Source organism: Argiope bruennichi, chromosome 6 (genome assembly GCF_947563725.1).
Source record: "Argiope bruennichi chromosome 6, qqArgBrue1.1, whole genome shotgun sequence".
In the NCBI taxonomy this organism is placed as follows: Eukaryota; Metazoa; Arthropoda; class Arachnida; order Araneae; family Araneidae; genus Argiope; species Argiope bruennichi.
This window is the reverse complement of record NC_079156.1, coordinates 90854796-91431511: the sequence shown is the minus strand read 5'-3', so window position 1 is coordinate 91431511 and position 576716 is coordinate 90854796. Positions and strand designations below refer to the sequence as shown.

General features: G+C 28.2%; 8 protein-coding genes across 11 annotated transcripts; 2 read left to right on the top strand and 6 right to left on the bottom strand.

Moving 5' to 3' along the window:
- Positions 1–142384: 142384 nt before the first annotated feature.
- On the bottom strand, positions 142385–152796 carry LOC129972308 (G protein-coupled receptor kinase 1-like). 2 transcript variants are annotated; one of them, XM_056086397.1, is made up of 6 exons: positions 151983–152796; positions 150587–150656; positions 149389–149522; positions 148392–148517; positions 146165–146311; positions 142385–143665 (listed from the first exon to the last, which is right to left on the bottom strand). In XM_056086397.1, exons 1-5 carry the CDS (start codon positions 152070–152072, stop codon positions 146186–146188), a joined length of 546 nt encoding a protein of 181 aa, XP_055942372.1. In that variant the 5' UTR covers positions 152073–152796; the 3' UTR covers positions 142385–143665; positions 146165–146185. The 2 variants fall into 2 exon arrangements, with proteins under 2 accessions (XP_055942372.1, XP_055942373.1); XM_056086398.1 differs by having other exon boundaries at positions 142385–142716.
- Positions 152797–158687: 5891 nt separating this feature from the next.
- LOC129972307 (G protein-coupled receptor kinase 1-like) lies at positions 158688–341675 on the bottom strand. Its single transcript, XM_056086396.1, has 21 exons — positions 341271–341675; positions 258727–258803; positions 228297–228370; positions 203643–203744; positions 182928–183002; positions 182767–182828; positions 182485–182536; positions 182276–182367; positions 181532–181631; positions 180735–180816; positions 178592–178722; positions 177106–177200; positions 176867–176974; positions 175698–175764; positions 174080–174180; positions 171736–171898; positions 169451–169616; positions 168307–168440; positions 167305–167430; positions 165518–165687; positions 158688–162209 (listed from the first exon to the last, which is right to left on the bottom strand). Exons 1-20 carry the CDS (start codon positions 341381–341383, stop codon positions 165529–165531), a joined length of 2079 nt encoding a protein of 692 aa, XP_055942371.1. The 5' UTR covers positions 341384–341675; the 3' UTR covers positions 158688–162209; positions 165518–165528.
- A 10823-nt stretch (positions 341676–352498) lies between these two features.
- Positions 352499–379194, bottom strand: LOC129971172 (golgin subfamily A member 3-like). The gene is made up of 11 exons (XM_056084706.1): positions 379031–379194; positions 374547–374753; positions 373268–373431; positions 368541–368733; positions 364819–367629; positions 363034–363248; positions 361591–361869; positions 360693–360809; positions 359075–359200; positions 357606–357748; positions 352499–356256 (listed from the first exon to the last, which is right to left on the bottom strand). The coding sequence occupies exons 2-11, from the start codon at positions 374698–374700 to the stop codon at positions 356163–356165; spliced, it is 4296 nt and encodes a 1431-aa protein (XP_055940681.1). The 5' UTR covers positions 374701–374753; positions 379031–379194; the 3' UTR covers positions 352499–356162.
- A 319-nt stretch (positions 379195–379513) lies between these two features.
- LOC129971174 (complement component 1 Q subcomponent-binding protein, mitochondrial-like) lies at positions 379514–385960 on the top strand. Its single transcript, XM_056084708.1, has 6 exons — positions 379514–379847; positions 381182–381329; positions 382440–382530; positions 383170–383284; positions 383866–383954; positions 385691–385960. Exons 1-6 carry the CDS (start codon positions 379619–379621, stop codon positions 385835–385837), a joined length of 819 nt encoding a protein of 272 aa, XP_055940683.1. The 5' UTR covers positions 379514–379618; the 3' UTR covers positions 385838–385960.
- Positions 385961–386547: 587 nt separating this feature from the next.
- On the bottom strand, positions 386548–411430 carry LOC129971173 (adhesion G protein-coupled receptor E2-like). The gene is made up of 10 exons (XM_056084707.1): positions 411250–411430; positions 401975–402073; positions 400189–400299; positions 397126–397227; positions 394890–394991; positions 389977–390117; positions 389625–389771; positions 387826–387919; positions 386770–386838; positions 386548–386674 (listed from the first exon to the last, which is right to left on the bottom strand). Exons 1-9 carry the CDS (start codon positions 411404–411406, stop codon positions 386790–386792), a joined length of 1002 nt encoding a protein of 333 aa, XP_055940682.1. The 5' UTR covers positions 411407–411430; the 3' UTR covers positions 386548–386674; positions 386770–386789.
- A 20991-nt stretch (positions 411431–432421) lies between these two features.
- On the bottom strand, positions 432422–438708 carry LOC129972542 (calcium release-activated calcium channel protein 1-like). Its single transcript, XM_056086716.1, has 2 exons — positions 438232–438708; positions 432422–433056 (listed from the first exon to the last, which is right to left on the bottom strand). The coding sequence occupies exons 1-2, from the start codon at positions 438436–438438 to the stop codon at positions 432550–432552; spliced, it is 714 nt and encodes a 237-aa protein (XP_055942691.1). The 5' UTR covers positions 438439–438708; the 3' UTR covers positions 432422–432549.
- A 597-nt stretch (positions 438709–439305) lies between these two features.
- On the top strand, positions 439306–487281 carry LOC129971449 (lysine-specific demethylase 2A-like). 2 transcript variants are annotated; one of them, XM_056085220.1, is made up of 17 exons: positions 439306–439454; positions 455134–455272; positions 457096–457174; positions 462104–462150; positions 462234–462406; positions 463940–464046; positions 467246–467339; positions 468044–468197; positions 470354–470469; positions 470630–471067; positions 471154–471246; positions 471329–471409; positions 476109–476348; positions 477171–477416; positions 480504–480734; positions 481410–481559; positions 484917–487280. In XM_056085220.1, exons 1-17 carry the CDS (start codon positions 439416–439418, stop codon positions 486357–486359), a joined length of 3870 nt encoding a protein of 1289 aa, XP_055941195.1. In that variant the 5' UTR covers positions 439306–439415; the 3' UTR covers positions 486360–487280. The 2 variants fall into 2 exon arrangements, with proteins under 2 accessions (XP_055941195.1, XP_055941194.1); XM_056085219.1 differs by lacking the exon at positions 439306–439454 and adding an exon at positions 451399–451536 and having other exon boundaries at positions 484917–487281.
- Positions 487282–520588: 33307 nt separating this feature from the next.
- Positions 520589–532431, bottom strand: LOC129972360 (cytochrome P450 315a1, mitochondrial-like). Of its 2 annotated transcripts, XM_056086477.1 has the most exons (9): positions 532357–532431; positions 529725–530246; positions 528177–528367; positions 525888–526094; positions 525622–525779; positions 525343–525509; positions 525033–525111; positions 524030–524221; positions 520589–522854 (listed from the first exon to the last, which is right to left on the bottom strand). In XM_056086477.1, exons 2-9 carry the CDS (start codon positions 530156–530158, stop codon positions 522744–522746), a joined length of 1539 nt encoding a protein of 512 aa, XP_055942452.1. In that variant the 5' UTR covers positions 530159–530246; positions 532357–532431; the 3' UTR covers positions 520589–522743. The 2 variants fall into 2 exon arrangements, with proteins under 2 accessions (XP_055942452.1, XP_055942451.1); XM_056086476.1 differs by lacking the exon at positions 532357–532431 and having other exon boundaries at positions 529725–530557.
- Between the last annotated feature and the right edge of the window lie 44285 nt (positions 532432–576716).

Here is a 576716-nt window from a genome sequence, read left to right as displayed (position 1 = left end):
TTAATAAAAAAATCAAAACCACATAAATTCTTTGAAGATTTGATTCCTTAATATTTTAATATTTCTATATGCATGAAAGAAAAATAAAATGGATTCTTCGAAATGCAAGATCACCTCGTTTTTAATACAATGTCAATATGCAACATAAAATGACAGACGTATCCCAATCTCCCCCACCCTTTGATAAAATCTATGCATCACTCTCGATATTTCTGGAATTCAGATATGTTGCCAAAGAATTTCTCGATCCGGCGAAGTTTTCCTGTCCTGTCCAGGAAAAGTGCGTTCTGGGACTCCAGCTATCCCACCGCCATCTATCGGAAATCAATTTCCCTCGACCACAAGAGAACAGACATTGATTACGTAATCTAAGGCAATATCTGTCACGGATGAACTTTTTCCACCGGTTTTACCACAAATGTGATCAAATGGAACAAGAAATGCCCGCTCGATATATCGGGCGAGAGAGTTTTTGGAGTTACAATTAACCAGATTCCAATCAGGATAAGTTGTCCCGTACAAATATTCTCTTTTCTTCTGTCCAAGTTTTCTCTTGACTTGCATTGATTCATTCAAATGGAATTTCTATTATGTTCTATTGAATTGCTTTTCTGGAAGAGAATGGAAAATAAGATGTCCGATTTCTTTTTCTTTTTCAAGCTTCGATGAATCTTAAAAGAAAGACAAAAATATAGAACAAAATCAATTTGTTACTAAAAATATAAGCAATCGTGGTTAATTTTAAACATAGGCGCCATGAATATTTGTAAATTTATCACATCATTGAATCAGTTTCTCGATTCCTTTTTCTAGAAACGTTGCCATTAGTGATGTGATATAGAGTTTTAGAAGAGGAGGGAGAATAGAGTTTTAGAGGACGTTCCTTTTGAGGCTGCTCATTTGTCTGGAATTTTTTAGCATTTTAGCCTTTTCTTCAAATTAAGATAGAGATAAAAATCATTTGACTTTAAGCCGTTTTTCCAGGAAGGGTTACAAGGATATAAAACTGTAGCAACTAAAGATATTGTATAACTAATAGACTGAGTCTTCCGAAAGAAACTTAGGATGCTGGAATACCAGATGAACTTGGTCATCCAAAATACCAAACTTACGACCAAGTTATTCAAAAGAGACTTAGGATACTGGAATCTTTAATAACGAGTTGTCAGTCCGGCATACCAAATTGTTACGTTGGAAATTGATTATTTAGACATACCTCCTCCATATTCTTTCTTTAAAAAATCAAAAGAACTTCTAAACTAATGAGGGGCTTTAAAGGAATGATAAATCCCATCTCACATCTTGACAGCAACATTTTTTCAAAGAAATGGTCAAGAACTTGATTCATCGATAAAAAGTAAGCATGTTTGTACGTAACTTTAGGTAATAAATTCATTTTGTTTTTTTATGACTGAATCTTTTATGATCCGTTGGAGCTTGGAAAGAAAAAGGCTTTTGTACTTTTGGATTTAAAAATTTTTGTGATAAAATTGTCCAACAAAATGAAGTCATCTCATACGATGTCAAAATCATGTAGGAGATGTAACTGCGTATGTCATCTCACATATATTTGCACATCTACTGACATTACAATCCGGTTTAAGAAATATGCCATCAAAGTGCATTTTTTGATGGAGTCAAATGATGTCAGAAACATATACAAAATATAATTACACATACTATCTGCCCTAAGCTACTCTGTGGTCACATAATCTCATAGTCACATAATCTTATAATTCCAAGAAAAATTATTCGAACAATACTTCAACTAATATTTAGTACATAAGGAAAATTTTTTATAATTCTGAATAAAATATTTTGAAAAGGAAATACACCATGAAATGTACCATATAATGTCATGAAATACACCAATAAAATATACCAGGACGACAAATTTAATCTCTATTTACCGAATTATCAATTATCCGATGCGATTAAGGCCGTATTCATCTCGAATATTCGGGGTTCTAATGATCCCTGTAGTCTAATCTTTACCTAAATTAGAAGTGAAAAAGAAATGCCTCATCGATTCTGATTGATTAATTCAATAATTTCCGGGTTGAAATAAAATAACTGGTCGGGAATTTTAAGTAATTTACCTAATGAAATTTTGTTTAATATTGTGGTTACCAGGGAGCATTTTTCAAAAGACAAACTTCTCCTTACATATTGTATATCAAAGGGAAAAGCTGTTTTACAGATATTCTTACAATTGTTCATATTTGCAGCACTATAGCAAAGAAATATTTATAATATTAGTAAAGGAAATTTTTCTCATACATTTTGCTCGTAATATCATAACATATTCTTACGTTTATATAACTGAGTTGTATTTTTAAAACTGGGTTAATTCTATGTGTATTTGAAAAAAGGTTGAGAGACAATTTTATAAGATTTTGGAAAATTCATGTTTTTTATAAAATACTGAGAAATATGGAAATTGGGGAAAATATATATATATATAAACACTTATCTAATAATAATAAAAGTTGTGGAGGATCTTTTATGATTAAATTTTTCTGAATCTAGGTTGTTTAAGGAGTAATATCGGATAATAAGTCTCTATTTTATTTACAAATATTGCTGAAACAAATACATTCCTTTTCAATATTTATCGTTGTAATTTATCACTTGCTTTTATTTAATTTGACTTGTTTCACGTTTGTAAAAGTTCAATAATCGATTCATCATTTTTTAATCGATTTGCATTTAAATTTTGACGCATAAGAGTTTTTTGAGGTTTTTAACAATTGATAATTTCGATAAAATTAAGATATTTAATATTTTCAGTACATAATTGTCAGTCAGTCACGTAATTTGAATTAAATTTTATGTGTAAATGAGACCATAAGAATATGCATTTGACAAAAACAATATCGCTATTCAATAATATTTGTAATAATTAATTATGAATTTTATTAATAAATCTTTAATATAATTCACCATATTTAATAAAAACGAAAAATAATTTAAAAATTAAAAGAAGTATTTTTATAAAAAAAATTAAAATATTTTCTGTATCAAAACTATGGACGTTGACACAAATTCGTAAAATCAGAGATATTAATAATAATAATGTAAAAATTTATAAATACATTGTTTATATACAGTGCCATATTTTTAATAAAATAATTATTTTTTTTAATTGTAGAGATACAAATAAACAACGTGATTGCAAATTCTTCTTTATTATTTTTAAATTAGCTTTGCTTTTTAAAAACTTTCTTAATCCTTTATTTCGTATCCCAAATGCAGCTCTTTTCCTATTTTCCAACATTGTAATATCCTTTCTCTTATCCTTCTCAAAACCTATTTTAACGGATTCTTACACATTCCAACGAACCATTTCTGTCAATCGTAACACAAAAAAGGAGAAGAAATATACGAAATAAATCCATCTTTGTCTACTATTTCTTTTCCTAACTATTTATTTCACCTTCCCAGAATTCCACAGCCTCGACACCTGTGAGATACGGGCAGTCGCAATAACATTTCATCACTGACAACCACACCTGAGGAACAACCAGCAACAACACACGAATCATTATTCCAACACTAAGGCATAAAAAAAATTCCAACAGGCGTATGTTATATCCCTAATTACACTTCATGCATATTTTAGCATGCCAAAAATGATTCCCAGCGCCTTAAATCTAACGAATAATTTGCAAAAATAATTAAATGGAATGCTGAAATGAGGGAAGGAAATTAAGAGACTTATGTCAACTAATATGAGTATAATGATTTAGGCGTTGGTTCAGATATTTGATAATGATAACGTTTTTTAGGGTAGTTTCCGTAAGTGGATTACTTGAAGCTTTTAATTTTCATTAGATTATGCTTGTGTAAAGTAAAAGAATAAAAAGGTGAAGATGTCAGCTGGAAATGGATGACTTAGTGATAGGGATTCTTAAACATTTTGCATTCGCGTCCCCTTTTCGATTAAAAAAGGCAAGAGACTCCTCTTTTAGCTGAAAGAGTTCTTCGTGATAAATGAGGAGGAGGTATGAATCTGGAAATGAGGATTTAATTGGAAGTTATTACACTTTTGGGAACAAATTTTAAAAAGCAATTTTTGAAACGTTTTACAGAAAAATTCAAATATCTGCAGTTTTACTTTCTCGTGTACGAAGTATAATGACAGAAAATTTTATAAGTGTCAAAAAATTCGATCTCGTGATTTTGACAAACCTACACATTTCAGAACTCAACGAATCTGGAAAAAAAAATTAGAATTTTGTTTGTCTGTCAATATGATAATATTAAAAAAAATGCTTTGAGCTAAACAATTGAAATTTGGAATTACGTTCTTGCACTAAATTTAAGGATTTTTACAGCAGAATCAAAGATTTTTATATGAATTCATTTTACAAAAAAAAAAAAAAAAAACTAATTTGCACATGTACCTCAGAGCAAAGCACAATAACTATAAAACGTAAAAAATTAGCTCAATGTTATTTGGTTTACAGCTTTAGCATATAAAATGTAGATTTGTATCGAATTTCGAACCAAAGTTGTAGATCTCCGTCTTTCGCCAGTTCATTTACATGCCTGTACATATAATAAATTAAAAACGCAATATCCTAGGTAAATGAGATTTCATATGATACCGTGTTACTAAAATTGTAATTATGTGCAAATTTCGGTTTTAATCGCTGGTAAAAAAAAAAGTATCAAAAAATGCATACTCGGTTTCCTTGCCATTATGAAGTTAAAACGCTCATTTGCTAGAGTTTGAAAGTAAAACTCTGAATATCTTGTGAATATCTGAATCTTGAGACAATTACATTCTTGCTCGATTTTCGCAATTTTTATGCAGAGAGAATAGAAATAGAGATATTTCCACTGGTTAAATACTGAATTAAAATTTTATATTAAAAAGAGTGATTGAATGGAAAATTTCAAAACATTTTATGCTGTTTTACGTTAAGTAACATAATGAATTTCTGATATAAACTTCAGCTGTATGGCGCCTTTAATAATGATATTGCGAAGAAAATATTCGTTTCGTATCGATTAAACTCAAAATTTGGTAATGATTTGCAATTTATTGTCTAGACATCTAGTGAAAGATTGTAAATATAAATAGTGCATCTGCTAGTAACGTCAGCGAGTTCAATCTATTTGGAACTGTTTTTGATGTAAAATGAGTTTACTTTTTTAATTAAAATGCAGGTTTTTTTTTAAATTTATTCTACCTTCAGTATTCAATGAAACTGCAGTGGCAACAAGACAACATACTAAATTATATTATATAGCTTTTCATATTTTCTGTTATTCTTATGTTTAAAACCATAGAACAAAGAACACAGAGATAGGTAATATACTCTCTAATATTTTTAATCCAAAACTAGGCAAAAATTGTCGAAAGAATTATAAAGTGCATGTGCTAAAATTAAACTTCTAACATGTTGTGTTTTAAATGCTGTGTTTACTTACATTTGATGCCGATACTCATTTTTCAATATAAATTTTTATGCAAGATTTTATTTATCTATTTTTTTAAATTTATTTATTTGCGTATTGACGTTTTCTGCTTACATGTCAAATGAACGAGTAAAGAAACTGTTCATCCATTAAAACTTTTCTCCAGATTTTGACAATTTGGGTCAAAGACTGCCAGTTTATTCTTCTAATTCATTCCATTTTTCAATTGTCTGTTCTCAAACAGATATATTTCCCTAAAAGATCCTGCTATCATATTCAGATAGATTTGAAGCGTAGAGATTTAATCTTTTGTTACAATATCCTTTGTTTACACAGGGTTTACCAAAAAAGAAGAAGAAGTGCTTATTCCCTTAAATCTTGCATCTAGACATATGCACCCAATTACAAAGTTTCCTTAAACAAGATGGGAAAATCGTATGAAAATACTATAACTTCAATAGAAGTTGTTAAAAAAAATTTAAAAATAATTTTTATACGGCCCCCAGAGTCTAAAAGTGTTATTCAATAAAGATATACTTTTACATGCGTACAATTTTAAGTTTTTATCTGCAAAATTAGCAGAGATACGTTTATTTTCTTTATTTAAACGAGCTTATCAAAAATTTAGGGGGAAACATTTATTTTAGAAATGCAAATTTATTCAGTACATAAAAATTATCAATAAGAGTATATTTGTCTGGTAGTACATCATTTAATTATCATGAATCAAACTTAATTTGCTAATAATGCATTGTGTTATTCACTATGAATTGCCGTCTGTTATAAAGTCGACTGAATAAAGAAGAGAAGAGAAACTAAATATGTAAGTTATCCCAGACAAGTAATACAATATCAAAAGAAAAAAATTCTTTGCTTGGAATTATATCTGATACTAAGTTCTTCTAAAAAAATAATGTATTTCATACTGAGGAACATTTTGAAATTCTCATTATTTTTACTTCCTGTTGGATTGTAAATATTACTATTGTAATTTAAATTTTATTATATTACGTATATGCAAGTATTGTTAAAAGATTACAATTTTGTGTAAGAAGTGAATTTATTTATTTTGAACCAACTTTCTGAACAATTCAATTAATGTATTATTTGGATATTATAAAAAATATAATAAGAATTAATAAATGCATTATTGTTTTCTGCTTCCCTTCTTTTTAGTAAAGTTTAAAGTTTTGTGAACGCTATTAATGTATTATTTGATCATATTTTAAATTCAATAAGAATTAATAAATACATCGTATTTTTTGTTTCGCCCCTTTAATAACATACTGCAATATGTATATTATCCCTTAAATATGCATCGGAAAACTCATTCACTCATCTGCCAGAAGTATAAAAAAAATCGTCTGCATTTTAATATCTCTGCAAATTGTATAGAGAGAAGCGAAACTGTATGTCCATAGATGAATGTAAGAAAAATGTTAATTTTATTTAATTTACATTTTTACAGTGTGGAAACTGTATAAAATTATTTTTAACTTTTTATTATTAACCTCTCAAAATTCAAAATGTATTCATGCAATTGATTACCTTATTTAATAAAACTTGCAGACTAGAAGTATGCGTTTAGTGTAATATTTAAGGAAATAAGTGCTTATTTCACTTTTTTGACACACGTTGTAAATTTTATATGAGAAACTGAGAAAAAAACCTTGTTTAGTTTATAATATAGAGAAAATAATGAAAAATATTTATTGATATGTTACGGTAACGCAAATATTCCTGACGAACAAAATTCATGAATTTTAAATTTCAATTGCACCGAGACGGGATTCATAGATATGAAAATCTCAAATTCCAATTTTATCTTCAGACAAAATTCTTTTTATTGGGGCAAATATGATTTTATATTATAAATAGAAATGCAAAAATTCTATTTTCATGAAAATGATAGTTATGGTTGATATAAAACATTTTTTTAAAAAAAATTGGAGAATATAGAATTATAAAACTTCATCCAAATTTTATTGTATAGATGAAAAAAAATTTTCGTATTTCCAGGAATTAGGACTTTGAAACAGAATATACTACATTGATACTTCGAGGTACTAAAAAGAAAACGCATTTAAGAACATTGAAATAGCTCCACGTTATTATCGTGGCTGTTTGCTATTCGGAAAACCATGGTCTGATAAAGAAGACAGTTCACAAAACTTTAATCCTGCTCTTATCATAATCCCCACAAAAATATTAGAATTTTCATCCAAGGACTTCATACTTAGTCATTACTAAATATTCACTTGTCTATATAGACAAAATATGAAAAACTGTTATCTTTTGATCTCTTTGCGAGATAACTATGGATTTCGCTTATCAATATAGGCACATCATTATTTTTTTCCAACTAATAACATTATAATCATTAATTTTTTTAAAAAATCTGTTAATGTTTGGAGGCTACACACAATCAGTAAATTATGCTATGCAGGATACAAAATGTTACACTTAAAAAATATTGTGCTTTACTTCTTCCTGTCTATGGAAGACCTTTATAAAATTTTTAGATTTTTATTTTAAAATTACTTAAAATATTTAAGTTTTTTTTTCGACAACTTGAGAGCATTTCATTGCACAAAAAACATCAGTACATTACTTTAATCATTACATCAAACAATGTACTGAACATCAGTACATTAATACATTACTTTAATCAGTACATCAAACAATGTACTGAACATCAGTACATTAGTACATTACTTTAATCAGTACATCAAACAATGTACTGAACATCAGTACATTAGTACATTACTTTAATCAGTACATCAAACAATGTACTGAACATCAGTACATTAGTACATTACTTTTCAGTACATTACTTTCAAAACATCAGTACATTACTTTCAAAACATCAGTACATTACTTTCAAAACATCAGTACATTACTTTTCAGTACATTACTTTCAAAACATCAGTACATTACTTTTCAGTACATTACTTTCAAAACATCAGTACATTACTTTTCAGTACATTACTTTCAAAACATCAGTACATTACTTTTCAGTACATTACTTTCAAAACATCAGTACATTACTTTTCAATTATAACCATTTTATTTTCATACGATATTTTTTTCTTTAATTTTATTAAATTTTTAAACCTGCTTCTAAGTATATTTTACTAATCCTCGTTTTAGTAACATACTTTATACCTAAGTGCATTATAAATGAATTGAATAGCTCTTTTGCATACAATTTATCGTCCCTTTGAAATTAAAAGTAAATTTAAAATTAAAATAAGGACAAGCAAATCTAACTAAAAATATTATCATGCTGGACATTTCAAACTAAAAATTCAAATATCCTTTAATTTTTTTTTCCAACAGCAATATATCAATCAGTTTGGATAGAACATATTTACCTCTAGGCAGAGGAGAGGACAGTTACATTTTATGTATTTTTTAATATTTAATTATTTTATTTATTGTGCCTTTCATTTCATCTAGAACTGAAATGATAAATTCTGCTACTTTTATAGCCAGTAGGTTTTATATCTACCATATGCTTAAATGATAGTTTAACCCTTCATTAACCATGGGCGATCTTTCTGAATATTTGTGTATATTTTGCGTCTTTCTTAAAATCAATAGATAAAGGTATTGAATTCTTTTTGTATTATTTTACTTCATAGACCTTCCACGAATGACGATTATCATCAATCACTTATCACCATAGTCTAGAAATCACAATTCAAATCTCTTAGATCGCCACACTTAAAATCTTAATTTCTGCATTTTTTTTTCTTTGTTTGTTGTTCAAACATTTTAAGTCTCGACTTTATAATTGTTTATTATTAGTCGCTTTGGATTAAAAGACAAGAATTCTTGGACACAAAACAATCAATTTTCATATTCAATATGGGGACGGCAAATAAATAAAAATACAGAAAAATATCCCTGTAGCATGGTACAGCCATGGTTATCGAATTCCTTTTCCAAACGCGTGGTCATTCACAAACAGATTAATTTGATGGCGTTAGAAATAAAACTGGTTGCCAGATGCAATAGTATAATATAAAATAATAACAAAATACACAGGGACAATACACAAAATATAATAAAAGAAAATATTATTAAAATACAAACACATCGAAACTATTATTATAAGGATTTGAATTAGTGATGAATTTCCTTTACGAACTAGGAATTCTTTTCCGAAACCGTTGCAACTACAGCTAGTACTTTTTATGTTTTCACAATATTCATTAAAAAGTTCGCCCTCTATGATAAGAAAAGTGTTCCAGAAATCTGGTGAATGATTCAATATATAATAGAACTTTACGAAATATATTTTATATTTAACAATAAAAATTAATTTTGAACTTTTTAGATAAAAAAAATAGCATGTGATCTTACAACAAATAAAATGTCACTTCTGTCAATCCTATATATTTAATATAGTTCGAACAATTTTATTTTTTTATTTTTTGGAAAAAAGCAGTTTGAAAAGTTATGAAAAATGTTGTAATAATAATTTCTGTAATATATTTTACTGAATGTCCTATATAGTCAAACATTTCGTGTCAAAACTTATTAAAAAGACTAAATGCGTAATTTTTAGAGACTGATTTTAATTCTCGCAAGTTAATTATTTAACTAATAAATATTTTAAACCAATAGTAGACTAGTTCCTCCCAAATTCCTGCAAATTGTTAAAGATTTATGTTTATAGCACAAAGCTCTTAGCAAATGTAATATATTCTTATTAATACTTCCTATATTACACCAATTCTTCATAGCTTTGATCTATATGTTATTCTTATCTAATACTGACACATTGCCATCATTGTTACCAATTCGCGTCTTAAAATATTTCGGTCCTAAAGTATCGATAGCGGAAATTTATCGATGCAAATTCGGTACTTTCGGGCCATCTACGTCACACTACAAATCACTTGAAAGCGACCAATCATCTTCGAGCGATGGCGTGAACCATGGTTTATAACCGATACCAGATTTCGTGGTAATTTGGAGTAATGGGATGATAAAATCTATGGATCTTGATTTAGAGTAATTGCTGAGATAATTCAAAGACATAAAAATGCCATAGATGACACTTAGAGCTCAATAGAGAGAATTCATCGAGCGATTTGTGTTATCAGTGGAACAAAATTTACTGCCAATATGTAGTTAAAATCTTGCTACATCAGCATATTCGTAATTGAGTAAATATTTATGGCAATACAAATAGAGTGTATCATATTTACTACATCACCCGTTTACACGATATTCTCATTAGACAAAAAATTGTTGTAGAAAATATACATTGTATTCGCAGTGATTCAATTAAAATCCAAATCAAATGCAATATCAATCGATTCTGATCATTTTATAGAACCTAGATTATTTATAAATTATTATATAATATCAAAGATAGCTTCACATATACTGAATATATATAATTATTTCAAATTTTATATAAATTCAAATATATAATAAATAATAAAAATGCTATCTAATAATGTAAATCATAGTTTTTTTTTGTGTGTGTGTGTCCAGCAATAAGCATTTAAGGAAATTTAAAAGCATTTATTTACGTTTCTCAAGAGAGAGAATATCCTTTCAATCCAAGTATTATAATCATTATTACATGTGTTTTAATTATTTAAAAAATCGGAATTTTCAAAATTTTTAAATATTATAAACTTTGTTAAATTAATGAAAATTTATATGCATTCCATAATGCACTAATGTCTTTCAAATGTTGCTGAAAGGTATACATATATCTTTGTATTAAACGACATAAATCAGTAGTTCATTGCGTTTTGAACAATAACACGTTATATTTAATACGTTATTCAATAACACGTTATATTTAATACGTTATTCAATAACACGTTATATTTAATACGTTATTCAATAACACGCTATTTAAATTAATACAGTTCATTGGTATAGTCTTATTTTCTTTTTTAGGATAGGTAGATAACGGTTCTTCTTCTACTGCGGTTAGCAGCATCAACTTTCATCCACGGTAAGACTACTAACCTTCTCCCTAAAAAAGATTTTCGATATTATTTTCAGATTTTAATTTGGATTCATGAAGCCTATGAATGTAACTTTTGAAAAAAAAAGGTTTTTAAAAATCTTAAATTATTTTTCAACGAAGCATTTCAATAAATTTCTGAATAAAAATTAAACAGAATTGCTGACTAAAAGATCATATTGGAAAATGGACAAAAAATAATTTTCTTACATAAATAAATTCCAGATACATTATTAAGGGATATTTGATATTTATCTGAATCATACACTACCTGGGCAAAGAAAAAGAAACTATTCGATAAATATTATTATCCTTTAATATACGCAAAATGCAATTGTTCTTTTTCAAATTTCAATTTGACTTCAACAACTTGCTTTTAAGATTTAAATATCAGTTATAAATCTTATAAGCAGAATTTTCATTTTTTTTCTCTATAATTGATATTGTTTCTGAATTTTTTCATCTTATTTTGAATATCTATTCATCTTTGCTTTATTCTTGTCTGTACTGTAGTATTAGTATTGAAATTTAATTCACTTACATATTCCCAAATACATTATTTGAATATTTGCAGAACTTAATTATCAGCTAATCAACTAGTTTCGTTGGATTTTTCATCTCATACATGTGGCACAAGTTAAAGCATAATTGAGAAAAAAATATTTCAAAATTTCATAATAATCTTTAAAGAAGCGTTAAAGATCAAAAATTAAAAATGTGAAAAACAATTCAAATTAAAATTTCAGATTTTTAATACCCTAATAAATAATTTTTAAAAAAACATTTTCATTATTTTTTTTCTTATTTCTGTGTATGTTTTTCCCTTTTTACAAATGAATACGCATTCCCCATGTTGAAACACATTTATACGTGTAGTGAAGTTATGCTTTTACATTATTAACATTTTAAAACATGTAACAAGTAACTTATATAAGCTGTCATAAACATTTGCATTAATTATAAATTTCGTTTCCTGGTTTTGGTCAGAATTCTTTCAAATAGTAATGCAACTCGGCCAAAAAAGCATAGCTAAACCTTTTTATTACAAAATACAGCAAATCGTTAACTCAAATAAAACAAATGGATAAAAATAAGAAAAATAAAACTAAAAAAAATGCAATTTTGATAATTTTTATACTTTAAGAAATCTTTCCAAAAATTATCCCTAGATGTCAGTTTGTATAATTCAAAAATACCTAATTACAATCCAAATAATATTTAAATAATGCCTTCCCGTCAAAACGTAACAAATGTTTTGAAAAAAAGCAGAACAATTTGCTTAATAAGTCATTTTCTACAGAAGTTTAATACAAAACAACAACTAACTTCTAAATGCAGAGCACAAGAAATTCTATGGAAGCATTCATGGAAACATTTTTAACTTCATTTCGTGTCACATTTAAACTTGAAGGATCTCACACATTCGTGACAGTAAGTGAAAAAGACCCTGCAGAGGAAATGAAATGAAAATGCAGGAGGAAAAAGAAAGAATCCTTTTTGACTTTTCTATACGCGTCGAGCGCAGTTGTGAGTCAAAATTAAATTACGTCAACTGTCTAAAAGCATTACCGCTTTCCTGACGAATAAGAAATGAAAAATAGTAGCGCTGGAGATGAAATAGTTGTTGATTACTTTCAACAAAACGCTACTTTGAAGCGAGATGTTGGTTAATGAAAAAGCCTTTGTCCCTTTCTAAAGGACTAATCGATTGAAAAATAGGTTAAAAATCTTGGTTTCAGGATGAAAAGTTAGCAAATTAATGCGCAGGATTTGTTGAAAAGAAAAATCGCATTGCCAATTTGAACTCATTCGAAAAAGCGTTTTGAAAAAAAAATGGCGACTGTCAACGCGGCTGCAAATCCGAGATCGTTTGGCGAAACAAATGTTGCCACCTCAATGCCATAAATACCAATTATCGCTATCCGTCATAATTACTTCGACTCACGCAGCGTAGCGGTGAAAAGACTTCGCCTTATCGGTTCTCCGCTTCCAAGTTTTAGAAAAATAAAAGAAGAGTTCGCTTTAATCAAAACTTCTCACCTCTTCTCGTAACCTTCTTATTTGTTTTACTCTTTCGCTAACTCCTTTTATTTCGAGGCGAGATTTTCCCTGGCCTTACACTCTATCTGCCACAATCAATTCTTTCTCACTTTCGCTCCAATTCGTGGCTGCTGGCGAAAATTCTTTTCAGCCTTAATCAGAATGAAATTGTGGCAAGCAGCTCTGGCAGCGTCGCTCGGTATTATTATTCCAAAACGATGTTCTCTTTTTGCCTTTATTTTTATCTTTGATTTTTGTTTATAATGTTACATCAAAAATTATGAAATAAAATATGTGCTAAATATTTTATCTGCAAGAATATTTTTTTTACGTCTATGTAAACTAATTCATAATCCGAAAAAGATCCTGGAATGTTGATTTTGGGAAAAATTGTTGATATTAAACTATTATATTGTATCCAATTTTCGAAACTAAGTAAATCGTTTGGCAGTTTTATCGTTTGATAAAACTGTCAATTCTTTTGATTTACAAAAATTATTTTCTATTAGAATATATTATATCCAATTTTTGAAACTAAGTAAATCATTTGAAAGATTTATCATTTGATAAAACTATCGACTGTGTTGTTTTACAAAATTTATTGTATATTAAAAACTTGTTGGCAATAATTCAGTAATTATAGAATAATAAATCATCAAAATAATTCAAAAAGTAGAGAAAACAAAGGAGGATAAATATTTTTTCTATTAATTTACTATTTTTCACTCAGGCAAATTTATCGACATTTATTCACGGATCAAAATTTCTATGCGTTAAGAAGTTTAGACAGAAAAAAATTCTTCAGTACTAACTTTTGCAAAAAATAAATTAATTTTATTTCTTTAATACAACTTATTTATTATTAATTAAAACGCGCAACATTTTCAGAAGCTGAACTGAGATCCTGATTATTTTCTCAATGAATATGAAGAGTAGAAAATTCGAAACAATTCAGATAGTAAATGTGCCACATCATTTTAGGGAAAAGCTTAATTTTTTACATCCAGATAAGGACAGTAATATTCTAATTATAATAAAATTTAGAAATGCGAAATCATCTTTATCTTACTTTAAAAAAATTCTAATACTTATTTATTAATAATATTGTATAAAGAATTAAAATTGCATTAAAAGAACGGCCTCTAAAATTTGCTGAATTTTCATGTTACAAACCCTTTCGAGCTTAGTAAGATAGCTTCGAATCAGTAAGTCAGCTTCGAATAAGTAAGATATATTTAATAATATAAGTACTCTTAGACTTATTTCAATCGTTCGTTCTTAGAAATTTAATTATTATTCAAAAATTTGTATACGAAGGTATGCTTACCCATGTAAAGCATTTGGGTTTGTAAATTTCTCTTAAAAGACAATGAAACACATTGCTTCTGAACTACCGTGCCAGATATAGGGTTAATATTAAATAATTACACATCATTGGATTCAGGATCATCAGGGGGTGGGGATTTATTTAATTGAAATTCGAGACGATGGAAAAGAAAAACATAATAAACTCAAAATTGAAAAGATAGAATAATATTTATTATTGCCATCGAAAGTATAAAGAATAAACGAATAGTTAATTAAAAAAGTCCAGTATTTCTGTTTAAGTATTATTTTTTTTTTACTATTCACTCGCTTGAAATTTATTAAATGAATTCTTTCTTTTTTTTCTTGCGCGGAACAATTGGTTGATCAAAAAGTAAGTATCAATGAAAAAGCTTCTCGCAAAAACAGCATGCACAGAATCCATCCAAATGCTCCATGTTTTTCATAGAATATCAATACTACTTTGAAACCCAAATGAAGCGGTTTTATCGATAGTTTCTCACATTCTCTGTCATAAATGAAACTGTTTACTATAAAACGCACGCCAGATGTGAAAAATTGTTATGAACAGACCTATCGGTGGGATTTTTGGAAATTAATCTCTGGGATGCGATCAATACATATACTCTTGAAAACTGAATATGTATTTTGAACTTCTTTTTCCCGACTTTTGGATCCAAAATTTGACACAAAACTACACGTGTTATCAGAAGATCATATACCAAATTTCCTTTATTTAAATTATTGAGTCTCCAAGTTATTACATTTACATAATATAAAATTCGCACGTTGACAGACGATTAACTTCCTGATGGATTCAGTTCAGATTTTAGAAGCTGAATTTATGTACCAAATTTTATCAATATAATTCTTTCCGCATTGTAGTTATCATGCAGTTTCGTATTTGGTCAGCTGGACAGACAGAATTCCTCAAAATTCATTTCGCATAAAATTTGAGTGTTTTTGAGCTATATCGCATTCACAAACAGACGGACAAAGGGCAAACAGATATAATTCCATAAATATGTTTTTCGAACTCTGAGAATTCTGAAACATAGCGATTCATCAAAATTCTAAATTATATCTTTTGAAGATTGCAATACTTTCGTTTTGTACATTTCGCCCTCGACGAAATAAAAATGATATGTCCACATATTCTTTTAGATAAAGCTTTTATTTTTACTCGGATCTTATAATGTTTGCAATAGTCAGTTGATGAAATCGTTACCCAAGTATTACTTAAATGGGGAAATGACTTGACTCTCAACAAATTTGGCGTGCGCCAACTTATGGCAGACTTTTGTATAAATGGCAGATAAACTGTATCGAAAAACAACTCGATTTAAAGAAAAATATATGAAATAATATATCTTATTCAAATACTTTATTAAAACTATTTTGATTTGCAGTTTGAAAGCTTCTGAAAATTAAAGCTTAATTGCTTTAGCAGTTAGCAGGTTTTGTTCGCAGAACGTATGAATAATTAATTTTGAATTTCGAAAAATTATGCATAAAATTTTAATTCATTCTCTTTTAAACACAAATAGGGTAAAGCAAAACTGATACGAAATTAGTTTGAAGTTAAATGATCTCAATTGAATTAAATATTAATTAAAATGTATGGATTTATGCTGTAATACATATTTTAAATATGTGAAAGCATTAAAAAATTCAAATGTCTAAATAAAATTAAATATTAATTAAAATTTATGGATGTATGCTGTAATCCATATTTTGAATATGTGAAAGCATATGTCTTAAATTCAAATGTCTAAATAAAATTAAATATTAATTAAAATTTGTGGACGTATGCTGTAATCCATATTTTGAATATGTGAAAGCATATGTATTAAATTCAAATGTCTAAATAAAATTAAACATTAATTAAAATTTATGGATGTATGCTGTAATCCATATTTTGAATATTGGAAAGCATATGTATTAAATTCAAATGTCTAAATAAAATTAAATATTAATTAAAATTTGTGGACGTATGCTGTAATCCATATTTTAAATATGTGGAAGCATATGTATTAAATTAAAATGTCTAAATAAAATTAAACATTAATTAAAATTTATGGATGTATGCTGTAATCCATATTTTGAATATTGGAAAGCATATGTATTAAATTCAAATGTCTAAATAAAATTAAATATTAATTAAAATTTGTGGACGTATGCTGTAATCCATATTTTAAATATGTGGAAGCATATGTATTAAATTCAAATGTCTAAATAAAATTAAATATTAATTAAAATTTGTGGACGTATGCTGTAATCCATATTTTGAATATTGGAAAGCATATGTATTAAATTCAAATGTCTAAATAAAATTAAACATTAATTAAAATTTATGGATGTATGCTGTAATCCATATTTTGAATATTGGAAAGCATATGTATTAAATTCAAATGTCTAAATAAAATTAAATATTAATTAAAATTTGTGGACGTATGCTGTAATCCATATTTTAAATATGTGGAAGCATTAAAAAAAATTCAAATATCTTAAACGAAATTAATTTTTTAAAAATAATTTTAAATGTCCAACTTCATTTTATTATTTATTTATTTTGTACCAACACTCAATTTTCTTCGACAGCATAAAATAACAATACGAACTGGCGCAGTCATTCTGTTCAAATTTTTTCCATTTCTGTGAGAATTAATTAACTCGAAAGAATTTTTTGTCATCATTGAATTAAACTTTGTTGGAGAAAATGTAATTAGTTCCGGAGGGATGTTTGACTCTACAAAAAAGCTTTTAAAAAATAAAGAATTATTCATAACAGATGCGCGAGAAAAAATTCTTTAAATGTACAACGAAGTCAATTATTCAGAATTCTTTATCATTATACAGTTTTGCCGATTTCGTGCTTATAATTGAATACTGAACATTGCTATGAAATAATTAATTCCGCGAGCTTATATTTTTTTAATTAATTATTATTAGGGTTTCATTTTAACATACATTTTCTAATTTCCATCAAATCGTTTTTGTTCAGTTGTCTATTATTTATATTTGTAAACGTTTTTCACATTTTAATTAATTTTTTCTTTTCAAAAATCGATTCAATCTTTCCCATTTAAAATATACTGCAGTTCCCCAGAAAATGGACATCCTTAATTTCCCTTTTATTTAATTCGACTTTTTTCATAATTCGCTATATAAATTAAATTATAACTATTAAAGTGATTAATTTTATAATCATTTTTTCAACTAATTCCAAATCTACTACAGATTTGAAATTTTGTATGCTTATGAATTAACGATGATATTACGGTATTTTAATATTTTCGGAGTTGATAGACTCTTTTTATTGAATTTTGATTCTATACGAACAGCGCCATTTGGTAGTGACTTTAATAAAGAATTAATCGATATTTATTAATATTAAATTTAAAATAATTAAATTAAAAATAAAATATCAAAACATTGATAAGAATTTTTTAACAGCATCTTTTATTAAATTTTTTCATCTCTTTATTTAGCTTGACATTTTTCTTGCTTATGAAAGACAGAATGATGTAAGAATTTATTTTTTACCTATTTCAAGATGCGCTCTGCTATTTTGTTCAATTATATGTTCCTCATAACAATTTAAGATTTTAAGGTTTTCAGTATTTAATTATCAAATTATTAATTATTTACAATTAAAGAAACTATAAAAAATTATCTTACAAACGAGAATCTCTATTTCGTAGGTAAACTGAGGAAAAGCTGAATATAAAATTTTATAGTATTTATTATATTAGCTAAGGAAGCATATGTATTACAGACTGAAAAGTAAAAGAATAATAACAAAATTTATAATCGTTTTTTGCTATAATGAAAATTAAGAAAATGAGCATTTTTAACCAAAATATGGATGCCAAAGCAAAAATCATAAAAGCGCGAGGTGCTATAAAGGGAGCTAAACCAAAGGATTGTCATAAAAGTGAATTTAACAAACATTAGACAAAAATAAAAAAATATATTTCCCGATTTAAATAAATATAAATGATCCAAATAATAATAATAATCGAGATTTAAATAAAATATTTTTTTACAGTCTGAGAAGCTCCGATGATTTTTGTTTTCCTCCTTGAGATTTAGCACACAAAAGCGTTTTCATTTCAATAAAACGGTTTAATTAAACTAACTTTATATATATATATATATATTACTTTTTTGTTAAAATCTGAGTAATTAAAAGAAATCTAGAACATTCACTTCATCACTGAATGGAAGAAAAGAAAAACAATAATTAAAATATTTAACCATTTCTACAATCATAACCAAAATAAGTTTTTTAAAAAATTTTCATTTGTATTGAACAATAATTTTTTGAGTTTATCAAGATTTTTGTCAAAACTTTTTTAACCAGTTTTAATGTTTACGAAAATATCTAAATTAAGCAATAGAAACTTTGTAAACAAATGCATGCAAAAAATTAAATTTAAAAAAAAGTGTTTTGAGACAGAAATTTTTAAATATAAAAATAAAGACATGAGCTGCAAAGCAGATAATTACTTCTACAAAAAAAATCCAAGAAAATTTTTTTATATAAACAAAGTTATTCGATACAAAGTAATAATTGTTTAAAATTATAAAAATTATTTAAAATTATTGATATAGAAGTAATGCAAATGACAAAAGTACTTCATTCCAAAATTTTCAGGAAGACTGAAGTTTTAGATATTTTTGAATTTGAAAAGGAAGAAAAAAAAACGTTTCTAGAACTATGTCTACATTTATTGGTTCATTTTTTGTACGAAATTACAGTTTTACTGCTTCTAAAACAGCCAGTAATATGATGTAATTTAGCATGTGGTCTTACCAAAATTTAAAACCTGTATCAAATTTCAAATCCAATTCATCATTGACAAAATATTTCTTATCTAAACATTTAGTTTTTTTATTCCTTATTGTACAGAAAAGAGAAATAAAGAAAAGAAACGCACGCATGTTTTCATTAATTGTATATTTTTAATAAAATAATTTTTTTCTGTTGTTGTTTTTTTTCAAGCAAATCAAATCAGTATTTCGCTGTTTGCATTTTCTTAGTTTTGGCGTAGTGCTTTAATCTCTATTTCAATTAATGAGATTTATTCCTTCACGTTCTATTTTGAAGCAAAATTCACACGCATTGCAACTGTATAGCACTGAACAACAGTTTAGCAACAAACAAGTAAAATTGATGCCAGTCGTTATCAAATGATGTTACAAACTGATGGCCAAGTCTTCTAATCACCGAACAACACATGAATTTTGCTTCAAAAATATCATTTTCATCTGTCACGTAAGATCCATTACCTTTTCAATCACCACCATCTAAGACCTGAATTACTCCATTCCAAGCTGTATTTCAATCTTCCCATTTGTGTGGGACCCTCTCATCCGCCCACTCCTGTCCTTTTAGCTAAAAACTTCCCTTCCCCCCCCCCTGAAGCATCTTCGATCCAAGGGCCCAACCCTGTCATCATCTCCAGGGTCTCCATCAGCAACATCATAATCACCCCTTCTTCCGCCCCTCCCCCCTAAAAATCCTTTTATTCCTTTTATTTCCCTTTCAGGACACCGAAAAGTCGGGTAGAGAGGGGAAAACGACAAAGTCAGCAAGCTTTCCGTCTTTCGCGGGTAGACGGCGCCACTGAGCACACCGGAGAATAAATCACGAGACAAAATGGCCGTCCGTAACCGTCGCTGGTGAAGCCATTTATCTTGTAGGCCGGCGTGATCTGCAACAAAGGTAATGGACTCCCATTTTGAAAGTTGTCAAAAAGAAAACCTTGCCAGGGAAGGCTTATGCGTTGTTTTGCGGATATTCCACCTTCTGCAGCTTGCTTCATTTCTTTCGTTTTTATTTTATATCTTTTGCTATTATTATTTTTTCTTGTTCTGTTCGAAGAGCGGATATCTTTGGTGGAAGTGTATAACCTTATACCATCTCGGGAGGTTTTCGTTTTTAAATGTGAAGGTATCAGAGGAGTTTGTTTTTAGAAAAAGATGGAATAGGGGCTTTTGTAGTTCACAGAATGCGTTTCCTTATGACGTGTTTGGTCAAGTTGGTGTTGTACATCACCCTCGATTACGGACTTTACGCCTGACACTTGAAATTACTTGAAAGTTATTGAATCACAAAGGGAACTAGAATTTATAACTTTTTTGTCCTACAATTTTAAGAAAGCGTGGCGAATTTTTTATATTGTCGCATTCTTGGTGAATTCAAAGAGAAGTAGATTTCATCATATATTTGGTAAATTCGTGGAGAGATAGAATTTATTTTTCAAGAGATAAGTAACTGAAATTAATCAATGCTCAAAAATAAAATCAAAATTATTGTAAAAAATTGCAGCAAACAAAGGGTCAGTGCATTAGAGAATGATATGCAGACCAATTTCCTCTCTTTCATACAAACAGTAAAACAAGAAAGCACACTAGATATCATAGCTATTTACTTTAATTAAACCTCTCAGTTATGTGCCTCTAAAAAGGCTTTCTACATGACATTATTAATTTCTAATAGACTAGTTTCTTTTTGATTACTCAAACAATTAACCCAATTACACACATTGTACCTGGCATCATCAGTTTCCAATAGACTAATTTCTTCTCTTTTACTCAAACAATAAACCCAAGCACACACATTGTGCATGGCATTATCAATTTCCAATAGACTAATTTCTTCTTTTTTACTCAAACAATACACCCAAGCACACACATTGTACATGGCATTATCAATTTCCAATAGACTAATTTTTTCTTTTTTACTCAAACAATACACCCAAGCACACACATTGTACATGGCATTATCAATTTCCAATAGACTAATTTCTTCTTTTTTACTCAAACAATACACCCAAGCACACACATTGTACATGGCATTATCAATTTCCAATAGACTAATTTTTTCTTTTTTACTCAAACAATACACCCAAGCACACACATTGTACATGGCATTATCAATTTCCAATAAACTAATTTCTTCTTTTTTACTCAAACAATACACCTAAGCACACACATTGTACATGGCATTATCAATTTACAATAGACTAATTTCTTCTTTTTTACTCAAACAATACACCCAAGCACACACATTGTGCATGGCATTATCAATTTCCAATAGACTAATTTCTTCTTTTTTACTCAAACAATACACCCAAGCACACACATTGTACATGGCATTATCAATTTCCAATAGACTAATTTTTTCTTTTTTACTCAAACAATACACCCAAGCACACACATTGTACATGGCATTATCAATTTCCAATAAACTAATTTCTTCTTTTTTACTCAAACAATACACCTAAGCACACACATTGTACATGGCATTATCAATTTACAATAGACTAATTTCTTCTCTTTTACTCAAACAATACACCCAAGCACACACATTGTACATGGCATTATCAATTTCCAATAAACTAATTTCTTCTTTTTTACTCAAACAATACACCCAAGCACACACATTGTACATGGCATTATCAATTTCCAATAGACTAATTTTTTCTTTTTTACTCAAACAATACACCCAAGCACACACATTGTACATGGCATTATCAATTTACAATAGACTAATTTCTTCTTTTTTACTCAAACAATACACCTAAGCACACACATTGTGCATGGCATTATCAATTTACAATAGACTAATTTCTTCTTTTTTACTCAAACAATACACCCAAGCACACACATTGTGCATGGCATTATCAATTTCCAATAGACTAATTTCTTCTTTTTTACTCAAACAATACACCCAAGCACACACATTGTACATGGCATTATCAATTTCCAATAGACTAATTTTTTCTTTTTTACTCAAACAATACACCCAAGCACACACATTGTACATGGCATTATCAATTTCCAATAAACTAATTTCTTCTTTTTTACTCAAACAATACACCTAAGCACACACATTGTACATGGCATTATCAATTTACAATAGACTAATTTCTTCTCTTTTACTCAAACAATACACCCAAGCACACACATTGTACATGGCATTATCAATTTCCAATAAACTAATTTCTTCTTTTTTACTCAAACAATACACCCAAGCACACACATTGTACATGGCATTATCAATTTCCAATAAACTAATTTCTTCTTTTTTACTCAAACAATACACCTAAGCACACACATTGTACATGGCATTATCAATTTACAATAGACTAATTTCTTCTTTTTTACTCAAACAATACACCCAAGCACACACATTGTGCATGGCATTATCAATTTCCAATAGACTAATTTCTTCTTTTTTACTCAAACAATACACCCAAGCACACACATTGTACATGGCATTATCAATTTCCAATAGACTAATTTTTTCTTTTTTACTCAAACAATACACCCAAGCACACACATTGTACATGGCATTATCAATTTCCAATAAACTAATTTCTTCTTTTTTACTCAAACAATACACCTAAGCACACACATTGTACATGGCATTATCAATTTACAATAGACTAATTTCTTCTCTTTTACTCAAACAATACACCCAAGCACACACATTGTACATGGCATTAACAATTTCCAATAAACTAATTTCTTCTTTTTTACTCAAACAATACACCCAAGCACACACATTGTACATGGCATTATCAATTTCCAATAGACTAATTTTTTCTTTTTTACTCAAACAATACACCCAAGCACACACATTGTACATGGCATTATCAATTTCCAATAAACTAATTTCTTCTTTTTTACTCAAACAATACACCTAAGCACACACATTGTACATGGCATTATCAATTTACAATAGACTAATTTCTTCTCTTTTACTCAAACAATACACCCAAGCACACACATTGTACATGGCATTATCAATTTCCAATAAACTAATTTCTTCTTTTTTACTCAAACAATACACCCAAGCACACACATTGTACATGGCATTATCAATTTCCAATAGACTAATTTTTTCTTTTTTACTCAAACAATACACCCAAGCACACACATTGTACATGGCATTATCAATTTCCAATAAACTAATTTCTTCTTTTTTACTCAAACAATACACCTAAGCACACACATTGTACATGGCATTATCAATTTACAATAGACTAATTTCTTCTCTTTTACTCAAACAATAAACCCAAGCACACACATTGTGCATGGCATTATCAATTTCCAATAGACTAATTTCTTCTTTTTTACTCAAACAATACACCCAAGCACACACATTGTACATGGCATTATCAATTTCCAATAGACTAATTTTTTCTTTTTTACTCAAACAATACACCCAAGCACACACATTGTACATGGCATTATCAATTTCCAATAGACTAATTTCTTCTTTTTTACTCAAACAATACACCCAAGCACACACATTGTACATGGCATTATCAATTTCCAATAGACTAATTTTTTCTTTTTTACTCAAACAATACACCCAAGCACACACATTGTACATGGCATTATCAATTTCCAATAAACTAATTTCTTCTTTTTTACTCAAACAATACACCTAAGCACACACATTGTACATGGCATTATCAATTTACAATAGACTAATTTCTTCTTTATTCCTCAAACAATAAAACCAAGATTTACACATTAGATAGCATAATTATTTTCATTAGTTGAATCTCGAAAAAATATTGCTCTTTAAGAGACAATGCACGTACCAATATCGTACAGATAATTTTCTTCCCTTTTATTTTATTAGCAAATTGCAGCATGCATTAGATGCCACAGATAATTACATTAGTTTAACATCTCAATAACGTCGCTTTTTAAGAGATATTGTACTTGACATTATCATAACAATTTTTGACTTTTATTTAAATACCAAACTCAAGTACAAACACAAAATGCCATAACCATTTCCATTAATTAAACCTCACAATAACATCTTTCTTAAAGAGGAGTGTGCATGATATTACCACCTACTTGATAATTGCATTCTATCTTCTTTTTTTACATAAATCTAATAGAATTTATGATTTATTATAATTTTTAACTAATGATATCATACCAAGAACTATATTTCAGCAGAAAGGTGACGCATTCGGATTTCTATATATTAAATTAACCACTTGCTACTAATAATAACATAGCAAAGAGATGTAGAAAATATAATTGGAATTCCAAGTCAAGAAAATACGGTTGAAATCTATTTTCCGATATGGTCACCAAAATTCCAGCCATCTGAAAAGAATGTCGAATCTCTAGTACCAGGATACTAGATGATTTCTAATGTAAATAATATATTTGGCTTGGTAGTTTTGATTGTCATATTTGTAATGAATTTCAGAATATTGCAATTGGTATATTGATACTGGAAAGAATATTTCAACCGGCAAAAATTTCTTTTACTTCTAGTTTTCCTCAACAAGAAGCCGTAACCCTGAGAAAACAAGCGAGGGAAAGCAAATAATGAATATAACGTCTTGACGCTAGTTTGGGAGCTAATATACTGAAATTTGCTATTCTAAGCGAACTATGATAGCATCTGATATTTTATTTTGATATTAAAATGAAGATTATCATAGTTCGGCCACAATTAACATATCATAAGAAATCTATTAATAAAAAAAATTAAATTTTTGTAAGATTCCCAAATAAGATATGAAGAATACACTAATCTATAAATTTAAATCATGTTATTTTTTTTAAAAATCTTAAAACCTGAATAGTTATAAATTTATAATATAGCATTTAAAATTATATATAATTCCGAAAGTGACGATTTATCTAAAGTATTTCCAGCTTCTATGTATTTCTTTAAAACAATTCATTAATGTTTTACAAAAATAAAAGTGATTGTCATTTTTTTAACAATTTCTACTGAAAGAAAAGCCGTTTATGTATTTATTATTATTCTTGACGATTGACAGTAATGTCTCTTTTTCCTGCTTGTCAGATTTTGGGAATAAATCGGTCATAAATTCAGCATTATGTTTTGTATTACTGAATATTTTATGATAATTTATTATACGCTGCAAACCCTCAGCTACTAAATAAATCACCAAGAATATTAGTAAATATCAAATTATGATATACATTAAAGTTGTGTTATTTTAATTGTCTTACACCAGTTCTACTTATTGCGCACATGAGTGTTCCTAATGGGCATCAAAGTTCTATTGAATAGGCCTGAATATAACTGCCCGGGTCATTTAATTGCCAGTTGTCTTTCGCGATTATGTTGTTTCACTTTATAATTTTTCGTATAGTTGCGAAGATGATAAAAAAGAATCCTTTTTTTCTAACTTGAAACAATAAAAGAAAATCACGTGCTTAATAGTTGATAAAGCAAAGTAAATGGTTTGAATTAATTTAAATAATGAAACATACTGTTGTAAGTTATAATGAAAGTATATTTTTAAGAAATTGCCAAAATTCAATAAAAGAAATTGCAAGCAAATAAACCATATATATATATTCCTTTGATTCTTAAATAATAATTAAATAATAAATAAATAATTAATAATAATTAAATAATATAATAATAAATAAATAATATAATAATAAATAATTAATAATTAAATAATATAAATAATAAATAAATAAAATAATAATAAATAATTAATAATTAAATAATATAAATAATAAATAATAATTAAATAAATAAATAAATAAATAATAACTAAAACCCAATTTTGTGTCCAATGATATTTTGGGAAAAATAAATAATCGTGATAAAATGTCAAATTTTTATTTTTATTTTTAATTAATTAAAAAATGTTAAAAGAATCATTTCAAAGTGAACGTTTGACTATCTTAAGTGTGATTTGATTTGGTTGTTCTCAGTCATATGTTGTAGGATACGAGTTCGCAAATCTTTATTATAAGTAGAGATTAATCGTGTTTTGTAATTAACAATCAGCAAGAACACTCTTACATTTAACTTATCAGTTTCATTTTAATTATTTATGGTCAAAATCATGTATATATTAACGACTTAATAAAATCAAAATTGCATGCAATATGATTTCCTAACTTTTAAGGATACTTTGAGTTATTAAAGGAATTATTAGAGGAGAAATAAGAATCGCCGAATTTTCCTAGACCAAAATAACAAGGTTACCTAAAGCAAGGTGCTTCCCGCGCAACAAATAGAATTCTGATAGACAGAATTCAATGCCCTTAACTCTTTTTCTTGTGAATAAACCTTTTTCCCTTTCTTCCGCTCGTGGTATGGTATATGTTGGGAGACGAAAAGAAATAAACATGTTTGATACTCATTAATTTGGTCGGTTTTAAAATTTATTTTCTCTCGATCTTTCTCTATATTACAAATTTGTTAAAAATATTTTTCAATCTAGAAAGCTGCATAACTGTTGTCAAAAAAATAAGAAGTATTTAAGAACCGTGTAAATGAATTTAATTTTTTGCAATTTTTTTGAGACACATAAATTACTATAATTGATGCCTCCAAACAAGGATATCGATTGATACTTAATAACCGCAACTCGGCACGTCATCTAACACTACATTGTTTTATTCTGTGTTGTGAAGTCAAATTTGTTTCCTCGTAGAAAATGCGCAATTATTCTTGTGTAACTCTCAGCTCTTCGCTTCACTTTACAACAAAAGAAAGAAAGAGAACAAACTAGAGGAATATATTCCAATGGAGACGACTGATGTGTCTTCACAATAATGCGTAAAACCACCAACTAGAATCCCAGCATTCGATTGCTCAATATTTTACACAGTAACACCACGTGTTTAGTCTTTCAGATACGAAGTTTACAAAAAGAATTACAGATTTTTAAGAGATTCCACAATGAAAATTTGATAAATTCCTTACTGAGAGAGAAATCACATTTTTTTTTTCATTTTTTTTAGTCTTTCTGTTTATTATAACAACTCAAAAACGAAACAAGATAAAAGCAGGGAAATAAGCACGTGACTTTCATTCTAAAGTTGAAGAGTTATAGTAAATTAATCGGCGGTAAGTATGGTCTGTATTTTAATATGCATCTGAACAAATTTCATCAACAAGACAAAATTATAGGTAGATTAACAGTGCTAAATAGTTTTAATCATTACCATTGCAGATCTGCATCATTTACCCTAAATCTGTCAAAGAATTGATAGCATACAGATATATATCAACATATGTTTTCATTATTATTCATCCGTAACAATATGAACTGATTGATGCCTCATATAAATCAGTTACTAGTTGAACTAAAGCAATTCTGCTTGACATAAGCCAAATGGACAACATTTTTAGTGGTTTTTTATATATATATATGTTAAAGTTTATAAAAAGACTGATGGGAATGTACATATTGCTTCTTTCAAAACTAGAAAAACTCAAATTCTGATTAAAAAATATATAATTCAAAGCAAACATTTTGAAAATGCGGCATGTTATTTAAAGAATTTTTACTTGTTTACACTTAAATTAGTTTTAGAAACGAAAAACTAAAAAAAAAATTAAATAAAAAGATGAACTTATAATTCCATATAATTAAAGCATTCGTTAATTTATAATTAAAGTTCCCTTCAGATTTGTGATCTATCTTTAAATTTCAATGCTATTATTTATCATGTTTTTAATAATTAAAGTCAATGTCTTTCTAGTCAAAACATGAGTAGAAGCGATAGCACCATAAATAATCGATTGGTTATGTATGAATTAATGATAAATTTATGCTAGCTGAAGCTAAAGCAACAGCTGTTACTACCGTGGCTGTAATAAAACTTCTTGAAGGTATAAATTTCGGAATAAATTAGAAAGTAGATTATCATAGTTTTCTTACGCTTCTCTTAACTATAGCTATTATATCGATGAAAAATTTTATGACAAATAATTTTTTTCTAAAAGTATTTGCCTAAAATTTATTAGATGAAATATATTGCCTTGTTGAAAGCGTATCTTATTCAATGATACTAATAAAATTTGAAATAATATTATTAATGCAATGAAATAACATTCATCAACAATATATGACCAAAATAAAACTTTTTGAAAAATGAAATACGTATTTTTTCCATTATTACTGTACTAAAAAGCAGGGATTTTGAAAAAATATGAATATTATAGCAAAGCTAAAATTTTTTATGGAATCAACAACGCATTTTAATTTTCATTGAATTTTTAGTAAGCTTTTTTCGTACAACGTTCTATGTGATTTAATATTTTCTCATTATGTTTTCATCTCTTTCTTAATATTGTTCTAATGTCATTCCTATTATAAAAATAAAATTATTTTCAAATTTCCAACACGTTAATGAAAATGCTTTTTTTTTTTTTTTAATTTTTCTAGTCCGTATTGTTATTATTTTTCTTTTTAGCAATTAATATATTTCACATCTAATTTGAAAAGGCCAGAAAGTTTTTTTTGCCACTTTTTAACAACTTTCCCATCATATGAGTCAAAAAGTATATATTTGATATAATAAGTGAACTTTAAATCTTGAACTAAGTTTCTATAAGTCAACAAAAAGAAAGAGCGTAGAAGCGCAGAAGCGTAGCAAAGTGGAGTAAATAAGAGAAATTATTCCTTATTGCTACAAAGAAATCGAAAATAACTCAGTGAAAGGCAGAATCGTCCAATGTTTGGCGCAATTTTGAAAACTGCCGACATGGCGTATTCTTGGCGTCTTCACTCCAGGAGTGGAGTTGCAACCTGTCCCGAAGAATACTAAGTATTAAAGTTAATACTTAGTATAAAAGTATCCAAAAATCGAATTTGTGTTTTAGACACGTTTTTCTCAACAGATTAAAACAAAAATTTGACACAAAACACCACTTGTAGTCTGAAACTTTCATGCCAAATTTAATATATTTAAGTCAATCAGTTTTTGAATTATCACGTGTACAATCTTCTGAAAGTACAGACCGACAAACAGTCAACTCGTCGTTGGATTTGGTTCAGAATTTTGCAGGTGACTACAATATAAATATTAAATCTATGAACAGACTTTTATCTATCTGGCTCTTTTCATTTCATAATTATAATGTTAACTTGTGTTCGACCAGACAGACAGACATCCTCTGAGCGGAGTTTTCTTAAAGTTTGATAGAAATTTTCAAATTCAGTGATAAAACCGTAAAACCAAATTTCAACCCTATAGCTCAAAGTGTTTTTAAGTTATCTTTTTCTCAGTTATACAGACGGATGGATAGTTTCAAAGAATGTTTTTTCGAACACAGCATCAAACACTTTTGTCAAAATCTCGAGATCGAATATTTTGGCGATTACTATGCTTTCTATATAATGCGTATACGAGAAATTAAAAACGATTTAATTTTTAGAGATAAGTCACTGATCATGTTGTATAACTTTATTCTAATTATTGTAAAATGTGCTGTTAAAATGATATTTGGAAATTGCACATATCTAAGTCAATTGAAAGCAGCTAATAAAAATGTGCCATAAAATTTTTTGTATATATTACAACACTTTTTATGTGATTGAAGCATTCACCAAATCAAATCTGCTGCCAGTTTTCACTTCAACAGCTATATGGAAAAACAAATAATATCAACCATAGATTAATTAATTTTGTCTGTGCAGCTAATAAAAGATGAATGTTTCAAACTACTGTCCAAAAGGCATCTGATTTTAAATCAATGAATGGAGAGAGGCCTTAAGAAAGGCATATTGCTTTAATCAGGGAAATTAATGGAATGCTGCTTTTACCCTTATCAATTAGCTTTAATTCTGTTTCCTAATGGGAAAGTGGGATGGCTTATGGTGATGATCAAATTAATTAGGTCCAGGAGAATAGAGCAGAATTGGAATTGTATCAAATCACTCGGCAATCCATGAAGGTTTTAGTATACTTTATGCAGATGGTAAATTCTTCGATCTATATGCTATTGATATTTTCTTAAAAGTTTAAATATAGTGTTCAAATTAACTATGTTTCCTCTTTTTTACTTTCTCGTATAGGAAATTTATGAAAGGAAAGTATTCTAATTGTCAAAATATTTGAACTCGAGATTTTGACGAATCACACGTTTCAAACTACCTTGAGTCTTAAAAAAGTATCTTAGAATTAATTCTGTCTATCTGTATAAGAATACGATAAATCAAAACTGTTTTGAACCAGACGGATGGAATTTCGTACTTGATCTCTACTTCAAATTTGTGAATGTATCAAATGTGTGAATAACTCAAAACTGTTTTGCGCCAGACGGATGGAATTTCGTACATGATCTCTACTTCAAATTTGTGAATGTATCAAATGTGTGAATAACTCAAAACTGTTTTGCGCCAGACGGATGGAATTTCGTACATGATCTCTACTTCAAATTTGTGAATGTATCAAATGTGTGAATAACTCAAAACTGTTTTGCGCCAGACGGATGGAATTTCGTACATGATCTACTTCAAATTTGTGAATGTATCAAATGTGTGAATAACTCAAAACTGTTTTGTGCCAGACGGATGGAATTTCGTACATGATCTCTACTTCAAATTTGTGAATGTCTTTTAAATTTTAAACAAAGAAAAGATCGCTCTGACCGGATGCAATTTAACATAAAAATTATAAAAGAATAAAGCTTGTTGTATAAAATGTATTGCCTATTTTTAGTGTTGCATCTAAAATGTAGATCTATATCAAATTTTGAATTAAATGCTTCCAAGAATTAATCATTTATCTGTCTGTACATTGAAAAACCTGTAAACACGATAAGAAAAAAAGTAATGATTTAAATAAATTAAATTCGATATGTGATATAGTGATTGTAATTGTAGTTCTGAGTAAAAATTTGATTTTATGCCCAAAATATATATCAGGTTTCCTGCATTGTGGGTTAATCACACTTTAATGCTTACTCGCGATCAAATGACGAGGATAACACCTCAGCTGTCACCCCCTCTTCAAATTTCCACACCACAACAGCAAAAGACCGTTTGGTCCCGATGGAATTTTATGTGCTCCAGACCCACTTATACGACAGTTGCTCAGCAGAATCGGGTTTCGTATCTGGAACCTTCTGACCTCGGGGCTGAGAACATACCCCCAGGCCATCGTGGCCCTTAATATTCAGTTAAAATCAATTCGATTGTTTCACTGATCGATTAATTTTTTCTGAAAATATAAAAATATATTATCTCCATCGGATGCTTAGTTCTGTAAAAAATTTGGGAACTTAAGATGTTTTTGGAAAGTAGATAGTAAAATTAATATTTATAAACATTAAAGAAGTAAAATTCAGTAAGAGATCTTTTACATATTGTTATCAATGTTTGTAGTGTTTTCTATCGATTTCTTAAATATCATTTCAGTTTTAACATCTACAGCCTTTGACAATGTTGATGGATATTAAAATTTTATCATGAAGATTTTCAAAACAATTTCTTTCGGATCTGCAGTTAAAATATTAAATCTTGCAGAATAACTACCAACTATAGTAAAACTAGAATGCTATAACTAAAATCGCTTTAACTTTTCCTTTTTATTTACTATTAATACAAACCGTATAACTAAAAAAATGCAATTGCATTTAACATTTTATTTCAAAAATGCATACTAAACTGAATTGTTGAATTTTATTTTCTTAAAATGCTAGTAACCTAATGCAAGTATGAAATAAATTATATTTTGAAAGGAACTCATAAATTTATTTTTCAACAAGCATTTATATTTTCCTTGCTTGCTTAATTGAGAATTAAAAAAAATGTAATATCACTAAATATGAAAAATATAATTAATAAAAGATAATTAAAGATTGATAACAAAATAAGTATTAGTTTATTTTTATTATTCAATGAAATTTTTTAATGAATGATGCAAATAACGAATAAGGTGAAAATATACAACTGAAACAAACTTTCTCGTCGAACAAATCAATGGGTAGAGTACGAAACGATGAACATTTAAAAGTATTTATTCCATCTACTGTGTTATCCCATATAGAGATTTACTTCTTTATTACAGAACTGGTTTTGATTTGAAATGTATATGACCCTTTACTATGTTCACGTGACAAAAACAAAGCTATAACTAGATATCTACTCATTCAAATGTCTTTTTGCTATTCCTGTATTTTTTTTAATCATTGATTTTTAAAGCTACATCAGACTTCTGAATCTCCCTGTATTTACACGTATGCCAAAATCGAGCTATTTCATTTTTACTTTATCGTATACGTAGTATAGAAAAAGTATAGTAATTGTCAGAAAATTCGAACTCGAGATTTTGACCAATCTCCTCGTTTCAAACCTCCCTGATTTCGAAAAACAGATTTTTGAAAAATATCCATCTGTCTGTCTGTCTGTGACAAAGATAACTCAAAAATGCTTTGAACTAGACGGATGAAATTTGGTATACGATCTTTATGCCAAATTTGTAGATTTCTTTCAAATTTTGAGCAAAATCGGTGCAGAGAAAAACTGCCTGTCCGCCTTTTCGAATATAAATTAACACAACTACAAAACGAAGATAGCTGGACAGATAAAACTCTGTACACAGATTTGACATCTATAATGTAGATAGCTAGACAGATAAAATCGTATACACAGATTTGACATCTATAATGTAGATAGCTAGACAGATAAGATTCTGTACACAGATTTGACATCTATAATGTAGATAGCCAGACAGATAAGATTCTGTACACAGATTTGACATCTATAATGTAGATAGCTAGACAGATAAAGTTCTGTACACAGATTTGACATCTATAATGTAGATACCTATTAAATTTCCAGCCAAATCAAACTAGGCGTTGATTGTCTGTCGATTTTTACTTTTATAAACATGTAAATAAGATAGTTGAAAAACGAAATTATTTAAATAAATAAAATTTGGTATGGGAATTTGTGATTGTAAATGTAGTTTTGGGTCAAATTTTTGTTTCATTCGGGTGGAAAAAAAGCATCTAAAATACAAAATCGATTTTTATATACTATTAACTTCTTCTTAGGGATTAATCACGAAATAAATCACCAATAATGACACGATAGATTCAGTAAAAATGCTAAATTCGCTTCAAAGATTAATATTTCGTAATTATTGCACTCCAATGCCATACAAGGCGTTCCCTGAAAGATAGCATGGTTTTCCCTGGAGAGAGTTCCCTGGATCTCAGAGAGTATGCGAGAAAGTTTTGGGGTGACCGCTTTCGCCGGCTTAAAATTCTAATTACATCTAGCTCGAAATTCATACTAAAAAAGTAATAATATTTTTTAAAATTACCATTAGCAATTTATTTGAGTTTTTTTAAGTGACCTCATGTATATTAAATGTAAGAAATTTTAGAGTAATAATTGTAAAGAGGAAACATTAATGCAAATCTCAGAATTTTCTTACAATAATTATCTTTACAAAATCTGATTTGTATATAAATTAATTAATTAATTTGTGAATTATGTTCTTAAGATTCTCTATAATAATCTTTCCATTATCGGAAAGCTTTAATTAATTGCTTTTATTAATATTAAATTGAATCACATTAAACTCTGAAAATTAGTACTTGAAATAAAGTGTTTTTAATCAAAATTATTATGGCATTATTTTATTCAGAATTGTTGCAATTATTTATAAATATTATTAAGGAGAAATAACGTGTTTCAATCCTAGAGCGCAATAATTCATCCATCCGGAATTTAAATAAATAAATACGATTCTCTATTAGCGATAAAATTAATTGTCTGTGTTAAGCTTCGAAAAGTCAGTTATTGGATTTATTTTATTTTATATATTTTTTTAATTTCTTATCATTTACTTTTATCAGTTGCTGTGATATTTTCCTACATATTGAAATAATTATTTCCTAATTATGTTTTTATTAATTTTCCAAATGTTTCCTTTTTAACATGTTTTAATTTAATTATTATCTGCTCTGTCTGTTCTATACAAATTCTGCAATCGATTAAAAAAAATTTTACCAATAGATGACTCTATTCTGAGTTGTTAGTCCAGTTGGAAGTGATTTTAAAATCGCTTTTAAAATTTTACATACACGAAACTAAAAAAAAAGTAGAAAATAATTATTTAAATAAAAAAATTAAATATACCAAGTTTTAAAAATGGACTAAAAATGTATGTAATAATTTGTGATTGTGTATTTTTAAAATTATCAGTCACATATTTTGAAATCAATCTGTATGAAATAAATTTATACAGTTTAGGGACATTTTTTTATTCCTTTTAAACCACTTTAAAAATATGTTGTATTAAAAAAATTACTTAAATTATTATTTATTTATTTAACGATGTTGTTTATCTTACGGAATTACAGAACAGAGCGCCGTCTCATACCCTCGTATCCGTAACCATTCTGGTCACTGAACGAGATTTTTTTTAAGTACTTGCCTATTAACTGAATGAAAAGGATTAATCGCCAAATAAATCAGATGATTTGTTCAGTAAAAATGCTAGATTCTAGACAAAGGTTAATATTTCGTTACTGTTTTTCACCAATAAGATGCAAGGTATTCGCGGCCAAACCGAATATTCACTGCCGAGATAGGAAGATAGGACCATTATAGAGAGAAACTTTTGAGAGAGAGTTTCGGGAAGACCATTCCCACTGGTTTGTCAGATACTTCGACATCTCTAAATAAAATGTGATGCGAAAAAATTACTTGGATTTAAACGATTTCAATCAAATTTAACAAAGGTAGATTTAACGAGACATTACAGAATTTCTATTTATTACTAAATATTCTTCATTTTCATTTTGTCTAAAAAACTGGATTTCTAAAAAAAAAATTCTTCTTGGGAAAACTTGTAAAATAATTTTTAAATTCTGTGAAACTGTGTTTTCAGATAATTGCTTTCAATTGACCAAACCGTAACTGGAAAAAAATAACGAATTAAATTGTATTCCTGCACGTGGAAAACTAAAGGAAAGTAAGAGCTAAAAAATATTTTTCGACACAGTAAGTCATTTGGGGGGGGGAGATGAGGTGAAGTATCTATTTTTGATCTCTATTAGTTTTGAGCCTACCTACTACTTTAACGAGACTTATTTCATGATACATGTAATATACAATTTCATCATGACCTATCACCATGTAATATGTAGCATGTTATATGTAGCATGTAAGATTTCATGATGTATGTAATATCATGAAATTGGCTTTTTTTTCTTATTTTATTTGAAAAGAAAATATTGCAATTTGAACTAAATAAGACTAATTTCCAATGGGTATTGTATTTTCTTTAAAATGTTGTGTGTGTGCGTGTGTGTGTGTGCGTGTGTGTGTGTGTGTGTGTGTGTGTGTGTGTGTGTGCGCGCGCGTGTGTGTGTGTGTGTGTGTGTGTGTGTGTGTGTGTGTGTGTGTGTGTGTGTGTGTGTGTGTGTGTGTGTGTGTGTGTGTGAAATGCACTATATTTTAAGAAGGCTTTTTAATTATATTTCTTCAAAATTACAAACACATGAAAAGAAGGAGTGGAACGTGTTAGCAAACCTGTTGTTGAGCAAATACTCAAGATAATATAATGGATAATGAAGATATTAACGATATATAAATAACAAAGATCAGTTCTTTTTTATATAAGACCTCCAAGGTTTAATTAAAATTTCTTCTATGGTTCAACAGCCCTGAATGGGATTTAGTCTTTCATATAATTCTCTTCTATATTATTCTATTTTCAGCAACTTTTTCGTTTCAAAGACTTCACGATTTCTTTAAGGATTTACCCAACAGCCAATTCGACTTTCAATAATTAACCGAGAAAAAGGAAGGAAACTTCAACAACTCGAATCTGATAGAACCACGGTAAAAATTGGATTTATCTAAGATATTACATTAAGAAAAACCATGTCTAAAAATGAGAAATTTATAAAAACGCTTTTAAAAATATGTATTTTCTTAAGAAAAAAAATTTAATTTATTTTTAGTGTTTAATACAGTACACTCCCGATTATCCGCGGAATTGGGTGGCGCGGCCGCCGCGGATAACTAAAATCGCGGATAATCGGAAAAAAGCTAAAAACGGGTAAAGCAAAAGAGAAAACAGTCATTCCAACTTTGAAAAATCGTTTTATGTACAATAAAAAGTAAAATAAACAGCAGGAAATGTTTAACTAACGCTTAATATTTTAGTATATCACTCAAAACTAACCTAAAATGCATTTTGTTTAGTAAAACGGAAAAGTGCTTTGTACTTACGAGAGGCGTCAAGGATACATAGAAAAATTAATACATATGTACTGTTTTAATACTGTAATGTATTATGTAATTACAAAAGCATAACTGTAAAACTACACCTTTTTGAAGAAATAAGTCATTTGTGTTTGCTTCTTGCTTTGGAAGCATTTTCTCTTGATCCGAGATTGCATTTCTCGTAGCATAAGTTTATCGGCCAACTCCGTACTGCAAGGGTGAGTAAGAAATCATTTACTCATCAGAGGGGAAGGTTCCGAGAAGGCTTGGGATATTTTTCCCATAAATAAGCACGATGTTAACAAATTTAACGTTTCGCTCATTTTTGTGAACATTTTTATTTTCTTTGCTTTACGATTGTACAAAAAAAAAAAAAAAAAAAAAAACTTTGTGCTGCAGGCGCGGATAATCGGGAGTCTACTGTAGTTTTTATGTTTTATATGTAATAAATAAATACACGCAAGTAATTTTAAAAAATGTCGTGGCAATAATTATAATATTCAAATTGTGTGTATGAAAGGGAAGGAGTGTTTGCGTTGGCGCTTTACAACCAGATCGTTAGCCCTGGACGTATAGCTATCAAATGTTACACATATATATTTTGGAGTCCAGCCGGGAAAGTACTCCACGGAAAGATTTTTTCTTTTTTTCTTCTTTTTTTTGAAATTTTAATGAAACTTTTCAAGAATAAAAAAAACGAGAATGTGGAGCGTTTTCACAAAAGTTATCAAAAATATCACAGAAAAAAAAAAATTTTAACATTTTAAAGTGCAGAAAATTATTTTCTCAATGATAACAAGTTTTTGGAGATATAATTTTTCTTTCTATTTTTAATTTTTTAAAAAATATCTTAAGCATATTTTACAACAATATATTTCATTGTTGCTACTAATATGTGATTCTGACTTTTTTTCCATTATTGTGATCAATATATAAAGATTAGGTTTATTTTTCCATCTTGAGTAGATTTCAATATTAGACATGCTTTTAATAAATTTTTTATATTTTATTGTACTTAAATAAAAGGATTCAATTGAGAATCAGGCAGTGGTCAAAAAATCTTAAAGTACCTGCAGTTTAAAATACCCCTGCTTTTCCCAGTGATATTATTTGATAGTTTGCAGATGTAAATTGAAAAAAATGAGAAAAATGCAAAGCACAATGAATTGAACTGAATAAGACTGTTGAAATGAAAATAATAAATGTTGTATGCCTATGAAAATTCGAAATTTAAAAATATTTCATTGGGAAAACAACTGAAATTGTTAGTAACCATTTATCCCGGTCAACTAATTGGTCGCCAAAGGTAACTAATAGATATTAACATATAAATTACAATACATAAATTATGCAGCTAATTTTAAAACAAGAAATTGTGCAATAAAATCTCAAAATAAGAATGAATTAACGGCCACATCGTGGATATCACACGTTTTGTATTGGGAATCTTTCACAAGGTGGTCATTAGAAAAGTTTAAAATTTATATATTCAAAACTACAAAATTCAGTCAATTTTGGTCTCATAATAAGGAAAAGCTTTAAAAATGCTATCGTGCCAAGAAAATTTTTCTAAATATTACTAATTGGACCTAAATTTGTATAAAAACTTAACTTCGTAATCTTTTTCAACAATATGGATATTGATATAAATATGATAATATAGAATATAATTACGTTATTTACAGCACACCTTATTTGGAAATGTATGTCTATCTTTAATAGTTGAAATATTAACTATTGGGCTAGGAATAGAGTGGAACCCTAGTATATTGCAGCTAATATTGAGGAAATTATTTGATTTGATGGAAGTTAATTTACTTTACTTGGCAGTTTGATAATTGTTCTAAATCGAAACAACATGACAAATTTTCTTTGCTTTCTAGTTTGAAAAATAAACACTAAATCTCACGTAATTATCTTAATTAAACAAGGCGCAACTAAGAGTTGAGTTGACACTTCCTTCAACGACAAAAAAGACAAAGCAAAAAACAACGCCATCTTCTCTATACATCATTAATTTTCTCTAAATCTAACCAAGGCTTGGAAAACATCTAACGCAGCACTTGAGACTTTTTTCCCATTGTCTTCATTTTTATTATCCCTCTTTTTATTTACTCATGAAATCCAAAGAAAAAAAAGAAAGAGAAAATCGAAAAAGGAAAATAAAAAGAATTCCAGCTCGACACAATAGCAGTATTCGGACGAATTTATCTGTTCTGTGTTAGTTGTCATTGATTGGATGGCAACGGAAGACAAACGGCGTCCACTAGCGCCATCTGTTGGACAAAGAACCCATCGTCGCCTCCAATTCGGAAACACCCTCGAAGTAAAGAAAAACCCAGAAGTCGTTTCACTATTGGTGGACTCTAAGTTCTATATCTTTGTCCAAATGGCCAATTGGGAGGCTGCCATGGAATTCCAAGCTTTTGTCGAGGGATTTTTTAAGCGACTTTTTGTTTTTATCTGTTTCCCCTGCTACTACTTACTGAAATAAATAGAATGGGCATTTAACAGAGAGGAATTCTTGGTATTTGGACGGTAATTTCCTTCTTTTTCTTTTCCCTTAACGCATGAAAGTAGGGAAAAAAATGGAATTGCTTAGCATAGTATTTCAATCCTTTATCAGATTTCTTTTCTCTTACACCGTCTTTTCTTCTCTTTCTTTTGACTAAAAGCTAAGTGTATCTTCTACCTAAAATGTTTTCAAACTAATGTGCGTCCATCGAGATTTTGTATATTATTTACTATACAATGTCAGTTCAAAAATACGTGTTGATGAATGTAGTGGTCTAGTGGGAGAGTTCTGGTGCTAAAACGAAAGAATTTGGAAATGTGAGATTCGATTTGGCCAAAAATATGATGCATGACCTTGAGCCTGATGCACATAAATACCGGCAATAGACAAAAATTTAATCGGTGATGTGGAAATTCGGGAAGAGATTGCCGTCTCAAACAGCATCCTCGTAATCGGATTAAAGCTCAAAATGATACATTTAAATCTGTTCATTAAAGGTGATTAAATTTTTATAGCAGTATACTGACATATGGCTCTACACGACTTGCATAAGCATGTTAGAGATGGAGTAGTGGTAAGGGATTCAGATTCATATGCATTTTTAAATTTTGCTTATCCTATAACTTAAAACACACACAATTCCCCTATATATATATATATATATATATATATATATATAATATATATATATATATATATATATATATATATATATATATATATATATATATATATATATATATATATATATATATATATAATATATATATATATATATATATATATATATATATATATATATATATATATATATATATATATATATATATATATATATATATATATATATATATATATATATATATATATATATATATATATATATATATATTTCGGTAAAGGCTGTATTGGCTTGGATCAAATTTTATATTTAGAGAACGTTTTGCATTTTAACTTTATCAATATAACTTTCTTTAAAAAAGCGATATTACACAAGGCTAACAGTGTCATATAGTGCCATCTCGTCAATTTTTGTGGTATTTGCATTGTAACCTTAGGATGATAGCCTGTTGGTGCCTCAAAATTTTGTGAAATGGGTCTGATGCATGTGAGATCTGGTAATGTGGTAAGACAGAAAAATACTCATATGTAATCTGTATTAGATTAGAGTCTAAATATTTTCTCCGAGGAAACTAGATTTTATTTTTAAAAATTAAAAAAAAACTTCCGATTGATTCTATATATATATATATATATATACTTATAATAAAGCTCAATGTGTGTGTGTGTGTTGGCGGTCTGCAGACCAGATCATTTGACATACAGCTATCAAATTTGGTACATGTATACCTTAGAAGTTGGGAATGTGCACCTGGAGTTCTTTTTTTTTGAAATTTCAATTAGAATTTTAATTATTAATTAAAAACTAACTTTCCCGCCAAAAAAATTTTCCATTTTCCCCACCGCCAACTTTTTCGCCAAAAAAATATTCCATTTTCTCCACCGCCAAATGAGTAACGCTACATTTTTTTTTTTTTCCCAACAGTAATGAGGCTAGGGTTAACATTTTTCGGCGGATTATTTCAAACGATTCTGTTTATTTTCTTAATGTTTTATGCATTTAAAATGAAACATTGTTAATCAATCCATGTTTCAGATTCATTCTGAAGTACTTTTGAATTAAAATAACACAGAATAAAGGAAATTAAAAATGTATAATCTGCATAGCATTACCCCAACTGGCGTAGAAAAATTCACGCTTTTGCGTTACCGTAACTGGCGAAGAAAATTTTCGCATGCGCATTGTGTTCTGATTGTTGGCATGACAACCATTATCAACGGATGATTTTAATTATTTTTAGGTTAGTTGCATGCTTTTGTAAGTAAATTGTATTTATGTTAGTTATATATTTTTTGTATATGCTTATAGTTTTAAGTACATCGTTTTTAAGCAGTTTTTTTTAACCTGTTTTCAATGATTTAAATTATTTTAGGTTAGTTAATGCTTTTGTAAGTAAATTGTATTTATGTTAGTTATATATATTTTTTGTATATGCTTATAGTTTTAAGTACATCGTTTTTTAAGTAGTTTTTAAAAACCTGTTTTCGACCGATTATTTTAAACGATTCATTTTATTTTCTTAGAGTTTGATGCATTTAAAACTAAACATTGTTAATGAATCGATCTGTTCATGATGAATCTGAGAAAATTTTGTTGACAAATTCTTGAGATATTACATAAATTAAGAAAGATATTCTTTAGTGCTCATAAAGTTTAAACGCTCAGTGACTCTATTATCAGTAATCATATTATTAAAAAATATTATTATATTAATTGCTGATTAATCATTTACACTTTAATTTAAAGCATAAATTCTACGAGGGGTAACAGAATATTAGAGAGATACATATCACATTATGACTGAAGGCCTTTATAATATTATGAGTGAATTATATGACTATCAAAATTTGAAGTTTTAAAATATTTTGCTGAAGAATCTATTAAAGTTGGAATTGCGTAAAATATTTAATGGTACGACCGGAGTTTAACCCCCTGCTTGGCGCAATTTTTAAAAATCTCCAACAACGGCCTTTCGAAATGTTCAAAAGCAAAGGAGCAGATGTTTAATTATAGTGCATAATAAAGATTGCCAGCTTTGGCGCGTTATCGCAACTTGGCGAAGAAGGGGGTTAAACTCCGGTTCAACCTATTTAATTATTAAAATTTAAACGAACATTAAGATTGGCGAACCGGCTGGTCGCCAATATATATATATATATATATATTTATCCAGGAAATCCAGTTAATCATATTTTTAAGACGATCTTATTTAAAATCAAGTTATTTTACGAACTTTCTCCTGCACTATGAATTTTAAAAATATTTTTAACATTTTTTTTGTATTTTATTTTTGGACGTTTAGTTTTGGTATTGATACTTGGGGTTTCATAGACAATGTACCACCATCAGATCAATTGCCAGATCAGCGCAAAATACCCTTCCTCCAGTCCAGTCAGTCCATCAGAAGACAAAAGCTGAAAGAATTTCCTGCACGACAGTGCCGGACAACCGTAGGTACATTAATTTGTACAACTCGCAATACCGGACAGCTCGCTCCCTGACCCGTATTCATTTATCAGGTGTTAGCCTGACAGCGACAACTCCGGTCCGTTGACCGGGCCCTTCTACATGAATGACCGCAGGCCAAGCGTTTCTTAACTAATGTACTGGAGGCAACCTTTCGGACTGTCGGTCACAGGCGCAGACGATATTTCCGAGTTTTCCCGACGAGGGAGGAGGACTAATCTGGGATAGAACGACACTGCCTGCCTTTTCCTGGAATGCAGCAAGACGATTCATTTCCTGGGATTAGGGTGGTCGCGATTCAGTTGATCTGACGACTACTCGCTGTCGATTTATGAGCTTCCTCCGTGTTTGGATTTCGAGGGAGGCACTGACGGATGAGAACTGCAAGTGTTACTTTTAAATATTCAGATGCCGTAGTAGTTCGATGCTGTTAGTGTTTTCATGTATTAGAAAGTTTGAAGGGTGAGATAATTTTCTCAATGTTCAATAGATGGCGCCAGTGTAAATTCCGGTGGACAAAAGAAATGGATATGATCTGTATATGTAAATATGAATTAACCTTGAGATTATGGGAGAATTAAATCTCGGAATATCCTTTAAAAAGAAAGATTTGAATTTTGAAAAACTTGATAATGCTTTTATCTTTTTATTTTCTCGTATACGGAATACAAGAAGGGAAAGTATGGTAATCGATTTTGCCGAATCTCCAAGTTTCATATTTTCCTGACCCCCACCCCACCCCAAAAAAAAACCTGTTTTTGGAATTATATCTGTTTGTAGCTTTATCTATCTATGAATACAATACTCAATCAGTTTAGCTAAAAATCTTTTAGTTAAACTGATGACATTTGATATACAGCTTTCATACCACATTTGATGTTTCTATAAAGTTTTAAATGAATCCACTCACAAGTAGTCCATCTGTCTGACTGTTCAAATAAACAGAATAGTTACAAAAAGTATAGAGCTATATTAATAAGATTAGAAACATAGAATTAACCTCTAAAATGTAAATCTTTGTCTAATTTTGAATCAAATCTGGCAAACAACTGTCTGTCTGTCGACCTGTACTTTGAATGCATGCAAATGTGAGAATTCAAAAACACGATTAAATAAATAAAATTTTATATATGTTGTGATAAAAATTGTAGTTATGTGCCTAATTCTGCTATTAATCGATGGGAAAAAAGGTGTCCAAAATACATACTCGGTATTTTTCATTGTATTACGAAGCCCAAAGTGCTCACATATGGATCTTTGAAAATAAATTATCGATGTTTCATAATTATTATTCCTGAATGCCATGCATTGGGTGTATGTATGCGGGTGTGCATGTCAAATTAATGCAGAGCAATCAAATTTCGCATAAAAATACTTTAGAAAGTGAGAATGTGGTTTTGGGGGCAATTTATTGAAATCCTTATTATAATTTTAATTTATTAAAAATCAAACGGTATTTTGACGTTTTTTGCGCTATAACTCCCAAAAATACATATTATTCACTATTTTAAAATTAATAAAATTGCTTTTATAAATATCAGTTTTATAGTGGTTTTTTTTTTTTTTTTTTTTTTTTGAATTTTGAATTTTGGCAATTTTAATTTTGGCACATATATACTTCAGAGAAGGTTAGGCTTGCTTGGAGAGGGTATTTTTTTAAAAGATTTTTAACTAATTAAAAATCGGGTGAAATTTTGTTGTATTCAAAAAACTATTACTGTGCTAAACTGATTTTTAGGACATTTTAAAAGTTGCATTTTTAGTGATCTTTAGTTTGATTGTCTTGCAATTGTCAACAACTGTTTCCTGAATTTTGGAATTTCTAAAAAATATTTTTTTGTATAATTTTCAACAATAGATTTCATTGTTGCAATGAAATTCGAGCCGTTTTTATTGAATAACTTTTTTTTATTGTTAAAAGTTAAGGATGAAAGATTCTGGCTATTATCTGTGCAGTTTACTTGGGAAATTAGCAAGCAAAATTATATTGCCACAAAAGACAGCGAGCTGTTTGAAGCAGATTAAACTACTGATTATTGAAATAATTAAAATATTGAGCATTGTATAATTATTGTACATTTTCATGATATTTTAATATCGCAGGATTCGACCCCATGAAATAGGCGCATGTACATAATAAAAGAAGAAGTGTAAGATTAATAAAGTAATATGCCTTTAATATCTGGTACAATTTAATGCTTAAAAATACTTTTTGAGAGAATCATGAACGTAAAGTTGATGATGTATAAGATATTAATTGAAACTAAACACGATCAACTAGCCGTCAAAGGCTGTTACTTTATTAATTATAATTCCTATTGCATTATAATATATTATTTTTAAGTAAGAGCTGGCATTCGAGAAATAAAGTAAATATGTTTTCATGATAAAAATATAAGAAACAGAGATGAAATTATATCGTTTATTAGAATTATATACTATTATTTATAATATTTATTTGCAGTGCTTGCATTTTTCTTATTCTCTATAAAATTCATTGGGATTATCTTTTGATTTTGATGCCAAATATTAAAAAAAAAATCTCTAAATCTAAGATTTTTTAACCTGATCAAATCTTCTAAAAATAATATTTTGTAAACAGCAATCATTTTAAAACTACGATAACCTTCGTCTTTTTAAAATAAATCTCACCAAAAAAATTTATATATATCTGTATATATATTTGGACGTACCATCATAAAAAAGAATCTTTTTCAAGCAAGGGATTCTAAAGCAATCGGAAGTTTTCAAGCATTCCTAGGTTTTCAAATAGTCTTTTGTCGAGATAAATTCTCTTTTCGTACACATGAATGCACATTTATGGAATTTACTTTTAGTATTCCATTCAAATGTCAGTCACCAAACGATAACAATTAATTCATTCAGAAGAAAAAGAGGAAATCTTCTTAGAAAATAATAAAACGGTTCTTTGCTTCGAGATAAATATTATTTCACCAGAAAGGAGAAAACAAAATCGTTTGCTCGGAAAATATGAATAAAATTACTTGTCAGAAATAGATATACATGGTTATAATAAAAGGATGAAATTGATATACTGTTTGCATTGTGTGGGATATTATTGCCTGAGTTCTTCAAGTGGAATGAAAGAATAAAACTAATTTATTTCTAGATCGAGATGTTGTAGATGGCGCAGTAAATTAATCTAAAAGTGTATGTCTAGATATAAATTAGACTATAGAGTTTCTGCAAAATTCTAGCAATAAAGTTCATATGGTAGATTTTACTTTTTCTTTGTAATCATTAACAACATATTTTATTGAGCTTCACATACTTTATTTCATTTATACTGATATTTATTTATTACAAACAAAAGTTATATCTATGGCCAGTGATAATAATTATCAATCTTCATGATGTTTTTATATTCTCTGTAAACAGAGAATATATTATTAAATAAGAATACATTATATACATCTTGAATGTAAGTATCTGAATTTTCTTTTCTTTTTTTTTTTTTTTTTTTTTTTTTTCATTTCTTTACTAACCTTTAAAAAATTTAACCTTGATATTTTGATAAATTCCTTGGCTTTAAATCAAAGTGGTTTCGTAAATTATTGTGTGAGCAACAAAAAAATATAGTCAGTTAAATAGACTAAAAATGGTACATGGTACTTTTTCAAAATAAAATGCATTTTCCAAAATTGTGTCTTGGAAAATATACCAAATTTTCTTTATTGCACTATCAATTCTACAAATAAGGCAGTCCTTTGAAAAGATTTTTGGTTCTTGTCGTTTAAAAGAATTGATTTATTCGGGGGTGGGTTTTCATAACATTTGTTAAAGCTATTTGTTTAGTTTCCTTTTAAAAAACCCTGTGCGCAAGTTACATTCATGTTCTAAAACATATGAAGTGGTGGATTATTTTATACATACATTTTTAATGCTTAAGCTGATTTTAAAATTCAGAAGTGAATTCAGAGTGAAAAAAACAAATCTCATATAATTAGGAAAAAAATTATCAAATTCTCTTAGTGTTTGTTACGTCATAAATATGAAAATGTAATATCACATCCAAATTCCTCATATAAGTTGCGCAAATAATTGTTGGAATTCTTCCTCTATGGCTATTAACAATGAAAGAAATTCAAGCGATTAAATATTTAAAGGGAAAAAAAGGAAACAGGTTAAATTTCATTATTACAAGGAATTTATTGGAAAAAAAAATATGAAAAAATTTTTTCTAAAAAAAGTATCAAAATCTAGAGATAGTAACATTTAAAAAAATATCAGCTTTTAATATTTAAAATGGTGGAAAAAATGAGTGTGATGTAGAAATTAGAAGAATATTAGTAAATGGTAGAATAGCAAGAAAAAATGCCAATATCTCGATTAATTTTTAATTAATTAAAATTTGAAAAAATCCAAAACACACATTTCTTTTCCCAAAAATAATCTTTTTCCATATTTAGTAACTTAAGCTCAAACGATCTGCCTGTAGACCGCTATCATACACACAAAAATTTGCGCTTTCTTATTTAATATTAGTAGAGATATTGCGAAAGGTTTAGATAAGAATTAGTAATTACTTCAAAAATATTTCTTAAATATTTTTTTTCTCTTCGATTCAACACTTTTCTAAACAGAGTTAGATGGGAAATGACTTGATATAAAAATTGATCTTATAATTAATGATTCTATTATACGGAGAAAAAAATATGAAGCTATTTTTATATGAGTGCTAATTGAAAAAATCAATTTGCTAAAAGCTAAAAAGGTGATTCATTATCAAATACTTGTGAAATTTTTGTTATTTATTAGCTATAAATTGAGTAGGAAGCCTTCAAGATCAGCGCAAATGCAGCTAACAAACAACGTACAGGGTGTCTGAGAAATGTTGGATAAATTTCAAAATTATGTTAAAACAAAAAAAACATTAGAAATGTTGTGGTAATAAAACTATAGAATTTAGATAAAAATTTGCTTTTTTTTGAAATTTCAAAAAATATGTATATTTTTGTATCCTGTGATATCTTTATTTTGTCTCTATGTCAATTAGAAGCTAAATTATAGCAAACTATTGACTGAAGATGATTATTATTTATATTCTTTTAAAATCTTTAAATGTATCCTGAAAAACGAATTTTTCATAATTCTGCTATACGCGTATCGTCATATCTCAAAAAATAATGAAGATACCGTAATGAAATTTATAATACTTGCTCGTGTTGTATTATACAGAATGTAATGAATTATGGATTTGATATTGAATGCCCTATAATTAAAGTTATGATTGTTTGATTCAAATATTATTGAAAAATATTCAAAAACTTCATGAATAATTTCATATATCATACACAAAATTTTTATTTTTGAACAGAATTCTTAGATAATGTTATTTACTCTCTAAGATATCTTACACAAGTAATTTTACAAAGGAAAATGAAAAACTGTAACAACTTTTTTCTCTAGAACAATCCTAGTTTTTGTAAATAAATATACATCAAAATACGCTTTTTCTTGAAACGCTACATATATATTTAAATAATTTCACTTTTATTGATCATTTTATCCTTATATTAAACATTAATAAACATATTTCAAAAAATGCCCTCCGAACCTAGTCGGATATCTTAAGTTAATAAATCTCAAAATAAAATCCTTTGATTACCCAGAGTATATGTAAAAGATATTCAATTTCTTGCTATGCATTTGCAAGAATTTGAGGAGTTCTAAATGCAATAGCAGTTGCAATATGCTGATTTAAACCTCAAATTACTGGAAAGAATTGCAAATAATCCACAATTGTTTCAATGTCGTGCATAAAAAAATATATATAAATAACTTGATATTTGTATGATTTGACTACTGAGTGAAGTTTTCTCATTAATTCATCGTCACGCCATACATAGCGCCATCTATCGAATTTTAACAATTAATACTGTTGCACTACAAACTTTATGAGCTATGTTAATACTAAATAGAATCGAATAAAAACCATTGTTCTACACACTTTTTTTGCATAATTTTTAATATATTCAAGAATTTTGTAATATGTTCAAGAACCCTGTGTTAAAGAGCTGTGATTTATTAGCTTTGCCACAATTCTATCATGCATTAATTTTTTTGAATCTGTGACCCATTGTTTTACTAAATATGACATTTGTTCTAATGAAGTATAACATCCTTATACTATATATATTTTTTAAAATTGAAACAAGCTGAACAAAAACTTTTCTAAACAAATGAATCCATATAATCACCTTTAGATAGAATAGATTGTCCTTAGATCTCCGTTATGCTATACATAGCGCCATCTATCGGATTCTAAGAATTAGCAATGTTCCGAAACAAACTTTAGCCATGTTAATACTAGGTGGAATCAAAGAAAACTCATTGTTCCTAATTGATTTTCGATATGATTTTGTAATATGTTCAAGAACCCTGTAATAAAGGGCTGTGATTTATTTACTTTGCCACAATTCTACCATACATTTAATTTTTTGAATCTATGACATATTGTTTTACTATGATACTTATTCTAATGAAGTATAATATTCTTATAAAATATTTTTTTAAAAATTGAAACAGGCTGAACAAAAACTTTTCTAAACGAATGAGCCCATTTTACTACGAATGAACTGAATTACGTTTAGACTGAATAGATTTTCATTTAGTGTTCTTCATTCGTGGCAGGTATCAATGTTTACCACTGAAAACTATTGAACTACGTTTAACCGAAACTGAATTTCTATCGTCACTTTCATTTATAAAATGATAAGCCACCACGTAAACTAGACACACATTTTCTAAAGCAATTTATCCTTTTACTGCTTTATGGCACAAAACAGAGCTGGAAAAGACCATCTTCCCCCACCTTGTCAAACCAATTTACCATTTCACACGAGTCGCTGTCTCCTCCAATATCACCAATGGTCCATACAAAGGACCTACCCACACCAGAAAATCCCTAGCAGGGGGGAAAAGTGAGCGGTGTCAGAGTCGAAATAATCCCTAATCTCTAATATGACGAAAATAAACCCTTAAGAGGACACGTCTGCCTCTTTTTTCACTCAGGTGGAATCCACAGAAAAGATCCCAGATCTTTGTCCTTTTTTGATGTCCTTCTTGCATTTTTTTCTGACAGACCGAACAGACTTTTGCTTTTAAGAGAGTACCTTTTAGTGGTGAGGAGGAGTTAGTGACCTCGTGTCTGTCCATCTGGTGTTGCGCCATCCCCTTGATGGACGAAAGTGTGGTATCTGTCAGGGGTTGTCGTCTGCAGATGGGGGTTATGATGGCCACTTAAAAGCAATATTGATTGATTGATGGATAAGAGTGTGGAGCATTTTCTGAGATACTTGTAAGTGTCATTGTTTCAAATAAGCTGATATTTGAAGAAAATTGGCTACTCTTTTTTTGATAAATGTTTAGTTAATATTGGAATAATTACAGTGGAGCTTGGCTAATTCAGTATTGAAGAAATCAAAGAAAAATCCTGAACTGTTCAAATATTCGAAATGATTAAATTATTCGAATGAGTTTAGAAATGAATATAGGGATATAAAATTTTTAAAAAATAGAAATTTAAGCTTTAAAATTGGAAAAAAATCTAGTTTTAATATTTAACAGTTAAAATAAACTATGCATAAGAAATACATATATAGAAAGAAATATCAGTGAATGAAATGGTTACAGCAATAATTTTTTAGAAAATAAATTTTTTTATACACAAGCAATTAAATGCAGAATTTCATTCTAAAATTCAACTGGCAAATTTATCCAGATTTTTAGTATCGTACTTATAGACAGGTAGAAATGATTTTAAAAAGAAACATTTCGGACTCATAGAATTCTAAAACATTAAGACTCAATTAAATCTAGTATGTTTATATCAAGCATGTTTATTATCAATTATAAATATTGAATAATATATTCTTTAAAGTCTTCACTTGTTGTTGTTTTTTTCATGATTATGATATTTTTTTTTCATTTTATACTTCGAATACTGAAAATAAAAATGAAAAAAATCACAATAATTCAAAAATGGGAAGGAAATTAGATTGTACAAAAATTATATACTTTATATCTCATGATGATATTTCGCTTTGTGGGTTGTAATCTAGTTTATTCCAACTTTCTAACCTCCCATTATTTTTATTATATGTAAATTTTATTTGGCAACTGTAACTATTTGTTCATTCTTTCTAATAGAGTCCTATTTTTCTATGATATGTAAATGTTATCTGGCAACTGTAACTACTCGTTCATTTTTTCTAACAGCGTCCCAATTTTTCTGACATATGTAAATGTTATCTGGTAACTGTAATTATTTGTTCATTCTTTCTAACCTAATCTTATTTTTTCTCTTATGTAAATGTTATTTGGCAATCGTAACTATTTGTTCATTCTTTCTAAGAGAGTCACATTATTTCTGAGATATTTAAATGTTATTTGGCAACTGTAACTATTTGTTCATTCTTTCTAACATAGTCCTATTTTTTCTGTCATATATAAATGTTATTTGACAACTGTAACTATTTGTTCATCCTTTCTAACAGAGTCCTATTTTTCTGTCATATGTAAATGCTATTTGGCAACTATAACTGTTTATGTGTGCCTTTATATTCATTTTAATTATCAGCTGCACATATCTCGAATAATGGTCTTTAATTTTCTTCAGTATTTATTCTCAAAATAAAATTGTTTATATGCTACTTGAAATGTGTCTGCCACACGTTTCAAAAGCATCTTTGACTTAGTGACTGGGTATAGTAAAACTCTCACTAGGGTAATTAAATTCTACAGTAATCTGAAAGCTTGAAAAAACTTGCATAATTAACAGCAGCGCTTACAGTCTTTAGAAATCTTTGAAAGGTGAAAGCAACACTATTTGGTATTTCATAAGAAAAGATACAGCCGACAAAAGACAGAGAAAAACAATTTCGTCTCAGATTACTTTAATTAAATCTTTAATGAATTACGAAATTAATACGCCTAAATGGTGTTTCGTTAATTAGATACCAGAGATACTTTCAGTTTCTTCTCCTATTTTTCAATAAGAGATCAAGACGCTGCATTAAATCTCCCATTCTTAGTAAATAAAGTAGGAAAGATTTAAATGATACAACTGTGTGAATACTAATGTTTCATATGAATTATTTGTTAAATTTATTCATTTATTAGTTATAGATTTTTAATGGAATAAAGGACTTTGAAATGAACAAAAATATACGTAAATATGATATTTTATTATTATCATTTCATTACCAAAAGATATACGTTTATGTTCAATTAAAATAGTTTCATAATATGTATTGTTTAATAAAATGAATATTTGGAGGACCTAGAAAAAAAAGTAAATTTTAAGAACTTTTCATAAAATGATATTGTAATTAGATTTAAACAACTCTGAAATGTTCCAGGTGTCTTAATTTTTGAGGAAATTAAATAGAATTGATAATAAAAATTTCGGTTAAACGTTAAAGGGAAATAAGGTATGCATTTTATATTTCGAGATTTTTTTAGGTATTTAAAATTCCATTTTAGTTCAGAAAAAAATAAAATTCTTATGAAAATCCAGTAAATGTTCTTAGAAATATTTCTAAAAAATAAGCATGTAATTATAATGACAAATTTATACAGTCTTGTTTCAAACAAATTTATATTGGTTAATAAGGAAAAATAAAAGAAGAAATTTAAAATTAAATCGCCTGGAATATTTTGAAATTTTTAAAAAAATACATACCTGTCAATTTCCTTAAAAATCATAGATTTTGTTTTAAAAAGTTTTTCAAGAAATTTGGTGTATTTATATTTTAATACATATGCATAAGAAATCGCATGACCCTAAGTGAATAATTCGAAAAATGCCCGTTTTCTTAATATTGCAAAAAAAAATTCGACAGTTTAAATTTAACTAAAGCATTCTTAATTTTTATTAAATATCAAGTCGAGATTTTTAAAACTAGATTGTAATTGTAGGTAAATACTATATTTTCAAGCAATAATTTATATATTTTAATTTGATTATAAACTATTCCTTAAAGGCTGGGCTTATATTATTTATATCCAAATTATATCAAAGCATTTTCATGGGACATCTGCATTAGTATGAAATGGAAATCTTATGCTGAAAGCTAATCTTCATTCTTATGGTCTGACTGCACTCTTCCAAATTCCTTTTATTTTTCCAAATATAAATTTCTTCTCAAATTTAAGATAAGCATAATTTTCCTAAATAGCTGAATAAATAACATTGGATATTGTAATAATTTGTATTATTATCTCGATATGAGCTACTATGTTGTAACAAATACTTAAACTATCTCAAGCAATGCCTTCTGTGATTTAATAGAAATCTGTTGTTACTTATTAATCAAATTTTATCACCATTCAGTTTTTTAAAGGATATTATTTGGCGTTATAAATCCCGAAAAGATTAATATTTCAATATTTTTAGTTCTTTTAATGTTGAAAATGCAATTTAAAATTGGATTTTTTTTTCTTTTGCTTTTTAAAAATTCTGTACCAAAATAGAACGTTATACATATTTTTTATATATTGGTATAACTGTTAAATCTTGATTCAATTTTTCTACTATGTGACTAAAAACCAATAATTTATATGTTCAGTAACAATTCTATTCCTGAATTCTAGGCCATGGAGAGGCTTGAACCTGAAGCTATAATAGGATTAAGAAGTATATTATATTCTTGCTAAGAAACTGAACATCTAGAGAGTTCAGAGGTTGCCAAATATGAAGACAAAATTTATAATCACCAATTGGTTCTGATCCTATTTTTATGCAATGAGACTGCCAGGATAAGCACTCTTTGAAGAGAAAAGCATTGTTACGAATCTCTGATATTGCTTTCCCGTGCAACTAATCACATAGTAAGGAAGAGAGTTTTATAGAATAGCAAGTAAGAAAAAAACTACGGAAGTGAGCAAACGCGAGAGTCTTATACAAAAAGAGTTCAACAATTCATCAGTACACATGCGAGCAACAACTCGTTTGTAAACAACCACAGCAATACAAAACGCTCAGATCAACAGCTCAAAAATAAAATTCACACGACTGCTACTCCCATATGTGCTCCTCCACTTTTACAGCTCCCATGACAAAGCTTCAAAACGTTGAGAAAGAACTTACCTTAAAACTTAAATATTACCAAAAAATATTTAAGGACCTTTATTTTTGTTATCATTTTGGTCTATAAATTTGTCGCATTCAACATCCGTTAGAGCTGTCTGTAAAATTATCTTTCTTACTATGTGACTAAGTTTACAAATAAGCAATATTACAGATTAAAAACTGGCAGGCTCCCTTCTTCAAAAATTTCGCCAATATTTTTCATCAATTAATTACGCACTTTCCAAGCATAACTAACCAGACATAATGCTATATTTTATCTTGGAAGTATAATATTAAATACTACTTTCTTGAATTGTATTAAGATATAGTACATCAAATTTGAATGGCATGGCTAAATCAATACTATTTCTTGAATGGGCGAACAGCTGTTCTGCGAAGGTGGCTGATAAAATATTAATATTTTCCAAAAAATATTTCCATACTCATAGTTATCTTTTCTGAAAGAAGCAATTAAGATAACATAACATTCTTATCTGTATAAAACATTGTTATCACTTCAGAAAAAATTAATAAAGGAAAATAGTATCGAAATGTCTCTTAACAAACTGTAAAGGCAAAAGTCCTATAATTAAAATACGTCTCTTTAGATTTAAAGAAAGTAAGAACGATATTTGAAAAGTCTTTTCTTTCAAATATCGTCTGAATTCGAACAACAAGAAAATTCTGCTAGAAATACGTTGAAACAATCAAGTGACCTTTAACCTTTTCTTTCACTTCTTGTTCATTTATAATGCTTAAAATTTATTCGATAAAACTTTCGAAAGATTTAAGAGTTCCTCGAGGCAATGAAATAAATTACACTTCTTTCAGAAATGAAGGAATAGCTCAGGCGAGAGAAATGGCGGGAAAAAAATTCTAAAAACGAAAAAAAGGAAGAATTTTAAATAATGGAGCTTGGCTCATCTATCAATTATAACACATTATTATAAGAAGGGAAAAATAAATTCTTTAAGCTCGCAAAAATACAATGGATTCATCGTCTTTAACTGAATAGAATATAATTGAGTATTTATTTTGAGATACAAAGAACTCCACTTTTGTTAAGAATTTTATCAAAGGAAGTTTTCTTAAATTCCGATATTAAAAATCGAAGAAGGTCGCTGTATTCAAGCACTTAAAAAAATGTAACAAAAAGAAATTAAAATAAAATAAAGAATAATTTTTCTGTTAATTCTAATAATAAATGCAGTAAGAAATTAAATGAATAGAATAATTTACATTTAAACGTAAGGAAATAGATAAGCAAAAGAAGTGGATAGATAATTTTCGATGAAAATTTAAATATATATTTAATTAGCTGCTATATATAGAAATATTTTGGAAGTCCGGAAAGGATTTAACATTTCTGAACTGACGCTTTGAATATTAAATCTGACTATTTGATCAATATAACTCGCCATTGCATTTCATGTAATGAAATACAAATGCAAAGAAATAGGATAATTAATACGATATATATACTATATATATATATATATATATATATATATATATACAGTGGCTCATTTCTCATTTCTCTGTATATATATATATATATATATATATATATATATATATATATATATATATATATATATATATATATATATATATATATATACAGAGAAATGAGAAAATGCTTAAAGAGAGGGAAAATATTTTCCTCAGTGCTTATATACTGTGAGATTTTGGTAGGGATTTCCTACACGTGTCGAATTTAGGTAAGGGAATTATAGGGATCTTTTAAAAGAATTGGTTTAGGTCAGCAATTTGTTATCCCTTCACTTGGAGCGTCGGAACCGCTGACGAAAGCCTTTTTACACAGCTTTCTGTTGCATGAATTAAATAGAAAAAGTGGAATGGGATCAGGAAATAAGAGAATATTTTAGAATGAAGTTAATATGTGCTGATTGAGCTAAAAATTAGGAAATTAATTAAGTTTAAATTAGATTTATATATATATATATATATATATATATATATATATATATATATATATATATATATATATATATATATATATATATATATATATATATAAATTCACTACTAAATTTCAATAAGACCACTTACATTCACTACTAAATTTCAATGAGACCACTTACATTCACTACTAAATTTCAATGAGACCACTTACATTCACTACTAAATTTCAATAAGACTACTTACATTCACTACTGAATTTCAATGAGAACTCCAAGAATGTCAAGATGTTCCGATTCTCGCAAAGTATTGTCTAACATTTCAGCTGTCATACTAGATACAGAATTTATGATCCTAACTTTGAGTGTACAAATGTCTTCATTTGGCATTACAAAACACTTTGTCCTATATATAATTCCCAAAATAAAATTAAACTGTAATGTCCAATTTGAATTCATGGTACTAAAAAATGCATTCAACTTTTTTCTTCGTTGATGCCATTTTGATAACAATTTAATCTAAAATTATTTCTACATTAATAGAATTACCCTTTGGAGTATAGAAAAAGTAAGAATATGACAATTCTATAGTAAACGCTTTACCATATTAGGAATATTGAATAATACTTTAATAAATTTTTTTGTAATCACAAAAAACTTTCTTAAGCTCATTTATTTTCACACTTGCTTAAATTTATTTTTAATGAATTTTTAAATGAGAGAAAACTTTCTTAAGCACATTGTATTTTCATACTTGCTTAAATTTATTTTTAATGAATTTTTAAATCAGAGAAAACTTTCTTAAGCACATTGTATTTTCATACTTGCTTAAATTTACTTCTAATAAATTTTGCAATCAGAGAAAACTTTCTTAAGCACATTGTATTTTTATACTTGCTTAAATTTACATTTAATACATTTTGTAATCAGAGAAAACTTTCTTAAGCACATTGTATTTTCATATTTGCTTAAATTTACTTCTGAAAGACTTATATGTGTTTCAATTGCCATTTAAAGACAATTACCAAAATGTAAGCTGCAAATCAAAGAAACTGTGAAGATTAGACTTTTTTTGTGATAAACTGAAGAAGTGAAGAGACTATTTCACACTACCATCATGCCGATTTATTTCCTATAGGTGTCTCTAGGGTTAAAAGCCAACCTAATTTTTTTTCTTTAGCGGGCAGACGTGAATAGGACTTTTGACACTAATCATGAGACTGTTTGTTTGTTTGTTTCTTATGGCACTTGCCACTGACAAGCCCGCTGTTACGAAGACAGCGATTTAAGCCTGAGGGGGAACGTCTCTTATTTTTTTTATAGCAGCGCCAACTAGGGCCAAGAGTACGACTTTGCCACTCACGCATCATTCATTCGCTTGCACAACCCCTTTTTACAGGAGGGCACATTCACACATCTCACAGATAGAACAACAGAAGAACAACCATGCCCAAACCGGGACTCGAACCCGGGACGCCCAGATCACGGGGAAGACGCGCTACCCCTATGCCAGGACGCCGGCAATCATGAGACTAATGTTCAGTAGCTTCTGTCAAGGGTTCGTGTTGAGACACTACAAGACACTTGTTGTCATCTGTTAGCGTAATTAGGCATTCAAAATATGTATTTCTACTTGCAAATTACCATAAGACCACTACCATCCTAATATATAGTTTGTAAGAGGTGGTTCAGGAAGGTATCAAAATACCAGTAAAATTTAAAAGGGAGATATAAGAAAGCTAAATGAAATTGGCTAAAATTTAATGGAAATTGGAGGGAAATAAACAACCTATAAAACCACCGTTTTGGCAATAGCTGTCAAGGAAAATACACAGAATATAATGATAAACAAAGGTAAGAAATGGATGAAGAAAACTGACGAATGTCATGTGTTTGTTTAGGTCAGGAATTAGGTGATCCAAGGAAGCAAAATCTGTGGAATAGTACATACAAGTAATCGGATGCGTTGTTTAAAAAATTGGTGAAAATATTTATGAACCAATTTGTTCCCGTATTGAAAGCAGCACCAGCAGGCGACGAATTGACTATTGAATGTGAAGAAAAGTTTTCATACCTGGTAGTATCGTTCATAATAGTTTTACAACAGCTTTGAAAAAACATGTATCAGACACTCGCTATTTCTTCTATCCATTTAGAGCAAATTTTACACTTCTAAACAGCGTTGTTGTTGTTTTTCTGATGACACTTCCCACGGACAAGCCCGTGGCTTCGAAGTCAGCGACTTAAGCCGATAGAGAGCGTCTCTTGTTTCAATAGCACCAACTAGAGCCAAGAGTACGATTTTGCTACTCATGCATCACTCATTCGCTTGCACAACCCCTTTTTACAGTGGGGGGGTGGGGGGCACATTCACGCATTTCACAGATAGAACAAACGAAGAAGAACCATGCCCGAACCCGGATAGGAACCCATGAATCCCAGATTACGAAGAAGACTCGCTACCTCTATGCCAGCATGCTGGTTAAAACAGCGTAACATCCCATTATAAACTATATTATCAGTATATAGCGAAAAATGATTAAGGGAAAATAAAAACCAGTGGGGAGGGGGGGAGGGTTGTCCCCCAAAACTTTCTCGCATAAAAGTTTTATCTAAAAGAACGCCTTGCATTGCATTGGTGCACAATATTCACGAAATATTAAACATTGTTGTAAATTTAGCATTTTTACCGAAACCATCATGTCATCCATTTGGTGAATTTTTTTGGCGATTAATCTCTGGCATGCGGTTAATATCACCTGAAAATTGAATTTGTGTTTTAGAAGCGTTTTACCCAACCAAATGAAATAAAAATTTGATACAAAGCTGAACTTGTAATTTACAAAATCCAACACCAAATTTAATATATTTAATATATTTCATCGCGGTTTTAAGTTATTGCGTTTATATGATTCTTAAACTACGCACCCTTCATTGGATTTGGCTCAGAATTTTATAGGTGTCTATTCTATGGATATTAAATATGTGTGCCGATTTTTTTCTATCTAGCTTTCTTCGTTTTGTAATCATCATGTTAACTTTTATTAGAACAGACAGACTTCCTCTTAATGGAGTTTGCTCAAAATTCGACAGAATTCTACAGATTTGATGTAAAGATCTTATACCAAATTTTATCCGTATAGTTCAAAGCGTTTTTGAGCTATTTTTGTCACAGACAGACATGAAGACAGACAGACATTTTCCAAAAAATGTGTTTTTCGAACTCAGAAAGGTTTGAAATACAGAAATTCGTCAATCTCGAGTTTGAATTTTTTGACGATTATAGTACTTTCTTAATACTACATATACAAGAAAGTAAAAATGAGTTGATAATCTTGTAATTGATAAAATTTTATTTTTATTACAAATAAAGAATTTTGCACATGAATTTTGGGCAGCTTATATTGCGTATAGATCATATATTGATATGCTTATTTTTTTCTGTAACAGAGAGGGAATTTTGAAACAACAAAAACATTTTAATTGATTTCTTTCTTTTGGTTTGATCGCTTTTAGCACATATTTAGGATATGTTCCCATCGGGGTGCAGAAAGTTATGTAATGATAATGCTACCATGATGTATATTAATTCTAATGGCATTGAAAAGTCAACACAGAATTGAAAGCATAGACATTTATTGTAATTAATCTCAAAGACAACAATGTTAATGATTTAAATATACGCCAAATCTTGTATTATAGTTCTAAATTTGATTATATTACAAACATGCAACAAAAAGTATTTTTCAGCTAATAAAATAAATACTAGTCTCTGAAGCTGAGCAATGTCATTGCAACGAAGAAGGAAAATAAACTATAATGCCAAAAGCGAAATCCAAATTCACTTTGTATAACTTTGGCAGATTTCTACCTCCAAGCTCTATCATCATCTCTTTTTTTGCTCAATATTTTCTCTACTTTTCCTAATCAATCTTGGAATGATACCAGGAGAGACATTTATAAGCTAACGGTATAATACTGACTTATCGTTGCTAATTAGCTTATGTAAGCCTGTTTATAAATGTTTAGCTATCATAATACCCTATTTTAAGTAATATTAACATTAACATATGCTAAGCCAATCGATTATCAAGTATGCAACTGAATAATGTTTCGTATTGTATTGCGCTATTGCATCCTAAGTCAAACTATCGTGTAGGATCCAACTGAATATTGTTTCATATTGTACTGCCCTGTTGTTGTTTCTAATGGCACTTGTCATGGACAAGCCCATTTATTTTAGAAGTCAGTGATTTTTTTAAGCCAAGGATGCGTCTCTTGTTTTTTTCAATAGCGCCACCTAGTCCCAAGAGTACGACTTAGCTACACACGTCACAACTCTTTTTATGAGGCGGACTTCATTCATGCATTTCATTCACTCATCCACAGATCGTAATTTAGACCTGAATCAGAGAACGATCACCCCTTATCCAGCACCCCCAGTGGTATTATTTTCGACCCAGTGGTATTATTCTCGACTTGGAGGACTTTGTGACCACGACAGATTTATACGTGCGCCAGCCACCACACACACGGAGATTCTTCGGCCAGCGGAGTTCGAACTCGCAATCCAAGGTATACGAATCCACCTACAATCAGGCTATCTCGGCCCGCTATTACTCCTAATCCAATCTATCGTCTAGTATCCAACTGAATATTGTTTCATATTGTATTGAACTATTGCAATCTTTTGCATCCTAAGCCAATCTATTATCTAGTATCGAACTGAATGTTATTTCGTGTTGTATTGTGCTATTGCAACCTTTTTTTTCTGTAAGGTGCACAATAAATAAAATCATGATGGAAAATCTGATGTGAAGCACGAGGTCATAAGTGGGTTTCATTTCATAATGTAAACAGAATACTAATAAAATAGTTAATCTTTAACTTATTTTTTTAAAGTTGTTAACATATATATATATTATTGTGCCTATATGAAACAGAAAAGTCTATTCAATAATTTTTAGTCTATTTAATTCATCTTTCTTCTATTTAAAGTCATTCAAACAAAAATTTATTTTTGTTTTTATTCTTTATCAGTTTTAACTTGGAGTAATTTGTGCATTAAAAAGACCCCACTTTGTAAAAATAAAAAAAAGGGATAATAAAGAAATTCTTTCTACAAACTCTATTCCATGTTATGAAAACTTCTCCTAAAAAAAGCAATTCTTTTTTCCCCGGTACCTCATCTAAGCCCTGAAAATAATAAAAGTTAAATTAATCACCTTTAATCGTAGAACATTTTTAGTGCCATCACGGAAAAGCTTAAAGTGTTCCTCTTTTTAACAACGGCATTAAAATAGAGCAGGGTAAAATATTTCTTGAGCCTTAGTTGATTACTCCCGTTGCTGATAAGGTCATTTTCTCATTACCAAAGTATCATTAAAGCGAAGTCTTAAAAGTCCCACAATACGCCATATTTAGGTGACGACACATCATTTGTTACACGCTGCGATTCAAAATGGCGGAAGATTCTAATCTTAAAGAGCGCCCTCTGTCGTCGCTGGAGAAAGCCAGCTTCATTATCGTTTGGGTTGAGACAGTTTTCCGCTCTTTTTTTGTTTATATAAGTTTTTCTCTTTTTCCGCGCCATAGAAAGATATTTTTTCCCTCTTCTTGTTATTATCCTTATCGAAAAGAACTGTATTTTGCAGCTGCTTTAGATGACAAAGTGTAAGGATTCGTATATGATTGGCTCAGAGGAAAATGCAACTTGGCAATATTTTTCGACCAAATGTTCTTGTGATAGTATTAGGTTCAAACGTGGTGATTCATAAATTAATTTCTTATTTTTTTTAAATCGAATTCCAAATAGAGCTCACAAGAATATTCTTGGTAAAAAGTTCTTATCTTAAATCATGTTTATTTCACAAAACTGTGGGGAATAGAAGAAGAATTCACAGAAAGGATTTATATTTAATTTCGACAAATGATTTTTTTTGTATGTAAATTGGAAGCAAATTTGTTAGAATAAAATATAGATAAAGGGAATTGGGAATATTTGCATCTTTAAAAAAACTTTTTGCTTTATTTTTTAAATGTTTTAATTTTAGTCTCTTAAGGTAGAGGACATTTCACTTATCACCAAAATGAATAATGTATGTAGGTTTAAAAAACCGAAATTTCATAAAGTTTTGGAAACTTTAAAGTATATAGTATAAGTTTAAAAGATTAAGTTTTTAAAAAATATATATAATTTTAAAAATATATAAAATTTTTATAGTTGTGTAAGTTTTAAAGTGCAAACTTTTATAAGTGTTAAAGTATAAGGCTTATGTATGTTTATAAAGCAAGTAGAAAAACAATTCTTTTCATTTCATATGCTGTCTTACACAAAAATATTTATAAACAGTATTCATCTTTCAAACCTATTTTGATTTATTTCTACACACTAATATAATCATGATGGAAATTCACATCTCTTTTTAGATTTTCAAATACACGATATTTATTTATTTATTTCATTTTTAATTTAAGCACATTAAAATGAAAACTACTTCATTGAAATTATTGAGCTTATGCTTATTTTGGTGTGATTTTACTTAGAATTCTTTTTTTCTGAGTGTAAAGATTTGTAATTATAAACTTATAGATCATCACCTCATAACTAACATTTGATTTGCAATTAGAAAATAAATACATTATGAGCAAAGATTAATTAACTAGTATTAATAAGTCCAATTTGGTTAGTTCTAAAAATTTTAAGTCAGATTTTTCTGCCGCCTATTGATTTTCTAAGTAACATAATATTATAATATCATCAATTATTAGATTTTATTTTGTTAAATTCAAAATCAAAAATTTAAAAAAAAAAAAAAAACATTTTTTATCTAAACTGATTTTGTTTAGGCAAATTAATCCGCAATTTTTGTCTTTTATGAAATTAATTAACTAGCATTTAAATCTCTTAATTCAGACGAGGATTTAATAATGCTTAGGGTATTCAATAAAAAAACATTAAAAAAAATAAAAACATTACATTATTTACATTTTACATTATTTTAATTACAAGCATTATTACTTTATTTATTACTAGCCGCCTTTGGCGACCAGTCGGTTCGCCAATCTTAATGTTCGTTAAAATTTTAATAATTAAATGTTTTATGCAATTCCAACATTAATAGATTCTTCAGCAAAATATTTTAAAACTTCAAATTTTGATAGTCATATAATTCACTCATAATATTATAAAGGCCTTCAGTCATAACGTGATATGTATCTCTCTAATTTTCTGTTACCCCTCGTAGAATTTATGCTTTAAATTAAAGTGTAAATGATTAATCTGCAATTAATATAATAATATTTTTTACTGAAACAAAGCATTTTTTTAATAATATGATTACTGATAACAGAGTCACTGAACGTTTAAACTTTATGGGCACTAAAGAATATCTTTCTTAATTTATGTAATATCTCAAGAATTTGTCAACAAAAATTTCTCAGATTCATCATGAACAGATCGATTCCTTAACAATGTTTAATTTTAAATGCATCAAACACTAAGAAAATAAAATGAATCTTTTAAAATAATCGGTTGAAAACAGGTTTAAAAAAAAATACTTAAAAAACGATTTACTTAAAACTATAAGCATATACAAAAAATATATAACTAACATAAATACAATTTACTTACAAAAGCATGCAACTAACCTAAAAATAATTTAAATCATCCGTTGAAAGTGGTTGTCATGACAACAATCAGAACAATGCGCATGCGTGAATTTTCTTCGCCAGTTAGGTAACGCAAATGCGTGAATTTTTCTACGCCATTTGGGGCAACGCTATGCAGATTATACATTTTTAATTTCCTTTATTCTGTGTTATTTGAATTCAAAAGTACTTCAGAATGAATCTGAAACATGGATTAATTAACAATGTTTAATTTTAAATGCATAAAACATTAAGAAAATAAACAGAATCGTTTAAAACAATCCGCCGAAAAATATTAACCCTAGCCTCTTTACTGTTGGGAGAAAAATGAAACGGAAGCCTTACTCATTTGGCGGTGGGGGAAATGGAAGATTTTTTTTGGCGAAAGGTTGGCGGTGGGGAAAATGAAAGATTTTTTTGGCGGGAAATATAGTTTTTAATTAATAATTAAAATTCTAATTAAAATTTCAAAAAAAGGGACCCCAGGTGCACATTTCCGACCTCTAAGGTATACATGTACCAAATTTGATAGCTGTATGTCAAATGACCTGGCCTGTAGAGCGCCAACACACACACACACACACATTGAGCTTTATTATAAGTACTAGCCGCCTTTGGCGACCAGCCGGTTCGCCAATCTAAATGTTCGTTTAAATTTTAATAATTAAATAGGTTGAACCGGAGTTTAAACCCCTTCTTCGCCAAGTTGCGATAACGCTCCAAAGCTGGCAATCTTTATTATGCACTATAATTGAACATCTGCTCCTTTGCTTTTGAACATTTCGCAAGGTCGTTGTTGGCGATTTTTAAAAATTGCTCCAAGCAGGAGGTTAAACTCCGGTCGTACCATTAAATATTTTACGCAATTCCAACTTTAATAGATTCTTCGGTAAAATATTTTAAAACTTCAAATTTTGATAGTCATATAATTCACTCATAATATTATAAGAGCCTTCAGTCATAGCCTGATATGTATCTCTCTCATTTTCTGTTACCCCTCGTAGAAATTATGCTTTAAATTAAAGTGTAAATGATTAATCTGCAATTAATATAATAATATTTTTTACTGAAACAAAGCATTTTTTTAATACTATGATTACTGATAATAGAGTCACTGAGCGTTTACACTTTATGGGCACTAAAGAATATCTTTCTTAATTTATGTAATATCTCAAGAATTTGTCAACAAAAATTTCTCAGATTCATCATGAACAGATCGATTCATTAACAATGTTTAATTTTAAATGCATCAAACACTAAAAAAATACAATGAATCGTTTAAAATAATCGGCCGAAAACAGGTTTAAAAAAATACTTAAAAAACGATGTACTTAAAACTATAAGCATATACAAAAAAGTATATAACTAAAATAAATACAATTACAAAAGCATCCAATTAACCTAAAAATAATTTAAACCATTGAAAATAGGTTAAAAAAAATTACTTAAAAAACGATGTTCTTAAAACTATAAGCATATACAAAAAATATATAACTAACATAAATACAATTTACTTAAAAAAGCATGCAACTAATCTAAAAATAATTTAAATCATCCGTTGGTTGCCATGTCAAAAGTCAGAAAACAATGCGCATGCGTGAATTTTCTTCGCCAGTTACGTTAACGCAAGCGCGTGAATTTTTCTACGCCAGTTGGGGTAACGCTATGCAGATTATACATTTTTAGTTTCCTTTATTCTGTGTTATTTGAATTCAAAAGTACTTCAGAATGAATGTGAAACATGGATTAATTATCAATGTTTAATTTTAAATGCATAAAACATTAAGAAAATAAACAGAATCGTTTGAAATAATCCGCCGAAAAATGTTAACCCTAGCCTCAATTCTGTTGGGAGAAAAAAATAACTGAAAGTCGGCGGTGGGGAAACTGGAAGATTTTTTTGGCGGAAAAGTTGGCGGTGGGGAAAATGGAAGATTTTTTTGGCGGGAAAGTTAGTTTTTAACTAATAATTAAAATTCTAATTAAAATTTCAAAAAAAGGGACCCCAGGTGCACATTTCCGACCTCTAAGGTATACATGTACCAAATTTGATAGCTGTATGTCAAATGACCTGACCTGTAGAGCGCCAACACACACACACACACACACATTGAGCTTTATTATAAGTATATAGATAGATAATCGTCTGTTATGTATTTATTATTTCTGCGTTTTTAAGTAAATCTATCATTAATACAATTATTTAATATCATGTTTAGAATTAAAAAAATATTATTTTCTGTTGCTGTAATTTAGACTAACTTTTCTCAGTTTATATTTTGGGATAATTCTGGGGTTTTTTCCCGCGGTTCCATGGGCAAAAAAAAAATCAATGTTTCAATCAAAAAGGCAATGGTACAAAATTAATTTTTAAAAGCAACTTGCCATATTTTTATGTTATTAAATCCCTTATTATTTGTCTAATACTAAAAAATAATTCAATACTGGTGAGTCTGGAATATACGTTTATCTCCTGAAATACAGATATAAATCAAATTTTATACCAAATTCCTCATCAAGTTGTTTGCCTATAGGCATATAAATCATTATTTATGCGAACATACTCATTTGAAAATTCTATAAACTAGATGAATAACTTTATTATGAGACTTACCACCAAATGTGCTAATATAGTGTCATATTTTGGAAATGCTCTCTCTTGGTCCATGTACAAAACATTGTTAGCTCATAAACTCAGCAAGCTAAATAATTTTAAATATGATGCGTGTATTTATAACAACATTTTAGTTAGGAATACTTACCTTTACAAAATGTACATTTTGTTTCTTTTTAATGTATCATATTTGAAATTATATTAAATTATTCATATGAAACGATTCCAAATATAAAGCGCACCAAACTACAGAAGTGAGTCACTTGCCACTTTCAAATGTCCATTACGTCGAGTCCTTACGCTAGAGTTCGGTGTGATTTGTTGGCTTGTTAGTTGTTTATGTACGTCATAATAACCAAAGAATTTCGTGGCTAGAACTAAAATATTTCAGTATCAAAGTTAGAAAAATTTAGAATTAAGAAAAGGGAAAAATTAGGAGACAATAAATTTATTGATTAGGTGTTAATCTATTGAGATATTCATAAATTATGCACAGGTTTTTACATGTAATAAGAAATGTTTATGTCAAGAACTTTTAGATTTAGTAATTGAAATTTTTCTAATGTTTATATTTAAATGCCGTCTCTTACACAAGTGAAGAAAGTTTGGTATAGCACCCTAATTTTCTAACATCTATTGTACATCTATTTTTCTAATATTTTTAAAATCATGTTAGTTCAAAATAAAGAATCTAGAATTTCCGGTTCAAGATAGAGTTTGGAAGAAATAATGTGAATTCAAATTGACATAATCTATTCTCCGACTGGCTCGGCTCAAGTTGCAATTATTAAAAGCGCTAAACATTCCCCTTTAAAATCATTGGCTTAGTTTAAAATTCAAAACAAATGTCATTTTCCGTGCCATTTCTATCAACCCAAAATGAATCTAACCTTTCCGTCTCTCTTTTACTTTCACAGCAAAACACACGCAGGCATCAAGTCATTATCACCCTCTTCTCACAATTCACCCCTTTTCTGTCCCCCTCCAAACCTTTACAATCAAAACTCTTTTCAAAATTGCATCCCTTCTTCTTTCTAAATCCAACCCCACCCCCATTTTCTCCGGATAATTACTCGACAATTTCAGAAGTCACCTCCAGAAGATTTTCCTTTCGTTTCAAAAGTTCTCTTTTAAAAGTGAGAACCTGTCAGCGACAGGAGGACTCAAAAATCGAGCCAAACGAGAAGGAGAGAACATAACACAGAAGTACTGAGAAAAGCAGATATCGAAAACTCTAAATAACCAAACTCCAACCGTGTGTAGTAGAAGTTCTTCGTTTCGCAATTAAAATCGAACCTTATTACCAGAGTCAGCGACTCGTTTACAAGTGCATACCATCCCCCTTCCATCCCCCGAAAACTATCGTCTGCGAACTCTCCGGGCGGTGATTATGAAGGGTGGATTAAATTATTTAATGTTCGGGAGATCAGATCCAGATTCGAACGATTATGTTCAAAGAACGGTAAAGATATTTTTCATTGTCAGACCGACGCACTAGAGCTCATATTCGCAGTAGGAAAAGTTTTAATTAACCATTTGCACTTTGGATTTGTCTTGTGTCTGAGTGCTGAAAGGCGATGTCGGGTCTTATTTTTGGGTGAAAATGGAATAAAGAAATTTTTGATGATTTGACATCTCTATTTTTATTAAAAAGCAGTATCTCTGTACTGTTTAATTGCTACGATATGAATAATGCAAAGTTAGCTAAGGCAAGAATTTCTTTTGTATTTTTTTTATGTTTCATTAGATAATTGGGATTATTTGTAAAAATAAATATAATGAGTTTTCTATGAAAGTGTTAAGTTGTGAAACAGTTTATTTTTTCTTCTAAATGCTTCAAAAAAAGACACAGCACAATTAAATTATCAATTATTGTTTTTCTTGCACTTATTTGATTTACATGGAAAACTGCTTACTCTTGATTCCATAAAAAGTAGAAGGTCCAACTTCCCCTAATCTCATCATCATTTGGTGAATTAGCGATAATTTTTTAGATTTTAGCAACAAAAATAAAGGTTCCTGAATATCCGCGAATCTCGGCTATGTGTCTATTAGGACTCTAATTCTGGTATTTGCTCTGACACATTCGGTGTCTTGCCAAGGCAGCTATAAAAGTAAAGGCGCACAAACGAGAATATTTGGTAAAGTTTAGAGAAGGAATGAGTCAGGGAAGTCTCCCTTTGGATTGTTGATCGCCAACGAGTTCTCTCAATGTGCTTTGTGCTGTTGCAGTTGTTTAATAGAGATTTTCTACTTATCAACTGTTATTTACTGTAAGTGCAATTTTTTGGGGGGTGTATAGGCTTCGATTGTGTTTTGCTATTGCGTTTTCGTGTAAAATAAGACGTTATCATATCGGTTGAATTTTTCACCATACACACACCGTACAGTATTTATGTCATACAGTATTATGCCATATTTTCCGCAACAGTATTTATGTCATAAACTTAAGTTAAAACGAATTTACAATTTTGTTGATAGAATCGCATTTAAATGAATATAAATTTATTCGGAAAGTATAAGCTATAAATAATGCTATTCTCATAGATGTTATTCAAATGAATGAACTTCAAAAATCAATAATGCATTCAAAAATTATATACCACTAAACATTTGATATACATTCAAAATTTAACTAAATATTGCAAAAAAAACACAGTAATATACTTGTGAGTTACACCATAGCATAAACACTATAAATAAAATGTTGTTTTTAAACGAGCACAGATAGACAGATTTCAGACAAAATTTGAACAAATTTAATAAATGGAAATAAAAATTTGACAGATATCCACTCTTATGACATAAAGACATCATAATAAATTTCATCTACCCAACTTATGATATGTCTGAGTTTCCGAATTTACATAAACAAAGTAGAAGATAAATACATGCATTTAGATATAAATTTGAAAGCTGTGTATTTTGATCTGAAATAATCTACAACGTATAGAAAGATGTAAAAAAAAATTCTATAGGTCAAAATTTTGAAGCTTTTTTCTTCACTTCTTTCATAAATAAGAAAATGAATAACAACAATGGAAATGTTCTATTTTTCAAGTTACAGTTAGGATTTATCTTTTTCAGTTTTAGCATTAGTTTTATTTTGTGAATTTCTCTCAACTTATTAATTACAGTATTTCTTCAGAATGCCATTTTATTTCAGCTTGCGTTGAATATCTGAACATAAGCTGAACGTAACATGAATATAACCTCAATTATTAAATGTTCAAATTGAAAGGATAAATTGTAATCTATTACAAAGATGATAATATTTACTTTATCAGGATTTCTTAAAATTCCATTATATTATTTTCGTCAAAGTAAGAAATAAATGTTCAAATCCTCTTATATGAATTTATTATGAAGATTCACTCAATACTTTTTAAAAATTGTAATTGGGAATATAAATTTCCCAAAGTTGTTCACCTGCATTAAAAATGCGAATTAATTAAAAAAACAATAATATTTATAATGTGTCTGAATAAATATCAAAGTAGTGCTGTTGGTTTTAAAGAAGTACTGATTAATGAGTATTATTTGATATGCGTTGGAAAATAGCAATTTTTTTAACAGCTTAATTAAATGTAAATAGAATATATAACTTTTGAAGTACACTAATGCAACTCATTTTATTTTGATTTCCATAAATATTTTGATTGCTAGCTACAATTTAACTTTATTTTTTAAAATAAGTGAAATAATTAGAATTCTTTCCAAAAGAATTTAAATGAAAGATTAAATCGTTTGCAGACGATTTTTACAAAAACTAATTTTGACATTAAGAATAACGTAATTTCGTTTGGCAGTAATAAATCATTCTTAGCGACTAGAAAAAAAATCGTAGTGAAATTCCATTTCCTAGCGCTTGATAACAAAATGGATAAGAATATATCGAGTCTTGAAATAATACCTTAGACATTGAAAATAAAATCGTTACAGCAGAAATTTACTTGTTTTATATCCTTGTTAACAAAAGCATTTAATTCAATCGCATTGCAATAAAGAAAATCCTGAGTTGATTTCCAAAACAGTGAACGAGTAATTATCCGGGACGAAATGTAGATTTCAAAAGAGTTTTGATTGTGAACTGGATAATGATTCTATGCTCGAGATGTACTTTGTTTTGAAAAAGAGAAGTTTAGTTCGTTTCCTCCAGGTTTGTTTTAAAACAGAAGACTGAAACTGGGAAATGCAGCTGCTACTGTTACGAAACAATTCTTTTTCTCTCGAACGCTGATCGTTAGGTAAGAACAATTAATTTCCCTTGCTGAATAACATTCTATGAATTTTAATTGCTCCTGCACCTAATTCTCATTAGTAAATAAATGGCCTTCTGTGAAAATTAAATTCGTTTATTTCTGTGTTAAAAGAATATTTTATTTTATAAAATGAAATCATTAACATGGCAAAATAATAAATATAAAACAATAAATAAAATAAATTATAATATAATAAATATAAATTATGAACGTTCATTTCCGTTTTAAAAATATGATTATGGTTTTAAAAAATTATTTTTTATTCTTTTTTATAAAAGAAAAATATTTTAGCATTTATTATTTTCTAGTTTTTAAACATTAATAAATTTTATAATTATGATTCTTAAAAAAAGAATCTTATAAATAATATTTAATAGAATGATTCCACTAATTATTCCTTATTTTTTAATTCATTAGAAAAAAAAATCTTAATTTCTTATTCTGTCTCTCTTGTATTTTATACCTTTTTAAAATATTCTTAATTTCTTGCCTTAACAATGCTCTGCAGTAGATGGAATTTTCAGCATCCGTCAAATGTTTTTTAGAATAGCTTAAAACATGTTTTGGATGTAGTTCTAACAAAACAGACTTGTTGTTTCTGATTATTATCGAAATTGTAAATTAATTAAAAAAGTAATTTATATTTAATTGCCGTTTACAACACGTAATAGTACAAAATTTGAGTAATCATGTAGGAAATTAAGAAAAATGCGATTACAAATACTATTTTTAACTATAAAATTCACCTACATGAAGAAAAATCAATTTAAATTTAAATAAAAAAAGCTTTTAAAAACACACTTTTAATAGAATACGAAATAGTGGAAATTATCTGATATGATATATAATCTACATGTAATCTCTTAACTGATATGTAATCTACATTTTAATCTTGAGATTTATTCTTTTTCGAAGACTTCTATTCTAAATTATATCAATGAAATTAAAATTGATTGTCATCGATAATCAATTGGTAATGAAATTATAAAAATAATTTTTTAAATATATCCTCATAGAATACAAAATTTTGTAAAACTCTAAGCCCCGCAGCATATAAAAAAGTGCTGTAAAATAAAAAATTCCATCTTTACAGAAATAAAACAAGTAAGCCAAATCAAATTAAGCTATTTAATAAAAACTTGTACTAAATGCTAACTTATTGTTTATTTGTATTTTCGCTTATTATGAGAAAGAACATTAAAAGAATAATATGGTATATAAATATGATTTCAAAATTATCGTATTGTTTATATGAAAAAATAGTTTAAAACCTTCTGATTTTTTTTTTCTATTTTCAAAATGCATACATTCAAAATATAGGTTTTTTTTCCTTGTATATATTACAAATATTTTTTAACATATATTTTTAATTCGGAGAAATTTATATGGAAAAATATAAAAGAATAACTATACTTTTTAAAATACAGCTCATGGCAGAAAATTAATTACATATGCATTAATGAATATTTTCTATTTAGATAAATAGTTTAAGTATTTAAAACAACATTAAATGATAATGAAATTAATAAAAATAATGCAGTAATGTAAGTTAAATATTCAAAATGCTATTATGTTAACACTTAAAATTTTCTTTATTGAAGTAAAATTCACATTGTTATAAAATGTAAGGGTTTTGCTCAAATTTTTATGAAAATATTGTCCAAAAGCTGCTTTTCCGTAATAAATTTGTTTCAAAACTTTTTAACACTTTTACATTAGATTCAAAAACCTTGTATTTCAAATTAACATCTTTATTTCTTTAAAATAAATTGGTGGTTTTATTCACCGTTTTTATCGTTTACTTTTTTATTAAACACCTTATAACATTTAAAAAAACGATTAAAATGTTATCATTTTATACAATCGAACGAGCTCAATCGGTATCAATAAAGATACTTCAAAAGCCAAAATTACTTTTGCTTCGACAATGCAGAATGTTACTTTTAAGAAATAACAATTTTGAAATTTAACTGTACTAACCTTCAGAATGTATACGAAGAGACAGATTTCGGTGTCATGTAATAATTTTTAAAAATACATTTTCATTCTTATTAATCTAAATTACAGTATTCTTTTCCTCTGATTCTTTAGTTTTTTAGGAATTTTTTCAATCAAAGTCACAACAATATATTCCTAAATAAATGTATTTTATATTTGCATTGAGCATAGTGGCTGTACGATTGTTTTAATAATCGCAAAAGCAAAACTTTCAACATTATTTCCTTTGAATGCAATTAAAATCACACGGTTAATGGATAGCGGTAATTATAATATTACCCAAAATGCTTTGCAATCTATTGTAAATAAGTAAATAATTTCACAAAAATCTGGAATTTCGAAACTCTTGCCCAAAACACAATAATAGACTAAACGTTCATTAATAATGTTCTATATTTTATTTTTCTCTCTTACATTTGTCTGTTTTGATTATACCACCCATTGTACTTTGGGTATTATACTTTTTACACATTTTTTTTTCTTTTACGAATAATGGCCTAAAACTTTACCATTGTTCTTATAAACAAAATAAAATAATTTTGCCATCTATTGAATAAAAAAAAATGCAATAAACATTTTCCCTTTCGGTTTAAAGTAATTTGTTAATTACAATACATCTAACAATTGCATTCTTTTTAACTACAATGCCGCATTAAGTGCTAATTAATAGCATAAATTATCACTTTGTTTACACTGTTAATTACTACTTATTCATTAAAACAGTACTAACTATCGTCACTTTTATTGTGCATGTTTAATTCTATATATTTTTTAATATAATTATTTAAATGAAACGAATTACTGTCGTTGTAAGTTTTATTGATGACTCAGTTCTTAATTTCACAAAATAAACAATTCTTAATGCATTTTTAATTTCAATAAATATCAAAGAATCTGATATTTTATAATATCGCTTAAATTTAAAAATACTCTAATTTTCACAACGGAATGAAGTTTTTATGTCTATGATAACTTGAGATATACTAATTAAGCCATGTAAGTTTATAAAAATGATTTTTATGTGCCAGTTTTGAAGTAACGCGAACAGATCTCGTAATTTTGAATTGTAACCAGACGACGAGAACGACACTTGAGTCCCGACATCCCCTTCCACTCTTTCTCATGTAATCATCCAAAGGATATTTAATTGGATGAATTTAGCGTGAATCAACTTCAAAATTTGCATTTTGGTTGATGTGGCTTCGAACCTGTAATTTTTCTGTACAAGAACACCCCAACTCATACCATTTAATAGAAATGTTATTTAACGTATTAACCTATCAGAAGAGAGCAAGTAAAACTCTGGCTTTTCTTTGATTTTGTCAATAAACATACTTTCTATCTGAGCTTAGTGCCTAACTTACATTCATGAAATGTTCGATTGGTTTATTTTGATTACGAGCACTTCATATACGTTTCAAAAAAATATATGCATTTGATGTTGGAACGTAAGAGATTGTTGGTGCCTGAAAAGATAAAATTTTATTTCACATATCGTAATGAAGTCCAGCTGAAATTATCAATAAATAAATTGCACTGAGCGTTTGAATTATATCCAGAATGACTTTACATGCGGCTTTTACAAGTGGCTGCTTGGCGATTTTCAGTTTTCGCCAGGATCTCCACACTTCATCGTACATAAAATGCCAAAATGGTTGCATTTCCGAATTTACTTGGCAATTTTCAGATTACGCAAAGACCGCGAAGCTCCATAATGCATAAGATGACAAGATTATGCCAAGACGTTTGGCGATTTCGTTTAGCAATGGTTTGAATTTTTTAGCAATTTATCTTGAGAACGGTAAAAATAAAAATATATCTTGAATGTTAACAAATATATAGACCTGATTGCTCGTGCCTTTTAACCTCTAGTATTGAATAGCATCTTTCAGGTATTTTAAAATACATTTTAAGCAAAGTATTTGAATGTGAGTAATCTGATGATACTTTATGTGTATCATGTTTATATACAAGCCATCTTATTACAATATTCAATAAAGAAAAATAAAGCATTTAATTTAAATATACTTTTTATCTCAATTGTCCTGCGAAAATTTTAATATAATTCAGAGAGCATAAAGATCTCACTTTTCTACTTACTGAAAATTCAGAAATCTTTAATTATTTCTCCAATATTGATTGCTTTCAACTGAAAATGAACAGGCGAAATTTAATATTTAATAATTCTCCATCATTTTTATGTTCACTTCATAACTTTTCTTCTTTCACATTTTGTTTCATCGATTTAATTTTCAATTCTGTGATTTGGGAAAAAAAATTGTAAAAATTAGCTGAAGCTATTCATTATTTTTTTTCCCATTAAACTTTTTTCCACAGTCTCCTTTTCAACTCCAGCCATGAGTTCTTTTTTCATTAGTTGTCTCAATCAATCTTTAGTTTATTTTTTTCTTCCCGTTATGACTGTTCTTTATTAATTTTTCTGGGATTTTTTTTATCCCCTTCATTTTCATCACATTTTTTTTAATTTCAAATATTAATGTTTTCAAAGTCCTTTATCTTCACTTTATTTCTTTTCAAACTTATTGTTCGCTTTTTCATATTTAAATCCAGTTTCTTTCCTTTATATTTCATCTTTTCAAAGTCACTGTATTTAATTAACTTTTGGTTTGAATATGTGTGCGTTACATTCATTCCTTTCAAAAAAATTTTGTTCTAGAATTTCTTATTGCTTATATTAATCCCAGATGACAAACTTTCTTTTAAAAAAAATAGATATGTTTTAAAAGAACTATTCATATGCATACATGGAATGCATTATCTTCGTCTTTTTTTATGCATATGAAAATGCATCAACCAATCAATGTAATGTAACTTTAGTCGAATATTTTAAAACGACCTTATAAGATCGAATAATACTTTCAACTTTTACAATGGTTAAGCAATTATTATTTGAAAAGAATGTTTTATATAAATAAATTAATTTTATACTATTCTTTTGTTCATAAAGATAACAAGCAACAAAAAATTTTGTAAAATCGATCGATAAGCTGCAGGAATTTTTAATATTATAATCCATCAAAGTAATCAAAAGTGCATAACCAACTCATGTAAACGAAATTTGTTTTTCTCAAATCATTTTGATCTCTTTTTATTTCATTACCTTCTATTTATAATTTAGGTTAAAATTCAATATTCAAACGTAACTCCTAATCATCCTTGGTAAACACACAAAAAAGAACCACAGGGAATTGTGTGACCGGGGAAACAACGCTTCTCGGATTTGCTACAAGATGATGCAGAAAGGACAAATCAATAATGAGTAGTATATTAATTACACATGTTTACTTTGCTACAACTGTTCAAAACCTTTGTTATTCACAATTAAGTACGCTTCATAGAGACAGTAACTTCGGAATCGAAGGATATCAGTTTCATGGCTCCACGAACTGCTGCATCTGATCTCATGTAGGTTAAATCCCCCAAAATCAAATATCCCCCCGTTTCATTGAAGTGCAAGGATATAAAAAGGCTGATTCATATATCGCCCTCGCCATCTGATAACTATGATAAAAAAAAGTACAAGGTCCATCTCAAAATAGTCCTTGCATTACATCGAAACAGATATAAATATAACTAAACTAAACTGTCTATGGTGCGTGGATTAGCAATCACTTTTGACAGTATTCAACATTTCTCGCACATTTGCAACGGCAATACAGATTGTTGCGGAAAGATTAGTATGATCACCATCTTATCACTTTCAAATCTTTTACATGCTATTCATGCGCATCTAGAATTAAAATTATTACTGTTGAAATCCAGCTGCAGAACTGACTACGGTTGGTGATTTCGGTATTCTTTTGTGCATCTTTCTTTCTCTAATAGTTTTTTTCTTTTGAATCTGTTATTCTTGAGGGCCAAGTTGGCTTGGTGGTAGAATCTTTGCTACGAAATTGTCACAAGTAGGAGTCTTGACTTTTCAAAAATCAGCTAAAAGGTGCATTAGCATGGAGTGATATTATGTTATGTATACACAGGTTTTATGCATAGTCAATCCATTTGGTTCAAATATAGTTTCTTTTTGTGCAGTAGCTACCTTAAGAGTACTATTACTCCTCATGTAATAGCGGTTCAAAATTAAAGTCTTTTTCGCGACCATATCTGCAAATCAAGTTAATGTTTAAATTTTTAATTTATTGTATCTCAATAAAAGTTGTTGTCTATTAACCAGTATGTCTTTAACCTTTTATTTACTGAATTATGTTGTCATCAATTTTTCAACTTCATTTTTGCACTAGTAATTAAATTTTCTTGCAGAATAATCCCAGGGAACACAAGAAAAATATTTTAATTCATAGAAATATCTTAATTTAATTATTAATTAAATATTTTTAATTCCCACTTATAGCTTAGCTTGCTATTTGGGTTACATTCTCCGTGTTCTTTAGAATACCATCAGCAAAAATTGTCATATTACGAACATATAAACCAGATTTAAATGGTACTTTTAAGTACCGTCAGTAAATAAAGGGTTTAACTAGTCTAGATTTTTTAATATCTTAACAAAATAAGGCACATTTTTTTTAAAGTTCGCAATATAGGAAATAAATGCATCCAATATGTCTTTTCGTAGGTAAATTTGCTCAAAATTTAGTAATGTCTTATTATTTTGGTAATCAGGACAGTATAACAAATTAAATTCATCATGGTTTAGCAATTTAAAGGTAATTTTTAATTTTGTAAGGAGAAAAAGTGTACTGTAAAAAAGGTCCAAAATTGAAACAAGATACAATTTTTATGTAGAGTTCAAATACTGCAATCAATCCATTTGACTTATAAAAAGATATACTTGTTTCATATAAACACGAACAGAAATCCGCAGACAATCAATCTGACAAATTTGATCCAAAATTTCATGCAAACCTATAATTCTGAAGAAGGAACTTCATATAAAAGTTCATCCATTTAGTTTGTTTCATTTTCAAGAAATCGTATTCACATGCATACTAAAGTACAAACAAAACTTTCAGGCAGAAAAATTTCATTTCAACTTTGATTGAAAGCTATAAATTAGGTGTAAAAATGTACAATTAATTTCATTCGCCTACCTTGATACATGTTAACTCTCTGGTATGCGTATATAACGAAATTACAGTAATCGACAAAAAATTCGAACTCGAAATTTTGACAAATCTCGACGTTCGAAAAGATATTTTTGGAAAATGTCTGTGACAAAAATAGTTCGAAAACGCTTTGATCTAGACGGGTTAAGTTTGGTATACGGTCTTTACACCAAATTTGCAGATTTCTATCAAATTTTGAGCAAAATCCGTTCAGAGGAAGTCTGTCTGTCCGCTGTTCGAATATAAGTTAACGTAATAACTACAAAACGAAAAAAGTAAGACAGATAAAATTCAACATACAAGAGTTAACACCCATAGTCTAAACACTATCAAATATTAAATCAAATCCAACAAAGGATTGACCTTTCGTGCTTTGTGCTTTTAAAAACATGTAAATGTGTTAACTCAAAGTTGCAATGTTTGAATTTGATTTGTGGTTTTGTGATTGCAAGCGTAGTTCTGTGTCAAACTTTAAAAGGTTGAGAAAAACGTGTAAAAAATTTAAATTCGATTTTCGGATACTATTCATCACATGCCAAGGATTAATCGCCAAATAACTCGCCAAAGATGTCAAGATGAATTCAGTAAAAATGTTAAATTCACAACATAGGTTAATATTTCTTAACTATTGTACGCCAGTGCTATGTAAGGTGTTCTCCGGGGTAACATTTTTATTAGAGAGTTGCGAGAACGTTTTAAGGAGACCACTCATTTTTGTTGAGTTTAATTTTGAAAAAGGCTAAGCAACAGTGAAAAATATTACAATAAATACAATAACGGTTTTCAAGAATATTCATATTGGTGCACTATAAAACTTTTTAATTTTGATTATTTTCTCTTTAGTTCTTAATTTATAATTTTATATTGTAAACATCATGGAACTTTTAAATCAATCTTCTTAAATTTAATGTCATGGTAAAATTATTTTTAAGAGATTCAAAATTAAGTTAAATTAATCGATTAGCCAATAATCATGTTCTGAAAATGTCAAAATATTGCTTGTTGCCAAGATTTAAAAAGTATACAAAATTTCAAAATTCTAACAATTTAAAAATTGAGTAAAATTTAATACTAAATTTTATTTCCACAACTTTCAATCAAATCAAGTAAAAGTGTTTAAAAATGCTTTTCAGGGACAGATAAAAAAAACTGATAAATAAAATTACAGATTAAAAAAAACTTATTTCTTTTAGGTAAATACAATAATTTCTATATTTCCTATAGAAATTAAAAATATAGAGAGTATGGAAGATTCCAAAGGCTTGAATATCACCTAAACTATGAATGTGAGTTAAACTTTAGTTTACTTTGTTTCTATATTGTTAGTTATTATATCTACTTTGTTATTTTAATTGCTGAAGTAGGCGGAATTATGAACTATAAAATATGATACAGTTTTGAAATTTTATACAGTGATATTAATTCCTTGTCATTGCAAATACATATTTTTAAAATTTAATTATTCAATTAATTAAATTTCAATTCTTTGTCAGCGAGTTTAATTTTGAGATCGGTGTTTATAAAGAATGAAAAATAATTAGGGCAATTCATTCTGCTGCATCTTATACTATTCAGAGCCTGTTTTTACAAAAAAATTCATTGTCCTTAAGAACAATTACTTTTGTAATCCCGATGAGAAAAATATATGAATTTATGACTTAATATATTTAATATTCAAATTATTATTAGCATTTCAAGTAAAAAATTGACAAGTTTTCAAAAGCATGCTTCTATAAAATGTGCTAAAAAGCAGAAAATAGTACCAATTCTAGAAATGCAATTAAAAGTATTTCTATGCATTCTTACCATCGCTCATTTACCCAAATTTTAACCCTTTACACCGATAGCTCCTCTCGGCTACAAATCTAAATGTTGCATCATTCTTGATAGTCAAAGCAATCTTATTCCATAATTACAATAATTTTAAAGAATTAAGTCCCATTTTAATTTTTCAAAAGGGGAAAAATTGATAATTTACTCTTCGGAGCAATAAAATGAGCTTTCGTATTTAGTTAATAGTTATTTATCTATCATCTATGTATCTACTATTTCCGGAACAAAGATTATATATAGGCTATAAAAAGCATATATTGTTCTTTTTAAAGGATTTTTGGGTATTTTCTTATAAAATCTATCGTTTTTTTTATTGATTTTATACTTCTTTCAACTCCATATTTTATTAAAAAATATTTTAGATGCAATAATAGTTAAAGGTAGAAAATAACAATTTTTTTTAAGAGAATATAATGTATCCTTATAATCTTTATTTTTCTTTACAAACTTATCAATTAGCATTATTCATTTGAAATTTTATCTATTAATGAAAATTTGAATTTTTTAAATACTTTTAATATAATCGGGAACACTCCTGTACAAACTTTTGTAACTTTAGCTCATGAAGTAAGTGAAAAATCGATTGTAAAATTCCGTTTTCTCGTAAAAAAAGTTACGTAAAGGAACTTAAAATTTTGATTACATTACGAATGTAATCCTTTAAGTATTCATCATCATCTCCATATTACGAACATAATCACTTGGCAGTACGAGACAAAATAATGCGGTGTCATTTTTATACAGAATATACAACCATTGGCAAATCAAAGCCTCTGTCCAATGAATTTCTCGTTCTAAAACAATTTATTGTTCCATTAAAGTCATTTACAGATTTTAAAAAATTCTCAACTTTACAAAGTAGAAGTTGCTACACTCAACTAAATTTATCTGATAAATTTCACGTCTACAAAGCATGTGCAATTTCGAACATATATAGACAGAAATGACAGCTGATATATGACAAAGTCGCATGATTTAATAAATGTACGTTGTCATATTTGCTGCAGCACCTTAATATCTTGTATTGAATAAAAAAATATGCCATGCTTTTAAAATCAACTCTGAAACAAACACCTCAGGTATTTCTTTCGACTCTACACTATACGTAATCAAAGCGGAGCTAAAAGTATTGCTAAACTTTGATTCGGCTTATAATTGAGAAGTTGAGCTAAAAACGATCTAGATGGCATCGAAATTTAAAACAAAAGTATTACCGATTAAGTACTAATTAAAAATATAGAAAACTTAAACAATTTTGATCCATTGTGTATAGTATTGTCGGTTCTCAATCACTGAGTGGGGAATTTTTCTAGGTCAATTCCTCTGAAATTTTCTTTATCAAAAATCAATTTCTTTTGTGTACGGTGATTAGTGAAATGAATATTCAATATCAAACATATATTTCCCACCTTTGCGTACTGCCCCAAATTCTTTATCATTAACGAAAGTAAATATTGCTTATGATATAAACTGATCTGTCGGAACAAAAATTCACATCAACTTAAGATATTAAAACTATCACAAAGGATTTGAAGTATTATGGTGCGTTTTCACCGATTCAAATTCAATTACAGAGCACATTGAATAATTGTACTCATTTCTAAATTCGCAAATTTTAGAATAGCATGTAGGTTATTAAAATATTGTGTTTGTCAAATTAGAGCAGTTAAGACTTATAACTTACTCAATCCCCAAAAATTTGGTTTTCGCCATTTTAATAAAACATTTTAAAATAGAATAAGCTACAAATAAAGTCAAAGCAACTCGAATTTGCATTAAAGGAATATAGTTTAATAGAAATTAGAATAAATAGAATACATAACAAATACATAACAGACAATACAAAAACAATACAATAAAATGCACAAAAAATAAATACAAAATGCAAAAAATTCAATGTGTAGATAAATTTAAAAATTTGATATGCAGACATTCAAAAATAATCCAAAAGATCGTAACATTAAAAACAATTTGGCTTATATTTTGAAATAAAAATTAATCCCAAGTGTAAAAGCATTAACAAAGAAATGTAACAATATAACTGTTATTTTACTTTAAATAAGTAAATACGAGACAATATGCTAAATATGAGACATAAGGCTAAATATTTAAACAATTCTTTCAAAACAATTTTGCACAGTAAACAAATATAATTTGCTTACATTTAACGTAATAATGCAGTTTGACATTTACTTCCCAGTTTTTATTTTATTTAACTTAAAAGAAGAATTAAATTTTATTTAAAAAAGAAATTTTATTTAAAATGTTAAAAATTTAAATGATTAAAAAATTTTGAAAACAAAAAACACTACGAAAACTTTAAAGACATTTAAAATTTTGTTTTCTAATCATTAAATAAGAAATTAAAAATTATCCGAGCCTATTATGCATTCATCGCATCCATTCAATAGTTTTTACACTACAAATATTTAATTTTAAAAACGTATGCACGGATTTAAATTCATTTATCTTCGAATTTTTCTTCTGAATTACGAATTTGTGAATTAGATCTCGAAAATTTTTAATCACCATGGTGATCAGGCATGGTGACCAAGTAATTCCCAAAATCAAAGATTCATGATTGGTTGACCGGCCGCATCAACCAATCATTCAACCTCTGTCTAGAAATAAGATTAATAAAACTTGTTACAAATTAATTTTCCGAAACAACCGGAAATATTTATATAAAATTATAAGTAATAATTAGGATTCCAGATTTAAATAGAATATAAATCTAATTTTATACTCGCGAAAAGAAGCTAAATATTAAAATGAATTAACAAATGAATGCAATTAATAGGCAATTTTCTTAGGTTAATTTTACATTTAAAATACACGGTTAAGTTAAATTTGTTCTTTAAAAACAGATTTCCAAATAAAAACAAATTTAATTACATTTATAAAAGTTAAATAAAAAATTAAACATAATCTAGCTACCATATTTTGCCATCTAGAGATTTCTTTAAGATTAAAACTTTTAAAGTGCTGCAAGATTTTAAAATTAGGCATTCAAATTGCAATTAATTGAAATAAGAGATAGTAAATTCTTTACTGTCAACAGTAATTCTATGTCACTGTCACAATACATCTATAAATGTGAATTTCATTTAATTGAAATATAAAACATTTTTCACAAATATATATATTTTTACATTTCAGAAGATTAAACATTTTCTGAACTGAAAACATTTGAAACATTTACAAATATTTTGATCAGTATATACAATGTGCAATTTAACGTTTAGGAAAAAAATTTTAATATAAAAAGTTTACAATAATAGAAACTGTTAACATATATGAAACTTAAATTCGTAACACAAGCTTGACAACATTTATTATACCTAAAGATATTTTAATTAAAATGTCAACTTTTATACTATTCATTCATTATCTTATTTTATCAACGAGTTGAATGTCATCTATTTCAAACACCAAATATTTTTTTTTTTTTACATTCCATTGTCCTTAACTTTTTTTAAAAGATTTAGTTATTTCTGAAAATAGTTTTCATTTCAAATTTGAGAATTAAAAATTTATATTACATATTTAAAATACCCAAGTCTTCGTGCTTATCCGTTGACTTCTTAAATGAGAATGATTAAACAAAATGCCTCATTTGATAATGGACATATTACAAAGAATTGCTTCGAGTAGATAAAATACTTTATTTTTGTAAAATAAACGACATAGCAGACAGTAATACTGAAATAGAAGTAGTTATGACTGCATCAAGTCTCAAGACTGCAGGTTTCTGTTACCGACAACAGTTAGAAATATGCATTAGATAGCAGATAAACGTTTTTGAATGCTTTTTGGCAACATTATCTATCGACCTACCCTATTGTAAGGGGGGGGGGGGGGAAAGCGTCGATTTTTCTTCCTTTCCATACGCATTTTGATGGGCAGGTTTTCACTAATATAGGCTTATTGTGCGACAGTAATATAATTGATTAGATGTTAAAAAATTCTGCTATCATGACACGAATCCTTTTTAGTACATGGAATTTTTAACAAGAATTCCATAAAATTGAAGAAATGAATCTGGAGATGAAAATTAATATTTGTCTGCTATTGCAATTTGATTTTGCATCGAATGATTGATTAAACAATTCTTTAAAAATAAAATGCCAAACTGGAATGTTATTCAGCGAAAAAAGTTCATAAAAATACAATTAAAGCAATTTAATCATACGAGCAAAAAAATTAAAAGTTCTTAATATGTATGTTAATAATAGAGAAATTATAAACAGAATAATTTCATTACAAAAAGTTACACTTGACCAAAGAATGCCTCTCTCCCAAAAAAAAGTGATTATTTAACCACCTTAAGCAATAGATACATTTCTGCAATTCTTGATTCTACAACAAGTGTCCTAAAGATTAATCTAATTTCTTAATTTTAGATCGTCTTTGACTAGAAAAACAATTTTCTTAAAAAGTTTCAGAATTATAAGTATTGACATTAGTAAAAAACAAATAACCGAGCTTCAAAGCTGAAATAATCCTTGAATATTTAGACAAATTATTAGTATGCAACTTAATTCAGTTCTTGCAACAAAGAATGCGTTTACCAACATTAGCCTACTTGTTAAGAAACTAATTGCAGTTCACTTAAAATGCTAGGCAAACAGTCGATATATTTCAAAGACGATTTCCTCGCTTATTTAACACTAGCAGTTTTGTTATCGGCATCAAATGTTTCGAAGGATTTTTTTCAATTTCCACAAAGACTCAATGAGTGGCATTTCAAATATTGTTATTCTGATATTGCATACCATTTTAATAATTTAATAAAATTAGAGCGCTTTAGTAGAATATTAACCTTTGATGCAATAGGTTTAACTTTCAGCAGCTTGGCATTATCCATGTCTTTCGCCTCCTGCACTCTTGGAATGGTGGCAAATTCTAAAAGGTTCACCATAGTTCATGGTCAAAACACTTCAGGCTAAAGATCCACTATGGTCTGAATAGAGGCATCGAGTAAAATCTGCAAAGGATTGAGAAAAGTTTTAAGCAATGGACAACAGATAGGAATATTTTAGAAGCAAACTATAATACTGAATAGCAATTACAATAGTAAGTACATATTAAGTAACTTACGAATCCGTCGCAATTCTTTGAGATTAGAGGTATTAAAAGTTTTTTTTTTTTTTTACGCATAAATTTGCACGGAGGGATGTTTCATTGAACTATCATTTTTAACAGCCATTCCTTCACGCATGTGGTACGGTAGAATTATGAATTTCATCTATAAGAAAAAGTTTGAGTTACTTAAGTGTTATGTTATTCCTTTACTAATGAAAAGAAACCTCGCTAAATTGAAAAAATTTGCGCAACATAAATCGAAAATTCCGTGCTTCAAAGGGTTAAAGAGAGTTTGCAAATACAACTGTTGGAAATAGTAGATTATATTTAAAATTAAAATTGTCTTAAGGATAGCCATCATTAGATTCAGGTAAGGAAATGTTGAAAAATTTCAGCTTGAAGAAAATTGCTGTGATTTCTATCGCGTTGTTTCAAGTGATTTAAAAGTTTTTTCGACTGTTGGAAATGTTTCCTCCAAGAGAAAGCCCGAAATTTCCCCAGGAATAGAATCTATCCCCTTACAGCATCCAAGTCAAGATTCAAATCTTATTTACATGACATTATTTCATTTAATCCTAAGCTGTTTTTATTCCCCTCGTTTTAACCCCCAAAAACGCTATCGCACTTCTTGTTTATCATGTACTTTGGCTAATTGACTAGCTCTTATTTTTTACTCAAGTAATAAATTACTTTCCACTTGGTCAAGTCAATAATAATGTATTATCCGCATTTCGAAATTCATTTGTATTACATTCAACATATGATTTGCTTTCTAAGTAATTAGTCATGGGAACTTGCCAAGAATCTAAGGTTCATCAAATTCAATTAATACTATCGCAATATAACTTTAGTAATGCATTTATTCTAGCTCAGATAATGGAAATAAGTGCAATAATTATTTAAAATAGATAATGCGAATGAGTTTTCTAAACATACCAATTTGAATTGTTATTATAGAAATGCTCGATGTTTCTGTTCATTTACAATACCACATTAATGCATAAGGCATTTTAAATTTCAGCGTAAAAATTGGAGGAAATAGAAAGTACAAAAGTAGACCAAATTCAAAAGAATGTGCAACCAGAAATATCATTCGGATGAAGATAAACAAAGATTCAGTACTCAGAATCCAACAAATGGTGCACACACATTAGGTTTATATTTCAATAATAGACTCATACCATTTAAAGCTACATACACATCATAGTATTGCCGCACAGATTGTTTGAGCCTTAAGAAAGTATCAAAATTTCGCCATATTAACAATGGTGTCTGTGACAGTGATGTGTCCATCACATTCGAGTTTAAAAGGATTTCAATCGCATGTGACGATACAACTCTAAAAGGGAATCGGATACTGAAATGAAGCTGGAGAATTAGTGAACAACTTCTCTACTACAGTCGTCAGTTCTTGTCATTCCTTCCTGAATAATTATTTGATGTTTGAACTGTTGTAAAGCAATTTTAAAATTTATTTCTAATAAATTGTGCCATTCAAAAAAGAATGATTTTTTTACATCAGATACTGTTAAGATAATGAGTACATTTGATTACTTTAACAATAAGTACTATTAAAATAATTCAGCAACTTACCAGTTGTTACTCGATGCCACACCGAAGCAATCATCGTCACATTCATTCATTCAGAATAGAAGATTCCTGAAGATACATCTTGAATTCCAGAAGCAGTTTCCATTTAACAATAAGGAGTATCTCCATGCAACTACTGGAGAAACATCAGCAAGGAATTCCAATTTCCTCTTTGTGCCATTCTTTTTAGTAATCGGCTATCCGGAAACTTTTTTGAAGACATCACATTTGATATTGCATTTAAAAAAAGCAAAACAGGGCTATAAAATCCATGCTATTCAAAAATTACACTTTAAGTAAAAATTCCCCTTTCAGGATGGAGGATTAGGCTTAACTTCGAATACAAGAATGAGAAGCTGCCGTATAATTAAGTAATTCTTCAGGAGGATTCTTAGTTATCTTGGAAATATAATGTTGAGACAACTTAATCCAATTGATTATTATAGAAACTTTCTTGCGAGATTACGGTACGTGAGAATTTCCATATGAACTATTCAGTTAATGTCTTCATTCAATCCTTTTACATGTCTCGAAGGAAGATTTCTATTTATACTAGTGAAATAATTATCTGCATTTTAGATTAAAAATTAGAATCCATTGAAAATTGCAGATTGTGTTCTGAACTTATGAGAGGGATTTGTAAGTCCCCGTTTTCAAGAAACACTTAAGCAATCGTAAATATTGCAAAAACTAACAATATTTCAAAATAGATTCCGTTTGGTTGTAGTTTACTGGCACCGTTTAATTAAAGTAAAATCAAATAGTCCCCAACAGATGCGAGTTAATGCTTCAGGTGCTATTGGTAGTTGAAAACTTATCGGACAAATTAAAAGTCCTCCAGTCTGCTCTACTTGGATCATTCAATGTCCCGTCCTTTTATCCGATATGGAGATAAAAACTCTGCATAAACCATCCTCAATCGTATTTAATAACACCAGTCCAAGACCATAAATTTGTAATACTCATCACTTTGAAACTATTCTATGGTATGTTTAGAGAAAATTTTCATTACACATTCAGAATATCTGCATGATAAAATCTTAATATATTAAAGATTTTTTCGAATTTTTAAAAATAGTTAAATACCTGGAAACCGAGTGGTTCTGAAAAATAATAAAGAATGAATAAATTCTATGATAAGAGAAATCCATGATATATCAATTGCTTTCTTGCACAGGAATTTGAATGTTGTATTCTTAAAGCAATTCTTCTACAAACTAGTTAATGCTGTTTCATTATTTGATATCTCGCAAATTAAAAATTACACTAGAAACAGTGTTTTTTTTCTCAATTTTCTCATACTTTCACAAGGCAGCACATTTCGTCTTTAATAGAATTTAATGAAGGGAATATAATGAACATTGTAAATTTTCCTGTAAACCCGTTGTCGCCAAAGTCAAGACAGATTTAATTTATCGAATATTCGAATTGCCGCATTTTCATAGAGCGAAAATGAGATGTCAACCGGCATTGAATTTAAAACTAGACAACTACCATTTTAGTGCAAGGGTCGTATATTAAAATTCTTTCTAAACTACTGGTTTGAGTTTACATGTACTAGAATAGGAAAACACCCAGTAATAGAATTTAAAAGAAATCCGATAGGTACCCATAATCTTGGTATAAAGAACTACTAAATTTCAAGTGTTAAACATTTTTCGTTTCTTGGTTGTATGTTCAGAGAGACTAAACCCACGAATAACCAAATCAAACCAAGATTTTTTTAAAAGTGAAAAATCAAAATACTACATTGCATTACTTTAGAGAATTTCTAATGTAAAGATTAATTATATATGATGTTTATATAGCTTAAAAGCATTTTAATTGTACTGAACTGTATCTTCGTATCACAAAACGCATATAACAATAAACCAGTGTACCAGTTTATCACAGCTACAGTAGAAAAAGTGCCAAAATAATCAAGCAATTAAGAAAATAGTTTCATTAATTGTGAGAGTTTATTCTATAATACGATTTCAATTTTTAAACCTTATTTTGGAACGAAATTATCTATGCAAGTTCATAGCTTAAAGCCGATTAATATTAGGATGAACAAATCTCAAATATCAAAGTATACAGTACCTTATCGAAGAGTATAGATGTTTAGAAGATAATCCTGAAGACTGAACGAGAACCAGCCCAGCTAGATACACAATTTAGAGTGTGGAATCAGGAATATAGAAAGTAAATTGGTAAATTTCTAAAGCCTTTCAGATAAAATTACATTAATTTTTTTTTACGATCATTACTTAAATTTCAGATACTTCTAGCGAAAAACGCAGATAAGCTTATAATTCCTAGAGCTGCAATTTAATATCGTCTTTAGTTAAGATGGGTGAGGTAACAATAGCTAGGAGATCTCTTAAAAGAACTAAGTTATACTTGTAATTTAAAGTCGTTTGAGCAGAGCATTTAATAACGGTATCCAAAAAAGAAAAGATTGATTTTTTTTTTAAATTCTGTGGATAGAAATGAAAAATTTCTGCCTTTATATGAAGATCGGTTTCATTAAAACAGATTGCATCGTATACGAATACGTTACATGTTTAATAACTTACGCAATTATGTTATGAGTAGGAACCAACTTCATCGGAAGAAATAGATATGCAGTGGTAGCTTTCGAATTGGTGAATTTGTTCCGAATTTCATTACAGTTTCTTTTATATAGAAATTAATTATTTTTCAATATTTCTGAAATAGAAGATTTTAAAATAATACGTTGAAATACTTTTTAATGTTCTACCACATATCTTACTATACTATTCTTGGGTGAAGCAAAGTATGAAGCGTCGAATCATTCAACAGTGACAAATTAAATTAGTAAAGATCCCAATGAAATATCCAGTTCGCTATTCCATAAGATTTCCATTTTTGTATAGCCTAGCTTGTATTTCTAACTAGTGATTTCTCCTTTTACTTTCCTTTTTTTTTTTAATACTACAAAATTTAACTTTTAGGAATTGTTAAAATTTAGTAAAAACTGCATTTATGTCTTATCTATACGAGTTAAAGACCGGCCAAATCCAGAACAATTAAAGTTTTAAATAATAGTGACATATCAGACTGTAGACAAGTTCTTTCTTAAAAATGGATGAGTATATGCTGCACGTCATTAATTTGCTATCTGGTGGAATCTGGATTGTCGAAAAAAGTTACAGCAGTTAAACAGCTTTTTAAATTTTAATCCAGTTATGGAATATCTTTCGCTCAATTTTTAAATGCTAATATACATCTTTAATTTCATATAAAATCCCATTTTTAATGCGGCTTGCACAAATTATAATTCTAAAGGGTAAATATCAGCGTGATTATAAGATTTCAACAGAACTAAAATAAAAACGCAACATTCTTAAGACTCGCCAAATGCGATATTCATTAAGTGATTATTAGGTTCAACTGATTTCTACTTTTATTTCACATTAAAATTCCTTGGCTATTAATTGAATCTAGTTAGTATGCAAAGATTTTGAATTTAGAAATTTATCTTACCAAATAGATAATTGCCCTTTATAACCGATATGGTTAGAAAGAAGTGCTCCGACTTACTTGAATCACATTTTTAACTAACTTGGACGTAAGACGTTAAATTAGTTTATCTGAAGGATTCACAAAACTTCTCAATTTAGTGAAAAGAGCCACCTTATAAATCTAATAAACTGATGACATTTCGTAATATTTTTTATGCATTGAGGCATTTGATATGCAAAAGAAATTATATTTAAAAATTAATTTAATTTTTATGCAAAAATAACTTAAGAAGCAGCATTTCATTTATAAAATCTGAAATAAGTACCGAAAATCGTACTTCTACATCTTCCTTCACAAGACAATATATTGGGAAATAACCCCAAATTTAATCAAGCATGATTACATTTCTAAAAAGTAAAAATATAATGTCTGAATAATGCGATTAACCTTGTTTGCGAAAAACAAGAATCATGCAGTCTAAAATCGTATCGAGTCCCCATTAATATCAAAGTTAAGTATCAATAGGCAGAATTCAACTTTTAGAATGCAAGACAAAGGTGTTAGATTTTTAAACCAGTTAAATTGTCGAGCAAAATCCTTTAAAATTATCTCATTTAATTAGGCGGTCTTCACAATAATTTCGACAAACATGAATTTGAATGCAAAAAATGCTAATTTTCACTCGCCTTCGTTGCTCATCACTACATAAATTTTCCCCTTAATTGTTCATTACCTCTTTTCATTATATGCATTGACTTCAGCCTTCATTTTATACCAGCCTCGAAATACCATTTTTTCCTCTTCATTCGCTCATTATCCACGCCAACTTCGGCAAACAACGCTTTCCACTTCATTCATTCATTACTCACACCAACCTCGGCAAACAACGCTTTCCACTTCATTCACTCATTACCCACACCAACCTCGGCAAAAACAACGCTTTCCACTTCATTCACTCATTACCCACACCAACCTCGGCAAAAACAACGCTTTCCACTTCATTCACTCATTACCCACACCAACCTCCGCAAAAACAACGCTTTCCACTTCATTCACTCATTACCCACACCAACCTCCGCAAACAACGCTTTCCACTTCATTCATTCATTACTCACACCAACCTCGGCAAAAACAACGCTTTCCACTTCATTCACTCATTACCCACACCAACCTCGGCAAAAACAACGCTTTCCACTTCATTCACTCATTACCCACACCAACCTCGGCAAAAACAACGCTTTCCACTTCATTCACTCATTACCCACACCAACCTCGGCAAACAACGCTTTCCACTTCATTCACTCATTACCCACACCAACCTCCATCCATAATTTTTGCCCACCTCACTCATTGCCCATACTAACCTCGATTCACATTTTTTCTCTGCCTCGCAAATTACACTTCCACACTTTTTCCTCGCCTTACACATTGTCTACAACAACCACGATCCACAGTTTCCCCTCACCTCACTCATTGCCCACGCCAGCCACCCTAGTTTTCCTCCACCTCACTCATTGCCCAAGCCAGCCACCCTAGTTTTCCTCCACCTCACTCATTGCCCAAGCCAGCCATCCTAGTTTGCCTCCACCTCACTCATTGCCCAAGCCAGCCATCCTAGTTTGCCTCCACCTCACTCATTGCCCAAGCCAGCCATCCTAGTTTGCCTCCACCTCACTCATTGCCCAAGCCAGCCATCCTAGTTTGCCTCCACCTCACTCATTGCCCAAGCCAGCCATCCTAGTTTGCCTCCACCTCACTCATTGCCCAAGCCAGCCATCCTAGTTTGCCTCCACCTCACTCATTGCCCAAGCCAGCCATCCTAGTTTGCCTCCACCTCACTCATTGCCCAAGCCAGCCATCCTAGTTTGCCTCCACCTCACTCATTGCCCAAGCCAGCCATCCTAGTTTGCCTCCACCTCACTCATTGCCCAAGCCAGCCATCCTAGTTTGCCTCCACCTCACTCATTGCCCAAGCCAGCCATCCTAGTTTGCCTCCACCTCACTCATTGCCCAAGCCAGCCATCCTAGTTTGCCTCCACCTCACTCATTGCCCAAGCCAGCCATCCTAGTTTGCCTCCACCTCACTCATTGCCCAAGCCAGCCATCCTAGTTTGCCTCCACCTCACTCATTGCCCAAGCCAGCCATCCTAGTTTGCCTCCACCTCACTCATTGCCCAAGCCAGCCATCCTAGTTTGCCTCCACCTCACTCATTGCCCAAGCCAGCCATCCTAGTTTGCCTCCACCTCACTCATTGCCCAAGCCAGCCATCCTAGTTTGCCTCCACCTCACTCATTGCCCAAGCCAGCCATCCTAGTTTGCCTCCACCTCACTCATTGCCCAAGCCAGCCATCCTAGTTTGCCTCCACCTCACTCATTGCCCAAGCCAGCCATCCTAGTTTGCCTCCACCTCACTCATTGCCCAAGCCAGCCATCCTAGTTTGCCTCCACCTCACTCATTGCCCAAGCCAGCCATCCTAGTTTGCCTCCACCTCACTCATTGCCCAAGCCAGCCATCCTAGTTTGCCTCCACCTCACTCATTGCCCAAGCCAGCCATCCTAGTTTGCCTCCACCTCACTCATTGCCCAAGCCAGCCACCATAGTTTGCCTCCACCTCACTCATTGCCCAAGCCAGCCACCATAGTTTGCCTCCACCTCACTCATTGCCCAAGCCAGCCACCATAGTTTGCCTCCACCTCTCTCATTGCCCACGCGAGCCACCATAGTTTGCCTCCACCTCTCTCATTGCCCACGCGAGCCACCATAGTTTTCCCACTTCACTCATTACACGTGCCAACCTGAACCACAGTTTTTCCCTACCTCTCAAATTACACCAACCTCTACAGTTTTGCCCCATCTCATTCAATTTCTACACTCAAATTCATTCACAGTTTAACCACACCACATTCCTTTTACAGCATCTTGATCCATTATTCATAAGTATTCTCTGTCCTATCTAATTTCAAGCTTTTAAAATATTAACTTATTATCCCAAATTTTAAATTAAAGTCTGAAAATTGCATATTTTTAGACGTATTAACACCTTAGTAGGCAATGAAGATTGCTGATTGGCAAACACCATTTTTCCGTACGATATTTTTATTTCTTTATTCATAACAAATTTCTCGGTAGCATGACTCAATATGCCTTACAGTCGTTTATTTCGGGGAAAAAATTCCAACCTCCTCCCAAATTTACCTGCCTGCTTCCTGTATTGAACTATACTATTTTTTAGCGTGACAATTCACCGGTCAGTGATAAGCATAATCCGAAAAACCTTTTTCGCTATTTTAAATTATCTGTCATTAAAAAAGAATATAAATACAAGAACACAATAGAAATACTTGCTGCGTACTGCGTACATGGAATTCTATTTCCGAAACTTGCAAAAAAGTTTGAAAACTATTCTACGCTATCTCTAACCACCAAGGAATTTCAAGAATAGGCAAACTTATTTTGATTTACTATAGGACAACCAATATACAAAAAAATTGACACTATCTGGCCAAGAAGTTTCTAGAAAAAACCCAAAGATACAATTTACTAAGTTTGCAGTTATGAAATTAGTAACTTAATGGCAAGTTTTACATAGAGACTGAATTCGTTTCATAAACAAAGCGTTTAGGATTCTGAAGGAAAAAAAAGGGGGTAGACAAAGCATGTGCTAAATTTAATCTACATCAAATTAATCAAGTCAATTTATCATTCAGTCTATAGCAAGGTAAGAAAATCTCTTTCAGTTAAGGAATGAATTTGCTATTCACTCGGATCCCTAACTCTAAGTCGAATTTCTTTAAGCAATATTAAACTATTGCAAATAATTGTATGTAAAAAAAAGCACTGCATTATTGTAAAATTAGGTTTAAAAAATATAGAGCAGAAAACTAAGCATTTTTAAAGTCCTAGTTTGATATTTCACGATTCAAATTAATGACCAGAGACTTTTCAGATTTAGAATTTTCTTTTCATTATGTATCTATCCATTAAATAAAGATTTATTGCTGTTAATAGAAATTATGCTTGGAGTCAAATTACTTCCCATCAATAACTTAATTTTTTTTTAGCTTACACGTTTGACCTAAAAACAATTTTCCATATTTCAATTAAACAAAATTTAAATTTATAGTATTTTAGTTAATTTACCTGAAAGCGTACATAGATATTTAGAAATAAATTCTGTCTGGCACAGCACTAAGACTATCTTTTACAATCGGAACTATCTTCAAACTATTTGTATATATAGTACTGCCACTGTTGAACGAACGACTTGTTACTTATTGGATGCTTTAATAAAGTTGTCGCATAATATTTGGAAGAAATCAGTTTTATGCCCTAAATTACAAATGCTCTTTCAAAATAAGAGTTTTAGTTTCCTTTGACACGTTAGAATATTCACCAAATTTAAAGGATTATACTTCTCGTTGCATGAATACAATTCTTGGATACCAATTTCATTTAAAGAAATTGCACATAATAAAGGAGATCGTATAGATTGAGATTTTGTCCGATATAACGCGAAAAAGAAGCTCGAAAGAATTTTAATATTTAATAACCTATTCACAATTAAAAGTGGATTGAAATGGACAGCAAATTTGAACACTTTTAGGCTACTTTGTACTAATTGTTAGTTAAGGAATTTATTACTATTAGCATACAAACAAAATATGAAATAATCCAAGAAATTAAACGAAATTAAATCCATTATAAGATGTTTAAATAATTGAATTTAACAGCACTAATAACTAATGAACTTGGACGAAGAGTAATTACATTACCAAAATGCCAATTATATTACAGTGATAATTTTAAAAATTAGGAAAATGTGTAATCTGGTTTTGGTTCTCGTCCAGATCTCTCTACTATATATGGATGTATGTTGTGACAATATATCGAAGGTCATCCAAAGTTGGAATTGATTCATTTGAAATGAATAGTGTCATGCTTTTAGGAGCCAGCTATTCGGTTAATGCGGAGAATATTTAAAAATATTTCCAAATTTACTTAGTCTTATGAAAAATAATTTCACGATCTTTACCTAAATAAAGCTTATAATGCAATATTTTCATACAATATAGCATTTTTATTTAATTTTATGAAATCTCTAGCATGAACTAAGTATTCTTTGCTAACTACGTACAAATATGACCATAAATTATCTTTCAAAATTTGACAAATATATATCATTTCTTAAGGCATTTATTAGATTGATTCTATTCGCGATATTGACTGCACATCACGAAAAAAATTGATTTCATGCAGGGAGTTTTAGATGTCTGTTCTAAATTCATGAATAAAATTTCGATTTTGTTTAAAATAAACTATTTTTAAAAATCTCAAATTTGAATGAAATTTTCGCAACGGTTAATGTATCGAATAGGGATTCAAGCAGCATTATAATATCCCAAGACTAAATTGTAACCGAGTTAAAAAGACTTGCATGAAAAGAATGTGATGAACGAAAGAAATTAATTATTAATTTTCTGGCAAACTGAAAACTTAACAAATGCAGCAGGAAACTAATTTCACTATGCAGTTTCAAAACAACTTTTAAAATAATGATTCAGAAAAAGAAATACCTTAACTAAGTTGACAAATCGGAAATTTGTTTCGACTCCGTACGTTTCGTATTCTTGTTTTTCCCCCTTATTATCATACACGCAGTGATAATACAATAAACTATCAACAGTTTCTATCTATCACTAACCTATCAAGAATTTATTTGTATCCATAATAAAATTTATGCAAATCTACTTACAGTCTTACTACAACGATAGTAAGCCTATTGATTCATGAATTCTAATTAAATGACTAATTCAGAGTGAATTGACCATATAAGTATATTAAAGATAAGATGTTTAAGAACGGCCGAATATTTGTCTTAAAGCCCTACTTTGGTTTACAAATTTAACCATCTTAAATACATTATATCGATACCCAAGTCAGACATACATGCGAAGGGATAATATTTGAAGCCACATTTAATTTGGAATAATTCAATTCTGAATACCAATTATAATAACACGCATAACAGAGAGCATTTAAATTTTCAAATTGCAGAATAACATGATAAAAATTCAAGTTATTTCCCGTCATCGTTTAATAATTCTTGCTAATTCTTATTTCACATAGCTAACTAAATATCCAAATTTTAAATTATTTGGATCAGTAAAAAGATATGGAAATCATTAATTCATCATACGACGCTCTGAATGAACAATAAAAAGGTTTTCTCCAAATATACCATAGAATCGATCCCAGATAACGAGATTACAAAAATATGACCTTACCCTATGTAGAAAAATTGAACTAGACTCAATTGCGAATGTTATTACTTGCTACATCAACTATTATCAGACCGAGTCCTGCGTGAAGGAAACATGGCTTCTCTTTACATGAAAAATTCTGAGATTTGGATTTTCAGCAGGCAACTTCAAGTCAGCAGGCTTTTCCCAGGACGGCATAATCATAGTTTGAAATGATTCCTGTGACTTGAAAAGCGTTGAACAAAAGACGAAGGCATCAATTTATCTGAAAAGAGACAAATACATTCTGAAAATTTCACATAAAAATTGATAAAGCAAATCTTGAAAACGTGAATGATTGATACAAATAAGTAAACTGAAATTTTAACTCAATTTTATATTATATTTTAATTCTCTATTTTCTGATCATTATTTTGGTATAATTTAAATTATTCTCAGCATTTCACAATTTGCTCTTTTACTGGATTGATGAAAATTTTGCCATTTTAGAATACTAGTATAAGCATGCTTTTTAAAAGGTTCTATTTTTTATTTTAATAAATTTCATAATTCATTATTATAATTGAATCGTCTAACAAATGTTTCGCAAATTCAGTCCATATGGTTCTTTTTGATATAAAATTAAATTGATCAAACAAAAGCGATAAAATTTCGTTTATTTAAGTTTAATCAAGGTTCAAAATTTCAGAAATTTTAAATTAGAGTTCAGAATCTTATCACATTAGAAAGCGAGTGAAAATTGATTATAAAATTTTATCTTTATAAACATGAAGTAAGAAATCCGGGTGTATAATTTACCAATTTTCAAAAAATAATTCTTCAGAACACTTTGAATAGCACCACTTTATAAATTATGAGAAAAATAATTGTTTTCGGGGAATAAAACTACTTTCTACACAAGAAACAAAGGAGTATCTATGTTTTAACATAAATTTGATGTTTGTATGAGTTTATTGGTGAGCGAAGAAAGATGACTGCGCCGTGCCGAGCACACGGTTGGAAAATAAATTCGTTTTGAAAAATATTAAAGTATGAATAGTTTTATTCTTTGCAAACTTGCAAGAACTAGAATGTAGTTATGAATTAAACCTTTAATACAAATTAACAGGATAGCGAAGAATTCAACATCAAAATTTTCTGCAAAGCTTTCAGTGAATTTTTTTAAAAATAAATTTTTTAACCTGCTTAGTCAAAAGCATCAAAAAGGAGCATTTTGAGATTATACTCGAGTTATTTTTAATTATCAAAAATTGCCACTTTATCATGAAAATTAAGAATTTTTGAAGCATTAGATATTTTCTTAGTCATTAGTGCGGAACAGCAGACGCCGATTGTATTGTTCTAGTATCTTCCATCTATGAAAGTAAGTCTTTGGCCTACAAGACTCCCAAGACTTTAGCACTTCAAACCGTTTTGCAAAAAGCTTTATACCAAAAGTATTTTAATACTTTGTTGGAAACCTTGTATAAAAAAATCGTGCATTTTACGATTCTTAAACCAAATTCATCAATGAATGCTGTCATGTTCAATGAAAGTTTGTAAAATTTGCATTCTTAATATAATTACAAAGAATATGACATTGTAATTGATCTTAATACTTATACATACATTAAATAAATCTCAATACAGCATTTCTTATTTCATATAAGTAAAACAAAAATTCATTTTCAATATAAAAATACGACATCCATGCTGGTGTTCCTTTTAATTAAACAAGTTCCAAAAGCATATACTTAGAAATTTTAATGTATTTTATTTAACTAAAAAAAACCTTGTTAAAATTTTATAGCTAATTTAAATTTTATTTTACATTTCGGGTGCCTTACTGTCCCAAGAAATAATACCAAAATTAAAATTATCAAAAAAGTTGCAAACTCTAACCTAGAAGTACTTTTCAAGAATCATCTTATCAAACTTTTGCTGGCTTCTAATGAGTGTTTCATAGCATTCCTTCCCTATCTCTTCAAACCAATGCAGCATTCGCTCAGCTATAATTTGATTACCGAAAGAAAAATTATAAAAATAAAGAAATACTATTCAGAAATACATAAGAATGTTTTCAATTAAAGTGCATAAAAGTAATAAAATGTTTACAGATAAAAATTACTTATAAAAATTTATCTTTAGGCTTAAACAAGTATTTATAACTGATATATAACTTACATTGCTGATATTTGAAGAAAGAATATTGAGGAGTTCCATGTCAGAGTTATAGAATAGCATAAGTACGACATATTAAACAAAATTTTCGTTCATTCTACTACAGACTTTTCAGCATGTCTAAAGATTTAAAAAAGGTCCTTCATAGAAAGGAAAAGATCCTAATCCTTCTTATCTTTCTTAAAATAGTTAATAAGCATTAAAAGATGCTTAATTCCATTATTTTGACGAAATATTTCACAAAAACTCCGATAATTACAAGATAAATCTCGTATTTCACGACGATAACTATAAGATAAAATAAAAGCATTTTTGTTCAACCAACATATAGAATTAAGTTTGATATGTACCAGTTATTGAAGGCCACGAAATCTTATCTATATCACGTGACCATTAATACTTCCAGTACACTGGAGTTTAATTGTATTTTATACATAATATTTATAACATTACGATCTTGATCAGGTAATATAGCTTCTCAATACATTAGTGTTCATTCCAAAGTAAACATTACTTTCTAAGAGAACTTTCACTAAAGTATCATCCCCTTACTCCATGTGTTTGTATAAAGTATTCGCTCCGGAACCAAGGAGTATCATCAGACTATTAAATATGTGGATTCGAACTCATAATAAAATAATAATATATTGAATTCCACCATTTTTCCCATTAAAAAAATACTGCTCTATCTGTATAGCAATTAACTAGTTTATTTTAGTTTCATTTACATTAATTTCTTCTTCTGTAGTAACACCAAGATCGTAATTTTTAGCAGTAATCAGATGACGAAGAAGGCATTTGAGCCAGTACCCTTTCCACCAAACTGGCGGAGAAAGTGGACACTAGTTTACAGCGTTTGAGTTTGAGTATTAGATTTAATATATACCAGACTCATGTGCATAATGGTATGGCACAATCAGGATTTATACTCATCCCATTCAAAAATCGAAACCTTACTACCTGTAAGGATTAACAAAAGCATTCTCTAAAATGACAACGAATTCGGTTTTTGGCGCATCCTTTTAGAAACACTAAACTGTACCATTCTTTGTTTCAGAAACATCAGATCAGTAAAGATGTTACAGAAAAATTACCTAGATTAGTCCTTAAATATAGAGTCGATGTTTTCTTTTTGAAAGGTCAAAGAAAACACTGGTTCAACAGCAGAACGATGAAATATTTTTAAAGATCTAGGTATCCAGATTCGTTTATCTTCTTCCCTCAACTACTGGACACATAATTGTAATTTTCCAGCAGCTCAGGAATTAATGAGGATATACAATAAAGGGATTTGACGTTTTGTCTCTGAAGTATTTGAAGGCAGTGGACTGGAACCACAGAAATTAGTGAAGACAGGCTATAAAAGGATCAGGAATTTGGATTCTTCTATTTTCTTACAGACACAAATGGGTTTTGATTCAACAACATAGAACTGAATAAAAAATATAATAATAAAAAAGGTGCAATTGCGAATTTTTAACAGACAAGTCCTCCGGCCCTTAAAATAGTTTTGCGAAACATCGCAAAACATTACGTTTTGCTCTTTCTATTCAACTTATTCTTATAATTTTAGCTTCTCTTACGTTTTTATTTCTTTAACTGTTAACTGATTTATTTTCATTGTCATCTAATTAGATGATACTTTCTGTTATGAGAACGTTTTTTGCTTTTGATATAATTGAGAATCCATAAAATACTATGGATATTTATTAATTGAATTGGCTTATGGATTAATTTGTATACGGAATTATAACATTTATGAATGTCTTGAATATTATTAAAAAGAGTAAAAATGTGATGAATTGATATACTCGCTCAAACTTATTAACAGGTTAACGTATAGCTGAATAACTGGCTCGAATTCAGGATTGGTGCATTATTATGCGAAAATGTTTCTTTCTGCTAAAACGCTTCTACTTTAGTAATACGTGATAAAGACATGGTATGAATTACACATCTTACAAGAAGAAAATGTAAGTATGATTCAATATAATTTAAAACGTATTACATGGTCAGATGATATGCACTGTGGTCTTACACTGTAAATTTGTATGAACTCGCATAATTGTGAAATTAACTCGAATTTGGTAAAACCTTTGATTCTAATCTTAAACTATTGATGAAAGGAAAATAATTGAAGTAGGAAAAGCAAATTTTAATCTAATTATCTATATATATTGTTTTCTGCAAAATTATTCCCTTTCGACAATTTTGTCAAAACACACATAAAGGAAATTGTTAAATTAAAATAGACTTGCAGATGTATAGCATTTCTTTCCATTAGTTTTATAAAAAATATTGACTTTTTTATTTCATTTTGATAATAATTACATATTTTCGAAGTGTATAAACAAGATTTATGAATATTGTGATAAGGTTAGAAAGAAAACAAATTTTTAATTTACCAAAATTCCTTTAAAATTTATAATGGTTTTTAAAAGTTTATGCAAAGTTCTTTCTAGACCAATTTATCAAAATACTTGTTTAGAAGGAAATAGTTATAAAAAATCTTATATGAGTGAAATTTTCATATCATCCACAGTAAATGAAAAATAGTTTTTCGATTACAAAAACTATTTAATTTTATATTATGCTTTATTTTATGCTTCTGAGTAAATTACTCAAAGGAGTTCAATATTAATATAACGGACAGAGACAATTATGATCTAAAGCCAATAAAACATTATTAGGTTATAAAGAATAACATAGAATTTGATGATTATATATAATTAGTTTATTACCATTTATGCAGCTTATTTTTGTTTGAGTTCTAATAAAAAGATATGTTGGATTTTTGAAATAAGAAAACGTATTCAAAAAGCATTTTTAGGTTGACTTTATTTATCATAATACATTTATTTATGCTACTCGTATCTTCATGTTTGTTTGTCGTTGCATTATTATTCTACATATGCTTAAAGTGCTATATGAAGAGTTTAATTTTGTTTGTTTTGTATACATATCTGGGGGCACGGCAGTGCCCCCGCCAAGTCGAGCAAAAACAAGCGGCACGGCCGTACCATCCTTTTCTCGAAGCAGTTCAGGCCATTTTCGAACCCCTATAACTTCGTTGTGGATAAAACTAGAAGTCTGAATTTTCAGTAACCAATCAGGCATTATATAAACACGGTCTATTTCAAATTTCATTAAATTTGAACCAGTAGTTTAAGAATTATAACTAGTCAAAATTTGTGAATTTTGTCACTGACTGACTCACTGACTGACTGACCGATCATCAAAACTCTAAGGCACTTCTAGCAGACATAGAAGTTTCAAATTTAGAATACAATTAGTGTTTAGTGTATAAATCAAGGAAAAACTAAAATATGATTATAATAATGGACGGATAGATAAACTTCTCGAAGTTTCGAGCATTATCCATTTTGTCGGCAAATTCGTCTCCAAGTCGCCAAGTTTGTCACCAAGCTCTGGGATCACTGGCTTGGCATCCGACAACATCCAGAAATAAAACTTACAGTTGTATATAGGATAGATTGCCCCAGATACCTAACAAAAAGAACTCGTGAATGCATAAAAAAACATGAAGACGATGCTTCTATGACTGAAGGTCTGGAAGAGAACATAATCATAAAAATAGAAGTAAAAGTCATGTTAAGTCGAAATATTGACGTACTCCATCCATACAAAAAGGACTATCTACAAAAAGAAATGAGATGCCATAAAAAACATAACTTGTGAAAAAAACCAAGTCTCGCAACTCAGTTCTTCTATCGTAAAAAGTTGTGAGATCCATGTCATACCAAGTCGGTCAATTTATTCAGTGCCTACTTAAGGGTCCTTCTGTCTTAAGTTATTACGTAATTAGCTAACCTAACAACATCTTATAGTGACCATATCAATATTAAAAATCTTTTATGGTTTAAATAAATAGATTGACTTGGCCATCGCATGAAAGCACTATCTTTACATTACATTGTCAAGTCAATCTATTTATTTAAACCATAAAAGATTTTTAATATTGATATGGTCACTATAAGATGTTGTTAGGTTAGCTAATTACGTAATAACATAAGACAGAAGGACCCTTAAGTAGGCACTGAATAAATGGACCGACTTGGTATGACATGGATCTCACAACTTTTTACGATAGAAGAACTGAGTTGCGAGACTTGGTTTTTTTCACAAGTTATGTTTTTTATGGCATTTTATAGACATATGATCATATTTCCCATAGGCATATAGTTGCATTATTATTCTACATATGCTTAAAGTGCTATATGAAGATTTTAATTAATTTTGTTTCGTATACATATTTTGCAAACATATGAGGATATTTCCTGTAGCTGTTTTATTGGTTCCTTTCCTCATCTAGTTCAAATAGCTATAGAATAAGTTATTTATTTGAATATATATAATGAGAACACTCAATAATTAGAGAAATAAAAATGTATAATTCCACTAAATGCATTTTCTGCACCTTATTTAATTCTTTTTTAAAAGACCAAAATTAAATTCTATTGCTTCTTATCGCGAGTCACAAAAAATTATCAAGCAGACGATAATTCGATGTTTAGAAAAGCGACTATTAAAATTCATTTCTCATTTAAATGTAAGCCCAATATCTTTCGAATAACTACGATAAAATTCTTTTGTCAAAAATTCCCATCTTAATGTTTGTGACATTTTAAGCAGTAAAACTTGGAAGTGAAAAACCTATTAAATATTTGATAAGTGTCTATTAAAGAATGTTTGCTCTTCACAGTAAATAAATGCTAATTAGGTGTAGGTGTAGAGTATAAAAATCATTTGGAAAGCGCATTAAAAGAGCATGAAACTTTTATTTCGGTAAATGCTTTTGTAATGACTTTGAAACTTAAAAATCTCATTAATATTAACGTAGGAGTCGGTATTTTTACTACTTCCACAGAATAGAGCCGTTTGGGTGCTTCGAAGTTGATATGTACATTTTTGGAGTTAATCGCTTTAAGTAGCTTCACAATTAAATGGAAAACTCTTGAAAAGATGAAATTTTAAAGCAAAATTCTTGAGCTTTTATTTTTAATCGTGGATATATAAGTATCCGTTTTGAGCGGAAAATTTTCTTGTTGTTGTCTTTAGTACATTTTATAAACAAAAGACTGTTTTTAAAAGAATTCTCATGTCCAAACATATTATCGTTTATTTTGATCGTGCGAATTATAGAATGAAACAGAAAATAAACAACCATACACGTTAATTGGTGAAAAATAATGCCTGGAATGTATGTATTATTTCTTTACATAACGAATGCATGTACTGAAATATGTGTATGCTATGGATAAATCTGTAATACCGCTAAAGAAAAAACGTTTCTATATACGTTTTCGTATCTAACTAACTTTTACTGGTATTATTGTAATCATAATCATTATTCTTGAACACGAAATATAACAAATTAAAACTAACTATTTAAAGTGGCGTTTTCAAAGGTTTCATATCGACATCACGGCGAGTGCATCAGATATAAATGATAGTCAGCTCACAACAGTCACTAAATAGTAATCAGTCTTTAGTAACAATCTATATATCTATACTTATAATAAAGCTCAATGTGTGTGTGTGTGTGTGTTGGCGCTCTACAGGCCAGACCGTTCGACCAACAGCTACCAAATTTGGTACATGTATACCTTGGATGCCGGGAATGTGCACCTCGGGGTTATTTTTTCGAATTTTTAATTAGAATTTTATTTATTTAAAAAATAAGCGAAATTTTAGCGTGTTTCTGCTATAACTTCTGAAAATATTACCGCACAAAAAAGATTTTTACATCAAGTTAAAGATCAAAAATTTATCTTTTAAATGATACCAATGTTTTAACCTTAAAATTAAATTTCTATTTTTAATTCATTTTTAAATAAATAATTTAACTATATTTTTCAACAATTTTTTTCGTACAAAATAAAAATAAAATTTAAGCTGCACGAGCACGTTTCGCATTCATGGGGAAAATATTAGCTTTTTTCAAAGTGTTGCCATCACATCGATTAAAGCTCCATTTAAAAATAAATTAAATCTTTTTGGAAATGAAATCTGCGAAAATATGATTTTCGTCACGTGTCTGTAGGAAATGAAACAAATATGAAATATTATTTTTTCTAAAAAATAAATTCAAGAAAAAGTATTTTATGATCTTTTACACTCTCTGTATTATTAATCCAATAAATCAGTTTTATTTTAAGGCAAGTTTTGTTTAATATGAACAGGATATCCATTCAAATCAGGGCCACATTGCTAATTTGTAAACCTTTAGTAATAGACACAGATCTGCTAAAATGGTCTAAATGGAAAATGATTATATTTTATGTAACTTGATCCCATAAATACTCTAATATATAGCGAATTTTTGATTTTACATAAAGCTTCTGCTGTGGAAATCACGTTTAACAAAATGTTCTTGAAACACTAATATTTTAAATAAAGAATTAATTTCCAATCAACAAAATCAATCACTTAAACTGACTGATTTATAAAAATTTGAATATCACTATTCAAAAAAAAAAAAAAGGATAATTTTAGATTTTCCATCGATCGTTTTAAAGAAAATACGCCAATCAGCGCGCAGGTTTCTCAAGATTAATTGGCCTAAGATTATGAAAATGTTGAGTTTTTCTAAATTTTTAACATTCAAAACTTCATGAATCAGTCTTAGTTAATCGTGGAAAATAGAAATATTCATTCATTTATTTAAAATTTGGTGTGTCCAGAATATTTCTCAGAATATGATACCTTACTTCATAAAATTTAGACTTCATAATTTTTGAAATATATTTATAGGCCGGAACAAAATACTATTATTGACTTCATTTCAATCCTTTTGAAAGCAAAACTAAAAACTGAATTTCATGCTGAATCTGAGAAATTTTTGTTGAATTATTCTTTGAAATATTACACAAATTACTAAAAATATTTTGTAGTTCACATAAGACTTAAATACCAACGATTCTGTTTGCAGTATTCATATTCAATAATAATAATAATAATAAATAAATAACAACAAAAATGATAAATAAAATAAAACGCTTGGTTTCATTAAAAAATATCTTTACATTAATTGCAATTTCAGCATTTCCACTTTAAATTAAAGTTGAAGTTTTACCGGAAATGACAACAAATTAGCAAAATATATATAGTAAATTGAACGAAACGATCTAAACAAGAGTATAAGTTTGGTATGACTATCAAAACTTGAAGATTAAAAATGTTTTGTTTGAGAAGCTATTAAGAGACAAGTTACTTAAAATATTTAATTGAAAATTGTAGCGAGCGGTAATACTGTTGAACCGGCTGGTCGCCAAAAGCGGCTAGTTTTAAATAAAGCAAAAAGATCAATGAATCATTCTCAGTTCAATCTTTTGACTAGTTTTGCCAAAGTTGCTTCCATATAAAAGCTTATGAAAAACTGATATGTTATCAATATGTCATATGACTATACCATATCAATAATTTAAGAACTATTGATATGTTCGTGACTTTCATGCACTTTTCATTTTTGAGTGAAAAAAAAAAACACCAATATACAATGTCAATGAAGGAAGAATTCGACAACGTCGCCAGCCACAACCACTTGACAGATTTCGAAACTTTTATGTCATATTACGGCTCAAGACCTCCTAGATACATCATTAGTGGTCATCTTCAACCTTCCTTTCCATTTCGGAATATACAGAAAGATGAAATTTCGCGAAACACCTCAGTTCAAGACTCGACTGATTTCGCCAATTTTCGTCGCCAGCTTAATAATTTTGTCATTTAAAGTATAACGAACTAATCAAAATGTTATGTCATTGTTGTGCAGGCTGTAATTTGTTGTTGTTGTTGTTGTTACTTACGGCAGTTTACAAGCCCACTGACAGATCTGCCAACGATTTAAGCCGATTGAGGCTCTCTTGTTTTTTCAGTAGTGCCAACTAGGACACTACTGGATCACTTTCAGTAGTGCCAGATTTCGATTTAGCTACTTTATGCGTCACATTTGCTTGCACAACCCCTCTTTAAAGGGTGGTACATTCACACACCTCACAGATAGAACACAAATGAAGAATAAAAATACCCGAATCGGAACTCGAACCCGGGACGCCCAGATCACGGGGGAGACGCTAGGACCCCTATGCTAGGACACCAGCAAAGTGCAATTTAAAATAATACTTTAATTTACTATTATTTAGAATAGTGAAGTTATATTTGTGTTATGGTCAATTATAGTTTATCAAAGTTAACTAAAATGATAAAATTTAATTATAAATACTGACAGACTACAGTGACCATATTAATAATATCAATATATTCCTGTAGACCAATTTTATTTGAACAAATCTATAAAAACAAACGAAAGAACCATTTAAAATTATAATTTCATAATGAAGATCGATATTCTGATTGAACAGCTATACTTTCATAATACTGTAGTTGGCGAAATGATTCCTGTGGTTGAGTTTGGAAGTTATCTTATTTTCATTTTACGACATTTTTCTAAAATGGAGACAGTAGGCTATCCTTGATAATGCATGTAGAGATCATGTTTTTTAATGTGAAATGGAAAGTGGTGAAGTCTGTGCATCAGGAAGTTTATTTAGGAGTTGTGACTGTGGACTCAAACTAGAGTACTGTGGCTCTATTAATATTTTTCCTCACTGAGGATATATAGTGTTTTCGAAATATTTCTCGAAAATTGACCTTGGCGAAGAGCAGAGGATCATTAACGGTATGTATAGGTGTCATTGACTTCTCATAAGAAATAAAAATTGAAGAAATCGGATAAAAATTCTGACTGAAGATCTGGCTCATTGTTCAGTCAATAATTTTAAAAATAAAAATTTTCGGAGAATAGTTGTCTTTAAAAGCAACGAGTATCGCAAGATTTTCCAAATGTTTTATGAACAACAGCACTTGACTGCCATGATGGTGTTGCAACATAAGGATTCTTGTTGTCCATGAAGTTTAATTTCTATCCTCTTATAACACGGGTGCAACATTTTCAATGACCTCTGCAGAATTACTTTTTTCTTCATCTGATCCAAGGATCCGGTTGACAGAAATTGGCGATCATTTTTCTCACTCTTCTAGTTTCAGTCCCTGCAACTCTACGGACATCTTTTAATTTTATAACATAAAATATCGCCAGGATTCTGGTTCATAATCCCCATTCTAATGTAAAAAAAAAAATATTTCAATAGTAACGAACGATACAGATTAACCGTGTGTGTGTGTGTGTGTGTGTGTGTGTGTGTGTGTGTGTGTGTGTGTGTCACCTAGATCTACCAAATTAAACATCGGTATATTTTGGAAAATTGGAAAATGCATCTTGGAGATGTTTTATTGTAATTATAATTAATCAAATATTAAGCAAAGTGTTGTCGCTGCCTGCGATAACTCTCGAAAATATTGTTACAAAAAGAATTGATTTTTGCTTTATATTAAAATTTCATATTTAAAGATATTTTCTTGAAGGAATCATAATTATCAAATGATGTATAAAAGATTTAATTGAATTTAAACGTCGCTAATATTTCTGACGAGCCAGGTGATCACCTAATGCAGCTGGTGTGCATATTATATATAGACAGACAGACAAATAGATGTCTATGGCTAAGTATCTTTATCTCTTCAATAAAATAATTGTGAAATTTTATTTTAATTTAGGAAATTTAGGTACGAATACATTCAGTTCTGAATAGGTTAACTTTAATTATATGCACTCTGTATTCCTAGGGCTGAATTGCCATTTGTATTTCGCCCAAATAGCTAACTATTTCCACAAAAGAAATAACACCGACTTTTTTTAATACATCTTCCTCGTTAAGATCAAAGCCTTCCGCCATCTCCAATCCTATCTCTTCTTCCCCCCCCCTCCACCTTTCATTTCCCAGGGCTCTCTTGGTCTACGCTCTCGTGGCAATTAATCGAAGGGTCCCCTAATTAAGTCGCGACAAATCGTCCTTTGAATAACATTATGAAGGATAACCCTTCGCCTAATCGCAACTGTGACGGGCTTTTAATTTAATAATGAAGCCGCTCGTTGTCGAGGATCGATAATTAAAATTACCCTTTTCGGATGGAAACAAATGAATTGTGGCGTGTCGCCCAGCGAGAAACGAACGAGATTTGTCAAGTATCATTACGCTTTCCTCTGAAGAGCTGGAAGTTGGCATTTGATCACTGAATTGAAAGGCATTTTCTATTTATCTGATAAGAAATCGTGATGAATGGCCCTTTTCTTATTTTAAATTATAACTATACAAAATTATCATTCACTTTCGGGAATTATAATTTTGTATTAAAAAAAGGTTGTAAGATTTTTCCCCATGCTTATTATTTCGACATAGAAATTGCACTTATATGCGATCGAAAACTATTGTGATCCTCTTGCCATAACAGATGTCAATGTCGAATTTGATTCGGGTCTAAAATTTATCACAAACACAAAATTTCATTTATTTAGCTATTGATGACTATCATTTAGGGCCGTGGTAGCCTGGTGGTAAAGTCTCGGCTTCGGAACCGGATGGTTTCAGATTCTAGACCCAATTCCACTGAAGAACCGTTGTATAAGTGGGTGTGGTGCACGTTAAATCCAAACATACTGGTGCGGTGTGGAAGTTTGGAGAGGAATACAAGCTCAGGTGCCGTCCTCGACATCTGGTCGAGGTTCAAAATTACGAGGTCCTCCCAAAATAGCCCTAATGCTGCTTTGAAATGGGACGTTAATATAACTAAACTAAAGACTACCAGTTATCAAGTCTCCTTTTACATCATTGTACAGGTCAACACACGATCAACCGATTGACAGATTAGAATCAAAACTTGATTTAGATCTAGATTTTTTATTGTTTAAATCCTGCGGTGAATTTTATTAATTAAATTTATTCCGTTATTGTTACTCGTTAACAAGTATTCCAGCTATCTCATAGTCTTTCTGTCGACAAGTTTTATACTGCTCTTCAATTTTGATATAAGGATCATGTATCAAATTATATTTGACTGAATTCTATTGTTTCTGAGCTATCAGCTTACTACTTATTACAGACAGTAGTATATTTCCGGTAGATTGAGCATTTGCCTAGACAAAAAAAAAATTAAATTAAATTGCCAAATAAAAAATAATATATGAAAATACATATTCTATAAATGATAAAATGTTAGGACTACAATATGTATTTCCATATGAAAATACATATTCTATAAATGATAAAATGTTAGGACTACAATATGTATTTCCATTGCATTATTGAAATCATTATTAAATAACAAATTAGGATTAATTATTTATTTATAATTCATTCGTTTTTATACCTTGGGATTAAAGCACCTCCATATCTGAAAATTTTAAGACTAAAAAAGTTTTTTTTAGTGTAAAATATTATAGTAAATAAAATTGTTTTATCTTCTGAAACATTTGCTATTTAATATGGGAATATCAATTCAATAAGGTTTAAAAAAACTACCAATAGCTAATTTTTTTGCATAAGTTTTTGATATTTGATACAAACGTCCTTCAAATTTTGTTCACAAATATTGAATTAATAAAGAAACTTTAGTGAGCATTTTGTGACAATTAATATTTTTAATAGAAAACATGAAAAATTGATCAATTCAAAGTTGTTAAAATAGAAATTGTTAATCGACTGCATTTATACATTTATTTTAATTTTGTTGCAGCATTTTCTGGTGTTTTTTTTGGCAACAATATTCTAGTTTCATAATATATATATATATATATATATATATATATATATATATATATATATATACAGGGTGTTTATAAAGTCCCGGACCCATTTTGATGTTTAATAACTCATAAAATAATAAAGATAGATTAAAATTAATAACATAAATGGTTAAATAGACTCAAAAAGTTTAATGACCCTTGTCAATGAACTTCCACGTGTGCCCCCTTCATCGCACGGAGAATATCAAGTCGATAGTCAATTTCACGCCAGGTAGCGACAAGCATGTCGGCATCCACAGAGCCATTTGCGCACATTATGGCGATTAACAATGCCAGAAACATGAAAGGATGCTTCATCGGAGAACATTATGCTCTTCAGAAAATCAGCAGCATATTCTATCTTCCTTAGCATATCTGTTGCAAAGGCCATCCTCCTAGGCCTATCGTTCGGTTCCAAAACTTGAACAATTTGAACTTTGTATGCATGCAGTCTTAATTTTTTCTTAATAACCTTGTACACCGTCGAAATCGGCATATCCAATTCTGTTGCCACTGATCTCACAGATATTCTAGGATTGTGTAAAAATGTCTCTCTGACACGCTCATCATCAAAATCACTTGTGCAAGGACGTCTGGAACGTTTCTTATCTTCGATACTTCCAATTTCTAGAAAATTCTTTTTCCACCGCCAGATGCTGTTTTTGGATGGAGGATCTTTTTGGTAAATTCTTCTGAAATTTCTCTGTGCTTGCACTATCGATTTCATTTCTATGAACCACCATAAAATCTGTGCTTTCTCTTGTGGTGTACGCATTCTCCTTAATATCCACTCGAATAAAACATCACATACAAAAGTACTACATAGAACAAACACATCAAAAGTAAACATAACATTGCAATAGTTGCCAAAAACAAAAGAGAGAAAAATGCAATTAATAAGCAGACAATATTTAGAAAAGTTCAGATATTTAGACTGGAAAATGAAATTATCTGAAAATAACCACACGTGCAGATGATATTTACAAAAGTAAAAATATTCAAACCTGAAAAGGAAAATATATGAGTTATTTCATCAATAAATGCCATAAGTTTGTTTATATCTTTATTATTTTACGAGTTATTAAACATCAAAATGGGTCCGGGACTTTATAAACACCCTCTCTCTCTATATATATATATATAATATATATAATAACGCTTACGTGGAAGCAAAATCGGGTAGAATTTGTTAATCGCCATTTGGCAACACTTCGACCTCGTCCGGGAACATGAACACGCAGGTTATTAAGATTTCAATCGGAAGCTATTCTTGCATTGGTTTGAAATTTTTTTAACAAAAAAAACTAAACGGACAAAATTTTTTACGTTGAGTTTAAGTCGTACCGTATCGTTTTTAAAACGAAATCGTGAAAAAAGAGAAGACAGATCGAATGAAAATGGTCAGGAATCGTTCATAAAAAGATATGTCGTAATGAACGAGATAGTATTAAGCGTTTATGTGTACAGAGCGTATGGGCTGAATTTGAATATAGCTGTTTTCAGACAATTGTTAACATCAAATTCTTATTCTGTTTCGGTAGTGCAACTTCCAAATTTGAACAGTTGTTAGCAAAGAACTTTGATGCAGGTGATTTTTTCGAGTGTACTTTTTGCTTTACATTTTTTATTTCTTTCATTGTTCTATCATATTTTGGAATAAATGGAACTGAATATATCTGTTGCTAGACTAAAGTGGTTTAGTAGATGGCGAGCGAGCGAAGCGATCCGAGAGGAACTGCATTAGTAGTTCCTGGGGGTTGGCGAGTATTAGCGAGCAGGGGGCAGAGCCCTCTAGTAAACAATATTTTCAAAAATAATGCGTAAAATTAATTTTGAAAATTTTATTAATAGAAACCGAATAATTGTAGAGAAATGTGTCATTGGAAAGCTATTTTTTTTAATTTAATACGGATAAAAAATTGTTGTTTGAAATTATAGTTTCAGAAATCGTGAGAAAATATCAAAATCTTGTTTAATTTTTAATTAACTCAAATGTTAATTTATTATCGAATTTTGAAAGGCTAACAATATATATTTTTTTTTATTTTGGAGATTACATGTACAAACTTTATGAAGTTCTATACCCTTTACAATTTATGTAACATAAAAATACAATATTTATTATTTAAAAGAAAAACTTGAGTAAAAATGGCAGAAAATTTTAGCTATGGTATCTTTTTCAAATTAATTAATTAAACTTTAGAATTCTTTCAAAAGCAATAAAAAAAATTGAAAAAGTTTTAATGACAAAAGACAAGTATCCAAAAATATTTCAATTTCAGCGTTGTTTAGTAACAGACTATAAATTTCTTTATTTTGAAATCGTCTGCATCTATTCGATTATTCATTAGCTTCTTAAAAATTAAGAAAATTGAAAGTTAAAGTACACAGGAACTTGAATATTTTCATTAAAAAGGTAAAATTTTGAATTTTGAGACACTTGTGAATGAATGAATTTCTTTGAATATGCTTATTTTGAATGGTTATGTACGATTGCTAATAAAAAACAATCATTTATTTAAAGAAAATTGTCTGAATAAATATTAAGGTTTCGACAGATTCTTGAAATGAATCGATTTTTATAAAGACTGCACAAACAATTTAATTGTAGTTGTTATTCACAAATATTGACAATCGATAAAAGCAAAAACTGTCCGATCTTCTCTAAATTGCTAGAGTTCAAATTAACTCACTCACAGAGCATGGAAAAAAAACTGAAAACGTTATTCAGTAAATGTATACAAATAATTGACCTTGTTCAACAATTTCATCTCGGTCAAAACACCGAGAGATCGCGTGTCAATCTAATTTAATTAAAACGCACAACAGCCACTCGCTGATCGATGATCGCAGCAAAGCTTTTATACAGTTCTTCAAAGACTATCGAATTTTCTGGAATGAAAATAGAAATTTCGTGAAGTCAAGCAACCAGATATACTCTCAAGTCGCTAAATTTGTCATCAAACACCAATATACCAAAACCATCGCCAAGGAGCAAAAATTATGCTCTGTTTACAGAATTCGCAATAACACATTCTGCGAAGATGCTCATATAATCAAGCTTAAGATTGTTCTTGCATCAAAAGTTTGGTCTTGATTATGGCATTTTATGCAATTGTCTTGCATATTACTAGGGATTGCAATACCGGACCAAAAGTTCAATACCGGTATTCGGTATTTTATAAATCTTAATACCGGGATACCGGTTTTAATACCGGTATTAGAAATTTTAGAAAAAGAAAGAAAACACCGGTGTTTCTTTGTTTTATTGGCCAGTTTTATAAGAGAGCGTAAATATCAAAAATAATATGTAACTTATAAATTATAACAGTATATAAGGAATCACAAAAAAGTAAAGAAACATCTTATTTATTTAAATCATAAAAAAAGTGTAAATATCACTATTCAGTCTGGGGCACTATTACAACTTTTTGAAATGTGATCTTAAAAAATATAATGCATCAGTTGTACTGTCATTAAGCCAGAAAAGTAATTTTGTGTAAAAATTACTAGCTGTCGAAAACGCTCTTTCGGCATCTACGCTAGTTGGTGGTACTGTTAGCAATGCGCAATATACTTTTTCCAAGTATTTACCTCTAAATCCCTCATCTTAAAATAAATAGATTTCTCGTCGGATGGTTTTGGATATAGTTGATTTCTGTATTGTATTTTGGTTCGTTGAATTTTTTTTATTTATCGCTAATTCTAATTTTTGTTCAAGAGACAATTCTTTTTCACTGTCGACAGTAGTGACATCATAATCTTCGATAACTGAACCGAATTCTTCTGAATGTGGATAGGGTTGTGGGTAAAAAATTTTAAGAAAATTTACTCTAAACTTAATCAGATTTGAATTGGTTATTTTCTTTTCTTCTTTTTCATTTTCATTTTTAAAATCATTATAATTATGTAAATACCGTAAGACATTTTCTATTCCGGTATGCCTTTCTTCTGTGCGATTTCTCAATGTAATATATAATTCTTCAGATAGTGATGTGTGCTGTTGTTTCAGTGACTGTAACATGAAATTTATTGTTGCATTAGCTGTTAATAAATTAGAATCTCTCAGACACAATGCCTCAATAGTCAGTTTTATTGGAAGTAGAGCTGATATAGTTCTGGATATTAAGTCGAATTCACTATCTGAAAAATTAATTTACAGGTTTAAGTCGATTATTGTTTTTTGGATTGGACTTCTCAGTTTCAAAAATCGTTCCATCATTAGGAGTAAACTGTTCCAACGTGTTTTAGAATCTAATATTAACATATATTCTGTTTTATTTTCAGTTAGTAGATATTTTAATAATATGTCATTTTTTATAGGGGAACGTTTAAATATCCTAACAATTTTTCGAACTTTATAAATTATAGGAAGCAATTCTTGATATGTTAATATTTTATCCTCATTAGCAATATCTTCTTCAACAATGACATTGTCATTTTCTTCATTGTCAATATCACTCTCACTCTTACTCTTTTCAAAGTTGGAATCCGAAATTTCTATATCCACAGTATTTGGATTCTTCTGTTCTTTATTTTTTTGGTATAATACATCTATTAGTCCTAATTGAATTCCATGTGCATAGCACAACTGCTGATTTGCACCAATCAACTTTCCAACTTTTTTCATAATTGTTGCTCCATCAGTCGTTAAGTATACAATATTTTCTTTCAGGGATAATCCATGTTTCGCTAATTTAGATTTAAGCAATTAAGCCGTTAATTAGCTAATTAATTTCACCCGTTAGGGAGACATAAGAACGAAAACGTATTCTATTTTGCTATGTTGGCGATCCCTGAACATATAATGGAGACAATTTTAAAAATTTCTAGTAAATACCGAAAAACCGGTATTTAAACCGGTATTACAAAATTGTGCAAATGGCTCAAAATACCGGTATTGGGTATACAGGTATTGCAATCCCTACTTATAACATATAAAAACTAAACGATCCAACAGCTACGGATCACAAAGTTGGGTTATAATAAATGAGACACCCTATTAAAGTATCACCATGCAGCATATTTATATAATTCATACTATAGATTTATGTCCTATTACCAGAACAAGAACAGTTTTCAAATTTCACCTTGGCAAACGTTACCAAAACATATAACTTTCATGTGTTATAGTTCCCATCCGGTTGTTCAATCTTAATGGAGAACAATTCTTTTGCCATTAACTTTTTAATTACATTAAGATGTCAAAAACCAGCAATAGAAATTAAGGAACTATGTAATGTCTGCAACACCTACATTCACAAAAAAAATTTATCTGTTATGAATATATATTTAATTTATAAGGCATTAAATGTTATCGAATTCGTCTATCAAATACGTGAAAAAGCTGTTTGTTGAAACCAAGCATTAGTAAATAATATAATTAGCTTCATAATACAAAGCATAGTTTACAATCGATGGCATGCAATACAATTTAATAATAATAAGTTGGAAATAATGTTATATAAAAAAAAATAATTCGTTACTTTTTGTAAGCATTTATAAATTTCGTATCAAAAACTTGGATCAATATTAACTAGAACAATTCATTTCCAAACAAATTCTTTTCATTGAAAAATAATGCTTTTTAACTAAAACTTTCTTAGATTTTTTTTTAATTTTTAAAAAGAGTAAATGTAATGAAAAAATTGTATTAATTCATAAATTATTCAATTCTGGAAGGAAAAAGAATCTCATGTCATAAATTTTTAAACTAGTTAACAGACTTATTAATCATCCACTTATCAAAAAGAATTCTTTAACTTATTTTTCATTCAAAAAAGCGACTTTCATTCATTTAAAGAAAAGATTTCTTTTCATTCCCTAGTCTCAAAATAGTTCCTGTGTTAAGTTTTCGCGAAAGGACAACCAATGCCATCTATCGGTAACACTTGAAAAGTCCATTCGTTCATCTTAAATAATTCAAATAATGGCTGTAATTTTCTTAAAACTGAAACTAAAAAATAGTGCATATTCAATATGTTTCAACATTATAACAATCTATAAAATTAAATTCTTCTCATTTATTATCCCTTTCTTTCTTTGATAGTTCTTTTTTTTTTATTTTTAGTTGTAAATAAACATATTTTGAGAAGAGCAATTTTATTTATTTATTTATTTTGCAAAAGATTTTGCGAAATGGAAATAAAACTCACTTGATAAAAAAGATGCTTATTGTGTTCCAAAATGATAGATTGGTTTCAGAAAAAAAATTTCTTTCCGGGCAATTAATTTCATTCGTTCGTTTATCTTTTCAACAGGCTTCTAGTTGCTTGCCAAGACATGCTCCAATCCAGAAGTGAAAAAACTGATTATTCTCAATGTATTGTTTGAAAGATTGGCTCGACTTTTTATCAAGTGACCATGGTATGAGGGAAGAATGAAATGATGAACGTACAACATGTTATTTCTTAGACAGGTAAATTTGTTCATTTTCCCCCTTTCTCTTTCTCTAGTTTCTATTTTCTTCCCCTTTAAGTTCAATATCTGCTTATTTGTTGATGAATTATTTGATATCCATGTTTAATTGTTTTTTTTTTAGTTCGAATCATGTTTGGTTTGGGCACTAGCATAATTTTAGTACAGAATGTTACGGGTCGAGCGCCTACATATTCTTTCAAGAATTTCGTATATATATTCGCATTTCAAGAATATTGCACAATTTATTGCACATAAATTGATGTCTTTAAAATAAGTAATTGCAAAACGCACTATTTCCAAAAAAATATCCTTTGTCAATAAATATATTTTTATAACTTCATTAGATTTTAACATTTTATACTCTTTGTTAACAGTTCTTAACCTGTACAGCAATGTTTCAACAATGAATCAAATTTCTCAAACATTTTGAAATGTTTTAAATTTTGATTTTGTCAACTATTTAAAAGAAAATCTTGAAGTAATATTTTTTCCTTCCTTAATAAATTATTCTACAACTATCATTAGACAATCATATTAAGCTTAATCAACTATATTAAATGAAATATTTATCGTCTGAAATATATATCGAATTCATTTAAATTGTTTTGAAAATTTACATCTTTTTATCAATCATAACGAAAAATGTGAAATACTTTTCCTTCTAATACAGTAACCTAAAAATTGATCAAAAAATTTGAGCAGATATTTACAAAGATTCAAAACGTGATACATCAAAATTTATATGTATTTATTAACAACTTGAATTAAAATGGCTAGGCCCAGATTGTCATATTTTTTTGAGCAAACTGACTATGGCGAACTATACTCTTCAGAACTTACTGAATGTTGGTTCTTTTTTTATAAGAAAAGTACCGTAAGTTTCTGTACCAATCCTTCTTCTAAAATTGAAAAAATTAAGTTGTCAGTCTGAGTAGTATTGACTGAAAATAAGTAGTAACTCAAGCGATTAATTAATTTAAAATTTTTACGACTTTGCTTGTAATTGACATTATAATACTAAACTTAAGAAATAAATTTGAAATCGACAGAAATATAATATTAATCGTAATAAATTCAAATATAAAGATTGTCTTAAGCAAGAGAAAAAATTAGATTTGATTCCAAAACAAATAAACAAATAAAATATGAAAATATCGACTGCTGATCCATAAAAAGAATTTTAACTTAACCTAATTATAAATATTAAATTGCATTAAATGGTGCAATGTAATGAAATATTTCATATAAAAACTTCATTTTTCGTTTCTTTTTTTTTATATAAATAATGGAAACACATTGACAACAAAAACCTTATCACAGAATTCTCAACACCAAAAATGATCGGTGCGGATCTAATTTGCATTGTGGTGTAAATTAATGCGAAATTAATTCAAAAAATTTTATTTTTCGGAAAATCGCAGTAAAAACTTATTGTTGCAAAAATACATTGAAGTACTTACGTAATCGATAAATCGAAACTTATTTAATGATATTCAGTAATTCACAAGATCAAATTACCTATTCATTGAAATTCATGAGTAAAATGCAAAATTTCACTATTAATCACTTAAAATTAATAGAAAACTTATATTACAGAATGATATTCTATATATAAAAAAACTTATAGAATATCACTTAAAATTGATAGAAATGGCAATCGCTTACAATGAAAAGCAAGTTAATTTGAACGATTTTGAAAGATATATCTAGAATATGTATAAAGCAAACTATAAATATGAACGCTTTAGAAAACCAGCTTGCTTTTATCCTTGTACTAACCAAGGAGAATAGCCTCTCTGAATTTTGTCCCATACTCTTTAATAAAGTTGCTATTATCTTCTCCTTTATATAAAGCTTCTGGTCTTCAACAAAGTCGTAAATGCCACGACTGATAAGATTATTATTTTCAATGTCTCGCCCTTTTGTGCTTCGTAGTGTAATGTAAAAAGCCGAGTTGATCTTTGAATGCTTTTTTTTTTCCGACCGATTGAAAAAACAAATTCGATACATAACTATAATTAAAGTAACAAGATCATATGCTAATATCGTTAAAGTCGTTCCATTTTTGTGCTATCGCGTTTACATACATACGAATGTGTGGACCAATGGATGCTAAATTGTAATACGGATCTAGACGTCAAATAACGAGTGTGGGTTGTCTCCCCAAAAGCTTCTCGCATACCATGTGATAAAGGTATTATTTCAGAGAAAGCCTTGTATGGAATTGGCATACGAAATGTTAACTTTTGGCTTCAATATAGTATTACTGAATCTATCGTATCATCCTTGGCGAGCTATTTGGCGATTTATCTCTGGTGTGCAGTTACTGATATCGGAAAATCGAATTTTTGTATTAGACTCGAACTACAATTATAGTCACAAAATCCCACACCAAATTCGATATATTTAAGTTATTGCATCTTTGAGTTATTGCATTTACATACTCCTGAAGCCGGCGTCATGGCATAGTGGTAGTGCGTTTTCCTCGTGATCTGAGTGTCCTGGGTTCGAGTCCCGGTTCGGGCATGGTTGTTCTTCATCTGTTCTATCTGTGAGATGTGTGAATGTGCCCCCCCCCCTGTAAAAAGGGGTTGTGCAAGCCAATGAATGATGCGTGAATAGCAAAATCGTACTCTTGGCCCTAGTTGACGCTACTAAAACAAGAGACGCTCCTTATCGGATTAAATCGCTGACTTCAAAACAGCGGGCTTGTCCATGGCAAGTGCCATCAGGAACAACAAGAACAACTCCTGAAAGACGGTCAAGCATTTGTTGGATTTGGCTCAAGATTTGAACGGTATCTAGATAATAGAATTTAGTTTTGTGCCGAATTTTATCTACCTAGCTTACTTCATTTGTAGTGATCGTGTTAAATCATGTTCGAACAGCTGGGCAGACAGACATCCTCAGAGGGTATTTTTCTCAAAACTTGATAGAAATCTACAAATTTAGTATAAAGACCGTATACGAAATTTCATCCTCTAGATCAAGGGATTTTTGAGTTATCTTGAGTTATCTTGTTTTGAGTTGTCAGAGACAGATAGACGGAAGGACATTTTCCAAAAAAGTGTGTTTTTCGAATTCAGGGAGGACTAAAACGTGGAGATTCGCTGGAATCTCCGAGACTGAATTTTTGAAAGATATCTGTACTTCCTCTACACTATGTATATGAGGAAGTGATTAAGCTGTGTATTAAATTTTATCCTTTGACACTTTACGTTTTGTAGCTATCATGTTCATGTGTATTCGGATAACCAGGCAGAGTTCATGGGAATGAATTTTGTTCAAAATTTGATTATATATATATATATAAATTAGTGTGAAGATCCCATATTGAATTTCATCGGTTTAACTCAAAGCATTTTTGAACTATCGCGTTCAAATTAAGATTTAAATATAATGCAGATAGCCAGAATCTCAAAAAATGCACTTTTCTGACTCGGAGATGTTTGGAATGAGAATATTCGCCAAAATTTTGAGTTCAAATTTTTTTTTCATAATTTTAATTTTTTCGATTGAAAAGAACAATAGAAGTAATAAACAAAACTATTTCATTAAACACGTGGAAGTAAAAATCATAAAAACGTGAATCATTGATATAGAGTCACTCAAACAATTGAGAGTACACCTTACTTCTATTTGATGAATCCGACTTTCAATATAAATAACACATTACCGGGAAGTGCAAACATGTTTTTATTTTTATTCATAATGTTTAATTTAAAGTCTAAACAAAGAACAGTCGCCAAAAAAAGCTAAATTGAAAAATTCAGAAGCATTTTAAATAAACATATGCAGATTTTTGTCTTAAAAAAATTGAGAATACACCAGTGAAATTTTTGTAATATCTCGCATAGAAAGAAAGTATCAGTATTTGGTTTCATGTCTTTTGGCTTTTATAAGGGCCTCTAAACGTCGTGGTACCGATTCGATTGATTTTTGGTGGTTCTGACGATATTTTACCCCATTCTTCTTGCAACACTTGTTTTAAATGGGTTCTATTTTTACTTTTGTGTTTTTGAATCACTATTTCGAGTGTGGTCCACATATATTCAATGGCATTGATGTCGGGGTGTTGTGGTGGTGTGTGTAACTGCTGTTTACAATGAAACAGACACCACATTTTGACTTTATGTGCATTTTGTTTGGGGTCGTTGTCCTGCAGGAAAATGAAATTTCCATCTAAACCCAAACTTTTAGCACTTCCCTTTAGATTGCTGCGACCCTATAGTTCATCCAACTTGCCGCAGAAATTTCTCAAATCATAGGAAGAAGTGTAAGTGCTGAAACTGTGCGAAATGTAATTAGACAAGCTGGATATAAAAGTCGCATTGTTAGAGAAACATTTCATCAGCTTGCAAATTCAGAAAAAGCATTTGAAGTTTGTAAAAACTCATCAATTGAAGACCAATACCTTTGAAAGAAAGTTATATTTAGTGATGAAAGAAAACTCAACAATTTTGTTAGCGACAGCTATCTCACCGTATGGAGAAAGTCTAATACTGCTTTGGATCCAAAAAATTTACGTTCTTACAGTTAAACATGGTGGCGACTCCGTCATGATTTGGGGTTGTATGGCTTCATCAGGGGGAGGAAATTTAGTTCTTATAGATGGCACTATAAACCATATGGTTTACTTGGATATACTTCTCAGAAATATAAAGGAAAATGCTAAAAATTTGGGTTTAGATGGAAATTTCTTTTTCCTACAATACAATGATTCCAAGCACACTGCACATAACGTCAAAATGTGGTGTCTTTTTCACTGTAAACAGCAGTTACACACACCACCACAGTACCCCGACATCAATGCCATTGAATATTTGTGGGCTACATTCGAAACAGTGATTCAAAAACACATTAAAAACAAAATCCATTTAAAACAAGTGGTGCAAGAAGAATGGAATAAAATATCTTCAGATACCATCAAAATTATCCAAATCGGTACTACGGCATTTAAAGGCCATTATAAAAACCAAAAGACATGCAACTAAATATTGACATTTTCTTTCTATGCGAGATATTAGAAAATTTCATTGGTTTATTCTCAATATTTCGAGGAATATGCGTATATTTATTTAAAATGCTTCTGAAACATCTCAGTTTAGAAGTTTTTCGTTGATTGTTCTTTATTATTTACGGTGGCTCAATTGTTTGAGCCACTGTAAATATTCTAACTAAACTGGAATTTTAATCGCTTTTATAACTCATTAATAATTCTTATTTAAGGATTAGAAATTTTTTGTCTATTCATGGCAGAGCATATTTCTCTTTCAGTATTATTTAATCGCTTCAGCCTTTTATAGTTTTATTTGGACTTCTGTATTCTGATAAAATGATTTTTTTTTTTTTTACCTTTTAGCTCATAAATTCAAGTGCCCTTAAAAACGCTTTATTATTTTCGATTTTAATATATTTCATTATTTTCCATTTTAGATAAATGCTAAATTCACTACCAGATGACGCATCTAGTCAGATATTAATATTTAATTAAAATCTATTTATTATTTCATAATTAAGATCTGAAAAAACATAAAAATTTTCTTAAGGAAGATGTAATATAAAAAATTTCAGAGAACTGGTATATAAATAAATAAATGAGAAATAAATCACAATTCTTTTATAAAGAAACCGTGTAAAAAAATAAAAAATAAAAACCTTTTTCGCTTAAAATTAATGCCAAAAACATTCTTCAGTAAGATATCCATTCCAAGAGATATGGAAGAAAATTAATGAACGATATTTACAATCATAACATTTGTAAATAATACTAAGAAGCCTTGATTAATAGGTAGGGAAATGTGCCATATTTTTTTTAGAATTTTGTCTCGTGTGTTTAAAGCAAGGCTCAAAGAATTTAATTACCATTTTTTTCTTAGAAGAATTAAGATAAGAAAGGTATTGCTTCAAAGTTGTGAAAAATTATCATATTTGCAGACGATATTAAATGACTGTTGTCAGAAAGGATTTTTAATGAGAAGGATTTTTCTAGCGATTAATTTCTCTTTTTTTTAGAGCTCACTATTTTTTTAATTTAAAAATGATTATCCGTTTACGATATTCATTATAATTTATTTTGTCCTTTATAATCATGAGTGCTATTAATTTGATTCTTTAATTAATTCTTTTCTTTTAAGCTGAGACGAATATCATTACGTTAGTGTTTAAGAGATTATTGAAAAAAAATATACTTATAGAAAATTTATAATCAAACAAGCTTTAATCTTTTAATGTTTGAAACAAATATTCAGTAGTATTTAAATCGTCTTTTATAGTGTAATTTAATCAACTTCGCCTTCTTCGTATAAAATGTAAACGTTTTAATAATTTCGGAATAAATTTTGCGACACTTATATGTTAGCTTTTTTTTTATACGAAAGAAGGCTATTTTAACTAACCTAAGTAATTAAGTGACAGTAACTAAGAGGGCATCTTTCTGACATAATGATTACATTAATTACATTCTTTAAGATTCATAAAACTTTATAAATACGGTGAATTTTTAGTGAAATCGTGTTTCAATTCTTGAAACCTCCAATCGTACCGCTGACTGTACATTACCAAACTATCCTTAGTGAGTTTTCTAGTGTGATGTGGAAGTTTGAAGAGGGTGCCAGCTCAGATGTCGTCCACGTCATCTGATCCAGTTCAAAATTATGAGGTCTATCCCAAAATAACTTAAGTGTTGCTTTAAAACGGGACATTAATATAACTAAACTAAACTTTGTTTTAAACTAACTGAAGTTGTATGAAAATACCAACCTTTGTTGGTATTTTCATTTAACCTTTGTTGTTTCAGCAATTTAACTGCTTCAGATATTTTTATTGGGTAGATTTCTTTTAGAAATGCTACATGTTGCAATCTTTCAAGTAATATGACCAGTCGAGATCTAAGATGTTTTACCCATAGAGATAGAACTTTTTTTTCTATAATTCTTTTATTAATAAATATACAAAGATAATAAAAATTTAACGAATTATAGCTTTATGAAAACAAAAAACATTCATACATAAAGTTTTTTAACAGCTATTTTTGCTTATAATTATGAGCTTAAAAGTAATTTTCAGCTGTAATTTTCGATAGTCTTTCAACCTATGAACCAAGAAAGTTGGAAAGATAACTACATATTATTACAGAAAATCCGTTTGATGGTATATGGTGAAAGGACCAGTAGAATCTTTAATGTTTCACGGTATTTTATTCTATGTGAAAATACAAAACAGAGGTTATAAAATGCAGAAAAAGAGCGCAGGAAACATGATTTGTTGGAATCAATAATATACGAGTCGCAAATAAACGTTATTAAAACACAAAGAGAAGTCACTAGAGATCAAGACTCCAAAGAGAGAATTCACTTAATTACCATCCATCTTTAACAGATTTTTTATAGATGACATGACTGGGTATCGAAAACTCTAAAAAGAGCGTCAGAACTCAGTCGCCAAGATTCTTGAATAACCTATTTCTTTCTTTTTTTGACAATTTTGTCATCAAATGTAAGAATTATTGATTTGGCGTTCATTCCGCATTCGTTAGGTCTGCCTATAAAATTGTTTCTTATCTGGAAATTAGCTGTGCAAGGAAACAGTATAACAAATTCGTAATTATATTCTTTCAGCTTTGCCATTTCATCCCTTAAGTAATTAGAGTATGAAATGACAAAAGGAGAGGACAGAGAAGGACATTTTCTTTTTCTAATATTTCCTGAATAAATAAATTTTGATCTCTGGCATGCCAACATAAATTTTTTATATCTGCACTTCCCAATTTGTTATTTCCCGTCTCGCTCAAAGATTCATGTCTTGCTTATTGAGAAACATTGAACTATAGCAAATTCTGAATAAATGACATAAATTTAATGAAAATAAAGGTTATTCCATTGCATTTTTTTCACTAATTATTGTTTAAACAAGAAAGATAATTATCCTTTCTATTACGCATCCTTCCTTACTTTGGTCATTTTGGATTTACATCCGTTGAAAATTAAGAGAACTGAATACGAATATTGGATTTACATCCGTTGAAAGTGAAGAGAACTGAATATGAATATTGGATTTGTTTCTCTTCTCGTTAACCAGTATTTTTAATCGATGTTGATTAAAATTCTGAAATTTATATTAGATGTTAAAATTCATGCGCCTGATTTGCTACGTTCTTAAATTCCCGAGTCATACACGCGATAGACATACCGACATCTAATAATTCAATGATAAATATGATTCAAAATTTGATTTACTTCTATAAACAATTGATTGTTCCACAAGTCAAATTACACTAGCATAGCTAGTTAAGATTTCGATTTATCAAATTAACAGATAAAAAAAACAAGCAAACATGTTTTCGATTGACAATTTTCATTCAAGGCCTGCAATTTTTCTGTAAAGCTCTCTTACAAAATTTTATTCGACCCCTTTCCCGTCAGTTCTATAAATAATGACATTAAAAAGCATGCGGAACTTAATAGATAAAATAATGGAACGTAATATGTAGTATCAACAACAAACCACTGAAGTACTGAAATTAAATGATCTTTGTACTTGCCATTTGAAGAGATAGGAAGTTATTGATAACTCAACAGGGTTGTTGTTGTTGTCATTTTGTAAACTTGAATTCCATTAAAATAGTGTTGCGTATTTATTCTGTTTTTTTATTATTATTATTTGATTCATTGACAAAGAACCTCTTGTAACCTTCCCATTTTTTTTCTGATCCCCGTTATTGATTGTAGACATGTTTTTGTATAACATATCTTTAAAGTTTATAAATGACTATTCAGAACATCCTGAATTTTTAGTGTATGAAAATGGAAAAATAACTTGAATGTTTTATTAAGACAAAAGCACAGATAATTTCTGTTATACATCAAAAATGAGCTAAATAAGTGGACTAATCTCTCTAATTTTAGTTTTTAAGCATTATACACAGAAGCTTAAAAAGGCAAAAACAAATTATACAACAATTAAATATTTTCTTTAATCTCTTCGTAAAAATAAAAAAAATGGCGGAACAGGGAGATTACTTTTGAAATCTAATTCTTTTTCCATCTTTTAAAGCTTCCCCGCTTCAAAAACAGCGAGCTCTATTCCCCTGGCAGGTTTTTCAACTAAAGTTACATTTATAAAAGTTAAGCTTTATTAAATAACGTTTTTCATGTGATAAAACGTTCTTCTTCAGCTTCTATTTCCAGAAGATTGAATTTTGGAGCGCGTTGCCAGTCCGAGTAGGAGAAATACTGCCTTAAAAAGATTAACCCACTTTTTAATAGTTCTTTTCTAGCCTCTAGTGTTATATTTTGCTTCCAATTTTCGCTCGGGCCCCCCGTTACATGTGATAGAAACTTGAAAAGATTTTGAGCGACTGGGACATTTATAACTCTTGGAATTCTCCGACGTACGGCGTTAGGGAATATAAAAATATAAAATAAAATAAATTAAATAGCTACGAGATAAGATAGACTACCTTTCCCTCCTCTTCAGAAAAATAAAGTGTAAAAGAACAAAATGTAGTGTAAGATGAATGCTTCTTACTATGTTCTTTTTTATTTTTTATGTGTGCGATACGATGCCATTTTTCTTTACTACATGCGTTCGATGTTCTTTTTGCTTTTCCTTTTCATAGAACATAAAAAAGTAGAGATGTTCTTTCCGACACTCTGTACTTATCATCAGTTTTTCTTGGGCTTACTAAAAACAAACTTTTGAAGGATAACTTTTTGTTCTTTTGTTTTGTTTTGTTTCGGGGCAGACTGTTTTATAGACATGATATTGGTCGTTTCCGTACAATGACTGTAGAGAAGATTTTAAACAAATCTCTCCTAGTCAGTCTCAAAATAGTCGTTTTAGCTTTTTTTTTAAGCCAGAATTTTGCTTCTATAAAATTTAAGTAAAGAAAATAGTTTTACTTCTTTTTCCCTAAACCTAAAGAACGAGTATATGTATCGAAAGGAAACATGACGGAAATCATATTCTCTAGACCACATTGTACAACTACAACAATTTATACAACAAAATGTATTATGATTCAGCCTCATATTTCTGTGTGATATTTTCGTACAGAAAATACGATAAGAAATAGTACAATATTCAATAATGCAATACGATTTACAGCATAACATTAATAATTTGGTCGCTGTATTAATATATTTAACAAATTATTTTTTCTTAATTGTGGCTTCATAATTTTCCCTCTTTTCACTAAATAGAAACTCCAGACGATATTCTCTTTTAAATAAATATCAAAAATTAGCATACAAATATTTTGACGTTGATTTTTAATATTTATTTTTTCCTTTTATTCGCCTGCATTTTTTGCAATCTGAATTAATATTGTTTTCTTTTCTGTTAAGATTAACTGTCGTCTGCTTTAATCACGAAAAATTAATTTTTGATATTCTTGCTTGTTTTTTAATTCGTAAATTTCAGCATTCATTTAAATGTGATATTTATTCTTTAAATTTGAGATTGTAAAGATTTTTTTTAATTCTACATAATATGGGCAATTTTGGTACTTTCGCATTTTTCCAGAAAAATGCATTGACTTATATTCCTTTAAAAGGACAATTTTCAGTCCAAATGAAGATATTCTACAAGAGCTTTTATTTAATGTTTAATTCCCGAAGGAAAAATGGAGTTTTGGTTTTGTTTTGTTGTTATATGACACTGGTGTATACTGAATACAACAATAATTTTTAAAAAAAACTTAAGTAAGGATCATAGCTTTTGATTTAAATTCAAAGAAACTAATTGCCTTTTTTATAATATATAACAAAGCATTCATAATTTGAATATATCTTTAATATTCCATGAAATACAGATATTTATGAATTCCATTAAAACTAGTATCGAAATATAGTATTAAATATCCCATGGCCTAATAATACAAATATGTATAATTAGTTCACTGTTATGCTTTGCAATTGTTACTGTTATGCTTTGTTAATTATCCCTGCATTTTTAAATCTTTTTTTTTTCCTTTTTAAGAATATATGTTGAGAGAGAAAGGAACTGTATATTTAAATAATTAACATATTCTTTTATTTTTATTCATTGTTTCTTCTGTTTTCTTACTTTTTTAATTCAGTTGAAGTTTTATTTTCTCTCCTTGAATGTCATGTTTTTTTTTAACCCATTTAACATGTTTAAAATTGTGTGCGTATGCGTGTGTGTGTGTCTTCCATGTGCCTAAATTTCGTTCTTAATCCCTTGCATGCAAGATTCGAAATAATAGCTTTGTAAATGTTCTTGTCATTCACTGTTGCAGTCTATTGAAAGGAGAAGAAACTGTGTGAAATGCTTGTTCAGCAACAATTTTGCTTTTGAATTTTCAGAACTCGTATGTTGCTAAAACAATTCCATCCTTTTAAAATTTATTTTCCATAATTTTGATTATTTCTACTGAAAAATATTTTTAAATAATAATTTAAAAATAACATTTTTCTCATTTCCACCCATATTAATCCCAAATTGATCAGTAACATCTCATGGCATCTGAATTGAATCTTAACTGCTACACATCCTAAAAATAGAAAACGTCAATTAAGTAATATAGGAGACAAATAAGCAAAACTAATTTTAATTCAATACCCATTAAAATAAGGCTTGTCAAAAAATGGAAAAGAATGAAATTGAGTATGGTCTGATTTAAAATTAAATTCTACTTTAGTAATACATTAATAATAACTGAAATTCTATATATGTATATATAGTACTGAATCATATACAAGAAAGGAAATTGATTACGGCTCAATTTGAAGAGCATAAAAACATTTTTGCAATAAATAAGACATTCAGCTATCCACTAATATCGCAGTTCAACAGATAATTTGAAAACCTTTAAAAATGGGCATGTTCTTTAATCCAGGAAAATTCTGTCAGTGACGCAAATAATTATATTTTATTTTACTTGAGTCAATAATTATAGCCATGAAAAAATTATACAGTATAGTTTTTCGTACAATTCCCTTATTCTTTCAATTATATTTAGTAAAATATTTTTTAACATTTTAACAAAAAAAAAATTTAATCTAGCAATACATCTGCAATCAAAATTGACAGATTTTTGAAATTTTGAATTTCATTGATATAAATTTTTAACAACCGCCTCATGTAATTTCCGTGCGTGAGGTAGAGCAACAATGCTATTTTACAGAAAGATTTACGTCATTGTGCATTATTGTTGGCAGCACTGGCCATGGAAGACAGGAATCTTGCAATACCCGTTCGTCGCATAACTATGGTGCATTGTTATTAGAAATTCCAGCTGGTAACCTCAGAGTGACACAGCGAACGATAATAAATCGATTATTTGAGAGTAAATTTCAAACTAGACGCTGAGCGGCGGTGGCCTGACGGTGAAGCCTCAGCTTCGGAACCTCAGAATTTCAGGTTCGAGACCCGATTGCATCGAAGAACCATCTTGTAGGAGTCTGATGCCCGCTAAATCCGTTGGGGCCAAACGTCCTCCTGCTGGTGTAGTGTGGAAAATCGGAGAGGGTGTGCCTGCTCAGGTGTCATCCTCGTCATCTGACCGCGGTTCAGAATTACGAGATGTGTCCCAAAATAGTCCTAGTGTTGCTTTAAAATGGAACGTTAATTAAGTAAACTAATTAGAAGCTTTGTAGTGCCCGTGCTTCTAAATCCAAATCATCAACTCTACGAACTTCAGTGACATCAAGCTAAAGCCTATTGGAGAAAAGGAATAAAATTCTGTTATATTCTCCAATGAGAACTACCTCCGTCTTGATGCAAGAAATGACAGTATGTTGGTTAGAAATAGACCAGAATCAAGTTATTTGCTGCATAAACTCTTTGGACTAATACCAAGAATTATGGTCTAAGATACGTAATTTTTGTGATAAAAGTCTCGTTGTTGACCCACACACTGTTAGCAGTAAATTTTATTTCAGTCCGGAGGTGACAGAACAGGTTGCTCTGGCATTTCTTATCACCATTCCAAGGGGTAGTTTCAAACATAATAATGCTAGCCCTCATGCCGCTGCTGTGAATCCAACGTGTTCTAGAATGTTGACACGTTGCCTTAACCTGCGTGGGCACTTGATAAACTCAAGCGTGTATAGTAAATTATTAGATGAGAAATAAAGCGTCATTCATAAACAGCAGAGACATCATAAGAAGTTTTCTGTCGCATGTAGTCTTATTTTTAATGAAGAAAAGAAACCAGGAAGCCTTCGGAATTTTTTTTTAAAGCCAAATAAAAATATTATCACAATTATTTTAAACAAGAAAAAGAAATATCAAAAGATTAAGATTGAGTACCTGAATTCCCAATATTGGTTAACAATAGAGTATTTATAATTTCTTATTTCACACGCATCTGTATCTATTTATTAATTTATTAAATATTTTGCAAAATTAATAAAAAATGTATTGCGGTTACGTAACTCTACTACATTCTCTTTTGATACAACAGATGGCGTTAGTTTATTAAGGTGTACGTACACACTAGAAGATTTTTTTTTAATTTTAACTTTAAAAATCCTGTTTTTTCACAGGTCATTAATATATGTTTAAACTCATTTCAGGACGAAAAAACCATATTACACTAATTATTAATTAAATAATATTTAATGAGCTAATTAGCATATTTTTTGAAACATGGTATCTTAAATTCTAATTTATACAGACACACAATTCTAGTTGGAAATTATGCCTAATATTAGTCTTCATGTTGTCTGCCTGAATCAAGTTATAAAAATATATAGTTTAAAAAGAAAAAATTTCATCAACGATGAATAGAAAAAGCGATATTTTTTCTGTAATTTTAAGTTTTAAATAGCTATTAAAAATTTATTTCTATAAATATACCTTTGATTGAGGCACAGAACATCCGCTATTTCATACATATTATTTTGATATATAAATAATGGTATTTGGTTAATTTCTTGTTGAGTTATTATTGTTTGAATGAAAGCACCTCAAGAAAAATAATTATAAATCGAAAAATATTTCGATTATTGACAACATCTTGGTATCGTTTGAAAGCTAAAGGATCAGAGAACATTATTAAGTAATAAAAAAATATTCGATATTTTGAACGATTTTCGAAGTTTTAAGTGTGTACATACACCTTAACATCAAGGTATATTTCGCATGATCCTTCTGGGGGGAGGGGGTCATTATTATATTGTTCTCTCGTAAGTGTTGTGTATTTTCGAGTTCCGTGTTTTTTTTTTTTTTTTTTTTTTTTTTTTTTGTCTTGTGAAATGTGAAACTAAGAAAATAATTAAATAGCTGTTCCTGAAACTCGTTTATTACTTTCATCTGCCTCATAATGAAGCCATAAAGAATCTCGTCCTCCTACAATATAAAATTAAATTAGCATCATTGGGAAGGTAAAATTTCGAATTCGATGATGAAAAAAATATATCTTCTAGGATTATTTATTCTGAACTAACTGCGCAAAAAGTGCTTTTTATGATTTGAAAAGGAGACAGTATTCCTTCCCTTGTCTTAAATAATAAGTATGCAAAGTTTAATTGAATTCGCCCCAGTTGCTTAGAGACAGATGAAGAACATACTTAACATATACACAATGATTTTTATTAATATTAAGATCAAATTCAAAAAATGGGAAAACATTTTTTCTTTTTTTTATAACATTTTTATTAATTTCTAATGAATTGAATATTTTATTACCTAAGCACTTTGAAATGAATGCACACCTAATGAAAAACATTAATATTCTTCATATCGACAGGTTTTCATTGAATATTTAGCACCAAAATTTCCGAACGCTAATGTACCCGACAGAACAATTGTTCGGAACTTCTGGGCGATTACTTCATAACTACAACACCAAATCGAAGGGAGTTTTCTCAAAGAGACTGTATTAGATTAGAATCGACTAGTTTTTGACTTCCAAACTTTCATATGACAATTAGAAAGGCATTAAAATCCCATTAACGTCTAGCGTGACAAGATGAACATTCTAAAGGACATTTTTACGTGTTCCTCAAACTATCGAATTCATCGAAATCGCTTCTTTCATTGTTTCATCATTTCCTTACTTTTCAGTGGAGTTTTGAGACATGTATACCATTATAAGTTCAGATTCTAATTGGACCAAACATTTTCCTTGTCATAAAATTATACTTGTCTTTATAATACAAGATGTTTAAAAGTCATTTTCTTTGAAAAACTTATTGAAAGTACGATAATTACATGTTCCAAACAATTTTACGCTTAAAAGAGAGCTATTTAAGAAATAGTCATTTAAATCATATTATTATCAAAGTGCTTTTTAAAATTCTATTATCATCAAAGTGCTTTATTAACTTCAAAAGTACTTTCTAAAATTCTTTTATTAACAAAGTGCTTTATAAAATTCTTTTATTAGACTAAATTCCTGCTATTGATTTTTTGTTGTATCCCAAACGACTTTTTAATGCATTTATTTCTTACTTGAGTTTTAATTTCCACAGAAAAAGCGTTTGAAAATTTAAATCAGACAGTTATTGTTTTATTTTCTTCTTATGAAAATATAAAAATTGAAGTAATTCTGACAGCTTTATGACGACATTCTTTTGTTAGTTTATGTTTTATTAAAATATTAGGTGATATTCCCGAGTTACTCGGAATCAGTTTATTTACAATTTTTTGGGATAAAATTATTTAATATTAATAAAAAATTAAATATTTGATTAATTATGACAAAAGAATCATCGAAATATTTGTGTGTGAGCAAAATTTGTACATGTAATATATCTATAGCAAAAATTAATGTTTTGATAAATCAAATCAACCATTGAAAGTTAATATAAACGTCTTACGTTAGAAAATAAAAATATATTTGATATCAGCAGTGTGCAGAATCCCGCCATAATATCATTTGAGAGTTTAATTTTAGTTAAAATGAGATTACCTGTTGTACCAAAAAATTTTACCAAAAAAATTATAAATTTTTCTAAGCAATTTAAAAAATTGCAGATAATTTTCAAATATTTATACAAAATTTAACTAAGCAATGTGAGTAGCAACTGAAATATGCTTACTACATGGTATATAAAAGTGGCTATTTTCTACCGCGAGTTTCAATCTTTATTGAATCTTTAAAGGCAATTAGTGAAACTCTGAATCAATTAATGGAAAACCTCGAAACGTTTCAGTGATAATTAGCTAAAGAAATCCTATTAAGATGTCTTTTCTTCCAATATTTCGACCATTTTAAATTCAGCTAAACAAATTTTCGATATAATCACGTTATTTACTTTCATGATATTACGCATGTACAATGAAAACATAATTTGAAATCATTGAAATATAAACCATTTAATTAATTGATAAGAAAACTTCTCTAAAATCTTCTATATAATTCATAATATTTATAATCAAAATTTGTAGAAAGTCTTCAAATGGTCTGTAGAATTTTTTTAATAGCAATATTAATTTCAATTTTATTTATGTTAATAATGTGAATAACATGTTATTTTGTTTGCATTTTTTATAATTCAAGTTTCAGTTTAATAATTGAAGCAATGCAATATAAATATATTATAAGCTCAAAAAATTCAGTTAAATTTAAATTATATATATATATAATATACAATACTTAGGAACATGTATGAATTGAATATAAAATAAAATAAACATCAAAAAATAGATAATGTTTAAGAATTTAATTTTAAAAAAGCACTTAAGCTCTAACGTACGAAATAGAATTAGTTAAAATTTAGCTTAGAATGCCCCTTCATTTTGCCAAGGATGCCAAATCCCCGACTATGATGGCTGACCAGTTAAAAATACCACAAAATAGCTGTTGTGAGCCATCTTGATGTTTGATGAGTTAAAATTTTTGGATTCTTGTCGAGATGAAGGGGCTCCCTAAACTCAATTTCTATATTATCTATATTAGTAAATTTGAAATACTTAATTTTTTTTTCTTTATAGATATTCAAATTACAAATAATTTTTTTCAAATTTTGCCCGTCAATACTAAGAATGTATAAGAAACATTTTGGAAAATGTCATATGCCAATTAATTAAACTATTACTTTTTATTAATTAAAAAGTGTGTTTCCATAGCATACTTGTAGTATTGCAGAGATAAACTATATGGCTGCTTCCAAGATTCATTTAATAATTTTATGTAAAATAGCCGAAATCGGGAAAAGAGAGATGTTTAAATATGATTTCTTTTGTTTTATTGATATTAAAAAATGCCTCTTTAACTTCAAGATTTGTTTTGAAGTTTTCTGTAACTTCAAAATTTGAAAAAGAATTTTCAAAGATATAACTTGCCTATAAACAGTGAGGGATATAGCGACGACTGCTGTTATCCCATAGGAGATTTTCAAAGGTAAATACAGATTTGCTCACTGTCCAAAAATTTATTTTTCTATTCTGTGCTATAAGCTACTAATTCCAATATTTAATTGAATTTTTATCATTTATTAGAAATTATTAATTACTTATAAAGTAAATAGTTTTCTGAAGTTTATAAAAACCATTTGAGTCATTCGGTTATTTTTTCCAAAGAAAATTTGAATAAGATTTGTAAAATTTTAGATACAATTGTTTTCTCAATTTAATTTTAATAGAAATAAAAATCCTTGAGGCTATATATATGTAAATTCAATATCTCCGAAACAACTGGGCCGAATTCAATTAAACTTTTCACACTTATTATTTAAAGCAAAAATAATAATAATAATGTCAATTTTTAGGTGACAAAAAGTTTATTAAGTATTCAATTAATAAAAAATAATTTGTAATTATAATTCCTAGCCATAGCAGAGTAAATTAGTACCAAGAAACGTTTTTAGATCATCTTATAATTCTAAATTTTATCTTTTCTATTATATCAATTTCAATTCCATACAATTTGCCCACCATTATGTATACCAACATTTTAAAATTTAATAAATAATTAAATGGATGAAGATAATTTTGAAATAAAGAAATTTATAAGAAATCCGTTGCAAAACAAAAGTGAGACTTTGAACTACTCTATCTTCATTTTTTCTATTGCTATTTTTATTTTTTAAATATCTTTAACGAAGTTTCTTATTGATTTCAAAAATATTTTAAAATTTATTCCATTCAATTAAGAATTACTGCCATTAAAGTCTCTTATCAACTTTAACTGCGTCTTAATAAATAGATGATACTGTAATTGAGAAGAATATAAAACTTTAAGAAATTTAGAACAGCGATTTAAGAAAATCTACAAGAAAACGTAATTTCATCGCTCAAATTCAAACGAAAGTAAAGTTTTTGTGAGAAAATGAAATATTTTTTTAATTGTTGAAGAACAAGAATGTATACGAAAAACTGCTGCATTAGAAGAATTCTGGAACAGCATTTAAAAATAAAAACATCAAAAGAAGACGATTAATAGTTTTTATTTTGAACAACTATCAATTTGGTTTATTTCCATGTTGTTATTAATGAAAATAAAGTATTTAGGTAATAGTTTTAAAATATTCGTTAAGAACTTTTCTTATATCTCAGTATTTGTAAACAAAATTTGACAAGGAGAAAATCGTTTAAAAATCGTCTGGTTTAATAAATTTTTTTTATTTTAATGAGCAAAAACATTTCAGACAATAAAATGATTTTATCTACTATAAAATTTTGTATAAAAGATGTTTTATAAATATCAGACATGAAAGTATTGTAATGCCGAGTAACGCCTTGAGTTAGAAGTTAAAAATAAAACTGCACATAGTAGAGAGAGTTTCTATTGAAATGCGTTCGAAGTCTATTATTAAATATATTTTTTGTTGCCCGTATACCATGTTTACGCCATGAAGCTTCCAACAGCAGGTTCGATGTAACTTTGACCTCTATTATAAATGATTGGTATATTTTAAAAACATCAGATTTCATTCGCAAATACTGATCATAAGAAAGAATTTAATAAAAATGTTGTAAAAGTTAATGAAATATTTATTTTAATAAAATTACTAAAAATGTGGAAATAATTTCATTTTTCTTAACATTGGGTATATCAGCCAATCAAAAATATCAAATAAAGGCGTTTTAACGGCAAAAGAATTATTTCGCAATTTTTCAAGTAGCAATTGTTTAGTGCTTGAAGATTTCAAATCTGCAGTGTCGAAACTATTTTTATATTTATCACGTGAGTATAAATTAACAATTTTACCTTTGTCTAATTCTCATAATATTTTGTTTGATACATTCTTAAAGATACAATTCATCTTCATGTGATCATAAATTTACTTGCCATTTTACTTGCATCTAATTCTTATAGTACTTTGTTTGATGTGTTCTCAAAAATACAATTCATCTTCATGTGATTATAAATTTACTTGCCATTTTACTTTCATTTAATTCTCATAGTATTTTATTTGATGTATTCTTAAAAATTCATCTTCATGTGAGCATAAATTTACTTGCCATTTTACTTGCATCTAATTCTCATAGTATTTTATTTGATGTGTTCTTAAAAATATAACTTATCTTCATTACAAAATGCATTCTATAATGTTGAGTTCCAATGGATAATTCCATTCAGGTTGATCCTCTTGCTGCTTTACAGATGATTTCTCCAATGCAATATTCTAAATTGAGATATAACAATTTTTTTTCTCAGTATTTTGCTGTATTTTACAGATTTTATACCATGTGTGCCGTTTCTAAAAGTTTAGTATGTACAAATAGTAAAATATATTTCGCAGTAGTTTTGTTATATTGTAAAATATATTATACTATTTTTGGAATAGTTCTCGATTTCGGAATAAAGTAGTAAAAACTGAATTGGATTTTTAATAAAATGTAAGAATTATATAAGCAATGATTTAAATTTTTACATAAATATTTCTTTAGCAAGTAGTTTCTGTATGCTACGTGTATTCTTTTTTGTAAAGTTCATTCTTGTAATACAAAATAATTACTTTTAAAAAAATTCAGCAAGATAATTTCTTGCATAAATCACCATTTTATAGCAGATTTATATAACATAATAATTAATTAGCTTTTAGTATAACCAAAATATAAATCTGAGAATTTCTGCTTTGAAAACCTATTTCATTATCCAAACCCTAATTACATGAATACATTTTCTTTTCACAATATGTAGCTATTATTTTATTTCAAAAATGGTTAGATTTTTTTTTATATTTGATGGAATATTAAATGTGGATAGTTTAAAGTACAATCTATAGGATTAGTTCAAATTTTGATAGTGAAATATGAAAAGAATAAGAAATATGTAAATCTTGAATTGTTGTATGGATACTTTAATTCCGTGACTGTATATGAAAATTAATTCATATTGAGAAAATAATTTTCCATCACAATGGCGAAAGTAAATATAATTTTTGTTTGAATACTAATTAGTTATTTGAAACGAAAAAAAAGTAAACTCTTTTTTTTCAGCTAAAAACACAATGAAAGTGTTGTCATAAATTTTAAAAATGGCATTATAAAAGACTTGGGACAAAAAAAAATTGTGAAAGTCTTGAATTTAGTTTTTATTTTTAACAAAAATTCTTTGATTCCAATTATGTTCAATTGTGTTTTATGCCGGAGGTTCTCTTGCTCTTCAATTGAATACAATAAAAAAAGATCCAGACAAAAAAAAATAATAATACAGACAAAAAAATATTTAAAAAAAAGTTAAAATGATTTTTCGATGTGCAAACGCTTGGAGAGGTAATCAATGTCTAAATTTTTTTCCTCATCTTTTGCTTCCATTAAGACAAAATTTTATAATTGATAAAGTGCTCGGGAGTTTTTAGTCAAACACTTTTTCATCAGCTTTTTGAAAGCTGATTTTTAAACATAATTGCTAACTCTCTCAATCTAAGTATCTCCTCATACCAACAGCGATAAGAATGGTGAAGAACGCACGGACATGAAAGAGAAAAAAAAATCGTTTGGCGGTAATAATAAAAACAAATAGCGTAATTCTTATCTCTAGCTATTAGCACTAATCCATTTTCCTTTGAAAAGGTTAATTTCGAACACACACATTTAAAAAAAAGAAATAAAGAAAATGGTAGAAAGAAAGAGAAATAGACGCTCGAAGGAAGAATTTAGCCTGAGGTAGCTTTTAATTCGGTATGCAAACAACCATTAATTAGATAGCAATTAAACTTGTTAAACTTCATTTGCTAATGGAGGAGCAGCTGATAAGTGGCTTTCGTGCCCAGGAAAGGATGATAAAAGCATTATTCTGTCTATCGCCCTTGAAAGGTTTAAATCTAATCAGATTGCTGTTCTGCCCCTAACTCGAATCTTTTTCGTTCTTCCATCTTTTAAGTGCTCGTTTGTATGCCTTGGTTAGATGGTCCCTTACGTAGGACGTACTTAGTTTGATTTTCATGTTATCAGTTTGTGAGAACGGTTCGCTGTAATGTACACAGTTAATTATCACACATTATTTGACTGGTTTTACAGAACAGATAAAATGAAAGAAATTGGGATCATAGGGTTTAGATGATTGGTATGGTAAAAATATCTAAAAGTTAAATCTTTGTTACTTTAATGCATTACAAATGGGCTATCTAGCAAAATATTTAAATAAACATAACAAATTGTGACAAAGACAATTTCAAGTATATATATTTTTAGCCTTCGGTAGAAAAAAAAAATTAAATGCGTTTGAAATGTACAGAAGATGTGTATAGTGGTAATTTATATAGAAACTCATTTAAACAAAGAAAAAAAATACGACAAGTCGAAAAATTTATAGTTACTTTATGCAAATGTAAATGGTATAAGACAACTTTTATCGATTCCATGCAAGTTTTATATTCTTGTTAGCAGCTTAATCCTATCAAACATGTTTACATTAAATTCCTTTGCATGGGTTTTTTTTTTTTTTTTGTGATTAAAAATATTTGGATTACACTTTTATTATTGTTATTATTTATACAAAAGTTGCTACATTTACAATGAAATAATCGTACTTCATTTTCTGTTATCGTTTTCAAATAATTTAAATTTTAAAGCGGAAAAGATTTCTTCTTACATCAAATTTTGAATATTTTATCTTTTTCCCGAACAATTTGGCTTTAAAAATTTTGGCATGACTTTTAATTTTACTTTTTATCCTTTCTTCTATACAATTTTATTTAATTTTTTTAATTCTGATTATGAAAATCATATTTAATAATTTTGTAATAAATTAATAATTGATAACATACTAAATTACAGACTAATGCTTCGAATAATGACTAATAGTTAACTAAATGCTTCTAATAATAAACTAAATAACAGATTATCGCTCAAACGTCAGCACAAAAAAAAAAAACCGTGTGCCTCTCTTCATCTAGTCCAATATGTTTTGCTAACTTTTTTCTACCGATATAAATTGATTTTACGTAATTATTTAACTTTCACATAGTGTCTCTGTTTATCTATATTTGTCTTAATAATCTTTTTTTATTGTATGAACTCAAAATCTCGATTATTCTAATCAAACCTTAAATCAAATTAATGAAAAAAATGAAGCATATTTTTACACTATTTTTTTGGTTTGGTTTGATTTTAGGAAATAGAATATCAGGAATGGATATAGACAGTGGATCATAAATACAGCAAAAAAGAAATTATGAAAATACTTATCATCTTAAATCTTCACACAATCTATTTCTCCTTTCTTCAAAATGTTTTTGAGAAGCAAATTTTCAAAATTCATTAACAGAATTACATCTTCAAATGCTTAAAAAAAATTATCATTTGTATACGAAATTTAAGACATCATTAAAAAAAAATCTCGCAATGCTATGCACAGCTGTTAACAACAGCTTCAATTTTCTCCTGATTTAGTTATTTTTATTGAATAAGTAAATAAAAAAAAAGTCGTTTGCGTTATATGCTGAAACGTATTCTTTTATATCCGAATAACATTGTTCAGACGAATTTAATGACGCTAAAAATAAGTATAAAGCGAATTCGACTCACAAAATCATTAAATGTTCCCTTTCCGGATATAATCGTTAAAAATGCTGAGAAAAAAATGCATTCGAAAGAAGTTAAAAAGTATTTTGAACAGCTGGAGGAAATGTTTATTTAGCTCTGTATTATAAGAAATTGAAAGAATTTATTTGTAAGAATTCCTTACTTTTATGGCGTCATTCATGGTTCTCTTTACCTTAAAATGAACTTTTAATTCTTATATTAAAAAAATACATTTATTTCGGCAAATATTTAAAAATTATTTTAATTACAAAATAAGGATTAAAACAAAATAATGCAATGAACTTTTATATAATGCGCTCCCGATCTTGAAATCGTATAATACAACGAAAAATTTGTGAGCAGTTCTCATACAGCGCGATAAATATTCGCTTAAGACAAATTTAACATTTTCATAGCTTTCAATTATTTTGTTTAGAAAATAAGCTATAAACAACCTATTAATAAATTTTTTTATGATATTTGATAATAATATTATATTTGTCTTTTTGAAAGGCGAATATTTATTAAAGAAAGCGTGGCTCTTTAAATTTTACGAAAGTTCGAAATTTCGCTAATTTGTTTATCTGTACCTCTACTACTATTAAAGGAGAATGCGTGTTGTTGGCGCTCTATAGGAAACCGTATGATCTAAAGTTACCAAATTCGGCATAAATATATTTTGCAGGGTGGGAGTGTGCACATTGGAGTGATTTGTTTCGAAATTTTAATATGAATTATAGTTAATTTAAAACTGTCGTTTTTTAGTGGGCTTTTCTTTTTTTCTTTTCTTTCGATATCTTCTTGAGATATTCCTATATAAAAATACCAATTTGGTTGTCGTAAAATTTTTTTTATTCTAGATTTAATTAGCTTTTGAAAGTATTTTCAAGTATATTTTACAAAAATATTTTCATTGGGAATGAAACGGAAACTGTTTTTAATTGCTACTAATACTTTATCCTAGTTCTTTTCTTCCATTGCTGACTATGAAATCAAGCTATGAAAATTTTTCCATATTAAATAGGTTTCCATTTAAAGCATGCTTTTCATAAATTTTTTGAATACTATGGCAACTAACTAACTCTATAATTATTAACTCTGGAAGTACGAAATAATGAATTTTTTCATACATTTCCTAACATTTTTCTTATTGTCTGATTGAGACAGTATACCAATATAATTTAGGCACAGTTAATAGAATGGAAGAATGTTTTTTTTTCATGGACAACTTTATGTGGCACTTTCTAGAATTGCATCCAAACAAAATATTTTTGCCTTGGCACAAGGAGAAAAAACAGCCAATATAGTTTACAAAGAAATATTATGAACAGACTGAATTCTATTTTCATATCATACAGGGTTGATAAACAAGTGTGGGACAGTTTATACAATGACTTATTTGTATATTTTTAAATTTTAAAACAGCTTTCTATTGTATATTTTTAGTGGATTGTTTTGTTTATGAACATATCATATTTTTACCTTTTTAACAATCTAAATATTTCTGAATGTGTGTTAAACAAATTGTTTTGTAGTTACTTTTGATGATTTCTAAATATATTTTCATGTCTGTTTGATGTTGCATGACATGCTCATTTCATATCAGGTGGAGACTAGATTTAAATTTAAGCTAATTTTCCCTCTTGGATGTTTTGTCACGGGCAACGATGTGCGGGTACAGCTAGTATTAAATAAAACCTGAAATATATCCGTAATTTATCTATAATTTCAATGTTAAATAGTTTTTCTTTCTTCTTTTACATATTTTATGAAAGTGCCTCGATTCACCAAGCATGTAACTGGATTCATTGAAGTTTAATCATTTCTTTTTCAAAACTACCCTTCACATCTGAAATTAATAATAAATAATTAGAGAGGCTTATAACATAATGAACATAACTACCGGAGACTTCTTAAATAATAGAAGTAAAAAAAAAAATGTCATAATTTTTAAAAACACTTTGCTGAGAAAACTATTAAGACTAAGTTATCTACAAAAGATTCAACTGAAATTGTACATAACCAATAATTCCGACGAACCAGCTGGTCGCCAAAAGCGGCAAGTGTATTAGTATTTTAATGAATATGCCTTATTTCAAATAATATACATATTCATAAGAGATGAATGTATAATGACCAATAAATGATTTTAATAAATGTATCAAAATAAGTGTAGTTTTCTGTGAAAAATGCTTAACTTCTTTCCATTGCCAAATAAACTGTTTATAATACAATAATTAATTACAAAAAAAAAACGCAGCATTAAAACTTCTCTGCTATTTTTGGAGAAAACAATTTTATTTTTTAATAAACACCGAAAAATAAATTTACGCTTATTGTTTGAAAAGAATCAAGAAATGTTTCATAATGACCTTCCTCGTACTTTCAAACTATGGAAATAAATGCTTTATAAATGAATAGCAAAAAAAAAAAAAAAAAAAAAAAAACATGAAACAAAGTACAGAATTTAACTTTTGTTTGCGAGTGTTTATATATGAGAAAATATAAACATCTTTAAACATTTTAAACACGAAATCTCCAATTTCCATCTTTAAACACAAAATCTCCAATTATAAATGCTAATGTTCGAGAATTTTAAATAAATCAAAACTTTAAATTGAACAGAAATATGATATATTTTATGATATATTAAAATTATAAAATATCTTCGATGATAAATAACACGATTTCTTCTCGATCTCACAATCATTTTAAAAATCCACTTAGTATTATTTGCTACCTTCAAGATTTTAAGATTAGTTGCTTTTTTTTAAAGATCCTTAAGAAATTAAAGTATGAAAAGGTACTAAATATTTACATAATATATGATTGGCCTAATTTTAATTTGATGATTTCAGAAAGGTAAGTCTTTTATTTAAATCTTGCTTTTTCTAGGTTTATATATTTCCAGACATTTAACCCTACTATAGAATTAGAGAATAATATCTTTAAACAAGCATAAAATTATAATTAATATATGAAATGATTTCTATGCAATGCATCTATCGTCAGGATGAGTAGGAAAATTTTGCCTTTAAAAAATAAGTACTCTCTAAGCACATGTAGAGTAAAAAAAAAATAAGAAGAAGAAGAATCAATGTTAATGTAGTATTTTTGTTACCAAATTATTTAAAATGTATTTATGCAAGTTTCTTAAGAAGGTTCTCACTAAACTCTTATCTTAATTATAAGTTCATTGCATATCTAAAAATATTTTATTACTTTGCAGTTAGAATATAGTATGAAAAAAAATTATATTGCTGCTTTATCAACATATTAATTCCTTTATAAAAAAAAGAAAGAAGGTTATGTATATAAGAAAATAAATCATTTCTCACAATTCATTCAGTTTCCATGTTGATAGATTTTTATATTAATTTTTAGAAAGAAAAATAAGTATCTGAGCAAAAAAAAGCACTTTTAAGGCTCTTATATTAGAATAAAAATCAGCAGTCTTTTTTAACTTTAAATGGCTCTATGCACCCTGAAACCAATATGAACATATTGCTTTTAGATAGGCATAACAAATAATGTTCTTAAACGCTTTTCTCATGAAAACAGCGCGAACAGTTACGAAATACTTAAGAAATAGAGAAAAATATGATTTATTACAATTTAGTAATCCTAAATTCTAAAAAAAAATCATTTGAACAAAATATAATCAGAAATTTTACAGCACAGCTGATAATATCAATATTGAAAAAAAAATTAATTAAACTTAACTCGCTTCAGTTCAAATTTAAACGATAAAATGGCTAAAAAAGTCAAATATTGAAAATAATTCTATTTTTAACCTTTACATGGAAATTAAATTTTTTTAAAAAGGAAAAAACAGTTACTCCTTTTATTATTTGAAAATACTTGATCATTAAAAAGTAAAAAAATCACACACACAAAAAAGAACATAAAATTTATTAATATATTCGGTTCTCATATGTATATATTACATTTAATAAATAGGCAATTGGCCTTTGATCTTTTATGATATAATGACAAAAACTGTTACATATAAAAGCCAGACCTCAGCTATCTAATTTACAAGTTGTTTTCTTTAAAAAATAAAACAGGACTTATGTAATTTCACATTTAAAATATAAATCAGACAAGAGAAGAAAGATACCATATTAAGTATTATGATTTTTCCCCCTTTCTAAATACAATACATTTAATATAATTGTTACCAACAGAAAGAAATCAATCTCATTGAAAAGCTGCACAAATGCTTTGAGTATGCCTCAAATCTGTTAAGTAATTTCTTTCCTAAAAAAAAAAATTGAAATTATATACACTACAATGAAAAGATTTTTAACTATAAAATTTAATGATCTATGTATATACAATGATGACATATGAACATAATTATAAATATATGTATAAAATAGAATATAACAAACTTTTAAAATTAAAAAAATAGTACCTAAGCAATAATTCGGATAAAAAAAAGAAAAAGAAATATTGTGATACGAATTTGCCAATTCTCAATTAAACATAAAATATAACATAAAAATATTTACATCAATAGCATAACGTGGTAGATAAATCTCAGAACACCTGTGGATATATTTTTAAAAAAAGTACTGTTTTTTGAGAAAACTTCCAAAAAAATTTTAATTTACTGGCTGCAAGTAATATCACAACATTAATTTCCAGTAAAAGTTGATAAAATTATAAAATTTACAAGATGATTGAAAAAGAAAAAAAATCTGACTAACAAAAATTAAAAATTTTTAATAGATACTTCAAGAATATTTATACACTATATAAGTACTTTGGCTCCACATTATTACAAATATACAGATATTATAGTGTTAAGTAAATTACAAATTTATAGTCTATGAGATTAGACAGCAATTAACCATGCAAGACACCATTTCATTAATACAAAACATAAACCTTTTCTCCTTTCTAACAATGGCTCAAAAGAACATTAAACTTTGACTCATAGCACATGCTTTAACAGAACAGCTACCTGTTGACATGCTGTACAAGACGTTTAGGCAACATACATTACATAGGGAATTGAAATGGAAAAAAACCAGGATTCATCTTTCTTCCAGTTGGCTCTGGTCACAAGAAGGACAATATTGGAAATTAGGAAAGGTGCTTCATACAATCAAGCATACTACCAAACAACTACAAAATAATTTACAAAGCTGAGATGGATGCTCAAGACAGATGATGCTTCTCTAACAAGCAGACGTGGCTGCATCTGACAACACAAACAAAGCAAATAAAATATAGTTATTAACTGTGATAAATTCATTGATAGGACAAAATATAAAAATTTTATGATAATTGCTGCAATATAGTTTCCTAAGTTAATTACAAGTTTTGATACAACATCTTACTGAGTTTCTAAATCATTTTCAGTGTCACCATTCGAGAATCTAAAATTTTACATTGTAATAATAACAAGACTTGAGTGTAAAGGCCTATTAACAGTACCATAAATGATAATGATGATGAAAAAACAAAATAGGAATATATTTATTATATTTCGTAATTTAAAATGTGACATAAAAGTAATTAAATATACCACAGCCTATCCACCTGTTTTGCCATTGTTTTCTTGTACAATTTCTATATATACATTTCAAAATTTTGGATTTATAATTATTTAGCAAAGATTCATTCTACTTCTCATTTTTAAGAGAAGAAAAAATTTCTGCTGGTTGGATTGCAGGTACATTAAGCTTAATGAAAGATACTCTGCAAATGAATTTATGAGAAAAAGTTAAAACAGATGAAAATAGTTGAAATTCTTTTCTGTTTACTTAAGCTATGACTGTATAAAGAAAATGAAGATAAAGGTATCTAATCTATATATAAAAAAAAAATAATCCACAAAAATATGTCATTATATTCTGGCATGTTTTAGTATAACACAAACTACAAATTATTAAAAATTTTTTAGACAATGTTTGTTCTCCTCACTAAAGAAATCAATTCAGTCATCATAGACTAAATTTTACATATGGAACTGTCAAGTTAGTTGGTACCATAAATAGAGTAGAAATCTATGAGAATTTATGTGCTACAAGTAACATTAAAAAAAATATGATTATAAATTGTAACAAAATTAGCAAAATGTGCACAAAACACTTTACAAAGATACAGATTCTGCCCAAAACTGCAGATAAAATATAAAAATAATGAATAATAAATGATATTCATTAGATAAGTAAGATCAATTTATAATTAATTTAATAATATTTTATAACCAACTGATAAAAAAGTTCAATGCAATATAACATTTCACAAGAAATAGTGATTAATTATTGATGGAAAAGAACACTGTAAAATGCTTGTGGTATTTTTCCAATTTCTTATTATTTGTTATGAAGATTAACAAATTATAAAGTCTGAAAAAGCATTAATTTCAATTTCTTTGAAATTAAATGAAATTAAGTAGATAAAAAATTCAGATATAATGAATTAAAATAATTATAATTCTCTAATAATTTAAAATCCATTATTAGAAATGTTACAAGTTCTGAAATCTTCTCCAAAATATTAAAATTCAGAGTACTTGTAGAATTAGTTTCAGTGTGATTTTTAATTTCCTTTTTAGGTTAAGGAACTCTTATCCATTAATAAGAATAATATTTTTCTTCTCCAGTATAAAAATGAATACATTAGATTAGTTTTGCTATTTTGTCCGCCTATGGTGGCCTAATTACTTTAAACTGTTAGAATTCAATGAAAAATATTTAGATTTTAGTGAGGACAAGAGTTACTGAATTTAAGAATTCCATAATAATTACAATTTGTCCTTTTGATTTTAACCTGTGAGAATTGCATACTTTTCTCATACAATACTTAATTGTATGTATGATTATTTTAAAAGAGAATAACTAATGTGGAGAATTTTTCATTTAAATGAATCTTATAAATTCTTAACAGTTATGCCAAAATGTTCATCTTAGATACATTTTTGATGATATTATTTACCACTATGACTACTGATATAAGTTATATATTCTCAGTGACCAAAAAAAAATCAAGCAAAAGGCAATAATGAAATTAAAACTTTTATTATTTATAAAGAGACTGATCTCGGATTATAAAATAAAATTTTAAAAATTTAAATTCAGCAATATGAAACGGTTAAAGTATACCTACTAGATTTTAAGTAGCATGGTAAAAGCTAAAAGTTTATCTTCTACAGAAGTTAAAATACTTTTATCTTTAAATTTAAGAGTGGTGAAAAAAAAAATTTAATTTAAAAGTGTGGAAAATTTGAATTTACTATATAAATTCTCATTTATTACAAACAGAAACCAGCACTTTGTAATAACTTGTCACTGCCTTATCGACTACCTGTGAAATTATCAAAACTTCTTAGGCGAAAAAATTTAGGTTAATACAACCTGCTGATATTATTCTCAGATACATCACACTTCCATGAATGGGTGACAAATGAAAATCATTTTATAATTTGCAAATCTTTATATGTTTAAGAGATAATAAAATATTGAAATTCCAAGAATATTACATAAAAATCTGCTCAAAGACTGATGAATATACATAACTTAAACCTGGGATAATGTAATATAAGAAATATAATAGATTTTGGGTTAAATTTTTATATAAAAAGATAAAATTATATACAATTTTCAGACAATATAATTTAGACACAGTTAATAGAAGCTTTTCCTTCAAATTTTTCTCACACATGATTTTTAAAAATGTACGCATTGGTACTTACTTCAACATCAATCAATTGCCATTAGTATTGAATATTAAGTGCTGTAAAAATATCATCAGCCTTCTTTGCCATGGTTGCCAGTAATTCTAAGGCATTCTTATAAGTGGATTCAAGAGATGTCAGCCATTCTTTCAGAGCAATTTCATCCTGCAAATAAAAATAGTTTCTGGCTTAATCATCAGATATGAAACATTGTTATTAACATATTGAGCTTAAAACCATAAATTAAAAAAAGAAAAATTGACATAATGCATTCTACATATGAAATGGTTTTATTCTTTAAGTCTTCCAAACGTTCGAAAATGATTATCAATTTATTTGAGCTACAAGAACAAAAACATAAAAATATTTAATCATTATATGAGCTTTGGTTCATTTTACATTATTTTCATTTTATCCTATATTTTCTTGTTCTCTATCTAACAAATTTTATGAAAATTTTGATGTATACATCTGTTTAGTTAATTTTTTATCTGCAAATAATAATAATAATTCTCTAGAGCCATTAGTGAATTTTCATATGCCTTACTAGCTTTTTCAAATATCAGACCAATACTAAACACTGATTTATGCTATAAATAAAACATTTACCACAATAAAGCAATAAACTTTTTAAAAAAACTTTTATTAGTTTACAAAGCTTTATACACCCCATTATATATTAAAACCTTTAAAATACAAAAGTGGCTTTTAAACTGTCATTTACATATATTGCAGTTAAAATATTCAATTCAAACTTTCACTATTGAGAATATAGTAATATCCTTAAATTACACATGGGTACATTAGATGAAAAGTACAAAAGTTGGATTTGTATATATTAAAAGTCTAACTTTACATATAAATAAAAACAAATTTTAACTCACTGAGAGTAAATGTTAAAAAATAATTATTTGTAATAAAGTATGCAGTGAAAGAAATGCAGTTTTTCTGTACATCAAGTCAAAAGTACATATATTAGAATAAAAGTGTCCATCACAAAAAGGAATTTTTGTCCTCATAAAACTTAATGCATTCAGTTGGTGATCCAATGACATTTTTTCCCACTCATGTAAAATTTTTTCAAAGTGAATTAATGGTTTTTTGTTTGTTTCTTTTTTTCTTTTTCCCCTTCTGCCTTCTGACTAAAATGAGTAGAGTTCTAACTTATCATCTCCAAATTATATAACTTTTTCATATAAGTCAAGATCCTTTGTTATGCTTGCAATCCTTGTAAGTGTTTTTGGTGAATTCAGGTCTGAGGTCATGATTTGTATCATAGCAATTTGCTTATGCATTTCTATAAATTCTTAGATAAGAATATTTGAAGTGGGAAAGAAAAATAAGAAATTGTATAAGTTTATGTTTGCATATGACAAGGCACTACTATAATAATAATGGTGATTATAATGAAATTTCAGTCACTTGGCAGTTTTTCCAATAAAATACTTATACTAAACTATAAAAAAGTGAATGTTTTGATGGTATAAATTTTCAATTCATTTCCATTCCTTTACAGTTTCACTAAATCATAACAAAAATTTCACTTCTCAAAACTTTTCTATAAATATATTAACTGCCAAATATTTTCTAATGATAATGAACATATAAATGAGAATTTTTAGTAACTTTTTTCAATATAAACTTTAATAAATAACTGCAAATTATTCATGTATAACAGTTTAATATAATTTTGACACATTCACTTACACATATATAATCACTTTACTTACACATTTTGATAATTCACACATACTTTTTAATTTAAATTACAAACTCAATATTAATTTTGGAGAAAAATTGTAAAAAAATGGACTTCATTTATTCCAATTCATAAACAATATATAACCTTAATGATAGTATACATGTTAATTTAAAATCATCTTTTAAACCATTTGAAAATAAGAAAGCTGTAATAAAATAGAGGCATATTATTTGTATGCAGCTTTAAAAAAACACAAAAATAATCTATAAAATTTTAATTTTGTTAACAATAATATCATAAAATTCTTAAAAAACGATATTTTTAAAAAATTATAAACATAAAAAAATGTTTATAAAAACATCTTTCCCTGTTTTTATAACTTCATCTTAAAATTGAAATTTATAAATCTGCAATTTCTTTTTTTTTCCCCCCGAGCATAATTCTAAATCGAAACATCATTGTAGGTTGTTAAAATACGTACATTGCACTTTTGTTTCTAGAAATAAAAATATATGCTTGAATATTCTAATAAATTTCACTTACTGGATTCGTTAGAACAATTTCTGCATCCCTGCATTTTTCAGCATTCATTTTTAATACAATACATTGTTTCCCATTCACCATAACATAATCTGCTACAACTTCTTCAATCTGATCTATGAATATCAGCTGTAAAAAATATTGTATTTCAGAAAAATGCAAACAATTTTATGCAACTAAACAAATAGCTTGAGAAAAAAAACATAATAGGTGCTGATATTTAGAAATCAGTAATGAAAGGATTTTCAATAAATGAATTTCGTTGTCAAATAAGATTTGCCATAAGTACATTTCTGCTAAAAGACATGCATTGTTTACACATACATATTATAATTTTTAATTAGTTACAGTAAAGTAGTCAGCAAATTCAGCTAGTATACTCTACTCTATTGTAACAGAGTAGGAAGCTAATTATCTATTTCTAGTTTTAATCTTCAGAGAAAAATGATATTTCTATGACAGATCTAACAGGACAATTGAACATACAATCGTATACTTATTGTAATATTTTGTTTTTATTATTGCTATTATATTGTTTCATTGACAAGTCTCTAGTTATCATAAACTCTGTTAATATTTATTATTTCATTAAATGCCCAAATAAATTTATTTCCAAAAGCTTTCGTGCACAAAATTAACAAAAGAAAATGTCAGTCTACAAAAATATAATGGTAACTTTTATACATTTGTTATTTTTGCATGCAATGCTTCCAATTTTAAGATGTACATTTTTATATAAAAATAAAATATAATTTTAAAACAAAAATATATAATGAAAAAATTGAATACTACTGTTATGCTATTTTATGTAACAATTTTTTTCAATAATATATATATATATTATGCACCAGATGCATCATTAACAATTAAATTATTGAGAAATAGTATAAATTTATTTTTAAAAATAGCATGAAAAAATTACAATGTGCATCAAATGTAACCGAAATACAATTTTAATGGTGGCATTTCAAAAAAGTATTTATTTTAGCACAGTTCTTACCTCTGGTCTGACACTACTAGATTCTGCATGTAACTCTAACCTGTTAAAATAAAGTTGAGCATATCGAGTTTGCCATGATGAAGGAAATGGACCACCTAACTTCTTGAGGTAGCCATGTATTATGCAACCAAATTCTAAATTAAGAGAAATAATTATTAATAACAGAATCTGATTTTAAAACAGCAGCATTGCAGACTATTTTGCTTCAATCAGTTTTTCAACACAATTGTACTTCTATACAAAATGCAAAATTCTTCTATTCAAAACAAGCCATTAAAAAATATTTAACATGAAGCAAACAATACAAAGGCCCATTTGGACTTAACAAAATTGTAACAATATGTAAGAATATCATCCTTTTAAAACATGAATTATGGTAGCATATAAATATGAATTAAATATTACCTAAAACCAAAATAAGCAGGAACATGAAAATAATACATCTATTATGAATACATGTCTATACAAATTGACACGGATTATTAAAAATCACATGTTTTTAAATTATTGAAGGGCATAGTAGATTTAGAAAAAGAGAATCATTCATATCATCCTATTTCATTAAATAAATCTTAAAATCATTCTCAGACAGATTATTATTTCAAATATTTTCACTTTTTGAATACTTTTTTTATTCATGTCATTATTAGCTAATTGGATGATAAAAAATCTGGCAACTGTAGGCATGAATTTAAAGGTTTATTTAAATATAATATATATTTAAAGAAGCATTTCAGAAATTTTTTATCACAATAATATATATATGTGTGTAAATCAGCTAATTACATGTTTATAGATGGAATCTAATTTTTAAAAATTGTACTCCTTCGTAAATTTCCTTCATATTTCTGCTTTATAATTTATTCAAAAAAGAAAAGGAAAAAAAGAAATTTTTAAAAATACATGTTGCTTGTGAATTTCATAGTGCATTTGGTGTTAAATTGAGATTGTACTCAAATTGCATGTGTAATAAATGATTTATTTGCATTTGAAAATAATATATAGTTATGTTTATTAAAATTAGATATTATTATTATCATTATTTAATTAAATTTCTAATTATGGTTATTCACTATTTATTAAATTACTTATGGCTTATTTAAGTATGTTTTATTTTGGAAAAATTAAATGTCATAAATCATTATGCACAAAAAAAAATTTTAAGTATCTTTTAAAAATAATGAATATCTTATATTACCTTCCTCATCATCAAATTTCCTTTTAACAGCAGAGAAATTTTTGTAAGATTCCTGATCAGCATCTGTTAGCTAAAAAAAAAAAAAAAAAATCACTTTTTTAGAAAATATTATTTTTTAACAAAATTATTAATTATGTCAGCAAATGAAATTCCTCTTTAATTAATTGCAATGTAAGTAAAAGAAATCTCTTGGAAAATTTTCTTTCTGTGACACTGATTTCTCTACAACAATATATAGTTCAACACGTAATTATTAAGTAAATTACAAGATATATTTACATTTTCCATACAAATTTGTACTTAATTAAAACAAATATTTATGGAAGTTATTCACATAATGTATAATTTTAATTCTCTTTATAATTACAGGATTTAAAAACACCCCTATCATGTTCATAAATATTAATACAATTGCAAATATTTGGTTTGAATCTTTATGCAATATTTGAGGACATTGTTCTGTATCTGAAGCCAAACTTTCCTTTTACAATATATGTATTAAGTATAATTGTAAAAAAGTTATATCTTTAAAATAAACCAAAAGCTGCATTCACCATTAGCAGCTATACAATGTATGCCAAGTGTGATCTGCAAAAATAATTTTTTTTTCTAATTATTTATATTTTTATGAATGATTTTTAAAATGCTTTTTTAAATTCTTCTGTGTTGTATTTTTGAGTTATTATGCTCACAAGCAGATAAATATTTTCCAAAAAAGTTGTTATGAAAATGTAAAGGTTGAATTTTTTGGTCAATTTTTTTTTTTTTTTTTTTTTTTGGTACAATATAATTTTTTTTTTTTTAACTTCTTTCGCTTGAAAGTCAAATGCAATAACGATTCTTAAAATAATAATATCTGAAATGATGGTTTAAAATTAGATCTTAAGTTATAATTGACTATTTAATAAACATTTTTATAGTGTCCCTATTTATTTGCTTTTGTCTTAATAATCTTTTCTAGAATGAACTTAAAATCTTGGTAGTTCTAAACAAATTAATCAAGAAAAACGAGACATATTTTCATACTTTGATTTCAGGATACAGAAAGCTAAATATGTAGACAGTGAATCATAAAATATAGGAAAGAGAAATCATTAAAATTCTTATAATTTTAATTCCTTATACAATCTACTTTTCTTTTCTGCAAGATATTTCGAATCGTAAATTTTCAAAATTCATTAACAGAATTACATCTTTAAATGTTTGAAAGAAAGACTTATTATTTATATTTAAAGAATTTTACTACACGAAATTAAGACGTCATTGAAAAAGGCCGCTGGAAGTGAAGGCAGAAGGTTGTGTTTTGTTGGCTCTCGCTTTTGGTCCAACTTAGGTTTTTTTCTGGTTGTTCAGTTTATTTATTTCTTCATGATGTGCTTCTTAAAATAACTATTACCTTGTTTTCGCGGTATTCCTTTGTTCGTGGAAACTTAGAAGGAGGCATTTCCCTTTCCTCTTTTTGTTGTTTACGAATGTTCGACGCCATTTTTCACTGGGGGTGAAGTGGTAGTGGAACTGGGTATTTTTATTTCAGAGACTTACAGGTAAGTCTTCTATGATTTACGATTATTCGCTTTTGGTAAATGTTTTGTTCCTGTCTGGCAGATTCCAGTCAGTGTATTTGTCGGGTAGGACGAAACATAAACCCAATGACCCTGTGTCTGAGAGTTGCTACAAGATAGAAGGATCAACTATACATTGAGGAAGGAATGAAGATGTGTTCTCCGGCGAATGCTCCAGAATCGTAGTTCTTAGCTTTTGCCGGCTAAACAATAATCGAAATTGATATACACATTGAGAAATGAGTTCCCAATTGTAGATAAAGCTAAGATAGAAAGCACTTCAAAGAGGTTGTTTTATCGTTAAATTATGTATAGACAGCAAGACAGGCTCGTCCCATTGGATTAAGTCAACTGACATTAACGCCAAATTTGGACTCGTCACTCAAAGTAGTAATACGTTTTTTCTAAATAAACATTTAAAAAAAATGTTACGCGCCACCTAAACTGAGTTGAAAAAGTGACGAACTTTGTCGCGAGTTTTCCAAACGCTTGTGTTCGAATTATTGATACAAACATCATCACCAAATATATTATTCGCGATGTTGACACTGAAATGAACAATGCGGATATCAACAACGAATTCTCTGTTCAAAATATCACTGCAGCTAGAATTGTGAGGTTTATAAAGAGGGGAACATTAGATCCCATTCCAATTGTGGTATTCGAAGAAATAGGCAAATCGAATCGCAAAGAAATAAAGTTTGATCGTATTATATTTAAAGTTTCAAGATTTATTGAGAACCCAAAGTGTCTAAAATTTGGGCACACACAACTTCGTTGTGAAAACAACAAAAGATATAAAAATTGTGGGGGCACACAAGCTGAGGATTGTGTTCAACCCACTAAATGTTTTCATTGTGAAGAGGCACATGACGCACTCAGTAGGGATTGCCGTTTCTACTCAATAGAAAAAGAAATTATTAATTTGGTCAGAGGCAAGGATATCTCCTTCCAGAAAGCAAGGAGATTAGTGACATCGCCAACTTTCGAGCAAAAAGTCAAGAGTGATCCGCCAGCTCATACTTTTGATTACCCCAACAAACAAGTTTCGGATCTCAAATCAGCCCTTCAGAAGCTAACAAAACTGATTACTGGTCTTTTTCCACAGTGGAACGAAATTTTAAAACTCTAGGAAGTAAACCGTCAATACGCGGAAATCCAAAAAAAAAAAAAAAAAAAAAAAAAAATTGGAGAAGAATACTCTTCGCAACATAATTGAAAATCAATAAGCGACTATAGACTCTTTAAAGAATAAGATAGCATTACCCGAATCAAATTTTGGTTACAGCCCGTCTGATAGCCTAGGTCTAATTCTTGATCAAAGTTCCCTTGCTGAAATAAATAATCTCAGTGGGGAAGAAGAGATTTTGATAAGTCTCTTGCCCCCCCCCCTTTTCTTTCTTTTCTCCCCTGTGTGTTTATATATATATATATTTATATATATATATATATTTTCAAATGCATCTTATTCAATGGAATGTCTTTGAGAATCAAAAGTAAAATCCCTTGGCTGCTCGAACTCCCTTTTTTTCTTGCCCAGTATCTGGTATTGTAGGAATCTTAGCTGAGTGCATCGGACCCATTTTGAATTTTTTTAAAAAATCGTATTGAAAGGCAAAATTCGACTGAACGCGACCTTATTTCGGCTGTTTGTCAGGATATCCCGGCACAGCTTATTGCTCTCGCCTTTCCTCCATCGGATGTGAGGTCTTGGCATTTAAAATTTGGCTTGTTTGGACTCAGATTTCCCAATTACAATTATTAACCTCTATTCACCTGGTGGAAAGTTTGAAACTTCCTGGCTGAATTCTTTTGCATCTCAAATTACTCCTCCTTTCATGTTGGTGGGCGATTTCAATTTACATCACCCGGTACTCGGGAGCTATTATACATCCTCCGATGCTAACTTGGTTTTAGATTGGATTAGCTTTAATCAAATGTGCTTACTTAATACGAACAAATTCACCAGATATCAGAAGATCCAAACCCCCTCTTTATTAGATATGTCGATCTTTTCAACATGTATAGTAAATAAAAGTAGAATAGAGATTTCCCATGATCTATACGACAGTGATCACTGCCTCATTTCCATCTCGGTCTTAACATCGGCATGAATTCCTTCAAACCCGCAAATACATAAATTGGAATAAATTTTATAGAAAGGTAAACGATCTTATTCAAAGGCAGGGTCAACTTCCGTCCTTCGGCAGTTTTACTCAAACTTTTCAGGAATGTGCTAGTGCATCCTCTTACTCTCTTTCTTGGTCCAATCACTCTTACTCTCCGTGGTGGGGTGCAATTAAATGCGATTATCTCAAGGCAGTGAAAAGAAAACTTCTTAAAAAGGCAAAATTATACCCTTCCATTTCGAGTTGGGTCGCCTATAGGAATATGGCTTCGGTTGTTAGAAAATATGTAAAGCGATGTAAACGCAATTTTTGGGAGAGAACATCTCAGGAGGTTGCGTCCTCACGTTGAGCTTTTCGGATCATTAAAACTCTGCTGAACAAGGATGGGACCCCCATGCATTAATAATCTTATTCTCAACTCGGGCGTCACTCTAACAACGCCCCTTCGCTCAGGCTAATGAAATCGCGTATAGCTTAATCGAAAGAGCATCGAACGGACGACTTCCTTTGGATTTCTCAATTGAGCTTGCCAAGACAGCTGAATATGAGGGACTGAACCGTTCTTTTCCAATTAAGGAGCTTCAATATGCTCTCTCAAAAACCCGAAATAAATCCCCAGGTTTAGACCAGGTCAATAAGAAAATGTTGTCAAGCTTTTTGGAAAAAAACACAATTATATTACTAGATGTGTTAAATAACTTATGGGCAAAAAGTACGGTCCCAGAATCCTGGAGAACAGCAAAGATAATACAAATCTTGAAACCTAAAAAAAGTTCATCATACAGACCCACAGCGTTAATATCTGTGATAGGAAAGATTTCCGAACAGATAATATTAAATTGGCTTCTACGATTTTACTTAAATAAAAAATTCTTTTCTCCGTTTTATGCTGGGTTTTTATCATACAAAGGCAGTGACAGCCTTTCAGCAGTACTTCTAAACAAAATTTTGATAGCAAGAGCCCGGAAAAGTTTGGGTATGGCATTTTCTTTGACATAAAGTCTGCATATGATAACGTTTGGCATGATGGCCTGATACTCAAGATTCTACAATCTGGAATAAAGGGTAAGTTGGCTTTGTGGATAGTAGGGATGACGAATATTTTCAGAGCGGTTATTACGTAACCAATATCAAAAAGTCACAAATACAAGTGATCAATACTTTTCAAAGAAGGGTGTGATTCAAATCCTTCATACGATCTTACTGATGATATTTCGATTACAAGTTTTGGATCACGATAGAAACTAACAATCGATACGACATCACTGAAATTTGCCGGAGCGGTGACGATATGATCTGTCCAATGGAATCTCTCGAAAGAAATGGTTCACTCTAATAAATAAATTAAATAAATAGCTTTGAGAAAAAAAAATTTAAGAAGTAAGCTGAAACAAAAAAATAATTCAATCACACGTTAATTAAATTAGTAAATTAAATATTAATTACAATTAATAAATTTTATATTTAATATTAAGTAATAATTTTTAATTAATAATATGATTAAAATAACAGATATTTAGAACGCATATTTAAAAATAACAATAGCAATATTATTTGTTATTCAAAAAATCGTGGATTATGCATCTCTAGTGGATAGCGTATTTTTTGCAAGACCGTAAAGCATTTTTGTCTTGGAGATACTTTTTTCCTCTTCACTTTTTAGGCAAGAAAGACGCGTCCCTCAAGCAAGCGTTCTTTCCCCATTGCTCTTTACAATTTTCATGAGTGATGTTTATAATATTTTAACCAATGAGATCACTTGATGAGGTCATCAAAATTTTTAAAAACCCTTTGCGAATAAAGCCTATAAAAAAAAAATTACTTACAAAAGATTCAACTGAAGTTTTACAAAATCAATAATTCCAGCGAACCAGTTGATTGCCAAAATCGGCAAGTGTATTAGTACTTAAAACGATGTGCCTTATTCAAATAATACGCCACTTGGCGAAAGATGAATGTATACTTGGACATTAAAAGGGCAATAAATAAATGATTTTAGTATATGCCAATGACATTATCAAAAACAATCGACTGGAAACAAATCAGTCATGGTGAATATATTATGGATAGTATCATTAAATTGTTAAGTTTTCGGAAATATATGAGCTGTTATATGAATTTCTACCTATGCATAATCTCTTACACAAATTATAGAAACTATACAGTGCTCTTTTTCATTAACTTATTTATTTCACTTTAATCTCTGTCAGGTTTATTGCTTTGTTTCATGTTTGGCAAATTTCATGTTCATACTAGTAGCAGTTTATATTTATGCTTCGTCACTAAATTAGCGTATCCTGGCAGGCACGGAATTTAGGATATGGAATTTTACTAGACCACTGCAATCCCTTGGACTATGGTTTACAATCAATGATTTTTCTACACGATTCTTCAAGAAAAAAACTACTGTTCACATTCGCTTCAGACAGCCGTGATTGTCAAATTTGGACAATTTTACTCCACAGAGGAGTGATATAGAATGAATAAGATGAGCAAGAATTCTTTGACAAGCGCATTTTCTTTTGACTATTCTTTTAGATGTTGATACTCTTATTCTTTCTGCATCATACTATTTTTTAATTCGTAACTCGTGCTGTGTTTCTTGTGTATTACTTAGAAAAGAATAAATATCTCCTCTTGCTGTCACCTAAACCCTATTTAGGTGAAATCAACGCCGATTAGCAAAAGCTTGGAAGGTTTTTCTATCTAAAAGTTGGCATAGATTCAGAAAGAAAATTGACATAAATTTATAGATACAGAATTTATTATTACTAATGGTATTAAAATAGGCGATTAACTTCAGTCCATTGCCAAACAAATTATTTATAATGCAATAATTAATCATAAAAATGCAGCATTAAAATTTCTCTGCCATGAAGACTTTAATAAATGCTGAACAATAAATTCAAGCCTATTGTTGTTTAAAAAGAACCGAGAAATGTTTCATAATAACATTCCTCGTACTTTTCAACAACAGTAATAAATATTTTACAAATTAACTGCTAAAAAAACTTATAAATCAAGTTCAGAATTTAATCTTCGAGTGTCTGCATAAGAGAAAATATTAATATCTTTAAGTACTTTGAAACATCTTCAATTATAGTAATAATGTTCGGAAATTTTAAACAAATCAATTCTGTTAATGTAAATTAAACAGAATCGTGATATATTTAAATAATAAAATGTGTTCAATAATAAAAAACATGGTTTCTTCTTAATCTGTTTTAAAACTCTCTTGGTATTATCTTTTATCAACAAGATTTTAAGAACTTTAAGAAATTAAACTTTGAAAAGCCATTGAATGAATATAAGATTCGATTGGTCTAACTTTATTCTGATGATTTCGAGAAAGATAAGTCTTTTGTTCAAATCTTATTATTATTTTTTTTATTGGCTTTCAACTTGGATCCAGATTTAAATATTTCCAAACTAATATAGAATTACAGACAAATATATTTTAAAAATAATAAAATTATAATTAGTACATGAATGGTTTCCGAGTCCAGGATGAATATGCAAATTTTCTAAGCAAATGTAGAGGAAAATATAAGAATAAATATTAATGTAGTATTTTTGTTTATAAAATTAAGTGTTATAGTGAATATAAGTTGAGAAAATATTCGTAAGATATGTAAAAATAAAATACCACCAACAATTCTAAATATTTTCCAGAAATATTGTAATTAAGTTATTTAAAATGTATTAATACAAGTTTCTTATGAAGATTCTCAAACACTTATCTTAATTACATCTATCTAAAATTATTTATCTATTGCAAGAAAAAAATATCAAGTTAATCTTATTAACTATGTAAACATTTTTTTTTTTCAGAAAAATCGCCAACTCTCACAATTTATTCAGTTTTGCTCATTGATGGCTATTTTTTAATCCTTAGAAAGAAAAATAATTACCCCCCCCCCTCCCAAACACACACTTAAGGCTCTTTTATTAGGATAATTCAAAATCAGCATTTAAGAACACCCTGAATCATTGAACAAATTGCATACTGCTTTTAGATAAGCATAACTTTATTTTAAAATGTGTTCCTCAAGAAAACAGAAGAAATTGAAAAAAACTTATTCTAATTTAGTAATTATAAATTCTAAAAATATTATTTGAATAAAATATAATTAGAAATTTTACAGCACAGTTATTTAATCAGTATATAAAATAATGAATTAAAGTTTAAACTTAATATAAATGGATAAAATGGCTAAACCATCAAATGCTAAAAATATGCCTTTATTTAAATTTTACAAGAAATTTTTTTAAAAAAGGAAGAAAAAAATAATTTGATATCTGCAAAATCAATTACTTTGTTCATCATTTGAAAAATACTTGATCATTAAAAAGTAAAAATCACACTCAAAAAAAGAACATAAAATTTATTAATATGTTCAGTTCTCATATGTATATATTACATTTAATAAATAAGCAATTGGCCTTTGATCTTTTATGATATAATGAGAAAAACAGTTACATATAAAAGCCAGACCACAGCTATCTAATTTACAATTTGTTTTCTTTAAAAAATTAAAAAGGACTAATGAGCAATATATAGATACTTTTTTTCCAAACTTGGCTATTGTAAAAAAAAAAGTAAGAAGGAAAATATGTTTTTACTTATAAACTAAAAATATTATAACTTAAAAATAACCCAAAACCAATTAATATGGACAAATTAACTATACAAACATATAACTACAACATGAGACATATCCTTGTTCATATGTGTTTTGAAACATTGGTTTCAAGAAATACAAACATAGTAAAATTCGGAATTTTTTTTTTGTTGTTGTTTTCAAATAAGGTTTATATGGCACTACAAATAAACAAAAGTTTTCAAAGAACTCTTTCAATATAATAACAAAAAAATACAGAATAAAGTATATTTTTTTCTATTTGGAATATGTAAATAGCATTACTCAAAGATCACAATAATTTTGAGATATTAATAAGTAGACGAAACAGAAATAATTGATTACATTATTATCATAACATTCAGTTTTTATAACATATTTAATGATACAGGCCTTTTGGATTCTAATAATATCGTTTTTCAATTGCAAAGCAATGTTATGAAGAAAAGATGCATTCCAATGAATTATTTCAAAATTATAATATTAAAGTTGAATAATTCAATTTCAAAAAATTTGAAATAAAATTAAATGTTTTGAAAATGAACTATGATATTGATTTTCACTTTAAAAAACCTCCCTTTCACCTCCCCCCCTCTGACCCGAGAATGATTTTCTCTGTAATACTAATCCACAACTCTTGCCAGTAAGTACTAAATATTTTTTACAAGTTTTTTAATTGCATTGGTTATATAATAGGAATGATGATCCCAATCAAAATCTCACAATAGAAAAGTGAATTTATCGATTCAAACCATCAGTCTCATGGAAAAATTAATGAAATTTATCCAAACTAAATAAACTGGATCAAATACATGCATGCACATATCGAATAAATTAGGGAAATGAATCTGTACAAAAGATTATCTTTATTACACATATTACTATATACTGTCAACATTAAAATAAATTCTAGAACACTTAAAACCTAATTAACTAACATTCACAACTTATACATTGTTTTGAACATTGATTTATTTTCAAAGTGATAGAATTTCCAAGTTTTCTTGAAAAAGAATTGCAACACATTTAATATCAAAAAGTAATTTTACTCAAATTTTCAACATACTAGGCAAATATGCATATTGATGATTAAAATTTTATTCAAAAATGGACTAAAGATGTTTTACACATATTATTTTAGAGCTGACGTTGTATTTTTATTTACAGCACTAAAACACAAACTTTAATTTCAACATGTATACATAAGGTGGTATTGTTGTGGTAACTGACACTTTGTGTACATATTGTCTTTGCACTTGATTTAGAGATATTTTATTGCTTTGCATAGTAAATCAGAGAAATACATAAACCCTAACATTACTAAACTATCAATATTCCTGTCTGATTAATCTATTATTTTGCACTGGTATTAAAGACAAAACTACTGTGGATTCAAAGAAAGTATCATACAGAGATGCCCTAGAAAACTGCATTTCTGAAACTAAACATTGCAATTTTATTTTGCCTTCATTATTTAATTCCTAGATTTATCAAAAAAGTGATTTTAAAACTTGCATTTTTTTTTTTTTTTCTGCAATCGCACCTTTTAAATACTACATTTGTGTGTAGAAGAAAAATGAAAGATACTAGAAGTTGCCTAGTTTTACTTTGATTTGATTTTAAGTCAATCAAATGCTTTACATTCATATATGCATCGAATATTGAAGCAGGAAACAATATTTGTTTTAATTAATTTTATTAAAATCAAATGTGGCAAGTGTAATAATATTTTTATGTAATTTCACATTAATATAAATCAGACAAGGGAAAAAAGATGCCATATGAAGTATTATGAATATTTTTCCTTTCTAAATACAATACATTTAATATAATTGATACCAACAGAAAGAAATTAATCTCATTGAAAAGCTGCACAAATGTTTTGAGTATGCCTCAAATATATTAAGTAATTTCTTTCCTTAAAAAAATTGAAATTATATACACTACAATGAAAAGATTTTTAACTATAAAATTTAATGATCTATGTATATACAATGATGACATATGAACATAATTATAAATATATGTATAAAATGGAATATAACAAACTTTCAAAATTCAAAAAATAGTACCTATACGATAACTCGGATACAAAAAGAAAAAATAAATATTGTGCCACGAATTTGCCAATTCTCAATTAAAGTTATGCAACAACATAAAACATTTTACATCAATAGCATAACGTGGTAGATAAATCTCAAAACACCTGAGGATATATTAGAAAAAAAAAAGAGTACTGTCATTTCGAATTGCTTAGAACTTCCGAAAAAATCTTAATTCACCGGCTGCAAGAAATATGGCAACATTAATTTCCAGCGAAAGCTGATAAAATTATAAAATTTACAAGATGATCGAAAAAGAAAAAATCCCACTAAAGAAAATCCAAAATTTTTAATAGACATTTCAAGAATATTTATACACTATATAAGTACTTTGACTCGACATTATTACAAATGTACAGAAATTATAGTGTTAAGTAAATTACAAATTTGAACAGCCTATGAGATTAGACAGCAATTAACCATGCAAGACACCATTTCATATAATACAAAACATAAACCTTTTCTCCTTTCTAACAATGGCTCAAAAGAACATTAAACTTTGACTCATAGCATGTGCTTTGACTGAACAGCTACCTGTTGACACGCTGTACAAGACGTTTAGGCAACATACATTGCATAGGGAATTGAAATGGAAGAAACCAGGATTCATCTTTCTTCCAGTTGGCTCTGGTCACAAGAAGGGCAATATTGGAGATTAGGAAAGGTGCTTCATACAGGCAAGCATACATACCGAACAACTACACTTGAACAACTATACAAAATAATTTACTGAGCTGAGATGGATGCTCAACACAAAAGGAGTGGAAATCAGATGCTGCTCCACTAACAAGTAAACGTGGCTACATCTGATAACACACACACAAAAAAAATCAGACCAGCTGAAGTTTTACAGATGTATGCTAGCCCACTCGCCTGGGAGACATGTATGGAAAATGCACTGACAGTTCGAAGTGGGCCTAGGTTTCCTATCTACACAGAAAATGTTCCCTCCAAGGAAGCAGCGATCGAAGGAGAGTCCGGAACCCGTGCAACTGCGCCTGTCTGCCCAAGGCGAAAAGGAGAGATTGACCATGCATATAGAGTCAAATGGTTTTTCTTCTCATGCTATTTATATATATATATATATTTGCGTATATATATTTAATTTATTTATAAAACAATTCTGCTTTAACATTTTTTTTGTTTACAGACGAGCACTGGATCCTTATGGCACCAGATTTCACACATACCTGTAAAGAAAAAGGAAATAAATTATAGTTATTAACTGTGATAAATTCATTGATAGGACAATATATAAAAATATTTATGATAATTTCTGCAATATAGTTTTTTAAGCTAATTACAAGTTTTGATACAACATTATCTTACTAAGTTCCTAAATCATTTTCAATGTCTCCATTCGAGAATCAAAAATTTTACACTGTAATAATAACAAGCCTTGAGTGCAAAAGCCTATTAACAGTACCATAATTGATAATGATAATGTGACAAACAAAATAGGAATATATTTATTATATTTCATAATTTAATATGTGACATGAAAGTAATTAAAAATACTGTTGCCTTTCCACTGTTTTGCCATTGTTTTCTTGTACAATTTCTACATATACATTTCAAAATTTTGGATTTATAACTCTTCAACAAAGATTCATTCCCACTTCTTATTTTTAAGAGAGGAAACAATTTCTACTGGTAGGATTGCAGGTACATTACACTTAATGAAACATACTCTGCAAATGAATTTATGAGGAAAAGTTACAACAGATGAAAATAGTTGAAATTCTTTTCTGTTTACTTAAGCCATGACTGTATAAAGAAAATGAAGATAAAGATATCTAATCTATATAAAAAAAAATAATCCACAAAAATATGTCATTATATTCTGGCATGTTTTAGTATAACACAAACTGCAAAATATTAAAAATTTTATAGACAATGTTTGTTCTCCTCACTAAAGAAATGAATTCAGTCATCATAGACTAAATTTTACATATGGAACTGTCAAGTTAGTTGGTACCATAAATAGAGTAGAAATCTCTGAGAATTTATGTGCTACAAGTAACATACAAAAATATAATAATATGATTATAAATTGTAACAAAATTAGCAAAATGTGCACAAAACACTTTACAAAGATACAGATTCTGCCCAAGACTGCAGATAAAATATAAAAATAGTTAATAATAAATTATATTCATTAGATAAGTAAGATCAATTTATAATTAATTTAATAATATTTTACAACTAACTGATAAAAGAAGTGCAATGCAATATAACATTTCACAAGAAATAGTGGTTAATTATTGGTGGAAAAGAATACTGAACACATACTCTAGAAATGAATTTATGAAGATATGTTAAAACAGATGAAAATAATTAAAAGGCTTTTTTGATTACTTAAGCTTAGTTAAAAAAATGAGGATGAAATCTTCAATCTATATCAATGAACCTATATTTAAAATCCACAAAAATATGTCAATATTTCATGCATATTTTAATATATAACTCTAACTGCACAATATTATAAATTTTATAGACACAACTTGTTTGTTTTTCTCACAACAGAGATAAGTTTGTTCATCACAGACTAAATTTTACATATGGGACTGGCAAGTTAAAGTTATCAGTTTTAAATATAAAATTATCATTCTACTTGCATAATTATTTAATAAAAATCCTACAGATACAATTATACAAATGTTTGGAAAAGTGAGTGTTGATACCCTAAATAGAGAAGAAATCTATGAATTTATATGAAAAATTTAACATAGAAAAAAAAATAAGATTATAAATTATGACAAAAATAGCACAAAACACTTAACAAAGATATACATTCTGCCAAAAACTTGCAGACAAACTATAAAAAGAATGAATAAAAAACGTCCATTATGTAAGTAAAGTAATTGTAAAATTAATTATACTTTATAACATAAGTGATAAGTGAAAAACAGTATAACACTTTACAGGAAAAAGTGATAAGCTATTTGAGGAAAAGAGCACCATACATGTTTGTGGCATTCTCCACCTTTCATTATTTGTCATGAAGATTAAATTCAAATTACAATGCCTGAAAAAATATTAATTTCAGTTTCTTTGCACTAAAATTAAAATTTTAGAAAAAAAAATTATATATAATATATAATAAAATTTTTATAATATTTTTATTTATTTTTTTATAATATATAATAAAAATTTTAGATATAATATATTAAAATAATTTTAATTCTCTAATAATTCAAAATCTATCATTAGAAAAGACAAATTCTGTAACATTCTCTAAAATATTAAAATTCAGAGTACATCTGAAATTAGTTGCAATGTGATTTATAATTTCGTTTTTATGGCAAACAACTGATATCTGTTAATTTGAATAATATTCTTCTTCTCCAGTACAATAATGAATACATTAGATGAGAGCTCTGTTAACTGTTTGTTCTATGATGGCGGCCTAATTACTTTAAATTTGAATTGGATAACAGTTTTTAGTGATGACAAGAATTACTGAATTTATGAAGAGTTCTGCAATAATTACAATTTGTCCTTTTGATTTTAACCTACAAGAGCTGTATACTTTTATCATGACATCTGTTTCTTAATTGTACATGTGTGTATATTTTTAATGAGGAGAAATAAATAATGTGGAGAATTTTCCATTTAATCATATCTTATACATTCTTAAAAGTTAGACCAAAATTTTCATCTTAGGGCAATTTTGATGCTATAATTTGCCACTTAGACTAAGAACATAGGTTACATATTTTCATGAAAAACAGGTCATTGGCAATCTAATTAAAAGTTTTATAATTTATAAAAAGGGTTCTTGCAGATTACAAGATGAATCTAAAGAATTTTTAGGTCCGCTATACGAGATGATTAAGGCATAGCTATTAGATTATAAGTGGCATGGAAAAAGCTAAAAGTTTACCTGACTTAGAAATTAAAGTACTTTTATTTTTAAAATTTAAGAATATTGAGAAGAATAATTTAACTTAAAAATGTGGGCAAATCGAATTTACTATATAAATTGTCATTTTTTCCAAACTGAAACTATAAATAACTAGCACTTTGTAATAACTGAACTATGTGATTTCCACCATATCAATCACCTGCTAAATTATCAAAATTCCTTAGTAAGGTGAAATGTTGATGTAATACAACCTTCTAATATTAATTGCAGATGTATCACACATCCATGTATGGGTAAGCAATGAAAATAATTTTATTATTTGCAAATCTTTATACCTTTAAGATATAAAATATTGAAAATCCAAGAACATCACACGAAATTCTTCCCCAAAAGTGATGAAAACACATATGTTTAGGATTTAAATCTGGTATAATGTGATATAATAGATATTGGCTTATATTTTTATATAAAAGGAGACATTACACATAATTTTCAGATCAAAACAATTTAGGCATATTTCATAGAGTTGATATATAAATTATATTGATCAATATAATTTAAGCATAGTTTTTTTTTCCTTCAAATTTTCTCACAAAGGACTTTAAAAACAATATATGCATTGATACTTACTTCAACATTAATCAGTTGCCATTAGTATTACGGGACACTAAATTATTCCTATTATTAGCCTCTGTGCCATAAATTTTACCAGCCTTCTTTGCCATGGTTGCCAGTAATTCTAAGGAATTCTTATAAGTGGATTTAAGAGATGTCAGCCATTCTTTCAGACCAATTTCATCCTGTGAATAAAAAAGGATTTTGGTTTAATAATCATATATGATTTCATTCTTATCAACATATTGAACCTAAAATTATTTATTTAGAAGTTTAAAAAATGACATAATGTAGTCTACAAATGAAATGGTCCCCCCCCCCCTTAAGTCTCATAAATGTTCGAAAATAATTATCATTTTTTTTGAACTACAACAGGAATGAAAATATAAAAATCTCTAATTATTAAATGATCTTTGGTTCATTTTACATTATTTTAATTTTATCCAATATTTTTCAGTTCTCTATCATCCAAATTTTATGAACATTTTGATGCATACACCTGTTTATTTAATTTTATTATCTGCCCAAAATAAATCATTCTCTAAAAACATTAATAGGTTTTCGCATGCCTTACCAGCTTTTACTTTTTTTCCCTCTGATTTATACTATAAATGAAATGTTAGCTACAATTAGACAATAAACTAAAAGCTTCATCAGTTTACAAATCTTTATATATCCAATTTCACAGCCATACCTTTAGAGGAAAACACATAAGTGGCTTCTGAACTGTCATTTACACATATTACATTTAAAATATTCAATTTTAACTTTTCATTAATGTGAATATAGTAATGTCCCTAAGTTACACAAGGTACGTTTGATGAAAAGTACAAGAGTTGGAAGTCTAACTTTACATATAAATAAAACCAAATTTTAATTAACTGAAAGTAAAAAATAAGAAAGTAACTATTTAGAATAATGTATGCAATGAAAGAAATGCAATATTCCTGTAAGTAAAAACAAAAGTATAAATATTAAAGTAAAAGTGTCAATCACAAAAGAAAGTTGTTGTTTTTTTTCGAAGTTGATGCCTTCATTTTTTGACATAATATAATTTTTCAATTTATCTTCATTTATTTATAGTTTCCCAACATCAAAACAGAAATTTCACTTCTCTAAAGTTTTCTAGAAACATAATTAAAACACTAGAAGTTTTCTAGTGTAATGAACATAAATGAGAATTTTTATTCATTTTTTTCTCAATATAAAGTTTAATAAATAGCTTAAAAATTATTCATCTATAACAATTTAAGCATGCCTTATACATGTATAAATGTGCACTTTGATAATTCATACCAATTTTTCAATTTAAATTTTGATCTCAAAGCTAATTTTGGAGAAAATAGAGAATGAAAAAAAAAAAAATGTTTTTATTTAATTTATTTCATTCCATTGATAATATATAACCTGTAGACAAAAAAAATAGTATAAACGTTTAATTGAAAATCAGCTATTAACACATTCTAAAATAGGAAACCTAAAATAAAATAGAAACATATTATTTATATATAGCTTTAAAAAAAAGCCAGGCAAATATTCAATAAAATTTTAATTTTGTTAACAATCAATTGAATCATTACATCAATAAAATTATGAAATTTTTAAAAACAATATTTTCAAAAACTCATTAACATAAAATAAAAGTTTAAAAAATCTTCCCATACTATTATAACCTCATCTTAAACTGAAATTAACAAATTGATAGTTTTATCCCCCTTGAGTATATATCATTAATTCCACATTCCACTTTTGTTTCTAGAAATAAAAATACATGCTTGGATATTCTAATAAATGTCACTTACTGGATTCGTTAAAACAATTTTTGCATCCCTGTCTTTTTCAGCTTTCATTTTTAATACAATGCATTGTTCCCCTTTCACCATAACATAATCTGCTACAACTTCTTCAATCTGATCCATAAATATCAGCTGAAAAAAAAATGTATTTCAGAAAAATATAAAACAAATTGCTTGAGAATAAAAGCCATGACAAGCATTAATAAGGGGGGGGGGGCATAAAATTAGTAATGAAAGGATTTTTGATAAATGAATTTTAACAATTAATTTCATTGTCAAATAAGATTCATGATAAATATATTTCTACTAAAAGACATGCATTATTTACACATACAATTATAATTTTTAATATTTAATTAGTTTTAGTAAAGTAACCAGTTAATTTAGCTAGTATACTCTACTCTGTTATAATAGTGAAGAAAACGAATTATCCATTTCTAGCTTTTGTCTTCAGAAAAAAATAGTACTTCTATGACAGCATAATTGAAATACAATCCTAAACTTTTTGTAAATTTTTATTCCATTGTTTCATTCATAAGTCTTCAGTTAATTATATACAGCATTAATAATTATTTATTATTTCATTACATATCCAAATAAATTTATTTCCAAAAGCTTTCATGTCCAAAATTAACGCAAAAAAAAATGTCAAACTAAAAAAGTATAATGGTAACTTTTATACATTTATTATTGTTGCATGTAATGCTTCCAACTTTAAGATGTATATTTTTTTTATTTAAAAATAAAATACAATTTCTAAACAGAAATATAGAATGAAAAATTGAATGCTACTATTAAAAGATTTTAAGTTATTTATGTAACAATTTTTTTCAATAAATATATATTTTTTATACATCAGATGCATCATTAACAGCTAAACTATTGACAAATAGTAAAAATTTATTTTTGAAAAAGCATGAAAATTTACATAGCACATCAAATATAAATGAAATACTATTTGGAAGGCGGCATTTGAAAAAACAGTATTTATTTCAGCAAAGTTCTTACCTCTGGCTTGGCACTACTAGATTCTGTATGTAACTCTAAACGGTTAGGATAAAGTTTACCATATCGAGTTTGCCATGCTGAAGCAAATGGACCACCTAACTTTTTGATGTAGCCATGTATTATGCAATCGGATTCTAAAATTAAAAGAAAAAATTATCAATAACAGAATATCTGATTTTAAAACAGCAGCACTGCAGACTATTTTGTCTCAATCAGTTTTTCAATACAACTGCATTTCTATATATACAAAACAAGCTATTAAAAAATAATTAACATGAAGTAAACAATACAAAGACCCATTTGGATTTAACAAAATTGTAACAATATGTAAGAATTTCATCCTTTTAAAACATGAATTATGGTAGCATATAAATATGAATTAAATATTACCTAAAACCAAAATAAGCAGGAACATAAATATAATACATCAATTATGAATACATATCTATACAAATTGACATCGATTATTAAAAATCGCTTGTTTTTAAATTACTGAAGCACATAGTAGATTTAGAAAAAGAGAATCATTCATATCATACTATTTCATTAAATAAATCTTAAAATTATTCTCAGACAGATTATTATTTTAAATTTGATCTCTTTTTGAATATTTTTTATTCGTGTCATTATTAGCTAATTGGATGATAAAAAAAAAAATCTTGCAAATGAAGGCATGAATTTGAAGGTTTATTAAAATATATGTATTTCAAGACACATTTCAGAAATTTCCAATAAAATAATACATATATATACAGATGGTAAGTCTTTACAAATGGAATCTAATTACAAACCCATTAGAAAAGGAGAGAAAAAAAATTATACAAGTTTCTTTTTTAAAAAAATGCAGCATGTTACAAGTGAATTTCATAGCCTTTTCTGTGTTGAAATAGCATTCAAAATTTATGTAATATATGGTTTATTTGCACTCAAAAGTAATATACAATTTTGTTTGTTAAAATTATTTATATATATTATCATCATTATTTAATTATATTTCTAATTATAATTATACACACTTTATTTATTAAATTATTTAATGCTTATTTAAGTATGTTTTATTCTGGAAAAATTAAATGTCACAAATCATTGTGCAGAAAAATAAATAAATTTTGAATGAATAATAACAATGAAAATCTTTTATTACCTTTCTCATCATCAAACTTCATTTTCATTTTGGCCTTTTTCTTTTGTTCAAGTTTATCAGCTTCTAGGTTTATGGTCTCAAATACAGTCTCAGCGATTTCTTGCTGCCATCTTTCAGATATAACAACAGGGAAATTTTTGTAAAGCTCCTGATCAGCATCCGTTAGCTGAAAAGAAAAAAAATATTTTTTTAGATATTTTTTATTTTTAAATGAAATTACTAATTATATCAACAAATGAAATTCATTTTCAATTAATTATAATGTAACTTTTTAATTGAAAATCAGCTATTAACACATTTTAAAATAGGAAACCTAAAATAAAATAGAAACATGTTGTAATGTAATCTTTTGGGAAATTTGCTCTCCGAGTACATTGACAAGTACAAAAAATAATTTACCTTCTCTTATTTATAATTTACCTTCTTAAAGTAAATTCAATAAATAATTATTAAAACCATTTCATTTTCATTAAGTAAACAACATATATTTACATTTTACATACAAATTTGTACTGAATTAAAACAGAAATATTCACAAAGAAAATTATTCAAAATTTATATATCATTTTAATTCTCTTTATATTATAGGATTTAAAAATACCCCAACATGTTCATAAATATTAATTCAATTACAAATGTTGTTTCAATCTTTATGCAATATTTGATATCTGAAGATATTTGATATCTGATATATAAATATATTACCTTCATTTTACAATATATTTATAACGTTTTATTGAAAAATTGTTGTATTTTTAAGGAAATCAACAACTGCATTCACCATAGGCAGTTATGTCATGTATGTCAAATGTGATTTGCAAAGATAAATTTTTTAATAAAATTATTTACAATTTCTATGAATGATTTTTAAGATTCCTTCTTCAGTTTCAAGTTCTGTAAATGAAAAAGGTCCTACTTGCTTAATTTGAATTGAAGAAACATATTAAATACATCATTGATCTTGAGAACCAATATGTTAGTAAATAAAAAGATTATTAGTGCTTTGAGTAATTCAAATAATCTTTAGCTTTCATGATACACTTAAACTCATTGTGGTTTACTAAATACTGAAGATAATTTATTATATGCAAAAAGTAATTGTATATTAATATATCTTTGTCCTGGATAGTGTGAGTCACTAGAAAATTAATCTGGCTTTCTCATAAAGTTTTGTTAAAGAGTTTTGACCCAAACCTTGTTTTTTATATACTTGCAGAAAATCAGATGTAAATGGATATAATTTTTAAATTTATTTATTGTTAAAGCGAGTATCACAGAACAACTCCTTTATACAAAAGAGATGCAATTTCAGTTGCATGTATAATCAAAAGTAATAAAATATACCATTCTTGAACAAAATTCGACTATTAATTAAGGGTGTATCAAATAAAACAAAAAAAAGTCTAAAATGTACAAAACTACTAGGTAATAAATGAAAAAAAAACATTAATATATATATATAACATAAAAATTACTATCAAAGGAACAATTCTGTTCAAATACCAGTAAGCAAAAGACTTTTTGCCTTGAAAATGAAACAGATATTAAGAAAATTTTTATTACAATTCTATAAATGTTAAATACCCTTGTTTTATAGAAAAAGAATTATGCTTAAACAAACATCTAATCGTAATTAACAAAGGCTTTCTAATCTTATTGTGAATTTCTCATTTTGAAAACAAATACTTAATATAACATATGAACTTTATACGGAACTGAAAAGAACTTTATGAGGAAGTCAAATTAATTCTCTAGCAATATACATTATCCAGGACAAAGACATGTTGATGCATAGTACAAAATAAGAAACACATCAAAAATACTCTTTTCTAAATATTAAATGGCTTTCAATAAGTAAACTGATCTTCACTTAATTTTAAAATAGGATTTGGAAGTAAAAATATCACAACAAAATCTCCCATTCTTAAACAAATAATATGTAGCTACATAGACATTTTTAGATTACATTTCTAAAAATGGAATAAATAAATCACATTTAGAAGCCTTATAGGCCATATAATATATCACAATAAGAAGTTTGGTTATCGGCTGAAATCTAACCACAAAACTTGTCTCGCAAAATTGGAATGCAGCTTAACAATTTCTTATATTTTTTAATTGATTAGACATGTTTTTTTTTTTTGAACTTTTAAAAGATAACAATAAAATGAAAGTAAAATTGTAAAATGTGTTAAAAAGACAATTGAAACACACAAGTACCATGTATTTCCCTCCAAAAAGAAATTAGAAGAAGAGGGAGAAAGTGATTTTTAGAAGTGAATTACCTTGATTCCTTTGGTATCTTCCTCATCAAAAGAACCGATATCGAATGCATCAGCTGCATTAACTTCTCCCCTTGGAGGAATAAGTGGAGGGGGATATTTCTGAAGATAAACTAGCTGCCAATCAATACCCGTAAAGAAAGGATGCTCCTTCAGTTCATCAGCACTGTAAAGAATGATCAATTATTAACAGGAACAAAAAGGAACAATGCAGTTTGTTGCAGTGGCAGTTAATAATGTTTTGATGTTAGCATAAAAAATGGCTATATTCTTTAAAAAAAATGCAATGATTAATCACAGAAAACAATGCTGCAATGTGAAAAAAATATCAACAAGAATATGAAACAGTGGTGGAAAGATGAATTTATTATTCAGATAATATTATATTATTCAGATAATATTATTAATAATTCAGAGCCGTGCTCATTTAAGAGAAGTGTGATATATAAATTGTATGAATTTTCTAAGCAGAAAGGAAGTTAGCAACATTATTAGCCTAAATAGGAGATATCTGAAATTAAAATTAGAGAATATCTTGCTCAATAATTTAACATAATTAAAATTATAGCTATTACACTCTGAGAGTTGCGGGAAAACACAAATACTCATGCAATTCAAAAGTTAAAATTTTTAATTCGAATTTCAATGGTTGGAAATAGATTTAATTATACAAATTCTAATAATTTGAACTTAATTACATATATAAATTTATATAAAGATGTCAATAATGAAATATTTTTGAAAATCTAATTTTTTCAAAGAAACAAGAATATTTTACTCGGACAGTATAGAAATTTTCATCTATAGAAATTATAATACATTATGAAAGTACTTAAACAACTAAAATGAGAAACAGTACAGTAAAAATCCACTTGGAGTAATAATTCTTATTACAATTGAAGTAATTCTTTTACTACATATTTAAGCAAAATCAACAGCATTGAAAATATTTAAATCTGAAAAAAAAAAAAAAATTAGAATTTTTTTCTTTAGAATTGGAAAATATTCAAATTAGGGACATTCCCAAATCTGTATGCAGATAAAAAAAAAAATTACAAATCCACATTTTCTTTTCAATGATTAAATTTGATAATAAAACTATATTAAAAAGAAAATTTCCTAAAGAAAGCATAATAAGTGCTTTGATATATTTATCAAATGGAAAAATAAAAACATTATAAAGGAAAGCATATTTCCCTGCCGAAAATTATATAAAACATTAGATACCTGTGAAAATCTTTGTCATTTTTTGGCAAATAATAAAAGCTTTATGATGCCATGTTTCTTTCACGCAGAAAGCATATTATATTCCATTTACTATAAGGCAATGTAATAAATTGTAGTCTGAAGCATAATCATTTCTACAGATTTATTGATTGTGTTAACATAAATTAAATCTGAAGAGATAGAACACAAAGGACCCATAACACCAGGTGATGTATCCTGCGATGTATTGATTTTTTTTTCCATCAAATGAATGATGCTCATTTATTATTTACTCAAAGTACAAACTGGAAAATTTCATTGCAGCATCTCCAACAGGTTTCATCTATCTTGATAAAATATCCAGCGAACACTTTTTAAGACTTTTTTAATGGCAATATTTAGGGAGATTGATGTTATTATTAATGGAGCAAACCTATACTCTAAAATATGTGAATTTGAGATGGTAAGAACTTCTAACGCTTTTTTCTATCAAATCTAACTACCTTTTGATTTTTATTAACTGATCATGTGAATCATTTGAAAAATATGTAATCCTGCAAATACAGATCATATTCATATTAATTTTTCAACCTTCAATTTCTTGCTAAGACAGCTTGATTACTAAAATATATATCCTTGTTCTTCTTCATGTCCAAAAGATGATAAGTAATATTTATGATAAGTTTAATGAGACTAAAAAAAAAAAAAAAAAAAAAAAAAAACACTTTTCTACCAATGCTTCCGATTATTAACAGCAAAGCCTTTTCAGCTTAGAATATCTTTATTTCCCCAATTATTTTAGAAATGTCTAAACTATTTCTACAGCTTCTTTCATATCGAAAATGTTTGTCAAACACATTCAAAATCAAGCAAAGAGTTTTGAATGAAATTTATTATAAAACAAAATAATAAAATCAATTCTTTGCATATGTTTTGTTTTTTCATTTTTGAGGAAGGAAAGAAAGAGATCAAATAACAACAATAAATCAAATATATATATTATGCTAAATTTTAAAACTTGCTGATTTTATATTTAGAAATTGTATAGGTACTATAAACTGCATACAAACAATATTATGACTTCATCAACTAGCAATCTATTCAGATACTTTTTAAGAAATTCATTATATTAGAAACATACCCTTCTTCCTTGCAGCCAAGCCTTTTACCCACATCCCTTTGAAGCAGACCTTCCAAAAGATTTTTTAGCTCAACACTAAAACTGTCAGGCAATTCAACATTCTGTAATTATAACAATAAATGTGTAAGAAAAGCTAAAATATTATTTTTACATTATTCTTATTATATTAAAAAGGATAACATATTATTAATAAAAAAAGAAAGTATCATATATTTCACATTAACTGGTAGATGTTATAGTATAAATGATTGAAAACTATTTTTAAAACAAATAACAAGGCTTCGAGGCTTTTTCCATTATAATTTCAAAGAAAATCTTTGATTATCTTTTTATCCCCTTAATTCAACCTTCGGTAAAGAGTAACAATTTTTCATCAATTTAGATGTCTTATATTAATTACTTATTTAAAATACATGGTAAAATCATCCTATTTTTTTATTCAGATTGATGTCAAAATATTTTTAATATAATTTTGGTATGCTATTAAAAATATGCCAAAGAGTAAAGTAATTAAAATTAAGAAAAGAAATTAAATTTAAAAAAATTAATTAATTAAATTAAGAAAAAAAGTAGTTGAAATTTAGCATTCTCATATAAAATTGTTATTATGGCAGATAAAATATATTCAAAGCTTTATATGTACATTAAATATTTAATCTACTAATTCATATACTTCACCAAATAATTTTTATAGCAATAATAAGAGGTGTACGTTCAGACTACATAAATTAAATCCAAAAACATTTCAATTCAAAAAGAATATGATTTTGTAGATTTTTAAGAAGAAAATTAAAAAAAAAAACATTAAGATTTAAAAACTCTAAATGGCAAGTGAAATAGTGCACAAGCACAATATAGGGTGTTCATTAATTATTGTCGGGGTTTCCGTACCTCATAACTTTCGAATAAAAAATATTACGCAAAAACCGATTACGTATTCGTAAATTACAACTCAAAGAATTTTATTAATGATATTAAAGTGTAAAGCTTGCACAATTTGCACTTTGTAGGCATTCAGCTGAAGGCGATTATGTATTCGTAAATTTGCTGAACAAATTTTGACTTTTGATAATCGTGCGGGTTCTCCGAGCCCCATATTCTACAGTTATGTTTATTCACTTTTTCTGACACATGAAAAGTGGATTCGTCACTGAAGAACCATTTCCGAAGGTAATTTTCATCATCCTCAATTCGAGTCAAAATTTGTTCAGCGAATTTACGAATACATAATCGCCTTCAGCTGAATGCCTACAAAGTGCAAATTGTGCAAGCTTTACACTTTAATATCATTAATAAAATTCTTTGAGTTGTAATTTACGAATACGTAATCGGTTTTTGCGTAATATTTTTTATTCGAAAGTTATGAGGTACGGAAACTCCGACAATAATTAATGAACACCCTATATATGCATAACGAGCATTCAAATACATTATTTTTTTAAAGGAACTGTGTGACAAACAGGACAATACTTGCCAAAATGAAATGCAAAATTGGGACATATTAGTAGACAACAACCAGTTTTTGTACAGATTGCAAAATATTGTTCTTTTATTTCAAACAAAAATAATTTCTGGAAGCAAATTAAAATAGAAATCATTTGAATAAAAATCAACGTACCATGGTCAGTGTCATTCTATCTATTTCATGCTTATCTTTTGTTTTATGCTGCCTGAATGGGCTGTGACTGAAAAAAAAAGCAAATACAAATTAAGAAAATGTAGAATTTTTGTGACTATCTTTTAAAATTTATCAATTATTTCCTCATTTTTTAAACGATAGATGCAATGCTTCAAAAATTTTAAATCAGCACATAATTTTATCTACATATACAACTAAAATAGAACATTTTGTAATAATAAAAAAAATTTTAATTCAAAAATTATTATTAATGTGTACTATTTATAAAATTTTATTTTGGAAAGCATCCATTTAATAATTTATTAATTTTATTACTTATCAAGTAATCATAATAAAATGTTCAATTATATCTGCCTTCAACTTATATTCCATATTCATAGAAGCAAAGACAGCATTTCGTTTCAAATAAAATACATTCTAAATACAAGATAAACTTATAATGGAAAGTTACAATTACCCAGAAATCAATTTTGCATTACTTCAAAATATTAAAAAGATACCAATGTAACTAAAAAATAAGATTTAAGAATTTGACTATTTTCTTTATTTTTTAGTATAATAGTAATTTTCAAATAGAAAAAACGAGAATATTATTTAAAGACACTTTTTAAGAGACAACTTGAGCTGTCTCTGTTGAAATGTCTTAACAACTATCATAACTTAAATTCTATACTTATTGAAATAAAACATATAAAATAAAATATACTTAAATATAAATACTTAAAATAAAATATATTCTTAATCCATATGAGAAACATGACAATAAAAGTTTAAATTTTCTTATATAACATAAAGCTGTAATATATATGTAAAATAGAAATACCAACAACATTATATATTTAAAGCTCCAATAAAGATAAATTAAAATTTATGGAAGGATTGCTATAGGTTTATAAATTCCTAAAATGAAATACAGTAATAAAAAAAGAATAAAATAAAGCATATATAAAGCAGAAACATGGTAATAAATCTGAATTTTTTAAAAGTCTTATGTAAACAACCAATTTTAAACTAAAAATGGCACATTATGTGAAAATAAATAGGAAATTGAGTTACTTAACTAGTTTATTTATCACAAATCAAGTGATAGACACACACACACATACAAAAATAAATAAATATTAGGAGTGAAAAATAAAAATAAATACCCTTTAAGTAGCTTGTATAACATACATCCTAAGGAGAACCAATCTGCACTAGAATCATAAGGTGTTCCTTTTGATAATACTTCAGGTGCCATATAACCATGAGTACCCCTAATTGTCAATAGAAAAAAAAATCAAATTTTAATAAATTAACTACAAAAAAGAATACAGAATAATAAATACATAATACAGAAATACATAATACAGAAGATAATAAATAATACAGAAGATAAAACACTTACACACTAGCATGGGGTTTCCGCTTTGAAAAATCACATGCAAGTCCCAAATCAGATATGCGAGCATGACCATGTTCATCAAGTAGAATATTAGCTGGCTAAAATATAGAAAGAAATGGAAAAAATTAATGCACATGGTAATGAACATTTTTGAGAAAACTAAAAATAAAACATCAAGGGCAACAGGAGAAAATATAAAAAGAAAAAAACATGGTATCATAAAATAACAAATATGAAAAAAAAAAAAAAAAAAAAATAGCTGTATATATATATATATATATATATATATATATATATATATAAACATAAAATTATAAGTTTGAAATGGTTATTCTCATCAATTCCATTTAAAAGCACAGTTATATCTGAAATTCCCAATCAAACTCTACTTTTATTCCTACTGTAAAATAATTTAATATACTGTCAGGTAAAAAAACTGGAATATAAAACTATTCAAAGGAATTCATTCCTTTAAACTATGAAATGAAGTTCAAATAAATTGATTAGAACTTTCATTGTTCGAACTGAAGGGGACATCATCACATCAGATAATCAAAAATTTGGATAGTAGAAACTACATTTCAAATTGAATCCTCTCTTTCAACACAGTTTTATCAATTTATTTATTTAAAATAATAATATAAGCCCATAAAAACTATTACATATCAACAACAAATTCTTTCATTAGTAATCTAATTTCTTATAAGAAAACTTACAAATATTAACTGATTTTTGTTATTTTCTTCCTATTTTTCCAATGATTCTTTGCTGTGATACATTGAAAAAGATATTCTTCCCCATTCAACAATGCTAGACTCCCCACAATGGTATTAAATTCTAAAAAATTTCCAGTTATTTTTTCCCCCCATGAAAATGAATGAGATTTGTACAAGTCAGTATGAAGTTGTTTATCAATTCAATCAGTTCTTTTTTCTCTCCAAATAAATATTTCAGCTATAGTGGAACACCTTTTTTTCACAAACAACTGTTTCCAGAAAATTTAGCTCTAATGGCAACATTGACATCCTTTAAAAAAAAGTCCTCGACTATATTAAAATAGCATAATTTTTTTCATATCAACATGGTTAAAAGAGCTCTCAGTTGATAGAGAGTAGATAATTGAGATTATGTAACATGCTTTGTTACACTCAGCATATGATCCCATAGTCAATAAAATGTTATCATGGACAAAACATTCAAGATGAAGTTTTCTAAATACTTAATGATTCAAGAGCATTTGAACAATTGTATTTAAATGGAAATTATATATAAAACCATAAAAAGGAAATGTATACGATAAAAATTAACACAGAAAGTAATTTCCAGAAAACATGATAAATATTATATCCAAATCCATTTGTTATGTTTTTATCTGAAATTATTTCAGATAAAATTTGTCCTTTCACTCAATAAATTTAAATGTAATAAAAGAGAAATAGCACTCTAAATTATAAATTAATTTCATGCTAATTGTTCTAAAAATTCTAACCTTGAGATCTCTATACACAACAAAACGTTTGTGCATGTGTTCTAGTCCTAATATGACTTCAGCTGCGTAAAACCTCATTTCCTGCTCTGCAAACGTACCATGTTGGGATAAGTGGTAATGTAGATCTCCACCTAAAATTAAAACAAAACGGTTTTTTTTTAAAAATTGCATTTGCAGATTTATGGGCACAGAACAGTGAAAAATATATTTATGTACAGAAACAAGCTGAAGTGAACAGATTGTCCATGAAGATAATATGTTGAAAAAGATGAATGAAAAATATGACAAAAGAAAAGAAATACAATCTGAAACATTGCGACATTGATATAATTACGTTTATTTGTTCTTTTGATATTTTAGAAGTGAAATATCTTTGAAAGGGTTTCTGACAAAATTAAATATTTTGAAAATGCAACTGATTGAGTTGCTGCTTGACCGATCAAAGTAATTCATTAGAAAAAAGATGAATTGGATTGATATAAAAGTCCTAATTTGGAGCTTTCTGAAATTAGTGGTTAAAAACAAGAGCTGTTACATATTTTTGGTGACAGAGAATTAAAAGCAAATAATAGTTATTAAAAATGAATGTTTCCAATTTAAATTTATTATAATGAAAGATTTTAAAATAATAAAAATATTATTATTGTACTTTTTTAACAAATTCTTAGATAATAAAATAGGAAAAAAAATATTAGGAATAAGCAAACTTCATGGCTTAATCTAAAAACTAAGCTGCTAAAAATTGTTCAAAATCTACAGCCTGGCAAAAAATACATTAAATTAAAAATAAAAGCTATCAGTCAAATATTAGGATGCCCAGTTGCCATAAAATTGTTCTTAAAAATTATGCTATACTCAACTCGTTCAGAGCCATTAATAAATTATTTTTCTTTATGAAAACAATGTTAATTTGTATATACATAAGAAGAAAAAAAAAATCAAAATTTATGCTACCATCATTTGTTTTTATTAGAATTAAAAAAAAAATGCACTTCTATTAACAGAGCATCACCAACTTGAGAAAAAAGCTTTAAAGAAGATACTTTTATAATTAAAAAGACAACTTAAAGGATTTCCTTATTTGATTAAAGCTCTTTAAGATGTCTACTAAAAAAACAATACCCCCCCCCCTATTTTTTTTCCAGCACTCCCTTAAAACCTTTATCAAAACAGTTGCTATGTTGATAAAAGTTCTAGATTTAGCATGACTAAAAAAACTTTTTATACTGTCATTAAGCATTGAATTTTTAAATTTATATTTAATTTAGATTTCAAAACAATAATACTAAAAGGCATTTAGTGTCTGAGATACCAAATGTAATGATTTATGTGAATAGTTTTCTATGCAATACGAACTTTTAAAACAGATGCTCATCCAGTCTCTTCAAAAAATATAACTTCATCTAATAATAAATTTAAAGTCCATGGTAATATTGGATATTTCTGACCGATTTTCCTTTAAGAAATAAATTCAAAAGTAGCTAATTTAATTACATAAATGAAACTTGGAAAATCAAAGTTCCCACAACTAAGTTTAACGTTTCATATCTAAAGTAAAAGATTCATTGTAAGATTAATCTATTTCATCTATTCTAAATCTAATCATTCTAAATCATCAATATTCTAAATCATTCTATTCATCTAATCTATTCTAAAATTAAAAATACATCAAATTTCAATGTGGAATGTATCCGTAGAAACTGGCATCTTTTAAATTATTTAGTATCAATACAAGATTACTCAATGATAATTGATTTATTAACTTTTTAACTGCACATATTTTTAAAAAATGATAGATTAATTAAATGATACTAATTATCCAATATTTATTTATAAAAGCATTTCTAGAGACACTGAAAATACTATCCTTTTGTCTAGGTCTAGCTCTTGGGCAGTTTTAAAACATCAGTTAAAAGCAAGAGAGTTTACAGTTTATCAAAATAAACAGTTTTCTAATACAGGGTGCACATTTTTTACTAAAAGTGATGAACTATCTCCTTATACACGGAACCACAATTAAATTATCATTTTAATAATCTAGTTAATAGATCAGAGAGATATGGGGGAAAAAATCCCTATATAACATATGATTAAACATTCTGAGAACTCAAAAACAATTAGAGAAATAAAGCATTGAAATTACCGTTCATTAGATCCAAAATGAAGCATAATTTATCTGGGGTTTGAAATGCATAGGTCATACATACAATAAACGGACAGCCTTCCTGAAAAATACATATAAAGACAATTATTAAAAGCCAATGAGCCAAAATGAATTCTTTATTCACTTCAAACTTATTCATACTATATAAATTAGACATTTTAAAAAGGAAATTATTATCTTAAACATATCTTTTCAGCATAGCGGAAATAAATATTCAATAAGATATAAATAAAATATGTCAATTATAGGAAAGCATTAAGGCAATCATTTGAATAACACTTAAATGCATAATTTAAAGCAAGGAGAAAAAAAAGACAGTAATGGATCTCTTCAATGGTTACTGGCACTCTGCCTGAAACAAATATATTTCTATCAAACATGCAATGCCTTTTTCTCAGTAATCAGAGAAAAGGGAACCTATAGAATTTTTTTTCTATGCTATTTCAGAGAAAAAGAAATGCAATCTCAATTTTTCATGGAAAAAAGGCTCTATTTAGAAAACTATTTTCCATAAAACTCCAAATGGCAACATTAGTTTCCCCTTTTTTTTTCATTTATTACTAATTACCTAACTCTTAAATGAATTCAAAATTTACTTTCACCTATTAATAATGAATCTCCTCATTTTAATTATATTTGTTTAAAAGAAAACTTTACTGGATCTTTGAAATTTATAACTAATGATTTTTTTTCTCATTAATAAAAATAAAGCTTTAACCAAGGAAAAATCATAGCTTCTACCAAGGGGGAAAAAATCAAGCTAGAATTATACTTACTCCAGTGCTCACAAGAGAAAGCATTATCCTCTCATTTAATGCTAAAGTTTCACCTTGTTTCATTTTTATCCGTTTTTTATCAAGACACTTCATTGCATACCTATTAAATACATTAAATAGTCAATAAAGGAAATAAAAACAAAAGCGAAAAAAAAAGAAATGAAAAAAAAGAGTAACTATATCTCAAAAATGCAATTATTTCTATTAATCAAATAGATAACAGAAAATCATGTGGAATTATGTACAGGTTTTATTGTTATGCAGAATTATGTGTTCGTTTTATTATTATGTAGAACTATATGTAGGTTTTATAATCAAATAGAATTATGAGCTAGATTTATAATCATATAGAACTATAAATCAAGAATTTAATATATTTAAATACTTTGCATGAATAATTAGACTTTAAGAATCTATTTTTAATTATATCAAGACCGTCATTTATTTAACATAGTAAAAATAAATGGTAAAACTTCCGCCAAATAACATAATATCATTTTTTTCAAATTCGTAAGCCAGTGACAGTTGTTTTAAAATCACAAAAAGTGTGAAAACCATATTAGCTTAATAACTTAAATATGTACAATTATAATTGAATTTTTATTAGTATGTTTCTCACATCAAGATTGGAACTTAAACTATATAAGTCGAATAGGATATAAATGTACAAGCTATTTCACAAAAATTTGAAAGCTATTCAAGAAATCTTCAAAGGGGGAAAAGGGGGGGGGAGACATGTCATACATTTTTCCAGTATCAGCTTTCCGGCAACCATAAACTTCACCAAATCCTCCACGTCCAATGATTCGATGAACACTGAAGTCATTCATTGTTAACTGCAATGATGAAAAGTAATATATAAGTAAACATGATGGGGCATTTTGTTTTTGATAATTCTCAAATAATAACAAAATAAATTTAAAAATAGACACATAATAGAAAATGATATTTACTTGTATGTTAAGCTCTAAGTTTTTCCATTGGCAAAACCTTGTGTATTTTTCACTAAAAGAAATTCAGGGATATAAATCAGAAACAGATAATTCAATATATAATTTTTAAAAGTTAGATAAAAGGTCATATAGTTTAATAAGTACAAAGTAGTTTTTACTCTGAAACTTATAAAATAATAATAGTACTTTACTTTTAAATCAAATAACTCATACAAAAAAAAATAGCCTACTAATATTAATTAAAGCTATACAAGTAAAAATGCATAAAATGTTTGTACTTACCTTTCAATAAACTTAGTAAAAATTTCACCTCTTAATAAACTAAATATTTCTTCTATATATGGCTGAAAGAGCAAAGAAGCAAGTTTTAGGATCAAATTAGTTATAAATCGTTATCATATCATCAGTAAATCCTTCAAAATAAAAAGTAAAAAGAAATTCACCTGAAATAAATTAACTGGAACTTCATTTTTCATTAGATACTTTTGTACATAACTAACAGATTCTTTGGAATAATCCTAAAATATAAAAGCACAAAAATTACCAAACATTAAACTAATATTGCATATCAAAAGACAGAAAAATATCAGAATTTACACATAAGATAATATAGCTAATAAAGAAATACAAAATCAGCATAGCACAAGAAGAATCCATACTAAAATAATTCAAATATAGTACCAGAAGAAATACAGAATAAAATAACTGAACAATATGTTCTTAAAAATTAGTTCTTGAAACTACATTGAAAAATACTTCAAAAACAGAAGAAAGGCTAGATTTGCATTAAGCAGAATTTCTCTATAAAGGAAATGTTAATTATAAATTTTTATCGTTAAGATATATAAAACAGCAGAATTCGCCTTCAGCAATAGAATGATATTTAGTTTCAAAAGAAAAGAAAAGACATTAGTTTTTTGAATAATAGTATTCACTATTGTACTACATTATACAGCAATCAAAATATGATTAATAGTAGTATTGAATAGTAGTAGCAATATCTACTATTCATTTTGACAAATCTGCATATTTTACCCCCCCCCCCCCCTGAGTTTGAAAAACAAATTTTTAGAAAATGTCAATCTACCAGTGACAAAGATGACTCAAAACTGCTTTGAGTTAGATGGATTAAATTTGGTATACGGTCTTTACTTTAAATTTGTAGATTTCTATCAAATTTTCAGCAAATTCGTTCGGAAGAAGTCTGTTCAGATATTCAAATATAAATTAACACTATAACTACAAAATGAATAGATACGCCAATACTTGCATAGTAACGCCAATATTCTGCAGGGCGTTGCTCAAATGTTGTGCCCTTGCATCAATAGAAATATATTGATTAATATTGTAGGAAAACTGTGTGTGTCTTTAATTCGTGCAAAGAGGCTAAAGTTTGAGGGTAATAAACACCAATTTTTCCTTTATCCTTTACTTCTTAATATACAGACTGCGGTTTTTTTTGGTTTCTAATGACCTCTAAATACTTCAGTTCAGATGCCTGGTGAAAGAAAAATTATATTTAAAAACGATGCGTTATATTTTGAGATTTATGACAATCTTTTTGACAAAATAAACATAAATCAACACGCACTAACTGATTGGGAAAAGATGTCGATAGCCCTCGATTTGTAACCACCTTCTCGTGATGAACTCTAGATCGTGTGCAATTGGCTAAGAGCGGCAAAATTATGTATTTTTAACAAAATAGAATGCATATTATTCAACCAGCAATAATAGAGTTCCATAATTTAAAACACCACCATGCATGTACATTTTTTTTAAGCCTCACTTTTTTACCTTAATTCTGAAATTTCATTTTTTTTAGAGAACTTAAAATAAAGTGCATGATTTATTAACATAATTTTTCCGATAACAGATAACTAAATGAAGTACTTAGAAGCTCTATCATAAAAATTATCTCTATGATTTTAAACTCAATTCTTTTTAATCAAATTTTCCAAGCTTTAAGCTTTAAGAAGATTCACAGTATAAGTTTTTTTAAATAATTTTTCGCTAATTAGCATGCATAGCCACAATTCTTGAGCTCTATTAGAACTCAATTTTAAAAAAATCGATTAGTAAACACTTTAGTAACTATCCACTTAGGGATTTTGTTAAAAATTGATGCAAGTCTATAATTTTGGTTTGAGATTACATACGAGATTTCGTTTAACTCCTTCTGTCTTTCATTAACCGTATTCACATATAGATAGGTACTTTTTTGTATACTTCAAATGCAAAAAAAAAAAAAAAAAGTATCCATTTGTAACATGTCATAGAAAGCGAAACAAAGTATCTTATTTTTATAAACTTATTTCATATGTACACGTGTAATTTTGTCCGCCTCTTATCAATCGATTTTTCGTAATAGGACAACACAAAAACAGCCCATTCAACGATAAATTTTCCTTTTCTTATAAAATAAACCCGATTTATTAATTAATAACTACATAATAACTGAATCAAAAGAGCAGAAAAAATCATAACCCGATTGTAATAAACCTGGACAAGAAATGCATTAATCACATATAAGCCTATTTCTCAAAGTATGAATGGATGAATGCTGTAAATTAATAAACGGAGAAAGAAAAAAACTTTCACCGGTGGAATTTTTCTGTAGCAGGGCTCCACCACACAAAAAAAGAACAGAAGTGAGTGAATAAGAAAATATGGCACAAGAGTAAATAATAAAAAAAAAAAGAACGACTCAAGAATAATAAAAAGTGACAGTAAAAGCGCAGTGAAGACGAAAGGAAAGAAAAATGAAGGGGAAAAAATGAACAGAAAGTAAAAGACAAAAATTCTTCTAAACAATCTTAAAAAATGTTTCGATTTAAAGATTAAGTAAGTGAAAAATGTTAAGACAGGATTAAGGAAATAGTTTGGCGCCGAGAGTAAAATAACTCTTCGAAATTTCGTGCAAGGTAGGGGCGGGGAAAGCAGTCAAACTTTCACGCTTTCCTGCAGAATAAATCTCATTTGTTCTTCTTCAAGACGAAGGGTACCTTTTCTTCCCCCTCCCCCTTTCCTACCCTTGTCGCTTCTACTAGCTCTATCAAGAAAGAATATTTTCTTTGTAGTAGTAAGGGATGAACGCTTCTAAAATTAAATTTACGAAGAACTGACAATATTTGATATCAATGGTTAAGCATTGAAGCTCCTTTTTATTTGGAGACAAGTGGCGTGATCATAGTCAATGGCAACTCAAGTTGGCACCTCGGTGATGTGCCAACTTAAATAGTCCTGATGATGACCATACTGCATTTAAAAGTAATCAAAATATGATAGTATGATAAAATATGATAACTTTCTTCAAAATAAATATACCATATTATTACCTGGATTTTTTTTTATGTAACCTTTCACTATTTTCCTATAATGAACGAGTTTTTAAATTCAAAATAAATAATCACGCATGTAAGGGTTAAACGAGATTATTATTAGAAAAATCCCTAGAAAAAAAATGTTGCGTAATTTTTTAGTAAGAAAAATAACAAAGGCAATCTAATAAAATGAAAAATTTATCAAGTCCACACACATACACACACGCGAATGGATTTGGCATATGATTTTTAAAACAATAAGAAAACATCAAGCAAAGTGAATACTTCAAAAGTATTAAATTAGAATTCTCCCCAATAATTATTGCAAATAAACAATAGATACCTTGGCGAATAAATCAATCGAACACTTTCTATTTCATTACGAACGATGGTCAGAATATAATGATTACAAAAGAATATTTCAACTTTGAAGGGCAGTATCTCGCAATTGCACAACTTAAGGGCAAATTCTGTGACCATTGTGAAGGGGACACCTTGAGGTATCTGTTTGTCGAATTATGTTACTAGGAATATCCTCCATCGAACTACGAGAATTTATAGTTATTTCATTTCGCGTCACGATGGCAATCGCGTAGTATGAAGTGTTCGATGTTATTGAATTTGCTAAAAGTAAACAGGTCGACACTGTTCTATATGCATTTATATGTAATTTGCTCTCTCGATAGATAAAACACCGAGCGTTTATGCATATTTTGATAAACGTTGGCCTTTTACAAATCAATCCAATTAGAATGTGCACTGGATTCTTTAAGAGTTCATTTTGAAGTCAGAAATCAGGACCCCAAAACCTTTTCACGTGTCTCTAATACATGTGTTATCCTCTCCTTGGGGGAGCCCCAAAGGGCCAATATTTTACAGACGTTTAATACGTAAATATTTGGCTGTATTATAGCAAAATAGGGATTATCTTGAATATGGCTCCCAATAGATTTCATATTTTTGTAATCACAAATCTAGAAAATTAATTATTAAAAGGAAATGATCGTCAAATGGAAATCACAAATTTTATTTTTATCGAAAAGTTTGTAATTACTTGAATGGCATCTCTGATATCTCCAAAAGATTCTGATCATTTTCCAACTAAACAATTCCAATTTTTGAATGTCAGAACTAGTGTCGGATTTGCGTATAACATATACATATAATCTATAGCACAGGGCATTCGCTTTCTTGCCCCTCCCACATCAAAACTTATCCGAATGAACAAAACAAAATAAATAAAGCAAGCAAGTATAAAAACAAAATTAGAAGGGATTTGTGAAGGACTTGGTGCTTTATGCCAAATATATACAGAAGATTAAGACATAAATCTTATAGATGGATTCGAGCTTTTTCAACAATATATTAGGCATAGTCAAGATCATGGTTCAAATTAGCATGGTAATCTGACGCATTAAGATCTGTACAGGATAATATTCAATAATCATGTCCAATCAGCATTCCTTAATTCAGAAAAAAATTGATATTGTTCTTTAGTAATGTTATCTGCAAATTGCCCAGGAGAAATATTTTTCTCTTAACTGAACATAATAAAACCAGCGGGAATGGTCCCCCTAAAATTTTCTCGCATACTGTAATAAACTTGTAACGCCACAAAACCCATATATGGCATTGGCGTACTATAGTTACGAAATATTAACTTTGGCTTGAATATAGCATTTTTATTGAATCCATTCTGTCATCCTTGACGACAAGCCACAAAAATCAGTGTCGTCACAAGTTGACGGCAGTCACAAAACCCCATCCAGCTCTCTTCGTTTTGTAATTAACGTTTTAACTTATATTCGAACAGCCAGACAGATGGACTTCTTCCTCTGAACAGATTTTATTCAAAATTTGATAGATATCTGCAAATTTGGTGTAAAGACCGCATACCAAATTTCATCCATTTAGCTTAAATCGTTTTTCAGCTTCTTTGTCACAGACAGATGGCCACTTTCCAAAAATGATTTTTAACTCGAGAAAGTCTAAAACGTACAGATTCGTCAAAATCTTGAGTTCGAATTCTTTGACGATTACCGCACTTTCTCTACACTACGTATACGAGAAAGTAAAAAATGAAATAACAATGACTAAAGATAAATTATATTCCCTTTATCTCATTTGCATGAAAGGAAACAAATGACCCATTTTAACATTTGATGATATCATCGGTGATTTTGCCCTGGAAAAGGCCAGAAAGAAAATAGTTTAATATAATTCTTTAATCCTTATAGCATGTGCGATTATCTTAATAACATGATCAAGAATCTTTAATCCTTACAACTCTTAATCCTTGTAATTCCTTAATCCTTATAACATGTGTAGTTAATACTTTTAACATGATCAAGAGATTATATCATAATCCTTTAAAATTGCATCGTTTAAAAAGATTTTTTTTTTTTTTTTTTTCCTTTCACCAGATTTTATCTTGAATAAAAGTGATTTTGAATTAAAGCTTTATTTTTCCAATATCAATATACTCAAACTTTATTTCAGCTTATACCTCTAGGTATGGAAAAAATGACATTTGCCACGACGTTGAACATCTAGATTTATAAAGAACATCATATCACAAATATCTTCCCCATCAAGTTTAAATCCACCCTTGGTCTGAATATTTTTCTTTTTCACAAACTTTAAAATTATACTATTAGAAAAATGTTTAAAAGTAACACGAAATCAAGACTTTGACGAAATATATTTTTCTTGGATAACTTTTAGTCCAAATAAGACCAAAAGTAAAGCAAATTCAGATTCTTACAAAGGAAACTTGCTGTAACATATCACATCGGACAAAATGTTATTAATACTTGCACGCACATCTTCTGATAAAGACATGCCAGTCACATGTCACATAAGCGATTTCTCCAAATTATTATGGGAGGAAACTAAAGCCATAACTATGACGTATCTAAAACAAATGATGCCAAAACATTCAATCAATTTAAATAACACAATTTATAAAATAGGGAAACAAACGTTAACGAAGATCCAACATTCTTTAGACTAGCATTAACAGTCATATCAGTGTTTTCAATAAAATCTAAGATTAATGTTAATATGTAATCATTACGTTTTTTAAAAATTGATTTTAAGCAGTATATATACGTTCTTTACTATTTTTTCCTTTTAAGAAAAATATCAACCATCGCCTCGCTTTTGCAATAACAGGAAAACATGAATGCTTTTAAATTTGGGACAAAATCCACTTAATTATTCAGCTCATTCATAGATCGTATTCATTTTCGATAAGAAACGAAATCTTGCTATACAAACAAATACTTTGCCCCATTTTCACACACGTAATCCAAATCTGGATATTTGACGCAAATATGCTCAAAAAGAAAATTCAAATTCTGCATGGTAAAATTCTCCGTAATCATGACGAATATGTCATGAATTGTTGGAAATAATGCCATACATGACATCATGAAAAACGCCAGAAACTGTATTGGAAATTCTTTAAATAAATCAAGTGTGAGCCAAACACGATTATCAGCTATTAAACAATCTTCGTCCACAATGAAAGGGGAACATGTACATCCATATGAGATTTCGACATTGGCCGATTCCGTTAAATCATTCTGAAACAACCTGAGCTGAAATCTTTAATTTAAAATCTTAACCTCAATATTGGTCGGATTTTTTTCAACTCACTTCTGAATCTTATTTTAAACGGCTTCTGTAGCCAAACTTAAAATAACGCATCGGCTAAATTTCCGAGGTTCTAACAAAATGTTTCTCATTAAAATTTGAAGAAAAATACATTAACTCTGTCAATCAAACGAATATCTATGTATTAAAATCATGAATGAATCTAATCTTTACCACCTTTTTCCGAATCGTCTTCAGTTAATTATTTCATCCTATTCGATGCCAAACCTATGTCCATCCAAGGCTTTTTATGTCATGGAATATAAAAAACTTGCACGGGTCAAATACTGAGCGAGATATCAAACGGAAAAAATTAAGGATTGATTATTTCAATAAAGATAATTTGAAGCGTTGGTGGTTACTTAATAAGTGATTAATTTTCTCCTGCAATTCACGGTCTTATCTGCCATTTATGAAACTTATTTCTTAGTAGCAGTCATTTTCATTTTTAAATGGTCGCAATGTATCTCACTAAGACAAAAATAAACTCTATAATTAACTTCCTTTATAACTATAATAATTAGTTCTAACAAGAATGAAAATTGAGGATTCTGTTCGAAAATTTGAAAATATGCAAAATATATTCCATAATATGTTCAAATAATATATCAGTTCCTTTATAACTCCAATTAGTCCAAACAAGAAAGAAGAACGAGTACTTGGCAAGAAAAATAGAAACTATTAAACATTCATAATATAAATAGATAAAGTTTTAACCTAATCTGGCATGAGTATCTATTAGATATTGCGATTAACACAGGATTTAACCATTGAAAACACAATGCGCATGGCATTATATCCTAATTAAACATACGAGTCATCTAGGCATAAGATGTTACAGCCATTTACGATTGCAATATTTGGTATTTTAATATGGCTCTTTTAAAGCTTACTATGTGAACAGGCGGGAGCGTTGAAATGCCATCAGGAGATCGCTTGAAATTTAAATGCACTGTATCTGAAATTGAACAGTGTTTCTTATCATGGAAAATAATGAAGTTGCTAAATTAACATGAACATATCAGACAACAATGAAACATGTCGGAGTCAGCAACAAGTGATGAGTGCTAACTCTAGTCTCTAATCTCACTGAAAAGTGCAAATTTAAAATATCTAATTCATTCCTCAGGTTTAACCTTTAGAAAATACAGACATGTAGATAGATATAACTCAAACTATACATAAAGTTTAGACGATAGCAGCATTTGCTTGTAACCAAAAAGTTAGACAAAAACACAATAACGAAGTATGTACAACTTGATTGAGAAAATGTGCTATTATAACTAATTTATTGTAAGCATACCGACTGAAATAAAGAGAATTGCAATTGAAAAAAACTTTCCCCAGAGAAACGAGAGGACATAAATTTATACTCAGGCAATTTTCGATCCTTAAGTCACACTTATATCTTTGCCACAAGGCTTTTTGAAAACACTCATGGATATGTCTAAAAAGTTTTTCCACCCGATAATGAATAATACTTTAAGAAGATCATTCACATTTTTTTTCTAAAACTCTATTTTCAGAGCTATAAAGTAAACCTTTAAGTTCTGATTTTTTTTAAAAAAATTCTTTTCCTTATCTTAGAGAGTAAAATTATTTTGAAACGAAATATCAGTAATACGAACTGGTAATTTATTTTAACTACGCACATATCTGTATAGCCAAGAAAAAGATGAAATAATTTTGGTTCACACATTGCAATTTGATAGGAGAAATAATGCATAAATGATAACAAAGCTAGCATAACAATAGTTCAATTATTTGTAATGTTATATGGATCATATAAAAAATACACATAAATGTTTTTTTAATAGGTACCTAAACTCAGCATTTATTTTTCAAATAATAATTCCTTTTACATTCTTCGTACTCATTTATGTACACTCATGTCCATAAATTAAGGATAATTCAGATTCATGTGGAAATCGAACTCTAAAATATATATATCACCCGTAAAATGACTATACACATCTTCAAAAATCATATGCAAATTGCAGGAAGCCACCAGATGAAACCGGTAGTACGTCACAATGACGAGAGTGTAAGAAAGTGATGTACAAGGAATACAGGCAAAGATCTAAAATTGTTCTCAAGCGCTTTATAAGCCTTTCATTGTAATAACCGTATAGTTATGACACAAAGGACTCATTTGGATGATTTTTTACATGGTAGAATTATCGGCCGTCAGGAATGTGGGCGTACCCAGCTGGAAGTATCCGAGGAATTTGGAATCGTCTAGAGTGTCATCCCCAGGCTTTGGCAACGATTCCAAGATGATGGTAATGTAAGTAGACGTTAGAGCACAGGTCGCTCCCGAGTTACAACGTCGAATGAGGACCGGTATTTGGCAGTTACTTCCAAAAGAAACAGACGGAGCACAGCATCAGACATGTTTCGTCAGCTCTCTTCAGTCACTGGTACGACAGTTTCAAGGCAGACCATGTACAAACGCTTAGGGCAGATTGGCCCATATGCTCGTAGGCCTGTCAGAGTGTTCCACTTACTGTAACCCACTGTCGCCTGCAGTTAGCCTAGAGTAGAGAGCATGTATCATGGACATCGCATCAGTGGGCTTGTGTGATGTTTTCCGATGAGTCCAGGTTTAGCTTGCAGTCTGATTCTCGCCGAACTTTCATATGGAGAGCGCCAGGTACCCGTTACCACCAAGAGAACATCATTGAATGACACCGTTACGGTGGTGCAGGATTGCTCGTTTGGGGAGGAATTATTCTGTGTCCCAGAACTGACCTGCATGTTCAAATTGGAACCATGACAGACCAAATCTATCGGGATGTCATTCTGAAACATGTACATTTGTTTCGGGGCGCCATGGGTGCAGAATTCGTGTTTATGGATGACAACGCCGTCCTCACCGTGCAAACATCGTAAACGAATGCCTTCGATCGGAGGATATCACCCGTATGGACTGGTCAGCATTCTCACCGGACTTGAATCCAGAAGAGCATGTGTGGGACATGCTTGGCCGACGAGTTACAGCCCGTCAACTACCTCTTACATGTTTACCGGAACTTCGGAGTGCACTGCTTGATGAGTGGTGTAATATCTCCAAAAAATAAATCGATAATTTGATACTCAGCATGCCTAGACGTTGTACAGACTGTATTGCATCGTCTGAGAGACATATGTGTTAACTATCATACCAACCATGTAATATTGGTTTTTGTAATTTTTTTTTTTTTTGGAATTTGTTTACATTTTTATCATTAATAAAAATTGCAATTTTTATTAATGATATCAAATATATAGCATCTTTTTTTGCTCTTTACCTTTTGTTTAATTAATAGGCTTTACAAATAAGTCACATTTGTTTTGCTTCCGACTCTTTCTTTTCCTGAACTTGCATTATCTTAATTTATGGGCATAAGTGTAGATTTAAACAACTAATATTAAAAAATAATCAATTTTAAAAATGAAATTGTATGGTACTGGATTAAAGAATGCAAAGGCATAATATGTGACGGCATAAATCTGAATTACTTCAAAAATGCATGTTTAAAAGAAAACCGCACTTCATAAAACTGTTATGGTTGTATTGTAGTGGCGATTCTAATCCCACTAAGTCCAGTATATCTAAAGCAAATCCATAAACGGAAACTCATAAAAAAAGTGAAATCGTCGCAAATTCTGTTTACCAAGATATAATGTTATTTAACAACTTTCGAATAATGCAGTTTGTGTCTGGTATATTAATGCCGTATTTCGAAGCAAATGAGGGCTATTCTGTGGAGAATCTCGTAATTTTGAATATATGTCAGATGTCAAGATTTAATAAATGAATCCCTCACCCCCCCCCCTCTAAATTTTCATGTCACACCAGCAAGAAGATATTTGACATTCAACATCAGATTTAACATCAGTTCATCAGTTTTATATGTACACCTAATAATAGATGGAAACGGACCAGAATTTAAACCTGATACCGAAGTTCAAATACAACCATCGAGCTACAGCGGCTGTAAGGCCACAGTTAAAGCACAGAACTTATACAGTTCTTCCACCACTACATCATTCTTTTAGTCACCAGCTAATGATAGATACTGCATTGTAAAAATATAAATTAATATCGAAGTTAATACATCAGTCTTTTATTCAAGAAGAACTTTTATTTATATCAATTATCTGAATATATTTTAATTGCAGACATTGCCATATTTCCCCTTTCCCCCTTATATTTCAAAGAAGCATGAAATAATAATAATAATCACACACACACACACACACACACACAAAAAAAAAAAAAAGAAACTATTCGATGCCTTAATAAATAAAAAATCATCCTTCCCTATATTTCTGCCTTTTAATAATTTTTCCACCCCCTCCTCCATTCTTGACTCAGAAGACAGTTTTTACGGTATCGATTATTCCCCTATTTTTCAATGGACGCCGAGTGAATGCACTTTAAGAATCAATTTCTCCTGAAAAGCGAGATCCGGCCTTTTGAAGTCTTCCTCGCTCTTAAGCACTCGATTCCAGAAAAAGGGTACTTTTTTTTTTTTTTTTAATAAAGTGAAGGGAGCTCTTTCTGCTTCTTAAATTAGAACGATTTTGACGTTTACTGTTGAGGTGTGAAGGTTCATTAGTGGACTGAAACGAAATGAATGGACTTATACCAGATCTTGCCTGCTGATGTCCAACTAAAAGGGTCATTTTAAGGCCAAAATCTGCGTCTTTTTTTCAGTTAGGAAAAGTTTTTTGTTTGCTTAGGAGGCTGTTTCATCAGGAAAGGATGATTTATTTACCATGCAGGATATTCCAATATATTTAACCGGATTTCATTATTTGCGAAATTTTAAACGTTTCTCTTGATTTTAACTTTTTTTTGCAAAGAATTGGACCACCATCTGCCAGTTTGACTGTAATAGTTCAATCCCATCTGATTCAAAGGATACAGCCAAGATTTAAAGTTAAAAGAAAGATCTCCCATGACTTAATTATCTCGAGTAGCTAGGTAACTTCTCAAGTAGAAATTCAAGTTAGCACTCATATATAATAGAAGATTGCCTTCCAGGAGTATTTTCAAGGGAAACTGGCCTACGGTTGTGTTCCACTAGTAAGAAAATTAAGTACCTTCCGACAGCCAACCGAAAGTAGGATTTACAATCAGCCAGCTACAATCCATCCAGTAAAATCATGCATGCGCAGAAACTGTACCAAACCGCAAACACTTATCCCATCGGGACAAGAAATTGATATTGCCTGCTCCTTCAACGCATGCGTGACTTGCCGGAATCTTGTTACTGGCTGAATGCAAACCCATCTTAACCACAGCAAACAATTCGTTGTTAAAGAGCCCAAAAGTATATTTTTTCATGAATATTGCTAGTTAACAGCGCAACCAGCACACTCATTTTTTAATTGCTTTAAGGTATGAAGCCGCCAGTGCGCATGATATAAATTAAAAATTGAAAAATATTTCAATTAATTCACTGAAAAGATAAATAATCTCAAGTAGTTAAGTTTATTGATTTATCTAGCAAATGTCTCAGCTAACAAAGGGGAGACTGGAAAACTCAATTAAAAAATATACATTCTAAGAGGATGTTCGCTCTTTTAGAAATAACTGTGGTAAAAAAAATAATCTTATTTTCCTTCAAATTGAAATTACCGTATCCTTTAATTGCCTTTTCATGTCTTTGCTTTTTTTTTACTAAAGCTGAGTTCAAATACTAGAAGTGCTCTCTGTTCTGTTTTCCGCTATACTTGCACGTAAAGCTTTTGCGTTTGTGTTATGCAACGAAATGTATACGAATTGTACAATAAAAACCCATGAAAGTGATTTTCTAAAACTTTCGAGAATATTCTTTAATAAAGGTGTTATATTACAAAGCCCCCCCCCCATTTTACTAAAAATTGTGATCCTTGAACAAAGCCGTGAATTCCAAGAGTGCTCAAATTTTTATTTTCAGTTTACATCCAACATATGAGTGTATTGTGTTTCGTAGTGATAAAAAAACATGTATACTCTGGACACTTTTTTTTGACTGACTGAAACCAAAAAAAACTACAATTTTATAAATAAAGTCACATACCTCATTTTATTCATCTAAGTCGTCGCATTTTTGAGTAATGACGTTTAGATACATTCAAATAAACAGATCCACAACCCGATTCGATTCAAAGTTTGATGTAAATGTACACTTTATATACGCAAACTGTGTACTGAATTTTATTCATCGAGCTCTATATATTCTATACTTTACAAAGTCTGCTTGTATTCGGATAGAAAAAAAAATCAATAAGAATGAATTTTGTTCAAACTTTGATAGAAATCTATAAATTTAATCTAATGAGTGCATATTAAATTTCACCCATCTAACATAAATACAGACAGACAGACACAATTCCAAAAATGTATTCTTCAGAATTAAGGAGAAATAAAACGAAGAGATTCGTCAAAAATCTTGAATCCTTTGTTTTCTCTTCGCATACAAGAAAATAAAAACAGTAATCAGCATAAAATAAATTACTGAACTCAAAAATGGTTAATAATTCTCCAATCCCCCTCTCCGTGTTCCTGTTTTCCAGTGATAATTTTAAAAACTAACATCTAAAGAATAGAATTTTTGGACTTTCTTTGATTGGATTTCGTTCAAAATTTGACTTTCACGTGTAGATCATACACCAAATTTCATTTGTCCAGCTCAAAACGTTCTTGAAATCATTGGATTCACAGACAGGTAGATACATTTCCAAAAATGTACTTCTGAATCAGGGAGGGCCAACATGGAAATTCGTCAAAATTTCAATTTTGTGAGGATTACAATTTTTCTTTTTGTATATTTCGTATATAAGAAAGTAAGAACAGAAGGCCTTAATGAAATAGTTAATAAATTGGAAACTGATCTGCAATTTTTTTAAAAAATCATATAACTAAAATCCATTTATCCTTGCAGTATTTTTTTAATTATCGGCTCAGAAGCACGAAAAACGGGCATACAGACAGGCAATTAATCAGAAAATATTTTCAGTTCAAAATTTGGTATACATCTACTGTCTGGAAGACATATTTCACTTAACTAGAACAAAGAATTTTTCGAATTACCACCGTTCAATAACTTCTGAGTAGACAGATCATTTTCCCAGAAGTCACTTCGTCCGACATTTGATTGAAATCTATAATGCTGGTGTAAAGATTACAAACCAATTTTCATATTGTAACTCAAACTAGACTACATGTATATCATTAATGATGCCATTTTCACACACAAAATTTTAATAAATGGCGTCTTTTAATATTTTATGATGCTTTTTTTACAGATCAGCGATAAATTGCGAAAAAAAAATGCAAACCATCGCCAGATAATATAAAAATAAATAAATAATTTCGGTATCGTATGCATAATAAATCTTGACATAATCTGAAAACCGCCAAATAAACACATTATCTTGGCTATCTTGAGATCTTTATATTATGTAACGGAACTTGGCGATCTTGGCATTTTATGCATAACACAGCATAAAAATCTTAGCAAAATTTAAATATCGCAAAGTAAACCCACAGGGGCCGTCAAATAAACAGTACTAATAGTTTTTTTTCCCTTACTCTTACTCATAATATCTTACATTTTATATTATATTATATATATATATATATATATATATATATATATATATATATACTTCTTGATTTCTGCTTATATACGATACAAACAATTGTTAATGCAATTATTTTTAATATCTTAATTCAAATTATTCATGTGATATAAAAAAGATTCCAAAAATGCTTATTGCATTTTTGAAAAATTGTGTCCACAGGCTAACTGAAATACATAATTCTAAATATGGTTCTTTGCAATCTTAAAAAAGTTCATAAAAGTATAAATTCATGAAAATCACGAGACTGAATTTTTTTTACCATTACAATACTTTTCAAATTTGAAAATAATGTAATCCACAGTAAAATGCATGGATCAGTTACCATTTTAAGGACATCTGCAAGTCATCAAACAATAAAGCAATAATAACAATTGCAAACGTCACGGTCGAACCCTGACATTATCAAAAGTAGCATTCGCTTGACTGCATACATATTACCTGTTAGGGACTAAAATATCTTATGGTTTGGGGATGTCTTTTAGAGCACGACGAATTTAATACACGCCGCTGGCAACGTGTTAACAAACAAATACGAATAAGCAGCCCACGATTTATTTCTGCAGTTTAAGAATACCTTCATTAAACTCCAAAATGCGTCATATCAAATTATTTCGCGAAGAGTGGGCATAGAAACACGGCAGAAGAGTGTAGACCACCCACCACGACCGTAGGCGTATCTATCCACAGTTGAGCGCATATTGTCTTACTTATTAAAATAATATTTACGGAAGCATTCGGATCCGCTTTTATTACAAATTAGTGCACAAATGACGTCAAGACAGAAATTTCTTCATTCAATTCTCGGCACTTTTGTGATTTCTTTTAATTATACACCAAAACAGAAAAGGGTTACAAAATCTTTTAAAATAAAAACGTTTTAATTTACGGGATATACTTAATAACATAAATAAGAAATATTTGATCAATTAAAGGAAGTTCGTTTTAATAGATTTCAGTAGGCATGATTTATGATCCAGCGGTACATTCATACAGCGGCATTATCCAAATTTTTAGTAGATAAATCTGCCCTTTGAATGCCTACCGAATTACAGAAGCTCCGAAAACATTTAAGGCACTTAAATAAAAGGACTTTAATTTCATAAAAAAGCTAAATCCTTGAAATGCATAACGTAAAATGCTCATTAACTTTAATCATTTACAGCAGAACTAGAGTGGCACTTAGAACTTGCACACAAGAACATAAAATTACAATATAAGGTCCCATATATCTAAAAATTCAAATTTAAAAAAAAAACCTAAAAATAATTTTGAAAAACTACATATTTGAGATTTAAAAAATATTTCGTTTTAATATTTAATGGTTTATTTAAACGAAATGTAATAAATATACAATACATAATTCTTATCAATTAAATAACTTTTAAAAAATAATTATTTTCAAAAAATCGAATGAAAATTTAAAAAAAATTGAAAATAAATGTAAAAATATGACTATTTAAATACAAAAGTAATATTCTTAAAATTCAAAACAAACAGTGCTATTTACCTTAACACATTAAAAGCTTGTGAGAAAAAAAATTGGATTTTTTAAAAATTATTTCTTTTATTGAAAAGAATGGTATGTTAAAAAATACGGACGTGGTGAATCCGAGATATATGTGTATTCAATGAACAAAAAGAAATTAGAAATAAAAGCAATTTTTCAAAACTTTAACTGATTACGCATAAGCTAAAATAAATTAGAATGGCAAACGATATTTTAACATTATATTAATTGAGAAAATCATGGAACTAGAGAATAATTTCACATTACACCAAATCAGAATTCGAAACACTCGAATTTACATTGTATTTTTTAGCAATACAGTGTATTTTTTAGCCAATCTTGCACTGGCACTGTTACTTGCTAATGCGAACAATTTTAAAGAAGATAAGTTATCAAACTTCATATTGTCAGCGCCAGTTGCGTTTTCTTATTATTCGCTTAAAACAGGCATTTGATTGCAAAGTTAGTTGGACGCGACAAATTTTGAGGAATATATATATATATATATTCCCTAATTTACTAAGTATCTTAGAGAACTTATCAATTGATTTCACAGAAATATTTATAAAATAGAAAGTAAAACTCATTAGAACATTACCTTAGTTCTCAACAAATGGAAGAAAAAGGGCAATTAAACATTTGCATAAACAATGAAACTAAACTGAATTTAATTGCAAAAATGAAAAGTATTATTATTAATACTGTGTAAAATATTTTTTAAATTTATTAAAATTAGGGAGTGAAATTAAATGAAAATTTAATTGATAATTGACAGATTTTTGCATTTTCAAATGCTCTAAATTTCATTTTTGAATTAAAATATTTTCCAAAGTTATCAAGAAAAAATACCATCATTTGGGTCATTTTTTATTAGTTAAAATTTAACGAACAGTTCTGCTGCGCACATTCCTCTTTTGGCATATATTTCAGTCACAGTTAATAGCTCTTGATATAGTTGTCTGCCTAAAAAAGAGCCAATGCACGCACACACACACACACACACTATCCTTTATTATTAGAAGATGTTTATGAATCAAGCTATATTTTAAATTCTTTTAATTACCACGATGTGCCAGACTCGTGTTTTGAAATACAGATTTTTGTTTATATTTAATTCTACAGTTCAATAAAAAAAATAGCATTAATTAATTTAAAAAACGAAAATCACTTAAGCAGGCCTTAAGTATTTGCTTTCTTATATGAAATGAAATAACAATTATTTCTAATAGAAAGAAACTTTGTTGTTTAGCTTTCACACTCTCATCGCGAGGAACGAGATAACTCGTCTTACAAGAATATTCGCTATGCGCGAGACCTTAGATAACTCGTCCTCTACTCAAAGTTTTTCTATATTATCGTAGCGCATCCCATTGCCGCGATGAAAGTGTTAAACAAAGAGGAAAAAATCATGCGATAAGTTATTTGGGAAAAAAAAAAATGAAAACGCGGTTTGAATTTTATGGCAACAATGTAATCTACTGTTGGAAATCAGACAAAAAATATTTTTTTAAAAAAATTGCCAAAATTCAGCAAAAATTTATATGACTATTCAATTGGTATCATAAAAAAGAAAATTTTCCAAACTTTAAAATGGTGTAATTTTTTTTCAATAATATTTTTGGAAGTTATTGCAGGAAAACGCCAAAATTCAGCTTAACTTTTCATGAATTGAAATTTCAAAAAATTCCCTCCGAGATGCATATTTCTGACCTCCAAGGTATACATGTGTCAAATTTGATAGTTATAGGTCAAACAAATGGTCTGGCGAGTAAAACGCCAGTATACACATATAAGTATATTTTAAAATCTATAAACTTCAAGAAAAAAAAAATTGATCGAAAATCAACCCTATAATTAGCAAATAGCGAAAAGTTGTAGTAAACAAAAATTTTGGATGCACATATTAAATAAATGGAATGTGTATAATAATTTTATGTGTTCTTAGAAATTTATATTAATCAATTTTAATTTAATTTTTAGAAATTTATTTAAATTACCCAAAACTCTGAGTACGAAAACATGCTTACAATATCAATGAAAAGCATTGGAGTTGAGCTCTGCCAAGAGCCAATGAAAAGACATGTTGTTTCAGAGCAATTGTGTCAAATAAAGGGTAAAGCTGGCATCATTAAAAAGATAATCGTTTTAATTTTAAGAAGATATTTTAAAAGTCATTTTTGGGCAATAATATCTTGGGGAAATTATCATAAAATCTCGTTTAATTTTTTTTTATTATTAATTACATAAAAAGGTCGTCCCGAGACCTTATACTCACTTATCAAATTATATATGCGCCAAATGTGGTAGCTTTATGTCAATCGATCTGTCCTGCAGAGCGCCATAATACACGTACACGTATTCTCCTTTTATTAGCAGAAAAAGAGAAGATAATCTCTCGTGAAGAGAATAAAACGTATTAAATATTCTAACTCGTAACAAAGTATAAATATCTTTAAAGATAAGAGGATTTATTTCATTTTGAGTATCGTTCATAAAATTGGACAAATTACTAATGGCCGATCATATCAATTTCTGAAGCATACTAGTGCATAGCAGTTTGAAAAATTTCAAATTTGTTTAATATACGACTTCTTAAATAAAAATTAGCGCAGTTTAACAATCACAGTATTTTATAGCAAATACTTTAACATTTGAAGCAAAGAATAAATATAAAAATCATTTTAACACAAAAAATTTTATTTAACTTGCAAAATTATTATTTTCACTTCTTTGCATATGAAAATAATATCCAGTATGAAAATATGATTCCGACTATTTTTAATAGATGGTATTAATAGTATTTTTTTTTTGTCTGCAGATATATATGAAAACTTGCATTTGAAAAGTTTGACAACAATCTTTAAATGAATGCATGACTTCTGGTTAAATTTAAAAAAAAAAAAAAAAGCATTTAAGCTTAAAAAACATGACAAGTTTTGGAAGGAATTATTCCAAAGAATTACAGGAATTATTCCACGAAAATTTATTATTAAAAAAAATAAAAAAAATCCATTATTTTATTTTAAAGAAAACTGCAGCAGATTTGGATTTGGATTTAATAGATGGATGGTGTTAACTATGCTGCGCCAAACTGAGAAACTAAAGCAGGAAAACCTCGTTGCGATTGGACAATTATGGTGAACATGTCCCATACAATATAAATTGTAAATAGTATTTTTGGTCATTTAAAAATGATAATTTCAATATACTTGACAAAAAGCAAGAGTTAAATACGATTTTTTGCAATGCAAAAAGCATCAATGGTGAACGATACAAGCAGCAGTTGAGCGAAAGATTGAAGGAGAACGGCCAGGAGATAACGATAAAAATGAAAAGCTTGTTTTTAAAAATGACACTGCTCACCCATTTTAGCGGACAAGACTACTATTTGTTTCGCTCCATATCGAGTATTCTTTTTAGGGAGTGATTCGTATCCCAAGCAGATATCAAAAATTAATTTGAAAACTGGATTACATATAAACAACTACTTTTTTCTTCCCAGAATTCGTTGTTGCTCTAATATTACAGTTTCTGATTGGATACATTAAGAATAAATCAATCTTTAAATTTCATAACAAATAAATACCTTTTTTTAATTATAAAAAAAGATTGGATCATATTTATACACCCAACAAGTATTGTAATATCCAAAAGATTCTTGCAAATATTAGTATCCCTGTGAGTGATTTAAAAAAACACATAACTTTGCTCTACCTCTCAAAATGGCAGACTCAATGGGATCTGTTAACTGAAAACAAACTTCATAGTGTTAAACCTCGTGTTGAACATTGGCCATGCCTTCCAAATAGAAAAGCAGACACTATCTTAACCCGTTTGCGGATAGGTCATACCAGATTCACCCATCGCCATCTACTTTTTGGAGAAGCGGCACCAATGTGCTCTCAATGCAATTGCACCATGTCTGTTTACCATATTCTCAGTGAATGTCCAAATTTTAGTACTCAACGTTTATATCATTTTAACAACTCCACATTTTCACATTTGCTTGATAGAATACCACATGCCAATCTTTTTGCTTTTTTGAAATCAGTAGGTTTTTACCCCCATATTTAAGTAATCTTCATCTTTTTCATTCTTTTTTTTTTTTTTTTTACATTGCTTTTTAAAGTTGAAATTATATTTTAAATCCTAAAATAAATACAGTTTGGCGCAGCTTAGTCAATACCATGGCTCTTGTGCCAATAAAATCCAAAAAAATCCAAAATCCAAATCCAAAAGATTCTTCTTCAAGATGCCGATGAAAAATTTGTGTTTTATATCTCCTTCAATGAAATTTTTTTTTACATTATGGCAGTCTGTCGACCATCAAATGCAATTAATCAGGAATGCAAATGCCCAAAATGCTGTGATTAAACACAATTATTCAGTAAAGCAACTAGCTAGGTGGGTAGAATTTAGCATAACATTTCTTTACCACAATATTTGGCGTTCGCCAAATTATGAGTCAAATCCATCAAAATATAATTATTTATCAGGCTCTCAATTCTATGAGGCTAATTATCAAAGGGGTTGACTAATTATCTAAGGGCTAATTATCAAAAGAGATCCGTGGATATGTGGACACAAGGACTTAAAAATTGTATCTTTTAATTTTGATAAACATTAAAGAGTTTGTCTTTTTATGACACTAATAGAGGATGCACTTATTGTAAAGAATTCTAACCATCTCATGCTTTTATGAATTTTTCTCAAATTTTTCATAAAGAAATTAGCTTTTTCTTTTCAGTACTCCAAAAAAAAAACGGTTTTTCTTTTAATATTGTTAGCACTTTTTCACTTTTTAATCTCTAACACATTTCATTTTTTACTTTTTTAAATAATCACTATTGAATCTCATCATCAATTATTTTTAAATTTCACAACCAGATGGCGCTGTTTCACCGCAATAAGACTTTAGTTAAAATTAATCTGTTAACTAATAATGAAATTAAAAAACATTAATATAACATATCGTCATCGCGGACGCAAGATTCGACCAAATCTTAGAAGTAAAAATAAACGCACGTAAGAAGACAGAAAGCTTTACTTACATGAGTGTGAGAGAGCAATTCTTTCATTATGAAATTATCGTAGATGTCGCGGGCAGCCGCCCTTCGGTCCTCTACAGTTTCTAACTTTTCGTACCTCTTGATCTGAAAGACACAAAAAGAGAAAATATTATACAATATGTTTCTTAAAAACTGCCCGATTTTATACACCACAAGAAAAAGAAATTTTAATCTACTTGACATTCATAAATATCCGTCTTTGGCAGTCAGCTTGTTCGCCCAGATTACTGACTTTTTAGGCAGTGAAACGAATAAGATGGAATACATAATTTTTTTAAATTTTCATTTTGTTATTTGATACAACTGAAAGACGAGAATTTAACTGAATCAATCTGCTATAAATTACTGATGTATACATTTTAAAAAAATGCATATGCTACAAAATGAACCAAAGATAAAATCTCACTTCCGACGTAATGTAAAAAGAAGGCAATTTTTAACCATAATTTTTTAAATGGCAAAAGCAGGTGATTAAGTATTTTGAGTTTGAATTTAATTATAGCGTTGTTTCAGATTGAAGCCAAAGTATATTAAATTATATATATATGTGTGATAAAAAATTGTATAGAAATGAAACCGATATAATTAAAAAGATTTTTTTTTTAATTTTAAGATAATGATAAACCTATTTTGTTAAATAATAGTTTTGGAAGATATGGGCAACGGTTTCTATAGGCAAATCAGATCAATTATTCATCTGGCGACGGTTAAGCCTAGTTTAAGCCGCTCAATTAACTTTGATACCTGAATCTTGACTTCTTTTACATCCCTCCCCCCTCTGTGTGAATGGAATTTTTGGTGACACGGCAAGCCCACTTTCGAGAAACTGTAATAATGCTTAGCAGCTCCATTAATTACTTCAACGAAAGATAGATATCGAATTATGTGCAGCTCTAAAAATGCTCAATGAAGCCGTCTGAAATTCGTATGATGGTTGATTTTGACTGTTACCATTCGATAATAAGTAATAAGAGCGATATCCGTGCCACGTATGTCAGCGTTTTATGTATACAGATTTTCAATGTCCATAGAAAAAACAAAAACACTACGATTAGTCTTGTTGACTGAAAAAAAGAAAAGGTCTAAAATTACGGTGCGCATCACAAAGAGTGATGCTTTTTTGTTAATTGAGCATTCCACCAAAAAGAAAATCTCAGAAAAAAACCCAAAAAAATAACGCGCTTAAAGAAAAATTTACGTTCCACATAATAGCATCATTAACCATCAGCATTGTAAGACAGTGAAATTAAGCGTTGAGTATAATGCAACTTTTTCATTATTTTACAACGAAATTCACGTATATCCATTACATTTTGTAAATTAGATGGCTAGTGTCTGAAGCTCACGGCAGAGTATTAAAGCTCCTATTTTCTCCTAGCCTCAGGAGAAGCCAGAAATAAATTAAAAATATATGTTTTAATTAAAAGATAATGCGTTTCTTTAATGCAGGCTCGTTTGCAGATAATTATAGTGCTTTCATGCGGCCTCGCTTATATCAAATTCCCAGTTGAGCAGCCCCAATTGTTCTAATAAGGATAAGGACGATTTAGAAAATTAATGCACCAGCGAAGCACATGGAGTTTTTCTGAAGTAAAATAGTTTTCAAAATCAAACAATATTTGTTATATATAATAACGCCAGTACAATTTCCATTTTCTCGTTATAATACAAAAAAGTGTTGCAATTATCAAAATATATTATCTTCATATTGATGAAAATTCATATTTTATATCAGATGAATCAGAAAAAAAAATTTCAATTACTAGTCATCTACGGTGACTGGTTATTTACGAAATATATTTATAGTATTAATCTAGTTATGTCAATCAACTGTGATGAAACTCCATCTTATAACAAGAAAAGAATTTGAACTTAAACATGACCAATAAATGTAGAATATAGTAATTTATTAGTAATGTCTGCAAACTAGCAAAATCCGTCCAATTGTTGAATCCGTGAGTTCCTGCCGCAGTTTTATTTTGGATTATCTCTTAAAATATTATAATAATGAGGGTCAAAGGATCATTGATGACAAATCTAAGGCTGAAAAGTTTTCATATGAAATAAAATTCTCGAAGTTGGGATAGCGGTTGTGGTAGGGAGGGGACGGTTCTCTGATTGCCGTGATTATTTTGAAAATATACATATTCGTCTATCATCAAGTCTGTAAGCACTGTAACCCGAAAACAGAGCATGCTACATGGATAAAATTTGATAAATTATTTTCAAACCAAATTTGATGATGCGTGTTAAATTTTAGACCAGATCCGCCAACGGTTTGTCGCTCAACAGTCTGCCAATTCTTACGTATTACATAAATGCGATTATTCAAAAATATAACAGCCGAAATAAATGCAATTTATCACATGACTTTGACCAGAAAATTGTAGATTTCTATAGCACGATCATTCAAAATTTAACAAGCTTGATAGATAAATGTGGAATACGATAATAATACCAAAATATGAATTTAAGTCACATTTTATAAGTCTGTCTGCCTATTCACTCTTCTATCCGAAACTTTATCGCATATTCTCTAATAAAGACGTTACCCCCCCCCCCCCCAGCAGTCGTGACATTCGTGCCCTTGCCTAGAGTCCCGCAATGAACTTTATGATTCATAATATAGTAAAGAAAACATAATATGCACTTTGGACCGATGCATATGTATGCATCGTCAACTATTTTTTCCGAACATTTGGAACCAAAATTTGACAAAGATGTAAGTTTAGTCAACAGATTACAAACTAAATTTCAATGACTTAAGTCATGGAATTTTTGAGTTATGTTACATTCATACGAATATAGAGACCAAGAGATGTCCACTTTTGGCAAATTCGATACAGATAGACACTTCAGATATTAAAACTGTATAACAATTTTATCCATCTAGCCGCTGCATATTGAGATATCATGTTTGCTTCTAATCCCCAGACAAACAAACAAACAAACAATTCTTCCTCTTCTCCAGCATAAAACTATGAATTTTATATAAGTTCATGAACGGCAGGAGTGTTCAGATTCTTATTTTTCGCACAAGAGCATTTAGTGCTTCAAAGTAGTGAAAAAAAAAACCGAGTACTGATTTCAGATGAATGCCATTTTGGAGACTGGTTGAATTTGGAGACTGGTCTAAAATTTAACTAATAACATTACATATCAAATTCCATTCATTTAAGAAATTGCGTTTTGGAAATTGGAAATTGCGTTAAGATCTGCGTTCATTAAGAAATTGCGTTTCGCATGCATGTATTTACATGCATGCGAAAGTACAAGCTAATAGATGGTTAACCATTTAACAAATTTTATAAAAAAAAAATGATAAAAATCCACAATTTAGATGTTAAAACTGTGTAAAATTTCTTTTATCTAAATCATTATGTTTTTTATAAAGTCATTGCATTTACATGCTTGCGAAAGAATAGACAGACAGGCAGAAAAAATCTTGTAATATCGTGTCCATTAACAGATAGAGTGACAGCAGATAATTTAAAAAATAACTTTTTCAAAATCAAGGAGATGTGAAACTCGTCAAAATCTCGTTTCCTTTATAATATTTTTTTCCTTGTATACTTCATTTATGAAAAAGTAATAAATCCATAACTTAAAGAGCTGTTCATTAAATAGAATGAATGAGGCAATGTCAAGAGAAACTGTAAGCAAATGTAAAATGTTTTTTTTTTATTTATTTATGTTAGGGTTTTAGCAGTCGGTTGTGAAACCGCAGTTTTCAAAGCAATAAGATAATAAATTTCTATTGACAAAATCGGACTTTAAGCAAGACAAATGCAGCGAAAAATACGATTCCACGTTTTTGGACTTTTATCTTAATTACGACATCATTAAAACTACATAAGAGTTATCTGGTGGTTAATATTGTAAACTAGTATGATGACAATAAATTGTGATTCCATACCGAAAATTACAAATTCCTTCCTTCCGAATTATTATTTTTAAATTTGCATCGGGTTTTCAAATTACGGTGTGCTTCAAAATAAAAGAAATAAGTTACAAATGGCAGCGATTTCATTTTTTCAAAAAATCAGGTTTTTAAAATATTTTTGTCAAAACCTTATTTGTCTATCTCCATTTCTCCCATACGCTTATTCACAAGTCTGAAGAAAGAGACTTAAAAAAAAATCCAGGAAACACTTTTCTGTCGCTAATAACAAATAGATGTCACCGAATTCCTGCAGTAGATTCCATTTCTATAAAGAGATAATTGCAATATCTATTTTCAATAACAAGCTTCGAATGACGCAATATTGCTTTTAATTAACCATCCGTAACTTCTGGGTCCTAATTAAAATGAGGCAATTCCTCGGCGGTATAATGCACATCTAATGAATTTGCCAGCGCACAAACCGTTCCAAGACCATTTTTCGCAACGTCGCCAAGTACATGTCGGGTATATCCGGCATAGCTATCTGAATGGCGAGGAGGCTCGCCTCGCTCAAACTTTAATTTCCCACTTTACGAAGACTGAAGTGAGCAGTGATTAGCCAGTATAAGAGTTTTTAAGGATGCCAAGACGCAGCCAAATTCCAGTTCAGTATTTCAGAAAACTTGAAGACTTATCAAGGGATTCATAAGGTTTTAGGGTTCAATTGGCGTAGTTTAATCAATTCATAAAAAAAATTTATGACTGCATGGAATATAGTTTAAATCAAATAGCGCTGAGTAGTTACTGCATGATTTAATAAATAGTACGAATATTTGCAAAAATTGATATGCAACTTGAATAGAATCGCCACATAGATTCCATAATTCGAATTTAGATATCGTTTTCAAAATATAAGACACTGCGTACATAATGTTCACAGTAATTGTGGGTCAATAGCTAATTTCTACATCTTTCAATACAGGCTTATACCCCAACTGGAAAAATGATTTAAATGAGATAAAGAATTATTTTCAATGTATTTGAATTCAATAAATATATCAGAAACATTATGAATCGAATTAAGTTTACCAGATATTTATTCTTTTCAGTAGAGCACTATTCGAAGTTATTGAAAAAAGTCCATTGCATCTTTAAAATAAGGTGGAATAACTAATTCATGTACTTCATTATCGTAAACATTCACTTGCAGCATTCACTCTTCATTATTCTCTTGCATTAAATTCACCATTTGTGAATAATTCCGAAATCAATATTTCGGTATCATAGTTTTCATTAAATAGTAACAAAGACATAATGACTAGGGCAGAAAATTTGAGAATTTCCGAAAACTTGAAACTGTCGCATAGACGAAGTTTTGTGTTGTATAACTGAAGTACTTCATCAGACAATATAATGATTACAATTGACATAAGAATGTAAGGAAATACCGCATAAATAAGAAAAGCATGAAATATATGTATTTTTGTGAGCCTAAAAATTAATTAAAACATTTTAATAAATTTAATTTTCAACAAGATACAATTGTCTAATATGTATTCTGAATAATTAATTATATTCAGAAATTCTAGAAATCAAAATTATTTAATGAAATTATTTCTATAATACATGGTTTAAATAAAATATACTAAATTATAAGGTTTTTTTTATAATCAATTAATACTAAGCATATTCAGCTTCAATTGACGATTTTGTTTAATATTAATTAATTTTTGTTCCAGCGAATTAAAATAAAATCAGTTTACATTAAAATTTAGTTCTCATGGTTTTGGAGATAGTTCTAAAGCCCACTTGGTTTACGAGTAACATACACTGAAAAGTCCATCAGTCAATGCTTAGTTTAGTTTAGTTTAGTTATATTAACGTCCCGTTGTAAAGCAACACTAGGGCTATTTTTGGGACGGACCTTGTAATTTTGAACCACGGTCAGATGACGAGGACGACAACTGAGCTGGCACCCTCCTCTCCACACCACGCCACACCAGCGGGAGGAAGTTTGGCCCAACGGATTTAACGTGCAACAGACCTCCTTACACGACGGTTCTTCGGTGGAATCGGGTCTCGAACCTGAAACCGTACGGCTCACAAGCCGAGACCTTACCACCAGGCCACCGCGGCTTAAGTCCATCAGTCAAGGACTAATCAATAAAGAGGATTGCAAGCATCTTCATCTATTTCGAATCAAATAATTATCCGACTTATTTCAAACATAAGGGTTAGATTGCAATTCTGTTGGGATTAAAGGGAAAAATGGGTCTACATTTCACTTATATGTAGACTAGGAAAACCTTCAGCAGCCAACAGAGAATTTGTCATCAAAGAACACATCGACCTATAAATATTTGAACAATGCTAGCTAAGATAATCACAGGGAAAAAAATATTCCCTTTTTTTCTCCTGACGGTGTTTCTATTAACGAAATATACTTATAATAATAAACAAATGAAAGTAAGCTTTTAAAATCGAAAGATGAAACTGAACTCAAAGTAACAATAATACAGTCAAAATAAATTCAAAGGAGTCCACATTTATATAAATTTATAACAGAATATAATTGGTCTAATCGAACAAATATAGCATCAATTATCAAAATTGCAAGCTAAAAAGACAATAAAGGATGCAAGTTAATTAAAATTAACCCTTTCTAGGGTCGTGGGAAGTATTCTTTCCACCAAATTTATCAATCTTTGTATGAATATATGTAGGTTGGCATAAGTTCTGAGAAATTTTTTTAGAAAGACAGAAACTTAGATGCTTCAGTTCTTTATCTTGCACAAAATGATGTGTCTTGATTTGTTACTAAATTATTAATTAACGAAATTAATTAATTAATCAAGTTAAAATTATCTAAGAAGTTAAATGAATCCCTTTCCTTATTTTAATATCAAGCCTAAAAATATTTTAACATAATATGACTAGAAAAAAATGGCCTTTTAAAAGGTTAAACAAAACGGAGAAAAACTTTGTTTGAACAGCTTGTTATAAAAAGAAGCTTATCTGACAGCCACTAACACAGTCGCCAACAAGTACAAATTGAAGCAAACATCTGATTGCAAGAAAATCTGAACTTTTCGTTGATTTCTCAAGAGTTAGTGTAAACATATAGGTTCATACAAACAACACACAAATTTCGCTTATGTGTTATCGAGCACATTAATTTTAAACTGAAACATTCCGCTGTAGATTGCAGCAATTTAAACTATAATTTTTAAAGAATTTTAAAAAGATTCTGGGTAAAAGTTTTTCCCCACCAATCATTTAATAAAATTCACGTTTTTAAGCGTTTTATTTCAATAAAGGCATTTTTAATGAAAGTGTATTCATTAAAAATACATTTATTATTTGCAAAGAATGTATCCTATTCTAGAAAATCTATTGCAAAATAGTTTAACTATTTAAAATTTACTCAAATCAAAATCTTTGTTAATTCACTTATTCAATGTAAAAAGAAAATGTGAATAAGATAGGGGGAAAAAAAAAACTTGTTTTTTACATTTCAGCCTCATTTTCAAATCGTCACTTTTAAATTGCTTTCGTTTAAAAAAAAGTAAAGAAACCAAGACAACGGAAATATTTTTGAACTATTTTCGTCAGCTCTAACATCTCCTTGGAAATGGAACAGAAGAAAATTGGAAATAAAGTGAGAGTCTCTTTAGTATACGACATTCCAAGAAACTGCACTCAAATGATGCACTATCGAATCTTGGTCCAAAATAAAATACCAACTTAATACGTAATGATAATTAATTATTTTTAAAGAGATTTGAAAAGTTCATTTGTAAATAACAGCACAACAAGTAAAGAGACTATTCCAATATCTCTTCCTGGATAAACATATATATTTTTAGAAACTTTTTCTTCCTGGAATTTTTTTCAGAATATATTACTTATTTATAATTCTCAATACTGAATCAACTTCAATATTATATATTACTACCTTTAGTGAACAAAGTATCTAAAAATATATATGTTTAGCCAAGAAGAAATATTGAAATGAAAATGCTCTAACTATCATTGCTTGGTGAGCAAATTTTCAGTTAAATATTTATATAACTTGATATTAAAGGGTTTCTGGGTAAAATGCTCTTAAACTTGAAATTCTCATAATTATATAAGGCATTTTACTCTAAAACCCTTACACAATTCTAATCATGATGCATTTTTTTTTTTTTGTCTAAATTCTTAGTCCAATTGTACGCCCAAATCTAACCAGCCGAGTGCTTCAATTTTCAGCCAGTATCCTTATACGTTTAATTATATCACAAGAAATAGTAAAAGCATTTGAAAATAGGAGAAATTTAAAAATTTTCACCAATGCTTGATTCTGAACCAAAATCTTAATTGTAAATACAACTGACTTAATATGAGAAAAAATAAGCCAGGATGAAATAATAGTAGCAACAATGAACACGATTTGAATTTCACTTCAAAATGAAATATATTGTAGTAAAATGAACTCTCATCTTTTTAAACACTGATTAAAAATACAATAAAAATCCACAGCAAATAAATAAATAAATAAAAAATGGTATAATTGAAAAAAATATTTTTTTGAAGTTGATGCAAAAAATCTTTTTATGGAGTAACAATATTTTCGAAAGTTAGCAGGGGAAAACGTCAAAATCTCGTTTCATTTCTTATTAATTAAAATTCGAATAAAAAATTTTAAAAAATCGTTTCGACTTGACCATTTTTATTCTTCAAAGTATATATGAGGCAAGTTTAGGAGGTTTAAGTCAAACGTCTAAAGCAGCAGCCCACATCCATCCTTATTAATAGAAGTGATAATTAAATCGCAACAGATAAAAATTAATATAATTATTTTTATTCCAATAGCCTTAATATCTGTCTGCAGATTGTGTTTGTACTTCATACTCAAAATCCCTATAAATTTTAATGTAGGTGATAAAAATTTCCGAGATCTGGGCTTTATATTTATAAATGAACAATAATCACCTATTTTTTTTAACTATAGTGTTTTATCAAATAATAATTAAAAATAAAAATACTTTCCTTTATGTAGATTTTTTCCTGACTGAAAATTAATGCTTTCATACAAAGAAAAAATGAGAAATATAAAATGTATAAGTTTACAAGTGGATGGACCATTTAAAGAATAAGGCTTCATAAATACATTATGACTGCTTTAGAATTTCATTCGAACGTCCACCTGTCCGAAAACAACGATTTTTCACTTTTGTAACAAGTGACGAAATTCAACCAAAAAAAAAAAAGTTGAAATGAATAACGTTATGACGTTAAAAAGTCAAATATATTTTGTATTTCCATTAGTATTTGTTCATGAAAGAGAATATGAACAAGAGTGTAGTAGCTACACCGTCCAAATGATTATATATGGCCACAGAAGATCGATTTTCTGAAGTTATTGTTGAAAGAAGAATACATGAGAATGTCTACCTGTATTTAAGCTCACTTCTGTGCACAGAAATCATCATTTAACACCGCACGACCAAAAAAAAATTTAGGCCCTGATTCAATAAGGATCGCGCTATTTACTAATTAATTCTGATTCGGACTATCACTGATTCTCGATGTACAAAAGATTCAATGTTTCTTTCGACAGAAAAGGTATACTTTGGTCTGCGCAGACATTATGCTAGATAGACGCTCTGACCCCTTTGTTTTTGGTATAGACTCCGTGATTGCTAGAGAACTCTGAGAATGAGATTTTGGAGCCTTAAGTCAACAGTTTCGGCGACACAATCTTCACTGTTCTCTTTTTTATGGATGAAACTTTCACCTACATAGGGCTAATATGGTTGATGAATTTCTGGAAAGTGATGACATTCATCGAATGCATTGGACAAAAAGCAAGTAATCTAATCTTTTAAATCTTCTCTCTCATCTAAGCAATCTTCATCTTGTTGGAAAGGCTAATGAAACTCGCCTTCCTCCTCCCAGAACCACTAAGCACATGAAAAACAGTGTTATTAGAATAATGGGATAAACTGCAACAGGTAAATTTCCTCATTCCCAGTATAAATTCAACTTGTGAAGTTATATATTTGTCAAAGAAGATAGTACTAAATTTTATTTTATACTAGCCGCCTTTGGCGACCAGCCGGTTCACCAGTATTACCACTCGCTACAATTTTCAATTAAATATTTTCAGTAACTTGTCTCTTAATAGCTTCTCAAACAAAACATTTTTAATCTTCAAATTTTGATAGTCATACTAAACTTATACTGTTGTTTAGATCGTTTACTATATATATATTTTCCTAATTTGTTGTCATTTCCGGTAAAACTTCAACTTTAGTTTAAAGTGGAAATGCTGAGATTGCAATTAATATAAAGATATTTTTTAATTAAACCAAGCGTTTTATTTTATTTATCATTTTTATTGTTATTTATTTATATTATTATTGAATACGAGTACTGCAAACAGAATCGCTCGGTATTTAAGTCTTATGTGAATTACAAAATATTTTTCATAATTTATGTAATATCTCAAAGAATAATTCAACAAAAATTTCTCAGATTCAGCATAAAATTCAGTTTTTAGTTTTGCTTTCAAGAGGATTGAACTGAAATCCATAATAATATTTTGTTCCAGCCTATAAATATATTTCAAAAATTATGAAGTCTAAATTTAATGTAGTAAGGTATCATATTCTGAGAAATATTCTGGACACACCAAATTTTAAATAAATGAATGAATGTTTCTATTTTCAACGATCAACTAATTCTGATTTATGAAGTTTTGAATTTTAAAAATTTAGAAAAACTCAACATTTTCACAATTTTAGTCCAATTAATCTTGAGAAACCTGCGCGCTGATTGGCGTATTTTCTTTGAAACGATCGATGAAAAATCTAAAATTATCCTTTTTTATTGAATAGTGATATTCAAATTTTCATAAATCAGTCAGTTTAAGTGATTGATTTATGTTAAAGCTGCTTAAGAAAAAACACCGTTTTCTTTCGCTTTTTATATTAAAATAGAAAAACGATATCCCACCGGTAAAAAATTCAAACTTTGTTTATTCCATCTTGGGATTGATCTACAAGTTGCCATCTACAAAATGAGACAGCAAAAAATATTTCTTAAATAACGTTGCCATTCTAAAATAAACAAATAAATAAAATAAAATATTAATACATTTTCAACATCCTCCCACCTTTTGATTATAAATAATAATCAAAATATAATACTATTAGTTAAACACAGTTAAGAGATTCAATAAATGGCAACGTTTTACAAATTTTCAATTAATATTTAAATATAAAAATGAAAATTAATGTGAAAATGTCCAATCAAAAACAAAATAAATCACAAGTTCAGTCTCTCTGGCAATTTAATTCTTCTTCCGGCTCTACTAAATTTCATCTCGTTGCCAGAAGTACTGTCAGAAGTTTTGGTGATGTCATTTGACTTATTCAAATCATCTGGTGTCATCGAAGTGGAGAAGTCATCAGAGGATGTTAACTCTAATGGATATATTCTTTGAATTGGTCGCAGGAAATTCTGCTGTGAAGTTTGCACTCGAACAAGTCGTACATGTCCATCTTTACCTGGTATGATTTCTGTGATACGACCTAAAGGCCAGACAAGTCTCTTTTTATTATCTGCTCCCACCATAACAATGTCACCAACAGTAACTGTACATTTTCTTGATTTTTTATTTCTCCGCTGTATGAGAGCACCCAAATACTCAGATCTGAAACGATTTCTTAAGTCTTTAAGCACTGATTGTCTGTATTTGAATCTATTGCTCACAGAATTTTGCTCTACAGCATCTATATCAGGAAGATTGCATTCATGCACATCTTGTATGAACATCGATGGAGAAATTGGTTTTATAGCTTCCTCTTCGCAAATGTAAGTTAGAGGTCTTGAGTTGATTACACGCTCGCAGTCTGCCAAAACCGTTATCATCTCCTCATAATTGAGACGTGCATGTCCTAACACTTTCTTCAAAAGATCTTTTAAAATTCTAATTAATCTCTCCCACCATCCGCCCCACCAGGCAGCAGTTGGAGGATTAAACTTCCAGTCAATAGAGTTTATTGCTCCATATTTTTGGATGCGGTTCCAATCCAGTTGTTTTAAATAGTTGGCTGCTCCAACAAAATTGGAGCCATTATCGCAGTATATTGTTGTGCATCTTCCCCTGCGAGAAACAAATCTCCTAAAGGCCATTAAAAAAACATCAGTCGATGCAGCAGTAACAAGCTCGAAATGAACTGCTCTGTACACTGCACAAGTAAAAATTAGAACCCAGCTCTTCTTGTCTTTAAGGAATAAAGGTCCAGCCATATCAACGCCAGTTATCTGAAACACCGCAGCATCCTTTACTCTATTTTCTGGAAGGGGGGGACTTATAACTTCTATGTTCTTTGAGCTATATCTTTTACACGTAATGCAATTGGCCACCACATGTTTCACCGCTTTTCTTCCATTTAGGATCCAGTACTTTTCTCTAAGTGCATTCAATAGTATCTGGACTCCAGCATGACAGTTCTTAACGTGAGCATTATAGATTAACCGCTTTACCACTTCATGCTTCGGAGGAAGAACAATAGGTTTAAGAAAATCTTCACTGTCCTTGCGATAAATAATTTTAGTTTTCAAACGGATGATGCCAAGATCGTCTTTAAATACTTGTAGGGTTTTTAATCTCTTTTCTTCTTCTGGGAGAAAAGACTCATTCTGTATCATAAATAAAACCTTCATTTCTGCTTCCTGAAATTCTGTAGCGGTTAATTCACCATGCTTCTTCTCAGTTATATTTTTGCAGTTGTTCATGAAGCGGAGGATCCATGCAACAAGACGAACTATTCTATCATAGTTCGAAAAATATCTGTAGTACCAGTTTGCAACACCACGGGCTTCATTATTTGATAATATAAAAGTCGTCTTAGACTTTTCCTTTCTAATCTCTTCTTCATTCCAATCATGGTTGGTGGAACCCATAATGTTTTGAAATTCAAAAGCATTTTTCATCCATTGTGGACCCTCCCACCATCTTAGGGAGACTAGATGTTTTGCCTTGCAGCCCCTGGAAGGTAAATCTGCCGGATTCTTATCACCAGGTATGTGTCTCCATGATGTAGGATTACTCAACTTCCTTATCTCTTGGACTCTGTTCCTAACGAAGACAGACCAATTTTCTTCTCGTAATATCCATGCAAGCACTGTTGTAGAATCACTCCAGTAATATATCGTAACATTTTTCCAACCAAGAGCTTCAACAACTGAATTCGCTAGCCTCGCTCCAATCACCGCCGCAAGAAGTTCCATTCTTGGGATAGTTGTGCCTCTTAAAGGAGCCACTCGAGATTTCGCTGCAAGTAGAAATAGCTCGATTCGACCATTATTTTCTATTCTAAGGAATGTAACAGCAGCATATGCATCTTTGCTTCCATCAACAAACGTATGAATAGTGCAGTTGCTTATATCTTTTGAAGAAGCTTGAACACACCTAGGAATCTGTATGTCAGACAAATGCTTAAGTTCTTGAAACCACTGTAGAAATTCTTTACGAAGCTCACCAGTTACTTCTTCATCCCAACTTGTACCTAATGTCCATGCCTTTTGTAGCATTATTTTCGGACAGAGCATCACTGGTGCAGTGAATCCAAAAGGATCAAATACTTTATGTACTGTAGATAACATACTCCTTTTAGTTACTTTTTCCACATTAATGCCATCCAGCCATTTCATGTTAATTTTCAAAGTGTCTAATTTCTTATTCCAAATAAGACCTAATACCTGAGTTTCTTCCTTTGAATTAGTTTCACAGTCGCCAGACCATTCCCATTCTCTAAGATCAAAACCACCTTTTGCCATCAAGGTTTTAGAATTGTCAATGAATCGATCTAATTGGTCTTTACTGTCGACACTAGTAACGACATTATCAATGTAGAAACTCTCCAAAAGTCTTTTCTTCAAAGATTTTTCAAATCCTTCACATTTTTGAATATGGTACTCAATTACTGAAGCTAAAAGAAAAGGGCTACATTTTACCCCAAAAACAACTCTTGTGTGACGAAAAACTCTCAATTTCTTTTCTTCTCTATTTTCCCACCACAAAAACCGAAGGAAGTCTCTATCCTCTTTACGAATACTAATTTGCAGAAAAGCTTTCCTGATGTCAGCTATAACGCCAAGCTGTCCCTCTCTGAATCGAAGAAGAATATTTGGAATAAGCTCAATGAGATTAGGACCACATTCCAAGCACTGATTCAAAGATGGATAATTTGCTAATCTCGCTGAAGCGTCAAACACCGGACGAATTGGAGTAGTGCTGCTGCTTAGTTTTATCACTGCACGGTGAGGTAAATAATTACCATAAGAGTTCATTTCGTTGGTAGGAACTTCCTCGATTATGTCTTCATCTAACCAATTTAGAAGAATATTTTCTTATTTCTCATACATATTCATAGCTATAAGTTTTGAGGTAGTGTAGTCGAGCCTTTTCCTCGCCAAATCCAAGTTGTCGGGCAAAGGTGACTTATCATCAGACCATGGTAAACAAACCTCATATCGACCATCTTTATTAATTGTTACCGTTTCTAGAAAATGCTCCTTGGTCCGAAGATCAATCTCGTTCTTAGATTTTTTCTCAACAGGATCATTGATTCCGATTGAATCTAATTTCCATAAATTTGTGATTTCAGCTTCATTTACAAATAAGGACAGCACTGTTAAAGCCAGGTTTTCTTCCGAAGATTCTTCCTGTGGTACCTTACCCATTAATGTCCATCCTAAGAAAGTTTCTACAGCGACAAGACCTGAAGATAAGACTTTTCTTTTGCCAGTTAACATTTTCCCCATAACGTCAGCTCCAATTAGAATATCAATGCCTTCACAAGTATCGCTAATATCAGTTAGATTAATCTGATTTTCCTCTAATTCTTTTATCCAGGGACCTTTAAAAACCGGTCTAATATTGTCACAAATGATAGATTGATCCAGAACTTCAAAATTACAGCCGAAATTTCCAATCAAATTTCTCAATTTTACTTTATAACAATTATGTTTAAATTCATTAGTGATAACGCCACCAAAAAGAGAATGTACCAATTTTTCACATCGAACGGGTATATAATTCATTTCTTCAGCTACACTTTTCAAAATGTAAGATTTATGTGATGCAGAATCAAAAAGTAACCTCACAATTTTCTGTTTATTATCCGATACCAGTTTAGCTTTGAGAGTTTGAAGAAATATCTTAGGGCTGTGTTTATTAAAATTAGCCATATTAACATCTAGTGCGGGTTTATCTTCTTTTCCCTCTACAGACATCTTTTGCGAATCAAGCACATCACACATTATAGGAAAATGTTTTTTAGAACATATCAGGCATTTTAAAACTGCTCGGCATCTTTTAACTGCGTGAAATGGCGATAAACATGCAAAGCAGCATCGTTTTTCCTTGACTATTTTTTGTCTTTCCGATAGAGTCATTTTTTGAGCCGTAAAGCAATCTGAACTTGAATGTTTACCACCGCAAAAAACGCAAGATTTCTTTACATCTTTATCTGCAGCAGTCGTTAACAAACCTATAGCTGTAGGTACTTTATTTCTAAAATTCTCCGAGCTATATTGTTTCTTTTTCAAAGGTCTGTATTCTTGGCCCTTTCCTAAACCGAAACCGGCTACAGCCAAACATATTCTTTCTTCTCCTTCAACTTCCGTTTTCAAAAATTGCATCAAATTATCCAATCTTCCTTTCGCGTCAGAGTTAATACTGGAAATATTACTACGATTCCAAGCCTTTAAAAATTCAGCTGGGAAACACGATTCAACCATAGGATACAAAATGGATGCACATTTATCTGTGGTTACACCTAATGTTTCTAATGCTCGTAAATATGATTCAAGCTTATCATACAAAGAAGTTAATGAAAATGTTTCTTTTGTTTGCACAGAAATAATTAATTTTAATAATTCTCTCACATATACTTCCACTAAAATATCTTCTCTACCAAAACGCGATTTTAAACCATCAATAGCCTTTTGATAGTTGGCGCCAGTTGGCGGAAAACTTTCAACAACCTCTCTAGCACGAGAACCAGAAATTGTTGCTTGAACTAGGTACTGAAATTTGTCTTCTGGTGCGATATCCTCATCTTTATGTATTTGCTCAAATTGACTCCAAAATGGGAGCCAATCATTAATATCGTCGCCAAATTGTCTAAATTCTAATCTAGGCAGTGTAAACTTTCTCTTATAATTATTTAAATCAGCAGTAGAATTAGCAGAAAATGACTGACCTCTATTTTGAGATTGTATTCTTGCCAATTCTATTTCTTTTTCAATTTCACGCTGCAATCTTCTATCTTCCTTTTCAGCTTCAAGCTGCAATCTTCTATCTTCCTTTTCAGCTTCAAGCTGCAATCTTCTATCTTCCTTTTCAGCTTCAAGCTGCAATCTTCTATCTTCCTTTTCAGCTTCAAGCTGCAATCTTCTATCTTCCTTTTCAGCTTCAAGCTGCAATCTTTTATCTTCTTTTTCGGTTTCTTCTTTTAATTTCCTTTCCGAAATAACATTACTTAAAAGTTCTTGAACGAATTCTGGATCATTCTTATATTCACAACTTTTTAAAATAAGATTTTTTAATCCAACTATCGTAATATTTTCTGATACGTCTTCTCCAATTTCAGACGCAACGTATTTCAGATCTTCTTTTTTAAAACCTTTTATTGCTTGAAACATCTTGATTTATTTTGTTTCGAGAAAGTCCTGTCGCGGACGCCAAAAAATGTTAAAGCTGCTTAAGAAAAAACACCGTTTTCTTTCGCTTTTTATATTAAAATAGAAAAACGATATCCCACCGGTAAAAAATTCAAACTTTGTTTATTCCATCTTGGGATTGATCTACAAGTTGCCATCTACAAAATGAGACAGCAAAAAATATTTCTTAAATAACGTTGCCATTCTAAAATAAACAAATAAATAAAATAAAATATTAATACATTTTCAACAATTTAGTTGATTGGAAATTAACTCTTTTTATTTAAAATATTAGTGTTTCAAGAACATTTTGTTAAACGTGATTTCCACAGCAGAAGCTTTATGTAAAATCGAAAATTCGTCATTTATTAGAGCATTTATTGGATCAAGCTACATAAAATATAATCATTTTCCATTTAGACCATTTTAGAAGATCTGTATCTATTACTAAAAGTTTGCAAGTTAGCTGTGTGGCCTTAATTTGAATGGATATTCTGTTCATATTAAACAAAACTTGCCTTAAAATGAAACTGATTTATTGGATTAATAATATAGATAGTGTAAAAGATCATAAAATAAATTTTCTTGAATTTATTTTTTAGAAAAAATAATATTTATTTGATTCATTTCCTACAGACATGTGCTGAAAATTATATTTTTGCAGATTTCATTTCCAAAAAGATTTAATTTATTTTCAATTGGAGCTTTAATCAATGTGATGGCAACACTTTGAAAAAAGCTAATTTTTCCCCATGAACGTGCTCGTGCAGCTTAAATTTTATTTTTATATTGTACGAAAAAAATTGTTGAAAAATATAGTTAAAAAAATTAATTTAAAATAGAAATTTAATTTTAAGGTTAAAACATTGGTATCATTTAAAAGAGAAATTTTTGATCTTTAACTTGATGTAAAAATCTTTTTTGTGCGGTAATATTTTCGGAAGTTATAGCAGAAACACGTCAAAATTTCGCTTATTTTTTAAATAAATAAAATTTTAATTAAACATTCGAAAAAATAACCCCGAGGTGCACATTTCCGGCCTCCAAGGTATACACGCGCCAAATTTTGTAGCTGTTGGTCGAACGGTCTGGCCTGTAGAGCGCCAACACACACACACACACACACACACACACACACACACACACACACACTGAGCTTTATTATAAGTATAGATTGCATTTTCTGGTTTAAGTACTGCTATACTACGCACGATCATGCATATCTATCATACGTGTTTAGTTTCTTTTTGTTTTATTTCAAACCATGCGTATACCCAATTCCAATACACTTCAATAGTCTTTCAGTAATCTTGCAGATATGAGCCAAAAAAATTGTCGGATTAGTGAGAGTACCTTTTTAAAAAAACCGAAATTAATAATAAACCCTGTGTTTCTTTTGCAAAACACATAAATTAATGAAGAAAATTACATTAAATTAATATTGTAAAATATAATTCAAAATATGAGCAGCAGCCTGTAATTTAAGTCATATCAAGGCCACTGATATCAGAATGTAGTGACTTATTTATCTCTTTAAAACTTCCCACTGGTTCTTCCAAAAATGTTGGATAATTGAAAGGGTAAAATTACCGAAGAGCCGAATTTATAAGAGTTGCTTAAATGGAAAATGGGCAAGTTGGATGAAATACCTTTATTGGTAATCAAAAGAAATCCCATGGGTGTTGTAACAGGTCCCATCGCTTAGGTAGCAGGTCTATGCCTTTGCTGAAGAAAGATGGTGGTGTAGTCTTCAAGAAATCCTGCACAGCTTCCTTCACTTCATCGTCCGAATGGAAACGTGTCCCCTGTAATGCTCGCTTAAGTGGCCCAAAGATGTGGAAGTCACAGGGTGACAAATGCAGACTGTACGGCGGGGTGTTCCAAAACTTCCCAATGGAATTTTTTTAAGATTGTGTGGGTTTCACGAGAGACGTGTGGGCGGACATTGCCAGGGAGAAGGATCACCTGTTGTGTGAGAAGGCCTGGCCGTTTTCTTTTGATTGCTTTCCATAGTTTCGTCCGAATACTGCAGCATTGTGTTGAACTGATAGTGTTCCTTTGAGGCAGGAAATCAATTAAGAGTGATCCATGCAGTCGAAGAGTCAGAAACCGTATTACCTCGCGATGTTCCGATTTGGACATCTCCATGCATAAGCACAGCTTTACTTTCGATCAATATCCTCTACCATGAACAGCTTTCATTGCTGAACGCTGCATGCAGCCCTTTATATCCATGTTCGGTGACGCTGCTATAGCTGCAGTTATTCTGACGCAATCGCAAGTGACCACTTTTCATTTGAGCAACCTTTATAGATAGGCACCATGATATGTCTGGCGTTTAGGACAATACTGATAATGAATGAAAATTCTTCGAATTTTCGACACTAGTTCATAATAGCTACTCTTTTTTAAAAAAAGATATTTCATATCGATTTTAGAGTCAAGAATTTTGATATCCTTAAAAACGAATTTGACTCATAACAATACCATCTGTCCCAAATTACTTATCAAAATATTTCATTCACAAAAGAATATTTTTCTTCAAAAAAAAAATCTCATTTTTCTACATACCTAAATGAAAATTTTCCCTTTTTTTCATTCACAAACTAACACATTTGGTCGGGATACGGGCTAACGAACTGAGTTATTCAAAAATTCCGCTCCGCCCCTTTCACTAATTACGAACACTCCTGAATAATCAGAACTCATCCCCAGTCGATAAAATGACAAGATTAATGATTGCACTCTCGGCTTCACTTGGAGCTGGCCGGTTTTTCAAAAAGCACTAATTAGCGGAAGAAGATGCCGTTCATTTATCACCATTCACACGCACCTGAGGAGCGCGAAAACAGGCTTGATTAAAAATTGCGCTGCCCCGGCACAAAAGGGAGGACGTAACCAAATGTCACAGCGCCCCGTTTGTTGCTTGTAATCAAAAGAGGCACCTTGACATTTGTGGATGTCCCATGCTTTTAGATTGTTCCGATGAGAATTTCCAGCAAGTTTTAATTTCGCACGAAGCGAACGTAAGAAAGCCTTTTTAATCATCAAAAAATGTGGCCTGGCAATTTTGATGAATCTCCGTGATTTGAGTCCGATAAAATTATTCTTAGAATTGCGTCTGTAAGTCGGCATGTCTTTCGGTAAGAAAGTTAATTCAAAATATTCGATATATAATAATTCTTCCTTCATGCAATAACTTAAAGGATCGAAATTTGGCTTGTGGTATTTTCACCAAAACTGCATATTTCTATCCAATTTTGGATGATATCTGACAATTTTTACGTTCATAAACATGTGAACACGATTAACTGAAAACTGTGATGAGTTTGAAGGATAAAATTTGGTATATGGCTTTATTACTAGAATGCGAACTTGAATTAGATTTCGAAAAAAAGTCAAAAAGAAACTCATTGCTTATCAGTTTGTCTTTTTATATATATGCGACCCAATGATTCAAAAGCACAACAAGTTGGAGTAATAAAATTTGGCATTTTGTCTTGACGTTACAATTCTAGGTACATACCGAATTTCGAATCGAATCGGTCAACACGGTTCAAAATATGTACTTGATTCTCTTTTTTACATCGAAGCTGAATGCAAAGCGGATCAAATCGAAATATATACATATATATATTGTAGGACTGGGGGGGGGGGGACAAAATGCCCATTCAATCCCATTTGGATCAGTGTCTAGGGTACTGATTAAGAAACTTTTGAAGAAAAACAAATAATTTATTTACAGTAAACACGATTAAAAGAACATTAACAATTAGGACGGGAAAGATTATTTACATTAAAGTTAAAAGTAAAATATTTAGATGGCACAAAGGGCGAAGCCTAACAAGATGTCTGCTCATAGCTAAACTATGCAACGCCTCTCTGCTCTCGAGCGAATGCCAACAGCTCGCTTTATACAAAATTTATGGTCACGTGACTTAGCACTTTCGATTAGTAGCACCCATGGTGCCATCTATTACAATACAATAAAACTAAATTGAATTGGATGCATTCAGTTTAACAGTGGAATGGTAATGGCCACTAATTAAAACTCTACATTATATATATATATATATATATATATATATATATATATATATATATATATATATATATATATATATATATATATACACACACACACGCACGCACGCACGAAAAAATTGGAAGGTGAACATTTCCGTTAATCCTATCATCATCATCATTATTATTATTAATACACTATTGTCCCGTATAAATTGTTTTCATATAATTGTCCTCGTATTTTGTCTGGTATAAATTGAAATTTCTACGTTTTAACATGATTATATTTATAAGGCACGTGTATTATCTATAAATTGCAGCAAGCACAATGAAAATTAAAATTCTTTCAAAAAACGCTTTTATAGGCTAGTTCGTTGAATCTAGAGCTACAAAATGTATCACGTTATTACTTCCTGGATATTCACTAGGAAAATGTTTTCAAATATTTATTAGAATTTTTAAATAAAAATCAACCAGAATTTTAATGCTTTTCGTCAATAACTTCGATGCATATTTTGCGCTAAAAATATTTTTATACCACTTTAAAATTAAAATTGTAAGCTTTTCAATGATACCAGTTTTAGTTTCAAACGTTTTCTCGAATTTCAATGCATTTCTGAAAATATTTTTAATTACATTTTACAATATTTTTCATTGTTTTAATTACTGGGTTTATATTCATGCACGTTGCGATGTGATTAAATAAATATTTTTTTTATCGTACTAAATAAATACTTTTTGTGTGTATGTTCCATCGCTGTTATTGAAGTAAAATAAAGATAAATGAATCAAGCTGAAAGATTAGAATTCTACAAAGTTTTGAACTTGGAAATCGAATTCCTTTCAAATTTTCTCAAACCTCCCGAGTGGAAAAAACAAAGCATTTGGAATTAGATATGCTTGTTTGTCTGTGGGTATGTAATAAATTCAATTTATCTACGTTCGAAAAATAATTATTTTCTAATCACTTCCAATTCCGGTTTCACTATGACTCCTGAGTTGCGCGGATTTTATTTCCCACATGCCGAACCAAAACCCTGTTTCAGTGGATTCCTTTCTGAATCGATTTGAGTTCATATTACTTTTCGAATGCTCTCTTTCTCCTTTACTGAATTTCTCTTCAGGTACACTGCGCTCGTGATAGCTGTTATAAAGAAATTTTTATAGTTATACATACTGAAATCTTTTTGCAATATCATGAAGAAAAAAAAACATTCATGCCTGCTCCTTTTTAAATTAAAGAATATTTTGATTGTTTTTGATAACGTAGGTGAATATATTGATGAATTTTGCTAAGTGATTATTTCAACGAGGTATTAGAACCAAAAACAATCATACCTTTGAAATTCATGAGAAATGTATCTACGTTTGATCTAATTTTCAAAAACTTAATTTTATTTTTAAAAAAATGATTATGTGTCTCTCACGGATTAAGTATTCTCTCAATAATAACAAGTGTATAATAAAGATAAAATTACAAGCGCTCATTTGAATGAATAATTAGATTCTTTAAGCAGCTTTTAAGTTTTCATGAAATGAAATTTCCCAATGAAAATATTTTCCGAATTTCAATATTATTTGATCGATTCATTTATTATTAAGTATTTTGAAAATGTTGATTTTAGGATTCTGTAATATTTATAATAAAGAAAAAAAAATTAAAAATTTGAAATTTGAAAAAAAAAATTTAAAAAGTACATAAAAAATATGATTTATTTTTTTTAATCAAAAATTTAGACATAAATACAAAATTGTAAAAGTGTGAGTCCCTGAAAGTAATTAAACTATAATAAATTATAAAAGAAAAAAAAGTTTTAAACATTTATAAAAAAATTAAAATACATTACAGTTGTGATTAAAATTCAAATCAATTTTCAACATTTCATTTACACAGCCCCACGCTGTTTATTTCATTCCAGATTTTTTCATATAAAAATGACTTTTTACTTTATAGTATACTAATAAAAGCATGCCTTTCAAAAAAAGACATCTTTATTATTTATATTTTGATTCTAACCAATATCAAAGAAAACTGCAGTGAGCGTGTTGCCACGTACAAGAGAGAACATTCGCTTCGGATAAAAAAATCTATTAGTCCGTCCCTACACCCACGAAAAACGTTTTTATCCATGTTCTCCGAATAAACGTGAAATATGTTTCAGTTTGCATTAAAATGAAAGGATGTTCTTAAGAATTCTCTTTTTTATTCTGAAGAAAATCAGTTTTGGTCCCGTTATTTACGTTTTCAATTTGGTACTTTTCGCAAGATATGTTTTATTCATAAGGTTTTTGCATCGACTAAAAAATAATAAATGTAGTGGGGGGAGGGCGATTGAAAGGAGAATAAGAATAAATTGTAGGGGTTTTGTTCTACATGTATCCTTTTTGAAAAGGGAGAGAGTTTTATTTTTAGGAAAGATATTCGATTGTAGTTTGCAGAATCCTTTACGAAATATTTTCTCCGTCGTGAGAATGAAAATCTAGTAATTTTTTAAAGCAATTTTCTGCTCCAGAAAGAATTTTTTAATATCGTTTGTCGTTTTAAATTTTAGTTTCATAAATTCTAAGGATAAAATACATATTCTGCATTTGATTTAATGTGACTGTAAAGAGAATGTGGTATTTAAACATACTCGTTTTAAGCAAAATTTATATCAAACAAAGATATAAATTTTGATATCTTTTGACTCAATACGATATGATAAAATTTGACTCGATATGATAAAAAAATGTATCATAAAAAAGTGTATCACTTTTTACCATAAAATTATAGATCTGATAATAAATTTTGATACTTCATATATTTGTATATATAAAATATACCTTACACTGACAACTCCGACCCGCCGGAAAGCACACGGAAAAATCTGACTAACCGGACCGCTGCAACAGCAACACGGGCGGGAACTGTGGTGGAGTCTTAAGGGCCATTACCGACCAAGGTACAACCCTATCTTTAGGAAATAAGTCCCGACATCGATGGGAGGAGCAGATCCCCACCTTTTTCTGTATCCATCAGGGTGGCGAGAACCAACCATCATTCCGGAAGCTTCTCATTACCAGGTTCCCCCCGGGGAAATACATTTAATAACATAATATATCCTTCTTTAATTTGACTTTTCGCTTCAGTTTCGACTTATTCATATTCATTTCAATATCAAAATGTACCTATTTGTTATCTCAAATATCCGATAATACCCTGCTTAAAACTAAAACATTTTAAGATTATAATTTAAACATGCAGCGAAGTTTTTCTAAAAAGAAAACAGAACCCAAATGTTCAAAACCAGGTAGGTATACTGCCTACAGAATCCCATAAGTTAGTATATATTTCATCAAATAACAATAAAAAATACATAATAAAAAATGTCTCAAAAATTAATACGTAATAAAAAGTGCCTTAATATTTAGTCTTCTCAATTTTTTGATTTAAAAATAGAAAATGTTTTCAAACTCTCATACGAAAATTACAGAAACAACAAATTTATTCAATTCCCACTATTAGTTCACACTTTTCCTATATATCTTGTTCAAATTTTCAATCGTTAATAAAATACTTTTATTCATCCACTCAAGTTCAAATACATTTTTTAAAACTTGTAGTGGATGACACTTGATATTGATACAGTTTTTTTAAATAATAATTAATTAATTAAATTTGTAGAATAATTTCTATTTGGTCGCCAAAGTCGCCAAATTCGTCGCCATGTTACCAGATGGTCAACAAGTTTGTCGTCAAGCACTGAGATTACTGACGCGACACCCGAACATAAATAATATAAGAAAATAAGTAGGAATTGACTTAATTTTTTTATATATATATATATTACTTGTTTTTAATCTCACAGCAATGACAATGTACAACATCACATAAACTTATATTACAACCAGTTTTTTTTTATAAAGAAAGATGCATGAAATAAAATATCCAAGAACAAGTTGAGATTTACGGATAAGATTGACTATCGATTGGCATTATAAAGAAAAAATTACGTGCAACGATTATTTACCTCTTCAAAGAAGCTTAGTTGTGGGACTGGTTCTTCATAGACATTATCACAAAAATCTTTGAATAGGAGATAACCTAAAATTTAAAAAAAAGAACATGCATTAATTTAAACTGATAGCCAAGAATAAAGTGATATACAGAGAAATAAACTTGGTGATCCATAAAAATTAGACTAAATCGAAAAATCAGTTTTAAAAATATGCCTAAAAATGAGCATAGTAAAGGAAATTTATTCTATTAAAAATAAAAATAACATTGAAGATTTGTTTTGTAATAATTAACAGAATTAATAGATAATACATACTTAATAGAAACCATAAGCAATTTTAGTTTTAAAAAATTATCATAATTTAATTTCCTTTAAATATAAAAAAACAATGTCAAAAAATAAATGATTAAAAATAGCTCTGAATACAATAAATATTTCCCTTATGCGGTCTCCAAAAATGCGTTATTTTATTATAGGATTTGGCTATATATACAGAACTGATAGATCAGTTTTTTTCACTCTCCAAATATAAACAAATGAAAGTGATTTAACAGCCTTTGTCACTATATCCCACACTGTTTACATAAAAGACTTCAAGAATGATTCAGTTTGCACCTACTTTCCGATGTTTTAAACAGGAATTTCAGCCGTGTTGTTAAACATTATCGAAAGAATGGAAGAAAATGGATGTGTGCAAATGAATCAATCAAATTTTGAAAGGCGTTCAGGAGGAAGGAAATACACTTTGTTTCAAGAAATTCAACTTGCTTTCATAATTGTGCTTACGAAAAGATACTGAGAATATGAATACAATTCTTATGAGACAGCTCAGTAAATGGTTTACATTTCGATTTATAAATGTATTAATTGTTTTAGGGAATTCACAGACACATTAATGAATTGAATATTTGTGCTACTACAAGCATATTGCTTATTTTATAATTCTGCATTTATCGTTCTTTTTATACCTCTATGAATTTCTTAATTTTATTTTTCTGTTGAATAAGTTTTCATAACACCCTCATTATATAAAAAGGACCTTTATCAAATTTAACAAATTTTATTCATTGTTGATTAAGGCGAAAGCATCACAAATCAGGATTTTTATATTTATAAAATTTCTCTTAATAATTGAGCTAACAAGGTCCACCACAAATTCTTTATTAGAAAATTAAATCAATTTGTTTTTAAAATTTTCCGCATATATATCTTGAGAATTCTTATTTATTCTTTTTCTTTCTGCACTTTCACAATTTCCTTTGTTAAATTATTTTATTATTGAATTTGCTACTTAATTACAAGATAACAGGAAGGATTGTTGTTTTTTTTTAACTTTTTTTACAGTAACTGTACTAAGAGGTACAGTAAGTATTATTATAGTCAGCAGAAGGAGCGGAAGATTACTTAGTAATTTCCTCTCTATTTGCGAGAATTAGCGAGCAAGAGAACAGCAAGTACCTCATAGCTGCATAATAATAATATTTCAAAATAAGCAGTACAATTCACGTTTGAAGTGTTCAATGTTTAATAAAAAAGGGGAATATACTTATCTATGTTCTAGTACACTGTTCAGTAGTAACATTCAAGAATAAAATAAATACCTTTACGGAAAAAATTCTCTTATGGAACAAAAGTATTTTACCAAAGATCACAACTCAGAAAAACAAACAATTTTTTATAATTTTTTATGTTATTTAAGAAAAATAAAATTGATCTAAAGATAAAACTTAAACAATAAAATAATTTTTAAAAAAATACAAGGGCAAGAGAAAAAAAAATTCAAATTATCGACAAATTCAAAATAAAAATGTTAAAATTATTCAAATTTAATCGTACAAATACGGAGAATTTTTTCGCTATAATCCAAAATGAGCATGAATAAAAATTTCAACGGCAAGTCGCTGTAATTTATAAAAATATATTAAACAATCTGTTGAAATATATAAAAGTAATTTTATTTTTAAAATGTGCTATTATATAACTTATGCCACTTTAATACACAGATTCAAAATTGCTGTTATAAAACGAATTATTCATAAATTTAAAAAAGCAAAAAGAAATTTTAACAAAAGAATGAAAGAATAAAAGCATTTTTTTACAAGGATAATTCATAATGCTCTTTCTAAAACAATATATATACTATCAAAAAATATTGCAAAAAAATTCATTTTCCGATTTATTGTGCTTTTACAAACGAACGTGGTTCTATTCTTTATGGAGATCGTTTAAGGCATTGTCTATAGCGGAAATCAAAACCTATTGAGAAATGGGCTTATTAATTTCAATAACTATGAATTTTATAGCGTTTTACTTTCTCATGAGTAATATTCAAGAAGAAAAATATTATAATTATTAAAAAAATTCTGACATCAAAATATTGATCAATTTTCATGTTTAAGAATTTCACGAGTCCAATAAAGAACAGTTTTCGAATTATGTTCGTCTATATCTGAACGCGACTATTCAAAAAATCTAGAATGTTATCCATTAATAAATAAATTCCCAGATAGCATTCTGGAAATAAATTAAATATTTGTTATATAAAACTAAAAAATTCAATTTATAATAAAATTTTTAACAAAAATAAATAATACTAAAATTTTTAATAAAAATAAATAATATTAAGATTTTATCTAAAGAGTAAATCAAGATTCATAACAAAGATTTGGTTAAGATTATCTATTATATTATATCACTCTGAAAATTCTCGAAAAATGCAACAAAAAATTATCATAAAATTAAAATACTGAAATATCGGGATTTTATAATTACTTCAAAGAAAACTGTTTAATCCCCTATCATTCTGACGAAAAATTAAAATGTCCTGACGAAACGCGCATTTTTTTTAAAGGTTAAATTTTTTGAATAAAGGACGTAAACTCGACGGGTATATGACTCTCCTTAAAATGCTTAGATATAACTATACAGAATGTTATCATTAAATAAGCAAGTTCTTAAAGCTCCTTTAAGACTTCTAAAAGACTGCATACGACAGCGATTGAACAAGATTGATGGAGTGTATAAGACTATGATCGGAAAAAAAAAATGAGAAAAATAACGCCGATCACTAAGGAAGCCATTTTTCTTTAACGATAAAATTATTAGCACTGTCATCTGTAAAAGATGATGGCATTGAAAAATAACAAAGAAAGGAAATTGATCAAAATTTTATATTTAATAGTACTACTTTTTTTTTTTTTTTTTGTAGTGCCAAGTTAAAATTTACTAATAACGCTGCTTTGTAAAGTCACACGGGAGGAAAAAATAAGAACATAAAGAAACTTAAATTTCGATTATTCACAAGATAAACTAACACCTCTATATTAATATTATTTATAGCATTCCAGACAAATGTCGTTTTATGCGAATTAATATAATGCATAAAAACTATTACAAAAAATGAGTTAAGTTCCAAATATTAAAAGATTCCATACATTATATTATTTTTACAGCAAAAAAATGTTTCGTTATTAATGTAAATTACAATAAATGCATGAAGTAAAAATATGTCTTTCTACCTGACTTCAGGCTTATATAAAAAATCATTATTTAATTCCAAATAAATCTCTTATGCATAACATTATGATTTTTTCAACCAAATATTTTTAAATATCAAATTACGACAAGCAATAAAACCGTGTCATTTTAAAAGCCTTACACTCATTCTAATTGCAGTGTATATGAACCTTCTTAATGCAGTCAAATTCAATGACAGCATAATGCTATTAAAAACGTAAATGACAGTACAAGTTGCCTTTCGTGGTAATGACACTTCTATATCAAATTCCGAACATAAATTGCAAATAATAAACAAAATATTTCTACCATAACTTTCACCAATGGAAGAAAACTATACGATTAAAAATATCATGAAACAACAAAAACTATTTGAATTTCATTGCAATATTTTGAAAAATTATGCAAAAGATTAAAAAAATTCTGGACGTGTATTTATGAAGATCGCTGTCGCTCTACAGGCCAGACTGTCTACCATAGTTATAAAGTTAGATTCTGAGTTATCTAAAATAGTTACTGGATTTGACACAATTATACTTTGAAAAGTGTGAATATGTAGCCTGGCGCGATTTTTTTCTTTTAAATTATAACGAGAATTTTAATTAACTAAATATTAATTAAAGGATGGAATAATATTACTCTAAATGATAACATGCACTTCGGAACAGATTATCAAGACACTTAAGTGATGAATCAGAACTGTAATGTTATGGGACTTGGCCATATTACTGTCAATGATAATTACAGTATCTGGCCATTATTCATTAATAAATAAAGAATTCATTAATAAATAAATAAATAAAGGATTTATTAATAAATAAATAAATGAAATATAATTTTATGGAAAAATATAGCTCGTCTGTCTATGAAAATACTTTTATATGAAAATCATGAGTATCAAGTTATGCAAATATATTTAATTAGGAATAAAACGCACGCATTATTACAGCAACCATCTGGTTATCAAAGAGGGTTAGTTATTCAATATTAAAATCTAAAACCATCTCCTTGCAGTATTTCATTTTTAGAAGCTTTTATTACATTACTTGCAATTAAGGGATTTTCTTAGCTTTTATTACATTACTTGCAATTAGGGGTTTTCTTAATCTCCCAATTACGATTAAGAGAAATTGTGACACACAGGATTTAACTTTAGTTAAATAATCATTTTCCTTTTCCATAATTTAATACTTATTATATTTAAATAATTATCTTTGTTTCAAGTCCTCTATCATTTCATATCGGAATGATATTTATCGGTTAAGATGGTACACAGTTCAATGTAAGAGTTCTCAGAAATCATATACAAATTATCAAGAAATAAACCAATGTCGGATGAAAACGTGACCAGAATCAAATTTTCAATTGCCTCCGAAAGGGATGCATGTCAATGATTCACAAATTTATCGCTAACAAATTGGTACACCAAAGACGTCGGATATCTAGATATGAAATCTAAACTAATGTGGAAAGCTCAGGAGAAACTACTGGCATAAACGTGCACAGAAATCCAATAAGATTCTGGAGTCATTAGGATAACTGATATTCCAGAGAGATTTACTCAGGGCTCATGCGAAATTCATCTTGTATCTAGTACTTAGTTTATTGTCGATGTCATTTCCAAGGGAAAAGAAAAAAGACTTGAAGGGCTAGAAATATATGCGCTGGATTTCTCAAACTACATTATGCAAAATTTTATGGCGACAACTACAATCTTGCAACCTAATAGTCTTTTGAAGGTACAAAATACACTTTTTTAATAGTTACTACTTTCAGTGAAACTAGGGAAGTATTTTACCCACGAATTTCTCTTATAATAAAAAGGATTTTTATGTTTAGTTTCGTAATGTAATGAAAAAAAATCGAATATGCATTTTAAACCCTTTTTCTTTGACCGAATGAGTCACACACAACCTAAATACCCCAAATTTTATTTATCTAGCTTAAAGTGTTTTAGAATCCTCACGTTTAGAAACGCAAGAAAAAGAGACATCAAAACGGATGAACCTTGTCCAAATTGTGAAGCAGAAAAAAATAGCATTGTCTGTGGATATCCAGGACTCAAGTGTTCTCTCCCGCACAAATCAAACATATTCACATAGACACATTTTATCATGACTACGGGAAACAATATTTATCTAGAACTCTGATGTAAAGATCACATTCCACATCTTATTTACCTGGCACTTGCATTACCAAGTTTACAGGCAGCATCTTTCTAAAAGCGTAGTTATATTTAAAAGAGGATTGGAAACAGAAATTTCACACTCATGATGTCGAATTTTTTTACGATATCAATATTTTATCTTAACATACAGGGAGTCCCCGACAGGTTTTTCACTCTACATTAATTTGAGAATGGTGACAACTATTACCACAAACTTGATATCCAGTTATAGTAAAGTGATCATGAGCTAAACGGTGAGATCGGTTACAGCGCCACCTGGAGACAAACAACAGAGCTAGAGTTCTGAAACGGAAAAACGGTAGAAATAAAATAATTAGTTGTTCGTAATCAATGTTCGAAATGCTTTAAGCCGTCGGATCGACGTTTATTTTTCACAAGATGATCTTTTTGCCTGTTGTCACGAACTGTTCCGTTACAGGTTTGAAAAACCGCAACTAAATAAATGAGCGTTTTAAACGTCTTTTTATTTTTTATTTTATTGCGCTCAAGACGTCTTTTCATATAAAATCGAAGACGCTGCATAATTTTATAACTGAATTTTCTGCCGCATCTCTTAAACTTTCCGGGATAAGAATGCTCACTCTGCTGTTCACCGCCAATTGAGGCTTACTGTGTAGCACATGGCCACTTTACAATATATAAACACCAAGTTTATGGCAATAGTTATCGCCGTTCCCTAATTAATACGGGGTCGAAAGACTTTAGTGGACATACTATATATTTACAGAGTTAAAAACAGACTTCATTAGGCTAATTTTACAAGAAAAAGCCATCATATACGAAATGGCTACATGAAAATATATCTCCGAAATTACAAAAGAATGCGTACTTCTAGAGTGTTATAGTTTAATCATAAGGTTAATTCTGAATTCAGCATTTAATGAACACTAATAATAAAAAAAAAACTATCCTTTAAACTTAAATTGCAGACCAAAACCAATCCTTTCGGACACCTAACAAAAGTTTTGTCTGAAAAAATCTCACAATTCACTTTGACCTACCAGAAATAATGCTTGAATTTAAAAACAGAAAATTCACAATTACTAATTATTATTTAGTGGAATCAAATCCACTTTTGGTGTTTCATACAGTTACCAGTTTCGTGCCAGAAATTAGAATAAAATATATTTTCCAATAATTCGTGAATAAGAAACAAAGCTCAAGCAGTTTATCATCCAGACATACCAGTTCTTTCGTATCAATCTTAGGCCAAATAAATGAAACTCCGTTTTTGCATCTGGATAAAACGGTACAACAATGCGGAAAATTTGATGGTGTAAGAGTACCTAATTATCTTCGTTTGATAACCAATAAATTTGAAAGATATGTCGATCCTACTGTTACTTAGCAACATAATTTATTTTTCCGAAGCAAGGCAAATGTTTCATTATAAATAATGAAATCAACGTTTTCATCAACTTCAGACTTTTGAGCTTATTTTACTTAAAGAAAATTCTTCAACGGGAATTTAATGAAAGGAGCGTGATTTTTTTTCTGCCCCCATAATAAATAATTGAAGAACACAAAATGGAAAAATGTTCGAATGAGTAATTATTTTAGATAAAAATAAGATTATCCTCACGGATATAACGATTCTATATTCAAGTATGAACCGTAACACAAAGTGATTTAAAATAACTTCCAACTTCGATTGGAAAAGTGGATAATGATTTTAAAAATAAAAGAATAAAAATTACACTACATAAGTCTTTGTTCTTTCCTCGCATTGATTATGTTTTATTTTTCTGAATAAATGTTTAATATAACAACAAATTAAAAATATGATGCTTCAAATCTGTTCCATCTCCTTAGTGGAATGAACAGAAAATTACAACAACGCGCGCCCTCCCCCTTTTCTTTTAATACATGATTTTGTGTGGTTATCACACAAAGCAGGCAAAATCAAGTATTGAGGGAGTTACCGTATTTCTCTTTTAAAACATGAAAGTACAGAAGTAATATATTTTTGTACATACTTCATTCATGGAAAAATTTAATTTTTTGAATATATACATTGACAATGATTATGCAACATTTTCTAATAATATTTCTCCTTAGGGAAAAAAAATACTCTTTATTAATTGAATTTATTTGTACGGAATTTTTGCTTCAACAATTTTTTCAGAAAAAGAACACGTAACATTTCACTAATTAGAAAATTTTTAATTTGAATTATCAATTATTAGATATTTTTTTCTCCGATTCCTTGAATATCCTACTGAGAAAATATTAAAATATCATCTCATCTCTAATTCTTATTTGTTTTGATTATTTCGAAATTGAAAATAAAGAATTGTTTTTCACTCTGAATTGTTTTCGTTACTTAATACGCCTGTAGCTTGTGTTCTCGGCAACCACGAAGAACAATTTTTAAAATCTCTAACTCATTTAAAGATAATATTGTTCCACGATGCATTCAATCAAAAAAGCAATCCAAAATTAACAATTTAAATGAATTTTAATTTTAATTTATTTATTTACTTTGAGGCAATTGTAACATTCAAAACACCATATTCGGTCTGTTTATTGAAATTAGTTATTATCATCATTACTTTTAAAATTGTAAAAAAATTGTTATTACTTCATCTATAAAAATTATTCGTAGTTATATATTAAATATCTATTAAGGTTACTAAATATAAAACAGATTTGTAATAATTTTTTTTAAATTGTCGTTTTCCGGCCAGTAAATCTCATTTCGGGTTGTTAAATGAATCGAATATTTAATAATATCCTGTTAACTTCAAATTTAGCAAATTAATTATATCATAAATAGTAAATATATCATTGTTGCAACAAAAGAATATATAAAAAGGAATCTTCTGGTCACAAATAATACAATCGCGAGGAATTAAAACTTTGAAATTCAAATAGTCTAAAATAACACAAAGTATTAAGCTCTTAAAAGCAATATAAAAACGATACAAATTAGCGCTTAGATATATTGAGAATAATTTTAAAAAAAATTTAATTACATTTTATTGATGCAGAAATTACAAATCTAGTTAACTCTATTTCAACACAAAATGTCACTCTTATAGTAAAAATTATAATGAAAAAATAATGTATGATGTATTCTAATTTATTTAAAATAATAATCTGTCATAAGATATTAATCTACGGTGACACCCAAGATGACGAGAAAAAACAATAATTCAACGCGTGGTTTCTTTCACTGTAAATGTTGTTTTGCTGCATTTGAACAAATGTGACAAGAAAGCCATATATATCTGCAATGAAACGTTTTATCACTTCCCCACATTATCTAAATGGGGAATATGAAATTCGAATTCAAAAAGGTTCTTTTTTTATTTCTATTTAATATTAAATCATAGTAAAAATTCTAAGATAAATGTCGTATCGAAAACGGAGGGAAACAAACCTTCATATGTATAATAAGCAAAATTTTCTAAAAAAATTAAATAAATGTTTTAAATTAATAAATTTGCAAACTTCAGTTATATTAGCAGAAGGTCTTTTGCCTTTTAACAATTCTATGAATAGTATATCTGGGTTCCTTCCTAATTTAGACAAGATAATTAATAATTAAGTAAAAGAGTCCCAGTAAAAGAGTTCACTCGCCGACTTCCTATTCCGATAAAGATTTTATTAAAACACTTTTTAGCAACATAATTTCCACCGTATAAAGTATTGTTTTGTGTGTAATTTCGTCGTACAGTGAACAGATAGACTCATGTATGTATTTCGATCTCCTACCGCTAACCGATTGAGTTCAATATTTGATATTTAATTTTGAAATCAAAACCACTTATACAATCCATCCCTCAAGTTTGTGTTTCTGAGCTATTACATTTACAGTCTAAGATAAGTACAGATATACATCCAGAGGCTCAACCCATTAACGGATTTGATCCGAAAGATATACACTTATTACTCAAATAATATTCACTCATTGCACGTAAATAAATCTTGTTACAAGATTTCATCTATCTAACTTGTTGACTTTTTATGTCATCGTATTCCGATGCTCGAAAAAATCAGAAGAATTTATAGACAGCAGATTTTGTTTAAAATTTATTATAAATCTACAACACTGGTTTAAAACAGAGTGATATTTTTAGATACGATTCATAGAAAGAAAAAAAAAATCTTTCATCGAGGTGGTAGGATTCTATCTCGAGATTTTGATGATATCTTCGTTTTAGATCTTTCGAAGGCTTACATTTATCTGTTAGACATAAAAACTGTGAAAATCGATTTTTGGCATTAAATCTATCTGCTAACACTGCAACTCAAAAAAAATAAATAAATAAACTACATTAATGAAATTCGATATATGGTCTTTAATTGGATTTCGCTGTAGTAATAAAAATGAAATTAGGTTAAACCAATTAATAATCAGATTCAAAAATAAAAATTATTTCATGTACACAAAACCTTTTTCTCTTATAAATGTTAAAAAAAATTTGTAAAATAAATGTTAGAAAAAAAATTGGATGAGCTGATTTTGAGTATCAAATTTCATATTTTTGGATTTATTTGCTTAAAATTACTTCATTAAAATGATTAGTGTTAACCAAAAAAAAAAAAAAAGATAATATCTGTAAGAAATTAAACATTTTATGAATAAAATATCTTAAAGGTAAAAAAAAGTTAACATTTAAAATAATGTATATTAGTATAAAGTATTCATTCAAAATTTCTGAAAAATAAAAAGAGCAATTAATAAAAGTTACAATATAAGTGATCTATAAAATTCTAAACACTATAGGTTACAATAAAACCTAAAAATTAATAAAAATGTTTGTTTCATTTAATTTTTTTAATTCGTTACTTGTCTGCAATCAACATAGTTTACTGATAACAAAACAATCATTTTTAAATCAATAATTTAAAATATCTTTAAAAAAGCACAGATTGATACTGGAAAAATGTACTGATTGTTTTCAAGAGATTAGTAAACAATTTCTCAAACTTTTTTTCCCCTTTAGACAAAATATGCGCTTTTAATCTCTTCAAAACAGACAAATAAAATCGAAAGGCAAGAAGAAGAAAAACTTTAAAAATTTACTCTCCAAATGCAGTTTCTCGAAAATTTGTTACGTATTTTCCTTTTCCAGTAATTGAAATGTTAAAAATATGCACAAAAAGTCTCTTGCGTAGTTTCAATAATGATAAAAAAAAAAAGGAAAATAAAAAAAAAAAACAGTTTTTAAAAATGCTTTGATTGGTGTATTAAAAATGATTTTTTTAATATAAAATTCAAAAGCATAGATTTCAAAATAAAATTGTAAAAACGTGTGACGCTAATAGAAATATTTTAGAGTTATTCTAAGTGAACTGGGATTTTACTAAGGAATATGTTCTGTTGAATTAAAATACTACAAAAATATAACAAGAATTCAAAATCAATAGTTCACTGCAATGATAATTCACACAAAAAGAAGTTATAGGAATTGAGAAATTTAGCACCGAAATATGGCCTTTGTTTAAGTTGATTATTCCATCTTCAAGACAAAAAAAATTACTTATAATTGTCACAGCATGCGAAGTATTAAAGTAATAATCAAGACAATGGAAAATATTACTGAAAAAAAATATTTAAAAATAGTTTGAAAAATATTAAAATTTTTAAAAAATGATTCAACGGAAATAAAATTAGCATCACTGAAAAGCTAAATTTTTACATTTCAAAACGGTATAAAAAGGATTTTTATGCGATAATACTGTCCGAAATGAATGGAGGAAAAAACCAATTTACTCCACAAGAAGTACCACCAATTAAATCTGATGGTTATGGGCTCAACGATCTACCTCTAGAGCGTTTCGAACGTTATTCGGAATAGACATGTCTGTCACGTAATTTACAGATAGTTTTCAGTCTATAAATATTATAATGCTTTTAAATAAATTATTCACCTCACAGAGAATATTCCTTAACAAGACCACCTTTTAAAAAGTTTTAAAAAAACTACAAGATTTAAACTTTCGCAAATCTACACACAAGGGAAAAGAAGACCCGGCACATGCATTTTCTTCCGCCATCTCAAAACACATACGCAAAAACAAACTACTTCAGCGGCGGCGGTTTTTGGTTAATTCCTTTCAACCTCGAAAAGAAAAGAAAAATAACACCATCACAACAACCCAACCTAATGATGACGAGAAGGGGGGGGGGAGAGGGTGTAGAAGAGAAGAATTACAAAAAAGAAGGAAAAGAAACTAAAAATACGCGTGTTAAGTGTATGAACGAGTAAATAAAATGAGGCACACTCCATCCACTTCAAAGAACCATTAGGGCCGCAGAATCGCAAAACGCGGACCTATTACTCCAAGGCGCAGCTTGAGTTCCCCCTTTTTCTTCCAGCAAGAGTGTTTTCCTAAGATCGCTCGCCGAGTCGAAACGGGTTAATAACGCATAAAGCATGCGGCTCAGAAGCCAATCAGCGTTTTTAATAGACCTCCTCGCTCCTTTTCTCACTTGAAGTCATTTCGAGTTGTTTTTGTAGCCTTGGAGACTAAGGAAGCTCAAAAGCGCCGTTGCCATTCCACCCTCACCCCCCAAATCTTATACGATGGCGGGAGGGGTGGAGCGAATTAAATATTCAATACACCTTTTTCTCATGTTTTTTTGGCGATTTTTAACTTAAAAGAGAAGTAATAAATATTTAATTTCAGTAATAAAGACCAAAACAGAGCACCGATTGTAATAGCTAGAGCACATAACTTATGGATAGGTAATGGCTATATCACGTGGCTATTAACTATCCAGCACGCCAAAAAAGAGTTACTTAAACCGGATTGAAAAAAATCTGTAAAATGAAGTCAGATTTTCTATAATACAGTACTAAATCAAGATTTAAAATAGTGAAATTCCTTAATAAGCTAGTAGGATTGTAAATTGCATGTCGCCGGATAGAGATAATTCGATTGCTGAAACTTCTTCAAGCCTTCATCTCTATCAATAATAAAGATGAATGTGTTTATTGTTTGTTAACGGATTCTAAAACCCGCCGTGCTTTGAGCATGCGTTAGGATGGGTTTAATTCGGCAAAATAGGGGTGAGAGGAAAGAGGGAAGGAGGAGATATTTACATTTAACAAGAAAGTAAATTGCGGAAATGGAGCACATCCTTCCGTGTGCCACCCTTAGTGAGGTAGAACTGCCGAAAAGTGGTCGTCTCAAAATACTGAAACGAGCAGTCGGTATGTTTCTACTATGTGTATTTTGGTACTCTAGAGAACAGACCCCTTAGACTTAAAAACTACAAAATTCGATACAGACATGCTTTTGAAGGTGTGAATGTGCATCTTGTAGAGATTATTTTCTTTAAAGTATCATGAGAATTTCTATTAATTAAAAATTAAGCGAAATTCGACTGTTTTTCATCATAATTTCCGAAATTATTATAGCATAAAAATGAGACTTATACAATTTCTAAACTTTAAAAATTTGTCCTCTAAATCATACCACTTTAAAAGTAGTGCAAATTTTTCTTAAATTTTCGAAAATTCAAAAAATAATAATAAATTTGGCTAATTTTCAACAGAAATATTGCATTATTGCCTCGAAATTTACCACATTTTTATTCTTTCGTCACTGATCGTAAAAGACAGCTAGTTCATAATAAATACAGGTAATGGGACACTTTATACACAGTTTGAGAATTATAGGAAGTTCTCATGCAATAATGGCAGCCTAGGATAGGGGTCTATCTTAAGCATTTAGTTTGAGTCAAACACATTGCTTTCAATACACGTGAGAAAAGTTTTAGCCACAGAATATTTTGAGATAATATTTCCTAGATGAAAATAATTTTCCAGATGTAATTGTTATATAAAATTTAGAGCAAGGTGAACAACAACTAAAAGGTCAGAACTTTAAAACCAAATTTATAATTTTTTAACTATTCTATCAGTTGTTTCTAACCAATGTATAAATTAAATTAGATTTTATTTGTATACACTTTTATTTAAATTAACTCGATATATAAATTACAATATAATTATTAATCAGTTTTTTCACTCACTTCTAGATGTGCTAGAATTTTAAAATTTTATACTTCCGTGATCGAAAAAACTATATTCTAATATTTTCAGAATTTAATTATCAGAAATCGATCACCTTCAATTAAATTTTGATTCCATAAATGTGGCGCCATCTTGTAGAAAAAATCTGAGTAAAATTGATTATAATATTCTTACTATTAATAATAATTAATTATGAAATATATTTAAAATTAAAAAAGTTTTTTTTATAGATAATCACTAATTTGTTGAAAATCAGAAAATAATAAAACACAATTTTAAGAGAGTGAAGAATATGAAAATAATTTTCTTCAAATACTATAAGTTAAAACAAATAACGAATATCAGTTAAAAAATATCCTTTAAAAATTAAAATTTAACAAACACGGGATTAAAGTTCCAATTTATTTTGAATTTTTCTACCAGCATTGTTTTAGTTCTAACCTAATTAATTCAGAATTTTTTTTAAAACAAATCTTACTCTCAATAACAGTAATAAAAGCATATTTCAAAAAGTTAGAATTCGTATCAGTTTCTCATCCCGTGTAACACAGCATATTCAAAAACTTAGTAAAAGCGCACAGGTGAAGCTTTTAGAACTGCATGGATCCCAATTAATTCTTTTTGTTAATTTTTTCATTTTTCTACGAAAATAAATCATATAACAAAACATTTAACGCCAAAAAAATTATTTCATTTCAACAAATCTCGCAATCAACCTCTGAAACTTCCAATTCCACGACTATCAAAAACAAATGGCCCTAAAAGTGATCTGCTTTGTAACTCAAACAAACAAACAAGCAAGCAGAAAGTACAAATTTTTATTGCATGTTTTATTGCCGCTATTTCTGTTGTAAAAAATGACAAACTGCAACCGTTAATCTGGTACGTGGCGCTAAAATGCATCCCACGGATAAAGGTTAACAGCCGACAATGCATAAAATTAACTACCATCAAAACACAAGAGAAGAAATGTCCATCCTTTGTAAATGTGAATGATAAAATAAAGCTAGTATTGAGCCAAAGTGAGTGGAACTAATGTAACTTTAGTAACAGCTCATGAATAGACCACTTGATCTGCAATTAAATTATTAATCCCTCATTCAGCAACTTAACACTCACTTTGGAACAAAGCAATACTTAAATCTCAATCGATAAAAAAAATGGCGTCTGGGATTTTCTAGTAGACTTTAAAGAAATGTTACATATGAATATAAATAATTCCTCACAATGCGCAGTCATAATACGTAGGTAAATAAATAAAATTATTAAAATTTAAAAATAATTTGAACCTGTAATCTTAAAAATCGTAGTATAATATATTTTAGACGTGATTCATCTGTCTTGATATTATATTTAAATATTTACACAGTAGCCATAGCAAGCACACACATACAAAAAAAAAAAAAAAAAAAAAAATTCGCAACATGCTTATCTATAAATGTTTGTTTTTTATTGTGATATAGTTGAAAATATTTTGAAGCATTTATTATGAGAAAAAATGCATAGAATTAAAATAGGTATCACTAAAAAACATTTTTTTCTTCGAAATTTAAAATGATATTAAAAAATTTTTTTCGTGAAGTAACATATCAGATTTATTCAGGAAGAAAATTTCAATATTTTGATTAGTATTTAATTAAAAAATCTAATTAAATTTTTGAAAACACTTTCTTAGAGAGCACTTACTACCTAAAAAGAAATTAAATTGTCAGTTTATAAACATTATCATGTTAAAAATTTATCAACAATCGTTTTCATTTGACACGAGCTACAACGCATATGTCTAAATAATACTTGAAAATATGATATTGCTTTGTTTATCCTCATAGCATAGTGATTGAAATAAGTCTTCAAAGAGCATCTTTACATTACACCAAAAAATTTTATTTGAATCTATGATTTTGGTATAAGGATCAGATACCCAATTTCATCAGTTTACCTCGTATTTTTTTAGTTATTGTATACACATAATAAAAATTAGTTACACGTATATCTATATACTTATAATAAAGCTCAATGTGTGTGTGTTGGCGCTCTACAGGCCAGGTCATTTGACATACAGCTATCAAATTTGGTACATGTATAACTTAGAGGTTGGGAATGTGCACCTGGGGTCCCTTTTTTTGAAATTTTAATTATTAATTAAAAACTAACTTTCCCGCCAAAAAATCTTCCATTTTCCCCACCGCCAACTTTTCCGCCAAAAAAAACTTCCATTTTCCCCACCGCCAAATGAGTAAGACTTCCAATTTTTTTTTCTCCCAACAGTAATGAGGCTAGGGTTAACATTTTTCGGCGGATTATTTCAAACGATTCTGTTTATTTTCTTAATGTTTTATGCATTTAAAATTAAACATTGTTAATTAATCCATGTTTCAGATTCATTCTGAAGTACTTTTGAATTAAAATAACACAGAATAAAGGAAATTAAAAAATGTATAATCTGCATAGCGTTATCCCAACTGGCGTAGAAAAATTCACGCATTTACGTTACCGGAGCTGGCGAAGAAAATTCACGCATGCGCATTCTGATTGTTGCCATGACAACCGTTATCAACGGATGATTTAAATTATTTTTAGGTTAGTTGCATACTTTTGTAAGTAAATTGTATTTATGTTAGTTATATATTTTTTGTATATGCTTATAGTTTTAAGTACATCGTCTTTTAAGCAGTCTCTTTAAACCTGTTTTCGACAGATTATTTAAAACGATTCTGTTTATTTTCTTAAAGTTTGATGCATTTAAAATTAAACATTGTTAATTAATCGATCTGTTCATGATGAATCTGAGAAAATTTTGTTGACAACTTCTTGAGATATTACATAACTTAAGAAAGATATTCTTTAGTGCCCATAAAGTTTAAACGCTCAGTGACTCTATTATCAGTAATCATATTATTAAAAAAAATGCTTTGTTTCAGTAAAAAATATTATTATATTAATTGCAGTTTAGTCATTTCCATTTTAATTTTAAGCATAAATTCTACCGGAACTAACAGAAAATTAGAGAGATACATATTATGTTATGGCTGAAGGACTTTATATTATTATGAGTGAATTACATGACTATCAAAATTTGAAGCTTTAAAATATTTGATGAAGAAGCTATTAAAGTAGGAATTACATAAAATATTTAATTATTAAAATTTTAACAAGCATTAAGATTGGCGAACCGGCTGGTCGCCAAAGGCGGCTAGTAAGTAAAAAAAGGGGCTTCGAACTTATGTGGATATATATATATATATATATATATATATATATATATATATATATATATAAACAACGGATAACGGACGACAAAAATTTAGATCAGCAGATGAACAATCCCCTGTTACAAAATTTTACATTTCAGATTCTAAACTTATTTACAGAATCTTATATAACTCTTCGTATTAAGTAATTATGATGGGCATTTGCAATCAGATAGTCGGACAGATCGACTTCCTCAGAATGTATTTCGTACAAAATTAGATAGAAATCTACAAATGTGCAATATATACCAAATTCCACAAATCTAGTAAAAAAACGTTTCGAGTTATCTCGTTGGTAAATAGAAACAATACCAAAAATGTGTTTTTGGATTTGAAGAGATCAGAAACCAGGCGATCTATCAATATCTCTAGATCGATTTTCAACCCCCTCCCCAAAAATTTACGATTTTTTTTCTTTCTATACTTCGCATCAAAGCAAAAAGCACTATGAAGTGTTTATTTATTAAAATAAATAATTTAATACACGTGCTCCTCCGCTTACAAACGAATTCTATACTGACTAATCGGTTTTAAATCAGATTTATATTTTTTAACATTATTTTGACAACTTGCCTTTGAAATGGCGAATGGCAGTGAAATAAAAATAACAATAATGCAAAATAAAGTTAAGAAAATGAATTAAAAATAATATTTATTTTGCACATTTTTTTTCTAATAATGGTATAGTTTGGTGAACGGCAGATGATAAAAATTGAACAAATAAATGAAAATGAAGAGGAAAGAATGAGATTTCAAAGTTTGTTGCAAATGGTGTTAAATTTTAAACCACATGAAATAAATTTCCATGATTCCTGATTTCCTAATTTGGCAACTTGAAAAAGAAAATTTCTCCCAACGAATTTGCGCTTTCGACCTCGGGATCAGAGAAGAAAACTCATCAAGAAAAAATACTGAATTAAAATCAATAAAAAAAAGTATTTCGATTGATTTTGTTTTAAATTAGAATCAAATGTTCAAATAATGACCTCAAGAAATTTGAAAAAGATAATTGAATTAGAATATCGGATGCAGGCATTTTAGTCTTAATTTTCAATTTTTTTCGAAAGAAGCCAAATTTTTAAAATTTTGTAATTTTAATAATTATGCCAAAGGAGAAACAACTTTCTTTATAATAACAATTGTTTGTTGTCTTCGATGATGCGTTGTTTGTTTGTTCGTTGTTGTAGTTTTTTTTTTTTTTTTTGGTTGTTTCTGCAGCTGTTCTTGTTTCTTTTTTTAAACTGCAGTTAATAGAAAACATATTATAGGCAAATACAAACGAAATATAATTCAAAACAATAGAAAATAAAAAAAAATCTTTATTAAATTCTGAATTTCAGACTTTGAAAGTCATCATTACGATTATCTATTTGCTACATTTCATGGCAATAAATATGATAAATTTGTCTGAATATATCTCACACACTTTCTTTTATAAGTATAAATAATATGAATAAAACATAATATAGATTCTACTTATTATTACATATTGTAATATATATATATATATATATATATATATATATATATATATATATATATATATATATATAACCTGAAATTCGTTTAGCTTTGAAATTTATTTTTGGGGTCGTAAGAGGGAATGTTCGCAAGCCACAAAAGGGTTGAGGAGAATATGTATAGGGCAATTATAAACTTATTACATAAACATTACAATAAAAATTTCAAGAACATGGGGATCGTGAAAAATATATCTCGTATTATGTCTTTCTATGCGGATAAATGAAATCCTTCCGCTTTTCATTGCCCGAACACTTATTTAATATTTAGAGCAAATATAAACAATAACAAAACAATATTTTCATTTTTCAAAAAAAAAAAAACCACCTTTTATGTCGGAACAAACACTTGAATCAAAGCTATTAATTAAAACAAGAGTTTACCTAACAGAATCTTCAATGTTAATTAAACTGATTCGGGTGGTTGTTGACGATGCAGATCTTTCATAGCTTCAGGTAATTAAATTTTTAACTGCACTCATCACTTCGTGTTTTTTTCTTGTTTATTTTCCCCTCCGTGCTAAAAATCATTACTGTCAGAGTGACTCCATTAACTCCATTTTTAACGCGTACTTCCTGACAAGCTGTTATTGAGAAAATATCATTTTCGAGCCACAAGTACGGAAACTGATAAACACACAAAAAATACTGATAATGATATTTTTTCACATCTCGCGAAGTAGAAATTTATTCAACGGCAAAGTAAACCCGAAAAATAATGGAATATACGATAGCACGGATAATTTTGATCTTAATGAAACACGCAAGGATAACTTAAATTGCATATGGAGTTGAACTTGATCGATTCGAAACGGTTTTTAATTTGGGTTTGTTTGTTTGTTTGTTTTTTCCCTGGCAACTTAAATTTCTATTTAACATGAAATTAATATATTGTCAAGAATTCGAATTTATTTATGTTAATCCAAAGAAAAAATTATAAATTATAAAAAATTAATTTTATGCTTGAATTGTTTTTATTATTTAAATATGTATGTATCATATGTCATCAGTGATCGCAAGTGAATAATTTTATACGGCTCATAATTCACTCGATTTTACCGCAGTACAATGTACTTAATCAGAGCAATTAAAAATTTCACACTTTTATATATATATATATATATATATATAAACTTAAATCAAAATGCTGTAATTTTTTTTGTTTCTTAAAAAATTACATATTTATTAAAACATTTTTAATAATTTTTAAAAATTAATTATACTTGTTAGTTTTCAGTTTATTTTTCAGCTCTCAAAAACTCTGCTTCGTCACTAATTATAAACAAAGGTTTTTTTTCTTCCTCATTTTATTAGTTAGAATTCCTTAAACCCGAATTTTGAAAAATTCAGTTCTTATTGTGATCTGGTCGATTTTGAATTATCCATGTTCCATTGTAGCAACTAACAAAAAGACTTAAAAGTAGTGCAAAATATATATAATTCTTTGTAATTTCAAGAATAACTTACAAATATTTAAGATTGGTATATATTATAATAAATTTTCAATAAAAATAGAATTGCATATATACAGGTAGATATCAAAATGTTGGGAACAACTGTGAATAAAAGTGACATTTCAGAATGCGCTTCTTAAGCATTAGAATATAATCCTGCTATCAGTTTTTTTAAATATAAAACGTATACACCATGGTAGCATGAGGTAGCTTAAAGTGAAGTTGCACACGTCTTGGACTTTTGTCAAAAGCGTAACATGTCAGTCCTAACAGACTTTCAAAGAGGCCAAATTGTAGGAGCCCGACTAGCTGGAGAAACTGTGATCGGAAAATCCTGCCTTTTAAGCGTATCTAGAGGTACGATGTCTTAAGTCATGATAACGCACGAAAGCGCAGCAAGACAAGCTCAACAAAGCAAAACACTCGTCGGGAGGAGAAGCTGAGTGAAACTTACTTACAAATATTGAAGCGGATTGCATTGTCAAAAAAGAAAACAATGGATACCAAGGACCGCAGAATTCAATCAACATCAGGATTTTCCAGTGTCAATAGTTACAGTTAGGATGCACCTTCATAAAGACATTTACGGCAAAGCAGCAATGCTCAAGTCACATGTCGCAGATATTAGTGCCAAATGTCGTCTATAATGGTGCCATAATCACAAAACCTGGTAGATTGATAAGTGGAAGATAGTTATATGATCAGACGAGTTATCTTTCACATTTTTTCCACCAAAGCAGGATTGATAAAAGTTTGGAAAACACCTGCACAAGCATAAGATGGTACAGTCTCCTTCCAGAAGTCAGACATGTAAGTGGATCTATCACGGTATGGGCAGTCGTTTCGTGATATTTTGCTTGTTCAATCTTAATCCTGAAAGGAATGATCACTTGAGAGAAGTATAAAAAAGTTTTAGTTCCCTAAGTCTATCCTATGATGTAAATTTTATTTCCTGCAGGAGATGGAATTTTTCAGGATGTTAATACTTCTATTCATGTAGCGGGATTTATTCATTCGTGGTTTGATGAACAAGTGGATGAAGTGACACATCTACCTTGATCCACACAATATCACCATTATGATCTATTTTAGAGTGTTTAATCCGGAATCGATATCCTCCCCCAGTATCCCTCTAAGAACTTTAAAAAAAAATGGTGGAAATACTATTCAGCACTTATATGATTTGATTCCCAAACGAATCTAAGCTGTATTAAATGCCTAAGGTAGTCCTCACCTTATTAATAAAGGTGCTTATATTCGTTTGTAAATTTTCTATTATTCTGATAACCATCTGTATACATCCACACACTCACAAATTTCCCTATTTCTACATAAAAAAACTTCAAGTAGAAGCATTTTGATATCAAAATAATGGTCGTATGATAAATGCAGCTGTATAATTGTGATATCAAACCAAAAAGAGTAGTCTCCATGAAATTCTCTTGCATATACTCTCCAATTAAAATTTTATCCACTTTTTCAGTTTCTCAAGCACAAAAGGTGGGCTTTGGGTAAATCTCCGAATACTTTACATGATAATGGCAAATAATAGTTGTGAAATGAAGATTTTTGGCGGGGAAGAAATACTTTTACTAAATCTAGGTGATAATGACTTTTTTCAAAGCATTTTTGATGTGTATTTTGAATAACTTTTCCCGGTCGATTGAAACCAAAATTTGCCACCGAACTACAGTTGTAGTTCACAAGATCACATATCGAGTTTCATTGATTTAAGCCATTAAAGTTTATGAGTAATTTTACCTGCATACGAAAATGAAGATCGATAAATGGTCAATCCTTTGACAAATATGGTTCAAAATTTGATAGATAGATAGATGCTAAACTTGTGTACTATATTTTATCCAATTCGTTCTTTAAATTTTGCAGTTATTGACTTCACTTGTACTTGCGCAGCCGGACAAATAAGCTTCCTCTGAATGTATTTCATTCAAAGTTTAATAGAAATCTACAAATTTTGTCTTTAGTACAAATTCCAAATTTTAATCTTTTAGCTTAAAGCGTTTCGAATCATCGATTTCAAATAGATGAAGTTTTCAAAAATGTGTTTTTCGAACTCGATGAAGTCTGAAATGTGGAGATACATCAAAATCTCGAGGTCGTTTTTTTTTTTTTTTTTTTTTTTTTTTTGCCGATTACAATACTTTTTCTATTTTTCGTAGGCTGGAAAGTAAAAATTATTTCCCGTTCGAAGAAAAGAAGTACATTTATCAGACTGTATAACGCATACAAAATAAATGAAATGGGTAAAAATTCGAATGCCCCCCTTCCCTTAACTGTATTCCATTTTTCATCATCAGGAACAAACTTAATACTGTTGCAAAAACTTTTTTTAACTTAAAAACTACTTACTTCAACAGTTAAACGGTAAGTTTCACATAAAAACATCAAGTTTTTCCTTCTTTATTAATAGGAATAGAAAGTTGCAGGTATAAATTCAACTTTTAAAAATAATTAAACTATATGAACAACTAAACTTATCTTATTTGTTTCAAACGACTTTTCTTACTAAAGAATTTTGAGCTTTTGTTAGATTAAACAAAAAAGATCTTAGCTCTATAATTGTTTTAATTTCTTCAAGTTTTTATTATTTTCAAGAAATTTTATAACTCTTTTACCAATATAATAATAATCAAGTAACACAAAATTTGCAACAATAATATAACTCTTTAATGAAGCTTTTGTGATGAAATAACAATTAATAAAATACAAGCATTGCTAATAGATTTTTAGATTTTACGTCTAAAGTAGACTCAGCATTTTTTTCTTCTTTCTTTTGCTTCCATTTTTTTAATGGACGGTATGAAATTCTTTACAAACGATGCAAAAAAACTTTAAAAATTATTATATTTCTATTTCCGAAAACCTGTAGCAGAAGGAAAAGGGCCCCTAAAGTTAATATCTACCTTATTACTGTTGCTCGAATATTCCATGGGAAATACCTCTTTTTGTTAAAATGAAACTAACAAAAAGGGCTTACACTTCAATATCAACAAAAGAATAACATCAACAACATGAAACAAAAATAGAAGTAATTTTATTATTTACATGCATAACTTATATATCATTCGACGACTTCAAAATAGCTGCTATAGCGATAAAAATCTATTAAAAGAATTATTCAATAAAATTAATAATTAATGTCGGTTTTAGAGCATTGTCATACTATTTTTGATGTTGTAGCCTGTAAACAAATAAATCATTATCAAGTCCTTTCAAAACAAAAGAACTGATAATTGTTTGTTTTTTTGGCGATGATGTTAGAATCATTATATATGTTTGAGAAATAAAAATGGAAAGGAAGAGGTTGTGGGGGAAGGGGTCAGGTTGCAACGGCCACTGCAGTAAAAATGTCGTTTGCTATCGGTGAAGGCAGTAGCGTCGTGACAGCAATGTTTAGACAAGAATTGCGTGCCATTTGGCTTTTTAACAGAATAAGGAATCTTAAATATTCCATGAAGTCGACCGGTTCGTGAGTTATTTGGCCGTCCGAATGTTTTCTCTTGTTGAATAAAACAGCAGCTGGTCCCCGTCGTTCTTCTGTTTCAACCATTCCCTATGCTGATTCGGAACATTAAGAACAAAGAAAAACAAATGAATACAATGGCAGGTGTTTTAACTGCACTTTTCTGCTTCAAGTAATCAGAAAGAAAAACTAATATAAAATAAATTATCTGACGTTGATTTGCGAAAAGAATGTTTTCAAGAAAATGTTACACCAAATAAAAATATGGGCAAATAATTTCGTCGTTTCTAATTTTTCGATGAAATAAATGATTAGCAGCAGAAAAAAATTTTTTAAACGCGTTGCTATAAAGATTTTAATAAATAGAAAATATTTTATCAAAAATTTGGAAATAAAAGTAGAAAACGTTTAAATGCTGCAAGAATAATCATTTAATTTATAGTTACATATTTGTTTATGATAAAAAGCTGTCAAAACTATTCTCTGTGGATATTAAGAAGGCAATTTTTTTTTCAATCACGATTAAATATCAAAAAAACTATGCATAAAATATACATATAAAAAAGTAGTTAGGAAAAAAATTACGAAATGAGTTGGATCCATTTGTTAAACGTCCATCTGATTTGAAGAAAACAATTCGTGACTTAAAACTGCAGTCAAATGATGAGGATGATTACGCGATGACGGCAAATCTAAAATGCCTCAAGAACACATCAAAGCAAATTTCCGGAAGAATGTATGTTAAATTTACTTCCTTCGATTTCAATGTCGAAACGCTGCCATCAGGTAACCACGATCTAATTGTCACATACCAGAAACAAAACTATTGAAAAACTAACAAATAAAAATGAAAAAGGTCTTAAAGAACACGCTTTTATTACTGTATTAAATATGTCAAAGATATAAGCAAAAATATGGAAGTTGATGCAAAAAATGTGAAAGTAAATTGGAGAATTTTAACTACATTATATTATTTTTTTTAACGAATATACAAGAATTTTCTTTTTAGGATATTCATTGTAGCTCAATTACTTCTTCGTAAAGTGCTTTATGTCTTTATATTTTTTCATTTAGTCACTAGATTTTTTTTTTTTTTTGATTATAAAAACTTTCTATTTTTTAAAAAATTAAAATGTTTCCAAAAAATAAATTTTATTCTTGTTAATTTTGTTTTCTCTTTTATCTAAAATATAGCATCATTTGTCATCAACTCTGCGGAATTTCGGTCTCTAATACAGCAAAGCGATAGCGAAAAATTTATCAAAAAATTCCATTTTTAAGAACAGAAACAATCTAAGAAATACTGTATTAAATACGCTTCGAAGTACACAGATGATAAAGCTAGAAACATTAGTATCAATTGAATAGCAATAGATTTTTAGTTTACTATATTCATGCTTATTTCCATCCACAAAAAATAAATATGAATTCATCTCTCGGTTAAAAATCAGAAGCCTACTCTACTCTGACTTTTAACCCATATTTCTTTATTATTAACCAATTAATTGTTTCGACCTCTTCGGAAAACGCGTATCTACATTGTGTCGCAAAAATTTAGTGATGACGAGGTATACTTGTCAGACATGTGTAATGTGAAATTATGTCGTAATGAAATTATTTTTATTTTTTTTATTTCAATAATCACATTTATTTATTCGCTTAAACTAGCATATACTTTTTACATATGAACGAAAAGAAACATTAAAAAACTGAATGACTAATACAACACAGCGATAAATTTAAGAAAAACAATCCATACTATATGAGGGTTTCTTTTTCATAATAATTAAAAATTATCTTTAATTTGTTCTTTTGATTTCGACTTGGCCACACAATAATTTTAATCATTTTGGAATCTATGAATATGTTAAGAATTTTTACTAAAATTGCAATTCAAACCGCAAATTGTCACTACTTACAACTCCTGAAAATGAACTTGTCATAACGCAAAATAATATACTATCTCCATGACGAGTATATTCGTGAAAAACAGTTAACTGGTAAAGAAAAACAAAATTTCTGAAATCTAAACTTTTCTTGCTCTTGTTGTTTTCATTTGATAACTGAACTAGAAAAAAAAAATCAAAAAATACCCACTAATAAAACATTAATCCATTAAAACCATGCAAAAAAATTCCCCAAACTTTAGGCAAATGACATTTTTACACGAACAAAGCACTAGAAACTGCACATTCAATTACATGAATTGCATCGACTTGAGTATGCATCATACTAGCCCATAAACAAATTTCACGGCTGACTTTTCCCTACCCACTAAATTTTAAAAGCGTCATCACAAAACAAATTAGCCTTTCCTGCCTCCTTACGAGACCGAAACATGATATAGGAAGCCAAACTAATGCAATTACGCCAAATTAAATGGAAATTTTTGCTCCGCCCTGGTGAGGAGAGGATGCATTTTTCCATCGGTAGCCAGCTTAAAGGAGCGTCGAAAACAAAACAAACACATCCTCTAAGCAAATTTTCTCAGAGCGACGTCGATAAGACAGGCGAAGGCGCATGAGATAAAAGCATTTTGATAAACATATGAAGATTAACAAGATTACCAGCATTAAATAATTCGATCAAACTCCGGACAAGTCAGCGAAGTATGACGGCTTCTGCACCGCACGGAAATTACAACGAGACATCAAAGCAGAACTCGCAAATACAAATTCTGAATATGTACAACAAAACAGAAAATTTAATCAACTACCGAAATAATCTATGCTTAGTCCTTTTCTTTCTTCTCGATTAAAATTGTTTCACAGGCAAAGCTCACATCGGCTTATCTTCATACCTTTTGGTATAATAATAATTCATATGAATTTCACTTATTTAAATATCACAACAAAAAGAAAATAATGATCTAGAAATTTTAAAGACAGCTTTATACAACCGAATTAACATTCAAAACAACGCAAGTAATTTCATAATTTTAAAAAAGCAGAACAATGAAAGCGGATTATATTAACAAGTTAATATTTAAAAGGGAATTATTGGCAAACGCAGCTTAAGTTATACAATAGTGCAAAATTTTGAAGCCTTCAATCAAAATCAATATTCAATGGCATTTGTCATTTGTTTTGACAAATTTTTCAATTATTAGGTTAATCTAATTATTCCGAATTATAAATAATTTTCTATTTCATCGTTTCAATTGTTCTACTTCAATTAAATATCAACTCAATGCAAAAATATGATGGAAAGAAGAGAGTTTTCAAACAAAGATTGAGTTGCAACTGCCCAGTTCTTGGTGCATAAAAAGAAAAAACATTGCAGAAAGGTGCAATTACATTAGCTGCGAAACAATTTATGAGTAATAAAAGGACCATATCAAAAAAAAAACTATGGATGTAAATACATAGACTATGGAGAAAATTTTGAAATATACAGACATATTACTCTTAGCAGAACAGGCAACATAGAACCAGCAGCTTACGACATTAAAGCTCTCAAATATGCAATTTATCAATTTTTGAAAAAAAAATCTGTAAAACAAGCAACATCAAATACCTTCTTACGGAGATGAATAAGAAAGTAAAGGTTCGCAGGCTAGGGATCTTATTTACAAGTTAAAAATGCAGTAACAAGATTATCGAAAAGTCCAAAAATTATTTGAATATTCAAAATATTATAATCAACCATCACTTTAAAATTAAATTCATCAACAACTATTATTATTATTATGGACAGAGGGAGTATTATTCTTAGTACTACAATGTAATCGAACCCGTAATTTTCATAGAGTTCAGATTTCCAGGCAATGTTTATAAAAAAAATATTAAGGCATTTCAGCACGATTTATAAAAGCTTTTTCTAAAATAAAAGGGCGATTATAAATATCAGCTACAAATTATATTAAATATAATAATCCTTACATTAATCATTAATAACAAATCATAAATAAAAATTAATATTTATTATATATATATTTTATTCATTAACATAATAATTAGCATTATATTCTACGCGTTAGAGTATTATATTATATAATGAATATAACACAAAGAAACAGATGAAATTCTCATTAGAAAAAACTTTCTGTTTCAAATGACTGAAGACTCTGCCATAGAATATAGATATAAAATTAATGAAATTTACACGCAGTCACATGAAGTAAATATATCAAAGTACCGAAACACACTTTCAAAATAAGTAAAACATGCCTACTTGGTTACAAAACTAAAACTATATATGATTATTATAATTAACAGTTCTTTGAAGATATATTCTTGCAAAAGAATATGTTTGCAATACAAGTTTCGTCTTTATGGCTCTAAAAAATATTTATATTTTTGTTTAGAAATTTTATTGTTATTTATTTACCTAAATATTTATATAAATTAAAAATATTAAAAATAATAAAATTAAATGGCAAATAAATCGACGTATTCCAGTCGAAATAACTATTTAATCATTTATTTAATGTAAAATTCAAATATTGTTTTGAAAATAGAATAATGTTCAAAAAATTATTTTCTCTGGATGGAAGCCGTAAAAAGATAAAATCTTATAATTATACACAAGTGTTTCTCTTATGACATCAAATGAAACAAAATACTAATGCGAGAAAAAAAGAAGAAAAAAGAAAGAGAAAATTTCGACAGTAGCAAACGGTATATACATGTTAGCACACGAATCTGCATTGTATTATAAATACAGAATAAATATAACTTTTACAAGCACTCAAAAATCTTAAAAAGTAAATATTTGCAACATGTTGCACTATTTCTAAGAGCGTCACAAATTTGGCTACGACCCAATATATTTTTCAGCTTCTGTATCCAGTATATTTTTCATCCATCGAGCTACAAGTAAACTGTAACAAAATGCTCAGTTTTTCAAAATGCTTATAAAAAGTTCAACCTTTAGAAGTTAAAAATTATTATTAAAAAAAAATAATATATAAATTCATTCTTGGTTTCTCAAAAAAAAAATTACCTTGGTATAGTTTAAAACTACCAGATAAATTTCAATTCTGAATTCTTTGAAAAGATTAAATTATTCATTTACTCATCTTTCTAACAATGCTCGCTCATTTTCATTAAAAGTAATTATTCTTTTTTTTATTCATTTTAAAAATAATGCTTATTCACTTGCATTGTTTTCAAGTCATTTGAAAACAATGCAACGGCCTTTCTAAATGAGACAACTACATTCTGTAACTACTCGCTGATTATAAAAGCAATGCGTCATTGCAGCTGGTTAGAAAGCAATGACGGCTTAGACACGGAGGCGCATTTTCACATAATTAGTATAACAATTTATAATGTTAGAATAAAAATATTTTTTAAGCTGCTATTGCTATTTCTTTTTAATTCTAATGTGTGTGTTTTTTTAATTATAGATTCTTTATCTCCGTCTATACAAAATTCTCAAGCTTTTGCCAAACAACATTTAAGAAAACTCGGCTTTGAGATGACTATCTTCCAAACAGCTTACTGTAAAAATTCTAAGGCATCATTTTATTTATTTTCCTTAATATATTAAAAAGCAATTAAAAAATTACATGCAATCAGACCTGAATAAATAAATCAAATATAATATAAGTCATTCTAGGGACCGCTCCAAAACGTTCATGGTATTGAATACTGGTACTAAAGGTAGAAAACTTATTCATCGCGTTCCATAAAATGGCAGATATCGACTTTTTTTGGATTTATAATCAGTTCAGATTATTATCACACTAATATTGTCAGATACTATTGATTAAAATATTTTAAAATACCAATAATAACACAACAATTAGTAATGACATTTTTTACTGCAATAATTTTTCTAATTAAACACATTAAAACATTTTTATTCTGTTTAATTTTTTTAACAGAACAGAAAAGAATTAAGAATAATTCTCGTTTGATTTATTACTGTGGTCACAAATTATTGGGAATTTTTCATTCAAAATAAATGTATAACAGAAATCTTTTGAATACATTTAACAAATACTTTTATGAATCTTATGGACATCTGACAATAGTTGGTATTTTAACTACAGAGTATCGTCTGAAAATAAATTTGTATTTAATCAGAAGGGAATTTTAACTTTGTCGATTTTTCAAAATAGCATTGGGGAAAAGAATATAAACTAAATTTTATTTCTGTGTTTGAAATTTTTGCTGCAAAATTATCTGAAAGGTTTCAAAAAGCTTTTTAAGGCAACTATTTGTCAAAATAAGAATATCTGAATAGCATATAAGGTTTAAAGATAGTAAAGAATCTGTTGCAAATGAATCACATTCTGGGAGACCATCCACTTAGATCAAAGAATTTGGAATTCGAAATCATCGTTTAACAATTAAACACTTTATTGAATATCATTTGTATTCTGTCAAGTAACTCTGAAATATCATTTAAATCTGTGGATACATTTTTACTACAGTAAAATTTCAATAATTTCTGTCAATTTATTACAAAAGGTACTTCCTAAAACATCCTCAATCATGGAAAATTTTCTCTCGCTAACTGGACTTTTTATTTCCTTCTTTTTGAACAAAAAAAAAATGGCAAACAAGATAAAATTGGATTAACTAACCACATCGCAGTAAAATTATATTGTCTATTGCACAAGAACCTCCCTTTTGGCTAACTTTAAAGTACGGTGGAAAAAATAATACAGGCTTTTTTTAAAGACTTCAAATAATATATTGGTAGATCAGAGTAGGTGTCGAATTACCAGATACCTAGAAAGCTATACTTTTTTTTAAGGCCATCATGATAAAAATTAATAAATTTAAAAAAACCGCACTTACGAGCAATGTACCTATAAAGCCTTTTTAAACCCATTTCAATCATTCTAAATAAAAGAGAGAGCAAACAAAAAGCATACTCCCATAATAAATATTTTAATCAAAAAAAAATTATCCCCCCCCCTTTTTTTTTGAATATTTGTTTATTCTAAAAAGATATCTCAAGATGATTCTCACGAGCAAGCATATCAAGATACATGGGAAATTTTTTCAAGTTTAAACTCAAATATAATAATTACAAAACAAATATTATTGAAAAACAGTTATTAAACAAGAGTAAACAACTTACCTAATTTTTGGTTGAATATTTTATCGAATGTTACTTCCCCCATTTTTTCCAGGTGCTTGTGCATCACACTGCGGACACTAGAAAAAACAAAGAAAATAATAAATAACTCTTTCATAATTCTTTATTTCTAAAAATAGAACATATTGTAATCGCGTTTATAAAACAAATCGAACGATGTTTATAGCAGCTAAAGATGTTTTTCATAAATTTTAATTTCCTAGAAATCGGGGCTTTTTTTTTTCTTCCCCCCATCAACTCTCCAAGCGGCTAAATCACTTTGATCAATAATAAATATAGAAAAATGCACTAAAACGTAGGACGAAAAGTCATTTTTTAAATGTTTGAATGCTTCTTTGATATCTAAAAAAGTTTACACCCACTAAAAATTTAAGATGTATAAATAATTATGATTTATTTCCTTTTAGAGTTAGTTTTCGATATTATTTCTTGTTAAGGTTAAGACTAAAAATGAAATATTGATAAATAATTACAAAATAAATTTAATTATTACATAATCATACATTATATAATAATGAATTCAATAATTTTAAGGAAATCCAAACATAAATGAAGTAAAAATAAACAATACAATTAAAATAACACAAAATATTAGAAAATGATGAAAATGATTTTTTGGAAAATTGTCAGGACTCTCAAAACTTAATTGAATCCCTGCTTGAAGATGACCTTTAATAGGGTCTTCATGCTGAATCCATTTTTTTTTTCACTAACCTTTTTCTATACATTTTTATTCCATATTATTTATTTATTTATTTTAATATTTTTATACAACATGATCTTTAGGCTTTTTCTTTTAAGAATAACCACTTTGTTATACGCAATGAGCTCTCTAATTTCATTTTTATTAAAGGTTTTAACTACTTCCAGTTCTTTTCTTTTTTTCAGGCAGAAAAAAATATTGTTTTATAATATGCGACTTAACAATTACACAAGATGAAATCACTTTGATTCAAAATATTTTTTAAATCAATAAAAGTATTTTCCCTCTCTATCAAAGAGTTAAATTTATTTGTAAAGTAATAATTACCGCGCAAGTATATGAACTTGTTCTCTTCGGTCGACTGGGTCTAAATTTGATAAAAATTTACGCTTTTGATATTAAAATTGCATTACAAATTTTATTTATTGATCTTACTGATTTTATATAATCGCATCCAAATACTAATGAACAGACAAATCAATAAATACTATTTTACACTTTGGTATAAACTGTGTAATGGATTTCGCTAAAATCTGACCATATCTAAATCAATTAGCCTGCTTAAAATCATATTTTTGGCTATCATATCTACATGCACGAGAACAGGAAACAGATTTCGCCAAAATGCAAACAAAAGCCTCCAACTCGGCTGTAATAATCAACCATCAAATTCTGGTTTTTAACAATCAATTCTGATTCAGATGACAAAAAATGTGGAAAATTATCAAAAATCTGAAATCAGATTATTTTTTCCCCCTCCTTTTCTTTTTCAGACGAATACATAAAAATTTTTCTTTCTAATCTCGCACATGAGCGAGTAAAATTATTTGTTAAAAGATCTTAATGCTTCTGCACATATTACACGCATGACACTGAATTCCGCCACCAAATGGACGCACAATTTTGAATTTAAGTTAATTCAGAAACACCATTACTTTGAAGAGACCTAAAATAAGAAAAATGTAAAGCTAATGAACTCGAAGCATTTCATCGATTGAATTTCTAGAAAGCAGCCCCCGCAACGTTCTAAGCCCATTAAATTCTAAAGTAATGAATTTCATTTTCCTAATTGGGAAGGCATACCATTACCTAAAATTTTCAAAATTCGGGGAAGAAGGCACAGAATAAGTTCATACTTTCCAATCATATAAGGTATTTAAACTCTTTAAGAGTCATGCATACAATTAATACAGGAAACAAAGTATATACTAATGAAAAAGATTCTTAGTGCGTGTTGTTTTTAATATATATTACATGATTTATTCTTTTTAAGTGCTGTATCATCAATAAAATATTAGTTCTTTTCTCTTCATTTAATTTATGCACAAAGCAACAGATTCCGAATCGTTAATTGATTTTGTACATAGCAAAATATATAAATAATATTGTGTATCAAAAATTGTATTTTTACTGCTGATAGTTATATTAAATTAATCGATAAATTAATTCTATTAAGTTAGGCAGATTACAATAGGCAGTCAATTTTATTACAATAGGCAGTCAATTTTATTAACAATTTAATGATAATGAACATCTTAAATCCTCAAAAATATATTAACATCTGCTGAAACTAATTTTAAATTTACACAGTGAAAGTATAGCAAGTGTTTCACTTACTATTTTACAGTATTATTGACTTGTTCACCATTTATTTAATATATTCGTGGAAAGTAACTTTTATGAACTGTAAAAATAGACAAAAGATTTACTGAACGTATTAGAAAGGCGATAAAATAGTAAGCGTAATAGATAAGAAACTGTGGAAGTATAAGGCTTCTAATTTATGCTATGCTCCATCTCAATGGAACTTTTAAATACACTACGCTAAGAAAAAAAAATGAAAATATTCAAATCAACCAGTTACTATTACTTTAAAGTACATGTTAATTTCAAATCAGAGGTAATGGTGTCCTCGAAACTTTCTCGCGTAATTCCTAATAAAAGTGTATCTCTCTCGCACATAAATATTGTTGAATTTGAGTAAGGCCAAAAACACGATTAGTGATTATATTTTTAGTTCCGACGTTTAACACATTAGTGTATAGAGAAGAAAACCAAGTATACATTTCGTTGGTTTTTTTTTTTTTTTTTTTGGCCGAATAAAATTACATTTTGACACGGAAAAACAATTTTAATCACAACATCACACACAAGTTTCATTTATCAGAAGTCTTTGTGTTTTTTAGTTACTGCGTTTGCATGCATACAAATGTACAAATCGACAGATGGTCAACTCGTAGGCGACCATTGTCCAAAATTGGATATGGCTCTTCTCTTTAGATACTAAAACTGTGTACATCGATTTTCAAGTTTTGTTGTCTTGTTCACTTGATGTCGAACAAGAGGATCGAAAAAATTCCTAGGAATGGATTTTGTTCAAAATTTCATACAAATGAATAAATTAAGGGTAAAGAACCCTATTAAATTTTGTTCAAAGTATAGCTCAAGTATTTCTGAGTTATTGTGTTCATAGGGTGACATAATTCCGAAAATGCGTTTTGGGAATAATGTGTTAGGGAAGTGGAATTTTACAACGATTATAATTCGTAATTTTATAAAAATAAATTAATATACAGTAAAATAAAAATAATTCCAGATAGATTCGAAAGAAAGATATGACTTGTCAAATTGAATGTTATAGCACTCATGCTACTTGGCATTACAAAAGAAATAACTGTAATAGCATTCACGGCGGAGAATACAAAGATTCTGCTTTTTTGTTGAAACAAAAAATCTTATTTTCACATAAATGAGCTTTTAACAATGCGAAGGTTAAATATTGTGACAAATGAAATTTGAAAAAATCGGACTGGTATACCTGCAAATTACCAGCGCATTACTTGAATTCACAATTTAGCAGTAAAACAAAATATTGAAGATAGAAGAAAGGAGTTAAACAGTTGAAAGCCTGTATTTTTCAAAAATCCAGGACTTTAATTTACTTTATCATTTACATTAAAGATAGCGTGCTTATACATAACGAAATTAAAAATATTCAAGGCAATTTCAATAATAAATAACCATTATTCATTGTAATATAAAGTTTACATGTTTCAGGAAATTAAAAAAAAACATTTTAAGAGATAAATAAGTAAAGCTGCTAAGAAGATTTCTTAAGATGCTAACATTTTACTAAATAAATATAGTTAATTATACTTCAAATTTTTTTTAAAATATAAAACAGCTACTTATATGTAAAAATAAAAATCGGGAATATTTTTTTCAATGGTATAAAAACCAAGATATCTCTTAAGATATAATGCAAATAAAACATAAGATTTATTACTATAAATATTTATATTATAAAATCATTCAATTTATTAACAAAATATTTAGATGAAAATTGAAGAATTAGTATGAAACAATGAACCAAATTCGCCAAAGGGTAAAAAGTTTGCCTGTGTGCATATAAACGAGATAATGCAAAAACACAACAAACAAGGGAAAAGAAATTTTAAATAAGCCCTTGAAATAAAAATTGCAGATCTGTCAAAGTTTGAATGAATTCGAACAATAAGATGAGTTATTGTTTCAAATTTCGGTTTTCTTCAATATACGACAAATAAAAAGATATGTCATATTGTAAAAATATATAAGCAAAGAGGAATTATAAAGCTGAAATTAATGAAACATCTTTAAAAAGCGTGTGGGACTGATTTAAGAACGGCAAAGACTCAAAAAAAAAAAAAGAGTTAAAAAGACAAAATATTATCTAGCCTTTCTTTCCAGCCCTTCGTAAAACTAATTTTATTTTTAGAAATTCGTATCTTACAGAAAAAAAAATAGCCGCAATATTAAAAAATTCAGCTTATTTTGCTCTACTGTTTAACGCTGAAATCATAGACAGAATTTTAAGAACAGTGCTGCAGTTTTATAACAAATATTCTCAAGAATGACATTTACTTTGTTTCCTTTCGTATAAAAAATATTTTTTTTTTATTTCATAAAACTCATTCTGCTATGCAAGTGCAATGAAATTTCTCTCGAGAATACCAGAAAAGAAACGCATTTTGCAATGCCTTTGAGTTTTGATTGATAAGAGTATATTTACAAATATGAGGCAAGAACCAATTTATTGAAATCTCCAGAGTACCGAAACAGTTACAATTTCGTTTCTAATAATTATGCATATTTTTGTTTGGCAATAAACAAAATAAACTGTGATTTTTTTTCCTCCATTTAATTTTTGCATCGAATTATAGCATCTTTGATTATTAATTTCAACTTGTAAGTTGGAGAAATATCGATTCAATATTCGTATTAAACATGAGCAAGGCAATTAAGGAATTAAAATGAAATTTAAAAGATAACAATTAACCTAGAGCTGATTATAATAATGTTCTTGGCATTAAATCTTTCTTTAAATGTGTGTACTCCTTGGCCTATCCACTGCTCCAAGTACCTCAACCCAAAACCATCATTAAAAGTACTAATATCTATACACAAGTGCAATAACATTTTAATAAAGAGATATTTTCATTTTTTCAATTAATCAAAAATGGTATATATTGGTAATTATAGACAATTTTATATTATATATATATATATAAGCGTCATTTAACGAAAACTTTTAGGCAATTTGGCAGCACTTTAAAATTTGGATTGATGCCAATTACAGTCTCAAGTCCGTAGGTCAAATTGATTTAGGTAGAAAAATCTCTTCTTGAAATTCTTTTAAGTATAGAAACAGAAAGCCTTCTCCACTAATACTGTGCTGGAAAACGGTCTCAGAATAATGATTGCATAGTAGAATAGTTCAATATATTTTTCTTTCAGGTCAGCCCACAGTGAGATAAAGGATTTCTTTTCAAAGTCTACCTTACAATAGATAATAGATTTTAATCTCTTTTGTTAGAACAGCTTTTAAGCTTTTCTCTTATGTTGAATCTATCTGTTAGTTTTCCCGATTACATTTTAGACCCCGCGTGGTGCGCATACCACAGGATGAAAAGTGCTGAATTATAATAAAGTTAGTGAGAATACTAAAAGTTAGTTTAAAATAAACTTTGAATCTTCTTTTTTAGTTTCAAAATAAAACATTTTATAATCTAATCGATTCTTTAAGTTAGAAAAGTAATTCATTGCGAGGCAGTTAAATTTATGAAATTTAAAAATTCCTCTAAACGCTCCTTAATACTAGAGAATTTCTTTTGAAAGAAAAGTGCTAAAAAAATGTCTTCCGTTGGAAAACGCTGGCGCAATAAACATGAATGTGGAATTTGAACAACCGAAATTTTCAAAATGTGTTTTGCTGGAAAAATAACAGGTGCATACAACATCTAGGTAAGCCATGCAATATTTTTTTTTTCAACAACAGTCATCTGATGAAGAAGAAAAAATAATTTTTTATCTTTAGAAGCGTTTTTCTCTGTTCATGGAGTGATGCCATTTCATATACGTAACCTTCAAGTTGATTTATATCTATCCATCCACCCATTCATTGAGATAAGCATTTTTCACGCTTAATATTTTGGCAACAGGAAAAGGAAAAAGAGAATCTTTATTTTCACGAGTAAATGTAGTTTTTTCCCCCTATAATAAACAAGAGATTCCTATTAAGAAACAGGCCCAGCCATTTTTCTTAAAATAATTTTAAACTCAAGGAGGTAGAGTATTAATGGATTTATAATCATTTAACAGAACTCCACTCATTTGCTTTACAACGATTATTTTCTACATTTACATACTAAAATTAAACGTCACGCACCACATTAATAAATTTTACTTCCTTATCTTAGTACTAAAAGGCGTAAAACTGACAGAAATCAAAATATTTGCGAGATAAACAAAAGCTGCAAGGTCTTGAGCATTTGATTATTCGCAAGTGCTTGCCCGAACTAGAATTAAGCCAGTCAAGTGTTTTAACACTCCTTCAAATTGCAAAACGATCTTCAAATATCTTATTGCGATTGTCAACATTTTAATTAATATTCGATTGTTCCATTCCAGTACACATTTTTTATAGTTGTTGCCATATTTTACATCACCAACACAAATATATTTTGATTTCGAGATAGCATTCAAAGGTCATGGTTAAAAACATTCTATTCAAAACGTTGGATGCAAAATATTTTTTCAAGTAAAATGCCGCATATCAACTCTTCGGCCCATTTTTAAAAAAACATAAAAAGACATTTGCTAGAAATTATTTTAAAAGTCAATTTAACGCAAGTTCGTAAACAAGCTAATGCATGTGAATCAAAATATAGTAAAACTTTGATAATCCGGGGTGACTGAATCTGTAATCACCTCGAATAATAGAAAATTTCATAAATAAACACTACAATATCTGGAAGACCGAGCGTGAAGAAAATATTTAGATACGAATCATATACTGATTACATATGAATATTTTTCAGTCTTAGATAATATTTTTTATGAATTGGCCATTTAAATAAAAAAAAAAAATCATGAATGCGCCAAGTTTAACATGTTATTTAAAAAAAATCTGCTATATTGCAATATTCATTTTACAGTTTATTCTATCATTACTTATATTTTGGAACTTACACTCAGTTTTACCATGATAAAATCGGCTCCGAGATGGCGCTATATGACACTGTCAGTATGAGAGCAGATAGAAAAAGGCTCTAATAGTTAATTATTTAAAAAAAAAAATTTAGGGTGTAAAATCGTGCTTTTTTTTTCAGGAGATACACCTAAGTAGATAAACTTAAAAAGCAAAACCTTATCTAAATATAAAATTTGATCCAAATCGTTTCAACTATTTCCGAGATACACGAAATAAATAAATTTATATATAAATATATACAAAAATTGCTCGTTTAAAGGTACAAGATTTAATATTATCATTTCTTGTCATTCGGATAGATTTTCCAAAATTAATCATTGAAATTATAAAAATGTCGACGTATTAAACAATGCAGTGTCGGAGCAACTTTTTTTTTTTTTCTAATTACAAAGAGAGAATAAAACACAAATGACACATAAGAAAAGTCCTTAAAAGATTAATCCCTGATAAGAAATGAAAAAATGATCAATCATTGATAAGAGGATTATGTAATGTTATGGATTTTCGCTGTGCCCTTTGTATTAATCTAATGACTTTTCAAGAGTTTCCGATGATTCTCAAAAAGATATTTTCTCCCGCTAAACAATGCGGCACTTCTGTCATTTATTTATGCCCGAGCCATTTATTCATATGGAATTTACTCTTATCACTACCGAAGAGCTTAAGACGGAACTATGCTTCTTTCTCTAAATGTCTTATAAAATCACTTCTCCTGATAATCGTATTGTATAACTTTGCATCGCGAAATCGGGTCTCAGTCGAAATTGGAAATTCCCTAATTTTATTAAATGTAAACTGATTGATAGGGACTTCAGATGATGTAGATCCAGATAATCTCCATATACAAATTAGAGCATAACAGCTGACATTTTATTTTTCCCCATCTCTGACAATAATTGCACCATAAAGTTTGAAAAATATCGTCACTGGATTATAGACACAATGCGAACTAATCCGATCTATAAAAATTCCAGAGGCCGTATTTGCAGTGAGAGCAGCTATGAGAATTTCATGAATTTCTCATGTAAAATTCCTGTTTTACATTTAAGTGCCGATTATGGGGCGCTTATTTGGACATTTACAGAATGCCTCACAACCTAGGAGGCAACCAAGATATGTTAATACTCTAATGTCTCATTCATACAGCAGCTTTAACTAATAATGGTGCCATTTTCTAGCGTCACAAGGCCCTATCTCAACACTCATAACCGGCTAGCAATCTGTAGAAAAGGCATTTAAACAAGTTCATAATATCTACGTGAATTCAGATATCAAATGTAGATAGAGATGAACACATATTCCAAAATCTGACTCACTACTACAATGTTCTGAGGGATAAAATGGGATCAGTGAAAATAGGGGTGGGTAGGGGGTGGGGATATGCCAATTTAAGTCCAAGCCATGCCCTTTTCAAAATATTTTCAGTCTTTTTTCTTTTTCCCGATAGACAAATGAGCCGGATAACAGAGAGCACATAACTTACATTGATAGATTCAACAAATCTCCAATTACAGTTAAATGCGATACAATGTTGTTCAAAAAATTTAAATCTTAGAGCGGAGTAATAGATAGATGTTCAGTTATAATTATTTCAGAATACAGTTCGGAGCAAAAGTGTATTAAAGACACATACAACGGTTTCAAAAAACATTAAAATTTTTTAAAAAAATAATAATTCGTTAAAAACACATACTGAAAATAAAAACGTTAAAGTTTTATATTTAAACGCACATTTAAATATAAAATTACAATGCATTTAATTCTTGGTTTACATGCCATCCGAATTGTATTATTTCTATTTAACACGTCTGACCAAAATCAGCAATCAATTTATTTGACACATGAATTTTAGTTTAGCATAAATAATAATGCCTAACATGAATAATAAAATAAATGCAAATATAAATAATTAAAATATTTCAATATTCACTGTAACCATTAAAGATAAAATCTAGCAATAGCTGAAAAATCGGTAGTTTTTGTTGAGCATGATATAAACATTGAAAGTAGGCTTAATGGCTATGCTTCATGTCAGGTTTAAGATTTTTTTTTAAGTTTTACTATAATATAAACATATTTCAGAGAAAACTTTTAAATCTTTTATATCTACACAAGAATTTTTTTCAAGTACATTTCATATTTTCTCATCTCCATCTATGAGTTAATACATATTGTAAAAGTCAAAACATTTGATGAATCAAAATCTTTTAGAAATTCTACAAATTGGTGAGGAGGGGAATTGAAATCACGCACATAATTGGCTGAGTGCCTGCGATCTAGGAAAACGGTAACATACAACGCAATGAGCTAAATGGCAGAAATTTGGCATGTTGCAAATCTTATGCTGCATATTCATGAGTAATAATGGCACTATTGAGGAGACGCATTATCATTTTGCAAAGAGATATTCCATCACAATTTTACATACAGGAATTAAATGTTAACTCCTATATGCCAATTCTCTGATCTGAATTTGATCGACAAATTAATAATATAAATGAATGGTCATCAAGAATGTGATTCAACTGTGATAGATTTTCTATCTTTTTCCAAGTATATCATTCAACAGTTTTTGATAAGCATAACATTTCAAATATTTGAAACAAAAAGAACCTTGCACAATTAAATTTTAATGCAAATTCTTTACAATTGCAATTTTGGAAAATCAACAAGTTAAAATTCGTATCTCATTAAAAATAAATTTATTTTCATATGATAAAATGAAATGACTTCCCGACTGCTGCCAGATGTTTACAGAAGACGTAAAAATGTTAGATAAAATTGAACATCATTTCTACTTTTATCGCATTTTAATTGAAACATTCCGAATATTTTTTTTTATCTTAGTGGTATATACGTTTATGTATTTGAAACGTAGTTTTTCAACACCCTTGTGAATTTCTATCAAATTTTCGATAAAATCCATGTGTGTGTGTGTGTGTGTGTGTGTGTGTGTGTGCGCGCGTGTGTGTGTGTGCGTGCGTGCGCGCTCAAATGAGGACGTTGACTCTGACAGACAAAGAGCAAGACAGATGGAATTTAACATATGATTTTTTTTTTGTCAAAATGCGTATTTGTTTCAACTTTTAAATCAAATCTACCAAACTGCCATTCATTGCCAACGTAGTTATTCCTGAACATGTGATAGTTGACCATCTGTATATAAAAGCGATAACTCAAAATGTCAACGATTTGGGAAAATTGAAATTTTATTTTTATAATGTTAGAAGTTAGTTTTATAAGTTGCAAGTACATATCAAATTACATACCTAACAGGACACATAAGGAAAGAAAGGAAGAACCCAAAACCCACATTCATTTTTCATCATAGCAAACAAAAAGGCCCAATGTTGTGTTTAATATATCAGATAAATGGAGCAAAGCACTCTTTTTGATCTATTAGTTTTTGAAGGTATGAAACATGCATCGAAACCCGATAAATGTACGTGCAAAGATCAAAAATAAGTACTGATATCAGGTCCGAAATCAATAAAATATTCACATGAAGCAATAACTGATCACTCCATCCGTCCTAAAGCAGTTCCCATATACGCGTAAAAGAGACTTGAATCGAGAGAGCGACTTACACCACTGACTTCCAGAAGAGAGCAGCTTCTGACATGACGATCAGACATGCTACATTAATCGCAGTCGTTTAGCCATGACGACATTTTCGCGGCCAAATAAATTATCTCCTCCGTAGTTCGGACACATTCAACGCTTTCCCTCGACGAAAACGACAAAAATATTCCGCCAAAGATTTATTTTATATCAATAAAGGGTTTCAGAAACGCGGTTTCGGAGTAAAGCCATGCTTGCACTCCCATGGTGCTGCATTTATTAAGGCAAATTTCGGAACTTAATTGCTCGAGGCAAGATGAATGGTTAGCAATTCTAAAGAGAGATTTCTACAATTTAATAGTTAGCGGGACAATATTTAAAAATGATCATTTATTCAAAAATAGCAAATATGAGACTTTATATTCATGATATTATATTAGATAGATTGATAGATATAAAATGCCGCCAGTTCAATTTCTTATCAAAAACACCTCCCCCTTTCCTTCATTACTGAGGTATATCGCAAAATAAAACATTAACTAAGCCCTCAGACTCGACACATGGTTCGATTTCGCCAATTTTATTCAACACTTAATTTTGTGACTTAGCATACAAAGCTAACTAATTAGAATATTATAAATTAGAATGTAAAATATAATTATTAAAATTTAAAATATAACACTCACTTGATGTGATGAAATGTATTTAATAAAAATCGGTTAATAATACGACACTAATAAATCAATACTATTAATATATAGGGTAAATATTTCGTCACCGAAGGTGACTAATTAAATTTTAATAATTGTAATATAAAAAGAGGCGAACCATACCACTACTGCATTTTTTATTTTATAAGATTTATGTGCATGCGTTTAAATAATACTTAGTTATCATTTGATGTGCAGATTATCTGAATATTAAGTATAGCATTGTGAACTGAATTAAGTTAAACGAATGCTTTTTTACGATAAATAGTGTTTGGGCAAATAAAATAAGTGCTTCAAAAGAGTTCGTAACATCTTAAAAAGAAAGATAGAATAACTACTTCCCATTCTTCTTCATCAACACTTAAATTATCACCATACATTTGATATTCTATTTGTCTATTAATTCATCAATTATTAATAAATTCTTCGTTAGAAGGAACAGAAAAATAATGACGATGGCAAAAAATTTGGGAAATTTAGAAAGGTCAATATGACAGATAATTGAAGTTCTGGCTGTTTTGCGTCGTATAAACGACGCACTTCATCATTATAATGATTATGAAATGAATTCTGTTGCGACTTAAACGACGTACAAACAAACTCTAGGGAAGAGAGAAATATAAAATGATGCTTTAACAGTCGCAGGAGGGGGGCACCCACTTTCTGGCACCCGTTCATTGTATACAATCATTAAAAAAAAAGTATCATTTGAAAGGTTTAACGTACTTTTAAAGATTTTTGCATTAATAATTTCGTAAAGGGCCGTCTATATATCGAAATAAGAGAAAACTTCAAAACTTAAAAAGCAAAATCCATTTTTCTCATCAAATTTTAAAATCACATCAAAAGTTTTTTCGAAAAACAAGCTTCATTAACTTAGGTCTATTCGTATAGGAATTATGGGCTTGACTTTCTAACATTAAAACTAAATTTTAAACTTTTATTAATATCTTAAAAACTTATTAAGTTATTAACCTAAACTTTTTTTTCTTGTAAAAATATAAGGGAATCTACATATATATCTACATATTGCTACTACTAAATTGCATACATATTTAACGAAAATGTAATTTTTAATATGCAAAATAAATTTGGGTGCCCCCCCCCTTTTTTTTATTTCCCACGACTGCACACGAATAAAAAGGACGGCAGACAATCGATGCCATAGCAAATATTGTCCAAAACTGTATGCAGATCCAAATCTAGTAATAACACAATAAACCAAATTTCCTCTATATCTCATTACGTTTTTGAGATATCACGTTTGAATGTACACGAACAGCAGATATACTTTCGACAGACGGATTTCATTCAAGATTTTGCAGAAATTTGCAAGGAAAATATACACATTTTAAGAACTATGGCTTATCAGAAAATAAGTGAAAAATCGATTACAGAAATTCCATTTTTACAAACATGAAACAAGCCATCTTGAATAAAATTATGCAAAAATAAATTCTTCTATGCCCGAAATATGTGCGTATTTAAGATAAAATATTAATCCTTTTAGAGGAAATATACAAAATGATCACAAACAATAGCATTAAAGAATTTGAATTTCGCCACTTAACTACTTTCATGTCGAAATTCACTATGATATACATTTCTTTTAATATTTATTGCCGGGTAATATGCATGATATGAAATACATTTCAAAATATATGCCATTAAAACTGTGATTTAATAGCTGTGAACAATCAAAACATACATCATTGACAGAAAGCCGAAATCTGACATGCAATTCTGCGCAATGTTAAAAACAACTTTCAACACAACATTAAAAATAAGCTGTCAAACTTGAAAACAGGAAAACTTATTTGAATATTGAATGTACTGCGACATTTAAATTTTCATGAAAGAAAAATCAACTTCTATCGTTTATTAGTATACTTTTATATGCCGAGTGTTGTAGAAGATTATGATTTCTTCATAGACTCAGACGCTTTTTTAACATGACCTTGTGTATAAAATTGTATCTGCAAGCCAATAAACATATAACCTATCTAAATTGACATCGTGAAGCAGAATACATGATGAAAAATTCGTTCAAAACTCCTAACATGTAAACTCTTAAGGTCGACAAAATTTGGCCGTTTTTATTTCTTGGCTAGTAAGTACTCTCTTAAGGTTAAGGATTAAATAATTAATGGCTACAAAATTCTAATTAGATTTTCAATAAAAAACCCTAAAAAATTTTTTTTTACTAATTTCAGATTATATTATTGCGTAAAAGGCATTTTTACTTTACTTTAAAATTAACAAAATAAAGTTTTCAACGGTACCAAATTTTTTTTTAATACAACTTTTTTCCTTCAATTTTAATATATTTCTCAATATATATTTAAAGAAATTTTGAAACAATTCTTTTCATTACTTAGTTATTGGATTTATATTCATAAGCGATAAAAGCACATTTAAGCCATTTTTCTTGTTATAAGTTACATATAAGTAAGAAATTTTTTTTAAAATAAGGATAGACTAAATAAGTCTAAAACATTACTATGCTACGATGTTCAGAATAGGTTTGAATCTGCTTTAATTTGTTTTCCTTCTAATAAGCAAACTTTCTTCAACAAACACAAGTTTCTCCTGCGCTTCTTATTTTTTAAATGTAAATCTTTTATAATGAACCTATTTATTATTCTCTACAATAGTCAAGCTTGAAAAAGAAATGTTTTTTATACTTTCAAATAATATACAAATCAATGATTTTTTAATGCTATTTTACAAATTTGCGTAAAACACATTGAAACAAAGATCTGCTCAACTACAGAAATCAGACACTTACATTTTACCACAAACATTTTTTATATTTACAAATCATGCATTTACCGTTTTCACAATCATGATCCTAGCAATATATATGCATTTCCTCATTACAAAACATTCCGCATCCATCGCCTCTCTTGAATCAACTCATTTATTATGTTTTTTAAGTTATTCTATATTTTTCAACTAATGTTATATTTTTGAATGCTTTCAGATGCTATAATTTTAAATATGTGATAGATATTTCAACCTCAATAACAACAAGCGGAAGATCCTACTCACAAAATAAGAGCTGTGCATAATTAATTTACTGATTTGGATATCTTGAGAAATTAGATTGGCTTGCTCAAAGTTCGGATCTCAGTCTCATAGAACATCTTCAGGATGAACTGGATTGTTGAATTCGAAATAGACCAGAACAATTCACATCAATGATAGAGATTAGCTCTCTTGCACAAAAATAGCATATAATTCTTACCGAAAGATTCCAGGAACTAGAGGAAAGATTTTTTTTATAGAATAACAACTGTCAGTGCAATAAAAGGTCGTCCACTTTTGACACATCTTCAGGATAAACAAAGCAGAAAGATTTCAAGGGGCTTCTAAATTATATTGTAAATCAAGTCATATAATATTAGATGTCTAATGTTTATGCAAATAATATAGAATAAAATTATTATTATTATTTATGGTGTCAAATTACTGCAATTGAAGATTCAAGTTTAAAGAATATCAATTTATTGAAATCTCCACGTCTTTAAAACTCTCTTAGATCAAGTAAAATTCACCTGCACGCAACGCCGATATCTTTCTGAATCTTAATAAAAACATTCAGAGGGATTTTTTTCTTATATAATTTGCAATAGAAATCTGGCTTTGAATTTATGACAAGAAAAATATACAATATATTTCGCACATGTGCAATAAATATTTACGAAAAATCCTCATATTTAATCGAATATTTATAGAATTCTTAGAAAACTTTAATATAATGCTTAAAAATAGGTTGTCTCATCTATAACTTTGTATAATTTAAAACTCTCCATTACATAAAAAAGAAAGAAAGAAGACGGAAAATTTAAGATTAAAAAAAAATTATCCCGAATTCTCAGGAAAATACATTTAAATAATGTACATAACAAACAAAACCATTTTTGAACGCTACAAAACATTATCAGCTTTCTGATAAATATGAGATCCAAAATCAAATATTCTTCATCAATTTTCGATCGATTCCCTAAATGTCCCACGTGACTGAATCTTAACTGGAAAAATGCGAGTTCAAAGACAGTTCATTACGGCTTTCTGGTGTAAATCGGAAAAATACGCAAATCCAAAAGTGTCCAAATACTTTTGGTCACATAGTGTATTTCATTTTTCTATTTCCGCTAATTTTCTTATATATTTTAACAGCTATCTAATCTAAAGATAGAAGAATTTTAACGAATTTTCTCTACAAGAAATCTATTCCGAGAAAAAATTAAAGGCAGCGACTATTTTTCATTTTTACTTTTATTTCCAACTAACTTTTTCTATGTTCGATTGAATAGTCTAACAACAAATGAGACAATTCAATAACAATTAAAATGAAGATCTTATGAAATTAATTTTACGTTCTATTATTGATTTTATTAACCCTTCAGGCACAATTGTGTCAAATAATCGAAAAAAAATATTTGTCCCATTTCCGATGCTTGTACACAACAATTTAATAAACTTTCCGAGGTGATTTAGAAATCTATTCTTTTTCTTCTTTGCATAAAATACATGTTATACGTATATCTACAGGCTTCTAAATTTCCTGTTAATACTAAATTAAAATTTAAAATGCTTGGAAATCCAAAGAAAATTAAAAATTGTAAAAATATAAATGTTGATGAATTTTTGATAGTTAAGTCCTTCGTATGCTTAAGTCTTTAATTCATTGGAGGAACTGACAGTAACATCACAAATTCACACAAAAATGCAATAAAATTTCCCTCTTTAATTTCGAGCAGGTTCGATATAAATTGTTAACTTTGAATACAACAACTGTCTGATAAAACTTCAAAGTGGTACACAATCAAACTTACAGGAATCATTAATTAAATTAGGAAAATGCATACCTCTGGGATGGAAACTTATCCATTATCAAATGCCAATTAGGTCCCATCGCTAATACAAATATATCACCAACCAAAAGCAGTTCAAAGAGCCTATTCTACACCCAAAAGTCAACTTTTTTTTTTTTTTATCTCTGAATAAACAAAGAAATAAAAAAAAAATTAGAGCCACGCCGAGTTCCTATAAAAACATAACCCACTTGATTACTTAACGAATGAAATGAATGGAGACCAACGCACTGGCTTTATCTAGAATACCATCTAAAGAATCTCGCAACACACTTTTAGAAAGTCTCTTACCACAAATCACTCGCGACCAAATAGGAATCTAAGAGTTAAAACTCTGCTATGAGTTCTTTACTTTAAGAGCATTTCATTTGTCACGTAGACGCAAACAAAAAATAATAAAAGAAAAAGACTATGCCTCTCTTGTATAGAGTCGATATTGTAATCGCAAGGGTGGGGTGGTCATATCAGCTGAAAGCGGATAAAACAAAAGGAGTTGTTGTATTCGCCCAATTACGTGCTGAAATCGAGACAGAGGAATACGACTACTCGCAACAAAACAACAGTGAAACGATGGTTTTTCTCGGGATGCAGATGGACACACTCGGCGATGAGATCGTGGATAAGGAAGAATTAAGTAGGGCAGGGTCGGGAAATTGTTTGGGTGCCTCACAAATTTCACGGTGACGTCAAAAATGATCGCCAGGCAGAATTTCACGAAATGCCATATTTTTAGCAAGGAAGTGACAAATTTAGATTACGAAGAAGAGGTCGCAACAAAAGAGGAAATGAGACTGCAGCGGTGAGTTCTCATGCAAGAGACTATCAAAGAAGTTGATGGAATACATCAAGGAATTCGAGGCAAAACAAATACGTAAATTTAATACATCGCTTTACAAAATATATCTAAGCACTTGCTAAATAAAATGCATCGCTGCAATCGAAATGTAATTCCAATACTCAGACAAAATTATCACTTCTCGATTTACTAATACAAATACAATACACTGCGTTTTGCATTTAGCTTCTTAGTATAGTGGATAAATCAAGTATGCATTTAGATTACGAAGAGAAGCTGTAACTAAAGAGGAAATGAGACTGTTGTGATGAATTATCCTGCAAAGGATTATTAAAAGAAAGATGATTAGTTGATACTTTCTGTTGACCCAACAAGTGTCGGAAAACATTTTGATACAGATCTAAAATTTTAAAGTCAAAGTTGCATACGAAATTTTATTTATCCAGTTCATTGCATTTTTAGGTTCAAATGCACACCGAGAGATAGGTATATAACATAACCACTGACAGATTTACAATTTTAGAGTAAAATTCATATATTAAAATCCTTCAAAGCAGTGTTTGAATCACTTCTTTCATATTACAATAAACTCCCGAGTATCCGGTTCGCGACTATCCGGCCTTGTTTTCTTTTATCGTAATCAAATGAGGAAGGCAAGACGTTGCATTAACAATACTGCCAAGGCACTGGAAGCAGACTGAAATGCAGAAGCAGTCATCTATTAAGGACTTTTTCAAAAACTAAAAACTGTAAGTTTTGACTCTCATCTTAGGATTACCTTTTCATATCTGTGTAATAATTTACCAGTGAAAAATAAAATCAGTTTGTGCCAATTTTTTTTTAAAGTTAAATCTACAATTTACATTAATGTTTTGTCTATGTTTCCTGCATTTAAATTAGGCATTACCGAATTTATGTTAAAATGAGAACAGTTCACATCCTTTTATTTTTTTTCTCTAATAAATTCTTGAAAAGCGCAGTGTAGTATATAAACATACATAAATTAGAAGTACAGAGACTTCTATTTTAACTCGACATGTACCGGCAACTGCTTCTATGATTCACCGGGCCGCGACCGCGTTCACATTCTACGTGGCTTGAAGTAAATGGAGGGCTCAGTACTTAATAAGAAGGAGAAAATACGTATTATATCAGTGAGTTTTGGTGCAAAAACTTTGTCTTCTGGTATCGAATGTTAATTAAATGAGTTTATAGAAGCCCGTCCTATCCTGCTTTTTTGTTATCCGGCCTGCCTATCGCCACATTAGGCCAGATAGATGCGAGTGTACTGTAGTTGGAAGAAATAGAGCAAAAGAATTCAACCCGCTAAAATTAAGAAACCAATCTATGAATTCAATAATAAAAAAATATCACAAATTTAATACATTTTCTTAGGTATAACTAAGGGTTCTGAAGCTACGAAGATGAATGCAGATTGCACAATATTCTATTACAAGTAGTTTCATCATAAATTCTTAGCTTTCTCTTACTATCCAGAAATAAATTCAATACAAAATGTTAAACAAATAAAATTTGGCGCCTATTATCTCAACATACTATTTTTTAACAAAAATAATTTAGAATACCTCAATAAGCTCAATAATTTTCCTTATTATTTAATAAAATTATACAAAATGGTTTCGATGAACATTAACACTAAAATAAGATTTTTCAGTTTCGCTTTTATTTCGAAATGTATACAATATCTAAAATACAATAATTTACTTTTAAATGCTGGTTGGTAAAATTAAGATTTCCTTTCTTGTTTATAATTGTTTGCGTCATATTTTAGTATTTTAAATTTGCATTGCATCCAGTTGGTATATTAATTATATACATTGTTGAATTTTTTTTCTTCCATGTATTTTCAATCGGCTTTAAAGTCATACTTTTAAAATGGATATTTCTTTTTAACTTCGCATTTTGATCACAAAATTTAGACTTCGTTTAAACTTTATAGTATCAATAATTCAAACTTTTTTTTTCTGTTAACAGTTGCAATTACAAACTGTGATACCATTTTTGTTTACATTCTTAGAGTATAAATCATGTTTTTCTTTTGTATTGACAAACTTCTTGGTTATTTTTTTTTTTTAATCCTACAAATTTTCACCTTTGAAGTAACTACCATTACGATTTAATTTCAGACGTATAAAATGGTAAAATCTAATTTTATAGCTTATTCATGTCTAAATATAGGTATTCATCCAAATTATATAATTTGGTGCGTACCAATTTTTTTTTATTTCTCTATTAATTTTACATTTTATTTTTGATTGTAGTTGGTTGATTTTTATTACGTCCATTAGAGCAATGCTAGCACACATTAAAAAACAAGCAGTACGTTTCAAATTAGCGAACATAATTTAATCTTTTTTCGGCTTTTGCACTAAAATTTAAATTTTTGAAAAATTATTTGAAAGTAATGAGCAAAACAAGTGACCAAATACAAAGCTCCTCAGAAAGCAAAGGTGTGAATGTGTATAACAAAATTTCAGTTCCTTTCTCAAGGCTGTGAGGATAACAAATATAGAAACAACAGCATGAAACATAGCCAATGGAGCTGAGGACTTACTAGCAAAATAACAGATATAAGTAGATCTCCCTAAAGAAATTACTCTACTATGTGATGATCTGAGAAATTTTACAGCTGAGGAGTGATTGCCTCCAATTTATCTTTTTGATTACCTACGAGGTACAGTTGCATTCTAATATTGGGTAGGGCTACTTCGGCAGCCAGCACTGACGTCCGCATGCTTTGACAAAGGTGGAGTAAGATTCTGCATAACCAATGGATGGCCACTGGAACAAAGAAAGTTCCTATCAGGCACCATACATTTGAAGCTAAATCATGCGTTTGGTGGAATGGAGACCATAGCAAAGATGAATATTACTGATTACGACATTATATATTCAATTTATCGATTACTGTATCACAAAATCTTAATAAAATGAGATTTCGGACTTAGTAACTGCCAAATACTTACCTCCTGGAGACATTAAAATTGGATATATTTTAAAGATCATTTTTACCTGTTGAATTTTGCATTTAAATTTAATGTTAAAAATAAGTTATTTATTTCGAAAAAAATCTTTGAAAAGGGCATTTAATATTGGCATAAATTTCATTTTCAATTAAATTCAAATTGTTTGTCCTATTCAACACCAAAAGCGAAATTTTAAATAAGTCCAATCCATATAAATACTTAAAAAGTCAGGAAAGCCAATATTCCAGGCAAACAAGTTGATATAAGCACTATCCATAAATGATAAATATATGTAGCACGTTATTTATATTATTTAACTACATTTGTTCAAGGCGAAATGAAATAGTGAACTTTCAGTTTCAAAACAACCATATAAATGAAATTTGACTGCCACTTTCTACTCTTTTTGTGTTCTACGTAAACATAGCTGACAATAAAAAGATGAATAGGAACGTATTGCACACAGGCCAAACAAAGCTTTGTGGTGATCACACAACTGGCACATACAGCTAACGAAATAAAGCCACAAAAAATATCAACTACGACGTATGTCCCTTTAAAAATAAAAATATCAACTACAACGTATGTCCCTTTAAAAATATTGTACATTTCCTTTTTTTTCTGTTTTATGCCCTAATACTATTTTTTTTTAATTTGGATATCTCAAGAAATAATAGTTTCCTCTTCGTCCCTTTAATCACGTTTACAAAGAAGTAAGGGTTTTTTTTTTTTTTTTTTTTTTTTAATTAAGCTATTTCTTTGGACAGTGTTAAGTCAAAGAAATAAACTTATATTTTATTCATAGAGCTAATTTAAATTTAAAAAATTATTAAAAGACTAATCATAAAACAATCTCAATCCATTCACAAATCTTTTAAAAATTTAATCTAAACAGTAAGCTGAAATTCAAATCAAAATTAAACTGAATTTTTCTGTATTTTTAGGCATTTTTACTGAACTTGATTTGTTTCCCTTTTCTAAAAACTAAAATTTTGTATTCGATTTTTGCCTCACTTGCTTTATATCAGAGTTTTTAAAATTTCGAACACATGTGTTATGGATGACAACGTTAAAATTATCAGAATTTAATTATCTGATTATTGATTGATTTAATTAAATGCTGGATCCATACAAATGGTAGATATGAAAAAAATATTTAAAAAATTGGCTTTAATACGCCTAACAATTATAACAATGAATTATAAATCAAAATATAATAGAAAATAGATAATACATAAAAAAAAAAATTCCAGATCCTTTAGTGTGCTTTTAAAAGGCACTTTTTCAAACTCTATTAACAATATCCTTTCTAATAAAATCTTCCTAACCAGCTTTCTATTCCAAAGCGTCCGTATTAATGATATTTGGCCAACACCTTTCTAAGTAAACACTATTGACGATAAAAAGGTGAATAAGATCATATTATATCCAAACGAAAGAAAAGACGAGTGATCATGACGCAATTGGTATATCGTCCCGCGGGATCGAATGAGGCAAAACAAAAAAAAGGATAAATATGGGCGTGTGCCCTCTTAAAAACGCTGTACACACACAAACGAGCGCTGGACATTTTTCTTCTCTTCCGAGATGAAGATTGTTATTTTTCGCGTAATTTGTGTTGTGCCAGATAAAGAGTTTGACGTGTTATCACCGTGTTTAATAAATGGAATCAGCGGAGCAGGCAGGCCTCTTGATGGGAGGCATTACTTCCATGAAAGAGGAGAGGAAGCCTGTGTTACAAGGATAAGAAGGGCGATGGAGAAAAAACAGATAGATATTTATCTCCGCCGTTCATTTATATTTCTCCTCAGAGCGAAAGGTGTTAAGTGACATACAATTCTGGTGAATATTACTTGAAGATATTAAGTAAATGATTCAACAATATAAATAATTTCTTAAAGAAAAATATTCTTAGCAGATGATATAAGGCAGACACCAATTAAGAGGAGATAAAAAAAAAATTTATTATGCTTAAATGCACAGCCGAGCATGCGAGTACATATGATTATAAGATAGTAATACATAAAAAGTTTACTTTTTCGTAAATGTTCGATAAGGTTGGCCTTCGCAAATTTGAAAATATCCTACTGGTAAATCAATTCTTAACATATGCTATGAATACGTTCAAGATAGAATTGTTAAAAACTGAAAAACTTAATATAGGAATTTATAAGCAGGTTGTGAACATAATAATAATATTAATAAATATGATAATATAACATAAATAATAATATTAATAAATATGCATTCCAGTCATATTGATGTGATCGTCATCTATTTCCAAAATAATCATTTGCAAAGGCACATGGATTTTACATGTACGGAGCCGGTAAGAAGGAGGGAATATTGCAATCGTTGGAGTAATACAGAAACGGAACGATTTATCCGACAGCTAAAAGGACATGATCATTAGCTTCCGGACCAAGGGTGGAAACATTTTCCAAAATAACTAACTTTGTGAATTGCTCGCGCATCTACAAAGTTAAATGTGAATCGCGACATTTCTTTGGCCCGCTCATCACTGTAGGAAGAGCAATGGATTGATACATGTGCCCATGATGATCATTTCGACATAAGGACTGTTTTCATGAGCACGATGGCTTTTTCCAATGGAACCATGCGTCATGTTACGATATTCACAGTGTGTGTGCACGGTTCGAAAAGTACCAGAAAAACCTTATTTTACATTCTTGGTTCTCAAATGCTTTGGACTTAAACCTAATCGAAAATATGTGAGACTACCTCTATCAGATTGTTCATGCCATGGATCCCCAACTGCGTAACCTTGGGCATATGGAGTTGGAATGGTTCCATATTCCTGTGAATTCTCTGGTTCTTCCTACTCATTATGCAGCAGCTCATACTGCATTAATTGGTTTTTGACATATGGTCATATATATGCGATTGGACAGTATATTCTTAAATCGATTACACCAGCTGCAATGCAAGTAGTATCTCTTTTCAATGTCCTGTTCTGAATTTCTCAGTCGAAATATCGAAACTACAGACAGAATTTAGTTTTTCCACTGCTCTTACATGTCTTCATCATTAAGAGAACATAGAATAAAGAACACATAAAGAAGCTTAAAAGCGAATTAAGTCTCATTCAAATGTAAGTTAGAAAAAAGCACCAATAGATATATATCTATCAATAAACAAATACTTCGCATTTAATATTTCCCAAATTTTTCATTTATTAAAGTGTTCAACCAATTCATGTACACCCTCTAAATCGCCTGAAAATAATAATAAAATAAAGCATTGAAAACCATAAGACGCATTTTTGGAATTAATGAGACAATAACTATCCTAATATTAAGCTTAAAGGGCCATTAGAACGATCAACCAAAAAATAATGCATAGTTTACATTATCAAAAATTGCGACTATTTATAATGCAATAAATACTTAACCCTTTAGTGCCGAACGACGATGTATCGTTGTTCGCAATATTTACAAAAAGTGTTAATGACGATATATCATTGCGTATGCGATATGCGATGATGCCTTACCTTTCAACTAATTTTGTTTCCTTTACATAAATCGTAAGTCTTTCCTCGCGAAATTTACATTTATGCCTGACCTTCCAACTTTAAAACACAATTGGCATTAATTTATTTTTACATTATTTCGTAATAGGTTCTTTTTCGAATTTTAAAAACATTATTCTTTTGTTTTTATGAGCTATCTCCAAACTTTAAAGAACCCATCAGAGACTCTGCGCTCTTCGCATTGGTACAATACTTTTGGTCGGTACTGAAAAGGTTAAAGATCATTTTACCATAGTATGCGTCACATATATTTTTTCCTAATCATAAAATCTACATAAAAATTTTAATTCTTGCAAATATATATGTATATAATGCAGCAAATCGATTCTATACAAGCTATCGAACAAAGTTTTTGCTTGTACGAAGGATTGTTAAAATATTTTTTACCGTATACTTATAAAATTTTTAAAGTGCATTTGTAAAAAGAGGGAAATCAAACTAAGAAAAACGTATGTAAAATCAAAGAATTATAAAGTATGGTTGATTTTTTGTTTTCAGTTCTTGGCATCTTAAAGTTATTATTATTATTTTTTTTTTTTTTTTGAAACACGAAGTCAAACATATGTGGATATCTGTCATATAACTTAATTTTCAATTTGTGTAATTCGTAAGAGAATATTTACAGCATTTGTTTGCATGACTAGCTCAATTTTTATTGAAAACTTTTTGTTCGAGCGAAATTCATATCTAAGAACTTAAAAACAGAACATTAATACATGCAGGGATAAACCAAGTCAAAGTGGCAAGAGGAAATTTTTCACACATAAGTTATAAAAGCAATCTCAGCAAGGCCAGTAATTTTATAAATGAGAAGTGGGGAGGACATAACAACATTTCACGAAAGAATCTGAGGTTAAATACACATCCTTAAGAAATAGACAAATGCTAATGACTCAACACTTTCCGCGGAAATCATTACTTTTCAGAGCCTAAATAAGTCTTGTTTAGAAAGTGTACTTCTTTCCCGGAAGTATTCGACAAATTAAAAGATAACCATTAAAGAATAATGGCTAGTCTGTCGGGAACACTCGCAAATAGATATTAACGATGTTACTTCCAACCGACTTTCGATAAATTGCCCTGGAAAACCCCCTAATCATACAAGCCGGGGTGGTGGGAAAAGTGATTTTTGTTAGTTTTTTCAAATGTTTGCGATTTCTTTGCAGAATTTACTCCGAAACCCGCAAAGGGTTTCAAATAAATGATTCTTTTCTACGTGTTTTAAAGCACTTAATTTTATAACGGAACTCACATTCCGTCTAAATGAATGAATTTAAAACTGATTTTCGTTCGAATGAATCAAGGAAATGTTTCACTTAAAAAGGGACTTTAAAAAATCGAATAGCAAAAAGGCATTTAGAACTAAATGTTTTTTGTTTGTTTAGCTACAAAAGCGCGAAAATACTCATATCTAATAAATATAATGATATGTAAATGAACGAGAATAAAAAAAAAAAATCTTGACGACATATTATAGTAAATAAAAATAACTTCATTGGATGCAAAACCATTTACTTTTCATCACTGCTATAGTTCAATTATATTTTTTTAAAAAAAAAAAAAACTTCTATTTAGCATACATATTATTCACAAATTACTTTCGGAAAATAAAAATTTTAAAAACTCTAAATAACCGAGATAATAAAACTGGCGTTGCTCAGAATTAAAATGCATTTTATATAATGTTTTTAAGGTAAAAACGAATTTTGCACAAATTATTTTAACCGTTTGCACTCGGATGGTGATTCTCACTCACTATTCAAGACGGTGCATCATTCTGATCTTTTATTTATTTATTTATTGAAATTGGATTGTCAAAAATGCCTGCAGAGGAGTAAGAAGATGCAAAATAATTAAACGGGAGAATTCAACTTTAAAAAATTATATCTATTTATTTTTCGGAGCAGTAAACGAGTCTTTGTATTAGGTGAATAATTATGCATCGTATTACTTATTTCCGAATGCAAAGGGTTAATATGCATAATCTCTTTATTACACTACATCACTTGATTGACTAGCCTTAAAAAAGTGACTTAAAAATTCACCAGGTGTCTTCCAATTAAATCACCTGAAACTGAAAAGTATGTTGGTTCCTTTCGTATATCTTCTTTTCTGCTCTTTTAGGCACCGTCAAACAACTACTTTAAAATAATAATAAAATAAAAAAAAAATCTCCGAAAGATATGAAACAAAAACTTCAGAAAATAATTGAACAGAGTTTTGCAATTACATATCAAAATCGTCTGCGTTGAATTTTAAAAATAAATAACAATTGGAAAAACATTGCACAGAAAAGAATTTTATATCATTTAAAATGTAAAATTTTGAATTTTTAAGATATTAAAATATTTTTATATGATGGTTTTTCTTGAAGTTACTGTAGAAAAAAATAGCAAAACTTCAGTTAATTTCCAATAAGTTGAATATTTACTTAACTTTCGCACTTTAAACGTTGACGATATTCTTTTCCTTGTCCTAAATGTATTTTTGTGCAAAGTGTGCATTTTTTAGATACAAACGCCCTAGATACAAACATATTATATTATATATATAAACAAATATAGCTGTAATGACTTTATTTATATCAGGATTAAATTGGATTTTTTTTAGTTAAACAAATCGATCAGTCAAAAGGAGAAATAAAAACATAGCATAGCAACTAAATCGGCGTGCCACAATAAGCAAGCATGAATTTTAATGACAATCATATTTCAACTTTTAATTAATGTCAAAAAATCATTTCCATTAGTAATAGGTAAAGCTTATTTTCCTTTCCATAATATTTAAACTTCAGAACCTTCTTTTTAGTAAATCACATTAAAAATATAATTAAAATAGCAAAAAAATTTCATTGAAAAAAATAAGAATAAAAGTATGTTAAAGATGTATATTTTTCTCAAGACAGAACAAAACAGTTTTCATTCTTAGAAGTTCCAATAGTATTTAAAAAAAAAAAAACTTTAATGATTGTGCGAAATTATGCAAACAGTAACTTTTAACAAAGACAACGGAACACATAAGAAAATATATAAAATTCGTAGGTAAGTGAAAAACATTCATTCAAATATAGACTGTGCATTGATATAATATCTTATTACTGCATAGAAAAAAAATTGAAACCAAATTAAAGATTAAAAGTTGCCTATAATAGAATGCCGAAAAATTTTGAGACATGATTCAATTGGATTTCAAACAATTAAACTATACAGACGCAATTCAAAATAATCGCTAGAAAACAAAATTCCAAAGGTTATAAATTTCTTAAGCGAAATACTAAAAGTATACAGGATTAACTTTTCCGTTCTTTGTCACTTTATTACAAAGTCCCTAATAAAAATAATTCATATTTCCCAGAGAAAAAGAAAAAGACGAAAAATGCATTTATATATGAATGCTAATGCAAAGCAAAAATTTATGCAATATGCTTAGTTTCTAACCATTTACCAAGAGTACTAGATCCATTAAAATAATTGCATTTAAAGTAATTAACTTTTGAGATCTTTTTTACCCCGTTTACGATGACAGCACCAAAGAAATGTTCGACCATACAGAAGAATTTGCTTTAGTTTAAGCATTAGGTCTCATTGTTTATTTTTAATTTAACACGGGTAATATTTTCCGCTATTTTCGATTTTCTACTTCGGTATGCCATCTACCTCCATAAAACTTATAAACGTAGCCACTCCTCGTAGTTTCTTTGCTATCGTATACATTACAGTTTCTTTCATATAAAAGAAACAAACTGTAATGTAGTTCATAGATAGATTGTCTATCATATCATATGATGATATGATAATACGATCTGAAGTGCCTTTCAGGTATTCAATTCAAGAAATTAATCTCCTTAAAAATATTTTTTGGCATATTAAAAATCGATGATTTCTGCAGATCTCTAATGAAAAGAATAAAATTTGGTTGATTGCCTTATATGTAATCTAGAAGGCAAGTAATTGCATGAATGCGTTATAAAACAAGACACTGCCCTTTCGTAATTTGTCGTCACTAATTTGGATAATAACCTGTAATTCCCTGCTTTAAAAAAAGCGATATGAGCTAGATAATTAAAATGCTTATTGTTCATTAAGAGAACATAATATAACTGCCATTATGAACACAATGTTAAATAAGAAGACGTGTTATCACTGTACATTAGATGTACAGACATACAAGAAAAACTGTCACTCTTTACAATGGATAACAGAAACACTGTACAGTTTCCTATTTGTAGAGGAATTCAAAATGTGATTTGTAAACTAATGAAGGTAGGTAACATAAAAACAAGCCAAAGTCACATGGTAAAATACGACCGGAAAGCCAACTGGATAAGCTACAGAACGTTGTAACTAGCACTAATTAATCAGAATTTACATTACGTACAGACAGCATGAAACAATAAATGAGTGCTGAGAAGGTGGATATTTCATAAGTGTGTGGTATAAGTGCGTGAATCAATTGATGGCAATGCTAAAGCTGGTGCGTGATTGTATATGGAATAACATATGAATAGACCTGAACTATTTCACCAATTGTTTTGAATTTGCGCAGGAGTTCGAGCGCATACCAGACTTTCTGCAGCGCAAAGGCATACACTTTCGATCCAAATTTAGTTTAGTTTAGTTATAATAATGTCCCGTTTTAAAGCAACACTAGGGATATTTTGGGAGGGACCTCGTAATTATGAACCGCGGTTAGATGACGAGACGGCACCTGGGCTGGCATCCCCTCTCCAAATTTCCACACCAGCGGGAGGACGTTTGGCCCCTACAGATTTAACGTACATCAGACCCGCTTGCACGACGTTTCTTCGGTAGAATCATGTCTCGGACCTGAAACCATCCGATTCCGAAGCCGAGACCTTACCACCAGGCAACCACGGCCCTCACGTTCGATGCAAGCCATCCATCAAAATATTTCTGTTTTTGAATTATAGTGCTCGGAGAAAATATGATTCCAAATATGGCTTACATCGATTTGCAGAAATCTAAATGAGGTAATCCATCAAAATTTCCAGATCGAAAATTTTGGCCCCTTTGCAATTACATAATTTCACAGACCAGAAATCACAGATGGATGTTAAATAATATATGTTTCACTAGTATGCATTATTTTTCTGCACACTCATCTTTATTATTACTATTGATATTAAAATCTATTCTAATTACCTTCCAATAATGAAAAAACATAAAAATTTACAAAAACCCATCTACATTAATTTCACTGCCCATTTTATAAGAATAGAACTGAACTTCGGAAACTTCCCCATTGTTGAACGAACAAGCATGAAGAAACGGGAACCGCGCCGAAATAACAAACCGGATTCTCCATCGTAAAATGAAGTAGCAGCAGCCAGCTGGGCAAAAAAGCACAAGGGTGATAAGTGATTGGTGAAAGAGAAACCCTACGGTTTAAAAATAGATTCCGAACATCTCATTTTCAGGAGGTTTTTCGATTATTTTACTTCGGAGGAAAAGACGAGATCGCTGTAATCAAAGGTAGAAAGAATGTTTGTTGGTTTCAATTTTGGTTCGTGACAGCAAGTAAAAGAATAAATATTTACCGACTTTTCTTTCAAAGGGAAAAGGAACAATGCGGGGCTTAATCTAGTTTCGATAAAAGAAATGGATAAAATGTATTGCTTTTCGTAGGACTTTAAAAGGAATAAACCATTGCGAAAGTTCTCCTGCCTCTTTTCTGACAAACTTACATATTACAGAGCGTTTTGAGTTAGGTTTCATAGCATAATAAGAAACAAACAAAAAAATTTAAAAACACCTAGCGAGAACGGTCTTCCTAAAACTAGTATATATTCAAATAAACTCTACATGCCAGAGGAGGCCTTACATGCATTGGCGCACAATAGTTGCAAAATATTAATTTTTGGCGTGAATTTAGCATTTTTACTGAATTTATAGTGTCATCTTTGGCGAGTTATTTGGCGATTATTTCCTGGAAATCTGTTAATAGTATCCAAAAATCGAATTTCTCTGTTAGGCACGTTTTTCTCAACCGATTGAGAAAAAAAAAATAGCATAAAACTGCACTTGTAATCACAAATACCCATACCTGATTTGATAAATTTAAAGTCATTGCGTTTACATATTTCTGAAGGTACAAATCGAGATACAATCAACCCTTTGTTGGATTTGGCTCAAAATTTGACAGGTTTCTACATTAGAGCTGTTAAATCTCTGAACTGAATTTTATCTATCTAGCTCTCTTCGTTTTGTAACTATTGGGTTAAATTATATTCAAACAGCCAGGCAGACGAACTTCCTCTGAATTCATTTTACTCAAAATTTGAAAATTTGGTGTAAAAACCGTACACAAAATTTCAACCATCCAGCTCAAAGCGTTTTTGAGTTATCTTTGTCACAGACAGACTGGCGAGCGGAGACATTTTCTAAAAATGTGTTTTTTGAAATCAGGCATGTCTAAAACGTGGAGATTCGTCAAAATCTGGAGTTCGAATATTTTGCTTTCTTTGATGATGCTGATGATGATTATGATGTCGTGTCCGCGTTACCACGGAAAGGGGGTGCAGTAGCTTCTGAGGGTAAAGACCCCTGAGCACCCGAGGGCAGAAGTCTGACTTCTAGCTCATATGAAGATGAAACTCAGACATTCGCTTGCACAACCCCTTTTCACAGGGGGGCACATTCACACACATTACAGATAGAACACAGATGAAGAACAACCATGCCCGAACCGGGATTAGAACCCGGGGCGCCCAGATCACGGGGAAGATACGCTACCCCTATGCAAGGACGCCGGCTTTGCTTTCTTTATACTACATATACAAAAAAAGTAAAAAACTTTTTTTTTTTTTTTTGCCTAACTGCGCCAAAATTTGATGAATATGTACAGTTTGGAATCAAGATTACATACCAAATGTCATTCATGTATGTAACAAGTTACATTACAGACCAACAAAGAATCAGCTTTGATAGCGCTTTTCAAAAATTCTTACTTGATTTTGCATTCTCATAAACGTTACATAAAGAGAGAGTAATAAATCTGAAATCATACAAAATGAAGTGCACGACTGTACTCCTTGCAACAAAATGTTGAAACATTTTAGAAATGTATTAAAGGATTCAACGAGTAAGGCTAGCAGCAAATAGTTTGAAATATCTTTCGAATTGCAACCAAGTATTGAACGACAATCGCTCTTCCTCAATGAAAACTATTGCGTACAAAAAAGAAATAGCCTGAAATAACAATTATGCAATATCTAGAATTTAACTCTTCATGAGCGAATAATTTGATTACGTAATTAAAGAAGGAAGAAACATCGTAACTGGGACAAAAAAGAAATGGCAAACGGCGAAAACTCGCTGACAGATGATAAAACACTATGATATACAGCCGCTGATAAATGTATTCAATTGAATAAATATATCAAGATTTAGATAAAATAGACAGAAAATAAAAGCATGGGTGCTTGTTTGTTGATAAAAAGAAACTGCAAAATAACTTCAATGACCGTAACTGTATCATAATTCTGATCAACGGCAGTGAAAAACCACATTTGCTTACTAGGAGCAGAATTTAAAACATGGCGCATTCTCACGGTTTTTGATCGAGTATTTGATAAGCAAGGCTTTCGTGTTTATACTTCTGATAAAACTGGAAAAAAAATTGATGTTAAATTTAGAACTTCAATTGTGACAGTAATAAAGGAGCTTTTGGAAAAAATTTAATACTCAAAAAAGAGAACAGGTTTTCAAATAAAATAATACAGTAAAACTTTTTAGTACGTCGTTCTGAAAATAACTTTAAAATGACGTATAAACGGGAACATGAGTCTATTGTTGGAATCTTAATTCAGAATGTGTTAAATTTCTTTAACGATTACTTTCTTTAGAAACAATTTGGATGATAAAAGTATATCTTCATATTACTTTGATGAGTATTAGTAGATGAGATTTCATTTCATATTCATTTTATAGATTATTAATATGCTTATAATTTCAGGAAATAGTGATAGAATCTGAATACTTTAAAACTCTAAGAATGCCAATATTTTTAAATAACTGATTAACATGTAACGAAAAGAAGAACACACTTCTTTTATAGCAAAAAATACTAGAAGTTATATAGAGATATTTCTTTTTTCTTTCTTTTTTTGAAAGATTTTTATCAATAATATTTTAACATTTTTCATGGAACATATAAAAATATTCTCATAATCGGATATAATGCGAAATTTTAAGTCATTTTATTAAAATAAAAAAAATTTAAATAATTATTGCAATAATTTAATTTTTCCTTTTTACAGAAATTTACAAAGAAACGTTCAAATCCTAACTTCGCTAATTATTCAAATTTTATTAATTTCGATAATCATGACATTTGACTTGGGATTCAAATTAACATGAATTAAATCTATATTCTTAAAAATCTTCTACTATAGTTTTCTCATAATGCTCTACTGAATACCTGCGCTGTAATAAAGATTTCTTTTTACCACAAGAAATAATGGGAATGAATCAGGTCCAGTCCAAAATAATAAAATAATGTGAACGATGGGTTAAAGAAGTTCTATTGTACTTGGAACGCGGGGGGGGGATAATGAAATTAAAGGCACTTATTAGAAATTCGAATAAATTTATTGAATTATAATCAGGAAATGAGACAACATTAGTCCTTACTAATGACACAAATCACTGCATAATTATGAGAGAGAAGATCCGATTTCACACAGAGCTATTCCAATGCAAAATGCCATAAAATCTCGATTAAACCGACTTCGAATCCAATTCCAAATTAACGAACAGAATTTGATAGATATAGCAAATGTATTGGAGAATAGAAATTGTTGAGAATATATCTTAAAGAAACGGCAATGGCGGTGGCTCCAGAACCAAATACTCAAGAATTCTGAGAAATGTTGTAAAAAAATCAATGAAACATAATTTAATTCAGATTTTATACAAAAACCGATGAAAATTTTCACTCAATCAAAAACTTCATCACGAACAAATCTTTTTTAAATAAAAAAAATCTCATAGCTGTCAATTTTAATGCCTAAACTTTTTATGATTTCTGTAATCAATCATCAGCCTCTTTTACAGTGAAGTTTTGTTTTTCCCTTTCAACTTCAAATATAAGCTTGTCATTAATTTAGACAAGGAAATCAAGTCCTTAGAGCATGCTAGTGAATTCTCCATTTAAAGGGTTCTGGCCAAATACATTTGTCATCTGAACAAATGATTTTATATTACTAGCCGCCTTTGGAGAATAACTTGTTTCCCTCAGATTATTGTCTTTTTAGGACGTTAAACTATTATTAAGGAATTCCTTATTTTTTTTTATTTCACCATGTTATTGGAAAAGACTGAAAAAACATGAATTTAATTCAATCAATCTACTTATTGTAAATAAAAATTGTGCACACAACGAAATAAAAACGGAAGAGAAAATCCTACTTCCTTTCATTCTGGGTTAGATTTTTGTTGTTGCTGTTGTTGTTTTTTCAATTTTAAGATGATACAAAAATCATTTTTGTCAAATGACAGTTTAAGAAAATATCAATATTAATTTCCATATGCAAATCATAGCAATCATCTATTTGGCAACGGTTATGTCAATTTTTGCGCTCTAAACTCTCTATTTATCGCCTATTTCTATTATTTCGATTTCTTTTCACATCTTCTTTCCTCTGATTGAACGGTGGGACATGCTGAACCCACCACCACATTTCTAATAATATTTTGCAATTCCCTTAATTAATCAAGCGAAGCAAATTAATGCAATTGTAAAATTATGAAGAGGGAAATGTTCATATTGCGATTGATTAAATTTAATAGTTGTCATTCGATAATAAGTAATAAGACTGATATTTTGTGCCATATGCGCTAGCTTTTAATATCAATAATTTTAATATATATTTAAAGCACAACTATCTTACTTTATAATGTCATTACAATGCCGCTTTTCTCCCAATTCTATAATAATTGTCAGGAGATTAAGGATCTTTTTCACACACTCCGTCTGCTCATCGGCGCATCAATTTTGGGATTAGCTTCATAATATAGGGGAGAAAATCGAATATGTAGTTCGGATCTCTTCTGTTTCACAATTTCATGCACATCTATAATTTTGATGTAAAAACAACAAACCAAAATTCATTTAACAATCTCATTCTGTTTTCTGATTATCGTGTTTTTATTACGCAGATATGAAAATTTGGAAATTATTTGTGTATTTATTTGAAAACTGGAAAAAGATGTATATTTTTCATCTAAAATTCATGTATTGAATTTCACCTATTTAGCTAGTTATTAACTATGATTACCACAGTTGCATATGCTCACTCAATAGATGATTTGATGAATCTTTGATACCCAATACGATCTACAATTCTGGTAATAAATTCCTATTGCCAAAATTCACCTGTCAAGCTCATTATAATGTTTATTGATGGACAGATACAAATCCTGAGAATAGATTTCGTCCAAAATTTAAAAGATATCTAAAATACCACTGTAAAGACTTTATACAAAACTCCATTGCTGCGTTGTGCTCATAGACAATCAGACAGATAAATTTCCAATAATATTTTTTCGTAAAAAGAGAAGTCTAAAATTTAACTAGCCTACTTTTCATTAGAAAGAGAAATACAAGATTTACATACACCAATTTATATATAAAAAAAATCATATCTGAATGCCGTCTACTTGAACTAAAGCATTGTAGCAAAATTCATTGTGATGAATTCATTAACACCGTCTTGCATCTAATAAAATGACAGCAAGAAAATGGATAAACAAAAAAAAAAAATGAATGGCAATATGAAATTAAGATCTTTTGCTTTTTATTCCTTACGAACCCTTCATAACCTTGCAGTCTCATTCAGATAAATGTAACGATTTCTCACAGAATGATGTGCCTCTCTTAACTGCCATACACCATCGTCTAAATAATACTCAAATATCGATTTTATGCCTATTTTGCACAACTTCTGCCCTCATAATGATGAGGCACTGATCGGATAAGAGTCTATGGTAGAATTTGATTCAAATATTAAGAAACTAGAAATAAATATATAAGTCTGATTCTAGAATTATGGACTGTTTTACTTTAGGAAGACAATATGTTTTGAATATTAAAACGAAAGGCTAAAAAACTCTTAGCTTGATGGAATAAAATTATTCGGAAGTAATGTTGAAAAGATTAAAAGAAGTGTTCACTAGCTTTAATCATTAACATAATAATTATGAGTTCACATAATTATTTGTAAATTCGAACATGAATCCTCTAAAATTTGTTCAAAACACCATTGGACGTAAAAGTAACAAATTTTGCACATATTTACTTCTTGAGTAACTTGGGTGGAAAATGTATTTATATTTCAAAATTTTATCTTTTATTAAAAATTAATAAAAAATTTAATGTTTTCGAATAACTTTAATACATTTTTACACCACTTTAAAATCTTCAAAACATGGTTCTTCAATTTTATCACTTTAAATATAAAATCAAAATTATTCAAGATTATTTTTTAAAAAAATCTCAAGTCAAAGAAATCAAATATTTAAAATAGTCTCGAAACATTTCAATGAACTGATGAAAACGGTATATAATAGTATAAAAAATAATAACAAAACATATATAATCAGAAACATTTTCCAGAATTCAACAAATATGCTACAATGCACTTAAAATAGCAAAAAAAAAAAAAAAAATAACGGAATTTAACTAATTTGAAGTTAAAGAGATAAACTCGATTTATCCCAAAATTTGAACTAAGAAAAATTGGATTTAAAAATGTTTTCAGTGAAAGAAAACGACAATTTAAAAAAAAAATTGCATCAAAGATTTTTTTTAACATTTCTCATAATTAATCACAATGAATAAGTAGGAAGTAATTTTAATAAATAATTCAAGATTAGATCTAATCTTAACAAAATTGAATAATTTTTAAAATTATAATTTAAGAAATAACGCAGAAAACTTTGAATATAGCTACTGTGCAATAAGACTTCAAAATAAACTCATAATTCATATCTAAAACGTTCCAAGTTCCAAAAATACTGAGAAAGTGTGTGTGTGTGTGCGTGCGCGCGTGTAAAATCGTGATTTTTATTCAAGAAAAACACCTATATAGATACATTTAACAAAACCTTATCTAAATAAATAAAAAAATTGGTCCAAATCGTTCCGAGATGCACGAAATAAATTTATATTTTATATTATATATATATATATATATATATATATATATATATATATATATATATATATATACACACACAAGAATTGCTCGTTTAAAGTTATAAGATAACAGATGATAATTTAACATTCATAGGAAATTCCGGACACCAAAAAAGAAATCGAATTACCGGCGAATTCAGATTTCAGTCGAATCTACTATATTTGCAGTCACTTTTTTTTAATCTTATTAAAATGTTAACATTGAAAGAACCAATTCCAAATCCACGATTGCACGCGATTCCAAAATTACTCGCCATCAAATGAAAAATCAATTCACAGGCCGAAAACAGGAATTAACTAATATAGTCAACACCATCACCATCACTCAAGTCTTATTTTTCAAATTCGAGATTAAAAGTGGGCGTTTTGCTTCAAAGTATCCAATCTTACAAAAGATAAGTTTAAAAAACAACCCAGATCAAAAGATAAAGAAATTAAAAAAGAATTGTAACACGATATTTAAGAGGAAGACAGCATCTCTAATGCCTACCAAATTAAAACTTTTCACACTTCTAAAACTTTTCCTCGAAAACGCCTCAGCTCATTGAATATCGATTCAGCAACAACGACACAGCTTAGGGTTCTTTCTTTTAAAAAAATTCTGAGACTCAAAGTGGAGGATGGGGGGAAAAAACCTCAGCATAAGCCACAAAAGGATTTTAAGAGAAAAAATTAAGAGCAAACACACATAGCGAGTGACAGCTGACTTTTGTATTCAAAAATTAATTATTCCGTCCTTTCACATAGAAATTTGATTCAGAAGACAAGATTCTGGAGATGGGATTTTCGAACCACGCCGGAGGCAACAAGCAAGAGAGAATGGAAGCGGTTAAAATATTCTTCTCTAAAAGAACTCCCCTCCCCCCTTCTCCTTTTCCTTCCTTCCAACAGAACGAAATGTTTTCTGCGAATCAAAATAAGCAGCGAACAAGGATATCCTTAAGCTTTGCGAAACATTTCGAATAGAATAAATTCGAAGAGTTTTAGTGGAGCAGCTCTGAAGATTAAAAGTTACCTGCTTGATCGACTTTCCATTAACTTAATGTGGAAATCTTTCGGCATAGAATGTAAAATATTCTTTGAAATCAAAAGACACAGATCAAAAGTGGAAAAAAAAAAGACATTTCAAGTGGATTATTCTATTTTATCATGCTTTAATAATAATAATTAAAAAAAACAGTTTTATGTTTTCAAAAACTTTTAAAAGAAATGGAGATAGAACACTTATTCAACAGATTATCGGAATAAAAGACGTTAAATGAATTTTAAAATTATATTTATGAAAATAAGAGAAGGGATAAAATAACAATGAAAAAAATGCTAAAATGTGAAATTGACAATTGACATTGTGAAATTTCACAATTCTATTCATTGAAAACTTCAGAGACAATATTTTAGAGATACAAATAAAATATCAAATATGTAATAAATAAACGAATAAAATTATTTTTAAAAAGTAGCACGTGCTCAATATCATTTAAAAATGAAACTTATTATAAATTCAATTCAAATTTATAAATCAAAATTGTATTACACTTTTTTAAAACATCATCTATTTGCACTGCACAATTTATAGCTTCAAATTTATAGCTTCAAAAGTTTTAAATCTTTTAACTTCACAGAAGCAATCGGAAACCACTAGCACACATGGTAATGGGATAATCATCGCACCATTAGCATCACAAAAACAAAAAGTGTTGAACTGTGCGTTTTGTAATGTTGCAATTGTTTAATAAGGATTTGTAGTTTGTGTGTTAATTTCTGCAAGTGCTGCTTTGTGTACGCTTCATCTGTGTTTTATCTGTTTCATGTTTAAGTGTATAGTAAAATGCACCATCAGAAACTGAGCATGTAGGTTTTTTCATTGCACGACCACCAGGCGCATTCTTCCATAACGATATATCGAAATCTTTATTAGGGAAGTCCGCATTACAATGACATAATTACTATAGCGTTGTAAGGTGAATGCAGACTGTCTCTACTACAGAACAACTTATTGCTTCTTGGTTTCTCAGGTCATTAGATTTGTAACTCATCAAAAATGGTTAAAGAAAAACTTCAACCATAACTGATACATCGATGATTTACATAGAACAACTTTAAATACAACCATTTAGCTTTCCTGTTAGCCTAATTTCTTGTTAGGTAATTTACAACTGCTAGCGATAAAGTACCAAAAAGTGAAGTAATCCCATTTCTTTTGGTTAAGATCATAGTATAGTTTCAAACGGATATCAACTCCTAATTAATTTATATAATATGTAAGTGTCTCAATTTTTGCGTGAACAGCGATGATTCTTTTCAAAAACAGCAAAAAGTATATTTTGATAACAAAAATGTTTTGTTCTCGAATAACTAATAAAGAAAACCTTTTGTCGGAACTGATCCAAAATTTAGTGCAGATCTGAAATTAAGGTGATAAAGCAATGAACTAGTGTCCCCATGAAACTCATAGTGTTTTACAGTTAATGTGTTAATATTCACATAGTTGCACAGCAGGAAGATTTTTCATTGACGGATTTTATCCAACATTTGACAAAAAAACTTCAATTTTGATGCAAAGATTACATACTAAATTTTATTAGTCTTACTTATTTAATTTTTGAGAAATCATGCTCACGGACAAGAAATTCTGAGAGCGATAGTTTTTTTCAAATTCGTAGAAGTCTCATTACTTTAACAGACAACCTAAATCTCAAGGTCAAAATGTTTAACAATAATAACTCCACCATCTAAATTTATGGGAGAAAATATTTCAATGACAGAATTACACTGACATCATCTAAAGTAAAGATTAATTCTTCCTTAAAAGCATAAGTTTCGAAATAAGGACATCGCAGCTACTGGAAATATTGAGAGAGAAAATTATATCCACTAACATTTCCATCCGCCGCACCCAAGGCCACAACAACAAGCAATAAAACTATTCCTCACATTAAAATGGTTTTGAAACGACCACTTAATCAAATAAAAGCAAGTGCTAAACAGCAATTACTGAGAATATAAATGGCAATTAATGAATGCTATCGCGTAATAAAACCCAACAGCTACATTACAGCCGCACATCACAACCCCTTTTCGGCTAGAATTCCCTGGATATCCGTAACACACACACAAAGAACGGTTCCACTTGGCAGTTATCGATTATTTTGGACCAATTCTAAATCTATCGTTACGGCAGTTTTTAGATCGCTATCCCAGAGGATTTTACTTCGCTATAAAGCATTGGAAAACTCTCCGTTTTGTTTTCCCCGAGTTTGGTAAAAATGGGTCTTCAAATTGTGTCGTAAACATTATTGGTTTAACCAACAGTGGAAATTGGCCAATTTAAAATATTTTAATTCAAACTGTCGACAATTTGAATTTTTGTTTCAATTCATTGTATTTTATATTAACGAAATGTCATCTAAAAATCAATTTCGCTTAGATAAATTTAAAGTAAAAACTAAAAATTGGTACTGTTTTTTAATACTGTATTGTTTCGTAAGTTAAAAAATCTGTACTTAAAAAATCTGTACTTTTGATAATTCATTCTATAAATTTATTGTTGTATAATCAATACAATCAAAAAAGCAACTAAAACATTTCTGACCTTCTTAAAGAATCGAATCACGTTAAATGCGAACAGCATTGCTCAATTTTTGGTTTTATGCTGCATTCTTGAATTAGAATGCAGCATAATTAGAATGCACTTCTAATTTATATTAGAAGTTTTGTATACTTCTTGATTATTGGAAATAGTTACTTTATGAAAAGAATTATATTTTTAAGACTATAATTGATTTTCTTTAAAGTGATGTAAATCCATTTTATATAATGATATTTAACGATCTGTATCAGAATGATTAGAAAAATACTGTTGCATGTTAATATGCTCATTTTATATTTTTTAAATATTAAATTTATATAAGTTTATAATGTGATCGTTTTGAAAATACTAGTAAAAGAAATTTATACTTTTGATGACCTAAAACAGATTTGCACCAATTTCAAAGTTAATAAAATGTACAAATCGTACATTTATTAAATATTAAATATGGGATTTCAACTGAATAAAATCAATCTTTTATGAAATTTTTATTAAATATATAAAAAAAACAAAAAAAAAGTTTTATTTCAATATTTCTTAAGGTAATATAATTTAAATTAATTACATCTTTATATTAATACGTGGCATTTTTTAATTCAACTAAATATTATATCTTTGAGCAAAGTGAACTAGCAAAACTTTCAAAGTAATTACATTTGTAATTTTATTAACTGTATAAATTTATATTGACAGAATGATGAAAACTGATTTTTTTTTTTGGGGGGGAGGATGTTTACAGATAAAATGCCTCATAGAAAAGGTCCAATTATTTTTGCTTTATTTATTAAAATTATTTATGAATTACGTAAAATCATTCACTAATTGCATAAAGCATACTATTTTATAAAAATTACTTTATATAAAAATCATTTTAAAATAATTAAAAAAATTTTAATTATAAATACGTTATACATCAAAATTATTGCTTATTTATGCATTATTTATTAAAACTGTTAAATATAAGAAAATAAACTTTACAACCATTTTTAGTTCGAAAATCGTTAGTTTCCTTTGATGTTTTATTATCCAATTTTCCTTATTCGGAATTTTGAATAAATCCTATTTTTACAATGATCCAGTCAGCTTCAAATAAATCTATTTCCAAATGTTAATGTCGCCGTCATTAAATAGTTTAACATATTAAATTTTAAATGCACATATAATTCAATTAACATAAATAATGTTCAATTTGCATGGTAAATTGACTCACCGAAAATACCATGTAAATTAAAATAGAAAAATTTGATACCAAATTTCACATTGGCAGTTGATAATAATATATTTAAATTTATAAATACGGAACAGATTTTTTCCTCCTTTTTAATAAATAAACATATTTTGAAGAAAATGCTTTTTCATAAATGCATTGTACAATGCAATATATCTTTTGTTTAAAATAATCTATTCCCTCTTCACGTGTTAAATAAAAGCAAATTTCTTTGTTTTTCTAGGGTACTTTTCTATTGATATAGTAGCTGATTGCTAGGGTTTTTTTTTTTATTATTATTATTAAGAATATGATGAAGAACAGTGCAATTCACATGTCATGTAATTTTTACTCTTCTTATATTTAAGTATACAATAAAAAAAAGTAATGTTACCGTAAAAAAAAAGTCTGACGTCGAAAATTGTCTTATTCCACTTTTTAAAACACTCCTCCTCCCCCTCCCCCTACAGTCCGAAGACAGCATTTTCGGAGATAAGAAAATTTTTACATCAAAACTGCAGATTCTTAACAAATTTCCAACATAAACCGTTAACGTGAAATCTGTTTGTCTGACTGCCCAAGTGCTCATGAACTCGACAGCATACCGGCGGGAGTGGTCTAAAACTTTCTTGTATACTCTCTAACAAATTAGTGTATTATTAGCCGCATGTCACTAGCGAACAATAATTACGAAAGAGACTGCGATTTTGGTAAACGACGTGCGGTTATTACAAAAGTACTAGAAAACCGAATTTCCGATTGAATGGAATCATAATTTGACATAAAACACAAAATTGCGTCCACAAATAGACAAACAGATCATTCCAAAAATATATTTTTCGGATTGAAAATGAGAATTCATCCAAATCTCGAGTTCAATTTTTTTTTTTTTTTATTACAATACTTTCTCTTTGTACACCTCGTAAAAAACACAACAAATTAAATGAAACGTTTGCCGACTTCACACCAAAATTGTAAATCCATCTAATTTTGGATCGAACCTAGATCCGAATTCCAAACTCGCTGCTCTTCACTATACTACAAAACTATGTGCAACTATCGTATCGAAGGCTAACGGGAGAAAGTTAAGAGAAAAACATTCCCGCGGATTAGCCACAATTTCCATACTGTTCGCTAACAAGCAAATCATATCAAACCACTAATGAAATGTGGTTTGACCCAACCCAAAATGAAAGCCCCTTCCATTCCTGAATCACAACTCTATTACAATGATAATACTTTTGAGTTTAAGGCCATAACATATTTCTGGACTGATTTTGTTTCATAAATACAAGACAAAAACACGATTTAAAAGGTGCAAGTTGGTTTGAATGTCCTATGCATAATTTCAAGTCTACAAGATGTTTCAAAATTCATTGCACTAACGATTATTGGAAGTAAAAACTAAAAGACTGTATAGACGAAAGTGTCGCAGGATAATTTACAAGATACATGACAATACAGAAACGCAAAATTAAAAAAAAAAAAAAAAAAAATGAGAAAACCTTTTTACTGTTCATATTTTAAGTTTTTACATCTACTGATTAGGCAAATACATAAATAAATAAATATTTTATACTTGAGCAATATGTGTCCGCATACAGTTTTGAAACAAAAATATTTACCATCCACAGTTACATATACATGATAATACTGACGTTGATGAAATCTTCCAAAAACATTCGACATTTCGTGGACATTTGTGGTGGCAATGAAGATTCTAGCGACAAAATTGGTATGTCTCATTCATTCATACTCATCATTCGTACCTTGGTGCATGTTTATTCTCCATACTCAATTAAAACTTTAACAAGCTAGAGATAAAATCTAACAAAAGCACTGGCGAACAGCACCTTCAACCTCATCTCGATGGCGTTTATACCCTACTGTTTTTATATGACTTTGACTTATTTTTATGTTTTCAACCTCTTCTAATAATTTATAATTTGGATTTCAAATTACCCTGTGAATTCAAATGGCAAGATAAAGAGATAATGTCGATTGCTCGATATAGAATTCGACAACCTCTTGCCTTCCATAATTTGCCCATCTTCCAAATAAATACATACACTAAGAAACAATAAAAATTAAACACCGTGTTACATACAGCATCTTAATATTAATTTCCAGCCAATATAGATGATAGATACTGTGAAGAAGAATCGTCTGATATCCCCCCGGATGTCACTTTTGCATCGACAATTACTGGCGGGGTGGAAAAAAAGTAGAGCCAAATAAGTTTGACGCGACCATTAACGTGATAAATTCCCGTGAAGAAACTTTAACAGAAAACAGAACAGAAAAAAATAAAATCTAAAATCGACAAAGGCTATGAAATATGTCTATATCTCTCTATATAAGGGGCGCTTTTTCGTCGCAAGCAATGGGCTGACAGCCAACTGGCAAGAAGCCAGAAGGCACCTGCTAAAAGGCCGATTTTTTTATTTTTTTTTTTTCGCTGCGCTGTATTATTATTTTAGGTCTTTTACGGTCCCCCTCCCCCATCAGGCGCAGAAGCAGCATTCTTTTTTCATGCGGCGAAGTATGCGCCAAAGACGGTAGGATCTTCCTTATAGTAAAGAGGATGGCTGGAATATCTGAATTGCAGGACTAACATAAATTTCTCATTTTCATTACCGGGTGACATTTTTATGCTCTTGACTGAGTGACGGGTTATGGCTGAAGTAAACCAAGAAAAAGAATACAGGAAGTGGGTTTTATACACACTATTTTATTCATACGGAAAAACTGTAACAAAATCGTCGGTACAACAGCGTTTCCTGATTTAAAAAAAATAATAATAATAAATAAACTGCTTGAAGTCGATCATTGCATCAGCTATAAAATAAAGTCATTTTTTTAAAGATAAAACTCCAGGGCAAAAGAAACTTAGATTAATTTGTTAAAGATATCTAACATTACCGATTTTAATAATCATATTTTTTTAGCCTTTTTTTAGCAAAAATCAATATTTGATAGTAATTATATTCATAGATGATTTAGTTTAATTACATTAACGTCCCATTTGGGGGCAACAAAAGGAATTCTGGGAAAGACCATAATTTTGAACCTGGGTCCGAACCTCCCATCCCTCCCCTCTCAAGATCACACTAATGGGAAGACGTTTGGCCCATGACGTCAGATTAACGTGCTTTAGTCCATATATACGATGGATATTCAGGTGAATTCGGGTTTCGAACCGGAAGCCCTCCAATCCCGAAACCTAAATTTTACTATGAGACCAACACGACTTTATAATCAAAGCAGAATAAAAGTTATAACTACATGTATAATTCTTAGAAGGAAACTGAAGCTAAGCAATAAATTTTCCTTCGCCCACAACGAATCCAAATTTACTTTCTCGTATACGGAGTATGGAGAAAGAATAGCAATCGTCAAAAAATCTAGAATTCATGTTTTAGAGCTTGAGAATTTGAAAAATAAATTTTTGGAAAATATTTATCTGTCTGTCTGTCTGTGTGTGACAAAGAGGACTCAAAAACGTTTTGAGCTAGACGGTTGAAATTTCCTATAGGATCCTTATACCAAATTTGCAGATTAGTAGCAAATATTGAGCATAATCCATTCAAAGTAAGTCTGTCTAGCCGGTTGTTCGAATATAAATTAACACGATAACTACAATACACAGATAAGACTAGGTACATAGAATTAATATTAATGATGTAGACATTACCAAAAGTTGAGACAAAACTCACTGTCTGTAGGTCTGTACTTTCAAAACAAGTTAGCACGATAGTTCAAAAACGCGATGATTTAAACTTATCAAATTAGGTATGGGATTTCGTGACCTCAAGTGAAGTTGTGAGTCAAATCTTTGCTTCAGTCAATAGAAAAAAAATTGATCTAAAACACAAATTCGATTTTCGGATACTATTAAGCACATGCAGAGTGATTAATCGCCAAAAAAACTCGCCAAGTATTACACGATAGATTCAGTTAAATGCTAAATTCACGCCAAAAGTTAATATTTCCTAACTATTGTATGCCGATTCATGCAAGATGTTCTCTGGCTGAACAAGTTTATTAGAGAGTATGCGAGAAAGTTTTAGGGAGACCAGTCTCGCTGTTTTATTATATTGTTACTTAATTCATTTTCTTAATAATAAACAAAGTAAGTGATACCGGATTAAACTTATGCGTGTTAAAAGGATCCTAGTGGACTAAGACAAAGCATGGGTGAGGAATCTGAAATAGAAGAGGGTTATGAATACTATCTTCAAACTATTGAAAAAACTGAAGCTCGGCATGAGCTCCAGCAATGTATTGCTCCTAACACTTGCCCTTGAGTCTCGAAAATGACAGTTTGCAGACAGTAAAATTTGTGTAAACAAAAATATAACGAGCCCTCTTATGAAATCAATTATGAAAGGATAAATTACCTCCTCGCCTATAAATTAAAAGTTTATTCTTGTTTAAATTTATGATTATTCCCCGCATTCTTCATCTTTTGAAACCTGTAAGGTAAAGTATAAATCTAAATTTTTCAAATAAAAGCTTATTTTGCTATTTATAGCGACAGATCCAATTTAGTCATTGAACTTGCACATTATTGTGGTTTTGCGGTTCCTTTCACGTAAAGGAAGTATGCTTAACTGATATGAATCTGGATGAAGTCTTATAGGAAGTGTTTCGCAAAACAGTTTCAGTGCATTTTGAAACTATTTCTGGAAATACATCTAATTTCAAAACAAGATTATCATTTGCATATCTAACCTTATCATTTCTGTCAAGCAATCGAAATGGAAATCTGTATTTTTAATTACGACAATTAATAAATATCATTTTCAAAGTGTTCAGATATCAGTAGCAATACTAAACATCTGTAAATTTTTAAAAATGTAATAACTAGCTCTTTAAAGGGGCCAGCCACTTTTTTCCCTAGTAAAATATTTTTTTATTAAAATGTTTTTTGGGATCGAAATTTAAATTAAAAAAAGAAATTCATTTAGTTTTTAATTTTTTTTATTTATTAAAAATCAATTCATAATTAGCAAATCAAGATACTGATTAGACATGAAAAAAAAAAAAGTTAGAAGTTCCATTTCAGAGAAAAATCTGACAAGGCTTTCTTTTCAGAATTAAATTTGAGCATTTTATTAGCTCAAAATATTGATAATAAGTAAATAATAACGTTTAGTAATCAAATCAATTTGATTACTAAACATTTGATTGTAAATTTGATTGTTAAACGTATACCATCCATTAGGGGATCAATATAGTAATTAACAATTTTTGTAATTATTATAAGTTGTTAAATGTTATTATTATAAGTTGTTAAATGTTAAATATGCTCTAATCAGAAGTGATAAAATAGTTCACCATTTATATTTAAAAATTGATGAATTTAGTGAAAAATATACTTCCCAGACAACTGAACAGATTAGGATGACTAAAGTACGAAATTGAACTTACCAACCAATATGACTTTACTATAAAAAAAAAAGCAAGTCATAAAGAATACCGTAAACCGAATATACAATTATATTTGATTTTCAATATAGGAACAGAAAAAAGTAATCATAAGCAGAAAGCATGTTGACTTTCATTCACAAATAAGATTGGATACAAAATAAAATTCTAAATTCTTTTTAAACAATTTTTGAGCACCAACATCCTCATAAATTATTATAATGAGATTTTTATAATGAGATTTAAATTCCTTCCAACAGAAGATCCATTTCTTCCGCTAACATAAATTAAAATAATATTTTAAATCATCGAAAAGATTATTCTTAGAATTCATTTAGTTGGATTGCTGCCCCGTTTTGAAGCTACACCAGGGCTATGTTGGATGGACATAGTAAATTTCAATGGTAGCCAGATGACGAGAACGATACATGAACCTGCATCTTCCTCTCCAAACTTTTCCATCATTCCAGAGGTAGCACGTTGGATTCGTAATAGATTCAACATCCAAAAGTTTCATGTAATGGGAAACGTGACAGTTCGCTCACTAAGTCGAAACTCCGAAAAGTATCACTGCCATTTAATGCCGAGTATTAAAATTAGATTGAATTTTCTACTAACAAATTGTTAAAATATCATCGACAACTCGAATTTATTTTTGTTAATTTTACGTCAATAAAAGCAATAAAAAACTGTTTTTTATTTCTCAACTGTTTTTGTTAGATAATTAATTTTAATCCTTTTAAAGAACGCTAAATACATTTTACATTACAAAAATACTGATGTGATTTTTTTTTTTAAATTTCACTATACAATTATAATAGTCCAAGTGCTAATTATTGCCTTATTAATTGCGATTATTTATTTATTGTTCCTAAAATTATTATATTTCTATTATTATACAGATGAAATAATAAATCAATTACTATTATACAAATGAATAATGTATATTACTATTACACAGATGAATAACGAAGTCAGAAATAATAAATTTCATAAATTATGAAAATCATTATTTCTGAAATTATTCATTATTATTTGTAACTAATATAACTATGGCTTATTAAAATTAATGTTATTATTATAAGTTATTTCTTATACAACAGTTAAATATTTTAAAGATCTTTGTCATTGTGTTTAGTTTAATCCTTAAATTAACAAATAGTAAAAAAATCGCAGTAAAAAAATGAGTTGCATATACTAAGTAAGTGCAATATGTGTATTATATTTACGCATTTTCTAAAAAAATAATTAATTCTTAGATATTTATGTTAATTTACTTATTTTATTTGTTACGCGGACATCTGCGTACGAATGTATGCTTAATCTACCTATGTAAAACATTTGGAATTATAAATCTACCATAAGGGCCACTGAAAACACGTTGTCTCTGAGCAACTGCGGTAAATAAAGGGTTCAATATTGATTTTTATACCTAACTTTAGATTAAATTTTCCATTATTCGAATCGTTGAATAAATCAAATTTTTATCATAATCTCATCACCTTCAGCTTAGCCTAGTTTTACTTATTTATCATCATACCGTGCAAGAGAAAAATATAATGCGACGGGCCTCAAATAAATAGCAATTCATTCATTTTCCGTTCGCTCTTTCTGCTATCAAGAAAAACTATCGATAATAGAACAGTCCCTCCGCCTACGTGAGAATGTGACACGCTGTTGTATACTCTGAGCTTTAAAAATACAATGCCACAATCTCGAGTTTCAGTAATTTTCTTTCCTCTGAGAAGTCAAATTGCCGAACGAAATGAATAGCGCTTATTGTTCGCCGAAAGATGTACAGCATCGTATGACGTCACGCACTGACGTAACACAGAAAGACCGGAGAGGGGGGGGGATATCATTACAAAAAAAAGTTATTATCCATACAAAATGCCATTCTGTAAACATGTGAAAAATAGCACGTTTAGCATTTAGTTGAAAAAGGGTGCAAAGATTTATTGATATAATATCCGAGAATGAAAAAATTCTCTTCCTCCATTCATTATACACTATGCTTTTTGAGAGGTGCAGAAAAATTCTGACAAGGTATGAGTTTTCTGAGAGTTGCGTCAATATAGCATGTAGAAAGTAATGCAAATTTTCTAACGATTATTAAAATAAAATAATCGCGTGCAAAACGTAACTGCGAAAATCAGCATCAATCACTTACATCTTAGGCCTACTTTACGTTTTGTATAAGCTTTCTCTATAAGAGCTGGAAAGAAAATGAGCTGGTAGCTGTTACAACGAGGGGGAAATATCAATTCTGGCAACAACAAACAAAAAATGTTTACATTTTCTCTTAACAATCTCTTATCAGTATCTTATAGATACTGAAAAAAATTTTTATAAAATTGTTGAGCCTATCACACTGAATATGTTATACAATACCCAATATATTGGTTACATGTATTTATTCCACATACCGTAAAAAAATAAAAGCAGTCTAACAAAACTAAAGCAAAAAAAAAAATTCTAAAAAAAATTATGTAATTAAATTAGACTAATGGAGTAATTGATTACAAATGATTTAAATATAACAATATACGATATGAAGTAAACTAAACAAAGTTTAAGAACTGTTAAAAAAACAATAATAAAAGCTCTATTACGCAAACTAAAAACTATCGAAGACACAGAGCAAAAACTAAATTATTTCTATAAGTTCTATTACTGTTTTACAAACTTGAATAAGGACAGAAATGGGCTTCAAGTATTCCGCGATTACCAAAAAACTATATACAACTTTTAGATTAATGAATATTTATCAATTACATTTTGCTTTAAATAAAACAAAAATCCTCTTCAAATCAAATCAAATGACTTTCAACTTGCTGCGTGCGTGTGTGTGCAATAAACAGTTTTTTTTTTAATTTCGGGTTCGTATATTAATAAAGAATATCAGTACACCTTTTAGATACAAAACTTGATACAAATCCGCAATCTCGATACCAAGATCATACAGCAAATTTCATTTATCAACAAACTGATCGCCACAAAATTTTATATAAATTGGTTAGAATATAATGATTTTCAGATTTATTCCATGAGGATATGTGAAAATAATTAGTTCCTAACAATTCTGGTGCAATTTAAACAAAATTTAACGTTTCTTTTAACGCACGATCACTAGTGCCCATTAGGCGCTAATGGGGAAAATTTTCTTCAAATGAGCATATATAGTGTTTCTTTCAAATAATATTCCCAGACAAAACAGAAACAATATGCAAAAGGATTACAACGGTCACTTAATATAATAAAATATACTGAGTGTGTGATCAGTAGCGCTGAAAGATAGTTCAATGATCGGTTTACTTTGCTAGTCACCAATGACTCTCATTACGAAAAAACCAGATGTCAGTCACCGTGACCTCCATGGCAACAAATGCGTTAACTTGTTGCTTTTTGGATTTAATAGTGTCCACCAATACACAACAGAAAGACGTAAGATCATAGTGTATGTGACTCTAAAATTTGACATTCCCTTTAGATAAAGTTTAACGGTCTAGATAATTGAAATTCTAAATTTGATTTTATTAACAAAATTTGAAATTTCAATTATTTAAAATTTTGAATTATTTGAATCATGACCAAATAGAGTTTCCATTCACGAATTTCCTTCAGAATTTGATTTTTTTTTTAATCAACATTTTTTATTTGGAGTTCAAATACCGAGTTTCCTGAAATTATTGTGATATAGTGTTTCCATCATTTATAGTTCAAAAGCTATTGTACCATGTACCAAAGCTATAAAGCCATGACTTAATTGTAATAAAAAAAACAGACAAAATTCCAAAAAATGATTTACTTTTTAAGTTGTTTTCCTTTTGTTATAGACTATGCTTTAAATGTCACTGTGTTTATAATGACTTATTGTGTTAAACAACAGACAGATATAACTGCAAAAACGGTTTCTTTCAACCTTATAGCGGTTTAAAATGTAAAAAATTGTTAAAGTAATCGAATTCTGTGACGCACAGTTAAACATGGTTCTCTTGTAATTCAATCCACTGATCCATTTGCGAAAAATAAGTAAACTTCACTGGCAGGTCGGCAAGAGTTAGCCAGTTGTAAACGGTAGCAAGAACGGAATCGATGGATATTTTGAGAGGAATTTTACGCGCCATTTCCTGTTTTATGTCCATCATCCGCCCGTAAGGTACACAGGAGCAAGGGTGCACCCGAAAGAAACCTGGGTCATTAACCTAAAAAATGTGAGTGAAACAGCGAACGGAGCTCAATATTGCATGCACCATCATAACGGATCATTCCGCTATTGATTTTTCGGCAATATGGCCAGAAATGAATATTTCTGGGTACCGAAATGACTCTGAAGCTGAAACTTCGTCGGATCGAATATGAGAAATTTCGAAAAGTTGACATTAATGATTAATTTCGGGAAGAAAGAACATTAGTGGGTACAATATCGCAACAGCCTAGAGATGGTTTAGACGATCATACTATGGTTATGGGATTTAATATTAAAATAAATATCCATACAATAAATTTAATATGTTATTTGACTTGAATCCAGCGATCGTTCTGGCATCTTTCTACCTGAATCCAGATTAGATTTTCAAGTTTTGACTTTTTTTAGCGGAATTGAAAAAAGTGCTTCGAATTTATATTGAATATTAACAGCCTATGCGTCCTGCTGATTTGCCAAGATTATCTATTAAATCAATCGTTACATCTTGAACAAATCTATCTATTGGAAAACCTTATACTTAATTTATGCTTAATGGCTTCCACGGCAAGAATTTTTGGAATTTCAAATTTTGACAGACATGTTAATTCTATTATTTTAAAGTCTTAAACAGCTATGTTCATTGTCTTACAGCTCTTCCAAATTAAAATCATAACTTTAGTTTTAAAAGAGAAAATGGTTAAACTTCAATTTAATTCAAATAATTTGCTTGCTGATTTGAAATATGTTCATAAAAAAAGCATAAGAATAGAAAGCAGAAACATTCAAACACATATATTTTGTGTATATTATAGATTGCATTTCATGATTTATATCGGAGGATTATTCACTAAAAATTTCTCTTGATTTAAAAAAATTCCTCATACTTCAAGTTAAAAGAGCGTTACTATATTTTTATACATACAATATCTATATGTAAAATAGATATTGTATATGGAATAGTAATCGCTCTTATTACTTATTGTCAAATGTCAGCACTCAAATGTACATAAACTACAAGTGCGTTTCAGACTGTTTCATTGAACTTTTTAACAGATATATTAAGGTCAATGGTTCGTTTATTAATGAAGCCGCAAAATACTATTAGAAATGCTTTGAATAGGGTTCACCGAAACTTTATTCACTTACAGGAAATGAGATGAAAAAGAAATTTAAAAACCCATTACCATTACCAAAGGGAGAATAACTATGACTTTATTATAGGAAAATTGATTACTATATTTGTCAAAACTATTATCTCACAAAAATGATTTACTGCATTATCTTAAAGATAAAAAAATTACCTTTTTAATTTTATCGATTTCATTTTCTTTACTTTTAATAAATATATTTATTAAATGTAATACGCAATTTTAAAATATATTAATGTTTTGGAATTTAAATACATCCATCAAAATATTGAATCATCATTCAATTTCTAACGTTCAAACTAACAGTTTTGAAGATGCTTTCTTTGAGCATTAATCCCAAAGTAAGATTTTTACTTAGCTTTTATTTTGTAGTTTATATATATATTAAGCTGCACGCGTTATAATTTATTTTGCCTTATTTTATTAAATTTGTATTTTTTATTTTTTGATCTTATCAAATAACAAGGTGAATTCTTTAATAATAATAATAATAATAATAATAATAATAATAATAATAATAATAATAATAATATATATATATATATATATATATATATATATATATATATATATATATGCATTCCAAGTTAATATTTAACAAATTAAAAAGTCTATAACCTGGGCAAACAAGCTGGTAATTATTTTATAGGGAAAAAACAACAACAGTGTTTAAATATATACGAACATCAAAAAAATATATTCCATGTTTAATGTAACGATCGTTTATTTTAACCATAATAGTAACTGCCAAAAATTTGTTAAAAATAATCAAAAGATTATTTAGAGGGAGCTCCAAACAGAAATCGATTCTATATACAAAAAAATAAACCGAATCTTTGATCAGCTATAGCTGAAGAAAAATCGAAACATTTGAAGTAACAATAAAAACAATCCGATGTTCTTTCCAACAATGAAAAATACATTTAAATTCTTTTTAATAATCATTTAGACCAAAAAATCAAAGTAAACAGACTGCCGTGTCATTGAAAAGTTACTATAAGTCTACAAAATTTAAGTACTTTGTTTCTAGCTTACATAACATTATGTAAATTGTATGATACTTGTTAAGCCGATTTCAAAATAACCATCCATTTTTCTATATTACATAGGGATTATTTTAAATTGTGAAACTGAAAATTCTGAACGGAAAAACTTTTTTAAGGACATTCGTGTATACAATTTATAAAACATTCAAAATTTAAATAAATTGTCTCTTACTCTATTCTAAGCTCAAAGTACCAATACTTCGATATCGAATTGTTTAATGGTTACAAAATTTCCTTTTTTGTTTTTTTATAATTCGCTCGAGAAAATACAAGAGCACTAATCGTTCTACAAATTATTTCATTACCACCAAAATACCAAAAAGAAAAAATGTTTCAATGCTTAATTCGAATTTAATGCCCTTCTACGTTTAACCATACTTTTTCTTCATGCTAATTAGCATTTCATCGATTAAGCTTGCATTCTAAAGATGAATACATCATTAAGGGTCCCCCTCCGCCCCATCTTTCTAGTGGGGCAGAAGAATTTTATTATTCAGCAAAGTAAATCAATTACTAATCTTTATTCGTGCCGGAAAGCATTCTCTTAAAAAATTAGCATAATTTGATCATCTTTCAGACACTAAAAATCCCTTCTTCTTTTACTAAAAGCTTTTAACTAAAAATAATAGAAAAATTGGTCAACCAATTTTGAAGTCCACCACAGCACGTTCGGTAACCTAAAAATTTCTGACCATAGATAAAAATATTTATATCAAAAATAAAATGAAAATACTGCATTTTCGAATAAAAATATTTTATAATATTAAAAATATTTAATAATCACTAAATATTGAAAAAAAATCCCCCAAAAATTAAATTCATGGCCTTATTTTATAAGCAAATTAACATTAGGTATTTCATTTCACTATTTTCTAATCCAAATTATTTAGAAGTGAAATTATTTTCACTTTTAAATAATTTCAAAAGAAAAAGTCGACAATGCATAAAAAATAAATAAAATAAAATCTGCAAATCTAAACATTATATAATTTTATACACAAAAAACATATTAGAATGAAATAAAAAGAATTATACAAATCCACGGAAACGAACTATTTTATTGAGTACCTATCATAAGAAAGCTATATATTTTTCCAAAAGAAAAATAAAGCATATAAGAATACACTGATATAAGAACACTTTTATCTGATTAATAAAAATGTTTTTTAAAACTTAATAATAACACAGATGGGAAAGACAATAATAAAATTGGGAAAAGGTTACAAAAAATTGTTGTTAAAATGCTTTTAATTTAAGACAGAAGGAATGAAGGTATGAACTTTTAAATATTCATTCAAAATTCATGAATGTTTATATGATAAATAGCTGATTAAGTTTTTATTAAAGCAAAATTATGGAGTGTGGAAAAATGTTAAATAAAATAACTTTCAACATTAAATTAAAAATAAAAAATGGAAATATATTACGATTAATATTTTTCAAATTATTTACAAATGCTGTGAAAAATATATCAAAATGACAGCAAAAAAAAAACAAAAACCGCGTAATCTTTTGGGAAAACGTAAATAAAAATTACGATTATCAATTCAGATGTCAAAATTATGTCAGAGAGTACAGGAAGTCATTCGATAAATAGCAGATGAAGTTAACGACGTTCAAACGATACTTCAATTTAAATAGAAAAAAGAAATTATCCCGATATGCTGTTCCAATAAATCGTCTGCGAGTGATAAAAACGAATATCAATGATTAGATATCAACCAACTTTCGTCATAAAAAAAAAGGGGGGGGCACTATCTTAAAACGCAAATTAAATGGTTTGAAATACCTGAGAAGTGCTATCAGTAATGTGTTTTAAACTACCTCTTAATGTTATGAAACAGAGTAAAAAAAAATTCAGAAGTGAAAATAAAAATTTTTAAAAAAATGATTTTCTTGGAACTTCCCCAGAAAGTTTAAAAAAATATATATATTTAAAATATTTCTACTTCCTTTTCGGGGGGGAAAAAAAAACTTTTCTTCTCCTTCATTCTCTATGCCAAATGTTTTTGGACGCTAACATGGGAGAGAATATCTTTTAATAAAAGACTGACTAGAAGCGTTGCACTAAACAAAAATACAGCTCGCATATTAATTTTGCTTTTGTGTTTTTATACATAGACAGATTTTTCAAAAAGAAAAATAAACGAAATTAAATTATGCATATATCAAGAATTGGTCTATTTATGAACTAATATTAGTCTATATCTATTATTAACCTCTACTAGAACTAATATTACAAATATCTATTATTAGTAATTTATGAACAAATAAAAAAAATTCTAGACTATAATTCATAAAATAAATTAATAAAAATTCTTTAAAAAAATTATTTAACAAAACAGATTTGAAACAACTATAGCTTTTAGCAATATTTAATTGTGACTTAGAACTAAGCAGAATAAATTCGAATTATAAACGTATTTTTAACAACAGATACTAATATGTTAAACGAAAAAAAAATTCACTCTTTTGTGAAAAAAGTTGGTTAGTTCTGTGATCAAAACTAACAAATTACAAAGTAAATATCGTATTTTACTCCGATTTTAAGCTATTTACGTTTTCAAACCATTGCCTCAAGGAAAATGATTTAATCAACTGACTCCGTTTCCTAAAGGAGACCGACCACTGATCAATTTATTGAACTGAAACAAAAATATAATTTTTTGCATTATTTAAAGCTTTTTTTAATGTGAAACTATATGCCTACATTTAATTTAAACCTACTATATGCCATATTAAACTATATGCCTACATTTAATTTAGAAATTAGTTATCTAAGATTAGAATTAACATCTCATCTAATCTAATATATACAAATGAATTTTTGTTTGTTCGTATTTTATGCGCTTCCGTACCGTTCATCCGTTTACAATAAAACTTTGCCAACTTATTACTTGCACTTGCTCGAAGGTTATAGGCATAGTACAATTATTATATCTAATATTGGGCCTAGAATATTCATGTTTTTAACATGGTCAGTTATATGTTGGATGCTCACGAGTCGAATTGTCAAGAAATTTATTTGTTGTTGCTAAAGACGGAAAAACAAAAAATATACCCTAAAGAACTTGAATAATAAAGTAAAAAAATACAATAAATATTTATTTATAATTCTCCTTTATCTATCATTCAATTTCAATAAATGTATTCATTGTCGACAAGAAAATTAATATCATTTTTTCTATCATTTCTAATTAAATAAGATAGCTATTTCAAATGATATACAATAGCTAATATATAACAAAATCTTATATATTTTGTATCGTAAACATTGATTTTTTTTCTCATAAAATACGTTTTTTAAATAGATCTCTACTAATCTCGTGCTTTCGCAATTTCGACAATCTAGTCAAATATATGCCATATTAAGTGAGAATCTACTACATACATATACATCGATTATTAAAAGAAATTTTGCATTATTTTATTAAAACTATCATATTTCAAATCTTAGGATAGCATGCATAAATCTGATTCGATTTGCAAACCAATTTCCAGAAACATAAGTCACACAGATAGATACCTAAGAAAACACAAACTGCTACTCTCATTAACTTTGTATCGCAATATCATACAAACAGAATCATAAAAAAGAGATTTCTTATCTCATAATATGTTGTATAATTTGTCTATCACAAATGTGTCCTTTAAAGTTATCTACGAGAGGTCAGCGGAACACAAAACGAAAAGGGAAGAACAAAAATCCGTAATGATATATACTACCGATGCGCGCATTTGGTGGTAGAGGCAAAGCATGATCACACAAATTGTCAGAATAGAGGAATATTTTATCTCCCATCTAAGTTTACCCTTGACATTTTGAAATCGGTGTCTTTTATCTGAGAAGCCGCCGTCGTGATTTTTCCACCAACAGTTTACGCGTGGAGGCCAACTGATTAATCTAATGTATGAGGGGGGAGGGAAAAGATGCGAACGACGACAGCCAAAAGATTTTCTCGCATTCCTTTTTTTCTCTCTGGTTTCTACCAGCAGGCTCGAGGTGGCAATTTTAGCAAACGATGTGGGTGGGAACATGTTGTTGAAAGGTAATCATTTCAATAACACAGGTAATCGCTTCATCTCATATTCTTCAACTTAGCAGAGTGCCGCGAAAGGTAGATTATCTCGGATGAAGTAGATAAGCCGCAGAAATGTCAGGAAGTTATCAAGATCAATACGAAGGAATATGAAGACATAAGTTACCAAATTACTAAATAAGAACTGTTTTATTGCTAAATGTAACATCTTTCAACAATCCCTTCCAAGATGACACACTGTGGAATCATGTTTTCAAATTGGAAAAATTACTCATTTTAACCTTTATTTTTACTAATAATAAAGATTAACATAAATGTGCGTGCGTGTGTGTATGTTCCCTCAATGCAGGAGCGTCCAAATGGCCTAGAATTACCTAACTTGGAATGTGTATACTTTGGTGGATGTGGATATTAAATTTTGAGTGATGTTTTCTAAATTTTAATTAATTAAAAATGAAGCGAAATTTCGGTCATTTTTGAGGGGGGGGGGGGGTCAAAAATATTATAGATACACAAATAATTTCTACATCATCTTAAAATTTAAAAAAAATAACTTTTTGTCGTATAAATATTTTGTTCTATATTTAATCAGTTTTTAAAAAATACCTTAAGTATACTAAATACAAATATACTAAAAAGGCAATACGATATACTAAAGAGATTTCGCCGCATTGATATTTATTCAATAGAAAGAGCAGACAATTTGCAAGCATATATATCTATGTACAAAAAAAAAATAGAGATAATTTCAAAAATACGCCAACTTCGATTGACCTTTAATTAATATACAACAAATTCAATAATTTTGAATACTGATCTTTCGTAGCTCAGTGATATCCACTTTATTTAGTCATAAATTTAAATAAGAGAATGATTCGTTCAAATAAACGCAAAATTTAAAAATATAATAAAAATTTAAATAAAAATAAGATATTATCAAAACGATTATAACTAGTCATACTCTACATCACCATTCGTTCAATAAAAAAGAACTGTGAAAAATGTAAAAATGGTTTCAATTCTGAAAATAAAGATGTTTTTTTACTCGTCATTATTCCCTTTTCATTTAATAAGGTCATTTAAAGAAGAATTTATTAAATAATATCACTTATGACATCAGTAAAGAAGACATATCACAAAATACAATTGTATCTCATTAAGTATATCAATTGTGCGGGGTTGCAAAAGTATAATTAAAAAGCATGAATCTTTAAAAACTGAACAAAAGACAAAAATCTAGCTCCTTATTTTCTTGTATCATGTAATGAAACAATGCTAGTTGTATTTCACAGTCAAAATGTTATTTCCTACACATCTCTCACTGATAACAATTGTTACTTCCTGCTGCCAAATTATATAGCACAAAACAAGTTAATTCCTTGAAAACAGACTTTCGTTCTTATGGTTGTACGAAAACACTTAATGGTTTATAAAAGAAATATTTTCAATTCTGGGACGCTTTTATTCAAAACGCTTACTTGAAAATAAAACTTTGTGTATTAAAATGCAAGTCTAATAAATTTAATAAGCTCCTATATTATCAAAGAGCATATTAACGATAACTAGGCAATTAAAAATTAGGTACAGCCAAATAGTAAGTGATCACAGACAAACACATGGGAGAAAATGTAGAATGCAACAATAACTGCAGGTAACTGCAAAACAAATAAGCATTAAAATGCAAATGAATATATTAAACAGGGAAAATTCAAATGTATATGAATCCCATTTATATTACCACAAAACATTTCAAACACATTAAAGATACTGGTTAACTCTTAAATATTAAAACCAGTGGGTGTGGTCTTACTAAAACTTTCTCGCATACACTCTGATAAACTTGTCATGCGAGAGAACGCCTTGCATGGAAATGACGTACAATAGCTACAAAATACTAACTTTTGTCCTGGATTTAGTATTTTTGCTGAACTTGTCATATCTTCCTTGGCGAGTTTTTTTGGCGAATTATCCCTGGCATACCGTTAATTGTAACCGAAAATCGAATTAGTGCATTAGACACGTTTTTCTCATTCGATAGGAACAAAAATTTGGCAGAAAATTACACTTGGAGTCACAAAATCTCACACCTGATTTGATATATTTAGTCACAAAATCTCACACCTGATTTGATATATTTAGTCACAAAATCTCACACCTGATTTGATATATTTAAATCGCTGCGGTTTTTAATGCGGACAGACTGACTTCCTCTGAACAGATTTTACTCAAAATTTGTTAGAAATCTGCCAATTTGGTGTAAAGACCGGATAACAAATTTCAACCATTTAGCTCAAAGCGTTTTTTAGTTATCTTTGTCACAGATAAACAGACTAACATTTTCCAAAAATGTGTTTTTCGAACTGAAGGAGGTCTAAAACTTGGAGATTCGTCAAAATCTCAAGTTCCAATTTTTTGACGATTACTATATTTTCCCTATTATTATACTACAAAATTTAAAAAAATAAAAAGTAATAATTTTTAAAAAATTTAATTTAATTCAAAGCCGCACCAGAATAGCTTAAGCTTTATTGTATATCTTCAGTACAAAATGAATTTCCCTTATTATTTTCATACGAAAACTTAAATGAGCAAAGCAAGAAAACTGAGAAGGATGAAAGAAATTTTGTCACAGATGAGTTTTCGAAAGTCTTGTCTTCGCCACAACTTTCGCAATCATAACAGTCAACCAGAAAAAAACAAGACAAAAAAAAAACAGGCAGTCATCAGAAAGAAATTAAAGATAGTGGATGTTCCACAATACGATAGGGAATCGTTTTTCTTTGAAACGAAGAGGAAATAGAGAAATATTATTTGAAGCTCAAAATACAATTTAGATGTTTCAACGAACTGCTGAGATTAAGAAGTGACCTAACAATTCTTCATATATAAGAAATAGAATTGTATTCTTTTTGACTTTTTTTCTGTACTTCCGGGTTCTGTGTCTAACCTCATCAAAAAGCGAATGTAGTAGAGAATGCAATTTGGAATAATTCTTTCTCTAAAGGACTGATTTAATGCAGAGATGAGCAATTTTGATGTTAAGGCAATACACTCAATTTCAATAACCTAGTTCATAATGTTTTTCCGTCTAAAATTTGATATATTTCTAGGTTTTAGTGATAAAAACGTAAGCCAAATTTCATTCATCTAGCTCATTATGTCATGAATTCTCTCATTCATGTTCATGGATTAACGCGGACAGAAAGAAGCGGATAGCACTTTGGAAGATTTCATACCACACCTGAAAGCTAAACAATTTTACGTAGCATATTTTATTTATCTAATTCAATTGCTTTTGAATTATATTTATGGACAAATGGAATAAATAAAGATTATAAAGTAATATAAGATTACTCCTTACAAGATTTCGTACAAAATTTGAAAGATTAGCTATTTTAGTATGCAAAATCATTTATCAAACTCGAGTTTGCTACATTTCTCAGTCATCGTGTTCGGAAACGGATGCAATTTCAAAAAGGTCCCCTCCCCAGGCTCAAGGGCCTAAAATGTGGGAGATTCACAAAAATGTTGAAATCAATTTTTTTAATGACCATAATACTTTCTCTTTGAATATTTTGCATAGAAAGTAAGAAAAGAAGAAATCACTAAATGATTCCACTTTTTCCATATTTTGAATAATCTAAACAATAAAAATAGACAAACGTTTTGAAATCTACACATTAACTTCTGACTCAGGTAAATTCAATTGAAGTTTCAACCACATAATAGAGTTATTTACCATATAAATGCACGTATTTCATGCCGTGATGTGCCAAATTGGCAATTTTCATCTCGCAAGGTGTTTAATGGATATCAAAATTAAACTGGTATGGTATAACTGATATATATTCTGTGAGCACGAATTAACTCACTTCAACAACTAGATGATGAGAAAGATCAGCATGAATTTTTCCGTTTAAGATACCCGCCTACGTCAAAAACCCATTTTCGATCAAAAATTCCAATTTTTTTTTTCTTAATATTTTATTTGAATGTTTAAACCTTTACAATTTCAAAACTTTTTTTTTTCAATGAAAATCAGAAATGAAATTAATGGCATTTTAACAGAAGAACTGAAAATAGAGCTATAAACAACCAACTAAGCATTTTTCATTGTTTTTATTGAAGGTATATAAAAATTAAGTGAGAGTCGAATTTCGTTTCCTTTCCATATATTATATATTATTTTGCAATATTTCAGTATGGTTTTCTTTGTTTCTGATGGCGTTGTTGTAAATTTGGATAATTCTGAAACATTGAAATATTTTGATTTTTTACTCATACTGTCAAGTTTCATTCCTATTTTAGATTGATTCTTAACAATAAAAGTACAGAAAATGTTTAAATGATACATATGACAAATATTAATTAATTAATAAAAGTATTTCTAGGTTAGATAATATTCATTTTCAAGTTGAATAACTATAGAAATATTAAATACTTCCGATGCCAGGTGCATAGCTGATCACAATAAATACTCATTAGACAAAAAAAAAAAAAAAAAAAAAAATCGCAAAACAAATTAATCGTGTTCGAAGAAAAGGAGGAATGGCCGACAAATTTAGAAAATGTTAAATGAAAATCTTTTTTTCATCTAACTGTAAATTAAAATCAAACTTTACAACTTGTTTCATTCAAAATTAGGTTTTGTTTGCTTTCAAAACTCAATTTAACATTAAATTTTTTAGTTTCCATTTCTTAAACATTATTACTAACATATTTAAAACATCTCACTGATATCTGGCATACATTTCGTTTATAACACTTCTAGAGATTGAATCAAAATATAAATGCAACAATAAAGCAATGTAGAACAAACAGAGCTTTTAAACTTTGGAAAAAAAGGGGGGCTACCAAATACCAAAAAAAAAAAAATCTATGGTTTCATACTAAAATACTCACAACTGGTAAAAATTTCGAGTTATTGTTAAGTTTTGGGTTGCTTCCCTAGCCATTATATCACTGAATATATAAACTAAAAATTATACCAATCCGGTAATTTGTTTTTAATCTAGAATTTTTGAAAAAAAAATTCAATTTAATAGAAAAAAATTCTAAATTTTTTCAAATATCTGAAAAATATTTAAATTATAAATTTTTGTGCGACATATTAACTTTCTGCATCATCCGAAAAATTGCTTCAAAAAATTGTTCAATAAATTGATTGCTTCAAATATCAATCTTCAAAAAAAGAAAAAAAAATACATTTACTTAATAATTGGAAAACAATAAATGATTTGACATATATGCAAAAACAATGGAAACAAAACTTTCCTGTAACATCAAAATTCTATCCCTTTAATAGGCAAATGTATGTATGTATATATATATATATATATATATATATATATATATATATATATATATATATATATATATATATATATATATATATATATGAAATTTCTTTTGGCATTCTACTACGGCTTGTAAACAGCAGTTTAAGAAGACATAAAAGAATACGAGTTTTTAATTAAACAGAGACTTTTAATTAAAAGAATATGAGACACTAATTAAACAGATAATACTGCAAAAAGCACAAAATGCTTGAATTTTTATTTGGAAATTTAAAAGAAACTAAATGTAAGTCTAACGTAATTCTTCTTGTAAAAAAATTATAATTCGTTCTTTTTACTTAAAAACCTTTCCAATAAAAAACAGATGTCAAGTATACATAACAGTTATGTAAGACCAATTTTAATAAGACTGAAAGTACAATAAAATTCTATAAGTGGAAGCTGCTATTCATAAAAAATAAGCTATGAATAGATAATATTTATTTACACTTGACAATAGAAAACTAGATTCTCCAACGCTGAAGTAAGATCTTTAATACCAATACAAATAATTCAAAATAAAACAATATTTTATATAAATAAAATGTTGTAATTAAGTAAAATATAAATAACTGTGGAAACAGGGTAGAGAAAAATTACTAAGACAACTGCACGTAATAAACTATACATTCTCCACCTACTACTGCTCCAGCTTGCATAATAACCTACAGAATAGATGCTAAAAGAATACGGAAAATCCCTAAAAGTGTACGGTATAGTAAGGAATCTCTTACAAAACAAACACAGAAGCTTCAAATTTATTCAAGTTCTCACTCTTTCCTGAGTATTTCTTTTTAAAAGTAGTGGCGAATTAAATAGAATCGTTTATTTAAAAGTCCGCTAAGACAAAAAAAAAAAAAAAAATCGGTTTTTATTTATACAGTAAACTAAAAGAATAACTAATATAAAAGTGTACTTTCGTTCATGAAGGGATAATCCTCATATAATTATAACTTTTGAAAATATTAGTTACATCAACATTTAATTTGAATATATTCGTTAGGTCAAAATTAGGGATTGCAATACCGGTATACCGGGATACCGAATACCGGTATTTTGAGCCATTTCTACAATTTTGTAATACCGGTATTCACAAGTTTAAATACCGGTTTTTCGATATTTACTAGAAATTTTTAAAATTCTCTCCACTATATGTTCAGGGATCGTCAACATGACAAAATAGCATACGTTTTTGTTTTATGTCTCCCTAACGGGCGAAATTAATTAGCTAATAAATGGCTTAATTAATTGCTTAAATCTAAATTAGCGAAACATGGATTATCCCTGAAAGAAAATCTTGTATCCAGAACGACTGATGGAGCAACAGTTATGAAAAAAGTTGGAAAGTTGATTGGTGCAAATCAGCAGTTGTCCTATGCACATGGAATTCAATTAGGACTAATAGATGTATTATACCAAAAACATAAAGAACAGAAGAATCCAAATACTGTGGATATAGAAACTTCGGATTCCAACTTTGAAGAGAGTAAGAGTGAGAGCGATATTGACAATGAAGATAATGACAATGTAATTGTTGAAGAAGATATTGCTAATGAGGATGAAATATTAATCTATCAAGAATTGCTTCCTATAATTTATAAAGTTCGAAAAATTGTTAAGATATTTAAACGTTCCCCTATAAAAAGTATATTTTACTAAAATATATACTAACTGAAAATAAAACAGAATATATGTTAATATTAGATTCTAAAACACGATGGAACAGTTTACTCCTAATGATGGAACGATTTTTGAAACTGAGAAATCCAATCCAAAAAGCAATAATCGACTTAAACCTGTAAATTAATTTTTCAGATAGTGAATTCGACTTAATATCCAGAACTATATCAGCTCTACTTCCAATAAAACTGACTATTGAGGCATTATGTCGGAGAGATTCTAATTTATTAACAGCTAATGCAATAATAAATTTCATGTTGCAGTCACTGAAAGAACAGCACACATCACTATCTAAAGAATTACATTGAAAAATCGCACAGAAGAAAGGCATACCGAAATAGAAAATGTCTAATGGTATTTAAATAATTATAATGATTTTAAAAATGAAAATGAAAAAGAAGAAAATAACCGATTCAAACCTGATTAAGTTTAGAGTAAATTTTCTTAAAACGTTTTACTCACAAACCTATCCACATTCAGAATTCGGTTCAATTATCGAAGATTATGATGTCACTACTGTCGATAGTGAAGCATTATGTTTTTTAAGATCACATTTCAAAAATTTGTAATAGTACCACAGACTGAATAGTGATATTTACACTTTTTATCTGATTTAAATAAATAAGATGTTCCTTTACTTTTTTGTGATTATATACTGTTATAATTTATAAGTTACAAATTATTTTTGTGATGTTTACACTCTCTAACAAAACTATCAAATAAAACAAAGAAACACCTGTGTTTTCTTTCTTTCTCTAAAATTTCTAATACCGGTATTAAAACCGGTATCCCGGTATTAAGATTTAAAAAATACCGATTACCGGTATTGTAATTTTGGTCCGGTATTGCAATCTCTAGTCAAAATGAACATTCATGAAAAATTTACTCGATTAACAAACGCGAAGTTGGATTCTGATTTAACAATTTACAACGAACTACAGAATAAGAATGAGCATTATTTTATTACTATAGTAAAAAAATAACTTGCATGCCTTTTTTCATTAAACAAAAACTATTCAAAATTAAATTTTCTGCAGCTTTAAAGATTTTCAACATTTTAAAAAACTTTTCTAAGTTAATCAAATAATTTTCACAACATATATCAAATTTAATACTTTAAATTGTAATATTAAAAATATAATGAAGCCTTTCTAAAAAAATTCATTCTCTTTTACTTTCTTTTATATAAATTATATGGAGCAAAAATATTGTGATTATCAAAAAATTCAATTTAAAGATTAATTTCCATGTTTTAAAATTCAATAAACGGAGAAGACTATTCTTTTTTTTTTCTAAGTATTCTTGTCTATTGGTCTGGTTTCAATTTCAAGATTAATTTCCAGGTTTTAAAATTCAATAAACGGTGAAGACTATTCTTTTTTTTTTTTTAAGTATGCTTGTTTGTCGATCTGGTTTTGAGCATAGCTCAAAACAAACCGGTTAAATGTAAAGAATTTAGCATGCCGTTTCACAACAAAATTCCAAATCTGAATGAAATTTTGTACAAAATCAATTCTTCCGTGTACATATTAACACGATAACTCAAACCCGCTACAAGCTATATGGGTTTAAACTGAGACGTTATTTTAACACATTAGACTTATACATCTGCGTGCAGTTTAGGTCCGGTGTGTTAAAATAACAAATGCAAAAAGATACATAAATGAAATTCCACCTATGGTCTCAAAGCTGGAATCAAATTTTATATTCAATCGGTCAATAAGAGGAACTCAAAAATTCATACTTGTTGGTTTTTAACTAGCACTTAAAATGCGCCACATAAAGGAAGTGTGCGAGAAAATCGAAAAAAAAAAAAATTCTGCTTATTTCATAATTAAATTTTCGCCTTTGTAATCTTTATACACTTAGAAATATGAAAAATATTTTAAAACACCACATCCATACTGCACAAATCAAGCGGTAGTGCTCTTACATTTCTTCATCAATTCTAAAATAGCTTCAAAAAAATTTCTTTTTAATAATAAATAAGTAAACATACTGAAATCCTTCATTTTTTTTTCAGTAAAAGATCAATCAAAATATTCCATCTACATCCATTCCACAAAAATATTCCAAGATTTCTTTAAAAATGGGATAGCAGATGAAACTATCGCAATTTATTTTCAAAAACCATTATTCAGTGAAATATAATTAATTCTGAAAATATACAAAAAAAAAGTGCTTAACGATAAAAAAATAAATAGATGACTAGACCATATTCTAAGAAGTCATTGCTCCCACCAAAAAAACATTTCCAACCATCTTAGTGCATGCTCATTTAGTCTCCAATTGATTTTTCGCCTAAGACTCCCCTTTTCTGTGATTTGTAGCGTCTTGCTTATTCCAAGAAAGGTTCGTAGTCCAATGTTTGGTTACGAATGTTTCTATACAAAATAAATTCAGTTTAAGGAAAAGTTTTGGATCTGTTTAGATAGCCGAATTCTTTGCAAATGTATAATGTATAAATAGAAAAAGTTAAAAGGATTCGCTAAAAAGGGAAATGTTTTTGACAACGAAAATAAAAAAAAGTATCAAAACCAGTTTCGAAAAATTGGTTGAAAATCTGAGTTGGGTGAAAATCTCAAGAGCAAGATAAAATTAATAACATAAGAATTTCATCTTACACTTGAATGTATTTACAGCAAACACAATAAATAGTTTAAATAAATTCGAGAGAAATAATTTTTAACTAATACTTTTAAAAAAAAATAGCTTTTATACTAGTAAAATGCTAAAATATTATATTGCCTTTCAAAACTTAACTTCTAAGAATAGGTTAATCCCCTAATTAATCAGGGAATATATCATAAAATCTCATCAAAATAACGCACAAAAACAAAAACTTCAGAGAAAAAAAATGGCATATAAATTCATCATTGTTGTTATTGAGTAAATAAAAAGGGGGCATGCAAAATTTCAATTCATTCCTACGTGTAGTTCTCCCGTTACATTAAGTTTTCTGTATCCTCAAGAACGATGCATTTCAGGCCTCGTTTACAAATTTCAAAATGTCGACATTCAAATGTTACTGATTATGCATTTCTTGGTCAAATATCATTTTCCAAATTGTTGTAATTTAATAATATATAAAAAAATTTCGTCAGTAGTAAAAAATATGAAACGAAAGTTTAAAAAAATGCTTTCCATTATCATAATATATTTTCTTAATCATCGCTACTTTTAAATGTGAAAGATAATCTCTGTCCTTGTGGTAAGCAAGAATTTTTTCCTCGTCGGTTCATATAATGTCACTTATAGAATATAAGAAATAACTGAAAAATAGGGATTTTATTTCTTAATAAATACTTTGTGAGATTATACCTAACAACTTAATTTTACAAAGAAACTGACACAATTATTTCTCTTTTTAATTAATGCATAGCGAATTCAAACTCAATATTTTATAACAAGAAAAGGATCATTTGTGTTTAAGTTTATTGATATTTGTTTATGTACTCAATATTTCTAACAAATGTCCCAAATTTTATAAAATTAATCCGCCATAATTGTAATTTTATAATCATAAACAGAATAAAAAAAATTATGCATCAGAACAATATTGGATAAAGCATTTAGTAATAATTTTTGAAAGCAAAATGATCTTGCATTCCTTTCCTATACATGTGAAAACGAAGAATTTCAAATAGTTCTAATAGTTTACGAAGAGTTGATAAATTTTAGCTTACCAATATTTTTGTCAACATAAAATTAAGCATTTCTTAGGTAGAAGCAGATCAAATTAAAAATTAAAACAATAAATTTCAATTTACCTGAATGTAGAAAAAAAAATAAACTTCTTGGGAGATAAAATCTTGAAAGAATTTCTCATGATAAACAAAAATATTTTATGAAACACAAATTTCGAATAAAATTTACTTTAAGTTATAACTTTAAAAAAAAAAAAAAAAAAAAAAAAAGATTTAAACGTATAAAGAAAACTAAAGATTATAAGTGACTTTTTTATAAAATATGTGAGGGTATTCTTTCACTTCAACTATATGAACAATCGTGAATTATCAACTCATTCAGTTCTGTTTCTTATATCCTTCTGAAAATAATTTTAAGCTTTCAAAAACAAATGTAATAATTAAACATACATCTGTAAAACTTTCAAGTATAAGCTGTTTTTGGTAAATTATATTTAATGAATTATTGATATTTGTAACTCTATTTTTTATTCCTTCATTTAATATATTTGGTTGATAAATGACAATTTAATGAATTTATTTTATTGTGTTTATCAAAAATTGTTTTAATATAAATTTTCGATTATCAAACTGGATACTTCTTAAGGATATACTATAAATATTCTCATCATCATTATATTATATATATATATATATATATATATATATATATATATATATATATATATATATATATATATATATAATTATTCTTGCAATTATATATAATTACTCCTATTATTATCCCTGCTTTTAAATTTCTAGTCATATTAGAAACAATAAAATATGTGATTAATAATAGCTTAAAAAAAGTGCAAAAAAATGGGAATTAAAGATATATTAAATAAATGAATGAATATTCAAGATTAACATAAAACGATTTGCGTTTTGCGTCTATAACAAGCATAAATCTTGTATACGTGTTTTCATATAATGAAATCCTTCGCAAGCAAAAAGTATTTGAATAGAAAATATGCCGATAAAGCATGTAGAAAAACTGATTTGCATTTATAAAAGAATGCTTCACTGCCTTTTTCACATGCTCGAAAAATAAAATAATATGCGATTTCATGTTTGTTTATAAGTAATAAGCAATGATGATAGATATATACAGCTGATATTGATAAAGAAATGCAGGTATAAAGGGCAAAAAAAAATAAAAATCAGTAATTTTATTTATTTATTTTTGTCTTTATCAGTAAAATATTAATTTTAATACTAAAATTAACATTTCTTTAAAAAACGCTGAATTTTATTTCTTTTTCACATGCAACAAAACATTTCATTTTGAAGCTTTCAGCGTAACGGCGATTTAGGCTTAATGCAATTTAAACAAAGTTTTCAATGTTCTTACATATTTCTTTGCGAAACAGAATCAAAGTTCAAACATTTTCATGGTAGATATTGTCGTGCATGAAGCAGAATCAATTTTAGCATGTAGAGAGTGTAACTTAACATCTAAAGTATCACAAAAAAACTTCTTAAAAAGTACATCTGACATCCAGAAAATATCTATGTTTCACACAACTAAATATGGAAATAACCACTTAACATAAAATGTTCAATACCTTCCAATGTCACCAAAATTTGTACTCTGCATAATTTTTTCATGGGAATTTGATGCCCTATTCATGACATCAAATATGGGTGTTACGATAGGAAATTACAAAAATTGTACAATTATAAATATGAAGTATATATTTGTACAGTTTTAAATATATTATAATCCTCTAAGAACATTTTAGGCACAGCATTCTTTATGTATGCATTATTAGCTTTAAAATGGAGCTTTTCGTTTCCATACACAGTGACCGGGCTGGGCAGCTCTTTTTTTTGTCCGTGACAATACATCCAAAAATAAGTTTAAAAAAAAGCTTTGATATATGAATCACTATAACAGGAATTAGGCTTTTATTGCGGGATATCCTATCTATAATACAACTTTATATTTATTCAAAAGGGAAGAAAAGTATTTACTTAATGTCACCGATTACTTAACTTGGTAGAATTTCCTATACTTAAAGTGATTAATGATATACTTCTTATGTCCCATTTTAATAACCAATTTGTCATTTCCTTCCAAATTCAGAAAAGGAAAATCAAATTGGTTATAGATGGCAATGCATTGTTTAACAGAGATATGCCAAACTGAAGGTTTGCACATTGAAAATGACAAAATTCGATGCCACATTCGAATCCATTTATCATTTCTCAAACAAAATTATTCACAAATTCGCATCAGTTTTTTTTTTTTTTTTTTTTTTTCCCAAATGTTGCTTGTGCAAACAATGAAAAATGTAAAAAGATATGACGATATGAAACGAAACTATATGAAAAAGATATATATATAAATTGATAAAATTAATCGATACAGTTCGTAACATGCGGTGAAAAACAGTTCAGAAAACTGTCAACTCGTATCAACAATATTTTGCAATTTCGACTTGATATCAATGGCACTGAAGACTGTAAGCATACTTAATGATCGAAATTATTATGCCACATAAACTAGAGCAAAACAGTGCTCAATTTCTTAAGTTTTTAAGTGCATTTCGAGATAAAGGTATATTCAAGGATTTTCTATATACCAACTTCTGATCATTGAATTTAAAAAGAAAACAATTCGCACAACTAAAAACGCACGCACAAAGGGAATTTGTAAGCTTATAGATTGTAATAAACACTACACAAATAAAAGTGATAATATTTTGCTTCTAATAAGGGTTTATTCAGAATATCAAGCTATTGAATTCCATTATTCTTCCAAAAATTATACAAAACAAACCAAGATGAAAAGCTCAGACAAATCTAGAAGGAACTGGAATCAAAAATTATAACAATTTACCAAGTACAAAATCTTGCTTTACACAAACTTCCATTTCTAAAAAAAAAAGAAAAAAAATCCAGTGAAACAATAAAATCCTACTTTCTAATCCGATACTGTGTATCAAAGAATACCAGAAATAATGCCAGGGACATCGAGCACGGAAACATTAACTGCACCATCGATTTCAGATATCAATCAATCGCAGCGACATCAAAATCTTTAACGATAGGTCGGATAGCAACTATTATAGAGTTCGATGCAGCGCTAGGAACAAAGTTTTAAACGAACTAAAATGAACAGCAAATCAACCGTTGGAAAATGAAAAAATAAAGTGCCTTCGGCAATATCAATATTGGATTTAAAAAGCGATCTATAATTGAAGAGGAGAAAAAAATCTATTGCACTCGTCTTCCCAATTAAGTTGAAGCGGAAAATGATAGCAATAATTAGCGATATAAGAAAGGCAGTTTGTATGACAACATATATAATACAAAGAAAGTTCTACTAATTTTACCTTCATCTCATGTACAAATCGCAGCTGCTTGCTCAAAAAATTGGTAAATGGACCCTAACGAATATTAAGAATAAAAAATACAAGCTTTTAGATTTAAAAAAAATGTTCATATCCAAAGTCAGTAATTAAATTTAGTATAACACCAAACTAATATGTTTTCCAAGCCTTTGAAAAAGAAAGGGGGAAAAAACTTAACAAAATACTTTTAAAAAATATATTCATAATTTAAATATATACATATGAAAGTATATTTGCTCTAAATGCATGTAAAACAACGAAATGTGCAAAATTATGAAATAAACTCCTGCTTTTCCAAATCATTTGAAAATCCAATTTTTAATATAAATAACACATTACCAAAAAGTGCAAACATGTTTTTATTTTCATACATAACAAATAGTTTAAGTCAAAAAAAGAAAAGAAAAAAGGAACAATAAATGAAAAACCTCCAAAATGAAGAAAAAATTCTCAGAAGTATTTTTAATAAAATATACAGAACTTTACTTCAAAAAAATGAGAATATATCAATGAAATTTTTGTAATATCTCATATACATAGAAAATGTCAAGAAAATGTTGAATGCCCTTTAGCTTTTATAATACTCTTCAAATGCTATGCTATCAATTCGATCAATTTTTTAGTGCTATCTAAAGATATTTTACCCCATTCTTCTTGAACTGATTTTCAATGGCTTTTGTTACTAATTTGTGTTTTTAGACCGTTGTTTCTAGTATGGCCCACAGATTGTTTTTATGACGACTATGTGGAGTATGTAGACTGTGTAGTATTCCAGATTGCTGTTTGAAATGAAAAGGACATCTTATTTTGACTTTACTTATCGAGTGTTTGCAGTCGTTGTCGTCCTGAAATGTGAAATTTCCATCTAAACCCAAATTTTTAGTACTCTCTTTTAGTTTTGTGGTGAAGCACATACAAGTAAACCATATGGTTCATAAAGCCATCTACAAAAACTAAATTTCTTACTCATGTAGAAGCCATACAACCCCAAATCACATCGAAGCCACCATTATGTTTAATTGTAGGACATAAATTTTTTGAATCAAAAGCAGTATTGAGCTTTCTTTACACGACACGATGAAAGTTATAGCAGAAAATATCATCACAAAATACAACTTTTTTCCAAAAACTGTTTTAAATCGATGACTTTCTGCCAACTCCAAATTTTTCAGATTTTGCAAGCTAATGAATGATATTTTTCCAGTAACACGACTTTTATATCCAGCTTGTCTTTTTAAATTTTGCTCAGTTTCAGCACTTGCACTTCTGTCAATGATTTGAGAAGTTTCTGCAACAATTTTGACTACACTTACTTTACGATCAATTCTGACTTCCTTCAAAAATTTTCTTTTTGCGACATCACTCAGAATACCCTTCTTTCTTCTTCCATTTGTATTTTCAATGAATCTATAACTTTTAAATTTTTCATCGATTTTCTGAAGATGCGTGTGGCTTTTACAAGCAATTTTAGCTATTTCATAACAAGATTTTCCCTTTCATTTTTTTAAATAATCTTAATACAAATTTTCTTACATCGATATTGGTTCCTCTTCGAATGGTCATTTTTTACTTAAAAGTTTGACTTTAAGTTAATCTCACAAAATTATCGTTCAAAAAGTTCTTAAAATAATATTATTCAGTATTAGATTAAAATAATAACCAAATAGAAAATATATAGTGATAGTTAAACATAGATCATAAATTTATTCTCAATTAGTTTATCTCAAAATTTGCCAAATAAAGTTTTAAAGCTGTATAAAAAAATAAGATTTTTAACGATTTACTTTTTTTGTGTGTATATACAAAGTAAAATGTCCATAATTTAATGCATTTGCAAAAAGTTTTATTATAGTTATAGTTTTTGCGTATTATTCACCAAATAAATTGTTAATTTGCGCAAAAAACGAATAGTACTCTTAATTGTTTGATACACTATCAGAATCAATATTATATATATATATATATATATATATATTGATTTTGAAAAGAATTTAAAAGATTTAAATATACATTTAAAACATACTATTAACATGAAGACGAATGCCCAATTTTACATTGTTTAAGTTAGAAATGAAGCTACATTGTTTAAAGAGAGAAATAGCAGAGTTATCCATTTTCTTCTAATTTTAAGGGAGCTGGCAGAATAATAATAATAATAAGGAGAATGCATAGTAAAATGAACAGAACGGCATAAAATGTCTAAAATAATATGAATTATATATCTATCGAAATTTGAGACTAAAAAAAATATTATGCTGTAGAAGCTACTCAGACCAAGTTACCTAAAATTTTTAATTGAAAATTATACAGACCAATTCCAATAAACCAACTAGTCGACAAAAGCAGCTAGTACTAAATCAAATGACGGCTATAAGATGTTCAAATAATTCCCAAAATTTGATATTACGTTTACAGGTTAGATGCGCAATTAACAAAGAAATGACACTCCAGAAAATTGCTAGCCAAAAACTGTTAGAATACTGAAAAATTATACAAAGTCTTAAGACTAATCTCAATGAGTCGCGTACCTTCATATAAATCCATTGTTATAATTTTTTCAGGTACGGTATGAAAAATAACAGAAATTAATGGGCATACAAAAAAATGAATTAGCTACTAACGATTACATAAATTAACAGCTAAAATTATTGTGCTTCTAGTGAGAGGCAAAATATTACAATATAACTTCTCATTGCAGCTGTAAATGAAATTTGTTCCTTTCTAATTTGGTAGAACAAATATTTTATGCTTGCCTTATAAAGCAGAATTCCAAATGTATTGCCCTATTTGATATAATTTCCATAAAACAACTGATTTTATAAATATATTTTGGCCCAAATCTATCAGTAAAATCATAATAATATTACCCATTATAATTTACATTCCCGTCTTTTTTAACACTTTGTCTTTATTTACAACATTTTTTTTTTTTTTTTTTTTTTTCGTCTCCTGAATTTCCAGAATAGTTTTACTTATATAAACGCCTTCATGCGATTTACATTTTTCGCCGGTTTACACATCTACTTCCCTGGTCTCATGGAAATTTAAATAAGAGACATATTGAATTTAAAATGGATACAATTACTAAGCGAACCTTAAAAAAATGCTTATAATCTTTTTTTAGTAACACATAAAACTTAACGAATAATCTACCCCTCAACACTGCAAGAAAACCATTTCAATAATAAATGGGTGTGCTTTGGTCACATTTAAAAAAATATATATTAAAATGGTTTCTTTTCTCTAGAGGAAACTAGGAAAATGTTATTAATATTTGAAAAGAGAGAGAAAGAAAAGGGTAATAAAAGCAAAAATCCATCATCTCTTAAATTAAATTATCGTAGACTAGCCGGCAACTCTCTTGCAATGAATGAAATATCCATTTTGCTTAGTTGCTTTTTCAAAGTGTATCTTTATATAAGTCATTATATGTATGTATGTATGTTCCATATCTTCTAAGCAGAAGATCGATTTAAACTAAATTTGGGACAATTATTGTACTTACAGGGAAATAAAAAAAACTATAAGCATTAGCCATCCTAACCACAGCCATTTCATGAAGAGTACAGAAAAGAACTTTAAAGCCTAATAATAAAAGGATAAAATTCGATTTCGATATTCTAGAATATTTTTGAACACTAATACATATATTTAATAATTTGTAGAATCTATTAAAACTTTCTAGAGCATTCTAGAACATTTTAGATCATTCTCAAATGTTTTTGAACATTACTGCACATTGGAACAATAAAGTAAACAATGACAATATTTCTAAAAAAAATTTATAAATCATTGATTGTTCTTTCATTTGCATATTTCTAGAGCGTTCTTCATCATTCTGTAATATATTAACTTTTAGAAAATTTCGGAACATTTGGAATTATTCAACAAAATGAATTTTTGTATTGCATAATGTTTGAAAGTTTAAAATAAGGATTATATCTTCAAATTCCTCGCGTTTTTATTTATGCCATAATATTAGTGGGAATGAACTGGAATAATTTGAAAATTAAATTTAACAAGAATGAATATAGAGGGGATTTATGTTCATTCTATACAGTTAAAGCAATTTTCATTTTAAAAAAGATAAATGGATGGACCAACAAAGAAATTATGACCCTCAAAAACACATGGTACCAAAGCAAATATTATTATAAAAGCATACGTGCGCTTTTTTTATAGGATACGAGTGTTATATGCATTTTAAAAATTACATTATGATTGTAAAATGCATCAGAGCAGTAGAAATTTAATAATACGATTTTCTTCCAGGAGAAATTGAGTTCCTCTATTTTTGGCTTTTCCAAACATTTTTCAGATATTAAAGCTCGATTCCTTTCTAGAGTTTCGTCAAACACATTTGGTCCTCTATAAATCTTCTTTCCTAATGGATTCGTACCAAAGCGGTCCGGATAATCTGTCATCCCGTTTGACATGTACCAGACATCTATATTGAAGCTGCCAGAGACGTGAAACGTATATTCGCAATTCTTCCTGCGATCGTTCGTTTTTTTTTTTTTTTTTTTTTTTTTTTTTCTATCACTCAGGCAATTCTCAACATTTACGAATGTTCTTGAAATGTATCAATTTAAAATTGTTTTGGCAATGTTTTTGCTTCTTTCATTAAAAATATAAGTAAATTTGGTTGTTCTCTTTTAAAGGTTGTGGTTACTACTAAAATGATTGCGATCTTAAAATTAAAATCTTCTGTCAGAGTGGGTTTTTTTTAAGAAGTAAAATATGGGGTAGCTTTTAACTAATAATTTAGTTTGATCAGTTTCGAAAATACACGATATTTTAAAAATATTCCTCATAATCTCGAACCATAATCAAATGATGAAATCAACAGCAGAGTCGGCATTCTCCTCCTCACAAGTTGCCACACAACACCAATGAGACTTATAAATGACGCTTTAATGTACACCAAACTCACATACATTATAGATCTTTGATGGAATTTCATACCGAGCTTATGACCTTTTGGTTCCAAATTCAAGACTTTAAACTCAAATGGAAACGAACAAAAGCTGAATGATAAGTAAAAAAAAAAAAAAAAAGAAAAAGAAAAATGGGACATGTCGCATTTTATTATTTTAGAGGTGTTTTTTTAAGAAACGAAAAATATAAATGATAAAATTTTTGGTCATGAAATAAAAACCAGTTTAATATATTCATAATCACTGAAAAGATACACCAGAATTTTTAATACATTTTTTTGTGGGGACGAAGAGGATGCCTATTAAATGATTAGTTAATCGCACTCCTACCAGAACGAATTCTTTTAATTAAAATGCATTAAAAAAAATCTCTTTCGGAGATGTGAACTCAATTATAGCTTAAGGGTAAAAGGTGGGGGTATTTAAATGTTATCATAGCAATGCAATATTTCATATTCATTCATGAACAAAATTTGATTTTGCATAGCAATCATTTTTTTTATTAAAACAAAACGCTAAAAAATATGATAAAAAGATATTACTTTAATGAAAAAATTAAACATCAGAGAAGTACGTTATTATGCCTTTTTTTTAGTCAAAAGTGATAGGCAAACACAGGCAATTACAATAACTTTTCTCTATATAATAATATAATTACAATTACAATAACACTTTTATAATTACAATAACGCTTTTCTGTTTTAAATAACATTACATGAAGCAGAATATTTCAAAAACTAAGGGGGGAAGGTCTCAAAAATATCTCGCAAAAATTAACAATCTGTTTTCATCCAAGAATAAAATAAGTTTTTTTATTCGCAAATACATACTATCATTTAGATAAATTCTGAGGGAATTAAAAAAAAAAAAAAAGATAATCATAAGACAATTCAAGAAGAAAAAAAAATTAAAGCAGTTATGAAAATGTACCCTAACAGGAACAAATTAAAAACAGGTTTTAAAAAATCATGTGACATTTATGGTGAATTATTAAACTAATGTTAAAAATAGAAAAAGCTAATAGGTAATTAAAGACAAAATTCTATTAATGCCAAATGCTTAAATTCTATAAGCAAAGCAGCATGGAACATGTATACCATCATTCTTAAAGAATTAAAAAGAAAGTTACTTTTAAAAATATAGAGAGGGAATGAATATGAAAATCCAACATCGAAATAAACCATTAAATGAAACAAGAGAATTAAAATTTTACATTCAACGAAGAATCAATTTTAAAATACTTTTGATCATCGATCTGTACTCTTTTGCATTTCATCAAACTCATTATATTATTTTATCTTTAAAAGGTTATTTTCCCTATTTATTCTAGGATTCTCCTCTTTTAAAATTTCTAATACCTTTTTTTTTTTCAAATATAAAGAAAAAAAAATTTAAATGATCATACCAATTTTCGTCAACGGGTTAAAATATGGAATTCAAAAGCAAGTTAAAATATAAAGGAAAAGAACCATCACTTCAGGAATCATCGAAAGAAACGAATCATCGCTTATTAATTTGGTAGAATCATTTTCTTCTTGCTTACATTTACCAATTTATTTTTGCCAAACGATTTTGTCCGAGATGTGTTTTAATGAAAACATATTAAGTAAAAGCTATAAAATATGGCGTCACAATGATTTAACAAATCATCGCAATGTTGAAACGAAAACTGGTGACGTCATGAACTGATTTATAAACAATTCCAAAACTGACATTTTCCAGCCTGTGAATTAAATCCAATTGAGCTACTACTGAAGTTCATTTTATTTATGAAAATAAGATCGAACAAGGAAAATCAATGTACTCATGAAATACAACTAAAAAAAGTAATTGAAAACAAACAAGAATTGGTTTTCAATTTTGAAAAAGCAAATGGTATCAATCTTATATACTCTTTAAATATATCAACAATTATGGTAAGAAACAAATTCAAACAAAAATAATGTTTTGCAAATAAAAATACTTAACTGAATTATACTTCAAAGTTATATGTTTTTTCAATAATTGCCATTTGTTAATTATAATTTTTATAAAAGACAAGAGTTTTTTTCCCACTCTTAACAGAGAATGATGCTTTTTATGAAAGCAATATTTTCACAAATTACAAAAGATCTTGCATTGAGAGAATGCCTACAATCATAAAATTGAAGAAAGCATTTCTACATCATTTATGCAATCGTTTAGTTGCTTTCAAAGAAACAAAATCTTGCTTTGATTATACTTTCAGTTTCAGCTTCAGAATCATAATAGATCTTAGGAGATGATTCTAAAAATTCTGAATCCTGATAGATCAATAATTTAAGATAGTAATGGAATTTAAAAAATTATGAACTTCAAATAATCAAAATTAAATATTTTATATCCTGTTGGACATTATGTGTCAAATTATTTAGAGAATATACAAATTAACTTTTAATATTTTCAAAAAGATTTTATTTACTACAGCTTTAAAGTAAAAATGAAATCATTTGAAACATAGAAATAATGGATATAAGTTTGTAATCATTCTCCTTTCTATAAATTAAACATTTTTCAACCAATTTTATTTAAACTTTAGGTTAATGTACTCAGGATATTTGAAAATTTACAAAACACTTCAAATTTAGAAAAATTTTGATAATAATATATATATATATATATACATTTCATTTTTTAATATGCATAATAAGTTAATCACTAAGTTTGAATACTTAAGATTGCTAGTGTATAGATATGTATTTAAAATACAGACACAGACAATATATTAGACACAGATATGTATTTAAAAGTGAATCAGAGATATATATAGAGAATTAAATATCTCGTCACTAATATTTTGCTTTTTTGTTACTTGTATATTTCCATACATTTCATAATTATTGATCTGAGACATAGAACTTTTCTACAACAGAAAACCTTTTGCTAGAAAAATTTTTTATAAAATTAAATAGACTTACAAAATTTATATTGAAGAAAAATCTTGTATACATCAATATAAATAAAATCAAGAACAAAATAAATAGTAAAAGTTTAGAGATAGCAACTTGTTGGATGAAAATTAAAGATCTCCTAAGGATTTGGAAATTCCCAACAATTAAAATTCCATTTTAAAAACTTGTTTTATTGTTTCAAGACATTCCTATAGTTTTTACAATTATATTATATTTTTTCAAAAAACTTTGCATATAAGTTTTTAGATTAAGAAATGTGCCTATATTGCATTGTTAAGTATCCATGTATATTTTAATGTTTCAAATGACTAACGACTATAAATTAAAAGTGATGTCAAATCCACAATTGATATAAGCACCATTAACTAAAAACATTCAGAACAAATTAGCATCCAGTAAATCATTAGTATTATTTTAATAGTTAAGTCATTTTATTCTACATAATCACCCTTAGAAAAAAAAAATAACCTTGTTTTGCCATTTGGCTTGACCGCATTTAATTCATAATATAAATACTTATTAATTACTGATGCAATTTAAATTTTCTATTCTAAATTGCCTGGCTTGTAATAGTCACATCAGAGAAAATTTTTATGTTTAACTTAAAGATGAGACGAACCAAAGTATGTTCTATTTGTAAATATCTATGATTAATTACCTAAATTAATTAATTTTCAAATTGACATAAAAGCTAGAGAAGTCTTCAGGAAACTAGATTCCTTATGTTGTAAGCAATGAAATAAAATCCAAAATTGTTTTTAAATTTCTACTAGATTATTTTTATTTTTTTTCATTACTAGCAGAAACTTATTTTTTATTTGCTAAAATCAAGATTCTGAAGACTTTAAATTGACATGCTGTTTAGATAGGCCAAGATATTTAAAGTGACCGCTGAAAAATTTTATTAAATTTTACAAAAAGGCCAGAAACATTTAAATTGCTATATCATTATGAAATTAAATAAGATACCAGGGAGTGAATGTAAGTATATTGCAACAAAGTGAACATATTACAACAAGTGTAACATATTACAATTGTAAGTGTATTGCAAAAAAGAAGCATTCATGATCAGTTTTATATTCATTGCAATAAAAATAATTGAACAATCAGATTACTTTAAGATACAGTTTTTATTACTTTAAAAAACCGGGGAAGAAAACAGTGTTTGAAACAAAGATAATTTACAGTCTTAATTATTAATTTACAAAGCAGTATTCAGAAATATAATTGTTTATTTCTCATAAAATAAGCTTTGCTTAGTTTTATTTTCATTTTGGTCAAAAATTCTTGATTCTTGTCTCCATTAATACAACCAGATTAACAACTTGAATAATAACAATTTATTTTTTAAAAATATAAGTCTTATCAAACTTCAGAATCCCATTACAAAATTTCTCTACAAGCTTTGTATATATAATTAAATATGCCAACAAAAATATAAAGTTACAGTCTATATGTATGTTGTATCATCTGCAAAATGAATAAGTTTCTTAGAAATTATTATCATAACAGTTTGATACACTGAGATAAAATAAACAGAGAAAAATATAAATAAAAATAATTTGATTGCATACAAACAAGCATAAAAGTACGAGAAGAGAAAATTTAAATGAAAAGAAAAATGTAATGTTTCAAACTGTAAATAACAAAATATTGCATGGCAGAAAAGATAATCCTATGCTTACAGGCCTAACATTTAGTAAAAATTCCAAGAGTAATCATTGCATTATTTTGAAGCAATTAAATTATAGATGGATCAACTACATATGATCAACATATAGTGGATCATGAAAACTACAAATCTAAATTAAGTAGCATTATTTTTATAGAAGCATAAAGCATTGAAATTTTAAAAAAGGGTAATCTCTTTTTCTCAATTAAAGATAATGTTACAAAAATTATTCTTTAAATACTTTATTATCGATAAACTTTTCAAAATTACAAATTCTTACACTAAGTACATATTCTAAATAATAATTCTTCATAATAAAACTATCTATAATAAAACAAAAATTAATTTTATGAATTTTGAAACTAGTTTCAATGAATTTCCAACTTTAAAGAAATTCCTAGATGTTCTTCCTTAACAAAAGAAACTCGAGTGAAAATACACAAAATCAAATGTAGAAATTTCAGCTGACATATTTATTTACATGTAAAATTTCAATGTCTTGTAGTATAAGCCAGTTAAAAACACTCTTCAACTTCAACAGAACTTCTAATTAAAATTTTTATTAAGGGAAAATTGATAAGAAAAGGCTTGTAAATGAATGCAGGTAGGTATCCTTCATTTAAAATGAATAAATGTAAGCATTCCATTATTTTACTATCATGCAAAGTTATACTTTGTTACATAAAAAAAAAAATTATAACTCATCATTTCTCAAGTTTTACAGAACAAATCCTAGTTTTCCTAGACACAATTATCCTTAATAAATTGCACTGAATTTCATAGATTTAAATATCATTAGATTTTCTCAAAACACACAAAAGCTGAATTCAAACAATATGTAGCCACATAAGAAGGGGAAGGGATGACTGAAAATGTTAAATGATCAATAAATATAATATATTAAATCTGAGTAAACACAATGTTTACTTCTAATAATATTCAAGATTTTTCTAAAGGCATTAAATAAAAAGTTTCACAAATTCATTTCAAGATTTTAAAACTGTCAATTCTTTTGAAGTATTTTCATAAATTTGCGATCAGCAAGAAATCATTTTGTTGTTAAGTGGTGTATAAACATTTTAATGCTGGAGGGTAATTTATAAATGAATTTTTTTTTTAAATGAAAACTAAATGAAAGAATAAATCCTGAATAATAACTTGATTATTAGGCGTTACAATCATATTAATGATATAAATGTAGATTTTTAGTAAAGAATACTAAAATACAATTACTTTTAACATTCATTAATGGAGAGAATATCAACAGAAACATAAAACTAAGTATCCAAAAGTAAACAAAAAAAATACTAAATTCAAAGAAAATCACAAAACAAATGGAGCAAATCAAATATTAACTTCGCTAAGACCAACTTTGAAAATAATAACTTCTGTTAAAGAAGTACTAAGTCTATCAAATATATAAGAAATATTATACATTATTTTAAAACATATCCATAGAGCAAGTAGTAATAAAAATTAAGTATTTGGATAAACAATATCAATTACAGATTTTTTTTATCAAATTTTAATAAGCAATTTTAAATAGTTGCAAGTTATTAATATTTGACAAAACTTTGAAATTACATACTAAATTTTTTTTTAATGATGTTTTTACTTTCATTCCAGACAACAAGCAAAAAAAAAAACTTTGAAATACTAATTAAACTACTTTAAAAATACTTCAAGATACATATTTTTTAACTTTCATTCATTAATTCAATAAAATATGAAGAGAAATGGCATTTTAAATAGAGTTTTCAAAAAGTTAACCATGTAGACCAGGCAGTGTAAAAATGACTGGTCTTTTAATTTTTACAAAATGCACTCTATAAAAAATAAACAACCAAGGGAAGGGGGGAAATACCGACAGAAACATATTTATATAATATCCATACAAAAAATTAGACACCAAGAAATTTGTGTTAAATTTATTTTTTGGAAAAGATGAAAATATTAAACTGCTGATTAATATATTCAATTCTATTAATGTAGTGAATGAACTAAAATACTTATTTTTGTAACTTTTAATGATAAACCGACGATTCTAGGATAATATATAACTTCTGGTAGACCAAAACAAAACCATAAAGGTGGTTTTATGTGCTCCATACTTCTGTTAGTCATAAGGACTGCTAGCATTAGGTCATGCGGCTAGGTCAGACCATATTTGGCCAGGTTTTTTCAACAATTAAAATTGAGTTTATTGTCAATATTAAAACATCTTTACGATTATTGTATCATATTTTCAAGCATTTATGTCGCTATGTATACTAGAGTTGTGTACTATATGTTACTACAGGACGAAACATGGCCCGGATGGATGACTATCATTTAACACATACCTCGGATCTGGTAATACTATTTTCTTACTGGCTCTGGCAGCTGGTGTAGATTTACTTTTTTCCATAGCCATAAGATAGCTCACATCTGCTAGAACTGCCTCTAAGTCCGCCATTTTGAGTGTGGATAGGCTTAGTTCTATAAACACAATTGCAAATGTTGAATTTAAAAGCCTATCCGTTTGGCTACAACGTTATAATTAAGTGCATCACGTTTTGTTAGAGAGCACTGCACCAGTCCAACTATAAATACGGGGAATCCAAGTAACATGAGAGCATTTACTGTTTTTTAACTCCATTAATATTACTGGAGTTTTTCACATCTGAATTCTTTGATCCCGCATTACTCTGCCGGAATATTATTCTGAGCACAAAACAGGGAGTGCGTATAGAAGAGTTAACAGCTTGTTTATATTCCTGAACTGCCCCCTTCTGGATCGGTTAGAATTCTAGCAGAAATCTTTTGTTAGTTTCGGTTTTCAATTAAAACTGTGTATTAATATTTTTGATTTAAGTACATTGTATAATGATATTTATTATTAATTAATCTTTGTAATTTTTCGATTAGAATAAAAATGCTAATTTTCAAATAAGACCAATAACTAACATTATCGTTTTGTTAGAATATCCAAGGGTTCTTCCTTTTAAACACAAACATTAACGATGAAAATAAAGTATTGCTAGATATAATTTGTGTAATCACTGATCTGCAATAAAAAAATCAAAAGATATTTACACTAATATCAATATAATTGCCTGATTGGCCTGATTGACCAATGAGCGATGGATTAATCCTAATGACGCAATCAAACAACACGCTTCAGATAATAGATGAACAAGAGATGGTTGTGAAGAAATAAACAAACAAAGTAACAAACAATTTAATTACATACATCGCATTTATATTATCCAAACATTTATATTTTTCCTTAATAACTTCAATAGTTTGAAAGAAGATATTTTGGTAGATAATAATTGGAAAGAAGATATTTTTTTGTTTATGAAGGAAATCTTTTCATTTCGTATTTTTTTAATAATTTTGATTGAATTTTGTGTTTGATAATATGTTTATAATGAGATAATAAGGAGTTTATTATTCATGTTTACGTATTTTATCTAAAGTGATCAGATAGCTTGGGTAAGTTTATTCATATTCTGCTTTTCCCCTCTCCCAGGTAACACTTTATTGTAAAATAGTGTAAAATTTGGGAAAATAATTTTGTACAATTATAACGTTGAAACAATGCAAAATGTAAGACTTTTGCCATATTTATCAGTATTGAGCTGGGATATTGCACACTACAGGTATCATGATATTTAATAATTTAGTTCTCAATACTATTAATATTCTTAAAATTAATTCTAAATCCGTATTATAATATATAAAAAAGTATTAATGTTTTTATCGCATCATTGGATTATTTTTATCCTGAATTTTCTACTTTTCTCTTTTTAAAATACTTTGAAATTCGAACCCAGGCCCTATCGGTTTGTAAACGACGTCTAATCCACTGGGTCAGCGATACCTCGAAATCCACTATGGAAACTGCATATTTGGAAGGAACCTCATACATTTCTTCTAGTAAATCTGAATTGTCCTTTTAATTAATAACTTTTTTATTATTTCAATTTAAAAATTTGATTTGAAATCAAAGAGGAAGCAATTTCATTCGTAATTAAGATTTACTATTTGAATAAGTTATGGAAGTTAGGTTCAAAAGTAAAACCATCCACATAAATGAGACAGTTAAAAAAAACTATTATCTTTTCCGAAATTTTTTACCATTTTGCGGCTTTAATTTAGTTAATGAAAACAGAAATTTCAGTATTAAGAAAAAGGTAAAACAATATGAAAGAAGGTCTGTTAATCAAAATTCTTGATAATTTACCTAAGCATAATAATTTAAGTAGTTCTGTTTATAATAAGAACTAGATTAATAAATTTTAGAAAATAAAATATTTTATATCTATACGTAGTGGGCGATTGACCACTTTGCCAGCTTGCCCGGTGGAAAGGGGGGGGGGGGCTTACACATAAGACAATACGAACCCCTAGCGAATGAAAGTGAAAACACGCTAGAAAGGAAATAACATGATCTGACAGATTCTCTTTGCCTTTAGAAACTAAATAAACAAAATTTTGTTGTATTAAACACTGCCCAGTGTCTTTGTTAAAATTTTAGTTAAGATTATAAAAAATTAGGGAGTTTCTTAGCACAATACAGAGAATGATTTAAAGCTTCTGAAAAAGTTCATGCTACATGTCAATCAAATTTGGAGTTTAAAAATAATTTGATGAGGAAATCATTAAAAGAAAGCAACATAAAGTATATAATTATAAATTTTAGCAAACGCCGATCTCGGCCACGAAACGATCGTCAAAGGATGCATAGATCATCAGAGATTATCTTGATAAAAGGAAAAACGCAAATTAAAAAGTAAATTTATTTTTTAAAAAAACAAAGAAATAAAAAAATTGGACTAACAAAACAGCGAAAAAATGAAAATAGATTGTATTTTGTTACAAACACAAAGAAGATTTATATCGCAAGAGTTAAAAAAATATTTTACCCTCATAATTTTAACAGAAAAGTAACTTTAGATTTACCAATTTGATGGAATAATGAAATTGGTTCCATTTTCTTCACGACTTTCAAAGCATCGTTAAAAATTAGGCATTAAATATTTAAAAAAAAAATGCCGATATCAAGAATAAAACAGCATGACAACTAAACGGGTACCATTGGAAATATTGATGAGAATTTAATGGATTCTAGCGGAAATAACTTCAAAAGTCACAGCTCTTGTGCAGCGTGCATATTAATGATTTTAGCATCAAACGGGTTTCATGATAAAATATACGACAATTTTTATTTACTTTACAAAGCCATTTGCATCCGATCAGTTTCTCAATGGCACAATTAAAGGACATTTGCAAAGCTGAAGATCAGCAAGAATAAATTAAGAAATTAACTGCCTTAGGAGAACTTGGAATCCTATATATTGCTTTCAATTGGAAGGGAATTATTAGATAACTTGAATGAAGAAATAATTATTAATATACTTACATAATCATCTAGAGAAGTAAAATACTTTCTGTGTATTTGAGCTGTTAGACAGTAAGAAGTAGTATTTAAAAATACTGAAATTGGTAAATAATTTGCACTTTATTCTACTCTTGAATAAAAGAAATTCAGAATAATTATATAGTTCTGATATATTAGTGCGCTATACACCTATCAAAAACTAACTTAAAATTCAATATTAATTTGAATCTATATTTTATATTCCTTAATACTAGATTATGCTAATAATATTTTCATGCGTATAACTTAAAATATGCTTTATAAATTTTAAATTTATATGTATTTTCGTATAAAGGAAGTCCGTCATTACCCATTGGAATTCATTAGTTGCCCCCCCCCTGTTGCCATCTAGCAACCCCTATTTTAAGAACCACTGTTATTCTTCAGGAAACATCATAAACAAAAGTCGCAGCGATTAATATTCGATAAATAAGAAGGCCATGCGGTTTGAAAATGATGGCTGATCACAGTGCATCTGTGAAATGCTATTCTGGCATTCTATTCTAGCTGCGCAAGTAGATCAATATGAGGAAATAAGTAATAAGACATTGATATTGATATGATGGACACACTGGGCCTTTTCGATTTCGTTTCATACGATGAAATTCTTTTACAGCTGCAAAGAAGTTCTGCTGGTTCTGGTGGAGTAATTTTATCAATAGGACTTTTTCTTGTATTTTTTGTAACTTAGGCATGATGTGGAGAGAAGTTAGTAATGCTTGTACATAATCGGCCTTTTTTTTTTTAAATCAAAAGAATAATGCTAATGGGCATACCCTGTATTGCAAATGATGTTTTACAGTTCGGCATTGGCAAATAAATACCATATCGCCATTTATTGATAAATTTTGGTACCATTTTTTATTTGATTAGTGTCAAATGCATCACTTGATTTATCTATAATTCAAATTTTATCTCATTTGGACCAACAGAGAGCATTCTAGAGCCTTCTGAAGTGCGAAACTTGTATTATCAAACCGTATTTTTAGTTTCATCCAGATTTTGTAAACTACATTCAGATCCATATTGCTTCATGAGCTGTGATGTTGAAATTTTTCATGATATTTACTTAAGTATTCGCAATCTATTACTTGAATTTTGAGATATCTGATGTTATGATAGTAATGATTAATAGGAGAAAATCCATGACTAGCAAACATTATAAAGTTAAAAAGAAGCAAATTTATCTGTAATTTGTTAAGACTAGAAGAAAGAAGCTGCTATAAAATATATAATAGTTCAATAAAATCTGAGAAATTTATCTAATGAAATAAAATCTTATTTATACAATTAAAGCTTAGAAAGAGTTGTGAACCAGCGGAAGTATTCTCTAAAGAATTCCTCTGAACGGATTTTACCCAACATTTCATAGAGATCTGTAAATTTTGTGTAAAGATTGCATAACAAATTTCAACCTTCTATCTGAAAGCGTTTTTGAGTTATCTTTGTCTCAGACAGACTGATAGGCAGACGGATGGACATTTTCCAAAAATGTGTTTTCCAAATTCCTGGACGTCTGAAACGCGGAGATTCATCAAAATCTTGAGGTCGAATTTTTTGACGATTCATATATTTTCTCCATACTACGTATACGAAAAAGTAAAAAAAAATAATAATTAAATAAATATTTATATTTAAAACAAGAAAAGAGAATATATCTGCATAAATTGTATCTTTTTTTAAATCTTTAATGAACTAAAAAAAAAAGGATTGATCTGCAGTTTATTTTATTACTTGTTTAAGATTTTGATTTGTGATATTCAATTAATTTCGTAAAGTATTATTCCACTAGGAGATTATTTTCTTAATCACATTTGCTAATATGCTTCTTGTATTAATATTCAATCGTTATAACTGTAAATAAACGTTAGCCTTCTTATCAATTGTTTTATCATTCATTTCCCTTCACTATAGAGTCTCACTGGCATATTTCATACTATATCTCATATGATTGCAAACCGGGTTATTTAATATATGCCTAATTAAATTCATTTTTAGAACAACGCATTTGTGTAAACAATGTATCACAAGGTAAACAAGGTATTCAGGTAAACAATGCATCATCTATTGTGATGCATTGCTTACCTGAGGGTAGGATTTTAAGAAATATTCATTGAATAACTATTCACTGTGTTTAGATATATTTTTATAGTTGGGTATTAATTAACTAAAGTTAAAAAAAATCACCACAATACTTGTTGAAAAATTTAGCCAAGAACGTTCGATCTGTTAACGATAGCATACTACCGGGATCGAAAGAAGGGTCTATTTCCAGTTAAAAGTTTTATGGTTAGTTTCATTTGCATAAAATGTCTCAGTTGAACATTGAGTGCCCTCTTTCTGTTAATTTTGGAATCATTTTTACCTTCTTGTATGCGTAGTATAGAAAAAATACAGTAATTGTCAAAAATTTTGAACGAGATTTTGACGAATCTCTGCGTTTTAGACCTTTCCGAGTTCGGGGAAAAAAAAGCATTTTTGGAAAATGTCCATCTGTCTATCTGTGATAAAGATAACTCATAAACGTTTTGAGCTCAACAGCTGAAATTTCGTATACGGTGTTTACACCAAATTTGAAGAGTTTTATCAAATTTTGTCTAAAATCTGCTTAAAGGAAGTCCGTATATCCGGCTATTCGAATGTATGTTAACACGACAACTACAAAACGAAGAGAGCTAGATAGATAAGATTCGGTACACAAATTTAACAAGTCAATTTCCAAGCAAAATCCAGCAAGGTATTAACCGTTTGTCGGTGCATACTTTCAGAAACGCGATATCAGATCAACACGATAACTCACAACACGCAATAATTTAAATATATCAGATTTTGTGACTACAAGTGTAGTTTTGTGTCAAATTTTTGTTTTAATCGACTGTGAAAAACCCATCTTAAAAACAAATTTGATTTTCGGGTACTAGTAACAGCTTGCTAGGGATTAATCGCCAAAAAACGCTACAAGATTGACATACCAGAAGCTTCTCGTCCTCATTTCTGCAATACCCCTCAGTGGGAGAGCTATCTGAATAAATTAAGCTAGCTCAAAAGTAATTTCTCTTAAAAGGAACAGATTTTTTTTAAAAAAATAAAATTATGTACTGCTTTTGAATTTCATTTAATTTACGAACAAAAAAAAATCAATATTAAGTAAAAGACAAAATAATTCCCTTACAGTGTGTTTTATTCATCATATCTCTTAGTAAACAAATTTTTTGAAAGGGTTTAATAATTTCGATTCTATATAACAAAATAAGCAGAATGTTTCGAGCATGAGTTAATTTTCAATCTTATAAATCGCCTTCGTTCTTATGAGCCTTTTAACATTTTAAACACTTTGCAGTGTTGAAAATCAAATACAGTTTTTAATAATTAGTTTTAAAAAATTAAGTTTTCAGCATCTAGGTGAATGATTGTGCCAAAGTTTTTTTTAATAGTAATCCAAGTTAAGTAATATCCTGGAAAGAAAATTGATATTTTGTGTCATACTTTGCTTTTGTAATATATTTGAAAATTTAGAATTGCGGAAATAATGTTACATATTATTCAATGTTTTCGAATAATATTCTGCCTTCTTTGGCATTCGTAATATTATTCTGTTATGTATTATAAAATATTTCTGTGCTGCTGGAGTATTGTATTATATTTTTGAAATGGTATTCACCATACTTTTCAAATTCCCCAAAATATTGTATTATTTTGTGATACAACTGGGGTAGCACAAGATATTATACGATATTATCATGACGTTGTTCAATCTTCCGGATACTGTACAATATTGTGAAAATACCTCAACAATATTGTGGAGCATTTTGTGTTTGTAGAGAATCTTAAGGCAGATTTCTCAAACTCGAGGTAGCAATTATTGCAATGGGACCAAATAATTTAAAAGCAACTACTTCAACCATGAACTGATAAATGATTATTCGATTAGGTAATTTACTCCATTAAGAAATTGCTTTTTTCATAGACTATCTCCTCTTTTTCCTTCAGATATAAAGGTTAAATCAACTTCTCTTATTACGAAGGATATTAAAAATCATTTCCTCCACACGGAGGCCGGCAATATATGAGACTTATAGAATACTGAAAGAACACTCTATTTTGTTATCATAGACATTCTCAGATCAGTAGACCTCAAAATCACGCATTCAACATACATTGTTGTGTTAAGCCAATGGCAAATTTTTCTATATTGCAGATTTGTTCTCAAAATTTTCTAATCTTACTTTTTCTATAAAAAATGAAAGAAAATTAACGAATGAAAAGAGCCAAATGAAACGTCAAGAAAAATGAGGTCGGAAAAAGAAAGCAGATCAATATATAATTCCAAAAACCATGGTATTTAGAAAATTTCTAAGATATAACCAGAGGAAGTTGTCGCCCCAAACGTTTTTCTCATATCATCTTATAAAGATACTACCTTTCTTCCTCTGCATAAAATTGTGGATCTAGTGTAATGTTGTGATTGTCCTATATGGCACTGGAAAACAATTGTTACGAATTATAGAAGTTTTTCGTGAATTTAGCGTTTTTACTGAATATGTCGTATGATCCCTTGCGATTTTTTTTGACAATTAATCCCTTGCATTTAACAATAGGTAAATCGAATTTGTCTTTTAGACGCGTTTAGTCCAATCGATTGAAAGCGTAGTTTGACTGAGAATCATAATTGTCGTCACAAAATCAAATTTCATATATTTAAATTATTGCGTTGAGTTATCACGCTTGTATAGTTGTGAAAGTACAGACTGGCAGACAATCAACGTGGCGATGAATTTAGTTCCAAATTGAAGAGATACCTACACTTTAGATGTTAAATCTGTGTTCAAGATTTTATACTTCTAGCTTTCTTCGTTTTGTAGTTATTGCGTTAACTTATAGTTGGACAGTTAAACTTCTTCCGACTGAATTGTGTTCAAAATGTGACAGAATAATTTTGGCATAAAAATCGTATACCATATTTCATGAGTTTAATTTAAAGCATTTTTGAATTATCTTTGTCCCAGACAGACAGACGAACGGACATAATGCCAAAAAAATGTGTATTTCGAATTTGCGGAAATCTAAAACGTGCAAATTCGTCAAAATTTCGAACTCTAATTTTTGATGATTGCAATACTTGCTTCCTACTTCGCATACAAAGATATATATCGTCGCTGAAATCGGGATGCTTCCATTTTCAATAATTATTAGAAGTGAAAATAATATTACAATATTTTTTCTAAATCAGTGGACATGTTTATTTGAAGTTTGTCTGGCCGAATGCAACTGAGCACTATAAATAAGAAAATTAATAGCTATATAAATAAAATTTGGTGCATCTGAAGTGTAGAGTAGTTCAAAGTATCAAATTTTGAATTCCATCAAGGGGTTGACAGTCTGTTGGTTTGTACTTTCGTATGCATGTAAACATATCAAAAAACATGAACTTAAATAAATGAAATTTAGTATGTGAACTTGATACTAAAATTGTAGTTCTATGTCAAATCGTGGTTTCAATATGTTGAAAAAAAAGACAGTCAAATTACATATTTTATTTTTTTAAAAAACTATATTGCCCAACATGAAGCTCTCATGCGCAAGTATCTGAAAATAAAATCTGAGCACTCGTAGCGTTAACAGCATTGTCTAAGATCCACAATTTTGTGTGTGGAGGATAAAAATTGTATTAGAGAATATGTATGAAAGTTTTGTTAAGATCACTCTTGCTAGTTTAGTTAAGTAAGTTCCCATTTTTCCAAACTTAAACAAAGCAAAACGAAAATGATATATTAATTCAGAATATTTCTTTTTAGTCATATCCATCCGATTAAGATACATGCAAAGACCGATTCCTTATTCTTTTATGTTAGTAAAATTGTTCATAGAGAAAATATAAAGGACAACAAAAGTATTCTTCTTTTTTTATTTATTGCATGTTCTTACGTGCATGTATATACAACACGTAACAAAGATGAGGAAACCCACTCAATCACTCACTCTCTCTATATATATACAATAATTTCTAATAAATCTACATGCTAAAAATAATTTCCTAATCACTTAAACTCCGGCTTCACAGTGGCTTTAACTTCTGCATTTCTCGAGCTTCTACTTTCCCTCAGAACCAATATACTGTGCCTGGAAAAATCCTTTCTAAAACTATATAAATTCAAAATAATTTCCCGTGCATTCTTTTTCCTGCTTTCTGGCTTCCTATTGGGTTTTCTGTGATCCGCTCACCATGACATTCAAAAAATTATCTTGAAAACATATAAAAATAAGATTATTTCCTTACAATCATGAGGAATAAAAATCGTTAAAGAACTCTTCTACAAGATTCAATGTAGAACCAGTTAAAAGAAATAGTAAGATATATAAATTTGGATAATGCATATTCTCTATACAAATGAGAGGAAATAAAAGATGCGTTAAATAAAAATATAGGAATTTCCTTTAAATTAAAGTTAAATTAAAATGTGTATTAGAAAGGCATAAGCATAAAGGTGAAGACATTAAGTTTAAAAGTGAAGTTAAAAGCGCAAACAAGTTAAGTTTATGTTACTTTTTTGTCATTAGGAGCTAAGGAAGGAGGAGGGGCTGAAAATAGTTCAGTCATATTGCCAACATCTGCTATTGTCTAAAATATCTTTAAAATAATGGCACCTAAAAACCAGATAATGAGCAGAAGCTGGAGATAATTCAACAAATTGCAAAGACATGAAATAGACATGGTGAAAAGCGTTCGATTCTCCAGAAAGTTCTATCTGATGATCGAAATGATAGTGAAGTTCATTTAAGGAAGCATGATAACTTAATAACAACATAGTCTTAAATTAATAAACATAGTTGAAAATATATAAGAAAAGACCAATTATTTACAAAAAAAAAAAAGTTGAAGTAAGATTTGATGCTATAACAAAATATGGTAATTGTATTTTAGTGAACTTGGGGAAGGAGAACTAATTTTGATTTTCAGATTAGTTGTGTGGCTATGAAAAAAATAGTTTCTAACAGTTTTATTCAAGATTTTATGAAAAATATTTACTTGAATGATAGCATGAATTCATCAGCTAAAAAATAATTTCCTTCCAGAAAGGAACATGAAGGATACAGAAACAGTCAAAATCTCGAGTCTTTCAACTTTTATTTGCATTGAAGCAGTTTTAATATGCTTCCTTGAAAGAACTGGGGCATTTTCATGGACAAAGATCCGAAGAAAGAAATTCTTGAAATTCTACGAAGTATTTTAAGACAATTTGAAACATTCCAGTTAGAAATTTTCTCCATTAAATACTATGCAAATTAATAAGCAATACAGTTTTGAATTATAAATATAATATGCAAAAATATTTAATTGTTTATACTTAAAAAATAAATTATTATGTAAAGTATCCTAAAAGACTCTTTATGCTTTCAAAAAGATTATTAAAAATGCCTTTTATGAGATATATTAATCAAATTTTTACCTAGTACTCAGATGTTCCTAAAATTCGTTGCTGTTTTGAGATATTCAATTAAGGATAGAGATTTCTTTGAATAAATTTCAATTCCATAACTAAAACTAAAGTTCCCAAATAAAGTTTAAAAAAGGAGATTCAAAAAAATTATTCTGTGTTAATGATATTTACATTTTCACTTTTTAAGCACAAAAATTATTTATCTAATCAAAAATAAAAACTTATTCATAACTAAATGAAAAAAAAATCATTGATGCAAAAATTTATGCAAATTCATTGTAATCAGACTAAACAAATTAGATAACATCAAATAGTACGGATTTTATATTCTTTTTGATTTAAAAAGAATAAAATAACATATAAAAGCATACATCAAAGAGAAATTCATAGAAAAACTTTTCATCCAATTAAAGTGTGAAAAGGTATCTTTCATTATTAAGAAACTGACCAATCATAACTAGAAAAAATGACAAGTGGATAATGTTGAAAAAAAATCAGTCATATTATCATCTGATATCCCAACCTCTAATTATTATTCTGACAGTCCCTAAAAAAATGATGAGATGAAAATTCCTATCCTTTTCAATGATAATTGTAAAAAATAAGAAGTTATAATGTTATGAAAGTAAAAACAGAATCACAGCTTAAAAAAAGTACACAATGAAATATAAAATAATTTTATTTTTTACATATAATATTTCTTTCATTTCATATACATTTCTTAATAGGAAACATAAATATGCATTCTACATCACAAATAAACTTTGCAGGGAAAAAAAATACACTTTAACATTAGAAAGATCAAATATTAGGAGAGAATGTCCATTCTGAAATTAAATCTATCAACAACATGAAATAAATATTATCATTTGATTATCCATAATATGAAAAACTCTTGATACATCAAATGATTCTGTATTTAGCCTTTTCCTTATGAATAGTAAATATTTTGAATAGCGAACAAATAAGAGTTTTCTTTTGTGGAAAACTCTGATCAACTCATAGATAGTTTTATTTAATCAACCTGTCATATCATTACAAATTTTATAACTGATGAAGAAAGAAAAGAAAAAGCATCTGCAAGGTTGATTGAAAAGAATAACAAATCTCACCTTTCAATGGCTCAAAAGACTTTTTTTTATTTCTCTGCTCAAATTTCTTTTAATAAGTATTTCAGTAATTTGTCAATCTTTGTTTGAAATTTTAAACAGTAAATACTATCTTAAAAGTATTTGTACATCATTAGTAGAATTATTAAATTTTTAAAATGATATTTACATATTTTTATAGAAAAATTTCATAAACATGCTTTTTTTTTTAATAAAATCTTTATTAACCATTATTGTTTAAGTTATTGCAAGATATTAGTAAAAATTTGACTTGATATGTTTTAATTTATTGAATCTCAAGAAGTTCATAAAATGTAATATAATTTAAAAATATTATATACAGTAATCCAGTAACTAATATTAAGACAAATTTTTGGATCCATAAGATTAAAATGAGTTTTTCATCTGAATGTTATCACATTGTTTTAGATGTAAAATTTTAAAATTATTATTCTTTAAAAATTAGAAAATGATTTTCAAAAAGAGGCTAGTATTTATTCTAATATATAAAATTATATCCAATAGCTTAAAATTACAGAAATATTTAAAAATGTAACTTCCTATCCATAAATATTTTACCATCTTCAAAATTGCAATAGCTGAAATATTGTAATATAAAAAGAAGCAAAAGCACATTCCCTGCATCAAAATAACACAGAGAAACACTTGTTTACATGTTAAATTTTGTGACAATTTTAGTGTCAATTAAAAAAAATTTTCTAGGTAAAACTTTTGGTAGCAGATCACTCTATATTGTTACTTATATGCAATGTCTGCAAGTAAAGCTAAACAATTTTGCAAAAACTTTCATGATAAATAAAGTAAGATTTATTTAAATATTTAAATCAATCAATAACAACAAAAATTGTGAAACTGTATAAATAAATAAGAAAATTCGCTTCCTAAAACCAGGAGGTTAAAATAACTATTTCCATAAAATTTTACATTCATTTTTTAAATAATAATATTAATAATAAAATGTTCAGAAAATTTCAATCTTTTATTCAACAGAAGAAACAAGGGGGAAAAAAAAAGAAAATAAAAGAAAAAAAAACTCAGCAACCTCCTACAGATGGTGTAAAATGACTTTGACTCAATTATTTTTGTAAATACATGTTTTTATATAATTTGATCAACATTCTAAATTAAAAGTTTATCTCAAAATAGCCCTTGAGTTCCTTTTGAAGAGGATGTTTATATTAAACTTATACAAACTGACGTTTTCACTGTTCTCTGAATTAATTTTTTCACATAAGTTTTGAGTTCTGTAAACAGTTTAATATTTCTTCTCTGAAACTTTCATTAAAAAATATTCTAACTCTAAAATCTATTTTATAAATAAGTAAACACATTATTCAGTTGCAAAAGCATCATTAATATCACAGAAAATTAAGAAAATGGCAGCAATTTTTGATGTTTATAGTAAAAGAAATAAAAGTTCTCTCCTGATATTTATTCTTCTTAAATAATTCTTATAAAACAAAAACAATTTAAAGGAACTTAAAATAATACTCCAACAATAATGACAAAGAAGCTTCTCTGCAGAATATCAATGACAGAAACTTATATTAGGCGAAAGTGTTTTCCAATTTTCATATTAGCACCTTTCAGTAGAAAATATGAATAACAGATGCCTAAAAAAAAATTTTTTTTTTTTAAACATTGCTCTACATGATATTCTGTGCTTCATGTCCAAAACCAGTCTTTATATTTGAAAATGGACTATCTATTTTAAGTGAAATATTCAAAAAGTAGAAACAATGGAAGAATTGGGATAAGTTTGTTCATAATAAAATAACAGAAATAATATTTATACACAATAGCACATTATATAACCAAAATTCCAAAAGAAAGAAACAAAAAAATGTACGATAGATTCATAACAATATGTATCAGCACTGGAAGACTCTTAGAGGGCAATATATTCATATTTTATTCAAGTAACGGTAAATCATAAATACTTATTAACCTATATAACAACAGAATTACAAATTATATGCAAAATAAAACTTCTACCATCTATTCCATTACATAATATTCAAATCTCTTACTGACTAGTCCAAATAAGAATGAAATTTTAGGTAACAAATATAATAATGCACTGAATTTCTTTCATATATCACAATATAATTTTGCTTTGTTTCACTTCAGAGACAAATTAACAAATAACACAAAAATCCTAAAGAAAAAAGACAATGAACATCACTGTGTTGTTTTAAACAGCTACATATCATCTACATACCATAATGTGCTCCAATATCACCAAAGCGATTATTTCTCATATACCAGATGCAAATAAAATGTATATAAAAATAATTCACATAAAAATGAAATCCATTGGCTATCAAATATTTCTTTCACCTAGACAGCCTTTCAAACATGTCACATTCATACTTCAAAAGTCTCAATAATTAAAGGCACCTATATATAACTATCCTTTAAACATAAGCCACCAGCAAAATGTACCAAACAAATTTAATTATAAGAAGAGCCATTATATTTATTAAAATAACATCTAACATATCATAAAAAAATAAGCATAACTTAATAAACTTTTGCGGTATCGTCTGATAAGAGCTGGCCATTTTGCACAAAATTTTAAAATAAAATATTAACAAAATAATCATATTTGCACAACAGAATACATATATGTGATGGCAGAAAATTAATTTCTCTTTTCAAAGCTTAAATAATAAAACAATTATAATAAATAATCAGAAAATAGTTAAAAGCAAATAATATCATAAGGCAATATGTTTTTAGTTTAATAAAGCATTATTTTATCACAGTTACTAATATTAGGGTTCAGGATTCCAAGTTACAGAAATTTGTTTAAAATGAAGAACAAAAAATAAGCTTAAATAATGAAATTATTTACAAATAACTCCACAAAATGTATCCTTGCAAGTCTAGAAAACTTGTAGTAATTGTTTTGAATAAAATAACTTGCATTTTTGATGTAATTAAAGCCAATTACTACATTTTTTTTTATGGCTGAAGGAATTAAATACCTTTATTATTTATACTCTCCTTCTCCCTTTAAAAAAAGCAGAAAGAAACTGAAAAGTGTATTTATATATAATAGTATTAATAAAAATTTTAATTTTTTCTCGGTAGTAATCCCAGTTAAAATATATAAAAAAAAAAATCAACAAAAGTTTTTATTTGTATGATTAAAGATAATCATATGAAAGTAAAAAAATCTATTCACAGATTGCATAATAAAATAGTTTCAAGCACTTTAAAAAAGTCTGTCAGCAATTAAGTTGTTTCAGAATTATCAATGATCTTCTTTTGCAGTTGATTCATTTCTTCTTTTAAAGAATTCAAACATTCTTGCAAATTACTGAGAGGCCTAAAATTAAAAATAGTTTTTATTAGGGAAAATATATTTATGGACTAAAACATATATAAAATTTTTATTTTGTTACACTGATTCACAAGATTTTGATATACAAGACTGAATTAAGAATTTCATTCACAATTTTAAGAAAGAAAGCATTAAAGCATATTTTTTAAAAATAAAATCCGAAATACTTAACACACAAATAAAAGCAATAACCATTTATCTACCATACTCTTTTGCATTAAACAATAAATACTATAGGGAAAAAAAGATATTTTAAAAATCTTCCTTATTTATAGTTTAAAGTTTTATGCAGCAAACATTTTGATTAAAATATAGCTTCTAAAACAGAGGGAAGCAACCCCCCCCCCCTTGGAATAGCAAAGCAACCTACTGGACTCACTGAAACTTTTACAAAGTTTGCTTCTTTCAATTTCCTCAAACTTTCAAAATAAAACCCTCACAATACAATGACATTTTCTCAAAATTATTTCAGATGTAATTATGTAATACATTATAATGTTTCTATTTAGTATTAATAAAAACTTTATTTTTTAAAATTGCATTAAAATTATTATTAGTATTATTTGCAGAAAAAGCTTCAAATTTTTTTCTAATCTAGAAAGAATTACACTTTGAATAAGATTAAGTAAATTTACTCTAAAAGCAAAACTGCATGTATTTCATTAAATGTTTAATAATATTTTATCAATCAATGTTGCTGATTTCCAAAAGGAATTAAATAGCAACATATGAGTATGAATAATCATCCCTTTAAATTAACAAAACATTGCCAACATCAACTCCAAGAGTGTCAAATCTGTGATTCACAGTAAACGTAACATTATGTCAAAACTTTTAATAAAAATCTTGTAGCTTAATTTTCGAAATTCTTATTTTTACATAATAATTAATAATTGAAAATTAGTATCTAAAATAATTTTAATATTTCTGCGTACTTAATGGTACACACAATTAATTTCACTCAGGAAGTAAATGTCCTTTCACATTCAAAATCACTGATTTTAACTTATAATTAGCTTTGAAAATAATTACTGCAGACAAGATATATCTTGAAGTGGGAAAGATTTTAGCACAGAAGAGTCGACAATAGTCAAGAAGAAAGCATTAATTATGTCACTTAGCTCTCTTTTTATTTCTTAGCCCTTGTTATTCTTTGAAATAAATCTATGTTTCAATAAACATATCTGTGGTCCTTATAAACTAAAACTTTGTTTATTGGGACTGTACCAGCAACTGGTTCGACACTTTTGATCTAAACAGAGCTGTAAAATAAAAGGAAAGTTGCTTCAAACTGATGTTCACTGATTTGATTTGATACATAGAATTTTACTCACCTGCTCTCTGATAAATGCATGCTCTTTTGAAGAAGATCATTAACATAGGCTTCATCAAATGAAACTTCAGGATCAGGAATATTTAAATGAATAATTGGTCCATCACTTGATGCTTTATTCTCAACCCTGAGAATACCCTTTGACTATACAAAATAAATAAAATAAAATGTGGTGCAATTGATGAAAAAAGTCATGTTAATCATTTTTTCAAGGGAAAAAAGTTTCTCCTTTATGCATTAAAGTTGCTTTGATTCTTTATATCATAGTTAACAAAGATAGTGAAAATAATTGTTACCATAAATCACTAAATGGATTTAAATATCTTTAAAAATATTTCCTACCTAGCTTTGCATAAATGGAGGCAATATTATTTAATTGATTACTAGTCAAAAATAATTTTTTACAACTTATTTATGTATAAATATTATGTCTAAGAGAAAATGACAATTATATAAACAATTTGGTTCAATTTTCACAAATTTAATTCACTCCAGCTTTCTATTTAAATTTAATAAATATGTCAATCAATATAGGAAATTTTTTATATCAAATCTCTTAAATTAAGAGTTGTTTTCCGCAATAGATATGTACTGAGAATAAATTTCTTTTTCCTAAAAAAGAACGGAGAAAATTAAACCTGGATACATCTATTTATATACAATATTTTGGTCAATTGTAAAAGTAAAAATATATATGGTATTTGAAAATGGTTATGCTGTAATTATTGTTTTGCTTTGACTATGCTTTCATTATTATTTAGTCATTATTATTTACATTTTCCTTATTGGATTCCTTCTAACTTTTTAAAACTAGAATTTGTTAAGCTATTCTTTTATATTTTTTAACATTTGGCTGAATGTGAGGTGAGACTGATAAAGCCCAAACATTAACTTTTAATGTGTTGGTTCTGACTCTGATAGGTAACTGAAACTGTTGGAATTCCATATGTTTTAGGAATGGTTTTTTCAATCTTTTATTCTCTTTGATAATGAAAATTTTTTTTCTATTGATCAGATTTGAATTTTTAAGACAATAATGAATTAACTTTATTTTTTATATACTATAATTTTATTCTGCACTGCAATGCAATTCTTGTTAATAAAATTTATATATTATATTTTATTATATATAAATGGATTCTTTTTAAATATTTGAAGTATTAATTTTTTAAATTTTATTCTTATATGCTGTTATTATTGTTTTGAGTTTTTAATAAGTGGCTTTTAGGAATGATATGTATGTTTACTACTGATAATTAGTATTTAAGTTATTATTAACCATTGGAATTAAATTTAAAATTTTTTTTATTTGCTCTTTCTATATAATTTCTCATACTTTTATCTTGCATAGGTATGCAACACTAAATATATTAATTTTTATCAATAAATGTCAAGTAAATTCAAACATGAATTCAGAGATAATATTTATTTACCTCATGAAATATAAACAAGAACTGAAACTTTTCTTACCTCTAACTCTGCTAATTTTGATTTTAAGGCTTTTCTAAGTTCTATAACTTTAGATTGATAATTAAATTTCTCTTTCCTTGTATCATCAAGCTCTTTTTTTAGTTTCTCTAAGAGGAACTCAGTTTCCTGTAAAATAATAAATGACAATAACTTTAGCTGAAAAATAATTCAAAGTTACATTTCCTTTTATTATATATCAATCATCTTGACTTTTGAAATTAAAATAAAAGTAAAATATGAAAAAATGCAATTTAATAAAAAAAACATGTTTTAATATAAATATGTGATAATATTTAAACATTTTCTCATATATTTTTTTTATTATTGCATTACATACAAGATTTCTCAACTTACAAAACAAGTCCGAATTCTCATTCCTACTTAGATTCAATTATTGCAAAGGAAAAATATCCTTCCTCCTAATTGTGCACCCACAAATCTATAACTGTCACAAGATAAAATTCAATTTGTATAAGATTTTACTGGTATAAGCTCTTTTTTTAAGTAATTATTTTAGCAGAAGATAATTTTTTCAAACATTAAGAAATAAACTGAACTACAGTTCTAAAAATAATCTGACATCTCAAATAATGTCCAAATGAAAAAAACAAAAAACAAAAACAGAAATGTCACTTGTACTAATTTGACAATTAGTACAAGAGCACTGCCTCTCATTTATCTGCATGTGATGGACAAATTGCTATATAAAAACATATTTATGTGCACAAAGTTGATTTATGATAGTAATATTTAAATTAATTTTATTGTTTTGATTTTATAAATTTATATCATCCCTTTCAATATAGGCTAATTTTAAGAGTGCAGGAAATAAAATGATTCCAACTTGACTTCCTGGATAATACCACCTAATAACTGTCACTATTGCCTAGATGGTGTTTTTACTTGAACGTAAAATACAATTAATAAACAAATAAAAAGCAATGTTCATACCAATAAGAGGATTAATCTATAATAATCCTCTTATTGGTATAAAATCATAGACTATACTGGTGTATTAAATCTAATAATTTGGCCCATTTACTTTTGACACCAAATTCATGTCACAAAATATTGCTGAAAGAGGATTTCATTTCTTTCCTTTCTATCTTTTGCCTCATTGAAGAAACAATAATGATTATTTCTATCAGTTTTCACTTCATCCTTCTCTCCCTAGCTAATATTTTATATTATTTGCACAAATAAAATAACAAAGCCTTTTTTGTTTATCTAAATAAACTTGATTTGGATAACAAAACAAACAATGTTAAAATGGGAAACAATGCTGAGATAAAATTGTGTTATCCTAACAACAAAACTTATTTTTCATTTTTAGTTCAGAAATATATAAAGTTATAAAACATTTTTGCATCTGCTGCGATACATCCATAAATAAATTTGTTGAAGAAACAAAACAAAACAAATTCAAAATAGTTGTTTAATTTAACAGGAAACAATGCCACAATTGTCGAACATCAGTTTTTCCTATTTTAACAATAAGGTCCTTTTATTAAATTGGAGAGAAAAGACAAATTGGGCAATTAAAGATGGACAAAGGTAGAATGAATTACCGGAAATTAACATTTTTTTGCTATTAGTATTTTCAGATACAGAAACAGACCTGCATATTTTTCTTCAATCCTTCCACTTCTCCACAATGCCTTTCTTCAATCAAATTGATCTTTTCTTGCAAAGCAGCAGCTTCATTTGTCTTTTCTTTCAAACGCCAGCTGAGTGCCTAAATTATAATCAAAAGAATTTTATAAGTTATAAAATACAATATTCAAAAAAATTATATAAATCAAGCAACATGCTCTTGCCAAACAAATATACACGAGCTATTCACAAAAAATATTTTTTTATAAATTTCAATGTATTAAAAAAAATTCCTAGAATTCAAAAAAGTTTTTGCGGTAGAAATCTCAAGGATCTTACAACAGTTTTTGGATGCTATTGTTCGAATGGCAGAGACTATTATTAAAAAAGAGTATAATGTGAATACTTTTAATAATCAGTATTTATTATAATAAAGCAAATACTTAATGCAAAATATCTTAAAAATTTGTATTATAAATTAGTATTTAAATACTGTTTGAATTCATTCAATCAGTTATATTATTAATAACTATATTAATGAAAAGCTGTCATTATTTTACTAATATCCATTTTGCTTAATAGAGTAAAAGTTGATTTAGTGAATTCAAATAATCAACACTAAAATATTTTTAAAAGTTCTTTTTATTCAAGTTATCCTTACAATGGAGATAATGATTCTTTTACTCTTAGTGTTATAAACATTTTTTTTGAGGGGGGGGAGGGAAAATTTCAAAACTGATGGATTTGGACATTGGCCTTTTTTTTCTCAACTACACGAATACATTGTTATATTTTTTTTCTTAACTCTTTTGTACTATTAAATCACCGTTATATTTGACATTTTATAAACATAAAAATAAATGTTTTGCATAAAACTAATGTATAAAAAGAAGTTAAAGGGAAAATAATTTTCAAAATCTTACTTTTATTTGCTCAGCTAATGCTGGATCTCGTGCTTTTACTTCTTCTAATTCTTTGTTAAGCTTTTCCACTATATTGTGCTGCTGCCGAATTTCTGTTTGAAAATATTCTATTTCAGCTCTGTGTTTCAATTCAGCTTGAACTTTCAGAGCTAATTCATTTTGTAAAGTAATTATTTCTTGCTTCTTTGAATCAGCAATTTGATTGGCTTGCTCCAAGGCAGATTTCAAAGACACCAGATCTCTCTGCATATGAGAATTAGCTCTCTTTTCATGAAAGATCTAAAAATGAATGAAGTTGTTAATTAAAATCAACTGAATAATAAAAAAAAGATATTTAAAAACTTATACGAAAGGATTAATACAATTCAGTAAGAAATTTAAAAGAAAATGAATGGCATTAAACAATATATTCTTTTCTTTGAAATTTACATTTTCACAATTCTTTATCTCCAAAAATGGTTAAAAATGTCCATTATTATTTTACATGTTTAATTAATTGCACTTAAAATACATAAATGTTTTATTTTTACAATTAACAACTTTAAAACACATGTTTCATTCACATAGGACTGAAGAAATGGACACAGAAAGTAAATTTCAATTAACAAGTCACCAAGAAAGAATTTAATATTTCAAGCTATCAATAAGATTACCAATGACTGATTAAGAATCACATTTCTGTAATAACTTTAATCAGTAATATGAAAAAATAAAGAAATACATATGTATATATGAAATCATTCAGTAATATTAAGACAAAATAATTCTAAAACTGAACATAGCCATTTCAATAAATAACAAATATTATATATATGTGGGTGTGATGGGTTTTAATGCATCAGTCCACTTGAATTAGCTTATTCTTTTATTTCTTGATTAACAAATGATGATTCGGATGGTTTTTACAAATGGAATTCAATGATGAAGAAGGAATTTATATTACATGAAGATGGACAGTTGATGTCGTTCAAAGGATCTTTCCCACCTACGCGTGGTGCACTGGCATTTGCAGAGGAATTCTTCAACGCAAGAATTCCAGTTTCGGCCCTTTTTCAGAGTATCACGTCTTCTCGGTTTCCGGTCGCACCCTTCTCGGCGGATGTCCGTTTTCTCCCCTCGTCTAGCGAACTCTGAACTCTGCCCTCCAACTGCTGGCTATCACCGGAAGAATGCAGAGCGCCCTCTCGTGAAGTTAATTTACCATATATATTATATATATATATATATATATATATATTCTTTGATCCAATACAGTGCTGTTTCAGATTTGCATAGATATAAGCATTTCATATACACTTAGATATAAATACTAACTATAGAGCTAAAACATTTTAGTTGATTCTCTATTTGTATAGCAAGTCTCCTATTATAAAATTTTCAGAAACTAATAACAGAAGAATTAAAACAAAAAACAAACAAAAAAAACAGCAATTATTTTTTTACCTGTTGTCTTAGACTTTTAACTAATGCCTTCTCTTTGTTTAAATCCGTTTCAAAATTTGAAATCTGCAGTTTTGAATTACTGTCTAAGTCTGCAAGTTGACCTTTTAGCTCATCAACAAGACAAGATAACTGAGCTGCATAAGCATCCTTTTCTGATAGCTTAGTTTCCATTTCTGCCAATCTCTGTTTGAGCATATTACATTTGTCAGAAAAGCCTGAAAATGCAATTTAAAATAATTATTTTATATAAAATAAGCAAAAGTATTTTGTTAACAGAAAGTTACTTAAATAAATACTTAAAAACACTGTTTTTAATAAAAGCTTTTGTAAAAAAGTTATTTGAATTAGGGGGAAAAAAAAAAGACTTTTGAAACATTTTGATTTGACCACACATCTTAAGCACATTAAAATACTGCATTTTTACATTTATGAAGTAAAATAAAGCCATTCATAGTTCAATACAAAATTACTGGGAATCCCAAGACATCTCAAGGGTTTAAAAGAATACTTGAATTGTTAAAAGAACAGCTGAATAGTTGGAGAATTTACAGTGGGTATCTTTTATAATAGCTACCAAATAATTAATTTTTAAACATTTAGATAGAGGCATATATTTCCAAATGGAAAAATGCTTTAAATGAGATATTTTATGTAGTTTGGACTTAATGAATGGAGTTCTGTTAAAAAATTAGATATTACAATTTTTGGTTCACTATAACAATAGCACTAATGATGAAATTATGTTTCTCTTTTTTTAACATTATACTGAAAGAGTGCAAGAGTAATTTGAATGGTATATACAAGAAATATATACCAAGATTAAAAAACATTCTCAATTTTAATTTACTAAGGTAAACAGAGAAAACAGAATAAGTTACTATATTTATTATGCAGCAAGAAACATTGCTTTATAAAACACTACAAAAACCAAACTAAAAACTTTTAAATATGAAAATTAAATTTCTACAAAAATAAACTAATTATTAAAGTCTTTGAAGTAAATACAACCTTTTAAGTTCTTTGTTTGCTCTCTTAATACAATGAGCTTTGAACCAGAATATCTTATATCATGAAACAAGTTTGAAGACTGACAATTTGGATATAAATTAGAAAATAGAATTTAATAAATGAGATTTATAGTTAGGCTCAATTGAATTCAAGATCTCCATGGAATGAAAAGTCTAGAATGGGAGTTTTTTAGTGGGCAAATAAGAAAGCCCTCTTCTTACATTGTATGTGGGGATATCTTATCTTCCCTAACTAGCAATAAACCTACTCATAATGAATATGACGAAACAACAGGACAAAGATGTGATATTACAACTGGTATTAGAATCCAGCAGATTCATGCAGTGAAGAAAGAGAAATCTCAATGGTTTAGCGATACCATATATGTAAAAATCCATAAGTAGAAATCTACTGATATACATCTGTATAGTGCATAAGAAAAGATTAAAAAAGAAATTATGGTAAGTTTATTAAGGAAATAAGCAGGTCTCAAAATTCCATATTACAAAAGTTTTTTAGCAGTCATTGTGTTGGAACATCCATCATCCTTGCAAAGCTTGGAAATCAACAATGTATATTATCTTCTTGCTTGATGACAGTTCAAAATTTTAAAGTCTTACCAAAACATCTAAAAAGTAGCTTCAAAATGGGAAGTTAGCCTGACTAAACTAAGCTAAGCTAAAATATTTTGCGGTAGGGAGAAAAAAATTAATAAATAAAATGGATCATCAAAATCATGTTAATTACGAATCACCTTTATTAAACAAAAATACTTACCAATAGCCTTTCCTTTTTCTTTTTCTAGTTCAATAATTATATTTTCACTCTTCTTTAGTTGCAAAATTTTATCTTCTAATAATTTCTTTTGCTCATTCAACTGAGCTTCCAAATCTGAAAGTTTGTTTTCACCATTTATCAAGGAATCAGTACCTTGAATTTTATCTAAATAATATGCTTCAGAAGAATTTTCATTGAAACCACATATTTTTTTGCTTGTTTCTAATTCAGCTCTTAGCATTTTGCACTCTTTGATCTTGTCTTTTAATTTTTTACAGAGGAAAGCCTTACTTTTTGAAATTAACATTTGCTTCTGGTCTTCCAATGGAGTTTGCATTTCAATCATTTGTTCTTTAAGATTTCCATCAGTACATTCTAATGAGTCAGATTTATCTGAAATATACGATGAATTTCTAAATTTATTTTCAAGTTCTTCTAATTTTCTTACGAAATCTCGATTTTCTTCCGTTAACAAATTTATTTTGTCATCTTTTTCTTTCAAAAGCTTCTTCAAATTATCTGTTTCACTTTCAAGTTTAACTTTTTGTTTAGATAAATTCTCTACAGTTTGCTGATAATTTATTAAATCTTTGCTATATACGTTAAGTACATTTTCTACATCACTTTTCTTCTTTCTCAAATCATCATACATAACATTTCTGTTTTGACTTTCTGATAATGTTTGCTGCTCAAATTCTTTACGTAGTAACAATAAGCTTTCTTCATTTTTCCTTACAGTTTCTTCTAGCACCTTTTTCTCTTTCAATAATTGCTCAGCTAAAGATGTTTGAGATATTAATTCTGCTTTCATATGCTTGAAATTGCTCTGAAACTTATTTAAATTTTCACTAACCGTTTTTAAAGATTCATGTACAACGCGTTTTTCTTCATTGGCTGATGCCAAAGCAACATCTGCTGCAGTTCTTTCCGCTTTCAAAGTACTAATTAAGTCCTCAGCTCTTCGCAAATCAGATTCTGAATGATTTAATTTAGTCTTGATATCATTTATTTGCTGCATTAACTGTTGTATACTTAAATCTTTATCACTTGATGATTTTTGTAAAACAGTTAGTTGTTTATTTAATTCTGCCTTTTCTTTCACTAAACTTTGGATATGCTTCGATTTTTCTTCACAATCACTTTTTAACATCTTTAATTCATGCTCTTGATTTGATACAGTGAATGACAAATTTGTCAACTGGGATTTTTCTTCTTCTAGCTTACGGATCCGTTCAACAAGTACAGCTTCAGCAGATCCTTTGTCCTTTTGGATGTCATCAAAGAGGGATTCACGTTCTTTCATATCTGCTTCAATGGTTTCAAGTTGCTTCATCAAGACTTCTTTTTCTGCAACTGCTCGCTGTTGTGTAAGAATCAATTCTTGCTTAAGCTGATTTCTTTCTGCTAAAATCTTTTCAAGGTTATTACTGAGAAGGGATTCATTGCTTTGCACAGATATCAATTGTTGATGCAATTTATTTCTGCTGTCCTGAGCAGAATACAGCTGCTCTTGAAACCACTCTTTAGATTTTTGTAAAGTATCCATTTCCAACCGAACATTTTTAACTTCATTTTCTAGTTGTATTTTTCCTTGTAATAATATTTGCACTTCAACATGGAGCTCAGTAATTTTCTTTTTCAAACCAGAAATGGCACCATCTTTCGATTCCAAGTCAACTTTCAATTCCTCACAGTTTATCTTTGCTCGAGTAGTAGCTTGTTCACTTTCAGAAATATCGTCTTTCAGAGCTTTAATTTCTGCATTTTTAGCTTCAATAATACTTTGGTATTCTTTGATTACATTATCCCAATTCTTGTGTTCCTTTGTCTGAACATCATACATCATTAAGGCATTTTTCTTCTCGGTATTTATTGCATCTATTTGACTCTGCAAGGATTTTAACTGTGCTTCATATGCAGTTGCCAATGAACAATAATGTTCTTTTTCTTTAATTAAATCATTCTGTTCTTGCATTACACTTTCCAAACGACCTTCTAATGTTGCTTTTTCACGAAGGAGTTGAAAGTTGTAAGAGTCATCAGTCTCTGTGGCTTTATTGGCTGTTATTTTCATTGCAGTATTGTCTGAATCCTTCATTTCAAAAGAATTTAATTTTTTACCTGTAACTCTATCTGAACTTCTTTTAAAATTGATTTTTGATATGTCCTCGGAAATATCAGAAGATCTTCTGAAATGCAACATGTCATCATCAAAGCCACTTATTTCAGAGAAATTTGATTCAGTCTCAAAAGCTTCTGAACATAAAGATTCCACTTCAAACTTTTCAGAAACACTTGATTCAGTTTCATAGTCTACTGAACTTTCTGGATAAAATTCATAATCAGAATGAATATTTGTAGAGTTATATTTTGAGTTTTTATTTGATTTCCTTGATGAATGCAATTTTGGCAAATCAGTTTCATTTGTTCGGTGACTTTTTTTGTGTCCTAAACTATTAAGACTACTCTGACTACTACTTTTGCTTAATACACTACTGTGTTTGTCAGAAATCCTTTTTTGGCTTTTATAAGAAAATTCATTATTTATATCCGAAGACGTGCTTGAAAACCAAGAATGTTTCTCAACTGTTGAAGATATGACTTCAGGTGGATATCGGATAAGTTCTGGTTTAGCTGCAGATTCAGAAACTTTTGGTATGTCTCCACCATCATTCTTCATAGATGATTTTGATATCGATTCAATATCTGCACTTGGTGCAACTTTTAAATTGCCCTGCTGCAGTCGAAGCTTGGTATTGGCTACAACTTGAGCAACAATATCAGCTGATACTGGCTTCACACCAAAGTTTCCTAGAAAAAGCAAAAAATTAGTTTCATATAGAAAGATAATCATTAAAAGCTGCAAAAGGATTCATAAAAGGCTATTTTTATTCACTTCACAAGTAATATTTCTCTATGAACTATTTCTTTCCATTAAACATTAACTAATTCCATTTAAATGAAATACAATATTCCCTTGATTTTGAAATTTCAAAGGAACTAGAAGTATTGATTAGTATTGAAAAAGGTGAGGAAATAAATTCAGAGGAAAACATTATATGCATAGAACTTTTAGACTTTAATTAACTAACATTGTATTTACAATATTAACAAACATTTGTTTCTAATAAAAAGCACAATTACTTTTTAAAGCTGGAATATATAATTTAAGATGGATTTCTGCTTGCATCTCTTATTCCATATATCCCTGTTTGTCTTTAAAATGCATAAAGATTATTATAATTATTTTTAACCTTCTCTAAAAATAATGATATGGTTATTCACAGCATTTCTGGTAGAATGTGACACCATTGTACTTCCAATTTTTTCTGGCTTAAACAACATTGCATGGCATATAAACAGTAAGAAACATAAAATTTCATAAGTGAAAACTTAAGAATTTTAATACATTGTGAACATCAGAATATGAGAAGTTGCTGTAAACTAAAGAAAACGGAAAAAAAAAATTGGAAAAGAAAAATTGGATAATAGAAAGTAAAATTTGGGTAATACCATATTTCATTTCCATTTTTTAAAGCGTTTTTACAAAAGAAGAAAGAAATAATTAAGTATACTTTGACACAAAAAATTCAGAATTTATCATTTAGAAACAAATGGATTCACTTATCTTACTAGTAAAATTAGCAATTCAAATGGAAAAAACAGTGTTTCCAAATGTATAATATTGGTATAATAAATAAAACAATGTAACACCACCTTACCTATAACACTATGTTGTAGAGCCAAAGCTTCACTTGCAATAGACATAGAATGTAATGGAGAAGTTGGGCTCAAATTTTCTTCCATATTATTCTTACTGTTTAAATCAGATGATGATTGAAAAGCATCAGAATTAAAATATCTTTCTGCTTCTTGGCAAATGTCAGGATTATTCTGATTAATATAATGAGCAACCTAGTAAAGAAATTTTTTTTAAATAATTATTTTTATCATAATTTAAAAACATTAGAAAATATAAGTAAGGGACGAATAATAACATTTATAAATTATAATTGCCATGAATAATAAAGTGACAGTTGCTCAGAAAGTAAGGACTTTGTATCTGGACAAGGGTGAGATGGAAGGAACTTTTCTGAATCATTCTTAACCCACTAATGCCTAATGTCCTCATTCTGTTAACTCTTGTTTACCAAATACTATGTATTCCAAAACTCATCAACAAGTTTCATCAGATACATGCCCATCAACACATTTTGATGCCAAAATGCCTCTTTTTTTCATTGCTTTAATTTTTTAAGTAATGCAGGAAATATAGAAAACCTATGTGTTTTTTTTATATATATATATTTCCTTATATTCTTCTATTTTTATTTATAAAAAGAGACTTAGAATTTCTTTTTAAATCAACCTTTTGATAATTTTCAAAATAATAAACATTTTTTTTTTTTTTTCATAAATTCAGTTTTAATCTTGTTCTTTTTAATATGGTTTACAAGAATTTTAATGAAACTTATGCCTTTAATTAATTTGGATATTAACAGGTTTGGACACAAAAATAAAAAAGTAATAGGGAAGAACAAGGTATCTATAAATTAAAAATCCTTGTTTAGAGGCATTTACAACTAAAATAATGAATGGAATGAAACTAAATTTCTTATAAAGACTATGGAATGCAAAGGAAAATGAATTCATAAAAAAAAAAAAAAAAAAAAAATTGTATCATTGACACAAGAGATTTTGGTGCTGTAACAATAAAAATTTATCAAAAATTACAACGAATACCTAAAAATTGATTATTGAAAATTTCATTAAAGTTTGAAATATAAAGAAAAAATTTGTGCCAGTTACAATGATTATACTAATAGTTTCTAAAGTTTCCAAGTTTTAATTGAGAGTTAAAAATTGTTATGTCAAAGAAAATAATCATATTTCATAATTAAAAGATGTTTATTTCTTTAAATAAATTCATCAATTAGTTTTTTTTTTTTTTTTTTGTTTAAGACAAATTTTTAATAATTTTTTAAAGGCATAGCTTTTTATTACAGAACAAATGTTTAAAAATTACGTAAGTGAAAATAACTAAAGTTTTTAAATCCTTTCACTAAAATAAACTCATTCATTCATTCAAAAAAAAAAAAAAGTTTGAGACTTTAAATTTACTACATGTATTCAGAGAAACCCCCATTCTCCTTTTTTAAACTTCACTCTCTCTTACATCTAAAATGAACATTTTGTAATTATGGAAATAAGCATTTACTTATCAGAATCAAACAGAAACTCAATGTTTAGTATTTAATTACTTTTTGTCTTTTGTGATGAAATTTTAAAATAAGAAATTATGAAAGAAGCCAATTTATACAATGTTGTTATGAAATAAAATTTTTAATACTTTTTTTAAATTTGAATATGAAATATTACAAAACTTTTAATCATTATATATGTTTAAAAGGATTTAATAATTTTAAGAAGATATATACATTTAAATGTACTTTAAAAGCACACACTTTACAGTGCCCCAAAGAATTGTATATACTTTTAAATAACAATTAGATATATAACAAGTTCCATAATTTAAATACTTTATCATTTATCAAAAGTATTTGAATAGTTTACCATTACTGTTTGGCAAGGCAGTGTTAATAATGTCAAAATAGAAGGAATCATGAATGTTCTACTACTCATTAATTGCCAGTTAAGTGCATTCTCTTTCAATCACTACATTCAATTGTTTTCCAATTGTAATTATTGTGTTTTAAATGGCCTATATGTATATATAATAAATTCAATTTATTTGCATTCTTAAAATTTCCAAACTATCTGAATTTAAGCTTAATAAAGCAACAACTTACAACTTGCATGGGCATTTGGAATTTCTCAGAGACTGATTTCAGTAATTTAATTGTCTCAGATTAGACTGCAATATCATTGGAAAAACTCAAACCTAAGAAAAATTTTTGCTCAGCTATATCTACAAAAAATTCTATTTTGAAGTGATACAAGCACTGAATGCATGTCCATATCTATTTTTTACTGTTTTCAGCTTTGCTATGATGACAGTAAACATGATTCTGATCATGAATTTAACACTGCTAAAAATTGGATCTTTTCCTTAAAAAAAGAATGAAGCTATCAATTACAGACAACTCACAGCCTGCAATAGGTATATCGAATCAATAATAAATATGAATGTGTTCGTGCTCCTCTACAAACTAGAAACCAAATTTTGCAGATATGTACCTTGAAGGCTTAAAATGTGCACATCAGAGAAATTCTTTGAAAGCTTCAATTAGAATTTTTTAAATTAAAAATTAGTCAAATTTCGACATTTTTTCCACAAAAAATTCTGTAAATATCACAGTACAAAAATAAATTTCATACTGTGTCAATGTTTTAAAAAAATTTCTCTTTAATGATATCAATTTTATAGTAAGGCAGCTTTTCTCTAAACTTCGACAATTTAAAAATATATATATATTTTTCTTTCTAATTTCCAACAATAAATTGCATTAATGCTCCGAAACTCAAATTGGTTTCATTATTTCATGAAATATTTCATGACATGATTTTCTTCAATTGTTGAAGACTATCTCTTTAATATCTGTGTAGTCTAGAAGACAAATAAAAAGTAAATTAGAAGATAATTTACCCAGATATATATCTTTAATATCTCTATGATGTTATGGGATTAGCCTCCATTAGAAAAGTTTATGTAAATTATGATAAAAAAAATGTGAATCGTAGAAATGTTGTGTATGACTTATAATGCTGTTATTCATTGAATGGGTTGTGCTATGGTACATATTAATTCCATTAATGCTGATTTGCACACTTTATTTGGTACATCATTTTCCTTCATTGATATATCATTTATTGACAAAGAGAGCTATATAATGCTCCCCTTTTGCAATTGGGGTCCAATATTCTTCAGTAAAAATGACTTTTTTTTACTATTTGCCTGAACATTTAAAGTTTTTATAGAGATTTTAGAAGTACCCTGCATTGCACCAAACACGAAAAAAATATTTTGATATAATCCAAAAGTACTCTTACTGAAAAAGTAGATATCATTAAATACAGAGAATTATCAAAATTTATATCCTTGCATATAATAAAGATAAATAGTTGTGTGTTGGTGCTCTACAGGCCAGACTACAACTAACAAATTTGGCAAATGCATGCTTTGGAGAATAAGAATACACACCATGGAATTAATTCATTTTAAGTAATAATTAAGCACATTTTAAGCATTTTCTTCGGATAATTTTTAAAAATGTAATTGCATAAAAATAAATCTTGCACTGTTTCAGAATTTTAAGAAACTGTCTTTTTAATGAAACAAATTTTATAGTTGTGCAAATTTTTCCAGAATTTAGATAATTAAAAAAAATTTTTAAACTTAATTTCCAACAAACTGCATTACTATTTAGAAATTCAAATGTTTTATTGTTTCATGAAATATTTCATCACATAATTTTCTTTCATTGTTGAAAGTTGAAGAAGGATTCTGTTTAATATCTGCATAGTTTAAGAGACAATAAAAAAGTTGTCATAATATTGCGAAATTTAGAAGGATATTTGAAAAACACATTTACACTTTTAAAGGTTCTGATGTCATGGGATTGATCTCCATTGGAAAAGTCAATGTGCAGAATGAATCATTTACAAGAAAAACAATTAACATTAGGTGGCTTTAATATCTGACAATTTGAAGGAATCAAGGATATGAAGTTATATTTAAATGATTTAACTGAACTTGATCCCTGCCAATATCCCTAGCAAACTAGCTGGTTCACCAAAAGAGACCTAGGAAATTCAACTTTCCATATTTTAAAAATAAATTCTTTCTCCATGCCTCTTTGAAGTCTAATTATTGTAAGGGATCATTTGATATAGATCTCTTGTATTCTAATAATTTTACAAGCAAAGAAATGTCAAGTAAGGTCTGCAAGAAAAATTGCTATTTGCACATGCACATGATTTTTCTTTCAAATGCACATGATTTAAATTCAGTTTAAATAATATCTGAGATTTAAATTACTCTTTTCAGATTAAAATAAATTCATTTTAACCATTCAATATTCAATTAACACTAGATATTCTTAATAAAATGACCAGCTAATCAAAAGACTTAAAAAGCTACCAATACCATCAGAAATTTACATAATGATTAATTTAATCCTCTAATTTATAAAAAAGAATTATATAAATTTTGTAATCACAAAAAGTGAAAAATTGCTTTAATGAATACGAATTGTAAAATTTCCGCATAAGTTATTAACATGTATATACTATTTTTAGGATGCCTACTATATTATACAAAATTTCATATCTAACAATCAAAGAAATTCCTTTATGCATAAATAACAAATAGATATAATACTAAAAGATATATTTATAAAAACAATAATGCTGTTTCCTTATTTGTGTTTTCAAGAACAATGATAAAAAAACAATAGCAGGAAAACAAAATATAAAATGTTGTATTTACCGCAAGAGGTATAGTAGGATAACTAGATTGCAAATCTTTTATGTTCGAAAGCTCGTTTTCGGTAGTGAGATCAGGAGTTTTGTTTGAGGTTGGAGGTGGATTTTGTTTATTCTCCATTATATGGTTTTCTTTTGTGGTAAGAGAACTATAGGACTTCCATTCGTCTACAAAATGTCAAATAATCAAACAAGGTAGTACACAACATATGAAACAAAAGCATCAAACTGAACCTAATCACAACTCAGTACAAATGGTTTCTCAGAAAAATAAATTAAACAAAATAAAATGACATTTTTAACTACAAAAAAAAAGTAGTGAAACTATATAGTATAATAATAAAAGTTTATCTTCATGGGGAGTGAAAAATTAATATTCATTCAAATGTAGAATTAACATAAATCTAAACTGAAAAACTAACATAAAAAAAATTTAAAAATACAATTAAACATAATTTTTTTTCCCAGGTTGATTGCACAAATATAATCAACTTATATGAGAATTCTCTCCTAATCTGTTTTTTTTTTTTTTTTTAAGAAAATTTTCTTGTCAAATGAATAATACATCAGCTACCATTTTAAATTAAAAGAAACCTTTTTTTTTTAAATATCATTAAAAGAACCCCACCTCAAATTTTTCCTTAACTGCAATACATATGCTATCCATTAAATGAAGGTGGTTCCAATTCTTCGAAATTAATTTGTTTATCTTTTAATACCTGACAAACTGTTTTATTACCTTCTTCTACTGACTATCCAATGCATATGGGATAAATTAATTGCTAATGATATAAAATAAGAAAATGCAACTTAACTGGAAATCAGGTAAGAGATGTCTGAAATCTGGGCAATTAAATATCTGCGATGGTAAAATAGGAACATGAAGTGGAAAAGAAAAATATGTTTAAAGGATGTGAATTAGTTTCACAAAATTTCTTACAACTATCATTTATCAATGCTTGATTCATTGATTTATTACCTAACCTTGAGATTAAACCAAGATTATTCTGATGAAAATGGGCTATAGAATTTTTTGTAATTAAAAAATGGTCAAGGAATAGAAAAATGTTGGAGAAATCTTTAGTTAGAAATTTGGCACAGTACTTCACTTTAATTTTACTTTGTTTCCTCACATATTTGTTCTACAAAATAAGAGAATAAACAATCTTTCAAAAACATACTTTACATCTATATCATGGTACTTAAAAAAGATTGAATTAACGAGACATTTTACAATTATTACATAAATATATAATTATCAAGAAGAAAATATTTCTAATTACCTTTAATTTCCTTTTCATCCAGATAGTTTTCATTTTTTGTGACAAAATCCACATTAGGGTCAACAACACTTGACAATGAGTCGAGAGATGAATTTAAAGAAGTTTCGTCGGACTGAAAACTGAGTTGCTGAACAGAAAACTGGAAAGCAGCCATTAGAAATTAACACACCATCCATTTGAATATCTTTATGCCAAGATGTGAACCAACTGTGAGCAATATGATAAAAGTTTAGAAGATTGAAAGATAAAACTCCATTTACAAGTTAATTTATTTTTAATTTTACATTTTAAATTATATGCACACAATTATTAACTATTAGGTAACTTTGATACCCAACAGACTCATTGGGAATGTTTGTGGTGTTGAATTTCAACAAATTTCTTTTATGATGTTTACTATTGCCATAAGTAAGTAAATTTATAAATCAGATTGTGATAAACATTAAAATTCCATTTTGTTTATTTTTTGCACGAGCCTTGATAATACAGTTGAGTCTATTGACATGATAATGCTGTTACAGGATAGAATCTGTAGTAGATAATTATCCAGGTAATCCATTTTCAAGCTGCACAAAGTCTATACTTGTAATTTAAATTCATTATAAATTGTACAGTTAATAAGTAAAGTTCTTCTTCCTTAGTTTTTAGCGAAGAAAGAAAATCCCGCAGTTAAATATCTGATGAAATAATAGAAACAGTTTGAAATTTATAGAGGCAGTGCAAAATATTGTTAAAAATGATGATAGGGGAAAAACCTTTCTTTTTTTAAATTATTAAAGTTCAGAAGAAAATGTATGAAAATTTAATTGGCATCTATAAAAAGACAACTTTCTAAATTTTAAAATGTGTGACAAAATTTTTTTGTAATAATATTTTTAGAAGTTATTATAGAAAAACTAAATAATAAATTTGTAAATACAGATTCTAATTAAAATTACAAAAAACTTCAAAGTGCAAATTATCATTTTTCAATGTGCCAAATATGGAAGCTCTAAGCTAAATGTCTCTAAGCTTAGTTCATTAAATGCCAACAAACAAACAAATTACTTTTTTATTTTAGTGGAGATGGAAAAAAATTCCATTACATATAGATTATTAACTTGAAGTCCATAATGAAAATACAAGACATTCTTTATCTAATTTTAAGAAATCTTATATCACTTAATGTATCAATTTGTAAATTTAATATATAATATTTGCTTTTGAGAAACAAATAATTTGGAAAAAAATAACACTCATTAAATACTATGGTATTAAATATATATTTAGTATAAATTTAGTTTTTTAAATATATATTTAAAATTATTTTAAATATATATTTAAAATTATTTTAAATATATATTTAAAATAATTTTAGTATAAATATAATTATAAATTTAACTTCCCAAGGTATCCCCCCCCCTACAGTTACTGTTAGTGATAACAGGACACTTAAGTTAAAAACAAAAGAAATCAATTTTAAAGCCACACTGAAAAACGGGAAATACTATGACGGCACATGCAAAATGGGTAAATATATTTAATGTAATTGATCACTTTTTACATCAGAAATAAATCTGATGTCAAAGTTTCAATGCATATGTATGTCCTACATGAAAGTTCTTAGAACTTTTCTTATTCATGAACCAATTTTGGATAGGAAAAATTTTTTGCACAACTGCTTATATGAGAAAATCCTCACTGTGATATCAAAAAATGAACTGAATAAGATAATAGATAGTTAAAGACAAATCAAATTATATTTAATTAGCAATAATTATTCCCTAATTTTATATAAAAAGCTTTGAGCTGTCTTAATAAATCTGAATGCCCTCAGAGTCAGATATTCAAAACCTATAACTTCACAAAAAGTCTACTTAGTACAATAAAAAACAACAAAAATAAAGTAATTTGTTTAAACAACATGATATGCAGATTTTAGAGATTCCTTTTTTTTTACATATTTCAACTAAATGCCTGTTGATATTTATACAAAAAGTATTAATTCAAAAATATGAATCATCATTGCAAAACATTTTAAATAATCACACATGCACTATAATGTGATTACCGAACTACATCTGATACGACATTATGAGTTGTCATGCATCTATTTAGAATAACATTTATAATATAGGTAACTTCAATTAGATGCATGGTTCAGACTTTTTTCACTGATGTTTTCTGAATGGATACTTTTTAATATACAAATTTAGGCAACATTATAAAACTCGGTATCTGTCAAGTTACAAGCTCTAATCACACTTTTATCATTTTTATTAATATAACTATGATTTTAAAAATGTTTCGTTTTAACAAAAATAAAAAAGTATCTTGAATTTTTTAAAACATCTGCCTACAGTTCATTTAGCTCAATGGATAAAGTAGCCTTGGGGAAGAAAGTCTTCTCACAGTTCATGAAAATCTAGATCGCATCTTTCTATAAGAAGCACAGTAACTCAAAAATATCATGGAAAAAAAAAATACTGAAGAAATAATTGTTTCACTTGATATTGTTGCATTTTCTGGCAGAGGGTAACATAGCTCAGTGAATTCAATTTTATGAAATTTCTCACTTATCAGATAATGCTATAATGCCTGTTTCAAACTGTCAGGCCACTTGAACAGACAAAACAGTATTTTTTAAACTAATAAAAATTCTCATTCAGCTGCTCAAAAGCAAATAAGTCAACCTGACAGGAAGAGTGCAGCTGCAAGTAAAAGTGTTACAAAATTAGTTTGAACAAAATTATTGTAAAACTACCCAACTATGACCACAACTAAGAACTAAAGAGAATTTCAGTGAAATGCATAGCACCAAACAAATTCAACTTATCCTAATAATTTAGTGGAAACATAATTATTTTGATAATGTCTTCCCACAGCATAGGATTTTAGAATCTAGTAACATTGATACATTATTACTTTACCTGACTTGAACCTCTTAAACTTTTTTATTTTCTTTGCATTAGATGACATTTAATCTGGGACTTTTTCGCCATTTTAGTTCAAATGAAAATCCATCAAATACTTGAGACATTTTGTGTATTCAAAAAAAAATTTTGTTTTCAGAACATTTATGTATGATTTAATTATTATTCAAATGTATAAAATTGTAATAAATTAATACAAATGTGGAATATGGCCAAATCAATTAAGGAATTAAGCTAATGATTACTGGAGCAGAATACAAAATGAAATATAAAAAGAAAATACAAAATAATAGATAAAATAAATAAGCTCATAATAATATTTATGGAAATTAATACCTGCTTTAATCTGGAATGGATGCATTATTAAATCGAATGTATGTATATTGTCTCATTGAAAGAGAATACACTGAATATTTAGAAATAAAAAGCTTATCAAATTTTATTTAATTCAGAAAACTAAATATATATAGTTAAAATTTTAGATTATCCTATCACCGCACTTACTGATTTTACTACTTAAAGTGTTACTTATTTATTTATAAGTTTATTCACTTTCAGTTGTCAGTTAACTTATAAATTTTCAATGCTTTCTACCAGCGTGCAGGATTTATACATAAGTGTAAAATGAAGTAAGAGGTATTAGTCATAAATCTATTGAAACCTCTTAAATTCTATATCATGCAATAACAAATAATATACCCATCTAATTAGAATTTTTTTAAAAATCAAATTTTCTGCTTTACATGTATATGATTTATTATATCAGCAGTTATTCAAGCAGGAATATCCTTCATAAAACAAGAAAGGAGCAGTTTTGTTTTGAGATTCTACTGAATTGCACATAATATTAAATTTTGAATGCAAAGTACACTAAAATATCAATAATTTTTTCAGTTATTTTCTTATTAGTTTAAGGAAATCAATGAATTAACAACTGCAATAAAAATGAATTGTCATAACAAGGATTTTCAATTAATGATTCATTGAAAAAATGTCACAATTTTGATTACATATGCATAAATTAATTTAAAATTAGATATTTTCTAGACAAAAAAAATGATTCCCTACTTTCAAGTTATGTTACAATAAAAGAGAATAATTTTATAAATAAAAACAAAACTAAGGGACATATATTAAAAAAAAAATCTATACGTGCAAAACATAATAAATATTAGCAAGGTTAGACAAACAAAATGACTCAGCTTTGTTTAAAAAAAAAAGTGTGAGCTTTCTTATGGATAATATATCTTTAAAAAAGCAGCACATTTTATCAAAATGTAACTCAATACATTAACGCATGTTCAAATATGAATTTGAATAAATAAATCATTCATAAATTGTTGTATAATTGCAGAACTTTACATAATTTGTGAACTTTGCATAAAGAACTTTGTATAATTATTTATCACTTAATAAAATAAAAACTTATTTACAAAAACTAAACAGTATCAAAATTCTACAGCCTTTCTTTCTGATATTAACAAAACCAAATTAAAATGTATTGTGCTTTACATAAAAAAATTAGCACATGATCTCGTTATATATTTAAAAAAAAATTATTTATTTATTTACCTCTAAAATTGTTAATTTGTCGTCTGTCACAGAAACGGCGATATCATTTTTTTCTCTTCACTTCAAGATTTTTATACACGTAGACAAGTATTTTTCAGATCACAAATCACGCTCAGATCAGATCACGTTTTCGTTTATAGTAAAAAGATAAAGTTGTTTTGACATTAAATGGGCAAGTATCTTAAGAGTATCAACAAATATAACCGAATGGATTAAAAAAATACTGAATTACAATCTCGAAAATTCCTTAAATGCAGTATTCAGTTATTCAATACAAGGTTAGTTGGAATTGCATATAAAAAGTATGAATAAAACACGATATAAAATAAAGAAATACTTCCAATATATAGAAATTTAAAATTCGCTGATCAATAAAATACTCATGCGCATTTATTATTGTTAATAATTTATACAACTATATTTTTATTGGTGTAGCCAGCACGTGGATGTGATTATTTTCGAGGAACTCTACACAAGTCAACTCAACTAATCTTTCAAAAGAGACGAAAAGGCCGGAACGTGGTTTTCATAATAACTGGTCTAAAAATTTTTTTTACTTTTTAAAATTAAATTTATCTTGTTCTAGATATGTCTGCTTCAGCTGTTAGAAGTAGTTTGTGTTTATCGCGATTTTTATCTAATAATCGCTCTGTCTTTATTAATCCTATTCATAAATCATTATATAGTTTAGGACAGAGAGGTACTCCATCAGTCACAAGATCGTTTTATGTTTTGAGTCGGAACAAAAATTTAAAATCATTTGAAAAAATTCGTTTAACCAATGCATATATTTGCAGCTGTGGAGTGCATTCGAAAGGTATAACACTTTTTGGAATTTATATAATTGTATGATGCAATAATATTAAGCAAAAGTTAATGCAAGCATAAAATACATAAATATTTTCAATTTTCTTATTTTTTTGTGTTGATTTTTAGAAGATATTTTATTATAAGTATATATTTAATATAAATAAAACTGTTTTTAAGTGCATATATGGTTTTGAATGGTTAAGATGATGAACAAGATATGGTGTAACTACATGTTCTTTTCTCTGCCCCAGACTCTTTCTTATTAAAGTTTATTTCAAGAGTTTATAGTAAATGATTCTTTACTGTGCATGGATGGAGTTGCCGAAATTGGTGCTTCCAAATTTTTTTCTGTCTAGGAAGATATACATACTGCTTATTCCTTTATTTTGCTGAAATATTGAAAAATTCTAAAATGAATGCTATTAAATTGTTGATGGAGCTAAATATGATGCACGAAATTAGTTTTTTGATAATATTTATTCACAGTAATATGTTAGGGGTGCTGAAATATAGCAGTTCTTTGCATAGATCTTCTTGTATAATCTCTCTTCGACTATAGAGGAATAATGTCATCTACATGATTTAATATTCCTGCTAATCAGTTCTGAAAAATTGAAATTCTAATTTATTAATAGTATGACATTTATAATGACTTATATAGAAAGTAGAAAATTACAGTATAACATCACCCTTTATAAAAGATCAAATAATTGTTGAAAATTTAAATTAATTGTTCCTTAATTATTGGCTGCCCAAATGTAAATAACATATATAGCTGGGTGCCTCCCATTTTTTAAATTTAACATGTAATAAAATTTTAAAGTAATTTAATAAATTCTAATTTTAAGTTCTATTGGGCAGTCCTAGGAAATGTTATTTTTAAGTTTTCCCTCTGCTTAGAATAGTTCTCTTTCTTTATTTAGACTTTTTTTTTCCCCTTCATTCTTGCTTTTAAGAAATGATTTTCTTTATTGTGTCTTGAAATTCATTCCTTTAAAGATGGTTGCCCATATATTTGTACATTTGTGGTTTCATTATTTCGAATAGAAGAATTGTAAGGCCATTGCTAATTTTTGTATGGGGAATTTTTTTGTATGATCTGCTGCAAGAATATTTAGTAATAATCATTACTGCGGCATTACTTCAGGTATTGTTCAAATACCTAAAGTAATGAGAAATACCTCGAAGTTGAGCCTTTATATTTACCTGCCTATCATTGCAACAACATTCGCATTCAAATCAAAGATGCCTACTGATTTTAATATGTTGCATAAATACATTTTATGTAAATTGTATCAAAATTTATATTTTCTTGTTAATTTTTTCTATTTTTTATTTCAGGAGATGAGGAACTGGTTGCATTTTTAAAAGATGAAATTGAAAATGAGAAGAAAGCAGAGAAAACATTTGATGCATCAAAATTAAATGGCTTTCAAGTTGAATTAAATGAGGCTGAAGTTACATTAACAAAGAAACTCAACAATGAAATGTAATTTGTTTTTAATTTCATATATTTAATATAGAAAATTGTTTTTTATTCCATTTGTTCTAAAGCGAAAATTCTAAAAGTGCAATAAGTATAAATTAAATATTATTGAAAACAATAGAATTTGATCTATTTTATTTTATATATTTTTAATTATTTTGTTAAAAATGGGCTTTATCGAAGTATTTTCACTGCCAAACATTCATATCTTAAGTTAGAAATGTTCTAAGTTACATAAATACATTTATTATCCCAAAAATATGTTTTCAAAGTGTCTTAAATAGCATTTTATCTAGTTTTGTTATATTAAGTTAATTTGTCTTGGACTTAATAAAAATAGATTTTTAAAATTTTTAGGACTTGAATAATTTCAATTTGGTATAATAAGCTTATATAAAATATACATGTTTTTATACAAAATATTTTGAGATTGTTTTCTTTGAATAGCAGATGTATTATAGTTCTAAATAGACTTGCTTTTTTATATATCTAAGTTTCTACCATGATTAAAATAATGAAAACAGTTTGAAAGTAAATTCATGAATCAAATTATGTATTAGTTCATGAAAAATTCAATGTATTAATTTTCCTGTACTTTAAATTTTTTTTGTGTGTATAAGTCACTAAAGACAATGTTAAGTAATATTGGCAATAGTTTTGTCTTAAATTATATATAATATGTTGTTAGTTAGATTTAAGATTGCATTCTACTCAATTTTCTTAATATATTTAATATTTTTCTTAAATGATGTCGATGTAATATACTACCAATATTTTAAAATTTGAAAGCTGAAAGTATTAAAAAATAACAGTAGAAAAAAATTTGTATTTTTTTATTTGAACATGCATTCAAATATAACTAAATAGATAATTATTATGTGTAAATATTTTTTGCACTGTCAAAACATGAAATGCTTTTAGGGTTGGGGAAAAATTAAGTTGGATTACTTACTTAATAAATTTCTTTATTGTATTTTTAAAGTTGTAAACTATTATTTTTATGTATTTTTTCATTAGAAGTTTTATTTTTGTAATTACTAGTTTCTCTTGAGTTGTATGAAATTTAATCAATGATTTTTGCTAATATATTACCACATGTTTTCTAATGTTTAGTATTAAAATTACTTCAAATGTGAACAATTCTGTTGATGCTGAAGATACAGTTCTTGATCCCAATGATGCCAAAGAACCCCAAGAGGCTGAGGTAATTAGATTTTTTTTTTTTTATTAAATTAGCGTTAACTCTTTCTGAAAGTTGATTAAAGATTTTTATAAATACTATATTCATTTTCTAATTTTTATGTATTGTATCAATATTAGTACACTTAAATTTGATAACTGTTTATTTTAATTAATGTTTCTAATATCATTTTAATATCTTAAAATGGGGAGAAAAGGAATTATGAACAGTTAGATTTTTATTTGATTTTAAAAAAAAGCTAAATGTTACACAGTTTTGTATTAAAATTTCAAATGAATTCCATAATTATTCCAGAAATGAAAAGAATTATAAATCCATGTGTTAATTTTAGGCTAGTGATATTATCTTCAGAATAGTGGATGGTGATAATTTATCTGGGACTACTTGTTACAAGTGTAAATAATAAGATCAACCCAAACTTTATGATCCTCCTTTAAAAAAAAAAAAGTTTTTAATTTTAAACTTAAAATTTTTCAATATTGTTATTCAAACTACATAATTTTTCACAAGGAGAATGCCTTGAAAATATTCCAAATCTAAAAAATGATTATTATTTCATTAAAGATTCGTGATCTTGTACTATAGTGTAAATATTTATATATTTCTAAAAAAATAAATAAAAAAAAATGTTTTATTTTACAGATGTTGGCAAAGCCAGAATTTACAATTGAAATTTCAAAAGGCAACAAAATTTTATCTTTCCATTGTACTTTTAGCCAAACTATGCAGGATGATGAACCTGGTTCTGAACCATATAGTAAGCACTTTCAAAACTTTTATCATATTAATTTTTTCTAACATTTTTGCATTAATGGCATTTTTTAAATATATTTAAAGAAAAAAGAAATATGAATTCATTTTAAGTGTTAAAAATGAGCCAATTTGTAATTAAATAAAATAGCTGAAAGTGAATTTTGATTGTGAAATATAGGGAAGAAGCAGAATTTTTCTATTCTAAGAATAATAATATTTTCAAAATCGTATTTTATTAGATATCTGTACTAAGTTATATTTTTGATAGTAACATTCTGTAATATTTTAATTTTTTCATAATCCTATAATAGTTTTTTCAGTAATTTAAACAATAAATACTTAAAACAAACGTGCACACTCTCATTCAAATGTACAATAACATTGACAACTAGATATTTTGTAATGTGGACTTTTACTTGGATTTAAAAAAAAAAAAAATCTTAAGAGTGTTTTATCAATAGATATCACTTTTTGATTTATATTAATATTTTTCATGTTCTTATATCACTTTTAAGTAGAATATGTTCATAATTAAGTTTTTGCTACTTTATGTTAGTTTTTAAAAATTATTTTATTTTTGTATAGATGATGTTTTCCAAATATCTGAAATTTCAATTCATGAAGGTGAATTTGAGGATCATACATATACAGTATCTGGAGACATAATGGATGGTGTAAGTATGACTTTAATGTTTTATGTTATGGTATTGAAAATATTGGTATTCAATAGGTTATTAGTAAGAAAACTGCATATTGCATTGCATTTATAACTTTACCTACTTAACCCTTAAATGCATATTGTTGCCAATTGTCTACATCCAGTTCCATTTAATTTTATTAAAAAACACTTTTGACATAAATAGACAATAAATCATATATGAAAGAAAAAAATTCACATTACTTTTGGTAGGTAAGTTATATCATTTTTTTTTTTTTTTTTTTTTTTTTTTTTTTTAACATTTGTATGTGGCGGGCAATGAAGTTCAGTATGTTATATGTAGAAATAGTTTCTATTGTTGAGTTCCTTATAAAGTTATGATTTATCTAATCTAATTGTTAAAAAATTACGTTTCATCTGTTATCATGTAAGCTATGAATGATGCTATGATGTTGTATTTGAAAATTATATTAGGTATAAGCTAAATTTTTTGGGAAACACTGTATGCTGTCAAAAGTCTACATACAACTTTTTACAAAATAAATGTACCCTATTATCACCTGGATTTTTCTTATTTTTTACAACCTATGACTATTTTCCTATAATAAATGATTTTTTAAAATCTAAACAAATAATCATGCATTTAAGGGTTAAAATATTTGCTTTCTCAAGATGTAAAGATAGTGAATGTGAAAATCAAATCTTTAGATTTTAAGGCATTAATAATTAGTTCTTTAAAATACAAAAAATTTTGAAATTAAATTTGCTAAGAATTCTCTCGTAAGTATGCCTCAATGAGCCACTGGAAGAAACAGTATGTCTGGTAATTTAACAATCCATAACACCTGATCCACTTTTGCTTTAATGTGATTTTTAAACTATGTAGACACTGGTGGAAAAGACAGAATAGTCCATCTTATCGAAAAGATAAAGTATTTGCTGTGAGTAAATGAAATAATCTGATGTAGCAGTTCTTCTGAATGATGATCTAAATGTAATACAGCTAAATCTTGCACATTTTCATGCTGAATAATAATTCAACAGTGCTCAAAATCCACTCTGTTGTGTAAAGCACGCCTTATTAACAATGCAGAAACTGTTTAAAGATTTTGTAACCTTTTGTGCAAGCCATTGTATCTAAGCAGTACAAGGTTCATAAATCTCCATATCCAGTATACTACATTTGATATGAGCTTATTTTATTTTTTCTGAAAATCCTCCTGATTCCTGAATGGGAATCTACCAATTTATACACTATAACTATTGAATTTGAACTTTGTGTCTTATAACTGATCTAGCTAATTATTGTCATTAGCTGGAGTCTGTTTTGCTTAAACTCTGGTGCACCTGTGCAAAGAGTTAACATTTGAGAATATGCACTAATGAAATGTGTATTGACTGACAGTGTATTAATGTATAATGGCACTATTTTAGTACATCTACTTTTGTCAGTATTGAAGCTTTCCTGATAACATTTGGAATTCCCATTCTTATGCACTGCTATTTATACCATAAGAAAACATTTTCCGGCTGTTGTTGTTTGGTTCCAGTTCATTTAAGTGCATTCTATTGTTCCTACTGTTTTGTTATTTTAATATTTGTAAAACGTCTTAGTAGTGAAACATATTTTATATTGTAAATTTAGTATGTATCTGCACAAATCTGATGAAGTTTCCACAAATGCATAATTGATGCAATTAATATTTATAGTTATATGAAATGATTAATTCACTGTCTTATGTCTATTTACAGTATTTGTATGACCTTCTGATGAACTATTTGGAGGAAAGGGGTATCACCAATGATTTTGCAGATAAAATGATGGCATTTTTCACATCATACGAGCATAAACTTTACATTAGCCTTCTTCAGAAGATGAAGTCATTTGTTGAAAAGTAGAAAATGAGATTTCTAGTATATTAGTATATCATTTTGTAATCATAAACACATCAGAATTGCTGCTTAGTTTATTGTTCCATGTAAAAATATTTGTTACATTAATAAAAATGTATGCTACGTAAATATGAAGTTGTCCATTTTTTTAATATTTTTATTTAACTTTTTATATGTTTGTTGTTATGATAGAATTTTGTGATTTCTTTTTAATTTACTTCTTAATATAGTAAAGTTTTGAAAATTTGTACAACTCTTTGTTCCTGATTAAAATAATTTCAGGATTAATTTTTAAATTGTGATTAAGAGAAAAAAGAATTGATTTTGATATTCTTTATATTTATAATAATAAGTATGAAATTAAAAACAAAAACAAATTTATAAAATTGAAAGTAGTAAAAAGTAAAATTTTTGTTCAAAAAATGATTATTAAAGCAACATTTTAAAAATGTGAGGAAGAAAATTTCTGAATATTCATTAAAATTCTAATTTGTTTTTAGTATTTCTAATTGCACCTGATTTTATTATTATTATTATTATTTCTTGTCATCCATAATTTTGATTTTTTTTAAAAAAATCATACTTCTGTAAAAAGTTTTGGTTCTTTTTCCTTTCGTTTTTATTTAGGTAAAGTCTGTTTGCTTCTTTTATGTTAAAAATGCTAATCTAAAAAAATCAAATTTTATGTTTTAATTTAACTACAACAGCTGGTAAAATAAAAATGTGGAAAGATGTTTATTTCAATTCCAACAAATTAAAAACGGCTCATGTGAAGTGAACACAAAATGTAAGATCTACAGCAGCTAATATGCATTTACATCTCCTTTCATCATCAGTGACCTCCTGAAATAAAAATTTATAAAATGAGATATTACTTTTTACTCTTTGATTTTAATCTGACTTAATGTTTTAGTACTATTGGAACATCAAAAACTTACTATTTATGGAAGTATAAAACCTATAATGTTTCATAAGTATTTACATTTCTGCTCATTAAAAATGACCTCCTGCAATAAAAAAAGAAAAATGCATTACTTTGACACTCTGGTATAAAGTTTCACATTCTACATGCAATTAGAAGTTTTAAATAGTTTTTATTTAGCTGAATATGCAATAATAAATTTTAAATTGCATGGCCTGAATAGTACAGATCAATATAAATTTGTGAAAATAAACTATTGTTAAAGATAAACAAAACAGTTATTTGGAAGGATTATTATTAAGTTATTATTCATATATTTCTACCAACAATTAAGATGAATTTGTGTTTTGGTGCTCTACAGACAGATCATTTACGGCTATGAAATTTGGCACATATATATGTCTTGGAGGCTGGGATTTTTTAAAAAATATTAATTCTAGTTAAACTTTTTTGCAATATCAAAAATAAATTTTATACCATTTTAAAATTGTCTTTTTATTGATGTCAATTTAATAGTCATTTACATTTTTCCTGAATTTAATTTTGACATTTTTTTACCTAATTCTTAGCAATAAATTCAAATCGTTTTCATTGTTTCACCAACTTTTTAACTGTGAATTTCCTTCATTTTTGAAAGCTAAAGAAGAATTTTGTTCAATACCTGTATAATTTGCAAGACAAAAAAGTAAAGTTACAATATCATGAAATTTACTATATAAATGAACTGCACAATTTTTTTTTCAATAGTACTATGATGTCTAATCTCCGTAAAAAAAATTCGTATATGCAATGCACAGAATAAATATAAATGTAATGCATTTAAAATAACAAGCGTTTTAAGATCTGACAAATTGAATGAATTATAGAAATGAAGTTATACCTAAATGATTTAACTGAAATTAAATAAACCAATATCTTAGGGGAATAATTTGTCTCAATAACTGATTAGTAATATATATATTTAAATTCTAGTTGTATCTTATCTAGAATTATTCCTGATTTAATTTTTTTTAATCATTATTGTAAGCACTTAAAAATTCAGATCAGATAAATTTTATTTTGTGAATGTTACCTCCTTCTGATGAATGTTACTCCCAGAAGAGTGACTAATGAAGCAGCAAGTAAAACTATAAGCGCTATATTTGCATGATGCCATGAAGCATTATCTGAAAAAAAAAAAAAAAAAAAATATATGATACTTCACTTTCAAATATCACTTAAATAATATTAATATATAAAATATTAAGTCTTCTTTCGAATAAGTAAAGGACCATTTCTACATCTTTTAAGGGAGAGTTGACCTAAAATGATGTATAAATGAAAAAAAAAAAAAATGTATTATGAAAGTTTTAATAAACTTTGATTAATGTGAAGTTAATAATATTAATCCACATTTATTTAAAAATGGTGAAGTTAAAAGTTTTTAAGATAATAATAGTATATTTCTGTATTGCACTAAAACCAACAATTCAACTTTAAAATTAAATATGTCATAAATATGAGAAAATCATATATTAATTATTGATTCTTATCTTTATATGGTTAATGAATATACCTTTATATGGTGAAATGACATATTTTAAAATTAAATATGTCATAAAAATGAAAAAATTATGTATTAATTATGGATTCTTATCTTTATATGGTTACTGAATATACCATACAAATGTATATTCATTATGTAGGTGTTTAATATAAAAGCATATCTTTAATCGTCGTTTCAAGTGTTGGTTGCAGTTATTCGTTTTTTTTGACAAGAAAAAAAAAGTTTTAAGTTTTTCAATGCTCAACATCTTTGAAGAAGATGGTACAATTTCTTCACATTCATTCTCGGCATTGTTTAAATTAGGATTAATTAAATGGCAGGTGAGTGAAGAATTTATTCCTCATGCTTTGTAGAAAGAAAATATTCTCCCATTAATAGTATGCTGTATATTAATTTTAGAGAATAAACGACGAATAACCGAAGCTTTGTGTCGTATGGACTGAATACATACTTTATTGTTACATTGACTATGAATGATTATTATAATTGTATATACAGTAGCTGCTGATTATTATAATTGTATATACAATAACTGCTGATTATTATAATTGTTATAAGTTGTTTGCATTTATACATATGAGTGAGAAACAAATTGTTCTTCATATTTAAAAACTGATTGTAAATTTTTTGTTTATTAGGGTATCAGTTTAAAATTATTGAAAACTAAAATAGCAGCAGGTTTTATAAAGAAAGCTCAAAATTTTCTTTAGCACTTTTTATTGGTTTTTGATATTAATATAAATCCAGATTTTTAAAAAAAATTCTCAAAAACCACAGAGAGTAATAAGATTAAAAAAAAAAAAAGAAAAGAAAAGATTTGTTCTATAATCTGAAAAATCCTGAAATAACTTATAAAATGATGTATAATCATTGAAGAAGAAACCCTGATGCATTGCAGATTCAATTAAATTTTAATGCAATGAGTATTTGCTAGAAATAACTTGTCGCCAAATGCAGTTCTCTGATAAATGATGATCTTTCCATTGAAAGAAGCCCTATATTTAAAAAAGAAACTAAACTCGACTTAGCCATTATATAACGAAATTTATAAATATCAATCGGGTAACGATCGTGTTCTACATGGTTATAAAGACTATATACTGGAGTAGTAGTATACTTATGTAAAAGATTTTATTTTTAGAATTGTGTTCATAAACAGAAAGATATGTCAAGACAAGATGTATGTTGTGTATGGGAGGAGGTGTGGGTGCTCTAAGCCACGAAGAATCCTCAGATTTCGTGATCAAATATTTTGACGGTTATAATTCTGTCTCTGTATATTCTGAAAAAGCAAAAATGAAAGAAAAAAAAAACTTTTGTCTCACTTTCTCTGCATCTGGTATATCTAGGATCCCCTTGGAGGTTGATCGGCTGATAGCCTTCCGCACAAATACATTTATAACTGCCAGGCAGATTGACGCACAGTGTAGCTGAAAACGGACAGGTCTTATTGTCCAGGCACTCATCGATATCTGTAAAAAATGGCAAAATGAAGTCTTGTGATATGAATTTTTAATGAGAAGAATATCCTGATATGTGTAAAAAAATCTCTGCACTTTTTAGTACGTTAATAAAGGCTATTTTAAAAAAATTGTTTTTACTAATAGCTATTTTTGAGAATAAACGCGCACAACAGTTTTACAGAACTTGTCTAAACAACTTGCTTAACATTTTTACCTTGGCATCCCTCGAACTTCGGATTGAAAATATTGCTTTTCGGTTCGTATCCTTCTTTGCAGACACATTCGAAGCTACCAGGGGTGTTGATGCATCGTGTGTGGGAGGGGCACACACCCGGAAGTTGGCATTCGTCAATATCTGAAAGAAATCGCCAAAGAAACTACTAATTTTCTTGAATAAATTCACAAACGATGTACATAAGTTTAATAATTTGGTTTTCATCTAACAACTTTATTTTTTCATATACGAAGTTACACAAAGAGAAACTATTATAATGTGACGAATTGGGATGAGCGAGGATAGAACCTGGGACCTTATGGTTCGCAGCCGAGTAACATGACCACAATACAATAGCAATTGCCCGTATAGCGTACCGGTTAACTGGCTTATAAGCTTTCACCACAGACTCTCCCACCTGTGAAACGAATGATAGGGCGGTTGAGTGGTGATGTATTAGCTGTTGAGTCAAATGCGCTTGTACCCATTTGAGTAGAGCCAAGCGTTATGGCGAGCGGTTGCTGTTGCGCCATGTGAGTCTGACAACTATGTTTTGCTGCGTCAAGTGAATCTGACGACTTTGGTTGCGGGTAGATGACACCACAACAGCTGTTGAAGGTTCATTACGTCCGGGTCACTAATGTGGCGAATTGGGATGAGGGAGAATAGAACATGGGACCTTGTGGTTCGCAGCCGAGTAACATGACCACAATACAAAAGCAATTGCTCGTGTAGCTAACCTGTTAACTGGCTTATAAACTTTCACCACAATAATTATAAAAAAATAATTGTTTCTAGATTTTTACGAATCTCTATATTTAAGACTTTCCTGAGTTCGGAAATCACACTTTTAGAATTATGTCTGTCTGTCAGTCTGTAAACACATTAACTCGACTAAGGGCTTTGACCTAGATGAATGAAAATTGGTATGGACTTACCTCCAAATTTGTAGATTTCTATCAAATTTTGAACGAAATAATTTCAATTGAAATGTTGTTCGATCTGTAATTACCAAACGTAAACAGCTAGATAGTATTGTATACAGATTTAATATTTAAAATGCAAATTCTCATAAAATTTTGAATCAAATCTATCAAAAAATTGACCGTATAACGATCCGTATTTTCTCCTGCATGTAAACGTAATAACTCAAAAACACAATGATTTAAATAAATAAATTTTGCTATGTGATCTTGTGACTACAGCTATTGTTCTATGAGCAATTTTAGTTTAAATTGATCGAAAAAAGACTTCCAAATGTATATTTGATTTTTCGACTATTTTACGATTATATTATCAGCAGGGTTAATCTAAAAAAAATTGCGAAAACGGATTCTTTTAAATCAGTTTTATGGCAGACAATTAAATATGTTATATAATTAACTGAATTCTTTATTCATTATCATCGAAAAACACCTCATTATTTTATCACAGCAATTGTTCAACTCGACAGGCTATTATTATTATTGAATGGATAAAATATAGATTATCTTAAATAGCAAAGGCTGTCTATCCCTAATGCTAGAGAGTCACAGTTAACAGATGTCGAAAAACTTCAATGGAGGAAGAAAAATGCTCAGATAGCGATTTTGAATTTATTGACAGTTCTTTGGAACAAACCTTTGAGACGAAACTTCTTGGTTATTGAAAATGAGCTTGTTGCAAAGATTTGTTCTATGAGTTGAATACTTCAAACAGTGCTCTAGGATATGTTCATTGTCATTGTTTAGTGTTACAGGAAAGAGAATCAGGATTATTAAAAAATCAAAATTTATTCAGTGGACATGGGGTGATGAACATCCGACTAATTAAACGTATTGATATTACATCCTCTCGTCTATTTTTAAACCATAATGTAAGGAATAGAATCTATGAAATATCTACTGCTTTTTGGTGCTTGCTATTTTGATAAATTTGGTGTATATATCGTAAAGAGAATTTTAATTTTTAATATTTTTTGAATTATTTCAATTCACGGAGATTTGATAGATAAATTTTTTAAAACTTGAAAAAAAAAAAACTACTTGTTAACAACAATACATTTTTTCTGGAACTGCGAGCTACATTATAAAAAAAAATGGCATGACATATTGCTAAAACTTTGGTTATAAAAACGGAATTAATAGAATAAGTACTATAAGCAAAGGACTCTGTATTTAATAGACTTGCGATAGAAATGATCAATTACGATTTAGATGCATTAAAGGAGACGACAAAATAATCTTGAAATTCTTTATTGAGATTTTCATGAAAGAGAACTTTAGTGATTGAAGTATGTAGTGCTTTGTTCTGGAAATTGAGCTCGGTGAGAATATTTTGCAAATTTCATTTCAATAAACGTTAGATTCAGGAAGGATTATAATTTGTTTTGAAGAAATGTCCTGTTCTTAAACATACTGATAGCTGCAATTTAATCTTTTTTAGTTCATTGCATTTCATCGTTAAATTTTTCAGCACAGATAAGTAACTGAGCAACATTTGCGATTTGTTTGATAAAGAACTTTGAAGACAATCTTTTGATTTTAACCGAAAGAGACCAAGAGCATTTTTGAGAGCTATTGTTTGAATAATATTCTAATATTTGAACTGGCTTTCAGAAAATTTATTAATAACTGCACAATTATAAAAAAATAAACTGCTGTTATTGCAGATATTGATAAGATCTTTGTTCTATGTCTATATGTTTTGTAAACGATAGATTTTAAGGCGTTGATTTTTCAGAGGGCTTTGGTACAGAGTTCTTTAAGTTACTCCTATGTTGGTTTGCTTTAGAAAAGTTTGTTTCTAATATTTGATGATCTGTTTCTTAAGCAGTAAAAAAAGTGTATAGGACATATAATAGAGCCTTCATTTCGAAAGGTTGACCATAGAACACTTTTGGACAAATATTAAATTTCCAATAATTGCACCATCTGTAGATATTTCCCATCGTATTTCGGAGTTTTTATTTATTTATTTGAGATATAATAGAGCGAAGAGTGAGAGAAAAAATCAAAGATATCGACAGCAAAAATAGAGTAGCCCACCTTTTCATGGAGGTTTTTAAAAAATCAGTTATGTTGCAGATGAAGACAATTGGCAGTAATACGGTGCCTTAAGGAAGATCTTTCTGAATAATATAGTGCTAGAAAGGGCGTTTCTGCCATGAATTTGAAGTATTATGTTATGAAGAAAATTAAGAACGAATTTTAGAATGTTTCCAGTAATATCTAGCTGTGGACACTTTAATATAAGCCTATCAATATACATAGAAACATATGCTCTTTTAATATCGAAACTTGCAATAATAAAATAATTATTTTCATGTTATACTCTATTAATTGTTGTGCGAATTATGTTTGAATGGCTATGTGAATGTTATGTTTACTAATGGCTTTTACCCGAGCATTGCGATCATTGTTCAAACATTTAGCTTGCTGCTTGGGATACTAAAAATAGCAAGTTATTTGTCCCTTAACATAAAAAAGTCGTACACAAAAGATTGAATTTCTTTGTTGACTAGCGAATATTGGGTAATGCGTTGTGCCATTATCCTTTCCAAATTTTTTTGAAAAGACGGATATGATGACAATTGCTTTGTAGGAATTAATTTTCATGTTATCTTTATTTGGTTTTGAAGCTGGAATTATAAGCGAATACTGCCACTCATTTGTGGCACAATATGTTAGAAACACTTCTTGAAAAATCTGAATAATTTTCATTAAGTCTGTAGTTTTTAAATTTTTGAGCTAATTTGCTGGAATACCATTATTCTATAATGATTTTTTTTTTTTTGTTCTTGGATTGCTTATCTAATTTCATGAAGATGAATAGGCAAATTAAGAGTAAAATTTGAATCGTAAAAAAAAGAAAAAAAAAATTCAAGAAGAATTGGCCTAAGTGCCATGCTATTAGAGGGAAAGTTACTTTACTGAAGACTATTCGAAATATATTAAAGATAGGGTTTGAAGAGTTTATTTCTTGGCTTGAATTATCATATATTTTATTAAATGTTGAGTAAAGCGTTCGAGAGTTTCGTAACTGAAATATAACGCAGTTTTTTTTCCCCCGAAACAACGTTTTAACTTTTGGAAACTAAGACTTAATGCATTCCACCAGAGGGTAGACAGATTTTACGATCTGCTTGATGGCTTATGAAATTTGCTCATTAATGAAAATATATCACTTTTTTTCAATAAAATTTCTGAAGATTGTTTCCTAGTGTTATTCAAATTATTCGTTTTGATCCTTCTGGATATTTCAATTTATCAATATATTTCAATCAATTACCAAAATTAGACTATGCTGTTATCGAAATTCGAATCTAAAACTTAGCAATGAACTTGATGGGAAACGGATAACATAATGTGAGATGATTAAAGAAACCATTTCTGAAGAAGCAGTATGAGTTGGAATCGATGAATTGAGGAGAATGAAAATGAAGAAGCCAGTCAATGAAATTGTTGCTGACTGGAATAGTTTTATTTGAATCTTACAAAGGGTGATGTCGCCCTTTGTTACGGGTTAATCACCAAATATGAATACAGAACCCGAAAATGAATTTAAAAAAACTTTCTCATTGCCTATATTAAGGTCTTTTGTTATATTATTACCATATTTTATTGCAATATACAAGCGACATTATGATTTTTAAAAACGAGAACAAAGATTTTGCGTTCGTCAGTGTTAAGTCTTCTTCAAACATTGGTTCGTGAGAATATAAGAATTGATCGATCAGAATAAATCACATTTGTGTTGCATCTTGATTTTTGATAAGCCTCCTTCTCTAGTTATTTAATTAGCTATTTAGAATCTTGGTATTATAAATTAGAAAAGGAAATATTGCTTAAGAATGCTTGTATCTCTTCGGAATGCCGTGTGCTGCATTTAATAAAAGAAAAGTTAAAATAAGACAGTATATAAAGGCATTTTACCTTCGCAGACCCCTTTGTTGTCTCTGTAACCAGATGGGCATGAGCAGAACTTTATGCCTTCTATCATTTGGCATGTTGTGTTTTTTAAACCACACGCACAATCTGGATGAAAAAGAATCATTAAATATTACATAGCTTTTTATTTTTTAATATTTTTCAACAGCCTGTCATATTAGGGATTATCTGCGATTCAATTACCAATAATGTCTACTTTTAATGTTTGCTTTTTAAAATGTTAAACATCAAGGCTAATTAAATGACTTTAATAATACATATAAATTTGGTGGAGATTTACGTAGCAGATATTGCAAAACATTAAAAGCTTTTATTTCATACAGCAATACATACATAAAAACACCACAGTAAATTAATTACAAAGAACACGAAGGAAAATTATGAACAAAATTTGAAGTATTTTCACTCATAAAGCAGAATGCACGATGTCAACTGTTAGCATCTGATACATGAATAGCTTTGTTAGCTTACATGACAACAGATGACATTTCTCGAATGTCTGTTACTCTCCATTCGCTTGTGCCGAATTCGACTGCCGACTAATTACACGATTCAGTGCTGAACTCAATACTGACTCGCTTCTCAGTACAAGACTAACTGTAGCCCTGCCTTCTGTTCTTACACAGTTTATGTGACAAGGCAAAGAATACCTAAGAAAGAACTTTATAATTTGTGTCTTAACAGATCTATCACCAAGATTTTTGCAGATTCTGGAATCTTCGATTTTATCTTCCAATTCATTCGTTCAAAAGGTCGTGACGTTTGTCGCCAAGATGTCATGAGTACAACATCCATTCAACATCTGTCAGGCTTATCTGTAAACTATCTTTCTTACCATGTAACTAACTGCGCTGGGAAGCAATATTACAAATTATAGCAATATTTTTCTGTATCTTGCTAAATTGTTCCTTTGAATAAAAGGATTATGAATACAGTTCCCAAATTGAATCGTTTCAATTTAATATTAGCTTTATATGCCCGAAATTTTGTTCGTGATAATATATAAAGTATAATAAAAAAGGAAATTTCATGCGCATGCTTGTTCTTATGGTTTTTGAACAGAATTCATTATGTTAAGCTTTGTGATAATGGACTCGAACTGCTGTGGAATCCAACAGTTCGAGTCCAGCCGTGGAACTGGAATTCTGTGGACTTGTGGAATGAATTGCAGAAATTATTCTTGTTATTATTTTTTGTTTTGTTTCCATTCCTTATTTTTAAGAAGACTTCTAAAAAATTAATTTTCCACTTAAAAGAGTTTCGAGTGTTTTTTTCTCCTTTATTATTTAACACTTAACACTTTTGAAAGTGGCCTTAAAAATCTTTAAAATTTTCAAAACTTGAAAGATCAGAAATTTTTTTTTTATATTTGATTTTGCGCAACATAAAAGATATTTTCAAAAAATTGTAGTAAACCCTTTTTACCATATTACCATAAGTAAAAGGATAATATTTGCTGTCACTTTCTATTTGTTGGCAATAAAAAAATGAAAACAAACAGGAAAATTTAGATTATATATATATATATATTGGAAAAATAGGCTTCATTTTTATCATCTTTCCCTATTTTAAATATAAAGAAGCAATACAAGGAAAATATAACAAAATTCTAGTTGAATTTTAGTTAATACACATCAGTAAAATGTTTTTAAATTTCAAAAACTTCGGAGAGTCACATTTGCAACCAGCTTTTAATGTTAATCATATAATTTGTTCAGCTTGAATCCATTGTTCATTTTAAGAAAAATATCTCTGATATTTTTATTTTCTCTTATAGAAAATGTAATAAAAGAAAAATTACAATTTTCAGTTCAAAATCGGGATTTTGATGAATCTCCTCGTTTTAGACCTTCCTATGTATCAAAATTTTTCGAATATGCTATCTGTCAGTCTGCCGAGAATTCAATGACATAAAAAAGCAATTAGCGAGACGACTAAAATAAAATGTGAGATCTTCATTACAAAATTTTGAAATTTATATTCATTCAGATAAACGAAAGAGACCAAAATACCCATTAGATTTTCTTTTACAACAGGAGGAAACTAAATGAAAAATACTTCATACGGTTGACCTTATTGCGGTGAAAAAATGATCTAATATTTATTCAGTACCATTTACTGATAATGCAATGAAAGAAATCACGCAAAGCTTTGATAGATGAAAATGAATAATTTGAAATTCAGAGCTAAAGGAAAGAAAGAACTAGAAAACGATACTTACCGTCGCAGTGACCATTTATTTCCACGTAACCAGGATGACATCTGCAACTCTTTGTTCCATTAGCGTTTAATTCACAATCGCCGTTTTTCCCACAGTTGCATTCTAGTAGAAGAAATAATATTAATTAATGCAGTCATGTGTATATAAACAGACTTTTGTAAATCCTTAGAAATAATAATTCAACAATAAAACTCTTCAAAATTATTTATTATTCTTCAAATTTTAAAATATATATAAATCAAGGTTCCTTATCTGGACGTCTTCTATCTTTTAATAAATTAAAAAAAAAAAAGAAAGAAATAGTTTTCTAAATGGCATTTCTATTAGCCTGCTAAAGAATATAAATGCTTTTTTACAATTTAGCTATTTTCTACTATTTAATTTTTAATAATAATTCATCATTAAAATATATCTTTAAATACTGAAATTATAATTCATCATTATAATATATTGTTACGAAATTTCCGGGGTTCGTTTGGATAGTGGGAGTTATATGGTGTGGAGAACGCTCAATCAGCAGGCGGCAGTAGAAAAAAAATAACGACGTTTATTTACACGAAGATACACAGGACAGCACAAAGACGACAACTATATACAGCACAGAAGATGATTATCTTCAGCCGAGACGTGCAGCATACAACAGCAGCATACAACAAAACTCTACTGCAGACAGTAACGCACAGCTTAGTTCAGCACTAGCTTGACTCCGTCGCTGCTCTGCTAATCCCTGGAAGACCAGTTCTTCACCGTCGATTCCGACTACTCTACTCTGGCAGCTGCGGCTGTCTCCTTTTATAGGTCTCAGGAGGTGGGGCTAGAAGCCTGTCAACCAATCAGGAACGTTCGAGGCGTATCTCGGTTCCTACTGGACGGATCGGGAAAATTCTCGACGTTTCGGGTATAATCTATTTAGGCGCCAAAGTCGCCAAATGGTCGCCAAGCTCTGGGACCTCCGACACCGGACTCCGTCCAATACAGATGACTGTAAAAAATTCTTTCCGATGATGGAACCAACTATGCTGGGAAGCAGCATTACAGATTCGTAACAATATCATTAAATTCTGAAATTAAAATTTTCTTCAAATTCTCACCAGATGGCAACACTGGAGTGGATTCAAAATTTAGTTAAATTAAAGAGGTGAACTAATAATAAAGTTCGGAAAATAAATAATACAATCTCATTCAAAATACACAAATTAATAAAATTTCAAACTTTTAGCATATTAAGAAGCGAGTAAAAAAACCAATTATAAAATTATATTTTTATAAACATTAAACAATTTAAATTAAATAAAAAGACGTATAAAATATTTTTTGAAATCCAGTTCTTTTTAAACGATCTATTGTGATCTCACTTGGAATCAAATAGATAACAAAACACAAAATTTTCAATCTAGTTTTTTTCATTCGATACTTATCATGTGATCTTGTATTTAACAAACCGAAAGGCATACTTAGTCCGAATGGACTTCTTCCGAAATTTAATAAAAATATATAAATTTGATATAAAGACCATATACCTAATTTCATCCATCTAGCTCACAGCAGTTTTGAATAATCGTGTTCTTAGACAGATAAACTTAATTCCAAAAATGTGTTTTTCGGCTTCAGAGAGTTATGAAACTTGGAAATTGCCGAAATCTCAAGTTTATTATTTATTTTTTTTAATGTTTAGAATACTTTCCATTAGCATATTTTGTATATTAAAAAGCTTTTTCGTAATTTCGAGTTACATTTCGTCCGCAAATTATGAAATCAATCTTTTTTTAATTAACCATTTAAAGACCAAATGAATTATTTTTCAGTATACAGCTAAAAATGACCAAATAAAAAAAAAGAAAGAATTATTTGAATAAAGAAATTTTAATATACTACGTTTTAAAACGAGCTAAAAAAGGATAAAATAATTCCTCCTAGCTCCATATAGATTTATACATACAATTTTCCATACAATTTCCTGACTCCATTCAGATTTATACCTTTTAGTTTGTTTCAAAATGTTATAATTAATTTTTTATTTAAATAATCATTTATTGCCTTTTAGTCTTGTGCGTATGAAATTTTCCTATCAATTTTAATCTAATTTCTTATTGAACTACCCTAACACTACTGCAATTTGCCATAGCACAATCAGCTGGTAATGAAAGCTTTGGTTAGTTTAAAATTGACGGCAATTTTGTACTGAGCAGCCAAACATGCAGACAGATAAAAAAGTGAGTTATCATTGCATTGTCATCCGATTATGAACTTTTAAAATATCAAATCTCTAGCTCATCGGGAAGTTAGCTTAATATCGATTATAAAATTTATATCATATAGACAAAGGAGAAAGCGAGTTAATAAAAACATGTTGAAATACATAATGTATTTTTCTTGTATAATTTGTCTCCTCTGTATCAGGAAAATATACGAAAATCAACATTAGTATACTTTATATATATATATATATATATATATATATATATATATATATATATATATATATATATTCTTTATAAAAATAATATATCTAAATACAGACTTTTATACTGTTAGATATATATTAATATTCACAATTTTTGCTAATACAGATATAACATTTAACATCGCAAATACATATTAAGAAATTTTTCTTTTACTTCCCCTTGGTAACTGTTAGAAGTATACGGATGATTTCTCCGTTTCCCGGAAAATAACCTTGTAATTTAAAATATGCCATATACGACGAACAGGAATAAGAGAAAGAAGTTTGTGAGTTCTATATTCTGGTACTGATTTTAATCTGTATTATTTTAAAACTGTAAATCGCTTTAAAAATGAATTGCTGATTATTTACTCTCTGTTCTGGTGAAATGCAAATGTGACCCAGTTTCCTCTGAAAATCCTCCAGAAAAGCCATATACCGCTCATATATTGAAATTAAGTCAGACTTCTGCCTTACTTCTTGCTTACTTGATTGCTTTCATAAACGGGAAAATGGCACTTTTATCTTTTAATATCAGCTCTTGACTTATTGATTCAGGACTTATCTTAAACTATTTGGAATCATAACAATTGCTTCAACATGAAATTTTTTCCCCTTACCTTTGCAGATCCCGTTCCTCTCCACGAAGCCTTCAGTACAGAGGCACTTCTTGGAAGTACTGAAGAAACCGACATCGAAAATGCATCCGAAGGTTGCTCCGCATTCGCATGCTTTAAAAGAGAAGATACATTTGTGAGAGTGGAATAACAGCACTTTCACTCATATGATCGCTTTTATTTTGTAAAACGTTTCGTTGTATACGAAGCAAAATTCGCTACGAAAATTGTTGGGAAAGTTAGAAAGGCACATAGGAATGTAGATGAAAAATGCCACCCGGATGATTCAGAACATGAGTTTACAAACTTTTAAACACTGTGACCCACACATTAGAAACCGAATATATAGCAATCCACTTTATTCTTGAATTTTTTTTTAAAGTAGAAAAGCACGCATTTTTAAAGGATGTGTTATGGCTCAAAGAAGAGCTTTTAAGGTAGGGAGGAAATTATTTTCCCCTACCGAATGTTTACACAAATCCTAACGAACCTAATCGAAATTAATATATTGCCTCATAAATCAGAATAAATAGCAATCGCTGTGGCGTAATCGGCAGATCATCTCATTTAAGATTGGTTGGTCCGTGCTTCAAATCCCAGTCCCATTTTCTCCAGAGGGCCGCGGTGGCCTGGTGGTAAGGTCTCGGCTTCGAAACCGGAGGGTTTCAGGTTCGAGACCCGATTCCACCGAAGAACCGTCGTGTAAGGGGGTCTGTTGCACGTTAAATCCGTCATGACCAAACGTCCTCCCGCTGGTGTGGTGTGGTATGGAGAGGGGGGTGCCAGCTCAGGTGTCGTCCTCGTCATCTGACGGTGGTTCAAAATTACGAGGTCCGTCCCAAAATAGCCCTAGTGTTGCTTCAAACGGGACGTTAATATAACTAAACCAACACATTTTCTCCAGAGTGGAATTCTTTTATATAAATTATAATCTATAGTTTATAAAAGATCTGGAAGGTTCTAGATCTTTCTTAAAGATTCAAATTGGATTGTTCCCAACATTCTATATATGTATAAAAGCAGACATGAGTCCCATCGGTGATGGGTAAATTATAAAACTCGTGTTGTTGAGCGTTGCTTCGTTCTAATAAAGCTAATTGTTTGTTTAAACTAATGGCGTAGTTCTTTACATCTTTATGACAATATACACAAACTAAATTGAATGTTCATAGCAAAAAAGGTTCTGATTAAATGGGCAGAGCTTGTGGTACTGCATGGAAATTTAACTTTATATGAAGCCTCAGATTGGGGCTATAGATGACGTAACAGATGTATAATGTGCGTAAAACAAATCTTTATTTGTATCATCAGCACTGTGAAATAGCATTTGTTTTGTTTCTTCATTTCTTGTCATTTGACACAAGTCGCTTGTTTGCTCAATGTGCTAATATTATTTTTTTGCTCTGTTATCAAGTGATATCACTATCACGAAGAAAAATAAATTTGTAAAGTAATAATTATTGTTTTTCATTATTTTCATAGTATTGGTTTAGGTTATTCTGATTTTGATTTTTCTTCCTAAAATCACGTGCAACATCGAATGGGCACGTGATATCTACTTAATAACTAATTAATTTAAAATGGGTATTCATTAATTTGTATTATAATTTCAAAATCTAATAGAAAAGGACAAAGATTAAAAGAAAATATTTTGAACTGTGCCCAAAATGTGAAGAATGTTGGATATGAAATAATAGAGAGTTGAGATTAGAGGTATAAAATAATAAAAAGTTGTAATTATTTCAAAATAGATCAATTCAATATAAACAATAAAATATGAAAAAAATACCTTTGCAAGCTGTTTTGCTGATTTTACCAAAGCCAGGATCACAAACGCAGACTGTTTTGTTTCCTTCCGCGACACAGGTTCCGTTTTCACATTTGCAGTCTAAACAAGTAATATACATATAAAAAAAATTTTAAGTCAGTTCCTACTTAGACCAACAAAATTTTATGTTTATTTTAGTTACTTTTTATTAAATAATTACAATTAATATAAATATGTATAGACATTTGACAGAATTACAATATTAAAGGGCAAAATTTTTTTAATTGAATTCCTACTTATTTTCTTATATTATTTATATATATCTTATATTATTTATGATCGGGTGTCGCGTCAGTAATCTCAGAGCTTGACGGCAAACTTGGAGACCACTTGGTGACATGGTGACGGATTTGGCGACCAAATAGAAATTACTGGACAAATCTAATTAATTAATATTTGAAAAAAAACTGTATTAACATCAAGTGTCATCCGCTACAAGTTAAAAAAATTTATTTGAACTTGAATGGATGAATAAAAAGTATTTTATTAACGATTGAAAATTTGAACAAGATATATATATATATATATATATATATATATATATATATATATATAGGGAAAGGGTGAACTAACAGTAGGAATTGAAAAAGAAAAAGTGTGTGGGGGGGGATGATAATTAAATAATAAATCGTAATATAATATATATAATTTTTATGCGTATAAATTGTGCTATAAATCAATATTTTTTCCTACATTTTTCTTACTATAAATATTTTTTTTGTTGCATATATCAATGATTTAAGAGAAAGTTTACATTTTTTTTTAGATAAGAAGTTTTTTTTTTTTGATAAAAATAGTTAATTAAATGTTTTGCTACAATCATGAAACAGTTGCGATCGAATTAAAATATTTAGGACAACCGCCTTAAAAACTTAGTAAACTCTATCCTTTTTTATGTTCTCGTATGAGAAGAATAGAAAGTGATGCAATCACCCTAAAATGAAAATTCACTCTTTCATACACCTTCACGAATCAAACATCCTTTAGATGAAAACATTTTTAAATTATGTTTTTCTGATTATCATTGAGTAAGTTAACTGGAAAAGAAATAAATTAGACTAATGAAATTTGATATGTTATCTTAATATCCAAATCATATATCTGTATGAAATTGTAAGAAAAATTCGATAATGAGAAATCTCGTTATTTGTTCTCCCATATATAAACGCGATAACTCACGAATTCAATGAAACAGACGGAATTATTCTGGTATATAATTATATCAATATAATTGTAAATTAGAACAATTAGAATTTAATAGATTTAATCTTTTGGATTAAATCTATTAAAGAACTGGAATGTATATGAAAAAAGTAATAACTCAGAAACGTAACAAGCTAGATAGATAAACTTTAATGTGTGGTATTTACATTGTTAGGAGCAAATTCTTCGACGGGTAGTTTCTTCGCCGGTGTAAATGAACGTGATAACTTAAAAATTCAGTTTGCTAGAAAAGTAAAATTTTAGGTATGGAGTTGAAGATATTATGTGTCTGTATAAAATTTTGGGCATGATTGGATAAAAATAAGATCTAAATCCATATTCAACTTATCATAGTTATGAAACAAAAGTAAATACGAAAATATCCATTTGTGAAAATAAATGAGAAAGTCAAGTTTTACATATTTTCCCCCTAGTATTGTCGAGTCTTATCTAAAAAATGATTATAGACATTGGGCATTTACTGTTCGATATATTTGATTGTAATGCCCAATTTTTCTCCCAATTTGCATCAATACCTTCACAGATCCAAAGGCAACACGAATCAGCAATAAATACAGACTACGCCGTTTGTAGTGATTACGTAGAGTCCAAACCAAAGTGATCACTACATCTGAAGGATCAGTACATACAAACTGTTTTAAAAATTATACATTTCTATTATACAAGGACATCAGAAAAAACAGACTACACAATATCATTCGATTATTCATTCATGTTAATTAGAAACAGAGAAATGGATACTATGTAGAGGATTGAAAAATATTCATATGTATTTAATTTTTTAAACTTTCTTTAAAAAATTATCAAGCCTGTTGAATTATCGAATATTTGTTGGATAAACCTTTCATATGAATATGAATAACGAATTCAGCATAAAATTCAGCACGGTACTGGTCTATTTTTCTTACCGGTTGAAGGGCTTGCAGAATTTCCTGAGCTGCAGATTATTTCTAATGAGTTCCTATTCATCGTCATTATCTTCATGATGTATACCAACATATCTTCGATTTATCTGCGCATGATAAATTATTCCTTTTTATAGTTTTCTTAATTTTCTCCCGATTTGCATCAATGTTGATCATGGCCTCAATCCTTTTCGGAAAAGTCTCCTGAAGTTTCAATGAACCAGGATAATCCTTGATAGGTCCTTGATCCTCTTGATAGGTCTTCATAAAATCCCTAAGCTGAACACTAGACATCGAAATTGATCACTGCAAGCGAATTGATGACTACTAGAACCTGTAAATGTCTAAAATATACGGAGATTCGTTCCTCGTCATTTTGATCAGTACAATCGATTAATCGTTACATCTGTGATCACTATAAACGGTACCTACTGCATCATGTTTGACTACATAGTGCACAATTTGCATTCTGTGATATGCTGGGAGCTGCTAGAGCCGCTGGACTGAAACGCCATAGGGCATAGTTACGTCAGTTAGCCGTTGTTTTAAAAAAATGTTATTATCCTCGTTTCTAAATAAATAAATTTATAATAAATAAAAATTCTGTGAATAATAAAATATTAAGATACTCTGTCAAGCATAATTCGTCAGTTTAAATAGCGTTCGTGTTGCTTCGATACGAAACATAAATATTGTTTACGGCCCGTTTCTTGTATATTGTACTCCTATGAGCGACAAACGGTGCAGTTCGTATGTAAATTCTCGGTTCATTGAAACCATTAATAAATTTCGGTCCAAAATATTCCGTGTGTGTAGTTATTGTGTGGTATATTCTTTTTTATTTAATATATGTGGAGTTATTGATATAGTGTCCGGGGTATTAGTGGTAATCAAATGTAAAAAATGGTAAAAAAAATGTGGATATATTAAATGGTAAAAAAATGCGGATGCCTAGCTATAAGTAAAAAATGAAAGCATAAACATATTCAGTTTATCCCCCCCCCCCAAAAAAAAAAATTAAAGTAAATCATTGACATGTTGATTTAGACAAAAATGTCTTGGGACTTTAAATTGATTCTTTTATTAAAGAGGAGTCCGTAAAGTTTACTGTCTATAGCCACAAAATGTCTAAATCCGCCATTGGTGTGAATTGCACATAAAAGGAAACTGAAAAAGAATATGGGAAACAGTAAAATGCCTTCCTTCCTGCTGCTATCCTTTGTCTGATATTATATTTCCTGTTACAAGGGAATTCTTGTTCGTCGATTTCTTTTAGGACGAATTCGAAATCCATATGCGTTTCAAAAGTTGTTTAAAAAATTTATGATCTACAAAAATCTCATTGGTTTGAAGAAAAATTCAAAAGAATTCGAAATACCGTAGCATTGTATTTTATTTTAGTCTTGTTGCACTTGACTTTTAATTTATTATTTAATTTTTATAATTTATTATATAATTTTTAATTTATTTTTTAAAGGAATTTACTTAAAAAAATTGTCTTCTTTTTATTTAAAAAAGATGTATTCTTAAATAGTAACAATAATAATGAACACACATAAAAAAATGTATTATATATCGCTTATTTACTTGTATAAATCCAGTAAATAAGCGACAGGAAGTATTATTAAAAAACAGCACTTTTAAAAAACTATATATTAGAGAGCGAATTTTATTTAAATAAAACTAAAACAAACATATTTTTTTAATATTAAATTTGTGTAAAAATAATTTGAAAAAAAATTAATGTTAAAATCACGTAAGTTAATGAGGAAAAACATTAACATTTTGATGAAATTTTTATTCAAAATTAGAGGAATCTTATAACTTTAGGCTTAATTGTCTATTCTATAAACCGTTTTCAACCATTTCTGAAGCATGCATGTTGCAGTTCATTGATAGTATACCAATCTATAAACATCGTCATGTCTATAAACTTAACTGTTTTACTTTCTTCATAATCTAATCACATGCCAATCGTCCATTTCGGAAATGAGGAGAAATTCATTCAATTAAGAATTCATAGAATATTTGAGGTGTTTGTGGATTATGTGTAATCTAGTTTTTCGAATTTCAGCATCTTTGAATAATTTGATAATTTTAAGAAACTATAACTCGCTGCTAGTATGAAGTTAAGGGTTAAGAATAGTATACGACAATTTTCATAAATTTTGAGATCTCCTAATTTTTATTCTTTTTTTAAACCAATAAACGGTTGGTACTATTTGATATCTCAAATTTACAACAACAGTTTAGAACGGAATTAGTAAAAATTCTGAAAAACGAACATTCCTTAAAGAATGATCTCTAAAGATGATTCATTAAAAATATTGAATGGAAAAGAAAAAAACTACTCTCATTCACACATAAAAAGTACACAGTTTTGTCTTCTCTGACCAACCACCACTTTATGGGTTGGCGCAGAGGCACTCGTAATGGTAATTCAATGCATCTTGTAGCCCACATTTTAAAACTTAATACAGCTCATTTTTTCATTTAGTATCCGCATATATTTTCCGGCAGTAACGTTTCTATCGATAACAAAAGAATTTCTGTACCTTCAAAAAAAGAGCATCTTATTTTCGTTCTAGTTTAAATGAATAAATAGAAAAAAAAATTGTTTTGCACTTTTGGCATAATTTATACAATTTTAAGAATTTTTTTAAAAAATTTTAAGAATTAAAATTAAAATTCCTGCGTTCGACTTTTTAATTCGGATATTTTCTCTTTAATTTATAACAAAAACGTTTGAAATATTTTTTTCATCTTTTTTTTTTTTTTTTTTAATTAACTGTTTTCCTGATATATTCAAAGATTTTCTTCGCAAGGAAATGAAGATTCGCGGGAAAAATTTCTCTTCGCTTATTTTATAGGAACCAAATTGAGAAATCAAAAATCGTGAAAATTATTTTGTTGTAATTTAAATTCTAATCGCATCCTTTGTGACCAAACTTTCAAATTTCATTGGTTCTTTTTTTTTTTTTTAAAGAACAACTTAATTTTCAGTTATTAATTCCGATTTTTATCATCTGCCGTTCACCAAGCGATTTCATTGCTACGAAGAAAAATAAACTTGTAAAACATTATTATTATTATTTCATTTCATTCCAGCTGCTTTATTTTATGTTATTATTATTTTGATTTCGCTGATATTCATCAAGCCAAGCGCAACATCTGCGACTTTTGCTAGACATAATACTACAAAATACATCTGCAAAGATTTTGTTTATTATAACTTAACAAATATATAATTCGGTATAATATAAGGTACGATAAGATTATCTAATATATAAAATTGCTATCTAAATTAAACGGTTCAGTATTATTTTAATATATAATCTTACTAGGGGTCTTCTCTCCCTATCAAACGACAAATTTGTATATTCTATAGGAAAATGTTTTTCTCTGCATTTAATTAAAAGAAGAATAATTGCAAACGATAGTTAATTTTTTTCAAATATATTTAAAATGCAGATATAAACTTTCAGTTTTCTACAACTGATACAAACCTTTGTTATTTGCATAAAACTTCAAAGCTTTTCAGTAATATAAGCTTTGTAACATACATATGTTTGAATATTATTTTTGTAATATTTGTTACTTTAATATTATTTATTTTGCAATAAATACTGACGTGCGATTTCAATAAATTCATTATTTATAGTTGCTTCAAAATTTAATATGTCACTGTTCTTGTCTGAGGATCGAAAGAAATCTGAAAACAATAGATGAAAAGGAATCTATCTACTACTTATGACTTCCAGTATGCTGAAAGGAATTTTTTTTTATATCCCTCTCCTATCAGAAATTACTTTTAAATCAATATCTAAATTTGTAACGTGCATACTGACGTTATATTAAAAATATTCATTTTCAATGTCTATTAAAGATAAGTAGACAATAAGTTTTATCTTAAATCAAAGAATAGGACTGGATAAGCTTAAAAGACTTATCAATAATAAATTAAAAATGTTATCACTTTTGTTGAAGATAATGTCCAACTAGTGTTTCCAGAACTAGTTGACTATGAAGAACACTTAAACTATTTTCTCGTTTATATAAACTTCATTTTAATAATTTATAAAATATGATTCAAAATGCTATTATTTATACAGCGCTAATGTTATTGAAATCTGTATGCAGTGATTTATTTATCTTTTAATTCTGAAAATGCCACATTATAAGAGAGTCTGAATTGGTACAATGTGAATCACTGAAAGTTTGTATCTGGCCTGTTTGTCTTTGGACATAATAGCGCAAAAAGGAATAAGCTAAATAAATGAAATTTGGCATATGGTTTAATCAGCAAATATAATGTATGTTTCGACTGTTTATAATGGTAAGACCTAATTTGAAATAATCCTACAATATAATTAGCTTACAACAAATGTTATAAAACAGAGACACATTTACGGAAATCATGTTTCCCATGTATTTGCTGTTATTTTGTTTCCCGGACCTCAATTCATGCGATATTTAATTGCGGTGACATTTAAAACGGCTGGTAAGAAGTAACAATCCGAGAGCTTTATATGAAATAAGCATCCAAGAGCTTTAAAAACAGCATTTCAAGACATGTACACAAAATGTCTGAGTACACAATTAGGGCTGTTGTGTAATTGTGGAACATAACGTCTTGCGATTTCATGTGGTATCTGAAAATGATGGACATGTTGGACTGTAATTTTCTTGTGTTTCATTATTTGTTGTAAAATGTTTCGTTGCAGTAAAAATTGTACGTGTAACAATCTTAATAATTTAAAAATTATTTAGAAATTGTATACATTGTAAAAATGTTTAAAGTTCATAGGAAAGAACAACATAATGCTTAAATGTGCCATTTCTTTATAAAAGCCCTCTGGTGGTTAAATGTGCTGTTAATTATTTTTTTTTCTTTCTGAAACAAATTTCTATCGCTTCATGCTGTCTTCCACATAATTTCTCGAATTTTGGATTGGTCCAAAACGAAAAGCAATACAATTTACAATTAATTTTCTCGATCACAGATTATTTCTTGTATATAAACAAATTAATTTAATAATTAATCAAATAATTCAGTCCTAATACATTTTATGATTAATAAATATGTGTCGACATATTTTGTATAAGTAGCTACATTTGTTATAAGTGTATATAGCGACATATTTGCTTATAAATCGAATTACCGTCTAATAACATGTAAATGCAATTATGTGTGCAAGTGACGATATTGGGTAGGGTAAATCTAAGACTACGATATAAGAAGTTAATAAACTCACTTTCTAACATTCCTCCAATAGCCGATTTAACAATTCATTCAAATCGTTTGATATTTTAAAGAACCCCTACGTATAATTATTGTGCTTGGATACAGACTTGGACTGAAGATAAACGCAGTCCCCCAGAAAAAAAAATTTCTTAAAAAGTGTACTGTTTTACCGGAAGATTGAAAGTTCCAAAAGGAAAACTGTGTAAGACAATTGATGGATTTAAATATTATGTTGAATATTAAAGAAACAAGTGATTATATTCATTCACTGATAATAGTTGGAGGTGCTGTAGTTCCGTGCAGGCAGAAGCCGCCCCTTCTTAAGATTATAATGACGATAGAAATGAGGCAGAGATCTTCGCGGAAATAATAAAGGTATATTTATTTCCTTTTGAAACGTTAAACATAATGAAAAAAAAATCTATAGGAGATTTGAATTTCTAATCCGCAATATCGTTACATGATAATATTTAAGATTCATTAGTCTAATTATTTTATTTTTAAATTTACTCTAAATTACAGTAATCATAACGTGCATGCAATATATATATGCAAACATGTTTTAGCAGTTGCGTGGCCGAAGAGAAGACACTTTTGAATTTTTAAAACTTTAATTTATTTCATTCCGGAAGGCATAATTTATGCATAAGAAGTGCTAAGAAATATGTCTGTCTGCATCGCGACACAAGAGCAAAAGAAAGACCCTAATTTTCCCTTCAATGGGTTTTATAACAAGATTTTGATAGGGATTTCTTTGCTACGTGTCGATTTAAGACAGGGAAATTTAGGTATCTTTAAAAAAATGTGCTAAGCATTATTAAGGATTTTTATCCGGTGTTGTTGTTTCTTATGGCACTTGTCACGGACAAGCCCGCTGTTCAAAGACAGCCGATTTAAGCCTAAGGGGGAGCGCCTCTTGTTTTTATCGTAGAGTCAACTTGGGTCAAGAGTACGACTTGACTACTCACGCATTACTCATTCGCTTGCACAACTCCTTTTTACAGAAGGGCACATTCACACATCTCACAGATAGACCAACCATGCCCAATCCGGGACTCGAACCCGAGACGCCCAGATCACGGGGAAGATGCGCTACATCTTTGGCAAGACGCCAGCTTTTCATCTCTTCACTTGTGAATGAGTGACTGAGAACCTGCTGAATTAGCAGTTTTAAATGGCGCTTGTTGAATTAATTAAATAAAAAAAAAGAATGGGAATTTGATTAGGAAATATGAGAACATCTTAGAATAAATTTAATATGGGTTGAATTAAGTTAAAAATTTGGAAATTAATTAAGTTAGATTAAGAGATATCATTACAAATACACTCACAAACATAAACACATATAAATAGTACTAAAAATAATGGAGAACATAGTTGTAAAATATATTTAAAAATATTTTGAAAAATTTATTTAAATTAGAGAAAGCATTGTACGAAAATTCAATGCTATCGTTAAAAAACCAATTTTTTAGCGATGTGTAAAATGGGTTTTGTGCAGTAATAGACTTCAGATTTAGCAAATAAAAACATTAAAATTTCTATAATATTTTAATAAAAAAAATCTTATTAAATTTTTTTCAAACCTTTCTCATTGAGCACTTATCACCCAAAGAGTAACTTGATACCAAATTTGGTAACTCTTCATTTAATGGTTCGCAATGTTTAGCGTTTTGATTTTTCGAACATGCATATCGTATCATAGAATTTTCAGGTAATATCTAGGCTATACATAGTATCATGTAAAAACTATAACTTGGAGGTCATTTATCTTCGTTACGATGCTCTAGTTAGATTCGTATACGAAGACTCACTAGGCTGTTGATTTGGGATTGCTTTTATAAAGGACTTATTCGACTCACCTGTATTTTTCATAGGTGCAAGATCATTGGTTGAAACTTCTGCGCTTGTCACTGGTAGCCAGATGCAGTAAAAGGAAGTTATTAATTGTATGATTAAGGCGTAATGCCCAACGCGCATGTTTTTGAAATTTTTTGAAATCTGAGGAAGAAAAATCATGTTGCTGTTATGAAGTCTAAAATTGAAAAGGACCGAGAAAGCGATTCATCGAACGATGAAGCATCGTTATCTATTTTTTAATCGCTTATCTGTTTAATCATACAAAAGAAACAATAGGAGGTAAAAAAAAAAGGAGTAGAATCTGGTAGGGAAAAAATGATATTTTTTAATAATACCCAAACTTGCTTAAAATAGAATGCTTTAAATGTTCAAAAAAGCGACAGTCTTTTTTTTTGTTGTTGTTGTTGTTGTTGACTGTAATCTAACGAATTCTACATCGTTAAAACCGGACTTAATTATGTAGTTGGGATATAACAACTACTTTTTTTTAAAAAATATTCATATATGAAGAAAGCTGATGTTAAAAAAAGATTGATTTTGAGATTGTTGAGGAATTACGTTTCGAATATCACCCCATGTCCGGGAAAAAAAAAGCATTCTTAGAATTCTGTGCGTAAATGGGGATACGCAAAATATAATTTGTGTAAAATTTGGTACATGATCTTAACACCAGACTTGCAGATTTTTTTTTTATCAACAAATAAAAGCCTTATCCTGTTTGCAAAAGGCAAACATAATTCCAACCAGCGGTAGTGGTCTTCCTCAAACTTTCTCGTATACTCTCTAATAAAGGTGTCATTCCAAAGAACACCTTGCATAGTATTAGCATATAATAGTTACGAAATAGTAACCTTTGGTGTGAATTTAGCATTTTACTGAATCTATTGTATCACCATTGGCGAATTATTCTGACATGCCGTTAAAAGTATCCGAAAATTGTAATGATTTGACGCAAAACTGACTGCATGTGTAGTCACAAAATCCCACATCGAATTTGATATAGTTAAGCCATTGCGACTTCGAGTTATCGCCTTCACATGTTTCTAAAAATACTAACCAACAAACGGTTAATACCTTGTTAGATTTGGCTCAAAATTTGATAGATGTCTAGACTATAGATGTTGATTCTGAGTACTGCATCTTATCTATCTAGCTCTCTTCATTTTTTAGTTATCGTGTTAACTTATATTCGAACAACCGGAGAGACAAACAGACTTCATTTGAATGGATTTGATGAAAATTTGATAGAAATCTGCAAATTTGAAGTAAAGACCGTATAAAAAAATTATTATTACCGCATTTTGGGTTATCTGTGTCACAGACGAATAGACGGGCGGACATTTTCCAAAAATGTGTTTTTCGAACTCAGGGAGATCTAAAACGTGGAAATTCGTCAAAATCTAGAGTTCGAATTTTTGGATGACTCCTATAGTTTCTCCAAACTACGCAAACGAGAAAGTAAAAATAGTTTTTTTTTTTTTTTTCCAGACTCTAGGGGATTTGAAATGTAGAAATCCATCGAAATCTTACGTTCGATTTTATGGTCGATTACAAAAATTTATCTTTGTGTATTTCTTGCACGAAAAAAATAGAAAACAATCATTAATTCTTATTACATTTTTCAATCTGAACTTTCCATTTCCATTTAAACGAATATTAGTGAGTGCTTTTGTAACTTATGTTTAAGTATGAGATCCGAAATATTTTTATTTCTTTATTAGGTTTGTCAAATGAAAAATTCATTCTTTTTTTTTTATTTATGAAAGAAAATGAATTATTTAGATGGATAGGTGGATTAAAGATATGATGCATTTAATTAGGCTTTTAATAATGATAATTTATAAATAAATTAGTTTTCTTAAGAATAAAAATTTTGGTAGCTATTCAGTGTCTTAACCCGTTTCCGCCCAGCGTCATATTTATAGGACAGTTCATTTTCACCATTGTAAATAAAGCTATTCTACGTTTCGTCTATTCTTTTTCTGCCCCCTTTAGAGTAAGGGTTTCACTCTACTTACTTAAACCGATTTGGACCGGATGGAAGCATTTTTCAGCCAGCTGCAGACATGTAAACTTCGCCATTTTCTTGACTTTTTCTTGCTGAATTTCATTGTAATCGTATGAAAAGGTTTTAAAGGAAAATTTAAATATTTTTTCAGAATTTATATTTCAGATATTCTATTATCAGATATCTTATAACGTTTTAAAATTATTTTTACTTTTATTAGTTTTAATTACAAATTTAAACTACTGTCCTAAAAATAGGACGCTGGGCAGATTCGTTAAATTTTCTGATATGTAGTTAATTTCATAGGTGCTCAAGATGTCGCTGAATTTTTTTTAAAAAACTGCCGAGGAAGTTGTAGAATATCTATTTTCGGAGGAATTAGAGTCCGAAATGATTGCTTTACCACCTGAAGTAGATGAATTAACAGATGAAAAAGGATTTGATGACACTGAAACTCGGGTATAAGATGTGGGCATTATGTGGGAACAATGGTTACTGCTATAATTTTGATTTGTATTGCGGCAAGGAAGTTGTCGGTGCTGCTTCTACCGTGGTTCTTTCAAAAGGGTCCTTGGGAACTCGAGTTGTAAAAAAAAATTCTTCAGCCAGTTACTGATCCCAAGAGTCATATATTTTATTTTGATAATTTTTTTTAATTCCCAAAATTTGTTAGTTGACCTAAGAAAGAGTGGATTTCGAGCAACAGGAACAATAAGAAGTGACAGAATACAGCATTGTCCCTTTGAAATTGATTATACTTTCAAAAAGACTAGCCGTGGTTCACATGATTTCTACTTTGATGTGAAAAATAAAATTATTGTGGTAAAATGGAATGATAACAAATGCATTACACTTGCGACAAATTTTGACATAATTGAGGCACTAACATCTGTTTCAAGGCGTGTAAAAGGAAAAGCTGAAAAAAATAAAATCGAACAGCCATGTCTCGTAAATAATTATAACAAAAACATGGGTGATGTTGATTCTCATGATTGGCTTTTAGAGAAACATAACCATAAAGATCCGTGGAAAAAAATGGTATTGACCAATTTTTACCCGAATTGTAGACATGGCTGTTGTAAATACCTGCGTTATTTACAACATGGTAAATGCAGAGAAAAAGAGTATCAAAGAAATAAGGAGACATATTGCACTAGCCTATCTAAAAAAAAGCACCACAGGACAAAAACAAATCGGTATACCAAGTTATACAATTTCATCTCGAGTGAAGGAAATAGACACTGTTAGACGTGATGGAGTTGGCCATATAATTGGTAAAAGAGAAAAACAAAGACGATGTCAAATCCAAAATTGTTTGGGAAAACCGTTTACATTTTGAATGTAATGTAATGTAACTCTACGTACCAAATGTTTTCCAAATTACCATAAATAGTGTGAATATGTTTAAACTTAATAAAAAATGTCAAATTTATTTGTGTTTCATTTTATTTTGCATTAAATATTAAAGTTCAATTGTTTCGGAACAGAAACATAATCAAGGAACTAAAAACAAAGGAGAAGTACTAAGAGCTCAAAAACTTCCATATTTGCCCAGCGTCCTATTTATAGGACAGTAATTATCTCTGATCCTTAATTAATGGTGTGGAGTTTAAGTGCATATTATATTTAATATAAGTGTTTAGAACATAATTTTAAAAGTTTTTAACAAAATTTCAATTTTAAATTAAGTTGGGCGTTAACGGGTTAATTAGCTGAAATACGCACCTCCAAACAGCCAAATTACGTAAATGTATTTGAATGAACCATTATAGAATCATCTGTGATTTTAATAATAATAAAAAACACTACGAAATTTCAGATGTATTTTTAATAAAAAATTTCGCTATTTTTTTTATTTTTATTTTTTTATTTTTTTTTAGGATGTACTAATATTAAAGCTTTTTACCCAGCACATATTGATATAGGCTTATGATAGTTAACGTATTAGAATTACATTTGGCATGAGATGTTCTATGACTATAGTTGTTATTTAGACGACTGCTAAGACTTATATTTTCTATTCCAGATATATTTTTTTATTATTTCAAAGAAAAAATGAAAATCTTACAAATTTCAGAGCAAAATAAATATATAAAATAAAATAAAAAATATTTTAAAAAATCACCGTAGTTAATGTTATTTATTAATGCATTATAATTAGTCAAATAATCTATTATTATTTTATAATTTAAAACAAAAGTAACCATCAAAATTTCAAAAAATAATCTTTGATTTTTAGAGAGTTATTTTGATTAGTGCCTTTTTTTAACAATTGAATGTATTTTTAAATTTATAGATGCTGAAAACCATATTTTTATTATATTTAAGTATCAAAATCTTTTGTTCAAACACTATTGAGCTTTCTGTACACTGAAGAGCTAATATTTACATTCAACAAAATTATTTCAGAGGATTTTGCTTTTTCTAAATATTAAAGAAAAGTCTGCAAAAACTAAAAATTTTAATATCTTTAAAATGTTAATTCATATTTCAATGAAATTTTAATTAATTCAAGAGCATTTCACTTAGAATATGTGAGTGACTTTGAAATTCCAATAACTTTTATATCTATTGAAAAAAACTCTATTTTTTGGTCCGTATACCAAATACGCTTGACTATAGACACAACTTCTCGCAAACCTTCACTCATCATATCTAAATCACCTTATCATTTATATGTAAGTGACGGATAAAATATGAGTAATACGGTTTTACGTAAACGCATGCTATGAAGGCTGGTTGGATTCCCGCTTTTTGAACTTTCATAGTTACATTTTCTTCTTCTTCTTCTTTTTTTTACATTTCCCAATGATTGTACATCAATATCTAAAATCTTTCTATTATATTCTTTTGATTTCTTTTTTCAAAAAACTATAAAAATGAGAACATCATTTTATCTACTTAAACATTTATGAAATATATTTTTTCCATTACTTATTGAAATTATTGCCATCTCATAACTCTTCCAGATACACAAACCTTTGAAGTCAATGTTGTATGTTGAAGTCGAAAATAATAATGTTATATAATGATAGGGCCTTGAAACTTTGTGACAAATTTTTGGACGAAATCCTGTATAGGTTTAAGTTCTATAGACTATTGTTGTCGGTCTGTCTATTCGTTTATATGTGTGAGCATGAATACTTAAAACCTCAGTATAAATAAAATGCTGTTTGTAATGTTCATACAAATGAATAGTAATCTACATCAAATTTTGAAAATATTGCTACGAATCTCTAATATCATTTTCTTTGCTATAATCTCTAACATTTTAATATGCTTTCTCTAATATGTTCCTTTAATAATCTCTGATATATTTCTTTAATGTTTTCCAGTTAGTCTCATTATAAGGAATAGAGATTTACAGATATTTTTAATGAATATCAGACCAATGGTAACCTACCTTGAGAACAAATTTTAACACAAAAATAGAAAATTTTGAAAAATATATGGTGCTATTTCTATTAAGAATCGATGTCTGCAGATTCTTTTATAAAATTCGATGTCTGCAGATTCTTTTATAAAATTCGATGCTCTGCTATGAAGGATACAAATGTGGGGGTGCTCACACGAGCAATAATTATCTCTTGAAGTGTTTATTAGGTACTAGTAGCGTAACTAGAGTGGAGCAGGCAGGGCAAGTGCCCTGGGCGCCTTGTCAGGGCGCGAAATTGAGGGATAAATTAGTTGCCTTTAAGATGAAGGAATACATTTATTTTTCAATTCTCATTCATCAAATTCTTTCAAATTAAAAAAAAAAATGTTTTTACTCTCATATCAACGTTTCGAAATATTCCATTTATCTCGTAATTTAATGAATTCAAATAACTGTTTAATTTCAGAAAGCTAACTTCGTCTCTGACATTGACAATCGAATCATGAATGTTTAAGAATATTTATTAATAATAATAATAAGTAGCTATAAGTATATCGCCATAATATAAAGGAATCACGAAAATAATTTTATGGTGGTAACATTATAAGCCAGATAACAACTTCCGGAGAAGAGTGTACACTTTTGTCTAGTGGCTTTGTTACTCGGCTATGAACACTAACGTTGCGAGTTCGAACCTCAACCTGCACATTGGTGACCCTGGTTCTGAACAACCGCATCCTTCATTCAGCTATCGTGGCTCCATCTACCGGCAGCAACCACTCACTCACGCTCGCCGTCGCCCGCCATAACACTTGGCGTGATAACAACGTTCGTCGCTCGCCATAACGCCTGGCGCGATAATCACTTTTGTCGTTCGCCATAACTGGCGAGATAAACTCTACCGACTCACTGGTGGGGGACTATTGTGGTGGTAATATTATAAGCCAGATAACAACTTCCGAAGAAGAGTGTACACTTTTGTCTAGTGGCTTTGTTACTTGGCTATGAACACTAACGCTGCGAGTTCGAACCTCAACCTGCACATTTTTTTTTAGATTTTCTATGCTCTGTAATTAGAGGGTAAGTGAAAAAAATCCAATACGACATCGAAATTGATATAAATAAGCTCATTAGGGCTTATTTTTTAATTTATAGAGACTTCCCGTTAATCAGAAGAAAAGAAATTAATACAATTTTGAAAACGCTAGAAGACTGCTTAGAAATTTTATAAATAAAACTGAATCAGAAGAACCGAAAATAAATTTCTTTAAAAAATTGAGGAATAAATTAATTGCATTTAAGTTAAAGGAATATATTTATTTTTAAATTTTTATTCATTAAATTGTTAAAAATTAAAACGTTTTTTTTTCTCTCATATCAACGTTTCGAAATATTTCATTTATATCGAAATTTAGTGAATTCAAATGACTTTAATTTCTGTACGATAATTTCATTTCTGACATTAAAGATAGAATCATGAATGTTTCAAAATATTTTTATTATTAATAATAATAAGTAGCTATAAGTATATCGCCATAATATAAAGGAATCGCGAAAATAGTATTTGATAATTTTTTTAAAAGATTTTCTAGGTTCTTTAATTAGAAGGTAAGTGAAAAAAATCCAACATGAGATTAAACTTGGTATAAATAAGTTCATTATGTCTTATTTTTATTCATCGAACCTTTCCATTAATCAGAAATATATATATATATATATATATATATATATATATATATAAATAGTGTTTCGAAAAAAGCTAATAGATTGCTTAGAAATTCTATAAATAAAACTGAATTATAAGAACCGAAAACAAATTTCGTTAAAGATAAAAATCCGAAGCGCAGAAATCATACTCAATAAAAACAGTGATGCGATGAAATAAATATTTAATTGGAGCGTATTCAGATGGATTAAAATAAAGAACTATTTATAAGATATTTGTACCACTTCTTGAGACTGGATTGAACTTATTTCGCAATCAGATTGAATTGCAGAATAACAAAGACAGAAATGTTGACAATTTTCGATCATCTTTCCACTCCAAAAAAAAAAAAAAAAAAAAAAAAATAGACGTTAGAGCTGTGTTTAAAAGCAACCCTTCGCCGGAAATTCAGCTCGATCATATAAGCTGGTTCAGTTTGAGATTTTTTATAGCCAAATAGACAAGATTTATTTAATATATCGTTTAATTACTGCACAGTATTTGAGAATAAATAGAGTAACTTCTACGAAATTATTGAAATTGTTTGACAAAGGATTCTAAAACCCTCCGCGCTTTTGCGTATGCGTTAGTATGGGTGTAATTTGTTAAAATAGGGGTGAGAGGAAACAGGAATTGTTTACTTCTATATCTATACTTATAATAAAGCTGAATGTGTGTGTGTGTGTGTCTGTGAGTGTGTTGGCGCTCTACAGGCCAGACCGTTTGACATACAGCTACCAAATTTGGTACATGTATACCTTGGAGGTTGGGAATGTGCACCTGGGGTTCCTTTTTTCGAATTTTTAATTAGAATTTTAATTATTAATTAAAAACTAACTTTCCCGCCAAAAAAATTTTCCATTTTCTCCACCGCCAACTTTTCCGCCAAAAAAATCTTCCATTTTCCCCACCGCCAAACGAGAAAGGCTTCAGCTTTTTTTTCTCCCAACAGTAATGAGGCTAGGGTTAAAATTTTTCGGCGGATTATTTCAATCGATTCTGTTTATTTTCTTAATGTTTGATGCATTTAAAATTAAACATTGTTAATGAATCGATCTTTCAGATTCATTCTGAAGTACTTTTGAATTAAAATAAAACAGAATAAAGGAAATTAAAAATTTCTAATCCGCATAGCGTTACCCCAACTGGCGTAGAAAAAATCACGTATTTGCGTTACGTAACCGGCGAAGAAAATTCACGCATGCGCATTCTGTTCTGATTGTTGCCATGACAACCGTTATCAATTGAGGATTTAAATTATTTTTGGGTTAGTTGCATGCTTTTGTAAGTAAATTGTATTTATGTTAGTTATATATTTTTTGTATATGCTTATAGTTTTAAGTACATCGTTTTTTAAGCAGTTTTTTTAAAACCTGTTTTCAACCGTTTATTTTAAACGATTCGTTTTATTTTCTTAGTGTATGATGCATTTAAATTTAAACATTGTTAATTAATCGATCTGCTCATAATGAATCTAAGAAAATTTTGTTGACCAACTTTTGAGATATTACATAAATTAAAAAAGATATTCTTTAGTGCCCATAAAGTTTAAACGCTGAGTGACTCTATTTTCAGTAATCAGATTATAAAAAAAAAATGCTTTGTTTCAGTAAAAAATATTATTATATTAATTGAAGATTAATTCTTTACACTTTAATTTAAAGCATAAATTCTACGGGTGCTAACAGAAAATGAGAGAGATACATATTACGTTATGACTGAAGGCCTTTATAATATTATGAATGAATTATATGATAATCAAAATTTGAAGTTTTAAAATATTTTGATGAAGAAGCTATTAAAGTAGAAATTGCATAAAATATTTAATTATTAAAATTTTAACGAACATTAAGATTGGCAAACCGGCTGGTCGCCAAAGGCGGCTAGTTTAACAATAAAATAAACTCGGATTACTCGCGGACTGAATTAAAATAGTACAGGCAGAAACGACACGATACTCTACTCACATGCACGTAAAAAAAATTGAACAATAAAGTGTATATATACTTTTGATATAGGACAAAATAATAGGAAGACATGAAAAAATGAAAATTTTTAATTAGTAATGGGTTGGGCCACTTTTGGCCTGAATGGCAGTTTGCATTTGATGTGGAATTGACAAATAAAGTTCTTGAACAAAGTTCATTGGAATTCGCACCTCATTCCGAATTCAGAAAGTGTGCGCGGAGGAGAAAACCGAGCACAGATTTTGTTCTCTAAAAAACCCCACAAAGGCTCAGTGATATTGAGATCAGGGGACTGAGGACACCAGGTTAGATGTTCTATTTCATCATCATGCTCATGTAACCATGTTTGAACACAGCGAGACGTGTGAACACGGGCGTTGTTTTCTTGGAACACAGGATTTTCTCCCTGAAAGAGAGTCTAAGAATATAGGGTGAAGTTGATCTGCGAGAATGCTTCGATAATGGTCGGCTGTGATCATCCCCCTCAAGACAACGAAAGGCCCCAATCTACGGGAAGATATTGCGCCCCACACCATCATTGAATCCCCTTTATGTTTCACGGTTGGAACCAGGCAGCCAACATGAAATGCTTCTGCCGGTGTTCGCCAGACGAACACATATCCGGTGATCTGGAAAAATGTAAATGAGGATTCATCAGATCAGATGACTTGTTCACAATACAGTTGTGTCCAGTTTAGGTGGTCTCGGCACCACTGTAGTCTCTTCATGACATTCCGCACCGAAACTAACGGTTTTGGAATAGTTACTCTGCCATGAATGTTCGAATTTCTCGTTGAATAGTTTTCATGGATACGGGGATCTCATGGTGGGTATTCATCTCGAACTTTATCTGCGGCAGTGTAGTCTTGCGATTTCGGGCGACTATCCTCTTCAATACCCGTCTATCACGGTCCTTCAACTTCGACTTACGCCCACCGTTATGTTTCGCATAACTTTACCTAGGTTTGTGTAGGCTATCATAACCTTTGACACAGTGGTCCTTGAAATACCCACAAAGTTGGCTGTTCTGGACACAGACGTTCCAGCGAGGTGAGCTCCAATTATCATGCCTTTTTTCATGTCGAAGAGGTAGGACATAATCACGTTTTGTTTGGTACATAATATTCTCATGCAACTCTAACACTGCCAAATGCTTGACTGATACCTTTCCTTTCGCCGCCACTATGTGACACACTGTTGCGGGCAGGTGGCACGCACGAGGCAGCCTTTTATTGGACGGTGGAAGGGCGAGTCATTTTTAAATGGGTGTTCCTATTATTTTGTCCTATAACTGTATCTAATAGGACGAAAATCAAGGTCAAAGAATGACGAATTTCGGAAATGCGCTCATTCTTCCTCGTCTCTCCTCTTAATGAGATAGAAATGTCGAAAAGTGGTCGTCTCAGAATACTGAAACGAACAGTACATATAAGTTCATTTTAATCCAAAACACAAATAAAAAAAATTTGAATTTCATGAAAATTAGAAAAAATTTTCAATACTGAAATAGAGTGCCGAATTCTTACTCTTATTTTGTTTTAAAATGCAGCATTTTAATTTTATTGTTTTCATTTAATTTAAAATAGTATTTTTGAATTTCTTTTAAATTCATGAATTAGTAAAAAAATTTATTATTCATTATAAAAAATAAGGACTTTGATCACTATCATGTATTCATTTTTTTTATATTTTCAATAATTGCGATATCGATTGCAGAATTATTATGACAGGTTTGATTCAGTGAAAGGATGGATCTAAATTTTTAAAGTATATTTCCTTTATAACAACGAATGTCGAAGAGTCCTGTGAAATCTTATTCATGGAATGTTCATCTCATTATTGTAGTAAAAAGAATACAAAATCAATAATCAGTATAAATCTTATATTATCAACTGCTCACTCTAATTTGATAAAAAAAAATCTTAATAATTTATTTAAAAAAATATGCTCTTGAACGAGATTTCTATATTCTTCACTTTCGTATATTTCCATTTTTAAAATTGAAATCAAAAAGTATTATCTTCTTTATTAAAAAAGAATTTCTAAATTCTGATTTTCAACATAGATCTGTATATTTAAATATCAGTTTCTGGCGTTAAATTAATACTTTTCTATTTGCCATTATATCAGCCTTATTTTAAGGAAAAGACCTTGAATATTTCATCTGGAAGCATTGTTTATGAGCTATCTTTACCCAGTATTTAATACTAGTAATTAAAAACTGAAACAAAATCGAGGTAAATTACAAAACAAAACATTATAAACATGTACTTTTATTATCAATGAAATAAAATATCGATATGGTAAACTAATATGCGTAAGTTATATACATATGTTAATATTTATTTGCTCGAAATGTATACGAAAATTTTAAATTAAAATTGGTCGAAATCCAACAAGCTATTTGCATTAATTTCATAATGTCAATTAATTTTAACTTTTGTTGCGCCCGAGACAATAATTGATGCAAAAAAATTACTTCCAAAATAAATCGAAAAAAAAAAAACACCTAAAACAATAATACATAAAAATGCATTATTGTTAAATTTTGATGCATAAACAAAACGAAAACGTAGTTAATGTTTTGCAGCCAAAGGTTTAGACCTTTTTATTTAACTGTAGAAAAGATGCTTGGAAGGATAACTTTAAAAAAATAGGAGATTTAATTAAGAATATTTAATTAAATATGAATTTAATTTAAATTTCAATAATTGCATATTACTTAGCTAATTATAAACAGATTGGTTGGATTTGGACTATTTTTGTGTAAAAACTATAGCGCATTAAACTAATCGATTTCATATCAAAATATTATAAAAAAGCAAAAATTGATGTAAAATTTTTCTTAGTTAAAATTGAAGAATCCTTGTATTAGGACGTATAATTGGCCATGTGAGAAGCAAACTATGTCTAAATCTGTTGTTGTTGTTTCTTATGGCACTTACCATGGGCAAGCCCGCTGCTACGAAGACAGCGATTTAGGCAGGTGAGGGAGCGTCTCTTGTTTTTAGTAGCGCCAACTAGTGCCAAGAGTACGACTTAGCTACTCACGCATCACATTCGCTTGCACAACCCCTGTTTACATGGGGCCCCATTCACACATCTCACAGATAGAACAGATGAAGAACAGCCATGCCCGAACCGGGACTCGAACCCAGGACGCCCAGATCACGGGGAAGACGCGCTACCGCTATGCCAGGACACCGGCGTGTCTAAATCTAAACTGTACAATTCTAAAGATTGGCCCTGAGGTTGTTGAAATAATAAATAATACACACCCTATAAATACATATTTCTACAAATTATAACGCAGAATTGAAGAACAACAAATTAATTATTACGGATGCTTTTACTCTGAAATCAAACAAAACTGGCATCTTATGAAAGTCACAACTAAATATACTAATATATTTAGAATTAAAGAATTAATAATCATAGTAACTATCGAAATTATTCATCTACTTAAAAAAATACATTACATACAAATATAATTCTGAAATTTAAGTTATACGATCATAATAACATGCACAGGGGAAAAAATAAATTTTCGCACCTGCAAGTTGCAAACATCTAAAAATGTTTTCATGGTGGGAAAATAAATTTGACAGATATAACAACTTTTTTATCCATTAATTAACTATACCCAGCCACGCATTGTTGTAATTGAGTCTGGCATTAATAGAAAAGAAAGAAAAGAGAAACCGCGCGTTTCTAATATATTTAATTTCACAATGCTTTTGGAAATACAATATTTTTTTGTAGTTCCATTATCTGTGCAGACATAGAAATAGTTTGGTTTGATAACTCTAATAGAACACGCGACTTATAATTGGCCATATGAAAAGGAATCCGTGTTTAAATCTAAACTGTACATTTCTAAAGATTGACCTTAAGATTTATAGATGGCAATTGGAAACGCCAATTGAAATTAGGAATTGTAATATCTTAAACTGAAATGGCATATCTGTTGAAATTAGAGGAAAGAGGATACTTTCACCCTTGAAAAGCCCTGACAAGATTGTTGCCTCTACGGCAGTGCTGATTAATTTTTTTCAGTTGCAAGCCGAGTGTCGTGGTTGCATAGCTTTTGCTAGTTGATATTTCACACGGAGTTATCATATTGTGAAATATCAACATGATAACTCCGATTCTCCTTCTCATATTCCGATTCCCTTTAACTGTTTAAGAGTAAAATGAAATTCTTGCTTGTTGTTCTTGTTGTTGTTGTGTATGGTTTACTGGCGCATAGCCTATACTGAGCCAAGCATACGGTAAGATCAGAACAGACATTTAAAACAACACATTTTAAAAACAAGTGTAAGTAATTAAAACCACTTAAAATGCGTCGATACAAATATTAAAAAACTCCTTTAACGTAAGACAATGATTAATGTAAATGTAAAATAAAACTCTTGCTTAAAAAATTATCTGAGATATAATTATCTTTTTTCAACAGAATTTAAACGATTCAGAAATTTGATAAACAATAAAAAAAAAAAAAAAATTGGCTAAAATTTTAACAATATGATAACATTGCAAATTCCATTTAAAAATATTTAATACTTCTTTTTTAATTTCGGGGAAGAACTATATATCATCTGAAAATATCGTTGAAAAGATGGGTTCTTTTAATTTTAATATAGTATAAGAATTCTTTTTGTTTGATAATATTTTGCAATAAATTATTAATAAATCCAATGAATATATCTAATATATAAAAAATGAATTCTTGTTTTTCCGTATTTTATGCGCTTCCTTACCGTTCATACGATTGCGATAAAACTTGGTCAACTTGTTGCTTGCACTTGCACGAAGGTTGTAGGCATAATGCAATTATTAGCATTTATTTCGAACTCAATAAAATTTACAAACAAATCGTTACATACGTTCCTATGATTCAACATTTTAAAATTGACACTTGACTATCAACAAAGGACAAATAGTAAACGCAAATGGCGCATGTCGCACATATATGGAACAAAATAAAATTATTATCATTGACACCAATCAGTGTAAATGAAATGAAATGGAAAATATTTAATGAAAGAGCTCATTTTTTTTTCTTTTCGTTAATGAATAGTCAATATCTGTACTAGATATTGACATTCAACTTGCACAATATCTTCGCTGTGAAGAACTGCATATATTATTCCGAGTTTATCTCACATATACAAAATCGAATTATTATTATTGATGCCGCTCAAAGCAAGTTATATATAATGGAAATTTTCCACTGCAAACAGTATTTTTTCTATTTATTCAGTGAATCGTCTAACGATATTTCGGTTATACAAGCGTATATCGTGTTAATTACTTCGTCAAAAAATATGTCTCCCAAACGTTCTTCATTTAGTAGATCTGCGCAGCACGAAGAAATAAGCGAATTCGAGTTTCTCTAACAAATGAGGAACGCATTCCCACTGCAAACGACTGCAGTTTCCCATTCCACTTGTATTCTCGATGATCATCAACAAGGTGCATATATATATATATATATATATTGTCTACTTTAAAGCACTTGAATAATAAAGTAAAAAAAAAATACAATAAATATTATTTATAATTGTCCTTTATCTATTATTCAATTTCAATGAAGGTATTCATTGCAGACAAGAAAATAAATATCATTCTTTCTATCATTTCTAATTAAATAAGATAGCTATTTCAAATGATATTTTCAAAATTATTTCTTCTGCGGTAACAAAGCGCCGGGTATTAGCTAGTTTTGAAGAAAAATATCCAGACATATTTTTGATTTCAGAATCACGTTATTCTTATTTTTTTTTTATCCTGATTAAGAATAAAAAAAAGTAGATATGTACAAAAATTATTTATCATTTGAAAATATGAAATTATAAATTTACTCAGACTAAGAATTCATTACTTTGCTGTTTGCTTAGTAACAATGCTTGCTTTTTTATTATTGGTAGTAATTAATCATCTTTAGCATCCGTCAGCCTATAATGACCTTTACGCTATAAAAATCCAACCAAAAATAATACTTGAAATAATTTTTTTAAATGTACCATGTTTTAAAATGGATTAAAAAGCATGAAATAATTTCTCCTCGTCTCATAAAGATTTATAACTCCATAGAGATTGTCTTGAAAAAATGCAACTAGGAATTTAAAAATTTTTCTCTTCTTTTTAATATTGTATGTATGAAATTTTGCAATAGATTTTTAACTAACTTCTCGAAGAGCTATATCCAGTGACAAAATTCCGAACACACTAGGAAGCGAGTTAATATATTATATTGTTATTTTGTTTCGGGTTATGTTTCTAATTATCACTCATCGTGAGTTCTAGCTCATCGAGAAATTAGCTTAAAATTGACCGCATACACAAATAAAAAAGCGAGTTAATCAAGAATATATTTCAAATGAACAGAAAATAGGAGTTTATAACTTTTTTTTTAAATACTAAAAATAATATTTTGTTAATTTTTTTTTAAAAAAATACTTTTTTTTTGTATTCAAAGTTAAAAAAAAAAAAAAAATCCAATTCGAGATTTTGACGAATCTTGATGCTTTAGGCCTCCTTGAGTTCGAAAGATTCATTTTTGGGGTTATGTGTATTTGTTTTTCTGTGAACTCGATACGTCAAAAACGCTTTGAGCTAAATGGAAGACATCTGATATATGATTTCTGGACAAAATGTGCAGATTTTTGAACGAAATCCAAACATAACAAGTTCGTCTGTCTCTCTAAATACAGGCAAATATGGTAACTACAAAAATATAAACAGTTAGATAAATAAAACTGGCAAATAATTTTAGTATATAAAACATAGATTTTAGTATGTAAAAAATTTGAATAAAATTCGTCACCGAGTTGACCGTCTCTAAGCATGTGTTTTCGCATGCATGCAAACGAGATAACTTAAAAACGCAATGAATAAATAAATGAAATTTGATATACGATCTTATTATTAAATCAGTGATTTTATGCCAAATTTTGTTTAAATTGATGACATATTCGGTTTTCTTTACTATATACTAAAGCACAAAATGCTCATGTGTGTGACTTTGAAAATAAAAGTATATGGCATTCACAATCCAGTCCAAGGGCCATAATATTTTGCGGGGAGAGTATTAATTATATTTATGCGAAAAAGTTTCGGGGAGATAACTCACGCTGCTAAGAAAAATTGTTGACTTCAGTCGATAAATTTTTTTGAAAAACGTTGAAAAATATCCAAAAATCTTAAATTTTTGTTTAAAATTAGATGAAAAACTGAGTGAAATAAGAAAAGGAAAGGAAGAATTCATTTATTTACGCCCAAATCGTTAGATATGAGTATAACCATTTCTATAATTAAAGTTAGCAATTACCTCCGATGTATCTGTATGAGAGTCCTTGGTAAAAACTGGTATAGACCTCGAGTATTACAATTTGATCTTTCTAATAATTTTTGCGCTAAAGGAAAAAATAAAGAAACATGCAACGAGTTCAATCCAGGAAGTGCCAGCTTATTTGGAGGATACACTCAAATAAAAGATTATTTCATATTTAATTTTCTGCCAAGGATAACATAATGTCTTTTACATAAGCATTGTTTAATAAAAATGGCAGCGCTTTTGTTTATTTTACAATACAAGAGAAACAAGTTTCCAGACTATATTTCAGTCGAAACAAAACTCTCTTTCAATGTACTCAAACATGCTCATTGCAACAGAAATCGAAATAAAATAAAGAAAACACTAAAAAAAAAAAAAAAACTCGCTTGTGCATCTAGTTAACCGCATATTCTAACGAGTTTGAAAAGAAAATTAAAAAACTAAGAAGAAATCCAATTTTTGAGAGAAAATGTTAATAATTTAAATATTTGCTAGATTTAAATATAATTGAAATTGTTATATGTAAGAGAATGAATGCCGAATTCTAATACATTCAGAAACAAATGACTTAATTTAAAAAGTAACATTTTCAAGATTTTTCTCCTTAAATCTTCTATGCAGCCCCAGACAAAAACGTATGTAGAGTGATATATTGTGAAAGACGCTTTAATACTTAAAGAAAATACTGACTATATTTTATAGCAAATACTTACTAAAACGAGACACGAAAAAATCACATTTAAAATCTAGCAACAGAATTCAGTTTTCTCACCATGTCATTTGTTATTATACAGAAGCTTGAAGCTATCATATTAAGAAATACGATGATGATTTCGCGTATTTTTTATTAAAAATTGTTATGGTTGGAACATTAGAAATACAAAAATAATTCATCAACTTCATTTGTGTTTATTCAAATTCCGCAACTATTGAGAACACTTTGTACGATAAGATGCATACACACATGTGCTTTCAAATAACGTGGCAGTAACGCTTACACACACTAAGCCAAAGGAGTAGAGACATTCTACAAACCATCGCCATTGCAACAAATCGATTAGAAAATAATAGGCTAAATATCCAACTAGCATTAATTCATCTCAATCTAGTAAATGTCTATAAATCAAGACATTTACTTTCAATGATTACAAATGAAGAAAGGACCTTGTGATGTGCTCAAGATGTTCTCAGGGGGGGGGGGATTGCCTTTAAACTAGGGTGGAGTGTAATTGATCAACCGAATTGAGTAGTAAAAACAATGGAATAACATGGCGAGCCATGCCTCTAATGGCGAGATTTAGAGCACTCTCTAATGATCTTTATAAACAGATCTCTGGTGTTTTATATGTGGCTTTTTTGTATTATTTTATCCATGGACTAAAACTCTCATCGCAATAATTCTTTTATTTTCATTGACTCTATATAATTCCTATGTCATCTCACTATAAATACTTTTTATGAGTAGTTAGTTAATCTGCAGTACAATCTTAGTTGCATGGAAGAATAAAACTAATCAACTATTTTATGAAACTTTCACAGGGAGAATCAAATTTAGCTGGGTCAACAATTCCTCTTGATTTTTTTTTCCTAAGTATCTTAAAAATTATCATGAAAAGGTAATATTCTGCATCATATTATAATTTGAAATATTTGTTTATACTTACATTAAGGAGCAAAACATAATTCGACTAAAGTATGAAATTTATTATGGTTGTCCATTGCATATTCAAATACACACTAATGCAATAACTCTTCAGACTGAGATGTCAAATCTCTTTTCATACACCATCCAACCAAGGCCATACAAGGATCTTTTTTTACCAATTATTTTCAAATTGAAGGAAATCAAGTATCCAATGGTTTAATTAGTTAATGATTACAAGCTTTTGCAACTAAAAATATATTAAAAACTTTAAAGTGAAATGACTAAGTTCAAAGAGGGTTTTCATTTTATTATTATTAAAAATTGTTTCCAGATGTCACAGATTGAGATAGAATAACATTATTTCAGAAATATTGTAGCAACTCAAATTTTCTGGGCAATTTCCTTTAATCATGATCCTCAGCTTAAAAACGCCTGCTATGTATAATTTACTTCTTATAAAATGATTTAGCTATAAAAATTTGTACACATCAAAAATTGTATAAAACTATAAATGCTATTTCACAAAACAGCATCTCTTATCGAAAATAGGGATTTTTTTCCCCCCAAGCTAAAACTTCTAAAATAACCAAATTTTGATCAGAGAAAAATAAGATAAGAGTCGAAGACGATTTAAAACATTTGGTTTATTGAAACATATATGACATATAACACTCTTCAAACTTTTCTTCATAAAAAATATACACAAGAAAGACAGTGGCATATGCAAGATTGTGCAAATAAAATTCAAACTTTAAAAATGGCACAAAATCCATGTAAAATTCATTTGTAATAACTTATATTTAAAACACAAATAAGTTAATCCAAAAACACAGAAGACTGCATTGAAAATAAAATAAATATTTCATGGAAGATTTTAAAACTTGAGTATCTTATTACTTCCTATACATAAAAAAAATTATATCACAAACTAAATACTTTACAGCAAATTGTTTCAAATTAGTCAATGTACTTATCCTTAAAATCTGGAAAGTCAGTTCTTCAGTTAAAGTGATTTGCACTGTAAAAATCACATTTAAAGAAAAAATGATATTTTTTTCCCATAGCAAAAAAATAAAAGCAAAGCTCTTAACTATTAAGCAGCAATTAAGAAACATTTATGTTCTAAAATACAAATAAAGCAAGAATACAGACTTATTCTTACTATAGAACTAAATAAAAGGGATCTGCAGTTACATATCAACAATTCAGTAAGGTATCGCAAGCATTCAGGCACATGACTATATATATATATATATAGTTCATAAATATTTTCAAATATTTCATGTACTTCTAAAATCTGATACAATACTAAAGTTAATAATTATGATAATTTCAGGAAAAATGCACTCAGTAAGAAACAAAGCGAACAGTCAGTAAGGCCATATCTACATTATTAATTGTATATTAGAATGAGCATATTCTAGTTTCATTTTGATAAAAATATACATACATAAATGGAAACTAATTCAAAATATCCATATTTATAATTTTTTTTATAATACGAATAATAAATGCAATAGAATCATGCAAATAATTTAATTGAGAAAAATTGAATAAAATTGTTTTTGCTATATATTCTCATTAGAATAATTTAACAAATTTACAAGAAATGTACTGGTTAAATTTCTAAGCTGCAAATTGCAAATTAAGATCATGGTTGAGATAGAGAACTATAATGAAATAACCAAATTTAAACAACAACAATATTAAAGGGCACGAAACATAGCATATTTTATAGCTTCCTTTATCTAAAAAGAAACAAAATAAAACATTTTACACTTTTTAATTCCTTTTATTTAATAACATTTACAAAGGAATAATAATAATAATAAAAGTCATGCTTAAAAACACTTTAAAAATAAAAGAAATTTTTAGTTATTATGTAAGAATTTAGGCTCATTTGATATTAAACTACTATTTTCTAGATTTATATTTTGTAGCCAATAGTGATATGATTTAGAAAAATGATTTTCCGTTATCCATAGAAAAATAACTTAAACTTATACAATTTTAATACAAGATTTATTTGAAATAAGCAATCCTGTAACAAAGAAGCATAATGTATGTACATTTTAAATAATATAATTTTTATCACAAAATGAAAAAAGAATAAAGAAGCCATTCATTGAAATAGATTTTAAGAAAATTAAAAACTCAAAAGAGAAAATTTAACTTATTCAATATTTAAATACATATGGTAAATGAAACACTTCAGTTCATGACATAATCTTCTAAGTTTGATTCTTAAATCGAACAAATAATTAAGAAGCTTTAAACAGTTGTATGCTAGATATCATCTGTGAAGTTATTTAAGTAAAAACAAAATAATTACAAAAAAAAATTATTATTATGAAAATAATGAAACTCTATCAATATAAACTTTGTTAAAACATAACATTAATAAAAGCCAAAAATTATTGATAAAATTTTGAAGACATTTATTATATAAACATAGCATTTCTTTATCAGAAAATATTTTATCTAAATGATTTATTCTTAAAAGTGGGTATAACTGCAATAATTTATATATCATTTTTGTTTTTTCTATTTTTTTGTCCTAATTTAACCTTAATATAGTTATTCTTTCAGTATGGTAATTTATTATTCAATATAAAATATAGAAAAAAAAATTTACAAGCTTGTTTATAAATTTTATGAATAGAAATTTTACTTTGAACACAATATAAGTAAAGTAAATTTTTAAATACTTAAAAGCTCCTTAATTTAGCTATAAATATAAAATATGTTTCTAACTTCGATACTTGGTTTTATTTTAATGATGCAATTTTGAAGTGAGAAACATAAGGCATGAACAGTAAACGTGCATCTTCTTCCTGCTAATTTAGTTAACTCTTTCCCACAGAAAATCTTTTCAAGTCATAAAAAATTAAATTTGTCCAAATGAAACAAATGTATGAAACTGTTCAGATGTGCAAGTACTAAACATTTTTCTTAAGTTCCTTTCATAATAGGAATAAATACATAAAAAATTCAACATATTTTAAGATCTCAAAAGTCAAATTTACCCCTTGACTACAATAAAATCAATTAAATTGTACAAAAATAAGTTATAAATATTTCATATACAATAAGTCATTTATAGTTCATATACATGATAAAGGATTTAAGTCGCATTAAAATATACAAATTTATTTTTCCTTTTTATCTTTTTTTTTTTTTACATCTGTACAATACTATATGATAAAAATAAATGCTGAGGATTTTTTTAAATATATTTTACAGAGATATAACAATTTCAAGATTACACAGTCATCACAAAGGGACCATTAGTTGATAATTCTGTTCCATTATTTTGCAATTGAGTGACCATCGTTTCTAGCTCGCGAAGTCCTTGAGTAGATCTCTCGTATTTATGTGCAACAAGTTTTCGATAGAAATGTACAGCAAATACAACAAATATAATAACAACAGGAATAAGTATGACAGTTGCAGCCGCTGCAGCGGATATGCTATAATCATAAAACTTAACCCAGGAAAGGATTGCTATTTCTGCAAGGAAAAGCAGAATTCCGAATACTGTTGAACAAGCCCATGCAGCCTCAATATAACGATGCATCTTTTCATGAGGAGATTCTGAAACTGCAGCTAAACCATGAATACTGGCAACTGCTTCAACATTCGGTAAAATACAAGTTGAAATCATTAAAGCCAACAGGTGAACTGCAACTAAAAGGGTGGTGCATATACTAAATGCTATCAGTAAACTTGTAGGTACATGCTTTGATAACTGTACTTCTACCATGGCCACCTACAAAAGGAGAGAAACCAATTAAAAAATTGGGGAAAAGTTTATTTCAGAGTTTAAACAATGGTATATTCCTATATACTCCTCATATTCCTATATATTCCTCAAAGAAAATAATTTCCTTAGTTTAATATTTAAAATGGAAAAAGATATAATTTTTTTTATCATTTTCAACCGAAAACAAAAAATAAAAACTATAAAATGTTAAAATGAAAAAAATGCTAATTTTTCTGGTAGCTTCAAAGTAGATAAAATGCGAGTCACTTTTCTATTAGAAGGACAGCAACCATAGTGTTAGAGTTTTGACTCCCTCCGGTGGAGAAAAGGGGAAATTCTGTTCCCCTAACCAGATGTATTCGAGACGCCGACGCGGCGACATGTACATACTCTCTCTCTCGTCTTTTGTGTTGCGATGTGTTTGTGTGGTAGCTTAGAAATGTCCGTGTCCATATATGTGTGAAAATAAACCTATGAAAGTTCAACTCCTTCTTCGTCATTTATGGAATTGTCATGCACTGACTGAACACATAGTGCCAAATTTACCAAAAACAGCATCAAAATCTCACAGTGCAAAACTAGAATTTACACATTTTCTCTTCCTTTATATACATGTATATATATAAAAGAGCGTGTTCAGAAGGTACTCATGAAACATGCAATTTACTGTCTTTTCAAAGTCACTGCCCTAGCTACATTAAGTTGCCAATATATTATTAGAAAAACCAAAATTTCATGCAAACGATTATGCCTAACAATAATTGCTGTCTAACTAGTGAAAAAATAACAACTGAAAGTTCAAAAACATGCATTAATAAGTTTCACTATGGAATAAATAACACTTAAATGTTAATAAAAAATACAAACGAAGTACAGTTACAACAAAATAAATTTAATTTTTTCTTCTGTTTTAAAAGAAAATCATTAAATAAATAACAAAAATATTAGTCATCATGCCCCAAAACACAATACTTCAAAATGGTTTAAATATATTTTTGAGTATATATACTCAGAAAAAATATCTAAAATATATCAACAAAAAATTATATTACTCTGAAATATGTATTAATTTATAACTGCTGATAATCGACTTAGCCGTTAATAAAAGTCAAGGTAAAGAAATAATGACTTCATACACTAGTTAAAAATATCTGATTAAAATGATTCAATATAAGAAATTTAGAGAAATAAGTAGTTGTTCTTAATATCAGATTAAAGAAATATAATTTATCTGTCAGGAAAATAGCGAGATAATGTAATTCAATCCTGTCAGTAATTAAATGTATAATAAAAAAATAAAGTCTAAAAGAACATAAAGATGATATCTAAAATTAACTTAAAACTTAATCACCTTCAATTACATTTTTTATTGAAATCTTAAGAAAAATTTCAAATAAAAAATTTTAGATTTTAAAAAGAGCCTGGTTTTTAACAGTTGGAACTACAAATGATTAATTTTTACTAAGTTATATTGAATTGATGAGCAAGGAAACAATTAAAGATGAAACAAAATAATTAAGTTGATATTTTTTACTTAAATTTGACATCACTTGTTATAATCACTATGATACATCGCCAATCTGTAATTTTTTTTACAAGTGATAAATTGCCACATATGGTAACCTAATTCTATTCTGTAGTTAATACTTAGTTTTTAAGGTTGTTAAATTTGGCAGATTGGCAAAAAATCTGGGTAAAACTAAAGAATATGATTAAAGAAAGGATTTTTGTTACAATTGCCAATTGTACCAAACAATAGAAAAAATTGCCAAATATCAACAGAATTTAAGCAGATTACCATATTTAACAAGTTATCACCCTTAAAAAAATCGCATATAGAGATTATAGTAGGTTAAATGTTTGGTGATTGTATCATATTCTTTAGTTTAGTTTGTAGTACTATGATCTTGTTTTACCTTCTCATTTAATCAGAAATTTTATTTACAGTCTAATAACATTTTGATCTGTCTGATTCTGAAAGAAACTACTAAAGAAGAAAAAAAATTATGCAGAATTTTTATTAAATCTTTTGCTTTGCTTTTTTCTTCTAGTAAAAATCTAATTAAACATAAAATTAAAAGTAATTATATCAGGGGTGTTTGTGGGACCCCAAAAAATCCCCTGAAACTTTTACGGACTTACTACCGGCATTTTGGAGTTTCGAGAAGGGGGGGGGAGAGAAATGAAAAATTACAATTATGAAATATTGAATGACCTAATTATAAAAGTTCAATGAATTACTTTTTTTGCAAAATTAATAACCATAAATTTTCAAACATATAAACTACTACATTTTATGCAAATATTTTAAATTACCTGAATTAATTCTTTAAAAAAATTATCTAATTTCTGCTGCTTTTTTTTATTTTCTGATGTTTGTGGGCTTGTCTTTCTTTTGTGGTGAACTTCATAATTGCAGGAAGATTGACTTTTATTTTCCTCATTTACAGTTGAAGAAATTTCCTCGAGAACTGCACATGCAGAGGTAGAAGCAGTTTGCTTTTCTGCTAATGTAGAAGGTTTTTCAGAGACTTTTATAGGTGTTCATATTCAGTAAGAGATCTTTGTGAATTGGATCAGTCATTGGATTTTTTGAGCCATATTTTTCACATGAGGTTTCTTTAGAAGCCATTAAATCATATTTAATAGTCTGCACTGCATCTAGGGAATCAATCTTAAGAGAGGTTCTATAGTCAGTGACAAGTGTATCCATTAAGTTGAATGCACTTTCCACTAATGGGCCATGGAAGCAGCTAAGGCAGGCTTTGACCAATTTAGCCAATGTAGGATACTTATAATCATTTGTGAAATCATCTTTTAAATTAAAAACTTTAGACCAATATTTATCAATTGTACACTTGACTTGATTTCCACTTTCATCAGATGTGTAGAGCATTTCTTTGGTGATATCAATATCACTCTGGTATAACCTTATTTCAGCTTCTACTTTTGACTTTTCATTATCACTAAAAATATGGGACATAAAAGATGATAATTTTTCAAAAGCTAATATTATACTGGTTTTACCTCTTAGCTCTGAATCCAATGCTGTAAAACTAATTAGATATGAATTTTTAAGGGGTAATTTCTGTTTCATATGCTGAAATTTCAAAGTGAAATTCTCTTGCGTACATAAATAAAAAAATATTTCAATAAGAGAAACGAAAAATTTACACGTGCATCAATAAATGAAACGAAAATTTTACACAGCGGAGAAAAAAAAGTTGCGAAGCAATCAATGACAAATAGCTAATACGGCGAAAAATCCCCCTTCTCTACTTATTGGCGCCACGCCAGGAGAGATAAGACCTTTGAACCCAGAGTCACGTGATCGCACATCTGGTCGCGAAGTCTCTCCCTTTTTTTTCTGCCGCGCCTACTTGCCGAAAAGAATCCAGAAGAGAATGTCCGAGAAACGGGGGAATGAGTCATAACTCGCAATAAGGAAAGAACAAAAAAGAAGTTTTTTCCCCCTTTTCACGCATTACCACTGCCTTTGGAGAAAGAAAGGAAAAGTTTTCACCACACACGCTGACCTTGCGTTTTCTGCTTTCAAAGCAAACAAAATCGCCCAGATCAAAATAAATAATTTATTATTATTCCTACTTCCTTTTGAACGACGATCCCCGGAATTTCCGGGTATCGAAGTTCAAAATCCCCGGAATTCCGGGGTTTCCCCGGAGCACAAACACCCCTGTTATATGTATTACCTAGCAGAACATATTCATAAAAATCTTAAATATCAATATAAGTACATAGATTTTAAGACACAAGATCACACAAGCAATGGGAGGGTAAATGTTTGAAAATTTAGTTCAGGATAAAAATTGTCATATTAGAAGAAATCCTAAAAAATTAGAAATTAAATCAACAATTTACAGATTTTTTTAAAAAATTGAAATATCTACATAATACTCATTCAAATGATTAATGAATTCTAGTTTAAATTAAGACTTTTAATATTATATAATTTTAAATATTTATTTAATAGTATAGTAATAAATATTAATTTCGATTACCATTAAATTTTAAATTAGTAAAATAAAGCAGCAACAAATTTTTGTTTTAAATTTATGGAATCTAATGGAACTACATTAAGAATAAAATGCTGTTAATCTATCAAATACCAATACAGGTGGTCAAAATTTTAAATTTTATTTTTCAGCAAATCTCATAAAAGAAATGGCACTTTTGTACATGGAGGGAAAAGAAAAAAGCTCTCATAAAATGAAAAACTAGACAATTTTTTTTCATGATGAGAAAAAGAATAATAAATATTTATCATTATTAAAGTTGTATTAAAATTATTGCTTCATTTAAAAGTTGAATTTTTAATTAAATTCTATTTAAAAATTCCAGCTACGAGTTAAAAATAATATGAACGAGTGTTTATTTTATATATATAATCAATCTATAAATAAAAATATTTGTAAAATACGATTTAGAATTATTAATTTTATAAAAATAACCCGGATCATATCTTCTCAACCTGCTGGGCAGACGGATACACTATCAACTATACCGTTTTATCCTTACCAACATGGACAACCTACTAGCATTTGATAATTATTTTCTGGGAATTGACTCAGTTGCATTTTAATCAATTAACATTCTAAGGGCATGCTATTAACATATCAAATATCATCTAGGTGAATTTCTCAACACTTGCTTTCCTTTGATAAGATCATACTATACGAATTTTAATATGCTTTGCTACAAATATACAATATTTTGCAGAAATTTTTTGAAAAAACTCAACACAAAAACGTGCCAAATTTTGGTTTGCACAATATTTTCCATTAATTTTGTTTGTAGTCTTTCATTCAAAATTTTTGTACATTATGTAATGAGGAACATAAAAATGTTATAAAGTTTTTTTTATAAAAGTTATGACAGACAGATTGAGATTTTGAGACTTCAATTTTTTATTGTTCATTGAGATTTTATATGAAAATTCAAGTTTATCTTTGATACTGAACAAAGAAAATTTAAGGCGAAATCATTGATCTCTCGTCGTTTTAGAATTACTATGCAATCTGTTATAAAAAGACGATTATTTACAACTGGAGACAATAATACTATGTATTAGATGCATAAAATGTTTGGATTGTATAAATGACCTTCGAAGTAAAAAGCAGATTATTTTATAACTTATGACAGAATGTTTTCTAATTATCTTACCATTGCGAAACCGGACAAAAGTGCCGAAGTACGACTGGAAGCTTTTAATTTGGCTCTACTTAAATGAAGTCGACGCCAAGACAAAGCATTGACATTATTTTCTGGTTTAGACATCTCTCTCATCAACGACTGTAACATCCAGTCAGATATTACGTTATTTCGGCTAGCGTCCGGTCCAAAAAAGTCGGCATTAGAATAAAAATGCATGAATGTCACAATGATTGTTTAATCAAAACACCGCACATGATAAACATAACAATAAGTCAATTGATATTGCTATGTCATAAAAAGAAAATTAATTTTAGAGTCACTCACAAAAATGTAAACAAATCTTAAACAAATAACAAATCAACATTAAAATACATTTTTGAGACAGTAACACGTAAAAGATTAAATTAATTCCAAGAATAATGCAATACAATATGCGATCTTATAAGACATTCGAGAACTAATGAAACGAAATTCCTCTCTCTACGAAATTTTTAGCAGTTCCTTTAACTTCACTTCACAGTCTTACTGAAATTACATAATATTAATAAAATAATTATACTACATTCTGCCGAAATAAAATTATTAAGAAACAAAAAATAAACAACAATGAGAAATTACAAAGCTTTATTTTTAACTAAATATCCATTATATCTAAATATTATCATACTGCAACAATTGTGGCTATAATGGTCTGATTACAATTGTTTTAATGCTAGTTAAAAGGAATTCATTCTGAATAAAGTTTTATTTGTTAAAAATATATTATATAATTTACTAATTCATGAAATTCTAATTTTGACTTTAAAATCTTACATAGCTTGTGTGAAACAGCGATTATTTTTTTCTTTAGAGTTATAGTTTTGTTGATGCAATTTAATAAAACGCATATAAGCATTTTTCATGCAAATAATGGGTTATTATTGGATTAATATTTAAAAAAAAATATACTGAAAGAAAAAAATGGTAAAATTATTCTCCAATATTCAACGAAAAATTACAATTTACAAATTATTTTTGCATTCGATTACGATGATTTCGATTACAATATTTCACTTAATTTTCAGTATAGTTAATTGTGTATTTTTTCTTCTTTTAATGAGCCTTGGGAAATCGAAATGATCGAAGCTTTTGTATTGTTTCAAGGTTCAGAATTTTCATATTAATTTCAAAATTTTTTATCAAATCTTATCGTCATGGGTCTTGAGAGTGACGAAGAAAATTCACGCAATTTGGTAAGATAAATTGATTGTAAATTTTTGACACCTTGCTGTACTTTTTTCGCATGCTGTTTGTTTCCCTGTCTATTGACAAGTTATTTCATTCTAAAATGAGATATCTTATTTTTCTGTTTTTTGTTCAATATAAATTTATTATTTTGATATAGATATAATTTCTTTTAATTCCATTGTTAATAGATCAGTAGTTAGGATTACATGTTTATTATATCTAGGGCAGAATAAAAATTAAATCTAACATCTCATAAAAGAATCGATAAAAGGTGTTTACATTTTAAAGTATATAGTATGTTGGTATATGTTAATTGTTGAATTTAACATCGAAGAAGATCTGAAAATTATTAAACTGAAATTCACTTATGTGATGAAAATAATATACATTTTTAGTCTTATAATCCAATTGAATTTAGGAACTTATTATTAAAAAGGAATTATTATCTAATATTAAGGAATTGAAGAGTCTATTTTTAATTTAGGATTTTGCTAAAAAAAGCTATGAATATTTAAATGGATATAACTCGAATTCATAATAATTTAAATAAATGAATTTATCAAATCTTAAATTTTGAAAATTGTCTTAATTTGTATTTGAATGACACTTGTTTTATTAAATATAAGAAAACAATTGTAGCATAATCGACATCAATTGCTTCAAATTTTGTGATAAGAATTGTATAGTCTGTTATCTAAAAAAAATAGTATAAATAGTGGTACCAATACAGTCAGTCATAGTTGAAATGGACCTGGGTATTTCAGCATTTGGCTCTATTCAAAGATTACAAAATGTTAGTTGATTATGAAATAAATAATTGTACTTACACATCTCTTGTATTTTGTAGTGCATCAGTTCAAAAGCTAATAATATTTTTATTAAAAAAAAATTTTTCTTAAGAAAAATTTTACTGTATATATATATTTTATTTATTTTAAGATTTTCAGCTCAAGATTAAATTTTTTTAAAAAAATTAATATAGTTTAGTAAACTAGAATAAAATTTTACTTCTGTAAAAGAACAATTGACAAAATATTAAGTACCAGTTTGTAATATTCCATGAACTATTCAACACTGATGCAAAATTAAATCATTTATTGTTAAGTATAATCTGTCAACTATGAAAATTTATTATTTCATTCTTTTAAAGATTTATCAAAAGTTTTATTTTATAAAGCATTTACTTAAATCCTAGCATAATTAGCCTAAATAATCCCCATTTTTTTATTGTTACTTGTTGCTTACCAAGTAAAAGAGAAGAATGATGATTTTGAATTTTGATTTTTTTTTCTTGACTTATGAGTGCCCTGCTTACTTCTGCAACTATTGTTTCCAGTTTAAAATAGCTGTTATTTCTTGCTTTAAAATTGATTCAATTTTAAGACTATTACATTTATTTTTAGATGTATGTTAGAATTAACTTATTTGTGTTTTGAATAAGAATATTTATTGCAAATTTTAAATTCAGTTAGATTTATTGTATTTATTTAGCTATATGTTTTATTATTTTTTATTAGCTGTGAATTTTAATTTTCAATTCATTTCCAATAGTTTTATTTATTTAATTTTAAAGTTTGTCATAAATAATGAAAATACTTGTAGCTTTATATCATTTTTTTTTGGATATTTTTCTTGCTTTAAATACTAATAGAAGCAGTTAATACATTCTGCTCTTATCTTCTTTTATGTCTATATTTTCCTTACTTATAATGTTTTCTAATTATCATGTATATTTTTCATTTCTTTCATTTTTTTATAAGTTTTAACTACATGTAATAGTTGAAGTAAATTCTCCATAATATAACTGTAAACTATTCCTTAGTGTTCAACCTTCTCATTTCTAAAATTATTAGAGTTCAGGTACCTAGAAACTGGATCAATGAAATTTTTCTTTTGAAGGATAAGAAAATTTCTCCCCCTTGTTCTTCTGAAACCATAATGACAGCCTCTGTTCTCTAGGGATTTGATATATAAAAGATAACTCTGTTTAGCTGATGTCTGTTAAGCAAATGGCTGCTTGAACATCTTTTTAATGTTCATAGAAAATCTTCCTGCCCATAAATCCATCTGAAGAAGTGTCTCTAATGAATAAAGCATATGCTTCAATTATTTAGCCAATCACAATTAACAAAAGAGACTGTGATTGGCTGAAGAGAATTTGTGATGCTATCAAGGCATCTTTTGCATCCACTTTTTTTTAAAAGAAAATAATAGATTTCAAAACTAATAGATGAGGTGTCATTTTCTAAGACACTGTATTTTTCATGTCTAAGAATAGTTACTTTGTATTATTTTAATAATCTATCTTAAGTAATGTGATGATTGAAAGTTGTGGTCAATCTACTTGAATCTTTAAATTTTCAGTGCAAAAATTGCGATATAATATACTGCTTATATAGTGAATTTACATCTATTGACTTAAATTACTTTAAAATGACTCATTTTACTCTTAATTGCAACTAGCATTTTTATTCTTGTTTATTGCTTCTGACCACTTGACTCTGAAACACTTTTAAGAGAAATTTATTTGTATTATAGCCAAACAATGGGCTGCAAAGAAAGCCTTTATATTAAGTAGAAAATTAGAATGATTTCTTTAGTTTTTTAAAAATTAAAATAAGAATTAGTAATATTTTAAATCTTTAGCCTTTTTTCTTTTAAAGAGTTGTTCAAGATTAATTATTTTAATTATCTTGTAAAATTAAATATTCTTTTTGAGGTAGTATCTAATTGGCATATAAATTTTAAGCTTCTTGATTCACTTATCCTTTTATTTTTATTTTTTTCTTTTGTATACAACTCATTTTTAATGCGTATGAATATGTTTTGGAGTTGTAATTTTTTGAAAGAGTAAATTGTTTATGATAATTTTTATATACATAGTAAGTATTTTTACTTATTTCTTTAAAGATGGAACTTTGTAACTGATTTTCCATTGTTTTCTATGTATATTAAAATTATAAATTTTATAGAAACGTGTATTATTGGTGGCAATACAATTATTAATAATTTTTGTATTCATAATTATCAATTATTATATGAGTATTAGTTTCATATAGATAACATCAAATGAAATGAAAAATATATTCTATTAGTAATGAATTATAAAATGTATTGGGGATTGAAAAGCAGAAAATAAAAATAAGTTTCAGACATATTTTTTTTTAATGTTGTACAAAGCAGATTTTTTTAAAAAATCTGAAATCAAATTTTGCTAAAAAGAATTTAAAATAATGAATAGCATAATTTTTTTTTATTTAAAATTATTATAAAGGTGATTAAGATTTCATTGTGCTAGAGTGTTTCTGTCTGAGTCTAATACATCTATAATTAAAATGATGGTTAACATTTCAGTTTACTAGAGTATTTTTGCCATACTCCTATGGTTTTATTTTGACATCCACATTTTAATAAAAAAAATTAAGAAATTAAAAATATTATAAAAATAAAAGATTAAAATATGTATTCCTAGAATAAGAATTTTACATTCATAAATATAACTTTTATTATTTTAAATAAATAGATTATTTATGAATTTGAATCTTTTTCTTAGAAATCAAGTAATTTTAATAGAGGAGTTTCTCCAAGATGAATTTTTATATAATTATTAAGAATGTGGATGAAAACTTGAAGATGGCTGCCTGATTTGATTACATGTTTTATGCACAATGTTGCAACAGCTGGATGACTTGTTTGATATTCTATTATGTTTTGGTATTTATTAAACTTATCCTTTGCAATTAGGAATAAGAATAAAATATAACATCTTGATGATTATTTTTTAATGAATATTTTTAAGTCTTAAAATAAAAAAGCAATAAATGAACAATTTTTTTTTTTTTTTTTTTTTTTTTTTTTTTTTTTTTTAAGAAAACATTCAATTTTTTTTAAACTTATGCATTTTATTTCACTTTTTTTGTTAAAATATAATTTTACTTTTTGTTAAAGGCTGAACTATATAAGCCTTGTGTTCATTTCTTTGACAAATATGAAAGTTAAAAAAAAAAAGGAAGATTATCTAGAGGAGGTGGGGAGAATCCTCATAATATTAACTTTATTTTGAATCTTCATAATATTAACTTTATTTTTTTCAATACATATTTTCACTGAAAAATTCAAAGGATGTTTGTACATTTTTAGAACAATTTTGTTACCATTTAACTATTGCTTAAAATATAAAGACTATATAATTTTTTTGGACTATAAATCTGCATTGTGATTTTAAAAATAAAAGGACTTTTTGTAAAAGTTGCGAGGGAATGGATTTCTTTTCAAATACTTTTCAGAGTTCCATCTGTCATGGTGGCTTAATACTTAGAAAAAGCTATTTTTATCAGCACTATAGTCCATAGGTAAAATTTCAAGACTTTGCAGAAATATGTTAGAAACTATTATACATTATTTATATCAATTTTCATTAATTCAAAGAAAACAGTAGTACTTTTTGAAGTATAACTTATAGATTTGTCTTAATGAATTGTCTTTGGGGTAATGATGTCTGAATCTTTGAGACAATGATGTGGACTTTTTTCTTTAAATATTAGATATGAAATATTTTCTTGATAGTGTGTTATTTGATTTTAACACCCCACCCCCCACTCTTCTTATTTTTAATTTTTGGAGATCCTTGCAGCATTATAAACCTCTTACTGAAACTTTGTTGACAAAACAAAGATTTTGCATTTTTTCTCCTTCTTTTCAATAATAAATAGGCCTATTTTGTTGCATTCATTTAAGGTAGCCTATGCTTCATCAATTATCTTAATGTTATATAGTTTTTGTACAGCTTTCTACAAACTATCCCATGCTAAACCACATACTTTGACAAAGGCTCACTACATTATACTTTTTTAAATTGTAAATTTTGGTTTATTATTTTATTTGTTGTCACTTAAGATGTATTTAAAAACTTTGCATTCTTTGAATTCTGCATTAACTGTTTTTTTTATCTGCAATTTCACTTTAAAAATATTTGAAAAGTATTATCTTTTTCAAGTATTCATTTAGGTTTTTTTTTTACTTGTTGGAATAATAATTGACAGTTTTTTATTTTCCAGTTAATGTTGCTAATTTTCACTTAAAAATTTTAATACTATGTGTTTTTAAACATTTTTGAATTAAAGAGTGGGAATAATTCTCTTTGGAAAGCACAAAAAAATAGATTTCTATCCATAGTTTCTTTACATATGGCATTTTGAAAGAATAAATTTAAAATAATTAGATGATATTTCTCATTTCAGATAATAAGAAATGTTTATTCCTGAAGATTTGATCTGTTTATAATTCTTTTTCAAAATTAGAAATTTATAATTATGAGTCTATTTTGAAGCCTTAATTTTCCAACAGTGCTTTTTTTTAAGTGCATAATGAGATTTCAACAGAGGAAAAATTTCATATTTATCTAAAAGATAATCAATATTTTTGTATATCTATTCTTTTAAAAGATCCACACTCACTTGAGACATAAAAGAAGAAATTTAAGCTAATTTGTTCTTACATTTTTTGCAGTATCTATCTACATATATTAAAAATGTGTCTAAATTTTTTATGATTTTGTAACATGTTATTCCTGGCTTATTTTAAATCCTCTGCATATATTACATAATTCTTTTCTGAATTTATTTAACATTCATGTTGTTGTCGGATTTTATGTCTTAAAATTAAGAAAAATAATTTTAAGTTGTGTAAATAAAACCTATATCTTCGATTTTATCGGATACATATATAATGCAACATTTTTTCGATTTCCCTTGTTAGGTTTTGCCTATCCCTAGTGTATTGCGAAGGGTAGGAAGGGAGGCGGCAAACGATGCCTCTGTTCGGAAATCGGAAACAAAAGTTGATATATAATTAGAATTTTGTTTCGTGGTCTAATCGAATTTCGTTGTTCTAAGGCGTTTTATTTTTGAATTTACATGTTCACATATGTGGGATTACATATATAGACGGCAAATTTGAAGAATTTGTCCAAAATTTTGTGACTACAATTCCGATAATAAATTTGTGGTAAATTTTATTGATCTAGTTCTTTACATTTTTTAAAAAAATTGTTTTCGCGTACACTGACAAACAGATTTTATCTAGATGGATTTCTCCCAAAATTTGATAAAAATCTACAAATTTTGGGTTAAGATCACCTATCAGGTTTCATCCGTCTGACTCTGCGCATTTGTTATCTATCGTGTTTATAGATAGACATAATTTCAAAAACAATTTTTCTTATTCGAAAGATCTAAAACATGGAGATGCATTAAAATCCCAGATTTAAAGAAAAAAATCTATTTGTATATTTAATTTAAGAAAAGGTGAAAAGCAATCTTTGTGTTACTCATCTATAGATGAATGGTAATAAATTATTTAGTTTGATTTTTTTTTTAATTTGTCGGAGGCATTCCATGTTCATTTTTGTTTTCAGTCAGATTTATTCTAATTAAGATTACCATCGATTAAATCATAAATCGTCATTATATTTGTAGCGTGACCGTGCTTATTCAAATTTATGCTGAAAAGAGCAGTACATTTAATGTGTATGTTATGATAGTTTAAAAGTGGATCGCTTGGCGATTCACATTTTAAAATCTAGATTTGTCTATCTAGAAATCTAGATTTTAGATCTAAATTTGGAACTTGTAGGCAAGATCGTTTAAATATCGTCGGAAAAGTAATATTGAGTTTGGATGCCCTACAAAAGCATTGAATTCTAATTAATCTAATTTTTCTTTTCCTTAGCTTCGTTTTGTTTAACAGGAGGTTTACGAGCTGATGAAAACAGTTGTTGCAACTGTGAACAGATTTCCTCTGTGATTTTTTTTTTTTTTTTTGGAAGTGTGATTACCTAAAATTTGAACAACTTTACACGTTCTACAAATGCAGTAATTTGATTTCGAAAACCACTTTTATTGTTATTCCGTAAATATTTGGATTCTTTAAAAGTGATTCTTAATATCACAGTATTTTATTCAAATTAAATAAATCATCTTTTTTTTTTTTTTTTTTCAGAAAAAATATTGCGATGACTTCTCTGGAATTTATTAATTATTATTGTTAGTTTTACTAATTTTTTTTTAAATATTTAGTTTCTTATGCAACATTCAAAAAATCTCCCGAAAGTATGTGGAAACTATAAACGTACTGCAACTAAACTCCATAATTATTTTCATTCGATAGTTTCTATCTTGCTTACTTTAATTAAATGGAAGGGATCATTTTAGCTCTGTTATTTTGTCTATGATAAGGACATACACTCACGACTTCACGAATTCTTTAACAATCTTATTTATTACTTTTAACATTAAATATTCGCAATTACATATAATAAGTACAAAATACTTATTGCCACGATGCCTTAAATTCAGAGGCAAAAAAAAAAAAAAAAGCTACATCATTCAAAGCTCAGTTCGGGCTGTCTAATCTGAAATAGAACTGATATTACTCGTAATGACTGAAAATTAGAGTCAGATTGTAGGTCCATAAAAATCAATGTTATGCACATGGCCTCTATTTAATCGTAAATATTGAAGGTATTATATCTCGCAATCTGTCTGATTTCCGACTTTTAGCAGCTCAATCGTAGCCAGGTCAATTTAAAATATGTTATTTACTTAATTGCCAAATAACTAAATTTTAAAAAAATACAAATCTTATGAATTATAAAATATTAAAATAATATTAATTCTGTCAAGTATAATTAGTTTTTTAATCTATCTAATATCATTGCGTTTATTTATTTTTATATTTATGAACACTAAGCGCCTGGTTCTAAATAATTGTGCAGAAACAGAAATGTGGCACTTTCACGAGTCTTCTCAAAATAAATATAAACATATTTCCGAAAAATTACTGAAATAAAAAATTAATTTAGAATTAACTTACGCAGCACGTTAAATAAACAATTTCACTCTGTGGTCTGTAAATTTTTTTTAAAAAAAAATCGAAATGTGAAATTAAACTGATTTGTTAATGCGCCATAATATACACTAGCTACTGCGGCAAAGTGCTTAAATCTCATTGCCCACAACTAAGTTTCCGAGTTAAACGATGCAAGTTTTCTAACAAAAAATTTGGATCAGGACATGAGTCGATAATAAACTGATAATTATTTTCTATAGGTCTCGTAATTGAATGATGTAATACTATATTTGTCTTGGTTTTTCTCAAAATAAGAAAGTTTCATGAACGTGCATTGTGGTTATGAATTTTTATTTACAACTCAAAATGAAAAAATGAATGATTTCGAAATATGAAGAAAAATTCCATTTTATATACAATCTTAAATAGTTAACTGTTCATATGCATCCTTCTATTTGCATTACTTTGCGAGAAAAGAATATCTTTAAATGTGGAAAAATATTTTTAGTTCATAATTTTTAAGAGGTAATATATTGCTGTAATTGGTTCTGATGACATACGTATTTCATATCAAAAGCTATTGATCACCCTAAATTTTCGTTTTCATTTAACCTTGCATATTAGGTTTCAGTTTGTTTTCTTTAATGTGAAAATGCATTATGACAAACTTCAGCATAAATCTGATCTTTGTCCAATATTAATGTGAATTTAAAGGGAAATAAGTTGTTCTGAATTGAATATACATCGATAGCTTCAATTTTTCTTTGTCGGTTAGAATCTAGTTCTTTCTGAAAATGTATCCGTTTTATGCGTATTTTTTTATACAATTATTAAAGGTCTTTATTATAACAGCTTGAATTGTTTTCTGAGTGTGACTACTAAAATGTCTACTACTGAGTGTGAGTAAAAAGTACTTATTGAGCACAAATCTAATATATTTTCAATCTAAATTCGAAAATCAAACTTAGCATTTTTAGGCAGTTATATGTTATAAATATTAAAAGTGCTTATAAACGTTCTACTTTACCTATATAAGTAACGGAATTTTATAATAATAATTATTATTTACAATCCCGTCGTTTTTTTTTTTTTACGGTTGATTAATAATGGGCGATAAAAAATAAGTTTAAAATGCTCTGTTGAAGTGTTCACTCTAATCTTAGGCCGGTAGCTAATTTCTAATCCATTAGAAATAGGTTTATGCTTCTATCTGAAGAATTGTTAAATGTTCTGCTAGAAAATAAGGTCATAAAATGAGAGATATTTTGCTTAACTTCAGTTTATTTCCTCAAGGGGGAACGCATCTGTTCGCACAAGAACATGTGAGAAATTTTACTCTGAGTGTTTTTACTAAAAGATTCTTGCAGGGATTTCTTTACACTTGTCGATTTAGTAAAAGGAATCTTAAGTATCTTTGAAAGGTATGCATGGACATTACGTATTTTTATTCCTTAAATCGGAGCGTGAACACTTAAAAGTGCAATTTTTTAGAGCGCGTAATAGAAATAATTAAATAAAAAGGTGTATTTGGTTCAGAAAATAATGAAAATTTTTAGAATAAAATAATTTGGATAAAAATTAAGCAATTAATTAGGACATAAATTTGATTAAGAGATATCATTGTGTGTGTGTGTGATATCTTAGTTTAAATCGTAATTCCCAGTTTTTTCTATATGAAATTAGTTCATATTACTTTATTCTAGAATTTTCTCTTACTTTTTGATCCAAATCCTTCTTTTAAAAAATTATTTCTAATACGCGCTCTAAGAAATTGCTGATGCTTTAGTTTCTCATATTTCGAGCGAAGGGATAAAAATCTGTAAAGCCTATGACATAACGTCAAAAATATATTAGGTTCCCTTTCTTAAATCAACACGTGTCAAGGAAATCCCTATCAGAATCTATTAGTAAAAACGTTAAGAGTGAGACTTCTTACGCTTTCCGCTTGTATCCCGGTGTGAAAGGACGTGTTTTTCCATCGTTCAAACTGGGATATCCCCTTATAACCAGGATAGCATGTTACAAAATTTGGTGAAAACAGAACAAACACAAGATGATTTCATACTATCGAAAATTAAAGAAATCCTCAAATAACACTTTATATAATAATAAGGTTTTTTTTTTTTGTGTGTGTGTGTGTGTGTGTGTGTTGGTGAAAACATCTGGAATACGCTTTTGTAATTCTTAAAACAATAACATATTGGAACCAAAGATGTTCCTTTTAAAAATACGGAAGAAAACTTGAACCAGGCCTAACAGTTGGAATTACATCTTTTAAGTAAAGATCCATCCTCTCTATCAATATAGAAAGAACATGCGTGAGAGAATTCATGATTTTATTACCGCATAATTATATATTTTCTTTTTTTTTTCACTTTTGAATTTTTTTCAAATGAAAAATAACGTATAAAAGAAAATAATACTGAAAAAAAATCAAACGATGAAGATATCTTTCTAAGTACGATTTAAGAGAGAGCTTTCCATGAGATTCTCAAATTGTACTTAATAAGCATACGCGGGATTACTATTACTTCGTGAAAGAATAAAATAAATCTCTATGGCGGGAATAGCAACATAGTGTCTAGTTATAATTTTTCTGTGCTACTTCGGTTGAATTTTATGTTAACGTGTTGTTAAATTATCGTCTATAAATTCGATTGTGTGTATTATTATTCAAAATCAAAACAACAAAAAAATCTTTTTGTTAGGTAAATTCATCCTTTACCTTGTATCCTCTCTTATCACCAGTAAATAATTTTTGAAGACTTTCATTTAAAATTTTTTTTTTAATCTTCAAAAAAAAAAAAAAAAAAAGCTGTATTGTAAAAAGTTTTGGAACTTAATGTAAATTGTACCACGAATTTTAATTTTTTTTTTTTTTTTTTTTTTTTTTGCACAGTTCATTAGTATTGCCTACTCTTTTGTTTTTATTATTACAGTTTTTTACTTGATAGAAATTATTTTTATAAGAAGTTTTTAATTATGATTAGTATTACTTTATTAAAATGTTGAATTTATATATTAACACATTGTTGACTGGAAATTGAATGCAAGATCTGAAGGGCAGGGGGACGCAGTATCAATAGTTCTGATTTTAGTTCAATGTAATAATACAAGAGAAATTTGAAATTCGTGAAACTTTAGGGACTTAACATAAACATGTTCACTTTTCGTTTCTCCCTATTTAGGCGGAGGATCCGTGCGCAATGTCTTAATTACATATTTATTGAAACTATTAAATATAAGTATTTACGACCAATTTTAGATTTTTAAAAAATGTCGTTTCCTCTTGACTTATTCAAAACTAGTTTTCTTCGGATATTTGAATAAATCGAATTTTTTATTGTGGTTTCTTAGTCTCGATTTTGTTTACATAATTTCATAAGTTTATAAACGAAGACAAACCTTGGTTGTAATTCTGTCTGGAAAAGGCTGACATACTAACGTGAAAGTATACATAATTTTATTTCCTTTCATACATATATTTTTTTATTTTTCATGTAAGATGTTTTTATGTAGGATTTTTTTGAAGTTTTTTTTTTGTTTGTTTGTTTTAATAATTTTTTATATTTTGTATTACAAGCAAATCTGAAATTCTTGCCTCTTTTTTCAAAATGTATAAATATTTAAAATTAGAAGTGAATAAGTTTTTATTTGTTGATTATTTTTTTTTTTTAATATTTTACATTGAGTGTATTATGAGCACCTAAGGAGACATTTTATTTTTTTTAAAGTGTCTCCTTAGGTGCTCATATGTCTCAAATTTAAATATAAAAATGTGTATTTCATGAAAATAATTGTTACTTAGAATGGATTATATGATATATTTTGTACGTCGAAAATTTTAACTTGTTGTTACTGGCTATTTCTTAAAACAGTTTGTGTGCGATTGCTTCTCCCTCATTTTTTCTCCCTTATTAAAATTTGTATTTTCGAATTTTATTATTAAGAAAATTATTTGCATCGAATAATTTGTTTTATATAATTAATTTACGTTCATTCAGCTGATTTTTAGTGCGCGTGGGAACCTTTTGCCATGGCTTAGTGCAAAGCGCAATTTGTGCATGCGCCCCACTCTCGTTACGTATCAGCTGATAGCAAAGCGAGTCGCTTTCTCTGGGCGGTAGCTTTGATAAGCCTCGTCCAATTGGCGTCTCCGGCAAATTTTCTCGTGTTTGGCTTGGTTTTGGAACTATGGCGGATGAGAACAGCAAGGACGCCAAGTCTTACTTTTCGAAAGTAAGTTAGTTGATGCGTGTTGCTTTGACAGTTTCATTCGATGGCATTTTGTTGATAAATATAAATTTCACTTTTCATTTTCGCAAAGATTTGTGGGATTGCAATCCGTTAATTAGTTACGCGTCAGCATGGCAATACTGTTCGAAGGGGGTCGCGATTATAGCGGTTATTGTTGTTGTTTGTATATTTTAATGCACGATATAAATGCCTCGTGTAATGCATGATATGAATGCATTGTGTTACCATTATATATTAATGTTTTGTTTAAATAAAGTCATATTCTGCGGAATAAATTTTTGTAAACAAAGAGGGGTTTTTTTTTTTCGCTTTTATTTTATGTCAAGATGATGATACAGTCTGTTAGAAAATTAATTGGTTTAGTGTGTGCTATAAATCTTTTTACCGTAATTAATTTCTTTCAAAAATTATTTCTTGTTGTTTTTATTCTGATAAAATGTTGAAAAAACAATTAAGTGAAAGTGTTCCGAGATTATTTTTATATATTAATCAACTTTCTTTGTTGTGGCGGAATAAATAGTGTATATTTTTAAGGAAACAATATGTATAATTGTTTGTATTGTTTGAAAGATTTTGATTGATATTTTAAAATGTGACTCATTTTGAAAAAATCGAAAAAATTTAATTTAAAATTCTATGGGAAATTGATTCTCTTTTAATAAATTGCATAATTTTTTTAGCATTCAATTATTTTAATTTTTTTTATTTATAATGTTAAATAATATTTATAATGTTTTTCGAGTCATGTTACAGGGTTTGAAATTTAACCGGATTCGTAATTTTCAATGGATTTCTTTATACCATCATAGTAAAATTTAAATCATACATAGCTACATGAATTTATTTAACTGTAAAAACCAGTATTACTTTGCATTCATTTTCAGGCGTTTTTGCAGAGAAAGGACGCCTGAAAAAAAACCCGCATGTTTGAAGAAAAAAAAATATATACAATTAAAAAAATAGCGATTTTTTTTTTTTATGCATTAGAGAGGGGAAATTTGCATTAAATTGTTCCATCAAGTTGTAAATAAATTTGCTTAAAAAAATTTATGAAAAGGCAGAATGCATTATATTGACAATTTGTGTTAAAGATTAAAAAAATAAAAACTTTTAAAATTTTTATCTGGTTTGCCTCTCTCTTTTGCATTTGTTATTTTGGTGAGGGTTTTAAAATGGTTTTTCTTGTCTTTTAGCTCTGAATTTTGAATTAAATACTTTCAAAAATTGTCTCACTCTACTGAAATTAAAGCATCTTAGAGAATTAGAATAAAAGTTATTGTCTCTAATAATAATGTTTATTGTAAGCAACAAATTGATAATAAGTATGATATTGCACCGGTAATTCTTTTTGCTTGAGGATACATGATTTCCTAACTTTTGCAAAAGTCTGATCAATGAATTCCACTGTGATGGAGATTAATGATTTATTTTTATTGTATTAATGATTTATTATTTTTTGCTTGAGTGACGGTGTTGTCTGACTTAAGAGTTGGATCAGAAATTGATTGAGAACTTTTGAAAACAAACAATTTTTTAGTGATTTTATTCTTTTTTGTCGCTTATTTTGTACCACTTTATTTTACCGAATGCATCTTTTAAAAATTATATACAGGCATTGTGGTTAACTTTTTATGTTTCAAATTTGCACTTTCAAATTCACACGTTTCACAGTAAATTTGCTTTCTTTTTGAGCTATTAAAGGTGACATTTACTCTTGTCCCCTTTTTCTTTTGCTTGTATTAAGAGGATCGTTTTTTTTTTTTTTTTTTTTAATTTATTACTGATCTTTTTGGATTAAATAAGAATTGCAGGAACCATATTCCCATCGTTTCTTTAAGAATGAATAGGTACTTGTTAAGTGTTAAAAGAATAGTTTCCGATTTGCATCAGTGAGCAGGTGGCTCTTTTCTGATATTATTATTGTTATTTAATTTTTGTTCGGGTTTATGGATGTTTTCTTTTCAGAAGTACAGCTGTTATCTCGGTTTATAAAGTTTGGAAAATAAACATTTGTTCACATTTACATAGCTGTAATTTTATTTTCCTTTCCTGCCTCATTTCTTTCGTAGATTTTTTTCTTTTAGCTTTATTTAAAATTATCTTATTCCATATCGGATGATGTTGGTTTTAGATTTTCAAAACATGGTTTTGAAAAGTGGCGTGTTTTCTTTTAAACGTTTTTTGATTTTACTTGAGACTACTTTTCACCTGCTAAGTAATTTATTGATGAATCATATCGTTGTGAGTAATTGTGTGGATTGAACTTTGAATGACAGTATGCATAAAGAAAACTGAGAATTTTTGTTTCAAGTTTTGCAGATTTGGCGAGTTTAGAATTGACTACTTTACTCATTTCAAATCATTTTAATAAAACCACTAATAGAATATTCTATTCTAGATATATTTGTTAAATTTGATTGCAAACGAGGTACTGCTTTCAGTCGATTAATTATTAATTCATCTCCTGCGCGCTAAAAAATAATAACAAAATGTTTTTATTAATTTCTTATTATTATAAGTACAAATTCATCTATATTTTTACTTATTTTTCTATAGAGGAAATGGTGCCATAGAAATGAAAGTAATATCAGTGCTTTAAAAAAATAACTTGTTTGAATAAGATTATGAATTAACATTTTATGATTTATTATTAAAGGGCATAAATATGAATGAGTTAATTATGTCCAGAAGTACCGTCCAAGTTTGTAAAAGGTTTACATTGATACTGTATATATATTATCTAATTTAATTGAAGTCTCCATAAGTATATAACAATTTCGTAACTACAGACCATAAAAAAGATGAAAATTTTTTAGATGCTTGATGTTTCCATGATCAGTTTTTGCTTATAAAAATAGTGTGAACGTTATAAAACTGTCATGTATACCAGTGGCTTAATTTTATCTTTTTTTCTTCTTCTTCTTGGAAGTGAAAATGAGATGAATAGTTGCCCATAAACTATTATAATGGCACCTGTATAATAGTTTATAGATAATCATTGCCTCAGTGGTGGTTTTCATGTGAAATTAAATAAGAACTCTTAAGTAAGTGAAATGAAGATAATGCAGTAAAATAATAAGTTTCTCTTGATACCATGCATATTTTAAATGAATTTTTATTAAATTTTTTTGATAAGCATCTTTTTGTATGATACTTGGATTATAAGCCACAATGATATACTACTTGATTCCTTTGATTTTGGAGTTTTATTTATTTTTTTCTTAGATAATATATATCTTTTCAGAAGTAAATATTTGAAAATACTTTTAAATGAATGTGAAATAGAATTTTAATACTTGTAAGTTTGAAAATAACATTTCCTTATAGGTTCTTTTAAAATGATGATATACTTATTTTATTTTAAATATATATTTATTTATAAAATATTTATTTAATCCTATTTAAATAAATTTTTAATTTTATTTTTATTAAAAATTTACTTTTTTTAAAGAAATATAATTTTATGACAAAAAATTTAATTGCATCTATTCCATTGAAATTTTTTTTATATATATTCTGATATCTTATTGTTTTACAATTTTATTACTGGCTAATAATTTATATATTATTAAATTATAGAGAGTTAAGGAGCGTAAGCATTATACAGAAGATTGCTTACAAGATGAAGAAATTGAAGGTAGGCGTATGTTTTCAGTTGAAGAAAAGCTGACATGTGATGGTTTTGAAAGTTGTTTTGTAGATGAGATGAGAGGAGAAGGTTAGTATTTTTTATAAATTTTTTCAAAATTGTTGAATTCAGATTATAGTGTGTAGTCAGATACTTATAATGAATTAATTATATGGTGAATGGTTATTACGACTAGTGCAATTCAGCATTTACTTAACCAGTGTGTAAGCAGTATAACTTGTTGCTCTCATTAAAAAAAAATGTTTTTTCTTTTATAGTCTTTGTCATCCTACTCCTAATTCTTTACAATATAAAATTTGTTTTTCACTGTTAGTTTCCCCCTTATTTACTCTTATAATTTCTATTGTTAGCCTTTTTTCTCATTTCAATATTTCTGATTGGTTTTTCATCTAATAGTAGTTTCCTTGATTTCTTAAAATCATGTTAATACCAGTGATATGTATTATGTAATATTAAATTAAAAAATATTTTAACATTCCTTCTTTCCAGTTTTAGTTGTCTGATATCCTCTTTTTCCCTTATGGACTAAATCAAAGTTAGGAAAATTTATTTCATATAAGTATGTTTGATGCTCATGCAGAATACTTATGATTATATATGGTTTTTAATATCAAAGTAATGTTGAAAACGTGTTGATAATAAATAAAAACAAAATGAAACCTCCTAAAAACATATAACCCTTTCCTCCCCATAAACAAGCAAGAAAACTACAGTAATTTTGTGGATAATTTGTGATTACTGCACCACACATTTTTAGAACTAGTCAGGAATTAGTTGTATGTACTATTGCCATATTTTCTAGTTATAAATAGCCAATTAAGATGTAATTTCATTTCTTTGATAAACCATAGTTTATAAGTTGATTTAAAAAGTCCATATGTAACCTTCAATTAAAATATGCCATTCCAATTGGTTCAGAATCCTTCTCATAGACCAAGACTGAAGCTGATCAAGTATAAATATTTCTTCTGGTGCTTATTATATCAGATTCTTTTTTTGCTCATTTCAATTTTAATGGTTGAATGGTTAATTCATTAGAAAATTTTTAATATAATGGCAATTAAATTCAGATATAGCATTGATAGAAGCAATTAAAATTGTATTCAGTAATCATAACTGTTTATCTTGCAAAAAAAAAAAACCAGTTTTTAAAAAAAATGGCAAGCTTTTATCAGCAGTATTTTGAGATTTGGATGTTTTGTCAAAGATTCATTTTTATCATTGATATAATTCATTATTAGCTTTAATGCGCAGTACAGTATTTGAATGTTTGTCTAAGTTTTGAATGTTTTCATATTTGAAACAAACATTTAATAGATTTCTGGGTCATACTGAAAATCTGATAAGTTTTGTATATTTTTTATCCTTGAAATAAAATACATCAAATTCCTGATTTATTTATTTATTTGAATACTGGAAATTCTGACTTGATTTGGCTGAAGTGAGTTTAAGCATGCAGATATTTATTATTATGCTTTCGAGAATGCTTTAATAGAATAAATGATTATTAAAGTCAATTCCATGAGAGTCTGTAATCTATATTTTTTTTATATATGTTGATATAACTGGGATATATAATAATATGAATATAAAAATTGTGCAATGTTTTAAAATTCATATGATTTAATTCTATTAAAGGCCTAGCACAATTTTTCATATGGTATTTATTACCTTATTTGTTATTTGAAAAATTTGTAAAAGTCGGATATTATTAACTTAAAATTCATTACATTTTCCTAATATTTAACAAAAAGATGGCAAAAAATATATGGCGACTAAAAAAAACAACAAAAAAACTCAAATGCAGAACTTTTTATATAATGCCAGTAAAGTATTTGTTTTAGATACATTGAAAGTTAAAATTTTATTGATTTTATTTTTTTACTTTTCAGATTTTAATTTAAAATATTTACAAGAACATGGATTTGTGAAACCTGTACTTTTCAAAGATAAAGCTGGATTAGGCATGAGGTTAGTACTTTTTTTTTTTTTTTTTTTTTTGGAAAATTGAAATTTTTATGTGATATGTTGAGTTTTTGGTAAATGTTATTTTTGGTGCAATTTTTTCTTTGGAATTTTTAGTTTTAGATTAATCTAAATTAGCATATTTGGAAAATATGATTAAAGTGATTTTTTTTTAAATTTAAGAATTATGTTTTATAATATTCTTTACTTAATAATAAAAGAGAATTTGTATGTATCTACACATTGAGGCTTTAGAGGACAGACCATTTGATGAGCTCCAAATTTATTGTAATATACTTTGGAGAATAGGATGTAGCACATTCAGATTTTTCTGAAATTTCAATTAGAATTTTAACTAATTAAAAAATGAGTTTTTGATATTTTTTTTATTATTATTCCCCCACCCCCCTCCCCGCCACTTCTTAAATAAATTTTTCAAAAATCTGCACAATTTTTTTGTTATAATGAAATTCAAAACAATTTTTGTTCCATTAAATATTTAATTGATTTTCTTTTCTATTGTTCAGAACAAAGGACTGTAGATTTTGCTTATATATTCATATTCTTTTTACATATAACGAATTTTTTTCTTTCTGATTTTGGTTCGGACAGTTTTGTTTATGAAATCTGTAGTATATCCCATTAAGATAGCAGTTTTCTAGGAAATAAATTTGCATTGCTGAATGCTGGTACTTGTTATTTTTTAATCTTGGAATGGTAATGGAATAACTGTTACTTCTCTTTCCATTTGAACAAATCTTGTCACTTTTGGTGTCTTTTTCTGTTAGCTATGTTAATTACTGATTTAGAGACACTTAAGAACCAGGTGTAATCTGTGCACTATAAGCTGTCTCTAGTTCTGTTGGTACTGGGAGAGAAATTTTCTTCACAGTTGCTTGAGAAATAGACATTTTGATTCCTCGTTTTGATTTAACATTATGTAATAGGAGTGAGCTTAATTCTTTGTCCCCACTCTACATATTTCTGACTAATGATATTATTCTGCTTAGAATTATCTAATTGGCTGATTATTTATTTTTTCAAACAAAGTGATGTACTGTATATCAGAGTGCTTTATTCAATCTGATAGGACATGTTAAAAAAGAGAGAGAGAGAAGAGGAAAGATAAACATCATATTTGTTATTCTGTGTTTAAATGGGTAACATTTGAATGACAAAATCAGAATAACACTTAACATGATAATGATTGTACTCATAATTTTTTTTTTCTGATTAGTTTTCACCAATTATTTATTAGCTTCACTAATTTTAATACATAATATATATTTGTTAAACTTATCTCTTAAACCAGCTTTTTCTTAGTTTTTTTAAGAAAAATGCTTGAAAAATGTCTTTTACATATAAGGTTTAAGAATTAAAATTTATTTTATACCTAATATTCATAAATTTTGTCACTTTATTAATAATTTAGTAATTTTTTATATTTTTCATACTATTATATTTTGTTTTGCTAATTTGTCTACTATTTCCTTTACTGTTTAATAAAGTTAAATCTAATAACCTTATAAATACAAGAGAATATCAATTTTTGCATCCATAAATGCTTGAAGAATAGCTCAGTTGTGTATACTTGTTGTAGACTTGTTTTTTAATAATTCTTGCATATGGTTTTAGATATATTTTGCTTATTTGCTTTTGTTTTAAAGATGTCTATTTCATCTTTACTGTACCTTAACTACAATTAACTTAAAAATATCATGCTTTGAATGCTTGAATCTTAAAAAAATTGCTGTTCATAATGAATACTCATATTTACATGTAAAAATATGATATATGCACCATTTGTGTATATTTTAATAAACAAAAATACTGTCTGCTTAATTAGGTGCTTAATGCTTCAAAATGTCTAATTTAAGAATAGAAAAATGATTCCACATTACCCATGTCATTACTATTTGATTTTTTTTATCATAATGTTTCAAACTAGCAATATGATATTGGGTGTACTCATGTTATAACACTAATCAAGTATTGAAATCAACTGTGAATTAGGAATATAATTGAAATTTTAGCTTCATGTACAATATTGTGGAACAGAATGTTAAGATAATAGATAGTTATAATTTTTGATGTGATTTTAGCATTTGACCCTACTCCAGAAAGATTCCTGCACGCAAAGAGCAAAATAAGCACTAAGCAATTAAATAATAATGTTTGAATTTCTATTTCAATTTGAAGTTGAACATATTTTTCTAATGGAACCATAAATATTCTTATGCATAAAATAAGTAATTGAATCAAATATAAGTATCGTTTCAGGTAAAATGACTTCAAAGACAGCTTGAATAAGGTAGTAAATAAAATAACTTTTAGTGAAAAATAGTTTTATTTTGCAGCTGTGTTCTTTATCTAATGCATTAAGCTAAATTTAATTATTCTGGAAATTATATAAAAATTTACCTAAATTAATAACTGAATTGCAATCCTTTGTATAGATTACTTAAAATAGAAACATGAAATCACCTGTTTTGTATGAAATGTTAATTGACAAGACAATATACTCTTGCATTTGATTGTGTATAGATGTTTATATTTACATTTTATTCTTTTATTTTTAAAAATGTATTATAAAATTTGGAGGGAAAAAAGTGGAAACTGATATTGAATTGGATATGAATTATATTTTTGAAAGATGATTGAGAATATGCAGGTTAATTCTTGATATTTTTAAAGTAAATCCACTTTTAATTTTTTTAAAAAATTAATAATTATTAAATGCCTTAATCATTAAAATAATTTAATACTTATAATTATACTGGTTATAGTTTGGTAATTGTATTAAGCATGTGTAACCAGAAATATTTCTGTTATAATTGAAATTTAGGCAATTAATAATATCAAAATAGGATAATAATATTATATTTTTATAGACTTTAAGTATAATCATCTGTAAAATTTTCATATAAAGTAGCTATTAAATAAAATAAGTAATATTAGTTAAGGATAACATGGAAATACTAGGTAAAATCTATTGAAATTATATGGGTTTTTGCTTGATTATAATAGAAATATCCCACGGTTCAATCCTACAAAATCAGCAAACAATGGAACAAATATATTTTTGTTATTAAGATAACATAAATTTTTTTCATTATAAACCATCATCAGATCATAAGTGTCCACTTATTTGGTAAGAATATTGTTATTTCTGTAGCCATTTAATATTATCAGAAACAAATTTGATTTAAAAAATATTAACATCAGAAATGAAAAACATGTTTCTGATAAGAAGAAATACTAAATGAAAATTCATTGTATAAACAAAGAAGAAAAATATAAATTTTTAGATATCTCTGCTAATAATAAAGGCATGTGTGTGTGCGTGCGCTCTACAGGCCAGACTATTTGGCTTATAATTACGACATTTGTATATGAAAATTCTAGAAGTTGAAAATGTTCATCCAGGATCAAATTTTTAAAATGAAGTATAGTTTTGCCATTTTTCCACAATAACTTCTGAAAGTATAATTACACAAAAATGATTTTTACTACTTGTTTTACTTTATAAAATTGTCTTGTTAAAGATAATTTAATAGTCATATAAATGTTTCCAGAATTTTGATAGGTTTAAAAAATATTTTTTTCCTAATTTTTCAACAATATATTCCAACAACATTCCAATTTTTAACATTGTTGCCCTGAAATTCAAATCATTTTCTTTGGTCACCATTAGAAAGATTTATGACATAATGGCGAGAACATATGTAAGATATTGAAATAGTGCTACTTATACTATTATTTACAATTTGGCAGAAGCATCAAAATGAAAATATATCTAAAGAATTTCACTGGAATTTAAATATGTCCAATATTATCAGCAAACCAGCTGATCACCAAAGGCAATGAGTCCTTCAATAAAATTAAAGATAGCAGTTTAGTACTTATTGATGTAATGAAAACATTCAATTTTATCATATGTAAATTGTATTTTTCAATGCCCTATTCGTATCAAATTGTAAAAAAAAAAAAAAAAAAAAAAAAGACGATTTATTGAAGAATGTATTGAGTATGAATAATTGTATAATGTGACCACTGAAATTATTTTTTGTTTCCAACATTTGATTGAGAAATTCAAAACAAGATAATTTTCTATATTTTTAATCTTTTGTTTTCTGAATCAGGCATTGTTTAATTTTTAGTTTCCATTGCATAGTCACTCTTGTACTTTGTCTTATTCTAAAGCATTTGCATTTGTTTTATATACATACAAGCAACATATTACTAAATCATCGTAATAATTTATTATCTATCACATCAATAAAGACTAAAATGTTAGTAACTTTAAATATCTTTTTATTAGAAAATTGTATACTTTTAAATGTTCAATAGTTTAAAAATGTTATTTTTAAATACTGTTTGTTATTAAAATGTAAATATAATAATTTATATATAAATATTAATTAATATTAAATTAATATATATTTTAGCAACTTTGTGATTCTTTTTTCTGCAAAAATGATTAAATTTATAGTATAGTAATCCATTAATTCTCATGCCTGCTTCTTTTATACATATAGAAAGGATAAAAAAAAATTCTTATACTTTATAGCATTACTTATATTTATTTATTCATTTTTTTTTAAATATTGAGAAATAATTTTTATTCAATTTCTCCACTTTTATTCCAGCCTTGTTCTCGAATAGATCTAAATTCAATATCAGATGTTTAATATGGAAAAAATTTATTTTACTATTTAAGCAAATATCCATTCCTCATGTATCTGATGTGCTTGCAAATGTTTTTAAGTCTTCATATTTTTTATACTGATTATTATTTCTAACAACTTTCTTTTTTCCTGCCACCATAAAGAAAATTAAAAACAAAATCAAGAATTTTTAATATTATGAACAGAAGCAACTTATTATAATGAAATTTTAAGCTATTTTAATTATGATAAAATTCCATTTTTGCAGAATGCCAAGTGCAAATTTTACTGTGAATGATGTTCGGCAATGTGTTGGTAAGTTACATTATTACTTAAAATATTTATTTAATTAAAAAATAATTTGTACTTTTTATTCATGTTTGCCTTTTTTATTTCAGGGAGTAGAAGAGTTCTTGATGTTATGGATGTTACAACACAAAAGGATATTGAAATGACAATGAAAGATTGGTGTAGATACTTTGAAAATCCTAATCGTGATCAACTTCTTAATGTAATTAGCTTAGAATTCAGTCACACAAGACTTGAAAATTATGTTGAATCCCCAACTTTGGTATGTGAACTTATTGTTAAAATTTAAATTATACTTGACATCAATTTTTACTATACTTTTCATGTATATAACTATATAGTATTATTCTTGTATAACTGATGGTGATTTATATGTTGTTATTTTATATAGCAAGCACAGATTTTTGAAGCATCATTTTATTAAAATCTTGCAATTTCTTTTTAACCTAAATTCTATGTTTAAGTAACTTTATAATGTTACTTTTTATATCAATTCTATAAATATTTTGATTTGCAGTTTAAAAGTAATTTGTTTGAATAAGATATTTTTTATTGATGAATCACAGTTTTTTTTTCTTGAAGTTTGTTTTGTTTTTACATAGCTTTGCATGTGTTAGGGTATAGAACTTCAAGTAAAACTTAGAAATATATAAATTAATGAAATGGAAAAATATATGATAGTTTGCTTTAGCTATGACAAATACCGTGTAAATTTTAAAAGTAATGTAGTGAGTTTTAACCAATTATTAATTTGTGATTTTAAAGTTTGTAATTTGAATTTTGGTAGTTTTAAATCTTTAAAATTATATGAACTTATTAGAAATGTATAACTTGTTTCATTCTAGAAATACTCTTGCATTGTTATGGTGGAAAAATATAAGGAGTACTTGTATTTTTTGTGTAATTTTGTTCTTAACTGAAGAAGTTTCCGTCATCTGTACTGTGTTTCCTGTTTCGTTAAATGCCTAGTTCAAATTTCTATGATTAATTCAAAAGTATAAGGGCTCATATATTGGATTTTGATTTAATAATTTTTTTTAGCCAAGGAAATATATTTCGAGGGGGAGTTACATTTGATTTTATCCCCATATTGAAAGATTAGCAAAAATGTCAATATTTTGTTTCACGTTGAATATCATTTTAAGCCACCCCAATTAATAATTTGGAAGTATCAAATTACAGTCATTGACCATTCACAAAGTTGATTTTTAAATATACTCAATTCTGTTCAGCATAAATTATGACGGATATGGAGTAATATAGATATTTAAGCAGCTAGGAGTCAAGATAACAGAAATTTTTAAAAGTTTAAATATGAATGAATATATATAAAAAATATCTTATATGATAAGTATTGAAAAGATTTCAGTGCTGTCGTCCTTGCAAAGGGGTAGTGCGTCTTCCCCATGATCTGGGCGTCCCAGTTCGGGCATGGTTGTTCTTCTATGTTCTATCTGCGAGGTGTATGAATGTGCTAGCAAATGTGATGCATGAAGTAGCTAAGTCGTACTCTTGGTCCTAGTTGGCACTACTGTCAAAACAAGAGATGCTCACTGGGCTTAAATCGGTGACAGATAATTCTCAGCAGGCTTGTAAAGTGCCACCATACAAGATTTCAGTTATTAATCATCACTTCATATTTTGTTATAATGATTTCTGATTTTTTAAAATTAATAATATATATGTCTCTGATTTAAAATGAAAAATTGTTAGTTGTTTCAGAAGGAAACAACTAACTTTTTTGGAATATTCTTCTTATTTTTTTTATATATATAATTGATGTTTGATATTTTAGGTTAGGCAAGTTGATTGGGTAGATTGGGTTTGGCCTCGACATTTGAAAGAAAGCCAGACTGAAGGAACAAATTCTTTAGATGAAATGAAATATCCCAAAGTACAAAAGTAAGTTTAGAATAATAATTTTTATCTACTTGTTGAAGATAATGAAAGGTTGAATGTTTATAATTGATATACAAAATGCTATATTTAACAGGATGTATAATGTCATGAAAAATGCTTAAATTTGAAAATAATTTTTAAGCATCTTAAAAATGCTTAATTTTGAAAAAAAATCTTAAAATTCTTAAGTGCTTAATTTCTTGAGAAAGGAAAATATAGCTTCTTATTTTATTTTGTTTCTGTATGCATTGAATGTGATAATTTGAAAGTATGACAACTGACTAAGTAACTGGCTTGTTTATAAAATGTATCAAGAAAGAAAACCTAGAAAAGGTGAAGAATTCGGACAAGCAATCCAGAGTAAAATAGATCTAAGTGTCCAAAACATATTAAGATAAGGCTGAACGAGTCCCCCCCCCCTCCTTTTTTTTCTGCTTCCTCTTTCTTCAGTAATGTGCATTGCTGTTTTAAATTCTGGATTAGCTATCCCGATGGAGCAGTACAAAATATGCACATCACCATACTTGTTGCGCCTCACAAAACATTTGAAAATTTTTTAACATTAAACAAATTTTTATTGCTTGAGAAGAATTTATTTAAGTTAGGTCTGGTAAGTGTATGTTTAACCTTTTATATGTTGTTAAAGAAGAATGTACAGATTGGTCCAATCAACAGAAGATAAGAAGGCAGGAGGCTGAATTTCATGCGCCAAAGAGATATATCGCACATGGTAGAAGCTGCTCCTTAAAGCTTGCAGGGAAATCTTTTTATTTTGTTGCACATTCTATCAACATTCTTTTAAATAAGTTTCAGAGCAATCCCTTGAACGACTTATTAGGAGGACTTTAATGTACTATATTGAATTGCAATTAATTCCAGTGTATAATTTTGTTATCAATTGAATAATATTAGAATGATGAGATTCTAATTTGAACTTGTAAGGCTTGATTGTGATTTCTTTCATGTCTTTCTCAAATGTCCTCATCTATTTGAAAATTACTGTTTGTTGGATTAATCTTGCCAAATTTAGCAAGAGGAAAATTGCTAGTTCTGGCATTTAAAAATTTTAAAGAAATAAAATTAAATTAAAAATAAAAGGCCTTTCAAAACTTTTATGGTTTAGATTCTATCATTTCATAACGATATCAAACCCCCTTCCCCCCCCCCCTTTTTTTTTTTGTAACTCTTATAGAATTTGACAGAGTTGTGAGCAGCATAAACCATTAGGAACATAAAAATTGGAAGAGTATTAAGTATTCCACAAAGAATGGATATTTCAAAATTTTACTTAAAGTTAAATTTGAAAATTATAAACAGAATTTTAACATGTTGTCGCTATGACATCAATGCATCATCACACAAAAATTATTTTTAAAGTTAACTTAAATCAGCTGTTTTAAAATGGCTTTTCAGTCATACTAATTTTGTTTGTATGAATTCATTTCTGCCCCCTTTAATTCTAGCAATTTAAAAAAAAATTAATTTTGGATATAATTTGTAACATTGATTTTTATAATAATGAAATTCAAAACAATATCAATGCTTCTTCAAATCGCTGAATGAGCGTATTATACCATGAAAGTTGTGATAAGAGGGGGGGGGGGGGTTCTTTAGTTTAAACAAAAAAATTTTAATTAGTTCATTGAATAAATTTTTTAATTTGATGAATTTTGTTAAAATTTGAAGCAATTTGATGTACTGTTTGGCATTGCTTTAAAAAAAAAAATACTGTAACACATTTTTTTAATTTCATTTTGCTTCTAACTACAGAAATGACATTTTTTAACTTTATAAATTGTTTCCATTGTTTCTGGAAACTAGAAATTGTTAAAGCATTTTCTTTTCTTCACAAAATGTATAATCAACTTTTTCTGTAATTTTCAAAACATAAAAGTAAGAATTATATAATATTTTTTTTAATGAAAATTTTTGTTAAATTTTTGGAATGTTAAGCGTTTGAAAAAAGAGAGAAAAAAAAAAGCCTTTACTGAGCTTTAGAAGCAAGAAACAATAAGACAATTTGTTTTATAATCTGACCATTTCTGAATGCTGCCTTTCTTGTTTACAAAAAAAAAAAAAAAAAAAAAAAAAAAACTCATTTAGAACATGGTATTGTTCTGTCATCAAATGTAGCAATTTAATATAGGAACAAATTTGTTTTGCATCCTGTTATGTCAAATTGTATTTGTTATTGCATATTTAAAAATGAAATATAAAAAGTTTGGTCATGCTTTTCTTTTTCATTGATGTCAACATTTTCAGAAATGATGTATCCATCTAAATTGTCTGGTAGTTCATTAATTTTAAGAAATATTGAAAAAGATATGACAACTTATTAATCTTTTAAAAGTTTGATTAATTTTTTGGTATTTATTTTTATGATCATTTTTCTTTTTTCAAAATCAAAAAGACATGATTTGTCTAACAATAGAAAACATGATATAAAAAGAGAAGTAAATATTAAAAATATCATTAATTAAATTATTATTATTAATCAATTAAATAATTTAAAATTATTCAAAAAAATTTCAATAAAAACTGTGCATTATTTTAAAATAGGAAATACTCTGTTTAGGAAATGCATAGATTTATATGTGTACATGTACAAATGTCTAATTTTTTGGCTAAAAATTACTTAATTTTTGCAGCAATTTCTCACTACGCATCTTGTTTAACATAGATAAACATGCACTTCATTATTTTTTAAATCCCATTTCATATTGATATTCTTAATGATGTGTATTCAGTGATTAAAAGAACCTAAAAAATCTCAGCAAATATTTATCATTGCAAGTGCACTTGTATCATATTCACATGAAGCTTTCATTTTTTAAATTTATTGTGATTAGAAAAATATTAATAGGCTAGAAGTATTCTGGAAATTATTAATATTGGAATCTAATGATTTATAAAAGTGTTAAGAAATATGTGTGAACAAAAACATTTATAAAGTTATCTTTTTTTTTTTTTTTTTTTTTTGCATTATATTTAATCTTGTTTATTACAAACATAAAACTCACATCATGTATAAATAATATTTTGAAGAATGTTTTATAATCCAAGGTAATATGTATTTTAGTTGAATGTTTTTTACTCGTGGTAAATTATTAATAAATTTTAATTTTGTATATTCTGTGTTTTTTCCCTCTTTCAATCAAATTTCATTGCTTGTTCATTTAGTTATTTTTTTAAAAAATTACAGATATTGTCTGATGAGCGTTAAAGGTTGTTATACTGACTTCCATATTGATTTTGGGGGTACATCAGTGTGGTATCATATTCTTCGTGGAAAAAAGGTATATTTTAATTTAGTATTAATTTATTCATTTTAATTTTTGTGGAAAAAAATTATGCATATGATGATTTTAAATATAGCAGTAGTGAAATTATTATTTTTTTATCTAATAATTTTTAAAATTATAAAACTCAAGTTATTATTCTGTTGTATTGTTTCATAAAGAGTGGGAATTCTTGTTGTACTAAATTCATTTCGTGCCATTCTCTATTTGTAAATTGTTTTAGTTCATTTGTAGAGTCTCTCATTATGCTCTGCATTATTTTTAATATGAGATGAAAAAAATCCATACAAATATATTCTTATCAATTAATAACAGACTGTTTAGAATTTATTACTTAACAAAATATCTTTTTTTTCCTGTCTTGATTGATATTTTGATTAATTTTATAGAGAAAAAAAATGCTGCAATATTTTTGCAGCATTTACCTTAATCCTGTTGTTCAATCTATGTAGATCAAAATTATATTCTGTTTTAGGACTTCTTTTGAATTGATTACTTTGGTTTTAATTTATCAGTAATTGTTTCTCTGCATGAAATTTCTTGGTTCTTATATTTCTGTTTATTTTTATTCTTTACCGAAAAAGGATTTCATGTGTTTTTTTAATGAAAATATTAATAAAAATGTTACAAGATTTAATTTATGTATTTCTTAAATATCCTTAATATATAAAATATTTTATTAATTTTTATTTCCATTTCAGGTATTTTGGCTAATACCACCTACTGAAAAGAATCTTGCATTGTATGAGAATTGGGTTCTATCTGGAAAACAAGGGGATGTTTTCTTTGGTGATACTGTGGAGAAGTGTGCTCGTGTTCATCTTGAATCAGGAGATACATTTTTCATTCCTACTGGTAATGCTTGTTTTAATTATTTTTGTTTCAGATTTATTAAATTTAATTTTATCTTCTTGTTTAAGAAAAGTTATTATTATTATTTTTTTAAATATTGTTAGTTGTTTTTTTTAGATATAGGTAATGTTTAACAAATCTGGTATTTATGCAGTGCAATGCATTATATATTTTTTTATTATTTGTTGTATTAGAATTGTAAATGCATTTTTCTATATACATATTAGATAAAATGTTATACAATACTTTATTTTTATTTATTAATGATCAAAATCGTTTTTTTAAAAGTATGTACAAGAATATTAATTTCATCATTATATGTGCTTTAATTGTTAATTTAATTAAATCGATTCCTTGAAATACTTCTGTTTTTTTCCCCCTACTATGCATAAATGAATAATTTTTCTTTCAAGTTTTTGAGTAACTTTATTTGTTTAATTACATCTAATATTATATGAGAGCCAAAATAATTATTTTTTGTAAAATGAAAGTTATATGTTATAATATAATAAGAATAGTAACTCATTTTGATAATATGTTTTAAAAAGAGTTGCATATTTCTGCATATGTATCTTTATATACATATAAACATACTATAATACCAAACAGTCCAAAGATCATTTTCTTTTTAATATTGTGATTTCTAAATCTTAATACATTTTAGAGAAATATGCTCATAATTTTTATTAAGTGTTGCAGGTAGACTTCAAAAGTGCTTGGGAGTGAACACACAAATGTTTATAATTTGTAATTGTAGAGATATGGAAATAAAATAACATAAAATCATATTATGGAGAGCAACAATAATAATAAGATTCCATACTGAAAATTCATATTGCTTAACAATTCTCGAAGCAGCCAAATATTTTGACTGCTTCAACTGTGTTGACTAATGTTTTGTAATTTTTCTGATCTTTACTTATCTTAGCCATAGATTTTAATTTGGAATTTTTAAAATATCTATATATATAAATTTTTGATTTTAATGAGCTGGGAAATAGTAACTTGGTTGCTTGCTGTTAATAAAAGAATTATAAAATAAATAAATAAACATAACTTTTAAGACTCTTTTGCTTTTAGTGAAAGAAAGTGAAAAAGAATAGTTAGTTTTAGTTAAAAAAGAGTTAAATTTTATAATTAAAAATGTATTTTAGTATATATTTTTTAAGTAGTTACATGTATCTATCTATATCTCTAATTTTATTATTTATAGGAAGCATGTTATTTTCAGGAAACTTTTTACCATACAATTATTGTTAAAACTTACTGTTAAAAAAAACACATACTAGTGATTAGTAAATAATTGTTTCACTTTTATATTCTTACATTTTCAAATGATATATATCGAATTAAATATTAAATCATTTTCATAAATTATATTCAAAACCTCTGAAAATGTTTATCAGCTTTTTTTCAGTCGAATAGATTTATGTATAAATTTATTTAATATATTTGTTCCTTATACACTATTAATATTGTCATTCTTTTTTTGATTAATTTTAGTTGCAATAAAAGTAGAATTTTATTAGTTAAATTGTTAACATAATATAAGATACAAGACTTTAAGAATTTGGCTTTCTTAATTTTTTTTATCATTTCCAAACAATATTAAAAAAAGGATCTTTTTATTTCTTTAAAAACATTTTTCTAATTAGAACCCAATGCTTATCAAATCAGTTATTAGAACATTTAGAAGAGAACCTTGTGTATGTAATTAATGTGTGCTTATTTATATAGATTTATATTGTGAAAACGTTTCTCAATGGTATATAGTGCAATAAAAAAAATCTTGAAATCGACACAATGCAAAAAGTGGACATTTACAATAAAAGAGATATTGCAATGTTAATGAAATCTTAATGTTTTATTTGATAATTGTTGCTCTTTATATTTTATATTTGTGATGTTTGGCCGTCATTGGCGACGTCTGCGGAAACGATTGACGAGATTCACCGCTACCGTTGAGATTATTGCTTTTTTTTAAATAGATATGATTAGAAAAGCATGTATGGCAGAGAGAAAAGAATGATTATGCTTTTGCTTTGATTTTAAATAGATAATTTTAAGAAAAGTTTGAGTGCTCCTTTTTATTTCAGATATGTTTTTTTTTTTTTTTTTTAAGAATACACTGGAATCATTATAGTATTATTTCTTTCAAGGATGGATTCATGCTGTCTATACACCTGAAGATACTATTGTATTTGGAGGAAATTTTCTTCATAACTTTGGAATTGAAAAGCAACTTAGAATAGCTGAAGTTGAAGATTTAACTCATGTATGTTTGCTCTTTATAACTTACATGGCTTAAATAATTTTATACAGCTTTTTAATAAAAGCAATATACTTTTATATTTAAACTTTAATTATTGTTTTCTTATTTGTTTAATTTTTAATTAATTCTTGATATGTCTGATTAGTGTTGCTATTTTCTTTAGGTTCCTGTCAAATTCCGATATCCCTTCTACACTGAGATATTATGGTATGTTGTCCAGCGTTTTGTGCACTGCCTACTTGGCAAAAATTACCTTATTTGCAATGAAAGTGGTGAATATTTTGATCCTGCCAATGAACCTCTGTCATCAGATGCTTTAAATTTAACACCATCTGCAGATAAAGATCCAAAATTACTCTCTCTTACTCACAATCCTTTACATATGAATACAGATAAATTTGCATCTCCATTTAAAGGAATTGGTGAAGGAAATCATGATATTTCTAGCAGTATCAAGAAAGAACCGCAAAGTGTGGATTCTGTTTCAGAAGTAAAAACTGTTTCTTCAAATTCAGATGTTTCTTCGATAGAAGTTAATGGATATAAAATAAATATAAAAGATCATATTCATATCACAAAGTGGGAATATAATGGCTTAAAGGTATGTAGTTTGAATTTTACCATTTAATATATTGGGTTACTTTATAGATTTATTCTGAGGTATAAATGATATTGAATAATTTTCAGGCAATTTTGAAATGGCTTCGGGGCTTGCCTCCTGCAAAGAAAAGTGTTCCTAATTATATTCGTTATCCTGATGCTTTATTAGAAGATTTGGAAGTAGGTTTCATGTGTGTAAATATGCTTTAGCTGGTATTCATTTAACTTATTCAAGTGTTTATATTATTATTTCCTTTTATAGATTCTTCTAGAAAAACACAAGAATGATGATCCACGCTTAGCAATCACAGGGAAGCCATCTTTATTCTGGTTAGATGTTAAGGTAATAAAATTAATATGGTCAAAAATATTTATTAAAAATTTAATTTATAATATATTATTTTATCAGTTACATATCCAGTTTCAGACTTGTTTTACAAAAAACTACTATTTTTTACAAACTATTTAAGCTTTATTTAATGTTTTCCCAAGATCTTTATACAGCTTGAAGGATAATAAAGGTAAACATTTGTAAAAATGTGTAAAAATTGATTTTTAAATATTTTTAATCCATTTTTCGAAAATAAGTAATAAAGCTTTTTAAAATTTTAAAAAATATGCTTATAGTTCCATGGTGAATTTACTAAAATGTTTAAAATTTCTCAATGATATTCAGATATATATTATTTATCAACTAAGATCTGAAATTGTATACTGTGTAAACTATTTTTCAATTTTTAATTGATTTTTATTCATTTTCATAATAATTTGAATCTGAAGTCATGGCTAAAAGAAGGCTTATCTATCTGGGAAAAGGGGAAAATATGTAAATGTATGGATGATGAATCCATGGATTTTTCTGATGATAGTAACAAAACTTAAAATTATTTATGTTAAAATAGATGATTAAAAGTTTGAAAGATAAAGCTCAAAGCAAAATAAAGGACAAGACACTGCCTATGATTGTGTATATTGTTGGTCTCTAAACTGATTTGCATCTTGAAATTTTTTTATATGTCTTTGAAGGGAACTTGCACGTTTTTACCTTCAAAAAATCGATTTTTCAATTTTAGCCCTAAAAAATAGAGTAAATTATGCTGCTTCCGGCAATGTATAACATGTAAAGTTTTGAAATATAGAAAGCTCATAAATTAAATTTAAAAAAATGTAAACAAAGGTGCCACACCCCTTTTTAAACGGACTACATTTGATAAGAATGCTAAAAATGCCATTATTTTGGGGTTTTTTTTTACAATTTTTTTTTTTTTTTTTTAATTTTAACATTTCCATGAAGGATATGAATTACTCAACAAAGTAACTTCGAAGTTTACAAGCTGCGTGAACTTCTATTTTGTTTACATCATGCTTGTTCTTTTGTTTTGGCTTTCGTTTGTTTTTGACATTCTTGCATTGCTTTGCCTTGATTGTTTTCATCAAATTACATTCATATTTCTAGTTGTTTTTCAAATAACATAAGTAATAAGGATGCCTAGACGTAAGCAGTTTGGAAAGTGGAAATTACACCCTAATCAGTTTTCTGAAAAGAAACAGAATGTGATGCCTACTGATTGCGAGTTGTTGAATGCAAGTGCGTCGAAAAGAAAATTGAATAGCAGTGAAAATTTGTTTTCAGAAGATGTTGAGAATAGCGGTGATTTATGCTATGAACAAAATACAAATGTCATAGTAGACATAAATATTTTGAGAACACTTTTGTATGCAATTTCAAAATGTAAGCAGTGTAATAGTTCAAATTGCTTTGATGTTCTTGAGGAAGTAAACAGTCACAAAGGACTTGTTACTTCTTTACATTATATTTGCAAATCATGTGGTTATTCCACTAGTGCAATTACTTCCAATATATCTAAGACTGGGTATGATATAAATACTCGTTTAGTATATGCATTTAGATGTATTGGAAAGGGTAAAACTGCTGCTCGTGCATTTTGTGCAGTAATGAATCTGCCTCCACCACCTGCAAAACTTGAATGCTTCAACAATTCCTTGTCTACTGCACTTGAAAAGGTTTGTTCCAAATCAATGATGAAAGCTGTTGAAGGTGCTGTGTCATTAAATGATAATGTTCGAGATATATCGGTGACATTAGATGGTACTTGGCAAAAAAGAGGTCATTCATCTATGAATGGTGTCATCACAGCTACATCATTGGATACAGGGAAAGTGATTGACTTTAAATGTTTATCAAAGTATTGCTTCACATGAAAAAACAAATCAAGTAATTGTGAAAACTACCAAAAAAATTATGAAGGTTTCAGTGGTAGAATGGAAAGCAAAGGTGCTATGAATATATTTCAGCGTTCTATTTCTACGAGAAATGTTCGCTATGTGAAATATCTAGGGGATGGCGATTCTAAAGGATACCAAACAATTAGTGATTCTAAAGTGTATGGGGAGGAAATAATGGTCAAGAAGTTGGAGTGCATTGGTCATGTCCATAAAAGAATGGGAGCAAGGTTAAAAACTTTAAAAAATAAGCTCAAATCAACTAAGTTAGCAGATGGAAAGAAAATTGCAGGGCGTGGTCGACTTACAGATGCAGAAATTCTGCTAATTCAGAAATATTATGGACTAGCAATAAGAAGGAATGCTTCCAAGTCAGTGACTGAAATGTCCAAATCAATTTGGGCAATATATTTCCACAAGGTTTGAACCAAGGCCAACCCCCAACACGGTTTGTGTCCTTTGGGCTCTGGCAGTTGGTGCGGATATAACAAAAGTTTAATAACTGGTGATAAGTATGTTCATAAGCATTCTCTTCCAGAATCTGTTTTGCTGGCTATTAAGAAGGTTTTCAGGGAGTTAACTGACAAAAATCTTCTGTCTAAATGTCTCCATGGGCAAACTCAAAATCCCAATGAGAGTTTCAACAATTTTATATGGGAAAGAATTCCCCAAAACACATTTATAGGGGTTAATACTTTGAAGATAGGAGTTATGGATGCTGTGCTGTGTTTTAATGATGGTGTTTCCAGTCAAATTGAAGTCCTTAAACACTTGGGTATTGTACCTGGAAGAAATACATGTGAGGCCTTGAAAAAAATCGACATTTTACGCATTAAAGAAGCAGAAATTATGCACCAAAAAGTTAGTAAAGAAGCTAGAACACTTTAAAGACATAAAAAAAAGGGTATCTGAAGCTCAAGAAATGCTACAGCAAGATGAGTATGGGCCAGGAAAGTTTTAAAAATGAAAATATTTTAATTTACATGTAAATATAAGGTTTTTTGCTGATTTCTCAAAACATATTTTTTCCAAATTGAGGTACGCTTAGAAAAAATGTCTTACATTGCACATACATCAAATTTTCTAATATGATATATATAACCATTAGGCATATGTTAAACCTTGTTTTATAAATTTGAGCAGTAATATTAATTCTAGGTGATATTTCTATAAAAAATTATCACATATTTTTGAGATTTTCCTGATATGTGATAGTAAATATTTTTTTAAAAATAATTTTTTGAATATATTAAAATGAGAATGAGTTCACTGCAATCATAGAACTTTTGTTTGCATATTATAACAATTTTGGAATGATTTTAGACAGAAATGTGTTATACGAGCGTACCAATGTGTATATATGTATGTAAACATTTCCGTATCACAACTCATTTTCGATATGCTATGAAAATAAAAATACTTTAAGAAATAATTATTTTTGAGTTATTTAATAATTACATCATTATACTCTTTCAATTTGTACAATACAGTTATCCACGGAGCAGATTATCCGCGCCTGCCGCACAAATTTTTTTTTTTTTTTTTTTTGACTGATTTCTTCAAAAAGGTGTTGTTTTACAGTTATGCTTTTGTAATTACATAATACATTACAGTATTAAAACAGTACATATGTATTAATTTTTCTGTGTATCCTTGACGCCTCTCGTAAGTACAAAGCACTTTTCTGTTTTCATTAATAAAATGCATTTTAAGTTAGTTTTGAGTGATATACTAAAATATTAAGCTTTAGTTAAACATTTCCTGCTGTTTATTTTACGTTTTATTGTACATAAAACGATTTTTCAAAGTTGGAATGATTGTTTTCTCTTTTGCTATACCCGTTTTTAGCTTTTTTCGGATTATCCGCGAATTTTGTTATCCGCGGCGGCCGCGCCACCCAATTCCGCGGATAATCGGGAGTGTACTGTATATTAATTTAGTTTAAATTTTTACTTGGAAAAATCTCCTTTGTTTAATACTGAAATATTGCCAGTTTTCGTTGTCGAGAACGTCCCAGTTCCCTTGAACCATTATTAAAATTTTTATTGATCATTCTAAAATGTTAAATGTAAATATATATATATATATTCTTCTATATTTTGCATCAATATTCTGGCGTTACTTTAAGTACTATCAATTGTATTAAAAAAACTATATATATTTTTACCTTTTTATTATTAAATATTTTAATTAAATTTGTAGATTATTATTTAAATTATACTATATATTATCACATATTTAAAAATTGTTTCATTTCTATGCAAAGGGTACTTTTTCAAATTTTTATATATTTTTTTACATAATATAATAAAGGTTTAGTGAAAGAAAATTATCCTCTCCATATGGACAATCTACATTTGTCCGATCCCATCCTGTGACAGAATTGCTTTCCATGTGCATGTGATCTGAAGGAGTGAATAAAATCATTATGTATCCGTTTTTAATTAATAAGTTCACTCATATAAGTTGATACTGCTATGCATTTTTAAAAAAAATTGTTTATTAATGTTTAAAAAATTAATGTTTGGCGCAGAATGATCAAATCTGGTCCTTGTGCCATAAAAACCAACTAACTAACTAATTTTTAAAAAATTGCTGGTTTTTTTCATGACATAGACAATGTCAATAATTTTTTCATCCAGCTTGTGTTTTATTTTTTAATGTGGCTGCAATATTATTTTCTCTTGGAAATTTGCAGATACTTTGATATTCACATTATGTCCTAGTTTAGATGTTTGTACTTGAAGCATATTCTCATATTTCATACATTCATATATTTGAAATTTTTCTTTTTAAAGCAAAAACCAAAACCTAAGCCTCGTTCTGCTCCTACATCATCATCAACCCCTAAAAGCTCCAAATCTGGTGGCTCAAAAGGTAATAATTCAAGTAATGCGAGGCGTCGTAGAACTAGGTGCAAGAAATGTGAAGCTTGTCTGAGAGCTGATTGTGGTGAATGCCATTTTTGTAAAGACATGAAAAAATTTGGTGGTCCTGGAAGAATGAAGCAGTCTTGTATAAGTCGTCAGTGCATGGCTGTAAGTTTCATTTTTGTTGCTTTTTCTTTTTTTACACTGAATAATATATATATATATATATTGCATTTGAATTTCATTTGTTGAAATTCGTTCTTCTAATAAAAAAAAATTCTCTTCTAGTGATAAAAATATGGATTGTTTTATTTTGTTAATGTATGATTTTTTTTTAATTAGTAAAGATTTTTCTTACAATATAGGTTACAAATACCAAATTTTCTCTCATATTTGGCTTGGTCATTTTAATTTCTGGTAAAATTTTCCATATAAAAATTGTGAAAAATTGATTTACTTTTTTTTTTATATGGATAAGTGAACACATGATTTTCAGATTTATATAAATGCAATGTTCAAAATTATTAGAATACCAATTAAAATTTTACATTTGTCATTATGGAAAATAAATTTATATATTTATATTTCAAATATATTATTTTTAATTAATAATTCAGTTTTATTCATTAGTAAAAAACTTCAAATAATTCGTACATACGTCATTGCAGAATATTTCAGAATAAGAACATTTTCTTATAATTCTAAATTAAATATTGATCAAAATTATTTGAATGTTCAAAAAGGAACATTACAATTTTTAAAAAAAATCAAATTTACTATTTAACATTTTGCTTTGCAGCATGAGTTTTCAGTCTTTGATTTATGCTGTCTCTTATTTCCATTGAATAATAATTAACCACTTTCATCAATTTATGCTTTTTTTCTGGATGTTTATATGATACCCATTTCTTTCAAACATGTATGTACAGTAATTTTTTTGTTTGTTTTATTGTATAAAATCTTAAACTGATTATATGGCTTCATTTTCAGCCGGTTTTACCTCATACAGCATGTTGTATGATTTGTGGAAGAGATGGTTGGGACAAATTGACAAATCCACCAGAAAATGAAAATTCTAGTCTAATGGAGTGTTCTCAGTGTTGGGAAATTCTTCATCCCAAATGTTTGCAAGAAAAGAACCCAGATTTACCGATGGAAAGTTGTATAAATGATGATTTACCTAATAGTTGGGAGTGCCCTAAATGTTGCCGAAATGGCAAGCCAGATCAAATTAAAGTAAGTTATTATCACTTAAATTGAAATTAGAATTTCATGTTTTCTCCTATATTGTAGCCGCTGAAATCAATGAAAAGTAGACATTTTGAACTGAGATTTTTTTTTAATATATATAAATTTGTAGAATTTTACATTACTTTGATATTTTTAGAAATATTAACTTTGAATATTCACTTAATCCTATGTTTTCTACTACCACATCAAATGTTTCAATTTTTCTTTTTATTATTAAATGAATATAAAATATTGTTTGTATAATTGATTTATAAAATTATCTTATTAAATTTGTTTTAACAAAGGACATTACATCTTTTTTCCATGCTAAAAGATAGTTAGGTTCCTTAAAAAGCAATTTCTTATTCTATTTTTTTTATATATAGTGGGTACTTTAAACAAATTAGGTATACTGTTCTCTAATTTCCAAAAATATTAAAACTCGGGGTTTTTTTAAAAATTTATTTATTATAATTTTTTTTAAGTAAAGTGGATTTTTCCCCCCAGTTTAGTTTATCTTGCGTTCAGTTCTCAAAATTTATCATTTTCAGTAATATTCATTTAAAATATTTTGATGAAGAAGCTATGAAAATAGTAATTACATAAAATTTTTAATTATTAAAATTTTAACAAACATTAAGATGGCAAACCGGCTGGTTGCCAAAGGCGGCTAGTCATTAATAAAGGCGATTTTTTGCTCCCTGGAGCAAAAAAAAAACACCCTATTTACAAAAACGAATATTACATGGTTGGTATGATGGTTAATACATAGTATGTCTCCCAGAAGATACAATACAGTCTGTACAACGCCTAGGCATGCTGAGTATAAAATTGTCGATCTGATCTTGTTGAATATTACACCACTCATCCAAGCTACACTCTCCCAAAAGACACGTAGGAAGTGGTTGGCAGGGTGCAACTTATTGGCCAAGCATGTCTCACACATGCTCTACTGGATTCAAGTCCGATGAGAATGCTGGCCAGTCCATACAGGTGATATCCTCCAATCAAAGGCATTCATTTACGATGTTTGCACAATGGGGACGAGCGTTGTCATCCATAAACACGAATTCTGCTCCCGTGTGCCCTAAAGCAAATATACATTTTGCTCTGGAATGACGTCCCGATAGATTTGGCCTGTCATGGCTCCAATTTGAACATACAATGTTGTTCAATGATGTTCTGTTGGTGGTAACTGGTACCTGGCACTCTCCATATGAAAGTCCGACAAGAATCAGACTGCAAGCTAAACCTGGACTCGTCGGGAAACATCACACAAGCCCATTATTGCGGTGTCCGCATTGCATGCTCTCTACTCCAGGCTAACTGCAGGCGACAGTGAGTTGCAGTAAGTGGAATGCATCTAATAGTCCTACAAGCATATAGACCAATCTGTCCTAAGTGTCTGTACACGGTCTACCTTGAAACTGTCTTGCCAGTGACTGACGATAAAGGTCTGATGATGTGCTCCATCTATTTCTTTTGGCAGTAACTGCCAAATACCTCATATGGCATTGTAACTCGGGAGGGTGACCTATGCTGTAACGTCTAGTCACATTACCATCATCTTGCCAAAGCCTGGAGATGACACTCTGAGCAATTCCAAGTTCCTACTTCCAGCTGGATATGCCCACATTCCAGATGGCCAATAATTCTACCACATAAAAAATCATCCAAATACGTCCTTTTCGTTATAACTATGTGATTATTGCACTGAAAGACTTATAAATAGCTTGCGAAAAATTTTACTTCTCTGCCTGTATTCCTTATACATCACTCTTTTACACTCTCGTCATTGTGATGTACTTTCGGTGTCATCTGGTGGCTTCCTGCAATTTGCATATGATTTTTGAAGATGTGTGTAGTCATTTTACAAGTGATATATGTAGAGTTCGATTTCTGTGTGACTGAATTATCCTTAATTTATGGACATGAATGTAGATGTTAAAAATTCTTTTTAACAGTGTGGAAAAATACCATTGAAATTAGCTAATAATTGTTTTATATTGTATTTCCTTTTTAAATATTTCCACATTATATGTAAAACACATTTTGTAAATCAATGAAAAAATTTTAGTGAGTAATTAATTAAATCTACTTATTTATTTACTTAAAATTGTCTTTGTTCTTGACCTTCAAATAAAGCCTGTTGTTAAATTTCCATTGATATTTCTCTTTTACTATCATTTAAATCCTTAACTCAGAGATTCTTTATACAGTTTTATTCTTTCTATGTTTGCAATTTTTTTTTCTGATAGTATTGATTAATGATTTAAAATAGTTTTACTAAGTCTTTAAAAATATTTATTTTTAAATAATTTTACATAATCTTTGTTTCTTAAAGATTCCATTAAGTGGTAATTTAATTTTGACAAATTTTCTATTAATTCAATTTCTGGCATTATAAGCTTTAATAATGAGCTTATTCTGATGATAAACTTTCAGTTATCAAGAATGCTTTTAAATTTGTAAACGAGAAAAAAATTTGAGTTGAAAATTGAAGATAAGGTATATTTATAGGAATTTGCCTCTAGTGAAGATTATATCATATAGGAGGAGGGAAAAAAGGGCGTTTAAGCTGTTGAGAAATATTTTATGTTCATTAGAAATATTCATATTATTATATGCAATTCCTTTTTTTATATAAATTAATTTACTATCTCTTAAAATTAATGTGCAATAGTAAAGTTCTTAAATAATTTTATATGTCTTAATAAATTTATTTTAAAAAGGATAAAAAGAAATCTTTGAAATTTGAATAATTAGTTAATTATAATTAATAAGTTAATGATAGTATGCAAATTTGTTCTACAAGTGTTCAATGAATTGACATAAGTTTTTAGGTTGATCTTATGTTACTGCTGCAGAATCCAAAGATTTTTAGAAATAATGTAATAAATATTTTATAGGACTATTCCTTTTATATGTTTTAACACTCTTTTAAGTGCTGTGGGATGACTGAGAAATTTCAGTGAGAACATATTAAGTAGTTTTCTGCTTTTTCTTCAATAATTAAATAAAAATTGAATTTTCAGTTGCAAATTTTCTTTTTTGCTTGCTATGCATTATTGATTTTTGTTGCCCCCTCTCTAGCCTCGACAGATGAAAGGGAAAAATACAAAAGGATCTGATACTTCTAGATTATCAGTTTCCACCTCTGAAAATGGTGCATTAGACTTTTCAAATGCTAATGATGTATCAGAATCGCTTGATATGAATCAATTGAAAATAGAAGTCGGTCAAAATCAAGTACATCATGAAGTGTCTGATAATAAAAGAAATTCTGATGGTGAGCCATTAGAATTAATGCCTCAAAAGAAAAAGGTATTAAATATCAATACTTTTTCTTAATTGAATAATATTCATGCAAATTGTCAGAATAATAAATTTATTCTATTATTATGAACTGTAAAGGAAATTTGCATAAAATCTGTTTTTAAAAGGTATTTGACTAAATAAAATTTAAATAAATTGTATTCCTCTCTTTCCCAACGTTAGTTTCTAAGCTGTTTTTATCTTATAGCTCTTATTAAGCAATCTTGAACTGTGAACAGACATGTTTCAAATTACTGTATGACGTACTTCTAATCTATTCAATAATAAAAATTCCTACTATGAAAAAAAATTATAAAGGATATATAAAGGTGTATGAAATTAAAAAATTAATTCAAATACTGTGCTCATTTTGAAATCTTGTACATTACAATTTATCTAAAGTTTTAAGAAGGGACCAAAACTTTTTAATCAGCATACAGAATTTCTTTCTATTGATCGAAGAAAAATGTATCTATTTAGCTTCATTTAAAAAAAAAGTTAATGAATTCATACCAACATGTCTTATTAATCCATTAATTTCATTTTCGTACTGTTTAATTTATCTAAACTTATGTTCTTTTTTTTCTGTGTGAAATGAAATAATTCCTCTAGATTTTATGTGTTTTAATGTGTTTATAAAATACATTATATACATGTTTACTGAAAGAACTTTTGAAACATTAGGTTCGGTTTGATGCATCCAATATCAAGCAAGAAATTGTCGACGAATCTAACTGTGATGATTTAGAAGAGAACAAAACTTTTAGTCTATCTATGAATCAAATGAGCTCACTACAATCATGTAATGGAAACTATTCAATGCCTGAAAAACAGGTAAGAAAGAAATCCGAGAGATTAAAAAGCGATAAAGTGAAATCTGTTTACAAAAGAATATATGCTGAAGCCTAATGAACTCTGCTATTGCATATCTATTTTGTGCATTGTATAACTGTAATATTAAAAACAAATGTTCAGTGAATCACATCAGTTTTAGCTTTTGTTTTTAAGTGGATAACTAACACTTTTGAAGATACTTATGTGAGGGTTCTTTTCTTTTTCTTCTCTTTCTTTGGCATTTCTAGACTCGCTCGATCGTGAATTTAAACACTCTCATTGGTCGATAACATGATGATCCAGATTGTTAATCCATTATATTAATTTACTTTTGTGTTGGAATTATACATATTTTTATTAGAGCATATTTTTTTAAAAAAATCTTTAAGTGTATCTTTGCAACCTTCTATGTATTAATTTCCCCTTTAATTTTTTTTAATAATTCTCAATAATGCATTGTATGTAGGTTTCTGACTTCCAACAATGCTTAGTAAATTACCTGAACATATTCTTTATATTACACTTGTTTAATGCAAGTCCTGTCTAGGTGAAATTTCTCTTCTCTAATACATTTTTTTAATTAATTTTTCATCTGAAAGTTTTTATTTTGATTGGAAAAAGAAAATTCTAAAATCAAATATTCACATTTATTTGACCTTTTCTTTTAATAAAACATTTAGTTGTAAATTTTCCTTTTCAGAATAAAGTGCAAAATGGCAAAGACTGGTGGGATTCACTAAGACTTATTTTCTGTTGAAAATGGTATTGTATTTATTACTGCCATTCTAGAAACATTATTGGCAGGATTTTGTTTATGTGTTAAACTAGAATTAATATGTTAATTTTTAATTTTTGTTATGACATATGTAATGTATCTCGAAACAGTATTCAAGAAAATTTTAGGTGTAATCTAATTCTTGGATTAATTTTTGAAATTCTTCGAATTATGTTATTAAATTTACTGATGTTACTTTTTTTTTCCATATGAGCATCAAATGTGTTCACAGATAGGATAAAAGCACTTCTTGTGTTCATTTATTTTTTAATTTTTTTTATAATGTACTGGTGACATTATATTTAAAAGTTAAGTTTAGATATATGAATGCATAATTAATGCAAAGAATGTGTGCATTAGTATGTATTTGAAGTTTAGTTTGGTTCGAGTTCCTATTGTCCTCTTCATGTTACTGATAATAGATTCTGTGATATGAAACCTTTGATTTTAATTTGCATTTATTTTTTAAAAAATATTTTCAAACATGAAAAATGCACTTGTTTTTGAAAACTGCTTTAATATATATATATTATTTGTATAAATGTATGTAAATATATTGATGTAAAAGTAACAAGCATATTTAAAAAAATGATTCTTTAATTTGTATTTTAAGGTTAATATTTATATAAAATTATTTTCAGAAAGCTTTTCATTGCCATTTGAAAAAAGTAAATAAAATTATTATTTTACTAATTATGTAAAGAAGTCATGGCATCATGCCAAATTACCTGTTTAGTTCTGCTTCTGTAAATTTTAAGAAATATTTGCATAATAATGGTGGCTTTTTAAATCTTAAGATTAACTTATCTTTGAATAGTAAGTAATTTTAGTACATTTATAAACATTTAATAAATTAAAGTAACTAAATTTATGAAAAAATATTAATAAAATGATGTTGCTTACATTTTTTGAAATTATAGATATATTTTAATCTTGCAATAACTGATTGAACAATTTATGAAACAATTATGGAAAGATGAAAAATTTACAATAGCATCTTTAATCTTCACGCCCCCCCCCCCTTCATACCTGATTAAATATGTTGGAACATTAAAAAAATGTTAAATATATTTTATTTTTAATTACTTTATTTCCACTCATTTTGTATTTATATCAGAGGATAAAAATGTGCATAGAATTTCAAAATTCTTTACCTTTTTTTATATATGCTTTTTATTATATTATGTTTATTTATATATTAGAAGTGGTGATGAAAAGGCTATACTCTCATGATTATAAATTAGCTCTTAATTCTTCTTGCATTGTTTTGTTTTTTACAAATTTTATTAAAAGGAGTGAATTGAACATACTTTTCAAATTGATGCTTTTCATAAATTAATCATGAGCTCTACTTCATTATAGAAGAAAAGCAGAGAGTTTCAATTTTTTAAACTTTAATTTTGTTTATTTTGGCATCCTTTTTTTTTTTTTTTTCATGTATAATATTTATTTTTGAAGAAGTTTTCAAGTTTTCATTATTTTTCAAATTGTTGCTTTTCATAAATTAATTATGAGCTCTGCTTCATTATAGAAGAAAATCAGAGAGTTTCATTTTTTTTTATTTTGGCTTTATTTTTTTTTTTTTATTTTTTATGTACAATATTTATTTTCGAAGAAGTTTTCAAATTTCTATTGTTTAATAATATTGTTAAAAAGCAACATGTAATTTAGTATGTTGTTTTTGGATATCAATATAATTTCTGTTTTACTGAAAACTTTTTTTAGTTATTGTTATTTAATGTGCCATATCTAGACAGTCATATTTAGTGTTTTGTACTTTTTATGACTTAAGGAAATTACTGACTTTTCAGTAAGTTTCCATTTTTTAATATTATCAATAAAAAGCAACATTTAATTTAGTATGTTGTTTTCTGATATCAGTATTTTTCCAGTTTTACTGAAAACCTTTTTAGTTGATGCTATTTCATTAATGTGCCATATCTATTGGTCATATTTAGTGTTTTGTACTTTTTACGACTTAAGGAAATTATTAATTTTTGAGCGTGAATTATTTTGTACTATTATTCATTTCTGCTAGCATATTTTTGTTTTGTTTTAGTTAAGTTATAGATTTTAGCTCCTGTGATTTATTTTATTGGGAAAGTGTGATGTTTTATTCATTGTATAGTTTCTCATTACTTAAAATTTTTTGTTTATTCACAGTTGTTTTCCTCCCATTTGCATTGTCTTTGCTTTTAGTTTTTCTTTTAAATTGCTTTGTAAAAGAAAAATAATGCTTTTCAACTTTTTAAATCATTAAATAAATAATAAAATGTCTGTGTTTGCTTATTATTTGTGGCTTATTTCCTTAATTTTTTTAATACCTATGGTTGCATGTAGCTATTATAAAAAGTATAGTGTGGGGGTCAAATTTGAATAAAATGTGCTGTATTGCTTCCCTTGCATGCTTTTTGTTGCTGGTGATGGCCTGAAATTATAAATTTCTAGGTTCAATCCTTTTTAATCAAGCTGTTTCACCCGCATGTTAAATTGCACCTGTCTTCAGCACTGTGATTGTCCAGATTTCTTAGGATATCCTAAAATTAGAAAATATAAAAGAAATTTATTCTCTTAATTTCTAGGAAGAAATCAGCAATGGATGTCCTACATCACCTACCAAAGCAGCAGTTGAGGGAATCAAAAAAGCTCATACTTCTCCTTCTCATATACGCTCCTGTGCTCGCTACCCCTTACAGTTGAAGAGAACTTTCAAAAATGAGCAGGGTAAAGTTTTACGAGTTAAGAACATTAATGAAAAATTGGAAATAAGGTCCAAATCCAAGTTGCACCTTGGCGTACCAATGAAGCGCCATGGAGAAACTGCACGGGAAAGATTGTTCCGCAATTTAAAAGGCCTGAAGAAAAATCTTCTCATTAAAACTAAGAGCTTTGGTAAATGTGAAGATGGTAATAATGGTAAACCTTTCATTAAAGATATGAAGGTGATACAGTCTTGTGATAATGTAAAAATTAAACAGGAAGTGTCATGCAACTTAACAGACGAAACTAAAGCTGAACTTACCAGCATTTCTCAAGACAAACTGATTAAATCTGAGAAAATGGGCAATAAAATTCCAATATCTGAAAATCCCAAAATCAGCTCTATTCTACGTGATAATCCACATCTTAAAAAACCAAAGTATGTTGTGCGGCCTGCACCTATTGTTGAAGACAACAATGAAGAAAAAATCCGAAACTCTAGTGCTGATTCTGACAACTTAGCTTTGGAAAAAGAAGTGATGTTGCCTGTTTTTCAGTTTTTGTCTGTTAAAGACCTTTATATTTGCCAACTGGTTTGTAAAACATGGAATAGATGGTCAGTTGATCCACGATTATGGACTGTGATGGATTTAACCAGACGTAAAATAACGGCAAGTACATTAATAGGCATTATCAGAAGACAGCCTGTTACACTCAACCTTAGTTGGACAAATCTGTCTCGTAGACAACTGGCATGGTTAATTGCCAGACTACCACAGATGAAAGAATTAATTTTAAGTGGTTGTTCCTCAGCATCTGTTGTGGCCTTAAGCACTTGCAATTGCCCTTTATTGCGCTCTCTTGACCTTAGTTGGGTTGAGGGACTAAATGATTCAGTTATTAGGGATCTTTTATCCCCACCACCTGATTCAAGACCTGGTTTCATTGAGAGTAAAACTCGTCTTCGACATTTGGCAGAAGTAAAGCTTGCTGGTGCTGACATATCAGATGTGTCTGTGCGTTTATTGGCTCACCATCTTCCTCTGCTGTCCAGGATCGATTTAAGCCACTGTCATAAGGTAACCGACATGGGAATTGCTGTTTTAGGTGCAGCAAAGGCTACTCGATTACATTCTCTTGATGTCTCATCTTGTTCAAATATTACAGACACCAGTCTAGAGGCATTGAAGCGTTGTACAAATCTTGCCCACCTTGATCTCAGAGATTGTGGACAAGTTACAGAAGCTGCTTGTTCTAAATTTGTGGGCCAAAATCGTCAGACACTGATGCAAAAGGAAGCAAAATTTATAAAGAAGCATTTTTAGTTATTTATTATTACATGGCAAGTAGAATGAAAAGAAAATTACTATTTCTTTAAGATAGTATAATAGGATTTAATTTTTCACTCAATTTTTTTCAAATGCGGACCTATAAAAACACTTATTTTTGAACCTTTAGAATTATTTAGCTTATCTGTTCTATTTACTTGCAAAGGAAAAAGAAACAAGTTGTTAAGCATACACATCTTTGCATAACATTATGTACATTCTCATTACAGACTTCTTTTTTTTGACAAAACTTGCATTTTATTCATCTTAAATTTGTCTCAATAAATGGCAAAGAATTCATCTTGTACAATATTCACATTTTTTTTAATGTATATATGGCAAATACAGTCTTAAGAAACTTCATTTTTATGCGAGAATGTGAAGCAACTTGTTCCATATTTATACATGGCAAGTTTAATTTTTCTTTTATGTATATGTGATGTGATTTAACTTTTTAGCATCTGTATTTCACTGTCTGTGTGTTGTGACCAAGAAATTAAAGAAGCAAGAAAGAAAAAAAAAAATGTCCTTGTTAAGTTGTTGTGTGTAATTATTTGAGCAGAAGCTTATCTCTATCAATTTATTAAAGAGTTTAAACATCTTTTATATTTAAAAATTTCTCTAAATATTTCATATGGAAAAAATATATTTCTTTCTATTTCAAAGTTGATTTACTTAAAATATTTACTTGTATTCTCACTGAATATTTGCTTGTATATTTTTATTACTTCTAAGCTAAATAAAAACATTGTAAACTATGACATCACATCATAAGATAATAAATAGTCTGATTGTAATTAAAACATTTTCTTTAAAACTTTTAATGGATATTTTGTGGTCTGAAGGCAGCCCCTAATTTGAGATTCAAATATCAGTTATGCATTTGGGAACTATCTGTGCCTTTTGCCTTTTATGTCTTTTTGTGTGTCTTTTGCTGTGTGTCTTTTTTTTTTTTTTTTTTTTTTTTTGAATTATTTCTTTCTTTTCCATCTTATACTGCTGCATTCCCCACCCCCCTTCCTTTCAATTGTCAAAAACTGTACTGCAGGCAATTGCTCATGACAATGCAAACTATTAAATAAAAACTATTCTGCATAAAATTTTAAATTCAGCTTTTGAGTTGCCATGAATCACCATTAGGACTATTTATACAGACCAAATTCCATGACTGAAGTGTGACAGTATGCAAATAAAGCCTTTTACAGACTAAAACGATTTTTTAAATCCTCACTACTATCAAGAAATACAAAATCTTTACTATATAAAACCTTAATTAGACCAATGCTTACCTATGTCGCAGAGACCTGGACCCTGATTAAAGCTGGAGAAAATAAAATAGCCGTTTTCAAAACAAATATTATGCGAGCCATTCTTGGTGGGATAAAAATCAACAATGTTTGGATAAAAAGATATAACTTTGAGCTGTATAAAATACTATAGAGAGCCAGGTATTATAAAGTTCATGAAAATAAATCAGATGAACTCAACAGCTCATATATTTAGAATGGATAATAATTCCATATTAAAAAAATTCCATATTTTAAAATTCTTTTACATAAACCTCTAACAAGTAGGAAAAGGGATAGACCTCAGTGGAGACGGACTTCCTGGCTATCCAAGAAAGAAACTGGTGCACAAGTATCAAAAATAGAATGCGATGGAACAGAATTCAGAGGAAGGCACTGGCCCACCCTGGGCTGTATAGCCAAATATGATGATGATGATGAAGTGTGACAGTTTCATTTGGACACTACACAAATACTTCCTTTCATAAATAGGGATATTGAATTGAAATGATTATTACGTTTATGTGGATTCACATGTCTTGACACTATTGAAAACACAAATTTATTACATTTTATCGACTAAATGATGACTATTTACATATATAAGTTAAATTATGATTCTTTCTTCAAGTGCCTACTAGCATAAATATTCTTATTGTTTATTAGTCACTGAATCACTCTTCTCTTTTCATTTCATCTTGTTTGATTGTAGGAAGGGTATAACTACATGGAGGCTAGTGGTATGACATTGAAATATCATCTAAATTTCAGTTTTTATATATGTAATTTTTCCTAATTATTCACCTATTGCCTCAGTTCTAAGTCTTGAAGTCTATTAAAATAAATTTTAAATATTTAAAGTATACATTAATGCAATGTTTTAGGAATTGCCTTGACTTTATCTCTCTCTATATATGCTATAAATCATTTTAGAAAATGTAGAATAAAAATTTTATATTTTAAAAAGTGTTTAATTAAAGCTAAAAATTCATTTTATTTTCCAATTGTAAAATTTTAATTCTTGAGACTGACTGTAGTTAATTGAAATATTTTAAACCACGCTAAAAGATTACTTTGCATTTAAAAAGCGTCTCATAAGTGTGAAGGGAATGTCCCTCTATCTATACTTTTAAATGGGATATCATTTCATAAAACATTTAGTGAATCATCAGTAACATTACAATTTTAATAAGCTGACATATACTATCTGTAAATTGCAACATGATGAGAGAAATCATTCAAAGCGATTTGCAAGACAGACTATTAGATAGTTTTGCTAAATTTAACACAATGATACTACTTGGTTGTAGGTGTTTATTAAGAGTTTTTCTCATCAAAATTTAAATTAAATTTTTAATTTAAATATACATTTATAGTGCTTTTCTTCAACTTTAATATGTATCTTTTTTCCCTACTCTTTAAAATTAAAAAATAATAAATAAACTTTCCAGATAATCAGTTTTACTTTGTATGGTTTTTTTCTTTAATTTTGATAATTAAAACTATTTTTAAATATAATTTACAATACTTTTTATTGTTTTAATATTGGCATTTATACATATGTGTATTATGATTTTGTCTGCACATTATTCCTACTATATAATTAAGAGTAAATTTTTTAAAATAAAGACAGATGATTCAAAACTAAAACATTATCATATTTGTTTCAATCTAGAGGTTCGAGTCACACATTTCAGTAATTTTGATAGGGGCGTACTTCAGTAATTTTGATTAACGATCGAAAAGATATATTAAATAACTGTTTTGTCAATTGATTTTTGTGTGTATGCGCGCAAGAATATTTAACCTGCACTGTGCCAAGATAATTCTTAGCTTTATTTGTTCTGCCAGACTAATATATAAAACTATTCGTGCTTAAGCTCACAGTTTCACCTTATAGAGCATCAGGAGCTTATAAATTTCTGTATCATGGCTTAAAATTACCTTTTTACCAAGAAGTACCTTTACTTAATAAGGAAATCATATCATCCTTAGGTCTATTTTTAAGCATCCATAATAAAACTTATAATGTGGCCTTCAAGCAACTTTCAGATCAAATTGCCTGTAAAATGAATTGTTATACTGATGTTCTGCTTTGAAGTCTCGTTAGCTGTAGTGGTTTTTCACGTTGCTGATCGCGCCATGCCTTTAAACTCTGGGCGTGTGAGAAAGGAAATCTCAAAATTTATTCCACGTACATCGCTATGTCGATGGCAAATTTATATTATTGAGTCGTTGGGGAGCTAGAAAACAAATTTGTGCCTATGGCCTCATATTGCCTAAAAGTATTAAATTTTTACTGTATCGTCATTATTCAAAAATAGCAATAGGAATTCGGTAATTCTCAACTTTGAATGTGGTCCTAAGACAAGAACGAGAAGAGTATATAGAAACATAAATTAAACCAAACCGAAAAAAAAAACAATTTTTTACCTTTAAAAATAGAATAACAACCTTACAATGTTCTAAATCATTGGAAAGGAGAAGAATGCGATTAAAACTAATATGGAAAAATCGGATTTTATAAGGTTAAATATTATTGAGGCGAATTTTTGAAATGCTTCGAGGAAATATAAAAAAATAATTCCTGGTGTAGAAACATTTTTAAATGATTTTCCAATGAATGTATTAAGCTTGTACTTATCACGCTGTTATTAATTATTTGAAATCATTTATAATTGAAAAGTCTTTTCTTCCTTGGATGAACGATACTTATATGCCGTCAATTCAAAAATATTAGGATGTCTTCAAAAAGTTTCTTTACTTTGGCCATTTCCAGAGTTTTCAAACAGAATACTGATATTTTTATTTTTTTAAGCACAAATGGAGCTGTCATAATTTTATTTTGTGTAGAAAAAAGATTTTCTCAATATGTACATCAAAATATTTCTCAAAGTTATTAACCACAGATGGTATTTAAAAAAAAATTATTTCGTCAAGTAATTAATTAATTAATTTTTCTGTTTCTTGACAACCATATGGGAGAAGTGTTTCAAATTACACATTTCTGGAGCGGATTTTACTCTGAAAACTATTAAAGGAGTAAAAATATACTAATTAAATATCTTATTTTTCAGGGGTATGTTTTCTCGTATTTTTTATAAATAAAAATGCTAAAGAACGATATTAAATTGGTGCAGAGTACGAATTTCTATATTCTTCTCGAACACTTCCATTACTTAACAAAGAAAAATCAAATTGTATATCTAATAGAAACATATAGCAAAATAAGAACTGTATACTTCAAAACGAGGTTAACCAAAAATTTCGCCATGTCTGACCGTTTGGAAAATGATTGCTCGACGTTTCGCGGTTAAAAAATGATTTATCTGAATGATGATATATTTAAAACAAATATGAATATTTAACTTAAACTGGTCTTCTTTGCTTAATAAATTAAGTTGTTATTTCGAATGCGAAAGAAAATTACTTCATTAAACTCATTTTTATACAATGCTAGAGTGAGAGGGGGTAAAAAACGAATACTTAAGAAGTATATTCTCTCCCTGTGCAGAGAAATGTTAGCTATATTCGGAATATTTTTTTTAAGCAGTGGTGTGCTTTACATACTTTAGTATGAGCTTATAATAAATTTGTTTTTATTTGTAAGATAAATAAAGGCCACTAGTAAAATTGTATTCCGTGGGTAGTCTGAAAAAAAGAAAAAAGATTTTGACAATTTTTGGACACAGTCTTTTTTTTTTTTTTTTTTTTCCCTGCCCTTGTGCTTTTTTTTAAAAGACCGTAATTTCAGTATTTTATCAAAAAATCGAAAACAGTAATTTTGTTAAATATTTGATCAAACTAATTGAAAATTAGTAAAATGCCCTAAAAATATTTGGTTGCGAAAAAAAATCACTGTTGTAAATAAACATAATTTTTTTATGCTTTTTCTATGAACGTTAAAATGATTTTATGATTTACTTAGGAACAGTTCTCTAAAAGAAAAAAAAATTCTAGACTGTTAAATTTGCTGAAGAAATTCTCTTTCAACTGTAAAAGGATAAAAACTGTTTCAGCAAATAGAAAAAAAAAAAAAAAATGGGAAGATTGTTTTTTGCCAAAGTTAAAATTTGCAAAATTGTAAAAATTAATTTGATGGCAGTATTTTTCTGACATATAGTTTCAATTAAATTTTTTTAATATTAATTCTTTATGATTTTATTAATTTCCATCAGGCGATAGTTTTTTTTTTTAAATCTTAGAACGATATTTTAAACTAAATTGAATTAGATTTGTATAGTAATAAATGAACTTAAATTTTTGTGTAAGAAAATCTTTCCAGAAATAGCATAATGAACTCAATATTAAATTAGTTACATATATACAATATCGAGAAGAGAGGTTTTTTTTTTTCTTTCTCTTCGTGCTAAGTTGTTGAAAAACTTGCAGGATTCATTTTATATTCTAAACGATTATTATTGTTTTCATTTTAAGTGGCATCAAGGATATCGTTTGATAGAAGTTCGTAATAATGTTAATATTGTCAGTCTATAATAAGAACATTAGGATTAGAAGAAATTTATTAGTTAAATATTGTTAAAATTATCATCATTCTTTAAATTACTGGGAATTTTTAAAATGGCGATTAACAAAGGTAAGTTTTTATAATATATAAATAAATCATTTGCGAGAGCTATTTCAGTTGTGCAGTTCAAAGCATTTTTTCCCCATTTATTCAAATGTATTAAAATTAGAATTCATCATTTCGAACAGTTAAAATTAAATCCTTAGTAAAATTTAATTCCCTTACTTCTGGAATGATTATTTTATGTGCTATGACTATTTTTTCCATTTATAAAAAAGATGAACAGCGAACCTTTTATTTTAAACATAAAATTCAGAGCTATTTTGACTTCTTAAAAAAATATATTTATAATATTGTGTTCTTTCGGACTTAAATCTTATTTGATAGTTTAAATTTTTTTATTTTTAATCATTTTAGATTTCTTATTTGTATATTGAGGTTTATTTTATTTATATTTTTTATAATTTTTTAGCGTGAAAGATTTGGTTTTCATGAATAGCTATAATTTTTTTTCTTCTGAAATATGAAAAATTATTTTGATAAAACAAGAGGTTATTGCCAAGGTGAAAAATATTATAGTCAAGATTCACCAAATTAATTAATATAATAAGAAATTTAAGAAAAAAATGAACATATTTGCTACTTATTGTCTTAAATAAATTACAGTTTGATGCCATTCCAACGCCATATAACCGATTTTTCTTAATTCCCATTATTTTCATGGATATATAAAATAGAAACTTCTTCAAAGTCTTTTTTTTTTTTATTGAACAAAAACCGTTGAAAGGCCTTCCAATTCTTTTGTCAATAACTATGCAAAATACATATTTATAATTACTTAATTATTTATTTGAGTGTGTGTGTGAATATGAAAATTCTAGTTGCAAATTGTTTTAATATAGTAAGTCTTGGATTTTTTCTTGATTGTATGCATGATAAACCTTCGGTTCCATGGATTTTCATCAGTTCCACATAGTTCTTATCGTTTTATAATAAGAAAAACTATTGTATGACTTTCTTTAACATACTTTCTGATGCTTTTACCATTCTTAACATATTCTATGATTAAATTTTTAACAGATTTTTTTTAAAACTTTGTAACATCCAACCATGTTTATTTAAAATATAGAAATACAAGCAAATTTAAATGAAGTAGTAGTAATTTCAAAGTGCAGACGATAGTATTTGACATATCTTTCCATTTATAATAAATATAAATAGAAAAAAAATATCGTTTGCCCAAAAAGCTTAATACAGCTTTCAAGTGACCAATTACTTTTGCGAGATAATTTTTAAAATTTTCTCGGTAAATAAATTTTTTCTGAAAAAAAGAAAAAAACATGGGATTTATTTTACTTAGAATATGCAAGGTTTTATTATAAACCAAAAAAATTTACATTTAAGGAATTTTAAAATAAATCCTTTAATATTTAGGTAGTATTTTTTTAAACATTTTTTTTTTTCTTTTTTTGAAATCTACTTTTAAAAAATACACACAAGCGTCCAAAAACAAATATGAGCCACTGTATATCAGAGAATATATTTCAACGTTTCAGAGACCGTTCTTTCTGTTTGTGTACATATTATGATAACATTTCTATGTAATCAACTGTGAAAACTTCTTATTTTTTAAAAGCTGTGAAAACTTTACTTCTCGTAAATTACATTTGTTACTATAAAGCTGCGGGTTGTATTCTGTATCATTATCTGATGTGGCAATTGTTTTAAGAAAAACTTTCATCTTGATTTTTTTCACCGTTTTCTTTATTCTTGCATGGGGAAAAATTGAATAAAAAGTTTTTGTTATTGATTAGGCTTAATATATATATATATATATATATATATATATTTGAAAAAATAAGTTGCAAAATGGGACAATTAAGGCAAATCCATTTGTGACCCTAAAAAATGAAAATTAAAAGTGTATTTAACAGAATACTTTTTTTTTTTTTTTTCTTTTTGTCACTGTCATTTTTGCCTTTTCGCGAATGTTTCTCGAACTTGTCTTTAGACTTTAGCGCAGTTTTAAGTTTATCTGGAACAAACACACCATGATAACCTTTAACTTAATTTTGAATATTTATGTTCGAAATGTTATAGAATCATTTTCCTAATTAATTAATTTGAGTTTGTTAGGATAAATGCATTTATAATAAAGAAATTTACTAGGATTTTTGACAAAGTTAGTTTCTTAGGACAAGAAATTAAAGGCATGCATTAAGTGAATTGATTACTACAGAAAAAAGTTATTTTAAAGAAATATCTTCATTAAGCTTAATCGTTTGAATCCTGTTCTACATGATGAAGCAGCAACTTTCATTGGTTTTGATTAAATTGATCGATAATTTTTAAAATATAATTTTAATTGATGAAAAGTTGTTAGAGCAAGAAATCAATCAAATTATCGAATAGCTGACAGATTACTTCAAGCAGGAGCTGGAAATATCGATGCCGTGAACTTTTGGGTTGAAATACTGAAATAATAAAAAAAAAAATGAAGCGAAAATGAATTACTAAATTTGTTTTACTTTCTTCAGTGGATCCATTTTCTAAAATTTCGTTTATTTATTTAGGTAATATTATGATAAACGGTAAATATTGTTGAGAATGGATAGTCTGTGTACTGTGCAGACTATGTATAAAATATTATTCATTTTGTTTAAACAAAAATGAATATGAAATTTCGGAGTCAGAAAATTCTACTGAACTCTAATTGATAAAGATTTTATGGAAAATTTATAGTCTTCTATCCATGACATGTTATTCAAATTCCATTAATCTAATTAATCTGATTTCATTAAAATCGTGTTATTTTAATTGCTGTTCATATGTCTTGTTCATTATGTACACGAAACATTTTAATAAAAATAAATTCCATTACATCACAGCACAATTAAAAAGATAAATATCGGTCCAGCTATCACTTGAATTTTTTTTTCGCTTCTTTATTTCTCTTTTAAATTACATAGATATTAAACAGAATTCTTCTTTTGCTTTCAACAATGGAAAAAATTTACGCCATTACATATTTTTGAATCGGAATGAAAACGGTTTGAATTTCAGAGCAACAAAGTAATCCATTGTTGGAAATAAGGAAAAAATTTTCGAAATTTAGGAAAAATTTCTTAGATATTAAATTGATGACATTAAAAAGAAAATTTTTTAAGTTTTGAAATGATATAAAATTTATTTTTGGAAATAAAATTCTTAAAAGTTATTTCAGAAAAACGACAAAATTTTCCTTAATTTTTAATTAATTAAAATTTTAAAATAGAATCGCCCAAATTGCACATATCCATCTTTCAACTTATATGTGTGATAAATATGGTAACAGTAGGTCCAACGGTCTGTCCAAACAAAGCGCCTAGAATTTTTTTATGATTCTTAAATCAGACAATTCATAAGCGATCAAAATTTTGTGGATTCTGGAATGAAACGGTCAAAAGAATGGGTCTCATTTATCAAGAGCTTTCTGAACAATCAAAAGGGTGAAAACTATGTTGATTTAGTTAAAAATTTCGTGGTCTTTGATTATTACTAATGATTAGGAAATCATAGAATCATAATCGTCCAATACTAGGACAATTGTTTCTTTGAAAATTTTGATGTCATTAGTGAAGGATATTTCACCAGAATATAAAGACAATAGAGAACCGATTCTTATTCTATGGCATATTATTTTTGTAATCTATAGAGAAACTGTGCAAACAAAATTTATTCCAGAAGGCAAAAAATAAGAAGATTAAAATATTTTTTCTTTCTGTACTATATGTTTCTTCTTATTTCTAATTTTTAATTAAGATGTTTTAGATTTACAGGATTATTGCTATATTAAAATATTTTAAAAAATTTAAAATGGGAAACGATTTAACGTATTTCCTGTATTCTAAATATACTTTAATGAGCTAACGTAAATAAAACTGTACCATATATGATAAGCCAGAAATATGTGCAAAAACTAACGTTAAATTTGTTTTCAACACATGAAAAACATATAAAATCAGCAAAAAAAAAAAAAAAAATCTCCGAGTCCAAAATAATCTGCTGGTCTGTGAATTCTCAACAATTCGTCTCTTTCTATGTGCTTGACAGTTAGCAACTTGCCGATAGTAAAATTATTTCGGAAAATTGTAATAATTTTACTAAATTCTTGTTAGAATATAAATTTTTGTTCAGAATTTGAAGTAAACTGTTAATATCTTTATTAAAAAATGGGGGTATAAATTGTAAGTTTGCGAATAATGATTCGAAACTTTTAAGCAAGAAACCCTCAAAAACAAGAAAACTGACGAGTTTTATTTGTAGTCTAAGAAGTTTTAAATCGAAAGTTTTTTTTAAAAATTTCGTCATAGTTAGGAAATTATGCTTATTTTAAAGATTAGTGACTTGCATTCATTAATTTTTTTTAAGCTTGATGTCATTGCTAAATTAATCTATTAATTTTAATTAACATGTTTCCAAAGGATTTGAAAAGAAGTTGAAATATATGGAAAGAATATATATTCTTTTCGCATATTTGAGATTGAAGGTTCCACCTGTATAATGAGATTTTAGACGTTTTCCTTGCTGATACTATAACGGAACTTATCAGTTTTATGTAAATTTTAAAAAAATATTCAAGAAATAAGTATTGATTCATTGCAGTCTACTCAAAATTTCAAAATACGCTTTTAGTTGAAATTTATATTTTAATTTTTTGAAGAAGCTGTTATTAGTATTCAGGAGACGAAAACCTGCTCATAGGTCACCTTTAAATGATATTAATACCCAAGATCACCTTCAACTATGAAAATACGTTCGATGTATTGACCGTGATATTCATCAAGCACGAAGTCCGTCCTTGTTGGAAGTGATGTCAAAACGCCCTTGAGAAAGTATGGTTAAAATGCCCTTTTTCTTCATCTATCCTTATACTATGATACTCAAGTATGGCATGTGACTCAGTTTCTAATGAGTCTCGACTCAGAAGATTTATTAGCTTTTAACTTTTCAAATAGAAGATAGCTAATAAATATTGAAGTGGTTTTTAGAATATCACCAGATATCTACAATGTTAATCCCTAACTGATGGTGTCCTTTTCGAACTTAATGCTTTTCTTTACAATTAATATTAAAGTGTTTTTCTTCCAATTGCTTCACTTTTATCTGAAGAAATCTTGGGTTTTATCGTTCCACTATATATTCATAAGCCTCATTGAAATTTCTTTCGTAATTAGGCACACGCTCGTTTTTCTTTTGTTAGCACTCTAATTTTGTTCACAAAGAAAATTCTTAACATATGTATCGAGTTTTTTTTAACTTTTTTTTTCTAACACTCCCGTGTGATTGTTTAAAACTATAAATTGTGGTACAATTTAGTTCTCAGTTCTTCTTTAAACTTCTCAGAATTCCAGTTAAAAAAATAACATATGTGATTTATCTCACATTAAAATATATTCTAGTATTAATTGGAAAAAAAGATAGACGGTACATTTTTATGTACCGTTATTTTTTCATCATAAAAAAAAGGGAAGAGAGGGAAAGGTTTTATGTTCTAGAATGTTTAGAGACCGTGTTTATTTTTAATTATCATTTCTTTAAATTCTTTTTGAATCGAATGCTAGTCTCTTCCTTTCATGAATTTGTTTAAATGGTTTATTTAAAGAAAAATAATTAAGTTTTCTTCTTTAGTTAATAAATAGTAATGCTTATAAAAATTTTGAATTTTGATGTGTGCATATAATTGACAATACATTGTATTTTGTGATCTTTTGTTTCTCTCTCTCTCTCTCTGTCTTTCCTTCTTTTTCATTTAAAATGTTCCAATGTTTTCCAGTTGTTAAACAAAGATTTTCTTAGCAAAAATACGATTCTCTTCTTTAAAGGATTAAAAATGGAAAACTTTTATAGAAATGATGAAAGTTTTCCAAGGTTAACGTGGAAGTTTGTCAATAAAATAACTGTTAAATACAAAAATACAAATCATTAAAAACTATACATATTAATAGATACATGATATCACATTAACTAAGTCTTAAACTGTGATCCATATCCTTGCAAGTTTTATACCAGTTTTCCAACCAAATCACAAAAGTCCCGATTTCAATATATAATATTCCTCTTGAATAGACTTTGAAAAAGCAATAAAAAATCGTTTCATCTTTACAAGATGATACAAACCAAGATTTCTTGACAATTTTTTTTTTCCATCTGACACTCATTGTAAACTTCTCTCCTTTAGAATTTCAATTTGATGGAATATTATTTTGAATTGTTTAAAATAATAATGAAATTTTATTTATTATCAAACTAATTAACTTTTCTGTTTCGTTACTTTAAAAAATAAGTAAGTACAAGTAAAAAATAAATCTAACTAAAAATAAATCATTTGTAAATGTATAATTCAAATTCAGATTACAGTTTTCAAATATTAATTCGGATATTCCAAAATTTGTAAGTAAAATAAAATAATCATTTTCAATAAAACTGATATTTATTATTTTGGTATTTATTATTTTAAAATTAGTAATTTTACCATTTTTTGTAATTAATAGAATGAAAAGTTTTTAATATAAAAATAGTTTCATTTGACTCAATATAGTGTTTACAAACAAAGCTTGAATTTCAAAACTAGGAAAGTAACAAGGTAAATTTAAGCAGTGCAAGAATAACTTCTGTTGGAAATCATTGAAATACTGTGCGTACTATGATATAAAAGAATAAATATTCTTCAGGCCAATTTTTTTTTCTTTTAGGGTAGTTGAATTATCTTTTTATGTAGGAATTTAATGGAATCCTCATATTACGAAAATCATATCATTTCAATTAAAATGCCCTGAAAATCCATAGAAAAAACTTGACGAATTTAAAGCCTAATAAACATTTTTTTATATTTCAATTCGCTCGTACATGATCAAATAGTATCCAGAGTTTTAAATTAATATTTAAAAAGAATACTAATACTAATTTTAAAAGAATTAATACTAATAAAGAATACTAATTATAATTATTAATTAAAAAGAATACTAATTCATGTCTTTTTAAGTTCTAATCCAGTAACTGAAATTCATCTAAAAATTGACTATTTTTATTTCAGAAATATAAAATTTCATTCCTGTATACTATTTTTGTTATGTCCCCAATAACAAAACTGTTTTATTACAAAGCTATAATAAGTGCACAACGTTATATAATCCAAACACCACCTCTAAAATTTAGTTTTTCTCTTCTTCTCATAATTAAGTTCAAATATTAATGTCATAAGAAAGGAACTCGGAGTGAATATTTAACTAAAGAAATAAGACAAAAGTTTTTCCGAACATCTGAAAGTGATTAATTATTGAAAAGTATCGAATATATTTGTTTGTTTTTGTTTGAAATAATGCAAAGTGTTATCCAGATTAATATTGTGATTTACACGTCGAAAACATGGAGTTCGATTTATTGGATTTGTGATTTGTTTACACGATGTATTGGAAATATAAAAGTGGCAAAATTTTGAATTCACTATCTTTTAAATATGTTTGTAATGATTTCAATTTAATCTCGTTCTTAATGCTTTTTAATTACTTGATCACAAATTTTATTTTGACTTTAATTTCTGAATAGCGCGCGTTTTTGTTTTCCACACTCCTGAGTCTGCATGTCCCTAACACAAAAGCTATCTGAAATAAATTTCGTGTAGCCATATAATCTTTGAATGTTCTCCAATTATTTTTTCCCCTTGCTTTCTATTTAGAACGTATCGCTCACTGGTAATAAATTTTAACAAAGAACTTTTAAAAAGTATATAAATATGGAGTATTTTCCTTAGCATCCAAAGGGCAATAAAAATTCATCTAAAGAACCCATCACATGCTTCTTTTATTAAAAAATATGTCATATAAATATCTTTCAAGTATGCATCACTCTCATAATGCAATTCACATAATTTTTGTCACTATTTTTAAAAGGGTTTTCAGCATTTTTTTTTTTTAAATTCAGATATTTATATTGGTCAGAAATTCTGTTGTTACTCACATTTTAGGAAACACATTTTCTTAACAAAATTCATATTTCATTCTATTACTTAGCAAATACAACTAAAAATTAAAATTTATTAAATATAAATAAACAATTTCCATATATATATTTAATGTATTATATCCTACAGAAAGCAATATGAAACTATAATTTAACTAAATTTCTATCTTGAATCTTAATCATGAAAGTTCTTACAATAATTTATGCATTTGTGCAAGTAATTATTTTTATGAGAACACATTATTCTAATTCTTTTCTACAATAAGTACCATCTTTAGAATTTTGAATTCGTATTTTCATTTTATTCAGTTCATTTTCATATCAGTTCATTAAAACAATTTCGGATTGATACGTGTGCGAAATTGAAGTTTTGCAATCCTAACGTTTTTACGATTATTCTGTCAATAAGTTTTTGGCTAACCCCCTTTTTGAGGCGTGATAAAATAATCATTTCTTTATCTGACGTGATTTTAAATTAAAAAATTTTTTCTGCAAATACTCGAAAAAAATAGCAAAAATACTCTAGATGTAATAAATAAAATATATGCATTCTGCATACATATATTTATACATATATTCTACATATATTTAGTACAAAATATATGTATTTTTTATTAAATTATCAAAAGCGATTCATATTATATAAACAAACATTTGCAAAATAAAAAAAAATTCAAGGGAAAATAAAGTTTAAAACATTTCAACTTTCAAAAATGATTTTTTAAAAATTTTAATCTGATTTCAGATTTTTTTTTCTGTAAGTATTTAAAAAGATAGATAAAAATCGCAAGATAACTGTATCTATTGCTACATAATTCTTTCATTCTATAGAAGCCATAAAATTGAAAATTAAAGAATTATACTTTTTCAAATAGTAAATTTACGTCATTGTTAAAGAAATAGTATTAATATTGGAGTCATAATTAATGATTATCTTCAGCTGTTTGCTAAACTGTAAAGCTATAAGCTATACTTACCATTTTTTCTCTACTTATGGTTTTTAATGTTTCATTAAAAATGCAGTGAGTAATAGGTTTTTAGGCAATCGTTTAATATCTGAAATGGTTTTAAGTAGTGTATTATATCGACCTAATTTTCAAAAACTGTCAAGTTATTAACATAATTGAATTTTTTTTTTTTCAAAATAAAGACAGAATTCTCATTTTCTTTTTAATAGCTGTTTTTATTAAAGGTTTAATGTCGGCTCCTGCGCTACACTTTATAGTGAATGGTTGTTTACATACCATTTAGCAGATCTGTTATTGAAAAGCGCATGCAATTTCTTTACAGATGTAATCAAATGAATTTTAGATTTTAAATGTTAAGTACTTATTTCAGACAGTTATAATGAAAAAAAAGCACTTTCAATAAGTCCTATAGCATTAATAATTCCATCTTCATCAGGAATCTAATACTAATTTTCAATTATGAATTACAGCGGATGCATATTTTCACGATAATTGCACAAAAAATCAATTAATTAAATTAAATTATTTGCAATCAATTAATTTTAAAATTAAATTATTTGCAAAGCATTTTGCAGTGCTTTAGTTATTTTTATTTGGAAAATTTTTCAACATTTTACATTTCCTTTTTGAAGACAATGCATTTTTGAGTTGAATTCTTGAAATTCTACTTCACTGTATTTATGAGCTTAATTTTAAGTGGCAGAACAAATAAAATGTTGAATCTGGAAACTAGCAGGAGTTAAAAAAAATCGAAAATAATATCTTTATTTTCAAACTGGTCAGGTGTTTGGGATGCCTGTTGTGATTCCAAGCACAGCACTTAGAAGATTCCTAAGAGATGTTTCTTTCGCCAGCGGCCAGATATACTCTAACATGAATACTTCTTATACGATGTTATTTCTTTAAAACTTGATCCTGAACAAGAAAATATTGCCTAAGGGGCATAAGTAAACAGCCGATACCTGAACGAATGTCAACATTCCTGTTCGACACCGTACATGAAATGCTTCATTTTTTCCTTCGTTATTTTTTTAGTTTTTTTAGCTTTTCTTAAACAACACCGTGGGAAGATGCGACAGGGACAGCCAATACTCTTGAGAAGCTGTGGTATATTTCCTCACTACGAATTATAGCCTAGGGTCGGTAGAGCTGTAGCAAGGAAGTGATTGTATATAAATGTGAATGGTTATTTGTTTATTAAAATTCTTTTTTAATTTGTTGAAGCGAAAATTGACTCACAAAGTTTCCAACATCTTTATTCCCTAAAAAATTGTTATTACAGTCGGTGAAAAATATTAATTTTATTTAAAATTTTTGAATTTTTATCTTTTTGTTACCGAAAATTTTCTATTTCAGTGTTTTTGAAGAACTCGAACGAATAAATCATACTGCTTAGCGTTTGACGTCAGCCAGTTTCTCGTGTGCCGGTAGGTTGATCTCACGTGCATGGCTTTGCACGTGACTTTACCGCGTGTTAAAAGATTTCACGTGCAGTAGACGTCAAGGTCGAAGAAAATGACGGTTTTCTATCAACTCAAAACAAACAAAATGTCTGTAAAGAGGTCACTATGTTTCTATGAACCTGATATCTTTCTTCTGGCGATGTCTGTCAGATTTTATTATTATTATTATTATTATTATTATTTTTAGATTCTTGGCTCACGCGACTGTTTTTTCTTTATTGCCAACCCCTCCCCGTTTCGGAACCCAAAAACAACAAAATAAAGTCAGAAGACGTAACATGTGTTTTAAAGTTTTTTGGGATTTATTTTGTTGTTTCAAAAACTGTCTTCAGTTGTACTGTTATTTTTCAGAAATCGGTTGCGTTGCATACCTAGGTCAGTTATACGCATTAAAATATTATTTTACCACCACATTAAATTTTAACAGGAATTATTTCTACAAATTTACTGAATACATTTCTGTTTATCATCATTTGCGTACTCATGTTGTTTTGGTGCTACATAACGGATGATCAACTTGAATGAACTTTAAATGAAAAACTTGAAAGTAAAAAGGTTTCCGTTTCGTATGCTAAGGATTTCTATTAATCTTCAATAACTTTAATAATAATCTTCATCAATGTAATATTAAAATTACTTTAAAGATTCAAAAATTCTTTTAACATTAAAAGGGAAGTTGAGGGTACTTGACCAGAATAAAGGGAAAAAACTTGTTATTTTAAAATGGGACACTAAAATTTCAGCGAGATAAAATATAATTTTATCTCACTCTATTTTACCAATGCATCAATAACGACAAGTTGGTTCAATGCTGAAAAAAAGAGTTCGTGATTTTTTTTTTTTTTTTTTTTTTGTTTTCAAGCGGAGTGCACATTTATGAAAACTGTCCTACAGAGAAAACAAACAAATTAACTCTCAACATGCGGTAAATCGCTATCTGATTTTTGATAATTTTTCATTCTTTTGCAATATCTATTTGTATTTCTCTAATGCATTCCACATGCAACCCCTCCAATTATATTTACAGAGAATTTGAGCTGCTATACAGAAAGGAATTACTTAAAGTATTATTTTACTCAAAATGTATTCTGCGGATCTATTTATCAGAATTGTATCAAAATTAATTTTTAATTGTTAATTAATTAATTGTATCAAAATTTAATTAACTTGTAATTTTTGAGAAGAAAATATTTTTTCTAAATATTCCTATATAAATCTGTTCTCACAATATTTTGCAATTTTCTGTTATTTCAATTCTTGAGAGGTATTCCACATTTGTTTAATAAATATAAATGCTTGATTAAGGAAATATAATTATCTTGTTTTAAGATAAATGGCTATGTTGAAAAGTCGCTTTTTGGCGAAAATATCGAATATATTTTTTGTTCTAAACAATTTTTTTTACAAGACGCTTTGAATTTTTTAAAACTTCTTTCTCTGAAAAGTTACCTTGATTTTTATATTTACACAGTTCACATTTTATGACATTTTACATCTTTAAATGATATTTCCACAAACTCTAAATTTTGATAAAAATCTTTTTACGAAAAAACTCGTGAATTAAAACTATTAAATTTATATATTTTTTTTGTTCAAATTTGGTATAATTATTCTTTAATAAGTTTTGTAGCTTCTGAACTATAGAGTAAGCCACCTGTTAATTTAGAAAGATTTTATAATTGCTTTAATGCTTTGGAATCACAAAAAATGAAAATTTCATGTTATTGATTAATCGTACAATTTATTTCTTAATTCAGAAACTTGGGAATATATTTCTTTTATGTCAGATTTTGAAAAAAAAATCATTTGATAAACTGCTAAAATAAAAAGTTTTATTCCTCTTCTTTTTTAACAACAACAACAAAAAAAAAAATCAAATTTAAGAAATTTCTGGCTTTCAACTGGTATATTTTTGATTCATCGGTGCATTTTTTTCCTATCGATTTCATGCAAAAATTCAAAAATACAGGTCTTTTATAACATTTTCAAAATATTAATCCTAACGTAATCACATAGATAAGTATTAAGTATAACTGGCACAAGTGATCTTAATAAACGTTTTCCGAAACAATTTTTATTGCAAAGGCTCGAAACATTTTAAAATAAATTGGTCACCTTTATATTTATTTCATATTAGGGTACATTTTCTGATTTTAGAAACGAATGTTCCTCAAAGCCCTATAATGTATTCTGTATTTGAAGTAAAGGGAAAATATTTTTTTCTTTTCTTTTTTGCCTTTTAAGCTCTAGGAAGAACACTGCAGAGAAAAATTAGGCAAGTAATTTATTATATATTGATAAAAGATGTGCAATAAAGATGAGAGTTTCAAATTCGATTCCGAGAAAAATGTTTGTCTGTATAAAAATAAAATTAAGTAAACTGTGCCTATCTTTTAAGTCCATTGTACTATATTTTATTGTTCTTTATCGAGACAAGTCTACTTAAAAGTTAAAATCTAGAATTAGAAACAAATTGCAACAGCTCTTAACCTCCTTTTATTTCATTTTTTGAACTACAGTGGATGCCACTCACAAATTAATTACCTTTTGATAAAAGAAAGAATGCTTGTAAAAGCATGTACTATCAGCTGCATGTCGCAATTATCTAAATAGCAAAATGTAAACTAGATGTACTTCTTTGGAAAAGAATTAAAAATAAAAACATTGACTGTAAAGGTAAATGTTATATCTACTATGATTCGATGTATAGCTTAAATTAACATGCATCTGGTCATTTATTTATTTAATGTTTATTACCAATCAAAATGTTATTTACACTTAAAAGCGCAGTAGTTTATTTATTGAGAATGCATATCTTAAAATAAACAGTAATTAGAATTCTGTAAAACGATCTCGGTGCACTTGATTCATGGTTAAGTAATCTTGCAATACTTACGAAAGCTTACTAATAGCAAGAAGGGATAAATGTTTATCAGCAGAATATCAAACCCACTCATTAAGAAACGTGTCTTGCAATAAGTCCTTTTCATTAAAAAAGAAACCGGAATTCAAGAGCGGTTCTTAGACAGATTTCCAAATGGCAGACTATGATTTCAACCTATTAATCAGTGTTCGAGATAATTTAACAGAAATTTGCGTATCCACACTTATCAGCAAACGCTGAATTAAATTCTAAGAACGTTAAAGGACAGTTTATCTTGCAATAAATTGATTAAAAGAATAAATAAGTTGTTGTTATATTGGATCCGTGAATATACTATGCTTTTTTACAGGATAACATCTGATGAATGTGCTTTTATGCTTTATGTTACGGAATTGCGTCACTGTGTTTTGTAATTAACTTTCTTTTTCACTCGATTTTTTTGGCGATAGTATTTATTATTTTAGCGTTTTAGATTCTAGAAACGTTAATTAAAATAGGTTTACTGTACCACCTCACGTGGCACACGTGACTAAATAATCTTCATGAGATAGTTTCCAATGTTGCTTCTGTAAGTCTCGTGTTTTAGAACCTGTATATAAAAATTAGAATTATAATTTTCAGGTTATCGACCATTATAGATTGGGGCAATCATATCACGCCTTTTAAGACACGTGAAGAGGCATATTCACGTGGCTAGGTTAAATCAAGGTCAGCAATGAATTTGTTTTGAAACAGTTTTTTTAAAATGTGAAACTTAGTAAGCGAAGTTCCGACACATAAATTCGTTGAAGTGTGTAGCTACAAAAAGAAAAAAAAAAAGCATATGTTTTATCTGAATTTGTTTTCCTTTACGTAATAGTCTTCTTGCTCTTCACAAAACCGTGTGATAGCAAATTTAAGGGCACCTTCGCTACACGTGTTTTAAGAATTTTTTCGTAAGGGAAATGTAATTGCATTTGTAATCAAACATATTAATCATGATAAAACAGTGGACGGCCTTAATCAGTTTGTAAATGATACTATATTAACATTTTGATGGTGATTTAATTTTGTTGATTTTTAGTAAAAGCGTTTTAAAAGAAAGAATGTGAAAACTTAGTATTCTTTAAAAACCTTTTAAAGTTTTCATGTTATGCGGGAAATGTTTACAAAATAAATAACTAGTGAATTGGTGTACAATTGCATATTGCACGTGATTAGTCTCACCTTTCATAACCGATGAATAGATTTTTCTTTATAGCGCATAGTTTTAGATTCTAAAGAATACATCTTAAATATGCAAGCAATTGCCAAATTAAAATACACGAATTCATTTTTTTTCTCGGAATAATTGATGTATGAAAAAATGCCAGTGTTCATGTAAACTTTTAATAGAATTTAAAAAAATCTTTTTGTAAATCTTTTTTGATTTAATTCAAATTTCATAGGGAAATGTTTTCCTTAGTCCCTATGCTGTCTTTTCTCAGATTTTACTTGTTAAGGTAATAGTATAGTTTTCCTGACATAAAAATCTTCCATTGTAAACAGAAAGTAGAAATTGCAATAAATGAATGATTTGTATGGAAGGTGAAAGAGTTCTTCAAAGAAAAAAAGCAAATAAAAATGTCCAAGAAAAGGCAAATGTTATAAGAAACTAAGGATAGTATGAGAATGATTAATTTTTAAGTATCAATTATTTTGTTTTATTATAAGATATCTAGGTGTCAGAAGTTTTCTAGAAGTCAGAAGTTTTTCACCTTATCGCTAAATAACTGTCCGATCAGTTGAGAATTTCAACAAGATAGTGAATACATTCATCTCTCCATTCAACAAAGACTTTTGAGCTTTAGTTTTTAAATAATAAGCATTTTGTAGCTTTTAAGAATGATTCATTACATTAACTTGAATATTGTTTATATATCCAAACTAATCATAAAAAAAAAGAAATTGTTTTTCAAAATAATCAAGTCATATTTTGTGGAGGTAGTTTCAAACATGGCAAATGAAGCTGAAATCAAATTTGACTAAAAATGCAATTACTATTAGAGAAACATATCATATTCTTAGTTCCATATTCAAGTTTCTTTGAATGCAGCTATTTCATGAGCTAAATCATCGTACTGAAAAGTCCAATATGTTAAAACTATAAATATAATCTGAGAAAAGAGATAGAAAGAAAAAAAACTGATTGCTTCAGTCCTTAGGTACTTATTCTCTGAAGAGAAAAGAAATCAAATCTTGAATTCAGTAGAGTTTTTTTTTTTTTTTTTTAATACTGAATGAGTTAATACCTATATTTAATTTGGAAGAAAGGCTCATACGTTTTTCTAGTTTTGATTTATTTATTTTTAAATGATTTACTTCCGAATTTTAGTTCGTAGTTTCAGTTACTTGTTTTCCAGATGCATTGAACTTGTTAGACAAATGTATTAACTTTCTTTATATTTATATGAGATATGATTGCTGATGCATAAATAATAAGTACGATCTGCAAAATTTAAGATGGTTGAATGATTAAATCAATGTTCTACATTATATTAATATTCGAATATCATAAGAGCAAACGTAATTAAGATCTAAAAATTTCAGAAATTTTTTGATGTTTTCTCTATTTTTGTCAATAATTTCCATAAATTAAGCTTCTAATCAAAAACTGCATTTTTTAAAATTCTCAGTTCTCATATATATGAACAAGAAACTTTTTCTAAGTGTGTTCGTTTAGATTTTTTTTTTCATGAAAATAATACTTTTTTCTTGCTCTTATTTTGTTTTAAACATATATTTACAATTAGCAAATGAAATGTTGCGTATTTTTCCAAAATATAACAACCATCATATGAATTTCAGATTTTTTTATCGAAGGTTTTTACAACTGAATTGCATTTAACGTTTCAATTAATTGCAGTGTATTAATATAAATTTTCTGGAGATGGCTCTCCATGTTACCAAATGATACATTTAGTCATAAGAAAGAGCATACAACAGAATCCAAAAATAGGCTTCAAACAATTTAATAGAACGCAAAAATGGATATGAACGTCAGTAGAGATCCAGAGATCGTCGTCGTTGATATGAGTTAAAAATTTATAAAACCATAATTTTTTTAATCATTTATTTGAAATTAGCCGCTTTCAAAGATCAATTTGTACATCCAGATTATTGACTTTTTAGGCTGTTAAATGATAAAAGAAGTATGCATTTAAAAAATATTTCACCTTGTTTTTGATATAATTGAACACATAGATACAATAAAAACAAATTGAATTAGTTTACTAAAATTTAAAAATGCATAAATAAAAATGGAAGTGATAACCGTATTTTGGAGTTAATGATTGGCAAAAACACGTGAGTGAATGTTACTGAGGAAGGGTTTGAATTCCATCATAGAATTTGAAAATATTGTCAGAGATAGAGTAAAAAATTGAATTAAAGTTTTATTACAATTAAAGAAATATATATTATATGGATATGAAGTTGATTTCTTTAAAAAAGTAATTTTTATGTACTAATATGAGGACTATTTTTGTAAGAGAATTGTTACGGAAGATACAAATATCAATTTCCATAAACAAGTCATATCACTTATCCTCTAGCGTTTTTTATATCAATTTTTGCGTTCTATTAAACTTTCTGTTTGATGTCTGTTTCTTGATTTCTTTTGTATCTTCTCTCCTATGAAGGAATGTACAATTTGGTAACATGATGAACCATTTCCAGAAAATTTCTAATAATATTCTGCAACTCGTTTAGTTAATTAATTGAAACGTTGAATGCAATGTAGCTGTAAAACCCTTCTATGAAGTAATCTGAAATACTGATCTGATGGTTGTTTATATTTGATAGTTTTCATTCGACATTATGTAATAAGAACGATTTCTGTGCCACCGTTAGCGTGTAATATAAATAGATTTTTTTTATAAATATACTAGCCGCCTTTGGCGACCAGCCGGTTCGCCAATCTTATTGTTCGTTTAAATTTTAATAATTAAATATTTTACGCTACATTAATAGATTCTTCATCAAAATATTTAAAAACTTCTAATTTTGATAGTCATATAATTCACTCATAATATTATAAAGGCCTTCAGTCATAACGTAATATTATCTCTCTAATTTTTTGTTAGCTCCCGTAGAATTTATGCTTTAAATTAAAGTGGAAAGAATTAATCTGCAATTAATATCATAATATTTTTTACTGAAACAAAGCATTTTTTTATAATATGATTACTGATAACAGAGTCACTGAGCGTTTAAACTTTATGGGCACTAAAGAATATCTTTCTTAATTTATGTAATATCTCAAGAATTTGTCAACAAAATTTTCTGAAATTCGTCATGAACAGATCGATTAATTAACAATGTTTAGTTTTAAATACATAAAATATTAACAAAATAAACAGAATCGTTTGAAATAATCGGCCGAAAAATGTTAACCCTAGCTTTAAATTGAAGTGTAAATGATTAATCTGCAATTAATATAATAATATTTTTTACTGAAACAAAGCATTTTTTTAATAATATGATTACTGATAAGAGAGTCACTGAGCGTTTAAACTCTATGGTCCCTAAAGAATATCTTTCTTAATTTATGTAATATCTCAAGAATTTGTCAACAAAAATTTCTCAGATTCATCATGAACAGATCGATTCATTAACAATGTTTCATTTTAAATGCATCAAACACTAAGAAAATAAAATGAATCGTTTAAAATAATCGGTCGAAAACAGGTTTAAAAAAACTACTTAAAAAACGGTGTACTTAAAACTATAAGCATATACAAAAAAGTAGATAACTAACATAAATACAATTTAATTACAAAAACATGCAATTAACCTAAAAATAATTTAAATCATTGAAAACAGGTTAAAAAAACTACTTAAAAAACGATGTACTTAAAACTATAAGCATATACAAAAAATATATAACTAACATAAATACAATTTACTTACAAAAGCATGCAACTAACCTAAAAATAATTTAAATCATCCGTTGGTTGTCATGTCAACAGTCAGAACATAATGCGCATGCGTGAACTTGCTTCGCCAGCTCCGGTAACGCAAATCCGTGATTTTTTCTACGCCAGTTGGGGTAACGCTATGCAGATTATACATTTTTAATTTCCTTTATTCTGTGTTATTTTAATTCAAACGTACTTCAGAATGAATCTGAAACATGGATTAATTAACAATGTTTAATTTTAAATGCATAAAACATTAAGAAAATAAACAGAATCGTTTAAAATAATCCGCCGAAAAATGTTAACCCTAGCCTCAATTCTGTTGGGAGAAAAAAATAACTGAAACCTTACTCATTTGGCGCTGGGGAAAATGGAAGATTTTTCTGGCAGAACAGTTGGCGGTGGGGAAAATAGAAGATTTTTTTGGCGGGAAAGTTAGTTTTTAATTAAAAATTAAAATTCTAATTAAAATTTCAAAAAAAGGGACCCCAGATGCACATTCCCGACCTCTAAGGTATACATGTACCAAATTTGATAGCTGTATGTCAAATGACCTGGCCTGTAGAGCGCCAACACACACACACACACACACACACACACACACACACACACACACACACACACACACACACACACACACACACACACACACACATTGAGCTTTATTATAAGCATATAGATAATATTCAGTGCTACATAGAATCCTTTAAAAAGTAATAAAAGTGAACATAATACTCGAGGAATGATTCTGAAATAAGAATTTCTTGAAAACACTAATTAATATTTATCCAGTTCCTTATCAAATTTCTTATCAGAAATAATTATCTTAAAACAAAGAAAAAAAAATTCCTTCGAAATACAATAGATTCTCTTTTTTCCATATATGTTATTACGTAAACAAAAAATTAATAATACCGTTAGTTTACAGATTAGAAATATATAAAATTTCAATTTACAGAGTCAGTTTTTGAGCATATGGATAATGCATAAATAAAATTTCAAAGTAATGGCTTATTTTAGATGACTCTATATTAATTATTACCAATATGTAAAAATAAAAGCACATTAAACACATTTTCTTTTTAAATTTTTAAATAGATTTATATGGAGTGTATCAATTAATGATTTTTAAGGCTAAGGACATATTTTTTAATATCAGTTGCCATGGGACTCAAAGTTTATTAAAATGCGCGATTGTAGATTTTTTTTATTCCTTTTAGTTCTCCTCACTTCATAATATCAACTGTTACACGAATATTCCAGAAAGTCACGTGTATTTGCTGATAGTGATAAAGAGTAACGCGTAATTAAAAAGCATGTGCTAAGATGTAAATTGAATAATCCCGCTCTCACGTGCTGTTCTCACATTTTAAAGAGAAAGAAATTGCCATTTTAAAGCAACAACTCATCTGATTATCTTTCCGAATTCAGTAAGAAAAAGTTTTTTTACGATAATTAAGTGATACCTTCCCTGATCACTGACGTTGGAAACGCTATACCAAAAATATATGGTGTTTCTTGAGTAAAGTAAGTTTTTTTTTTTTTTTTTTTTTTTTTTTTTTTTTTGTCTTTAAATGTAATTTGGTCACGGGCACCATTAAATCTGTCTGAAGCATCACGCGATCAAGGTGACTTTGAAGCAGGGTGTTTTAAGCGATTTGAAGCCCTCCAGATATGAGATAAAGATGAAGTTTTAATGATACAGATTCTCCACGATGAAAAAAATTCCTTGGTGACCTAGTTAAATTTCTAACTTTAGAATCTCCTCTCCTCTATTCTTGATGTATATGTATATTCCTAAAAAATTTTATAAAGTACAAAATTTAGACAATTGAGAATTCTTTTCAAATGACTATAATGTTATGTCCACGAAACGGATGCCAAATATTATTTCTTTTAATGTCTTTAGTAAATGGATAGAAAACTGGAGAGGGTTATAACATCATTAATTTCTCTTCCTTCTTTTTCTGATATTGCATTTGACATGATTGTGGCCTATTCCTGAAATACTGGAGAAATCTCTTGAATATGAATTCTGGAGCTCTATCCTAAAATCGCAGATTCTCTGTTTCAAAATCTGATTTTAGAGTCTAAAAGTCTCTAACCCTAAATTGGATTTCAAATTATTCTGAAATTAGATTTAGAATTTATCTATATACTTATAATAAAGCTCAATGTGTGTGTGTGTGTGTTGGCGCTCTACAGGCCAGGTCATTTGACATACAGCTATCAAATTTGGTACATGTATACCTTAGAGGTCGGGAATGTGCACCTGGGGGCCCTTTTTTGAAATTTTAATTAGAATTTTAATTATTAATTAAAAACTAACTTTACCACCAAAAACATCTTCCATTTTCCCCACCGCCAACCTTTCCGCCAAAAAAAAATCTTCCATTTCCCCCACCGCCAAATGAGTAAGGCTTCAGTTTCTTTTTTCTCCCAACAGTAATGAGGCTAGGGTTAATATTTTTCGGCGGATTGTTTTAAACGATTCTGTTTATTTTCTTAATGTTTTATGCATTTAAAATTAAACATTGTTAATTAATCCATGTTTCAGATTCATTCTGAAGTACGTTTGAATTAAAATAACACAGAATAAAGGAAATTAAAAATGTATAATCTGCATAGCGTTACCCCAACTGGCGTAGAAAAAATCACGGATTTGTGTTACCGGAGCTGGCGAAGCAAGTTCACGCATGCGCATTATGTTCTGACTGTTGACATGACAACCAACGGATGATTTAAATTATTTTTAGGTTAGTTGCATGCTTTTGTAAGTAAATTGTATTTATGTTAGTTATATATTTTTTGTATATGCTTATAGTTTTAAGTACATCGTTTTTTAAGTAGTTTTTTTAACCTGTTTTCAATGATTTAAATTATTTTTAGGTTAATTGCATGTTTTTGTAATTAAATTGTATTTATGTTAGTTATCTACTTTTTTGTATATGCTTATAGTTTTAAGTACACCGTTTTTTAAGTAGTTTTTTTAAACATGTTTTCGACCGATTATTTTAAACGATTCATTTTATTTTCTTAGTGTTTAATGCATTTAAAATGAAACATTGTTCATTAATCGATCTGTTCATGATGAATCTGAGAAAATTTTGTTGACAAATTCTTGAGATATTACATAAATTAAGAAAGATATTCTTTAGTGCCCATAAAGTTTAAACGCTCAGTGACTCTATTATCAGTAATCATATTATTAAAAAAAAATGCTTTGTTTCAGTAAAAAATATTATTATATTAATTGCAGATTAATCATTTACACTTTAATTTAAAGCATAAATTCTACGAGGGGTAACAGAAAATTAGAGAGATACATGTCACGTTATGACTGAAGGCCTTTATAATATTGTGAGTGAATTATATGACTATCAAAATTTGAAGTTTTAAAATATTTTGCTGAAGAATCTATTAAAGTTGGAATTGCATAAAATATTTAATTATTAAAATTTTAATGAACATTAAGATTGGCTAACCGGCTGGTCGCCAAAGGCGGCTAGTATTAAATAATTAATCTAAAATGTCTTGGCAAATCACACAGTAATCATATCACTTCTAATATCGGAAGTCATACACATCTTTAATAACTCGTATAATATTTAAAAATTGATACCTAATTCTATTTACTTGATATTTCAGAGTTTACAGAAAAAAATTTCAATTAATTTGAATAAAATGCGTTTGACTTTTAGCATTTTGTAGCAGACATGATTTCGGAAAAATAAAAATTAAAAAAAAAACCGGTTTTCAAGATTCAAACATAGAAATGTTGCAATTAAACCAGCTTATGTTAAACCAATTATATTTTTCAACAATACGCAAACATTTTAAAGTAACAAAATAATAAAATTGTTTTGTTTTCAAAGTTAATAATTCAAAGTTAATAATTAAACTTATTTATGTGCTACAAAATTAAAAAAAATATGTGAGTCTCGTACTCTTAAATAACTCTGAAAAATCCATTTAAACTAACTAGGAGGAACTAATCATTAATGGACTACGCAAACTACTGCAGACCATTGTTTAACAGTTCATGCACAAATGAAACAAGAATTGAAAAAATCTCCATATTTAATTTATGTAACAATTGAATCATCATTCGACCTAAATTTTGTGACAAAAATTTTTAAAAGGTTTTTTCCAAGATGCAAGAATTAATTTTTAATTATCACAGTTTCTTTTGAAATACAAAGGATCCACAGTAAAAAATTCAATCATGTCTTTTACAGTTTATGTCTTCGATTCATAATTTGTTAATGATTATCATAATATGTAACAATTAAAATGAGGAAACAGGGGCGGTTCGTGAATAGGTGCTCCAGTATTCTAAAAAACTTTTTTTGTTGAAAAAATAATTTTATTTAATTTTAAAAGTGATATTTGAATTTACCAATAATTTAACGACTCTTTTTTTAAAGCGCATTTGTTGCCCTCTGCAGGTAGTGAAAGAAAATACTACCAGAAGTGGAATGCCTATTCCTGTAGTTGCGCCAGCGCATTAATAAAGCTTACTCTTTTTGCTCCATCGTTAGTAAAGGGTAGAAGGTACTACATCCTGCAAGTAAATACTAGATTTTCCTTAAAAATAGTTTGCAATTTTTTTTTATTTGATATGATGCTTCAAGGTTTAAAAAAATTGTAACATCTCAAGATGTTTTGAGGGTGTAAGCGCATAAACAGAAAATGTCTGTATTGACTCATTCAAAAACATCTTGTTCAAACCATTGATAAATTCTCACGATTAAGAGAGTCTTTTTAAAATTGAAAAGAAAAAGAGTTATGTGTATGCTTGAATCCATAATTGAGAATTTGTGATGTATCGCAGATAAGTGAACTAAAAAGACAGTTTAAATTCAGGTGCAAGCTGTTGAAAATCTCACAGTTTCACCTCGAAGCCAATGACAATGCTACATTAGAAATATAATAATTGTTATAATTATGAATAAAATAATTGTTTATCAATTCTATATAAATCATACAAACAGTTTTTAACACTTGTCTGAAAATTCCAATTATAATTCTGATAATTCCAGTTCTTCTGGGTAATTGCGCAAAACGGTATTTTTTCTCATCTGTGCATCAATAACTTTTTTCCTCGAGAGGATATTCGTTGTATTCAAAACTTAAATTGATGAGACGAAATTGATGTATCACATAACCATGAATAAAAAATGTAATACTAAAGTTTGTTTAATGTAATAATGAGTTTTTTTTATATAGTGAGGAATTACAGTTTTTATGTATTTTCGACTAGTATTCGGATAAAAATAAAAATTTACCAACAGACAATAGAATAAAAATTTCCTAAATTTCTCTTACTTTTATATTATAGGTCGTCGATCATTTAATGTTATTTAAATTAAATATATTCTAATTTTCGTTTTTATATTATTTTATCAGTGGTGTTATATTACAAACAATCGCGGGAAACTAATTTGGATGGTAATGTTTGAGGAGGAGGGGGGGAATTAGCCAGAAACTTTAGAATTAGAAGGAATGAGTGATAGAAAGGATAAATAAGTGATATCTTCATAAAATATGTTTTTTTTTTCATTTAAAATGTATAATTATTTCTCATCAGGACTGAAATGAGATAATAATAAAATGTCAACAATAAAGCAATGTATATTTTGAAGACATTTTATTTTTGATTTTTTAATTTTGATCAAATATTAATATAATGCGTAATGTAATTCAAAGTATGTATGAAACACCATTAAAGAATAAAATTTTAAAAATTATGTTATTTTCTAGATATACCAAATTAATTAATTCCAATCTGTAACCATGGCATAAATATTATAGAAAATTCTTTGGGTTTTCAGTATAAAAACATAGATTCTATCCAAATGAGAGTAATAATATTTTAAACTTCTCACGTAATAGGTTGCCAGTGGCTTATTGTTTTTATTAATTTGAAATATCAATCATATTTATGGTGCAAGAATTTGAAAAAAAAAAAAAAAAAAGACTGCGCTGCTTCGAGGAGGTATTTTATTATTATTATCATTTTTCTCGTAAAAATTATAATAACATTCCAGCTCCACTAAATACTTAGATTTGTTTTGATTTACATGCCTATTTTTCCTATTTTTATTTAAAAAATAAAAAATAAATTTTAAAAATTGAAAAATATTAATATAGAAAATCCTACTCATTTCAGTTCTCTGAGGTATTAGTGATTTTTTTAAAAATTTGATTCATGTTTTATAACTTTAAATTTGTACAAAAATTTTGGAATACTATATGTGCATCTATTTGTTTATAAGCCTCTCTATGGTTGATTAAACACATGCGTTATCACTACTATATTTGTAATTATGAGAAAAAATTGATAATTTATTAATAGATTTAAAATAAATTCTAGAAATCCTTAAGATTAAAAAAAATATTTTTGAATTTCTTTTATATTGTTTTATCAAATATTATCAACAATTCATTTAACTATATATTGTGGTCATGTGTTCTGTTTCATTTGAATAATAAAATGTCAACAATAAAAGCAATGTATATTTTGAAGACATTTTATTTTTTATATTTTAATTTTGATCAAATATTAATATAATGTGTAATGTAATTCAAAATATGTATGAAACTTTATTAAAGAATGAAATTTTAATATTTTTTAGTTACATTGTGTCGCACTGCAAAATTGAAATCTAGTATGATTTGATACATGATCTTACTTGTTAACAGGATAGTTATTTAATCTCACTTATCAACAGCTGTAAGAAACAGAAAAATAAAAATACATAACAAAAAAACTACATATAAATCAAATGAGCCCCTTTTTAATCTTTGCACTTTCTATTTTATTTTTACCAATAGATGGCAGCAGTACAAACATTCTAAGTTTGGAATCCTAAAGTTTACCCTATAAATTAAAACAAATTTAACGAGAAGAGAAATGCCATATTTTAAAAGTAATGTCTATACTTAACTTAGAAATTTAATTAATTACTGATGAACTCCATCAAAAGCAGAAATTGTACAATAATAACCATCAAAAACATGAAATCAGATTGACGTGGGATCTAACACATTGGTAATCCGACTTCAAATCTAGAAATTAAAAATATTTTTATTTGCTTAAGAAAATGCAGTAAATTAAAAACCTGCATTAAAATAGAATTGATAGATTATAAAAAGTAGTAGCATAAGCTAAATGTATAATGTATACTTTTTATGACTGTAAAAATAGAATTTCCATCAAACTCTTTATCGCAAAGGATAACAATTGAGAGCACAGAGATGATGCCAAAATGCTAAATTTCCATCAATAAAATAAAATTTCAAAAATAATTTTTCATCAAGAAATTAATTATTTTTTATTCGCACTTCATCGCAGTTACATAATTCAGAGGAAATTTTTAGTATAATATAGAAACAAAAGAATGAATCGTTAAACATTATTTGTAACTATCTTTTGAGCTAGAGGTTTCTAATTTTTCCATTTTTCTTCACAGACTGCAAAGAAAAGCATTTTTCTTAAGGATTTTAGTGGAAATATCTAATATATTTAGGCATCCAATTTCCATGATTTTATAAAGCCTAATAAATAGAGAAATAATATTGTCTTTTGATATTAAATGAATTGATTATTTTGATCGCTGTAAGACTTGTTCGTATTAGTTATCTGACAGCTTTTAACGATATAAACGAGATCTGAATTGATAATTTACTTATACATCGAATGTAAATGAGCGTATAGATTTTAGAATTTTGTACTATTTATTATTTTTGTACTATTCTGGAATTTTGTTACTTCCGTACCCGCAAACGATTATCATTAATAGTAAATGTTAACATTCTAATCGAAAACATGTGAAAATATGCATAAATTAGTATTATCTATTACCTGCATTATAAATCTATCGTTTTTTATAGGGGTTTTTTTTTTTGGAAATATTTTTTTCAACTATATTAATCCGACATAGACAAGGAAATTTTGTTTAATTCTCGTCTATTTAGGATGTTTTTATAATAATAGCAATAAAAATAAAAATAAAATATTCGTATAATATAATCATTATTTCTACTACTATAATAATATTTTCTAGTCTCTTAAGTACAAAGACTTTAATATACTATTAGAGTGCATCAAAGTTATTGGTTTGAGAAAGATTCATTCATGCAAATAACTAAATAATTTTTTTAAAACTTAATTTTGAGAAAGAGCATTATTTTAATTTTCAGACAATAGTAATTTACTTTTTTTTTGGGAATCTATCTATATTTAATAAAGACCTGAAGTTGATGCAATTTTTGCAATTGATAGGCGTTTTTTTTTTTTTTCCTGCGTTAGGAGATTTAAGAATCCCTCATTTTAAATAATATGGAACTCGCCATATTGAATATTGTATTATTCTAGACAATTTTATTCAATTGAATATTTTGTAAATATTTGTATGACATACAATAATCATAATACTACCTTTGAAATCGTTTTGTTGAAAATGGAAGATTTCAAGATGCTTTTTCTGGAATTTTAAGAAAAAGTATTTTATGCTGTTTTTTAGAGCGTAATTTCATATTTATCAACTGAAAAATAAATTTATTCACTTGAAGAGGAAAATAAAACATTTTGCAAATAGGCTCTCAATAAGCAAGTACATATTTAATACAATTCTCCTTTGCAATATCTATAAATCATTTATCCTTTCACATTTCCCAAAGTACATGTTTTGCATTTTTGAATCAAGGGTAAATTACATATGAAGATAAGGATTACTTTTAACCGGCAAAAAATTATGATTGTCGCTCATGATTACATGCCATTTTAATATCTGTATTATAAACCATTTATAATATAGTTAACTTCACAAATTCTCCGTTTTGTTAAAAGACAAGACATGTTAAACCGACTGTAAATAATGTTGATGGCCATTAATTTGCGTGGTCATTTTAATAATATTTGGAATATATATTAATAACAAGTTCCCGTATAATCAAGAATATTTGAAAAAAATTAATGAAAATGCAGCCAAAGATTGAGCCGTAGTTATCAACAATTATTTTCAAACTTTAACCAATATAAAGATACAATACTCATTTCTGACGTGTAAAACCACCGACTGAAATATATCCAATCAAATATCACAAAAATTTTGGCTAGCTTTAAATAGCTTTATTCCTAATGTCTGCACATGTTTATAAACGAAATTTAAATATCCACGAAGCTCATATCAATTTATAGTACTTTGCAGATAGATAAAGACATCATTTTACACAATTCCTTTTAAAATGCAAATTGGTATAAAAGGACCAGTTTAAAACCCAATGCAAAATTATCTTAAAGCTGCTTAACCCTTTAAAGGACCATTTTTTCTAGTCATATTATGTTAAAATATTTTTTGGCTTGAAATTAGTATAAAAAAGGGATTCATTTCGCTCATTAGATAAATTTAATTTGATTTATAATTAAATGACAAACCAAGACGCATCATTTTGTGTGAGATAAAGAACTGAAGCATCTAAATTTCGGTCTTTCTAAAAAAATTTGTCAGAACTTATGCCAACCTACATAATTCCATACAAAGATTGATAAATTTGGTGGGTAGCATACTTCCCACGGCCTTAGAAAGGGGTAAAGTAGAAGCAAGATTTTCCATTTGGACATAGCATTAGATGAATTTGTTTGGATTTTACAATGCAAAACTTTGATTATATTAGATCGTAATGTTTAAGAATGACGGTTATATATCTGTAAAAATCAAGTCTTTCTAGAACAAATTTCGCTTCTGCGGAATATTACAACGAAAGCCGATGCCTGCACGATTCAATTACTTTCTGCTTAAATTCTCAATCAAATTTGAATCTCACCTTCAAATTTTATATATTAACTGATGCAATTATTGCATAGGATTTTTTGCATTTGAAAATTCCAAGCTTTATTTTCCAAGACGGTGATTAATTTCATATTCAATTCTAATTACGAATAGACGATACAAAAAATATCCGATAATGTTTTAAAGAGTGCAGACATACTGAATATATTTAAACATGAATATCCAGAATCTGAGAAGCACTGAAAGCTGTTGGTTATAATCTACGAAGACTGAGACTGGAAATTAGTAAAGTATAAATTTATTGAATAGACGAATCAAAATTTACATCATAAATATAACATCAAAATACATTTTCTTCGTGTTTGAACACGAGAAATTACAATTGATTAAAAATATATGACAAAAGACAACAAAAATATTCATATAAAATTAAGAAAACAAAGAAAATTATCAACGAAGCAACACAAGATTAACATATCTGCAACTATACATAGATAAATTAAGCTATATAAATAAATTAATATAAAAATAAGCTTTCACCATTTCTAACTAAAATGAGTTTATATTACTGTTTCAATAATGCAAATGCTTATGTATTTTGATTAAAAGTGCTGTATTTAAACTAAAGTGCAGTCTTTCAGAAGATATTGATAATATTTTTAGCAGTTTGCTTCTAAAATATGTAAATTATATCATTCTCAAAGAAAATGCACTTGAGTATTTCGAGCTAAACATAATTTTTAAAAGTTTATTTAAAAATGCTTTAAAAATTTCGATGCCAAAAATTGAAGTAAATTAAAAAGTGCTTAATGGTTTAAATATACAGCTAAATATTCAACAGCTTTTTATTTGTGTAGAAGGCAGATTTTAATTTTCGCTCAGTTTGGCAAAGTGAAAGATACCCGTATATCATTTAAATGCTCACTTTCAAGGATGACCAACAGTCGTCCCAAATAAGTTTAATAAATATGGAAGGGGAAAAACTTGTGGCAATGGCGTTGCATTTTCAGATTCAATTTTGATTTTTTTTAATGACGATCTTAATAGATTTCTGAATTTTCACAGTTGCTTGCGATTGAGTAGGTAATGGTTTTAAGCGTCTTTAATCTTAAAAGATACAAACTTCCATTATTGAAATTCCTGTTAAGTGTTAAGATTTTGAAGTTATTTGGAAGTTCCTAAATAAAAACTTGTAGATTTGTAGTTTACATTCTATATAAAATTTAGAGCAATAAAATTTCTTAGTTTGAGAACATACAATATAATATACAATTCTAGAATAGTATAAAATTCAACTACCGAATGAACTTTATAAATTTTGCATAAAAATTCTAAAAATCCATTTTATGTTGAAAGTTGTGTATACAATGCTTTTAAAAGGATTTTCAAAATTTAACAAGATTGATTGCTGTATTCCAGCTAAGTAATTCCTGAGATTGTTCCACTGTTATTGAATCTGAACATTAACAGCATATAAATAGATATGTACGCAAAAAATATTGCAGAATTAAAACATTCAGATACCCGTTTATCATAAAATCGCAAAAGATTATTTTATATGAAATCTTGTAGTTCCTTCTGCAATACAGAATTCGGTTACTACCAAGGAGTTCATTTCTGAAACATTTTCAAACTGTATATTCCAATAAAAATTTCTCAATTCCTATTCTTAATAAATCAATTTTTTTAACTTATTAAGGATTAAAAAAGTAGAGAAGTGCAAACATGAGCCGAAGCCGGTATTCACATCAAATGCAATAAATCTTTCAATTAACTCTATGGCAGGGCTTATCAAACTGTAAATTCCGACCCCCATTAAAAGCGATTCGATTTTTTTAAATATCGAAATTTCCATAGTTCGAATTTCATTTATATTATATATAAAAAATAAAAGTAACCAGAGTCATTTTGATTTAACGGTTCATTGAAATTTACATTTCCTTGAGATACTCAAATTCGCGAATTTCTTTATAGATATAAAGGAGACAATGGAGGTCGCGAACAGAAAAGTTTAAGATTCTCTGCTGTAAGGTCTTAAACCTATTATAATTCTACGGAATGCATATCTTTCGAAATGCATTCGATATAAATATAAAAATATATAAAAAGACAACATTACATTGTTTAAAACATTTAGAAATAACTCATATTGCAACAATCGCCAGTGCTCAAGACAGATGTATATTCTTTGATCTTCAGCAAATACTTTTGCACTGTTTGTATCACAAGGATTTGCTTCAAAGAGTCTCTGCTTTAGCTGTCTTGATCCTTTTCCCTTTCAAAATTGGGATAAAACAAGCGTGCTCTTCGAAATAGAAGCTAACTAGCACCATCTATAAAATGACAAGGAGAGGAGTAGTAGAAAGAAATCTAGAGCACAAGATCCAGTGTGCCAACACAGCCGAGAGGACTAGATAAGGGAAGAACAACGGATCTTCCAGAAACATTGGAGCCATTACAAATGGCAAGAAAAGCTTTTGAAATGCCCCCGAAGTTTCTTCAGCAATCTCCTGCCAGTCACGTCCTCTTGGATAGATGGAGCTGGATTGGTTCTGTAGGAGTGGTGATCATTCTCAAAGTTATTCCAATGTCTTTGTTCTTAGCTTCCAAGTGATATTGTTGAACTGCCTATAAAATAAATTACCATGCTTACTATCAATCAACAAATAAGTATTACTATATTGGAAAATATAAATACTTGGCGACTTTCGAACATTAAGAAACTGAGTATTTCAAAGTTTAAAAAAGCTTCATTTTTATCAAAGATCAGAAAATGATTATGATGATATGTTTGTTTGAATCAAGTTGTCAATTTTTTTAATATTAAGATTTGTGAACGTTGCTTCATTAACTAAAAATTAAGAAGACTTCTCGCAATGTAGTTTAAGAAGCAGATAAATTTGCAAAGTATTATCAACAAAATTAGTAAACCCAAATTATCTCGTGGTTTCATTTAGTTGGGGAATTAAATGAGACCATCTGATATATAATCTTTTATACTTAGAAAAGTAATTCGATTCATAATTCACCTAATACAAAGACATGTTTACTGTTCCCCAAAATATAATTTTAATTTAAATTTCTCCGAAATATTAATTTATCTTTTTACCACTAAGTTTTTAACAATCAAAAATAAAATGAAACGGCAAAATGAAATAGCCTTGAATGATGCCCGAGAGGAGCCATCCGAGTGCAAAGTGTTAATATATTATGCTTTGAATAAATTTTCGCGTTACAGCTTTTACGAATTATCATAACCCATATAGACGAATGACATTACGAAACGCTCAAGATTAGTTGGATTTTAGAAAGCTCCGCCAAGTTAAATGAAATATTACCATTTTTATAACCAAGATTTTATGCAAAATCTTGTTTTCCAATTTATGAATATTCAAATAGAAATTGATTGACAGGTATATTATACATAATCAGAATACTTTTATGAAGATTGAGGATGTATGCATATTTGCATTGAATTTTGAATTCTATAATTAATTGTTTTAACATCAACACGTCATTCTCTGTATTTTTGGAGTCTTATTACTAAAGGTTAATTTTCATTTCGAGTTCTATCCGAAAATCGTTTTAAATAATTTTTTTAAGAAACGAGACGTCAAGCGATTTTGTAGGTTTCCAGATTTGTTAGCATTAAATGAATGTATAAGAGAGATAGAAAATCCATCTGCCATCAAACAATTTAATGAAACTAACAACTGGTAAAGTATTTAGAAATATGCATTTTAGAGTTATTCGTGTATCAGCATTCACAAAAACAGTGAATTTTATCATAGAGAAATTCTTACTTTTGCTAATAGCAGTTGCATTTTTAACTCTGCTACAATTTTTCCAATGCATCCTCTTGATCCATGACCAAACGGCATACATCCATTTTTCATGGTGGTATTCAGTTGCCATCTGTCGGGATTGAATTGTTCTGGATCCTTAAACCTACGAGGATCTCTTCCTACCGTATACTGAGACATGAAGAACATTTTCTGTGAAAAGAAACCAGAAATTATTCAACAAATTCTTGATACCAATTAAATATTATGTCCAACTTAACAAAAGTAAAGAAATTTCGCTACTTTAGTGCCTTGTAGAAATTGAAACTAAAATTAGAATCAAAACTTAAAAATTGCACAATATTCCAGTATTACGCTATTATATTCGGCTAATTCGGCTCGCAAAATTCGATTTTCAAAAAATTGAGAGAGTTTAAAAAGGACTAATATTGCACCATTCGAATTAGAGCATCGTGTTATGTTTTATTTTGCTGCAACTTACAAAAACAGCAATAAAACAGCATGGGCGCAGTTTGATATAATTACCGAACGAGATTTAACTGGAAAATGAATTACAAGCCTAATTCTAAAAAAATTAACTTTTTCTGTAAGTAATGCGAGGAATTAAAGCGGTACTATTAAGATTTCAGATTGCTTTCTTGGTGTTAAAGTTGGGATAAAAATTTATGTCTATGAAAAGAGTTTTTAATTGCGCTATAAATATCATTTCTCTTGCTACTGAATCTTCAATAACACCAAAATAAAATTTCAAAGTAAAAATACGTTTCATTTTTTACTTGAATTATACGAATCCGAAAGAGTGCAATCCTGGAAAATCCAGGATGCAAATTTTTGAGCAGGAAAGTATGACTATGAAATTAATATTTCAGCATTAGGTTTTACATTAAAGCATTAGATTTACTTAAATTATCCGAAATATTTCCCCATTTAAACTATTTTATTTCGATCCTTTATGCGGAGAAACGATTCAAATGCAAACTAAAATATTAGAAATTGTACTTACGCCTGCAGGAATTTCATAGTTTCCAAGAATGATGTTTGTCGGCAGAGCTCTCGTCAAAAACGAAGCAATTGGGTACATTCTACAAAAAGCGAGAAAAAGAATTAAACACAATAATCGCAAAAGGATGCATCTGTATTTGTGTAGATAGGCAAGCAATATGCAGGAAGTAAGAATAGTGAAATTCGATTATAAAATTTGTGTAAAGATGAGCTTGCGTTACTTTAATATTGTATCAACGAATGTTTCCTGTTAACAGGATTAAAAAAGACTATGAAAACTCAAGATGCAGAGAATGAAAGTTGCAAATTACCTTAGAGTTTCCTTTATAGTCTTCGCCAAATAGGGAATTTGTTGCACATGGGTATTATTGACAATCTCTCCTTTAGGCACAACGCGATTGATTTCTTCCAAGATTCTTTCTTGACATTCAGGATGTTTTGCCAATGAATACAAAGCCCACTGAGTGGCATGCGACGTCTGTAAGAAAAAAAAAATTACGATTAATCATTGCAATGCTTGCATATGCTGAAGCACGCTCATGGAACATTTTTCATACAGGATTACGAAAAGTCGGCAGAGCTTTACTTACAGTGTCTGCTGCAGCCAGAATCAAGTCTGCGACAATGTTGACGATTTCGTTGGTTGGAAGGTTATGATCAATCATCCTTTTAAGAATACCTTCTACTTTCTCACCGGATGCTACCTGATTGTTTATTTCTGCAATGCGTTCTTCAACGAAGCTGCGGGCTGAAATAATTTTTTTGAAAAGTATAGCACACCGATAAATTTTGAAATAACAATCTAAGTCAATTTCCATAAGAACAGGACTATTTAAAATTATATTCAATGTCTTACCCATTTCCAAGGCTGCATCGGCAGCTTTTTCAAATCTTTTCCAGACGGGAAGTCTAAACTTGCTCGCAAAATCAGCCGATACGACTGCCAGTTTTGCAGATTCTTTAAATATTTGTTGCACTTGGTGAACAAATTCTTGCATTTTGTTCTCAGTACCAGGTGGAGAAACGAAGCCCATACGACGTCCCATTACAGCTGTTCCAACGGCTATAAGAGAAATTCATAACTCAACGAACAATTTGAGATTTGCAAGAAAGTTTGTTAGAAGCAATTAAATAATTAAATGCAAAAGGTAAAATTTCGTAAGTAATAGAGGGTTACTCGAAGATAATTAGAAGTTAAGGAAACGAATAAAATCCAATATGAATTGGTTTCATTACCGACACTAAAATTTGAGATGCCAAGATATTAGTTTTAGATTAGACAACTACATAAACGTGTTTAATCGGAATAAAACTCGAGTATTGGAACAATAGTACAGCACTCTTCATTGGCATCTCTACTGCATTTTTCTGTATACTTCCGTATCGCATTTACAGAATTTGACAAGAGTTCATATGTCAGGTCAGCCTTCCATTAACACTCTAAGTAGAGCGCAAGGTTGAGAACTGGTTAATTCGGAACTGAAGTTCAAAAAAGGCATCTCCGAATTACGTCAAGGCCACGGCCTTTCATTGCTCCTACTGACAATGACACAATTTTAGCCCATCTTCTCACAACATAAAATCTATGTCACGGGTGAAAAAGATGTTCCTTCTTTATTTCGCTCTCCTTAGTCGATTTTTTTTTTCTTACGTTTTCACTTTCGTTGATAGAACTCTTCACTAAGAAGGGACGTGCTAAACATTCTTTACTGAAATCCGAAAATGCAACTGAAATTCCGAGTACTGTATGATCAGTCTTTTACAAAATTAATAGAGAAGCAATTTTGTTTTTAAATAAGCAGCAAGTAAAATAATGTTAAAACAAAGATTTGGTTAAATTTTAAATAAGAAATATTCATAATTAAAATGTTTCAAGTAAATGTGTCAGTATTTACCAAGTTTTTTGTACCCAAAATGCGAATTTAGAAAATTCGCTCTTTTAATAAGGGTCTACTTCAGTTTTGGCGCTTAAAATATTTGCACAATTTTGTTAAAATAAAATATGTATTTTACCTATCAAAATCAAGAAGTGTCAGAATTGGCTCAGTTATTAATAGATCCCAAGAAAAGTACGTAGAGTAAGTTCCAAGAGAAGCTATAGACTTCACCAAGTTAAAGAAATAAAAATGAAGGACATGTTACATAATTATAAGGTAGCCTAATATACTATTATCATAGTGAAACGATTAAAATATAATGCGATGAAGACGTGCTTCATTGTCATAATTCCAAACGCAAATTGCTGCAGTAAATAGCAATTTAATATTAGGTACAAAAAGCTTTTATTGGCTTCCTCCCTTGAATAATGATTATCCCAGTTCTGTATGTTGCGAAATAGTCTGCGCCAACGCCTTCGAGAAGGCAGCGACTCCTCGAGATTGCGGAAGCAACATTTCGCTAAGCTACAGATTTCCCGAGTCGGTTATCTTTTTTTAAATAAGTTTTCATGCTCTGTAATAACGGGGTTGTCACCCCAAACGAGAAAAACGATGGAAGGTAAATATTCAGACCCGAGGCTGTCTGCTTACGAGTGAGGACATCAACTTTAGAGCACGCATTGCAATATTGAATTGATTAGCTGCTTATTCTGGTAATTCATTTCCGCGCTTATTTTTAAGGTAGCACACATCTTGCGCAATTAATAACGTCAGACTCGATTTTCAGAAAAACATCGAAAAGGGCAGATACCACTTTATTCCGCATAATGGAATTTTTTAAAATTAAGTTCCATTAGTTTGGGTATTTACAGTTATCGTTTCCCCCTATAAATGAAATCAATCTCTTGTTGATATTTTTTGGAAGTCATAACAGTTAAAAACCCAACGACGTTTTTAACCTTCATATTATTTAATAAATTCCAAAAAACAACGAAGAAAGTTTCAGATATAATGAAGATTAGATTCTTATGAAATATGCTTTTAGAATTGCAAAACGTTTTCCCCAATAAGAAAATATTCCACACGGAAAGAAAATTCTAAACTTGGGTACGCATTTTCATTTAAGAAAATATTCTCAAAATCAAATTAGCACGAATAAAACTGTAAAAACATTCTGTTCTTGTATCTTAACAAAAACACAGAAGTCATTTCTTTTTAACATTGAAAACGCAAGAGAAATTCTGAGATTTTTTTTCAAATATACTTACTCTCAACAGACCAATTGTACAGCTCATTTTCCAAATTCGGCAATACGCCATCATCAATTCGAATAATCTTGTCCCATCTGTTGATAACGTCATCAGTAACTTCACTGAAAACCGCGCCATACTGCTGGTTGATTTTGGGAATAAGAGCTGGATTTAACATCATTCGCTTGCTGCGCCAGTTCTCGCCATCCCTAGGGAAAAAAAATAATTTGTAAACCCTTCAAAATTTTGTATGAAAATTTATTCACAGAAAAAATTCCGACTACATATAAATTTAGTTTCATAAAAACTAGAAAGTAAATGTATTTCTGGAACATTCTCGTACTTCGTGGTGGGTATTAAAATGGCAAATTCAGCTTGTGCGATATTAATGATAAGAATTGGACTCTTTATATAATAAAGGTCTTTCATTCAGAAAACTTTTCAGTCTCAAAACACAGCAAGAAAATAAAATTGAAAACTATACTAAAATTAAAAAAAAATTCTAATAATCTATAATCAACGCTTTTATCGTTACTGAGAACTTTTGTTTATCCATTTTACAGAATTAAAAATACTATCCAAGGACGCTTAAATTATAAATTTAATTGCATATTTAATATGATTAATGTTCTATGTATCAATTGCAATATTCAATTTTAGATGCAATTAAATTCAGATAATTTTCATGTTGGACTATGAAAAGTCCAGAAAATTTTATAAAACTGCTTCGACTCAAATTTAGAACCATTTTTATTCACGTATATTTTTTTTAGAATTGATATTGTAAAGCTATCACTACTATTAAATTAACATAAAGAAAAAACCCCCAAAAAATCGTTCAAGAGTAAAATTTTATTACAGCACCAATAAAAAATTAACTTTATTCGCACCTATGCAGTTTGTAGATTACAATATTTCGATTACGTCCGACTAAAAAATTTTAAGTTACTATTTAGCACTTAACTTTTTTTTGCTTTAAAAACATGAAAATTTGATACATATTTTCAAATGCAGGATCGAGATTCAACTTTCTTTACTTATTAAAAAATAATGATTTTACGATTTTAAAAAACAAAATATTCAAACAGATAATTCTTACATATAGAAGAGAGTAAAAGTACTCAAGTTCAATGAAATAAGTTTTGTACTTTTCAAGAGCCTTGCTTAAATACCATTTTTTGATATATATATATTTTTTTAATTGTTTAAATGACAGTTTTGATTTTTGTCAAGATTCGATCTCGCATGCATACAGGTTACTGTCCTTCAAGCAAGGGTCTTCTGCTTTTTTTTTTAAAATTATTATGAGTGACCGAACCAGGTTGAAAGCTTTTTAGTCGCATTAATACTCTTAAAGATAAATAGTCCGAAATAGATATCGAAAGTGCGAACGAAATTATTTGATTTTATAAGATTCCTTATCCCACCGCATATTAATACGTTAATACTATGCTATCAGAAACACGTACTTGTATGATTGTCGGTTTCACTGAATTTGAGACTGGAAAAAAAAAAAAAAAAAAAAAAAAAAATGTTCAAAAACAGCGGCTTGGGAAAAGTACTTACATAAAGAACAATCCACGTTCAATTCCTCTTTTCTCGTTATATTTAACCCAAGCCTCAGGCACCATGTGTATAGGATGTCTTCCTTCAGCACTGTATACTCTATTGATGTGATCTTCATCAGAAATGACCACTACGTCCAGGCTTCCAATTTTCTCTCTGAAGATGGGACCGTGCTGCTGGTGCCTCATATGAAAGTACTCATGAAGTTTTCTAGCGCCTCCTCGCATTAAAAATTCAGGCAGCGTGCCCACAATTGGAAGCCCCTTGGAAGAGGGGATGGCACTATAAGGCAAGACTTTGCGATAAACTGTATTAACAGACGGCCGCTCCGGCTCGGCGCGGTGGAAAGGGCAGCCTACCGTCGCGGTTGCGGCAGCAGAACTCCTCTTCCTAACGGCAAGCACAGAGTGACGAACGACCCTGAGGAACTGCATCTAGGAGTGTGAGAGAAAGGATGCTGCTCTATGGGTTGAAGAGTACTGAAGGTTCTCGGCGTCCGGATCTCGCTATATCCCCAGTTCACTATGGTGGAGGGGAAGGGTGGGGAAGGTTGAAAGCAGGCAAAGCAGGAACACACAGACACAGCAACAAAAAAAGGTGGGGAGAGAGAAGAATCAAAAGCTGCGAAAAAGATTCCGGTCAGAAATATCGCCTGATTCGAAAGAATCGAATGCTATACCGCGTTCGTTTAGGCCACATTTTTATAGTGGATACTTTGCCTGGAGGTAGATACTTAGATATTTGATTCTTCACTCTCATTGGTCGAAGAGTAAGGGATTTTGCGCAGAGCACGTGGGAAGATATGGATGATTTTTTTTCTTTGTCTTGCGTCTTTATAGATTCTTACCGGCAACCGGTCAGAAAATGTTTGTTTATTTTTGTTATTTCTCTTTACCATTTCATTTTCGCCCGTCCTATGTGAAAGTCGTGAATCCATGGATCGGGAAGACAGATAAATGCGATGAAAGGAGAATCGAATTTCTCTGTTATTTAATGATGTAGGTACCAATTTCAACAATTGGTATTTCGCGGAAAGTTTTAGATCCCGAATCGCAGAATTTTACTTGATTTTTTTTTGTAAAGATAAATTTACATATACCGAGTTACCATCCATTAGATTTCTCAAAATTTCTCAATATTAGCGCAAGCGTTATTGATTCAACTGCAGACGTTTTCGAAATATCGAATAAATATTTGCAATAATTCTCATGCACTATAAAAGTTATATTTCATACATTAAATATTTATGCGCAATTCCAACACAATTACCCAACATTTGTATTTATTGTTCAAAGGATTCTTTCCAATCAAGTTATTAAAAGTCTAACCAATATAATCATAGTGAAATATAATCGAATATAATCATATCAGCAAGTGAAATATAGCCAATTTATATAAGGCATTATTATATTTTGATTTCAATTGATATATATTGGCATTACAAAAACGCGGTGTATCTAATATTTTTGAATTTCCGTGATCCAATTTTATCTCGCATTTTTGATATACTACGATTTACATATTCTTTCTTAAATTAATTCATGAAAATAAAGTTTTGAGTAAAAAACCTTTAAAAATAAAAACATTTAATTTTGAACGTCATTGAAAATTTACCTTATACCTTAATGAAATAGAAGATGAAAACATAAAATAATATTTATCGCATAACATTTATTTTAAATCTTAAGTATATTTTTTAATAATATTTAATGTGCTGAACAGTCTCGAATCTTAGAATTTTACATTAACAATTTGCAAAAAATTTCGAAATCTGGAGCAATATCCGTTTTCAGATATGTTCTTCAAAGAAGAAATACTTTAATCCTAGCATTTTAAAATATTTAAAGGATATAAAAATCTCTGAATAGGAATCGTAAGTCAACATATGAATTAATTGCGAGATTTTTCCGTATATTTCAAAGTTTTCTTTTCTTTTACGTTTCGATTTTATTTTTAACACAGAATTTACCTCACTATATAATGGATAAAATCTTTATTGGAATTTGTTTTTTTTAATGCAATTAATAGAAAAGTTTTTAACGCTAAAAAACTTAATGAAATAGATTTGCGGATTTTAACCTTATTTATATTGAAGCACAACTAAACTGAAAATTAAAGAAAGAAATATCTTCAAATTTCAAATAAAATTCTGTCTAGTTGAACATTTTCTCCGGCAAACAAAATTAAAAATAATGTTTCCGTTAACATGAAGTAAAAATAGGACAATTTTTTTAGTTTGTTTAAATTTTTTTTTTTTTTTTTTTAAGATGGGTATATCAAATTAATTCAGCTTTGAGTAAACTCATCTTAACTCTGATTTTATTTATAGAAATTTCTGTCAAAATAAAACAAGAAGAATTTTTTTTTTATCCGCTATCTTAATGTTTCTATATCTTGGATTTAAATTCCTAGAAAATTAGATTTTCCGCGATTGCAATGCAAAAATTAGCACAAAAAGAAAATAATCTTATATTGCAGAGCTTAAAAAAATATATTCTAAAATTTATAAGCTTTTAAAATCTTGTAACTATTAAAAAAGTTAATTTTGAGATACATAGATACAAAATCCAGTGGAAATCCATTAAATTTTGAAGTTTAGTTAGAATTTGGAAAGAAAAATGTTCATCATTACCCAAATCTCTTCAGATATTTTTCAAAACAAAGGCAGATATTTAAAGCAAAATCCGAGTAGGAAAGTAAAAATCATGCTATTTTTATATATATCTCTCTATATATAAATGCTTCTCACAAAGAGTTAAGTTGAATTGATTTTAATAAACTTATTTCTGTCGTGTTAGATCACAAAGTTGATCCAACATATTAAGCAAGAGATCAAGTTCGTAATCTCACATTAAAAAAAAAAAAGACTTTTGCTGTCCTTTCTCTTCCCTATTCCTTTGATTCTATAAGCATGAAAGATATATGCAGTTTACAGTAGTATAGCACGCAATATAGGACAAATGTTGCACGATGGAAGCTCAAAATCAATAAAGACAAATAAAAGACCTAATTAATAGGAATCTTAAGTACGTTGGGTGCTTCGAATGTTTTTATAAACTTTAATAGTCTCAATTGTTAATTGAAGCAAAAGGAATACGCCATACAAGCCGCACAAAAGAAAATTCAGGATTGTAAACAATCGTGGCATTTTGCTGCATGAGTATCTTTTAACTTTCATTTAAAAAGGTCACAAGGCTTCAATGACCTGTGATAAGGTCTCGATTTCCGAACCGCAAAGTTCCAGGTTTAAAACCTATTTCCTTTGAAAGATACGCGTAAGTAGTTTACGTAAGTGGTCGAAATCTCGCATTGAAAAATCGCTAAATCAAATGTTTTCCCGCTAATGTAGATTGGAAAGTTGGAGCAGGTGTCTGTTGCCCCATCATTTGGGCATGGTTCAAAATTATTTTCTCCTACAAATATCTGCAGTGTTGCTTCAAAAACGGGTTGTTAGTATAATTAAACTAAACTTTATGATGTTATAGTGCGATATAAGTTCAAACAAATAAAATAAATACAATAATAACATTGTGATCTCTTATTCATTTAAAAAGCACTAAGATATGAGTTCAAATCAATATAATTAAATTATAAGTCATTGAGAAAATTTAGTTATTGCTTTATTCCGAAAACAAACAAGCAAGTTTATATTATCAACGACGTAACTTTTGTTGTCTATATCAAATTGATTGTTTGATCATGTTTTGATTAATGTATAACACGTACATGCTCATGGCATTATGGTTATAGAAATAAAGAAATTGCACAATCAGCGACTCATATATAGGACTATTATCATCAGTCAGGAAATGCACAAGAATTAATTTTTTAGTTTAAAACAGATATGATGTATTACTTATCAATGGTGCACTTATTTATTTTAATAATTTGTAAAACAGATCTACATATCATTTAAAAAAAATATGATTAATGTAGGTAACTATGTTAAAAAGTCGATTTTTTGCGAAGTTATGATATCTTTATTTAATATTTTTAAAGTTCGAACAGGTGTTTTTTATAGGACTGTTAGAACTATGTTTCTAAGTCTATTTTTTTCAAGTTACACTGATTTTTTATATTTGAATTTACATACGTTTTAATGTAATTTTATATCTTTATATGTTAAATATTTTCTCAAATTCTAATTTTCAACAGAATTTTCTTACAAAAACCCTCATAAATTAAAATCGAATGCACAATTTTTTGTTCAAACTTGGTATAACAATTTCTCAATACGTTCTGTAATTCATGAACTAAATAAAAGTAATATCTTCATTTAGAAATATTTTATAGTATTTTTAGTGCTTCCCAATGTGGAAAAAATTGAAAATTTCGTATTATTTATCAATTGACCCTCAATATTTAAAGAATGGGTACAGCTTACTTTTTAGTTCAGGAACTAGATAATGTTTTTCTTAAGCTATCTGCAAACTTTTAAGCAACTCATTTGATAAATTTCTAAATTAAAAGATTTTTGCTTTATACCTGGTTTTAGCTTTAAAAAAACACGCCTTTTTTTCCAATTTTTTAAAAAAGTTCTGCAACTGGTATTTTTTGGTTTCATAAATTTTTTTCAATCTTTTTTTATCCAAATATTTAAAAATATAGCTATTTTTGAATGTTTTTCAAACAAATTCATTCCGAACGTAGTCACATACTTTGGTAGATTTAAATACGGGGAAATTATGTTTTGAAATGTAAGGAGACAATATCCTTGTATAGTTTGGCACTAAGAGCAGAAATAAAAAATACCTTTCGGATAAATGGGAATATGATAAAAATAATCTCGTAGTATCGAGCTAAATAAGTGTAGAGGGATATAATAAAGATTTTTTGGGATCCAACAACATAAAATAATGAAATCTATTCTATTTAAAATATTACTATGTAAACGAACTAATTATAAAAGATAAAAACTTCGATAAATTGGAAAAATAAAATTGGAAATTATGTTATTGCCTGTCTGACAACAAAATAAATATCCAAGAATAGAAGTAGATATCCTGCTATTAGAATTTAAATCAAAAGAACAATATAAAATTTTGATCATACATAAATACTTTTCATACACTCAGAAACTTCCTGATTTTAAATACACTCGTTCAATGAAATATGGATTATTTTTTCACACACCAATCCCGATTGAGAGAGATAAAAATGAGAAAAAACGTGAAATTTTTAGAAATAATAAGGAATTAAAACTAAATGTTCAATTACTGCTCAGTATGTTTATTAGTAAATGTACTTAATAATTTTTATTTGATTCATTCTTCTTAAAACATTTCTTTAAGACAATAACGAAAAGAAATCTATACTTATAATAAAGCTCAATGTGTGTGTGTGTGTTGGCGCTCTACAGGCCAGGTCATTTGACATACAGCTATCAAATTTGGTACATGTATACCTTAGAGGTCGGGAATGTGCATCTGGGGTCCCTTTTTTTGAAATTTTAATTAGAATTTTAATTATTAATTAAAAACTAACTTTCCCGCCAAAAAAATCTTCCATTTTCTCCACCGCCAACTTTTCCGCCCAAAAAAATCTTCCATTTTAGCCACCGCCAAATGAGTAAGGCTTTAGTTTTTTTTTTCTCCCAACAGTAATGAGTCTAGGGTTAACATTTTTCGGCGGATTATTTCAATCGGTTCTGTTTATTTTCTTAATGTTTTATGCATTTCAAATTAAACATTGTTAATTAATCCATGTTTCAGATTCATTCTGAAGTACTTTTAAATTAAAATAACACAGAATAAAGTAAATTAAAAATGTCTAATCTGCATAGCGTTACCCCAACTGGCGTAGAAAAATTCACGCATTTGCGTTACCGTAAGTGGCGAAGAAAATTCACACATGCGTATTCTGATTGTTGCCATGACAACCGTTATCAACGGATGATTTAAATTATTTTTAGGTTAGTTACATGCTTTTGTAAGTAAATTGTATTTATGTTAGTTATATATTTTTTAAATATGCTTATAGTTTTAAGTACATCGTTTTTTAAGTAGTTTTTTTAACCTGTATTCAATGATTCAAATTATTTTTAGGTTAGTTGCATGTTTTTGTAATTAAATTGTATTTATGTTAGTTATATATTTTTTTGTATATGCTTATAGTTTTAAGTACATCGTTTTGTAAGTAGTTTTTTTAAACCTGTTTTCGACCGATTACTTTAAACGATTCATTTTATTTTCTTAGTGTTTGATGCCTTTAAAATTAAACATTGTTAATTAATAGATCTGTTCATGATGAATCTGAGAAAATTTTGTTAACAAATTCTTGAGATATTACATAAATTAAGAAAGATATTCTTTAGTGCCCATAAAGTTTAAACGCTCAGTGACTCTATTATCAGTAATCATATTATTAAAAAAAATGCTTTGTTTCAGTAAAAAATATTATTATATTAACTGCATTTACACTTTAATTTAAAGCATAAATTCTACGAGGGGTAACAGAAAATTAGAGAGATACATATCACGTTATGACTGAAGGCCTTTATAATATTATGAGTGAATTATATGACTATCAAAATTTGAAGTTTTAAAATATTTTGCTGAAAAATCTATTAAAGTTGGAATTGCGTAAAATATTTAATGGTACGACCGGAGTTTAACCCCCTGCTTGGCGAAATTTTTAAAAATCGCCAACAACGGCCTTGCGAAATGTTTAAAAGCAAAGGAGCAGATATTCAATCTTAGTGCATAATAAAGATTGCCAGCTTTGGCGCGTTATCGCAACTTGGCGAAGAAGGGGGTTAAACTCCGGTTCAAGTATTTAATTATTAAAATTTAAACGAACATTAAGATTGGCGAACCGGCTGGTCGCCAAAGGCGGCTAATATTTTAATAAACCAATAATGCATTTATATTCATTTTTTCCTTTATAGCTATAAAATATTTTTTTAAATATCCTTAAATTATTTGCGTATGCAATCTGTAGAATTTGCAATATCCATAGTTTTCATGCAATATTATTAATTATTTTAAACGTGTTCTTTCTTTAGATTTTATAACTAAGAAAACTTGGCACTCCCCCTCCCTTACTTTTTTTCAGGATTTAATATTTACAGAATTTTTACTCTTAGATCCTTTTTAAACTAATTATATTTTATATTTAGTTTATTTTTCTTATGAATTTTTTATTGCGGGGGGGGATTTTAATTTAATTTTGGACTCATTTATTTTATTCTCCAAAGCGTCATATTATTCTTTTAAGCAAATTAATACTAATGCAGATATTACAATTTTTTTAACCTGTTATATTTTTATTTTTAAAAATTTGATTGTGCGTACATATTTAATTAAAATTGTACATATTAAAATGTTAATTTTTGACAGCATCCCTAGTTATTAGTTAATCATCGAATAAATTTCAATTTTTACTAAATTAATTTTTTTTAAATCTTTCCAAGAAATAAAGTTTAAATAATTACACTTTATGTTATAAAAATGGTTATAGTTTCTCTATTAATAATTTAACAGGCAGGGTAGCCAATATTTTTAGCGAAAAAAGTGATTTCTGAAGATTGGTAATATAATATAATGCAAAAATGATTACTAGAAAGTAGCATTTTGCAGTCAGTGATCTTTCGAACAAGTAAACCAATTAAAATTAAAGGATAGATTTTTAAAACAGCTTTTCATTCAATGCAAACAACAACATCAACAAATAAACGCATTTTAATCTCTAGAAAATAGAAAAAAATACCGCTATAAAATAATAGAGAATGTATTTAATTACAACAAAAGACAATGTCACGAATTATATTTAAAATGTTTATGCATATTTAAAAATTAGAGACAAAATATCATTACATGCTCTTTTAAAATATATATTGTGAACCTGTTGGACAACTTCATCCAAGTATTGATATCAGATTCAAATAAATACAATATTTTAAAAGAGTAACCTGTTTTAAATCTACTTCTCTCTTTCTTCCATCGCATAGGTTTTTATTATTAGTAGGATTCCATTTGCTATCCCCTTTTTAATACAAAGCATACAATATATTTATGAGATCCATTGCATCGAATTAGTATCTTGAGTAGAATAAATTTGCTATCTTTTTTTATTTGTTTTTAAATTAACTAAAATTTAAATTAAAGAAAAGCTAAACTAATAAAGAAACATTTAAAATAAATACTGTGAACCTGCCGTACAATTTCATCCAAATATTGACACCAGATTCAAATCAATACAATGCATTACAATTATGCTCCCAGAATCAAGACCGCCAGATGTTTTACCTACGCGACAGGGGAGAAAAGCAGGAACGAACAATAGAAAGGGAATACTCATGTGAAATAAGAGCTGTATTGTTTTGATGCATCTCTTTTCCCTGATAATTCACAGAGACTGTTAAAAATCAGTTTCAACTGATTAAATAATAAACCTAGTAAAAAATCTGAATAATAGAAAAATAAAACTAATTTCTTCGATGCGTTTTTTTATTATTCATGAGAAGATTTATCCCTTCTAATTCTTTTTTGAAATTACCATCATTTTTTTAAAAACTATTCTTTTTATGGTAATGCGAAGAGAATGTGGCTTTGAATTACACATCCGCTAACAATTTTTCAAGCTTATGCTCGCAGAATTGTGGTTTAGTAAAAAATAATAAGACGGAGAAATTCTGCTGATTTATTTGATAAGTACTCCAGGACTAAGCAAACGAATTTAGCCTGTTGTGATTTAATACCATTTAATATAAATCTACTATAATTTAAAATAGAAATAAAATAAGTACTAAATTTAATTATTCGATATAAAAATCAATTTCTAATATTAAATAGAAGTCAAAATAAAAAAAATAAATTAGGTATATTTTTGGTAGAAAAATTTATAGCAATAATTTTAAATGAAAAATGTTAATTCTTTTTCTTTTCTCCTTTAGATATCAAGAGTTCATATTGAATTTTAAAGCCTAACCTGCTCATTAAATAATATTTTAAGTAAAAAATAATTTTGAAAAATTAAATAAGAATATGCTTAAGACATCGAAATGAGGAATTAGTCATTAAAAATTATTTAAAGGTTAAAAAATTTTTCTTCCTGAACGAAGTTTATCTTAATATTTGAATTTTTAATGAGATGGAATCAACTATTTTTGTTTGTATGTATTCATCGCGAATTTTTGCAAAAAATCTGATTTTTGAAAGCGTTGATTTCAAATTTCAGAATTAAAAAGATCCTCTTTGAAATATTTTTTTTTCAAAACTCTATTTATAAAAGCTGTTCCTTACAATTTATAAAATTTCTTTTGCTATTTTCTTCCTTATATCTCATCTCTCAAAAAATTTAGGAAAAGCTCAGTAGTAAGGACAATGAAAAAATATTGGTAATCTAAACGGAAAAGATAGGATAGAAAATAAAATAAGTAACCGTGTTATGCAGTCAGAGGTAATAAATTAATAAATATAAATAAATATATATTTTGATAAAAAAATAATCTTAAAAAGAAATGACCAATATAATAAAAGTACAAATATATACATATTTTAAAAATTGAAATTAAGGAAAAAAATGTATACATTTAGATGTGCAAATATATATTGCGTCATCTTAAAAACTGTAAGTGATCTATCTCTTTTAATCGGTGTTTTCTAATAAATTATTTTGCATCCATGGAACCAATAGATATGTAGGAAAAAAATATACTTTCAGTAAAAATTGAGTAAATTCAGTAAAAAACCTTATTTATTGTAATAATAGTTTAATTATGAAAATTTAAATCTAAAAGAAGCATTAATAATTTTCAAATGATGAACTAAACATTATCTCAAGAATATAATCAACACTCGGCAATTAGTGAGATGTATGTATTCAGATTGGAGTAATGTTATCTGTAACAAAAGCTAACTTAATATAATTATTTTCATTTTGTAAATTTACAGAGTTCCATGGTTTATTTGAGTAAACGTAGTGATATCTTTGAAGTATATTCAGGTGTCTTAGTATTTTCAACAAAAGAAAACATATTTTGGTTGAATATTCAATACAAGATGCAAAAAAATTGTTGTTTTTTGCACTTTGCTTCTGTTCAGATTATTTTTTTATCAACTAGTGACTAACTTGTTAGACTTTCAGTAAGTAGATAGTGATCTTCTATCATATGATAACGACAATATTTTATGTAAATGATTGAGCACGATTAATTATCGGAATTATTATTACAATTTCTTTTTAAATTTTCAAATAAATTCTTGCCAGAAACTCCTGAGTTTTAAAAGTTTGCTAAGAATCGAAAAGTTTGAATTCGAAAACATTAATATCGGTGTTGTATAGGATGAAAATATATTTTGTATTTTATTATTTCTATTAATAATATCTTTTTTTCCCTCAGTTAATATAAAGCATAAGCGATGAATAAGGTATCGTAAATGGTAGTTTTTATTGACTTTTGCAATAGTATGCACAATTTCTGCTAAAACTCGTTAGATTTTAAAAAATTATGTTTAAATAAAAAAATAAAAATGCAAATTAAATTATGGAAAAATTTAATTAACATTATCAACATATTTCGAGAAATGAAAAAAAAAAATCAACACACATATTTTGTAGAAAGCTTTATGAACTTATAAATTTATAACATTTGTATTTCCATACAATCGGAAAAGAAGACTAAGACGGGATTGCTTCTTTTAAATAATTTAAGCCCGATAATACATCAATATACAAGTCAATAATACAAAATAATAAATCGTCAAGCTTTTCATTACACGAATTAAACATTTAAGCTTCCAAACACATGAAATGAATTATTAAATTCACTCTGAAGAAAAACAGTGCTATCATGTTGATCAGGCATTTAAATGTTCGATAGGGCTTAATCCAAGTGGATAAAAATGATCATCACCCTCCTCCATGAAAATTTTTTTACTGCTCGACAAACTAATTCTTAAAAAAAACTTTCACGATACAGTACTTCGCTCTATCTTTCCCAAACATGCATTTAAAACACTTAAAAAAGATGGATTATATTCTTTCTAAATATTATATTTACTATTAGGAAAATTCGCGTATTCTTTACAAGAGCCACGAAGTAGAACAATATTTTTGTAGCAATTGCCGTAAATGATCACATGTTGATATGAAACATTGTATACAAAGAGGGATTGTAAATGCTTTCATATCAGTGGACTGTCTTTCTTTTTTCTTTATAAAGTATTTAATTTGAAGTTTCACGAAAGTTTTAGGCGAGTTTATTCGTCAATGAAAAATTATTTATTTAATGGACCCGATATCTTCATCAAAACTTTCCCATGAGAAAAAATTTACATTATAGGTTCATGGTTATTTCATATGTTGACATTTACATTATAGAGTTGTTTCAGCAACATAGTGTAAATTCTATAAGAAAGAAAGTTAATAAATATTTAATATTAATATTCGATGAGCTGTCATGATAAATAAAAGCATTGTAATAAAAATAATCAATGTGAATAAAAATGCAAATTAAAAGGTATATTGTATATTTATTGTAAAAGTATTTTTGTATAAAATTATGACATACAAAACTCTTTTATCATTTGCAGCTTTGTTTTGAATTAATATGACAATTGCACCAAACACTTTTTTGATCTCATAGCTTCTGGAAAAAATACGGATTATACTAAAAGATTTTTAAAAATCATTGAAAGCCGAATTCTTTTGAAATCAATAATTTGTAAGTAATGGCATAAAATTTAATTAGAATAGTGTAAAGTCTAAAATATTTCATTCAATTGAATGACAAAACTAAAGATAAGATACTCCTTTCCATGCATGAAAACATGATTTATATTTAATAAAAATATTTATTTAATGAATTGTCCATCACAATTTCTTCACTTCCATAAAAATATTATGATTTAGATAGAACATATGCTAATTTAAATGATTGTTTAATAACTTGTATCTCTATCATTAAAAAAAATTCAACTTTAAGCTAATTCTCCCTCATCTAAAAGATATTATATCGATGTTCATATATAATATTACCAAAAATTATAGATCTTAGTTTATTCGAGTTTCGATTTGATAATTTTCATCGGTCAAATTATAATTAATTTATTAAAATGAAGGTTAGTTTTTTTTTTATGTATCAATATTTTGTATTGCCAGTCTTAAATTAATTTTTTTAGCCTTCGAAATTCAGTTTTATTGATTGTTATATAATATTCGCATTGTTCTATGATAAAAAAAATATTTGATTATAAATATGCATATTCCTTCGTTCCTTTTTCATCGTTTAATTATTTTGTAAAAACTTACCTTTATTCATACGGAAATAAATTGTTACATATTTTGTTATTTCTATTCTATATAGTTCGTGTAGGATTGAGATCTCGCTTCAGAAATGCAATTTTCAGTGAAATAAAAAAAAATCGAAACCTGTTGAAGATAGCGAAACTGATTGTGCCGTCGGGTTTCTTCGCTCTTCTTGAAAGCATGTATGGCGCCATCTATTAGAAATCGTTTTTCTTAAAAAATATCTTAGAATTGAAAAAAATTCAGTTTGACACCTTTTTTATTTGGTTCTTGATATTTTATTGATTTTTATTAACATATATATTATTCCAATAATGTTTTCCTTATCACAGTTTATTTTCATAGATTTGGAGCAAATAAATCCATAACATTTCATGATACAATGGAGTCAAATTACTGACATATCGCTAAAGTGAATTGAGATTTTATTATTGTGCAAGCATCTCCCAAGTATCAATAAAATTAATCAGTTCAACAAAATTATTAGGATTATATTATGAGAATTTATACTTTTATTATTATTATTCTGACGATTTTCAATCGGCTGTTTCACTTCATACAAAATGAATTAGATATTTTCTATTAATTCAAACCTTCTAACAAGAATGAAATGAAATGCATTTGGAACGCAACAACAAGTTGAATTTATTGGCGATGATGACGATTACATAAGTAAATGATAATAAATATAGATATTAAAAATAACTTAACTTTACGTAACGAGACAACTTGAAACTTCTTCTCGATATGCATAATTTATGACACCACTCTCAAACATAGGGGAAGATAAAAAAAAAATGTATTGCAGAATCAGTGATATAAAATAAAATAACACTGGTATACGTGATCAGAAAGTTGAATCTTCATATTTCGGCATTCAATTCCCCATCTATGTTTCTGATGGCGAAACAAGCACGTGTGAGTAATGCACCATAAATTTACACCGTAATAAATTCAGGGAAAAAAAAAAAAACCGCGACGAAATAAAGATATATATATTTTATATGGATAAAACTTTGTAATGATTTTCATGACTTTTATATTTTAAGCCATTTCTTTTAAAATACATGCAATGGATAGAAAAGACCCCATACGTTGCAAGGTGTAAATAAAATTCGACATATTATTTAAAATCATATTTTGATAAATGAAAAACTTATGCAGTTTTCATTTTTAGATTTTCATAGGGTGGATTTATACAAATAAAATATAGTTGAAAAAAAAAATGTTTTCTGTTTTATTTCAGATCGAACAGTTATCGATTCTAAGGCAACAAAATCACATAATAATATGAATCACAAAATTATTACCAATAATCAAATTAATGGTAATAATTTTGAATTTTAATTTTATGATAGGCCAGATAATACTAGATTTTTGCAAATTCTCTGAAGTTTTCTAGTTGAGTTGAAACCAGTTATGTTTGATACTTTAGAACTGATTTTTCCCTACCTTCTAGTAATATTATTTTGTCCCTGTTGTTAAATTTTTGAACGGGGAATCAATTTCATTGCATACATATTCTATTATATTTTACATTGGATGACTGCATATTTTTATTGAAATCTTTGGGGTAAATTTTATTGTAGCTATGACTTAAAATTCCAAGCTGCATTTTTGAAGTAAATCTCATGATTGAAGTTAAAAAAGGAATTCCAGGCAGGTTTTATATATATTTTTATCCTAGAAGATATTTATATATATTACTATCCTAGAAAAATTTACAGACCTCTGCATTATCATCATTTTATTTTTATATATATTATTCCTGTAGAAACTCTTCTTCTTGTTTTAACTCAAATTCTTTTCAGTGTTGGGTTGACAATGTATCCTAATCATTAAGCTGTTTAAACGAAACTTTTATGCCCGAGGAAAATATGTAAGTATATTTTTATTTAATAAATTTGTACATGTTTGATTGCTGTTCTATCTAATAAAAGCATTTATTTGTGCGCAGTTATTATGATTTTAAACAAAGTAATTTTAAAAAAATCATCAAAACCAAAGAAAAATAATTTGATATTAATGTTCAGCGTTGAAAAATATCCTTATTTCAATTTTAAGAAGCCTTAAAAGTCTTTTTGGATAATAGTTTCCTAAGTTATTTCTCATAAATAACAAAGCTTCGAAATAAAAAATTACAGTGTCAAACCGTCATTGGATAGGTGGATGTTAAGTCATTGGATTTGCTGACTATGTTAAGACTTTAATACCAATTAAGAGGCTACTTGCAAAGCATGTATAATTTTTGATCTCTCATTATAACTGATATCCGTATGTGTAAATATACGAAAAAATCATAGAAAAAATACTCCCGTCCCGAATATTAATATCATCCGTGACAGAAGCTTTCTCTAAGCTCTTATTAGCTTTATCGAATGTTTATGACATTTCTACAGAAATTTTTACTTTGTTCTTTTAAACGAGGTTGGATGTAAAAATAATACCGGTATTCACAAGTTTAAATACCGTTTTTTCGGTATATAAAAGAAATTTTTAAAATTGTTTTCACTATATGTTTAGGGATCGCTAACATAGCAAAATAGTATAAGTTTTTGTTTTTATGTCTCCCTAATGGGCGAAATTAATTAGACTGTTAATACAAAGTTGCATCGTATAATCAAGAAAAGGGATAAAATACTATTTGAAAACAGATTGTAAAACCCTTTATGCGTTTACTCATGCGTTAGGATGGGTTAAATTCGACAAAATAGGGGTGAGAGGAAAGATGAAAGGAGGAGATTTTTACATTTAACAATGAAGACTCGTGGTTTTATGAGGCGTAAATATTACAGATAATTAATAATACAAAAGGGAAAAGGTACTAATGCACAGTAAAATACTTCAGAGCAATTTTTATTTAATATAAGGGACAAAAACATTAAATTATGAAGAATAAATGAAAAATTTCTGTTCTTAAAATTTGTTTACTTCTAATGATGGAACGATTTTTGAAACTGAGAAATCCAATACAAAAAGTAATAATCGACTTAAACCTGCAAATTAATTTTTCAGATAGTGAATTCGACTTAATATCCAGAACTGTATCAGCTCTACTTCCAGTAAAACTGGCTGTTGAGACATTATATCGGAGAGATTCTAATTTATTAACAGTTAATGCAACAATAAATTTCATTTTCCATTCACCGAAAGAAGAGCACACATTACTTATCTGAAGAATTATATATTACATTGAAAAAATCGCACAGAAGAAAGGCATACCGAAATAGAAAATATCTTACGGTATTTACATAATTACAATGATTTTAAAAATGAAAATGAAAAAGAAGAAAAGAGACAAACAAATTCCAATCTGATCAAGTTTATAGTAAATTTTCTTAAAATGTTTTACTCATACACCTATCCACATTCAGAAGAATTCGGTACAATTATCGAAGATTATGATGACACTAATGTCGATAGTGAAAAGGAATTGTCTCTTGAACAAAAATTAGAATTAGCGATAAATAAAAAAATTTCAACAAACCAAAATACAATACAGAAATCAGCTATATCCAAAACCATCCGAAGAGAAATCGATTTATTAAAAGATTAGGGATTTGGAGGTAAGTACTTCGAAAAAGTATATCGCGCATTGTTAACAGTATCACCAACTAACATAGATGCAAAAACAGCGTTTTCGGCAGATGGTAATTTTTGCACAAAATTACACTCCAGGGTTAATGTCAGTACAAATGATGCATTATGTTTTTTAAGATCATATTTCAAAAATTCGTAATAGTACCATAGGTATAAATAGTAATATTTACACTTTTTTGTGATTTAAATAAATAAAATGTTTCTTTACTTTTTTTGTGATTCTTTATATACTGTTCATAATTTATAAGTTACAAATTATTTTTTGTGATATTTACACTCTCTTATAAAACTGGCAAATAAAACAAAGAAACGCCTGTTTTCTTCTTCTTCTTCTTCTTTTTCTAAAATTTCTACTACCGGTATTAAGATCTAAAAATACCGAACACCGGGATTGAACTTTTGCCCGATATTGCAATCCCTACTTTTAATCTATGTAGAGACGCCAAGATGTTGAAATAAAAACTATTAAAATGTTAATAAATTTAGTTAGATAAATGCATAATCATTTAATATAAGGGTATTTAGATAAAGCAAATAAGATAAATAAATTAGTTCAAAAATACTTACGAAAATAAGTGTTTGTAAAATTATTTTATATCTCAAAGCAGAAGAATATTATTACCATCTATAAATCTATATAAATAAACGTGAATAAATTCTATGAGTTCCTTAAAGTATAAAAACGAAACGATTAAACAGGCGAGCAGTTAATTTTTCTCGTTAATATATGATACATTAAATAAGGTTTATTAAATGTTTTTTCTGATAATTAATTGAAAAGTTAATTTTTTAACTTAATAGCTTTCCATGCATGAAACTGTTTTCATGTATGTAAACTTCATGCATGAAACTTTGTATTCATGATTCTTTTAAGTGTGGTAATTTCTATTAAATAAAATGATTTTAACTATTTCAAATTTCTTGTTTCTTTTATTTTGCTAAGAAAGTTAAATTAAATTTCACATCATTCTTTTAATAATTCATTTTCAGTGATTTTCAAATCAGGAATTATCATCAGCAATTTTTCGAGAAACCGCAAGATTAAAATATTATTTATTACGATCGATATTCTCATTTCTATTCAAAATAAAATTGCAGACTAAGAAGATTTTGTGTATTATAATATTTTATGCAGTAGCATTTTTTAGATTAAAAATTTTATATATATTAAAAGTGATTTTATTTATATGGGCTTTGGCATTCTACCGAATATGAAATTAAATATTTATTTTTACTACCGCACATTTAAATTTTACGCTCTGCAGCAAACAACAGCTGATTTGATATGTATTAATATAACATTCTTATGTTATAAAATTATGTTATATTATTAAATTCTTCAAATGTTTTTCACAATATTGAATTCTAACGAAGTCTTTAATAAAGTTTCGTAACAAGGAATTAAATAATTAACTTTTACTAATAAAAGCTCAGAAAATATTTTCACTTACTGATCTAAAAAACAATCTAATTCAATAACAAAGAGTGCATGCCATTTTTTATGTAGCTATAAAGATGCTGTTGAATTACGTGGCTGATCAGGAAGTTTATATTTGTAACTCCTGTCATTCGATTTTTTTTGACAATTTTACGAATTTCTTTTTTTTTTAATTATGAAGTTATCAAATTTGATTATGAATATGACAATTTTAAATTTCAGATATTTTCTTATTTATTTTCATACAAATTTTCAATTTTTGAACAATTGTTTAAATTTTATTTAATTAAAAAAATTTTACGATTTTTAAGGATGCAAAACTTGTTAGAAAAGAAGTTAAATTTTCCACTGCAACATGATTTTCACTTGTGGTTTACGATTAATTTCACATTTTATACATTTGTAATAATCGTTCAATAATGATGTGAAAATTTCTTTATACAAATAAAAAATTTGCATCAGAATAAATTTTATCAAATAATTGGTTTTGACACTGTTTATTATCATTTTTTGCGTCCAAATGTTGATGTAATCAATATGTTTCTAATTTCTCCGAAATTTATTTTCAAAATTCATTTATTGACGACTGTCATAAGTTATTATGAAGCTAAAGTACGCTTAAAATGGAGTAATTATGTAGCTATTTATTATAGTTCAAAATAATGATAGTAAGATGTAAGTTTCTAAAATTTTGATTTTGAATTAAAAATTTTGACAGGAAACTTTAAAATTAAATAAACATTGAAATTAATTTGATATCATAAAATTAAAAATGGATTTTGCCATCTTCATTTCTCTATGTGGATCGTTTTTTTATTTATAAAATAACAAAATGAGGAGTACGAATTGTCATAGGATACATGTAGATGATGATTTCAAGTCCTTTAAAATGTTATGATAGTGAATATTGTTATCAATGTTTCATTAATTCTTGAAATCTCTGCAACAGCTAATTATTCAAAATAGCTAAATAATGTCAATTATGGTAAAAATGACTTATAATGGTAGAATAAATGCTACTGATAAATAAAAGGAAGCTTCTAAAGCTGCCATGAAATTCCTCATACTTAAAATAATCCTCATATTAAGTATGATATACATGATAACCAATATGTATATATACCAGTTACCCAAAAATTCATGGATACATTGCAAAATTATGTAAAAGAATTCGGAATAATGACGTTCCTTCTATGCTACATTTTTTTTTACTAATGTAACTTATAAAGTTTTATTTGACAACTTATTTTTCAGAATAAAATAGATAGCTATGTACGGCCTGATGATTTAATTTGAAATTTTCGCTTATTAGTCATATAATGTGATTTTTCAAAATTAAGTCCTTCCAATTAAAATAGCATCACTTGTATGTATATATATTCATACCATATTCTCAAAAATTAAAGCCGTGCTAATTCTGTATATTGTTTTTCTACTGGAAATCAGTCCCATAGCAACATAGGGCTTTGAAAACGTAAATATCCGGTTAATTTATCTTCTACATTTCTCAGTATTGTAAATTCACTTTTTTATTCGTCTTATAAACTACACAGATATTAAAGAGAATCCCTCTTCTTGCTTTCAATAACGGAAGAAAATCACATGATAAAATTTTGATAAAACAATGTACACGGTTTAAAATTAGGCAAATAAATGTTTTTTTTTTAAATTACTAAACTTTATGAAAAATTTGTTAGACTATTAGGACATTATTAAAAAGACCATTTTTTTAAATTTTGAAACGGCTTGAAATTCATTTTTGTGCAATGATATTTTTAGTAATTATGGCGAAAAACGCCAAAATTTAAATAAATTTTTAATTAGTTTAAATTCTGATTTTAATTTTAAAAAATCGCTCCGATGTTAAAATTTGCACCTCAGTAATTGTAGGAGAAGCAGTTTGACCAGTAGAGCTCCAACACACACACGCACACACACACACACACACACACACACACACACACACACACACACACACACACACACACACACACACACACAAACGCGCGCGCGCACTTACGGACAGCACATGCACATACACACGAGAGCACCCAATTTTATTATTTGTAATAATCCTGTTTTATTTTTTTAAATAAAATTGTCCTGGATGCATAGATTAAATGTATATATATGTAAGTTTATTTATAAGATAGCGTTAATTTTAAATCCATTTCGATTAATAGTCAAATAACGAAGATTTATAGGCGAGTATTATTTCTTCTGATCTCAATCAATCAAAAATCAAGTTAAGTAGAGGAAGATAAAAGGTAAAGGTAAATAAAGTTCGTAAAATATGTGATAAAAAAAATCCGCTTACCTTTAGATATTATGTACGAAACGTAACAGCACAATATTTTAGGCTTACCTCTTCTTTCTTTTCGTCGTCCACTTTAAATACGGCAACCGTAGCATTATGCTGTTAGTGATTTTTCAGATTATATAATTTAGAGAAAAAGAATGACAACCTAATAAAAGTGAAAGCAAAAGTAAAAATTCTGTTTACGTCAAAAGAAAGTAATTTATTTTATAATAACTTTAACATTGGTAAAAACCCACAAGTATAATATTTGATAAAACAATAAAATAGTTTGAATTTCATTACAACGACTGAATGCATTATTACAAATTTGGCTGGAAATTAATATTGGAGTATTTATTAAAATTAAAGTAAAAATTGCGTATAAATAAAACTAATATGATCGATAAGTTATTTCTTAAATTCTAAAGTGGTGTGAGAAAAAATTTTATGTATACTTCCAGTACACTCATATTAAACTCTTTAGAATGCCTAAGATTTCGATTAATTTTTAATTAATGAAAATATAATTCAAAATTTGGAATTGTTTTCTTAGTGAGAATCAGCTACTTAAATTTTAAAATTACTTACCAAATTGTGTAGTAGTTACTCCATCGGTGTTCCCAGTATGTTCATTAATCTGTTGAGCGTAACTCGCATGATTACATTACGTTCTACATTTTTTTTGAATGAAAATGAATATAAAAAGCAAATCTCAACAGCATAATATTGAGCCTATTTTTTAAGCATTATTTTGAGTTATCGTGCAAAAACCAGGATTGTCAAAGCGGTACTTAGATTTTGAATAATTTTTTTGCAATCTTCTCTACTTTTCAATTAAACAATTCGCAATGTCATTAGAAACACTCAATTATGTCAAAAAAATTTCTTTAAAGCTATATATATTTTACTCGCTCACTCTGAATGTTGCTAAACATAAATAATGTTGAAATTTAAATATATTTTTAAGGCTATAATTGCAAGTGAGCTTTTGAAAGTGACACATTTCATCAGACCTGAGTGATAATCTCATTTTGCGTTCGAGTAAGTTGGAAGTTCTAGATCAAACTTCCAAAAAGTATGGAGAGTTTTTTTGTTGTTGTTGTTATTGCTGCCAAACTGAAAAAATTGCTTTGAAAAAAATTCGAACTTGGATGAAACTGTACAAATTTAATTCTTTAAAGCCATTACAAACGTTTTAGTTGATGATTTGTTTTCATAAAAAAATCAATGTCTTATAAAGCGATTTTTTTTTTCGTTCATAAAGCGACTGAGTCCCAAACTGTGATTCTTTAATTCACGATTAATTGTCATGTAATGGTTAACGAATGGCAATCGAATCGTTTCGAGAACAATTAATGAGAATCAGATTCGCGAATCAAGTGCAAGGGAAAGTTGTGAAATGCAACTGCAGTAGATGATTTTTTTTTCTCTTTTGTGCAAGCTGTATTTACTAAAAGTTATGCTTTTCAAGTACGCCCAATATGCCGCGAACGATCAAAGGGAGTGTATAGGTAGAGAAGCCTTACGCTTCATCCAATACATCCGGGCATTTGATGGAGCGGAATAGAACGAGGAGTTGGCAGCAATGGGTTAAGCGGGGAAAGAAAGGGTTACGTTATAGCCGTCATTTCCCAACTACGTCAGGAAGTGGGGGCTTTTAAAAAAATTGTTTAAAAAAAATTTAAAGTCCGCGTAGCACAATGGCAGCTGATAACCCATGCAGGAACATCTGCGTCACGTGGGAACTGGGCCATAAAACTTGCCTGTGGAGAAAGCTCGGCAAAAACTTTCAAATGTCCACTGAGCTCTCTAACCCTTTCACGCGCCGCTTCCAAGGCGAAGGCTATGTTTTGCAGCTTTGGCAATGAAATCCTCTTTTTGTTGAGACGAATTACTTAGCACACATTTCGAAACAACAAGGTGGATACCAAGATGCACCTTTCTAAACACCGCGTTCTCCTTTTAATTCGTTTGAAAAAGGAAATCAGTTCCAGGACCGTTATAATTTACATTTATTTAAAGACAGAATTTAGTATTAAATGCAACATATTTCAAAGAATTCTTAACACATTGATCGAGTTTTTTTTATATTTACCATTCAGAAAGCTGATCCAGGAAAAAAAATTGAATCTCACCAGAATTATAATATAGCTGATAAGGAAAACACTTTGCAGATCTTAAAATTAGGTCTAATTGTATTCATTAAGATGCAAGTAGTATAAGACAAAAATATTAATCAAATCTTTGTTAACATGCGTTTTAAAAATAATTTTCAATAAGTTCCTGCTTTTATTTTTTAATTTTAAATAGCATATAAATTTCTTTTTGTAAACTAGCCGCCTTTAGTGACCACTGGTGGGCCCGGAAATAATGGTTATGTTTAATTTTAATTTAATATTTTATTTAACCGTGATATTCACGATCTCTCTGGAAAATATTTTTAAACATCAAATTCTGATAGAAATTTACCGCTTGTTATTCTGGTAGCCTAACATTTGTTATCTTTATTTTGAACATGTAACTTACACATGGTGCAAAGTTCTATAATATCATAACAGTCATAAAAATGTAACAATCTGTGTTACTGAACATGGATTTTCGCGGTTGTGTAACTGCGCTCATTTATTTTTAGCACAAAATTAATCTCATATAACGGTTCACCGCATTTTGCTTGTATTTTATAATATTTTAATTACATATAATAACATTTTAGGTATATTATAGATGCCGAAATCAGAATAGTAGGTAGCATAACCTTCAGCATATTGTATATATCATCTAATATGCCAAAGAGATATAAAATGATGCATACAGTATTTAACTAGACATAAAAATGATATATAAAATATTTTATTTGAGATAACTTGTTTTTAAAAACTGTTGAAATTCGGTAAAAAACAACAACTGATAACTGAACTAACTGAGTGATAACTAAACTGATATCATTAAAAAGATAATTTTTGAATCTAACAAATTTTTTGAATTTTTTTTGAATAAGATGGAATAAAAATTACTTTATAGTGATAATATAATATATAAGGAAATTAATATATAAAAATGCCAAAATAACTTTTGTTTAATTTTTATTTAATAAAAACTTCAATCTCTTTCCCTCTGAGATGCGCATTTTTGTTCACCAAAGTATGTTTGGAAAACAGTTGTTAAAAAGAGGTCCAAAGGTCTTCATTACAGAATGCCAATACATAAACAAACACACATCTGTATTTATTATTAAAGAGAATTAATAAATATATAAAATGGATTTGAAGTTATATATCATGGAGTTGATCTTAGATGAAATTCGATTATCTTTCATGTTTCCAGCACAATATAAAATACAAATATCTAAAATAACATAATATACATGTTGCTATGTTAATACATAGTGACAAATCATGTAGAAGTACGTTATTAGTTTATTATTTTTAAAATCAGCTTTAGTTGTAACTGTCAGAACATATAAACTAATTTATATCGTTACAAGTAATAAGTTTTATTTGAAATAACATGTTGTTCATAAAATCTAATAATTCTACATGGCTAATTTTATTTATTACATAAGAGTTTTATTTATTAATAATAAAAAATATTTAAAAAAATAAAATTTGCATATGGTTTTAATAATTAAACTCATTCTTAATCAGTTGAATCATTTGCATTTTTAGAAAATTAAACAATAATTTAACGATGTGAATGATCTTTTCGAAAAATGACCAGACCTTTTAAACCAATAATTATTTGTTATTTTTTGATGGAAAAAATGTGATAAAAATACTTGAAATATTTTTGAAAATATATACTCGTAAAGATAAATTTATGGTTCAAGAAAATAGTTTAGACTGTAGAATATATATATATATATATATACATATGAATATGTAAGAAAAAGAAAAAAATGCACATAATTTTATATTGTATAATTTACGAATCCTTACATTCAACACCTTAAAATGTTTCAGAACTCTCAACTCTAATTTATATATAACTTATTAATTGATATTAAAACTTTCAGATAAAAACTCCCCCTCTTAGTCTCACCGTTTCTCATATATATGTATATGTAAAGCTTATTAGAAGTTTTCCTCTCTAGAAGTTGACAACATATATTTATTTGGGTGTGGGTGAAATATGAATTTTGTAAGTTGATTCTGGCAAAATCTAAAAGATTTAATTTTAAGAGAAAAGCAATTTTAAGAGAAGACGAATTAAAAGTTTCTTTGGTCTTAAATAATATTTACTTGATTTAATATTTGATGTCATAATACACGTACATCTCTTAACATTATTTGCCAAATAAAACTGAATTCCAATAATACAAAATTCACGCGTGTTCAAATAATTTTCATGAAGAAAAATGCAGCTTAGTCAACAGATGACAATGCGCATGAAAATAACTATATTTTAAAAATATATCTTCGTTGTAAAAATATTTTTATGTTATTTGTTTTCTATTGTAAAAATATTTTTATGTTATTTGTTTTCTATTGTAAAAATATTTTTGATTTCATGCAGATTTTGTAACCTAAATTCTCACCTATATTGTTTTAGAAGACTTGATGTCTTTAATGTTTAATCAAATATACATAATCTAATATTTTAAATATTTAGGGCAGTAAAAATTAATTTTTTAAAAATTCCTGAATTAACAAATTTATCTAATGAAATAAAATCTTATTCGTTAAGTTGAAGCTAAAAAAAATAGCTCTAAAAATGCCAAATGAAATATTACAAACTTGAAAGGGATAAATATGAAGCAAACAGTAAAAATTGCAGCAATTCTAAACAACAGTATTTAAAGTTAAATTACTACGTTTGTATACTGAAAGGACTAGGAAATAAAAGCAAAAGTGAAAATATCAGTAGAAATATACTTAACTTCAACATTTGAAAAAGCGCGAGAGAGATAGATAGAATTAAGCAATTACATAAATTTAATGTTTCAATGGGAAAAATTGTTTGTTATAAAAACTGTCCAAATTAATTTTTAAAAATTGATAAAATTAGAGAAATAATTGTAGAAAATTAAAATGTAAATCATTAAAAAACTAATTTTTAAAATTTTAAGATAACGTACAAATAATTTTTTTGCAATGATGTGTTTCGAAGTTATGGCGAAAAAACGTTAACCCATTCTATCCCCATTTCGTCACCTTTAGAAAAGATAATTTTTAATAGTACATTTAATCCTTGTATCATGTGCATCGAATTTTGTTCGATTCTGACAAAGGGTGTGAAATTGTATAAGATCCAAACAAACAATCATGCTAAAATTCAATTATATTTGTGTATAAATATATAATTAAATATAGCAAAACCATCACTAAAATCTTTCTTATGGTTTATAGTATTAGTACACAAAATTTGAAGAAAATCAACGCACTAAATTAGATTTCTAAAGGATACAAAAATTAGCGTTTTAATTTTATTTATAGCTCTTCGCTAATTTATACATTCATTTATATTATAATTTTACTCATTATTTTTTGTTCTGGAATGTTAAATATTTTTTTTCTTTTTTGAACTAATACTGTAAATGATCAAACCACATGAAATACGTTGTTTTTACATCTATGTATTCCTAAATTCAAAATATAAGCATTATAAACTTCGAAATTCAATAGATGACTTTCGAAGAATCTCCTTGTACTTCTGAAAGTATTTTTCAAATAAATTCCATGTCTATGAATTCATTTTAAAATAATGGTATTAATAATTTCTATTTATGATTAGAGGCTTTCTTCCCCTGCTCTCTTTCCCACGCCAAAGCTAAGGTTATTCTCGAGTCATATATATCTTCCCGCTATGCCTTTCTACACACTTTTTCTTTCGTTGGACGTCCCATTACCACTAAAAAGAAAACATGCAGGCTTATGCTTAGGTATTCAGACGAGTGTTAGCCGAAAGACAAAACATTTTGATTACTCCAAAAAGGTAAATAAATAGGAAAGTCATTGATTAGTGTTGACTTAAACAGTGTGTCTAAAAGTACAATTAATCAATAATATTGTTTTAAACTCATAATTAAAGCTTTAATTTTCCCTTTTTGTCACTATTTCCCCATCAAATGCAGTATAGATATTTATTACGACGTAATAATAATTTTCATTAAATATTTCAAACAATACTGGTAAAGGAAGCCTCAAATGTTATGGCTACTTACTCGTACTATGTACTCGCTACTTACCAACTATGAAGCGCATAAAATGCAATGCATACATAAAAAAGTTTTATATGATAGAGAGATAAATAGCAACGTTCCTTATTATTAATGCATACTTAAATACTCTTGCAATTAATATTTTTAAAGATAGAATTAATCGTTTATTTTCGGCTTTTAATTTTTCATCTAATTTTGCGTTTTCAAATCTAATTCGATATTGAGAAACTTTAACCTGCTTTGTGTGTTATTAAACAAAAATGTCAGTACATAAGACGAAATAACTTCATAAATTTTGTATAATAAATGTATTCTCAGCATATGAAGACTCAACAATTTTTTTATTTGTTTTGAGAATTTGCAGACTAATAATGTTATTCAGATGTCTCTGTAATATATGAGTTAAAACTGATCATGATCATATATCTTTAGGACAAACTTGGTTTTTTTAGAATTGCGAACTGTGGATCTATAAATCTGGCAAACACAAACTTACAAGCATTTATGCATATTAAGTATATGTCACAGCGGTCATTTCATAGGCAAGACATTTATTCTATCTTTTATTTTATCTAGAAGGCCCATTTGGAAAAACGAAAAATATGCTGTTTATTACTGCAATGTATGAATTGCTGTCATGCAAAAATAAATGACATCTATTGATTTTTTTGAGGGGGAGGGAAGTAATTTTTCCTGCTTTAATACATAGAGCATTTTTAAATAAAAAGCCATAAAAAAAAGGAAACGCGTAAAAAATACATACTTTAAACATTTTATATTATAGGGTCAATAAAGGCAATTGGGAACCGTGAACTATAGTACACACCATAGTGGAATCGCTATGAGTTGTCGACAGTCTGTAACAATATTTTTATTACAATGAGGAAATTCAAACAAATTCCATCTTTTAGTTAATCATACAATCACGCTTTTTCCACTGTTAAATTAAGATAAATTATTTTCTTTGGACATTAATTTATAATAAGATTTTCACTTTCGCTTTTTTTCGTGGTATATATGTTATCATTAAATCAAAAAATCCGTTACTTCATATAAATACGATCAGCTGTTTTGTTTTCTTCTAGATATTCCATGAAATAACTGATTAGTAAATGGTCAGCTATTTCATTAAATATCTAAGAGTGCTATGAAGTAACGGTATTCTGCACTTTAACAACAACCATATGCTTTTTAATTTACCCAATTAATAACTTGTAGAAGACGGATTCTATTAAATTCATATTTTCAATTTTATTAAATAATAAGGCTAAGTTTTAATAAATGCATTCAATATTAATATATCCGACAGAAGGAAGTTGGCGTCCTGACCTACGGGTGACGCGTCTTCTACGTGATCTGAGCGTCTCGGGTTCGAGTCCTGGTTAGGGCATGGTTCTTCTTTACCCTGTGTTCTATCTGTGAGGTGTGTGAAAGAGGTCCCTGTAAAAAGGGTATGTGTGAGTGTCATCTTCATATGATCTAGAAGTCAGGCTTCTGTACTCGGGTGCTCAGGGGCCCTTACTCTCAGAAGCTACTGCACAAACTCGGCTTAAATCGCTGATTTTGACAGCGGGATTTTCCATGACAAGTGCCATAAGGAACAACAACATATCCGTCAGAAAAGTCAGTATTTCGGGCAAACGAGCTGTTATGTAAAGGTGGCTTGTTTATTATATTAGTTATCATCCATATTAAAAATTATAATAATCAGGTTATTCGTTGCATTTTAAATCTATTATTTGATTTTTGAAAATTCAGATATTTTTGATAATGTAATTTGCAATAAAACCTGTGCTAGATTAATTGTTTATTAAAAAAATTACAAAACTTTCCGAAAAAAATGCATAAACGGCTAAATGCATTTGAAATAATGTATTATTATCAGTTATCTTAGTTTAACAAATACAATCAATAAATAATAATTAGGTAGTTTTTGTTTCATTTGAAAATTGAAGAGTAAGACAGAAAGATAAATTATACCATTCCGACTGCTCACTGACAATGAAAGAAGTGTTTGAAACTGATGTCAACAATTAATTATATCTTAAATAATGGAAAAAGCTTATAATCGGAAACATTAATGAGACTGAATTACATTTCATTAAGACAATGAAAATCAATCTAACAATTATGTTGAAAATTAAAATTTATTTAGAAATTTTTTTTAAAAAAAAGTAGATTAGAATAGAAATAAATTTCTAAAATTTTAAAATTATTATAGACGAAATATTCATTTGTTCTCTATTAACTATTTGATCTGATCGAAAAACCTTATTTCAATAATTTTAATTTAATTAAGCTTAGTTGGTGGATGAAGAAATTCATAAAAGATTTCCTTTAAAGTAAAAAAAAAGAAAAAAAATCAATAAGAATAATAAAATTTTTCAAACAAATGTGTCAGAACAAATTTCAGTTTTTCGAAACATTATTTTTTAAATTTATCAGAAGAACTAGCAAGTATTCCATACATTTCCTTTGATATAATATATTTATTTGCAAGATATCTAAAACATACAGAAAACACATTCTTGGAAATTGATAAAAATAATAATAAATATTATGTTGAATCTGACCTGTAAGAAGGTAACGGTGTTTCAAAAAGTAGAAGCGAAATTAAGATAAAAAGAAAACAGTTCAAATCTACATTTTAAAAATTGAATATCCATTTATTTGTTTGAACCTTATAAAATTCATCATTATATAATATGTACCCTTTGACAGAACAGAACAAAATTTAACACCTATGTTCTTTTGAAGTTGGTAAGATTAACTGCGCCGTTAAAAAAAATTTTCTACGCCTCTTAAGGGGATTAGAATGATTTTAGGGTTTTTTTCAAGAACTTTTTTCCGTCAGAAGAATGAAATTTTATTAGTACATATTATTAACGAAAAATTATGTTTACACCAACTTAAAATTTAAAAAAAATTAGATTTCAAGTAACAGTGAAATTAATTTCATCACAACTTATAACAGACCCTTTTTCCTGTTGAAATATTAAGCCTATTTAACTGTTTAATTGTAGGAATTATTCGCGTGCCTTTGTCAATATTAAGGTCAAATTTTTTTCGGACATTTTCACTTTTGCTTTTATTGAGTACATTTTATTACGAATGTATCGATTTACCTTCAAACATTATCATTTAAAAGTCTTGCAATACTTTTTCTTATTAATGTCTCATATCTTATCACTTTTGAATATTTAGTGTCTCATTTGGCATATCATATGCTTTTCTTTTCCACGGCTGTGTTTTAGCTAGAGTTTAACGAATAAGATTTTATTTCTCTTGATAAATCTGCCAAATATAATGACTTATTATATATTTATACGCTCTATTTTTAAAATCTTCTTTAAAGTTGTTAAACATTGTTTCTTCAACGTAAATATGACGGCTTATAAGGCAGTATAGGTACGAATGTAGATTACAGAATCTGTTCGAAACAAAACAAAAAAAAATATTTCTATAAATAAATAAGCAAATATAATGAAAATGCTTTTAAAAAAGATTATTTGCATGTGTGTTGGCATTCCGTTGAGCGCATGTTGGATCTTGGCTCATGAAAAGTATTTACTTGAACTTACCTGAATTTTGTAATTATTGGTAATCTACTTTAAGCAACAGATTTTATGAAGAGATTTACGTGCATGATTATATCAAATATTAAATGAATAAAGTATCATGATTGTGAAAATCTTTTGAAAAAGTTCATTTTGAAGATTTAATGGCTTATAACAACAATAATATTTTGAGTAATAGCATAAAACTATGGAAAAACCAGGAAATTATAATAAGTCATTTGAAAGGTAAACTGAACACAGCTTTAACATACATTTTAATAATAATATACATTTAACATAGTTTTCCGAATGTTTATATAGAAATGAAGAAACGTCGTATATCCTTCGACATAAGAAATTTTTATACCATTTACTCAAATTTTTCAACTTTCTTCATTGCAACAAATGTCTTTCAGACATCGTTATACTATTCCTTTTCATGACTGCATCTTTACAGTTCTCGGCTCGGCCCAACCTTTCAACTATACCTGCACTAGCGGAAGATAGTTGATGTATTATGGGATTTCATTAGAAATCCATTGTCGTAGTACCGTCCATCAGCCTACAGTTCAGGAATGGGCGAAGAAAAGTAAAAGCAAATAATAGATGAAAATTTGTATATCTTTTTCTGAAGAGATACTATTTAATATGGATGAACCAAATAAATTACGGTATTACTGACATGTTTTGTGAAGACAAGTAAAGCAATTTTCTACGCTTGCACACAAAAAGACGTCAATGATATTGAGAAAAAAATTCTCAGGCTTAGAATTTTGTTTATTTGAAATTATTTATATACCTATTCTCAAAAAGACAACGCATTTGTACAGGATTACTAAGAAATAAGTTCCCATTTCAGAGAACTCTGGCATGAATTCTATTATTCTAAATGAGATAAAAGTGGAAATACAGATAATTCAAATAATGTATTTGACATTTATTAAATAAAAAATTTCACACAAAATTCGCTGGAAAGTGGTGCTGTAAAGCGCAAACTCATTTGCTTTATAAATCTTAAATATTGCAATAAAGTAGCGTTAAAATTGCCCAGTACAATCCTCTTCATGTTCAACAACATGTTCAAATCGCAAAAATATATTTTCTACAGGGAACCGGAGCAATCTGCCATGATATCGAGAACATCATACTGAATACCGTTCTTCAGATATGTACAGATGCTGGCCTTTGACGTAAGATATTGCCTTTCTGGAAATCCCATAACTAAAAGTTCTAAGTGGTGACATCTGCCGAAAGAGGTGGCCATGCTATAGAAAGATGAAGGCGGATTAGCCATGAGTCTGTAAATAACTGTCTTAGCAATTGCTTTGTACGATGATCAGTGGGAGGAAGTGTACCATCCTGCATGAAAATGATGTCTTGAAGGTATCCACGCAGTGAAGCTATGGGATTACAAAGTCTCTCAGCATATCATACTGTTGTACTCTCAGCATACTGTTGTCCTGTGATGGAAGAAATTTACATTCCATTTGGAATTACCTCTTCAAAAAACAAAACAAAAAAAACTGTCTAATGATAAAGATAGCAGTAGAAACCCCACTATACTGTTATTTTCTCATTGCCATTCCAGCAAGGAACTGAAGCGCAAAGATTTTAAGATCCTCTTAGTCCACGTCTTAAAATCGAAGCACACGCTTTATTTTATAAGGATAAAAAGGATAAGATTTTTCGTACAGTGAATTACGGCATCCAGTTGGATATTTAAACTACAATCGAACATCATGATAATTCTTTGTCGAACTCTAATGTTATATATTTAAAATTTTTGTCTTTAATCCTCTTATAAATTTTATGCGGATGAAAGGAAGGGAGGAAAAAAAACCTTTATTGCAGAGTAGGCTAGAAAATTTCGGGAAGATCATTCTCGTTGATTGCATATGAATTTGCATTAAATTAAACATCAAACTTTTTATTTTGGGGAACTATGTATTTTGTTTTTGTTTTCTTGATTATATTTTATGTGACTTTTTTAATAGTATAAAAATTTTCACATAATTTTTTTCATCGCTTTGCTGCCCATTTGCGTTTTGTTTAAGAGGCTTGCAAGATCACTAAAAGAATTATTCTGATGGTTCGTCTTCTAAAGTGATAATTTTGTGATGCAGTAAAATCTCCTATAACCGGCGCCCATTTAATAGGGAATATCAAAATAATAACAATTTTAAAATTAGAAATTTGTATCCGTGAAATAAAAATACAATGGATTAGTGTAGGGAAGGAGCAATCTTGATTTAGTGTAGAAGTTTCTGTTGTTTTTACAGAAAAGTTTCAATTATTCGGAAAATTATCTTTTCCAACATTAACAAAATCTCACTCTTTTAATTAAGAGAGATTCTACTATAACAATGAAAGCGAATCTCTACTTGTGATTGTGGACATGACGATCGATGGTACAGAGATGCCAAATTGGAAAATAAACATACTTTGCAGGGCAGAAATTTGCAAAATAGTTTGAATCTTTTTTAATTAAAAAAATTCCTCTTGGTAAACTGAAAAGCCAAGGTAGGACTGGAAGCCAAACTCCTAACTGGAAGGCAAACTGGTAGCCAAACTCTAAAGGCAGATTCCTTATAATCCAAGTTACTGGTTTCAAATTCCTTTCAATTCTTAAACAAAAGCCAGTGGGAACGGTGCTCCAAAACACCTAATTAATTAACCCCCCCCCCTCCTCCTGCATAAAAATAGGGATTTGGGGGTAAGCACGCAAATACCTTGCATGGCATAGTGAACGATAGTTACAAAATAAAGAACTTTGGCATGAATCTAGCATTTTTACTGAATCAATCTTGAGAATATATGTTTTAGACGCCTCTTTGTAGATCGATTCATATCAAAATTCAGTTGTAAACCGAAATTCTTTAAAGTTGAAATGCAGTTGTAAACATAAAACAAAATACTGATTGATTTAAATTATTGCTTTTATGAATTATTGCATTTACATGGATTTGAAAGTAAAACCAACACAAGGTAAACCGATTGACAAATTTCATTCAAAATTTCATATGAATCTATATTTTAGATGTTACACCTGTATACCAAATTTTATCTACATAGATCTTTACTGTTTAATTATCGAATTCATTTGTACTCAAACAGTCAGAATTTCTGTGAATGGATATTGAATCTATATTTTAGATGTTACACCTGTATACCAAATTTTATCTACATAGATCTTTACTGTTTAATTATCGAATTCATTTGTACTCAAACAGTCAGAATTTCTGTGAATGGATATTGAATCTATATTTTAGATGTTACACCTGTATACCAAATTTTATCTACATAGATCTTTACTGTTTAATTATCGAATTCATTTGTACTCAAACAGTCAGAATTTCTGTGAATGGATATTGAATCTATATTTTAGATGTTACACCTGTATACCAAATTTTATCTACATAGATCTTTACTGTTTAATTATCGAATTCATTTGTACTCAAACAGTCAGAATTTCTGTGAATGGATATTGAATCTATATTTTAGATGTTACACCTGTATACCAAATTTTATCTACATAGATCTTTACTGTTTAATTATCGAATTCATTTGTACTCAAACAGTCAGAATTTCTGTGAATGGATATTGAATCTATATTTTAGATGTTACACCTGTATACCAAATTTTATCTACATAGATCTTTACTGTTTAATTATCGAATTCATTTGTACTCAAACAGTCAGAATTTCTGTGAATGGATATTGAATCTATATTTTAGATGTTACACCTGTATACCAAATTTTATCTACATAGATCTTTACTGTTTAATTATCGAATTCATTTGTACTCAAACAGTCAGAATTTCTGTGAATGGATATTGAATCTATATTTTAGATGTTACACCTGTATACCAAATTTTATCTACATAGATCTTTACTGTTTAATTATCGAATTCATTTGTACTCAAACAGTCAGAATTTCTGTGAATGGATATTGAATCTATATTTTAGATGTTACACCTGTATACCAAATTTTATCTACATAGATCTTTACTGTTTAATTATCGAATTCATTTGTACTCAAACAGTCAGAATTTCTGTGAATGGATATTGAATCTATATTTTAGATGTTACACCTGTATACCAAATTTTATCTACATAGATCTTTACTGTTTAATTATCGAATTCATTTGTACTCAAACAGTCAGAATTTCTGTGAATGGATATTGAATCTATATTTTAGATGTTACACCTGTATACCAAATTTTATCTACATAGATCTTTACTGTTTAATTATCGAATTCATTTGTACTCAAACAGTCAGAATTTCTGTGAATGGATATTGAATCTATATTTTAGATGTTACACCTGTATACCAAATTTTATCTACATAGATCTTTACTGTTTAATTATCGAATTCATTTGTACTCAAACAGTCAGAATTTCTGTGAATGGATATTGAATCTATATTTTAGATGTTACAACTGTATACCAAATTTTATTTACATAGATCTTTGCTGTTTAGTTATCGAGTTCATTTGTACTCAAACAGCCAGAATTTCTGTGAATGGATTTTGTTCAACATTTGATAGAAATCTACAATTTTGGTCTTAAGTCCATATCCAAATTGCACCTGTCTGTCTCAAAACGTTTTTGATTTATTGTTCTCAAACAGATAGACTGACTGACAGACATAAGGCAAAAAAATATGTTTGTCTTGCTTCTATGATTCTGTATTTATGCTTCTGAAACGAAGAGATTTTCAATATCCCGAATTTGGATTTTGAGTAGATTACAATACTTTTTCTATACTTGAAATATGATGAATTACAGATGAAATATCACATGCGAAAAAACCCCATAGGAAAAGTTTTTATTGCGATCAGTAATAATTCAGTATTTGTTGAAAAATAAGTTATATTAAATTACAAATACTATAAAAATAACACACAAATACAGGCTTGTTACAAAGATTACATTATTGAAGTTTTTAAGCAAGTATCGAAAGTTTGCATTAATCACAGTCGGCAAGAACTGAAAGCTTATCATTTTAAAGCATTTATATTTTTATTTAGTTTATCATTTAAAACATTTTAAACATATTTGAAAAAAATAACTATTTTTTGCAGTTTTTTGTGATAGAAATTACGATTTTAATTTTAGATATTTCATTTATATTGGCGGAAAAAATCGTCTACTTTTCTTAATTAAATTGGAATTAAGATTTTATGTGCTGCGCATTTAAATATTCCAATCATAAATATTAATTGGAGGAAAATGAAATTTATAATCAGTTTATTCTTCGATACTTGTGTATTAACCGCATACTAGTGGCGCACTTTAGGCTTAATCGCATGTCATTGCCGAACATAGTCAACTTGATATCTTTGGTGATTAATCGCTATTAAGCGGTTAATAAAAGTACTTATATTTAGGCTAAACCTATAAAGCTTGTTTTTTTTTATTACAATATTTTTGATATAGCAATGCGGCAGACAACTAACCTGCCGCATTGCTGAGCCTTGATATAAGGATCATCAGATTAACAAAATTCTAGAATTTCATTTTCAAAAAGGTTCCTGGTTCATTTTTAAAAATATATTCAAAAGAGCTAAAAAACACGCACAGTTTCTGGAAATTTTTAAGCTGATAATTGTTCCATAATGTTGCCATCAATTCTTTCTCTTCTTTTATTTTTATTTAATTAATTTTTTAAGCTTTTAATCTGTTTTCCACGTCTATTTAGAAAATTTCAAAGCATGAAATGAAATAATGGTAGAAGTTTCATTTCATTTTTTTTTTCAAAACTGGCGACATAAATTGTTGTTCTTTGAAGAAATAGTCGAAATTAGGGGTGCAAAATCCTTTTTTAGCCCTTAACTTCAAAGAAATTACAATTAACGAAAAACTTGTCATGCAAAAATTGTTCGTCTTAATGAAGTATTAATTTGGCTAATCTGATTTATTTTTAATAACTAATAAAAAGGTGGGGAATATTTAATGACAATATTAAATAAAAATGATCAGCTGTAAAATTACAGAAGCTGCTTGTTATTTAGTTCTTTGAATATATTTTATAATAATATTCTTCTTGGAAATGAGAGTGAGAGTTTGTTTTATTTTCCGATAAAACAGAAGAAATTTGTACCAGCTTTACCGCCAGAAGGGAAGAAAACTATCAAATTTGGCCAAACAAATTTATATAATAAGTTAATTTGTTAAGAAGAAGATTAACCCAACTGGCGACTTATGGTTTTAAAAAATACAATTTGGCACCATACGTTGACATTTACTTGATTCTCCTGTATGGCCATTTCTCCTTTTAAAATAAAACAAATTATTTTCTAAAATTGTATTTTTTTTTCACGACAAAATACACAAATGCGAGAAATCACTCACGCCCTTGCTGATTCCACGATCTTATTAAGCATTTGGGGTTCATTTGAAACTTGTCGTATTTATTTCTTGGCCAGTAGACTTCTTCTACCCAATTAATTTTATGTAATGTCGGAAAAATTTAATTCATAGTTTGTTATATAAAGAAAATATCTTGAAACTATTAATTATTATAGCGATCAACGAATTTTGTAACTGAAAATCTTTTATCTTGCCAAAAGCGTAAAATATGTTCCATTCAAATTTAAATTATATTTTATAATATTCATTATATGTATAATTTTCTATACACTTATGCATATTTTGTGTTACAAGCTTAAGTTTTGTTATTTAAATACATTTTTAAATGAATTATTCGTTACTATGCAGCTTTTGTTAATTTGGCGTCCTTTGGTTTGATGTCTGCCCCTTTACAGAGATTATATTGCATTAAAAAACACAACTGTTATTGCTTTTACTCAAATATGGCTATTTGTATTAACCATATAATAGCGCTAAATTTCCAAAATGATTAATTATTACGGAATTAATTGACATACGGTGAAGCCTTAAGTTCGACAATGGTAAATATGTACCGAAGTATATATTTATAAAAGCTGATCATATTATTCCTTTTACTTTCATAAACAGTCACACTTGAAATATTCAAAAGTACAACAGATAAGATCTTAATTCCAACATTTATTAAGAAAAGCAAATGAATTTCCCCTCTAATATAACTGAAAAATCAAACGATAAATTCATACCGTCTATTGCAATAAAATATCATCTGCATTTAATTGCAAACAATAATTAATTCTCAAATGTATTTAAAATACAGAGATAAAGTTCTAGTTCTTGCCGACAATAGAAATTTTTGGTATTTTCTTAAAAACTTCAAAGCTTTCCAATAATATAAACTTTGCAACAAGCCTATATTTGAATTTTATTTTTATAATATTTGTTACCTTACATTATTTATTTTGCATTAAATATTAAATTGTGCGATAGCTATAAAATCATTATCTGCGGTTGCTTAAAAATGTAATAATTCATTTTTTTTTTGTCTTAAGGATTGGAACTGAATTTGAAAACAATAATTTAGATAAGAAATCTACTTGTATCTTGCAGCTTGCTGAAAGGATTTTTTTTCTTTGTGTATTAGAAGATTTCAGTATCAAATTTTTTTTAATTCAAATTTTATGCATATTTGGATTTTAAAATCTTTACAACTATTTAAGGTTTTTAATTTTATTTCAAAAGCAGGCAATACTGAAAATATTTTAATATATATATTTTTTCTACTTCTACATATTGATGTTCTTTCTTTCCCCACACCTTCATGAATATAAATTTGTATCCTCCCTGTTAGTTACAATTTTACTTACCTATTTTAAAACATTTTTTATTAACTTTATTGAGAAATCCTTATAAGATATTAATCAAATTATGAAATGTTTTGGTAACATTCAGGAAACATCTATGCTGAATGATACTATTTACTCTTCTCATATTTTGCGAACACATTTCATTTTAGCTGAGCGGTTGTTGGTAAGCTAAATCTTATTTCCGCTTTACTTTAAAACTCAAATAACATCGTAGATTTGCAGTGGAGACAATTCATGTTTCTCATCAATTTCATATTTGAATATTTTTTTTCCTATAGAAATTCTACTTTATTCTAAAAGGGAAAGAAGGTAACGATATAACACAATACAAGAAAAATGTGTTTAGTTTTTAGATGGTATATGTATTTTTGTTTTTCATACGATTGCAAAGTTTGAATTGATTCAGTCACAAAAATGCTCAGACACAATTTTAATACAAAAACTGGTGGATAAAGTCAGATAGTTCGAAATAAAATCTAAAAGTTTTGATAAAATTTTTTCGAGAGTTGTAAAAAAAAAAAGATAAAAGTAAGTACACTTTGGATTTAAAAGTAAGAATTTATAAACTGTTTAGAGTCAATTCTCAAAGAAAATGTGTGTGTGTTTTTTTTTATCATAGCTATAACAAGGGTAAAAACCTATCACGGTGTGATGAAATAACAGAATCAATTTAAATTGCATTCAGAATATAGGAAGCCGTTATAATTTATTTATATATTAAAATAATTTAAAAAATTATTTTAACAAAAAAAAAATTGAATCCTGATGAAATGAATATCGTTGAGAAAACTAGGAAGGAAAAATATTTTAAATAGGAAAGCGAGGAAAAATATTTTATTAAGCTGCAGTATTTTTTTCTAAAAGAACATTGTTATATAAAAAAAAATTAATTTCTGAAAGGTTCTTGAATTTAAAAGTGAAGCAGCTTTGGAATCTAATTGATATTACAGAAAGAAGTTTTTTTGTAATTTTGATTAAAGAATTCTTTTTTTCATTTTTTTTCTATATGACTTTTAAATCAAATAGTATTAATAAAGATAATATGCAATATAAAAATAGTTACTTTTGCAAAGTTGATCTGTTTTAAATATATCATTCGATAATAGATATTGAAATTATACCACAATAATTATTTTTATAATTTATTTTATACATTTCAATCAGCGTTGCATATAAAGTGTAATTTATAAAGAAAGTGAAATGGATGTAAAAACTAATATTATACAAAACTATACAAAAGACGAGATTAATATTATGAAATATATTTTTACCTGTCATTTTATGACGCTTCATACTTCAGTATTTCAAATAAATACTGAATTGTATATGCTGTATATATTATTTATCTTTTCGGTTATGTAATCTTTCGAATATAAAATAGGAAATAATTTTAGTATATTTGAAATTCAGTGGAATTTTCTTTCTGTTGCCATACTTATTAAATAAAATTAACAAAACATTTAAATACCAAACGTAAGTCTCGTGTGGTACAAAAGCGAATATCATTATTTTCCTGTAGTATTTCTAGAAAGAAAGAAAAAAAAACTATCCAAAGTATAAAAAAAATTCTTAACTTGCAACATGGATTTATTGTGACCAGACTGATGCAATGAAAGGTTGTCGTAGAAAAATTCTGAGTTTGTAAAATACGCCAAACGATAATAATTTTTCATTGAGTATTTAGAAAACTCGGCTGAATTCATTTATAAAGCTATTAACTTTAACCTGGCAACAAACTAAAAATAGAAGAATTCTAAACAGAATTATTTAAATAATTTAATCTTCTCAGTAAATTTATTAATGAAACTAAAATTGCGATACCATTCATCTGATAAAGGAGATGCTGCAAAAGTAAGCCATATCAATATCTTTTTCTTTTACTACATTAGATATTTTAAACATGAAATTTATAAAACGGATTTAAATAAAAAAGGTATAAAAAATAATGAAACGTAAAAATATTTTTTGTTTCTAAACAAATACTCCTGGCACAAAAATAAAAGTTATTTTAAAATATAAAATTTCTTTAATAAACCAGATTAATAATTATTTCTCAAATATAATTTTATCAAAATTTTGGTGTAATCAATCATTATGACACTGAAATAAAAGAAGACTTGTTGGTATTTTTAATTTATAATTTTTAGAATATTTCCAAATCGATAAATTTGTTAATGCTGTTTTTTATGTAATATTGATTCAAAGTGATTTTAACCTATCATTGTCTTGTAAATTTTAATCATTCATAATGTGGAATTATGAATAACCAGTTTTTTTGTACTTTTGGTATTTGTATATCTGGTATTTTTGTATATTTTGTATAACTTGGTTGATATTATAATTTTTGAGTAATTACATACGATTTTATCTTTTTGAATGCTACCTTTTCTTAGTCGGTGTGCAGCAAAAATGTTGAAATTTGTAATTTTAATTCATTTTAATTCTCTTGATATAGTTTTTAAGAGTATTAAAGAATAGCATTTTGTTGATGTTGTAAATTTTTTCCTTTAAATAATATATTAATAATTTTTGAATTGATTTCTTCCTTCTAAAATATATTAAGTTTACTTTCATATGAAAATGCATTTCAAGTCAGATATAATTTATTTTTATTCGAATTACAATTTATATTATTTAATTTTCTATTTTGTTGCTCAATCTGTACATGATTTTCTTTTACTTTATTGAGATCTGAGGTCAATTTAATAAGATATATTTTCTACGATTATTGACAAGTTACACACATAGGGTTAATGTTAAAATTTGAAGAGTTGCAGAGCATGCATTTGTGAGATTATTATTTTAAAAAAAAAAACATTGTATTTGTTAATTTTGTGTTTTTTAAATATGTCTTGGAACAAAAGTACTCACGAAAGTTTTTTTCTGTTGCCATACCTATTATATAAAATTAACAAAATATTTAAAGAGCAAAAATAAGTCGTGCGGTGTACAAACGCAAATATCATTATCTTCCTGTAGTATTTCCCGAAAGAAAGAAAAAAGAAAACAGTCGACAATATAAAAATTTACTACGCTCGCAATATGGATTTAACGTAATCAGATTATATTTTGATGCAATGAAAGATTATCTTAGAAAAGCTCTTGAGTTTGTAAAATACTCCAAACTATAATAATTATCCATTCAGTATTTATAAAACTCGACTGAATTCAAATTATTTAAGAAGCTATTTACTTTTACCTGGTAGAAAATTAAAAATAAAACAATTCTAATTAGAATTATAAAAATTTTTTTAATCTACTCAGTAAATTTATTAATGAAACTAAAATTATAGAGCCGTTCATCTTCTGAAGGAAATGCTGAAAAAGTAAGCCATATATTTTTTTTTTCTTTTACTATATTAGATATTCTAAACATGAAATTTATAAAACGGATCCAAATAAATGAGAAGTAAAAAATAATTAATCGTAAAAATATTTTTGTTTATAAACAAATAATCATGTCACAAAAATTAAAAGGTATATTAAAATATGAAACAAGATTAATGATTATTTTACAATTATAATTTTATTAAAAGTTTGCTGCAATAAATTATCATATTATAGAAATAAAAACGGCTTTTTGATAGTTTAATTTATAATTTTTAGATTATTTCTATATCACTGAATTTGTTATTGCTATTTCTTACGTAATATTGATTCAAAGTGAGTTTTAACCTACCATTGTTTTGCGAATTTTAACCATTCATTATGTGAAATTACGAATGACTGTTTTTTATTTATACATTTGGTATTTTGTATATTTGGAAATTTTTTATATTTTGTATAACATGGTTGATATTCATGATTTTTATTTTAGTATGATGCTAATTTTTGGAAGAATTTTTGAATCACTGTGACATGCACTAAGCCACTTTTTCTGAGTTGGTGTGCATCAAAAATGTTGAAATTTATTATTTTAATCCATCCATTTGCAATTCTCTTGACATAATTTTTAAGAATATTATAGAATAGCATTTTGTTGATATTGTAAATCTTTTCCTTTAAATAATATATTAATCATTTTTGAATTTATTTCTTCCTGGTAAAATATATATTAAATTTACTGTCATATGAAAATGCGTTTCAAGTAATCTATAATTTACTTTTATTCGAAATATGATTTATATTGTTTAGTTTTCTTTATTATTACTCATTCCCCAAATGATATTCTTTTACATTATTGAGGCCTGAAGCCATTTCGATAAGATATTTTCTATGGTTATTGAGGAGCTACACATACTGGCTTAATATTAGAATTTGGAGAGTTACAGAGCGTGCATTTGTGAGATTATTTTAAAGACGAAATGCTGAATTTGTTGGTTTGTTAAATATATCATGTAACAGAAGTACTCACGTAGTTATAATGTGGTGTGATAATGAAATAGTTGCGATCTTTATAAAATTGGAAAGTTCCATCTCTAAAGCCATCATGTTATTTTGAAACAGTACGATATTATAACAAATCAATCAATCAACAGTAGTTGCATTTTATTTTAAAAATTATTTGCAATATTACTTCATTTTTAAATGAAAACAGTGCCTCGGTTTTCCTCAGTAAAAGGTAATTATAAATCAATTCTTCAACATTCTCTAAATCTCTGGTCAGCAATTTATTATTCTCTGAAAATATGTAATAGTTTAATATTTCTCTTTACTTTATTTTCAAAGACTATTTATTGCATGTAATGCCATAGACTAAATTATAAATCACTTTTTTACTTATTTCCATTCTAAAACAGGTTTATTAAACTTATATAAAATTTAATCACTCTTTCTCTTATCAGTTTTATATTAAGCTTTGTTGTTCCTTCAAATCTTCTGCTATTATGCAAGTTATAAAATTCGATAGATATAAAAGCAACCTTTTCTCATTTCTGAAATGAATAAAGAATACTCAAAACATTTTACAATAGAAATTCAGTAGGATAGAGAATTCTATTTAATTTTAATTCTATTAGTATTATAAAAAAGTCAATATTTCTCGTTTTCTAAATCCAATTACGTGTATAAAATTTTCCCAAAATTAAAATTGCTTAAGTTAAGCAAATAAAATTTTTTTTAAATATTATTATTTGGTGAGTAAAATTTTATGAAATAATTTCAGAAATTAATTGTTTCTTTATAATTATTGGCAAATGGTATTTTCATTTTAGCAAATTAGTTTATACAGTCTGTAATTTTAAACTACCAATACGTTAATTCATTAAAAAAATGTGGAATGAAACAGATAAATAATATAAGCATTAACTTAGTTTTTCTTCCAAATTTCTAAGTAAATTTAATTCCACACACAATTAATAAGTGAAAATCCTTACAAGCACAACTATGTGCTGCCATATGACTATTCTTATTATTTGTTAAGTCTGAAGGTTAAGAACTTTGCGTTCATGTACTCTGTAACTTATCTCTCAAATCGACGTTTTATTTTAAAAATTTTATATTTATAGGTTAATATGCTTAGATTGTGACTAAAAAAAGAATTTTATTTAAAATCTTCTAATACCATGGCAATTTAAACTACTTATTTCTTTTCTTTACCTGTGAAATCAAACCTAAATTTTAATCCGAGGCAATAATTTTAGAAAATGTTTTCAGCAAAAAGAAAACAGAACTTGAAAATTAAGTAAATAATAACAATAAAGTATTTAAGTGATAACAATAAAGTCAGCATAATAATCATTTTTATCTGATTGTACAAGGTAAACAAGCACCCCTCACTCGTCTTGCTCTAATGTGCAAAACAACGCACGCCCTGAAAGAACTTTATCCTTACTGACCGATTAACCTTGTCTGCAAGAATTTGTTTATTTTCCCTTTTTATCACAATTATTGAGGCAGAAGTCTATAAATTCCTAGATCTTTAAAAAACAAAACAAAAAACAAAGATAGATTATTCGATTTTCTCATTTACTTACTCCCGCGTAAAGATAAAGCTTGTAATCTTTGTTAAAAAATTATTTTATTTCTGTATTATGAAACCAAATATTTTTCGAATGATACCTAAAAATCCCTTGAAAGAAAACAAAATTCCTTTTGTACTGACGATTCGTCACCGTTGTTTTTTTTGGTTCTGTAATTAGTAACCGTTTTTTTTTTTGGCGATTAATCCCTAAGTTCCGGTTAATAGTTTCCTAAAATCGAATTTGTGCTTTAGACACGTTTTTCTCAACCAGTTAGAACAAAGATTTGGGCACAAAACTGTCAAAAAATCACATACCAAAGTCACTGCGTTTTTGAGTTATCACGTTTACATGTTTCTGAAAGTTCAAACCGACAGACAAGCAACACATTATTGGATTTGGCTCAAAATTCGGCAGATGTCTGTTCTATGGATGTTAAATTTGTGTAGCGAATTTTCTAGCTTTCTACATTTTCTGTTATCGTATTAACTTTTTTCGGAACAACCGTACAGACGAACTACCTCTGAATAGATTTTACTCAAAACTTGATAGAAATTTGCAAATTTGGTATAAATACCGTATACCAAATTTAAAAAGTCAAACTCAAAGCTTTTTTGAGTTATTTTTGTCACAGACAGACAGATGGATATTTTTTAGGAATGTGTTTTTCTAACTCAGAGAGGTCTGAGATGTGGAGATTCGCCAAAATCTCGAGTTCGAATTTTTTGACGATTACAATCCCTTCTTTATACTACATAAAAAGTAAAAATGCGTATAATATTATTTAGAGTGAAGACAACGTATAGATAAATAAATGCTATATATAGAATATTATCTATAATTAAGGAAGGGAAAATATTTAAATAATTAATATTAAATATTTAAATTTTAATGCTTAAAAAAATCTCAAAAATTATGACTCATATCCATAGAAAAGTAAAGAAAACTGAAAGTTAAGGAGTGGAATTCTTTTGAAGCTAACTCATTTTTAAATAAAATCTAGTTAAGTATTTTTTAAAATTTCGAATCATTTTTTAATAAGTAAATAGAATAATCTGTAAATATTTTAATGTAATACAGAGAAAATCTGAAATTATCTTTTTTCAAACGCATGCAGCATTTAATTACAATTCTAACAGAAAAAAAAAAATGATAGGAGAAAATAAAGAAAACTACTCTAATGAAATTTGCTTATTAAATGCAGTGAGTTAGGAAGCGTAATCCGCTTCCTAACCTTATTCGTAATGCCAAATATTCGTTTAAAGAAATAATTTTTTTCCCGCAAGGCAAATAGGACAATGAGTTCCATACCGCTGAAAAGAATACTCAGACATCTTCATAACATAATTTATTATTTATAATGTATGTTTTTTATTTATAAGAAAGTTAGCTAAGTTTCAAAATTTGGCGAAAATGGGACATAGGATGATGCTTTTTAATGTATGATACAATAATTTCTCTTATTTTTGTCTTCTTCCTTATTTTATTAGAAAATTGCTACTCTGCTGAAGGCTGTTGATTTCTCCTCTTTTGACCAAATCTCTTCCGCAGCGCTTTTGCTTTGAGACAGAATGTATTGCTATAAGTTCTTCCCCAAGCTCATCAATGTCATTACTACCCAACTCAGGCTCCCCTAATCTTGACCGTAAAAACAATCTCGTCGATTACGGTTTCACAGGCGCTTACTCAAACCCCGCGGAGTCGGATTTTAATGCAATCCAACTGAAACCTCTTCCATGTATGTATAAGAGTTTCTTAAATAAGAGCTCAATAAAAATTGATACAGGCTAATCCAGCATATGACTTCACGGAGTTTCCTTGTTTTGCGAAACATTGATCGTAAAGCAAATCACTTTTATACATTTTTTTTGGCGCGTTTATGAGAGATATTCGGTAAACGAGGTTTTACTGTAAAAGTAGAATTTTCTTCACCAATTAAAATTTTATATCAAGTAAACAGCGTATAGAAGAACGGAAAACGTGACGTTAGCATAACGAATAACAGCCCTTAGTTTGAAAAATTGTAAAAATGCAAAGACTGTTCATATATCGTAAATCAACAGGAGCGGATCAAACATGTTGGGGACCCTGTCTCAAAATTCTTGACAGCCCTCTATACACATATGTGCTTATAAATTTTTACTTCTCAGATATGATATTTTAAATTAATTTCACGTACTGTAATACATAACTATTTTTGTTAACAATAATTTCGGTTTAAAATTTCTTTATTGTTTGATTTTAATTACCTAGTTGATTAGTTATAATTAATATACTTTGAAATCAGTAGATGAATTGATGAAATTTATATCTGTAATTCGCATTTGTAAATACGGCCTTTCCTACCAAAATTGCTTTGATTCTATTATAATTGTCGAATAAATAATTATTATATCCAGTGAATTACTAAAATAAAAATAATAGTTAATTTAAGCGTAAATACAGAAATATGATAAATTAAGAATGATTAAAAACAAGAATTGCAACATTAAAATTTCGCATTTATTCAATATAATTGATGTTTATTTCCCTTTTTTTCTGTTGCTCTTCTTAAAATGTTAAAATCTATTATAAATCACTTTATTTCCCTTTTTTTAAAAATAATTTATAAATTTTAGAGGCATAAGATTATGCACAAAAGGATAATTTTGAAAAAAAATCCATTAAGTGCTTTAAAATAAATGAAAGATTGAAAGCATATTCAGATCATTTTGAAATTTACTTAGATTAATACCTAAAAGAAAATGAAAACTAGAATATTTTGTTAAACTATATTTTGTTAAACTTATCACGATTATTTCATTCATTACTAAAATATTGTCTTTGAAAATATCTCTAAAGATAATTTGAATAGATTATGACAAATGAGATTGAGTTCTATTATATAAAGATATAAATTGTAAATCTTTGATCATTTCAGTTAATAAATCACATGATATTCTAATACATTTAAAATAATTAGAATAATTTATTAGTTACAATCAATGATTTTAATAAAGAGCTTTCGTTAAAAAGTGTGCTTTCAACTGATAATTTACTAACTTCAACTGTAATTTACTAACAGCATTTATTCTTTGCGTAAAAGTATTCCAAATTACTGTCATGTGAACCCTTTTCATACGTAAATATTTTCTTAAGTAAATCTACAGCTTCAACAAGGGTTTTTTCTAATGCTGATGATTTTATTTCTGATAACACTTTCCATTATTTTGTTAAAACTAACTTAAAAAAAAAAAAAAAAAAAAAACATTGCCTAGAAAATGGTCGCCGATCATTTTGCGTCAGATAAATTTTTAATAGTAAGCACATTTTCTCATTTCTACGGACTTTTATTTAATATTTGACAGCGATGAGTGATTACAGAAAAAAAATGAAAATCTAAATTATTGAATTTTAGTACTAAGTTTTCGGTTGAAAAGTTGGCAATTAAATTTAAAGAATGTCCAAGGAATAAAATTCGCATTTGGGTTTGTGTTCTCTATCTGGTATCCCGAGTATTGTCCTGCCATGTTTTTAACTGTGTCCTTTACAACATTTAATGATCATGCCTATTTTTTTTAAAAAAAGTGTAATATTTTATTTTTCAAATCTGATGACTTGCCTAGGAATCAAAAGAAATATACTTCATGGATTTCATGCTTTATTTTCATTGGAATTATCAAATTATTATTATCAAATCTGTGGAAATGATTCAGTGAACTGATATCAGAATCATTGCCGTGAAAAAAAAATGAAAATCGTTGTCATTGAAGCATTTTCTCTTTATCTTAAATAATTAAAAATGCTTTCAATTTAGATAAAAACAGTGAAATTATTATGTTGCAATATATTTAATAATATATTGAAATGATGTTAAATTTGTATATATGAATATATTTAGAATGTGTAGGAAAATTGCTCAATTTTATTTCTTTTTTGGAGCTCAGTGAGCATTGTGCAAATATAAAAAATGAAAGTAATTCTATGAAATATTTTCAGTCAAATATTATCCAAATCTATAACGATATAGTAAATAAAACTTAACATATTGCTTCTATTCCACAATGGAAGAAAAATTTATTTTCGCACATTTATG

Bases quoted from the DNA above. Each gene is read 5' to 3' on its own strand.
- LOC129971172 (XM_056084706.1), bottom strand. From the start codon at position 374,700: ATGGCTGCTTTCCAGTTTTCTGTTCAGCAACTCAGTTTTCAGTCCGAC. The intron at 373,432-374,546 runs GTAATTAGAAAT...GACATTTTGTAG, and splicing joins GGATGAAAAGGAAATTAAAG to ACGAATGGAAGTCCTATAGT. The intron at 356,257-357,605 runs GTGAGTAAAATT...TTTTAATTTTAG, and splicing joins ATGCATTTATCAGAGAGCAG to GCCTCTCAGTAATTTGCAAG.
- LOC129972542 (XM_056086716.1), bottom strand. From the start codon at position 438,438: ATGCATTTTTATTCTAATGCCGACTTTTTTGGACCGGACGCTAGCCGA. The intron at 433,057-438,231 runs GTAAGATAATTA...CTCCTTTTGTAG, and splicing joins TTTTGTCCGGTTTCGCAATG to GTGGCCATGGTAGAAGTACA.
- LOC129972360 (XM_056086477.1), bottom strand. From the start codon at position 530,158: ATGCAGTTCCTCAGGGTCGTTCGTCACTCTGTGCTTGCCGTTAGGAAG. The intron at 525,510-525,621 runs GTAAGTAAAGCT...TTTTTCTTACAG, and splicing joins TTCTGGCTGCAGCAGACACT to ACGTCGCATGCCACTCAGTG. The intron at 524,222-525,032 runs GTAAGTACAATT...TTCTTTTCACAG, and splicing joins ACTATGAAATTCCTGCAGGC to AAAATGTTCTTCATGTCTCA.
- LOC129971449 (XM_056085219.1), top strand. From the start codon at position 451,492: ATGGCGGATGAGAACAGCAAGGACGCCAAGTCTTACTTTTCGAAA. The intron at 462,151-462,233 runs GTAAGTTACATT...TTTTTATTTCAG, and splicing joins TGATGTTCGGCAATGTGTTG to GGAGTAGAAGAGTTCTTGAT. The intron at 462,407-463,939 runs GTATGTGAACTT...TTGATATTTTAG, and splicing joins ATGTTGAATCCCCAACTTTG to GTTAGGCAAGTTGATTGGGT.
- LOC129971174 (XM_056084708.1), top strand. From the start codon at position 379,619: ATGTCTGCTTCAGCTGTTAGAAGTAGTTTGTGTTTATCGCGATTTTTA. The intron at 381,330-382,439 runs GTAATTTGTTTT...TCTAATGTTTAG, and splicing joins AAGAAACTCAACAATGAAAT to TATTAAAATTACTTCAAATG. The intron at 382,531-383,169 runs GTAATTAGATTT...TTTATTTTACAG, and splicing joins AAGAACCCCAAGAGGCTGAG to ATGTTGGCAAAGCCAGAATT.
- LOC129971173 (XM_056084707.1), bottom strand. From the start codon at position 411,406: ATGATTTTTCTTCCTCAGATTTCAAAAAATTTCAAAAACATGCGCGTT. The intron at 402,074-411,249 runs GTGAGTCGAATA...TTACTTGTTTAG, and splicing joins TGCACCTATGAAAAATACAG to ACTGCAAATGTGAAAACGGA. The intron at 389,772-389,976 runs GTAAAAATGTTA...CATTTTTTACAG, and splicing joins GAAGTTCGAGGGATGCCAAG to ATATCGATGAGTGCCTGGAC.
- LOC129972307 (XM_056086396.1), bottom strand. From the start codon at position 341,383: ATGGCGGACTTAGAGGCAGTTCTAGCAGATGTGAGCTATCTTATGGCT. The intron at 177,201-178,591 runs GTTAGAATTTTT...TCTATATTTTAG, and splicing joins TTGTGTATAGAGATCTCAAG to CCAGCTAATATTCTACTTGA. The intron at 165,688-167,304 runs GTAAGTGACATT...TTTTATTCACAG, and splicing joins AAATTGTTTTAACGAATCCA to GATGAAATTGGTCTGAAAGA.
- LOC129972308 (XM_056086397.1), bottom strand. From the start codon at position 152,072: ATGGCGTCGAACATTCGTAAACAACAAAAAGAGGAAAGGGAAATGCCT. The intron at 150,657-151,982 runs GTAATAGTTATT...TTTTTTTTTTAG, and splicing joins AGGAATACCGCGAAAACAAG to CTAACAGATGCTGATCAGGA. The intron at 149,523-150,586 runs GTAATATAAGAT...CTCTTAATTTAG, and splicing joins GAAATTTGATGATGAGGAAG to AATTTGGTTGCATAATACAT.